Source organism: Grus americana, chromosome 4, assembly GCF_028858705.1.
Source record: "Grus americana isolate bGruAme1 chromosome 4, bGruAme1.mat, whole genome shotgun sequence".
Taxonomy (NCBI): Eukaryota; Metazoa; Chordata; class Aves; order Gruiformes; family Gruidae; genus Grus; species Grus americana.
In genome coordinates, this window is record NC_072855.1 from 70,134,342 (window position 1) to 70,711,057 (window position 576,716).

The 576,716-nt window shown below is 40.9% G+C and overlaps 2 protein-coding genes and 1 long non-coding RNA gene across 14 annotated transcripts; 2 read left to right on the forward strand and 1 right to left on the reverse strand.

Annotated features, from left to right (window-relative positions):
* Nucleotides 1–314: 314 nt before the first annotated feature.
* Nucleotides 315–264,611, forward strand: SLC7A11 (solute carrier family 7 member 11). 11 transcript variants are annotated; one of them, XM_054823913.1, is made up of 20 exons: nt 29,591–29,740; nt 184,908–185,068; nt 186,951–187,046; nt 189,048–189,176; nt 191,445–191,651; nt 191,801–191,900; nt 194,098–194,227; nt 194,552–196,970; nt 205,468–205,693; nt 208,627–208,753; nt 212,787–212,902; nt 219,502–219,627; nt 221,821–221,920; nt 225,025–225,069; nt 250,360–250,483; nt 251,638–251,741; nt 252,240–252,336; nt 255,301–255,450; nt 257,167–257,344; nt 261,936–264,611. In XM_054823913.1, the coding sequence occupies exons 8-20, from the start codon at nt 196,944–196,946 to the stop codon at nt 262,001–262,003; spliced, it is 1,488 nt and encodes a 495-aa protein (XP_054679888.1). In that variant the 5' UTR covers nt 29,591–29,740; nt 184,908–185,068; nt 186,951–187,046; nt 189,048–189,176; nt 191,445–191,651; nt 191,801–191,900; nt 194,098–194,227; nt 194,552–196,943; the 3' UTR covers nt 262,004–264,611. The 11 variants fall into 11 exon arrangements, with proteins under 11 accessions (XP_054679887.1, XP_054679888.1, XP_054679886.1 ...); XM_054823911.1 differs by having other exon boundaries at nt 189,048–189,130; XM_054823917.1 differs by having other exon boundaries at nt 29,592–29,740; nt 189,048–189,130; nt 194,552–199,361; nt 261,936–264,610.
* Nucleotides 264,612–481,070: 216,459 nt separating this feature from the next.
* On the reverse strand, nt 481,071–485,655 carry LOC129206229 (uncharacterized). The gene is made up of 3 exons (XR_008577062.1): nt 485,569–485,655; nt 484,711–484,820; nt 481,071–481,549 (listed from the first exon to the last, which is right to left on the reverse strand). It is a non-coding gene; the product is annotated as an uncharacterized LOC129206229 (long non-coding RNA).
* Nucleotides 485,656–521,430: 35,775 nt separating this feature from the next.
* On the forward strand, nt 521,431–531,513 carry PCDH18 (protocadherin 18). Of its 2 annotated transcripts, none has more exons than XM_054825087.1 (4): nt 521,431–524,498; nt 525,466–525,554; nt 525,694–525,857; nt 530,111–531,513. In XM_054825087.1, the coding sequence occupies exons 1-4, from the start codon at nt 521,994–521,996 to the stop codon at nt 530,785–530,787; spliced, it is 3,435 nt and encodes a 1,144-aa protein (XP_054681062.1). In that variant the 5' UTR covers nt 521,431–521,993; the 3' UTR covers nt 530,788–531,513. The 2 variants fall into 2 exon arrangements, with proteins under 2 accessions (XP_054681062.1, XP_054681063.1); XM_054825088.1 differs by having other exon boundaries at nt 525,469–525,554; nt 530,111–531,512.
* The last annotated feature ends 45,203 nt before the right edge of the window (nt 531,514–576,716 follow it).

The following is a 576,716-nucleotide window of genomic DNA, read 5'->3' on the forward strand; positions in this document are numbered from 1 at the left end:
GAAATGAGAACAAGTCATGGCAGCGTGTGTGCACGTGTGTGTGTGTGCGCGCGCAACTGCATTATGTCCCATGCTTATCTCTTTACCTTTAGCTTCCAGGGAGGTGGTGTGCTGTGTGGACCCCGCCGGCTGGTGGAAAGCTTCTGACTTCTTCTTAACCTGTGTGTGCTCACAGGCTTTGAATTTTGTTTGACACAACTCTCTTGCTGAATTGATGGAGCGCATTAAGCTGTTTCCGGGATGTCAGAGGGGTCTTTGATAGAGCTGATCTTTCTAATTCTCTAGTGACAACACGAATAACAGATGATACCCAGAGGAGCCCCTTCATCATCTCCAGCCACAGTGACCTCCAGTGCAGTCACGCCGTGCAGAGCCACAAGGTGTGTGCGGGGGGGCGGGGGGCAGCTGTGCTCCTAGTGTGGCCCCAGGCAGCCAGCAGTCCTGTGCAGGCAGGCAGGAGGTGCACCATGATGGGACAAGGGGCAGCGCTGGAGCTGCCCTGCTCCTTCAGTCACTTTGCAGATCTGTTAAGCCGTCACAGAAGAACAGCCGTGTGTAACCTCAAGGCTGCAGCAGCAATCTGGGAGCTGCTCAGAGTGACTGAGTGTATAAAAAACGCTCCACAAATACACTGTGTCTCACACTCGACATCTATTCTGTTTGGCCTTAAGTATTGGTTAAAATAATGCAGAGATTTATTAAGTATTGGTTGCAAGTTTCACAATCCCTTTTATTTTTGAAAGCTGCTATGCTGGGGCAGCTACTTTTCAGACTTTGTAGGCTGAGCCACTCCTGTTTCAAATGTTGTGCTAAAAGCAGAGCAAGTTGGCTGACAGGCAGGTTAAAAGATACTAGAGAAGAAAAAGGCAGTGAGGCCAAAAGAGCAATTGGCTGCAGAGTTGTCACATGTAGTGCTTCTAGATCCAAAAACCCTCTCAGAGTCACTGTGTACCAAGACTCTGTCTACTTGGAGGCTACCGCAGCTTCTGGGTGCTGCTCTTTCTGGTTACAGCTGCCCCAGCCTATGTGGTTACTGGAGTTTTCCAGGCAGGCAGAGAGGATAGCAGGCTGCTCTGCTGTTATGCACCAGCTCTGCAATTAAGGGCTGGATAAATATGGTAATGAGGTGCCACACAATGCAAATGAATGGCATTTAATGAAATGCAAGCTGATGAAAATGAGCATCAGCAGAAAGATCCTTTCAGGTTTAATTTCTTGTCTATCACCTTAGGCCTGTGAGTATGAGTGTGCTAGTGACAGCGATTCTAACCCTGATGCTAGTGGCTCAGCAGAACTGCTCAGATGCTGGAGAAGCCATAGTTACCTTAATCCATGCACAGCCTGTTGCAAAGGTCTGGGTGAGGCAGCTTGTTCCTCTCCTGTTCCTGTGTTGCCAAGCTCTTTCTGTTGCTCTAAATGATACCCCACTTGATATGGGTGGCACAGAACCAGAGCTGGGGCGCTGCCAGGGCACTGGGGTATCTATAGCTGCCTCCTCATCTCCTCCTCATCCTGGCATATTCCCTATTCCTGTTCTTGACCTGGCACCAACTCTCAGGTTTCCTGCCAGGAGCCCTCTTTGCAAAGCCCAAACCCCAGACCTTACAGATATTTTGCAGTCATTTAGTACTGGCCAAACCAGCATAAGAGAGCAATAATGAATTCTGCCTAAAGCTACTGGAAGAGCTTGTGCTGATGGTGTTGCTGAGCAGATGATGTCAGGAGCACCAGGTTGATGTTGACATACCACACCAAATCCTGGTTTGTTACATCAGTGGTTGTAGTCTGGAGGGTCACATCCAGCTGAGCTAAGGAACATCTATGGTTCCCCAGCCTGTAACATCTGAACCCTTGACAATCTGAACATATTTTCCCCAATAAAAATATTATGCAGCAAAAAATTGTTATCTCTCCCATTTTACAAGTCCAAACTGAAGCAGAGAGGTGCTGAAAGTCCTGGTCTTATGAAAATGGTTTCCATTTTAGCTTTTGTTCTAATTCTCAGTCCATCATAAAACAGGACAAAATGCAATCTAATGTAATCTAATCTATAATTTTGTAGATTTTTAAATGCCTTTTTTTGGTTCTGCAGTTAATATTTTAATTGGTATTAAACTTCAAATTAACACTAGAGTATCTGAGAGAATGACCCATCCTTCTTTGCTCCCTCTGCTGGCTCCGTAGGCTCATTGCATTTCCAGCTGTCCTGCATCTTTAATTTTGAAGAGGATAAAAATGTAAGTGTTGTGGCACGTCCAACATTAAAAATAAAAATTGAAATCATTAAATAATCCCATTGTGTTCAATGGCTTGTTGAGTATAGGCAGAAAGACAGAAGATAGAGGACTATAATTTTTGCTCTTAGTGTTTAATAAATATTTTCTACCTTAATGAATGATAGAGGATACTTTTAGTAATACAACTGATGTAATCATGATGGCAAAGAAACAGTGTTTGGGCAGTGTTACTTCCTCCCACCACCCAACATTTCCCACATTTTTTGCTATCCAGGTTGTTAGGTCTGTTTTCTGTCAACATCAAAGTTGCTGCAGTTGCACATCTGTCAATGGCTGCAATGTCAGTTTCTAATTTCTGGTCTTTTCAATTGTCGGGTTTTCCTTCCTAAAGACTCACAGTTTATTTCCTTCACTGCAGCCCTTTGAGTCTGGGCCTGTTCTCAAAGATTTTTAGGAAGTCATTGCCACTAGCTATTCAGTCTACTACGTCTTTAAAAACTGTGGAATCCTTCTAGCACCTGCTTCCTGATTTTATACACTTTATTTTTCTTCTCCTCTCAATCATCTTATCAGTTCTTTGTTTTATGTAAATCATCCTTACCCTTTAATTTGCGGTGTCGTCACGTTTCTTATTTGTGTGTGTGTTTGTATATGCATGTAAGACTGAAAATATTAGCTTTTCACATGCTCTGTTACTTTACTTCCCAGCTTGACTATTTGGGTGCTGGAAATCTCTTGAGAGATGCTGTGCGCTGTCAGATCCCATGAGCAGCTGAACTCCATTAATGACAGTCGGAGCTGCAATACATAGTGCTTCCCTGGAGACGCAGGGTGCCCTAAGTAAGAGCTGCTCAGTTTTTAGTGCTCTACCAGAACGTTTTTTTAGTAAACCTTCTTTCCCCCCCCTCCCCGCTTTGCCTTTTAGCGATGCCTGCTTCATTCTGCTTCAGTATTTTCCCCTGCTGGATTTTAATGTGAGAATAATGGCACTACAAGCAAGGAGCAACAGGAGAAATGCCTTTCTCAGCCAGGGCCTGCTCATCTGCTTTGGCAGTGCCGTCTGCCTTCAAATTCCTGATTATCTTCCTTCATTAGTCAATACACGGACAAAATTGTCTCACCTCTACCTGTTCTTTCTACTCAAAGATGAGATAGTGTTCTCAATCTGACCTAAAATGTACTTGATTTCTATTTTACTGGAGGAATATCCCAGGGAATTTGAGAAAACAGAATTATCCCAAGTGGTTTAGGCATAGTGGTCGTTGTCTTTATTTGTCACCACAGGGTTATAGGCTGGTGCCTTGGTCACAGTTTGGTAGTTAAACACCTCCAACCATGCAGCTGTTCACAAAATGTGGAGAAGGCTGATGAAAACAGAGGTTGAACGCAATAATGGGAATATCATGAAGTTGCATATATTTTAAGGACAACCAGATTCAGCTTCCTCAACAGAAATTTCCAATTATTGCCAGATTTCGATTTTCAATCTTTAGCATTGATGATACATCAGTAAAAAAGAATATTGGAAGTATTTTTCTCGAGTGGCCAAACACACTTTGCTCAAATGTAAAAGCCAGAAATATACTTAGGCAAAGTGTAGTCTCAGAAAAATCCATAATCTGAAACGTCAGTAGTGCTGAACACAGAGTGCTGAATGTGGACATGAAAGCAGGAACTTAAAGAGGAAAAGTGCTTAGCTTTAAGTGGCCATCTTAGACTTATTGCTAAGATTATCTCACTCCTCAAAATGTGTTTAATCATTTGGCACAACTCTAACTGGTGTGTTAAAAATGTAGCAAGAATATTCTATAAAGATGTCATTCTTTCAGGAAAATGGAGCTTTAGGAAACTTGATTAATGATTAATACAGCTCATTAAATAAAAACTCCAGCTGAGCCAGATTATTGGTGAGAAATATTTAATAGCAAGCTAATCCTCAAAAAAAATTGATTTCTAAGAAGCTAGGAGCTAAACAAAGTGGTAAAAGATCTAAAAAATTAATTTTCATCCTTACAATTATATATGTTTGGCCATGAAGCCTTCAAGACTTAGACCATTGAGAAGATACACCTGGACACCTGCAGAAAAAGTAACACTGTCATTGTAAAGCATTTGATATTTTTTGAACTACATTTTCAGAAATAAAAATGAGGCTTTTTTTGGGGGGGGGGGAGGGGAGTCCCTAATTAATCAGAAAGCCCCACTTTGCTGTGAGGGCTTTTTGTGTCTGGATCACGGCAGAGTAAAATTTAAGATAAAATTTCCCTTAAGATTCTTCCTCTGCCAGTAGCCTCCTTTTTTCTGGTCCTTTCCTCTGGTAGCCTGCTGCCTTTTCCTCAGTATTCCCCTTCTCTCTCTGATCCCCTTCTGCCTCTGATTTTGTGTGAGTTACCTGAAAGTGCACATTACCCGAAAGCCTACGTTCAAATATCCTTTTAAAGAGATATTGCTGAGTTCTGGGTTAGACTTGAAAATACAGTAGTTGAAACAACTGAATAGTTCTGTGTTTGAGAATGGAAAACATTTTCTTCTCTCTACTAGTGATATTACATGAAAATTATTTTTTTTCTTTCCATTAGCTTGACTACTTAGGGATTTACTTAGGGCTTCATTGTTTACAGTGTGGAGGTAAAGCATGGTTTTAGGAGGATCAGGGGCACACAAAAGGTAATGTGAAGATGGAAAAGAAATGCTAGGAAATGTATGAAGAAAATGCTGAAAAAATTAGGAACAGCTGTCTGCAAGGCTTTTTAAATACCTGAGCAAATACACACAGCTGTTAAATATCAGCTTTCAAATCTAGAACTATAATGGGGACCAGAGTTGAAGGAAAAAGCAGAAATAAGTTGAAAGGAAAAAAATTATTAATAGTAACAGAAAAATAAACCCACAGGCTTTAAAAATGGTATTGAATCAATGAATTCAATGTCCTGGGAAAAATGTAGTGAATTTTCAAAAAGTTCAGGTTGTTTACTGAAGGTCAGTGGCTAGAATGCATTTTTGCTTGTTGGAATTGCTATAATGCAAGCCCATAGCAGGAAAATATTTTGACTTTCCTTCCTACATTTAGAGTGTATTTAATGGATTATGTATAGTTTCAGCATTTGCTGAGTACTGATTAGTAAATTCAGGTTCAGTTGGTACTATTTTTTGCTGGAGGACAATATTATTTAGCTGGTGAGTTCTTACTCTGGGCTTAATCTCCAGACACTGACTTCATTGAAACGAAGGGACCTCTGTATGCCAGATAACCATAACAGGAACAGGCATGGACAATCTGGTTTTGTGCTGGCTTTGGTACTGATTTCTTCTGGATTTTAGTCAAGCCGCTTCCATTAAGGTTGAGAGTCTAATATGAATGGTGATACTCAACTGAAAAGTCTGAACATTTTATGTAGGGGTCCATCTAGGATGCTAGAAAGCTTCATTCACAAATGCAGACAGAATAAAATCAGACAGAATCAGAGATTATCTTTTATAGTCCGGTGCCCCTGATCCCTGCAGCAATTACAACTCAGCTGATTGTGGGGCAGTGGCTAATGTACCGTATGGAAAATGGAAATCGGTGCTGACTTCCTTAATATATGTTAGTGTGCAACATAATATCCTGATCTGTTCCTGCCGCAGGGGGGAGGACCCACAAGCTGGGGAGCCACAGACAAGTGGAGACCAAAGACCCTGGAGAAATCCTAGAGCAGGCTGCCCTGCTCAGGAGTCTGAGTTCTGCTATTCAGGCATTGGAAAATACTTGGCCTGCCTGTCCTGTATCTTAGTGCACCTACCCATGAAAAAAAGAATAATCTCTGTAATGTGTGAAGTGCTTTGAAGTCTGTTCTGAGCTAGAGGGTCAGAGTGTTTAGTACCTTTTCCTGTGATGGGTCTCTGATACTTAAACATGCAGCAGTGAGTCAGAAGAATCAATTTGTTGCTTCTATGAGGGCCATAATTCATCCACCCTGATTGAAATGATCAAGGATGCAGAGGCGGCTCTCTGCTTCTGAGTAAACACTCCTTTTATGTTCCTTTAACACAAATACCTGACACTAAGTGGGGATGCATAAAAGGAAGTCAGGCTGCAGGCTTTTTCCTGAAGTAGGTGTTTTGTGATGGATTAATGGCAAATCATGATACATTATTTATCAGATAATAAGTGTGATAATTGTTCTTATTTATCATGAGTCTAGCACAGCTCATTCTCCTGTCATCCCTTCAGTCAAGCCGCCCCTGGGGATTCACAAGATAAAATACAGTCCAAAGGTCATTCCAACAATTTTTACTCATAATGGCATGCTGATTACCTCCTAATTGAAAAGTGTAAACTACAGACACTGTAAGTAATGCAAGTGACCCCTGTCCTCATAGCATAATGTGAAGAGTCCCTGTGTGTCTCACAGCCAGCCGCAGAGAACAGCATCCCCTTCCTGCAGTACTCAAATCTCCAGAATGAATTAGGAAGAAAGTTCTGTTATCATTGCAGGGGGAAAAGCAAACACTTTCCCCATAGCGGGAACATGATGTTGATGCGTAGATGCACCATTATGGAAACAATGCAGATGTGATTTGGGCTCACTTCTGGGGTGTGTGGTAGCATAGCCTGTTGGATATCAGTCAAAAATCTCTGTCTTCTTGTTGAGAAGGTGTGAAAATAGTGCTTCCATTTTTGCTACTAATGTATTTATACTTCTTGTTGTAAAGTATTGCAAAAAAAGCCCATGCGCAGAATAACCTCATAATTGTAGGAGTAGAAGAAAAAAGTGGGATCTATGTAAAATATCTTCAAAAATTAATTTGCCAAAAAGCACAGACATTATGATGCAGGAAACTCACTGCTTTTATTCTCTTCTGTCTCTAAGGTACTCTGGCAGTGTCATGTTGATACAAAACTATAAAGTACTGTGGATGAACAAATGCAGTATGAACATTACTTGGCTTCACAATTTCTCCTTAAAGCCCATTCTAACTGTGCAGCATCATTTTCTACTAAATCATATTTTTCCCCAAATTCATGTCATGCATGCTACTTCTTGCACTTCCCTTTTGAAATACCATCCAGCTGCTGGCTGGCGGTAACCTCCCTGTGCTAATAATTTCATATACTCACAGCAAAATGATTTCCTCTGGATTTACTCTTGGCAGCCTGGGAAATGTTCTGAGCATACTAAGACTCAGAAGTGCCAGAAGCCACTCAGTGCCAGAGCATGAGCATCCACAGGGTCCTGTTTTTCTTGAAACAAAGTTCCTGAGATCAGCTATTAGGACACTGTATACCTCTCCTCTTCTTGGGTTATTCATCCAGGCATCTCCCGTCTTCTAAAATACAAGATGACCTTCAAGTTACCTGGAGTAGGGAGAACAGATGATTTAATGCAGAAAGCAATGACTCCTGTTTCTATTTTGAATAGGCCTGAATAACTGTTGTGGATAAACAGCACAGAACAGCTGTTCCACGCTCTGGGTTTTTTTATTACATTTTGTGAGCAATGCTTTGTACATTACAGACCTTATCTGGGTGGAATTAATTTTATTAGCTTTATGCATGTACAAGGCAATTGTCTACATTTGAGTTAGTGTGCTTGCCTTTCCCAAAAGAAATAGGTGTTCTTCACCTAACTTTCTTCAGATGTCTGCTTTAGTATGAGATTAATTGTGCCCTAGAAGTGCCAGTTTAATTTTCATGGATTATTAAAGGAACCTTGAGCAACTTAGATACAGATGTTTAAATCTAATCAGATGAATCACAATTTCTAGTCCAGAGTAAGCACATCCTATAAAGAAACGAGCATGAAATTTAGTCCAGTATAAAATTCATACTTTCCTTTTTTTTAAAAAAAAAAGTTCTTTGAATTCAAGGAACTCTTATTTTCAGATGTGTAGGTTGTTCAAGGGAAGCTACACTTCTGCATTATTAATGCAGCTTAGTCATTTTAACCCAACAGTTTTAAATTTTTTTCAGACCTTTATACAGATGATGAGTTAAAAAAAACCCCAAAAAAATAAACAAAAAACCCCCACAAAACTAACTGCAAGGAAAAACCAATGTTGAAGAGAGCCCAATCTGGGTAACAGCTTACAGGTGTGGACACAAGCATAAATGATCAGGTCAAGCTTAGCAACCATTTACTCTTGAGAATTAGTACCTGATCTTGTGTGCTCCTAGCTCATTGTAAAGAGAAAATAAAACAGGTAAGGCTAAAGGTAGAGATTGCCAGCATAATCTTGGGATTTATTTAAATGTGATTTCTAGTATACAATCATGTTGGAAACATGCCTGTTATAAATTGCTGCCTTTTAGCTGAGACTTGTAGCTCCTAGGGAAAGCACAGTAATTTCCTTGAGGTGTGTTAATTTCAATCCATGCAATGGTGTCCTCTACCCTCAGATTCCTAGGAGTCTAATGGGATGCTTTTTTTTGATAGGGGAGTACAAACTTGCACCCCTTTGAATTCACATAGCAGGAAAAAGATGGATGGCATAAACTGAGTCTAAGATTTTTTTTTTTTTTTAAATGAACCAGCAAGTTACAAAAGATTTTATCAGTAGGTAGGCTGTAAGTCTGAAAAGAGGACTTTTGACAAAGTGAGTACAAATTAATGTATCTTCTGAGCATTTTTATAGCCTGACTAGTACAGAAAAGAGATCCTGCAGGTATTTGAGATAATGTCTAATTTGTTTTAGCACTGAAGCTCATATTTACAACTAAATCCTTCTGAGAATATGTGGATCTGTCTTGTTGACTCTTAGTTTAGATTAAGATTAGTGACTATAACACTTGTTAACCTTAATGTGCTTTTGTTCTGATCAGTGGCAGTGAAATTACCAAAGAATTTTGCAGGCTTAGTTCAGCAGAAATCAAGCTGTAAGATCAATCCTTTTTACTTCAGAAAAGCAAAGTATCTATTTATATTGTTTATCATGCAATGCATAGTTGAAGAAGGTATCTAGAAACTTTATGCTTGGGGAAGCTCTGAGGAATTGCAGCTGCTGATGTGTCTTTTAAAACTTAATCTATTTCACATTTCAGTGTTTTTTAAGCATACCGATCGATCTATAAAAAAACCTTCACTTGCTGTACACGTGACTGTATAATTCATATCAGCACTTGTCATCTGCATGTATTATCACTTTTATATTTTTATATGAATGCAACTCATTTACCCTTGCTCTTCATTACTAAACAGTAATGGACCTTAACAAAAAAAAATAAAAGGGGTCTGGGACATAACCCTGTGAGAAGCCCCAGGCCTGTGGGCAGAGCTCTGTAAATTGTTATGGCTCCATTGCCTTCAATGCCTAGATGTTAATGCCTCCCACAGCTGAAGGCTATCTGCCCGCTGTGCGATACACCAAAAGCTTTTTTGCAGTGGCTTATCCTCTGCAACAAATGTAATAGCAGCCTTAAGGACTGCATCCAGCTGACCTAAATTTGCTTGTGCCTATTCAGTTATTGCCTGCCTGAGCTTGGGTGACCCATCAGCCCCTTATGGTGAAGGCATGTCAGTGGTTTGCATCGGAGAGCAGGGAATTGTATCCGCTTGTTGCTGGGTTCAGTGGCAGCAGCCGCTAGTGTGAATCCAGGGCATGACTTGGAATCGTGCTTCAGGAGCTCTTGTAAGGTGCCTTCGCTAGTCTGTCTGCATCTTCCTTGGTAGGTATTACTTTAGTGGTATTGGCTGGGGTAATCAAAATTTGTCTGTAACTGGAAAGCTGCAATTTTTAAAAAGAACATGACTCAGTGGAGAGCCATGCAGAATATGGAAAATGCATATAGTGATTTGTTAAGATGTAAATGTTGCCTGGTATTCTGTGCTAAGCAGTTGTATGTAATAGGAGTTGTTGGATCCCTTGAGGTTTCAGAAAAACCTGGATTGTTACTGGATAATGCCTTATTTCACTGAACTGATCCAAGTTCAAAGGCATGCCCTTCTATTTTGTGTCTCTTGAAAAGCTAATGATATCTCTCTGTGAAAGAACTATGTGAACTGAGTAAGAGAGATGTATTAATGCAAGCCGAAAATATAAGGAACAATGCCCTCTCAAAGGCAGATGTGTTGCTAATGCATTTATTACTCTACCTCACTTCCATATGGTAGCTCATCTCTAGTCTCACAGAGAGAGCGAGCACAAATGTTACACATTACAGGCCACAGACAGTTGGAAGCACTCAGCACCTCTGAAATCTTTCCTTTTTTTGTCTTGCAAGCATTAAAGGTAATATAAAGGTGACCTTCAAACCTGGGTCTAACACTGAAATACTTTCCAGGCTGTTTGGTTTTAAAACAGTCTCTTGGACTGACTTGCCCTTTCTGTTGTTTATAATAACTTTGGGGGAATGGGGTGGAGGAATTGAGTGGCTACGCAGGAAAGTCGCCAGATCATGCATCCAGTGAAGAGGGCTGGTTTCCACAATATATAGATGGCCTTGAAGAAGGTGGCAAGAGTGAGCTGGAAAAGGGACTTGAAATGAGTTGGTGCAGATCTGGGTACAACTGTACAGAGAGTGTAAGGGGATACACAGTAATGATCCTGAGAATCAACTGTCATGCTTGGACCTTTGCTTGCAGAGGCAGATTTTTCTCTAATCTTGCTTAAGGGGCAGCCTCAAATCCCACTTACTTGGGTTTTGTGTGTGTTTTCAGAAAAGTACTTTGAGTACAAGTGCAGTATTTTTACAATAGGCTGTTCAAACTAGAGTAGTATAAATGCATGGTGTGAATGTGAGTTGCCATACTATTTACCTTGATTTGTCTGTAACTTTAAGAAAACCCAGGGACTGGTGAGCATCAAGCAGATCATTTGGCAGTGTGAGCTCTTGTTTTGGATGACTGAGAGATTTTTGAGGATCAGGAGGAATTTCTAAACAAAGTTCGGTTTTGATCACATGCAGTTCTGGGTCTTCAGAGTGTCCTTTTAAGCTTCTCTCACTCTCATCTCCAAACCCTGCTTCAAGTCCTCAGAGGCCCCCACCAAAGGGTGGTTGGGATTTTGAGCGAGCTTGTTTCATCCCGATGCTAATCAGTCTCACCTCCTCCCAGTGAGTTAGGCAGAGAAGCATCTTTGTGAAAAATGAGTGTTGTTTGATAACTATGACTTGCAAACAAAAATGGAGCTCTCTAAGACACAATTCTAATTTTACATATAAGTATCTGTGGCCAAACTATCTTTTGGTGTCTCTTTGCATAATACTGTGAGGGCTGGATTGCTGTTCTTCAGCCGTTCTCCTGGGCAGGCTCATTGCAAGACACATCAGACTCGGACGGCTTGCTATACAGGAGCAGTGGTTGCTTTGCACCCGTTAGAGGGACAGAGTTGCCCTTCCCTACTGCAGCTTGCATTTTATATTTTTTTTTTCTTTCCTGTTTGTTGAGAGAGCAGGTGATGGGGGCTGGCTCTCCTCTGTGCGCTGGTAGGCAGTGCTGCTGACCTGTGCAGAGGTGTGCAGGAGCAGCAGTGTGGCCAACGTGTTACTTAACCTATACCTGCCCTTCCTCAGTCTGCCTGAGACAAGGCAAAAAGCTGCACAGAAGTCTTGTGCTAAAAGATAGCAAGGTAGTCAGTTGAATGAATGAAGGCTTTGCTGTGAGAGAGATATTAATCTGATTATCACATGGGCTCTACTTTTTGCCACGAGTATCTTTTGGTGTGCTTCAAAAGTACAGTATGGCTTCTTACAGATGTACCTGCACTTACAAGCAGCATCTTTGTATCAGAGAGCAGTTCTTCTTCACAAGCAGGGTAAATCCTGCTGGCTCGTTTAGTGCATCACCTGATTCTCTCTGGACTGTACTACGGGCTCCTGCTGTCCTGGGTGGATACTGGTGGCCATGCTTCTCACAGAATGTTCTCCTCATAGCAGCAAGAGGCCAATTCCATTGAAGTCGATGTGAAAGGATTTGACTAGACTTGCTTCTACTGACTTCTGCTACTGAATTCAGCAGTGCCAGGATCGTGTTGATGATTGGCACTTGCTTTAAGGTGGTGTTACATCATGACTGACATTGTTGTAGGTGTATCAGACGAATTGCTAAGAACAGGAAGTTTCTCATATTGGTTTTAATAGTGCAGTCAGAAGACAATGTAAATTTACTGTATTTAATGAGAAGTCTGGCGGTGAGAGAGAACCTTCTGAGATTTCCTCTTGTGCTCTATAGTTTGCTGATAAGTTGGGGCCATATTTGTTAGCCATAGGTTGATGGAGACGTTGACAGCAAACAACAGGGGGAAGGTGTCCTGATTTCTCAGTAAAGAGAGATTGCCAAATAAAGAGAAGCTAAAACAAACTTGCTATCAGTAATTTTCTGTCAGTCATGTTGCGGAAAGCTTTCTTTCTTTTTAAACATAACATTGCATGCATATAGGCCAAATAATGAAGACGACAAGGGGTTCTCACCTGTTCAGGGGAAAAGTATCTCATGCTGAGTTGTATGCAAGTGGATTTGTGTGTTTTGCTGGCACACTCTACCAACCTAACTATTAAAATAGTAAAACTAAATCTAGGTGAAATTCATATCCCTACAGCCATCCTCATGGAAGCTAGGTTATCTTGCTTTGTCATAAGGATCAATCGCTGTTCTTGCATTTTTGTTGGTAGAATGGTCATGTGTGGCTGAAAGACTACTGATTTCTCAGTGGCATTTGCAAAAGTCAATATGCATCTCTCTGTATAACCTGTTTGTAGAAGCAGGTTCCCATGCTTATTGCAGAATGATGTGACTTCAACCTTTGCTCTCTTTTGCAATGTATCTAGGTTGAAATTCATCTCTGCAAATCTAGTGAGAGATTCAGTGGAGTAGGCAGGGTAGAAAATTGATTCTTTTTGGATGAGCTTAGTAGTGACTAGTTATGCAGCAAATGGATCAAATACCTTCGAGTGCCAGACAGCTTTAAGTTGTGATAGCTGTGTAAAGTTTTTCTAGATTCTACATCGTTAGATTTCAGATGCTTGCTTGCTATCTCAGGAAGTTGGTGTGTGTCACACGGAAGAGCCTCAAGATTGCTGAAAGCCAGTGTCAGAGGGTACTGTGTCTTTCAGCACAAACTTCCAACACTTACTGGCATAAAGGGAAGAGAACCAGGGCACAGAAGTGTACCTGCCTCTCATGAACAGTACACTGATCTGCAGTGAGAAAATATAAGAAATGCTAAGTTCTTTGTGCTTCTGCATGAAATGTACACTAAAAAAAAAGACAAGAATTAAAGTCTTGGGAGCTGTATGTCTTAAATATAATTTAAATGTGTCTGACTTACAGTATCAAAGTTCCATTATTGCTTTCATAGCTAATGGTGCATGTTTCTCTGCTTTTTCTGTACTTTTAAAAACTTCTAAGAGTTTGGCCCATGTTCTTAAAACCATAATTGCCTATGTTAGGGGAAATTTTCTTAATCTTTTCTTGCAAAATCAAAAGGGTCTAGCTTACCAAAGATAACCCTGAGAGCTTACATTTTTACATAGTGTGACCTTTCTTCCAAAGGTCACTGGGGTTGGATTATGGCCATTTGTTGGCTGTAATGGGAACTGATGGCACATAGCAGCCAGCCAGCCACACTCACTGGCAGGCATTTCTCGTCAGAACTCAATTCTGTATCTTCTAGTTCAGAATGAGAAAGGTTTCTGCTGTACAGGGTGAAGTCTGGGAACAAAACCACCTTTATTGGGATCATGGAAGGAATACATAGGTAGGTAGCATGCAATTGTTTAGCTGGTGTTGGGCTGAGCCCTGGCTCTATAAGTACCAGCATCCCATTAACAGCATAGGTTTTTGTTGTGAGGCATGTTTGTGTACATGCTCCCTATATAAGCTAAGTCTCTTTTGTGCTGTGGTCTTCCCCTCCCTCCCCCCATCCTCCCATACATAAACTGCCTTGGGCTTTGACACTAACAACAGCACAAGTTAATCAAATTCCAAAATGCTTCCCCTTCTGTGTGATGTTTCACTTCAGAGCAAGATTTGGGGTATGAGAGACTCATATAGCATGTGCACAATTTCAGGGAAAGAACGGGGAAAATCAAGACAGACTGATAAGTGACCCAGCTAACCTCTCTCCCTGTACACAACACTCACTTTTTTCTTCAATAAAGTCTCTTTCAAACCAATCTCAATCTTTCATCAAAGAGATTTCCAGTGCACTCCCAATGGGTTTACATAAATCTCACTGTTCTCGCTCTTTCTTTCTTTCACACCCCACCCCACCCCCACCGCCCCAAGTCCTTGCGTTTCCACTTCTTTAAATCTTTTATCCTCAGGTTGGTACCAATGGCAATATGGATTACCTCTCAGCACCTCCAAATATTCCACAAAGTCCTTGCCTGTTCTCACCCTGCAGTGCTTGCAGTCACAGATGTGATGAAAGAAATTTGAAAGGCACAGCTAGGCAATCCTGAACCAGGCTTAGTGCATTCCCCTTTTTATAGCTTATTGCTTTCTGGATGTTTCTTTTGACCAGTCATCAATCATTCTGGTGGTAACTCTGAAGTGATTCCTGAAATATCTGTTCCTCTGATAAAAGTTAACAATAGCACATACAGTATGAGGGGGGGGGAAAAAAGGCACTTTGGGCTTCAAGTTAAACAAGTGCTTTGCTTTGTTCTGACTCTGGTTTTCTTTTTCTTTTTTTTTTTTTTTTAAGTAAAAGATTTTCCTCAGCAGGACCCCACTAGTTAGCCTAAGAGACCTCTGTGTGCATAAGTGGCAATCAGAAGCAGCAGAGAAACAGGACCGAAGACAAATGGAGACACATACAGTCTTGACAGAAGAGCTCCAGGGAATGGGAGAGGAGAGAAAAGCAGGACACCAGCTTAGAGTTTCCTTTCAGTCTCCAAATCTTGCCTTTTCTTAGAAGTTTTTTAAAGAACGCTCAACTTTGAAAGCCTAGTGAGCTCAGCAACAAAGGCAGATCATTGTCTTGCTGATGAAATGGGCCCTCAAATTGTGTGTGTAACTTTTTAAAAGTCAAAGAAGTGTAAGGAGCTCCACACACCCCAGGCAGCCAGGCTGTGCTTTCTAGGGGCTCAGGTGCACAGTGTGAGAGTGTGCCAGTGCTTCTACGTTACTGTCTGCCCTTGCATCGAGGAATGGTGGGATAGCTGGTACTGCAGGACACTGCAGTAATTTGAGTTACCTTATATTTCTGTCAGGAGGTGCTAAAAGCCTAGGTCTTCATTTAAACACTTCTCCCTCGGTTTGAGTTGCATTCAATTTTTATGGGGTGGGAGTTAGGAGTGAGTAAAAATAACTCTTGTCTTTACCCTGCTCCTGCAATGGTAGGCCTCTTCCAAGAGCTTTGATTTGCTCCTTTCCTTTGCTTGGGTTATTTCCATTTTAAGGCCTTGTACCCTTAGAAGTGAATCACCCTTGTAATTGAGCAGCAAGCTGTGAATCTTTCTCCATTCTTTGATTAATCTGGTCCATTGATCAGAATCACTTTTGGGAAGCTCTGGAAGCTTCTGAGTCAGACTCTTGGAGTTTAAGATGTTACCATGCTTTTGATTAACTCGAATGAAAGAGTCCTAGCAGGATTGATGGATTCTTTTGCTCTGGTAGTGACACTTACAGTTCATTCTTGTCCATCAGCTCTGTGCTTTACAGAGAACTTGCAAATGAAGAAGTTTATTTGTCACTAGTGGATAGACAGGCAATGGAAATGGCTCTGGATTAGTCAGACTTCAGTGGCTATTTTCAGCGAAACGCAGGAAGTTCAACAACCAGCTCTGAGCTGTGAAGTGAGAAATCTGATTTTTTGGATGCTGAAAGAACCATCCATCCTTAACTTCAAGAGTAAAATTAATCTCTGGTGTAAATCCAGGAGTTGCACCAGGGACTGAGTTAGCTGCAAGTTTAGGAGAGGCAGCTCTCAGTGGATTGGATTTGCACCAAAATTTCCCATAAAGCCTCAAATAACTTATCTATGAAGAAGTTGCCAGGTTTTGTAGTTCTTTTAAAAGTTCAGACTACCTCATTTTTTGTTGGAAACTCTTTATTCATTTTTCGCCATTCTGCTTGTCAGAGTGCTCCTTCAGACCACATGGACTCTGTTGTGGCAGTATAAAAATACATGAGTAGAAAGGCTTACTCTGACAGTATTTCAGTGTAAAAGAGCTTAAGTTTATAACAGATCTGACATCAAAATGAGCAGAAGAGAAGGTTTGATTCTGGTTTTGGCTCAAACCTGAGTGTCAGATGGACACTATCATTGTTACTCAGACTGTCACTATGCCTTCAGAAAGAGGTCAACTGAGTAAAGCAAGAGGGGTGCCTGAAGCCTCTGTGGTGCAGGAGGAAGGGCTGAGGTTGGGCTGACTGGGCTTGTTTGGTCTAGAGAAGAGAAGGCTGAAGGCATGTACTGTAATAGCTTCTGAATAGGCAGAGAGGAATAAAATTGTTTGCTCATCAAAACCAAAGATAGGACAAAAATGAGTTTAAATTGCAGTGGGGGAATTTGGATAAAATATTAAGAAGGCTTTCCCAAAGGCAAAGATAGTAAACCACTGAAAAATATTGGGTGTCATGGACTCCTCCTTCATGGAGGTCTCTAGGAGCAGGTTTGTTTAAGAAGCATGTGTGGGGAGCTACAGTGGAACCCTCCTTGGGTCAGGAGGCTGGAATTAATGAGACTCTGTGGTCCCTTCCAGCCCTATGACTCTGTGACTAACAGAAATTCCTGTAGTGTGAAAGCAGTGAGCCTGGTGCAGGCTTCCTTTGCTGAAGTGGGATAAAGGAGAAAAAGTGCTGGGGCGTGATTTGTGTTCCTTCTTGTCTACCTTGGGGTGCTGACAGTGTGTATCTCCTGCATTAAGTAGGATGAAGAGGAAGGGACCGATGCAAGAGAGTCTTAATTCAGAGTTCTTCATTTTAGTTACGTGCAAAAAAAGGTCGCTTGACCTTAATACATGTGCACTACACCACACGCTACATTTTTGTAGCTTTAGCTAAATGTAATGCTCTAGGCTGTGTTATGAAAAGATCATTCAGGATAAAATTTAGGTGTTGTATATTTTTGTTTATTTGCACAATCCCAGGCACCAACAATTAGACAAGTGTGATTTCTTGCTCAAAAATGTAAGTGGGGGAAGATAACTGCAGACATTTCTGGGAACCCTTGAATGGCAGTGCCATATGCTGTGCTTATATTGGAATAGAAAATAAATACATTTCCTTGACACATTTTGCAGATTATTTTGGGTGATAAGCTGTGGGAGATCAGTAAATGACTGTCACTGGTTTACTTTATTGAGTAGTACAGGAGCAATGCTTGCTGCCCTGGGGAGGGAGTGCACTGGGTGCCCCTTCCAGTCCTGTTTTCTGTGCTTATCTGATGGTCCTAGGTTGTGGTGTAGGTCCAGGTTTACTGCTTATCCACTCGTTGGAGATGGGTTTATGTGGGAGGGTTGAGCAGGTTGGTGGGCAGATTAAAGGCTTTAATGTCTTGCTCTGCCTCTCTGTGCCACCAGTCTGCGAGGTGTGTAATTTTGCGTCTGCTGATGCAATTGCAGCTTGCTCTTCTCATCTGTACATCCATCAGCATCTGGTAAATGACAGGTTTTTGTTTAGGATTTGGGCAGAAGAGATTGTGAGATGTGTGCACACTTGACTCCATGGAAGTACCTCCAAAGAGCCATTACTCACTTTCAGGATGTCCAGTGTCGGGATCAGATATGATTTTTTTGATTTTGCTAGCACTTAACATCTACTTATGGTTCTGGCATTTAAAAAGCCCTGTACTAGTCAGTTATTTCTCCTGTTTTCTTGCATCTCTGCTGTTTGCTTATTGCTGGCCAGGCAAGTTCAGTAACTGTTTGCAGCATACTTCCTTCAGTAGTTAAAGATTTAGTTGTTTTAAAGATGACTCTTTTTTTACAATGTTCTTTTTTTTCAGTAATGCATCCAGGTAATACAGATATAAATATTAATAGATTGATTGCATCTTTTAAGGCTGAGAGAACAGAATTATGCTGGATTAATTTGGCTCTAAGTTGTACCATGGACCTCATACAGGATCTCATCAGCAGGCAAAGCCATTTCACTTGTGTCTTCCAACTCGAGATAGGAGTCAGGCTTCCTAATATTTACACTCCTTTCACTTGTAGTCTGAACACCAAGTTTACCACTGCCATAAACAGGGCTTACCTGGTGTCCTTAGTGGAGCAGTGCCTACCAGAGGTTAATCCAGTGGTGAACATCCTCTGTGCTGTGTTCTCAGCAGCACGGATCTTGTGGATTTTGACCTTCTTCCTTGTCCCATGCTTTAAATAAGAGAGGATTTTAAATCTGTGCACAAAATGGAGTCCTTGCTGTGGGCACGGGAGTGGATCATGCAATATGTAGGACAAATCTGTCAGGGGCTTGTACAGCTTGGGAGCTGCCTAAGGGAAGGACAGCTCTTGTTTTGGGGTGTTGCAACAGTTGTGTCAGCATGGAGGGCTGAACCTGTAAGTCCCCAGGATTTACAAAAGCTTGTTTTTTTTCATAAATGTTTAAACACCAATCTCTTTGAATAGAAGTTGAGCTTTGTATTAGATTAGGCTTTACCAAGGTCGTTAGGTTTTACTGAGTGGTTTGTGGAAGCTCGGCAGAGGGAGATATTGAGATCTACATGAGTAACTACTAATTTATAGGGTCAGCTTTCTGTGGGCTAGTTTTCTGTTTGTGGGATGATTACAGCCAAAGTATATGTTGGTGTAATAGGCAAAATAACTTTAAAAAAATAAAATTAAAACTACAACTATACAGCTTATCTTGCCACTGGGTCTTTTGCATTGTCTCTGCAAAAATGTCTTGTCAACTGTGCTTTCTGTATTTGTATTTCTTTTGCTATGTTTACCTGAAGGGCTGTCCTACAACAACATGAAAAGCAGAGTGGTTGCTTTTCTATGCAAGAAATATTCTGGTTTTAAATAGAATTTTCAAGAACTGTAATATTTTTTGTAAATGAAGGAGCAGTTGCTTCCTAAAATAAAGCATCACTTTTTTGAGTCAGCTCTAGTTTAGTACCTAGATGTGAGGCAACAAAGGAGAGGTCCCTGCAGTTACTCATTACTTTGACATCTAACTTACTATTAACCGAACTTAGGTGTCTAGTCTACAATAGATATTGTCACTCCCTCAATAGTAAATGACAAGAGAGAAGCATCTGAAGGGATTGGTCCATCTAAAGACAGGTTTCTAAGGTGCAGTTTGCTTTTGGAGATGTGTCTTTCCAGTGACTATAGAAAGAGCTCAGGTAGCTGATTCAAAGTAAATGCCTGCATTTAAATGGTTAGTGTCAGTTGGATAAATCCAACATTATGAAAGTTCTCCCTTTGGGGAAAATGAAAATAAACAAAATCATTTTATTTAAACTTTCTATGAGAATTGTGAGCTCTGAGCAAAATTGAAGTGTAAGCATTTGTTTGAAATGATCTTTGTTCTGGAATTACTTTGCAATGCCTCCTTTTCCAGTGTAATACAAGCTTTCCGTGGTACAGTATGAGAGAGAAAGCTTGGGAAATCTGAGTTGTAATGAGGACAGGAAATAACTAGGTTGGTCTTTTTTACATAAAACATTGAAGTGGAATATGAGGGGGATGGACCGTTTCTATGTTTTGGGTTTTATGTGTTAGTGATGGAAAATTGAAAAATGCCATGGAAATAGACTTTTGGTTTAAAAGCAAAAAAACCCTAGTTTTTTTTCAGCCTACCTTATGGGTGAGGGTCTCATGTCTCTGGAATACAAGTGCTGTGCATTTTGTTTTAAGGTATAAATTCAGGCATGTGTGACTGACTTTTAATTTGAAGAGTATGCAAGGAAAGAGTGAGGTGGGGCAGCATCCATCTGGGTGAAAGATCATAGACTCATAGAATGAATCATAGAATGGTTTGGGTTGGAGGGGACCTTAAATATCATGTAGTTCCAACCCCCCTGCCATGGGCAGAGACACCCTTTATTAGACCAGGTTGCCCAAAGCCCCATCCAACCTGGCCTTAAACCCTTCCAGGAAGAGGGCATCCACAGCTTCTCTGGGCAAAGATGACAGGCTCTGTGTTGTAGGTCTGAATGTTTTGCCTGTCTCTCTTGCTTGGTCTGTAGCTTCACAAAAGTGTGATATACATCACCTTGCCAGCCTCTGTTAATGAAGAAACTTGTTTGTGAGCTCATATGGGTCAGTCCTGATGACACAAGTCAAGAAGCAGGGCACTGAGTGGTTCAGCCAACCTGCTGGAGGCAAAATGAGAGAGAATACCCAGCGGAGCAATTCATGTGCAGCAATCTTTGCTCCCATGTTAGGATTGTGGAGAAAACAAAGCTGCTCTGTAATCTGCCATAATAGCAAAAAAACCAAGCTAGCAGTTCTTCCCAGCTTTCATTCTTTTGTGAGATACTTCTTTGGTTAGCAGAGGCGCCATGTCTGTGATGCATGAAAATAGAGGTGTCATCAGGCTGCTCTGTGGCCATTGTGCATGTGACAGACCCATCAGAATGCATGTCTGCAATCAACGTGGACCACAGACAACTTAATTAAAGAAATAAAAGAAAAAAATGCCAGCATCTGGTCAGTTTGATGCTCAGCCTTAGTGGATGGAGCTGAGGGATGTTGGATCTCCTGTTCCACATAATTGTATAAACAGACTTCATCAGCTCCTCCCCAAGCAGGTCCTCTGAAGTTAGTGGAGATGAGTGAAGCGTTGAAGGGTGGCAAACGTACCTTTTTCCATCTATCTCTTTTTTTCCTTTTTGTAATGAATAGGGGTGTTGTCAGCTGCCTGCATTGTGTTCATCACTGTCAGGGCTGGCAGTGTAACAGATAACTGGATGGATTCAAGGCCACCCAGGGAATGGAGCCTGACAGGACCTCATTCATCACTTCCATTTTAGAGGTCTCTATGGAAGAGCCAGCATCAAAGAAGTAATCAAGGCTCACAGGGCCGTTTGGGAGGAGTGCTCTGCATTGCAAACAAACCGAGCTGTCAAATCTGTTTTGTAAATGAAGTGTTTTTCTGGAGACAGTGTGTTTATAACTGTCACCCTAGGCATACTCCCCATAATATACATCTACTCTGGCAGCCTAGGGCCACAACCTGGTCTTTTCCCAGCTTCCAAATAAAAAATTGCAATTGTAGCGAGAAGTTAAAAAGGTGCATGTGTGGGGCATTTTAAAACGTGGTTTGCTCTTAATGGTTTGTTTAATCAGATACCCTTTCTATCTTCAGTTCTGGTCTAGGGATTCAAGCTCCATTCATCTCACGTAATTGGCCCAGCAAGTATGATGCCTTGCCTTTTGCAGTCTAGACACATGGTGCAATTTGCCACTGGCTGTGTGGACTTCATGACAGTAAATGAGTCTGCCCTCAAGATAAAAATATCCTGTTAATATAGGACCAAGAGGACAAAGGAGAAGGCATTTCTCAGCAGTGAGAGCCTAGTATTGATAGCCCTCGTATATGAGATCATGCCAAGAGCTTTAGGTTTTTTAGAATAAGAATAGGTGAGCAGTCTGCTCAGACGGGTGGCTGCTTGCCTGTCAGTCTCTTGTGACAGGGAAGATATCTGGTATCAATACATAGAGAATTCAAGTAAGGAGGAGTTCATGAAAGGAAGTCAGTCTGTACTAAACTTGTAAGGTAACATTTGCCTTGGTAGTTCTTGATATTTTCTTCCTCAGTTTTGTTGTTAAAGCCTTGCTTGCAATGCCTAGCCAGGTATGCTCTGGCCTCTGGCAGAGGGACACCGTCATCCTCTAACCTGTTTGTCCTACCACTTCACCTGTGTGGGCTGTTCCCTGGAGATGAACCTACCGTGCTGCTGACCCAATGACAATAACCACTTGGTGCAGGAGACCAAATGAACTTAGGCACGGCAATCAAGGCGTATGTCTGTTATATGACTCGTGCACATAAGATCTAGACTTGTCCTTGATCCCTCAGGACATCAGATTCCTATTGAGAACATGCACAGTTTAATGTGAACTTAGCTGCTTTAGACTGGCAGGGTAGAAACTTCCTATTGGATTACCATTTTTCTTATGAAGTACTTTAAAACACTTACTGTGATTTACGTTTCTTAGAAATTACACATGTGTGCTAAGAATAACTTCACATAATACACTGAATATTTTCTTCTAAGTTGCCAAGTTTCCTTTCTGACTCCTAAGCTCTCTTGAGGCAGAAAAAGCTTAGTAAATCCTGGAAATAATACTGATTAAATGCAGCTTTAGGTGATGGGATAAAACAGCCAGATGCTGTGCAAGGCCTTTCCCTACTTTGGCAGCCTAGGTTACAATCAGTGTTGGCAGCCCAAACAGTTTTTAAAGGCTATCCCATGGCAAAATGTTTACCACGGTCTGAGAAGAGTTTCTGAAGATGACAACTAGCTTTATTTCTATAGCACCGTGCCACAGAAACCACCAATGGAAAACAATCCCCTCCAGGATGAACCACCAGCTGCTTAACAGCAGCACCTCCGGATGAATAAAATAATAAAGCTATTTGGATAGGAGTTAGTGGCTGCCATCAAGTGGGTCTTTGATCAACAGGCACTCATAGATTTTCCTGAAGGTGGTCGGAGTCCTGAACCCCCTTTGTTTTCAGCAGAGTGGAGGAAGCAATGGAACATCGCTTTGTGCAGCAGGCACTGGAGGGAGTGGCAAGCTCTCCCTTGGCAATGGCCCAGGGAGCAAGGGGCGCCTCAGATGCGGAGGGTGCAAGACAATGGTTGGGTTAAAAAAAGGGGAAGAAAGAGATAGAAGGAAAGGTGAGCTAATGTGAGTGTGTGGGAGTGGTCCTGTCCCCTGCTGGCTTCCACTTCTCTGTGCCCGTGCAGGCCAGGGGTGAGCTGACATGGCTGAGAGCTGGTAGTCTAGAGAAAAGGTTTCACTTTCAGATGGGAAGTTGATTGGGCCAACTCAAAAACCAGGGCGATAACACTGTGCTTTCTAGCAGGAGGGAGGTTATAAAACCTCACCATAACACATGCTAGATGACGGATTTCTCTGGAAGTTGTTGCAAACTCTGAGCAGGGGTGGGGAGAAGGAACTAAGTCCTCTTTAGTTGTGTCTGCATGCTGCAGTTTCATCTACCTAGTTTCGTCATTGCCATCTACTGTGTGGGATTGTATTAACGCTCCTTGTAGACAAACAAGGTTGCAGCAAAGAGTACTTGAGTGCGTAGTTTCACCTTGCAGGCTAAGAAACAACCTGACGAGCCTTGCAATGTAAGCTAGGCTCTCAGGCCAAAGGGTTAACAATGATCTAGCCCAGTAAAGCGGCACAAAGACCATTGGAGCCATGGAGTCTGAGAAGGCTAAATTGATGCGAAAAGTGTTCTGAGGTTATACCTGTCACAGCTACCTGCAACTTGTTCTTCATGTTTCTTTTAGGAGTGGCACTGGAGTGGTGGAAGGATGCTTTGGCACAGGGAAGGGACCAGACTTTCTCCAGAACCAGACCTGTTTCCTAGAGGTAGTCACAGTCATTTAACTTTACTAACTCTGAATGTACGTAAACTTCAGTAGTCAGGTGGTGAGAATGTAAGAACATTTAACAACACGTAGAATGGAAATTTTGATTAACTGAAGAACCACTTGCAAAATTTAGGTGCATTTGGGCTTGGCTTTAAAAGTAGAGAGTGTGCAGACCCAATATTATAATTTAGGACTGTTTTGTTTACAGATGTATTTAGTACTGGCATGATAACTTCGGGAACTTTCTGTGGCACAGTAGTCTGTCAATGAGAATCACTGCATAAATATCGTGAGTTAAAGTGAGGAAAAAAGAATGTCAGAAATTTGGGGACAAATAAGGGTCTGAGAAGGGAAAAAAAAATCATGAGTAGATTGAGAAAGAATGTTGGAGAGCAATATTGGGTCTCGCAGTGAAGGACTCGGATTCCTAGTTAGTAGCTTCTGTGATCACTTTGTTAAATGAACAGCTCTGTCTGGACCAGCTGCTGTACAGTGATGGAGCTTTAGACAAGGACACAGAAGCTGTTAAGACAAACTATACAGTCATAATAGACTGCTATAATAGATAGTTATCCCATTCAATTAACTGATCAGAAGCAGAGGAAAAAAATACTAATTTGCAGTTATGATGCTATAAGAATCTTGTAATCCATGGGTGCAACATTCTAACCGCTATATGTACCCTCAGTTCCATTTACAACATGAATATGTCTTTTTGGGATGAATGATTGGATTAATTACTAAAGAACTGTTAAGAAATACATGTATTTCATTTTATTCAACGTACTTGGCCCTGGAGATGCTCACAGAATTTGTCAAGCTATGCAAATCTAGTCAAAATGAATATAGTAGAATCAGATGTCAGAATTTGGCTGCTTAAAAAAACAAAAGTTCTCCGAAAGATCTGGATGTGCATGTGGGCCTTGTCTTGTGACTTGAAGATGGGTCTGGCTCTGGCTGTATCCTGTTGCCTAGGAGCAAGGTGTGGAATTGAGGGCACTTCATGGAAAACAGCTATCCCAACCACGCGGCTCCATGGAGAAGATGGAAGCAACATCTTCCATATACAGCAAGAGGCAATCTTTGAAGGGCGTGGCAGCTCCAGAACTGATAAGTGCCTTAGCCTTACGGAGTTCAAAACCAGTATGAAGTTATGGGTTGACTAGCATGCTTGTCCCTTAAGTCATGTACCTGAGAAAATAAAAATTTCAGTTGCTTCCCCAGCAATTGGAAATCTTACTCTATAAAGAGCTTATACTCCATTTTAGAATCCTTATTTCCTCAAACATGGTCTCTAACGCTGAGATCAGCTACACTTGGATAGCATTTAAACCAAGAGAAAGGTGAGGATGAGGAATTGCGAATCAGGGATGAACTGCTCTGAGGTTAGAGGAGAGGGAGAAACCAGAATCTTTGCTCCTCTTCATGGCAATTGAGCCTAGAGGTAGAAACAGAGGCACAAAACAGAAGCAGCAAGCTGTCACTTGCCAGCAATTTGTTAGTGATCTGGGTTTGATGTTTATGGTATGTGGACTGGAAGGGGGAAAAGGCAGTCTGTTTCTCATACTACAGAAGGTAGAGCTGGTGCTGTTGAAGGTCATGCAACTTTATAGTTTCTTTATGAAGTAAGTAATAAGCAGGCAAGTAAAAAAAAAAGGCTATCTCATTAAAGAAACAAGGTGTAGTTTAATTGGCATTCCCTGGCTTTAATTAGTATGTAAGATTGGTTATGGTGGTGAAAGGGAAGTGAGAAGGCTGGATAAAAGTTTACTGTGGTTCAACTATGAAAAAATAATTATGATATAGCAGCCCTTAAAACATAAATAACTAGAAGCAATTCCTTTTGATAAACAATGTACTAAAGATCTGCAAAATAGGAATAAATGGTATCAGGTGAACTACATGTCATCAAAGAGGTATTAGATTTGTTTATGTGTCCTGGGATCTGTAATTTCTGTCTGTCTGAAGCTGAAGAAACAGCTGTAGATCATAAATGATAGCTGCAAAGATGGTATTTCTGCTATAATTCATTTTTCTGATTATGTGGCTGAAACTCACCACTCCTCAGAAATATGCCTGATAAAACCAGGCTTAACTGAAGGAGGCAGCTCTTGTTAGGTGGTGACCATCTCTGGCCTTCATAAGAAATCTCCCTTACCCTGGTGTGGTGTGCTTGTGCTTCCTATAGGCACTGTGGTGCAGTAAGAGAACAGTCATTTTGGCTATTGTGGCTTTAAAGCCAGCTGAGAAAAGAGTCAGAGAGGGTGATGATGCTCTCATTATAGTGGTGCCTTGGTGCTATGTCAGGGGAGAATTGGGCTCCGTGACAAAACATTGCCAGGAGTGCTGAGAGAGGGATCTGCAAAACAGCACTTTTGATGCCTGTAACCAGATGTCACACCAATGTGCAAAGGATTTCAGGTGGGCAAAAATGTGCCCTGTTACAGCCTTTGGCTTCTAGGGCATGGTAAAGCTGCTCTGTCAACAACACCCTTGCATGACTGTACAAGCTCTGTGCCTGCTTGCACACTTTTGTCAATGCATGTGTGCCAGCAAAACTTGGTACAGAGTAGCCATGCCACTGAGTGTCAAACCTTTTTGTCGCTGTCTTTCTATCGTCTTCCTTTTTAATGTTATAGTATGCATTGATCCTCCTACCTCACACTGGCTTTCACCAGAGGCACAGAACGTGGATTAATTTAGTCTGTATTTATATGATGGTCCAGTAGAGGGAACAGGCTGGACTCATAAATGTGGCAGTGGCAGCTAAATAATGAAAAGTGGTGGCTTGAGTACCTGTGACTGGGGGCTAAACACAAGACCAATATGCAAGTCAGCAGCAGGATTTGTACTAGCTCTCTACTCTGCTGCAAGCCAGGGCTTCTAGATGCTCCACACAGCAGTTTGGAGTAGTATCTCTGGCTTTCCTGGTTCAGGTTTTGTTTTTTTGAACAGTTTAATAAGAGAAAGCAAAGTATTGCTTGTGGAGAGAATGGGGAAGGAAGAGAGGACAGTTTTAAAAATGCTGATTATTAAAAAAAAAAAATCATCATCATGGTGGTGAGGGGAGCACATTCAGTAGAAGAGGAGAGATGGGCTGAAAAAAAACATGTTTCAACGCACTGACCTTAGGATGCTCCATGTGTACAAGGTGATAGCTGTATCTTCCACTGTTAAGCACCATGCCTCTGAGTTTTTGTCCCTAAAGTTTTTTATTACATGATAAAGAGGGAGTCCCCCTAAATTATTGCCTAAATAAAGCCAGTGCAGCTCTTTTGTTTCCTGATATTGTGTTTTAAAGTGCCCGTAGCTAGTGATCTGGGATGCTGCAAACGTGATGGAAAAGAGAGAAACTGGACTCAGTGGTCCAGAACATCAGCCACTCTAACAACAATCACAAGAAAAAGGAAAATGGGCAAAACAGAGTCTGGGGAACTATGGGCAATTGAAAAGAGGCAAAGCAGGTTAAGGAGGTGCTGTTCCGTTGCGGCAAACTGTAAAGACATTGACTGAGGTGTATGGACAGGTCCTGCTCTCTGCAAGGTTCAGAGGAAATTTAGGAGAGAAAGAAGAATAAACAAGGATGGTCTCAGCCATGTTGGTCTAGACATCTTGTCGCTCCAGGGCTAACTATCAAGGGCCTTATATGCTGTCAGCAACATCTTCTGTCAATACACCTTGTATTGGCGTATTACCAGCCCTTTCGGGATAACGTGGAAGTTGAGGCACATGATTTATAAGTGGCAGGAGATAGACCTCAATCTCCAAGTTGTACTTCTCTGTTAAATATAACTGTTTTTCCATTAAAACTTGTGGTTGCAACCATGTATTATAGAAACATAAATATGGGAACACAGTGAACTGGACTATCAATACATTTCATGGCAATGGTGACATCATATCCCACATGAATTTTGCTCTTGTCGTTTATCAGGATAGTCCCAGAACCCTGGGAAGTATTTATGGTCTTCACAATTCACTGATGGTATTTAAAATCACTTGAGACAGTCATTTGTATTTGGTAAGAAGATGCCTTTTTTAGATTTATTGTTTTTATTTCTCCACACTACACTTTGAATTTAAAGCTAAAGTTCAGCAATTACTTTATAACTGTTTTTCTGTCACGCACCTAAATAGGATTCACCTTCGTTTGCAGTGAGCTATTTGTTAGTATCCTGAACAGGTCTGAATGCTCTGGCAGTGGCTGTGATAGGGGGAGGAGGAGTGTTGGTTGGTTTGTTCGATGCAATCAACAGTGCGTGAAAGAAATATTGCATGCTCAAGGTCACACTTGCATCTCTACATTACATAGCACGAGCAGTGTCATTTGAAATCTTATGTGAGAGTTGAAGCTGTCAGAGCTAAAAGGAGAAGAGGCTTCAGAATAGCATTGGTTCAATTTCATTCCTCAATTGTGAAAGTCTTCTGTCCTTTGAAACCCTTCAGGCCCCCGCTTCCATGGCTGGCTCTGTGGTGGCCCCCAGCAGGCATGTTGGGCTGGTGATAAGCTGCTTGCCTTGGGAGTGCTCACTGAGGCATCTGCTGATTGTAATGTAACTTCAAATAATTACGAAAGTGCTCGTTTTCCCTTGCAGGCATTTAGAGCAGGACCCCAGGGCCAAATGAGGGCTGTGGGATGCTCTCAAACTTCAGTGGGTTTGGCATGAAACCCTCACCTGTGTAGGTCCACTTTTCTCCAATTGAATGATTTTCTTTATTCAGAGTACATTAAACTAATTTACCCTTTGTCTTTCTAAGGGGTCGCTGTCAAGGTTGGCCAATACTGAACTGAATACGATAGCTTGCTACCGTTGTACATGATATAGGAGGAAGTGTAGTAAATGAAGGGAAATGTATTTGTTCTTGGTAAGGAGTCTTCTCACTTGATGCTAGAGTAGCTATTGCTCTGCTTACATTGTGTGACTTCCGGAAAGAAATGAAGCCCTTCAAGGAGGCTCCCCCATGAAGTCAACAATAGAGAGTTCCTACATTTGAAGAATAAGGTATAAGAAAGGGGTATAAATGGGATGTGGCCTCAACCCCTTAATCTGAAACCCAGATTAGCAACTGATTCTTCACCAGAGAGGAGATTCCTGGCAATGTATGGGTGGAATCTCCACTAAAAATCACCAAAAATCTAGAAAAAGAGAACATTTTCCTTTTTTTTTTTTTTTTTTTTTAAGATATATGTATGGCTTTGCCCTGTCCTGTTTTCCAGCTGTCCTAGTGCCCGCTGTCTCTGAGAGGACGGGTTTTTCAGTTCAGCAGGTGTCCAGGGAGACGGGTCATGCTTTGTTTCTTCTTACACAGACTTTGTTCTTTCTTTCTCATGCTTTGAGCTTCATGACTGGGTTAGTTGCACTTTTGATTAAAAAAAAAAAATAGAAAAAATAATTATGTAGGTACAAAAGGTCTTGGCATTGACAAGGTGTGTGAGAAGAAAAGTGTCAGATGTTTTTTCCTAGTTCTTAAACCGATCTGTTCCTTTGAGCTGGCATGCAAGAAGGAGGGCTGCTCTTCAGAAGCCTGCTCTTCCTAAGTAATAATTAAAAATGGTTTTGCTGCACTGTATTTGCCTAGTAATTTTGCCTTTCTTCATTCTAAGAGCAAACACCCTGCTAGCATTAGTGATCCTGAACATAAGAAGGATTTATACGAGAATCTCACTTCTTAATCTTGTGCAGTCTGAAGTGTTTAATGTTTGATGAGGTTTGTTTTCTGAAGTTTGATATCTGTGCTTCTGGGAGTTTAAACAGTGGCATAGTCCCTTCAAAATCTGGAATTCAGAGAATTAGGTCAAAATGCAGTCAGCAAGTTTTGCACAACTCTCTTCTTCACCTTGCCCTGTCCTATTTAAATCCCTGTAAAGTAGCCATGAAGAGCCTTGTCTTCACTGCTAAAGAAAGGATTGGGTTTTCTGACTTGTAATATTTAATGTGTGTGAAGAATCCCAAAGTGAAAACACAAGGAAGATGACGCTTGTTTTATCACGAACCAAACAAAGAAAATTGACCTGTGGCTGGATGAATGGTGCTGATCTCCTCTATTTTTAATGCTTTCAACTTCCTTCTGAGGTAAAACAGATTTACTCTGCTTTTATTCTGGTTTTCTACATGTTTAGTTATCCATAAATACCACTTTTATAATAGTGAAAAGAAAGTCTTGCATATGGCTGTGACCTCAATTCCCAAAAGACAAAGTTTTCAACCAAAGCTTTCATAATAAAGGCGACTAATGAATTTAAAACCTGTTTGACACTGGGGACCTGATCTATTGCTGACAAAAGGTGCTAGGAATGGGTCTCTAGGAGGTAGTGCAGCAAGTGGATTAATGCTCCACTGAAGGGATTAAATTTTTTTTTTGTAGTCCTCTATATGGAAAGTGTGATTAGCAAAGTCTAAGCCAGCAAATTGACCTGTAGTGAGTGCATAGTCCTAGTTAACTGCTGTTAAAATAGCATTACAGATGCAATCTTTGCAGAAATCTTCTCCTTTTTTTTTTTTTTTTTTTTTTTTTAAACTTGGATCTGAATCTCCTTTAGCCCCTTCATTCTGCATAATGATCTGAAGAAATCTGGTACAAAGATTGCTGGTGTCATGCTGATTGTTGGTCTGCATGTGTCCCCGGAGAGCAGAGAACGGGCTCCTTTATTTCTTTTTGCTTATTCAGGTCTCATTCACTAATTAGCCCAAGCATTTCCCCTCACCTTTTTGCACTTACATTCTCGATGACTCTTCTGCAGCCCTCCAACCTGAGCCTAGATATTTCCGCACAACGTTATTCCTTATAGCTCAGGCTGACTGCTGTTCCTGGCTGACAGGGCTATTTAGTACGCACACGCTCGGGGTTGCCTAAAGGCATTGCATTTTGGATCAGAAAAAGTCCCAGAGGGTGCGTAATTAAACTTTAAGCTAGATGAAGCAGGCTATTTCCCTTTAGATATGGAGGAAAGTTGGGGGTTTTTTTGTCACAAAGAGGTTTTTGACTGCAACAAACAGATTGGTATAAGCCATGGATGGAAATGAGACAAAAAGATCAGAGATGTTACTTAAAGGATATGTGACTATACAGCTAATGATCTGAAAGGAGGCGTCTCTTCTTCTGTTAATTTTTTTCAGAGTTACCACAACTTGAACATATCTAGATTGCTGCTATCATGGCTCTGACTGAGGCTTTTAGTTTAACAACTACTTTCAGGTTAAGAGCCTGATAGCCCTTTTCTCTTGTGCCAGTTTATCTCCTTTGAGGGCTGCAGACCTATGGCTACTCGGCTCTGAGCCACGATATTAACTCTGTTAGTGCATCTGTACACTCTGCACAGTGTTGTTTGCGACTTCTCCTCAAACTTGACTCTCCTGGTCTTTAGGTGACGTAATTATTGTGATAATGTTTGAGTTGAGGTATGAAGATTGCAAAGAGGTATTTAAAATTTATTGAACACTATATTGTTAAAGTAATAAAAATGGTATTGTCTGTAGAAACACAAGAAAATACCAGTCAAATCTTGTTTCTGTGATGTCTGTTGAGAGACAAGATACCAGTTTCCTGGGTGTCTTGCTGTGTCTTGGGGAAGGGGAAAAAAAAGAAAGCATTACAACTTAAGTGAAAACCATAAAACCAAACCCAGTAACAGTTAGTATGTGGACTTCGAAGGTGGTAGTTTTGAGAATGAATTTGCAATCAAAGGGGACAAAATATTTCTGCAACTGACTGTGAACTTTATTCTCTTACCCTGCTTAACTAAACTGTTTCTAAATGGACAAAATAATTTTGAGAAAAAAGGCATTCTGTCACCTATATTGTGCTAACTCAGTGGATACAAGGGACTGATCTTACCCCAGTTGTATGAAATCAAAGACAGTTGGTTACTCTACACAAGTTACTCCATCCTAAGAACAGTTTTAAGATTAGTAGATGAACTAATACTAAGAATCTTAAATTTTCTTTAAATTTGTCAGTTTACATATTCTTGGAAATCTGAATAAATGCCCATGATAAAGGAAGCTTTATGGTGTTTAGCAGGAGAAGTTGCTGTTATCTTAAACTGCAAGGATAATGTTTTACTATCTGACTAAATGTAATTTTTTTTCATAATTGGTATAATTACTTGCCTCTGCTTGAGCTAACTTCATTTTGCTGGCAATGATGAAAGGACAGTGCTGAATTCAAAAGCAGCTCAGGTTTGTGGCTCTTTGTTCTCTCTCTGATTACTCTCGGAGTAATTAGTGGTTTGCTTGCAGAAAGACCAGAAAAAGCAGTGATAAGGTGAGGGATGTGAAAAGTCCACTTGCTTGCTCAGTCTAGAAAAAAATTATATATTTTTTTTCCTTCTGAATATTTAACTAAGAAGGAAGCCATACCTTTGTTAGGGTTTAACAGATTAAAAATGTGCTCCTCTGATCTTTCCTTCCTTGAGTGTCTTTGTGCGTTTGCCTTGTGAGCTGTCTCTTCTCATGAATAGTTGATCTGTGAGTAGGTGTGCAACAAAATTCACCTTAATTATAGTGACTTTATCTTATGACGGGATGCTATCAGAATGTTTCGAACACAAGAATTCAACTCCTTTTTATTCTCTGTTATCTTGTGAAGTTTCACCAGGGTTTAAGAGATCAATTATTTCAATTGCTCCATGCTCTTACAGAAAAAGTTTAAAGTATAAATTAGGTAAAATATAAGTTTTGAAAGTTTTAATGCTAACTAAATAATGTTAGCTCTTTCCAGAATAATTTGAACAGAGGTAGCTCGTGCTTTCTATGCTTAGTGAAGTGGCTGGTTAATTATTTTGAGGTAACTAGTTTCTTAGCTTTAGTCTTAAATGGCCTCTTGTATTAGCTGCCACTTACTGTGAAGTTGTTGTGTTGGTGATTATAAGTATTTATCTAGCTTTGTTATAAGGAAGCTGCCATATGTAATTCTTTCTTTAGATGAAAAATATTTGCAAATCAGTCTTCAGGAATTTAAGCCACCTTTACATGCTTAAGGAGCAAAGGAAAGTTTTCATGTTTAAACATGAAAAAACAATTAGAGGTAATAACTTCTACAAGTAATTTCTCTGTGTAAACTATGTTCCTTTATATCAAAATAAGGAAACATTTTAGAATTATTATAAAAATATTTTTGTGCAAATTTTATGGGGAATTAAATAAGGTTGTCCTGTGAAAAGTGGAGTCACTTTTCACTTAAAACGTGAATATCAACTCTGAAGTATGGATTTCAACCCAAACACCTGCTTGAAGCATTCTAAGCACAGTGCAATTTATTTTAAACACGCAAAAGGGCTTTTCTAAAATGTGCTATCTTTTTTTCCAGAAATAAAATTTCTGTTTACATCAAACTTATTTCAAAATGATCTCTCATCAGGCCCTGGTTATACATAAGATTATTTTGTTTTTCCTTTCTGTTTTGTATAAACCAGAATTTTTAGAAAATTGATTTGTCATTTATGGTAGAAGAGACTTATGTGAAATAAACTTTATAAAATAAATGTTAACATCTTTCAGAATACACTAGAAAAATAGGTAATATAAAATTCTAACATGAACCAGAAGTTATCTGTCTTAAGAGTTTGTCTCTAGACTGTTTGTTATGGCTGCTAAGTCTCATCCTCTGATGTGTGAGGTGATCTTTAAGAGATAAAGGAGAAATCTCCAGGAGTGCCCTTAATTTGCCTCAGCATTTTGTTAAACAAAATATATAACCACAAGCATCAGCAGAAGATTGCACCATCTCTCACCATCTGTGTATAATTGTATATATTCTATTAAGAGTGCAGTAGTGGGTGATTACAGGTGGGACTGGAAGCTTCACTTTTTACTAGGGTTGCCTGACATTTCCCATTATAAGACTATTTTCTGTTCCGTTTGATAACTTTCCAGGATTTGAACTCATTTTCCATGCTGGGTGACTGCCTCGAGCTCCTGTGTTGTTCATTTGTTTAGAGGAAATTTCAGTGTTGTGGGTTTTTTGTTTCTTGTTTTTGAGTAGGGGGGAAAAAAGCAGAGAAAATATTGTGGTGTTTGGGTGTTGTGTTTTTTGGTGTGGGTTCCCCCCCCCCCCCCCCCCCCTTAAGGAAATAATCCTAGTGACCTTTCCTCTTTCCCCCAGCCCTTCAGGGTAAATCGATACAGCTTTTTGCAGGGGTCTGCCCTCATACATGTGAGTGAGGGTGGTTTTTGTGGTGTTGGTTTTTTGGGGGGTGTGGGGGGTGTGTGTGTGTTTACCCCAGTGAAAATCCTGCTTGTTTGGGCCATACTGCAAGCCTTTAAAACCTGGGGAGCTCACTGTGGGTTTATAGCCCAAACCTCAGTAGATTTGGGTGCCTGTGGACTGGCAATGGCTGACAGACCCCAAGCGAGTGAGTCTCTGCCCTGCATAGGGGGGACAGAGCTGTGGGGGCAGCTTCCTTGTGTGGATGTTTGGGGATGCTCCCCGGGTCCCTGGCTGCAGGGATGGAGTCCCAGTGCCACCGGCTTCGTGTCCAGGCTACGTGCACAGCTGTCCGCTGGAGTCTCTCTTCTTGAGCACTTGACACAGACTCTGGGAGGTGAGCAGAGGAAAGGATTATTGAGGTGGTCACCTCTCCCTTGGCTACCGGCGTGCATGTGGCATCCTCATCCCTGTTGTGAGATGTCCGCCCTGCGGGTGCTGGGAAGCGGAGGACAAGCTATTGGGTTGGATGCAAAGGCACAAGTGGCAGTGCTACAGGAGTAGCTGTGAAATGTCAGGATGAAGGCTCCCCTTCTCGTTTCTCATGACAAGGAAACTATGTTTTCTTTCTGAAATCCTCTGTAATTTGTGACACGCTTGCCACCTCAGCAAATGCAGCAGGGATTTGACAGGCAACAATCTCTTTGACTCTCTTGCCTGGCTCTCCTGAAGTGACCGTCTATTCCATGCAAGGGATGCACAGTGCATGTGGTGACTGAACTAGTTTTGCCAGCATTATTAATTTTGTGTTTCTAAATTTGATGCTGACTTTATTTCCCAGCCCATTACAGAGGAATGTTTGGTTTACATCAGTTGCCAGCTTTGCCCCCTATGGTTAAAGAAGGGACACTCAGCTGCAAGGATGAAAAAAGAGAGCAAGGAGCACCATAAGGCTACTTATTCACTGCAATACTTTTCCAAAGAAGCAAGGGGTGTGCTTCAATTCTGTTTTCTTTGCTCTTTGTCCATGCTGACTGCCTGTAACGTGGTGAAATGTCCGGCTAGTTGTGAACTATTCACCTGCCAGTGTAATTCAGTAGTGTTGCCAATAACTGTTAACCTTTTATGTCTGAAGTTACAGCACCTAGAAAATGCAAGCCTAGTTAATACTCTTACTGTACCCACAGCTTCATGTTCCTCCATGTGAAACAAAATATGCACTTACTAAACCCTATAGTTTTATGTTGCTTATTTCCATTGGTAATAGGGAAAACAAATAGTTTAAGCACGATTACAGAATTGAGTATGCAGCATATATTATTCATGCCTCACCAGCACTCTCCTTTCCTTCCTTGCTGCGTTAATGCGGCCAGTCCATAAGGTGCGATATTTGGCAAACAATCTGCGTGTAGTCTTAGAGCTTTATCATCTGTATTATATGCTGTTCAGCGTTTGTAATGGTGCCAGAAAAAAACCAAATCAACAAACAAACCCACAAAACACAACAGTTTATCCATATGTAAAGGAGAATTATAGAAACAACTTGTTTCTCACTGTGTCGGCTGTACCCCAGAAGCATATCCAGCTCCATTTGTAAGGAGGAAGCCTGGGTCTGGTGCTGTATCCAGCCCAGCATCCCACTTTGCCCGCTGCTCTGCTGCTTGCAGTGTGTAACTGGAGAGACCTCTAATGGGCACTCCGCCTTGAGTGGTTCCAGCAAGAGCAGCAGCAGCTCAGCACCCTGCAGGATCAGTCCCAGCAAGAGTGGTTCTGCCCTGAGTTATGTTTACTCCTTGCAGTTGCTGTTTTTCTAGGGGTGAGAAGAGGTTACTGAGGAAAGGACTCAACAGGGGACTAAATAAAGGTAACGACTCACAGGCCTTGTGTACTGACGTGTACAATTTACCTTGCATACTGAACATGTGCCAATTTAACTAGGTTCTTGTTGAAAGTGATTTAGTTGGTAGCCAGAGTGTGGATGCTCTCAAACAGATTAAAGTGCAGTTAACACCTTAATTTAAGTTTTCTAAGAGCCAGGGCCATAAGATTAGACCCAAACAGGGAGCTCTTCCAGGATGCCAATCTAAGGAAAAGACAGGGAAGGTTATTCCTTGTTAGCACACCTTAAATTAAGATTTTCATGCTGCTGGAGCAAATGGTACACAAGGTTTTGAAGTAAAGGAAACAAGTAACAATTGGTGGAAGTGATTACTAGCGCTTCATTATCTATTGATGGTTATATTATAAAAGGCTAGTCCCTGATGTTTTGGTAAATGACTGAGAACTTTGTAAATATTTGTTCATAATATCTACCTGATATCTAGAGAGAACTCAATTCAGCAAAAGGATAGAATTTCTTCATCTGTTTTGGGCTGTGCTATAGCATAGTGTTGTAACATGGGTATGCTGAACTGTAGGGAAAATATGCTTTTTCTGATTTCTTGTTGGTGCCCTGGACTATGAAAGAAACACTTTTTCCTCCTGATTTCTTGTACAATTCAGAGCCAGTGAAGCTGCATAAGCAATATGTCTGGGAATTGTCCTGAGAGTAGACTGGACATTAGCTCTGAGATGTAGTAATTCAGATATCTGAATAGACATATATTATTTAAATAGTCAGGAATGTTACTGTTTAGCAGTTATTTCTGTACCTATGAAAAGTGAGAACTGAAAAGCTGGCGCACTGTAGCCAGATGGTATGGCATCTTTCCTACCTGGCGCTGAGTTTTAAGTGGGCAGAAGGGATGACCAGAGATGACACCTTCTTGCGGAGCAGCAGCATGGGGTGGCCCTGCCTGCCTCTGCCTTTCCTTCTTCCCAGGCCCCTCTGCTAGTGCCGGTTTCCTGCAAGAGCTCACCCTCCCGCTCGGTGCTCTGAGAGCTGCCTTTGCCTGCGATAGAAGCTGCGTTTCTAGCTGTGCTTTTTCACACTGCAACCTCCACAGACCAGACTTCAACCCTTAGCTTCTTGTCTTCAATTTACGCAAAAATGCCATGATTTCTGCTTTACCACTTCATTTGATTATAAGTGAAATAAACTGCTTTGGCAAGCAGTTTGTCTGTGTATCCTGTGTTGAATTATTTCACAGACCTTTTATGCTGGTGAATTTACTTGATGATTATTTTTTCAAGCGTGTTGAATCACGGCTGCTTATTTCTAGCCTGTATAGCAGTCAGATGCGGCAGTTTTAGAGAAAGTCATGAAGCGTTATTGCAAGTACTGGGAGGCAGAGGCAATTGCAGTCCCGTGTGCCCTTTTGGTTACTTGGAGCGCTACATGTTTTCCACTTTCTCTGGCTTTCTTCCCTAACAGTATCACAGAGTAACCGCTATCTCGGTTCACTGTGATAACAGCAATCCTCACTACATATTAAATTTGGATTGCCCAATTCCTTTAAAGTGCTATTAAGGTAATAACAGTGAATATGTAAATAGACTCCTTGCTCAGTACAGCTGCTTCCTCACTGAATACTGTCTGGGTCATAGCTGCTTACCTGAGGGATAAAAACCAAATTCCTCTCTTCTCCTCCTTTTTTTTTTTTTTTTTTTTTTTTTAAAATATCTTGATACTCTGTGAAGCCAGCACAGGTAAGAATGAAGTAGGCTGTCTCTTCTGATTTTCTGAAACCTCAGTCCAATTGCTAACAAGATTCCACTAAGATAACTTTTATTCCTGCTAAGGTCAGAAACAGAAAGAAGTGAATTTGACTTGTGACATCAGTTCTTGATTGAAAAGTAACAGCTCACGCTTCGGATTTGTAATCTGTTCCCTTTCTATCTGCCCCTTCAATTTGTTTTAACTCAATTGTGATTTGACTTGTATATAAAACTGGTTTTGGGGTATGTATTTGCACATGGGGTTCAGACTTGACTGAACTATAGGCAAGAAAAATGCTAAAGAATCAACAATGAATTTGACTCCTGGATTCTACATAGTGACTTTCATAACTGGCATTTTTTGTTTTAAAATCACCCTCTGCCATTACCCACTTTGATCTCCCCAGATGTTTTCTCCTAGCAAAATCTCTACTCATCCAAAAAGTGTTCCTGAAAGTATTCTGGGAGTCATTCAATGACAAGAAAGAAGGGTTAATTTTTTAGATGTTTTTGAAAGTAATTTTTCAGATGATAGACACCTTAAAATCAGAATGGATTCATCATTATGCATCACAACCATTGCTTCCCTAAAATAAAGGTGATTAAGTGGCCAAAATTAATCACTACAAGACTGACTTGCCTGGTAATTTAACTAGAGCACAGTTGTGGAGGTATGGGTTAAGTGAGTGGGTTTCCAGAATAATGTTTTTTATTATGTCTTTGTCAGTCAGGGCAATTTATTCTGGAATTGTTGTCAGAGGAGAGAGCATGAATAGGGTCACCCTAGAGTATGAAGCAGTCACTCATATCTATCAATCATGGATCTAAGCACATTTAAACTTGCTCAAGAAGTTCATTCTCCTGCTCAGGATTTATCTGATTCTTAATGCAGAAGCACTTTAAATACCAAATTGTATATAGAGCTCCATCCTGTACCTGATTAATCTTTTATGCTCTCCCATAGCTGTCGTGCAGCTATTTCCAAGAGATTGCTTTTCAGACAGCTTGGGCTGTGCGGAAGAGCCCAGGAAGGGGATCTGTGCTTCCCCCAAAGGAAATGAGAGTACTTTGCCATTACTGGTATTTGGTAAAAAATGGAGGAGGATGAGTTTGAGTGCATGGGGAAAACAGGAGGAAACATAGCAGAGAAACAAATGCTGCTTTTGTATCGTGTTCCCAAAACTTAAATGAGAAGACTTGGGGAATTATTGTGTCGGAGATGAGTTGTTGCTGCTCTCCCTTGCAGCTGACTTGACGTTGTCCAGCCTCCTTCGCTTCAGTTTACGAGGCTGCTGGTGCTGAATGATAGTTTTATTAATGCTGACTGGGATGTCACCTTGGGTTTCAGCAGTGGTCAGCTATGCACAGGAGGCGTAGCCAGCACCTGTGATGGTAACAACTGTCTCCCTCCAGGTACGCAAGGGGGTTTAAGTACCCTTAGGAGCTTCTGCAGTGGACAAAGCTAATTGCATTGCTACTTTCTTAACAATTGTAGTTGTGTCCTGCAGTGATTCCTATGCCCAGAGAGACTGAGCCACAGTGTTTTCTGCTACCAATGGTTTCCTTCCCTTCTGCTTCTCTGTTGAGCATTGCTGAAGCTGCTGGCTGTCCTGTGTGGGAAGTGGGGTTGGGTGAAGAGGGGACACACCACACTTGCACAGGGCACAGACTGACTGTAGCAGACAGAAGTTCGAGCCATCTTTTCTTTGACTTTTTTTATGGTCTGTTCCTTTCATGAAGACTGTCCTTCATCGTTGCCTCCTCCTAATGGCCTCCTGTTGCTGCTTCAGGAATGTGGCAGAGATGTGTAAACAATGTGACATGGTGTATGATGCCTATGATGCCATTGCCATTGTAAGCTATAGATTGTAATGCAGAAGGGTTTCAAACTGTGATGGCCTTTCTGTCAGGACAGAGTGTGACATTTTCCATTCATGAGCCAGCACTGCCTTCTGAAGTGACTCCTGTTTCAAGCTGAAGATAAAGTGTAATAATGTTTGTAACTGCGCATAACTATGGCTGGCTGCACAATTACAAATAATTTAACTATTTCATGGGAGGGGAGGAGGCAAGCAGAGGAGTAAATGAAATAACAGCTTGCTTTTAACATGTTCGAACTATTTGGGTATTGTTGTGCCACTAATATTTTTATCATTAGGTAGATTATTTTGAAGGGAATTTGTTTCTGTCTTGTCTCACTGGCCCTAGCAGTGTGTGGTCCCTGTTTCCAAGGTGAGGAAGGTCAGCAGCACTGCTGAGTGATGTGGTAATAAATGAGAGATGAGAAGATGAACTGCTGGGTCCTGCCCACTCACCTCCATCCTTTAGAGGCAGATCGACTCTAGGACATGTAAGGGCTGCCAAGTAGTTAACCTGCTGAAAAAAAAAAAAGCGCAGCTGCAAGGAATGAACTGTCCTTCGGTGAAAACATCTTAATGCTTCCTTAATTACACCCCTGTAGGGTATGCACATCTTAATAGCCAGCAGTGTCCACATGGAGATGGCAATTCAAACTTAACTCTTGCAAAGTTGCAGAGAGAACAGATAGATAACACTTTTACCATAGTTCTTAAAGTTGTAAGGGAGAAGAAATTGAAGTGGATTGGAGAATGAGGGTCTAAAGTGTCTGTTCTATTACATTTCCTTTCTGCCCCCATTGAAATGTTGACGTGCAGTACAGAATTACTCCTTATTGAACAGATTCTCACAAATTATCTATTTGAATGGGAAAGTTTTACAAGTTGTTATTCCAGCACAGTGGTACTAGAAAACTGCCTTTTGTGAACAATCCTATTCCAGCATAAGCACATCTGCATGAGGAGGCAAATACAACTAGATTTATTAAAATTGCTGATTTTTGTCTATGCTAGTATCTGTTTACTCTTCAGGAAGGAGTGAATGTAGCTGACCAGATTTTCAGCTGAAATGGGCATTGTAAGGAAAGGGTGATCACTGAAGACATGTATACTGATTTTTTTCTTTCATATCTCATTGCAATTAATAATCAATATAATCTTGTGTCATTTTTATTCAAGTATGTAAAAATTGAATAACTTTTGTCTGTTTTTTAAGCCCTTAAACTATGTTGTCTGACAGTGTTTCAGATTGCAAATGAATTTAAAAAAAATGCTATTGCATAAATCTGTCAAGATTTTGCCTTCAAGTCAGTGGAATGCGCCAGTCCGAGGTACTGACATATCGCCTTCTGACAGCTGGCTAAGTGGCTTTTGAACAGAAAACCGCTTGTTTTCTTGCATCTCTGGCAGTTGCATGTTAGGCCTAATATTTAGGAGTATCTGAGTCTATAATTAGGTGACATGTTGAGGATCTCTGCTCTTGTGATGCTTATATGAAAGTAGGAGTGATTTAACCTGGAAGCAAGAGGATGTGAAGTTACTGGAACCTAACAGTGAAGCAGATTTTCCGCTTGGACATGTGGCAGGTTGTTTATTTGGGTCTTATGCCTTGGGACCCGTGTACTCTTCAGTTTCTCTTGCTTGAGGTGCTGCAATACTGGCTAGCTCTTTATTTGGTCTTTTGCACGCTGCCTTCAATGACATGGGACTTAGCAGTCTGGATGCCTTGGGGTCCAGGGGTTTGTCCCTGTCTCTCCTTTCTCATTTTTCCTAATTCTCCGTTAGATTCCCAGGTGGACCAGTGAAAAATTGACTTTTTTGCTGAGGAAAATGAAAAGCCAAAGGGGAGAAGATGTTTTTGGATCAAATGTTGTCTTTGGGAACTCTTCCCTTTCAGAAATGTTTTTGCTTTTAAGTACTTATACTTCAGTGCATTTTTGAAATGAAATGTTTTCAAGCATTTGGATGATGTCAAAATGTAAAGTTTTAAACACAAAACATGTTTTCAGCCAAAATGACTGATTATTTTAACACCAAAATTTGGTGTTAAAATAATCAGTAGTCTTGGTTGCCTTAAGCCTGCACTTTTTGGGAGCACAATACATGTGGTTGAAATGTTGCCTGGCAATGTGCCCCAGTACCTTCTGTCTGGCCTTCTTCAAGGGTCCAGCGTGGTACAGTGCATGGCCTTATAGCAACCTTGTCAGAGAAGTAAATCTGCAGTCTGAGTAGCTTCATGCAAGATCCTTTTTCTTTGAGCAACATTCTTCATTATAGGTAGATGTCATAGTTTGAACCCTCTTTTTAACCAGATCATTACCAAACACAATATCGGCATGCCTCCTGCCCAAGTCAGCAGCGTTTTGACTTCAAAAGGCAGAAAAGCCAGGAGCTATGCAAATATTTCTAGGGACTTTGTTGGAAGATACGAGCTTACTAGAGGGGAGTAAAAGATCTGAACATAAGTAGTAGTATGATGTGGTAGTCAGTATATCTGCTAATATCCTCTGAGAATGAAGAAAAAGGCTCTTCAGGAGGAAGTTTTTGGGGACTGGAATGTGGGTTGTGACTTGGCTCATTTCTGTTAAAAGACAATAAAAATAGGTAGGAACAAAGCTTGCATCAGGCGGCAAGAGGCAGGCCAGGCCAGGCTACCTGCTGGTAATGTCTCTCGAAGCATTTCCCAGAGGAAAGCTGTTGGTGTCAAGAGTTTAATTTTTTTCCTCTGGTCTTCAAAAAAAAAAAAAAAAACAAACCAAAAAACCTTCAGCTAGGTGCAGTCAGCAAATGATAATCACTGCTGAACTGCAAATTAGATTGGAGTGACTCTGAGTGGGCTTTGTAAATTATATAGCTAAGATTGAGAGCTGCAGTAAACCCTTTGAATTTAATCTGAATGTTGGCAGTCATCAGTGGATGAAAGATTTCAGGACATCTGAGCTTTAATTTTTTATTTTTTTAAGGGAAATGAGAGAGAAGGAAGGAGAAGCTCCTATCACAACAGTGTAAAACACTGGCCTTTGGTAGGCTATTCAGGACAATTGACGCGTTAAAATGAATGTAATATCAATATTGTAATCAAGGTATGTAAGCCTCAGAACAGTGCAAGCTCACTTTTTTCCTTTTGACTCATTATTTATACAAATCTGCGCTGCCATTCTGCATTGCTTACTACAGAAACACTGGTTTCCCCTGTAGTGCTGGCTTGCACCCTTTTGCATGCTAATGCAATATTCTATTTCTAACTTGACGGTAATAGATTAGCGAATACATGAGGCTATCATTCCTCTGCTAATGTGATTCCAGCCATGCAGAAAACTTGAGGTTTGTCTTAAACAGGCGAGCTTCTGAGCATTCTCCATATAAAATTCAATTTAAATAATTTCTAATTTAAGTATCTACTTGGTTTTCTGCCTTTCAGCTTTGATGCACTTTTTTCTTTTTTCAGAAAAACTTGATGTTTACTGTTAGCGGGGGAGGATGGAAGTTAGTGCTGTTTGCCTTCGTCAGCTAATGGTTTCAACGTTTGTCATTCCCTCCTTGAATAGGATGTGTATTTTAATTATTGTATGGAAGATTTGTCTTGATTAGAATAGGAAAGCTTCAGTGCCTTTTCTGGAGAGGGAATGGAGACTTCTACACTTAGTTTTGACACCTGTTCTTTCTGGTATGTCTGCACAGATGGTGGTACAGTCTAAAAACCTGACAAAGAAGTATGTGCACCACACCCTGATTATGCTGTAACTCGCCTTGTTTCCGAACACTGAGTCGTGGATGGCGATATGAAACTCTTCGTGTTCAGCCTGCTGGGCCCACTGAGAGTGCAATAGGGAAATTGGGATGACTTTATTCTTGTTTTCGAAGTGAGAGAAGGGGGAAGAAGGCCATTGTAAGGTTTTTTAAGAGATAAAGTAGGCTGTTGTAATGATGTAATCAAACCTGGACTACACGACAACTCTTTAACTGTCACATCGTGGGATGTGCGTAGGCTATTAACAGTACCTCCTTCTGGTCCTGGATGTGAAAAGCTGTGTACTGACTTTCCTTGCCTGGTGACCAGGTACCGAAGTATTCACATGGGCAAGTACCACCTGGTGCTTACTTCAGGAAAGAGACTGGAAAAAGGGGAGTTTTTGGAAATGCCTGAGGGTGGGAGATGGCCACAGCACAGTGGGTACCCCACTGATGGGGTGGGGATGGACTGGGTTGGGTGTGCAGGACATCCCTAGCACTGGGTGATGCTGGTCCGAATGACCCCTGCTTCCTCCCATGGTTGAGGATCTGGATGATCTAGTGGTCCCATGGCAGCACAGTGCATCGGTCAGAGAGGTCGTCCTAGCACAGGAGCTATGTCTACAGTGGTTATGAATTGTTTCTACACTGCCTGGTCCAGTGATGCTATGTCACAAGCTCTAATGTCTTCGGGCTGTTTTGTCAGAATAGGATGGAGATACATTGGGTGCTGTTGAAATGTGTGATAGGCTGGATATGTCAAGGGGAGAATAGCCTTTCTGAAAAATCTGAATTTTTCAGGCAGAGACTGGGCACTGCAGTTACAAGTCAGTCATTTAGGGTCCAGCCCTCTCCCTGCTTTAATTTTATAGTTTTTAGACTGCACTTTTGTGGTTAATTTTTTTTTCTTCAAGGATTGCTTATCTTCAGATACACACTTTAAAAATATAATTTTTCTGTTTGCTTTGGGCTAATCTCAGGATGAGATACAATAGTTCAGGGATCTGGGAAATAAGACATCAGTCAATGCTATCTTTCAATTACTTTATATGTTAAAGTAGATTCACTTCATGCATAAAATATCCTCATACACTCGTATTCTAAAGATGATTCTCTCTTTGTCTATTTCTATTATTCACAGTACTTTGATATACATGTGTCAAAGAATTCCAGATAAAAATCACCTTACAGCTGAGAGCAAGTGTGGAACATTTTGGTTCAAAAAGAGAATTTTTCATTAAGATATAAATAAATAAGAGTACGGATTATATTTGAAGATAGTTCTTATTTATTCAGCATCTGCAGTTATGACTGTGTTTTACAGAATAATGTAAAACTTACCCCTTTGTTTTATAAAACAGTTTCTCTTTGCCTCTGTAGGCATCAACGATCGGAGTGAGTAACATTAAATTAATCCTGTCCGTTTTCACATTCGTGAGAGCTTTTCCACAGACTACGGTGAAGCCAGAATCTGTCTAATATGTTTTAACTTGAGTGTCAGACAGAGTTTAAATCCGGGTAAAGCTGTTTCCTGCCAGTGCTGTATCGTTTTATTTTTACTTATGTGTGGTTCTCCAGCGTGTAATGGGATGTTTATCCAGACTTCCAGGTGCCAGCAGGAGCATTACAGAAACATGAGCTGTTTGATCTTACCTTTCCCCTTTTAAGAGGTCTCCTGCTCTATACAAAACATGGTGAGGAAGTTTTCCTTCCTTATGTCAAGCTCTTGTCCTGGTGGGACTCCATAAAACCATGCTGGACAAAGCCCTGCTGAGGGTCTGCTCCCTGGCCACTGACCCTGGCCTCCTGGGGAGTGCAGCCCACAGCCTCCCCCATCCTCTCTAAGCTGATGGGCTCTGCCTCAAGCATCTGCCCTCAGACCCTGGGCTAGATTTTGGTTGGAATAATTTAAAATAAAGTACAGAAAACTGTTTCTGCACATAGCCAAAAGAGGCAAGATGCTGTAGTGAAGCTGTGTGGCTCAGCTGTACGTCACCTCATCGTTTGCAGAGCTAGAGAGGAAAAGGGCAGCACTGTTGGTCGTGAACCAGTTTCCAAGTCAAACTGGCATTTTGGATGCTATGGTAGAGGGCACTTGTGTTGTCACTGGAACAAAAGGCACGTGGCTGTTGGGTGGAGGGATGCATATGCACCTTTTGTAACAGGTGAGAAGAAATCAAATCATACAGGTAAGACCCAGCTAGATGACTTATTGCTGTACGCTTTTTAAAATGAGTTAAGGTAGAATGGTATTGCAAGACTAAAAACTATGTTAAATGGTATTTTATTTTCTCATATCTATTAGTTTCATCAATAAGTTTCTTTAATAATGTTAATTTTTAACATTAGACTTCTAACTGGGGACTTAATTTCCTATACCGCAAAACTGTGATTGTAAAATGGCATTTGAATGCTGTAGTTTTAAAGTGTTGAAATAATAAGATTACTTATTGTAATTTGAATTTCAGTACTAGAATTTTTCAGAATGAGTTTGTTATGCAGTTTCTCTTCCAGATTACCTGCAGCACTGCACTGCCATGGTCAGTCCAGTAGTAACTACTACTTTTTTTTCTTTTTTCCCCTTTTCTAAAGCTATCTCTGAGTTAGTTTTACAGCTTTGTTTTTACAGTTTTACAGTTAGTTTTATCTTTGAGCATTAGTTTTACAGCTTTGCCCCTTACCACCTGGAAATTTGGAAAGTTAAAAGTGTAATTGGTAGAGAAGAAAGAGGAGGGAAACTAAACAATGTTCTTTCTCTTTTCTGAGGGAAATAGAGCAAATGCCAAAGGGTCTTACCTTTTGTTTCTTACGTTTCTAACCACCTTTAAGTCTTAGTAACTCCTTCAACTTTGTAGAGATCACACAGTGGAAAAGTTAATTTGATTTTTTTTTTCTTTTGGATAGCTGGATATCTCCTTCAGTATTGAAAGGATTTTGAAAAGCTAGATTGAAAGCTGAACAAGCAAAAGATGTATCTCTGTGTTTGTGAAAATAGAAGGCATCTTTCAGTTGCATTCAATATCCTGAGAAAATGGGAATTGTATAAAGATGGTGTATCTATTTCTAGAACATGCTGGTCTTTGGGAACTGGTTCAAGATGAAAATTTCCTCTTGAAATAACGTAAGTGAAGCCTCTTTAAAACCACCGTGCCAAAAAATAGATTTGAATGACCCATGGAAAAATAGTAGTCTAAAAATTATCTATTTTTGTTGTGATTTTTTTCTGTGGTAAAACTCTGACCCATTCAAGTGAGCTACATCTCACTTGCAGCTGCTGCTGTTGGCTAGAAGAGTTATTAGGGCACATGGCTCTGCATCTAAGACTGACCCAAACCCCTGTTTTTTTGCTTCAGCTGCAGCCGCAGATTGCTGCAGCTACCTAGAAAAAAGAGGTAAAAGAAAGTTACTGGTCCTGAGGCTCATCTCCACAGGCTTGACCTATGGCAGTCAACATGTAGCCTAATTGGTCTATGGAGGAATGTGCTTTGCTGTGTGAGCTGCTGGGTGTGCAGGCAGCCTTAACTGTGATGTGGGCAAAGTGGATCTTTGGTCAGGTTTTCGTACAGCACCGCATGCCATCTGAACGTGCTTGCGTGCTTGCTAGGGTGCTTCCTAAAACTAGCAGGGTTTCAGCATCCTACCAAAACCAGAATGACTGTGTTGATCAGAAATCTCAACACTGTATTTTGTGTTTTAGGGGAGGAATTTAAACTTGAGGCATCTTGGTTACTAAAAGACTTCCAATCTCTAAAGCACTAGAGATTTTGAGAATCAAAATAAACTTCCCTGGAGTGCTTACAGACCTAATGTCTCATATCTTGTCTCTCAGATGGAGAAGTGGATTGGTGCTTGACTTGAAATGTTAATATCACAACTGAGGAAGCTGCTATATCATTCAGCCTGACTCCAGAGGGAAAAGACCAATCACTTTAGAGTTAAGATGCATGAGTGAGAAAGTGCACATGGGCCGAGAATGATTGACGTTGAGAGAGATTTTTTTTGCTCTGTTGGATGATACCTGAGAAGTTCCCTGGGCTTGGAATAAATAGGGGTCACCGAAGAACACTTCTCAAGGCGGCTGCTGCCACATAATCTGTGGGTATGATAACGAATTTCCACGCTCTGGAGAATGGGATGCTGTATTTAAACTGTTTAAACCATGAACTGGTTTATACAACAGCGGCTTCCTTTTAGCTAGCAGCAGTGTAGAATGTCTTTCGTGAGAGTCGCTGGAAAGGGTAGGCTAAACATTTAGTAGTTTTATGAAAAATAAGACCAGCAGTCCCCTAATCCCCACAAGCAGCCACAACATAATTTAGGCAATTGAATCTGTCATTCCAGATCCTAATCTGATAGTGCAGTGGGAATCCTGCACCCATACAGCCGTGCATCCAGGGTATGGTCTGGAGAGTCTGAGTTCATTATTGGGTTATGTTCAATAAAACATGTCAGAATGGATTTCTTTTCAGGAGATGATATATAAGCATTAAGTCTGGGTTTTGTAGCTATTCCATGAAATACAGTTGTTAGAAAGTATCTTAAAAAGTTAATGCGGTTAAGATTTCTCTCAGCCAGTTTATGGTGCCTCCAAAAATAAATGCAGTTTCAATAGAATGACATCTCTCATAAAAGCTGAATCCGTCTTTCTTGAAATTCAGTTTTTGAAATGAGAGCTGACAATTGCTTGAACTGTCAAAAGTATCTTTGCTGGTTTAGTCTGAGGACAGTTGCTGTGTGAGTTTTCGTTTTTAGGCTGCAGAAGGCAAAAGGTCACAGGGAGGACAGTATTTCTCTCCCTTATCAGAGCTTGCATTAGCTCTCATTAGGAAATTCTCTTTGTATTCACATCTTGGCTTTGGCAATGCCAGCTGTAGGCTGTGTAATGAATCTGTACAAGGGCTACAGGGAGGGGAAGTAGTGTGGAGGGGAAATGAAAGATAATAGTGTTGAAGCCCAGAAGAGTCACTCAGTACATGAGTATTATCTGTCTGAATGAAGTTTCTTTATCTGGTAATTCTATATCTGAATGGTATTTTGGGCTTCGCTTGTATTGCCAATGATATAGCTGGTTGTTATTCAGACGTCACATGAAATTCAGAACTTTTACCTAGTTTTGTTTGGTTCGTTTGAATTTCTCTTAAATGAATGCTTGCTGCTTTTCCACCACGTTTCTTCTAAGAATTTCTCTACTGATTTTTTTTTAAATTGGAAGTAGTCCTATTTACAGGTGTTAATGACACATAAGACACTCACTTTAGCTACTGTGCTAAAGTGATTTTTGAAAAATCTGTGCTCCCAAAGCCTAGTTTTCCCAGTGTGTTATTACAGAAATTGGAATCTGAAAAGTTTGAAACTCTGAGGCAACTTCTTGTTTGTAAGAAAAGGACAGTATCAAAGTTAAAAGTTGAATCTGTGCTTGTTTCTCAAGTTCTTTCAGTGGTAGTTCCAGAAGAATCCCTTATGACTACCTATAAAGAGTAAGTTTTTGGAAGGTTTTAATGTTAAGCTTGACAAAGTATAGAACTTACAGAATACTGTATTCAGTTTCTGTCATAATTTGGTTTCTACATTGATATTTAAGAATTTATTTTCAAAATGATGTGCCTGTAAAGGACTGAATAAAAAAGCAAAAGCAGGAGAAGATTTTTGACATTTGGTTTAGCATATATGAAGGTATGAATTAAGGGATTCCTGTAATGTTCATGATGTTTGCTTTTTCACTGCCAATGCTTAAGTATCAAAATACATAGATTCTCCTTCATGCCTGGATTTCTGATCCTGAGAAACTATTGTACTGCTTGTGCATCAGACATAAACATGCGCATGTGCATCCCATGAGACTAAGAAGAAAGGGTTTGTGGATTTTCTTAGCACTCCTAATGCTGTTAAACTCCCTCACAGCATTATTCTGTAGATACATCAGCAGAGGAGGTGACCAGCTTTTTACCAGCTATTGATGGGAGTACTAAACAGCTTGAAATAACCCCAAATTGCATTTGAATTATTTGAAATAATATTTCATAGTGTTTTTATATATATTGAACTCTTCAGAAAGAAATGCTTTTACATGCTTGCACAGTGAGATTCTAAGATGAACACTGCTGCTCCTCATCTTACTAAGGCAAAAATGCAGTACCTTGAGTTATAGAAAGCACCCAAACTGCTATTACAATGTTGTGATAAAATTTATAAGCAATGCTAATATTTAATTTTGCTACATTTCTGAAGAGCAATCAGACTTAGGAAGAGAAGGCATAATTCCATGGCCAAAGTCTATAGCGAATTTCTATGTTTTTTCATTCAGTTTTGGCATTTTTTTTCTCTCAAAAGCTGGGGTTGGAAGTAATTTGTGCCATTTGGAAATCAAGCATAAACAGTATGTGGGGTTAGATCTGCAGCTGGAGTGTGGACAGGCTAAGAATAGCAATATTGAGACCGATTGCTTTTGTGTAACATCCATTGTTTGTTGAGCATTGCGTTACAGTGATGTATTCAATGTGCTCTTTGCCCGGTATTTGAAGCATGGAACTAGGCACTCCCTGGAAGTGGATTTTCTTTTTTGAGATGACAGCCAATTTACAGTAATTAATGTGATAAGGACAGCAGCTGTAGTAGTCTCTAATTCTTTAATCTTAGAGTAAGAGCTAGAAATGGATTAGTTAGAGATAAATATAGCTTATGGTGTTTTCTCATGAGAAAAAACCCTTTAAAAATATTGCATTCTTGTAGCAGGACTGGTCAACACAGCAATGAAAGCAATTTTCCTTTGCTGGAGGGAATTATCCATGCTGGACTGAATGGAAAGAATAAATGTTGGCTTATTTTAAAGATGATGAATAAAATTTTGACTCTAGGTGGTAAAAATAGTTTTGTGGGCTGATCTGAGAGTGCCTTGACCCTGGGAAGAAGGGTGTCGATAGGTTCTGTCTAGGGTGGATGAGCTTATTAGAAATATAAACCAAAGATTAGGAAAATGAAGAACAACATGTTTAGGAAATGATGCTGTTGTTAGTGCTTCTGCTGGGGAGGGTTTATTATCGTTCACGATGGGATACAACACTGGAACAGGAAGCACTGCAAGTGTGTGATGGAATACCTTCTTCACTAAATTAAGTACTTGGAAATGTACATGCTATGGTTATTTAAATGTTTCCAAAGTTTGCATGAATTTTTTTTCTCTAAACAAATCAACACCGAATTAATAACTGAAACTGATTTCTGGAATCTGCTTGTTTTATTTAAATGAATTTACTGTGAAAGAAAAGTCCTAAACTGACTGTAACTGAGGTACTTTGTTAGATACGTTTGACTTAATCATCTGCAACCCAAGTGTATTTATACATCTAATCTGGATGACAAGCTAATAGTGCTCTTCACATTTTATGGCCTTTGCTGAGACAATCGTGAAGGCCGTTGGAAAGTGGTTTGACTGTTTCACTGGTATGGATATCGTACCCTAGAGACTAGCCTGGGATCGTTATTTCTGACAAATGAAATTAGCAGATTAATTTTTGATTCTGGATGAAGGACTAAAGTGGATCCAAAGCAAATATTCAGCAATTTTAGAGGCTTAAAAAGTGACCATGATTTTACTAATTGAAAAGATCCTTAAAAGTTCTGTGCAGCCAACCTGTTTTATTGTCCTTCCCAGTAAACACAACATTTACTCTGTCACAAAATTGCTAATAATTTAATGTGCATAGACTTGAGGATAATAAAGCTTTGTGTTGTTCTGGGTTGACTTTCTGCCTGATTTAAAGACCATTGTGAAAGAGCTCTGAGGAGAATGCTAACATCTTTCACCACAAAGGTGAAAGCTTTGATGTGAGCACTGAAGTTAAAGGCTGCTGCAAGGAGAGAATTGGATAGCTAATTTCTTTGTGAGTTTGGTTTGGAATAAAATAAAGATTATATTGAGCATGACTCTGCCAAGTGTTTATGGAAGCTAGATATCTCTTTTTTTTCTTTTTTTTAAATTAAATTGTATTCGCAGAAATTGAGACCGCCTCTGAGGAAAATCAGCAAGGTATGTGGTGCAATGCAGGAGCTGCCTGCATATTTTAAACTGTTTCATGTTGACTGTGTAGGGAGCTTCTCTGTCCCACCAGAGAGGTGCTAAATCTTATCTTAGCATTCTATGCTAAGTCTTATCTTAGCATTCGGAATAATCTCCCATTACATCCATTTGCAAGATTTGTGTGCTAGCATTTAGCAAGCTCCGTGTCGCCTGTATACTGCCTGTTTTCAGGCTTTTTTGTTGTGGAGCCAGAGTGGAGGACTCTGGGCAGCCTTTGGTTACCAAAAAGCTGGGCGGCTGCTGTCCCGTGCATGCAACGATGCGTTTGTGCTTGCCTGGTGATTCTGCGAGGACAGGTGAATGATGGTGCTCCAAAAGAGCAGCTCCTTTCCACCTGAATTTTGGGCGATTATAGTGTAGGTTTTACAGCAAGCACTCATGAAACTCTATTCTGCCTAGGCAAGGTCTGTACCTCGTGTGTACAGGCATATTCCCATGTGTTTCCTTGCTGTGTTGGGCCTTTTCTCAGTTAGATTTGGCCTTTTTTTTTTGGAAAAGATATATCAGCATTTTATATTTTAGAAGCAAATAGATATCTTTTTGTTTTCCCTCCCTAATTCCTATTCAATAACAACTTTAACAAAACATTCAGGAAGTAGTGATGTATTCTCCTCATTGTTCCCGGGTGCAAGGAGCCCAGCTATTTCTAGCCTGATGATGTTTACGTGAAAAGTTATGAAGCTGCTGTTCTCACTCATGTGGAGTAATAGTTTTGCAGAAATCAGCGGGACTATTATTGAAGCAAAATACCACTCAGCATGAGGAAGGCTGGTAGGAGAAGGCGATGTGCAGCTTAAAGCTTCAGCTAGGTCTTATATTAACTGGATTGTTTGTTCTCCACTGCCTAAGTGGAAGCGTCTGTGCTGTGGCAGAACACAGGAGCATCCGTGATTGAAAAATGATGGCATGCGGTGATGTGTATTCCAGCGAGCTCTGAGGACACATTTGACATGGTGTGGCTTATTCTGTGAAGCAGCAATGAAGCAGTTAAGATAGATGGGAATCATGCAGCTAAAAATCCTGCATGTACTTTGAAAACTCATCCAAGGTACTTACAGACCATTTTTATTGCTGTCCCTCAGGATTTGTGCACAGTTTCTGGAAAACAGAGTGTATGCTGCTGATAGAGATATGTCTCCTTTTTCTGCCATCCAAATGCCAAACAAAGAGGAATGGAAACCAAATGGAAGCAGAGTGCTTTTGTTCATGAACTGAAAAATTTATGGCTATTTGTAAAAATGCAGAAGAACTTGGTCTGCTGCTGAGAAGCAAAGATAAGAAGTAAAACCTGTCACTGGCAGGGTATTTTGGGGTCAACTTCAGTCAGGGTGCGTCATTCTCTGGACGCCCGTGTGGTAAGTAGATTCCTGCCTAAACAACAGGCCTGAGTTGCTCCTTTTTAACAAGAGTTTGACTTGGAGCTGGGCATTACTTTGGCTGTTGAAATGATGGAGGGTTCATGGACTCTCTCTGCTGAGTTATAAATAATGAGTCCAGTTTCACTGTGACAGAGCATCTGGGCTTGTGATTTGTAAAACAAGTGCTGTGTATTTTTGGAATTACTTAGTTGTGAATACTTATGCAGAAACACAGAGTTCCTTCACTGCAAAAAAACCCACTTTGTATTTAAAACAAAGTATTGGCTTCTAAAAACATAGACTTTATTTTCATATTTAGTTCAAACAAACATAAACTCTTCAGACTTTTTGTTTGTGTGTTTGTTTTAAACAAGAGACTGTGTCTTATTTCTGTGTCATCAGAAGGTTTTTAAAGACTCCAGCCATTACCCAAGATGGGGAGTTCAGGTGACACTCCGTGCTGTGACAGACTTTTCTCTGTGCAGAGATCTACCATCAGTGTAAGCACAGTAGAGGTTTGCTTTCGTGCTCTTCCAGAACATAGTCATTATTTGCAGGATACACCAGAGAACGGTCATTTGTTGTGCTCTGTAACTTGTAAATAACTAATTGCAACATAGGGTGGTCCTAGAGTTTATCTGGCAGTTACCTGTAGCTATAAGCAGAGTCTCCAGTGCGTATGTGTGGGGTCTTTTTTGTGTGTGTTCCTATGGGCATATTTGATATACTGGACTGAGTCCATCCAGTTACATTGTAACCAAAACTGCACTTAGAGTATTGCAGGATATTGTAATTCTGAGAGTAATGAATTACCGTTGGATGCCTTTTGAATCTGTGTAGTACCTTTTATAATCAAGTACACGTAGTGCTCTTGTAGTTGTGGTTGTCTGAAGTGCAGAAAAGCTTGTAGAAAGACATTAGACTTTTTGTTGGCTGGAAAAAATCAGAGAAGCTTTCAGGTACATATATCAGATACTCTATTTTTTTTTTTTGTGCTTTTGTTTCAGTTAGAAGGTCAAAGTATCTAAAAAGCACATTGCAATAACATCTTGTATGTTAGTAGAAATCTGATTGTGTGGACTCCAAGAGCGATCATTTTGTATTGAGCAATACTTGCTGCATCACTAGATAAATGCTCCTTGTTTATCTGCTATTCTTTTTCAAAAATGTAAGAGCATCCTTAAGTATCTTTGGGACAGGCCAGGGGAGGCTGGCTGGAGAGACATGAATTTAATGTTAATGAGGCACTTCTAATGTCAACATCTTACCACGTCAGCAATAAATGTCGGAGTAGGGTCTTCCTGGGAAGTTTATAATGGTGGGCTAAAGCTGTGGTGTTTTCTGTTGCTGTTGTGATTTGGTCCCACTAACCAGGCAGGACTGTTTTAAGATTCCATGTGCTGTTTGAGTTAGTCATAGTTATAGCGCTCTGGATTGCGCGGGAATCTTTCATTGCCACCCTTCTCCACATCTGTTTGCAGTTTCACCGTTGCAACGCAAGAGACCAACAAACACAGAGAAAATGAGACTGTTGTATTAAAACACATCACTATTCACAAAATATATTGGACAATAAAATTGGTTACTTGTTTTCATTACAAAGACTCTATGGCTAATATTATATTATACAAATTCGACCGTTCTTTTAACAATGACTGTAATGAGGATGATGTATTGAAAACCTTAGTTTGCTCACCTAATGGCATCAATATTGAAAGTTTATATCCTCCTCTTAATAGCTCTTACTAAACCAAAGTTTGCATTTGAAGCACAAAGATTTCTTTAATTTTAATCTGCTAATTAGAAATGATACTTCAGTAGGACTTTTACAGATGTTGTATAACTGGACAGAGGAGGGCTGCTTGCAGTGTAGCTTGAGTTACTGTAGTAATGTGGCATTTTCAGATTCTGATGGATATAAAAATTATTTTCCTAAATTAAGTATGTCTAAGTGGGACTTTGGGGGGGAGGATGAAGTTTTGACGAAAGAGAACTTAATTATTCTGTTTTAAAGAGGTCTAAGTGTTTAAGAGGATACTTATTTTTCAACAGATAGCCATAAAGATAGGGGAAGAAAATTAGGTTACCAAGTGAGAAGAGTTAAGAAACAAACAAAACCAACCAACAAACAAAAATATCAGGGTGCTGTGTGTGTGGGGTGTGTGGGTTACAAGTGGTTATAGTCACTAAGAGCATGATGTTGGACTCGTGTTTAGAGATTTTCAGGCATATCATCTTTTGCTTTGTTTTTGTGATGTGATAGAGTACATCTCATGCAGGAAAAGGTATATAAAGATTTCAGATTGCTTAGTTGGCAGCTTTCCATATATATACCCTGGGTGGGATTTTGTTTATTTTAACTGAATTTCACCAGCTAAGTATTTACGGTTTGGTGACTGATGTGTCTATCAGCAGTGTTGATGTCTGATAAATTTATTTATTTTTTTAACTTCTCTTTCCACTGCACTTGGTGGTCCAAGTAGTGAAAGGAGTATAATCACATCAGAATTTATTATACTGATGGTTACATATTTTAAATCAAATGCTCTATATAGTTTTAGATGTAGGTGCATGTATAGGTTTCTGAGAAGCAGGGTGAATGTGCATTCTGCTAAAAAGTTAACCGCATGAGACCTCGCTTTCTTTTCATGGAAAAATAACATGATACCTTAATTCTCCATTCCAGAAGAGCCTTTGGATCTGTCCTCTCTACTGCAGCTACTCAGGATGCAGGCCGTGCCCAATTATTATGGGGAACTCTAGCAACCAACAAAACCTTTATCTGAACCTCCATATGGCACATCACTGGAGTACCTAGACATGTGCACTTTTGTCTTTGGTCATTCCGTACAGAAAATACAATTAGACTTGGCTGTCAAACAGATGAAATCTGTCGTATTCCTCCTGTAGGAGCTGAACTTGGTCCAGCCCAATAAATACAGAAAATACTCACCCATAAAATTGCAAGCAGGCTAAATTAGCACGTGGGCTAAGATTCTGTGGCAGGCGCCACTTTCTGGCTGAACAGCCTGTTTCTGTGATCAGCACCATTTCCCTGCACCACCATGCCAAAAACCATTGCGATAAAGCAGCAGATGGCTTTGCCACACCTTCACTAAAAGGGCAGTTTCCTACAGAAAGGTGGAACTCTGTAGCTTTCTGAGCAAGAACCTTAAAATCAAGATTTGTTCAAATCTCTTTGCTAGAATAACCTTGCAAAGTGGTTTCCTTTTGTTGTTTCTTCTATCTTCATACTTTTAATGTGCCCTTCCTGTTGTAGACATGCCAAAGAGAAGAAAGTTTCATAATGGCTTGTTTTCCTCTTCCTGAGATATTGGGGAGCAGCCCATGTTTCACTGAGATGTTTGTTATTTGTGATGGTTGAAATCTTTTAGCTGATGCTAGACAGGCTTATTGCCCTCAAGCCAGGAGTCAGTTAACCATGTGTCGGGAGCTCTGTGTTAGGTTATGCGTGGGGTTTGGGTGGTGTGGAGTTGTGCAGGTTCCTGGTTGTTAAGGCCCATCTTTCAACAATGATGGCAACAGATGCCCTCTACAGACAAAAAAGCTAGGAGGAAAAAAGCAATTTTGTGGAATAATTATCACCAGTGGTGTAACAGACAGTATATAATTTTTTTCTTTCAGATGATTTCTGACAAAATGCCTTTACATGTGCGTGTGACAACTTTTTTTTTCAAAAGGGTGCAGCCCTTTTGTCACTGAATTTCTCGGGGCAGAAGCTTCTGCATTAGTGTGTCTGCCAAGGGATTTTGAGGGATTGCCCATATTTTTCTTGACACAACATTGTATTTCATACTGTAAACCTAACAAGTAGGTGGAATTAACTGATCTTCACTTGTGTCATGGCTATATGTCATCTCACTTGATTATCGCTTGTGTGGATGAAATCCATTTTGTAAAGTTGTCCTTTAGGACAACATATGTCAACATAACATTAAATGTTCTTTTCTTGTCCTGTTCTATATAAATACTGTATGACAGTTAGCAACTACTTGAGTTTACTGGTCTCTGTCTTCTACTTTCATCCTTTCAGTTGTTCTGCTATTGCAAACAATTCAGTCAGTAATTGTGCTGGCTGGTCCCCACGCTTTCATAATGCGTGTTGTTCTTGTAGTTACGTGGAGCCCTGACTCTAGCTGAGAGAACGGCAGTAGTTGGTAAGTGACTCATATCACATGCAGAGGTATTTGCTCTACATCTGTCAAGCACACTTGGCGCTGCTCTTCATCTCGCATTATGGCTGCCAGAGCCGGTCAAGTCCATGTTACACCACTGGTGACATGTGGGCTCTCTTGGTCATTGTAGGAAGGAGTGTGCTAATGGCCGGTGTTTAACAAGCTTGGGACTGTGTTAATCGCAGCCTGCTGGTGATCATAAGGTTGTGTTTGTGCCTTCGTGTGAGAAGGATCTTCAGGAGGTGGTAAGTGTCGGACCTTTGTATGGTCTTGGGAGAAGTTGTTCATAGTGCTGATGGTCCCTGCCTCAGGTTTATCTTATTCCTTGCATCCTGGTCACTTGAATTGTCAGCCGCCCATATTTGTAACTCTAGGGAACTATCTGGGAGGATGTGTTGTTAAAGAATTGCCTTGTAGAGGCTTTCCCAAGCACCAGCTTCACAGCTTGTTTTTGAGTAGGTGGGACTGACAATGGACTGAGTGGACATGAAGTTGCTATTGCTCTCCCACTTCTAGGTGTCAAGGACAGAAATTTCCTGGAAAGACAGTAGGAAGTGAAGCATGACTTCTGTGTGTAGGTGGTGTGTATACTCGGTGGAACTAAAGCTTCATTTTTCAGGTGCTGTTAGTATTTTCCTAAAACAATATTCAACGATAAGAATGAAGGGAGGGAATCATGTTTTAGAGAGCTGCTTGCATCCCAATTCCCTTTTCTAGCGTTGTGTTCTTATTGCTCAGTTTCATGCTCATGACAGTACAGTCTTGACTTGTAATAATCTTCATTTGCGATGCTTCTATTCGGTGTGAGACATGTCACTTTGACAGGAGGCCATTCAGGACTTTAAAATTGCATCAGGGAGTCTAAGATTAATGCTAGATGCCTTTCTAGATTAAAGTGCAATATATCTCAGATACTAACATGGTAAAAGCCAAACAATAGCAGGATGCTCTAAGGTGGTGATGCATGCAGGTGTAGCTAATTCACAGGCTTTGTCTTGTCCTTTTTTCAGCTTATAACAGAATGTACTGAAACTGAAAGGCAGCTCCCAGCTATTATTTGAAATTTTTGCTACTGTACAGAAAAAACTTCAGCAAAACTGAGAGGATGTGTGTGAGAGAACAGTTCAATAGTATATTGAATACAGGGTAAACATAGGTGTAGACCTGTAACTGACTATATAAGGCACAGAGTCCTGCACCAAGAATCTTAAGCAGCAACACAGTAAAAAAACCCTAAACATTCCTACAAGTCTTTCTCTGATAAGCCAATAAGTGTGCTTTGTATTTTGTCTTGAAGACTGGTTTCTGTGTGGTGGTGGGTTGTTTTTTTCCCCCTCCTCCTTTGGTTTTTTTGGTGCTTTTTAAAAAAAACCAAACCAAACAAAACAAACCAAGCAACCAAAACTGTAACTCGAGTCTTGACTTGCAGTGAAACTGAGCTGATGGCTTCTCCCCTATCAGGAAGACACTGCAAACAATTGCTCTCCTGTGCTTTTCTTGCTGCTGGAAACTTTTTTAAAGATTAGTAGTCTATAGTGCCATTTCAAGATTCAGACATTCATTCCATGCACCATTACCCATGGAAGAAGGAAAAATAGACTATTATAACTGTAAGTGCAATACTCTAATGGACAGTATAAGAGATGTGTACTTTGCACATACACACTATTCGTTTAGAGAGAGTGCATGACTTTGACAGGCCTTCCTCTAATGGAAGAGCAGTTAATAACATAGAATATTCTTGTATAGAAGAGACACAATTACCACCCACCTATCTTACGTGGGAAGAACAGATTGAATAAAGTTTGTGAGAGAGAAATACCTCTAGGCTCAGTTAAGAGACATTTTGACACTAGAGTCCTAGTAGTAAAGTACAGTAGAACCATTTGCTTTTTATTGCTGAACAATTAAGATGGAAAGTGTGTGAATAAAATGGAATGCCCTTGCCAAACAGCAGCAAGAAAGCATCTTCTGTGTGATAATCATAAGTGGTGAAGTGGTGCTCTTGTCATCTTACTGCTATAGCCTCCCTTGCTTTTACATGGTGGCTTTTAAGGTAGCAGCATGAACTTTGTACAGACATGTGTGCATGCATGCAAATTTTTACTACATATATATATAAACTCTGTAGCAGTGAATGTTCACAGATATTTTTTTCTTGTTTGAAATGGACTAAAAAGAGGATCAGTTGACGAATGACTTGTATTTGGCTACATTCATATCAGGGTTCTGTGAGATTTGCTTTCATATCATTAGTCTTTCTTCCCAAAGCTATTTTTGGTTGTTTTTTTTCTTAATTCACATGAAAACCACCCAGTTCCAACTGATATACCATTTTTAGTTTACAAAGATTCAGTCCCACGTGGACTTCTGCCCTCTATCTCATGGTACAAATGAAGCTAATCTTTCCAAGCAGTGCTTAGAAGTGACTGCTTTCAACTAACACAGCATGTGCCAGGACAGCAAAACTAACGGTTTCAGGCTTTAAGTGATTGGGACCTGTCTGCAAACTCTTTAAGTCTTGGACTATAGTGTTTCTTTTCCTTGCTGATCTGCTTATTGATGACCACAGGTTACACGTGTCCTGTCTCTTTCTAAAGATGTTGCAACTGAATTCGGTTGTCTCCTGGTGCCATGTAAAAGGGTATCCCTACAGGCATTCAGTCTGTTTTGGATTGGGTCCAAAAGGTGTAAATAACTATATCCTCCTTGCAGAAGGGAGCTATAAAGGAAACCTGATGCACAGCTTTCATGGGAAATTCTTAACCCACAGGTTCTTTGTACTTCCCTTCCTAGGGCAACTTATAGATAAAATTGTATACCCTTAATTTTCAAAACTTGCACCTGACTAATGACTGAAACTTAAAAAGCCTTTGGGTCACAATAACCCTTCTGAGATTAAACAGTGACATTTTCAAAAAGGCCTAGGTGATTTTGGTGTTTGAATTTTCGTTTTCTTTCAGAAGACACTTTATGCACTGCGCAGAAAATTCTCCTTGGTCTACTTACTAGCTCTTCCTTTTCCTTTAACATTCACAGTCTGCCCAAATCTGTGTCTTTTTTCCCTAAAAAAGTCGCCCTAATGTACTTCAATCCCTTTCTCAGTCTCTCAAGGCACCTTCATCCTCGGTTGATTTCCTCACCAATTGTAAACTCCTTGGTTCCTCAGTGCCATTTCCTTCCTAAATGACTTTAGTTCTTGTGTTCCTGTCCTTGTCCTGACCAGGTATCTCTGAATGCCTCAAATATTTCTCCAGTAAATCCTTTACTGCCTTGTGATATTGTATTGGTAACATAAGGATGCCTCAGCATTTCTCAAGCTTTCTCTGCTGGGTTTTCTCAGACTACTAAAGACTTTTGCATGGTCTCATCTTCCTTTGAGCGAGCAGGCTGTCAGATCTGCAGCTTTCTTAATGCTAGGCACGTTTCAGATCTCTGTTAGTATGAAAAGAGCAGTTGACTCAACTGAGATTGCCATGCCATGCTGAGATCTTGATAGTTTTTAGCATGAGCAATGTGGAAATGGGGACTGACTTGTGTAAGGGAGGTTAGTTTTAGTCCAGTGCGCATATAGGAGGACCTAACTTGTGTCTCCGTTGGTTGTAGGCAGTGGTTCAATAAACATGATTAATAATGATACTTTATCATACAAAATCAAATACCTTTTCTTTTCCAACACATGATATGAAAAACTGTCTAACTTGTGAAGTTTATCACTGTTTAATTGATAAGCGTGGTAGGAATGCTGATCATAAACCAGCAGGCTATAGCCTCTGAGGTCCCTGTGAATTATATTAATGAATTATGTGACATATGAATTATGTTCTCTTTTAAAATTTATTATTCATTATAACTCCAATTATATTTGGACTTGAAAAACAAACACAAAAACCCAAGCCCAAACCAACAAAACCCCCATACATATAGAAGTAGATGTTTTCAAAGTACACAAAATTTTGTTTGATTTTGCTTGTTTTGAAATCATCTGGAAAATTCCTATTGACTGGGATAGGAAGAGGGATTTTTCTGGCACTGAATGCATTTAAAAACTCCATTACTTATGTGTCTTGTTTGAGTGTTAAGGGAAAAATCTAGGAATGCTAAGAGTTGAGGATGTGGTTGTCATCTTCATCTGATGTGGAAGGGGCTTTCTTTTAAGTGGATGGAAGATTAAATATATCTTTATGATACTGGGTTTACTGCAAATCATAAGGTTATTAATTAAATGGCCAAGTCTTATTAATGATGTGTGCACAGAGAATTATAGCTTCATCAGGCTGTTCTATTCTAGGTCTGAATTGTAATGCTCACTCACTTTGAGATGGGTTTTGCTAGCCTAAGCCTGGTTATGCTAGGAAACTTGAAAGTTTTATTATTTCTATAGGCCTAATTGTTCTCATAGGGTTATTTTACTATAGCCAAGCAGCTGAAGCAAGGACAGATTGTATTAAGTTAGGAGGGCTTTTGCGGAAGGTGAGGAGAGGGAAGCTTTTTGGCATGGCTAATTTGAGTGTTGACCTTTCCATCAAAATATCAGGACTAGAACACAGGGAACAGTCCAGCTATGATAAAACTAGTTCAGAAAGTTCTCAGCTTATGGCATGCATGTGTGGCAGATCAAACAGTAGAGTTAATGTACCCTCAAATTCACTCCCAACTTTTAAAATATGGACTTCTCATTCTTCCTCTGGCTGCTGCTTCTGCTCTAATCCTTGTTTCTGGTTATCAGTTCTTTCCTCCGGCTGTGACAGGTTTCCTTTCTCTTTCCTGCTCAGCCAGGAGGTTTGGGCAATGACTCTTGCACATAAGATTGTGTTTGATCAGAAGCATCCCTTGGTACATTTACCTCCCACCTGCCTCTGCCCTGGGGATGTACCGAAGCACTGAACTTCAGACAAGCACGTGTTTCCCTAGATACCCCAGTGAGCCATGTGTTTCTCTTCCATCCTGCCTGGGTCACCCAAAAAGGTGTTAGCGGAGTGATAGTTGTCTACTGTAGTGCATTGCCTACACCTCTTCCTAGAGAGTCAAGGGTGAGATGATCTACTCTAAGTCCTGTGTCTAGACTATATGCCTGCTCTCAGGGGAAGGCAATGCTATTGCACTTAAACAAAACTAACCAAAAAACCCCAACCAAGTTAAAATAAGTACCTGCACTGGAAAAAAAAAAAAAAGGGGGAAGAAAAAAACCCCACAAAACAAGCCAGTCCCTGCCACTTGCTTTATCTCCCATAGGATCAATCCAGCCCCCAGCCCTTTGTAGTGCTCCCTGGCACAATTTTGCTAACAACTCTTTAGTTTTTGTAGATTCAGGGCAAGTGATATCTTTCTACTTTCTCAGTCCCTGGCAAATTACTTGGTGGGGGGCAGTGGGAGAGGGAAACAACATTCTTGCTTTAGACCAGCCAATTGCCAATGCAAGTCAGAATTCAGCTTGTTACGCAATAATACATGAGAGATGGAGAGATAATTACGATAAGAGAAGTAAAAGAATGAATACTACTCATTCATTTGAGAAATACATCTAGAAAATACCATTAGATACAATTCCCTTTGCTTAATATAAATACAACTCTGCCTAAGCCTTTAACAGGTCTGTAGCCATGGCATTTAATTGCCAGCTGCCTTTAAACCTTGAGCGGGTCAGCAGAGACACAATGCTATCAGGGGTAATTTGTCATTTATATATTTCCATGGAGTGATATATAATGTCTTGCTGAGAAGGGTCCTTGTGGGTGTCAAATGCTGCTGCTGCCTGTAATGGAAATAACGGAAAAAAATAAAAGGCTGGCAAATAGATGTTTCTGTAAATGTAACTTTTAGTTTGCAAGTAACCTTGAGGCTAAAAGATAATTCCACCTCTGCTGGGGGGGCAGTAATGAGGTGGCAGGTGAACAATTCAACCTCTGTGTTATTTATTGATTGAAAACAACTCCCAGCATGTGTGCTGCTTCTGAAATTTATTGAAGCCAATTGAACATACAGTGTGTGATATACACAGACTTGCTCTCTTCTTCCCTTTCCTCATTTCAATTTTTAAGTGCTTCCTAGAGACAGATATAGAACCAGTCATCATGTCTGGCATGTGGTGTGCATTTAGGGCTGGAGCCAAAACCTATTGAAGTCATTGGTTGTCTTTCAATTGACTTCAACTGGCTTTGGCTCAATCCTTTGAGAGAGAGGGGAGAAAAAAAAAAAAAGGTGGTGGGGGGGAGGAAGAAGTATGTTGTATATGGTTCTGTCTAAAAGAGCTGATCCAAACCCAAACCTTGCTTAAATCCTCAAAATAAGTGGAATAGGATAGGTGGAGAGAGGGAACAAAGGGGAATAAAGCTGTGGATCGCTTCAGTACCACGTAACACAGTCTGTCTCTTCACATGGGTGCCTGAATCCTAGACCTCACCTACACAGACCTGGAGCATTGTAGACAGAGATGTGGTTTGTTTCTTTGTGCCTGCACGTCCCCACCTCCTGCCTCTGCAGGGCCAAGCTGGAAGGTAGGGGTCCAGGGGTTGTGTTTATCCCTGCGCTACTCCTAGGTGGGGTGGATGTGTGCTGGGTGCGTGGAGTTAGAGATGTTCAACCCGCATGGGTAGATCGGGGAGGGCTTCTTCTCAAACGTTGTCTATTTATCACATGTGTATCGATTCTGCCGATAGTACCAGCTGCCACAAACTCTGTGCTGTGTGTAATGGAAATCTCTCACATCTGAGGCAATTACTTTGGTCATAGGCAATTTGTTCTACAGAGGAGGGTGCTTTTACGGGATTTAGATAAATAATCATCTTTCCGTTATTAGGAACTCCTGCCTGTAGTGAAATGACACTCACTAATTGAAACTCCTAATGGCTTTCCCTTGGATGATAGGGGTGACAAGATTTTTTTAAATTTTTTTCTTTAAAGATATCTTCCCTTGGTCTGAAGTTTTTTCTCCAGATAAGGGGAATGATTTTGAAAGATGATGGGCTCTTTTCTTTGTTAATTAAAAAAGAAGAAAGAAATTTTTTTGAGTGTTTTGAATGTTGTTCTAAACACTGGCTCTTAAATTGGATTTTATTCAGATTGCAGTTGCTCTAAGAGCCCTGCATAGATCCCCCCTCTGCCCCTTTCTACCCACAGACTTGCAGGCTTTGGTGGTAACAGGGCAGTACTTGTTCCTGCCAAGGACGGCTGATGTGATCCCTACCAAAATGCCACCATGAGTTGCCTGGAGGGACTGACTGAGAATGGGCACCAGTTCCTGGTATGGCTCTGGGCAGCTGGGGGGTGATAACAACCTTTGAAGGGGGAGAAGGTGGGAAGGCAGAGGAATTTAGCACTCTGCAGTGGTGCCAGCTGCAGCAGCGGGGAGTGCAGGGCTGCAGTGAGCATCAGAAGTGGTGAAACAGTTTAGGGATACCATTTTAGATGAGATACTTGAGCTGTTGCACCCCCAAATGTGGTATACAATATTTCCTTTCATGCTTTCAGGGGACAGACAAGCTCATGTAGTGCTGGATGTGTTTTTCTTCCAATCTGTTTTTCTACTACTATAACCTTCTAACTTCTCTGTGTTGGCCTTCTGCCTCTGAGTTAGTGTTTCTCCTCTTCCACAGAGACAACCTGTGCTGTTTGTCTCAGACTCTGGTGTCATACACTCAGCTCAAGCCAGGAGAAGGATCTGCTAAACCATATTTGTTCTAAAGCCAGCAGATTTGGGCTGGCCTCAGGTTACTAACAATCAACAGTCCGTCAGTATAAGACAGGTGTTTTTTTTCTTCTGTTCTATCATGTTCATGAAGAATGCACTTTATTCTTAAAGAGGAAAATAGTAATACACCCCCCCACACCATGGCTTTGGCAACTCATGAGATGACAACTCTGATTTCTTTCTCTTATTCCTAATGGGATTGACACTATATCATCTACTTATTGTTCAGATAGATTCAAGAAATTTATCTCTTCCTGCATCTCAGTGACAGAGAGGATGTGCTGTGCTGATTTTGTACTTGGCAGGCTATACGGGACATAAGGCTTTTGCATTGCATTATTGCTGCTGGCAGAGCAGAGCCAAAAAGATGGATGATTTGTTTGTAGTATTGCCTCCTATTCATTTCACTCTCACTCAGCCCCGTTTTGTTCCCTGTGCCCATCCTTACAGACCTGCTTCAGCTTAAGCATCTCCCCTGGTAGAATAAAATTAAAATGTTGCAAACAAAAGTTTCCTTAGACAAGAAGGTTTCCAAATAGGCTGCATTAATTCTGAAAAACATTTTGTGTATTTCCAATCAAAAGGCTGTGCTTGTGCATTGGTAGGATTTTATCAGGGACAGGATGAGGTGGCACCTTTCTAAGCCAAGGTGTTTCATTTTGTCTTGTTTCTCCAGCAGGAAATGCCTGGGCAAAAAGGATCCCCTTTGCTGCCGTGTGTCATGCTGCTCTGGTTGGGGCCGCGCTTTGTTTCGCCACTTGCAACCCTGCTTGGCTTCTGGCTGGGCGTGTTGCTGTGATTTATGGACACTAGAAACACTGAATCTTGAAACTCTGGCAATACAGAGCTTTATGCTTTATAACGCATGCTGATCCCACATCATTTCAGGCTGCCACCTCTGCTCTTTTATGTTGTCTTTCTCATTCTGTGTTTGTCACACCTTGCAAAGGCAAACTGTCACCTGCCCCAGCCACCACTGGTTTACCAAGGCTTTGAGAAGGAAGGAAAAATTTGTTAACAGTTAACTCCACTTCATTACCTTCTACCACATTCATCACTTTTAATCATGTCTAATTGTCCTTGTGTTGTGCTATTTTAGTCCTCAGTAACTTCTCCATGGTGGTCCTTCAGGTATGCTTTACCAACATTATTTCTGGAGGTGCCAGTTGTCTGCTATTGCCACTCTGCTACAAGACATGAACATCATAACTCCGGATAAATGTGAACCATCAGTGTAAAGCTGTTGTCACAGTCTCTCCTGCCTCCATGCTTTTTTCTGGCTGCAGTATGTGCTTACTGTGTGAGCTGGGGTGAGCCGTGGCCCCAGTGCTGCTCCCAGGCCGTGGGACCCAACTGTGCTTAGCCCGAAGGACTGTCCTCCACTACCTGGTGGGCGTTTATAGGCAAGATGGGGCCAGGCGCTCTCTCTGGGTGCAGAGTGGAAGGACAAGAGGCAGTGGTCACATGCCGCAGCTAGGCAGGTTGTGACCGGATATGAGGAAGAAATCCTCACCCCTGCCAAGGTGGCTCAGTGGTGGCACAGGTTGGTCCAGGAGCCTGGGCAACCTCCATCCTTGGAGATCGTCAGAGCTTGGCTGTCATTGTGCTGAATGACCAAACCTGCTCGTGGCAGGGCTGGGATGTGGGGACACCTGGCCCTGCCTTCCCACTCCAGTTGTTCTGGGATCTTCTGATCCTGTTAGCTATTTATCACATAGATCTGCAGTTTCATCCACTTGCTCCCTGTAAATACCCTCTGAAAGAGTATCCTTGTGTCTTCCTAGTCATGTATGGTATTGTTGCTTGTATGATCTTGAAATTTCCAGAAGTTTCCAGAAAACTGTGGTGCAATTGTTGATTCTGGAGCTTCAGGTATTTTGGATTTTAAAGAGCTGTTGGGGTATTCATTTGCTAAGGGTCACCTCTACCATGCTGATAAGGAAGAGGAAACTCTACATCGATAGATGTCTTGCTATTCAGTTGCTGTATCATTCTCCAGACAATTTAGATTTTCTAACTATAGCTCTTCACCTATTTGTACTTTTGATTATATTCTGGGGAACTCACTAAAGGAGCTGAGGGACCACAGGGTGCAACTCTGTGTTCTTGGGAAGCTGGATGTGTCTCATAGAAGACGTATTTTTAAAGAGTAACCATAGCTTTATTTTTGAAATATGGGCTTTTCACATAGATATTCCTTCTCTGGATGGCTTTAGGGTACTATTGAAACTTTGTATGGAAAAGTGGCATTTATTTTATCAAATAATAATTTCTAAAAGGTCCTTGTATGAAAAAGGCCAGCAAAATCACTGCTAATATTTTCTATGAAATGAAGAGCCACAAGGAGAACTGGATGAGGCCCAAGCGCTGCTAGCAACATTTCAGAATCCATTAATGCAGACAGGGTTACAAGATTGGACCATAATTATCTAACATAATACCAATTTAAATAAACAAGCATTTCTTTTGACTGGATTCCTGTTGGAAGCAGTTTATAATTTCACAAATACTAGAGCTTTCTGAAGAAAACCACTGCAAAACTCTCAGTGAAGGGAATAGGTAAATTGGCTTTAAAATTCCACCATCTGGAGACAATCTGGAAAATTGGTCTTTAAAACAGATAATAATAATTAAAAAAGCTGTCATCTATTTTTTTCAACTCCAACTGTTGTTCTCAGTGGAGTCTAGGTTGGAATATGGCAAATACTTTAATTGAATTCTTGTCCCTCTACACTAAGTATGATACCCTTGGTGTATGTTCGTGATTTGTGGTTTTACAGCAAGCAAATTTAGCTACATGGTATATCTTTTAAGGCTTTATAGGTAACAGAAATGCCTGAAATGGGGCGAGAGAGAGATAAAAAAATTGCACTAAGTAAGCAAAAAATCTAAATTAAGTAAAAATGAAGAAAGTGTGATGGGGAAAAAATGGTGGTGTCCAAACTTTAGTGTAACAGCTATAAAAAGATAGTCACAGAGCCATCAGCTTTGTCCCATTACCTAAAGCTGTGGGTAAAATATATTCCTGTAACATTAATTAAAATCTTTGTATTAAAATTGATTGCATGTATTTCTAGATTGTAATTGGTTATAGCACCTAAAAAGAATGCAGATACAGGGGATGAAATATCTAGTGTATGATGTGAGGGATAAGTGACTGAATGGGATGAGGGAGGTAAATTATGGTGCAGCAAACCCTTAGAGCTTGGTAAATTGGTATCTGAATTAAAATTAAGCAGAAACTTTGTGTTCTTCAATAGATAATCAACAATCAAGACACATCCTGCTGTTCTTTCTGTTTGTCTTCCAGGTCTGCTTATTTAATGGTTTTCTTTCAGAGACCATCTCAGCACATTGCGGAGGCTGTATATGTATTAATAAGCATTTTTCTCAGTTTTTGAAGACTGGAAAATGGAGCTGCAAAGTGCAGAGCAATTAACCCCGGGTCACCAGGTAGTGCAGCAATTGGAAGGGGACTGCTCCCAGTGCCGTGCTCAGCCCGCTGGCGTGCTGCTGGGTGGAGGAAGGTCTCTCCTCTTCTTCCTGCGCCCAGTGAGCTGGGGCACTTCCCAGGCATCTCACTTGCCCTGCTTGGCATTTAAATTTGGCAGTAAATGTGTAAATCATAAAATGCTTATGCTGGGTTCAACCTGTAAATCTGGCCTTGGGTTTGTTTCTAGGGCGTCTGCTTCAGGAAGCTCAAATCACCCCTCAGGATCTCCGTGCCGTGACATGGCACCCTTGTGTCATGATGTTTGACCTGTGAGGCTTCCTGCCTGCCTCTCTGGTCCTTGTATCTGAAGAGCTGTATGTTTGAAATGGTTGAACACTTTTGCTGGGAATGGCAAAAGTGGCTTAGATGTGCTTAGTTCAAAACATTAGGGAGCTGTGCTTTCTCGGCACTGCAGCTTTCTCTGGCACAATAAACGGGGCCATATTCCCATCTATCATAACCTGGCGTGTTTCTGTTGAAGTGAGCTGATCATACCAGCGAGGGTCTGACCCATCGCAGCTTGAGTGACGAGTTAAGAACATCTGCACATTGATGAGAGAACTAAACAAGGAGCTCTGGGGTTGGTGGTGTCATGGGAGGAAGGCAGCTATTTTACCCTATTCAGTGAGAATTAAAAAATAAATATGAACCAGCTGTATGAAATTTTTAGGGTTTTTCTTCTTTTCTTTCCCTATGTGGTAGCCCTGAATCAGCCCTCCCCTTGCTTTCCTCTTGTCTTCCTGCACTGGAACAGTCTCGAGCTTTACAAGAGTTCAGATAAATCCCAACAATAAATTTTGATGTAGCCTTCTAAGACGTAATGGCTGCGTACCATCATGCTCAGATTTTTCTCTGGGGGGAGTTGAAATCCACATCTGTATTTTAACATTTAAGCTCCTCTCTTAGACTTTTTTCATCAGACTTCAGAGGTGAGAGAAAACCGTTTGGAAATCATGTTATTTGTTGTTGCTGTTGCCTTTTACCTCCTGGAAGCTATTAGGAAGTGATATTAATAAAAAGAAGAGGGAGGTCTGCTTTTTGTGGTGATGCATATTTAAGTTAGTGAAACTTGCTGACTTGGAACCTAGTGTTACAGCAAATAAAAGCTCTTCACAAGTTGTATGTTGTGGTTTTGCAGGTGATAAACAAGGCAGCTCTTTCAGGCAGAACTTTAACAATATTGTTCTAGTTGTGCATTTTTTCCATTGTAAATCATTGGAGTAATTTTATTCTCCAATCATAGCTAAAATTTTATCCCTTGTAGAGAACAGATGCCTGATATGCTATGATACAGCACCAGAATTTTTAGGAGTGTCAGTAGAAACATCTATTCCCAGGAACAAGATTAAAGAAAAATCTAAAATCAAATACTTTTTTTTTTGGTAGCTGAATTCCTGTCAGGCCCAAACACTGATTCTTCTGGAGCATGGCTTCTCAGTAAATATCTTCTGAATGAGCCTTCCAATCAGAACTGGAAAAGTTATAAGATCATTCCTTATTTTAAGTGACTTTAAGAAGTGATGACTTAATTTATTAGTTGGAATTTTTCCACAATTTTACACAGGAGAAAAGTCCCTTGTTTGCTTTGCAGTCGGTGCACAGATTGTGTATGTGGATGAGCTGGCAAAATGATTGTCAGTAAACCAGGCTAAGCCAGATAACGTGTCCATGCAGGCTGGTTTTCAATCCAGAGAATAAAGATGAGACCAGATTCAGCAATCTCATCTTAACGACTGCGGGTTTACTCTGAGATGGTTTCATGCTTCCTGAAGTAATTTTCTTCCTGACATCTCTGGAGGGCAGCATTGCACTTTGAATGAGAGAAGGCTTAGCCTTTACTCCTTCATGAATGGAAAAAATGAAAAAGTGAGTAAAATAAAAAAAGTATGTGTGGGGGGCAGGGGTACAGGGGCAAAATGAATGAGAGAGGAAAAACCCAAGGCAAAAAGCAAAAGAAACACTAATCCAGAATACTGGTCATGATGGGGGAGAAGGGGGGGGGGGGGAAGCGTGTGGGTATTTATTTTTTTTTTAATGTTGTGTATTCCCTGTCAGAGTGTGTAAAGTACAGGACTAAAGCATTGAGATATTCCAGGATATGCTATACTGGACAATTAATAACTTCCTGAAATGGAAAACTACTATTTCCCCCCCCTTTCTTACCCACGATCGCCTGTTATTTCTTGCTTATCCATCTCCTCCTCACCTTTTCTGTTTCTAAACAGCCACCTCGAGTATTCATTTAACACAACTGCTAACAGATTAAATTGGAAGCATGCTTTGCCTGCAAGTTGCCCCTTCAAACGAGGGGCCTAAGTACCCTGTAAGTCCAGCTGTACCTGATGAGAGCTGTATAAGCAATTTTTCAAGGCTGCAAGGAGGGGGAAGTTGAAAGTCCTTCTTTTCTTTCCTTCTATTCTCCCCCCTGCCCATCTTTCCCACTGCTGCCACTATTAGTTGACCTCATCTCATTCAAATCTGAATTGTATCTTCAGCCAGGGAAAGTAAACATGCAGCCTCAATGCCAGGTTAGATAGGTGAGAGCATGGTAGCTTGCAGTGGTCTGCCCTGCGTTCCAGCAGGCCGCTGCCAGCTGGTGCGGTATGTGTGCAACCTTTTCCTACAAGTTCTTCGTTACTCACTTTCTGTTAGTATCATCCATGGTCCAAAAGCTGCTCTCAGACTTTCTGTAAGTGCGCTTATGCAACGTGAACCTGTGGCACTTCACAAAGAGGTGGTCAAAGTGTTTGTAATCCAGAGTCAGGTCCAAATATTGCTGCTCAAATCTACTTTTGCATAAAGTTTGCCTTGGTATTGCAGCTGAGGTTCAGTACAATTACCTTCCCATGTGATACCCTTCCCTTGGTATATGATTTTGAACCCATGGCTTGCCTCGGGCCATTTCAAGTCAATGTCTTGTTGGCCTAATGTGTGAGAATGTGTGAGTGTGACGCAGGACTTGCTGGTGCTGTGGAACAAGCCCTTGGAATTTGTGATGGTCTGTCTGTATGTTGTCCAGCATGTTGTGTTTATGGAGCACCGTTCCTGTAGCTTAACCAGAGTCAGGCAGGAAATTGGCAGAACAGATTCTTTTCAAAAAGACTTTGAGCCTAGAAAGCCAAAGCTTTTTCCAGAATGTCTTATAGTGGGACAAGTTTCTTAGGCTGGAAATAACATACGAGAGAGAAAGAAAATATCACCCTGGCTGAGACCAAGGTTTAAGTCCATGACCTACCCAATTTGGCAAGGAGACTTGGGTCTGGTATCCCCCATGACAGGTGAGACCTCAAGCTCTGGCCTGTTGATAGTCTCCTACTTTGTGCCTGCTTTTTGCTTGTTTATGGGAAAAAAACTCCAGAGGTTAAGACTTGTCCTGATGTGATATAGGAAATCTTTTGCAATTTTCAATGCTTCTTCAGGAAAAGCAAAGTATTTCTCATCTCACATTAAGCTCTACAAATGTGTGTGAAAACTCTCACAAGGACAAGCTTTTATGTTTGAATAGCAACTTTGTAAATGGCATTGATTTAATTTAAATGAGAAGTTATTCTTTTCTCATATTTTTATACCATTTGGAAAGAAAGAGGCAACATGAGGAAATGTTTTACTTTGGTTGAAAGTACAGATAGGGCAGGGTATAAAAGACCACATGAAGACTAATTGCTCCTGTTGAAATTTAGCTTGACTGCACAAGGTGAGACAGTTTAATTATTTAATAATAGTGCTGCCTTTAGCTTTCGAGGCCAGGAATGTAGTGATTTTGTTCCCTTCCCCACCCTCCTGTGTTTAATTTATGTGACTTCTTGTACCTAACCTTCCTGCCCCCTGTTTGAATAGGAAGGGGGATTAAAATTTATTTCTTGGAGTGATGGTTTATCCTTGTGCCTTTTGTATGTCTCATGTCAGTTTTAACTGATGGACTACACTCATCACGATCGATGGAGTGCTGTGATTTATTGAAGGCTTTGGCACTTGTTGTAATTGTTTATTCACTCAAATTCCAGAAGAGTCTAGAAGCTTTGAAATGGGACAAAGGTCTGGTTTGTAAGAGCTATGTATGTGCTGTGTGGTTCCCTTCTTTGGTAGATGTCTTCCTCCTTGGACAACTAGTTTTCTTGTGATTTGACTCAAGCCTTAAGTAAGACCTTTTTCCTTGTATTCCAAGTCTGTTCCAAAGTTGCATTGAAAGGACAAAAATCATTCTTTTAAACCCAGTGAGAATTTGGGGCATAGCGTATTGAAGTCACAGCAAACTTCCCATGGACTTTGGTTGGCCTGGAGGGTATCTGTCAGGCAGATGTTTAATATTGTGCAGCATTTTCAGATGTGCAATTCACTGCAAGTGATGTCACTTTGCTTTAGCGGACTGCCTGGTGAGCCTGGCTTACTCTCTTGCTTTCCTAAGGGCAGTGCTTATTCACTTGCCTGGGGGGCTGTCTGGCCACTTGGTCTGGTCCTTGTGCTGCAGCTCCTTTCACTTGATAATATGGGATGGTGCCCTGCAACCCTTGTTTTCAGGTAGTAATAACACACAGTGTTCTCTTGCAATTTATTTGTGCAACTTTGCAACCCATGCTTCAACATGCTGGCTTATGTAGCAATTAATTATTAACTGGTGTTAGAGTGGTTTCAAGCCAAGTTCTTAATACAAAATGCTACTATGGAAAATGCTCTGCTGTTGATTACCAGGACTAAACTGGCTTAGCAATGGAGCCCGCTGTGGTGATTGTGCTGGGCACTGTCTAAGTGGTAGGGGAGAAGCATGCCACTGTTAGTCGCTGTTGTGTGAGGCTGAGGGACGGACGGGAGATGGTTTGAAGCACTTTGTGTGGTTACGCCCCAGTTAGGGCACACCTTGCACCTCTCTGGTAACAAGAGATTATTTTGTTTTGCTTTTCTGAATAGTCATCTGCCTGCACGTCATCCTATGTTTGTGCTTCCCAGCTGATCGCACCTAACTTAAACTTTTTCCTCTTCCTGACCGCTTTTATGATGCCGGGCTTGAACTTTGGATGCTGTCCCCCACCATCTCATGAAATATCAGTAGTGCTGTATGCAGCGTTTTATTGGTTCCTTGGCGGCCTTCATAACTTAAACAGAAGCGATCTAGAGATTTGCTGGCAGTTTGAGTCAGGAACAAGAGGGGAGTGAAGCAATCCAATTTCTGTGACACTGTATTAGTAATATTTATTGCATCTTGACTTGTATGGCATTGTTCATTCATCAAGCTTGCACTGTATGTTGATAGCTGCAGGGTTATATCAGTCCAACAAGGCAAAATTTGGTTTCTCTGCTTAATAATTGGTTTTCTATTTACAACTTACCTTTAAAATAAACTTTCTCATTTCATCAGCACAAGGGATAGTATTGCTGCAGTGATCTTATTGATTGCATTTTATCTAACTTCTAGAGAAATGGTATCTTTAGCTAAATGGCAATGCTTATTGATAGTATGTGACCTAAGGTTTCGAAAAATGTACTTCATTACAAGACTTAGCTTATTGCTTCAACATATTGCAGTTTTTCTCAGGATCTCAGTCCAGTATGCAAGGCAGAATTATTTTACGAATGAATATAGCACTTCCTCAAGTGAGATATTGACCGGCTATTGGCAACTAGTACCTAAATTTTTTACAGTGGACACAAGTGGTGAAAATACAAAGGACACACATTCAAGTATAAGGAGAAGTATTATTATCAACATGAATTCAGGTTGCTGGGAGAATAAAGCAGCCTGTCACACCAGAAAAATTCCCATCAGATGGTGTTGGAAGCAATAGCAAGGTTCAGATACCTTCAGGGGTTCTCTCAGAGCATACTGCCTGGTGTCTGCCTGGAGACCTTGTTCATGCTGTTAATCCCCTAAAACTCTAAGCAAATATTCTTTTCTCGTGAGTACTGATGTTATGGGAAGGCAAAAAAAATGCTTGTGGAGGGAAAGGCACATGGAGTTAACAGCAATAAAGCAGCGCTATATTGGAAACAGTAAGTAACACCTTCTCCCTCTCCCTCTGTCTCCAGGGTTGCTCTGGGTCAGGTGCCTTGTGGCCTGTCTGTACTTTGGGCATGCTGACATGGCATTTTCCAGGCAGATGGGAATTCACTCCTGGACTATGAATGGATACAGATCATTAATTTGGCCACAGCACAATGCTTGTGCTATCCCATGCAGAAAAGGCTGTGTTGTGCCTCTTGACATACCACTTTCCCACCTTCCTGATTAGCTTCACTTGCTGCTTATTACCAGTTGATAGTGAAACCCCAGATGCATCTGGCAAGCCCACCTCCAGATGCTAAGGGCGACTTTTGCTTGGCTATTGTGAAGGATGCTTCAGTGGTTGGTTGTGTTGTGTCGATGCCTCCTGTGGTGAGATACCCTCTTTGCCCTTACCCTGCTGCCTCTGAGCCCAGGAGTGAAGTCTGTGATGCTGCAGTCTGATGGCTCTGCTCTTCCAGCTCTTTCCTTTCAGCCACTCAGGCTGTAGAAAAGGGAAATCCTCACACAGACACACTCAGCTCCGTTGCTGTCTTTGGCAGCTCTGGTGGGAACCCTGAACTTGACCACTCCCCACCTCTGGCTGAGGTCTCAGTTTCCCTGCTTCCTTCCTGCCATTACAATGGGGTTGGGGGTAGGGGCTACTTGATGGATAGTTGGGGCTACCAGAAATTCCTCTCTCTCTGCAAAATGGCAGCACACTTCCCATTTCTCCTCTTGTGATGTAAGTGCTGTTGCAAGGCTGTTGGGAACAGGTTTTCTCAGGAAGGTGCCTTGCTTCAGGGAAATTAAGTACAGTTCTGTTCTTGCACTGTGTAACACGGAGCGCAAGTGTAAATGCATTTTTAATGAAGAGAGACATCTCTAAAGGTAGATAACAAACACACAGGACAAGCTCTCCTCCCTTCCTCTTTCTTTCTACTGCCAAAGCCGGCTATCGGGGAGCTGCTTCCCTGCAACTCTTAGGCTAGGGGACTACGTTGAAAGCTACGCTGGTGTTTTAGTGCTGCAGGCTTTTAGAGGTTTCCTCTGTTTTATTACATTTATTTTCTACTTCCAAAAACCCTTGAGTGAAATATTTTACTATCATTTGCTCCACTTGGAAGAACTAGATGTTTTTATGCTGTGAATGTAAGAGCACAGGTTATATTGGGATGTACAGCTCTCTCCACACAAAACAAAACTTAATTGAAAACCAAATTTTTGTTTGTGTAGATAATAAGCAGGATTGTTTGTTTGGAGTAGCATGTGTTTCTTTTTGCCAGGTCAAAGTGTGATCTGAAACTGAAAACGAGTTTTTTGTGAACCAGAAGTTGGGGAAACTAGGTTAGATGTTGGTAGATTTACAGTCCTGGAAAGCAATAAAGGCAAGAAAGAAACTGTTCTCTGCTGCAGCAGTGCTTTCCTCCTGTCACTTAAACCCATCCAGGTTAAAAAGATTGCCCCATCTGAAAGAACATGGAGCCATTTCTGCCATCCACATATATAGAGAGGGTAGGCAGCTGGGATGAGAATAAGAGGACTAGAGGCAATTCCTCTGCTCCAAATAAATGGATAATAAATCAGAAACTGGTAACCAGAGCCTGTAGCAGAGTATGAAGGTTTCTTTTAATCTTCTTCAGAAAGTGTCCAGTAGCTGAGCAGATATTCTTCTGAAAACTTTAACCAGAAACCAGCTTATTACTTGAGTGGCATGCCCTTTTTAAGATGTGATGCTTCCTTAAAACCTAAGCCTTGTTTGATTTCTGTGTCTGTTTTGCTGTGCTATACTTTGAGCTCAGATGGTATAGAGATTTTCTGGAAGGAAACTTCTTAGTTCCTGGGGATTTCTGACTTTCTGCAACTGAACTTGGACATCAGTCCTCTCTCCATGTCAGCCCGCTCAACAGCGAACAAGATGATTGGTGGCACATAAACCAGAGATCAGGATTCTGTATGACTGGTAGGAGGTATATCCTCAGGGAACAGCAGATGTGTGTAATATATCTGTTACAAAATTTGTTGAACCTTTTAATGAATATGCTTGAAGTATTTGTCAATAAAACAAAGGGAACAAACAGAGCATGTTATTAATTAAAAATTCAGACAAGTATATATTTTAATTATTATTCCATAGCTTCCTGTGGAGTTTTGGCACAGGAAATAAAAGCATTCACCAGAGAGGCAAGATGTGTTTAAAAAATGTATTTTGAAGATTTGCATAGGAAAGGAACTTGGGGAATAGAAAGTGACCAAATTACTTTAATTTGTAATCAAAACAATTGCTCCTGGAGAGCTATGAACAGAATTTTGTTTGTCGAATCCATTAGTTCACTGTGAATAAACTCCATAAAAAATCGCTTATTAGATTGCAGGATTTTTTGTAATAACTAATACGTGCAGAGAATACGTATGTTTGCAGTAGTTTTGCAACTGCTTGTATGAGTAAGAGCAACAGCACGGGGAAATCTGCACAAAGAACAACTGTAGATTTACTGCCTAATAGTTTTAAAAGTGATTGCAAGGTTTTCCAAGTCCTCTTTCCTGTTTGCTTTGCAAAATGATACGCAGGTATCTCTTAAAAGGTGCCTGGTATTAACACTTATATCAGAGCTCAGCTCCAAGCTTTAGCTCTCTACAGCATCTCTGTGATGGCTCCTTGGGAGATGGTGCTCCACTGCGTTGTCAGTGGGGAGGCTGCCTGGGGTGTAACTCTTGCTGCAGTGTTCTTGCTTGTTACTAAAGCAATGTCCTTCCTGACCAAGTCTTTTATAGTCTCAGAACGCTCTATTTCTTCTAGTGTTTACTTAGTTTGCTCAGGAACCAACCTTGTGGTGTCACACTGCGTGTGTGCATGTGTATGTTCGTCACGGTTGAGCCCCATGACCAATTTCAGCCCTGCCTGTCTGTGCAGTTGCAAGCCAAGACGGTTCTCATTTATTTCATGAAAATAAATGACTGGGGAAGAGTTGTTTTGCCAGACCCCAGAAATGCTGCTTTGTGGACTCTCCTGTTTTAAACATGGGGGATCATGTCTGGTGGAGAGGGGCTGGGGGTGTTTCTCCCACCCTGGATGAAGCGCTGACCAGAGCTTGTATGTTTTGGGGCACTGGAGAACCCTGCCCTGCAGCATCTGCTTGTGGGTGGAGAGGGAGGCTTTGCTGGGATGGGGCACGTGAGTGTGCACACACCATGTGTGGCAGGAAAACCTAAAGTCATCCACTGCTATGGGGAGCAGTGTGGGGCAGGGGAGGCTGGGGGTCCTGTCACAGGGGGAGCTGTGCTCACTGGAGTGAGCGTACGCCCACGTGTTTCTGTGCCTGGGGGTAGGGACTTGTTTAGGGTTTAGTTGTAGAAGGGTGGCTAGAAATTTGCATGTGCTTATTAAGATTTTGAAATAGTCCAGTGTTGTGGTTTGTCCCTTGTGTTACTGATAGTGATCCTGAATGTATAGTTCACTGATTGCTGGTTAATTACATGTCGTTAATAAATCAATAAACCACTTCCACTCTGGTTTGATTTAAACCATGCAAGTTGAGCAGTTTTCCTCTGTGACAAGCAGTGCTACATCTTGCAGAATATACATGGCCAGGGTACCTCAGCAGCGGTACTCACATCTTGCGAGTGATGGCAGAAACCCGAACTGCTGCAGTCGCTGTGATTGCACAAACCCTATAAAAACATCTTTTTGTAGGCAATGGGATAGTTCTTGGGCATAGGGCAGCACTTTCTCTAACCTGTTTCTGCTGCTTCTTGAAAGATTTGATGACTCAATGACTTGTAAGAATATTCAAAGAAATTTGTGAAGTATGCCATGCTGTGTAGTTCCCAAAGGGCTTGCTGAACTTGTGCAAATAGGACTAAAACTCACAAAAGTGAGTCTGAACAAATCATAGTAAGAGACTGAATTAGCTAATTTATCACGTGTTGCTGACTTATTTCTTTGCTTCTACTAAGCAGTTAGGAATACTTAGATCATGCTAATTTTTTTTTCTTAGGCTTACATTTTCTATCATAGCTGTGGTTCTTATATTGTTTTTGCACTGGATAGCTGAAAGTGTGCTTGTAGGCTTCCCAGACACTGAAGCCAGAATCCTGTGTAACTTGTACGTTCCCATGCAACATGTACATACTTATGTGCAATTCTGCATTGAAGTAAGACTCCGAGTGCTGGTAAGAGCAGGCTTGAAACGCATTGTCTCCGCTGTGCTGTCATCTAATGAAATTGCCTGTAAACTTCAGCGCAGCGGTTTTGCTTATCTAGAGGTTTTGGCATTTCAGTAAATCAATAAACTTTCTACTTGAAGCATTCTGAGCCATCTCCTCTTCTTGCCCAGCTTCTATAGTAGGGAAGATAAGCGAAAATCCTGCTATTCAGCCCACGATACTGTGGTGGCAGTTCCCTTTGAGCCTCTTGGCAATAGGAGTGTTTGCTTTAGAGCTCTGCATCATATTGGAATCTATGGAAAGCCATTCTTTGCCTGACAGGAGATTTATAAAAGGCAGCATTAGCTGCAGCTTCCAGTCAATATGTTTCCTTCTCATTGACACAAACAAACCAATAGTTTTGAAATACTTAAATACAACACTCCCTTTAAAAAAATCATTAATATTTCTATCACTGCTGGAAGTGATAATCTGATGAAAATAAATTTGAATAGAACAGCAGGACCTGGCTGAAATTACTGCTTAATTTTCTGCATTAAATTATAAATAGCAGAACAGAACGAAAGAGAGAATCATACATATACATAGTATTTGCAAGAAAAATAAATACCTTCAGTTCAACTCCAAAATACCTACCTTCCTTGAAGCTAGCCCTCTGGATCCCAACAAAGTTGAGTTATTGTTTTATTTCTTGAAGAACTCCATATGCTTTTAGGTTTCTCAAAGGAGTCTTTATAAACAGATGATGTTGAAGAGAAGATAGCTCATTTCTGAAAGGGCGGAAGCTTGGACCTCCTTTCTTCCTCTCCCATGGCAGATGCAGCACTTCTTTCCATTGCTTTCTATGGGGGCCCATCAGTGGCCACGTTTAAACCATGCAGGACCAGAGAGAATGAAGAGATGGTCTCATAAACTGGAAAGACAGCAGAAAGAAAGAGAAAAACAAGGGCTGTCAGTCTCTTGGTTTTAGGGTATTTTCTGTCTCTGCTTGGGGAATAGCGTTTTTCTCATAGAACAGGAAGTCCATGTATTCAGAGAGTTTTGTTCTGATGACTTTGGATAATTTTTTGATTGGGTTGTTCTATAACTGATTTTAGAAGCAAATGGCAGTCCTGTCTGTTTTGTACAAAGTCTGAGATTTTAGCAGGATTATCTTTATTTATCTAGGTTTCACTGAGTTTTGCTCACTTTGCTGATTTAGCGTTCTTTTTGTCTTGAATTTGTGTTGTGGTGTGCACTTGAAACTGTCTTCCTAGTGATCACACTAGGGGAACTGGGTTTTAATAAGAAAATATCCATGTTTAAGTCTACAATGGTGCTATTCCAGTTCTGTGCTATGTGTCTAAGCTGCTCTCAGTGAGCAGGGAAAGTGCACTAGGCTCCTGCTGTAAATGTGCATGCATAGTAGTTATACAACTAAAGGCAGAGCCTCGTAATTAAGGATTAGCACAAAAGACGAAGCCTTTTAACATCTTCCAGAGCAGCATAAAGCATGAGATAAGTCATGAAGCACGAAACTCTTTTTTTAATGGCTGTGCTTAGCGTTAATCAAATAAATAGTCCTCTTAAATTACCACCTTCACAAATGTAAAATCTGTGTACATGTGACCCTAAATTATAAACAAAAGATGTAATATCTAAAGTATTTTTAAGTCTCAGAAAATTTTTTAGGTAGTATAGGAAGAAATGAGGACTGTGTAAATGATTTCTTTGGGTTGATTCTTGAATTAAACTTGTCTTGTTTTCTGGAAAACAAACCACAACCACCGCCACCCCCCCCCCCCCCAACCAAAAAAACCAACCCCAAACCCCAACCACAAAACAAAAAACAACCCAAGAATTTTTTCTAATGGTTTATCAACATATTTCAGGGCTGTTTATACATTTTAATTAGCTGTATGTTAAACTGTACAGGCCACTGGGAACTGATCTGAAGGATCAGACTGATCAGTGTTTAAAACTTCAGTACAGGAGTTAGTGATGACCTTCTTGCTATCCTACTGCCAAGATATGGACTTACCTATGGTGCTCAGCAAAGTGATTGTTGATGAACCTTTTAAACCAGGTCTTGAGCTGTGGTTAGTGTTGGTGAAGTCCAACAGATTTTTGTTAACTCTAATGTACTGTCTGGTATGACGACTTTGTTGAAGTTTTTCAAGTCTACTCTGAAAACAGGAGATAAGATACAATTTGTACTCTGCCCACTAGATTATTTTTTTTCCTGTTGATCTTGTCATCCTTCTCTTTGGATTCATCCTTGATTTAATATCACTGACCTTGAGCATGTATAAGCCCTGTACATTTTGATCAGATTTTCTTTCTATCATCTAGCCTTGTTTTTGTTGAGAAATAGCAACCAATGTCCACATTGGCGTGTGAATTCGATGTGTTATATGTGTTTTTAGGCAGATTTCCCTGGGAACTAAGACTTTATATGATGGTCTAGTTTGTCTGTAAGTTTCCTCCATTCATAAATTTTGAATGGGGGCCAATCACAACCTGATTAGAAAAGAGTATGTATCTTAATTTTTTTAGTTTCATTTCAAAATGTGCAGCGGGGGGAATGGAGAGATGTACAGTAGTGCTGCCTGTGAGAAAGAGATAATTCACAGCCTGGCCAGTCCATGGGCAGCTTCAGACTGGTCTCAGTGTGGTGGAAGTGTCAGGAGAGAGCTGGAGAGAGTGTGGAAATGGTAAAAAACAGAGGGGCCAGGGTCAGAGGATGCAGATGAATGTGGAGCCAAACTTCATTAGTTCTGCTTCTCAGGGGAGAAAAATTGGTGGTGTTTGATTATTTTATGTAACAATCTGCTTTATTACTATTTTAATAATAAGTGGGCAGAAGGAAAAGAGCAAAGTCTCTTGTTTGCATGAAGTGGAGCCCTGTTTCTAATTCTTTTTCTGCACTTGGAGAGAAAAAAAAGTCAGATGCTTCACTGTATTACATCCCTTGAAGTTGCCCTAAATTGTGCTGAGGACAGAGGCAGTATAAAATTTAGGCAGCCGCAAACAATTTCTTTTTCTCTTGTCGCCCGTCTGTTCTCATGCTTGCTAACGCAGTGTTCTCCAAGTCCACCCCTCAGATCAAGGGGAAGAAAGAGCAAATATATTGTCATTAACATCACTTAGACTCCTCCTCCTGTTTAGCCTTTCATTAACTCGAGCGCTGGCAATGTTGCTGACAGGATGACAATTTATACTTTATTACCACTACTGCTGTAAATGGTCACTGAGGCTGAGAGCAGTGTGGTTCTTCTGAGGACAACAAGAAAGGATCACATCTTCTCTTTCGTGCTGCCTCAGCTGGCCTGTTACAGGTTTCACCATTAATGTTTGCCTCAGAGTGTATAAAAATGTTCATTATTACATGACCAAACTTCTTTCCTTTCCCTTCCTACAAAAGAGCCTTGTGTTCTGTTTGCCTTCCTTCTCACATTACTTTATTCTTCCCACTTGAGGTATGTCTGACTCTCATGCTTTCTGGCCATCCCACTGTGTGTGCATGTGTACAGAGTGCTCCTTGTTTTCACTTATGGCCAAATTTCAACTGCTTGGAAATTTGTGTCAGAGACCTGTTGTTGTTGCTGCAGCCTGAATTTGCTGCACAACATGTAAGAGCCAGTGGAGGTGAATTGTTTAAGTAAGCCTATAGAAAGGAATTAAAGAAAAATTCCTGTTGAAAGACCTTGAAGTGTTTTGTAAATGTTATTCCACAGTAACTGTGAGACATTTTCAATTAACTCAACAGAAACGTTGGCCCTGCTTTTTCTGTTGATACTGCTCATCTTACGACTGCTGAACAGCAGCAGCAGCGCTAATTAAAGAGGACAGCATGGAAAGGCAGTTTGTGCTTTGCAGAGCTGTGCGGTAGGTCTTACGGCACCGTCATTAAGCATAACTATTTGCAGCGTGTCAGTACTGCTGTCCAGAAGATGCAACAAAGAGAAGCAGACTGTGAAAGCAAATAATTTGGAAAAGATACCTTTAAAATTTTTATTTTTGCAATATTTTTTAAAGGAATCATGCCACTTATTGCTCCAAGAGTAATCGTGATGCTCCTTCAGGCTGCCGGAGGCTCTCGAGGGACCTGTCTATGTTTGATGCTCAGGTCTGCAGCGAGAGTCAGGTGTGATGGCCTTATCAACGTGGCTTCTGCAGTATCGACACCTAGTCCCATTTATTACCTACTTGTAGTTCAGCTCCTCAAAGCACCTAGAGCAGTCAGCGCCGATGCGCCTACCAAGCTGTTGTCCTGGCAGGCAGTCAACACAATATACAACTGGAACTGTGTTTTCTGAAGAAAATGGAACATAAATAGGGTAGGGGGTGGGGGGTTTTTGTCAGATCTTTAAAGCAGTGTGAAATATATAACACTTCAGAATGTCTTATTCTGTAAAGTGAATGCCCTAAGATTAAGCCAGTGGAAAATTAGGAGTTGGAAGATGAATTTGTATGAAATTGAGAACATAATTTAAGATTCTTCATGTGATTGTTAGAAAAACCTTTATCGCTGAATTGATCTAAACAGCTCTGTGTAAGAGCAGACAAATCTGCTAGGGGCTAATGCAATACGAATTGTAAGTAATTAATAACTACATCAAAAAAGATAAAGCAAAGTTTCCAATCCTGTTTTAGAAAGAACAGCCTGATTATCTTAACATGTACCTCAGTGCAAACATCTGTCCTTGGTTTCTGAATGGTACCCATGGGTGGATTGGTTCTTTTTTTTAGAGTACAGGCAAAATTTTCTGTTTAGCACTCTACCTCTCTGAATGATTCCTGTGATTTCTTTTTAAAAAGCTAGCAATCATTTTATTTCTGTACACATGCAAATATCTATTGACTGATCAGTTACTGCTGGATTTGAAATTGTCTGGGTAGTTAGAAAGAACCTTGTGAAAAGGACCTGGAAGAATTGTAGACTTATCTAAGAAAATACAAGGCAAGAGAAACAGTTTCAAGAAGAATCTTTAGTACGCTTTCCTGATGTGGTGCGCATGAAAATTGACTGGAGCTCTGAAATCGTACTTCTGTCTCTCCCCTTATTTTGAATTGAAGTTTCATGTCTAGTTCAAAAGGTTACAGTCATATTTATTATTTATATTCATTAGAAAATAATTTTCATCGGCCAAGTAATTTTTCTTTAGTAAATGTGACAAATTCATTTGTGCTTACAAATTTTTTCCTAATTAATCTCTGACAGATGGTGCAACTGGTTTTGACAAAGCTAACCTATAAGATCATGCATCTTCCTGCTTAATTAACAGGGAGCTTTAAGTTTAGACTTCGAATATTGATTCAGTCACGTAGGAAATGAATCAATCATTATGCAATCTCGATAAATATATTAGCAGTTTGTTTAGAAACCTGTATGCTGGCCAAGTCTGTGCTGTTACGATTCTGCTGCATTGTTTGTAAATGAAAGATTTTGGGTGAGCAATTCCAGCTTCAGTTAAAATAAGCCTTTCTGTGCTTTCCAGTTTAACAAGCAACTCGTGCTAATAATCGCTATAAAGCTGTGTCGTCTTATGTAATGTGGCTTGTGCTGTGCATTACGTGAAGTCCCCACAGTAGCCAGTAGATACTTCTCTCAGAGAAAAATAAACATCCCCTCCCTTTGCTATCTTTGAAATGCTTATTCAATTCACAAAATCTGTCATCAGACGTTAGAGAGAAGGCATTTATACAAGTTGCCACTAACCAGTTGCACTTGCGATGTAGCCAGGAATCTCTAGAGGTTTTGAGGAAATCTGCTTGTATGTCATCACAAGTTTATATCTTTGGAAGACTGAATTTCACCATTGTGCAAAGCAGTGTAAGGATACTACATATTTACTGTAGACATTCCACATTTATTCTGGGTATCTTCATCAGTACCATCCCCGAGTGCTTTGAATCCCTGTAAATAGATCAGTATCTCTCTTTTCAGCTGGGTTGTTTTTTCCCTTTGTTTTGAATGAGACTGCTCCAAATATGAAGTTGTACAAGTTTTATTCAGGTTCAAGGCTACTTTGGGGGAAGGTTTGGAAGCCAGTGTATAGAAGCATTAGTGCAACTATTAGTAGACTATTTCTTTTTAATCTGCTTTCTTTTATGTAATTCTCTTACTGCTTCTCCTTGTTCAGTTCCCTTTACTCCCCTAGCCTTTTGAAAATGCTTGAAACATTAAAACCTGGAAAAAGTACATCTTTATTTTCTTTTAAAATTAACAATTTTGTAATTCCTGGAGAAACTTGGCCTAAGAGCATCCTTCACAATCCGGCTCCTTCTGCCTGAACTCTGATGAAAACTTAACCTTAGAGGCTCCCTTGGATATCCTCGCCTTCAGCTGCAGGAATAATAAACCTGCTTATATGAGAGCTATAGGTTTGAAAGCCTGATGCTGGCAGGAATGGGGATTCTCTGGGGTGCTGACAAATCACGAGGGAGCATGGCAGCACTGGTGGAGTGACAGAGAACGTGTAGGAATTTATCCCTTTGGAGAGCAGGGTGTCAGCAGGATGTACCTTTACTGCTTCCATGCTTGTTGTGGACGAGGTAAAGAATTCAGAAAAATGGATTGCTAAAACATTTCTTGTTTCCAGTAATATCCCCCAGGGGAAAGTACACAATCAGCCTACGAATTAGGTATGGATCAAGTTATTTAGACAGTATTTTTTTAATTATCTTTTGATGCTTTAAATGTTAAGCAGCATATTTTTCTGTGATCTGTGGCATGTGCTTTACAGTGCTAGTAATACCCAGGGTTGCTGCGTGTATGGTCCTGTCTAGGTTAATTATATTAAGGGCTTGGGTGAAGCTAAAAGAATGATCATATTTGGAAGAAAAAAATTCGTACATACTACAGACTTCTTCCTGGTATTGTCCACCATAGGAGACATCTCAAAATGCATTCTCTTTGGAGCAGCCTTGTCTACAGTAATGTCACAGTGAACTGGGCAGCTGCAAGATCGTGCTTTTGAGGTGCAGGTCTGCAGTGGGTGTGTGCCCAAGCACACAGATATTGTGGTGTGTGGGAGTGCTGAAGTTGTGCTGGTCCTCTGGGCAGCGTGCTACCTTGTCCTTTCTGGGGCAAATTAAACTATTTTGAAATGTCCTCGGGCCTTTTGTGGGTTGTACCAACAAGTCATTATAGTATCTTATGCAAGAATGTCAGGGGTTAGCCAGTGACTTTTACCTTCTGCTGTTAGGAACATCATCAAAACCAAGCTGCCCATTTTCTAGCTGCATTTACAGCCTATAAATCTGGTGTGCACTTTTTACCCAGCTGAGGTGTATTTTGGAAACCAGCCTAGAGCCTGCAGTAACATCTAATGACCAGGTGCTGCCATCCACACAACCACCACAATGCGAAATTCCTCTTTCAGAAGGAAACTGAAATAAACCCCCAGCCATTAAATAACCCTTTGTTTTGCTTGTATTTTTTGCCTGAGGGCATGGATTCTCTCTGTACTCCCTTAAATGCTGTAATGGCATGTTTCAAAGGTAAGCATGTAAAGTTGCTTCCCTCCCTCTTTAATTACAGATCCTTGTAAAGAAGAAAAATGGGAGAACCAAGTGCAAGTTTCTCATACATCCAAAATTAACTGATTTTGTAGGATTGGTCTGGACATGAAGAAGGATTCTGAAACGTGTTTGTTTTTAGATCTGCTTGTGCACCCTACAAGCTAACTGACTTCAAACCCTAAAAGATCTCTATAAGAACTAGTTAAGCTGCTTATAAAGGTTTTAGTTTTGCTCTTCTGTTCCTATTACTTGTTTATGAAGCATTAGAACAGATAATTTACAGTAAAAGAACAATAAATATGAGAATAATGAAAAAATAATTCACTATAATTCTATTAAAGTTAGTGCAAACTCTTACTATCTGTTGTCCAACTGATTGGATCGAAGACAAACAATAACTAGCTCCTATAAATTGTTTGCGAGAAATGCCCTAGACTTTTTTTTTTGGTCTAAATATTTTAAGAAATATTTTTAATGTAGTTTGGGAGAAAGGGCTCCAAGTCCCTCCAGGCTGTTCAGAAAGTGCTTGGTTCTTCTTACTTAATTATTCTAGCACACAAGGAATCAATTACTTTCCAGGTCTGACTTGATCTTGGAAAGAGCTATCAGTATAAGACTGCCCAGGGTCTCTTGGCAGGACAGGCCGGCTTCAGCTGGATTTGGATATAACCCAGATTCACATCCAGAAAACCTGTAGTGTGTATATACCTTCTGGAGTCCCATTAGCCCTGGCTACAACTCTGCGGAGAAATCCCTTTTTTGTATGTGTTTGCTTGTTTAATCCCGAGTAGTGAAACCCGTTGTCTTAAAACTTGCTCTAGGTTTTCATTTCCACCAAAGAAATGTAAGCATATGAACGAGGAAGGCAAACCAATTATGTTCATCAAAGACAACAGGCTCACTTATTTAGAAAGGTGGGTGAGATGTGGACTGAATTGTTACATGATATGACAGCAGTCAGAAGCGGACATGTTCTTTCACAGCCACTGACTTCTGCACCCTGAGTGCCTTTTGAGAGTAAAACACTGAACCAAGCTCAGTAGAATGATCACTTGACCTGAGGAGACTTTTTCTTCTTCAGACAATAACTTGAAAGGATTTCTACATGGGGAGGGATCTGAGTGGAGCTGATGCAGTGCTGGCACCCAGATACCCAGGGCTGTTGTAGCCAGTTTGCTCCGATAGACTTGTGCTGGAGGCTGGGGCAAAAGCAGCTTAGGAGAGAAACTGTAAGAGCTCAAAAAGAAGTACAGTGTCAAACAGAGAAAGAGTCATCAGTGGGTAATATAAGAGCAGAACTGTTCAGCATTGGAAAAAGTCTGAGCAAAATGTGAGGGCAATGGCATTATTGATTTTGAAACTGAGACTATGGAATTTGATATATTACGGACATTTCTGCCTTTACTTTTTGATAGAAAGCACCCTGTCTTACTTGTGCAAAACTGCATTAATAAAGTCCTCAGCAGAGAGAAAGAGGATGAAGACTTTCCTCCTTTGGGAGCTGAAGGCACCCCATGATATGAAGCTGCAAATCCAGGAAAACGTCTTTTCAGGGATGGTGAAAGCATGGCTATGTGCGAATAGTGTGAGCTGAGCTGGGGCGATCCAAACTGGGGAGGGGTGGGAGTTGAGGAGATGCAAGGGCTTGTGCAGTTGTGTGACCTCTGAGTTGTACAGGAAGTTTCCATATTTTCTTTCTGAGAAATCCTGGGCAAACTCTTGGGTTCATGTGCAATAAAATCACTGTGTCAGTAGGCCAAATGCGCTGTACGTGTGTTGCGCTTATGGAAGAAGCTGAAGTGATAAGTCTATAGGAACTGCAGGTCTCTTGGTGGCCATGTAGCCAGACCCCACAGTGCATGCAGTGTGAGTCCAGGATGTGTCACACTCACTGCACAAATGACAGTGGCCATTTGTCTGGGACGCTGAGCTGTTGGACATCCAAACTCTTGAAAAATGCACTGAACTAGGAGCTGCTAAAGCCCCTGAGTGCAAACAGTAAGTCAGCACATGCAGAGCATCTAGGACTGACCTCTGCAGACTTTATTACCAGTGTTCCAAGTTTTCCCATTTTTTTTTTGAGAGCCATTTGAATGTAGGACAAATTTATGTTGAGAGACTGAAACTAATCTGTGTAAAAATTTCTTTCTTCTAACCAGTTTTGTTTGATATGTTCAATTCTGGAAGAGCAGGAAACGGCTCTAATTAGCCGAGCCCTAGTGACCTAACAAAGCGCGCTCACTTTGGGAAGTGAAAGGTCTTTCCAGGCATCTGGTGAAATTAATGTCTCAGGAATTGCTCCACATCTCTGCTTGGGTCAGATCTGAACAGCGTTCAGCTTATAATGGCGCGTCTTATATGTGGTGGGGGTATGGCAAAACTCTGCTTCCATCGGCCTGTCTTATTCCTTTTCTCTAAAGTGAATAAACTTTGGTGGGGTTTTGCCTGTTGCTTATATCCTCCCTGGCAGCTTTTCCCAACACTGATCTGGCTCCTGATCTCCGACTGACACACACTAGCAAAAATGTGGAGAGAAAGCTTGCATGGAAAACTGTGGAGTGCACAGCAGCGTGGCTTGTTGGGTCACGTAGCTCAGTTTTAAGGAACAGGTTCCAGTTTCAGCTAGAGAAATGCACTTGCTCCCCTGTGCCCTCACGTGTTAATATGTACGTTAAACCTGTGCTGGGGAAAGCGAAGCTCAAAGCTGCAGGGTCGGCGCTGCGCTGAGTAACCTGCGCTCCAGGGGGATTGTGCCAGCTTCCTTGTGGTAGGAATGCTAATGGAGTTGAATTTCTTTGAAGGAATCCCCTTGGATTTTAGTTAAATGTATGTGCCAAATTGCTTTGAATGTATACTGGCTAAGAAATATATACATATGTATATAGGCTTAGGCTGTATCGGTGAGGCATTGAAAACCCAATGTCTTTTAGGCAGGGGATACACTTACATTTTAATGAATATTGTAGGGGTAGAATGACCTGAACTACTTTTAACATAGTCAGTATGGGTACTAGCTGTATTCTAGTCCTAGCAGTGCAGAGATGAGATTTTTACTAGCTGCATTGCTGATTAATGGGACTGAAGCCTAGGCTGCTTCCCTCCCTCCCTCCCTCCCTGGAGCAATGGTGCACTGGCTATGCAGCCTGTTTCTGCCCCTGGGGTATAATAGTGCTGAGGGGAAAAAAATCTTTGCCTCGGCAACTGTTTGTACCAGTTCTTTTTCCTCCTGCATGCTGTGTAGCAGCTTTTTAATAGCTCCTCTGTGGTTGATGTTGAGATGGGCCAAATGTTGGGGTTTTTCCTTAGGTAGGTTTGCCTGTGATGTGTGATAGCATTTATTTTTGTATCAGAGCATAAAGAGAAGATTAGAAAAAAACCACAATACTGGAAATTTCATTTTTCTCACTTTTTATATCTATAAGTAAAGGTTATTGAAGTGAATGCTGCTGAATGCCCACCATGATACCAGATCAATGGTGTGTATGGCATGCTGAGCCAAAGAGCTCAATTCAGTGTTGCTGGTTTCTCCCCTCACATTTGTTGCTCTGGTGGGAGCAAAACCAACGGAGACAAGGAGTAAACAGGGTGTAGTAGGGGAAGACATCTGCCTCTTCTTCCTCCACACAAGTACATGTAAATGGTAAAAATAGGTCATTAAAACTAGCAAACCCTCCATGTTTTGGAACTGCATTTCCTGTGAAAAGAAGCATTGAGTGTCTTTTCAATACCATTTCAATAACAGCTCTGGATCTCTGCTCCCAGAGCTCACAGATAAAATGACATCCACAGCAATAAGTGTCGTCACTGTAAACGATCTCTCCTCTGCTCTTTCCTCAACTTTCACTGCCTCTCAGCAACATGATATTAGCTGCCATGCAAAGTATTTGCAATCAACCATTTTAAATCCCCCACCGCCCTTTTCCTCTTTTGTAACACCTTGTTTGTAAAAGCTGCAGTTTCATGGATACCAGCACACCGTTTGATAGAGTTGGGCTTGAAGCAGCAAACCGGTTCGTAGGGTGGACTGTATTTGTGGAAGCCTTATCTTGCGTTTCCTTAATCATGTTAGTAGACTGTTAACTGGATTAGTAGTGCTGACAGTAACAGTCATTAAAAAAAAGAAAAATAAATTCTGGCAGTGTTTTTTTTTCTCATGGCTTCTCTTGTCACTATTGCTGGAAATAATTAATCCACAGCACTGAGGAATAAATTAATGACTTATCACTTATATAGTGATTTTATCCTCCACCCTCCCTAGCATTACTTTGTACCAGGCAGCTATAAGTTTCAAATGGCGTTACTCCCTCTTTGGTCAGCAAATCATTCATATTAATGCACTTTCAGCCTCTTGAAGATGGATACATCGTTTAAAATTATCATTAGAAAATAATACCCTGTCATCTGCAGAATGATGTTTACATTTGGTATCCTGTGGCTGCTGGCAATGACCTGACTGCATAATGCTGGGGGAGCTTTTAAAAGTAAGTATTGAAAGCTCCATTCTTTAATAAATGTAAACTGTGACCAGACAAAGATTAGTAAGTGTGTATTAGGGAATAATCCTGCAGGATGGATGGGAATACTTGTTCTGGTGTTCCTGTTCACACACCATCCTCAGGGATCACCTCCTTCCTTGTGAGAAATGCCTTCCTGGGATGGATTTGGCTTTCAACTGACCAGATGGCAGCTTTTATGGGGTTTTTTTTTTTGCATCTACTTTTTGTGATTCATAAATAAACCTAATACAAGGTGATTCCTGCCGTGCTACAAGCAGGAGCCATGAGGATCATCTCCAAGCTGCCTTTTGGATGCTTTGCCAAATGCAATTAGGCTGAGAACTGAGGGACTCCCATGTGTGAGAATAGCCCCCCCTGGGTTTTGGGCACAAACGCTTAGCCTCCTGGTGTTATTGGTTACTGGTGAAAAATGGTGATTGCTCTGCTCAGTTATTTTTTTTTGCTGCTTTAGACCTGTATAAATGCAGCCCAACTTGCCAGATAGAGTATATTGAGGTTTTTTTTAATTCAACCTGATCTACAGATTTTTTTGTTTTTCTTGTTTACAAAAAATGTCACAATAAGTGAAACAACTTTCTGGTATCCCCTTGGAGTTTAGATAAAGCTTAAAAGAATGGAGACAGATAGGTCACCAGTCACTGATATGATCAAGCTTAATTAATTTGATGTCTTATTGTGGAGTTGTCCCCGTGTGAGATTATTCCGAGCATGCTCCCTAGCTATGTGTTGGATGTTTCTTTGTTGTTGCTGCTTGTGAGATTATATCTTTTGAGAGACTATTTAGATGGCAGAGTCTCTGCCTGGTGGGAAAAGCTTTTCAGTGCTTGTCTATTGATCTTATAGTTTTGTTGCAGTGGGGAATGAAACATCGAGCGTGTTTATATCCTTAGAAGCAAAGAGCAGTCTCCTTCCCCCTGCTTTCCTAAGATGTCATATCTTGAAGGAAAGTAAACCAGAAAAGGAACAAATTTATTCTCAGAGCTTGGAAGACAATGAATTATTTATCCTTTGAAAGCTTCCACTATCTTTGCATGAAAGGAAGTCATATTATTAAAAGTGAGGGTTTCTTCTTCTGCATGTCAATAACAGGGAGATTAGAATTGACTGATTATTGAGATGTCTTTTTCCTTAGAGGTCTGGACAGCTCTAGCTGGTTGGCACCAAGAAGCTGTTTTTAAAACAACAAAGTTGTTAGATTTGATATTAATGTGAGATTGGAGCCCTGCTAAAAGCCCTATGAGGACCAAAAGATGAAACAGAGCCTTGGAGGGGAGGGGTTTATGCGTGACCACATAACTTAAGCGTTCCTCTATCTGTTAAATATGTTTTCCCCATGTTTCCAAAGTTTTTGGTGTAGTTTTTCAGTCAGACCGTGTTTATTCTGACTCCTTTCTTTGATTCCTGAGTGTCTACATATGCTAGAGCACTCGAAAATAAGCTTACTTCACTGGAAGATGACTAGCATTCCACCCTATTACTGTTGTTTCTTCTATCTTGGCTCAACAAACTGAAAGGCTCTCGTTGTGCTTGAGAACCAAGCCCCACAGACTGAGTAGGTATCTGTTTTCCCTGAAGGTACTGCTCCTCAGCATTTATCTATGCATTTGAGTGGACTTCAGGGAGTAGGTATAAAATGAGATGTGCACCTTGTATTGCATTTGAACATTCCGTCTGTATTGTGGCCAGTAAAAGACTAATTTCTGCTCAGATGTGTAAGGTAAAAGTATATACACTCATTATTTTCCGTAATCTTGTCTCTCTCTGCAAGTTGTCATGAGTAACGGCCTGGAATCAAAGCACTAGGCCAACAAAATATTTTCTTGGGATAGGTTGTACTGTTGGAGCTGGCGTCTTTTGTCAGTGGTGTTTGCAGAAGATGAGAGTTCCTGAGTCGGGATAACTGTCCTACAGGTAAACATAAGAGTGGAAACTCTGATTTACCCCTGACTTCACTAGGGTTGTTACACAGGTAATGAAATCATTGGATCTCAATGACATGGTAATTTTGGGGGGGAATGTGTGTTTGTGCAGTCCTATCTAAGGATGTTAGTATTAGCTTCTAGGAGCTCTTCTTTGGAGGTATGAAATAAGACTTCTTTCCATCCCTGCTCCTAAATGATAGGAGAACAGGATATCTAATTGATTCTGTGATGGCACTGTGGAAGGAACTCAGCATGCACAGAAGCCTCCAGCAGACCTGGTGCATCTGTCCTGGCCATGGGTCGCCCTTTCCCCTCTGGTTTTAACATGGTCCTGGTTCCACTGTCCTGCCTTTTTGTTTGCAGCGTGGTGGTTCCCAGTGCAGGAGTCTGTGTGGATCTTTTTATATGCAATTAAGATAAGATTCAATTACCCCTAGAAGGAACTAGAAGTTAAACTTTCCTTCTTGTCAGAGGGCTAGTAATGAAAGCAGGTAACATTTTTGCTGCATGCCTTTGTCATGTCTCTCCCCATACTGATCAAGAGATGGAGTTATAGAGCTCTTTTCCCTTTAAAAGCCTTACCTTACCATGTGTTTCCACTGTTTTTCCATCTCTAGTGACCCCTTTTTCTGAACAAATGGCAGGGAGGAAAGTAGCTGAACAAAACTGGAATAATTTTGGTAAAGGGAACTGTTTTGAATAGAATTGCTTATTTTTAAGCAATATGCCCACACCAAAAGCATGACACGTATACATATAACGTACAGATAGATGTTCCAGTGTACAGTGTAAAACAGAAGGTGCGAACGTGTTTTCATGGCTTCCCCCTGGGAAGCAGAGGGCCATACTACTTGTCCTGTCTGGGCTTCTGTTTCGGGGCACTTATTTAGTAGTGCTTCAAGTCAAACTTGAGGAAAACTGTGAAGGACAAATGCCTTCAGTGACCGCCAGCTAAGTCAGTGAATGCCCTGGCGTTTTTAGTACTGGGTAGCATCCAGGTCTTTAGCAAGGTGACTCTCTGGCTGTAGTTAGCTCTTCTGATCCTCACCAGGACTATATGTTGTTTCATTAAGCAGGCACTGTAAAATTGTCTCCTTTACTGCTTGGATTTCTGCTGTTACCAGACTTAAATGGTCTTAAATGTCACTAATATGGGCTGCCTTAGTTTTTGTTGAGTGACTGCAGACTATGACAGGTCTGTCAAGTCTCCTGCAGTTTTCACAAAAATCCAATAATGAAAAATAGCCAGAGAGCATTAATTATAGGCATATGTGGAGCTATTAAAAGCTGCAGCCTGGCAAAACATTTTCACATACGCTCGATTTTAAGCATATGAGAGGCTTCAACCTCTTAAGATGCTTTGCTGGATTAAGATCAGAATTCCCCAAAGAGTCCAACACACATTTAACTACTCTTTAAGGCAAAACCAACCTCCTCCAGATACTATTAATAATGCTTGCATGTTAAATCATTTTTCATGCAGTCATTCTCAAGCACAGTACATAGAATCCAATGCATAAGCAAATAATATGAGAGTTCAGATACAGCTGACAGAAATAGGGTTCTGAAGCGATAATCTCGCATCGCTGTATGTGCCACACAGCAGATAACGCAGTTCAATCTTATTTTGCTTGTTTCTCTTTCCTTGAGCAGAGAGAAGGCTCCAGATGTTTAGAGATCCAGGCTGCTTATACCCATTTCTTATATCTTTGTGGCAGCATAATGTTCTCTGGGGCTGGAACATGCAACTGCCCTTGTTTTCTAACAAATGAAAAAGTAAAGATGAGATGTAATCGATGAGGAAAGTATTTGCTACTGACCATTTACCTTACAAAAAGGAGGATGCAATTCAGCTTGTGCAATGGGTATATATCACATTGATTTCCATCAGAAGGCAGGCAGAAAAGAGGTTCCCTGAAGGCCCATTCTTAATGTGGTTCAATACCCGCACCATTGTATTACCAATGTGCAAATTGTCACTTGTTGGAAAAAATATTTAAGTCTCGTGACCTTAATTTTTTCTAAAGAAAAATTTATACTTCCCCTTTTTCTCCTATTTTCAGGTACCCCGTTACTTGTTATCTTTGACAGCAAATGCCAGGACACTCTCGAGCTCAGGAGGAGCACTGAACCCCAGGTCTAATCTTTCTTGAGGGAGTCAGGCACGCACCTTTGGCATAGTTGATTGACTGTATAGCTGTGTAGGTGCTGCATAGCTGTGCCATACAGTTGGTGTGCGATAGGTGCACTCAAGTGTCCCTACAGGACCTCAATTTTGTAATACTTAATTTCTGAATCTCAATGTGGTTCATGAAGGAGATGGTAATGGGGAATTTCACCTCTAGGCAATGCAAATAATTCTGCAGCTTTGGCTGTTTGTAGATTACTAATGAGATAGGGTGCCTACAGTCTATTTACATGCAGAAAAATTGGTGCTCGTGGTTTTTGAGCATTGCTGACAGTAGCAACAGGTAGTAAGCACTACTGCACTAGATAGCTGGTAAGGGAAAAAGAACAGAAGTAAAAGTAAACCCACTTTGGTTACTCCAGAATGTATAAGTGGATTCTAGGAGCTTTTTTCCCCAAGGTATTCTTTTCAATAAGATCAAATTAAAGCTGGATGGGTCATGGTGATGATCAAAGAAAATAAAGGGAGGAAAGGAGAAATGTGCTTCATTTTTATTACCAGCTACTTGTCTATAGATAAGTGGTCAAATATTTGTTCTCAATGTAGATGTGAATCAGAGTTGTTTAGAAAATTGTCCATTGCAGGGAGGGGGAAATAGAGACTGGCAGGATTTGAGGTCCCTGGATATTTTGGGAGTAAATTCTTGACTGATGTGGACTGTGTGACCTTCTTTAGTTATTTAGTTAAATGACACAAAATATGTAGAGTTGTCAACATGACATATTAGCTCAAAGTAATCACCCTTTTCTTACAGTCTTAAAAGTGTTAGTATACCAAAATAAATGTCAAGTCTTATACTTGTGGGATCCTGATCCTGAAAACAGGCATATGCTTAGGACTTCAAATACTACAGTTGTCTGGAATTATGGGGTTTCAAGAGGGGCTGGGATCTTGACTATTTAGGATAATATGGAACATATAATTTGTCTTGGATTTTCTTAGGAAGTGTGGATGGAAAGAAAAGTAGCCTTGTCTAATAGCATTTGTATTATCTCTTCCTTTGGCCATAAAAACCAAAAATGTGAGTTTTAGCTTTCTGGCATGAAAGTTACTGCTGACTGTGGAGTTTCAAAGTAAGTGGTAGTGGGAAGTTGGAAACTCCAGAACTCCTCTTACTGCACACTACAGACATTTTCTACACTTTATAGCCTATCTGTGACAATTCATCAAATTAACGAATTCAGTCCTGATAACAGTAGAGTGCAAGACCTACACATTTGTCCTTATTTACTTTGATTTCTTTTTGAGCCGAACAAAAGAGTTTTTTTGAAGCATTACTTTAGCATTTGAAAAGGAAAGAGAAGGGTATTGCTTTTGTTTCAAAGTGTATTTGTGACAGGTATGAATTTGGAGATCCTAAAAAGTGATAAGCTAATAATTGCAAATGCCTATGAAAGGTTTATCTCTAGAACTCTGATCTCTTTAAACTATATGACACTTTAAAGATGTGAAAAAATCTGTTGCATTAAATCACCTAACTGTAGAATCACAATTTATTTCCAGAATGAAATGCAAAAAAAACCCCCCAAAAGTAACCTGTAAAATTTTACGTGGTGGCACAGAAATGTGGCTTTGGTGATACAATTTAGATAAAATGGGAATTATAACACATTTAGCATGATGGATTTGATAATTATGTATAGAAATTATGTGAATGCCTAGAGTACGTAGGGTTTGACATAATTTGTATATGCTCATTCTAGTTTGTACACGGAATACATGGCCATTCATGTCCTCAGTTGATGTATTTAAATTTTGCTCAATTAACATTTTATAAGGTTTTGGAATTGCATAGAGTGTCTGTTTCTACAAGAAACACACATGAAGTTCAAAGCAGAATGCAATGCATTCAGCTTTTTTCTGTTTACTCTCCTGTGTGTGGAATGCCTTTACATAAAGATATAATTTTATTGGCTGTAAAATATTTTGGCATTTGTTATAACATTAGGGGTTCACACTAGAGCTGTTCATGCATGTCTAATCTTCTCTTTATGGTTCCTTTTGAGTCCTTTGTTGCTCTTGATGATGTTGCTCTTGAGAGGTGATGGGGTGACCTTTGGGGGAACCTTATAGGTGTTTTAGAAAGCCCCAGGACAAAGTTTTCAGGAGAAGGAGAAAAGCTGGTGGTGTGGTGATTTTATTTCATTACTGAAGAGGTGGTGCCAAATGTGAGTCTGAGCAACAAATGAGGGAATGTGCCGTGGTTTAACCCCAGTCAGCAACTAAGCACTGTGCAACTCCTCACTCAAGCAAAAGCCTCACATGCAAGCAAAGTGTCCTGGTTTCAGCTGAGATAGTTAATTTTCTTTCTAGTAGCTGGCATAGTGCTGTGTTTTGGATTTAGTATGAGAATAATATTGATAACACACTGATGTTTTTAGTTGTTGCTAGGTAGTTGTAGTGTGTACACTAAGTCAAGGACTCTTCAGCTTCTTGTGCCCTGCCAGGTGCACAAGAAGCTGGGAGGACCCAGCCAGGACAGCTGGCCCAGACTGACCAGAGGGATATTCCCTACCATGTAACATCATGCTGTTGGCTGGTGCAAAACCATGACACAAAGCAAGACAAGGAATTCATTCCCCACTTCCCATGGGCAGGCAGGTGTTCAGCTATCTTCAGGAAAGCAGGGCTCCATCGCATGTAACAGGTAATTGGGAAGATGAACGCCATCATTCTGAATGTGCCTCCCTTCCTTCTTCCCCCAGCTTTATATGTTGAGCATGACACCATATGGAATATCCCTTTGGTCAGCTGGGGTCAGCTGTCCCGGCTGTGTCCCCTCCCAACTCCTTGTGCACCCCCAGCCTACTCGCTGGTGGGTGGTGTGAGAAGCAGAAGAGGCCTTGGCTCTGCATAAGCACTGCTCAGCAGTAACAAAAACATCCCTGTGTCCATCAACACCATTTTCAGCACAAATCCAAAACATGGCCATGTAATAGATACTATGAAGAAAATTAAGTCTATCTCAGTCAAAACCAGCACAAAACAACAGCTGCAATTCATGGCATTGCGTTGAGGAACAGGAGGCAAGCGTATGGGTAACAGGGCAATTTACAGTGGTGGATATAACAATTATCATGTGAGTTGAGCGTATCTAACGTATATTTTCCTAGGATGAGAAAGATGATGTCCTTTCTACAGTATGCCCCACTGTTGTATAGATTTTCGCTCAAACCCCCCCAAATCTTCACAAATGTATCAGCTCTATTTCTTGCTTTGCTTCTTTCGTAAAAGAAAAGAAAAAAAAGACTGATGGCTTACTATCCCACCTCAATTTTGTTTGTCTACCAATTTTGCTACTTTCAATTCTCTGCTTGTTAATGCCAGAGTGTATTTTTAATATGTAGGCATTATATGAGATGGCCTTTTAGAAGCACAGGTAGGAGCTCTCAATTTTAATGAATTAGCCTCTACACTAAAATCGTTTTAAAGTGACATAATCTTCAACATGGTGCCCTTGGAGAATATCCTTAGTAGTTAGGTAAGGAGCTGAAGAGAAGCTGTTAATCTAAAATAGGTAAGGCGATGACCTAATTTTCTGTCACAGAAAACTTGCCTAAAAGGTGTAAGGATGTATTGAGGTCTACTATAGCTGTACACAAAGGCTCCAGTTGTTCCTGGGGTTCTGCTGGTCTTGGTGTCGCATGGATGTACACAAAAATTGGTTTCTATTGCAGCGTACTGGAACTTTATATGTCTTCAAATTGCCCACACCACTGTATGAAAGATATATTCAATTTAAAAAATTATGCAGTAGGAAAATAGTGGTCATTGTAACTGCCAGTTATGCTGCCAAATCCTTAAATGAGTAATTGGCAAAGTATGATGTACTGAGGTTATAAAATATATATGTGTTTATGCTCGCATGTGCGTTGTTAGCCTGTGCTCATTTCTCTCTGTATTTTTTCCCCTCTCTGTTTAATTCTGTGTTGTCCACATCTGTTCTGCTGAAGCACTTTCTAATGCATGAAAAGACGAATGCATTAAACTCCAGTCGGGCTGATGCTCATGAGAAGGGGGAAATATATTTTATTGTTTTGTTAAGCTTTTTAGTAAGAGGAAAAATCAGCAGGCAGGCTGCCATAGCTTTTAATGGATCTGCACCTGGTCCTGCACATGAGATACCTTCAGTACGCACAAGAACGTACTTTCTGTTTGCAGAAATGAAGACCCGGGGGATACCGTATGGGTCTCTGCTGGGCAGGTGCCGTTGCCAATATCAGTTTTTGTTTCTTTTTTTGTTTGTAGAAGACATCCTCTGCTAAAGGAGAATATGATTCACTCTATACTTATTGGCTGGCCGTAATTTTCTAAATCTAGATGAGAGACGATGAAACTTTATCCTGAGTTCTTTTAATCTTTTCAGTCAGGCTCCTTTGCGGTAGACTCTAGGGCAAATGGCATGTGTTCATTAGCTACTAGCTGGATTCCTGTGTTAGTGTGGGTTGTTTTTTAGGTTCATGGGGGTTTAGCGTGGGTTTTGTAAACGCTGAGCTGTATGTAACTACCTGCAACTGAAAGACCTCTCTCTGAAAATGCTGAGATTTCTTTGTCTTGTTGATTTTTCTCTATTTCCTAAGGTTTATAAAGCATCTTCATTGATAAGATAGTAGTTCTTTAATGTCCCAGATATCACCCATATATATACTTTTGCCTTTACTTGGAACATATCTTATAAATATATGGTAATTCCAGATTATCCATGTTAATATTTCACACGTGGGTCAGTGCTGGCATTTCTGGAGTCATAACACAGGGTAGCCAAAGCAACGTTCACTGTTCAAGGAAATGACACTGCTCATCCCTGGCGTGCTGGAGCCCTTGCCCCATGTGTATGTCTGCCACTCGTGTTCCCCAACTCGCATCTGCCCTCTCGGAGGCTCCAGCATGGCGGACATCCCTGGGAAGCTCCTTCCGCTGAACACAACCCCTCATTCACAGGGGACACAGACTACCAGACAGACAAGTGATAGTTCAACATACTTCGGTACATGGGGTTTTGTTACTGTTAGCAGTTTCACAGAGAATAGCAGAGACTTTTAATATTGCAATAGTGCAACTAGTCTGTCGTGTTAAATGCACTAGTAACAAAGCCTCTGCGAAACTTCCTTAAACCTCCTCAGCTCTAATTATTATACAGTTATGCTTTATCCTTAAGCAAAGCTTGAAGCATGGTAAATGCAATTTTAAGTTAGTTATATCCTATTCCTAAACATGATATTGAGCATTAGCGTGTTTGTACTGTGAACGCTATTAATGGATTGTACTATTTACTGCAACTTTTAATTGATTTGCTGCTACTGTTTAGCAAAGCCATCTCCTGCCACAGCATGAGGACCTTGTGGTACAGGCTATCACTGGAGTTAAATTTGGTACTGAAGCTTTATAGAAGTTTTTACAGCATTACATCTTAGCCTTGCGGTGAACTGTCTGCAATTTATTACTGTGTTTTGCAGCAAGAAACTGGAAAAAGAGATTGATGTTGGAATCATTTTATCTCCTAATGTCTGCATAGACATAGTTAACCAGTGGCATTGGCTTGGCTGTGGTTTTACAGCACTTTTCAAAATGATGCAGGGAAAATAAATCAATCAATCACACCCACCTATTCCTTTTCTAGGGACGGATGAAGAGCTTTTTCATGCAAAACAGATTAGGCTGCTTCTATGCTTGGTAATGAGTCTAGGTTAATTTCCCAATATTATTTATTTTATTGTTTATTTTCAGTAGATTTCCTTTTACCAGGAAGTGACTGAAGCCTTCCTGTTCTTGGTCTTTGGCAGCTGATATTGTGCATGGCTGTGAGCAGCTTATAAATGTTACTCCCTGACAGAACCAAGTTCAAAGGCTTTGGTTTCACAGAGTTTTGTTTGACCTGTTTTGCCTAATCTTTGGGATTGTTTCCCTACTCCCTGTAGGGAATGGGCCCTGGGATTTAGCGCCAAGCATTTCTATGACCTCTTGGGCCACGTGTCATGGGGCAGCAACCCTTTCAAAGCAGCCCGAAGTCTTCCTCTGTGTTGAGCTGCTCATGGGGCAAGCAGGGACTCTGCCAAATGGGCAGCAGCTAATTTTACTTGCTGCCAGTTACTATTACTATATTAAATTGTATTATGTATTATTTTACTATATTTGGAGAGACTTTCCAATTAGCTGGTCCTGTAGGTGTAATTTCCTATGGGGAATCAGCCTGGATGAAAAGGAATGTGGAAGACAAGCAGCTCTTTACAACTTATTCTCCTTATAACTATGAAGTAATTTCCAGAAGTTGCTTGATGGGAGACAAGCAACCATCCTAGATATTAATGATACTTTGAGTGTAAGAAGCCTGTGCCAGGTGGGGAGAAGGAAAAGAGAATAGCAGAAAGTCAGGGAAAGGAACCCACAGGCCCTATGTATTTATACAATCATATTTGAAAGATTCTGAAAGTTATGTCGTAGGAGCTTGTTTTTGTAAATGAAACCTGTCTTTTATTTATTGCAAAGCTTTTTCTGGTTTGGATAAAATGAGATATTTTACTTTACTGAAATGTTTTTAGGTCTTCCTCAGGGCAGAAGTGGCGTATCCTTTTGTTCATCGATATTGCTGTGATTTAGATAATAATGCATGCCTTTGCTTGTAGAAGTATTATTCTGGAGGTGATGATAACTCCATGGATTAGAGACTGATGCCACAAAAACATATATTGATAAGAACATTTAAACCCTGCAGCACCTTTCAGATGTTGTGAACTGCATGCAACATCAATAGCATGTGGTGTCAAGAGAGGAAGAACATACCTGTGGAGAATATAAGAATAAATAAATGGAAAATGAAAAAAATTGTCCTGGTTTTGGCTGGGATAGAGTTAATCTTCTTCCTAGTAGCTAGTATAGTGCTGCATTTTGGATTTAGTGTGAGAATAATGTTGCTAACACACTGATATTTTGGTTGTTGCTGGGCAATGCTTACACCAAGTCAAGGACTTTTCAGCTTCTCATACTGCTCCACCAGCGAGGAGGCTGGGGGTGTGCAAGGAGCTGGGAGGGAACACGGCCAGGAGAGCTGACCCCAACTGGTCAAAGGGATATTCCATACCATATGGCATCATGATCTATATGTAACTGGGGGGAAGCTGGCGGGGGCTGGACCATGGCTTGGGAACTAGTTGCGCATAGGTCAGCAAGTGGTGAGCAATTGTGCTGTGCATCACGTGTTTTGTATATTATTATTATTATCTTCCTTTTCTGTCCTTTAAACTGTCTTTATCTCAACCCAAGAGTTTTACCTCCCCCCCGCCCCCGATTCTCTCCCACATGCTATTTGGGGAAGAGAGGGGAGGGGCAGTGAGTGAACAGCTATGTGGTCGTTTTAGCTGCCTGTGGGTTAAACCACAACAAAAATATCCTGGTTTTCTCATATTACACACTGGGGAAATAATTTTTCTTTTCTTATTTTTCCAGTATTAAGTAGAAAACAAAGGAGAAATGGTGCTATTCTTTTATGTAGCTGACTGACTAATAGAATGACAGATTAGGCAACTATTTCTTAGATAAAAGTAAGGTGGGGGATTAATAGGACATTAGCATTTATAATTCTACTAAATGAGTATGTAATGTACCTTTTCATACAAACGGGTCTAGGTGTATGCATTTCTATATATCCTTACAAGGAAACAACCATCTCTAGCTATTACAGGTTTGTTCCTACAGTATTTTGTCTTTTAATGATTGTTACCATAAAAGTTTGGGGTTTGTGAAAAACCCAGGATCGTAAGAGAGACCCACAGGACTTTCCTGCCTCTTTTTGTTTTGCTGCACATGGCATGCTTAGCCAAAATGCCCTGAATTTAACTACCTCTTTCCCTTGTATATTTATTCTTCCTTCTTTATTTTCTTATAGAAATTCGATTAGCTGGTGTGGCCTGGTGGCTGAGGTGTCCATGTGATGCCCCTGAGGAACCTGCCTAGTCCTCCTGTGCATCTCTGCCAAGCTGTTCTGCCTTTACGTTCTTTGTTGTTCCTTAACATAAAAAGCAGATGTCTGTCTCAGTACACAAGACCAAAATATTTAAGAGCTTGTTTCCCAGTTCCCAACCTCACGAGCTGTTATGTGTTTTTAAAACTTAACAAGTTTATTTTCAAGGTTAGTGATTATGGTTTGTTTTTGTTTGTTGCTTTTTTTTCTCATTCTAGAAGGAGGAGGTACATGGGTTGCAAAAGGTAGTTCAAATGAAAACACCAAATTGACTGCAAAATGCTGTATGTTAGCATTTTCTGAACACTTTTTGCTGACACAACTCAGCAGTCCTGGACAGAATATGAACAAAATCTGATTAGACGACTTCCAATAGTGCAGCAGAGACTGGCTCAGCGAAGGAGAGACTGCTACACTTTTCCATCAGCTAGTTGGTTTGAGGCAATGATAGCAGAACTACAGCGGGGTTTTTTTTGTCCTTTGTGCACTGAAGATGCCTTTATGCCGCATATGGCAGACATTTCTGCTGAACTGGTGGCTTCCTTGGTGTCTCATTGAACAAATGATGAAGTAACTGATGATAGTTTACATAAAATGAAGTAGAAACTATTTTTGTTGAGTGTGGTGTTTTGGTGGTTTGGTTTGGTTTTTGTTTTTTTTTCCATAGGGAAGTTGAGCTGCTTCTTTATGCAGAATAGTTCAGACCATAGGCTGTGACACCAAAATTGGTTATTGTAATTAGGAGAGAAGTTGTAGCGAATTCAGTAGTGAGTCTATTCCTTGGACCTCCAAGTCCAACAGAAGTGTGATTGCTAGTAGAAAAATTTGAGTTTATATGAGTTGCCTTTGATTTTAAAAATAGTTGGCCGCAGATTTCAGCTGCACTTGAGTTACAGCCTGTGTTATTATAGCCTGCGCTACTGTGAAATAAGTGTATAGCCTTACAGTACAGGTGGCCCTTCCTTTAACTTGGCCAGAGATATCTAGGGAATAACTTCCCTCGTGGGATTGACCTCCACACCTGAATCCTATGTCTTTGTCCTGCCTCCCAGAGCAGGTAGGTGGCATGGCAGACCCTGCAGTCTGCATGGTAATACTGCATACAGTAAATAAAGATAACAAGCCTTTATCAACAACCATGCACCAACAGGAGATTTTTAATAGCTTTTATTAGAAGAACTTTGTGGTGTGACTACAGCTGGTTTTGAAAGTCTGTTTATTGAATGTGGAATTCTGTAGACCTTAGAAATAAGAGTAATGTAAGAATCAAGAAGATTTTGTATCTGAAAAAAATCATCTGGTGAGTTTGTTACACTATTTTCCCACCTGTGAAACATACCATGTATTTACAAGGAATGTTTATGTTTATTCTGTTACAAAGTCTTTAATATAATGATAATTTCTTTGTGCAATCGGCAGATAGGTTTGTATCCTAAGTGGGTAAGGTAGATGTGGCATACTGGAGTTCAACTCTGTTCCATCGAGCACTTCTGTTTCTATACTAATTCTGGAAAAAATCATGTATCTTGGGGAACTTTGCAATGTTATGGTGTTACTTACAGGTCTTTAAATACAAACCTAACTACTAGGAAACATTTGAGGTTCCTGAAGAATCCTCAAGAAGATTTTATGACAGAATTTAACCTTACCATTTATCAGGGAAAAAAAGCTTTTTAAAAGTGAAATAGTATCACTTTATGTAAATTTGTCCTTAAGTTTTTCACGTGTCTTTTATTAACAGACTAAAACATCACTCATATTGTTGCAGTATGTTTCATAGATATGAGAAGAGGAAACATGATGTTGTTCTTTTTTTATTATTTTTCATGTGACTGTGTGTAAAGATGAATGATAATTCCTCTGCTTATAGAATAAGCATGTGTGTGGAGACTTAATAACATCATGCATTGTTTAAAATATCAAGGTTGAAGTAAGGAGGTGCTTGCAGTCAAATTCTCCTCTCTTTTGGCTTCTCTACTCAATGTGCTATGTTCAGAAAACCATCAGCTATGCAGGAGGTCTCTGAGCTACAGGCAGGTAGGGACTAACCCCCAGAGCCCTGAGGGAAGCAGTAATGCCCAGCTTTCTCTCCCTTCCCCTTAATTAGGATGGAAAGGTAAGCTTACATCAAAGTAGCATGCCTATCTCTAAAGCCTATATTGATGAAGGTTAGTTAAAGACAAAAATCTCTCTGTGAGCTGAGAGCTTTCTAGGCATTTGTGAATTAGCACAATTGCCATTGGACTCACCTGTGTAACGAGCAGATGGATAGAAAAGTGTTACTCAATTTAAAATGTCACTGCATATTGCTAGAGGCATTGAAGGACTGTGCTAGTCTGCCTTTATTGCACAGCTCAAAGAAATGAGGAGGAGACATTTGGAGTGCCCAGCCATTGGCATTTATGTTCTCTGTTTGTGGACTCATTTGTCAAACTCTGTTTGGGAACCTAGATGGGTCCAAGATTTTAAATCATACTTGGATAGTTATTTGTTGCCTACAGTTGTGTTGGAACGTATGGTAAGGTGTTCACAGACAATTGCAATTCACATTATTATTCTTCCAAGATCTGTAGTCTATGAAGAAAATGTTATTTTAGCTGGAAATCCAGATATAGAATAGTTCCAGTTGGAAAGGACCTACAATGATCATCCAGTCCAAGTGCATGGATATCTGCTGATGTGAGGATAACTTTTTTCACTTCTTGTTTGGATGTCAGATCCCTACTCAACCATGTAGGGTGGGTGGTTTTTTTCGCATTTTTGCGATTCAGCAAGTCATTAGTCAACACATTAGTCAATAGAATCAGTCATTCCCAAGATGTTATTCCAATTGCTGAGCAAAATATAGCTCTTTGATGTACAAAATAGCTGTCTGAGCTCACTGGAGTCCAGGTGCCCACAGACATCTCAGTCCCCAGAAGGGTTTAATCCTGTTGGTTATTCTGGCACAGGGAAAATTGGGGTGCAGGAGTAGAAGTGTCTACTCACGCATATTATCTTCAGCTCAGCGGTGCAGCACTTGAATTGCTTTACTGTCTAGCTTTTGTGGGCAAATAGAGCAACAGGTATGTTTTCACAACTATTAAGTTAAATAAAGAAGTAAACCCATAAAAGTTGAGCCAGATTTCCATGAGTTTAATAAGACAAAATCAGTATTATTTATACAGAAACATACGGTTATTCCATAAACCCAGGTCTAAAAATTTAAAGGAAACAACAACCTGTACTGTCTCAACCGAAAACAATTCTACAGATATTTTGTAAGAGGAATACAATTTTCAGTTAAATTCTACTGACTGGTGTAAGAAAGTCAACAGACTTTATTTTCTGTAGGATTTTTCCATAAAGAAAAATAGGGGACAAGGAACTGTTTGGGGCAGGGTGGGGGGTGAAGATAAAAAATATCTATGAAGTAATTTTGTTGATTTGTGTGAGGCTTAATGTAACTACAAAAACAATTGAAGGTGCATCTGGATTATACCAAAAAGAGCTGTGATATCTTGTACTGGGATGATGCTGATTCTCCGCAGAGTTTAAATACGAAGCATCCCTCTGTGTGTTCCAGATGTTGTCAGAGCCTGTATTGAGAGTGGAAGTTAAACAAGGACCTTGTTAGAGAAGTGTAGCTCTGCATAATGGTAACTCCTCCCCACAAAAGCACCACCATCTTTTTTGTAATTACTTGAAGCTCACAAACCCAAAAAGGGATTAAATGCAAAATGAGCGGGTAATATGCAGGAACTTGTTGACATTTATATTCTCCTTGCTTGACTTGTGAAAGAACAGGCTGAAGAGGCATCAAAAATGCAGAAATTGCACAGCCCAGCGGGGATATACTTTATATTTCTCTGATCAGTGGTATCTGAGGTGGGGGTGGGGTGCTAGGGTAATTTTATCTGTTGTTTTGGTGCCCAAGACTAAACAAAGCAGTGGCAAATTACAGACAGATTTCTCCCTGCCCTGTGTAACTGTGTACACATATATACGTATAGCAATTGTATGCCTGAATACGAAATATATCCATCTGATGCTGTTGTTAATAGGAACTTCAAGTTACACTTTCTGGGAGGAGGGGAGAGTTGGAAGATGAAAAGAAGGGGGCGTATTCACACTATATAATTTTAAATGTTTCTAATGTCTAAACCTCTCTATTTAGGAGCTGTTTCTATTCAGTGGTAACACAGGAAGAAAAGCTGTCAAACTTGGTAACACAAATTAGGTACCTAGAGTTAGGTGTTGTGAATACTGCCCTAGCTCCTATTTAAATATGTGATTTTCAAAAGTGCTGGGCAGCTGGCTGCTTCCACTGGCAATTTACATCCGTGGGTGGTTGCTTACCTGCCGCAGCTAACAACTATTGCCAAGGGGGCCTCCAGAACCTTGCCCTTGTTGGCTTTTGTAGTCTTTGAATGCAGAACTAAAAGGCACTGTACAAAGGAGCTTCAGAAAACCAGCTCCAGAGATGGCTTAAGCTCTGCGTGTATCTTATGTGTAATGTGTCACACAATGACGTGTGTGATTTTAGATGTGTATGCATATATGCATGTATATATACTCCTGCATGTGTGAATGTAATAGTGTTTAAAGTCAGTATTCTGCAAAGGAGTTTATGTGGAATAGTTTTATATTTAGAGAAAGACAAAGTTAAGGTGAAGTTTAGCTATATTCCTTTTTGCAACAAACTGCTACCTGAGCTCTCTAGGATCCCTTCTGCCTACACATGATGATTAAATCCCCTCTGAGACCGCAGAGGAGCAGGAAAACATTTGCATGAACTCTTTCTATGCTTCAACATGGGTACATGCTGTATTGGGAGCTGCTTTTAATTTGGAAGAATGAGATGAACATAAATGACATCAGTCCAGCATATGAATCATAAGTTTTAGAATAAACTTAGAGTTTATGCAGACTTCAGAAGGGACTTGACGGCTAGTAGGCCTGAAGAAGACATAGCCTGCTGGACCTGGAATCTGCAAAACCCCAGGCAGTGCAGTTGGAGCCAAAAGGTGACTCACATTTCTCCTCCGTGTGGAAAAATCAGTCACTTCTTACACAGTCTCTTTCATCTAGCAGAGTTTACAAAAAGCAGGTAGGAAAATTGGAAAACTCGTGGCGGGAAACAAAGCAAACAAATGCATGTCCTGCATTTCGAGATGCAGGAGCGCTCTGCCCCATCTGGTGAAAATGGCACGTTTTACCCTAGGGTGCTTACTTTATATCTGCTATTTAACACAAATAGGTCCTTCATGGATGGGCAGTTGCCGAACAGTACAGAGTACTGTCACTGAGAGGGAAGTTTTTGGGTGCCTTCATTTCCCTTCCTCCTTAAGAGCAAGGTGAAGAAGGGCATGAAAACCAAAAGTGTTGTGATATCTAGATCATTAAACTGACTTAGGTAGAAATGCTGTGTTCTTGTCCGGATGTCCAGAGGTTTTGGTAGACAGGTAAAGGCTGTAGTCATGCAACAGTTATCGAAGGGACACTCACACCACTGCATTGATGGCCAAAGGTACTGCAAGGAGGATAGGAGGACTTTACACTGTCAACATAACTTTTCTTTTACTGTGGGTTTTTTCAGGTTGGTTGTTTTTGGTTTTGGTTGTGTGGTTTTTTTTTTTCTTAAAATATATCTGTATGTCTGTATTTGTATGGGACTTTAGCAAACACGTGAGCAAGGAAATTCCTTCTGTGTTTGGCACGGAAAAGGCATTTTATTTTCCAAGCTTGTGGAATTTATTTGAGTATGAGAAAGATCTTAAGTGTAGGGAACCTGTATTTTGACTGACCTCCTGATAATTTATCTCTCAGTAATGGCAAAAAGGGTCCCAATTTAGGGTATGCACCAGATTTTGCTATAAATATTCATATTCCTAAGTGCTTCTGATGATTAGTTTGATATCATGTTATGTGGGTTAACCTTGTGAAAATACCTATGGAATAATAATGACAATACAGTGTTTCGAGCAAAGAAAGCATACTGGTTTGCAGATGATAAATATGAACATAAAATTGCAATAAAACAAGTGCATAATTAGTTACTGGTTGAAACAGTTTGTGTTTTTACTGAAGCCTGAAAGGCTCCACATTTTTCTAACCCATGCTGTGTAGACCATGTCACTTCTATCATGCCTTCCTGGGTGCCTTGCTGCAGTGGAGGCAGTACTGGTGTCACTTCAGGAACTTGTGAAAAAACTTAAGTCGTCATTCGGAAGGCAAGCCTTTGCCTAAAAATTGGTGTCGTTGTGTTGTTAAAATCAAAGAGTGGTATCAGGGTAGGCTGCCAAATGTTGTCTTGCTTTGAATGTGTCTCTCAAACCTCTGCAGACTTCCCTCTGAAACTCACTGACTACTGTTTGTTTTCTTTTTTTTTTATCCCCCTGGGAACTTCCTCTGCACTGGGCATCAGTGTCAATATCTTCTGCTTTGCCAAGCTATTCCTTGAAATGTTTTTTCCCCAGATATCTTATTTGCTGAATTATTCTTAAATTTGTGAATTAGCTTGGAAGAGCTGACACAGGGAAAACACCAGAAGAGGTACAAGCGTGTTGCAGGTAACACTGGCGTAGGCTCTCCTGGGGACACCCGAGAAACTTGCTGGATTTGGGCTCTTGGGGCAGAGCCCTCCTTGGATGGTAACGACGGCTGCCAAACTGGCATCTGCTGACACAGCTGAGGTTGCGTAGATGGGTATAAAGCACTGCAAGTTTAAGTCCCTCTTTGCACCAGTATTATTTTTTTTTTACTACATGTGGAGTATTGCGCTGTATATTTCTTGACTTTTCCTCAACATTTTAGTTGATGGTCTTTTGCTGTCTTGTTTGTAATGAGAACACTTGGGAGTTTATATCGCTCAGCCTAATCCTGTCTCAGTGTCCCAGGCTGTATGGTGTTGGACTACATGTAAGGATGGATGTCAAATGTCCTTTATTTTCATTGCATCTCATCTGCTTTGCTGTGCTTATGGAGGCAAAAAATGCCCTGTAGTGAAGACGGGTTGGAGAACATGGAGTGCCATGCAGCCATGTAGGAGGGAGGATTCTCAGCGCTGATTCACACCACCGCAGCACCTCGTGTTTGCATGGAAATGAGGATGAACTCAAAGTTAATGTCTGTTGGTAAACAAATAAGTGCAGCTTCAGATACTGCAGTAACCTGCTTGACACAGATGCACCTCTGTGTTTCCTCTGTGTGAGTCAGAGGCCACTACCCCAGGTTGTGTTTGGTAATCTTCTATTTCTGCCCATGTAAAGGGAGAGTCTCATACACATATATATGCTTGTAGAGGCATATAGAGCCAACAGACTTGAGTCACTTGGGATAAGAAGCTTTAAGCAGGTTGTCTACTTCTCCAGATCAGTTAAACAACTTGTTTAGAGATTTATGTCAGATGCGGGACTTTGCCAGGGCTTTGTTTCCTGCTGCACTGTCTCCTGTGGGATGGCTGCACATGGAGAGCCTGCAGAGCTATCTGCAAGTAAACATCATGCTCCTCCTGATTTACACAGCCGTATACTCCAAGAACAATGCATAGCGTCAGTGTTTCACAGGATTTCTGCTTTTCATGTGAGATGTTTTTCATTTGGCAGTGGAAGAGAAAGGATAATTTTCAAGGCAATGAAGGAAAACAGACCTGTGTCTGCAAACGTAGCACATGGATACAGACCTCTGTCCCGTCCGGCAGTGCTGCGCTTCCCTTCCCAATAGTGTTGCCACATTGACTTCCTTGCTATTCTGCTGCCAGCTTTGCCTTTACCTCTTCATTGTCCTTAGATGGATGTATTCCTAACAGTCTACTCTGTTTTTTCACGTTCCATCTCCAAGGAGAATTTACTTTCAGAGTAAAATAAAGAGAAAAGTTGTTCCAATTTCAAATGAACTTGGAGGAAGTGAAGAAAAAGATTGGTAACAGGGAGGGTGTGTGAGGAAAGGCTGAGAAAGTGGGGAGAGAGATTAGGTGGCAAAAAGGGAACAGAAAATGCCTGCAAATGGGTGGAAACTATGGATTTTGGTGTGGAGTGAATGAACAGCCAGATGGGGGAGAAGTATTTCCTCCCCACTACGGTGGAACAGACTACAAGCTGGCTAAGTAGTTGCCATCATAGGGAGGCAGACAGTTTAAACATTTTGCATTTGGGGATTATTTTTGTGTGTGTGTATTTGTAGATATACTGGCAAAAATGCAAATGACACCTTAGCAACTCTATGTATTGATGATTCACCTTATCCTTTCAATAGATAGTAGAAAGCAAGCGACGGCAAGATCCTGGTGGGTCTCCAGGCTCGCAGTCCACAGTGTATGAAGAACAGAGGGGTTTTTCATGCTTATGTTCTTTTATTCAATGGCCTCTCTGCAGCTAGGAAAACAGACAAAACAGGCAAAAATACAGCTGGCACACAGCACAATAAATGACTAATTTTCACTCAGCAAAGTTCTCTAAATGCTGCTACGTGCCAGACTCTGTGGAGCCATTTCTAAGATCTCAAAAGAAAGATTAAAAACATTTCAAATACACAGAATTGACAGAAAAGTAAACTTTTCTGTGGAAGGGACACAAGAAGCCAGATGGTGAGTGTTGCACAAAGCCAAACAAATCCAGTCTCTGAATTCCTAAGGCGTATAAACCTCTGCAGAGAAATTAAATTTCTCTGAAGGAAAGTGAACTTTATGCAAATTCACACTCTGTCATAATTCTGTCATGCAGAACAAAGATCTTGTAATTTCCCAAAGTTGTCCTTTCCTTAACCTTCTGAAAATGTGTTCAAAAGCATAAAATAAGCAGGTTTTTCACTGAAGCAAGCTGGTAAGGAGAGAGAACAATTATACGTAGCAGAGGGGAATCAATCAGTAGTTAACTGTGCTCCTTTTGTTGTTGTTTGAAATAGGTCTGTAGCCACACAAAGGTTCGTCTTTTGTTGCTGCACGGTACAGTTGTACGATGATGCAGCCAAAAGGAGATTGTGATGGATGATCTGTGGCTTCAATTCACAGAATTTCAAATATGTTCACACATGCCTAAGAAGAAATTGATTGAAGTGTATTAATACACACATTATTTAAATTCCTTGACCAGTGAGCAGCAGTAATAAAGTTTAATAAGATGTTGGCTTACATAAAGTGGGCTGTAAGTCTAGGAGTGTTATGCTGTCACTTTGTAGAACTCATTTTGTCTTCATCTGACATTTATTGCTCAACTTAGTTCACTCTATTTTGAAGAAAGATGTACTAAAATTGTAGAGCATGTGTCCTAGAGCATCTACATGACAAACAGAGTGGAAGGATTTATGTATGAGGAAAGGGATTATGGAAGTTTAGAGGGCTGTGAAGAAACCATCTGTAGGGACATAACTGACATAAAGGTAAGGGATTAGAAAATGAAGATGTTGTATTTAAATATTTGTTATTACATTCTGATTTTAGCTTAGTGTCTAGGACCCCATGATGGTCTTTTCTATGCATGGTATGGCACACTCTGAGAAGATTAGTGGAATAGAGTGGAAGTCAAGAGAATGAATTAGCTGTAAGCAATTTCAATTGTTCTAATCACACGCGACTAAAGTGGCAATTATCTTTATCAGCTTCCCAGTCTATATATTAAAATTCACTTTTCAAATTTAAATTAGAATTGACTCTAACAGGAAAAATTAGCATTTTTCTGGGGAAACCAGAACCAACTGGTTCTGCTGTAAGAGTGGATAGATCTGGTAGAGAAGCAAGTAAGAATTCTTCACTTTATTTGAGACCATGGCCCTAAATAATTATTGAAAGTAATCAAACCAGTTTACCTTTTCATCCTTGGAGAAGGAAGCCTGGAGCATTCCGCTCCCCCTTGCCCAACTTTATGTAGAAATTATCAAAGAATAAAGCAGATATATTTGATGAAGTGTTTTTATTAGACCTAAAGTTTGTCTGGGTTTAGGTATGTGCCAAGGTATTTTCCAATGTCTGTAGTTTTCTTTGTGATCAGCTGAGTAAAGCTTAGCAAAGTGACTCAGAGGGTTTAATTTAGCATAAATGAATGTGCAAGAAAAACTGTAGGGGATTGAGTGAAAGGGTTTCTGAGGATAAAATGAAGACAGTTACGATGCTTTGGGTTTTTTTTTCTTGTTTTGAAAAAACAAAGATTGTCACTGCTTTGGTGTCCTGTACTAGTAGCACAGAAGCATGTGCTTATCATCCAGGATGAATGATGAAATTTGCAGTGAGGCCAGCAACTAATGATGAGTGATGAGAAGTGATTAAAGGGGCAACCCAAAATACTTAGAGTTCGTTGGTGCTGCTGTATGGTGATTGGTAGGTAGCTAATGCTTATGAAATAAAACTGCAATTAGTCTGTAGCAGTTGACCTCCAGCTGAAAACAGCTTTGAGTAGAAGACAAAGAAAAACTTTTTCAGATCTCTTTAGATGTACCTGGACCTGATTTTCCCTTCTTTTGTTATACTTGAGGTGTTCTTGATTTATAGCTGAGTAGACAGGTACCAAATCAAATACTGGGTGCTGGAGATCCCCAGGGCTCTCACCAGCAGCTCTGGTTTTCTGCATCACCTAGAGAAAATAAAGGAACATGGGTTACTGGCTATGTAGCTGGGTGTGGAGAGCTGGTAGCATTCTTTTTTTTTTTTTTTTTTTTTTTTTTTCTTAGGTTGTTACTCAACTTTCTGGAAAGGTTTTCTGTGAAGCCACTGGTAGACGCATTCCTGCCAATTTTCACAAGTTTGTTAACAAGTAACTTCAAACTTCTCAGAAATATTACCTTCCTTCCTCTCTTGTTTATTTGTCATTCATGAAATGGCAGATGAATATTGACAAAGTTGAAAAATAGGTGTTGCCTAAAAGTAGACATGTATGGAAAGAAACCAGAAATTTCACTAGCCTCCCAGGAGGTGGTATTGGTGTACACAGAAGAAAATAAACTATTCCCTTTCAATCCATAAACTTCTTGAACACACTTGCTTCTTCTGGAGGAGGAATAATGGGAATGGGAGCAAACCTAACCTGATGGAGAAATATTCAGTTCTTGTCATTAGATTTACTCATTCTATATGCATGTGCATGTCCCCCATGTGGGAGCTTCTCACGCATCAGATGTGTTGGACCTCAGATCTGTTTTTGTAAAAACTGACAGTGTAGTAATGCTGCAGTAAAAGGTTGTTTCCCTGCTGCTTCTTGCAACAAAGTACTTTTCTCCTTCTACTCCTTTGCATAAATCTAAAATTAAAATAGCTTGAAAAGATTAGTTGAAATTAGTGACGAGAATTTAGTGACGTTTTTTCCGTGATATACAAGGCTAAAATGGATTAAGCAAGTGGCTTCCTCCAGGGCCCCCTGCAGTGGTTCCGTAACAGAGTAAAAGTGTAAAACACAAAATAACAATAGAATAGAAGACCAAAAAATAAAATTGCTGAGCCTCTTTGTGAGGCAAAATTGTGGTATAAAATAAGTTTATAGTGGTGGCAGCACTAATAAAATATTGTAATCTTTAGAAGCCACAATAAAAAAATATAGCTGCAGTAAAATAATTGCATTTGATTGATTTCAGAGACACTTATTACTTGCTCTGTTGGTGGTTTGTCACTTGTAATATAAGATGGACTTCCACAGAGAAATCTCCTGGTGGGAACAAATTGTTCAGCCTTAGAGACCTGTTAAAACTTTTCAGTTGTTTTTGTTACTTGAAGCTTTTAACTGCCATCTCTGTGGATTTGCTGACTACTTCCTTTGGGACTTTTTGTCAACTCTCAGAGTAACATTTTAAAATAGGGAAAAATTATCTTTTTGCGAAGCTTTTGTTTCATGTCTTTTTGTAGAAAAATCTTTCTGATGTCCTAGATTTCAGTATCCTGACTACGTGTATTTTGTTGTCAGTATTAGGGGATCCAGGCGGTGTATATACTTCTTCTGCTAGCCTGTTGCATGACTTTGCATCTGAGTTCAATATGCTGCAGAATCAAGAAAATGGATGTATTTAGTCTACTTGGGAAATAAGAAAGCTTAACAAGTCAGAACTGATCCGGAGCGTATTTCAGAAGATAGCTGGTGCATTATATAATGGCAAAGTAAACTTAAGCCTACAACTTAAAGGCGAGAGGTTCAGAGCCGCGAACTGCAACATGTGTCACAGTGGTACAGGAAGTTTAATGCCTGCAGTTATGTCATATAGAAGAATCGATGAGCATTTATCACAATTTAAGTCAGCAAAGTAAAATAGAAAAACATATGACTGGATGACCTTTGTAGATTGCGTGATGTCTTTTATCTGGGAATCTCAGAGGGCTATAAGCATTGATGAGTAATGCTTAGAGCAGTGGTACAAGAAAATGTTTTCACTTGAAACTCATAGGATTTAACACAACTTGTCCAGTAAGATGAGAAGTGAAGTCTGTAATTCAAGTCTCTGGCCTTCCAGTCATATTTTCATTACTAGGCCATGTCAAATTTAATACAAGGCGCTCCCTCACTAGTCTTGGATGAATTTTTTCCTTTAGCTAATTTGCACCTACTCAGAATAAAAAAGTGAAACTCGGAGTCCCTCAAAGACTATTTAAACTTATGCATCCATGCCCTACATCAGAATTAAGTTGTCTTCATTTGATTGATAGAGAGATGTACCAGATCTGTGATATCATCAGATTAAAGGTTTTGTGGTTTGGGCTATGAATCACAAATAATTAAATGGAAACAACTGAGTGAGCTTTACACTGTAATATGAGGGCAACTGTGAGTAGTGAACACTGATCCCTCTCCCAGGCCCTCCTTATGCCAGTTTTGTGATCAGAGAAATCATAAAATAGGAGGAGTGGATAGTGTGGAAACATTTCTGAAGGGACAGACAAAAGGAAGATGGCAGGAAAGCTTCAAGAATCACTGGGAGCTTTCTGCAGAGTGACTTTTATTTTTTCTACTTTCTTACCACTGAATTTATGACACTTAAGCCATGATCAATTGATGGAAATGGTTTGGAAAGACTTTGGCTGTGTCTTCTGATGGAAGGAAAAAAAAAAGGTTTTATTCTAGAAAGAGTGGTCATTTGAACTTCGCTCACACACGAGTTTGCAATAGTAGTATTTGAGCTAGACAGGAGTTCTAGCACAAGTGGTTGTAGCAGTAAAGAAATCAGCACACCCCCTCTCTGCCATACTCTGGAATAGCTGAGACCCACCTGAGTGAAATGTTCACCTGCATTCTCATTCCTTCCTGGTCCAAACAATGGCTTTAATTGCTTATGCATTGCTTTCAGCTCCTATTCTTCCCCTTTTTGCCCTAACCAGTTCTTCTCAAAGTGACAGCGTATTTTGAAATGTATGCTGAAGCTTGCTGGGCCTATGTCACTATCGCTGTATAAAGAGTACAAAAGGTGGTTTTTTTTAATGCTAGTTTTACAGGTTTATAGTGGTGCCTGTAGTGAAGAGGTAAATAGGTGTTGAGACGCTGTTACTCTGCAGTCTAAGAAAAGCCTCAGTGGGGGGTGGGGGGATGGAGGGAAGATTGGAAGGGACCTCTAGAAGTCATCTTGTCCAACCTGTCACTCTGAACAGGTCTGATGTCCCTGGTAAACTAGGGTGCTCAAAGCCTGTCTTAAAAACAGATGTGGGTTAGGGGGTCTGGAGAGGTTGGCCCACCAGGAGGTGAAGTATCTGCAGGTTTGCAGGGCTACCAGGCCTGTCCTACCACATGCTGAGAATCAAAAGGTTTAATTTGGTCCACTACCTTCAGTTCAAGGTAACTTATCACCACCCAGAGCTAACCCAGTTGAGAGCACTCAGTTTTCCTAGTGAGGACAGGGCTAGGTGGGTTTTTTTTGGGTTTTTTTTTTTTTTTTAAAAAACCAAGCAATGACTGTTATTATTCCTGATAGCCATCAGCTTAGAGTCAATTATGGGATTTCTAAAAATGAAATTCTCTTTTTCATAGTCACAAGTCTTAAAAAGGTGAGAGCATGTATTGCTGTTCTCAGTACTTTGGATAAATCCTGCTAGAGTATTGAACATATTTATGGAAATTGTCTTATGGCAGTGCTTGCAGAAATTGAAATAATGAGATTTTACACTGGAAAACAAGATCTTCAGGAAATATGAGTATTTATGTACTTGCATGTGTGTGTTTGCAACCTGTGGTCTTAAAAGACAAGAGACTGTAGCTTAAGCACTTTGGCATGAGTGGGGTTCCGGGGTGAGGCTGGCTGGGGCCATTAAATGCTTCAAACACTGTTGGTGCTTTCAGGGCCCTGACTCTGAGTCCTCTGCGAGATGAAGAACAACCCAACCACATTAACTTCTAAACTCTGAGAATTTACACATCGTCTTTACTTCAAGGGCCTAAATTTTTGACTGTGAATGCTTGGGCTGATAAATCTGGAATTGAGGTGGGATAGAGCTCTTCAAACTGTGGATGAGATCTGCCAAAATACAGTGAAACAGCAAGTTTCTGGTAGAGTTTCTGTTGGGTTCCTCCAAGTGCACGTGTTGTAGCTTTGCCAAGTCAGGGATTCGGTGGGTAACGCGCAGCTGCCTTGCAGGTGCTGATGCGTGGTGGATGGATGGTATGGCTGAAGCATGTAATTTGGCCCTGCATTTCAAATTCGAATGTTTACTAACAATAAGGTCCAAATATCATTGATTTTGGTTAGATGTTATTTATTATAGTGTTTCTGATAGTAGGCTACAATTTTCAAAGGGGTCTGAAAATGTGTATGCTGAGGCTCCATAGCGGTCAATCAAATTGACTGTTTTTAAAGGACTTTTTTCTGTTTGAAATGAACATTTGACCAGTCCTATCAAAACATAAGATGGATTCTTAATCTGATGGTAACCCAGTATCAGCTGATAATTAATCACTCTTTCTCCTTGTATTGCTTGTTAGTCACAGATACCAATAATACTCAGATACTTCTCCTTGAAGCTGTAATAAATGTTATATATTGTGTACAGCAATAATAAGATGAACAGTTTATAAAAAACAGAAGGTATTTTCATTTTCTCCTGTGACAAACGTGTATTTCACTCTTGCTTCATGATAGTATTTAAAATAATCAGAAATCAGCAACAGAGACTATCAAAGCCCACTGATTTCCCTCTAAGGTTATATTGAGCCTTTGCTTTGTGGTTCCTGGGGTGGGAACATAGGTACATTTCTAAATATGCATGTATATATACAAAATGTATATATACATACTTATTTTAATGAAAATGCCTGTTATAATTCACCGGAAAATTCTGTGACAGGTTTAGGGGATCTAATTCAATCCAGTAGAGAGTAGTAGGCTGTGGATATATAAAGACATTTTTGAAACTTTGAGTAATAAAAATACTGTAAATTAAATAAAACTTGCACCTATAAATGGTATACGCTGGCTTTATGTGGTTCGGTAGAACTAACCCTACAGTGAGAATTACTATCTTTTTTCAATTTATGTCATTTTAAGAAATGAGATTAGCTCTGTGTCCTTATGATATTTTTAAATACACTGAAGACAGAGTAGCAGTCCACATGCTGTACTTGAACAGCCTCAGCATATACGATCTTTGGTCATGAAATGTTTTAGTAGGTATTGTTGTAGCGTCTCTATCTGCTTGTAAGTGTACCAAAATGGCGTTTAAACCCCCTCTGAAGCAGTGATGAGCAGCAGTTTGCAGCACACGGGTTCCAAATGCCAAGCAGAGCAGATACGCTGAGTGGTCGCAATACAAACAGCAAGAAATATGTTTCTGGGAGATTCCCCTGAGGCAAAAAAACCCCCAGAACAAACCACCACCAAAAAACCCACACAAAAAACCAAAAAAGGTGAGAGGGTAGGGAAGAATAAGAAACAATTATTATCACTTCATCTTTGAAATCTGAAGTTTGCTGAAAGGGAAGATGATTGGGAGACTTTTTTGAAAGTGCGAAGTGCACTTCTGTAAACGCATGCTAAAATACAGGCATTAGGGCTGGCTTGACAATGAAAAGATCGTACTAGGACATGAAATTTTAAGTGAAAAACTGGGAACACAAATGAAACTGAAGTTCATGACTACTTATATACATTGTATCTTGCTCTGTGAACATGGAAGAGTATTATGTCTGATTTGATAGTCATTTTTATGTGCTTTTCATTTTAATAATAGTCACCAAGTAGTCATGGTCTGAATTTATTTTAGAGCTAGCACAAGATACGCCTGCTTATATAAAAGACCATTAATGCAGAGATACATGTTTGTCTTATCTGATACTTGTGAAGAAGACAAATATAAGAGATTAGAGGACATTCTGAAATTATCACTTTAGAATTTTTTACAAATTAAGTTTAAACAAACTCTACTAGGTAATTATTTTTAGATTTATTCCCCCCCCCCCCCCCCCCCCCCCCGAACCAGCCTGCTTTGTCTACTTTCAGTTGCTCTTCCTGTGACAAAGTTAAAAGGTGAGGATGTGAAATCCTCCCCTCAACAAAATGTTTTTCATTGATTTCAATGGGCTGGGCATTGAACGCCAACTCTCAAAACCACGGGGTTTGGCGGTTTCTGAAATGCCATTCTTTCAAACCCCTCAGGTTTTGTACCCAGAAATGACAGTGCTTATATTACTGGTTGTACTTCAAAACTCTGGCCTTGAAACTTTCACGTAAAGTAGGTTAAGATTCCATGGGGACACTAATCAGTGACATTCTTCATTTGCGTAATACAGTACACTCCAATTAGTTTTGGAAATGGGTAATTGAGAAGTGTGTTTGAACGGATTTTCTTCAAACAGCCAGTTTATTTCCATTGACACTCAATGGATAATCCTTTGTTTAATAGGGATGACAAGATCTCTTTTGTGGGACATAGATTTTGTGATTAGACACACTAAGCTGCTTTAAATCACAAGCAGAGGTAGCCTCTTAAGCTTTGAAAGTGGTTTAGCTTGGGTATTAAGCTCTATGTTAAGCTACTTTTACAGTCAATGGTGCACAGGACGCTTAAGATATACCCCATACTCTCAAGGATCCAGCTGGGACACTAGCAATCGGGTATACAGGATATCGAGACTGAATCCACCCACAGACGATTACTGACCGAACCTGCGGAACTCAGCAGCTGCTAGCAGAAACTGAAGCGATGCAAAAGCAAGAGGATAACTTCTGCAATTGATGCTGGAAGGGAAGCTGAGGAAAGGAAAGTATAACCGCTTGTGTTTGACTAAGACACAGTATTAGCCTCCAGACTTCAGAAAGTGCCGTGGGAGCTTTGATACCCGGGGGTGGTCAGTGCTCCTGTTCCTCTGGCGAAATTCCTCATCTGCCAAATGTCTGCTCAGGACAGCAGCATGCTTATCCTTCTCCCCCAGCTTTTCTCTTGCTCTTTGATTTATGATTCTTGCTACCTTTTACATCAGAACAGTTTGCATTTCAGTTATGAATCCTTCAGGCTAAGTACCTCTAGAGTGTTTTATAGCACAAATTAAATTAATGCTTTGGTACAGTTCTTTAGACAAGTATTAGGTCTAATACACAAGGAGGTGCAGTTCCAGCAGCATACTACCTACTTCTGTATGACTTACCATCTTCTAAATCATGTCTCTTCCTACAGTTATCCAGCCTGTTGCTGCTTTTCTAGAAGACTGGGACACAGTTAAATGTGCATGTGGCATAAGTGTCTGGGTCCTGCTTTCCATTTGATTATTTGGCTATTGCGTGTGTGCTGAGGAAAAGGAACTTGTGCTCTCTGGGGATGTGTGATTATACAGATCTGTACTGCTGAGGGTAGAATTTTGCCCTCTTTGATCATCCTTTTTATCGATGGGCTTGCCACAAAGGTTAAAGGGAGCTTTTGCTTTGAAAGCTTGGAAACAGCCCATCTGACAAACTAGTACCTTTATTTGTTAAAAGCTTTTCAAGCTTATAGACCTGGTAGAGCCCCAGTAAAATCAATGAAAACCCATTGAAGATAAACAGACTTACAGATGAATAAATGCTCACAACTATTTTTAGTCTGAGCTCACAAAATCTCTTTCTGACTGCCTGGCCTTTTTCTCTAATAAAACAGCTAATTCTCCAAATATTAATGGAGGCATATTGGCAGATTTGGGGCTTGCAGTTCTTCCTGAGCTTAAACAGAGGGAATGCAGTTAGACAAAACCTTTTCCAAATGGGCCTGTAAGTACTTGTTTAGCAAAGTTCCTGTCTTGCCAAGGACTGATCTTTCCACAAACTCTAAGCAACGATGCGTTAGAGAAATAGCTAGCAACACTGCAGCAAATGAAAGCTTTACTCGTTCATTACTGTAGCCAGCAGAGGAAGGATTTCTGTACAAGTAGACATAAACAGTCCTTTAATTTACTGGTGCAATTTTCCGGAGCGTTGAGCACTTGGAGCTGTAGTAAAACATATGGTTTAAATGAAGCTTGGAAGACCATGGGAAGAGAGAGTGGAGAGTCTCTGGGACAGTTAGACCTCTTACTCCGAGACCATCTGCTTTATTGCTTATCACTGTATATAGATTTTTGTGCTAGACATGAAACAAACCACTCTCCTGTGCTTATGTGTGCCGGATGTATCTCATTTGAATGGCTAGACGTACCGACATGTTCTGCACAGAAGGTCCTTGTTCTTGTCTCTTGGGTAGCTCAGGATGACAGAATGCTGCTGAGCTTTCCTTCATTGCTGTATCTTCCTTTTGCCCCCTGTATCAAAAAACATGGGGTTGGTTGTTTGAGTGTCTTTTTTAAACCACCTTTCTTTGATGTGGAAAAGCTTAAGCCCATAGAATGCAGCTCCTTGCTGTTACAGAGTCACGAGTATATTTGGAAATTTTGTTCTTCTCTGAAGTTGGTATAATTTTGCCTCAAACCAACTCATAACATAGCCGTGTTTACTTGTATGTCCCTTTATACTGAAATAATTTGATGGTCTAATGATGGGCTGGTGAGACTTTCAGGAAAGGGACCAGACTTCTGCTATGGGAGTGCTTTATAATCTTGCTCCTTACATCTCCTGTGACCAGCAGTTGAGACTCTATGATGTACCAGCATGGCTAGGTTGCCCACATCTGCTTTATCTCTTGAACTACATGTGGCTTGGACTTCTACCTGTTTGGGTAGAAGCCAAAAATACCATTTTGGATTTGCCCAAGCCTCCTATGGTCTGCTCCTGCATTCTTGTTGTGTGCAAAATGTTGGGACTTTGTCTGCTTTCTCCTTGTTTTAGAAAGGATTTTCTGGTCTGAGGCTCTTGGCCTGTGGTGTATGCCTGGGAGGTTGGCCAGGAGGAAAGGAAGAGTGTGGGGCCAACATGATGCTTGCCTTGTGTCTTACACAGAGAAGCTTCTCTTTGCAACTTGCTTTTTGTGGAGTCTTTGCAGGCAGCCTACACCCCGCTTTCATTACATGGATGGTTTCAGGACACCTCAAGAATGTATGTATTTTTGACTAGCAAACCCTTTGCCATACTGATGGTTTGTATTTATATCTGTGCTTCTCTGAAGATTATCCCCCAGCTCATCCTGTAAGGGCGAATAACTGTGGTGGGTTGATGCTGACTGGGGGCCGGGTGCCCACCAAAGATGCTTTCTTACTCCCCTCAGCTGGACAGGGGAGAGAAAATATAACAAAAGGCTCGTGGGTCGAGATAAGGACAGGGAGAGAACACTCACCAATTACCATCACAGGCAAAACAGACTTGACTTGGGGAAAATTAATTTAATTTAATTTATTAACAATCAAATTAGAGTAGGATAATGAGAAATAAAACCAAATCTTAAACACCCCTTCCCCCCACCCCTCCCTTCTTCCTGGGCTCAACTTCACTCCTGATTTCTCTTCCTCTTCCCCTGCAAATGGTCCAGGGGGACGGGGAGTGGGGGTTACGGTCAGTTCATCACACGTTGTCTCTGCTGCTCCTTCCTTCTCAGGGGGAGGACTCCTCACACTCATCCCCTGCTCCAGCATGGAGTCTCTCCCATGGGAAACAGTCCTCCACCAACTTCCCCAATGTGAGTCCTTCCCACGGGCTGCAGTTCTTCATGAACTGCTCCAGTGTGGGTCCCTTCCACAGGGTGCAGTCCTTCAGGAACAGACTGCTCCAGCATGGGTCCCCCATGGGGGGTCACAAGTCCTGCCAGGAAACCTGCTCTGGTGTGGGTTCCTCTCTCCATGGGGCCACAGGTCCTGCCAGGAGCCTGCTTCAGCGTGGGCTTTCCATGGGGTCACAGCCTCCTTCAGGTGCCTCCACATGCTCTAGTGTGGGCTCCTCCACGGGCTGCAGGTGGATATCTGCTCCACCATCATCCTTCCTCCATGGGCTGCAGGGCAACAGCCTGCCTCACCATGGTCTTCACCACGAGCTGCAGGGGGATCTCTGCTCCAGTGCCTGAAGCACCTCCTCCCCCTTCTTATTCACTGATCTTGATGTCAGCAGAGTTGTTCCTCTCACATATTCTTGCTCCTCTCCTTGGCTGCAGTTGTGCTGTTTCCCCCCCCTGCTTCTTAATTATGTTATCCCAGAGGCACCTCCACTGTCGCTAATGGGCTTGGCCTTGGCCAGTAGCAAGCCCCTCTCGGAGGTGACAGGCATTGTCTGTATGGGACATGGGGGAAGCTTTTCACAGCTTCTCACAGAAGCCACCCCTGTAGCTCCCTCGCTACCACAACCTTGCCATGCAAACCCAATACAGTAACAGATATGGGGCCTAAGGAACTAATCTCCCTTGTTCCAGGTTGTAATTGAAGTAGCCTGCAGGGCTGCAGCGAGACAGCAGGTGGGAGTAGTAGTAGATCAAAGACAGAAATGACACCTCTAGCACTGCTCCAGAATTGCACAGGGAGGGGGACAGGATTTTGGCATGAAGCTCTGCACTGAATTTCATGTCTTGAACAGCATGAAGATAGCTTGGAATAAAGTAATATGGGTAGGAAAGGTGACTCTCTGACTAGGGATGTGCCTGGTTGCCTGGAGCTGTGCTGTGGTTGGCAGCCCGAGCAGGGTCCTGGAGCCGTATACCTTCATGGCGAAGCTACCAGCAGCCCTGTAGGGCAAGCAGTAAGCATGCTTGTGCTTGTGTTGGCTGTTAGGGGATGTTTAGAGCTAATGCATGGTTTTGTTCCCGACATTGATTGTCATCATCTTGGGTGAATGTGAACAAAGAGAGTTTAGACTCAGCACAGTTTCTTCCAAGTTATAGCTTCCTCAAATGTGTGCTAAAAATGTCAGGTTTTGCATCTTTACCCCCATCTTATTCTTTTGCTGAATCCTAAAGTGCTATCTTGCCACCATTTCCCTTTGCATCTCTGTCCTGCTTCTCCATCTGACTTTATTAGCTGGCACCCCAACCATCTTAGGCTCAGGAGAAGACTTCCTTAACAAAGATGTCTTTTACTGAGCAGGAAACCTTGTATGAGCCACCCAAAGCACCTGCTGCGTGATAGAGAGGGATACTAATTGGTACAAGTTTGGTGAGGCTGCTCTCCAAGGTCTTGCACAAATTTGTGTATCTATATATCTCAGTCATTTTCATAAATGGCTTTTATTTAAAAGTAAATTTTGTATTCTAAAAGAGGCTTTAGCAGAAATGTAATTCTCAAAGGCCTTTAAGTATTAATCCCAAATCAGTTCATACATTCTCTATGAACTGCTTTACCTGTGTTACCTGCAGCAGGAGTAGGCACTGTATTAAAAAGCAGAAAAATACCAGGGTTTCCTCCCTACCCTCCTGCATTCCTCTGCTCCATCGTAACAGCCAGCGGCTCTATGCAGGGCAGCACTGGTGCTGTGAGGGAGGTTCAGTACCTTCCCAGTTAATTTATAAACTGAGTGTCAATTGTAGGACTCTTATAGGGCAGGGTCTCATTTTGCCTGAGGGGGAGCGGGGCTCTCCCAGTCCCGCACGGTACCAGTAAAGACTTCTCCCTTGGTGTTTACAGCTGGACGTCATCTTCACTGTGAGCCTGCCACGAGAGCCTGGGTGTAAGGTCTGCATTTGTGAATCAACTGCTGCAGTGACTAGCCACTTGTTATTCTGAGGGAAATCTCATCATGTAAATGAGCCCCATGCAGTCCTGGTAGCTCTGTGACATTTTTCTCTTATCCTGTTGACAAAAAGTGCTGGAACACAGCGATGAGAGAACCATCTCTGTTGTGGCTGAGCTTCGGTGAGGTGCAGTGCACCTTGTCACATAGATTATATAGCTGAAACTGGTTTTTGTGTTCAGTGACCTAGACGATGTTCAGCCTCAGTTCTCTGAACTGTGAATGCACTTGACCCCATTTTGCACATACACCTCTTGTCCTTTTGGTGCAAAAAAAGCAAATGCCAACAGCACAGGGCAGAGAGGGAGAGATGTGTTCAGAACTTGGTTTTGAGCTGCTTTGTTTCCATTGTGATTTGGGTGGCTTTGGGTCACAAAATGGTGCAAAGCCGTTTCTGTTAAGACCAGCAGCTGAAAGATGAAGCTACAGTAAGACAAAAACTCAGTATTTAACATCCAAGTTTTCTTGTTATTCTTTTGTACTTCTAGGTATAGATCAGTTGTTGTAAGTCCTTATGTTTCTGAGCATAAATATTTGCATTTTGTGGCAAGCATTATTTTGATTTTTGGCTGTGTATCACTAAACAACTGACAATGTAAAATTAAAAGTTTTTTTCAGTAAATGGTTTTAGAAACAAAGAAAAGTGGCAAAAAGCGTATTCTGAGAATGTGAGGAGACCTTTTCCCTCCTTCAGTAATGATAGATCTCATGGATGGAGTGTCACATCACAGTGCGCTGGCTTGCAAACAGGGAAGTTGCTTTTTAAAAACATACTTTTGGGTTTGTAAAAACACTTACTTAAGACAGAAAACCCTTCACTGAAGCACTAAAACCATAGAGAGAGGGATTGTGATGCAAGTCTTCAAAGGAAAAACACTGGGCTAGAGGCAACACAGTCGGAAGCACAACAAAGGACTTCTGAGGCTTAGCAGAGGCATGCAGGAGATGGGTTGGCTTGCCTGCCTGCATGGGGTTGGGAGAAAGGGTATTGGAACAAGATTAAAACCTTGGTCTTAGTAGGATTTCTGCACAGTGTGCACAGCTGACCAGGAAGGCAGAGCAGTCCCAGGCTATCGGCATTTATCTCTTTCTCTGAGCGTTGCTGGGGTGAGGAGAGTGGGAGGGCTGCTGCTGAGCTGTGTGGCCAAGAGGTGCGCGCCTGGCTTTGCAGCTCTCCACAGCAGCATGAATATGTGATTTTAAATATCCGCTCATGAATTCCCTGCAGTTGCATGAACGCTTCTGCCTTCATTTAAAATCTCTAGAATATGTAATACAATTTAGGTGGTAATTTCTGTAATACATAAAATGGAAGGCAGCATGGGGAATTCGTGCATCCCTCCATAGTGGCAAAATAGATCATGGAATGAACAAAGTACAGAGGTTAGTCTGAAGGTAGTTGTTTAGGCCACAAACCTAATGCAATTTTAGGCTTGAATACAATTTTAAACTTGGAGTCAACAGGACAACTCATGTAAAACTGCGCGTGGGTCCTGCTCTGCAGGGCTTTTTGGCAAAAAAGCAGTTTATTGTCCTGAAGATTGAGTTATGTGCAAAAATGCTAGCATAGGCTTATGTCAGGATGGTGCTTCTGAATTTATACTCTAAATTGTTTTCTCCTTATAATAGATATGTTACACAGATGTAAAGTCCTAATCCTACAGTGGTACTGGCACTTCAGAACTAAAACACCTTGGCTGCTCTGTGTGAGCATTAAAACGCATGTCAGTAACAAGTTGTTTGAGCTTGTTATTTAAAAATTGTTTTCATCAGTGTGCTGGTAGCATTCTCAAAGCAAAGACCTCTGAGCTACTGTAGTGTGAGACTTAACCCACAGTCCTAATCACCTATCGTCACTAGAAGTTTCTTGGTAATTTTCACAGCAGGAAGTTTATTAACTCTGATGTTTGGACTAACTCCAGTTTGGAAAATTACGTTGTGGCTACATAAAGTATTATGCCACAGTATTTTCTGTTGGTAGCTCTTTCCCTTTTCATCCTAAAATATGGTATGATAACCACAGTTTCTTCTATAGTATTTAAATGTACTTATCTGCTTCAGTAAAGTGCAAGTCCACAATTAGCACGTAGCCATCTTGATGCAGTACTGAGCATTGATGCTGGGTAAAGCTGCAGTGTGTGCTGGGTTGAGAAATGGGCTGTCTGGTGAGAGTGTGGGTGGTGTGGAGCATGTTCCTTGACTTTTGTTGAGGTGTCACAGCCCCCTTTGCCTTTTTTTCTGAAATTAGTCATGATTAGTGCCTCTGAAATTCAGTCATGAATCTGTGCGGGTGTGCCTCAGAGGGAGAGGAATGTTCTTTGGTTTTCACCACTTCCCCATTTCAAGTTTTAGTCTTATGACTTGCTTCAATACATCAGGTTGTGCAGTTAACAACATCCTGCCTTGACTGAAACGTCCGTGACAGTGTGAGGTACCGCATTCACAACAGGAACATTTGACGATTTCTGAAAATTGATGTTGTGTATCTTTTGACTATTTCTCGAGTTAGCAAAATCAAAGGCCAACTTCCACTGCAGCGTGCGATGAAACAGAGAATGACAGGATGATTTTGTGGTTTCATAGCAGAAACCCAGATGACTTCTGTTTCTGAAAGTGATCGTCTAATCTTAATTGTTAAATCTGGAGTAGCTCCAGACTATCAGCAGTGTTACGAAAGAGAGAAGACTGAGATGGTACTTGCAGTGAGTTAAACAATATTGGAACCAATGAAAGGTCCTATTAATAATGACATTGACCTACTTTTTATCATGAAACAGCATATATTCGTGTATTGCACTCAGGTACTGTTGTAGGTGAAAAAATAGCTTACGTTGTGAGTGCTAACAGGCAGTAGATAATTGAGTGTACGTGTGGGTGAGTGTCTGAACTTCTGGAGTCAAGCATGCTGCTCCCTGGAAGCTGATGGAGAATGGGATTAGGCTCTTGTTTGTGTGAAGAATCTAGATTCACAGTGGTATTTTCTCTTGCAAGCCCATTCTGGTGTGATATTAAACATAAACATTAAAGATAGGCCTTGAACATCGCTCAACTTGAGAAACGTTGGCTTCTAAACTTAGTTTTGCTGGGTCTGACTCGAGACAGGCACACCCACTCTAAGCAGCCCCTCTTCTTCCCCCAGCTTAGTGTTTGTGCATGGCCTGCAAATCTGCTCTGACTCAAAGGGAAAAGCAGAGAAAGTAATGAATGGCAAGCTGGAAAAGTGAAAGTATAACATGATTTTAAGGCAATGATAGAAGAAATACCCATGAAAATGTATTTGAGTAGTGTTTGTACAAGATCTCTACTTCAAACTGTGCAATGGCTTTGGCATTCAATGTTGTCTGTACTGGCAGAGAAAGAATAGCAAGAAAAGCAAAGAAAACAAGCTTTTTCCTTGCCTCAGAGACGAGAAACAAAATCGAACTGATAGGCTGTACGGGTGGATAACTGAAACCAGGGATTAGGAATGGGAGAGATAAGGAGGAAAGGGGGGAGATTAATTTAAAAAATATGGAAAAAATGAAAAATGAGGAAGAAATGCTGATGAGCATGAAAGCAAGGAAAGGGGTTTCGATGTGGGGGGAAAAACAAAACTGAAAAGACATTGAAGTGCTTCTGATGCAATTAGTGTGCTTAAGTTGTGTATTATTAACTTCTGCTACCCCACTATATGATATTTGAAATTCAAATGACAAAAAAGTTGTCTGTCTTTAGTTTTCTCTTTGTAATCTCCATTGAAAGGAAAATGACCACGCTGTGTTTTGGATTGGAGCGCAAGCAATTCAGAATGGGTTACAGACCGTTAAGCTTTTAATGCTCTCTGTCAAGTCCAGTCTACTTGCCACCCCCTGAACAGAAGATACTAGAATGCAGAAAGTGCAGTAATATCTCAGCCTACCTATACCAAGCCAGGAAATTTGTTTACGTGGCACAAATATAGAATATGCTTCAGATTCTATTCTCTTGATGTGCTGCATTTGAGGACCCTCTTGTAGCCTAGCTACCCAGCATCTTGTCTCTTTTTTTTTTTTTTTCCCCTCCTTTCCTTTAGCATCAGGCTCTTCAAAGCACATCCTTTATCTTTAATCCTTCCAGCTGCAAACGAAAGGTACGTTTCTTTGTGGTGCAGTCTGAGTAGCACAGCTTTCATGTAGCACATTAAACGCACAGATTTCCTCCCCTGATTCCAGTGACCGTTTGCCCACTACAGATGCACATTTCTTTAGTAATCAATTGCTTGTCTTGCAAGCAGCCGGGATCTGTTTTGTACGCTGAGAAGCGGCTGTACCTTCTAGTGGTTTTAATCATGCTCTCAAAGAAGCCTATCGCCTGCAAAACAGTAGGAAAGGGTGTATTGAGACCAGTGAGGACACGCATGACTAGCAAAATCTCTATGTGCTGGCCACCTCCTTCACTGGCACTGGTGTGCACCGACTGCCGTGTCCTCCTGGAGTAGGGAGAACTCATGGAGGGGGCTGGAGGCTTGAAGTGAAATGAGGGCAAATGAAGAGAGCTGGAAGTATCTCAAAACTAAAGGGCCAAGCTTCTTTCTTCCCCACAAATACAGAAGTGGGGAGAAGAGAAAAGCACAGGTAACTGGAGACAAAAGCTACATCCTTGTAAATCTACTTCATTCCGTCAGGGACATTTCTGTTTCCTGCTGTAAACATTTTTTCCCTCTCCTAGCTGTACTGTTATATTGCTGCTCTCTCTGCTGTTTGTTCTGGCCTGTGTAGCGACTCATGAAAGCAACTTACAGGTCAAAACACTGAAACCTAGGCCCAAGGAGAGTACATCCAGCTGGGAAACAGCCTCCATCAGCCACCAGTGTGACAGGAATTCAAACAAAACGTTGTCATGTATGGAAATAACTAGGCTATATGGTGCTCAAGTGGAACTCACTCCAGCAGTGGCTCGGATTTTCCCTGCCTCGAAGAAGCTGGGAGATCCCCCTGAGATTTGTTTTAAAGTTACGCTGTCATTTGTGGCAAAAGTCTTGTGTGGCCCCATGACTTCTCAGTAGCTTTCAGGACCTGCTTTTTGGGGACTCCCAGGCTGTGGTTGTCTCTGAGATGGCCTCGTGGAGGTAACTCCCATGGCACAGGGAGCCATAAGAAGTCCCGTTATCCCCCCTGCTGCATGCTTTCCCCTCCCTCTTTGTCCACAGGCTGAAGGTCAGGGAAGCTCCAGTGGGAATTGTAGGGTGCTGTATGGATTTTGGGTGCTCTGCTGGAAATAGCAAGAAATTTGTTAGATATTTGAAATATGGTAGGCAGGAAAAAGATGTTTGGAGGGAAAGCAGCTTTCTGGTTTAATATAACAGCCATTTAAAGAGGAGTGTTTTTCTGACTCAAGAGTCAGCATATTTTTTCTAACCTGGCTCTTTCACATGCAAAGAATTCTGGATTTTCAGTAGTTTCTTTCTACCTTTGGCTTCAGAGGAGTGGCAGGCTTTCACTTGGGGGTTTAATGCAGTGCAGGCTCTCCTGACGAAGTCCTCTGCTCACTTAAATTGGCACGGCTCCCATGAGTTAGGGGAATGGGACTACCGTGCATTTGCTCTCTGAGCTTTATTTCATTGCACAGCAACATTCAAAATCTCCATACTTTCACAACAGGAGGGCACCCAGTGCTTTCCAGTAGTGCAAAAGCCATGTATTGAATAGATTGAAGAAATTAAGATCTAATATGTTTCAGGAGAAACAGATGCCTTAGTATGGGGTGGGTTTTTTTAGCAGAACTTAATGGACATCAGCTTTATTTTTCTCACAAAAATTGGAGGGAAACCATTCCCCTGTGCTGGGGCTGTAAATATATTTTCAAGTAAGGTGCCTCTTAGAGGTGTTTTTAATATCTGATGTCAAGGTGATTGCTATTTGTGGTTTTACTCAGCCCTGGAGGTGTAATACTTAATATTGTCAGAGCAAGAGCTTGGATTCCACCTCAAGTCTGAGCCTGTAGTCTGCCTTTCCTTCTTTGTAATTTCTTTTTTTTAAAATCCCTGTTTGTTTTGCCCTGCATAGGCAATTAGTGTGACTCTCATTAAAAGCGGGACATGATGACTGTGTCAGGCTGGGTGCAGCACGGATCACTGGACTTTTCCTTCCAGCTGTGTAAGACATGGGGCAGTTTCAAATCCTTGGAGAAAACTTGTCATGATATTTAACAGACTTCACTTATATGAGCAAAAATGACTCATTTAAACCACTATCAACATGATGATTCAGGCTCTGTTAACAAGCTGAAATAAGCAGGTCGTGATCAGGCATATAGATGTATTTAGATTTATTAAGAGATTTCTTTTGAGAGTCCTGCCATCAGACAGTACAGTTATGAGTCTGTCAGAGTGAGTCTAGTACAGAGGTATGTAGTCAGCTTTTTACTGCATTGTTTTATTTTGAAAAATCTGGAGGAAAGAAAAGATCTGTAAAAACTTAGGCTATATCTTTGGCATATGTTGTCATTGATACGTTCTTGGACGTGACCACCTGAACTGACGATTCTAGCTGGCAAAAACCTGATCCTCCGAAGCATAATTTTTAACTCTGACCTTATAAAAGCTCTCAAGAAACGGGTGCTAAATCATTGCTGTGGTGTGTTTTTTTTTTTTTTTTTGTCTACAAAAGATAAGAACAAAAAAAATTCAGATTCTGGCCTTTCCCTGAACATTAATATTCCAGTCCCTGTGGCAGCACTTTGAACTAGAGCCAAAGCTGGCAAACGGCCCCCGATTCAGCAGAGAAATAAACCAGCCCTATATCTCTGAAGCTCCCCTAGATGTGTCAGAAATCCAGTTTCAAGCCCTGTGGTTTAGTCTCCACCAAACTTGTGTCTCCTGAAGACAGCCTTTAACTATCTACAGTCTCCTTCATCTTGCAACCACACTTAGGACCATCCTAGTCTTTACAGTGCTAAATTACCAACACCGTGTCCCCTCCACAGGCCCATCCTGCCTCACCTGCAGGTGTTGCAGCAAGATAGGCTGATGTTCTTCTGCTCCCATCCAGCTCTTTTGCATAGTGTTATGACCTCTGGTGAGCCTGTTAAAATCTTTCAGAAGAACAGAATTTGTTAGATCTGCTACAACAATGACAAAAAAGTTTGCATCCTTTGATGCCCCTGCAGATGGAAGCTTCAAAGGAAGAAGGACAGAGGAACCATCATACTTCTAAGTGACTGGGTGATTAGAATTTCACTCTTCTGTACTGCATCCTCATTTTCTCCTGAAGAGTTTACACCCGCAAGTAGAAATGTGGATGGGATTCAGTTTTCAGCTACTATGCTTTTCTGCAAAGGTAGAGCTGTCCTGTAGACTTCTGTCAAGAAGCAAACCATGTTGGTTTTTAATGCTGTATTTTAATATTTTCTATGATGAATAGTCATTGTGCCATACTTTGGTTTTATCTGCTGTAATATTATTTATGTTATATCCTATGCTGTGTGCCCAGTTGTACTGAGTACATTCCTCTTTAAGTCCTATAGAAGTCATTAGACTTGCTCGGCAGACGTAGATCTGCACTGCAAAATTGTGCTGCTTTAGGTTTTGATATCAAGTAACAGTTAACACATGTGATCTGGGGACATAATGACATCAGGGTGCTAATGCTGATTACATATCACCTTGCAGCTGATTGCTGTAGCAGTTGAATTCTCTGGATAGAAAAAGCAGAGACCTCCTTTCCATGCTTTGGTGCAATACATCATGGAATACTCAAGTATGTTGTTCAGTACTGGATTAGCATGAAAGAATTAGGAATACTAAGGAAAAACAGGCTTGTTCTGGCCTTTTCCACTCCTCAGTGTTTTTGCAGCCCAGAATTTTTGCAAAGGATAAATCACAAAGCTCCTTGTATGCTTCATTCTCTCTTATCAGCAGGCACCCAAACCCTTGCAAAGAGATATGTTTCTTCTCTTTTTTTTTCTTTATAGTAAGTCACTCATTTTTCCCCTTTTGCTTGTAAAATGCTTTTCATTGAAATGACTTTTTAATAGCTTAGAATTAAAATTATGCCTAGTGGCTCTGGATTTATCTAATATTAGTAATCTCATGTTTGTGAAATGAAAATGAACATCAGAAATCAGGGAGAATTGGCATTTTCGAATAAGAAAGGGCATCAAAGTGAAGTAAAATAGGCATCTCGGAAATCAGTCTTTTTCCTGACTGTTCCTTGTGACTTGTGTGGTTGCAGTCCTGTTGTGTTTCTAAGAGCTCCAGGTGCGCTCAGATGGGTCGACATCACCCTTGGCATCTCCTTCCTCTCCCTTGCTGTGTACTTGAAAGCACACGTTGTCCAGTTCACGTGAAGTATCAGTGGTACGGAGCGGAGTGTGGGTGGTTCCCCCCTGAGTATGAAAGGGAAAATCGCTGGGTTTGCTCCTGATGTTTTGGTGCGTGACTTTCTCTTGTGGTAGGCTAGCTTCAGAGGCTTCCTCCTGGAAGCCACTGGCTGTCCCTGTCAAAGTCCATGGCTCGCAGCCCTCCCTGAGATGTCTTCAGAAGTGTTCCCATCCCTTTCTTCCCTGTAGCTGGGCCTGAGCTGTCCTCGCCTGCCTCTAATCCCCTTCCCATGCTGAGACCCCCTTGGTTTTCTTTTCTTTCTCTCCTTCAGGTAGGAGGATAAAATGCAAGTGGTATTTTTTATTTGGATGGAGCGTTGGTGGACTTGACAGTGTTAGGTTTACAGTTGGACTCGATGATCTTAAGGGTCTTTTCCAATGTAAATGATTCTACGTTTCCATTACCTATTTGCTTTAAAGTCGCCCTGAGGGTTTGGCGCTGTGCGGGAGCTGCGGAGGCAGTAGGCAGGCAGAGCAGCAGTGTGAGGCTGCTGGTCACGCTGACCTGCAGTAGTGATCCTCACCGGGGGACCATTGTACATCCAGGAGTCGGTGACCTGCGCAACAGCTGCCCTGGGTAGGCGCCGGCCCGTGCTGTGCCGCATTACGCTGCGGGTCCAGCCTGGCTGTCAGGCTGTGCGGTGCTGCGCAGACCCCTCGGCCACGGGGTCACCTCAGCCCGCTCGTGGCAGCAGAGGAGCCTGCGGGCAGCTGCCCCTCGGAGCCACCTGCGTGGCCTTGCCTTTATCTAACTGTGCAGCAACAAGTACTTAAACCAACATCCCTTCTGTTTAACAGCAGAAATGAAGAAGAGGGCTGTTTTCTTGTAAGAAAATTATATAGTAGCTCCAACGATCAAAAAGGAGGAACCTCGCTCTGCGCGTGGCATCTGTGCCGTGGGAAAATCCATCCGGGGTCTGTCTGATGCCACATGAACGCAGGGTTCCCAGCGTCTGAAGGGTCACAGGATTTACTTGCTATCTATATTCCTCTTTTTGTTCAATCTTATCAAACTAGCTATTTTATTAAGCCATTTGTTACTGGGCTTTCTTGCTAAGATCCAGAAGGAGCCCTGTGTTTCACCTCCCACTTCACCCCTAGTGCAAAAAACCTGGGAAGTGGAGTTTGACATCACGATACTGTGAAAGTGTGGGTGTTGTGGGGTTAAACCTGGGGTGCAGCTGGCCTTCAACACAAGAAATAGAGCCTCTAGCTGAAGTGTGGGGCCAGAATATTGTTTCCAAACACCTACACCTGATGTATGCCTTGACTGTGTACCCCTCCCCGTGGCGTGGTGTCCTTGGGAATGAAACATGGGCTGGTGGACGGGCAAGGAGCCATGGCACGCTCCAGTCATAGCCAGTGACTCCAGTTGCTCTGGAGAAAGGCAAGCAGGAGTGCAGAGCCTACTGCAGTTCATCTGCTACACGGCACGGACAAACAGTTGTGGCTGCAGTGGGGATTTGGTGATAGTTACCTGCTAGCTGAGGGCTTGTGGCTTTTAAGGCGATGATATTGCTGATTAAAAAAAAATAAAATGGTTTTGCTGGCTTGCTCTGAATTTGAGAGTTGTCCACACATAAATCTCTGGTGATAAAACCTGTGTTATGGCAAAAAAGCTTCACAGACTAAGTGAGGGCTGGAAGGTTAGAAATGGCTGTGCTGTGACCTTTATCAATCATAACAACGAATCATTTTTTTAAATATCATTCAATGAAGGGCTGAGCTTAGGAGCTTGGTATGCTTCTCCACATATGTTCATGAAGTGCATATGGCAATTCTTGTTCTGTTTCCAGCTATCAATAAGATAAAAATTTGTCCAAACACTCTTATTGTAATGTGCTCTTACTTCGTCTTCTTTCACAGCCCATACTTTCACATAAATATTTCCTGGTTTGTAAAACACATGGAGGCATTAGCTATTTTTAGATCTTTGCCTGCAACAGGAATGTAACGTGTGGTGTTTATCTTGTTCCACAAAGTCGGTGTGATGTTTCATACTGAGGTGTGGGGTGTTTTTTTTTCCTCTCTGTTACTGCTTTGCATTCAAACTTTGCAACAGATGCAAAATGTCCAGCCAGCAGGAGAAAATGTCTTTGAAAGCTATGTTGTCTCATCTTGGTAGGATTCTCTCACCCAAATAATTATCCACTTAAAGAAATTTTAGAATAAATGCCACTATAAAGGGTCAGTAGCTACTTTCTGGTGTCAGATTCCGGTGCCTAGCTTCTTAGGCACTCTTGTGAATATATCAAATTTTACTCTGAGGAATATTGCCAACCATTAAGACTCCAAATGTAGAACTTTGTTTTAAATGTTTAGAACTTAACAACAATTGTGCTAAATATTTACTTAGATTTCACTGAGATTGTCTCAGTTCTGATGAGGTCAGAGCTGTGCTGAAAAGCCTGTGTGTAATGCTCAGCTTCTTGAAAAAGAAGTAACTGTGGTGAGCGTTTATATACCTTTTCCTCAGCTGCATTTTTTTAATTTCCCATATTGCTGCTGGGGAGGGCAAACTGCAGACAGTTCAGTGGATGCTGTTGTGCGTTTTTTTTATGGTGTTGAGTATTGTCCTCACATAATTCTTGGGGAAATCTACTGTGGGAATTGTTCTCCTTGCTTTACATAGGGAATAGCGTACCACATCATTAAGAATCTTGTGGGATTTTGTAGGCTACAAACTATATTGGCTCATGTAAGGAAAATTTCATACCCCAACTTCACACTGCCATTGATGAGAGCAATTTTGGAGTTATGAGAGAAAATTCAGTATCTGTGTATCATTTTGGATGTGTGATAACTTAGGTTGTTTCACATGTTGAACTCAAGAAGATGAGGTTGGCTCTTCCAGGACTCTGGGGGTGCTTTTTCTTGATACTGATACAGAAAGCAAGCTAAGGTACTCGCAAGTATCACGATGAGACTATAAAAGCTTTAGCAGTAATATCCAGTGTGGTGTTTGTGGTGGGACTGGGATTTTCTCTGTGCTCTGCTTCACCTCTTACTCCTCAAATAACTTAATCTCACGACTAGGGGCTGAGAATGAAACTCAAAAAGATTTAATTATTGGCAGCTGGACCACGCTGCAACACTGGATTACCATCCTTTTTCCTAGCTCTCGTAGGAGACAACTCAAACGAAATCCTCTTGGGACACACAGAATTTATGTGTATCATGCAGCTCGGGATACTGGGACAAGACTGCTGAGGTGGTGGTACCATCAGCGTTCCTAATTTGTGCATCATTTTATATTTCATACATTGAGAACTTCAGTATCACCAGACTGTAGGTAAATATTTAGAACTCAAAGGAATTACATCCTCTATATATGTATGGGGAGCATGCATGTCCTCCTTACAAAAGGAGAAGCTTAGGAAGACAATATGGGGACAAAGATCAGACGGTGCTGTCTTGAAGGAGATTTGCCTTTTCCCTCTGTTCCAATTAAAATCTTGTTGTTGTGACCCTGCTGTAAGGTGTGTCAGGATGTGTTGTATTTTATTTAGGAGGGCAAAGTTGAGGCAATACAGCCAGTCTCAAGCACCAGCTCTGTGGTTAAGCTCAGGCCCAGTTAAGTGAGATGCTCCTAGGGATGCTGAAGAGCTGGTGTGGGAGTATTGCCTTCCGAGTGGCCCAATTTCCCTTGGAAGAAAGATAAAGAAAGCTTTGAAAAGTGATGATTTTTATTCTGTAATTTACACAAGACCGTATCAAGGTGTATATCACTAGGGCTGCCATCTGTTTCCAAGGTACTTGACTGAAATGACTTATCGGCTTACCTGCTACCATTTTAACATGAGTTGAGGGGTAATTAGGTGGTTTCACTTAGCAAGTTTAACTTTTTTTTTTGTCTAGGAATTATAACACCAATAATATCATTGACCATTTGTTCTATGATAGAATAATTGAATGTTCAGTGGCTGAGTTACGAGGATGGAGAACAAGTAGTTTATCACAAGTGAGTTGGACTACCGCTTTGCAGAACACAGGGGCAATGATGTTATCACTTAATTATATACTTCTAAGGCAATCCTCTCAGAAGACTACCCAAGAAACACTGAGGCACAGGGTCAAATGTGACCTTGAGAGCTCCACCAGCTCCTGTAATGCACTTCCAGCTCTCGGAGCTTTGTGTCGCTTTCAAGAAACACAGCTTTTCCATAGCAAATAACGGTCACTTATTTTCATTTTTTTATTGCTGGGAGCCCATAAGAAAGTGCTGTATGTTCCCAAAACTGTTATTCTACAGGAGAAGAGTAAAAGCTGAGATGGGTTTGGATCATCCACTTGCCTTAAAAATTCAGAAACATTTGAGATCTGTTGTAATTACAGTATTTTGAAGGGGAACAATATTGGAAACTTGCCCCACTGACATTCAGAGTTAATGATGGAAAAAGCCATGCCCTAAAAAAGAACATAAAGCTTTTCTAGACTATTAACACTGTCACTTTTTAATGAAGAATTATGAACACACACATGTGCACAGACACCCCCACCCCTGTGTAAATGAACAGGCAAAGGATTATTAAAGCTAACAGCGATGGTTAGTGGTATGCAGTCATTTTCCTTTTAAGTGCCTTCCTTTTAAAGCTTAGCTAACTTTTCCTATCATTCCCCCTGCACCCCCCCCCCAAATATTTGAAATATTTTTATCATCTGGAAGACAATGGTCACTTATTGCAGAATATATGTATTGCAGAATATATGTATTGCAGAATATATGTATTGCAGAATATAATAAACTTCTGTTCTCGGACCAGATGTAGTAAAATCATAAGGCAAAATCAGTTTTGGAGGAGATGTCGTCTTTCCAAGTACATCACAGGGACAGATGCAGTCTTAATATGCAGTGGGGGGTGGTGAGAGGAAATGTTTGCCGCCTTTCCTCTTCTGCCTCCTGCCAGGTTGTTTCTGCTTCACAGGTCAAGGATCTCTTTGGTGTGGTGTAATAACTCAGGGCTCTGCCTACGATATGTACAAACACATTTGGTAGTTCACATGATTTTAGCGTAACGGTGTGGAATCATGAGGACTTTACAGAGCGCGTGGTGATTCACAGTCATGGGCATGTTTTAGAAAGAGAAGGAAAGCTGAAGGAGAAGGATGTTGCCATAAACGTACCCTGCAGTTCTTGTGTAAGGGGTAAATCTTCAAAGGGTAGCTTAACTCTTTTGATGACAGAAGTTTTTGAAAATTCTTCTTTGATCTTTTGGTGCATTTTTGGAGCTGAGGATCTTAAACCCTTGCCCACCTCCCAAAAAAAGGATGCTAAGAACAGGAATGTTGTGAAGCTAACCGACCCCTGTTTCTGAGGGTTTGGATGCTACTCCAGCATAGCTTGATGACAGCACCTTCCTATCAGCTTGACAGCAGCATCTGAAACAGCTGGCTGTGGCATTTGGCACTGTATCAGACTTCTACACGCAGCATTTTTGCAGCACGCTGGAAACACATTTAGAAGCTTCTGCTATCCAGCGATGAATCTGGGTGTCGTCTTCGTTAGTATTTCATGTTGTGGGTGCTGTCAGCCACGTGACGTGATACAACTGCTTTCTGGAGGTTATCTTGGAAGCAGTGCAAGCCTCATGAGTTTTACAAAGACTGGGCACTCATCATGTGGGATCTGCCTGGGAGATACGCGTTGGTGGTGACCTGGAGGAGCAGAATATTGATTATTGCAAATTCCGCTGAGAGCAATCAAACTGACTAGTCTAAAATTTTTCCATAAGTGTTGTCTACTAAAATTTATGTCTTCCAGTAAAAGGCTTAGAGGACACTGGTTCCTATGTAGAGGCTGAAGTAGACGGGAAGAGATTTAGTAGCTGTTATATAGTAACTGTTATGTAGATTGCATTTTATACAAATATTACATTACACTAGGAAAAACAGATCAGATTATATTTGTGCATAAAATCCCTAGTTAAATCTTCTTTCAAACAATGCAAACCTGGGCATGATTTATTCTAGATTTTTGTGGTTTGTTTTTTTGGTGTGGGGTTTTTTTTGTTGGTTTTTTTGGTTGTTTTTTTTTCCCCCCCAAGTGTTATGGATTGCCTAGTTAATAGTACCTGGAACTCTGCCAGCATCAAATATAACCTACACATTCCTTTTAACTGGTAAATTTATAAAGATTTACAAACTTCTTAGATGACAACTAGCAGAGTGTTCAACAAATGCATTCTATTTTGAATTATTTATACTGCATGGAATTAACTTGAAAGGAATTCAGAAAGAAACATTTTCGTCTTATTTAATTCCTGGAATACTCTAGCTGACAGTTACTCTATTCAGTTTATTCCCCACTTTATATTCTAATAGACTATATGGTCTTTCTGACTTTAAAGAGCAAACTTCAAGAGGGAAAGTTACTTTAAAAGGTATGGTTGTAGAGGTGCTCAAAATTATGAGCTTGCTGGAAGCTTCAACACTTCTTTATCCTCCTCTAAATAAATGAAATAGAATGCAGAAAAGTCTTAATGGGTGTTTAAGTGTAGTACTAAACTGTAGGATACAAGTGATGTGGAATTTAAAAAAAATATTAAAGTGACTGTCATTCCTATCACCTCTGACATGTTGCATTTCTTCATGATGTTTTTTCATGCTAAAAATGAAAACAAGCCACAAACCAGTCCATCAGTGTCTGCGTGCTGAATAAAATGCATGAGGAGAGAGATGTTTAGAAACCCATGAATGATAGTAAATTCCTTCACAGGATATTAAAAAGTTAAATGCTTGTGCACGCAGCATCACGTAAGGTCAGTGGCCTGGGAAGGGCAGCAGTCAGGGCTTTTGATATGGGTCCTTTCGCTCACTCCCTTTCCTGCTCAGTGCTGCCTTCCTATTCAAGTGGACCCTGTACCAATGGAGTGGGATAGAAAATACAATGAAAGAATAGTGGGTGCCAAAACTGGGACTTCTACTATATTATATAGTGTTCCAGTGTCACTATTGAAACTGCATTTTTTGAACAAAGCCAAGTTGTTTTCTATCTTACAAATCAGATTCTTTTTCTAAACAAAACTGTCACTTCTCAGAGTAACAAAGTTAAGTTCAAATAAAGTGGTCAAATGTGAAACTTTTAATATCGATAGAGAAAGAAAGGTCAGGTTTGCTTTTATTATGAGATAATAAAATTATTATCCTCCTTAGCCTGTAAACTGGTTCTGCATGTTGATGTTACCAGCACACATACCAACTCAGTAGCAATTGTTCCGGTTCCTAGTGCAAATATAACATCGTTGCTCTGTAATCTTACTATTCCCAAATTCATATGCTTAAGAGGATAGTGGCCCTGCTAACCAGCTCATGCTTGGCTGATTACTTGCTGTTACCCCCATGTCATGTAGATCCTACCCTAGAAGCCGACCCAAAGTGGTTCAGGGATGTCCCTATTGTGTTGCACAAAGGCAGGCTCCAGAGGACAGTGCCGACTGCTGAGGGACACAGCCCAACCTTTCTCCAAGGAAAATCCCACTTTTGCATTGAACATGCTTGGAGACTGGAGCTCGCTTAGTGTCAAGCTGTGAAAATTAGGCTTAAAAAAAAAAAAAAGGTGGTGGTGGTGGTTGTGGTCAAAACTTTCACAAGGAAGCTTCAGTGCATGACAGTCTCTCTCTCTCTCTTATTCTCACTGTAATAATTTTCAAGTTTCCTAATTTCTGGGAACAAGTATGTCTTTTGTTTTGTCACATATATCAAGACACTAATGTTGCCTTACAAGGACCTCTCTTTTTCTTGTTGTTAATTAGGAAAAAGCAATTCCAGTGACTCTGTTTTTTAAGTTACCCAACAATTAAGCAGCAAAATATTTTTCTCTGTTGCTTGTTCTTAGAAGCTAGAGAGCTTGGAATGCTGAAGATGGCTATTAATCTTTCCTGTTATTTATGAAAGACATTGTATCTCCCCTTCTCCCCCCGTCCTCCTCCCGCCCCCTCCAATTTGAACTGGATGATGGTGTTTTCATTTTACTTTTTTGGGCTGGAGTGCTGATGCTGTTCTTTGAGACTTAACAAATAGACAGATGTGTTGTGCTGACTGTAGCATTTCTCTTCAGATCACATCCTTTCATTTCTACGGAAAGATATTTGTCTAATACTTCCAAAGCCTCTGTCCCTTTACTGTACTTTTCCGGTACCACTTGGTTTTTAGTGGGTCACTGATCAAAAGAATCATTGAACGTACTAAATCAACACTTGAAAGAAGAAGGTAAAGTAGTGGGTTGTGGGTTGTTTGGGGTTTTTTTGATAGTATTCTAATTGGCAGAGCTCCAGTTCCAGAGCCTATACTCCTTTCTGGCATCCAGTCCACAGAAGTGTCCTTGAATGGGCTGGTGTGACTTACCTAGTATAAACTGTACTAGTCAGCTTTCTCAAGTGAAGCAAAATGTTTATGGCAGTCTGCTGAGAGGACACTTTCAAATCCTGTTAACATCTTATGGCACAGTACTGCTGGCCACCTAAATAAAAATTCGACAGGACAGCTCAGTTTATTATTTTCTGGGGATTAGTATTGTATCCCTGATGATTTAACATAAGTGATAAATGCACTCAGAAAACCTATGGTATTTTTCAAGTGGTTGAGCTCAGTCTTTGCCAAGGCTAGGATTATGCTGATGTGTTAGCTGAAGATGCTCTGGTCATCAGTGGAATTAAGGAAAATTTCAGAATGGTAATTCACGTTGTCTTGAGTTCCCCCAGGTAATCCTGTAGTGCACAAGCCTGCTTTTGAACTTTTCTCTGCATTACTTTTCTTCTGGTTTGGATAAGTTCCCCACTCTGGGTGCTAAAGACCTAAGTCAGGAATCAGAAATGGTATGAAAAAATAAGTATGAACATTTTTAGTGTCATGGGCAGATATTCATAAAGGTGGGGCAAGGAGAGGGCGTTGGTTCAGGTGAATAAATCCAGATAAATCCAGAACCGTGAGCCTGAAAAACCTGTGTGCAGCTCCAAACTATGCCTGTCTGGGCTAGATCCCTGTAGGTCATGCGGTTTATGACCACACTACGATTTCCCAGCTGGCTACAATCTGTCTGTGCGTATACCTAAAAGAACTTTTACTCCTATTGCTTTTTGGCAGCTTGTGTCTAAGACCTGTCTTCTTGAAGATATTTGATCTGTTCAGTTTGATCTTTTAGGCAGATTAAACACATCAGCGCCCACCTAAACTTGATAGCCTTGGCTATTTTAGTACACAGCCAAGGGAGCAGTGGGAATACTGCCTCACCCTGGCAGCGGGGGCTAACAGGTGAGGTCATTGCTAAAGATGGGGGAGATCTGCTATGCTGGAGATGGACTAAACTTTACTCCTTGGCAGAAAGTCTTACCGTGATAAGGTTAGGAAATTAGAAGGAGCCTTCTGAGTATTTGACTTGGGGAAACTGTTCCAGCCATAGTTTCAGTGGAATGATGAGAGCAAGCAAGAGTGAACCTCCGCCCCGCCCCCTCATATTGACTGGCATATCTTCGTGAGAGTCACTGGATGCCTTTAGTACCAGGCTGTGTCTATAATAAAAGTCCCAGCTGTAGAGCTAATATTTTTCCTTTCCTGTTGAGCTGCTTTGAGGTTTTGTTCTTGCTCGCAGACATAGGACAGGGATCTAGCATACACATTTTCTAGAATTAATCGTTCATCTAAATGTATTCAGGAGGATGAGGTATCTTCACTGTTCTTCCACTTGGGTGCATCCTGAATCTTTTGTATGAAGAGCAAACCTGCGTATTACAAAAACTTGGATGCTGGTAGAAGGGCTAACATCAACTCGTGATGATGGAGTTGGCATTTAGTTTGGGTCACTGCATTAGCTGTTCACGCCTTTTCAAGTGCATTGTAAGCAAAACCTCCTTGATTAAAGCTAACCCTGCTGTTGCAGAAAAATTATTCAGAGGTGAAGGAATTATTTGTTCTTACTCCTTGGACAGTACTGTGTACAATCTTGCAGTTGGGTAAAGTATGAGGTCGTTTTGCACTGCTAGTGCCTGTGCATTCTTACATTTCAACTGTGCACAGAGCAAGTCCAACATATTTGACATAGTTGTTGTTATCGGTTTAAAACTAACTAGCATTTAGGTTTCTTCTTTATGATAGGGCATTATAAAAGCCAGATTGCTACTATTAATAACAGATGTGATCTACCTCTGGCACATTTCAGAGATTTGGTTCACTAATCCATTACATTATACTCTCTTATATTATTCTACAAATGGAAGAAGCAAGTGTAGGATGCACTTTATACTATGTTTACTTAAATACAGGGAGCTTACCTTGAATGAATTTTATATATATATAAAAACATATAGTGGGAGATACATCTGTCTCTCACTTTTGTTTGCACAGCAGAGCCTCTAATAAAGGTTAGGAAGGCGTTCCTCTAGGTGTTGTACAAACGCAACGTGAGATTCCCCTACTCCAAGGGACTTTGGCATTGACGGGGAGAGTGTGCTGAGGTGTGGACGTTAGGGCAATGTGCAGAGGAGGTGAATTCAAAGCAGTGGTGGAACTTTACCCTCTCACAGATAGCTGCCAGATGACTGGTGATTGCAACAATTTGCAGTTTTGTTGTTCCAGTTCTTAAGTCCTGTTTCAGGTTCCTTGGTGGTTTTTGTAATCTGGGACTTTATTTTTGTTAATGTGTAGTGTAAGTACATGTTAGATTTTCTATATACTACGATTAACCCCTTCTTTGGAGGAGCAGAGAACAGGAAGAACATCTACTAAACCAGTTTTAATGCATATGTTTCAAATAATTTTTTTTTTTAAAGAAATACTGTGACTAGGGGACATGTAACTTCCATTTGGTAAAGCTAATTATCTCACTTTGAAAAAATGAGAGTATAACTAAGAACTGATCCCTCCCATCCCCCCATTGCACGCACACACTTTGAATGCCTTTGCTGCTTTTTACAAGGGCCGAAGCTCCAGAAGCAAATGGATGTTCTTTGCAAGATGGAAAACTTGTGAGGAAAGACTTGTATAGTGCTGATAAGGTGCCCTCCTGAATTTCTTCTTATTTTTCTTGTGAAGGATTCAAGAATGTATTGCATAGGTAGAGGGAGGAGACTATTTTCACTTTTCAGTTGAAATTCTCAGGCAGACTGTTTTAACTCATGTTAAAATGTTGTTCTTTCAATGCATAATCAAAGATAGGAATGTTTTATTCATAGCTGGGACATAATTTAGGGCCAAAAGGGATCACTATGATCATCTTATCTAACCTCCCTAATAATTATTATTTGCTGTTGCAGAATGAAAAAGAAAAAAAGCAAGCTGTAGTTTCTTTCAGAAAGATCATATTAACACATGTTAAACTAATTATGAATGCTGTGTGAAATACTTGTCACAAAGCTGAAAACATGAATGTGCTCTGTCCTGGGCTTCATTACAAAAAATAATTTAGGTAAGTCTTGACTTTTTTTGAGATTTCATCAGAGTTGTGTATAAAATGATCAAAGAAAGGGAGAGGGAAGGCAGGAGAAAACATTTTCAGCTCCTTTTTGCTGCTGATATTTTAGGCTTTTTGAAACATCAAACTCTATAAAAAGGTAAAGATTGTGCGCCTATTTGGACCAAAAAGAGAAGAATGTGAAGTTTGTGTGATGTGAACTAATGCAGAATCATACATACTGGTTGTTGTAGCTCATGCTAAACACTGTAAAGAATCGTATTTCTCTGAGGAAGAGTACTTTTAACTTGCAAAATGTTGAAGATTTCTCCTACTAAATGCTTGTTATAAAATCGATTTGTTTATATATCATTTTCATTGGGAAAATGTTAAAACAAATGTCCATCCAAAAATTCTTAATGCCTTACCCTACATCTGTTGGTTTATATACCATCAATTACAATGGAATGTGTATTCCATAATAACACAGAAAATGCCTTAAGATAATTCTCTAAGTGTATCATGTGCACATAGTGTCAAGTAGCATAAATGTACATGCAGTAGAACGTACAAAGTAATGTAGTGTCACTATACAGAATTAAGGTAAAGATTTATTCTAGGCCATCATTTTCTCTTACATTGTTTTCAGTGCGCTGACTTTCATAAAGGTAAGATTTTTGGCTAAGTCCTCTGAATTTGAGGAATACAATAAATTATTTCTTGTCGTCCATATAAACCACTTTTAGCACATCTTTAAATGGCTGTTTTCTGATAATACAATAAAGGCACATTCGTTCATTTCCCACAAGATCTATAGATATGAGTTGCATTTGTGAGCAGAAAATTTCAAGTGGAAATATAACAAGAAAAACACGAGACTTTCTTGATTGTCTCAAGATGTGGTGTCAAAGGAATATTTCTCCCTGAAGTTAATATCCAGGTGAAAGGTCAGTGGCGTCTGCACTAGGGACTGTATTTCATGAAAATTAATTGAATAGTTCCTTTTCAGATGCAAATCCTCATTTAGCAGTGTCACCCATGGTAGGAAATTGTACGTGGTTAGGGTTACTATCAATGTTTTTTTTTTTTTTTCCTGGCCATGCCCTCTCTTTCTGGTGCTGTTTTCAAGCAGATTTATGGGAGATTTTGTGCAAATGGGTATTTTACAATTCTTGTCAAAGGAAGGAGCCCAACTATGGCTTCTGCAGAGAGAGCCAGACAGCTGTCAGGCTTGTCGGGCTGTGGTGCCCAGTGTGAGGACGAGGGGGTCAGCAGAAGGCTGTTGTTGTGCATGTGGAGCAGCAATATGGAGCTGAGCAGAAAGTACCTCTGGGAAGTCTGGTTTGAGAGGTATGGTGGGGAACAAGAAGAGGTGTAAGAAAGCCCTGTGTTGAGGGCTGGGTAAACTGCTTTGTAGCCTGATTGACAGTGAAGCTTCAATTTTTCAACCTTGTCTTTTTACCTTAGTAGAGACTGGACTTCACGTATTGTTCCTTCAGTTCTTTAAGCTTCCCATTTCAGGTGGATCAATGCTGGGTTTCATACGCTTGTTCTTGGAAACTGTAATTCTGACCAATGTTCCCAGGCTGTGCTGGGTACCAGGCTCACCCATCACTCTTGGTCTACCAGAGCTTGCTGTGGACCTGGTGAGAGGGGAAAGATGGTGGTGTGTGGTAGTTAGTTGTGGCAATTGTCACAGATGGCAGTGGTACAGTAGGGGAGACAGAGGGGCTAGACTGTTGCCACTGAGCTTTCAAAATCCTGGCCTTTACAGAAGGGGGGAGAAGAAGTTACAACAAGGTCATCTAGAGCAGAAAATCACAGATAATGTGAACACAGAGGAAAGAAGCAGAAGGCTAGGAGTCACTACTGTGCTCGGAAGAGCAGAAACAGAGGAAGACCATGGAGACGCTGTGGGATCTGGATCCTAGTTAAGGGGTGATTTGTCTTGATGGTCTAAGAATTGGTTGCATTACGTCTAGTTGACTTAGACCCATTTTTCAGATCCAAGCAAGCAGTCTTTCATGCTACTTTCATTCAGTTTGTTGTAAAGATGTCTCTTGAAAGGTAGCTCAGAAGGTGCGTCCCTTTTTTCCTACTGATGGTTTCCACCTTCTCTTTTATGAAGGCCCACCTGATCCGTGGCTGCCCTGCACTTGTGTATGCAGTTACCTCAGCCAAAGATAGATCCCTGGCAGCCTTCCAATCCCTTCCTTCCTCAGCTGTCTCTGGTGAAGTTACCGATATCCTAATACTGTAAGCCTGACCTGACGCCTCTTGCGAATGGCTTGGGTCAATAGGCTTGGGATCAGTATCCTAGAAATATCAGTTCAAAACCTCTTAGATTGGCTTATCTCCTAACTGTAACCCCACAATTTAAACCAAAGTTGTCTGTCTAGCTTTAATTATCCCAAATACAATCCATTATAAATCATACAGATGTAAGGTTAAATGATGTTTAAGAAAACATTTCCCCCACTGGAAATTAAACTGTTGAATACTTTCAAAATGCATAGTCAAATGTCTGAAAAGCAGAGTGATTTGTTTGGACTTATTTATTGGAGAAATTTATAGACTGCAACTGAAGCATTTTAGCTTAAGCAGTTTCTTTATCACTGAAATGTGAATGAAGTACAACTTATTGCACTTGAGTTCTGCATCCAGATGTTAACCAGAATTGAAATTAGCCTTTATGGTGCTTCTTTGATATTACTGGAGAGCAGAGGGAATGGACTTATTTCTCTTTTTAAAATCTATTTTTCCTGTAGAGACCTACACAGAGGCTCTCTGACAAGCTTCTCTACTGCAGCAATATTCTGAGGCACTGCCATGGTATCTGAAAATATGCCTTGGTCTAGGAAACAACTAAAAATTAATTCGCTGGCATCAAGTTAGTCAGGAGCTAAGCTACAAGATCCATCCAAGGTTTAGCATCCTTGGCACTTGCGTGTCTAATGGCTGAACTGACATAGACCAAGGAGTAGAGGAAACAGAGGAAGGAATGGAGTGGAGAGCATGGTACTCAGCTTGTACTTTCTTTGGAAAATTATTTGCATCGGCCGTAAAACAGTTTGGCTAGATGAGAAGCTAAACAGACTGCTGAGAGGTCTGCGCGGCAGTGAAATTTGCTAGAATCTTTCCTGGAAAGATTGGAAACGCAGGACAGAAAGGGATCTCAAGCACTATTGAGTAAAGTTCCCTGTCATCACAGGCTCTGTCACGTAATTCTTTCTAATCCCATGATTAGTTTTCTTTTGTATTTAGAGGTTTTATTTTTCCACTAATTTGCTTAATTCATTGTTTGTCTTCCTGTCCCTAACACATTTATTACAATATTTTTAATATCATATATACATTTTGGTTGTAACTGGCATTGGGCGGCTGGGGTTTATCCTCAAAGATCTACAGTTAATTTTTATTCAGTATTTTTATTTCTGTAGCATAGCAGTCATTGCTAAGAAGTGTATAGAGAAGAATTTTGATGTCAAATGGGAAAACCGATTCAAATAGGAGTTCTTTGTGCTCTACAAGTTCTATACATTATGAAGCAATTCTGTTTGATACCTACCATGTGATGTGCTGAATTGCTTTAGAGAAAATTTAAATTTATAATATTTTCTCTTAGTACTTAGAGCTTCTATATTATGTTTATCAGTTACTGCTTCATCACAATCACAAAGTTGAGGGTAGTTTCCAAACTCTTATTCTGTTTGCTGTCATTTTAAGGGCACTACCACAAAGCTGTAATGTATAAGACAGTATCTAGAAAATCTTCTTTCTGTTTTCCTACTTAGCAGAAATAATTGGCCCTTGTTATCAAGTGCTGCAGTTGCACCCACAGCAGCACAGGAAAGGAAGCTGCTTGCAGCAGAAAATGAAGCAAAGCAATCAGTGATGATGGTTTGTCCTTTTGTCACGGGTCAGGGATGCTGCCAAGACTGGAATCGCAGATACTGTTTCCCCTGCAGTAACCTCTGTGTTGATTACTGAGCTGCTGTTGAGCAGTATTTGTGACACCACTTCCACTGGCCACCATTTCCACTTGTGGTTACTATTTGGTGAGCAAAGATAATTTCCACTTTTTGCTACTTGAAACTTAAAATTGTGTCCTGGCTGCTTTCCTATTCAGCCTTCACTGATTTTAATATTGTAGTGAATTCAGAATAGGAGTAGAAAAATATCCCTGTCAAAAGCTTTTTTATCTCTCTCTATTTTTTTTTGTTCTTCAGTCAGTGAGCAGAGAGGCACTAATTATTTGATGATGGTTAATGACTGGTAGGATGACTTTCAAAAGGAACAGAGTATCACAGGAAAGTGTCCACCCGTAAGGAAAGAAAAGAAGAAAGCAGGGAGGCTGATGCAGGGTTCAGAAGGGTAAACCATAATCTGAACTGGCTAAGGCAAGGTCAGATGTCTCTGCTTAGCGATGTCCTAATTAGTAAAGCTACTGATGAACTATGAAAGCAATACTGCCAGTCTGATGTTAATCACATGAACCTAACTCACTTAATTGGATTGTGTTTTGCTACTTTGCAAATCCTAATTATACAAAGAGGCTATTTAGCAGCAAGCATGCTTCAACTCTACAAAGGATTTTTTTTTTCTCTATCATACTGTTCTTCATTAAACTAAGTCTCTTTCAAGAAGTATGCTTCTGCTCAAGTTAGATGGCTTAAATGGTGATGGCTCTTGGGGTTTTCCTTTTTTTTGGTCTTAAATCAATATTTACTGGTAAAATCTGGCCAATGTAGTGTTTCTACAGTTTCCAAAGAGGTGAGAAGTAAATGGAAGAATGTTGTCACAAGGTAATGCTCTCCTGCCAGTTCAGAAAAACCAAACCAGAGCAAAGTTATCGATTGCAAAGCAGGGAGAAATTGATTCTATGACAGTTGTAAGAAACTCTTAATTTCTGTTAGTTCAAATGAATAATATGATTTATCCATTTTTTTATGGGGGTGTTTGTGCAGAAGTGATTACTGCACCGTTACTGTTTGTATTCTCTTTGGGCTATAAAATAGACTGATTTGGGTTTTCAAGGGTAGAGGACCTAAGAGACTCTATTTCCACTGTGTCATTCAGCAAATCAGGTTACCTCCTCCATAAGGTTGTGTTAAGAAATATAGCATCATCTTATATCTTTAGGTTGTACGTTTTTGTGGCATTCAAGAATCAGAGAAAGTTTCTCAGACTCTGTCTCTTCTGGGTTCCTGAGCTGGCTTTCTCCCTTGCTTTTGCTTTCTTATCCATCCATGTATATTGACTTCTAGTTTCTGGTCATCTTGCCCAGCATCTCTTACCTGGATATCAACTGAGGGACAGGCTGTGAACTTTCTCTTTCTGATGGCGAATAAAGCAATTTGGAGGGTATTCCCTGTGCCTGCTGCATAGAGGAGATTACCTTACTGACAGCCAATGTGAAATCTCGTCTTCCGAATGACTGCAATTGTTTGTTCAAACAAATGTCCTACCTGGTTGTTGTTACCTGCAGGGTGGCTGAGTTGGAGCTGTCCTTTCTATCTTCTATTTCTTTTTAAATTTTTATTTGCTCATGTTGAGAGTGTTTGGTCCTAAATGTTTGTGTCTGTAGAGTGGGTTGGTTAAAAGCCGCGTGTATTGGCGTAAACTGACTCCCACTGAAACCAGTGATGAAGCTCCCAGTGCAACAGTGGGAACAGTTAAACTGCCTGGTAAATCATACTGGTTCAGCTTCTCCCACAGACACTTTTCTAGGCAGTGACTACCTCATGCAATGCACCAGTGAGCAGAGTTCCCTTGAAGAACTATGGGCATGTATGCCTAGTGCTGAACCAGAGCTAATTAGTTCAGCTCATCAACACCATTTCACTGTGCTCGTATGATTTTAATGAACCCTCTACACAGCTCTTGCTGTGTCTTTGGGTGCGCCAAGTTACTTGGCACTTGCCTGGGTGTCTGTAGTGCAATACAGTGTGAACGTGCCCCAGAGAGCTTGGTTTCATCACTTCGATACCTGTTTGTTTCTGAATGGCAACTGTATGTTTATTTCCACAAAAGGCAACTGTCTTTTTTTCTTTTCCAGTAACAAAAATGAAGATGACAGCAGCTCTGATAGGCTGCTTCTGTTCTCAGTAGTATCCAAATCTAATTTTTTCTAACACAACCCCCAGAATTCCTCTCTTAGATGTACAAAGAGGACTTTAGTGGATTGTGAATGTTTATGAAAGAAAACTAGCAACAGGTAGAGAACCACAACAAGACTTCTGTTTCATTCCTGTGTGGTCAATACACTTGCTTCTTTTTTTCCAAAAGGAAAAAGGTTCTATGAGTTCAAAACGTTTCTCTTGTATTTTAAAACAAAATTGTTAAAAAAAAAAAAAAAAACCAAAAAACACAACCTAAGGATTTTTCCAGAGCAGATATTGAAAGATAGAATAGAGGTTAGTAAAACAAACAAAAATTCCACTAGTTCCTTTATTTAATGGCTTAGCTTCCCTCTTTCATCATTTTTGAAGAAGGCCAAAAATGCTGCTTTTCAATGTGGTTCTTTTTCTATAAAGAAAGTGGCCTTACACACACCTGCCTGCTGTTTCTTAGGTTCCTCTTTACTCTGGTCCTTGCTCACTGAGCAGCTTCTAATGGGATTGTTCATCCTTTTACTGCTGGAGATCTACAGCCTTCGATGCATACCTGACTCTACCCTCCAAGTGCCTTAGGCTTAAACAAAACTGTAGGTAATCTAAGGGAGGAGGGAAAAACCCGTAAATGGTGGATCCCCAGTGCACCCTGCAATCCCTGTCTCTTTCCTGACCATGTGTGTTGCTGATCCGGCCAGGGAGTGCCACTGTTCATTCCTAATCCAAGTGCCTTGATTTTTTGTCCCTGAAACCTGAACAAAGTGAGGGCATAGGAGGGAAGAAAAATATTTGTTTGGTACAGTAAGCCATCCACGTCTCATCCTGATGGAGGGGTTCACATGTTGCCTTGCTGTCTACTGCCCCAATTACCTATCCTCTCACTCAGCTGCTGGGCACCTGTGTCTAATTGCATTTTCTTCTCTTTAGGTATCTACCTTTCATTTTTTATCACATATTGCAAATATAATCCAGTCCATGATGTTTCAAAAGAATTTCTCACTAAAGCGTTTGAAATGCCTCACAAAACTAAGTGTGAGGAAGGGCCATGAGACGTAATAATGGAATGAGGTCAATGACTTTGCACTTCCTTTTCTCTCTCTTTTTTCTTTTTTTTTTCTTGTTATATTCAGCTTCTTATTTCAAGGGAAGGTTTCCTCAAAAACAATGTGTAGATTTTAGTTTCTGAGAATGAAGTGCAATAGAGTCAAGCATGGTGTCTCTTGGCAGATTGCTCCATAGCTAAGGTCCTGCTTTAGCAAATGACCTGTCATCAGATGATGAACATCTGATCATCTCCAGCTGTGGGATCTCTGAAATGTATGATGGTGTGTTAGGAATGCAGTGGATTAGCTTCTTTCAAATTATTGATGAGCAAAAATACCAGAGTTACCCCCTCTACAAATCCCCCCAAATCCTCTCCTGAAGAGAGGAATTAAAAAAAAAAGTTTTAAAATTTTAAAATACATATTTGTATGTAATGGTTTTATTGTAATATTGCTTAGAAAATCTTCTGGCATTCTAAGAACTGGTCAGTCTCAAGGAACTTCAAGTCCACCTGTACCAGAGGAGACCAGCCATGAAGCCAATGGGCAGGCTGGGGGCAGCTGCTACTGCTGACACCATTTCCATCCTCAAGTTTAGCACTGGGATTGATGCTAGAGGTCAATATGAAACAGCCCTTACCCACCCTTTAGGCTATGCCTTAAACTCTGGAGCAGGTTTAAGGTCAGTGATGTGCTGAATGTAAATATTATATCCTAATATGTTTAGCAGGGAGTAGCAAAGGAGTTAAACACAGCATACTATATATATTTCTGCATTAATGTACCACACCGTGGGAAACAAGATGTGAATCAAAAACAAATAAAAAATTCAAGCACCTTGAAAAAACAGTGTCTTAACCTAAAAGTAAATACTCCTAAAAAAAGCTATAAATACGTTTGCATTTTGCAATGCTGTAAGTGTATCGGAATTTTTTTTCTATGTAAATCTGCATTGAAAACTAGTGACGTGATCATAGGCTGCTCCTTCATTAGGTAAACAACCCTTTTCCCCTAGCCTGCCCACAAAGTAAACAGGCTCTTGAGAGTAATAAATAATTTGTAGCAGAGAAGCTGTAATCGTAGGTAACATTTTTGCCTTGTTAGTGTAAGAAAGGTAACCTGTATGTTAAAAGACACGGGGACCCACATAATAGAAATAACCCATACCTTAGGAAGTGGTGCAAACAGACCACATGCCACATACCAAGTGTAGGAATAGGTAGTTCAAAATCAAGGAACAGAAAATAAATACGACCCTCACCCTAGCAGGCTTCTGGACACAGGTATAACTTAATTCTTGTGAACATATATGTGTAGAAGCGCTTGCCTGGGCAGGGTCTGCGTCTGCAGTGTCTTCAGGGTGAAATAATTGCCCTTCTGTGTATGGTGATGCCTAGGGACCCCAGCCAGCGCCATGGGCTCGCTGTGGGTGGGGTGGTAAAACACAGGCTCTAGGAGCCAGTCTGAGCTGGAGTGTTTTGTTGTTAAGTTTTCATCTCTCGACTGAATTACCTAAATATGTTGACTTACGGAAGCGTGACACGGGGTTATGAGGCACCTAGGGTCAGTTCAGTAGGGGTGAGGACAGGGTTTGCAGTAGCAATCAGAGCAAGTGAAGTAGTGGGATCTATTAGACAGTGACACAAAATAACACAGGAAACATTTAATCAGTGTTATCTAAACAGAAATGTATCTTCTCCTAACCTTGCATGCTACATTCAGTTCTAGTTGCGTTACAGCAGAAGGACATGGCAGAAATAGAAGAGATTCAGAGGGCAATGGAAATTATTAGAGGCAGAGGGGCTACCAAGCAAAGAGATATTTATAAGGCTTGCCTGACCTAGTTAAGGAAGGAGGACACAGTAAAAGATGTTAGTAGTGTATGAAATATGAACTGGTATGGAGAAGCTCAATCAAACACATAGCTTCTACTCTTTCTCACAACAAAAGAACAAAGTGATATTAAAATTAAAAGGCAACAAATTTAAAACAGATATAGAGAAACACATTTTCATGCAACATTTATTTAATCTATAGAAATTGCTGCGGCAGGATGATGCTGTTGCCAATAGCTCAGTTAAGTAATGAAAATGACGAGACACACATGAAAAGGAGTTCAGTCACACAAGCCAGGAAAAAAGTTATATTATATGAGCAATTAATCAGGCTTCAAGGGAAAAATAATGATCAACTGCTGGGTACAGGAAGAAATATCTGAGCCTTGAGTTCTTAGAGGCAGAACTTCAGTAGCATTTGGTCTAATTAAGGCCTGTGTGATTGGCTTCATCATTCCGCTCTCTCCACATGATTGTATAATTAGCAAAAAGTATATTTAAATAAATACCGCTCAGTGCCTAAACACAGGATTTAGCGCTAAAATCTGTCTCCTTTGCTTCCATTCCTTGGGAAAATGTTCTTGTGAAAAAGTCAGCTGATGCTTGGCTTGACGTACCATAGTTATCCTGCTCTGTGATGTTAAAGCCAGTTTGCGCTAATAGCTTTGATGGAGCCATACTTTTACAGAGCTGTTTTGGGCAAGGATCCGCGTATAAAGTCCTGTGTAGAGTCATGCTAATAGATGAGGCTTCCTGCAGGAATGTAAAGCCACAGGGGTTGTATGGTGAGAGGAGAATATTTATTAGCATATTTTTGCTCCTGGGCTGCACAAGCTCTGTCATGTTGATATGATACCAACATTTTAATTAGAAAATTCCAGAATGGAGGCTTTTAGCAGTGATATGCTGTGGTATTATCCTTTTATTAATATATGAAAAAAAAGCATTTACAATTACCTACCCATGATATGAAATCCAACAAAATTACATTGAATGAATATAGCCCTGCCTGCCTGCAATGTGTTATTAATAGCTAGTGTTAAAAATTATTTTGAAAGGAAAGCCACAATATGCCAGTTTTTCACAATATACTTGAAATAAACCATTAAGTCAAAAAGACTCTCTCTCTTATTGCCTCAGATCTCCTGTATATTACCCTGCCTAAGATTTGTTTAAAACATAATTGCTTCATATGGTAAGTATTTTTGAAGCTAAGCTTACATCTGTAAATCACCTTTGAAGTTTTTAAGCATTTTTCTCGTAAGGATGTCACGCTGGCTGTTTTGTATGCCATGATGGTCAGTAGCAATTTAGCTTTCTTCCTCTAAAAAGACTTTTCAGGACCTCATTTTGCATATACTTGTGAAGTGAATGGACATGAAAGTTGATGCGATTGCTTGTGTGTGAACATATCTCAAAGGTGTAAAATAGTCACCGCTAGATTTTCTTTGTCTGTAAAACAAGAAGTCTCACGTTTGACAGGCTGCTTACTTGCATCTGATAACTGACGGTTTCTTCTCCCAGCTCACTCATGTCCTGAAGCCTTTATTATCCTGTTATTGTCTTGCGGGTCAGAGGCTACAGAACAAATTATTGTGATAAATGTCAATAGTTAATTTAACTCCCATTAAAATTTTCTGTGTCGTAAACCTTAAATTAAAGACTAATGGCATCTCTTTTATTATTCTCCACGGCAGTAAAACAGTATTACATCTGGCTTTGGCTTGCAGGGAAAGGATGAAGTGACTTGAAAAACTATTGCAAAAATATAGGGGCAGAGAGTGGTGTCCCACTGCTTTTCATGATGCTCTGCCCAGCACTTTTGGTAAGAAGGCAGCAGATCCGCTGAGCCAGACCCCGACCCTGCCCAGTGGCCGGTGGCCTCGCAGGGCGGCTGGTCTCCTTTGGCGCAAGGAGCCGCGCAAGTAGTTGGACCTCTCAGAGCTGTTCGGAATTCCTGAAGGTATTGCTGTTAATTGCAATCAGCTATGGTGAGCCACGTGGGAAGATTTTTCCCCCTCTTTTCACATTGAGAAGGAAAAGAGAACTAAATTTTTTAGTTTATTTTTTAAATGACATGCATGAGCAGAATGGGCATCCTGTTTTACAGATAACACAAAACCTCAAATTCATATTGGAGCCACTTAATTCCTAGTCAAATTCTAACTCTGTTCACTGAGACTGGACTGGAATTCAGTTTTTAAATTATTTTTAGCCGTTGCCTTTGTGCAGTACCTGCCTCTGTTTTGAGGAACTATGTTTTCAAGCTCTTTCCTTCTTAGAAGGAAATGTGCTCTAAAAAGGGCGATCCTCAAGACCTGTGTAGAATATGGACTAGAATGCTTGTGTGGAGGGAAGAAATCTATGAAAGAAACTCCACAATTGAGAGCTGGGAGAGATGGACAGAGAACCTATTTTCCCATTGGCACCTCTGATTTTGTGACTTCCCTGTAACTACATCAAATTTGGAGTTTCCAGCAGAATGGGAGGTACTTTTCTCAGTTTAATAGGTAACATTTTAAATCTTAATGTTAGAGTCTATCTGATTTGATTGTTAGTCACTTAGAAAATGTGAGCCTAAGCATGTGAGCAAGGCATTATCTAATAACATACGCTTATTTTTCACTAACAGTTTCTCCCACAGTAGGTACTGTGGAAGAGCCATAAGTCCATGATTCAGACTGAAGTCAAGAAGTATGACTATAGGTCACTTTCCTTGATTAGGAAAGTGCTATATGCTACTGGGAATGCAAGCACATAGCGATGGATATTTGCATGACTTGCCCTCCCACAAACTTTATGCAAAGAGGCCGACAGTGCTGTTAGCAACTACAGTCAGATCTTAACGTTCTCTGTGATAAGTATGTAAAAAAAAAACCCAGCCAAAAAACCCCCAAAAGAAAAATTGTGAAAATGAAACATTGATGAAAGAGCAACAGAGGCATTCCCTATCTTTGCAGATGGCAAACCCTGACCTGACATTAGATGTCACACCGTCCTGGTTTCAGCTGAGAGGGTTAATTTTCTTCATAGTAGCTAGTATGGGGCTACGTTTTGGATTTGTGCTGGAAGCAGTGTTGATAATATAGAGATGTTTTTGTTCTATGGACCTATTGTTGAGCAGTGCTCACACAGAGCCAAGGCCTTTTCTGCTTCTCACACTGCCCTGCCAGCGGGATGGCTGGGGGTGCACAAGGAGTTGGGAGGGGACACAGGACAGGTGACCCAAACTGACCACAGGGATATTCCATACCACACGGTGTCATGCTCAGTTTATAAGAAGCTTGGGGGAAGAAGAAGAGGGGGGGCGGCGGCATTCAGAGTGGTGTCATTTGTCTTCCCAAGTAACTGTTACGTGTGATGGAGCCCTGCTTTTCCTGGAGATGGCTGAACACCTGCCTGCCCATGGGAAGTGTTTTGCTTTGCTTGTGTGTGCAGCTTTTGCTTTCCCTAGTAAACTGTCTTTATCTCAACCCAGGAGTTTTCTCACTTTAACTTTTCCATTTCTCTCCCCCATCCCGATGGGGGGCAGTGAGCAAGCGGCTGCGTGGTGCTCAGCTGCCGGCTGGGGTAAAACCACAACACACACCAACGAGATTGTGCTACACCTCTTATCGTATTGTTGCACCTGTACTGTCAAAGTGCCTTTTGCCACTTGTGTGGTCTGTAGTGGTGGTCATCTGTCATGCTTATGGAATCAAGGACAAAATAGCAGCTTTATGCAAGTGTTTCTCCATCATCTCTTGATTATGTCATTAGGTTAGAGATTAAGTATCTTGTGATTTAGTTTTTGAGAAGTTATATTCAGTTCCTGTTAATTGTTGACAGATGCAGATATTTTTGTTAGTAATTAACTGTCATTCAAAAGGAAATTTAAAGTTATCTTAGTTATCTATTTTTTTTTAATGTGAAAGTTACTTCAGGATTATTTTTTTTTTGTCATTAAAGGTTTTAGGTTACCCACATTGGCATAAGGTCTAGCTGGTTATTTTGTATTTTATTTTTCTGCCCATCTTGAGAAATAAATATTAGGCATAGCTGAAATCTTCTTAGGCTTTCTGTGCTTAATATCACACATTGCTAAGAACTTTGAGGATCTTTTGAATCTTTAGTGAGTTTTTTAGAGTATAATAATTAAAACAAATGGTTGAAAGCTAAGCACTGTTCTGCATTAATCCATCTGTTGTATTAGCCTTTAAAGTGAGTTTTATTTTTTACCAGGAAGATAATTTTGGTAGAACTCTGTACTAATAATCTGTGAAAAGTTTTTACAAAGTTTTATTATCTCCTTAAGGAAATCATAAATCTTTGATGTTATTAGTTTTAACTCACTCAGTGTCATGCAATCTTGATTTTTCTTCTCTGTTGAGATAGCTTACTTGATAAAGCACCTGAGTTAACCTGAGATAAAGGTTGAGCAAAAAGGAATACTGTTGTGAATGATTTTAATGCCACAACTTTACTGTAACTGATGTTATACCATTTTCACATTGCCTCTGCGAGTGCCCTGTGACAACGCAAGGTTTCATTTTTCTATTCTCCAAACCCACACATTCTTTTTTGTCAGACTGCAGCGTGGTCGTGAAATGAGGACGAAGCTCTCAGTGGAGTGTTGGAGCAAATTTGTTTTGTGAACCTGAAAGAGAGGAGCTTTATTTGGCTCCCTCCAATGTGTCTCTATTGAGTTGCCAGCAGGTCTTTAGTCAGTGTTTTTCCATGGCTTTTTCCACCTTCAGTCTGTTCAGAGGTTCAGGGTAACCAGAGAGCTCCACTAGTGTAATTGATTCATTGCAGAGTCCAGCAAGAGTTGAACAAAACATGCAAAAATCCATCCCAGAAAAATAATTATGGGATTTGGAGAAGACAGGTAGGGGACCTTGTTTCCTGTGTGTGTACATCCCTTTGGCACCTCTGCCTTCTGTATTTTCCCTCCTACAAAGGGAGAGCCTCATCAGCTGAGGCTCTTAGCTTTTGGAAAGTTTGCGTTCTCGTCTATATTATCTGTGTAGCCCCTGTGCCACATAGCAGAACTGATCTCAACCTGGTAACTTGGTCAGCTGTCTGTGGTTTGGATTCTGTCTGTCTTTCTATCTGTCTTTCACCAGAAGAATTCTTACAAGGTGGAAAAAATATCAGCAGATTCAATTGTATTTTTTCTGTTTAAGATACAGCATTATGGTGGTATTAAATTTTCAGGATGCTTTGAATGTTTGATCTGAAAATGAGAAAACCTCATAGTTTTTGGAATGAAAGTAACTGATACTGGAAAGGGATGAAAAAATAAATACTACAGAAATTTTGTAAAGTATTTTAATACTGTGGATGAAATATTTTTGTGAGTAATAAGTAGGACTAGGGTTCTCTTGGGGTTTGTGCCTTTCATTTCTAATGTATCAATTCTTTCTTCTTTTGAAATATATAGGGAAAGTGCTAAGGTAGCCACCTTAATCCACAATGTATTATCTGAAAATAGGCAATTAGGAGAGCAAATAATTTAATATTAGCTGACAGATCATTAGCCTGTAATACAAAGAGTAAGAAAAGGCAGGAGCCTAAGGAAGCAGTAGCTATATTTGGTGTTGAGGAAGAAAAAAGATGTTAATAGTGAAGCATGGTAACAGCTAGAGGATAGGCACAAGAAAGCAGAAAATTGCTGGTACACAAAAAATTTGGACTGTGTCTCGCCACTGAAGCTGAGTCAGCTTGAATCTGAACACTAATTGGCACTCGTAGGCTGCTCTCTGTACTTCTCCTTTGTGACCTGGACCTGTCTCGGGTGATGGTGTGTTGCGTACCTGGGTGAATGACAGCTGCGATGGGCAAATTTGGGCCTCGTTTCCCAGAGGGCTGGGTCTTCATTAGGAAAAATGTGTTTTGAATGACTGAAAATAGAGTCAAGTCCTGGTGAAGATAAAATAGCTGGAAGATTTAATGTGCTAAGATTAGATTTATACGTCCTCCCATTTCAGGAGGGAGGAAATGGAAGGATGTGTTGCAGTGAAGGAGTACAGGCTGGAGCATGAGAGCGAAATGGAAATTTCATGAGATTGGAAATAGGAAGCTGGACAGTCCCATGAGTAGCCTTTTAATATAGAGATTTTCGTTTTAAAGAGTGATTTAAGGCCATCCCAAACCTACAGTCCAACTTGTTGGCTTTCTAGATCACATAATTCATAGTATGGGGATGAACCTTACCACAGATCTTTCATAACGAAGAAGGAAAGGTATAGGAAATACCTACCCTGCATGTCCAACTGCTGCCAGACCTGTGTGTGGTAATATACGTGCCACCTGTGTGAAAGCCGTTCCAGCAGATAACTGCCATGGCAGCAACAGGAGATGAATGCCCCAAGACAGGGAAGAGCGCATTCAGCAGGAGAAAAATGTTTTTCTCTAAGGAATTTATAATGAGATCACAGCAAAGACTGGGCTGGAACTAATAACTAATCTTTCACTCTGGGCAGATCAGTAAAATGCATTCTATTGTTAATTTTGGGGGGATTAATTTTATGTATGATACTTCTCCAGCTGAACAGTCACTACCTGAAATGCAGTTTGCTAAATACTGCATTGTGATTTTGGATGGCTTTTAATTATAACTAACTGTAGTTAGAATAATCATTTTTCAAAGTATTTTTCTTTCACTTTTTTAAGGAAAAAGCAAAAAACCCCACCTTTTCAATTAAATTAAAATAGAAGAAAAGTTTATTCTTCCCTTTTTAGTGTTCATTCAGAATGCTTACCTTTTGTTAAATTTTCTTCTCTCCCAGTATTAAAGGTCGTCTTTAATTAGTCTCCATTTCTTCATGGCAAATTATTAGGAATTAGAATCTGTAGTGGTGATTAAAACAAATGTGAAGTTTTCTGTGTTCTCTCAGAAACCTGGATTCTGAACAGCTTAGAATAATATGCAGTTCCTGAATATTATCTAATTATATGTATGTTGGCTTTTGTTGGGTGTGGGTTTTTTTTATTGTCATGTTTGTTTGGGTTTTTTTAAGCAAATCCCTAGGACAATAGAATAACTGCTCTCTTTCTTTAAAGTCCCCATCCCACAAAGACATTTGCGTAACAGTTTAGTAGCTACTCGCAATTGATGAACTATATACCCTTCTGAGTTTTAAGTGCATTTTTAGAGAGACCATTTAAGATATTTTATAGATTGCTGGTGGGATATCTAGTTATGTGAGATTATTCTATAGACAGTTTAGTATAGATCTCATTAAAAATGATATATGTGACACACATCTTTCATTTAAAATAAGGACATGGAATTTCAATGTCGTTTGGAATGACTTTGCATTGAAAAATGGAGATAAATAATGAACCTAGATTTATGGAGGAAAGACATCTTAGCTGGAGAACAGGTGAAACAAACTTGATTAGTAGTGGAGCATGTCCCTCCAAAATCTGAATATAGTGTAAATATAATTCGGCATTTGTAGAAAAAAATGGGAGTGATCTTTTGAGTCAAATGGTAGCTGACAAGGCTAGGAGCTCTCAGCAAGACTATTCCCTCTGGCTCTTCTGCTTTCTTTCTTTTGTTTTCTATTCTCTGTGTGTACATTTATGATTGTATTAGAGAGGGCATGGATTCAGGCAACACCTTCTGGCAAGGTTCTTCTTCAGCCGCTTATCCGTCCCTCCTCTCAGTCAAGTGAGGTCCCTGCTTATGGAGTGCATACAGGAGGGTATGGGATTACCAGAGGTAGATAAATCCCCCTTGCCAGAGGAATAATGCATTTCTGTATAGTAATTGACATTTTTAATGGGTGTTGTCCATGCGTATTTCGTGAACTGCTTTCTTTCACTAATACGGGAGAGCGGAGTAGAAGAGGAGGGATCTTATAGCACTAATTTTGAGAGGAAAAGAGATCATCTAAATAGATAGGTAAACAAATAGTTTCCCCTATAATTTAACTTGAAATTTAAGTTTTCAAACACAACTACCTCGTCCTGCGCGGTTTCTCAATGAATGTGTGCTTCTGTGCACATGTGCAAACTCCTTAATGCATAAAAAATGGTTTAGACCCAAAAGAAATCCTACAAGTTTTTTCTACAACTTTATTTACTATGTGTTTGTGTGGGCCAGATTTTCTACATTATTTTGGTTTTGCACAGCTGCAAGGACAGCTTCAGAGAAGTTTTGAAGTTCAGGGTACCCTGCAGATATGAACTATAGCCACAAAACAGGGTACTGAGTTTGGGATTACCGATAAAATTTTCTAGTGAGTGGAGATGAAAAGGGATGCTCTGTACTTTTAGTTTCAATTAAGGATAATCAAAATTTCCTTGCCTGTTAATTTGTGAACTACAGAATTATCTTTTTTTTTTTTTTTAAAAAAAAAAAAGGTAAATCAGACAAGTCTGCTGAAGTACTGTCTCAGTGCTGGAACTTCCTGAGCTAGTCTAAATGGAACACATTAATCAGTATTTTTGTATTTATAAAACTGATATTTCAGGCCATAGAGGTTTACCTGTTGTGCCTAGAGTGAGCCCAATAGTTTATGGTTGAATTACAGGCACCTGGTTTGGTACAAAAATCTGTTGTTGCTGGTTCTGACTGTCTTATGCCAGACTCTCTTAAAGATGCGATTCTCTACAGTTCTCCACTTTTTATCCATCATACATGAAAATCTATTTCTTGTGTTTTGACTATATCATGGATTCATATAAAAACTTTACAAAACTGTAAGCTAATTTAATGCTTATTGTAAATGTCATTCATTATGATAGTCTTGTGTCAAAATTAGCTTTACCACTGGTTTCTCTCCACCGCGTCAGAGAAGTATACAAGCTGTTGACGAGTGCCAACATTTCATCAGAGACCTTTGCAATTTTCTGGAAGCCCTGACTTCTGGAGCAGAGACCCTCATTTTTTATTAGAAAAAAAGAGGATAGTGTGTTTTAGATCTCTTGGCTCAGCTCTTCTGCAGGGAAAAGCCTGAAAAATACAAGTTTAATTCCTCCTCAGTGTCCAGACATCACAAGACAAAGGGATCCATCATGAGAGAGATATTTTTAAAAGGTATTGGAGGAAGGGGATTGTTTCAAGAGAGGTAAAGGCTGACTAATGAATTTATAATGCCAGGAACTGGCAAGACTGTCTGTGTTCTGGAACTGAATTCAGCCTGTGCTATTGGAGGCACAGAAATGACTTCTCCCTTTTATCTTTTGTGTGACAGCTAACAATTTAATCTGCGCTGTTTGTTGTGCAGGTCAGATGCTTTTCCTGGTTAGTGGATTACAGGAACAAAAAGTGCCTGTGTTTGAGAAACAATTACTCTGATCCTCCAATTGTTTGTGTGTTATAAAGCAAGATAATCTTTCAGATATTAAACAGATGCATTTAGGTTCTGAATAATTTGATGCTCAGCAGTGTGCTGGGTGTTCAGATCATGCAGTTGTGGGCCCACGTTTCATTTGGAGGTCACCTTAACAAAAGGAGGTGTCATATGAACAATACCATGGCGTGCCTCTTTGATCAGTCACTTATGGAAAGTTACTTTATTTCCCTTTCAAAGAAAATTCTTGCTGAAGTACAAGACGTGGGGTTTGTAGGAGTCTTGACTGATTCAGGGTTGGCTACTGTGTAAAACAGCGTTGGGCATGACCGCAGCCTCTTCTGATCCTTACATCTCTTATACCAGTTTGTAAAACTTGAGCAGGAATGTGTAAGCAGGGAGGAGCAGACTGGACGGGACAGGAGCTGGATTTTCTTCAGTGCCTGTTTGTCCCTGGTGGGATGACTGCAAGATGAGCAGTATCTTCTCCCCTCTGACAAAGGGAAGATAACTCCTTCTGTAATAGACACTTGTTTCCTTTGAACTCATCCTTTTTGTCACTTCGGTTGTCCCCTTTTTGCCATGTCTATTGTTTTACAAGAGTTTGTTGCAGTTTGGTTGTAGATGGACAGAGGAGAGGAAATGAGCTCTCATGTCAGGGAAGGGAGGACCAGGCTGGTGGATGTGCAGCACTGCTGGTGGTACAGGTTGTTCAGGTGCTGTCGGCCAGTGCTCGCACTGCTGGAAGTTTTAGAGAGGCTGGCGTTGGTGGCATTTTGCTTTAGTCCAGACGGAGGCTTAATCCTCATAGAGATGTACATCAGGATGACAGCTTGAGGCTGTTCCTGACCTGCCCTCCTCCTCCTGAAGAGCTCTAAGGGCTGCTGCCATGTGAACCAATCCCTTCCCCAGTTACCTCCGCTACTCCCTGATCCCCAGCACAGAACAGCTGCTCACATTGGCTTGCACTGATGTGTGCTTGTGAAGGAGTGTAGACCTCCTTCGTACCTTGTCATGCTCTTTTTTTGGGTTAGGTGCTTTAAAGGTAAGTGCTTCAGTATTCATTCACTGGCTTGTCTTTTCTGCATCTCTTTTTCTTGCTTTTTTTAAGGCTATCAGCTTGTATGAGAAGAGGAAATGGACAACTGGTCCCGTTAGAATTGCTGCACAAATTGGCACCATATCATTTCCTTGTTTATGCTCAGATAAACTTTGATTTCTGTCAGTTTTATTATTCAGACGGTGTGAATAAAATCTGACAGTGTAACAGAGCACTCAAGACACAAATAGTGTGCTTTAACACTAGCTTGAATTCTTTGGTTCATTAAATAAAGGATGCCAGTCCAAAATCTGCAGATTGTCATGTTTGCAGTGACTTGGATGCTCTGTTGCTTCTGTCTCTCTCTTTTCAGGGAGTCTTTAAGTCACAGGAAAACCACTTTAACTTGCCCTCACCTTGGCTTCCCCATTGCTTTGGATTTCTGGCCCTAAGGTAGTTGGAGCTCATACACTCAAAGTCTAGCAAAACTCACTGTCTTTACACCCTCATTTCTTCTCAACTCATTAGTATGTCTCTGATACAGAGATTAGATATCCACACGATTAGAAAGAGGCTCAGCTTTATGTAAAACTATTCCTTCTCCTCAAAGGATAGTGGATTAGTGTTGTCTAGCTCCTTGGCTGGAACCATCTCTTTCTCCATTGTTTCTTCTCAGATATTGCACTGTCAGAAGAGGGAGTGCAGCGGGAATGTCACTGGTTGAGAACACTTAAGCCAGATAATTTTGATTTTGTGGCTTAACGTACAGTGGTTTTAGCGCTATGTATAAACCCAGTGAGGCATACAGACTGTTAGAGGTTCAGAAGGTCCTGGGATATGGCTTAATTGTTCTAGAAATGAATCAGTTGGGATATGAGTGTAAATCTGTCTTCTCATTGGTCTCTGTAGTATAGCCTTTGTGCTTCTGAGGAAAATGTTTGATGTTTCAGAGAAGAAGAAAATAATACAAAATGTAGGAAAGCTTGTTCTTCGTATCGACTGGGTGATGTTGCAGATAAGCAGCAACACAATTTACTGATTTGTGCATGTTGTCATATTCATGTTAATTTGTTATCATTTTTGAAGTGGTAATATCCTTAAAATAAGTATAGTTTTTTGTAATTGATTTATTTTTAAAAAGCCATGTTCAGTTCCTCTCTTCAGCTTTTGTGCTTATACCTCAGACACACTGCAATGGAGAAACTTCCAGACATCATCAATTATAGCCAGGATAGGCTTCTGACCTATATGCTAGTTCTTGATGAAATAGGTAACAGCTATTTTTAGTAAGCCCCATTCATAGTCCCATTAAGTCTTTATTTCAGTAGCCTGCAATGAGGATCAGCTGAAAGCACAAGACTGGGATCAGAATTAGAAAGAGTATTAGGAAACTGAAACTTCTGTTACCTCCCTCACTCATACAGAGCTCTCAAGGGCAGGATACCATGATGAGGCTGATTTTCCCACCTACCTCACTAAAAGCAGTTCTGAAATAATTTTTGTTGTGTAGTAATTGAAGGCGGTGATTGAAAGCCTCTTTGCAAGTATATTTTGTTAAGCAGGTAAAAGAAAACAGAGGGGCGCTCTGAAACTGCTTTCCATTTTGCCAGCGTAGGACATGGGGTTGTTTAGCAATAAAGGTTACTAAAGAGGCAACTTACCTACGCATTGTCTCTATCTTCTCACTATAATCACATACTCCCATGCACACACCATCTTGTCCAGGAGAACTGTCTGTGAACAAATAAATTGCAAAACCACTTCCAAAGCTATTATAAGAAAAGAAAACAATGCTCATGTTTTATCTTGTAATTCCTTCCTATCAATCACTGGCTTGCATGCTATGTTTCTTATTCATACTAGATGTTGTAAGGTGGGCCATTTTTCCTTTTTTTTATGCAGGATAGATTAATTTTCTGGTCATGGTTTATAGATATGAAGGACTTTTGTTTATAAAACCATTATGTAAACTCTTCACCCTGCTTGTAGTTTATAGAGCATAGACAGCATGATTCTCTTCTCACTTACACAAGCCTTAGACTGCTGTAACTCATGGGAATTCACTTAAGTTATTCCCGGTTTACAGTACTGTAAGAGAAGAGTCAGAGAATACTTAGCTTTAAGAAAATGGATCAGGTTTGCAGTTCACTAATCTCTAGCATTACGCATTCCTGGAACCTTAAAATTATGCATGTCTTGTAGGAAAGCATTTTCTTTGAATGCTGCTAATGGAATTTGATTTGGAAATCGGGAATCTACACCATTCAAATGGTAAGCTTCCAAGTTTCTGCCACGTTGAATTTTAAGATGCAATGATGGTCTGGAGAAGAGTACGTTTATTTTTTCAGCCTGTACTGCTTGCTTTTGGATTTTCACTACCAAGGTTTGCACCCCAGTGTTCATAGAAAGGAAACCCAGATATGCAGGCTATAGCCAAATTAGACAAAGTCGTTATTTGCCAATGGTGCTTATGGGAATGCTGCTGTGAAATTATATGTGTGTTGTACAGGACTTGGTCCTTCACAGGTCTGGAAAATGTGGGATATGGAGTCTTAGCTACCTCTGAAGCTGACTTGGTTAGTGGACATTAGCTTCTTTCAGAAATCCTTCACGAATCTTTTTGGTAATACCAGTATCTATCTTAGACCAAGGGTTGAATTAGTGTGTAGACTGGAGACAAACTGTTAGGGATGACTGCACATGATGGATGGCATCATCTGGCTGATCCACTACTGCTTGTGCTGTTGTTGCCGTGGGCAGGGAATCCTCTACTCCAGATCTGCCTGAACATCACTATTCACGTGCTCCCCTTCCTTTTCTCTTTTCCTTTTTCTTGAGCTGTCTGTTTTGACTGTGCAAATCTGGAGTCCTTAAGGAATGTCACCTAGTAAGATCATCAAAGCACTGACTTATGTTAATAATAAAGTACAGACATTAGTAGGTCTGTATTTTCTACCTTTGAAGGAAATACACAGGGAGCAGAAGTTACTGAACACTTGGAAGGATGTTTAGCTAACAATATTGCATCCTTTTCAGCAAATCACTTCTCTGACTAGTGCTTAGTCATTTCTTGCATGACCCCTGTATCCTACTGGTCGTCTTGGTATGTTTTTCCTACATTACTTGTCCACACAGTGCTCTTCTGTTGCATTATTAATGGTAACCTTTTCCCTGCATGCTGTCTTGTTAGTCAGCCATTGTTTTGACCTCCTGGCTTGAGTTATCCAGGAGGAAAATGTCAGTGGACAAACTTGTAGCTTGTTTGGTGCCCCTTCAAGAATGCTGCCGTTGTTTTGTGAGGTTTTTTCCCACCTGTGGTAATTTATAGCAACTGCCAGCCTTGAAAGTGCAGGGCACAAAGGTGAGCCTATAATTATGGCTAAAGGCAGATCCCTGAAATGTTGAGCTTTGCCCTAGTGCTGTGGTTTGCATCAGAATTTCAAATGAGGCAAGTCTGTGATCTCAGAGAAACAAAACAGCAGCAGGAGCCCATAACCAACTAACCACCCAAAAAATGACCAACACAACACCCTGCTTGACCCAACACGGGATCAGAGAAATGCAAACACAAAAGCTTTCTCTGGGGAAACGTTTGGGGATGGCAGCTAGCATTTGTCTTGTGCTGTTGTATCTAAGCCCAGCTGGATGATTAAGGTTTGCCTTTTTTTTTTTTTTTTTTTTCTCCAAAGGAAGTGTATAATGATTGCCTGATGTTACTAGTGTTTCTTGCAAGGTAGCTGTCAACCTGCTGGGATTCCAGATCAGAATAATAATTGCAGGATTTATCCTAGCTCTGCTGGATGATGTTACTTTCCTAATGCTTCCCCTGTGCTTTGTTTGAAGTCTTTTGTCTTTCTTAGACAGAGAAATGGAAAGAAATACTTATTTTGCTCTTCTAGCAATCCCTAGGTAGGACAAAGGTTGTGAATGTTAAATTTTCTATCTGGACATATTTTCACCCATTTAGTGTTGCCATTTCCCAATAAACACTTTACTACAATGAATATTATTGATGGCTCTTGCATATGATCACTAGAAGTGGCAATAAATTTTTGGAACTTAATGTTGAGCTAGTCTACTGGAAGACAGTGTTTCTTTTTGACTCCAGTAACTTTGGATCATGCCATAAGTGTGCTCTCAGATTTTTGATTTCTGCTCATCTTTCCGATGAAATCTGATGATCTTACTGTAGCTGAGATGCTGAGAGTGCTTGAAGAGTGAGAATAAAAGGAGGAACTGAGTTATCTGACAGTAGATCTGATAGAGAAAGAAAAGAATAATGTTGTAGGAAAGAAGATGTAATCTTAAATATTTACCACTCTGTTGTCGATGTCTCTGGACTGATTTAATATGGCATTATAAAAAAAATAAAAAAAGTAAATTGTGCCAGGCACACTTTCATTTTATATGAAAAAATAAATTTAGCTGCAATCCAGTAAATGTTTAGGAAAGTAACAGATATTGTCTTGTATAAAGAACCCAAGATCAATATCACTAACTTTATAAAAGGACCTAAAGTTGTGCTTTTATTGTGTGTTATAAATAATATTGTCCTTAGTATTGTGTCCTCAGGCAAAGAAATTGGCAACTCTTTAAGGAGCAGAATTTGAGTTCAGTGTGCTCAGGTTTTTACTACCTCTGTCGAGGTTCCACATACTTCCTTATCCTTATTGTGTTTGGGTTTTTTTTTTTCCCCCTAAAAAAGAAGTTTGCCTCCTTTCTGGGGGATGGCTGTCTTTTCTAGGGTTACTTCTTTGGCCCCGGTTCAGATAGATATAGCTCAAGAACAAAATATTGCCTTCAGAATATTCCTTTTAGAACTAAGCAGGGATACAGTGTCTGGGATATCTACAAAACTAATTTTTCATTTGTTTTGGTGAAAGAATAAAGTGTAAAGTAACTCTTTAAATTTTATGTGTAAAAGATATTTTGTGAGTGGAGTTATGAGGAAACTGGGCCTTTTCCTGCTAAGTGCTCAGCTGTTGAAAGGAATGGGTAGGTTGTAGTTTCTGTACTGCTCATGTACAATTTGGAAGCACTTTTGTGTACCAGCACACTCTGTAGCTCAGTACAGGATTCGTACTGAGGCAGAAGTGGGTCCTCAGTGGTTTTATAGCCACTATGACCAGTGTTTTTCTTCTGGCCAGTGAGTGGTGAAGAGCCCACAGCTCTTACCACCCCTTTGGACCCAGGATCAGAAATTCTGGGCAAATGGTACCAACCTGCCCACTTAAGACTGTGGGCAGTTTTCAGGCAGGACAGAAGTGAAGGCATTGCTATTTGTTCCCTCCTAAATCCTGTTTCAGGCATTGAAATGTTTCACCAGGCAGTGGTCAGCCTGACCCAGGGTGGTGTCCCACAAGCTACCAGTGTCAAAGGGCTCAGAGGAAAAGTTGAAAAAACTGCCCTGGATAACTTTTCCAGAGATGAAACACAGTTTCTCATTAGCTGTTTTCTCTACATTATTGCCTGTTGGGTATATTTTCACATTGATGTAAGAATCTATTTAGGATTTATATGGATGCTGTTATATCCACATCCCCAAACCTTTGTCTTTGTGGTTTGAGTTTGTCAATTAGATTTAAATATAAAGCGTCCTGACTGCCAATTTAATTACATTTTATTACTGTGTATTTTTCTGGCAGTATCCTGTCTCTAACTGTCCAGGCAGGCTTCTGAAGGGAGCTAGTTACAAACATAGATCCAAGAGCAAAGATTAGAGAGGAAAGGCTCTGAATGAAGGGTCTGTGCTGAAGGAGGAGATAGTGATCAATATAGGCAGAGCAAAGGAGTATGATGTTTTTCCCTGACTTTCGTTTCCCTTTTCTTCCAAGGCATATTACCATGCAAAATTTGCCCAAGCTCTCACGCGTCTAAAGATGACATCATATGTACATACACGCAGATGGAAATTGAAAAAAAAAGCCCCTACTGAAGCAGTTTTTTTAAATAGCCTAATAATAATTTAAATAACCTGTGAAGTTATAGTAGAAATATTATACAAAAATATGCATCTCTAGACAATGCTTATTGGGCCTCAATTGATGTGTGTATACAGATCAGTAAGCATTACATTTATTATTTCTGGTTAGTCTTAGAAACCCAGTGAAACACTGAATTATAGCATAAAAAGACACATGTTTAAGTTTGTGCTTAAAGCAAGGGCTCAGCAGCTGTGTAGAGCTCAAATCTCTGTGCCCCTGTGAATTCTTCTCCAAATCACTGTCATTTCTGAAGCCTGGAGCAGATTTGCCGATAAGGCACAAGTCGTTCCTTGGACAGAAAGCGCCGAACCATCTGAGGGACCACTGCCATCCTGGTCCTCCAGCACGGCCGGCCGCTTTGTCAGGAGCACAGCAGTGAATTAGCATCAGATGGCTAAAGCTGTTACTGCCCCGAGCTGTGTGTTCCACCCTGCCGGAGGTAAACCAACTTTGATATCAGGTTACCTTAAAACTCCGGGCTGAAAAGCAGGGTGAGTTAGGAGTTGATTCATGAGTGGATCAGACATCCCTGCCTTGGGGGCAGCAACATCTGTTAGGCAGGTGGGAAGGAAGGCAGGGAGTGGTAGCAGCTTCAGCTGTCCAATTTTCATCTGCTGCTGCATGTCTATCGGAGCCCTGCGGTCACAGGTTGCCCTTGATTAAAATGTCCTTCTCAGACTGAGAGTTGCCGCTCGTTGTTCTCAATGGGTTTGAGGTTTACAAGATCAAAGGTTCTGGGTTTGGTCAACATATGGCCACAGGCCTATTGCAAAAGCAAACTCTTCCTACCAGATGAGCCTGAGCCGTGTGATGCTTTCTCCGGCCCTCACCATGGGGAGAGGGAGGACTGCAGTTTGAAACCTCCAACAGCTGCCTCTTCCTCCTGCTTTTTCAGTTTTTCTGATGACTTCTCCACCGTACTGGATTTGTCAATACCTGTACTTAATTTTACAAAGCTCAGTCGTTTTCTCTGCTTACATTGCACTATGGTTTTCTAACGTGTTTCAGGAAATCTTTTCCCTGTTCAGAGCTAAAAGACAGTGCTAATTCTGCTGCAGGCAGCAGGTAGCCATCCAAATACCGCAGGGTTAGCCTGGTCAACGGCGTATTCTCTTTTGGGGTATTCCAATCCTTGTTAACCTAAGGACCACCTATCATTGACAAAAATCCATGGTCACTCCTAGACATTGTAGCCAAAATAGTTAACTTTAAAATTTTAGGTGTAATTTGAATTATTTTTTCTGCTTTGTTTGGTGGCTTGCTTTTAACTGTAGGAGTCTCTGTGTGGTTTTATTAAAAATGGTAAATGTCATTTATGAACAATTTCCTGATGTCTTGCAGACCATAGGCTGAGAAATGCCGATCATTGGAAAAGTCTTGCCAGCCTCTGAGAAATTTCAGTCACAACCAAAGTCTTTATTAGTTAAGCAGAAATTGCTGAAAGTTGTTGATTACGCTTGTATTTTTTTGTCCAACCTTCTAAATTCAAGAAAGATGGAAGGGGTTGATTTGCCTGATGAAATTTTCCTGGTGGTGTACTCTGGGACTTTAAGTGACACCTAGGCTATATGCTGGGGTCAACTATGGTGTATCCAGGTGCCCTCTGTAGGGACGCTAGATTTCAGGAGTAAAAGATGGCTTGGGATGTGTGCAGATGCAGAATTGGGAGAGGCTATGCACTCCTGCCTTGGAGTGGAGTGCACGCCAAGCCTGGTAATACAGATGTAGCTCAAACATCTTCTGTTTCTGCTTGTGATGACAAAAATAGCATTGCTGAACAGTACTGCCTTTTCTTCCTGGCATGAAATCCATTAAAAAGACGGACACTTGTTCTTGTCTTTTACGCTGAAGAAACTAGTTGCATTGGAAGCAGTGCTGAAAGAAGGAACCTCACTGTAAGGTGTTCTGGCAGTCCTTACTCAGCAGAGATGAATAATGAGGGAGAACATCAGAAAGCAGAGGATATATGGGTAAGCAGGACAAGCCATGTCATGAAAGGTTTCATCAGAAACTGAAATTTTTCTCCTTGGTTCTCTTAGTAATTTTTTAAAAATTGTTTTCTAGCCATTGCCTCTTATTTATATTACATTGCATCTGCGTGGCAAGGTTTTGGTAATGGGGGCGCTGCAGGGGTGGCTTCTCTGAGAAGTTGCTAGAAGCAGAGGGACCCCACACTGGAGCAGGGGAAGTGTGAGGAGTCCTCCCCCTGAGGAGGAAGGAGTGGCAGAGACAACGTGTGATGAACTGACCGCAACAACCATTCCCCGTCCTCCTGTGCCGCTGAGGGGGAGGAGGGAGAAGAAACTGGGAATAAAGTTAAGCCCAGGAAGAAGGGAGGGGTTGGGGGCAGATGTTTTTAAGATTTGGGTTTATTTCTCATTGCTTGACTCTGATTTGATTGGTAGTAAATTAAATTAATTTCCCTAAGTTGAGTCTCTTTTGCTCATGACAGTAACTGGTGAGTGATCTCTCCCTGTCCTTATCTCGACCCAGGAGCCTTTTGTTGTATTTTCTCTCCCCTGCCCAGCTGAGTGGGCTTTGGTGGGCACCTGGTGTCCAGCTAGGGTCAACCCACCACATACATATATTAGTTACTGAGAAACACAGGAGTGGTACTGCTGGTGCTCAGCCCCTGCCAAAGTGTTGAGCTGCTCTCAACTCCCATTCACTCTGAGCACTGAAGAAATAAAAATGCAGATGCCCAGAGGAGGCAACCCCCCCCCGCAACAATAATTAAAAAACCCAAACAAACAAAAAACCAAACCAAAAAACCAGTAGTCCCAGTGAAACACATTCTTATACTCTCCAAAACCTTGTTCTGCCAAAATCCCCATACTTTTCATATAGCTAGTTCACAACCCATTATTTTATAGTTATGAGATTATTATTCTTCTAAGATGCTGAATCAGATACCTACCTTAGAATAGGACAATATTAGGCCTGATATATCTCTTCACTCATTTTTAGTCTGCTGATAATGAGCCAAGATTGACTTGGCTCCGTAGAAGTACAGAGCTAGATTTGGATTAGATACACGCTAAATACACTTGCATGATAGTTAGGAAAAATCTGTTCAAAACCCCCAAAAGAATTTACCAGTTCTCCGAAGTAAAACATTCCCCTTCTATGTTTTCATCTGCTCACTTTCTCTTCTTCCTTTTGCAGACCCCCTAAATGAATGAGGGATTGTTTGTTTTCAGTTAATTAAAACTATTGACTAGATTATTTAATTATCCCAGGCTTATTGAATCACTCTGCTTTTAGAATGAGTAAGAAAGATTTGATCAGGTAAATATGTATAGTACAGGAAAGTATCTGTTTAATGTGGGAGTTGGCATGGGTTTATGCCAAATTTTATTTTAGATATTTTTTTTTTTAGTACAAAAGGCACGATGTGAATAAAGGTCATCGGATATTTAATCTGTTTCTATCTCTCTGAAGTGTGTGCTAGTGTTGCATTAGTCAGGTACAGTTTTGAGCGTGTTCTTACTCCTTCCATTGCTTTTCTTACTCCTTTCCTTCCAATCAGCGTGTCTCTTGCTCTGCCTCAGGTTAATGGAGGAAGATAACTAAAAGAGATGGCATCTCCTGTGGGCTTCCATACAGTTTAGGGTGGAAAGGGCACCAGAGACTTGCACCAGACCCCTAGCAGACTCCCCTGAACTTCTTTTCTGTGTAGTCCTTGCTACACAGCACACCCTAACGTGTCTAATTGCACTGCAACGAGGGATTAAAATCCGCAACTATGACCTGCCTCGGAAGGGAAGTGGGGAAAAGGGAAGCGTGTCCCAAGTCCTGAACTGCCCAGTGTTTCTGACTCCTTTCCTTGTTTGGCTAGTCTTCCCCAACTCCTGTTTTCATACGTTCAGCTTTACATTTTTTTCAGCTTCCACTATAAGAACTGCTACTGAGGGGATGCATGTGAAGTTGTCAACCAAATGTTTTCATTATCACCCTTGAAGCTTTGCTATTTCTTACGCTCCATTGTTTTTCTCGTTCAGATCTGTTATTGTGAGCACGTGCCTCAGGGAAGCGTTAAAATAACGTATGGACTTCTGCAGCTCCCGCCTTTCTTCTTTTTCTAATGAGCACGTACACGCGTTTGAGATGCAGGCAGGGTGCATGGAGCTGTCACACAGACAGCTGTTGAGCTGGGTTCCCCTCTTTGACTTTTAACCACGTCTGCTAGAGTCTGCTCTCGGACTCTGCCTTGCTGGCACCCGGGGTGCAGGCAGTGCAGTTTGGCTGCCCGCACACCTCTGCCTCACCTTGGGTCTTGGGTGGCCTTTTCCATCACGTTCTCAATTTCCTTCCTAATAGGTCCTGGTTTCAAACATTTACTCTGTTTTGTGATGCAAAGGCAGCAATTTCTACAGTGATGTCAGGACGTCCTAGTGGTACTGCCTAGTTTAGAGCCACAACTGCGCACGCAGTTTCCACATACACCATGAGACACTTGCCGATGTAGTATTTATCAAGTGACAAGGTTATAATACATTAACATGCAATTTTTTGTCGTTCTTTGTAGCCAGCTTAGGTTTGATTCACCTGAATGATTTTGTGTCACAGACAGAGTTTGACACTTTGCTGTCTTCTTTCTTCTCAGATTACTGATTTGTGCAGTTGTTGGGGTTGCGGAGTGGGGTGTTGCACAGACCCTGCTGGTAGCCTCCCTCAGCTGCAAAAAGTGGCCCTTTCTTTTAACTGGTAATTAATCTAGGAAGGGCTATTCCCTTCTCTCCTGGGTACTTTTTTTGAAGTTAACTGGAAATTCATGTGTAAATGAGGACGTAATGTAAACTTTTGGGTTCAGAGGGGGGCCATGATCAGAGGGATGCAGCATCTCTCCTTTAAGGAAAGGCTGAGAGAGTTGGGGCTGTTCAGCCTGGAGAAGAGAAGGCTCCGGGGAGACCTTATAGCAGCCTTCCAGTACCCAAAGGGGGCTTGTGAGAAAGATGGGGACAGACTTTTTAGTTGGGCCTGTTGTGATAGGACAAGGTATAATGGTTTTAAACTAGAAGAGAGTAGATTTAGACTAGATATAAGGAAGAAATTTTTTACGATGAGAGTGGTGAGGCACTGGAACAGGTTGCCCAGAGAAGTTGTGGATGCCCCATCCCTGGAAACATTCAAGGTCAGGTTGGATGGGGCTCTGAACAACCTGATCTAGTTAAAGATGTCCCTGCTCATTGCAGGGGGTTGGACTAGATGACCTTTAAATGTCCCTTCCAACCCAAACTATTCTATGATTCTAAGTCAATTAAGCAGGAGGAATCTGGTTTGTGTTTGTCTTGTCTTCTTCTTCAGTAAAGAAGTTGTGAGTGGGGTAGAGCTTTCAAAAATCGTGAAGGAACAAGATGATATCCTGTGCAAGCATACCTCCTTCAGACGGTTCAGTCTTTGTTGTGGTGTCTTGGAAATAGCGTGGGTATTTCTGCTAAGGACTCTGCACCATTAAATACTGTAAGCTCTTTGCATTATTAATTGTTCTCACATTCTGTGAAGCAGGAAAACAGCCAAAGGTGCATAATCTTAATTCCCAGTCCCCTTATATAATTTAACTAGTGTTCAGTGACCTTTAGCTGGAGAATGATTTTTCAAAAGCCTTTTTAAAATCTATTTTTTACATGACATCCATACTTTCAGCTATGCCTGAGATTTTGCCAAGCTTAGGGGAAGGTCAGGACATTATATAAAACAGATCATCTTGCTTCCAGCCACACTCCAATAAAGAAAAAAAAAATAGATCAATAAAGCATGTTGAAGCCATTATAATCCAGATTTTGGAAATTCCTTTTAGCAGAGTACTTGCGGGTATTAACAGAAAATATGTTTTCTTTAAGGATGAGTGGCTGCAATAGCTGCTGTCACTCAGTGACTGAGAGCTTTCTCTGCATGCAGATATCATGCCCAGCTCAAAAATATGTCATTCAGGTGGCAGTCTTGATATGTGTCTTATTATGGTCAGATTGGTAAAAGGAGAAGTATGTCAAAACTCTGATCACCCTTCAAACTAAGCTAACCCTTTTTCGGAGGCTTGGAAATTTTTCGCTGAGATGTTTCTATCTACGTAGTCCTGATTGGGCAACCGCCTTTCCCCCTCCACCGCTTTGTTTAATATAAAATGTCAAATTATTTAAACTCTGTTTGCTTGAAGATACTGATGGACAAATAACAGATACATAAATAATAACAAAATCATGAAATTCAGTAATATGTCATCAGTGATCCAAACAGCAGAATTCATTGCTCCTTTTAAATAAAAGCAAACCAAAATCCTTCATGTATTCCAGAGCAAGGCATTCCTGAGGGAAAAAGAAAATCCAGAAAGTGCTTAATGCTTGACTTGCTGTGGCATATTTCCTGTTATAATAATGAAAAATTACAATTGTCGCCTGCTGTATTTTCTAGCTATTCACCTTTTTATATACATAAATCTTCAAGGGTAAGTTCAGGAAATTAAGATAGAAGCAACACAGATAAATATTTTCTCTTTTTTTTTTTTAAAGTTTTACTTGGTTTGAATGGATCCTATTATAAAATATGTTCCTTATGTTATGCATTTTGAACTACATCCTAGGCTGATCCATATTTCAAAGACATGGAGAAGAGCATAGAAAGGGCAAAAGCGATTGATTTATTAATTTTTAGGGAAACTATTCTATCACACATTGTTCATGTAAGAAAGAAAACCTTAAGTGTGAAACACTTGCAATCCAGTGAAATTTCTTATCCAAAAAAACCCTCAGGTTTTAAATGAGCTTGATTTTTCTATAGAAGATATTCTTTCAACTCCTCTCCTTGTGATGCTCTCAGAAATGTAGGCAGAACTGAATTACTCTGTCCTGAGAAGTCCAGGATTGAGTACTCCACAAAACAAACAACTGTCTGATTAATTCTAAAGTAGAAGAGATAAAGTTGCTATAGGACTATCTATTTATTTGTTTATAATGTTCCTATCCCAAAGTGTTTTGCTGAGCACTGACAGGTTGGGTTACTTGTGTTGTATAGTATGTGTTCGTTTCCTATAGCTCTGGTAATTATAAGTGCAAGAGGTCTATAAAGCAGTGGGATCGAGTGCACCCTCAGCAAGTTTGCCGACAACACCAAGCTGTGTGGTGCAGTCAACGCGTTGGAGGGAAGGGATGCCATCCCCAGGGACCTTGACAGGCTTGAGCGATGGGCCTGTGCGAACCTCATGAAATTCAACAAGGGCAAGGTCCTGCACACGGGTCAACACAATCCCAAGCACAAGTACAGGCTGGTCAAAGAATGGATTGAGAGCAGCCCTGAGGAGAAGGACTTGAGGGTGTTGGTGGACAAGAAGCTCAACACGAGCTGGCAGTGTGCGTTTGCAGCCCAGAAAGCCAACCGTGTCCTGGGCCGCATCAAAAGAAGCATGACCAGCAGGTCAAGGGACATGATTCTCCCCCCCCCTACTCTGCTCTTGTGAGACACCACCTGGAGTTCCATGTCCAGCTCCGGGGTCTCCAGTACAAGACAGACATGGACCTGTTGGAGCAAGTCCAGAGGAGGGCCACAAAGATGCTGAGAGGGCTGGAGCACCTCTCCTGTGAAGCCAGGCTGAGAGACTTGGGGTTGTTCAGCCTGGAGAAGAGAAGGCTCCGGGGAGACCTTATAGCAGCCTTCCAGTACCTGAAGGGGCCTGCAAGAGATCTGGAGAGGGGCTGTTTACAAGGGCATGGAGTGATAGGACAAGGGTTAATAGCTTTAAACTGAAGGAGGGTAGATTTAGATTAGATATTAGGAGAAAATTCTTTACTGTGAGGGTGGTGAGGCACTGGAACAGGTTGTCCAGAGAAGTTGTGGATGCCCCATCCATGGAAGTGCTGAAGGATGAGCAACCTGGTCTAGTGGAGGGTGTCCCTGCCCGCAGCAGGGGGATTGGAACTAGACGATCTTTAAGGTCCCTTCCAACCCAAACCATTCTATGATTCTATGAAGTTACTCCTTCTGCCAGGTGAGGATTGTTTTCCAGCACAGATGTTACCCTTTGTTATGGTATTTAATATCTGAAGGGTTCAAGCTTCCAGAAGAGCATGCAAATCTGTACCCGTGGTCACCCCCAGCTTTTCCATGACAGCAGAAGAAACTCAGCAAAATGAAGAAGTCCAACAGCCCCCTTGAGCACGTGGGCTGTGGGCAGGAAGTTTAATGTGTTTTCCTGTTCTCTATTTCATCCCATTATTCTCAGTCTTATTTCTCCTAACTTCTTGAAATTTAATCCTTGTACATACAAGTAGGTAATCCTACTGGACATCCGAAGGGTGAAGCATTGTATGCCAACGTGCGGTGTCAGACCTTGAGGGTATAAAATGGGAGTATGATTCTGTCCTTCCTCAGGAGACAACGGGCACACGCAATCCTTTCTTTGTGTTGTGCTGGGAACAAAATACATGACTTTGATGTTTGAGTTCTAATGCCCAAGGCTAAATTTATAGGACAGACGGTTGCTATAGCTGTAGTGCTGTTTGTGGAGTGATCCGTCTTGTTCTGGGAACTGCTTGACACGGATCTCTATCTAGCTCAACAGTTTCTGAAGTTCATTTTCTGAGTAAGGTCTCAACATAACTGCTAGAGCCATTAAGTAACTTCTAAAGTTATTTTAACTTGCAGTTAATTTGTTACTATTTGGAGACATTCCAAAAGTAAATGCTATCTAGATTTTACATGATGGCACACCCAAAACGTATTCTCTGAAAATGGACACTAACTAGAGGAAACAAATACAGAGAACAGACTCTTTGTTTGCCAGTTAATAACAACTTCAAAATGCAAGCACTTTTGAAAAAAGAAAAAAACATGCTGCTTCAATAAAAATCCTCAAGTAAGTCCTTCTTAATAACTATTTTTCCTACCCCGAGCAGCACCTAAAGCAGATAGAAATGAAGGTCATAAGTGCCGGAGAGAGGATCAGCAAAACCTTTTCTATTGAAGTCACTAGTTACAAAATGTTTCCCTTTTAAAGCACATCCAAGCATAACAGCAGTCTCTTTCTCGATAGGTTAAGTAACCTTTTTTTCATTTGAAAATATTATTTAGTTGTGTACTATTAGAGGGTGATTTGCTGATTTCCAGTATTTGTTTATAGGGACTTTTATTGCAGGAAAGTTTTTAGTTGTGGGTTTCTTGTGTTTTGTTTTTTTTTTTTGGTTTTTTGGGTTTTTTTTGGTAGGATTTCAAAGTTTTCTGGAAGTGAATTAAAAAAAATTAAATGTGAGGTCTTGTAAACTAACCTGTATTTTCATATAGTGATTTGTAGGATTGCAGACCTCTATTTTACAAGTGAGGTATAATGATCTATAGCTGTGATGTTCACAAACTGTCAAGCATTAGGTGTTTAAGAAAATGAAAGTGTTTACCCTTAACTATCCAGAGATACTGAAAAACGGGCTTTACACCGGTTTTTTAAAAGTCCAGTTCTGCAGTACAAGGGACATTTATTTACATTTTATTGTTGCATATTTTTTAGTATTATGAATGGTATCTTTTTTTTTTTTTTCTGGACATGTAAAATATAATTGAACTTCAAATATATGCCTGAGTGCAAGTAGTCATAAATAGTGCTTTAGTGGGCCTCACTTGAAACTGAATAGTATTGGATTGTTTCTTATTCATATTTGTTGAATATATACTCTTTCCTGAGCATTCCTTGTGAAGGTGGCTTTGCAAGCAGAGCTGTCTGGAAAGCAGACCTTACTGTCCTGAGTGCAGGACTCTGCCGCTCCTGGGTCCCAGACTAATTTTGCTGTGTGGGTCTCTGCTGCTGTCTGTTTGTATACCGGTTTGGTCACCACCTGCTCAGGGATCTCCACCTGGACAGGGGGAGTTTGCCACTTTGGCTGGGATTCATTTGCTCAAATGTAGACCTCTATGGTGTGTCTCCATCTGAGGAAATTGCTAGACTCCCTTTGCAGTCAGTGGAAAAAAAGGATGAATGTCTGGGGCATGACTGATATTATTCTGAAGGCAGATAACGTGAAACATGTCAGATGACCTTGGCCCTAAAAATGCCTTTTTCTCTGATGTCTATTAACAGAGCCTATGGTGCAATCTACAGTTGAATGTTATGAAGCCTACCTTACGTGACCTGTCAAGGCTTAGTCATCTAAACCTAAATGTTGGCAGTTAAATATATGTTTGGGGAAATTCAGAATGGTCATAAACCCAGGACAAGTAGTAGCCTGAGGAGCAGAAAGCTGTGAATATGAATATTCACCTACCTGAGGTCAAGACTTGCTTGAAAATGTTGGCCTTTCTCAGTTTAACATCTCGTAAAGTATAATAATACTGTTTTTTTAATTGCAAAAGATTTTGTGCTTTCCATAAGGTAAACCAGACCTACAGCCACAGTCATATATGAAATAGATTATCAAGGTATGGCAAGTCTTATTCTCTTTGCACTGGCCATTAAAGTCAACTTGATACAAAACTTGACATATTAATTCTGATTTTCATGTGTGTTACCATCTCTACCTACAGGACAATAGGATATTAATTACTGCAATAGCTATTTCTGAATGTACCCTTGTTCTGTAAAAAGAATATTTGGTACCTCTTCACTTTCTTTGAAAGTGTACGTATGGAATTGGTTATAAATAGCTTCATCTAAAGAAAAAGTCTGAGGGGTACTCTGTTTCAAGATGCGTCTGTGGAATAATATTTGTGCCTGCATGATATCATTTACGTTATAATACAGCTCTCACGTATTGACCTTTTGGCTCTGGGCAATGCTAAAGAAGCTGAATTGCCTCTTAGATGCAAAACAGCAGCAGTTTCTCAAATCAAGCTAAAAACATTTCACTGAAATGATCAACTGTTCTCTGTTAACAGACAAAGTAGTCTGAAGCCCTTCATGCAATTTAAGTGATACCTGTAATAGGAGCTCTCAGTTTGGCCATTGGAATCTAAATCACGCAGGACGAAAGCACGTTAAAATGGCGAACTAATATAGCTGCTTAGGACTGTGAGAAGGACAAATTAATAAGAGACCATGGGATCAAGGTTGGCTAGCTGTGATTGAAAATTAGAACTGTTGAGCACTGTGTGATTTCTTTGGTGTAAATGGAATGAAAGCAATTTTGAAAGCTTAACAAGTCTGTCTCCCTGTTGCTCTTTGTAATTCGAAGCAAGTGTCTTTGCCAGTAATTTCTGCCAGAGTCTCCTGAAACCCCAATAGTTAGGGAGAATAATTCTGTTTGTTTTCTAAATTCTAATTTTTCTTTCTTCTTACTCCTTCTGAATGCAGGAGTCAGGGTTAATTTTAGAGAGGAAATGCACTGTGAATGTTACAAGCAGTGGGATCTAGACAACTTGTAGAGGAAGTCTGTGGCATGCCCTGGAGTCATGGATCCCCTTTTGAGATGCCTTGGGGGAGTGTGCCACCGCTTCTGACTAGTCCCAGGTGTCTGGATTTCCTTTTGGTGGAGTCGGGATGCAGTTGGACCATGAGCATGGAAGGTGCAATTTGATTCTTTAAATTATACCTTGTTCTGAAGTCCCTTGTGGTGTGATCCATCCCAGTCTTGTCCATTTAATATATAAATTTGAGAATTAAATATACTCAACCTCAAGGGTGGTCTAACTTCCATCTGCTTAAATGCTGCTTGCCTTTTGGTATATTGTTTATACAAGTGCAAGAAGAGGAAATCTGACGTTTTTCTAAGATAAAATATTGAGTGTCCCAGCGCCAATGGACTGTGATGGATGATGCAGTATCAGGAGTAGTACTGCTATGAGGAACGTTTTTACAAGTTTATAGTTTGCAGGCAGTGAAAGACAAATGAGAGAGAAGTGATTCAGGTACTTAACTGTAGTAGACACCTATACCTGCTGATATAACCTCTATACGTTTGGCAGATGGGTGATACAGGATCTATGGGATACCCATGCCCAGCTGGAACATCAGCTGAGGCAGGAAGATACCTGAAAGCATTGCAAATGGACTGGACACCAGTGCCTAGGCACCTGAATTCCTCTCAAAGTGGTGAGAATTTAACAGTGACCTCCTGGCCCTTCTGCTTTATTAAGCTCCTTAGTATGACAGGTTCTGCTCTCCCCTTATGGGCAGAGTTGTCTGCTAGCACTTGTTTTTAAAAAACAATAAATAAATAGAAGATTTTCATGTTATATTAGTTTTCAGTTCACAAAGAGGGGCTACGCACCCTTTAATTTTTTCTGTGGCTTTTCCTAAGATTAACGTAAGTAGGAAAACATCTCAGTAAGGTTTCCAGAAGTTGTTTAAACAAGCACCTCTTTGGTACCATGGTCTATCAAATCTGCCTTGTAAAATGACAGCTGCTACAGCTGATAAAAATGTAAAAGCTATGGTATAGAAAAAAGGTCACAAGTTACCTTAGTACCTAAACAGTAATTAACTACTGATCAAGAACTACTGTCTGCCACAGAGGGGTAGTAGGTTTTAAGTGCATGGCCAACACAATAATTTACACCTTTGTGTAGTCAAAGCAAATGATTCCATTTTATTTTCAGAGAAACATGTATAAATTTATGCCCATTTTCAAATTAACTATTTTATATTGAAATAAAACCAGCAGACATACTGCTTCCCTGCATACAACATAATTTTCCCCCTTAGGACAAGATGAACGTACAGGAGTGAATGGGAGATGTGAGCTGCTAATGCATCAATTCCCAGCAATGCCTTAAATGATAAAGATTTAGTCTTGCAAGGCTCTGTAGAACTGGGTGAAATTTTTCAGTGAAAAAGGGTGAAAGATGGGAAACTGTAACATAAATAAATCCTGGTTTTGGACAAGCTCTTATTGTGAAGATTCCTGTAAGGCACAATGTGGCCTAAAGGCATCACACAGGCAATTTAGATGTGAGTGTCTTATGAAAATACAGTTAGAAACTCACTTCCAGACCTAGTAAGGAAAGTCAGAACTACTCAGGTAAGAGAATACTACTTGGAAGAATACCTCAGTAATTCTTGTTGCTGATTAGGTGCACATCTATTGGCAATTGTTGTTGTGCTGCTTCCCCGCCCCCCTCCCCGAACCTTCTCTGTACTTCCCAGTTTTTCTTTTTAATTAGTTCTCTTCTTTGGTCCTAACATGTAGGAGAATTAAACAAGGCTCTCCAGGCTGCTAGTAAGATCAAAATCTGTAAAATGAAATGGAAGATGGAAACGAAACTTTGTTTGAACATTAAACAAAGAAAAATAATTATGATGAAGATCATAATAATAAGATGAGTCCTCAATTACCGCAGCAGTCTGGCCATGAAACTATAAAAAGGAAAAAAAAAATAATCCTCCCTAGCATTTCTCATTTTAATTAAGCTGTGTCATTTTTAAGTGCTGCCGTAAATTTTGCCACCAGGTTTATAAATCCTGCCTTTGGGCCTAAGTCTGATTTCAGATCAGGAGGTGCTATGTCCACACAGGTTTCCATGGATTTACTTCAGAATAACTTTGATGTAGGAAAGGGCTTTTGCTTCTTGTGTAGACCAAAACAAATATAATACAAACAAAGCAGCAGCTGAAAGGAAGCAGCTGCAGAACAACAGATTATCAGTGATCCAGGATTTTAGGTGCTACAACTAAATTTTTCACTTTGTGTACCTTTCTTTAGTGTGCCTATGGTGATGTTTAGTTGCTAGATAGGAGGGGGTGTATAGACATGAATAATCTGTGAAGCCCACTGGAACTGGGATGTGCTAGGAGCTCATAAGCTCTTCTGCCTGGAGCCCAAGAAAGGCTGTTTGTAAAATATGATAGGCAATATGAAGAAAAACACACAGTAAAATTTGATGCAAGTTACCCTATTGGGAATTTTTCTTCTCTTATTGAAAGGTTTTGAATTTAGAAAGAGAAAAGTTGTCCTCAGGACAGTCTAAAGATGATAAAGTCATTCCTTCAAGTGTTTACGGTGTCTTCTGAGAGAAAAACCTCATATAGTGTGCTCATTTTTAACTCAATCTCCACAGCATATGGAAGGAGTGAGCTATACAAAGTTAACTGTGCCCACCCCTGAAATGCAGTAGTCTCTTTAGAGAGTGCGTGACTGCATTGACAAGTTTCATGGAGGAAATGGAGAAGGTAAGAAGGGAGGGGAGCAGGGGGCCCACAGGAGCTGCCAGTTGCTGAACCACAATTACCTGAGTAGAAATTTAATTAGGGTGCTGTCACCAACACAGTTGATTGTATAAAGTTGCTACCCAATGTTTATTGATCCTAACTGGACTCTGAATTTATTGTTCCCTTGAAAGACCAGCTATTTTATGTAATGCCTATGACGTGCTATTTGGAATAATCCTAGGCGATGGCTTTGGGATGGGGAAGTGCTCCTGAAGCATATGGTGATCTTAGATCATTTGTGTAGATAATAGACAGCTTTGGTTATGTCTCTAATAAGACACTGCCCTTTCTCTTATTTTCATGGTAAAAAAACTGTCTCTGTGATAGTGAAGAGATGTCATTGGTAACTCTACACAAGTTTGTGGAACGCAGGAAGTTTATCCCTTGACTCACCACGTCCCTCAGGTATGCAGGCAGTATTTCTTCCAAAATTGTTTCTGTGCTGCAATCAGCATGTTTGCGACCTTGCAAAATGAAAGAAGGCATATGTACTTGTTCATCTTCAACAGGCTTTCATTTCTGTGGTAAGAAGAGAATTCTTGCTGGGCTCAAATTACTGTCTCTGGGCACCATGAAAACTCTAGGAGATTCTCTTGTTAAGTCAACCCTTCAATGAATATACATGGAGGCTGCTGTTTTTCTGCAGGTATGAGACTAGCACATCCATTTAGACCAGTGAGACACCTTTGTTTTAGGAAAAACGTATTTCTGTCATTCTCCACAGGGATTTTGTTATATTTATGTGAGTAATTTTTACTCACATAAAGCTACAGTTATTTTTATGCTTTTTTAAAATTTTTGTCTTCTATTACAAGCCTGTTAATAGAAACTTCAGACTTACACAACCTCCTTTATTTTTGTGCATTTGGGAATAATTGGAATTTTTCCATCTTTCTCTGTAGGATTTTAAAAGTGACACCATCTTTCACTTGCATCAGCACTGAAAAAGCATGTTATAACTGAGGTGCAACTGCAGACTTGAGTAACGGCTTAATCCCCACCCTCATCTCCTATTATATTATGAGAAGCATAATCTAATGGAACTATAACATCATTTTGGAAACTTAGCAGTGGGGTTAAAGGGAGACAAGACCTATTTTGGTTAGTTTGTGACTTTTAGAGATACTTCACACATTGCAGAAAGTTATGAGCAGTTAATATAAGCTGTGGAATGTGTTTTAAAGGAAAGCTAACTGTATAATTATTTGGCTTTGATGAAGCTGCTGGTGTCAACTGTCTAGCACTAATCTCAACACTACATTGAAGCAGAATTTAGTCTTCCATTGTCCTACACCCAGAAGTACTGGTACCAGTATTGTCTGATATCACTGTTAACACAAAAAATCACTGCCTGCCATAGTAAAGATAAAAACAAAACAAAACAACCCCACAGCCAAGCATGTTAGAGATCCCATTGTCAAAAGTTATCCACAGGACACAAGGCTAGAAGTACTTACTGCCATGTCCTCATGGTAAAGGTTGTGCTTTGGCAGTTTCCTATTCAGCACAACACGGAGCATTGGCATCCTCTGCCATAGCATCAAGGTGGCTGCACAGCTTAGCCTTCTGCTCTGGTCATTCATATGTGGCTAAAGATTCCCTTGCACGATGGATTTTTCTATATCTTTTCTTACTGTAGTTATTTAGTATTATTTAGAGTTGCTGAATGTTTCAGCCCTAGTTGCAGCCTAAGCTGATCCTCTTTTTTTTTTGTATTCTGTTCTGTTCTTATTTTCCTCTTCTTTAGGCGTACTGCTGGGTTTTGGGAGGCAATTTTAAGTACTGAAAGATCAAGAGCTGGGAATGTGACCATGATGATACAATGTCATGTCCTCCTGCTATGCTATAAATTAGTGAAGATGTTTCTATGAAAAAGAAAATATTAATCTTAAAGAACATGAGGAGGAGGTAAAACTTAAAAAAACATGTACAGTATTGTTTAATTACCTATAAAGATGATGAATAATTCCATAACATCTTCATTTTGATTTTAAGTATGCTTCAGTGCGTGATGAACGAAGAAGTGCTAACATCAAAGTCAGAACAGGTAGAAATGCTTCCTCATGTAACTCAAAAATATTTGACTTGACATTCATGACATGCAGTGATATGCAATTTCCAGAAAGAAGACCTGAGTATGAGGCAGCTGTCAGGGGAGAGTGAGGAATGCAGGCATGTATCGTATTATGCTCCAACCTTATAAAATGTCCATCTCACTTATTCATATAGAGAATTTTCAGCAGAGGAGCAGTACAGAAGCTATGCATTGAAATGTAGACTTTAAAAAGAAAACGTTGTTGTCTGCTGATCTATTTTATATGTTGCTGTTAAAGTAGACTTTAAACACAGGAAGAACCAAGCTTTAAGCAGAAGATCTATTCTGCAAAGTAATTCTGTAAAAACCTGAGGACTAAGGTGCTGGGGTTGTCTCAGGTTCTGTTAGGTATTCGGAGTCATATGTGCTGTCCTTAGGGGCAAATGAACCAGATGTCCATTTTTAACATAAAATCCTGTTAGCCCTGTACAAGTGACATGTCTCAGGAAGCTGTGTTGTATGGTCAAAATGGTCAACAGGTTTTTTTAACTAAGTGCTACCTGCTGTCTCAGATCCTATGTGTACTCGTGTAACTCCTCTGAAGTCAGTGATGTTTGCATTGACTTCTGATGTAATTGGTAGCACACTCTGAGGGCAATGGGCTGGTGAGCGCAGAACTCTTAAAAAGAGCAGAGCCAAGGACTCTCTGCAAAGCTGGGAGCTTGGCAATGTGTCATTGCATATATGAGATCAAAACATTAGCTGTAGAGTAGAAGTGAAGTTCCAGGTCTTCATAAAGCTGCAAATGGTAATAAAAAGTGTATTTTTTTGGAGATGTTCAGGAAGGATATTCTAAAGCATGTCATCGAATATTCTTCCTCTGACCTCTTTTATGCATTGAGTAGAAGTCCCCACTATTGCTCTTCCTCAGTAACTGCGTAGTTTTTCTCATTTATTTTGTCCTGAGGTGTTGCAACTGTAGTAATTCATCAGATATTTCTGTTCACAGATGGCCTTTCCTTAGACCCAGTTTCATCCAGCACCGTATTGCCATGTACTTTAGTATCACTAGGACTTCAGATTTTTTTTCCTCAAAATTCTTAATACTTCTGTGCCATCAGCATTTTTTCCCCTCTTTTACCCCATTTCCCACTTTGCCAATAAATGTAACAAAGAGCATTAGTGAGTGTTATTAAAATTCCATTGGGTATATTATAACTCAATGGTCTTCTGCCTTAAAAAACACTCTCAGTTTTTAATCTGTAATAGAACTTCTCTCTTATTTTTCTTAATTACCTAACTTACTTGATTGCATTGAATGAGACACAGCTGTAAAAATCTTTTTGAAACTCTGAACCTGAATCTACCTTCCAGCTTCTATTTCTGTTTTAGGAATTTCTTGCAGTTTTCTAGAGGAGAAGGACAAATCTCATAAATCTCATGCTCAGAAATTTCTAATGAAAATTCTTGTGCAAGCATTTTCATGCTGTCTACAGCTCAAATGGTTGTCATCCTACTAGTCTTAAGTAGTGTAGAGTTGTGTGTTTATATATACATATATATCCGATATAAAGTGCCAAGAATCAAATGTTTTGGTAGAATTTTGTGCACACATTGGGTTCATATTCTAAAAACAAAACACAGAGGAGACTAACTGCAACAAATTTATTATCTCAGCATCTACCCACAGGGGTAAAAACCCTGCAGTTTTCTGATACATTACAATGTTTCTCACTGTCACCTCTTGTTTTTCAGAATAAATCTATGTGCTGTTGTGAAGCTCATTAGAAAGCTAGGCTATTTTTCAAAGCTAGCTGCTCCCTTGCTTGACTGGGATGGAGGCATGAAGCTGTAAGTTGTTCCTTCTGTGATTCCTTTTATGTTCCCAGGGTCTGCTAGTCCCAAGTATGAGCAAATTGTGCCTAGCTATTCTTATATGGGTAATGATTTTACTTTTTTAATTTTTTTCCGTTATCCAGGGGCAGCTTCTTGCATTTTTCTGCCTCAAACGAGATTTTCTGCCAAATTTTGTCCATCACTATGTCATAATAATACATAGTGTTACTTTTGTGTAGCTAGAGAGAAGCTTGCTGTAGATTGGATCTAGCATAATAATGTCTTGACATACACTAGAGTACACACAATTACTTCAACTGATAGTTAGCGTCCATGGGAAAAGCTTTTTCTAGAGAGATGGAGCTTAAAAATAACCAGTGACCTCTGACTCTCCATCTGGCTGCACTTGGTTTAAAGCTGGGCTGTGTAATGCTAGATAAGCAGAGAACTACACCGCCTTTTGTTGTGAGAGCCTTTTATGGTCCAGAAGGATTATATGGATGTGTCTGAAAAGCAGAGGAGCTCAGGGACAGGTCAGAAAGACAAGCACAGGAGGGGGAAATGATGCAATTTTTTCAAGTTCCTCTTTTTCCCTGTAGTAGGTGTGCCCTGCAAACCCTCTTTTCCACTTTTCCTATAGCTGTTTTCTCAGTTATCAACATTTTCTCTGCCCAAAGATATGTCCATGCCAGTATATTGGGCAGACTACTGGCTTTACTTAAACACTGGGTGTTGTTATGTGTGTGGGTGGTCCCATTTCCTTTTTATTTTTATGCTGCCGGTATCTGACCCTGGAGCATTGCAAAGCGGCCTCGTAGCAGATATCCTCTGCTGTAATTTTACCTCACCTAGATGACTCCTTTTACCCTCCTTGAGTGTTATGGGGTAGTTCACCTGGTAAAAACCTCATTCCTCTGCCTCCTCTTCTGAAGGAGCTTGCAATTTATCCTTCTTGTTGATGCATATACACACATGCCTTAAATGGGTTGGTAGGTAATCATTATCTTGAAGTGGCAGGTGGTAATTGCTGTATTAAAATTCTATGTAGCTTATTTGCCGTGCAGGACTGCAGCAGAATTGTATGTACCTCGCCAGCAAGTTGATTAGAGATGCCTTAGGCATCATCTTTTCCAATTTTTAAAAAATTAATCACGCATAGTTTTCATATTAACTTAGAACAGGGCAAGGGGTGAAAACGAGACAGTTCTTGCAGCACGCTCTGCATGTTCTATGTCTTTTTATGAGCCCAGTCTAACCTCTGTCTGCCTGTGATGACCCATACCTGAAAGAAGAAAAGAAGTATTGTAATGAATCCACCTTCTCCAGGAGGCAGGGTTTCTATTCCTCATAGAAAAGATGCAAATGGAAAAATAAAAAAAAAAGTTGGAGCTGCTGAGCATTCCTGCTGACCTTGCCAGCACTGGAATGGCTATGGTAACATACGTTAGCATATGTCACGATGTTCACATTGTGGAGACGCTGTCTAGCAGAGGGGCAGAGTATTTGCATAGTACAAAAAATGACAAATGACATAACCTAAGCCTGCAAAAGTACTCAGCTGTTAGTGAATCTGTTTCTACACCAGGGATTTTGCTATCTTTGTTTAGGTTGGCAAAGTGATTTATTCTCCTCTCCACTGCCAATGGGTGCAGTTGTGATGGCAAACCTTGTTGTATAGACAGTGTCCTCTCAAAGAATAGGAATTCCTCTCAAAAGTATAGGAATTACAGCAGTCTAAAGAGCTGCTTTTGCACATCTAACAATATTTGGGGGAAGAAACAGAGGCTAACACAGGCTTTAGCAGTCACTCATCTTTACATAGCTGCTTGTGACAATTTTAGTGAAGCAGTGATGATCTTGCTCAGCTTCCCATGTTAGGAGGAAGTCTTTGGTTCTAGTCCATCAGTAGAGCTGGATGAGGAAACACATTATACCATGTGGCCTTATTTTCCATAGCATTGGGTCCAGCTGGGTTTCGAGAACTGACCGAGGCTTGTTGATGTGTTTATACTGCAGATGGGAGAGATGCCTGCCGCATCCAGGAACCGGTGTGGATGGACAGTGGCACCGGAGTAGCCACAGCAGCGTGAATACCCCGGGTGAGAAGTTGTCTGTGTACGGAGTGGTCTGAGCAATTTCTGTCGTGTAGGTTGGTTTACATTTGTAAATTAAAGACCCTATCCCTGCCTTAGGGTTTGCAGCCTAAATCTTACTGTGAAATACATGGGACTACTTAGCAGATTGAAGCTAAGCATAGGAGTCGCTGGGTAGGCAGTGGGACTTGTGATGTTAGCTGTGAACATGAGAAAGGGGAAGTGGCAGGTGGTGAAAACAGAAGTCCCAGGATCCTCCTATGGTCCACAGCCATTTGGAGGCTATAAACTGTTTTCCTCATTTTAAAAGCAGAGTGAAAAATTCCCTCTTGCTTGTTACTCACATGGGGGAAATCTTCAGAAAATTACCAAAATTTTACATTAGAAAACTTGATACGTACTCTAAAATAAGCTCATTTTGCTGTTTATAATGGGCTAATCTGTAATGATTTTCACAGCAAATAGTAATGCCAAAAGCACAAGATTATGATAAAAGTTATGAAAAAAGCAATAGAGGCAAATTGCATATTAATAATGGGTATACCAACCTAACAGACAAAGGAGGGTGGGCTGCTTTCTATTTAAAACAAAACAAATTGCTTGATAGCCACATAAAAATAAAATGATCAGTATCGTTAGTGTCTCTGCAATTACATGCTGAGATTAGTCAGTGATTATTTCATTGGATGATATTCTGGAATAAGTGTAGTTAAATCATGTAGACTCAGCCATGCATTTCTTTCTGCACTGCTGTGCAGAAAGTAAATGTAACGATTACTTCCCTTTTTCTTTCATGCAGCTCGTGTTGTATGATAAATAAATTTACTCTGTTCCTGATTACTACTGCCAGCTGGTAGAATTACTTTCTCAGTGGAGGTGGTTTATATTATAAGGTTCAGCATTTTCTTGATGGTTCATGACAGAGGTTGTCGTGCAGCCAACACACATTTCTTTGAACAACTGGATGCAAGAAGATGCTTATGGATGTTTCTCTGTCTCCCCCCAAGAGATCATGAAGCTGAATTTTTCTTCCTTTTAATTTGGTTTATCTGGTTTTCACATGTCACCTATGTACAGGGAGTAACAGTAGAGTTACCAATTTCAGTGTACAAATGTTATTTGCTTCAAAATGAAGATCTGCAAAACTTACTTTGATCCATGAAATCTCTCTGAATGCTTTTTTTTTTTTAATTTGCTATTGGATATATATTGAAAAAGTTCATGACTGATAATGTGCTGGTGATGCTTTTTATGTCTAGAAAACTCTACCTGAATAAGCAGGAGCTTAAGATCTCTGTGAGAACTGAATAGCTTTCAGATAGTTAAGGCCTTAAACGCAGCAAACAGGTATCTCTCGAAGATATGCTCATTAATGTGCTCATTAAGGTCTGAAACATAGATAGACTCTCTGGTGTAAGGTAATTGAACGGAGAATACATGAATTATAAGAAATGAAACAATTACGGTGGAAAAAATCCTGCTTATTTTCTTCTGACATCCAAATTACCCCATTTTTGGAGCCATATCTGAGAGCAGAGTTGGCCCAAACCAAGTTCACTGGCAAAAGGGCATGAGAGGAAGATACTGCACTAAAGCATTAATCTCTTGGTTTGTAAGCGTAGCGAGATCATCTCTCACTGTACTAACATACCACTTCTTCCTATCTATAGCTCAGATAGGCTCAGCCAACTTTGTACTTTGAGAAAGTTTTACTAAAAAAAGTGAAATACTACTTGTTTGAGGTTTTTCTGGGGGAATTAATTTGAAATATTTAAGTGCTACAAAGGTTTCTGACCTAAATGAACAGTGTAAGAGACCCAAGGGTCTCCTTTACCTTTGGCTTTTTTTTTTCACCTGGAGAAAACTTGATGTAATAGTTACAATGTGCTATAATCTGTCTCTCGGAGGTACCATTCAGAAATTTATCTTCCTCATCTTTGGCATTTAAATCTGACCACTACTTCCTGAGGAATTTAAAAAAGAAATGTCGAGATGTTCATAGTTTAAGTGCATACAGATGTCAAATTGCTTTGTGAGTGATATTTAACAATGTTAATGGAAAAAAAAAATCCTGTGATAGAAATTAGTGAAGATCAAGATTTGTTGCATTTTTTCTTTTTTCATAAAGTTGTTGAAAAATACATCTTAGACAACTTCCCTCTAAACTGAAAGCAAGGAATTTAAAGAGCACAGTGTGGTTTGTTTGGTTGTTTGTTGGTTCGTTGTTTTGTTTTTTTTTTAATATGAGTGGATGGTCTGGAAAAAAAGAATTAAGCAAAAATAAAGAAAATATCTTTTTTTTTTTTTTTTTTTCCTCCAGAGTTGAAGTATGTCTGAAAAGGTCTTATGCAAATTCATGGTGGAGATGTGTTCTGGCAATTAAAATAGCGGTAATTCAGATGCAACTTTCGTGACAAGAAATCTCGATGGCCTGCAGGCAGATGGCGTTTGTTGGGGAGCCCTATTTGCCAGGCCTTGAAGAACTGCTGTGGTGGTGGCACTGAGCTCGTACACAGCAGTTAATGAGGTAACCAGAAATTACTTTGTTGTGAAAAGAAATGTTCCTAGAAGAGAAAGATGAATAATACTGGCTCAGTATTAACCACAGACCTCTGGTTGCACTTTTTTCCACTAGAAGAAAAAACCTTTGTATTTTTTCTTTCCCTTAACTTTTAGTTGGGAGTGCACCAAGGGAACACACCAGGATGTCATGGAAAGCCTTCAACGTGAAGAAGTATACAACTAATTGATTACGCTATTCAAACCTGGAAAAATGGTGAGATCTGTTAGTTACAATGTTTGTTTCTCCAAGTTTCTTGGCATACTCAGCCAACCTACTGTGTGTGAACAGTAATTCTAGAACTGTGCCAAACGGTGATGTCATTAATGTTTTGGAGATGTAGATGAAGGTGAAAGCTGGCCAGCTGATGGGATGAGGCTGCACAACGTCCAAAAGCAGCGGTGCTGTGTTCTGCCTTGGTGGAGGTGTCACTCTGAAGGCTGCCTTTTAGTGTGATTCACCCACAGCATTTCTATTTTATTTCTGCCTGCAATGGCTTTGGATGCTAACCCAAAGGTGTTTTTCTGACTTGAACAGGTTTTGTTGATATACACACTGGAGACAGGACAAAATGCAGTGATAAGCATGCAACAACTGAATTGTGTAAATGAACAGTTGTGACCCTGACTTGTTCCAGTGGTTCTGTGATGTAATACTCTCTGCTTTGAGTGAGATTTACTACACAGTCTGCATCCTTAGAGTCTGTAGCACAGAATTTCGTTGTGCTAGATGCATGTTAAATGACTTCCGGCTTCCTTTAAGCGTTAGTACAAAAAGGGGAAAAATATATATAATAGGAGGCAAAAAAAAAAAAAAGAAAAAAAAAAGAAAAAGGGGTTTATTGCAGGATAGAAAGAAAGGAGGATTAAAAAACGGAAAGAAAGAAACTGGCATTTGCTAGTTGGCTGTTCATGTTAATCCTCTTTAACACACACGTGACTTCAGCTGGAAAACCTCTCGCATTTTTCAATCTGTTGTGGAGCAGTGAGCTTAGTGACAGTCATAAGAACCTTTAAAAATCTCTAAGTAGTTTCTAGCCCCTCTCAGTGTCACTCTCTAACTCTGTAGGCTGGCAGACTGGCACTGCTCAGAGACCTAGGACCAAATGATAAATGCCAACCCCGCTTCTCTGTATTTCAAATAGTCTTTTGTACCACGACTAGTGGTTCAAAATGACGTGTCAGAAATTGATGTCTGGATTTTAATGCCATTTTTGAAAAGAGACTTAAGCCGAATTTTTAGTTTCAAAATGGAATTTAATAATTTGTAGCATGTGCCATAAAAAACACACCCTGGAATTCCCTGATTTCAGTTGAGATATTTCAAAGGAGCTACCAGAAGTCCTGCAAGGACAAAGCAGAGCATAATTATGAAGGCTTTCCCTCTTGAATAGCCATAGAGGTAATAAATTAAAAAAAAAAGTGGTACAATAGATCATTTTGTCTCTTGTGTTGTGAAAGCTGGAGTAGGTTCATATATTGTCATTTGCAGTGCTTATCCAGATTAATTTTAGATGTCTCAAGGAGCTGGATTTTACTACCATATATGCCCAGAGCTACAGACACAGGGTTATTTCAGTTGTTTTTTCTTTACTGGGAGGTATCTTAAATGGATTATCAGGAAATACGGGCTGACTGAGAACACTTTCACAAATAATTGTGGCTCTCATGGCCTGACTGTGGAGAAACTGTATGACAATGGCTTTAGACCTTAAAATACAACTTTTACCTTTGACAATTCAGAAGACCAAAAAGCTAGATGAAAGAACGTGGTCAGGCTTGGGTTTCCACACCCACCCACCCCCCTTCCCTCGAGTGGAGTTTATTTTTATCTTTTCGGTGGTATCATACTGTCTTTATTTTGCCTAAATTTTAACACAGTGATACTGAGGAACTTCACTGATGATTCCTTTCATATTGTAACAAATGAGGTATGTAACTGTCTGGAAACACCAAACAAGTCATTTAGCTCTTCACAGATCTTATCAATTGTGAGAGCTTGGATTTTGCTGCGTATAAATGCTTCAGTTCGATGTTCATTGGTAACCAATCTTAAACCTATAGAAACTGAATGAAGGGTGAAACATGGAGAATATAACTAAAAAGATCTATTTTACATGATGATTGTGAGATGAGATGTGATGAATGAGGATGTATTTTGTCATACCAAGGTATTATCCTTAAATAAAATTTTGATTAATTGATGCTGACAGATACTTCTTCCTACTTGATTTCCAGGTCCTAGCTAGTATTAATGAGTGCAATGGCAATTTTAATACTTTGTTTTATAAATATAAGTGTGTTAGTTATGGTTTTATGCACAGCTTCTTCGTTAACTCAAAAGGTCATCTGTAAAAGTCACATGTGCATGTAAATTTAAAAGAAATTTATTTTTTCCTTGTAAAATGATACAGTGAGATTGATTAAAAAGCATCCTGGAAAGTGAGACATCATAAACAGAGGGAAAGGCCTTTGGGAATGTGACCCTGAGAAGACTGGGAACCTGGTCCACAAATCCTACTGCCACTGAAATTCTGACAGCAGGTAGTAAAACTCAGTGCAAATGTTGAATTGCATTTGAAATGATTTTTTTTTTAAATGAAGTCATAGTAAAGCCGTGTATGACTGCACTTGGATTAACCTTCCGCCAGGTGATATTTGAAAGATAAAACTTATCTTATATATGACAATATATGAATGAAAGCAGCCAGGCAAGCTGGGGGAGTGGCCATCAATTTATGCACACAACTGCATTTTCAACATAATTAGCTGTCTAATTGAGCATTATAATTTAACTGACACATTTAAACATGTAATTTATTTGAATGCACACTGCTTGTAATCTGTTTATAATGTTTTGCTCTTCAGGATGTTGTCAGACTCTAGAAGATGAAAACGTCCTTCTGATGAACAGAAAAAGAACCAAAAAGAATATACTGAGGAGCCCTGAATGCAAATAAATTCCTGTAATTTCAAATCACAAGAGGAGTATGGAAGCAGAAAAGCCATGTAGATAAAGTTAAGTAACATCTTAACTTTAAATATCAGAGATGTTGTACTGTCCTTCGTGTTATCAGGTTATTGTGCAAAGCTGGCTAGTTAGCTGGCAGCTAGGTAGGAAGGAGATTTTGGTAACCGAGAGGTTTAAGCTGCGCATCTGTCTTGTCTAGAGGAAAGAAGCGTCCCTTTCTCAGCGTGAGAGAGATTGCCAATGGGTCAGTGTTTATGCAGGGGCAGATTCTGAACCCGAAGTTGATAGGCTACACTACAAGGTGATCACTGAAATAGAGTTATATGGGTTTTTTACTTCTGCACTGATCATGCTGGAGTGGTGCTCGTGCCTGCCTGCCGTTTTGGCTGCTGTTTGTCTTGCAGTCCCTACAGCAGTGCCTCAGGAATGGCTGGCCCTTTTCACATCTGAGGAGAGACAAGGGCATGCAGTCCCTAGGCTCTGTTAAAATACACACAGAGAGTAGCCTGTCAGGTGGTTGCAGAGAAAAGACCCAAACGTCCCTTCATTCAGGCTTGCAATACTCCCTGGTGTGCTGAAATGTTCACTCTCTGGGTGATAGCTAAGCACCTGAACAGTTATTTTCAAGGAAAAAACAGACCGATGCATATTTGGTTGTGTTCCCAGATTTATTTTTTTTTTTACTTTCAGGCTTTATTTGCTGAACAAAATAGTTGCAGGTTTCCTTTTAACCCAGTAAACTTTTGTACTGTTACACCTCATTATATATTTTGTGGTGCTGAGTTTTGAATCTGCTGCTTCAATTATGGAAACTGCCAACAGACATATGAAAATCCAGAATATAGAGGCTGAAGCATTCCTGCTTTTTGACTTTGGAATTACTTTTGCATACTCTGACAATTTCCCCTTATAAACTAAGTCGGTGATAGATACAGTTATGGAATGCAAGAAAACTAATGCAAAATTTTACTGCCAAAATAGAGAAGAAAACAATGTTTTCAAACCAGAGGTTGGCACAACTGCTGGCTTTTCTCCCCACATTTCTTTCTCCTCTCCGCCCTCCCAAGTCAGTAATTATCAGAAGTGGAGAAGAGGAAGTACATGCAAGGTCATGCGAGAGGAAATAAAAATGTACGGCACTCTTACTCCGAGGAGTTGCAGCTTGCTTTCTGACAAGACGTATTGTGATTTCATGTCATTTGAGTTTATTATGCTCAGCGTAGCATAAGAGGTGATGGATTAAGTTCTGCCCCTGGTATATGTGAGGTGAGGAGTTTTAGCTTCAGTCTTAGCCTAAGTGATTGAAAATTGCATTTGTATTGTTTGTTTAAATCAAAAGAAAATGTACTGACTAAGCAGTTGATACATTGGACTGTTTGGAGTGGGAAGATTACTTCATTTTCAGATTGAACAAGATGAATTCACTCATCAGGAGATCCTGAAGCTTATAGAGATGGATTTTGTATATCTGGATAGATAAGGCTGGTGTAGGATAAGCTCACAAGATAAAATTAAAACAGGATGTGTAAAAAGCTCTCCCAAGTCTTGGAGAGACTCGTCTGTCACTGTGGCTCCACTGCGTTGGTGCATAGGTTCCCAAATACATAGTTGCATGTGTGTGCCATGCAGAAGACCAGAGGAAAGGGACTCTTTCAGGAAAACTGGACTTTGAACCCTTCAAAGGGAGATAAAGGCAGAGTTAGGAAGATGGACAGTGGCTCAGAGCATCGTTTCTCATTTCCAGTTCTTTGACAGAGTAATTGTCAGGAGGTTGAATTTCTATTTTGTTGCCCAATATGTTCAGAATAGCTTTTGTCAGGAGAAGCAATATTAGAAATATCGCATGAAATGCATTCTATACAATAAAATTCTTTGCTACTTTGACCTTTCAGCCCTTTGCATTGTGCTTCATGGTGCTGTTTTCCATTCTGTGAAGATTAGCAAGGCTGTCCATGCAAAGAGGAGAGCCCATCAAAAAGCCTCTCTAATATGGCCACAGAATCTGTTTGCACTTTTTGGTATTTTGAGTGTTAGTGCCTCTTCTCTCCTTCCTTGGTGAAAAAGGAGCAATGAAGCCTTCCCTATTTGGACGGGAGGACCAGTGGAAGGGGAGAACCACTGGACTTACTCCCAAATCCCCTGTAATAGAATAGTCTCTGTTTTAACAATATTGCTCATTCTTGCTGTGTTGTCTAGAGAAAACCAGAAAGCCCTGTCTTTGTACCCTGAGTTGAGTTGACTCTGCACTGGAGGGAAGCAGATGTGGCAGCCCCCAGACTAGCTTAAGAAATGACACCAACACCAGAAGGCAATCGGGTAACTGCTGTTTCCTCACTGAAGTTTCTACTTGGTTGTGCATTGGTGTGGATACAGGAGGCTGGCTCAGCTGGCTGGTCAAGTCCTCCTCTGATGTGTAAGGCTGGTAGAGCCTGAGGGGCAGGCGGGACAATGAAAAGCTCTGGGATCAACTGCTTTGCTTAGCTCAGGTAAGCCTGCACCATCTGGGATAATGATGGGTCCCTAGATCAAAGAGGGAATTATTCATGAAGATTCACTGAGACTTGGACGTTCATTGCCCCCTGGAAAGGGGCATGGAAAAATAAGAGGAAATTCCGAATGGCTCCTGCTTTAGCTCAGAATTTAAAGAGTGTGCTTTAAGTGGGAGAAAAGGTGAGAGATGAGGATTAAAAGAAAATAAAGCAACAGCTAATGGCAAGATATCCCTCATGTACCAAACTCATTCCTGTCATGTCTGAGGAGGTGCCTTTAAATCTATGTTGTTTTCAGAAAACCGAACTGGGATATTTTCCCTAGTTTCTCTGAATGGGTTTAATAAATTGAAGTTAATTAATTATTAATAAAAAAATACTCAGTTGATTAGCATGATCTCTCTGCTTAGACTACACTCCTGTCCAAATAAACATGTATTCCAATTTTTTGTTTAAATTAAGAACAAATAAAAGCCTGCATTGTGTAACTCGAATAGAAATTGATACAGGAGCAGGTCAAGTTTTCCCCGACTTAAATTTCTGTGGTACTATTGGACCTATTCTCTGATAAGTGTTCGGGTGATTTACAGTGCGGCATCCTTCTGTACTCCCTCTTTGAGCCTTCTGTATGCAGAAGGAGTATCTTTTACAGGGAGGTATTACGCTTATTGAAAATCACACAGTTAACTTCACGTGCTGTTTTTACCCAAGTACAATTTGTACTTTGACTTACAAAGCTGATGGGGTACCCTGTAACGGAGATACCTATATACTCAGGATTGTAAACTTAAGGAGAAAGTCCCTTCTGTGTGTGACAGGTTACGCAGTGGGCAGGATTTGCTTTTGCTATAGAGACAGCTGACTATGTACATTTTCTACTCTATGTATTGGCTCCAAATTTCAGCAGTATATGTGTGAGAGAGGAGTGGGAGTCTTTTGTCCCATTGAACCCCGCTCTGCTGCCCTCCCTACAGTGAGGGGCCTGGAAAAGTGTGAGTAATACTGATTATATCAATTTATTTTAAGGCAGGAGTCCTCAAAGTGTGCTGTTATAGAGTCCTCTCAACTCCTCCTTGAAGTGCCAGCAAGATACTAACAACGAATAAAACACTGTCGTTAGTGTCCATTTTGTGGTAACAGAGCCTATGATAAAAGTGGAGGCATTTAGTAGAAGAGCTTTCTCTCTTAATTCTTGGACTAGATGAAATGTGGGAGGGATGGAAAAAGGCTAGAATTGGTGCATTATACACAGAGAGGGTTGAGCTGTTGGCTCTTTGTAAGCTTATATGTGAAGCATGAATTTGAAAAGTATTTAGAAATCCAAGTCACTCCTTTTTGTTGTCCTGGCTCTGGATAACCTGTACCTCCCTGCAAATGTGGTGAGGGGGAAGAGGGCAGATTTCTGACATGGCGGCTGCTTTGCACAAAATTTTAAAGTCTAGAGTAGACAAGAGAGACTCTCATCTTGCCCACGCACTGCATGCAGCTGCTGTACATTGGCTTCATAATCTTCTTACTAAATGTCACAAAACATGATAAAATTACTACGCTTGAATAGACAGTGTCTCTGGAGAATATATTGTGAATGTGGAAAAGAGGAACTTTGCTTTCAAAGAAGAAACAGAGGCTGACCTCAGCACTAAGATGCTTCTCTCTATTGAAATGTGGGAATAATATATGGAGCTGCACTAGTACAAGTGCCTTGGCGGTGCTCCAAACGAGTGCCCTTTCTGATGGAGTTTTTAATACTTCAAGAAGACATAGTACGCGCATTTAGATGCCAATAAAATGATTCCCTGTAGGATCCCTAGGCTGCATTTCAATGCTAAATTACAATGACAGTGTGAATGATTGACCACCAATCGCCAGTGAAGCATTTCCGCGCACATGTGCTTTTACTTTTCCGCAGTTTAATCCCTTCTTGTGGTAAACTCTGTCATTGCTTCAACCCTTAATTGAGATGCTTCTGTCCGTCTGTCTCGATGCACACGTTGTGCCGTTGCTGCTGCTGCTAAAGAAGCCCTAACCACCTGGCAGTGTATTGACTGGAGCCCGACCTTATTGTGCTCATGACCTGCAAGAGGCCGCAGCCAGGACTTGTTTGGTCTCCAGACAAAAAGCTACAAAAAAAGAAATCTATAGATGCAACTATTGCTTCATCTGGCAATTGAGAGAGGAATGAGAAGGGAACTAAAAATCCCATCACAATTATTCTTGGGTAAGAGTGTGGGTTTCTGTTTCAGAAAAATCAAATAACTTTGAATGTATGCTCCATCTAGTCTAAGTTGTATGCAACAGGAGGGGAATGAGCTTGCTAAACCTGATGGGAAAGAAGGGTGACCTTCTGTTAAGGGTGAGAATAAGGAACTGGAGTTCAGATTAAGACAAGTGATCTGAGAGATTTCCCCATAGAGTGGTCAGTAAATTAAAACTTTGCTTAAGTTCTTCAAATTCCCCTTTCCAAGATTTTGGATAGATTGTTTTGGTAACAGAATTCAGTGTCTGAATCTGTCACACCTGTGACTTTGGATAAGTATCATTAACCCTTTTAAAACAAGATTCGATTCATAGTGGAGAAACATGAATCACATAAAGTACAGTGCCTGGCCAAATAAAGGAATAAGGCAAATGCCCCAGGATCTTGTATACATGATGCTGTATAAATTGTATGAAAAAATACAATAAAAGCAAATAGGGAGTAATTAAATAGCCAAGCCTAAATTTGGTAATCTAGGGAGCTGTTTTATGATTTTTTTCACGTTGAAAGCTTTTTATCTAGTGTGAAGAATTCGTGTCAGAAAAATGAAAATGAAGAAATGAGCTAGGAAAGACAACATTTTCGGTGATAATTCTGTCTCTATCTTGATTTTTTGAAGAATCCTAATTTTTTTCAGAAGCACTGATTAATTCTGTTCACATGCCCAGCCTAGCCTGAGACAGCTCAAGTAAAATCCTGACTCCCTGAAGCCGACAGCAATCTTGCCATTGTGCCAGATACCTGGCACATGCAGTTTTGACGGAAATTTACCCTGAGGTCTGGATTTCTTGAAAGCTGTGGGCTATCTCAATGTCTGCATCTAAAAGCTGAGGAACAATAACATAGCAAGTCTCAAAATTGTCTCATTCTGCTGATGCGAAATGCAAACACAGAAAGCTCAAGAATAATATTGATGTACAGCATTGCTTAGGTTATAATTGCATATATCCTGAATATGAAAAATGAAATGGTTTAAAACACAATGATGTTTTCACATACACGGGGCTTCAGTAAGAATTGGCTTCGTCTCATGTGGAGCTTTCTTGCTTTGTACTAAGTGCTAATGATTCTTGCCTGCTTGAGGGGGAAAAAAAAAATCATTAAAATGTGAAACTGTTCAGCCAAAATCATCATGCCTTTTGAAGTAAAGCTTTAATAGTGAGAAAAATAGGAGGGATTTCTGAAATCTCCTCCCCCCCGCCCCCCTTTTTTTTTCTTTTCCAGGTAAAAATTGACTGGCAGCTATCAGCAAATTTGAGACAGGGAAACTTTCAGAAGTATTTGCCTTCTAAACTGCTATCGTTGTCTGTAGTCTTCTTGGAACTAGATTTCTATTTGCTGACTGCGTAGGCATGTTGTTGGAAGGTTTTTACTGAAAATACAAGAAATAATATTTGAATTGCTTTTGGATTTCTTATAGGACTTTGTTTTATTTTTAAAGCCTCTGAGCTGGATGTGTATTTCATTCCCTTTCATTTTTTTTGTTTTTCTTCTAAATATCTTCCTTGTATCTATCACAAAGTGGAATGCAAAATAATTAAGCAAGTAATTTCTCAGTCTCTGAATACAAAATAACACTCCCCCCAACATTCTCAGTAATTCCATTTTTAACTAAAGCTTTGACTTGTAGCAGAGACAATAACAAATTGTTTTAGTCTTCTCACAGTTCTAGGTTTGCATTATAACTTAAAAACCTGTCCCAATCTACTGAGATTTTTTTATACTCCATGATGATACTGTTCTCACTTAATTCCCAATGACACCTTAGTTCTTACATTGCTTAATGATTCCTTCCCCAATGCTAGTTAAACTATTTCTCAACACTACAAAAGGAGCAGAAAATCTCCAGTCAAAACTTTTCAATGCTAGATTATCATGAAACAAATACTTTTAGGTATTTTGCCCTCCTTTGACATTTGAAACCAGACTACCGCCTTCCTACAGGGCTGCTTTCTGAGACTCTCAAACAGCTCGGCATTATACAGAGAAGTCTCAGCTTGGTTTTCTAAGCAACTTTTTCATACCATGCCACCCACACGAAAGAGTTTGGGGCTTTCCTCGCCTCTTCAGTCTTGATATACTTCCTTTTTTATTCCCGCGTCTCCAGTCAGTGTGGCAATGTGTGGCCTGAAGGCTTGGCTTGTGACTCTTTGGATTTGCTCGATGCAATAAGCTGATATACAAATGCCCGGAAGGATTGTAAAGGTATGCTTGCTACACCTAGAAATTAAGGAGTTTTTGTGGGCTTGAGAAGTGGAAACTCAAGTCCAGGCTTGAATTTTAGGTCCTTCACTTTGCTGTGTGTGTTGTAGTGTTCCCATAAAGGGGAACGTTGTGTGTGTTTCCTAGCATTCCCCAGGGGAAATATCAAAATTGTAGCTTCTTTGGAGTCAGAGATACAGCTGTGTCCAGGTATTGACACAAGCTCTGCTAGTGTGAAAAACAGGGGTGCCCTCGTATCAGGCATGTTCAGCCTGTGAAACGCTGCAGTACCATTACTCCTTGTGACGTTCGAGTATTTAATTTGCTGGAGTGGTGTGGTGCGGCTGACAGGTTATGTTACACGTGGTGTGGAAGGTCCCAGCAGCGCAGCCGGTCCTGGTTGGCAGAGCCCACCGACGGCACGGGGAGCTGGCACCTTCGGCTAGCGGGTTAGCTCTTTGCAGGGCTAGGTCGGGGGGACTCGTGGGCTCAGCCGGTGAAGATTTCTGTTTAAAACAGACACTGCATAGGTGGTTCTGGGCTGATGGTGAGATTCAAAAGGAAACTATTTCACAGTGATGATCTCGGTTATGCTTTAAAATGTTTGTTCAGGAGAAAATGTCTATGAATTGAGGAAAAAAAAAAAATACAAGCAGAGAGAAACAATAAAAAGCTGTGTACAATGCCAGCTGCCATTAAAGGTTGAAGGTTTATTTTCAGAGCATCGGTTTTAGAAACATTGCTTCAAATAATTTCATCAGTCTAAAGAAAATAGCACCTTATACCTTTTTGTTCTGTTTTCAGAGTGGATTTTTATGGAAGAACAGGGCTGTTCTGAGTGTTGGACAGGTTAAGCCCTGCACTTTCAGAAGAGCTCTCTGAAAAGACACTGAGCATTGTGTGTTGCGGTTGTGTAGTGATACCACGGTCCTTGCTCTGTGATGAATAATTCAGATGAAAGTGGCTGGTGGGGCTACAAATGATCAGAATGGATTTTGTGAGTATACTGTGTAACTGGGGGCAGCAGACAGTAATGAGCCTTTTCCAGCTTTGTGCCCTCCTCGGGACTGGGCTTAGGTGATGGAATTCTCATGAAATTTCCAGAATACAACAAATAATTCTCCAAAACCAAATAAGTATTCCCTATCCTGAGCGGAACTGATAACTGGAAGTAAGGCTTTAACTCAAAGTAGGAAAAAGTGCTCCTATTTTTTTGTTTATTTTTAGTGGATAGCATTGAGAAGCGATGTACACAACAGTGCTCACTGGGAAGGCTACAAATAGCGTGATCAGTAGCAAGCTGCTAGTACTTAGGAAAAAGAGTTTTCTGTATCCAAACTTCCTTACTTCCCACCTTAGAAATTTCATTGGGAATTTCACGTGGTCCTAAGCTTTGCATGCATGTTATCCCTACACCGCAGAAGAAGCAAGCACCCTTTTCCCTGTGTGGGAGAGCTTTAATAGCTATGTCCAACGGGCAAACACGCATTCTTCTGACTAGCGGTCAAATGAAATTTGAAAGCCATTATACTGTTCAGTGTTTTTTACTGAATAGCTGATGCAGACAGCTGGGTTGCTGGGAGCTGCCTCGGGATCGTCTGAGAGGTTAGTGAGCTTTTGGTTTGATCTTGGAACCATCTTCCTGTATAAATAAAGGGTAAGCATTAGTTAAGAATGATTACCTTAAAGTATTAGATGTTTTAAGATGTCATGTGCTTCTTCATTAGACGGCCTTTGAAAATTAAAATAAAGGTCATCAGCCCAACCCAGTTCTGCGGTTAATGTTTTTTCCTGGTTTGATTTTGATCTAGTTAGTTACTTCAGGCATTTATAATCTTATTGGGGGGCAGCCTATGAAACGTACATCAGGGCAAAACAATTCTGCACAGCACACCGCCTACTCGTGGCTTTGCACGTAACTGGTGCCGTGCAAATCGGCTTGGTTTGGGCTGCGCGGTGAGCGGAGGAGGTCCTGCCTGCAGGACAGTCTGTCCGTGCAGGTACCTATGGCGTGCGCTGGAGGGGCATCGCTTCCCCGAAAAGTCGGGCGCATGGTGTGGTGACAACGGGAGCGTGAGCTGTGCGGGGACGTGAGGGATCAGCTGCTGCACACGTCAGCAGATGGAGAAGTAGGATGTGTTTGGAAAATAGGCAAGTGCTGCCAGTACGTAGCCAAAAGCTACATTCACTTTGTTTTTTACCTGTGTGCATTTAAACCAGATAAGCTTTTTTTTATGCCTTCTTTTATCTCAGTGCAAATAATTACAGGTGAGTTATAACTGAAAATATAAGGCTTTAAAAAGACTGAAGTTTTAGAGCTGCAGTGTGTTGATACTCCAGGATCTCCTCTTTCTCATATAAATTTGAAAGCACAGTAGTGCTCTGAGCTCAGTGCCTGCTTTTCAAATGATAAAAGGTTTCAACAGTTATCTCCCCCCCCCTCCCCCCCCAATCCTAGGTCCTCATTAAGCAGTAACTGTAAGAGCAGTAACTGCAGTAATCATTTCTCTTTGCACTGATCTAATCTGAAGCCACGAGCAGCTGCAATAGTTATGCTACAAAGGATTTTTCCCCCTTGGCATCTATTGCACACGCTGTCCCTTGATTAGTTTACAAGTACTTGAAGGCTATTGATTTTTGCTGTGTTTTATGAGAGTGCTCCTCTCTTTAACACTTTAATTTCTCAGGTTTGAATCTGAATGATCAGGTCGTGAAACAAAAGTATTTATGCATCCGATTACCTGTTTATCTGGTCAGGAAAGCTATACGATAACACAAAAATCCCTTTCTGACTCCTGAGCCGCTGGAGACCCCATGCTCCGGGGTGTTGTCCTCCTCCTGCCAGATCACACACGCGAGGTGGCTGTAAACGTTAACAGTATTTCTTAAGGGGAAGTGTCACTGCGGCGTTGCTTACCGACATGCCAGAAACACACTGCATGTATGAAAATTACTGTTCTGTGGAAAAAAACCCCGGGTTTTCATTAGGCTGATTCGGGTGTGTTGCTAGGCAACTCAGGATAACAAAGGGGTTGTATATATCCTGTACAGGTCCTTATAGAGATTTCCAGATAAGTAACATAGAGGTGAGAAAGGCTGATCAACTGTGACACAAGAAGTTTGCCTGGCAAACTTAACTTTTGTTAAGAGGAGTTTTTCGAGAAATAAATTGGATTAGACCCAGGGATGACGTATGCTGTTTGATTTCTTTTCCCCTTGCGCTCTGACGAGCTTTGTGTTTAGGCAGGCTTTTGTTTCTGTCTCCGAGTGCCTTTAAAAAAAATTGGGAGTGTGTCTCGGGGTGTCGAGGGCGATATGCTTAGCTTGATTGGCTCGGTTCCCTTGCAAATGCTTTGTGCTCTTCCCACCACCCTCAGGTCAGTTGCGCAACATGCCCCTACCGTTTAAAAAGAAAAGAAAAAAAAAAAAAAAGAGAAATGCTGAGTAATGCCAGAGGTTTCTCAAATGGCTGATGCAAACCTGGAGAATTTGCATCATCATTCAGCTGGAGTAACTTGGTATGACAAGAGCTTAAATACAAGTCCACGCGGAAGCTGAGCTGGTTTCCAATGATAGGGCAGTACCAGCTCGCAGTGTGAAAGCGCAGGTGTTCCTGAGCAGCGCTCGGATCGCAGGAAAGGCTCAAATACACTTTAGGAGCTTGCTACCTGTGCGTAGGAGCAGCTGGAAAGATAAGAGGGGGCAGAGGAAGAGACTAAGTAGTTGGCTACACAGAGAGGAAAAAAACCCCTTAAGTTTCTGCTGCAAACTTGTTTGCCTGTGCTTGCTGTTGGTGTGCTGGGGGCACTGTAGCATGTTTAGGAAAGCTGCTGTAACCACCGTCTCTAATGGAAGCTACTTGCAGGGGCAAGCTAATGGCAGGTTGCCCTCTATGGACAGCGGACAGCCAGCCCAGGAGGGAAAAGTTGTGCTGAAGAAGAAAGTGACACTTTTGAGGGGGATATCCATCATAATTGGCACTATCATTGGAGCTGGCATCTTCATCTCTCCTAAAGGCATCCTGAAGAACACGGGCAGCGTGGGCATGTCCTTGACTGTCTGGACAGTGTGTGGCATCCTCTCGCTCTTCGGTAAGTCCCTTAAAAGTTTCTAATTGGTCCAGAGGGGCAGCCGGTGGATTATTGCTATTATTTGTCCGATTTTGCCATTGGATAGCAAGGCACAGGCTGGAGCTTGAGGACCAATAGGGCTACAGAAGGGTTTTGCTGCGTGATAGGTTGTGTGGAGGGCGCAGAGGTATGCAACCCCTGGCCCCCCGGCGCCTGATCGGTAAAGATTGGAAGCATGAATTGTTGTTTCTTATGGGTCCCTAAAGGAACAGGAGAAGTAAATGTCCATTTTATGCCACACAATGTGCTGTATGTGTAATGTTTTTCTTCTGGCTAGAGAGGTTTGCTTGTAAGGCCCCCGGCAGTCGGGGATGCGGGTCACTCTGCTCAGACACCGGCAAAATGTTTAGACAGCTCAACTTACTTCCCTAGAGGCTAGAGCAAAGTCTGAGAGTAATAATTCCCACTGGACGTAAGCTGTATTGGCATGAAAGGGAGAAAAGTCATAATAACACTAATAACCTCTCTCCCTGGTCTTGTATCACTGCTCTTTACTTTGTTCCTCACCCACGATGTTGCTTTGAAAGGTTGAGCTGCTAAAAACAGTGTGATGGAAACAAATTTGTAATGCGAGTTTTATTGCTGGCCTGCCTGTCGTGACAGTTTTTACTAATTTTGTCTATTTTTGAAGAGAATTAAATTCCGAAGAATGCCAGTTTATTTGTTCTGTACACAAAGCCCCCATTCAGAATGGAAAACCCCACCCTGGCCTCTGCGGGACAGAGGGTCCATTGACCTACTTAATGAGTTAATCTCAAAGAAGCTGAAGAACTAACATGAATATTTGCTTTATTTAAACCAGAAACGACTTGTTTTCTGGCAGGAGGTAAAGAGGACAAACACGGACTAACACGTGTCTGCTTAATAGGTGGAACAGGCAAATGCCACCCTGTGTAAATTGGCTCTGAGCTTAAAAGAAACATGGAATGTTTACAGGCTAAGCCCACCCAAGCCAAACAGAAAGTGCAAGCAAGTTAGCAGCCGTTTTGGTCAAATGTTACGTGTCTTGGTACAATGCACAGCATAATCCGTTGTACAAATGTGGAAGTCCTGCCTATAAGCAAAAATCCTCTATAAAGACAGACCTCAGATAAAATTTGTAACCCTGTCAGAAGACCTTGGTCTTTAGATTTAGTCAAAACAGAATTTGCTTAAGCATTACATTTTTGGCTTTAATTTTAATACAAGTAATGTTCTGGTTGTGAAGTAAAGGCTGTACAAAAAAACCCTTCTCTTATCAGATGGATTTTCTAGGTCATTTTCCAGATCTCAAGATATGAAGAACTGTGTAACTTGGCCCAGCAAAATATATCTCTTTCTCTGAATGAACCTGTTACAGTTATTTTTTCATATTTTTTACGCTATGGGTGTTTTTAATTCCCTGCATGACTTAATTATAGTAAAATCACATGCAAATATCACTTAAGGTCTTGCCCAGGCTGTGTATATAACATGTATCGAAACACAATTTCATTTCGTCCTGAACCTCAACAGAAGAGGCTGGCAAGAGAAAACTCATCAATAGCTTTTCTTTAATGTGGCTGTAAGGATTCCTTTAAGTACATTTTCAGGTAAGCTGAAGAATAGGAGATAAAAGCCGCCATGCTTTTTGCAAAGGCCCAAACAAAGCAAATTAACAAGGATGGAATCTGTCATAACGTGGTACAGCTTTAGTGGGATTGGACACATTACGTGGTTTCGACAGCTGTAGTTTTCCTCTTAAAGTGCTGCAGCATAAACGCATGCAGGGAACAGGAGCCAAAATGAGTTCATATATGTTGCTGATCTGAACTCTATGAGATGCGGTGGTTACAAACTTTAGTACTGTTTTCATCTGGTTTCTCAGACTCTTCTGAAAGGGCTGCCTTCTTTTATTGGATGTGGCACACTTCTCTACTGATGTGGTCCACCGTGGAGCTGAGAATCTACTGGCTTTGTGACTGGGTGATGGCTCATAAGCAACAGTAGCAGGTTGTGCATGGGTGAAGAAGGCTTCATGCAAGTCATCGTAGTTGCAGCGTGCTGTTGCCTGCTCTGTAACGGCAGAGGCCGTGCGTTGTGCCGGCGGCAGCCTCGGGGAGCTCCCTGAGAGCTGCTGCTTGCTGGGAATGCCACTGGAACTTGCTCCGAAGGGCCCGAACCACTTCTGCGTGAACTAACACAGCAATGTGATGATGATTTGGGTTTTATTTTAGTCAGTGTAAACGCACCAAAAGATGAAATAAGCCTCCTGCTATGAAAACGTGAAGTGCTCTGTATTTAAGGCAATGCAGAAATGAACAGCTTTCATTGCGTTAGTAGTACAGGACCACACTGCACCAGTGTTGAAAAGTCAGGGCTAGGCCATCCCCTGAATTTTGTATATAAGATGTTGGGAGTACTATTGAGGAAAATTCTTAATCTGCAATTCCTGCTTCCAAATTTTGGCCAGTCGATTGCTTTGCCCATGGCTGAGGAGGGGTAATACAATTTTCAGGGGTTCCTTCAGAGGCTGAGCCAGGCATCTCTAAGGCTGAAAGGAGCCGATCATCATTTGATAACAAGCAGATGTGTCAGAAGGCTTTCACTGAGCGGTGCAGTTAGGCTGGCTGGGGTAGCTGGCGTGACACAGGGTTTTGTTGTTCCTCTTCATGAGATACGGATGAGTAATGAAACTGTTGATAGCAAAGAGTTTCTTCAGTGGCTTTACGCATAAATGTAACTGGATATATGTACAGCTTGGTTAACTGCAAGACTAGCTGAATGAATTAAAACTTACAAAATTACTTGGAAAAAAAAGATTAAAATATATCAAAAGTAGCTGTGATACCACAGCAGCTCCATTGTTTAACCTATAGATGTTTTGAAAGGTATTTCTGGATATCTCTTGTGATGACACAGTTTAATTCTCACAGGTGCCCTCTGCTATGCTGAACTAGGAACATGCATTAAGAAATCTGGTGGTCACTACACCTATATCCTGGAGGCCTTTGGCCCATTACCTGCTTTTGTGAGAGTCTGGGTTGAATTACTCATTATTCGGTAAGTGTATCATGGCTTTTCTGCGTTTCTTTTCTGATGGCAACATGCTTTTCGGTCATAAAGAAAAATCTCCAATACATGATGGGCAAAACAAATCAAATCTATCTTGATCAATGAGCTGAGTTCTTTTAGTATGGTTGCTTCAGAGAATTTAACGCTATTTTGCTCGTCAGCATTGAAATGTTCAAGAAGACATGTGCGTGTATGGGGAGAAACAAAGAATCTAAGAAAACTACCTGCCACACAAATTTAGCTACTTGCTTTAATTTTTCTAAGCTTACTGTATCCATTAATGTCACTAATAATGCTAATAGCCATGGCTATATATAGGATAGTGGAAGAGGGAAGTAACTTTTACATTTTTTCCATCTTGGCACGAGCTTTTGGAGCAGTTGCTGTTGTCTGTGATACAGAAATAACTCCTGGTGAAGCTTTTGCCCAGTAATTTTCAGATTTGGGGGTACCATGTATTCTTTATATGGCAGTTTAGGTCCCCGTTTTTTGTGGGGCATTGGGGAGCTTAACTCATGATTACTATGAAGTGCGCTAACTGGCCACATAAAGAAACATTAAGTCTTTATATATCTAAAATGTCCAAGTATTGTTTTGGTGTGTGAGCCTGTGACTCCTGCAGTCCTTGATGTTGTATAGGTGAATTATAACGTGAAGATGTCAAATCATATCAAATAAATTTTCTTAACATAAAAGGATCTTTGTATCCAACTCAAAGGTGGCTCTTTGAATTTTTTAATTTTTTTTTTTTTTTTACAGTATTGCTGAGGCTGGAGAGCTTATTACATGTAGAACAGGCCAACTTATTTATGCAAAATGACTTTGGGAATGCTCCGTTCCTGCCTCAGGCTGGTTAGCACTCCTTTCCCCTCTCTTCTGCAATCAGCAAATTAGTCACAAAAGCAGAAACCTCTTTTCAAATCACAACTATGTTTACATAATATTGACAAGTTCTAGCATAGACTGTTGAGTTTAAAAGCACTGACAGTGCTGAGTCATTATGAATCCATAAATTCTTATCTTGTTTCCGGAGGAAATCATTGTGTATGTCAGATGGTACCTGACATCCTCCCCACCCAGATGTAACCTTTGAATTAACTGCATAATTTCCATCAAACGTGATGAAAGAGCAGATGCCTTAAACCTTATTTTTGCTAAAAGAGAAAAGCAGACAGAAGAAACAGACCTATGTTTTCACTGTGAATGTAGCACATCAGAGACTAAATAAAAGAGGGTAGTGTTAGAAATCCCTCTTAACCTGCACCTTACCAGGCATGGGGAACCTTACTACCCTAGGCACAAATACCCACAAGAAACCAGGCTTCATGAATTCCTCTCCTCATAAAATTATTATTTTTTTACATATGACAGCGTCCCAGGACTGTCATGAAAACACCCTTAGTCATCGTCATCTGCCCCACACCCAGAAAATAATCATCTTGCATGGGAAGGAACATCAGTGGATTCTTTAATCATCAAATCTGGGAGGCAGCAAGGGAGGCGTACTTGTTATAACTTGCGATGATCAGAGCGGCGCTGCCGAAACTCTGTGTAGAGTTTTATATCCGACTCCTGCGTTGGTAAACTAATTGGCTGCTGCCATCAAAGAAGTTGAAACCTAATATGTATCTAGGTTTTTTCAGTAGATGAAGTTGCACACACACTTCTCAGCTAAGCCGTTTTTTCCTCTGAAAGATTGCAGGGTTATCACACCTACGGGCTGGTGGAGCAGCCGCAACCAAAATAAACATTTCCTGCTCTTGTTTATCTTTTCAGCACCTACTTTACAGTCTAGGGCACACTTAAACTCTGCCCACATACTGATTAAACTGTGCCAACGTCATCTGCTGCTTAGATGTGCCTGACACTGCACTGCTCCTCGTCCAGTACAAGTAGGAACTCTTTTTCTCCTCAAAAGTCAGGTTGCAGGTATATTACATACCTTGGGGTTTTTTTTAAAAAAAGTGCCAGTTTTTTAAAAAAAAAAGTGCCAGTTTTCAAGCAAGTGAAGATGACTGTGAATGCATTGGCCGTAGAGCTTCGCTATGGTGTTTGCTAAACACACGTTGGGTGAGAGTGCCGCTGCCAAGCGCCTGTCTCACCTGGGGTATGTGCTGGGGCAGGGTACCTGCTCCTTTCCTGGTGGCTTTTTGTGCTCCTTGCCCTTCAGTGAAAGCTGCTAATGCGCTTTCTGTCCGCTCCTGGGCGCACAGCTGTGTGCAGGGGGCTGCCAGCCCCTCTTTAGGATTGCGATTAAAAGGAATTGGCTGCGATCAACTCCCCATTCCTTCAGCTTCCACCTCCATTGATGGGCTACGCTGCCAGCAACGTGCCCCCCAAACATGGGAATAGGGGAGAGACAGCTATTTATTAGAGGTGTAATTTAGGAACTACGTTTTTAAAAACATAATGGTGTGGATAACAACAACCGCCTCTTTAAAAAGACCTTTCTTAAAATGAGAGGGAAAAATCCAAGTTCTGGAAAAAGGAGCTGGGACTGAGGAAAAAGGCTGGGAAGGCACAAAGATCTGATCTTTCATCTGATCTAGGACACTTCAAACTACTTTTGGCAGGCTGGAGTGTTTAAAAGCTGGAAGCCTGGTGATGATCTTATGTAAATTAGAAATATTGCATGGAGGTAAAGTCCGTAAATGTCTGTGTAAATCCAGCGCAGAGGACATTTGGTCCCTGAGCGAAGGCAACAGTTGCAAAGCCAGTTGTTGGCTGGTAAAAGGAACAGCCCTCGTGTGTGGGGGACGCACAAGCAGCAGCCCTCGCTTGTCCACGCAGAAACTTTCCAAGGAAGATACGTCTGTTCTTTGCTGCTCTGCAGCTTGGTCCAACGCTATGTGTGACATTTTGGTTGAGTCACAACGCTAAGAAAGTGGGTTTTGTTTCAAGGGTGAAAGTCTCTTGTGGAAAATTCCTTTATCATTCAATGGAGAATTACAACAACAGCTTACACTGTTCCATAGCATTTTTAGCAACTATATTTTTATTAAAATTCTGTAAGATGAGGCATTATTTTATTATATGCTATAGATTTTTTTCACAAGAAATTTGCGTGAACTCTTGTTTAACTCAAAAATCCTTTGAGGCAGAATCATATGTCCTTTTGTCCTTCTTGTGTGTGGGTGTGTGATGAAGCACAGATGCCACCAGCTGTCCTAAGAAGGGTGAAAGTGTCCTCCCAAACCAAACGTGAGCAGACCACCGGAACTGTAATATGCAGACAGCGTCTGATCCCAGGCACAGGGCAATTTGCTGCTAATATGTGTCAGTGCTAAGGCTTCTGGCAAACATTTAATCTGTCTCAAAGAGAAAGGCTCTATGAATATTATGAGTATTTCAAATTTGTACACACAACTGCATGCATGCCTGCCTTTGCGTTTCTCTCTTTCATGGTAGGTGTTTTCTGTACTTTGAGGATTTTTACTCTCACGTGCAGTGCTAGGAAATTGTTAGTCAATAAAAGAAACAAGTTCTGTTTGAATTTTAGGAAATCCCATTTTAATTCATTTTTTGCATTGTCTTAGATTTTAATAACAGACTTGGGTAGGTTTTGGATACTTAGTAAAGCAGAATTCACAACTCGATTTAAATTAATTTGCATGTTTCTCTGAGGGGTGAGATATACCTGGCCACTAAAATTCAGTCCCCAACTACTTCTACTCAAGGTAAACTAATTCTGGACGTGTCCACTTCAAGCGAGTGAACAAAGATTTCTATTGGTACCTTTCTGTTCTGTTTACGTCTGCTTCACGACATGGAAGTTGTAAGAGCAATCCTGGTAAGAGGTGTTCCTGTCAAGGTCAGAACCACTGAGCAAAGCTAAAACTACTTGTGATTTTCTGCTACATTCAGAAACCGTGGTGCCTGGTGGCATAGCTACAAGCAGGCACCAAAATTAAGTATGGTTAACAGTTCTGTGGTAGTAAAGTTACAGCATGATCCCATAAGAATATTATCTATGTACTATTGCAGATTGATTTTGTGATTTTTGTTGTTGTTTTTACTCTAGCCCTGCTGCCACAGCAGTGATATCGTTGGCATTTGGACGTTACATTTTGGAACCTTTCTTTATGCAGTGTGAAATCCCAGAACTTGCGATTAAACTTATTACAGCTGTTGGCATCAGTAAGTATCCAATTTTAGGTTTCAGGGAAGGCTAAAGATGATGTAAATTGGAAAAAAAAAAAGTAATCGCACACTGAACAGGTAGTCATTTGATGTGAATCATTACGAAATGACTGTGCATCCAATGCCAAGGGCATCAGCGTGACTTTTTGCCTGGGTATGTGTGTTTGTGAGCATACGCAGTAGTAAAAAGAATAGCAGACTTTATTAATGGCAGCGAAAATCTATTGCCAAGGCTGATTCTGTTGCCACTTGAATTAATAGCAGAACTCTCATTACTTTTGTGGAAGCAATTTCAGTCCCTGAGAGATGGTGAGCCAGTGCCAGAGATATGGAAGAATGATTACCTGATTTTAAGTGCTTTGCTCTACCTCCGTTTTAGGAGGCAATCGAGTGCCAAGTATGATGCCATGAAGAAATGTAGTTCTCTTGAGTGGAGCACAGGCAACATGAGATCATCTTCCCTAGTCCTGCTCTGTCCTTCATAGCAATAAAACTTATTGAGGCACTTGCGGTTCAGGAAGCGGGAACCCAGCCGATGACTTTGGGAGCAGGGTGTACAGCTCGGTGAAAACACACGTCTGTTACCAGCAGCTTGCCCTACTCTTGCTAACTTTGCAGTTAGTGTGAAAGGGACCATGTAGGGCTACAGAGAACTGATAATTGCCAGTGGAAGGAGGGAGGCTACCCTGAGACCAGGAGCTTTGCAGGGCCGGTGTGGGAGGCTGCACGGAACGGGAAGGCACGAATCCTGATGCGAATGGGGCTCTGGAGCTGTGTGCTTGCAGCACTAGAGGCTCGTTTCCAGCTCTGTCTGCTCACTGGTGATGATGCTCCTTGCACACCTGTGCAGATATTCACATTCAGCTGTGCTGGGAGGAGAGTGCAGAGTAGACTTGAGTAATTAGTAACAGATTGTTCCTTTCAATTTGGTTGGTGCATGTATCAGAAACAAAAGGACCAGAAAAAGGAATTAAGACATGTGAAATGATCGAAGGCACACAGGAGACCCCTTCAGTTTTGCACAATAATAGGTTCAGATGACTTTTTCTTTCTTTGGGGTAGGGAGTTCAATTGACATTGAAATTTGCAGTCTCCAGGTTACTGTGGCTTTTTGTAGGAGCTCTCTTGATAAGAGTTCCCTTCTGCCAGGAGTGTTAAAAAAATCAGTATGCGACCGCATTTCTTTGTAACTTAATTATGCACAAACTATAGGTTTCATAGGAATAATTGAATTAAGGGCTTGAATTTTGAGGTCAATGACTTTTTATAGCTACATCTGTCTAAAATATTTCAGTGCAAGATAAGGGTGAAACAGATGTTCGGTAACTTCAAGGTCACTGAGACAGAAGGAATGTTAAGTAGGGACTCCATCAAAGCATTTTGTTAAGTGCATGTGATTCAAGCACAATAAGTGAACAATTTGAAATAGGTTTTTATTGCTTTTAATTTAATTGAAAATCTGTGTGATAATCCAGGGCTTCGCGAAGTAATTAAACAAAGAAGTAGCATTGCAGGGGGGGGTGGAGTTATGTTGAAATAATTACAGCCTAAAGGGGGAGAGGAGTTCACAGCAGACTGCTGCTATGGTGAGCGCAGGTAGGATGAGCTGTCGTTTCACCGAAAGAAGGGATTCTTGTAGAAAGTTTGTAATGGTGAATGGGACGATGCTGAGGAAAACAGTGACATGTCAGGCTTTATCTTTGTTCTTCGCAGTATGGTCTACGGTGGAGTTTCATTTGTAGTAGTTTTTGATCATATGCTACACTTAAGCTCAGGGATTCCAGAATGGATGACTGTTATTCTTGTATGGTAAGAATTAGCTGTTGTGGTGGTAATTGTTATGAAGGTTTTGTAGTGTGCGTGTAGGCAGAGTGATACGTAAGATTAAGGTGGTGTTGAGCTGAACAGACACGCTGGGACCCTGAAGATCTTATAATCCAATTTAATGGTGCCAAAGGTAGTGTTTGCTTCTACTGAAAATTTTAAGTTAATCAGAAAGTGAACTGACGTGCCTTTTGTCTTCTTATCCACTCCTGGTCCCTTCTACCTCCTGTGCCTGATGACAGAGCGCTCGCTGCGTATCTATCTTTATTGCGCAGGGGAAAAGGTAGTGGGAAGCACCATTAAACTCCGTCCTTGGGAGAGACTTTGTTCTGTACTTTTACCTTGACGTTTCTGATCATACTAGAAAGGGCAGGAAGAGATTTTGAAAAATCTCCAGGTGATCCCCTGCCCCCAAACACAATCAGCATGTCTGAACAATTCCTGACAGATGTTTGTCTAAACTGGTCTTAAAACCTGTAGTGAGGGAGTTTCTAAAGCCTCACCTAATACTGTAGCCCAGTTTTTTCTATCCTTGTCACAAGACAGCTTTTCTTATTTCTTTTTTTTCCACCTAAACCTCCTTTTCTTCAATTTAAGCCTATAACTAAAAGGTTGCCAGAGATGGATGCAACCAGGATTATGATGGGGAGTGGCAAATGCTGTTGTACCTCTACCAGCTGCAAACAAGTACTTCTTGCAGAGGGACCACAGCCCATTCTGCTCCCACCATTCCACCTCAGTGCCTCTGTGGTGGAAAAGGAATGACGGTGCTGCAGAGATGTAGATCAGATGAGAGCTAAAATGGAACTACTGGAGGTGGTGAACTTAAAAAAACCCCCTCATTCTTGGTTTATTATTTATAGGAAAAAAGCATGTGCTGGGCACAAAATTCCCCTCAAAATCACATCTGTTCTGAGCAATTTTGAACAACCGTTAGAAGCAAATTTTCTCTTCCACAATATGGCACTTTCATTTTTATTTTCCTTTTTAAAAATAAAACCAACCAACTAAAAAGTCCAAACATTTCAGTGGCTCAGTAGAGAGAAGGATGCTTGTGTGCAGGTTCTCTTCAGATACCCCAGCTTTCTGAATCTCCAAAGCAAAGGCTGCCTGTTCTTTTCAAACTTAGAAATCACTTGAATTCACTTGTTATTTCTTAAACAAATCTCCACAAGGAGAAGAACCTAGGCAAATACTGGATATGCATATGGCAGTCTATCTGTCACTCTGCCATGAACCTTTTCTAAAGTCAGTCAATTTAAGTGTACCTGAGAGAGGAGCAGACATTTCAAAGATATCTAATTACTGCAATTTTTATGAAAATAAGTGAGCAGGTAGAGGAGGAAGAACTTGGATATGCCCCAGCATAGGGAAGGACAGCTGAAGAAAATGCTAACAGGAGAGGAGGCCTTCTAAATGCCCAACTTTGCTTGAGCTGGACACAACAGCCCCAGGACACAAAGCAGAAGGGATGCTGTCTGCCTTTGTTCTGATGCTGAAGACTCTCTTTTTAGGAGAAAAAGTTAAAAATTCATTTCTCTAAGTGAAAGCTGGTAGACTCCTCCATATTTATTGTTTCTTCCAATGAAGAAATGTCCTATCACCATTGCAACTCACCCCCCCCCCCCCCATATTCATATATTGCTTTATTTGTATCTTTTAATTCTTCTCCTAATGGTAAGCTTAAATATATTGGTAACAGGAAGGGATAAATTATTTTGTGCAAAGGTAATGAACTGTGCTATCAATATGTAACCTGAACAGATACGCAATCTTAACCGAGCCTTTTCTAATCTTTTTCACTTGGCCTCCATATCAGAAAGCAGATAAACAGGTTTCAGCTATTAAAAATTGTGACACTGAAAGCAGGTTACTAACTCGCACATGTTTTTAAAGTTTTTAGACTCATTCATGCGTATTTTGGGCATTTTATGCCGCAATAACGTATAATTTCCCCCTTCTTTTGGAGGTCTGCCAAAAACCCTCAAATACCCCAAACTATGGCTGTTAGAGGCAGTATTATGCTTCAAAGCCAAGGTCAGCTGTACAGATCTATCGGTGCTTGCTGGCAAATACTCCAACCCAAAGCTTTATTGGCATAAATGTCGTGTGTATGTGAGTCTATAGTTAGTTGCTGGTTTTTTGGTTGTTTTTTTTTCCATGATGGTAGATGTTACAGCCCTCACTCTCTACCACTGACAGTTTTCAGATAAACAGTTTAAATTAAGACTTCACTTGGCTTGCGGGTAGCAAAAGCTGCTCTGATGGGTGCTTTTGTGCCTCCTGTGGCTTCGTTTTAATTGACGCATTGAGATCTGCAAATGGAGGGTATTTTTTGCTTTGTGTGAATGCCTTGACCCTAAAAGCCTGACAAGTTCGGGGAGGGCAGTTTCCTTGATTTCCAGCTGAGGCAATGGTACATATTTTCTTGAAAGGTAGGCTGGGATGTAATGCTTACTGCTGCTTCTCCCATTAGATTTCATGATCCACCTCAGCTGTGGCTGTGTGAAGGAAAGAGATTGTGAAAAGCGACACAATCGGTGTTACCGTTGTGTTTGGCTGCTCACGAACCCCACTTTGTTCTCCCTCCATAGTCCCTTCAGTTAGGATTCATCTCGCTTTTAGTTAGGTGTTTAGTTGAAGATATTTGTCTATGCTCCCCATAGAGTCAGTGGAGAAAGAGGGAGACATTTCCTGAAGGCAGCTCATCTCATCTGAGAGGCGCATCTGAAAGAGGTCGTCTTATTCGTCCTCTGAAGGTAACTGTCTTTTCATTGAGGATGCATCCACGCTAGATGCCTGATTTTTAGTTGGCAAAGTTAGAGATGAGTCCTCCTTTCACTGTCCTTTTGTCTGGGGAGTTGCTGCTTCCTTCAGATCTTTACTGTGATCCTGTATCAAAGCATCTGCAATCAGTTTCTTGAAGTATCTCCATAAGGCCCTATTCATAGAAGAGAGGTGTTGAATAATGACCGTAGTCCCAAGATATAATTTTCTTCTTCAATCTTAGCACACTTGTCATATTCTTTTCCTGCTCTTTGGCAGCTATCTTCACGACTCCTCTTCTCCGTTGCCTTTCACTATCCAGTTGCTGACACAACCTGAACCGGTCACAGAGCTCTGCAAGGGACTTGCTCTTGTAAAGGACCATCAAAACTAATGGCACGTGCACTGGACTGACTGCAGGTGTAGCATCTCTTCAGCTTCCCGATCAAACGAAGGTCCTTGCGGTGACCATTTTGCTATTTGATTAGAAAGCCTCAGATTAAACATCTGTCTGACTTGAACTCTAGGTGGGGAGGGAGAAGGTTTTAACACAAACTTTGTCTGCATGTCTTTCATGTCTTCATGAAAATACCAGTCTGCATTTTTTTCCTCTCAAGCCAGTGTAGCTCTTATACAGATTTGGGGCTTGTGATTTGGGTGTGCCTGGCCAGCAAGGAAGGTTATGAGTTTCCGTGTGAGTTGACGTTAGCGTTCATACTAGTTTGACATCCATATATGTATCAGGAAGGTGAAACTGATGCATTAGAAGACCTCGAGGAGGATTTTCTGCAGGGAGGATGCTCACGTTAGCTATTCTGACCTGTGTAGGGTAACAGACCGTTGCTGCGGTCAGCTTGAACTCTGAATAAGCTGGATGCCAAATTGCAGATACTTTCTTACACATAAAACTCTTCCTTGGTATTTTCTTGTGGCCTGGTCCCTGCCTGGGCTTTGTCTTCTGGGAAAGAAAAGTATGATATCCTCAACTTTCTAGGAAACTTGAAATAAGCCAGTGCTTGTTTATGGCGCTGCATTTTCTTCATAACTTAAACACTGTTGGTCAAATGAATATTTGAAATATTTTGCTTAAATGACAGTTGTTAATCTTCCTGGTAATCAAGCCCTAGGAAAAGAGGAGGAGCCTCAGCACTGATGTTCAGCAGCAACCTAAAGGGATCTTTCAACATTTAAATAAGTGAAGATATGTCAGGGTAATATTGGGACAATAGAGTAGTGAATCAGGCCCTGGGATTTTCTGTTTCCTGCCGAGTGTAGGTATACGTGGAAGTAATACAGCAAAAAATAAGTATTTGGATCTCAAGTGATACTTCACAGAAGTCTAGGTGATTTCTTTGTGACTTAGAAAAGAATGCCTCAATTCTGAACTATGTCGAAATACAGGGCTGGAAAACCGTGTTAACCTTTAAGGTCTTTTTTCTGGTGAAAAATTCACATTAAATGATGATGTGAGTTTAGGTTGACTTTGGTAAATCGTTCATTTGAGAGTGAGGCCCTCTTTGTCCTAAATAAAAAATCCAGAAATTACTGGGCGTGAGAAAGTTTAATACGATTATTAATTGTTATTTTTTTCTGAAAATGCAAACCTCTGTTCAAACTAGCACTGATACAGAAATCTGGAGTGACAAGGGTTGGGCAATTAATTTCTTTCATCCAAGGCAGGGTCCTGCCAGCCCATGGTCTACCAACAGCTGACGATTCGGGGTAAAGGGAGCTGTGATTTGGTGTGGAGGGAGCCAGGCAGAGAACGGAGAGACGGATGGGCCGCGCAGTGGGTCAGGCAGAGGGGCTCAGCTCAAGCGTTTCGTGCGGGGTCTGGAAGGGGAATGTGAGAAGTGGGAGGGCAGCAGCTGAGGAAGGTTATTGGGGTGTATTTCCTTTAATGCATCAGGATCTATTTTGTGTGCGGCCTTTCTGCTGGCAAAGAGTTTTGAGGCAATTTCAGTGGCACGAGTATTTTTTTCTGACTTTTCTTTTTCTCCTTGCAGCGCTGGTGATGGTCCTGAATAGCACGAGTGTCAGCTGGAGTGCCCGCATTCAGATTTTCCTTACGTTTTGCAAGCTTGTAGCAATTCTGATAATTATAGTCCCTGGAGTTATCCAGCTAATTAAAGGTATGAAATGAAAAGTAAATGCTTTTAAAGTGCTTTTATCTTTACCCTCCCCAGTCTTTCTCCACCTGCCTCCACCAAATAATGCTTATAGCAGCAAAATCTCTTAATTAGTCTGTGCTTGTTTAACTGAAGCTCTGTACTGTCATGTAATTGATTAGAAGTGGAACTACACTGGGATGAACTGGTATTTCCTTCGGCATGCCAACGAGCCTATTCAGATCAGACTTAGTTTTCAAATGAGCGACGGGATTGCTCTTCTCTGTAATTTGCCTTTGGCGTGAACTTTGTGAAAGGGGCAGAATGGGTTTTAATGACAGATGGGCAAACCCTCCCCAAAGCACGTGCCCAGTCCAGGCAGAATATGGCTCCTTTAACTGGGCTAGTGCCTCGTCCGGTTCGGTACTGGGTATGTGGTGGCGGAGGGGGCTCAGAATTGGGGAGATTTGTGAAAGAAACAGTATCGTGGATGCTGGTCTACTACTTTGGTGGCGTACATGGTGAAGTTAAAGGTGCTGTACTGGCAAGAGAAACTGTAGTTAGCTGTCGCTTTCGTGGGCTTTCCTGCCTGTAAGTACTGGATGCTCATGTTGCATGCATGCTTTACTTCTTCCAAGTGAAAACCAAAAGCATACAGCTAAAGGCAGCAGTCTGGGGCTAACCCAAGCGTAGGAAAGGAAAGCAGAAGAGTTTGGAGGGCCAGAATTACTCTACAGACTTTATCAATGTTGCTGCATAAGCAAGGAGCGTGAAAACACACCTTTGTTCTCCCCAGCAGCACCCAGCATGGACGTGGCTGCGCAGGCCTTTCCTTGGCTCTCTGGAAGTCGTTTGGGTAAAGCCATGCTGGTGGAGAAACTTTTCACTGCCATGCGCTCAGCTACCTGAAGAGGCTTTTCCATTACAGCCCAATCAGCAGCGGGTGTGAGATGGTGACAAGCCCCGGCTCGCTCTCGTTACAATAACGCCAGACAATAACTACACAAAGCACAAGGAGCCATTCAGCACTGAGGGTCAGAACGGAGAGCACTTTTTAATGAATTGGTGGCAGACTTTATCTAACAAAAATTATCACAGTTGTTGGCTTTGTCCCTGGGGATGCTCTTTTATGATGCTTCACAAAGCCTCCCATCGCAGCCAACAGCAGAGCGTTAGGCTCTGCAGTGAGCTCTGTTTCTCAGGGACAGGCGGCTCTCTGTGGTTAGGAACAGACTCCGAAATAAAAGTTTTCCTGTGTAGCACTCTGCTGATTCACTATTTCTGTTTTTATGTTTTTCACTTCCTTTCTGGCAGTTGCAATGCCTCTTCCCTCACCTCCTTTCATGTGCAAAACTTCTCTCTGTTCCCGTCCACCCTATTTTTCCTAGACCATTGGAGCAGGCCAGACCCAGGTTTGGATGGGGTCTGCTGCCCTTCAGTAGCTCCGATAGTGTCCCTGGTTTCCCACTGGGACCCTCCTCTGGCCACAGTGGGAATTTTGACTGAGGGCTCGGTAAAGGGTAGAGGATTTGACCCATTGCTAATTTTAGTCTGAATGAATTCTCCTTCTTCCTGCTCTTTTTCACTGGAGGATCATTGCTTCTCAGGAAATTTGGGATATTGTAGGGGAGGTCTTACAAACCATAGAGCACCTCATAAATCAATAAGAGCATAACACAACTCTTACATGTTTGCATTTACGGATACGTAATTCTTACTTGGTGTAATATTAATATAGTACTGGCTATAATGTGGTAGGGAGTTCCTAAATTTTTCAGTGGTAGAAATGTTTAAGATACTGGGTTTGTTTACTTTAAAAATGTTGCTTGAGAGCAATGTTCCTTCTGATTAAAATGTTCAACAAGTGAAATTTTCCACAGCAATAACTACAGACCTCATTCTGCTCTTTCATGTTGATGAGTAAGTCACTGCCAGAGATGACAGTGCAGTGAGTGTCGTCAAGCTCTGAATGCTTTGAAAAAAACCCTAATAGATCAAATTCTGCTATTGCATGACTAGGGACACCATGAAACCTTTTACAATTGCTGGCAGATTATGGCTGCGAGGGTTGGGTCAGGACTGAAGGTCAAGGGCAGAACTTGAAGTGAGTGAACTGCTGGGTGATTAAATGTTCCATGGTGTGATATATTTATTTGTTTTAAAGTAGTAGGTGACCAAAGAACTTGTTTTTCAATATTGTTTTTGTTGATGTTGCAGGAGAAACACAGCACTTTAAAAATGCCTTTGCGGGGAATGATGCCAGTGTTATGGGATTACCACTTGCTTTCTATTCAGGAATGTATGCCTATTCAGGCTGGTAAGTTGTTGAAACCTATAAGTATTTGTCCTGAAAACCAATGCTAATATGCGCTAACAAAGATATTTATATGAAGAAAGGAGTAGCACGGTCTACATCTTTTGCCAAACTACGTCACGTAGTAAGGGTAGATCTCACTACTGTTCTGTATGCTCAGTAGTTATTCTGCAAGCAGCTCTACAAAGGAGAGATTTTTCTTCTGCAGTGTAAAATAGGTAAAAATGCTCTGAACACTAAAAGAATCAGACTTTTATTTCTATTCTTAAGACTGGAAATAAAGGCAACAAGAAAGCAATGTTCTTAAATTTTCATTAGGTATTTTGATAAAAGGATAAAAGGGATAATGAAGCTTTAATTTTTGTTGAACAAGCCAGTAATTACATGAGAAACAAATCTATGAACTGTTGCAAAGTTGTGTGGACCTCAGCGTTTGCTTTGTAAAAGCAGTATTTGAAGAATAAGCAGTGAACCACAATAACATCAGTGTAGACCACAAAACAAGGTAAAAACCTAGATTCTTGTGCCTCTTGCTCTGAGAGAATTGGACCTCACTTAACAAGAATTGCAATTGGCTTCCATAGAAGTCAAGTGCCATTGCCTGTGAGCAAAGGTATGAGAATCTGCCTTCAAGTATCCTGCTCAGAACTTTCTTTCAAGTTCTTTCCCTCTCGCCCACCAAAGTACACAGCAGCTGGTTTGAAAGGTGCCGCCGCTCTTCGAATCTGCCGTACGATTTATTCACGCTTTGCGAGGGCTCCACGTTGCACAGTGCCAACGTGCTTTTGCAGCAGCAGTGAGGGGGGGAAAAAAAAGGCTACAATGCCCAGAGCGGGCTTATATTGAGATAGCTTTGTCTGCAGGTCTTCCCTTTCTTTCCATAGCCTCACAGCCAGCCAAGTTCTTTACCTCTCACAAAAGACGAGGGCTGCAAGATAAGGGTTTTATTTATTTAATTCGGAGGGACAATGGGCCGAGCATTTGAGTTCTCTGCCTGTCTGTAACTCCCCGGTTGCAGGAGCATTATAAACATGCACACTGAAGTACTGAACAGAACTTTTATATTAAATGGTGTGTGTGGGGAAACCCGAGAGAGTCCAAAGCCTTTATCAGTGATAGATATATAGAAGAAAAGAGCCTGGCATTTTGAAGCCTCAAAGAAATTGAACTCATTATGCGGACAGTCTCTACCTTCTTCCCCCTCTCTCTCTCTCATATAACCGCCTCTGTCTCTCATATCCATACATGTGATGGTTTCTCACTTTTAAAATATTAACCTGACTGTACGTTTTTGTATGAAGGCAATTTTAAAAGCTCTTTAATATTACTCATCACCGAGGCAGAGCTTGTTTACTGTAAAATGCCACATCAAAAATACTGTTATTCTGTTGCTTCTTTCCCATTTCTTTCCATTTTCCACCTAACGTTTCCAAACCCCTACAATAAAAATAATCTCTGTTTTTCTTTTACATCTTCTGACTTTTATTTCAAGGTCGTTATTTGCCACTTCTAAAAGAAATTAGCAGGAAAAGACCTAATTTGGCTAGTGGGTCTTCCCAGCTGCCTATTTGTCTTTGTCACTAGCTCAGATTGATTGCCTCAGAGCACAGAAGAGCAGACCATTAAGTGGAGTGTCAATACCCTTGCACTATCAGTTTCACGGGGCTAAGTCAATCCAATAAGCTGAATATGAAGGAGTGTTGCAAGTGTCGGTGGTGTGTTCCAGGACGCAGGCAGAATTTTATGCGTAGCCTATGAGACTATTAACTTTTAATGATACAGCTTTTAGAACGAGGCAAAGGTAGTATCTCTCGTATGTGTGGGTACATCCTGCGAAGAGCGAGTGTAGCCTATTGGGTTTATAAAATGCTGGGTGAAAAAGGACAAGTAGAGAAAAGAATGCAAGGAAGCATGTCTTTGCATCAGTAACAGGACTGATGCAGGGCTGTCAATTACTTCTGTCTAGAAGCAGGACTGAGAGCAGAAAGAAGTAGCTGAACCTCTCACTGATCAGAAACCACCTCTCCTTTGAACTATCCCAACCTTTTCTTTGTGTGCTGTGCACTAGCAAGTTTAGAAACGAGTACTGAGGTGGTCGTATAGCATGGCAAATCTAACTTTACAGAATTTCATGCTTGGTCACACAATCGCATCTTTTAAAACCCTGAGCCAGCGCTAACTCGTTCTGCTAACCCAGATCTGGTCCAAGACTTATGATGGAGAAAAGTTCCCAGACTTTCTGCCAGATCAGGTACCGTTTGTTTAGTCACTGTAGCACTGTTGGGTCAGATATCATTTGTCTTCCTGTATAAAAGCAGAAAGCCAGCATAAGCGCTGTATTGACTGCTCTGTTTAATTAGCCAGGATGTGACTTTGTGCCCGTATCTGAGCCAGGCACATCTGCGTGATCCAGCGACGCACAGACCTAGCGCTAATAAATGCAGAACAGAGGGTTCAGTGACCTTGAGGCTTACGGTTGCTTTGTATGCAGGGCTGCGCCCGGCGAGTAGTTCCTATGAATTCCCACATGTAGCTGTCTCTCGCATGCTGCTGGAATATGACCAGAATACTGGAGGTTGTGCAAGAGCACGCAGGATTAGCAGCCCGGGTTTGTGATCGTATATGACACGCTAGTGTCAAAATCCTGGTTTTAAGAGGGTTTTTTTGAGGCTTCATTTATTTTTATTGTTTAGAAGTCCTTGCTGAGTACCCTGATGAGAATTTTTGCCAATATAACCTGAAATTGTGAAAGGCTACAGCCACAAATGGAATATGAGGCTTGAGTGTGTGTTTGTGTATAGGATTAGGGTAAACTGTAATTTGCCTAGTATGCCAGGGAAAAAAAAAAATTAATTTAATTCCACACTGACATTACATAGCTTTTGTCTTTTTTTCTACTTTGCTGTCTTTTCAGAGAATTCCCTTCCTGAGTGTGGGGATGAGGGAAGGTTAAATCTCACATTCTCCTTAATCCAAACATGGGTCTGCAAAGCCTACTATAATTAACAGCAGTGCTTGACTAAAAGCATCTTCTTGATTATTCGGGAAAGAAATACAGAATCAAAATCTACCAAGCTCTTATAATACATTTTGTAACTTTTTTCTAGGTTTTACCTCAATTTTGTTACTGAAGAAGTGGAAAACCCTGAAAAGTATGTACCTAATGTTTTTCTTGACATTTGAAAAATGGTCGTAAAATTTAAAATGCTATAAAAGTAGTGATCTTCAGAAATTCTGCATGCTGGTCAAGTTGCTTGCTTTCCAGCAGATCTGGTATCTATTTGAATTGCAACTGCTTGAAGATTTGCTATTTTTGGCCTGTCGTGACCTTGTTATGTATTCTGCTTTTATGTGCACAGAAAGCAGAAAACTAAGTAGATCTCCAGGGCTCTGATTCTCCCCCTCAGGATACAAGTCACTATCAGTGCCTCCTTTCAGTGGAAGTTACTGGTATCCTGTCAGGGAAATCTTGCCCAAGAAACTTATCTGCTGCAATATTTGGCAGTTTTGCTATGTTTAAATATTAATCAAATACTTAGTTCTACTTGTTTTAGATGTCTCTGAGTTGCAGGATCTTGAATACACGTAGCACAGCATCCCATCCAATTAAACCGAACAGGGGATATTGGTGGGAGTCTGTTTCAAACCAGAGATGAATAGTCTCACAGCGCCTGTAAAAGCTATCCTGTTAGGGAGAGTTTGATTTGGCAGATCTATTTTGGTAGATATGTTTTGGTACATGCAGCCAGTAATAAAACAATATTAACTTTCTCTAAAAATGAAAGAAAAAATGCCTTGTCAGATCAAGTTGTGTTCTTTGAGGATATTAACAATTTGCTTGGTTAAAAATTAATGGATAGATATAATTTTCTGAAGTTTTTAAAACAAGATACCTGTCTGAGTACCAAATAACTTACTGTTTAAAAAGGACCCCCAGCACTGTACACTCAAAAAATGTGAAGCTACATATCTGAGACATGTAGAGAAAGAAAAAAAACCACCCCAAACAGCCATCAATGGGAAGCATGCAGAAGGTTTTTAGTTGGTTTCTTCAAAGTCTGAACCAAGCCTGATTGCTGTTCAGCATTTTCTTCAGAGACCTGGAAATAATTATAAAGAGATTGATGATAAAACATGAGGATGGCAGAAAGACTGGCAGATTTCTATTGTTTCAGTGCCTTTGAGGGGGTCTTGGGTGTTAACGGGCTCTTTAATGTGATCAGGATATGTATACTGAGGAATGCACGACTGGGAGCTGAACCCAGACAAACGCAGGTAGAAAACAGAGCATTAATGTTTAACAAGGTGGTTGACTAATCATTAGCACAGGTACCTACATACAATTGGGTTTTTCATTGCGAATCTTCAGTTCAGACAGAACATGGTTTTAGAAGCCGTGCTTTAGTAAAACACAAGTCATTTGGGTCGGTGGAGAGCAGCTGGCTAACGCTTCCCAGGCCTGGGACACAGAGGAACTCAGGCTAGGTGATCTAGTAGCAAATCTGGGTTTAACTACCAAGGATCTGTGTGCTTTATAAAGTCAAGGGAGGCAGACATTAAAAAAAAAAAAAGAACACTTTTTTCTTTTTTTTCTTTTTTTTTTTCTTACTTTTGAAAAATTGTTGTATGGCAGACTGACTTGAAGAGAAATGTGAAACTAAATAAAGGAGTGGAATAATTCTGGTTCAAGACTTCTACTGCTTCAGGAAATTCTGAGGAGATGGGTTAGGAGCCAGAGTCTTGATGATGTGATCAAAAGCATTTGGTAGAAGCAGTGTAATTTAGAAATTATCATGTGGTTACCATCAATACTGTGTGATGTTTTTAAACATTCACGTGCCTACTGCCCTTGGGGACTTTTCATACACTTATGTGTCTCTGCAGTCCTCTTAACTGTATGGTGATTAACTGAAATTATTGGTCATTTTCACTACAGCTATTTTGGTTTATGTTGACTTTTTTCCTTGTAGTTTGAGTCAGAACAGTGCATATTTTTGAACATGTTGCCCTCTGCTGCGTAGGACAGAAAGGCATAGTTCCTTTTTTCTTTTTTTAAAACAAAACAAAACCCAAACCCCTAAGTACCCATTGAAGCATGTTGTATCAGAGCTAAGAAAAGTGATGTGGGTTAGATTTTGGGGTTTGTGTCATAGCAGCTGGGATGCGAGGGAGGGAGACACTCTCTTTTCTTCCCCCATCTTGGGAGAGCTTCTCTGTTCTCCAGGTTGCCCTTGGAGAGCTGCTGAAGTTAATTGTGCTGCTAGTGGGCATGCAGGACCAGGGAGCAAGCCATGTAACTGGTTCGGTGTATTCCAGGATGGCTCTGGAAGAAACAGCTCAATGTTCCGTGTGCAATGTTGTCACAAAGCTGTTAAAGCTTCCCCTTCATCGCTCTTCTTCTTGGGGTTGCACTTTGAGAGGATGAGAAGGGAAGATGCCCACTGTTTACAGCAGGGTGCTTGGGATCACAATCTCCACGCAAAGGTACAAGTATACAGTAGAAGAGATTGGGGTTTTAAACGTTGCTAAATAAGCGGCAGGTGATGGCAGCGCAAGTGGGTTGCTACTGGCTGTGCTGATGGAGACCTCTGCACCATCGGTAAATGGGGATTCTGGACTCTGTTAACCTGAAACAAGCCATTAAATGGAACGGTTGGAAGATTTTTTTTTATCCATTTGCCACCTGTGAATGGCTCTGTTGGAAGGATGTCCTGCTGAACGGGGGCCTGCTCCACCACCATTCCCAAAGATACAGGGCAAGGGAATAGTCTGAACTCATCCCAGGGGCAACTGTCTCAGCTCCCACCAAACTCAGCGTAGGCATTAGCTGAGCCACCAATTGTGCTGCTATTGTAGGCGTATTTTTTTTTTATATATATATATATATTTTTTTTTTTAACCTAAATGCTGCCTTTCCTTTCATTCTGGTTGTATGCCTTATGTTAAAGGTTGCCTATATTACTGCAGAGGTGTTACGTAGCTGTTTTTAAAAGGGAAGAGGGAAGTATAGGCTTGCACCACTTACAGTCTGTAACAGTTCCAGGTGTGCAATTTGTAAAGTTTGCCGATGGTTAGGGATGCAAATTACTTACAGCGGCAGAGGTGAGCAGGGTGATGCCTTCTGCACTGCGCACGCCAAGGTAAATGTTTGTCTGAGAATCAGCCGCAGCTGCGTATTTCCAGGTGCGTGGCAGCTTTTAAACTGACAGCTGGTGCCGAGATGAACGCTCAGCACCGTCCCCGCATTAACCAGCCTGCTGCAAACTCGCAGTAAAGGACCCTAGAATGTATCCTGAAATGCACAGGAAGGTGGAAATGTTTACTTTTAGATATTAAACTTTTCCAGCTAGGGATTGCTTTGTTCGCTGTGGTGCGTGCGGCACCAGGGAAGCTTGCTGGAGCACGGCAAGTGCCCTTGGAAATGGAGGAGAGAGGCAGGGGAAGGGGCGATGCTCGTGACCTTGCCCAGCTGAAAGTCGCCTTTGTGCTCCGGCGGAGTGCCTGTTGGTCCAGGCAGCGAGGGCTGTGGGAGGCTGGGTAGGTGCAGCAGTCTGCCCAGGCGCAGTAAATCGCAGATTTAGGTCTATAAATAGGATAAATACTACGGGCCTGAGGCATTGAGATACCTAGGTGATGTGAAATCCTAGATAGAGAGAGCTGACACAGAGACAGTGGAAATGAGCCAAGTGGAGAGGAAGCGCCCTTTAAATTATAGAAGGGAGAATGGAAAAAGGAAGAAAAAAAATCTGAAAGTGAATGCCATTACTTTGTGAACCGATTTTTGGAAGTAGTGCTGAATTCTGAGTTTGGAAATGTCACAGTCCCTTCTTTTGTATAAGAAAAAGGACATTATTATAACCCCAGTTATCATAAGATGTAAAAGTAGCTGTTTCTGTCTCCTGCTAAACCCCCTTTTGATGTCTCATTTTTAAGCCTGGGCTCATTTCTTTATTCCTCTTTGTTAAAGTGCTTCCCTCATACAGCATTAGTAGGACCCGAAGCAACATGAAGTTGATGTGGTTGCATTTGTTCAGCTGCTTTAATGTACAATTTCTTTAAAAGAGCCTGAAATAATTTTATTATCAAGAATATGTGGAACAACATTGAAGTGTAATAGCAAATTTCTTTTACTTTTGAAAATTATGCTTTGCATATGTGTGCTGAGTCCATAGCGATTGCTGTTTGAAATGAAATATCTGAATAATCCTTGAAGCAGAGCTTCACTAAAATAACCTCATGCAGCCACGTCACAGTGCAGCTTTGATCTTTTTGATTTTCTTACATTATAAGGATCAGCCCTACTCGAACTGAGGTCATATTGTATTGTCTAAATAATAAGTGAATGAAGGAACAGCCGGGTCTCTGAGAGAGAATTTGTCACCTGAAAATTGACAGGAGCTGTGTTGCCTGGAGCAGTAAATTTAGAGGACTGGAAATCAAGCATGTTGAACTTTCAAACTCATTTCTTATACATAGTCTTTGAGCTCATCTGTATTCCTGAGCATCCGCTCTGTACTCTCAAGAAAGAGACCAAGCTTTTTCAATCAAGGACCCTAAAAGCAGCTTGTGCCCAAACAGCACTTCCCTCCTCCCTTCCCAGGCAGAGCAGAGTCCAGGATCAGTGCTCTAGTTTGTCAGGAATTTTGACGGACTCCAGATGAGAAAATAACACAGGAATGGTTTTACATTACAGCGATGTCTTCAGAGCCTCGTCAAAGTTGGGGCCAGATTGTGTCAGATGCTGGCCAAAGAGAATGCTGCTTAAAAAAAATATTATGTTCTGCGTCCTCAGTATGAGCAGATGATGAGCCCAAATGCTTCACGTTATAAAGATTAGGCTTTTGTTGGAAGAGAAAGAAAATATTATTTCACTTTAAGGGAAAGGAAGCTAAGACCTGAATTCCTTAATGACTTCAAGGAAGTCTGTGATCAAGTGGGCAACTATAGGTATTGATTCACAGTCCTCCTTTAACTCAAAATCATATTATTTCTTTGGCAGTGTAAATTTTTGTTTGTGTTGTTGAATTTGGGAAATATTTTTCCTTCAGTGATCTTGAATTTCAATTGTATAAAATGATAGCAGATTTTTAAAGGGTGTGGATTCTGAAAATATTTTACAGTGAAAAGTTAAATTCCTTTGCAGTTGCAGTTAAGTGTAGCTGCTATTTGGTATAATCCTTTCTTCTTTTTCTTTTTTTTTTTCTTCTTTTTTTTTTTTTTCTTCCTTCCCTTATTGGGCCATTTCACTTGCAAATATTCTGTTTCTGTTTGTAAAATAACTTTGGTCCAGCCCAGGCAATCTATCATTGTTTAAAAAGTTACACAGTGCAAAGAACATATTATTGAGATGTATAGTGTTTATAAGCCTGGTCTCAGATTGATAAATCATGTCTTGTTCTGTTGAAAAGCCAAGAAATGAATTGCTTTGCTATGACCTTGGGGTCTGAGATTAGTCAGTTTGTCTATTAGATTTTTCCAGTGTTCTTCTCACTTCATTTATTCCTTCTTTTCTAAGGAACCGAGAAGCAGTAGATGTATAGCAAGTCACCAAAGCTTGATGTCATCAGACATTTTGTAAAATCAGGATATCAAAATGTTTGATTTAATCTGTTTTTATATTGGGTTTAAATAATGCGAGTGTCACGTCTAATTAATCCAGTATGTACCACCCATTTGTATTAATTAATGTTTAAAGTCACACTTTGCATCTATGAGGACTGAGTGAGAGAAATGTGGTATCAGGTTGGGGTTTTTTTCAGGGAGTCTAAGCATCACAGAGATGCAGATGGAGGGGAATGGTGGCTGAGACACTAAAACTTTTCCAGCTCCCTAGTTGGTTGTAGCCATCTGATTTTTGGCACTTCACATTAGGATGCACCCCCCTTTCAAAATCAGTCAGAAACTTGAATTGAGCTGCTGCTTGCTGCCAATCTAGACCCGGACTAATTATTCCTAGTAATCATAGCAATGAAAAATATTTTAATGTTAATTGAGAGGATGCAAGCCTTTGCCATTTCTGCCTCTCTACTTCTTTGTTCATTTTTGTTATTTAATAATTTAATGACAAGCTCTACTCTGAAGAGGAATATTAATATTGATATTGATTATCTTAGGCACCAGAAAATGAATAAAGTCAGGAGTTTCCCTCCCTGCAGCTATGCTGTCATTTCAAACGCACCTCATCACTGCTTTTTATTCAGGAAAGACAGACGATGTAGTCGAAGCACTGAACTGGGACTCAAGAGATCTGGCTCAGGCACAAGCTTGGTTTGAAAATGGAGGGTGGGTTACTTCATCTCTTCTCCTCCTGTTTCCCTCCTTTCCTCCCCTTCTTTTCTCTGTCCACTTTATGGAGTGGGAGGTATCGCCTCCTGGCTTCATTTTTTGAGTATTTATGTCCTTCCAAGGCCGAGGGTAAGCCATGAGCTATGGGGAACCAAAAAAAGTTTATTTGGATTTAAAAATCTAAGCGCCTACTCCTTGAACCGAAGGCTTTAGCAGATTTATTAAACCCTGAGTGTGGCTTCTGTAGGTCCCGGTCCTGTAAAGGCTCATACGGTATCAGTGGAACAAGGTCCCTACCTACCTGTGTAGGTCCCTACGGCAGCAACTAGCACCTGGGGGGGTTCCCCACAGGGATGCAATCTCATTCGAAAATAAACTTCGGACAAGCCTTTCTCACAAAGTAGCTGGGCATCGATGCAGTTCCTGCCTTTTCAATCTGACACTGGATGCGGGTATCCTGACTAGATATAAGCAGAACAGCTTTGCTACGTGGAATTTGAAATCTTTCTTGCGTTATTCTGTTCAACTTACTCGTAAAAGATACATTTAACTGCAATTCATTTTCTTCATGTCAGGCTACAGTGCCAAATGTTCAGTGCAGAAATTATAGGATTATGTTGTGATATTTTTTCTGAAGATAATCAAGAGAGACAAATGCTAATCTTTCAAATATTTTGTAAAGCCCATTTGCTCATGTGAATTCATCAGATTAAAGGGAAAGTTGGGTCAGTTAAGTGAGCATTTGCATTTTTTCTTTAATATATTATTTCTGTCTTGGGTTATTTTTCTGTTTGTATACTTATTTTCCATCATAGAATGAGGACGTTCTAATTACCCTCCCTCTAGCTATTTTTATGCATCACTTCCATAGCAATCTTATTCCTTCTAAATGTTGCCGTATCTAACAGCATAACAGGCTACCTAAATTCCCTCAGATATCTGCTAAGCATCCCAGAAGATGAGGTGTCCAAACACTGGTGAATCTAACATCACTTTCCAGAGTTTAATTGTGCCCTGCGTGAGGGATAAAATGATAGATTCACAGTCATGTCTTCAGAACTATAAAATCCTTTAATGGGGAGCTGAATCTGCCAAATAAAGAAAACAAATTAATTTACTAGATCAAATATACTTAAACAAAACCAAGCATGGGGTTTGCTATTTGTAAATGGTATGAAAAAGCATTTCATTGAGAATGTAATTCAGTGCATTTGCGTGTCTGTTTCTCCCTCAAACACATTTACCAGCTCATAGGGGAGCTGGCTCACCAGCGTGAGAGCGTTCTTGATAAAAGGAACTTTCCTTTACTTTTGCTCTCTCACTAACCTTGTTAACTACTTGCTGCTTGTGTGCTTCACGTCCTCAGCTCATTCATTATAGTTTTTTATAAATGACTGATAATTCATTTCTGAAACTAAATATTTCAGTCTTGGATGCATGTTTTTTTGATGGGTTCAGATTTCTGAAATCTCAGTGTAGGCAATAATCTTTTGCACTTCATGAAAAAAATTAATTAAAGGATGCTGCTGCTTCTTTTGCTGCAAGCTTGACATTCTTCTATGGGTGGGATCCAAATGTTCTGAGCCGCTTTGCTCTTATTTACAATCTTTTTTCACTAAAACTACTAGTTTGGGAGGCTTTAATTGTCCTATAGTTTGGTACACAGGGGTTTCCCAAACTGTGTCACTTGAAGACCATGGGTACAACATCAGGCTGAGAATTGCTTGACAAAATGGTATGTGGGAGGCAATGGTGTCATTAGCCGTGATGTGATACTCTACGTAAATAGAACTTGCTGAGAGGAAGGAGTAATTACTACTTAATTTTGCACCTGAGGTCAGCTAATTTTTGGTGATAGTTTGGGGCAGCTCTGATTTAAAACCAGTTGCAAAGCTGAGGAAGCAAGTATTGAAAATACTCTTTGGCCAGCTATAATCTCAGCTTAGACATGGTAGTATTGCAGTCAGATTTTTCTTGTAGTGCCTCCTAATTCCTAATGGGGATGCCAGTAAATCAATAAAGAATAATAAGCTTTTATAAAAAGCCATCAGACTTCCTTCAGGACATATTGCTTTTGCTGCTGTACTGCCCTGCATGTCGGTGAGTGGAACTTTTAGGGTCACAAGCTAAAGGATCGTGAAGGAAAAGTCCATGCTGGAGCAGCAGATGCTGGGGCAGGTTCAGCTGAGTTTTGGCTCCAGCTGCTTCTCTCTCTCCCTTCTCCATCCCACCCCCCACGAGATGTGCAGTAAATGCCCTAACCGTGACAATCTCTTGGTTCTGCCAAGGATGGAGCCGCGTGTGAGATTTGCAAATCTTTCAAGGGCTGCAACTTGCTTGTGAGCCATACCTGGGGCCTCTCTGTGATAGAATTTGGTGAGGGTCACTGAATCCACAAAATATTTCCAACCAGCTGGTGTGAACAAGGGAAACTGTGATTTTAACTGCGTTAGCAGCTTGAGTTAAACCAGGGAAAAGCTCAGGATGGAATTGAAAGTGGTAAGCCAAATTAAAATCCAAGTAGTTGGGCTGGTTTTTTTTTTGGTTTTTTTTTTAACTTCAATTACATTGAACTAGCCTTTTGGATTTGATAATGTGGGTTACCCTTTACTCCTGCAGCGCAGACTTTTCTTTGGCCCTGCAATTCTTGAGAGTTCCGGCACACTAGCTACAATATATAATATCTCATAATTAACCGAGGATGCAGATTCAGTCCTTGGGTTCTTATTTTCCCCGTTCTAAGCTGTTGAACACAACCTCCTCCTACCACACCTGGGTGTCCCTTGCCCCACGGGTGCAGCGGGGTCCTCCTCAACAGCAGCGCTGTGTCATAAGAGAGAGGAAACAGAGAAGCACAGCTAGAAAACATGGTGTGCCATGCGGTTGTTTGAGTCTGGAGCGGTCCAGAGGTATGCAGAAAAGTCACTCTGCAAACCTGAGTCCCCTGCCTTGTCTTTGGCACACGCGCTTTGTGTCTGAGCGGTGCTTTGAATTCGCCAGAGCAATATATGCAGGCAGCAGAGGGGCTGGGAAGATGACTCACTGCATGAATTCACCTGTCGTCTGGGATAGGGATCACAGAGAGCAAAGGGTGCAGCAGCAGGGATGACAAAAAGGCTGCACGTTTCATTGGGCACCGTTTCTCTTCCTTAGCTCTGCAGACAGGCGGAGGTAGCTGCTGTGTGCGCATACTGCTTTCCAGAGGCTGCGGATTTTCCTTACGCGTTTAGTTAGGGACTGACCTGATGGATACTATCACAATCTGTAATGTTCAGGAACGTGCGTGTGACACACATTCAACATATATTACTATTTCTTTTTCTTTTTCCCTTGTGCAGTTTCTTTTTTTTCCCCCACCCCATGTGTTTTGGTGCTTATATCAGTGCTGAGTCCCGTGGTTCAATCCCACACCAGGAGAGAGAGATGATCCCCGGGTGCAGCTGCCAGGCACCAGTATCTTTGTCATTGGCAGCTGCTTTCTAAACACCAATTTAGCATTTGAATCGGTTCAGCTGACTTCCAGTCTTTCTATCTCTTCCACTTTATTATCTTTCTATTTTAATGTTTTTGGTTTTTTTTTTAAATGTTCTATTTAGAAATTGACTGCAGTGAAGAGCTCCCTGTGACAGGGTTTAAACTGATACGCCAGTCGATATGTGTAAATTAGCAAAGAGACTGATGGAATCTGTAGCGTCTGTAAAGGTTTCAAAGATGTACCTTGATCATTAATTAAGACAATAAGGATGTCTCATAAAATTGTAGTTGAGGAGACTAATAATTCACTATCAGATGAAGAAAGGCAAGGTCACTTGTATAATTACCTGTTCAAACATTTATATTCCTTGTGTAAAAAGGTCCTACTTACGCAAAAGTCAAGCTGATGGCCATGGAAATATTCAGGACTAGGAAATGCAGACTTCCTACGTAAGCTTTGAGGGAATACTAAAACAAAAAAAAAAAAAGTGTAGTTGTGGTTTTCTATCTATTTGTTCTGTTTGATTTTTGTAGTATGATTTATTATTCCATACAAAGTTAACTTGTAGCACATGCCTGGCACAGGTGTTTAAGGAAGAGTGAGTGGAAAAATGGAGGAACAAAAATGAACACTGTGGGTGCAGGGTTAGATCAGTATTGCTGTGCTGGGTTTTAGCTGTGGATATGTGTATCGACATTAATAGTGCTATCGCTGTTCTTTTTCTCCTAGTTGTCTGATATAGGATCTGATTCCAATTCCTTTTATTTCTCAAGAATGTAATAAAGATACTACAAAGATGTTAGCACAGAAATCTGGAAGGTAGTCGTCTACATGAAAAATGAAGGATATTCAGCAAACGTAGCTGGAGGATGGAAGGAAAAAGAGAGGGGAGAAGATAAATTGCAAAGGCAGAGGCCAGAATACCCCGCTGATATATGCAGGGACACAGGGTTAGTAGCGCTGTGTTCCCGTCCGTGCTGTTCGGAGGGAGGAGGGTAAGGCAGGACGGGAGAGCAGGCCGCCTGCGTGACGGTCTCCCCGCTAAGGCACTGCCTACGTGAAGGCAATACTTGAGAAGCCATCGCTTTGATACGTTTGCTTCTGTTTACGTAGGCTCTGTGGTTTAAGATAAAAGGCCCAACGTGAAATGAAAATGACTGAGCAAAATCTCTCAGAATTCTGGAAACACTCGAATCTTGTTGGGGGTTACTTGTAGCTCAGAGAACGCACCGTTCGGGCAGGCCTTGGCTGAAGGAGGGGTGTCTGCTGCGGGGGAGAGCTTCCCGCGGGCCCACTGCTGGGAAGGGCGGACAAGCGGGCGCGTGGGCTGCCTGATGGATAGCCTTAGTTTTGCTGATCCAAGAGGAGTGGAGAAAGGGAGTCTGGGCTAATCTCTTCTGCAGGGCATTGCGGGTATTTCAACGTGTTGATTTTTACAAGTGACTGCCTTTGTCAATGTAATGCTGATGATGTAAGGTGTTGTGACCGGGTACGGTGAAGTGATTGCCCGGAGCGTCCGCAGACAAGGCAAACATCTACACGGAAGTGGACACTTAAGAGGCAAACCCTCAACGAGGTTCCTCATCTTTTGCCAAGCCTGTGGCACCTCTTTCGAGGAAGCAAGTTCAAGGAACTCAGCTGGAGCTTCCTGCCCTCCCTCCTCCTCCTCCGCAGCGGTAGAGGTGTCTCCCCAGGGTGCCCAGCGTCCCGCCGGTCTCTGGGAGCTGGCTGGCAGTTGCGGAGAGTCTTGCAGCCCCTCTGGCTCCAAGGTTCACAGAGCTTTGGTGGCTCCAAGGCGTAGGGGTGTGATAAGCCTACGTGCTGGCTTCACCTCGGGGTGGTGGCCGCCTGACTATCTGTGCGGTGGCTGTTTTGTTTGCCTTGCGCAGTGTTGCATCGCTACGGAGCCAGTCGCTCCCTTCCAGCCCTTGTGGCTCGGTCTGCTTGCTGATGTGATAACCTGCTGAGTGCAAGGTGTGTTTGCTTTCCTTTTTTTTTTTTTTTTCTTTTTTTGTTTGTGTATGTGAATCATTGTTACTATGAATCAGTTGTGCTAAGGAAGTAAAAACAAACGTTTATTCACAGTCTCCCCCGGGGTAGTTGGCAAAATCCTAATCTGCTTTACCAGCAGGCTAATGTAATGTAACAACAAAGCAATGTAACCTTCGAAGTTTCCACTGCCCCGAGTTTTCCTTCATTTTCACCACCCGAAATACGTGCAAGACTATTTTAACATCTATTTCTCTTGCACTGAAGGACATAGCAGCACCTGTACAGAAGGGTGACAGTATCCTCTTTATGGGAACCCTGAGCTGCTCAGCAGAATATTTATTGCAGGAATACAAATCTCTTGCAAGACTGATGTACAGCTAAAGGTCCAGAGCTGTACAACATACTGTATTTTCCTGGAGAGATCATGGGTGTCTCAGGGCTAAGCTAGCTCTTCTCTTGGCCGTGGTGATGGTCCCGGGCTATCATTAGACATTTTAGTTCTTTTTCAGTGGTTCATAAGGAGGTGGCCTGATTGAATTTACTGGAGAAGAGGTGAGACACCAGTGCATTAGTGGCAGCTGGAAAAGTGAGTAAACTCACCAGATCAGTTATAACCAGAGGAGGCAAAAAAAAAAAAAAAAGAAAAAAAAAAAAGTTGTCCAAGTAGGAATCAAAGTTGTCCAAGTGGGAATCAGATAAAGCTGTATCTATACACTTACAGTGTCAGCCAGGGCACTGAGTCCTCTGTGCCAAACATACCCGGCCAAATCAGCAAACCTTTTGTCTACGTAAGAATTACTGGCTTGAGAAGCAGCTTTTCATTTAACTGTGATGTATTGCCTCTTTGTATGCTAACGCAATGCCTGAAACCCCTGATTGCACTCGGCTGATAACCGCTACCAGCCTGTGCTTTGGGCTAAGAGCTGGGTGAGGTGACAAAGCCGTGTCCGGGTGAGGTGGCTCAGAGCTTGCCTCTTGATACAGCGCACAGTCGCTGCCGCTCCCCCCCGACTGCCGCGTTTGTCACCTTGGGCCCTGTGGGGTTATAGTCTCTGGGACAGAAAGCACGTGTGGTTTATACAACTTTCAGTGTCGATGCTGTTCTGCAGCATAGGCAAACCTCGCCTGGGTTTTCCCCTTCCCTCTTTAAGACAGGAGCCTGGTTTCTTCTGGTGCGTTTATTTCCTTATTTACCAATGGCATTAGCCGTGGGGGGAGGCGATTCTGAGCGCTCGCCTTAGTGTTTCGGTCTGAGATTTAAATCTGGGTTTCAAATAACACTGAAATCTCACTGTCAAACCCAGCAGAAGCCAAGAAATTCCTTATAAAATTACATAGGCGTAGAGCAGTCTTTGCTCATGAGTGCTGTCAGTGTTGGTTACATCCTGTGTGTAGAAAACGGGGGACTCTCACAGCCGTTTTTCCTGCTATTCATAAAAACAAGCCAACCCCCACTACCTACGGGTAGTTATATACGGCAGAGGCTGCTAGTTTAATTCACAGTGTGATGTTCTGATCTGTACCATGGCGTGTCCTTTCCTGGCTGCAGAAGAGGATGAGCCTCCTTGCGCCCCTTTTGTTTCCTTTTCCCTTTAATGCTGAGCCTCAAAAGTGCAGAGTGCTGAGCCAGTGTTAGGTGAGCGCGGTGTTACACCAGAAGCTGTAGCAGCATCTTGCGTGCCATTAACGGTAACCTTTTATTAGAGCACCATCTAAAACTTGTATAGTCTGACGCTGGCAACTAACTGGCAAAGAGAGTGAGATAGCCTTGTTTGCTGCTATGAAATACAAAATGGGAGAATGAAACACAAATGGAGGAATGGACTACTGAAATGGCAAGGGTAGTAGGTTCTTTATTGTACTCGTGTGCATCAGATTGGAGTTTTGTAACAGCAAAAACAGTTATTAACACGTGATGTCATCAAGAGTACTTATGCTTTAGAACAGCATGGTCAAAATATCAATAGCAATGGTATTATCATACACAAGAAAAGGAATAGATTCCACTTGGTTCAGCTAGCAGAATAACTTACTCAACTTTGACGCAGTCTCTTTGGATGAGACATTCAATGGGGCTGTTGTCTTTGATTGTTTGCCTTTAATAAGTAGTGAAATTGGTGACTTGTATTTAAGATATGTAATAGCCCTATCAAAACAAGACAATCTGGCTTTGTGCATCTTTCCTGTAGATGAGCATATCCCTTTCCGTGTGATCACAGGAGTTCTGTCAGAGGAGGCTGTAGGCTCTTCTTAGCTGGCGAGTGCTCAGATTCCTATTCCCCTGCACACCCCTTCCAACAGCTAATGGTAGCTGCGTTATGTGCGTGCTTCGGGGGTTACTGATGTTCTGGAAGCGGGTGGCTTACAGTGCAGCTTATACTTTGATATTTGGCTGTGAGTGTGCTGGAATCGTAAATACAGAGTGACAGCGATATTTTATTTAAGAAAATAATATTGTTAACTAACAACCCATAAGGGTTTTCAATCACTTAAATTACAGTACAGCCTATATCTATGGACTGTAAACTAAGAGGATTTATATAAGATTATAATGGCTCCAGAGGAGCTGTGAAGTGAATAATCTGCATTTTATAAGTTGCGCTGCTGTGGTCTATTTTGCCAATCCTCATTCACTTGTAACACTTGTTGTTGAGCAAGTACTGTTATTTGCATCTTCACCTTGTTATTGTGTTTTGTTTGTTGCATAAAAAAAGGACTATATAATAACAATATTTAATTTTTTGAAGTATGATGGAATGAAATGTCCCTTAGAAGAGTAGTTTTGATGTCATCATTTGAAAAGATCTAACAGCAATGGAGAGACCTCCTCCATAGACCATGAGAACAGATACAGAATAGGAGCATTCTAATCTGACAAGAGATTTAACTTCTGTGTGGGGTTATTTTAGAGAAAAGAACTAGATTCATCCTGCAGTGAAGGAATGACAGGTGTTTCTATTTTTTCATATCTGTTTATTACAGGAAAAAAACAGCTGCTAAGCAAAACCAGATAAAAGTAAAGATTTATACACAAAGAGCACAGAAAACCGTGAAATTCCTTTTCCTTGGGCAAAACTTCATTAGAGGATGAGCTTCTTGTGGGTCTAAGGACAAAATGTTTCTATAGATATGAAAAATAAGTAGAATCACTTTAGGATTCTCGTTTGATGCTTGTGAAGGTCATGAGGAGAGTGTTTTTCTTAGTTGCCGGCTACCCCAGACACAAGCAGGTCCCACCTGTAGGCCACCTGGGCATGGTATTGACTGTTGTCAGAGTCAGGATGCTGTCCTAGAAGAACTATCCTGGAGCGTAATGAATCACATATTTTCTCTGCTCCTAAGAAAATAATTTCCCCTACAGTGGCCCAAATCCTGCCATCTGCTTTGTGCTTATTTTGGTTACTGAAACAAGCCTTGCAAGCACTTTTGCTAAACTAAACACGTAAATTTGTCCTGCTCCGCAGAGCTGGTGTTTTCTCCAGGCTTACTTTTGGGTGCAGATGCCAGGGAGGCTGGTACTGGGCAGTGTGCTATGGAGTGCCAGGATGTAGGGCTTTTTGGTGGTGCCAGCACATGGGTTTTTATCAAGTCAGGAGAAGAGACAGTGCAGTAAGTTCTGTATAAACCGTTGTTAACACTTTCATTTTAAGATTTTTTAGCATGGAAGAGTAGCGCGTCATTGACAGAGGGTACACTGAACAGTGTGCAATTGCAAAGATGAGTCAGTCTTAAAATCCTAAGTCTCATTGACCATAGTGTCCAAGATCATTGAAAAAGATTAATAATTCTGGCTATTTCATGTCAAAGAACTTGATTTGCAGAAGGGTTGAGGACTAACCCTCTAAGGGTTGTGTTTAAGATTTCTCAGCTTGGACACAGAAAAAGGAAAATCCAGCCTTTACTGGTGATTTTGAAAATTTTGTATATTTCTCTTCATGAGATCACTTTCATCACTTCTTTAAACAAAAAACAACACAAAACAAAGGATATGCTCTTCTCCTATACATGTGATTGTAGTTCAAGTATTATGAAGTTTTAGCGAGAGAGGATTTTTCAGCTTTCTGATATTTCCTTTCTCAAAGCACTGAAGGTAATAAAATAGAAAAAGTTGATATTCCCATTTGAACTCCATTCAAGTGCCTCCAGTTACTGCACGCTACAAAGGCATATTTCAGCTCACACTTGGAGTTTTCTGGATTTCTCTTGTGTGTCAGAACTTAGTCATTTCTTACAGAGTTATTTCAGTGTGCTCTATGGGCTGTCCCACATCTGTGGCCAGTCTGCTAGGCCGTCCTTCGCAAGGGCCTCATTTCACTGCTTTCCACGGAGAAAACTATTTATCTGCCAGACAGCCACCTTCACGGCAGTGCAGTATTGTTAAGACATCTCCTTTTAATTTCATTTAAACCCTTTTATATCTTTTAAAATGCTAATGCTTTGATGCACCTGCAGTTACCATTTTTCTCATTTTGAATTCCTTCAGAAAGAAGGGCCTTTCTTGGTAAATGATATTTCAGTTTCCATGGTGCCTCTTATTACAAGTAGCTGCTCTTTTCATCACCGAATGGTGCAATTTTCATTCATGCCGAAATATCAATGGTAACATACAGCAGCAAATTGTTCCTTTATGATCCTTGGCATTGTGGAAACTCTCCTGCTCAAAATTAAATGTCAAGGAATTTAACAAGTATGAAAAATCTGACTCCTTTTATGCTCACACACACACGGACACACGCTCCTCCCTCCATCCCTCTGTGCACCTAAGCATTTGTCTTCCTGTGTTACTGTAAGGAGTCATTAATAAGCTACCAGCGATGCTTCCTAAAAAGTTCAGCTGTGGGGCCGAGGGGGCGGCGTTCCCTCCCGTACCCTCCGCCGGAGCTGGGCAGGGTGTTTTGTATTCAGGCTGCTTGTTCCCAGCCTCTGAACTTGAGCAGCTCGTTTTGGGAATGATAGCAGCCTCGCCAGCCTGCTCCCTTGCATTACTCAAAGCGTCACTTTGCCATTTGCCGTGCTGTAAATCAGAAACATACGTCCTCAGTATAGACAATAGAAATACATACGGATCGAGGCAGGGCTCCGCTTCCACCCCAACCCTGCTGCCTGCAAATGCTCGGGATCCTGTGGTAGTATGGGAAGGGTGCGGTGACAGGCAGCGTGGCTTTGGGTGGGATTCCTTTTGTAACCACCCTAATCTCTTTCCCTGGCCATGGCGTTATTACTAGGTGGTAGCCGCTGGCTGAGGTTTCCCAGCTGTGAGGCCTGATCCGCTCATTTCCCACCTCAGGTTCCCTTGGTTGTACCAGTAAATATTGCCCCCGACTACTGGCAGTGCTCTGCCAAGTGCCATCTTTGTGCTTCACGGGAAAGCGGCCGTGCAGGGCGGCAGCTCTGCCTGCTTGTAGGTCTGCAGGAGACTCTGTCTTTCCTATGAAAAGTGATTCTGCCTGGGGAAAGTAGACCTTGTGTTCAGGGACTTAATAATTTCAAATTCCCAGGAGAGCCTCATGTGGTAAATCAAACTATTTTTAATATACAATTACATCACAACCTTCTTTTTACATTTATTTCAAGTCTGGCAGTGAGGTACGTGTCTGCGTGGAGCAGTTAGAAGGAAGCTAGCCCCACGATCCCGTGCTAGATAAGGCGCAGCTTGGAGGAAGCGCTTTGAATCGTGCCCCTGCCCCCCTCCCCTTCGTTTTCCATACGTGAGCTTGGTGCAGGCAGGTGTTTTGTTTTTACAACCCCATGTCAGGTTTGTGGTTATAGCTTCCTTGCCTCCAAGCAAGCACCGTGATTTACTATTGCTTCTCACCGTAATCTACGCCACTGGCTGTGCTGTAAGCACTTCCAGCAAATAGGCCGCAGAAGAAAATAAAAGGCTGGAGCTTGTGAAAGAGCAGAGGTGCTCCCTTCATCTCCTGCTTGAGCGGGAGCCAGGCCATAAAAGTCAAATCTGAGTTTCTGCATCTCTGGTGGCAAAGGTCACAAACTTCCTAGAGTATATGAAAGTTTCCCACAAATGAAATAAAGGGAAGGTGTCAAAACGCTGATGTTAGGTAGAAGCGTGGAGGTCATTCGTCAAAACCAGGAGTGACAATATATTTGTATTTGAATCCTCTGAATTTAGACTGTGCTGCTTTTTAAAAGGCAAGCTTTTGTGAAAGAGAATGACAGACGGTGTTTTAATTACAGGTCTAACCTAAACCACACCTTAATTGCAATATCTTAGATAAATGATCACCTTCATCCAAGCATCTTCACTGTCATTTTAGGTGCTGAAATGCTAAATGCAGATCCTTTGCTAGAGATGCTGCTCAGCTGCTGCCCGTGTTCTCAGGCACCTGACTTTTCTCCAGTTAAGCCTCCCAGGCTCTCTGAGGACAAGCACACCTGAGTTTCCAGGGCAAGCCTAGCTCCATGCAGGGGTGGCCAGGCCTGACAGTTACAACAGGAAAGAAAAGCCAGCTTAGGTCCTTGGGACATTTAGGCCCTCCGGAGGGGTATGACTTAGGGTCAAGTTACAGTGTAAAATAAAAGCCAGGTCTGATTATTCATACATCACTTGGAAACGGTCATAAACTTTGTACAGTAAGTTTGCGAATGAGGTAATGTGAAGATGTTGGATATTGGCATTTAATGGATGTATGGAAAAATGGTTTATCAAAGAGTTGACAGAAGTCACAGGGGATGAATTTATATCTTATGTTTCAAGTTTGTGTTCCATTTCTTTTTTTAAAGAGATACTTTTTAAAATTAAACCCCCAATTTCCTTGCACTTCATGTTATTTCAGCAGCTTTGTGTACTGCTTCATAGTGCTCACTTTCTGGCTCCTAACAGCGCTCACACACTTGCTGTACAAGAAACGTGCATGGCTAAGCAGAGACAGCGTGACTAATATTTAGTGTTGTAACCTTGAAAGTCCTTTGTGGATTTAGCTGTCATCTTTAATATCTGCTGTCTGGGCTTAGTTTTTTTGGGGAATGCCAGGAATGCTATCCACTCCATGTGAAAAGATTCAGGATCCTGCTTGAACACGACAGGTTTCTCTAGCTGGTCGGCCAAGTTTCAGAGGAATCCATTCCGCTCTTCAAAGAAAGGTGTTTCATAAAAGGCATTGGCTTGACAAGTTAGGGCTTGGGCCGTGACGTAAATAAATAACAGCACTTTGGTGAGATCCGGCTTGCTGACCTGAGTCAGTACACGATGTGACCACAGCCAGGTTCAAATCTCTATTAAAATAAAGCAAATTGGCTTGCGAGCAAAACAATTATCCTCAGTCTCTCCAGGACCGTTGACAGACCTGCTTCTGCTTGGGATTTCTTGCTAGGGTTTGCCTGGAAGGAGATGTTACGGAGAGCAGCGTTACCCTGTGCAGTTGGTACCTTTCTAGGTCTTAAGTTTTAGCCAAGAGAGAATGTATGCTAATTTACTTTTTAGGAAAGCCTGCTGGAAAGGATATTGAAAACACTTGAGAAGTTAATAAAACCTGCTGCCCTTCCCAGCACACTTGTAATACCCTTTAAAGTCAGTTGGTCACAGAAGGACCCCTTTTATGAACTGTAACCAATTATAATCCATACCAGTGAGGTCAAACACCAGGAAGAAAGCAAGTAATTAGGCACAGCAGAAACTCTTTTCTTCTCTTGCTAGGGGACAGAAAGCAAGAAGGTTTTTAAATGCAGACTGTGGCCTGATTCTTCACTCTGTTATCCCAGTGTGGCGGTGCTGTGTCTCTGCAGATGTCAAGAACCAGTGCATGGAAATAAGAAGGGAGCCCTTTAACGCTCGCTCCAGCAGTAACGTCCGTCGAGCGTGTGGTGGCGTAAATGAGAGCACAGCTTAATAGCTAGTCTTTCTTTTTTTTTTTTTTTTTCTTTTTTTCATTTCTCCCCTGGAGAATCCCAATCAAAAGAAGATGAAGAGAAGTCACATAATTTAATAGTGTCTGAGCTGCAAGCCCACAAACAGCAGCTCTGGTCTGGAACATAAGGCTGGAACATATTGGGAGGCAGTGAGGGGGGAGAAGCGGTGATCTGCTGAGGGGAGCCTTCGCTGCAATAAACAAAATAATAATAGCTCGTTGCTGAAGTCAGTTGTTGCTGAGACCCATATTAGCATTTACAAATACGTGGATTCGAGAGGTGCTGTGATGATTCCCATCCCTTTTGCCTCTCTATTCCAGGCTTTGATTCTGTCCTGGGAGGTGGCCTCCTTTTAAGTTTTGCGTCCTCCTTTTCTCCTAACAGATGGGTGAGATTGTAATTTTTTCACATGTTGATACGGTGAGAAACATTTGATCGTTTCAGTGTAACGGGCTGTCTTGTAGTCTGCTTTTTACATGAAAAATATGCATCAGAGATAGGTAAGTTTACATCAAAACATACCGCTTTGCGGTCCAGGGTTTGGGATTGCCACAGCTTGCAGAATGGCTACCTGGAAATGGCAAGACATAGGTCGGGCTCTGGAACGCAGCACTTACTAAGCTAAGCCTATACATCTTCTGGTTTTGCACTGAAGTCCTGGGAATATTACATTACCAGGGTTCTCTTGCTGCTTTCTGTATTGTATTTGGTTATTTTTTCCACTGTCAGGTTATTTGGATAAATTTGCACTTGTGACTTCTGCCAAGCTTTGGCCCTATGGACAGTGCAATGGATGATTAGATTTTTTTAAGAGTGCCAAAATCTGGAAACAGTTCAGTTGGAAAATTGCTTAGCAGATTGCAAATGGTGAATAAATTATTGCACAAGGGAACTTTTGAAAAGGATCTTGAAACTCCTGTAGTAGTGAATTTTCAGCTAAAGGAATATAGCATATATAGGCTCATGCTCACGAAAACCAAACAAATCCTTGTCTAGAAACCATGTAAAGGAATGAGGACTTTTCTTTTCTCCTTTTTTCCTTTTTTTTTTTTTTAAAATAATTTAAATGTAACAGTATCTTTCACAATTTCCACAGCACAGTAAAGATGTGGTTTAGCTCACCTAACTTTACCAGTAATTACTTGATTTGTTTAGATCTTCTGATTTGTGTTTCCCAGCTGGGTCCCACTGGTGCAGCTTTTTCCAGGACAGTTGACTCAGACCGAGCATTTGTAAAACCTGGACTTGAAATGGACACAAGGAAATAATTTTGGCACGGCCTCTCAACAGCAAAGGATGTGGTGGCAATGTGTTTCATACTTGTGAGCTCAGCTGGCTTGGTGGGGCATTATTTGACTGAGTGCTTGTCGTTTCATGGAAAGAACAGCCCGCAGTGGTCACAGCTCTCAGCACTCAGTTTGTTGTTATAAAAGTTGTCATTAAGCTGGGATATGAGCTGTAGACTTCTGGGAATGTTCCTCGGCTGATTTATTAACATTGTTCTTCTTATCCCCAGGTTCTTGCTCTGGCTTTCTTTCTCTTTTTCCCTTTTTTTTCCCCTTTTTCCCCTCTTAGTCTGCTCTGTGCTTTTTCTCTCAAAAACGTTTGTAGGAGGTAGAGCAGTACCGAAGCGGATTATCAGAAGATCTATGATTCTGCAACACTGAAGGTCAAATTCAAAACCCAGTGGATATCCTGATTAACTGAACCCTGTGCCCTGGCTCCGGGGCCCTTCACAGGTTCTAGGAGGAGGCCATTTGCTTCCAAGCTGTATACAGCATAGCTTGGCAATGCATTTCAGCCCTGTATTGCCACAGGATGGACTAGCTCTATTCCTAATGCTGAATCTTTCTGTGATGTCAGACTCCTCAGTGACTCTCTTTCTGGGAAGCGCAAGGTAGATGTGCTCTTCGTTTAAGCTGCTGTGATTCTTCATTACTATTGCCTTGTATATAGGGCAGAAGGAGAAGATTTGGCTTTGAAATAGTAGCTAGGGATGGGTAAATCTTAAAATGTGTGGAGATTCAATTCAATTTTCATCAACATTTAGATGCTTAGAAGCTACCCTAATTGTCTTTCATCTGATTTTATAAAGACTTTTTAATTATATTGTCAATATTTTCCTGATTCAGGTTTCCTCAGATTTTTTTTTTTTTCTTTTGGATACTGATTTTCTTCAAAGTTCTGGGAGAAGAGATGAATATCGCATAACACTTCCTGGCAGCAGCTTCCCCTTCTACCCAAGGAGCTGCCTGCTTGAATATCGTCTTGACAGTAATGCACAAGACGCTTCCAAATCATTGTATAGGTTGGGGCACCTCAGGGTCTACTCAGAAAAACAGCTGATACGAAAAGAATTTTTCTTGATTTTTGAAATCCGTTGAGATTTCACTCGGAGATGAAATGCAAAAGGAAAACACTGCCCTACAGTAATCAGTAGCCAACTTCAATGCAAGTTCAAGTCCTGGGCTCGCTTTAAGTAAATGCAGTATTGCCATCTCCTGTATCTGAGCACATGCAATGCTATGGTTTTTAAGCCATTGGCCGTTCTGAGGTCTTTACCGGTTGGATGAGATTTCTGTCTTGGTTCTAAGATTTTTTTCCTAAGAAATGTCATACTGAAAGGGTCAAGTTTCCCATCAGAAGTTTTACCTTCAATGAATCAAAATCTTCAAGTGAAAAATATTTTTTCTTGAATTTTCTGATTCCCTCTAGTCCCAAACTTTCAGCTAGCTGTGTGGCAGTTTGTGATTTGTTTGAATCGGAAACATGGCTTACGGTGTGCTAACACACCATGTTGTGTTTGATTCATAGGATGCAGAAATGAAAAGGTGAAATCTGCATCGATAGAGGCAACTTAATGGAGAATAGAACTTAGGTATGGTTTGTCCGGATTTGGAAAGAAGATTTAGAAGTCTAGGAGAATATCTAAAATACCAGAAAATTGGTGCAGTGATGCTCCAAGGAAAGGAAGTAATCTTTATTGGTAATGGCATTACAGCTTTTATTCCAGCGCAGTGACTGCAGTTCATAGCAGAGAGTTTGATAATGGGGCCCTGTTGCAAATTGGGAGCTGCCGCTTAAATTGGATGGATAGAGAAAAGACACAATTAAAGCTCTCACGTAGTGGTTTTACATATGGTTCGCACCTGTCTGTCTGTCTGTGCTTTCAGATGATTCGAGGACCAAGTGTAAATCTGTACTGAGGTGTCAGTGAGAAATGAACCATACTGTATTACTCATCCCTGAAATCTTGAAACCGGCCTTTCATTTTTGTCTAAATCTGTCATTGAAAGCAGCGCCTAACAAGCAGCGCTCGGAGGGGCTGTGTGCGAAGGTACGGCAGCCCTCCGAAGGCCTGCTTCTGCCGGGAGACAAAAGGAGGTGCAACCTGAGCGCTCGCTTCGCTCAGAAGATGAGGACTCAGGAGCTTAGAAGTCACAGCGTCCCTTGTGCTGCTCCAGGCGTGAGTTATGATCTGCAGACATTTTAATGAGTAGTGTTTGCTGCCCAGTTCTGGCTTTTTTTTTTTCCCCCCGATCGTCGTTGTTGTTGGTATTACTATCCAAGGGGGTTAGTGCTCTTCAGCGTAACAAGGCAGGACCCGTGGTGCTAAGGAAACAGTCACGGTTGGAAACATGATTTCCCTCCCCCCCTTAGTTTTGAACTGCCATTTTGTTTTAGAGGAAATTAGGCTGGGATTTAAATTAGAAGAGAATACAGCAAGCAGGTGTTTGGTAAGAGTTAGAATGGACAAAGTTTGTTAAGTTTAATAATGTGATTTCATTCAAATGGTATTTGTGAAAATAGTACAGATTTGCTATTTTTGGCTGGCAACATTTTTTTAAGGTTGGAGTAAGTGCTGATTTATCCAGTAGCTTGGTAGTTGAAGCATTCATCTCAGATGCAGAAGATAAAATGAAAATTTCTGTTCTGAGAGGCTTTGAAGCCACGTATCCCTACTTTGAATCGGATGCTAAATGGATTGAATGCAATTTACACCCAGGTCCGGTATGAAGCTTTACCAAACTGGTTGCAAAATCTCTGGCAATGTACGAAAACATTTTTTGCACAGACATATTACCAACACACAGTTCTGCAGTATTTTGTGAGTTGGTAATTTTGTGGCTTTTCCAGCAATACAGCACTTGTATTCTGGGCTGGCCTTGCCGTTGTCTTCCCCATCAACAAGCACATCCTACATCCGACTGACTCCCCTCCTTCCAGCTTCTTCCCCTGAGACCATGTGCGTGAGGCAGCAGTGGGTTAATGCAGTATCATCATGTCCCCCCACATTAGGTGCTGCGATACGGCACGATCCTCTTACTTACCTGTGACTCTGGGTTATTGACGGTATTTGACACCTTGGTTTCTAAGGTGGGCGAGATGTGCAACAGCGATACTGACCCGCTTTATTTATTTAGTCTCAGTTTAGAGTGTCTTTTCAGCTCTGTACAGGCATAGTGATGTCAAGGATTTCTTTGAGAAACAAGGACTGGTAGTGAAGAGGATCCTTAAATTCTGATCCAGCTGTGTTTCTTTGAGAAAAAAATCAGAACATTATGAATCTTTGTGTTGATTCTTTTCCTTTGAAGTAATTGCAATAGTCCCTTAGGACTGCTTGTGGTCTCTTCTGGGACACCAGAATTCCACATTCTGTCTCTCCTTTCTCCCACCTGATGGGGCGACCTTCACAACAAAGTTCTCTAAAATGTGGCAACCTTTGCATCTCTTCAAAAGCAATCTTGATGTAGACAGTTGGAGGGAACTGGCCACGAACAGGAGCTCTCAGCTCTCCGCAGAGGCAGCGCACATACTGCATCTTTCCAACCACAACTCTCAGCCAAACAATTGGTTTCAGATCTGAGCGTCCTCTTGGTGCAATGCAGATATCAACGATACCAAGCAATGATGTCAAGTCAAAAGAGACTAAAGTAATGCTTGAAGCGTCTGGGTTTTGTTCCTAACTCGAACATTTGCCTGCAGTGTGGCTTTGGACAAATTCACTGTGCCTTTGCTCCTCTTCTTTAGAATAGAAATAACTCTGCTTTTCTGCTTTGCTGACTGAGAGGCCATGCTGTATAGAAGTTTGGTGGTGTTATTTGTTGTAATTGTTCTGCCTTTTAGCTAAGATGTCAGGGGTTTTGTACTGTTCAGTACTATTTGTGCTGTGCTAACAGTACAAATTTGTGCTGTTCCTATTTCTGTGTCATATTCTGCCCTCATGCATCCCTGAATAGTGAGCAAGATAATTGGGATATGGGAAGGTGTGCGAGGGAAGAATTGCACAGAGCGGGAGAGGACAGAATTTCACATGCTAGACGTTTTGGCATCTGGGGGAAGATATCGAACCACCTCCAGGTGGGCAGTCATTGAGTGCCAGTAGGTATGTTGGAGATGCTACTGTGATTGCTCTCCTGATAGACAGAGAGCCGAATCACCTGCATCTGTCATCTGCCTTATTGCTGGTTCAAGCACCCATACCTGCTGCCTTCCCGCTGGGCTCAGCTTGAAATTCAGTATCGGTGGGCAGCTCAAATGGGCCACGCTTCTTGTGTGGGAAGCATGGGGACCACAACCTCTTGGCATCCCCAAAGGACTCCTTCCTCAAATGGTTTCTCACCTCTTCATTATAAACCGAATTGCTTTGTCTAGATGGTTTTGCTCAGATGTGTTATTTTTTACTGGTGGTTTCTAATTACGGTATTTCAGGATCACCAAATGTGCATTCACCGTCATTAGTGGCTTCTTCTCATGTTATTTGTTTCATGTTCAGGGAATAGCAACCAGATTGCAAAATAATGAGCTACCTTGTGTATTTCAGAAACATACCCCTCGCAATATGCATTTCAATGATTATCGTCACAGTTGGCTATGTGTTAACAAACGTGGCTTATTTCACTACAATCAGTGCTGGGGAATTGCTGCTTTCAAAAGCTGTAGCAGTGGTAAGTTACAAAAGAAAAATACAAAGCTATATCCCTGCTGCAGTTGTGTTTGTTGATATATTCTTATTTCCAGGGGAAAAAGTTGGGGGGGACACATCCAATCAGGCTTTTCTATGGCTCCTCTCTTACACCACATATTAGCATCCCGGTGAACTTAGTCTGATTTTTGACTGATGAGTGGGATTGCACTTAAGGCCATCGATAGCATTTGCAGTGTAATGTTAGACTGTATTTATTTACCTGATATACCAAAGTCAACAGGCCTTAAATTTGATAGCCAAGTACATGCTTGAAAAATTCTGTGCTACATTGTAGGCTGAACTCCTGGGAAGCAGGAAACAGATATTTGTGGAAGTGGGGGCTCTGAACTATTTTTTTTGTAGCAAGAAGCGGTAACGCTGTCTCTGCACAACATGCTTCCTGAGTACGTAGGAGGGGGGTTACTGTAAATACTGGAGTTCATTTGGGAATGAGTTGCAAGGCAACCTGGTTTGGAAATACTGCTTTGATTGTTCTTGCTGAATTGTGGTGATGACGCTGATTTTAATATTTATGGTTCTGACTCGCAATGAGGAAATAAAAATTTCCGTTTACTTTCCAGTAGTGACACTGCCTGTGGCTATTTCAATTGATGTGACATTTAAAAAATGACCAAATTCTGTAGCTCTTGGGAGATTTAGAAGCAAAACATTTTGCAAATCTGAAGAAAATTGTGCACATCTCCTGTGGTGCCCAAAACTTCAATTAAGGCTCTTCTGGTAACCCGGAACAACAAAGTGTGGATGGATGGACTGTACCACTGGGTAGCATCAGCTAAGTAAAATGAAGGCTCTAAAAAATATTAGGTATGCAGATCAGACCGTGATGCCATAATGGTCTAAACTGACAGAAATCAGGGCCTGGTTCCACCTCCACAGCATTGCCTCGCCTGGCAATCTTCCACGCGCAGGCAGGAGTGAGGGTGGGAGACCTCATCTGCGGTAGCCTTGGTGTCACAAAGTAAGAGGTAACGGATGCACAGCACGACTTTCAGTGAGGGATGCAAAAAGGGGTAATAACTAAAACTTACTATGCTTATTAATAACATGTTAATCGAATAAAATTACTTTCGTGTTTTCCGAAAAATCACTGTGCGTTTCTCTCTCCTCTAACAGACCTTTGCCGAACGACTAATGGGAAACTTTTCTTTAGCTGTACCAGTATTTGTTGCTCTCTCCTGCTTTGGATCTATGAATGGTGGCATTTTTGCGGTCTCCAGGTGAGCATTGCTAATATTACTGGGGGTGAAGGGCATGGGATATACCCTGAAAGTGAGGAAGCAAGGGGAAGGGAGAGTAAGATTCATTCCTTTAGCAGGAAATGAAAAAAGCCTGTAATGTTTACCAGGTGTGAGGCTTTTTCTCACTTTGTTCCTGTTGAGTTTAGTATTTCGTGGTTAAAACCCTTTGAATGGTTTGGAAATGGATCTCTCTGAGCATAGCACTTAATTAATAGCTGCTTTGTTTTGTGTGAAGGAGGGAAATTGGAGGGAAAATATTAACTAATTCGAAACACCGAGCGTAGCGTAAGGTAAGGAGGGGACACCTTCAAAGCTGACTTTGATTTCTGCGTATGGGCTTCTCTTGCTAGTCTTTTCATTCAGAATACCTCAAACAAGCCTAAGAAGTGCCGCTGTGCTCTGTGACTTTCATGAGCCGCTTTGCCTAGTCACAGTAATGAGCACATTTAAAGTCTGTCCACATTTATTTCCCACCAGGATGTTCTTCGTTGCATCCCGCGAGGGTCACCTTCCGGAAATTCTCTCCATGATTCATGTCCGCAAGCACACTCCTCTGCCAGCTGTCATTGTTTTGGTAAATCATACAAACAAATGTTCCTGCACAAGAATTCATATTACAGGCTTGCTCTGGAGGATTCGAACAGAATTTGGGCACTGCTTGAGTCTCATTTATTAATGTGTACGTGGGCTTTGGGGCAGGGCAGAGGACAGGAAAGAGAGGAATGAGATTTGGGAGTTGTTCGTATTCTCTCATCTCCTTGCTATCTTGTCAGTAGCACTTGACTGCCTATCTCTGCAGCCAAATTCACGTCTTAATGCCCTTTATTTCTAAGGACCTGCTAGTGATGAGCTAGTTCCCTTTCAGAGAAACAAATTCCGGTTAAACAAACAAACAAAAAAGGGATTCATTTAACTGAAAGTGCAGCTAAACACCAGCATCTGGGAGCACCCTCAAGGCTCATTATACCACCTTATAGTGAAAAATGCAAACAATTATGCACTAAGATAATGGAAGGGGAACCCTCAGCAGTGCAGTGTAGCGGTGATTAAAAAATGAGAGAACATGTGCCTGGGCAATAGTCTGTGAATTGTCTAAGGGAAAACGGCAGTATTATAGTGGAAATCCCATTACTGACTTCTAAAATAGCAGCCGAGCTAAATGTTGACCATGTGTTTGCATTGCAGACTAATTTGTATGGTAAAATGTTAGGACAAAATGTCAAAATACTGACTTCAAACCTCAGTCTGCATAGTGCCAAGAAGATTTCCACTTAACTTGCCGTTTTCATAACCGTGGGTGTTCAGCCCCTCTTTTGGGACCAATGACTGTAATGGATCTGGACAGACCCCTGCATCTCTGGGAACTTCTAGCCACAGCAGAAGACGTGTGAGCATCTAGGAGCGTACGCTAGTAAGATCAGATGCTCGTACTGGAATTTAAATCAGTTTTTTGCTATAGGTGCCTATAAGCTCACTTCTGAAGTGCCAGCTGAAGTGTTGAATTTTATATGTGCACACACATAGGCATCCAAATTTTGAAAATTAGGTGATGTGATTATGGTGAAAAGTTTTAATGGAATTCCTTTTATATAAGCATTTACTTTGCATTTTATTTCTTTGGGCTGAAGCAGTCATACCTTTCAGGTAAATTGCTTTGACTGTTTTCTGAGGAATGAAATGTGCAAAATGTATTAATTTATTATTTTTTTTCCGAAAAACGTTTTCTCTTATTGCATCTGGTCCTGTTACAGCAATGCATTGATTTCCTTTGAAAAAGTCAGATTCTTATATGAAGATAGCTTTCCTTCAAAGACTGTGAATATTTTTTTTTTACTTTCTTGCAACTAGAGTAGATACAGGATATATTCTGCATCAACAGTCTGCATTTTAGCATTTTCCTACAAGGTTTACACACTGTGAGAAAGGAAAGAGCTCTTGAGGAGAAACTGAGAAAATGAGCGTATTCAATGTTTGAGGCTTGTTAAATAAAAAAGCATTTTTAGCAATTAAGAAATCTGCTTAGGAATGTATATCCTGGTATTTGGTAGATATGTGTGTAGCAAATCCAGGAAATCATGCAATCCGATTGTAACTCTATTTTTTTTTCTTTACTGTCTGTGGCCTTTTCTTGCATTATCAGGCTTATAACTGAGATCTTAAACTTTTAGGGGCTGAGTCTATAGAGAAGAAATCTTGCTGAATATAATTCAGTGGTAAAATTTCCTTTGACCTTTACAGAGAAGGAGTTTGCTTAATATCTGTGTATAAAGAACCAAGCACTTTGTAAGTCATTAGAGGTTGGAAGCCAAAGACCTATATTTGAAATATTGATCCTTCCGGTTCAAATCCATGTTGTCTTCACTGTTTTTTTTAAAAAAAAAAAAAAAAAAAAAAAAAGACACAGAGAGGGAGGCTTTGAGTCTAGATAACGAATACAAGTTAGTTTTCCTTACATAGAGCTTTAGCCCAGCGTTTTACTGCACCTGCAGTTGATTTCACCTGTTGCCTCGTTATAAACCTCAGGAGGCTGTCGCTGCGGGATCTTCCCCCGCGCTGAACAAGAAGGGCTGCAGTGCAGTTGACTGGTTCCTGCATCCCCGAATGCAAGGCCTGGGTCACTGTGGGCATAGCGTGTCTCACACGGGAAGCGCGGGCTACCCTGCGGAGTTCATCCAAGCTACAAATATTCTGCTTTTGTCCAGAGATTACCCTGAAATAGATCCCTGTAGCCTATGCTAACCATCTAACCCAAGGCGTAACACTCTAATTTACACATCAGCTTTTGCCCGCCTCATGGAAGCCTTGTACCTCGGAACAGCTTGTTAATGAGGAAATGTATTTATTCTAGCGTCCCCTCTCCTTCTTGCTGTTCAGTGGCCACCTGAGTGACAGCTAAATGCTTCTCTCTGCTTAGAAACGTTTGCATTTCTGATGTGCAATAAGTCTACACCCTGCAAGCCTGCAAGGCATACTGCAAATACAAGCCGGAGGCAACCCGGCGTGCCCAGCTGGCATCCCAGGGCGTGGAGCTAGCCCTTACCGTGCCCTCTTTGCTGAGTTCCTCTGTTGCGCCCTGGGGGGACCATAAGACTTTTTTCTTCCGCAAGATGCCTAGAAACCTCCACTGATCAGATGTGACCAAAATCAGCTGCTTTTGTCGTTTGCGTCCACGATGGGCGAGTAAAACTGCAGCGGGCTGATATATTTGTCAGGTCCCGTGAGAACCGGCGCCCAGGATGCTCAAGCATTTTGGTGAGGCAGCGGGCTGTGTGCCTGTGTATTGGTCCGGGTCAGAGGGGACAGATGCATGTGGCCACCCAGGACAAATATGTATTGACCGAACGTGATCTCAGGGGACAGTGAGGTGTCAATCACACCGCTGACTGCATGACAAAGGCAGGCCTGAAGTCTGTGGCCCTCAGGTGTCTCTGCGAAAGGCTGTGCTGCTTGTCTCCGTGGAGAAATTTGACATCGCTGCTGTAAAATAATAGAGATCAATCCACTAAACCCCTCTTACGCTCTGAATTTCTTTTTGCAGCATCCTCTCACAATGATAATGTTATTCAACGGGGATCTCTACAGCCTCCTGAATTTCCTCAGTTTTGCCAGGTGGCTTTTTATTGGACTGGTAGTTGCTGGGCTGATTTATCTCAGATATAAACGTCCTGATATGCCTCGTCCTTTCAAGGTAACCTCCGTTCTCTACTGTTTTAAATGAATCCTTCTCCCTCCTATCTATTGTGCAGTCAGACAGTAAAGGAGCGTTTTCTGATGTAGAAAGCTAACCTCTGTGTCGAGAAAAACAGATTTAATAGAAAATAGTCTTTTGCACTGAAGGGTCTCCAAGTGTTTTCCTGCAAGGTCCCCAGCGCTACCCCAGCTGCATTCCCTTCGGAAAGATAATACCTGCCTTTTCCCTTGTGCTTGGGGGGCAGCGACTGAAGCTGCTGTGCCAAAGCGAAGGTATTTGCTGGGTTTTGCTTGTCTGCTGCGTTGAGGCAGCACGATGCAAGCTGTGTGAAAATACCTCTAGTCCTGTTTAGTCATGTAGGGTTCAAACTGCAAATATTGGGGTTACATGTGCCAACCTGATCTCGAGCCAGTCCTCTATTTAATGTCTCCTTTATCAAAGGCCTGAATAATTTTGCCGCCAGAATTCATGTCAAGCGCAAGCGTTAATATTAAATATTTATTTCATTGCCTATCCAATATCAAACATGCCAATTTGATGTGCAGATAAGTTGTTAGTGCTATTATTATGATACTTGGGACTTGCAATGGCTTTGCAGACGCAGTTATTGCAAACCCAGAAAGAAAACGCTAATAGTCTGGCCCATTGAACAGTAGCTGGTTTGGCCTTGGTTCTGCCGTTCTTCTTCCTTATTTTAAGTAACATCTTACAAAGTAAGTTGTCCCATTGTGTATCCGGAAAGATAATGTCTATCATGAAAAAAATGGAGGAATCTATCCCTATTTATATATCGCCAAGAAGCCTATTTTGTGAACAGCTAAGAATGTGTGCCGTTGCATTCTTGTAGGTATATCTGTAAATAAGAAGGTCAACAGCACAACCCATTTTGCTTTGATTAAAAAAACAATGCTTTGACAGTGCACAAAAAAGGAACAGTAATGCTTCAAGGCATGAAAGGAAGAGAATAATCTCCAAAGAATTCTCCAATTCTCTGTTATACCGAACATCTCACAAGCCATGCCTGTAGGCGTTTCCTTCAGAGAGGTGCTAACATAGTGATTGCAGTGGTGTTCTTGAAAATTGAGAGAATTAATCTGATATTATTATTTTTTGTACTTTCAACAGTGACACTGATAATGCTATCAGTCATACAGTCAGAAAGTGCTTTTTCAGTAGCTATCAGTTGCGTAATGCTATCAAATATCTTTATCACTACTCAAATTGGTATTTAATTTGCTCTCTTCCTGCTAGATTTTGATTTTTACCTTAGGAAGGAAATCAATATGTTCTTAATAGTTTTAAAAGGTGACTTGAGCTCCTGGTTGTGTTTTAAAATGTTTTCTAATAGGTAATTATCAAAGAGGAAATCTTTACTGCGGTTAGCGCTGCTTACTTATCTACTGGGAGATTAGAGAAAGGACTTTCGCTATGTAACTTATTTACAGCGCTTAGGTTTTAAAGGACGTAAACCACTGTAGTGTTTTAGCATGTAATTAAAAGACTTCTGTGGTAGTCACTGCACAGCACTCTGCGTAGCTTGGTTTCTGCAGTCTCTGACATTTTGTGTGCATGTTCTAGATACACATATTTCTCCAGAACTTTCCTGTACTGCTGGATTTTATCCAATTTATTTTTCATGGAACATTAAATGCCTTGGTCATTCAATAACAAGGTCGATGTAAAGTAATGGTTCTTTGTGTGATTTTGTTTCAGGTGCCTCTATTTATTCCAGCATTGTTTTCCTTCACCTGCCTCTTCATGGTTGCACTGTCACTTTACTCTGATCCAGTGAATACAGGGATTGGATTTGCAATAACCCTGACTGGAGTGCCTGCATACTACCTCTTTATCGTATGGGACAAGAAGCCAAAGTGGTTCAGAAAGCTCCTCGGTAAGTCCCCGTGGGAGTCCTCTCCTTTGTGCTGACTCTGGGAATTTCTCAGGGCTCCCCGTGTTGTGAAATCCTTCCGATCGATCCTCTCGGCTGTTCTGAGCTGGGGATGACAATGCAAGTTTCTTTTCGGCGCGTGCTGTAGCATTGCTCTGCCGGTTACAATCAATGTCCGTTAACTAATGAGATACGTTTACAGCAAGCCTATTCTTCAGCTAGTGATTGACTTTAAATGAGTGGATGCCTCTCCCCCTGCCTGCCCCCTCTTCCCTGCAAACATCTAATTCCTTTTAAATCACCCATCTCCCTCCCCTGGCTGTTGGCCTACGCTAATAGAGACAGTATTACACTCCTAGGAGAATTGGTTTGGAAACTCAGCTATCACAGTTGCGAGGACAGGATGGGCTTGGTGTTCCCTGCGGAGACCATGCGCCTGTGGACCACTGAGGAGTATTTGGAATGGGACAGGCTCGGGCAGGCTTGGTATGGGGATATTGTCCTTAGTGGTGGCTCCTGACAAAATGATAGCAAAATATATCGTGCCTGACACACCTCGTGTTTCTGTGTTTCGTGAAAAACGACTTCTGTGTGACTTGGCTGTAGGATTTCACACCTGAAATACACCGGGAATCATTTTCATACCAGTCGCGAAAGTTTTTGAAAGCATTTGTGGAAGTTCTGATGTGTTGGAGAAGAGTTATTTGGAGCAAGAGGGCAAAATGTATTTACAGAACAAGATGTTAGTTTAAGGCTAGCACGCTCTGGTCATCTTAATTTTATATCCATAAAGTTATAAATTACTTGCAGTGTCCTGGGAATGGGTAGAAAGCTCCAGTGCAAATGAAAACAGTTGTATGCAAAAGGACATTCTATTAAATAGTTGGGGTTTTGTCTGTTTATAATTTCTCAGCCTTGACATTTAGGGACTAGGAAATTTTTTCTTATCAAACCCAGGAGATTTTTGGCATTTTCTGTGAAGTCTCGGAGGTTTTGGAATACAGTTACTTGAATCTCTGGCCACAGGATGCCAGTGTTGAACTACATTACTTGGGTGAGAGAAAAAATATTCTCTTTAAGGTAGACTGGGTAGATGTGAAGCTTTTTCTGCCAGCTGAGATAATGAAGGTGAATCTTCTAGCTTTTCAGTTAACCCAAAATTCTCCTCCTGGAAAGAAGGCCTGGTGCCTAGGTAATACCTATGGATGGGCACAGTGTACTGGCTCGGAGGGGAAAGCAGCGGACGCTGGTCAGTGGGCGAAACAGCTTGTTTGCTTTGTAATTATTATTCCCAAACTAACAACAGTAATGACAGAAAACTGATGCTGACAGTTTTGGGGTGGAGCAGAGTGGAGATTTACTTGTTAAAAAAAAAAAAAAAATCCCTCAGAAGAAGTAATAACCTTCTGTGTGGAGTCATTAAACTGGAATTATTTTGTGTTAAGGGAGCTCCATTGTATGAGCCTGAGAGCGTTTTTCAAAGGCATTGAATGAGGATAAATTCACTTAAGGTACCTCTGTGAGATATAGAAAAGTCATCGGGCAGCTGCAAGCTTGGTATTCTAACCTTGAAATAATATGTGTTAGGTGTACATAGGCATGAAAGAGTAATTCCAGACATGAAGTAAATGGGACAACATGAAAAAATGGGATCATCATTTAAGAGGTAGATTTTTGCCAGATTAACGGGGTAATTTTCTTTGAGAAGATAACTGATTTTTCTAGACAAAGGAGAACGTGGTAGTTCCAATCTACTTAGACTTCAGCAAAGCATTTTGTGTAGTACCGGGCGGGAGTCAAAACCTGTTAGTCTGAACATAGCGCCGTGCTAACAAGACTATTCCCAGGCTGCTTCCTCTGCGCCGCTCGGCGCATGAGCAAGGTGGCGTGGGGCTCTCTTTACCTGTTTGCAAAGTCACCTCGTTGCGGAGCTCGACTCGTTCAGCCACCCAGACGCGCTTCGGAGATGAGATGGCTGCTGCTCGTAAACCCTACGTGGAACGCGTACTATTTAAGTGAAGGACAGCACTGGTGCAAAAGCACATGAGCACAGACCAACCCCACCTAAGATTAGGCTGGATATTCAGAACAGGTTTTGTAAGGATCAGAGGAGAGGGATGTTGAACAGCCAGAACGAATATCCAGTCTAACAAGATAAAAGACCCAGTCCGAAGATGAATATGTTTATGAAAGGGGTTTCAAGCTGGTTACAGTAGCAAAGCCCTCGCATGGATTACCTAAGAAATCCTCTCCAAGGCTGAACATCTTTGTTCTGTTCGTTTTGACTGCCCTTAATGGCATTTGCATTGCCCGCTCTCCTTACCAAATTGCTGTATTGAACAAAAGGGAACTTCACAGTCTGTGGGGTTAATAGGGTCTGGGTGGTATTTTGCAGCGAGAATAACGTTTTGTTCTCTCCTCTTCCAAAGAAATTTTGCTGTAGCACCAGATGTGCTGGGAAAAAATAATTTTCAGCTAGTACAGGCTTCATTTGACCTCCGCTTTCTTGCTTTTTGTAGAACTAATGTGAAAATGAAAAAAATCAAGCCTAGCAAATCCCACGAAGCAGATCGGTGTGTAAAAGCATGCGGCACCAGAATGCTTCCATTTGGGCTGCCTCAGTTGAAATCCCAACCTTCGACTCATATTTAAAACATCTATTTCTTTACAGTGGATTGAATTGCGAGGAGCTTAAAAGTTGAATCCTGCTTTCTTCATCGTCTGAGCTCATGCTGGAGAAGAGATCCGTTTATATAACAAAATGTCTCTTTCAGGGTTATTTACAAACACCAGGGGATGATGCTTGCTCACTCAGGACATAGTGTCAGACGCTCAGTTTGCTCCTCTTTGTTGAGTTAGTGGTGTTGGGATCTGCAGGAAATCATCTCAGCATTTTGCTGTCACAGATTTGATGGCCAGTCTTATACATATGCAGTAAATTGCCGCTTTCTTTCCTCACCCAGGCTTAACGTGGTGCTTGTATAGATACCAGGTCTGGGGTTTTTATAAAGGTTGTCTCCTGGGACCTATTTACGGTGAATTCTCCTCTTGAAAGGGAAAACTAGGGTTTAAAGTGTGCGTGGGGGTAAGTCGTCTTTACTGTCCTATGTGGTGTAACTCTGGGTACTGCTCAAAGCAGACAATATAGAGATACTGACAGGAGACAGACTGGGACATATTTTTTGGGAAAATACTCTTTAAACTGTCTTATCTTGAGTGTATTGCAACCTAAAAAACCCAAGCAAGCACCCCAGCCCCCTCAACTTGTCTGATTGCTCCTCCATGGCTTCATCCCAGCGCGGAGCAAAACTACCCCGTGGAAACGGAGGAGTGGCCGCCGCCTCCGGCCACAGCGAGGACCGGCTCTTGCTGCAGGTGGCTCTGTCCAGGTTGTCGAACAGGATATTCAAATCACAGCCAGCTCTCAAGACGCCCGGGCTTTTGCTCTGCTGCCCTGCCCTTTTCCAAGAGCTGTTACACCGTATCTCAGCTTGACAGAAAGTCTGGTTTTGTTCTTCTTGCTTTGCTCAGCCTCAAACCTGGAAGGGGTGGGACGTCAGGGGCGAAGCCCTGCTGGCTTCCCGCTGCTGGCTTTCCTCCTGCCCTTCGCCCCGGCCACGCTCAGCCCAGTTCTGAAGTCCCCGCCGCGGGTAGGGGAGGGAGACGGGAGGAAAATGCAGTCCCTGTTGGCGCTCAGCCCTTCTGACCCCATCAGTTTATAGTCTAAGGGCAACCAGGCTTTGCGCTGAACTGGTGACCTCCAGAGAGAAGAGCAGAAGATGGCAGAGGCTGCCTTAGGAGAGCAGGAAAGTAGTTTCGGTTCGTATCTTCTGAGAGTTGCGCTGTTTTACCCTCCTCGCTTTACACTGGTGTAAATGCCGACGTGTCAGGCCAGACGAGGAAAATGAGAACTTTCTCTTACAACAAGCCCTGCTTGTTTAAAATGGGTTACTAAAAAAAAGTGACGAGGAAAAGGAGTGATAAGAGAATGCTCTTTTACTATTCTATACATAAATTAACTGTGCCATTTATGAATCAGTACCCTAAAAAGAAAACCTCCAAAAACACCAGAAGGAAATAAATGTCCAGAGTGACAAAAAGACAGTGTGAAGTTGCTTTGGATGTGTGACATTCTTAGACCTGTGAAGCTTTGTAATCGTTGTTTCCTTTTATTTTTATTTTTTTTTTTTTTTTCTGCTTAGGCAAATTTGGCACAGCTGAATTAACTTGTTTGAACTCTTTCAGACTTTTATTTCGACATTGCAACTTTGTTAAAACTGAGCAATTGTGCAGAGTAGTCACGCTTTAAGATAGCCGTTAAATGCACGATGACCTTTATTGAACAAGTTTATCCCTCCATACTCTTCCATTTTTGTTGTATATGCACAGCCTTGGATCAGAGGCAAAGAAAACATAGTTTAAAAGAAAAAAAAAATTGGATTAGACATTTAAATGATATATGCACCCGGTATATATGACCGCTGTGAATCTTATGTGCAAGTAGGCTGTATAACAGCTAAGACAATTTTCCGGGCTGCTTCTGCCTTCTCCATCCCCACCAAAATTTTCCATGTGTATGCTTTTATCTTTGCAGACAGGGTAACTGTAACATTGCAAATCCTCTTGGAAGTCGTCCCATCAGAAGAAGACCAGAAATCATGATCTTCACGTACAGCTTTTGGCTTGGTGTTTCATTTCAACCTGAGGAAGAGGGTAGGGAGGTTTCTCCCCCTACCTAACGTTCTGCAGACTGGAGGAACAAGTCACAACTGAGATGGATACCGAGCGAGTCCGTTACCAGAACTGTATTTTACCATGTTGCAAATTTTTTTTAATGTGGTTGGTTTTATATGTAGAAAGCAAGAACTTGTGCTATGAGGGTACTCATCTCTTCACTATTTCTTTTGTTAGTGTCATATTTTAACAAAACCGTAGGTTTGTCAAACTAGGATTTTGGTTGCGTTTGTCACTAAAAACAGGTTTAAGCAATGTATAAGTAATAGTCAGGTGTACTGTGAAGAATGTATCCTGCTTGCTGTCCCTGAAGAACCCAACTCTCACCAGAGAAAGGGTGAGATAAAGCTGCTGAGTTTTACTTACTAACGTTCTTCCCGTCGCTCCGTTTGGCAGCCCAATTTGACTTCTTTTGGCTGGCTGGGAGCACCAGCACACCGATGCAGAAGCACAGCGGTTTCCACATGTTTGTGGGGGCAACTTCAAGCTTTCTTCATTCCAGAGTTGTTATGCTATAGACAATAGGAACGTCTTCTGAGAATTAATATTTCTGCCAGTGGGGCAGGAAGATTTTAGCCTGGGGGCAGTAATTTCATACATGTTAAAGTTTCCACCAGCCTGGAAATGATTACTGTTTTTACCAATGTTTCTTTGTGTACATACGTACAGGAAATACAGCAGCTCAGTAATCACCTTTAAATGACTCAAAACATTTGAGTGAGACCTCCGTTGCTGTATGACTATTTTCTGTCTGGAAGCGTATGGACCTGGAGTTACCGGTCAGGCAAACTGGATTTTAAAGTTTTATATCATTGTCGGTGGGTAGAAATTAATAATAGTCACTAGTGGGAAAACTGTATAGGCACGGCAATAAATGCAATACCTTTTTATGAATAAGGTATAAGGCAAGCTACAACAGACTTGTTGCATTCAGTGGGATATGTGCCTAATCTGTGGGCTTTTCATTCAAGCACACTCCAATTAACTGGGCTTTGAAACACCAAGAAACAGGTGCTCTGCCAGTGTCGTCTTCCCGGTTTTATCCCTGCAGAAACAGAGAAAGGCCATCAAAACTGATAAAATCAAACAAAATTCATCTTCAGAATGATGTTTGAGCTGAAGTTTTGCCCTTTTTTTAGAGACAGTTGTAGATAAAGAAATTTTTTAATGCTCAGACATTCAATTTTATATTATTAATTGAAGACTACTCAACCTTAAGATTAAGGTTTGTTATCACTCTGTTAAGAATATATTGCTTAAATATTGAATGCACTACTTTTTGAGCTGTTTGCTATCAGCAAGTCATATGTTTCATGAAAACTTTTATGGAACTAAGCAACATTAAACTTCCTAAATTGGGAGAAAAGCACAACTAGTAGCCAGACCACTACAGTAAAGGGAGACTGTGTATTGTATATATGTTGTATATATCCGGAATATCTACCATTTTAAGGATGTACAGTAAAATGTGTTAAAATTATACATGTTTTTCTGTCTTGTATTTCTATGGTGGAATTTCACAGAAGCAGGGAAATGGGAGTAGAAGTGTAGATTGCGTAGAAGAGAAGTAATTTAAGATGGAGTAGAAGAGATTTAAGATTGTGTAGAAGAGAAGTAATTTAAGACACAGAAGACATTTTTACAAACATTTTTTAAAAATGTTTTCTGTTTACAGTAACTTAAAGTGTTATTTGAAACTTTTTTAGGCAGACATTTTGAGAGAGCTTTTGATGTTGACAGTGCACGCGTTCAATTAGTATTTATACTTGGGTCAGAATTCTGCTTTTGAGGCCGCCTCCTGCCATCCCGGTTCACCAGGGTTTGACCTGTGTCATTGTGGAGCATCTTCAGAGTACACCAACTGGATTTCTCTCTGATCAGACCAAACCTCCAGAAATGCACCTAAGACCCCCTCTGCCCCGGTACTGGATGCTGAGTGCATGGGATCCCACTGCAGAACCTCCTGAACATCCATAGTGTGGGTGCCAAGTTTTCAGCACCAACTGTTTCGTTCCACGTATCCACTCCTATTGTGCCACGTTACTTGAAAGTTTAAATGTAGGCAGTGTTAACTTGTAGAAATAAATGGGCTCTGTAAATATAACTGAATGTTGCTTTATTTTCCCGTCATGGACTTTAAAGTTTAGAAATGTTTCTGAAGCCTGATTCAGTGATCACGTTTTACTAGGTTTATTTCGTGTAAGGGGTTAATTTGTCCCAAGGCAAATCCTGTGACTCATTGATTGTGAAGTTGTATATTTTAGGAAGAAAAAACATTACCTGCAAAATAAAAAACCTGGGTTTTTCTGAAAATGCACAGGGATTCTAATTTCAGGTTTAGTTTCTTTAGCACGTACAAAATATTGCTATAGGGTTTCCAGTGTGTTATAAAAGTCAGTATTAAGGACTTTTATTACACCTGGAAATGAAGCTTATCCTAACAAATGGAGGAAAAAACAGGTTACAACATTTTTTTTTTAAAGCATCGAGTTATTTTTAAGAGTATTTTCTTCAGAGTCATAAAGGAAATTCTAGAATAAAGGATAAACTTTATATATGATTTTTCTTATTAGGGCCTGAGGTGGTCAGGCCAATGAAACTACTTCTATGGAGAAGTTTATTTTTTCTTGCCCTTTGCACCTTTTTATCAACTTGACTCTGTCAAAGCATTTCTTTCTTTTTGTTTAGGTGGGTGCTGCTGGTTTTCTTCTTTGAATTTGTTGCTTTCCTGGGCTATAGGCAGAAGCGTCACCAGAGGCAACAGGAATGAACATTTTACGTGGGTAGCAAATACCGATGAGGTTTAGTGCAACACCTCTTGGAGAAACAGTTCAGCATCTGAAGCCTCCAAAGATGCTGACCTATCTTTGCACCTCTTGATCTGGCCTGCTGTGTGACCTGAGGCATAATTTTATCAGAGGGGCATGTTTTGATTTCCAAAGCCTGCTCCCAGCTCTGCGTGGGCTTTCACCTTTTCTCTGGTGCCACGTGCTGCAGGTCTGTCCCTGCCACCCCCTCCCAGCCCAGGAGCCTGCTGTGGCTTTTGAGGGGCTATCGGATGGGAGCCTGAGGGTCACCTCTTCCTTCCCTACATCACCAATACATTCCTTGTCTGGACCTAGAGGTTTCATGATTCGTTTCTGCTACTCCAGATAATCTCCTTTATGCACGGGAATCAAAGTGGGTGAGAGAGAAATCTCAATTTTTAAACGAGGCGCCTGTGGTCTGAATTGTGTATGTCGTGTGAAATACTTCCAGATCCACCCTGTAGAGCTTCTCACAGGTATTATGCCCTTTTTGCGTCATTGTACATGGACGTTTTTGGTACAAGACAAAATACACCAAGGGCTTTGACATGACTGGCAGCTGCAAAGTTTTAGGGGTGCTTTTTGTGACGGTGGCGTGGCGTTTGCGAAGCAGTAGTGCCGACATGCCGCTGATGGGCAGCACCTTCCCAGGGATGCTGCGGCCTCCGGCTGTGGCCGAGGGGCAAAGATGCTTTAACAGGACGCCTGTCCCCAGCTCCTTGCCTTGTCCATCAGCTCCCGGGCTGCAGCCCTTTGCCGTGTGGCGTTTGACGTTAACCGGCATTGATTTTGGTCTGCCTTAAAATACTGCGCTATCAATCACGGTGTTTTAGGAGCTGGCTCTGGAGCCTCTCCACGCTGGGGAGAGGTAGGTAGCTCAGAGCTGCGGCTTGAGCAGCTAAACATCTAATATCTCATGGGAGTGTCTATATATATGTATTCGTATATATTGCTGGGATGTGTTCAAGTTATATTTTTATGAGAAAATTTCTAAGTTCTTTTGGAAAAGCCATTCAAAATGAAGCAACTGTCATAACTTTTATGCCACATTTTTAAATTTTTGGTACATTTTTCACTTTATACAGAAATTGTTGCTTAATTTTACTCTCACTTGTGCATTTCAAAAGTTGTCCTTTAATGCTCGTGTACAGTAACAAAGGCATTCAATCTGATTTGATATAAATATGCATCTGATTGAATCATAAAGTAGGGGCCAAGCTGGCTTAGAGAAAGACAAGCCTGAGAAAGCTAAGTTCCCCGGGATGTGATGCTAAGACAGGTATTTAAGGCAGGTGAGATGAACTGATTTCTGGACTTGCTCATAGCTCTGTTTTTCTTGAAGGAGGAGACGGGATGACTAGTTTAGGCGTGCTTGACATGTTAGATAGCTGAGCAGGAGTGAAATGAACCCTGAGTTACTGCAGCCAGTATAATAAAATGACTAGAAGCCCCTATGTTCTAAACTGATTGATACTGAGGAACACAATTACCCCCTAAGAATTACTTATTTTCAATTCAAATTATAATGGACATTTCTTTTGATTAGAACACGCTACATTTTCCAGATTTTTCCAATTTGAATTAAACCAAAAACTTTGCTTGCAAGAAGTTAATCTGCCTTTGACTATGTATATATAAATATAACTCTTTGGCTGAATGTGTATGCTCCTGCTTTTTGATCTTCAGAGGAAAATCAGCCTCCAATTTAAGAATATTTTTCTAACATTATTCTACAGAAAAAGATAGAAGTTACCTATATCCACAATTGTGTTGATGCAGAAGATGGAAAGGATTTTCCATAACGTTCAGTACCTCCAGAATTTTTGGTTCAAGCATTACACATATATCAGGATCCAGACAGATTTTAATCAGTATAGGTCTTAGAAAAACGGGTGTTGATCTTACTTCAGGAGGAAGTAGATATTTCATTTTTCCAACATACCTATCAAACATTGTGTTTAATGACCAGCAGAGCACAGATGGCTCGTATAACAGAGCCCGTAGCAGGGAACACGCTTAAATCCAGTGCAAAAAGTGTATTTATGCCTGGGAAGGGTGCAAATGACAACGTCTGGCATTTTGAGCCCAGGAAGAAGTGGTCAGGGGGAGGTGCAGGACAACGTGGGATGACGCCTGTCTGGTTATAGGGCTGCTTCCTAAGACTGGAGTCTCTTCTGCAGCCACTGCAGTGTCCGTACGGCTGCTGGCACAGGTAAGGCCAGTAGCAAACAATGGTTCAGGAACATCACCGAACCTTCAGACATTTGAATTGGCTTGCACTCTTAAACTTACTCACACTCCGTATATAGTCTGTAGAGGTGTTTTTTTTTTGTGCAAGCCTCGTAACAGCAGTAAGGACAACCATCCGAAGAGGGTGCGCTTGTGCCCATGCCAGCTTGTATCCCCCCAAAGGTGCTGTGGACTCCCCCTCAGCCTGGGTCCCCCCGGCAGGATCCAGGGAAGGCTGGTGCTGCCAAAGGGAGATGGCAGGGTTGAGGTATCCCTGTGCCCAGACAGGAGCTCTTGTCTGCAGAAGATGGCAGTTGTGGTTTCTCCCCCCTCGGACATCCCCCCTGCACTCCTTTATCCCGTTCTCGGTGGGGATGAGCCTGGAGTAACTCAGGGAAGTCTCCGTGCCTTGAACACCTACTGGTGATGTGTCGAGGCTTGGCAAAGTGATGTTGAATTTCCCGCTTCCCTTCAGAAGCCTGTATATTTTTCTTGCATGTTAGTCCACGTTTAATTTGATTTCTGTTATTGTCTTTTTGCCAAGGAACTGCTGGGGAGCATGTCTACAATCGACACACCAATTCTGTTTACATTTGCTTTCTTGTTTCCTTTTTATTCGAAGGAACTTTTGAACTAATTTTTTTCCTTGAAGCGCAAAGACCCAAATGGATAAAACACCTTTTTCAACAAAGGCTTGACTTTATCAAGAGAGAGTTTGGATCCTCTTTACATTCCCTGTCACAGGAATGTCTACGGTGGTGTGATCTAAACCAAAGCTTTGATATTTTCTAAATATCATATTGATGATGATCCAACACGGTTATGAAAGCGCTGTGGCTACAATCAGTTTTACGCTTCTGTAGCTCGTTCTTTTCTCACAATGCAAGCTACAAAACTTTCCCACTGCTAGGCTTTTCCGCAGGCCTTTTTCTGCTCCCAGGAATTCAGCTGGATCTCCTTTGACAGGGAAATACCATCCCTTCCTTTGGGGTGCGCCTCACCACCTAGAGCCGGTGCTTTGGATGGGAACCGGGGACGGGAGCTGCAGACAGGCGCCTTGCTGAGCCCTTGCAGAGCTTGTTCTCTTCAAGGGGAGACGGAGTCGTGGGGTTTATAAAGCAGCTAGCTTTTGCAATCATTCCTCATACTTGTACTTACAATGTGTTACAGAACTGTTACCTAGGAATTTTGGTGGTGGGGTTTTCCCGCCCCCCCCCCCCCCCGTTTGTTACGAGAAGTTTAAATGTTATGGGACAGTTTTCTGTTTTGACTCCGTACTGTTGGCTCTGTCTCAGGAAAGCCATTTGATGCGGTTTCAGCTGCCAATATCTCTTTGCCACTCAGTCATTACAGTGTAATTGGATCTAAAGTACATGTATAATTTGCTGCTAGCAATGCTGGCTTGTCTTAATTATGACATCCAGCTGATTTCTGAGGATACTAATCAATGAATATGCATAGCATAGGAGACAGACTGGTACAGTCGAATGAGAACTTGAGCTTATACGGTACCTACGTATCAAGCTGTTTAAAAGCATCAAGGCAGGATCTCGGGCTTAAAGTGGCTGGGGGCCTTCAAAAGGGCTTGTGACACAGCCCAGGAAACGGTGTGTGCAAAACTGAGGTGTTTTAAACTGTGTAGATGTGTCTGTTCTGCCGCACTTGGCAAAATTTCTGGGAGAAAATGAAGAAAATTTTAGAGGTATAAATATGAACTCCTAGGCAGATGATTCTCTTTACTGTTTCCCCAGTGCGTTCTCCTACATTCACCCTGACTGGAGGTTACAAATAACTTTTCACTGAAAGCATTTCCTTTCAGTGTCTCCTCTGTAAGCCAGCTTTTTGAGACATCTGTATTTAATTTTAAGCTGGGTGCTCTTCTTGCCCATCCACTTTCGATTTTTTTAAGCCTCGTATTTTTCCTCATCTGAAAACTGTCATGTCACAGAAAACCAGTTTTCCAGGCTGTAGCAGTACTTTTTAAAAGTAACACGATCACGAGTTACGGTCACATAAGGATCTAAAGCCTTTCCAAGCAACTCCTCCCTTACAGGCTCACATAGTTTTGTTTGCAGATTGCAGCCAGAGGATCTTAAAGCTTATCACGTCAAATACTCAGCTCCTCCAGGGTATCTCGGATGTGCCGCGGTGTTTTAATAGAATCCTTGCACTTGCACTCCACCACCCCGTCAGAGGTCCTGGCACGGCCAACTTGTGTTAGGAAATTTGGACACATGACAAACCCTGCTAGAGGATATGAAAACTCTGGGGGGATGTTGACAGATTTGGACAAACTGAAAGGCTGTGTGCGCAGCAGTGAAATTTATGATTAACCATCTATGTATACTTAATTACTTGCATATTTTCAGTTACCATCAGCTTCATTAAAAAATATCCGTTATCCATTTCCAGGGGGACATTTCAGGTTTTCTGGGTTTTTTTTCTTCTTTTTTAAATTCTGTTTTTATTTGAAGATTTGGAGCATTACATTCAGCGCAGCTCTCACGTGTTCTGATTACCAGAAAGCTGGGACAGGCAAAGAAGCTTTTAAGGGAGTTCTTGCTGTATTTTCACTTGACATACTGCACAGTGCAATTCAATATTCATAAATTACTTTTGGCTGCTGTTAGTATTTCACAGCTCTGTTTGCTAATTCATGTGCCAGATATATTTAAAACGAATCGTTAAATGCCAGGAGATTTGATCCTTGTTCCACATGCAACAGCTCGCTATTGAACAAAAATCCAGCACTTTGTACTGATGCTAAACTCTTGCTACCTTTGATTTTATGATAAATATATGAGTCAGAGGCAGGATAAATCAGATCCTATACCGTCAGCTTGGCAGAGATGATTGATCATACCCTTCTGACAGCACTGCATTTGACTGCAAGTCTCATGCAGCCCTACTTTAGATCATACAAAGGCACCTGGATGATGAAAAGCGTGCTAGCTTAGAAGATAGCACACAGTGCTGCACCAGCGTCATATTTATCTAGCGGCATGTGTACTCTGAAATGCTTCAGGCTGTAGCTCATGCTAATAATTATCTCTTGTGCTGAATACACCTTGACCCATTTTTATTCCTTTACCCATATTTTAAACAAAAATTGTTTTCAAAATCCTTTCCAAAATGGATATGTTTTATCTAAAGCAGACACATGTGGGTAATAAAATACCTAGTCTCCGCGCTCACTTAGAGTCGCTGCTTTTGGAAATGAACTCATTATACGTTAGTCTAAAGGTTAGGTGGTCACCCAAACACTCCCCTTATTCCTGCTTTAGAAAAAACCGGTCTAATCGGGTACCGAAGCAATCTAGTCCTACAGGTTCGGGTTTGATTTGTTGCTGCTTGGCTCTTGACGATGGATGCCTGCTCCAGAGCTCTGTGCTTGAAGTACTGTCCGAAACCCAACAACCTCCCTGGGCAGAGGGGGCGAGGGGGAGCAGCGTGTGGCCGTCTCCCCTTCCCGGGCTTGCCGGCGAGCGGTTTGTGTAGGCGCCCTAACAGCGTGGCTCACCTGGAAGCTGCGCTCATGGAGAAATTGTATTTTGTTCACGTTATGAACGTGCCCGCATACAAAACACAGATTGGTGCGGCACGACATATTGGGGGGTTTTTTCCTTACAATTTTTCAAGATGTCATTTGAGATGTATTTATGTTCAACTTGTATGGCTTTCGTCTGGCTTGCTCTTATATTATGCATGTGGTTTTCTGTATGTACACATATATTTATGTATATATGGTTTAGAGCTAGCGATGCAGAGGTGCATTCCTGTGTTGCAAGTTTAAGAAAATCAATAAAGTATTATTTAATGCATGTCAACTTCATTTTTAATACTATTTCTGAAGTAAATTGCAGAAAGCATATAACCATCCACCATGGAATAATAAATTGATATAGAATGTGTGGGGAAAAGGCAATAAGCCAGAATCATTAGAAAGCTCGGTGCACCACTCCAGCAACACAAAGCAGTTGTAAACCCGAGGTTGGAACTGCACACGGCAAATGGTGTACACCGGTAAATCTGGCCCTAGTAGTTTTATTGCAAATGACATACAAGCCAGGAAAACATTTAGATAATTGAAATTAACACTTCTAACAATGATCTATAAAGCAGTGAATAATAATTAGGAGGTTCTTTCAAGCTCTCTGTAATAAATCTACGGTACTTCAGAATCTGTTTTTCCCCAGTATAAATGAGACAAACCAAGATGGGCTCTCTTTTCCTTACGTGCGGAACACCTTTATTGGTAAGGTATCGTACCAGCCCCCGGTTTGCCAAACACTACGACTGTGCATGAAGCGAAGGCTTGTTATTTTGAACTTGGAACAAAGCTAGTTGGAAATGGAAAAGATAATAAAAGGCAGCTACTGGAAAAACATAACACAGATTATTATTTTTTGATTGATGCAAATCTGCACCTGTGTTTATATCAAAGTGGCTGTGCATATCGGGCCATGTGAAGGTAGCTCTTGGATAGATATAAAAGCTGCTGCAAACTTTGAAGTCCTTTGGAGAATGCAACCACTAGTGTAAGGTTTTGGGTAGTCTTTTCCAACGCTCTAAGAAAGAAAAAGTTTTCTATTTCTTATTTCATCCATACCATGTTTTTCAATGTTGCTCTTAAAATACAGCCATTTCTTTCTAACTAAACTGATGAAAGAGAAGATTGAATCTGTCAGGTAATAAATCAGCTTTTTGATGTTGGATCAGTTGTTTGAATCGCTGTTTGACCATATTATTGGTCACTGTCTGTCATTACGCTGCTTCCCAACGGCACCAAATGCGGCGACGAGCCGTTCTAACAGGAAGAATCTGGGAACGCCGCCTTGCACGACATTGTGCACATGGGTGAAACGTTTCTCTGCGGATTAGAACCAAAACCCCAGCCAAACCCCTTTCACGACTGAGCTGCTTCACGCAGTCGCTGCAGCGGGTCTGAAATCCGTTTTGCTACCTGGGTTCTGCGTGGAAATACGGCCGTCACTTTCCCAAGCTATCAGTCTGGGCTCTTTCATGAATACCAAATTCATTTCCAAAAAAAATCAGATTCAGTAAAACAATTTCTGTAGGGGAAGCAGCAGTGTTGGGAGAGCGGCTGAAATATGGTTTCGCATTAAATTCTCTTTTTTGCTGGATGATAGGGATCCTTCAGAAGTACTACTGAGAACATTTTAAAAATAAAACCCAATCCTCCAGACTTACATAAAACCTTTTTGCTCTAATAAAAGGGGATCGGTGCGCGTGTGTGTGTGCGTGAGAGGGAATAAAGCATTACGGGTGGAAGCAGCACGTAAGAGCAAGGCTCTGTGTATGGAGGCTGAGCCGCCGGCGGCGGGGCAGGAGCGGGCGCTGCAGCGGGAGAGCTGCGGTGGGATGTTCACCCATCTCCTCCCGAGCGCTGCCACACCAGCCTCGGCCCACGCTGCTTCGCTCCTGCTCTTGCCGTACCCGGGGGCACTGCTGAATTTCATAAGAGCAAAGTCTGGGGGGAAACAGGTGGCTTTTGGGAGCCTGCCCAGAAACCGGCGTTTGTGGCAAATGTACGCCGCTGGAAGCTTGCAAACCGTAAAGTCTTTTATGCCTAGCTACAGTAGGCTGTATAAAAGAAATAGGCCCCAAACCCAAATGCGCTGTGCGCAGTTCTGTGCTCCCGTCTCCGTGGGGGATAATTAATTCAACTCCCTGGTGAGGTAAGCACACCTCAAAAGAAAAAAAACAAAGTCATCTCATTCCAGTTGCAAAAGCTGGCTTATTTCAAGAGCCTGGAGAAAAGAAGAAAGTTGTCAGTAGGGAGACAGACTGAACCGGGGACCAGGGCAGTACACCGACAGAGTCACTGCCTGGCAGGATGAAGGGGGACGGTTTTGTCCCCATGAATTTCAGGCTAGGGTGACGTGAAGAGGTGACTACGGGCTCAAAGAGCTGCTGCAGGAGGATGGCAGACAGACAGACCTGTCTCTCCTTGCCAGAGAAAACCGATGCTGACGGTGAAGCCTGAGGGCAGGTAAGAGGTGCCTGGGACGAGTTACGTTGATTAGGACTGAGCTGAAAAAGGCCCAAACTGTTGTGGCATTCATTTGTGTGAATACAGAATGAACGTTCACGTAAGCCTTTCGAGTTCTCTGATTTGCTTTCCATATTTTTCCTCGTATTTACATTCAGGCGACAAACATATCTGAGTTTTGGTGACCTCCGCTGCCAGGCCTGGTTCGGCTCTAACGTGTGTCCCAAGAGCCTCCAGCCACCAGGTGGGACTCAAAAAGCCAGAGATTGACACCCAGGAGTTTCTTTGTATTCTGCGCAATCTAATTTTTTTTTTCTTTTTTTTTTTTTAAATAATGTAAATGGTTGATATAGGTCTACGAACATAGAAGTTGCTGAATAGGCTGACAGCAAAGGTACCTATAATCTAGTGTCTTTACCCTGCCTGTGGCTTTTCTTAGAACAAAAAAGCATCAGAAAGAGGGATATAACTTCCCTGACTTATCTCCCAGTGACTGCGGGGGGAAAGGGCTCCCTGAGCCAGCGACTAAATCTGGGCTATGACGTTTAATAGCTGTGAGGAGCACGGCCTCAAAAAATGTGCGCTCTCTCCCTTTTTGAACCTGTCTAGGAAGAAACTTAAATAACTATTTTTGTTTGTGCTGTTACTCTGTAGTTTAAAGAATAATAGTTTGGGTTTGGTTTGTTGTTGAGTATTTTTTTCTGGTTTGGTTTGCTTTATTTTAATTTTCTTCCAGGTCAGAACTAATCATTAGGACAAACCACATATTTCCAGGTTTCAGGAGAGGCAGTAATGCTTTCTAACACGTTGTGTAACAGATGCTATTTTGGCCCCGGCTAATGGAGAGACACCAGACAGATAGCTGTTTGGGCCATATGCAAAATGCTTTAAAGAAATAACTGAGTGTTAATGAGTTCCCACTGAAAGGTTCCCACCAAAACGTTCTTCTCCAGACTGCAAAATGGCTGAGCCAAACCTCACAAAACGCCCACCCGCAGCAGGTTACTCTGTCCACAGCCATGACCGCCTCTTGTCCAGAGCTGGTCGCTTCACGCTCAAGGAAGAGGTGAAGAAAGAAGCAACGCTCTCTCGGGTGGGCCAGGTGGACACGAACCTTCAGAAGGTACTCACGCAGATCCCGCTGAGCTCGGATGACAAAGGCGGCACACGGTCCGAGACGGGTTGTTCACCAGACAGGCACCCACCATGTTCCTCTGCAGGTGCTTCTGCAGTGGTGCCAAATCGCTTCTCTCCCCACCTGTAAAAGCGCACTGCCTTCCCCGGGGGGGTAAGTCTCTCTGCAGTACTGCTTTTTTTGAAGTTGCCCTTGTCCTGCCTTTCTTCACCATGAAAATTTACTCTGGTAAGATTTGTGGCTCCCCATCCTGCCCTCAGTGTGCATGCATCTACTACGAATTCAGTTCTCAATGTTGTTTGTTACTAATACCTGGACAATACATTTTTTAATTGCTGTTTTGATAGTTGCATATCCTTTTCCTGCTAATCTTGTATCAATTAGCAAATTGTGGTTCCCGGAGAGTCATTAAGTGTATTTGAGAAATATTGTTTTGAATTCTTTAGTCTACAGTTAAGGAATTATATCCATAAAATGATTGTGCTTAGTTAAGACAGGCACATAATATTGTTTCTGTTCTGCTAGGACACCTATTCCAAACATTTCTGTTCAAGTGATAATGGAAAGGGCATTCACAAAGTGTTTCCGTTACAATTATGTGTTTGAAGTAATAAGAAAAATATATTAAAAGACAGCAATAGATTTTGGTTGTCTCTGTTTTGGAGCATCAAATTTGATATATTTTGAGCTTAATTTTCAGACTTAAGAGCAACTTCCAGAACCTTAATTTAGAAGTTGTGGACTCTATTTGGAGCAGTACCTTTTTTTTTTCTCTGAACAGTGTGTATATCACTCATTGTGTTCCAAAAGTGTTTTGAAATTTTTGCCTGCAAAGCCTGCAAGTCAGGTCCATTGCTAAAAGATTTTGTTAATTAAAAAAAAAAAAAAGGTTTTGTTTTTATTATCTGTGCTCTGGATACAGTTTATATTCTTGTATTCTTGGCAATGCTAGGAGCAGACCAGGAGCTATCATTCCAGAGACAGCTATCTGAAGTTTAGGCACAGTTATGGATTTTACATTAGCAGCCTATTTTGCAGAAATCCTTTACTCCTCATTAACAAAATATGGGTCCGATAGGTATCATGATACTGCTGCTCTTTTATTTATGTTTCTGTTATTTCAAAAATTGATTGTAACTCCCCTTTAGTTGGTTTTCCCATTTATTACAATATGCCATGTTCAATGTGCTTCTTTCAGACAACAATTCATGTTCAGAAGTTCTGGTCCAGGAAATCTTATCTTTCTTGAGTTCTGTCTGGTTTTCCTTAAGTTTATTTCTAGTAATTGGTAATGCTGAGAGTCCTGTACTTGGTCTCCAGTTGTCTTACTGTCAGATATCTTCAGTATCATTCTGCTTTCCTTGGTAGACAGTGTTTGTTCCTGTACGCTGCTTCAGGGTTTCCTTACAAAGAGATTATTACCTCGGTAGAATACTTTTATAAATGGAATTATCTATGAATTCCATTTTCTTAATGATACAGAGCTGGTTCTACAATTAAAAAGCACAAATGATCCTGTTAAATAGCACTTTATTAAAAAAAAAAAAAAAAGGAAAGACCTGCTATTATGCTGTGTTAAATTTTCATCTGTATTTTTCCTGTAAGTTGTTCTGAATGTGATACCTGGGGTTATAAATATTCAACCATCTTCCCTGTGTGGTGCCAAAAATCTTCTGTATCCTGTAATCCCAGAGCATACCAAACTCCTTACTGAATGTCTCTGTACCAAAACGATTGGTATCACTTCACAGATAGTACTCTGGCTTCAGACTGGGTTACAACAAAACTCTGTATCCTATGTGCAATGAGTCAGAAATTGCTGCTACAGAGAATACCTCTTAACATTACCAAACCTTTATATAGCCAAAGCTGAGGTTTGCTTTCTCATCTACGTACTTTATTGTGCCTTTTTTTTTTTTCCCGTGTCCTATAGCATGAGAAGATTTCTCTTGGCAATTCCTTTTATTTTCTCTCTTTATATTTTAGGAGTCAGAGAAAGGTAAAGCTGTGCAAAGGCTGCCTCCTTTATGAATACATTTATTTACATGTGTATAACTAAAAATAGGAAGGGGAGTGCTTAGTCCTGCCCCTCATTTTTTTCTCCTTTACATGGATCAATCTGCTGCAAATAAATTATATTCCAGCTGCATAAACAGTCTTCCAGAAGAAAAATAGGATCAGATTAAGAGCTAACTTCACAGCTGTGGATGCTGGATCTTCAAAGCTGTATTCATTTCACTTGCCTCTAACCATCTGAAAACCAAGCATTCAGGCAGTGCGAGTGTTGAAGATCTCCGTAGCCACTGGAGAGAAACTGGTCCTTCCAGGAGGCTGAGCGAGCTGTTCTGGTGTATGCAGGATGAATTTCTATCTGCCTGCCTTCCGCTTTTAGTGGAGTTTTACTTTCTTGCGTCTCCAGTACTGTTGGACTCTGCTGCCTTTCGCACCAATACTCTTTGACACAGCTCAGCTCACAGCCACTTGAGTACGGTGGCTTTTCTCACCGCTGCCTCTGGAGGAGTCGGGTGCTTTCCCCACTGACCATGGAGAATAGCCTTAGGCTACAGAAGAACATAAGCTACACATCGGACCTGAGAGCAGCTGAAAATAGATGAGGTAAATCCCACTCTTTGAAGTAGTAGCGATAAGCCCAATGAGATTATCCATCCAGCTAGCAGTACGTGCGCCTGGGGAAGCAGCCGGGATAACGTGCTGGGGGAGGGAAGCGTCTCGCTACCCGGGGGGAATGCAGACAAGGGGTGCTTCACCCCGCTCCAAAGGTGGCTTGGTGCTTGTCTCTGGGGCGCAGGGAGTCACCTGCCTTTTGCAGATTTCATAGTCAAAGAATTAGAGAAAAAGTAGGTTGTTTTTTTTCTTTCTTGCAGACAACCTCAAAACTAAAAAAATAAAGGAGAAGGTGCGGAATATCCAGTGGCCGGTGCCAGCCGTGGGAGCCTCCAGTTCAGATCTTCCCTGTTCTGCAGTGCTGGCTCTCTCCGTCCCTTCTCCTGAGGCTGCTCCACCTCATCCAAACCCTTTGTGTGGTCACTGCAGGCAGGGGTAGCAACAAGGGCTCTGAGAAGAATGCTTTTATGTCCACGGCCACGAGTAATTTTTACTCCCACGCTCTTTCTCTCAGGTATCGTTTGGTGCAAAATGGTGCAGACGATGACCCGATAGTTTGCTTTCTGAAACAAATAAGCACTTCAGAGAGAAATCTACTGTTTTGTGCAGAAGAAAGGCAACATTAAAAACATGCAATCGGTAAGGATAAGAGGAAACTCTACTGTTTGTATAGAAAAAGAATGCTTTACAGCCCTAATCCGTTACTAAAGGTTCCCATTCATCCTTGGCAATGAGATCAATTTGTGCTGAAAATTTAGTCCTATATGTGTGAATTGGAAGTGATCTTATTAGTGTTTTACTACATCAGGTCTGATAAACTCCCCTATCTATTTCAGTTAAGCTTCTATTGATCCACTTAGGAGATCAATTTGGCTTTCATTATTTTTTGGGGGGTGATTTCATTTGTCTCAGACTGAACTTATGAAAAAAGTGTAATTTAGCAATCAGGGGGTGTGTGTGTGCGTGCGCTCTCTCACGTGCGCACACAGACACACATGCATACATATTTATGTAGCGGAGATGCCTGTGTGATGCTTTGAATTTGCCCTCTTGGTTTTTCAGTTCCTGATACTGAACTTCGGTGGCTGAACTGCAGAGTAGCCATGGAAAGGAAAAGTTAATGGGTAACAGAGAGTTTTCTAAGTTCAGCTGCAGTCGAAGCTCCATCTGCAAGTCAGAAAGGGCAGTACAAGTGAAGGGTTTCATGTTTCCAAAAGAGATCAGAGGGTGGCTGGAGAAGGCGACAGGTAGGTCTAAATTCTGGATACATGTCAACTGCAAATAAAGTCATTGCTGTCAGGAAGGAGGATGCTTTCTTTTTTATACAAGAACGAACAGAGGGCCGGAGCACCTCTCCTATGAGGACAGACTGAGAGAGTTGGGATTGTTCAGCCAAGGGCTGGACATAAGGAAGAAATTTTTTACGATGAGGGTGGTAAAACACTGGAACAGTGAGGAACACTGAGCCCAGAGAGGCAGTAAATGCCCCATCCCTGGAAACATTCAAGGTCAGGTTGGACGGGGCTCTGAGCAACCTGATCTAGTTGAAGATGTCCCTGCTCACTGCCGGGGGTTGGACTAGATGACCTTTAAAGGTCCCTTCCAACCCAAGCCGCTCTAAGGTTCTATGATTTTTATCAGGCACGTTAGGCAATGCCCATAAGGGGAGGGAACAGGGAGGGAAGGGCTGTGAGAAAAGCCCCTTTCTCCAAAGTATCTGCCAGTGGGTTTTGGTTTGCCTTACGCCAGTGAAAACAGAAATGGCTCCTGGAGGTGTGGAATAGAGACAGGATCTTAGCCCACATGAGGGTTCACGTCTTGCACTCATATGGGGTAAGTACTCCTCATTTCCCATCGGCAATGCATGGACTGGGACCGTGCCTCTTGTGGCCACCAATACCAGGAGAAAAAAAAATGTACAGGCAAGAGACTACGCTCATGGTGAATTTGAAACAGTTTTTTAGTACTGCCATGGGAACTAGGCATCGTTGCACTTCTTCTCTGAAGTGCGTGAAGTTGAAGTCATTGAATAATCACAAAAAGAGGTGTGCGAAAGGCTGTAAGAAGTACCCCTGCTGCGTTATTTTTTCTCTGCAGCGATGTCATAGACTAGTTCCATTTATTTATAGCTATATTAGCATAAATTCAACTTCAATTTTTCAAAAGCTATTTTGCTATAAGACTACTCTGTGTCTTTACCATTGTCGTTCGCACTCTGTAGTCAGATGAAGTTATTAGCAGAAGGCCTATAAATTCAAGTCATTAAAATGAGTATCTCCAGCCAACTGAAAGTAACTCAGAGTAATAAATTGAAAACATAAAAACCCCTTCCAGATTGAGAGATAGACCTCTTGACCAGAGATTTGAAGACTCTGAGTCACCTAGCAAAGACAACTGGCACTATCCATGCACCGTCTCGCTTTGTGAAATAAAAACTGAACACATTTGTCATGGTTTCCACTGGTGGGAATGGTGGATCTGACCCGATGTGCTAGGCTCTCAAAAGTTCCCAAGCGCCTCGGGAGGTCAGTGCACTCCCTGTGATCAGCTCTCAACTTTTCCATGGACGCAAGTATCCCGCCTGTGCAATACGGCTGAGCTAATACTGTCGTCCTGTTTCTAAGAGGCAGCAGATGTTACAGTCTTGCAAGCTGTCTTCTCATCAGAGGGGAGTTGGGGATATAAAGGCCAGAGTTTCCTTGTGAAACAAATTTGTTTATTGCTACGATCTCTGCTGCAAAGCTTGTAAAACAGCATAAGGAAACCTCGCTTTTCAGGAGAGCCTGATGCTGACGCAGATGTTAAATTCTTTGGAATTCTTATTCACCAAAATAGCTGCCAATAGACAAAGAGTCTAAAGCAGAGCACGAAATATCTTGCTTTTCCAACACCCTCATTCCACTTGGGGAGACCCTTGGTAGCAGACCTGTGTGCAGTCAGTACTGCTGTGAGGTCGGGTCACGGTTCATGGGGAGCAGGAGACCTCCTGGCGTGGGATCTAGCAGTGCCGCCTCGTGACGCCCTGCAGAATCATGCTTGACCTGTTGAAATACCCTGATGTTCAGAGATCTTTAAAACACGGCATTAAGCCTGCCTGCCGTCTTGAGATATTGCCCTTTATAGTACAAACTTGTGTGAAACTCCTCATCTCAGAAGAAAACTTTCAAATCAAAATACTGGGGTACATTATTACAAGTTCCTTATCGTTTCCATTGATTAAAATACTAATAATAGTGATTATCATTACCACTCTGTATATTTCCTTTCTGGTGGTATGGCAATTTCCGCACCATGTGCGTGCTGCTCAGACGGTTCCTCGTACCATAGTTACTCAGATTTGCTGATAAATGTGCAAATTTGCTGATAAATTTGCAAATGCAGTCCCCAGCCGAGTCGCCTGTTCCTTGGTAGCAAACTACCTCTGCCACCTGTAAATAGGTGTGCGCTTAAGTGCTTTTCCAGGTGTGACTTAGACACACACTATTGGACAGAGCGTGGGCCTAGGAGAAGGCAAAATGTTTTAATATGCTGTACGGTAAGCCACCATTTCTCTCTCTTGCATGTAACCTTTTCTTCTGAGGGCAGATTTTTTGTTTAGCATAAGTGACAAACCATGTTAATAACAAGAAAAGAATAATGTTTCCGTCTTGCACTGCCGCTACATTTAAACGTTGCAAAATTGGCTTTTTGGTTATTAAAAAAAAAAAAAAAAATCACAGATTAGGAAAAGGAAAGGGAAGAAAGAAGTGTTGTAGGACTATGCAAAGATAAGCCACACAGCTGCTATGAAAGAAGAGCTCTCTTGCTGGAATGTCAAATAAAAAAGAAAAAAAAAAAAGAAAATCAATGGAATCAATTCTAAAAGCCATCTGGTCCCTATATGGGAGAAATTAGAGTATAAATGCAACTATCTCCCTCAACCTTTCATCTCTGGGAAAGGTGAAATTTTAAGCCATGATATCCTCCATTACTCATCTCATTAGTCATCTTACTGTTGTAATTGGTATTGCTAGGCTAGATGCCTGCATCCCAGCTTTTAACCTACCCCCGGTGAACGGGGAGTGGAATTAATCAGCTCTCTCAGGGCTGGCTGGCCCTCTGCAAAATGTCATCAAAAATCCAAGCACATTTTGTGAGGGGGGAAGGATGTTGTTCTGGAAGACTTCTTTCAGTGTTGGTGCGTTTTATAAACGGGCCTCAGGCACTGGACATTTTCCTAGTTATGTTTATGAAATAATTTACCATCCCAAATGGCAGAGGAATCAGCTCAGGATTAAAATTGCCCTGGTTTCCTCTCTTTCTCTATACATCTGCCTGTTGATTCTCACGGTGCTCCATTTCTGCGTAGGACTTTTAGATTCGCAGACCAAACTTTGGGTTGGAAGGGACATCCACAGATTGTTTGGTCCAGCCTCTTTACCCAAGCTGGGCAACTTCTACGCTGGACTAGGCTGCTCAGGGCCATGCCCGTGCCCGGTGGAGCTGTGAGTGCCTCTGAGGATGGAGATGGCACAGCCTTTCTGAGCAGCCTGCTCCAGTGTCTGTCCACCCTCGTGGTGAAATTCTGTTCCTTGGCTCAGCTGGTGTCTTTCGCCTCTTGTCCTTTCGCTGCTCTTCCTCCAGCGAGCATCCGCACATTCAGATATTTTATGTCAAACTGGGTTATGTATTTTCTTCAAAATGTGTGTTTTGATTCTCACCCTTTCCTCCAAGGCACTACAGTCCTTTCCTCTGCAGGGTAGCAGAGCATGAGCAAAGGTAAATTTAGCCTTAAATCAGATATTTTCAGATATTTTTCTGTATTAGAAACCTGACTCTACAAATGACATTTTAAGAAGAAAAACGAAGGGAAGGAAGGAGCAGGATGCATTTAACATTTGCTCAAATATGTTAGAAATGCAGGAATCATCTGATCACTATCACGGACAACTGTACTATTGATATCCGGGTTAGAAGGGCCTACAAAACATCTATTCCACTTGTCACCAGCCTCCACAGGTCACAAATCACTCCAATACCCAATAATCAACATAAGACTTGCGGTAAGTGAATCAAAGGCAAAAATAATAATGAACCACCGGAAGCGGCACTGGAGAGAAGCCAGAGACAGAGAAAGGCTGAGATCGGGTCCTGTGCATACGTACATGTATGTGTACGTACACACCCGTGTCCTAGGTCCCTACGGCACAGCGTTTTGCCAGGAAGAACGCCCGTCTGAGCCTGGGGATCACTGTACTCCACACAATAGAGAGATAAAGCCCCGTCTTTTTGTCTTTGCCAAGCCAACAGGGTATAAAATCTGTCTAGATGTGAAATCTGGCTTACAGGCTGATACCGAGTGTGTGAGTAGGACAGGGAACTGGGGACATTAGAAATCATCACCACTGTGAACCTTTAGGCAGTGTTTGCAGCCCCCCAGGGGAAAGCAAACCTCTCCCCCTGCGTGGCATGACACCACGCGTGCCAGGCAAAGGTGGCCAGCAAATAAGAGGATTAAAATGGCAGAAATAGCAACCCAGGCCCCTATCAAACTCAGGATAATAGTAAAATAAAATCTTACTTGTAGGATTTGGCATGTATAAGAGATATTAAAAAAAAAAAAAAAGAAGTAGGTGCTACCGCTAATGGAATACTTAAGGCAAGTTTGGATATTAACCCCAAAAGAGAGCGTAGTTTCATTTGTAAACATGGCTGTCAGCACCACCACCCCTGCCCCCAGCTCTAAGGCAAATTTTCACATTTCTTGAATTTTTGGCTTAAAAGCTTTTTTTCCAACACAGACACGCGTATGTTTATATCTACTAATGGTGAATTGTTTTCATGGAAGACTATTGGTCAGGAACAACTAATTACTTTTACCGCCAGACACCGCTGTAATGACCAAACCCAGCTCCAGGGTTAGAGAAATGTAGACCTTAAACTTCCGGTGCTCCTAAGCAAGAAAAAGTATATAGTTTATCACCCGTTGTTGAAATTTATGGCATTGAAATAAAGAGCTAGCTAAAGGCTGACTCAGCAAAATGTACTTGCGGCATGGGAGAAGAATGCCTAAGTTATTTTTGAGGGGGAGAGCATGTCATCTAAATTAATACAGAGGAATTGCCTCATAAGTCATCTCTACAGCTGTGCTGCACTACGCTAGTGAGAAGACCAGAGTTCAACGCTACGCTCATTTTGCAGACGTGGTACCAATTCATCTGTTTTGGATCTTCACATCGTTTCGCACAGGCGAGTTGTAATGACACTCAGATTAAGAAGAGGAGCACGCTAGCTAGACCATTAAACCCACCATTAAATCCAAGCTAACTCTTCAAGGAGCCTACTTCGCGTACGATGAGGCTGTACGGTGTTGCTGGTGACTCCAGTGAAAAATTTGAACTGTAGTGTATTCCACCAAAAGAGAAAGAAATGTGAGAAACACATAAAAGCGGGCAACGCTGCACCATTAATAGTGTGTTTTTCTTCTACCTGTAGAGAAACCACACTTTGAAGCATATGCTCTCCCCAAGTGTTGCATTGCGTAGACCTGCATTTCACACTATGAGCTCTCTGAAGAAGTCAATATTGGAGAACAGAGCTAGTGGAAAACAGAGGTTTCTTTTCACAGTCCTGAGGTGTTCAGAAGCCCTGGAGCTTTGGGTATTTTATTTATTTATTTATTTTTAATTTTTAGGGGAAAAAAAGAAGCATGTATGTGAAACTTCCAGTGAAAAAAATAGCAGCCTGCAAGTGGGATCTGCTCCTGGGATACGGATTGTGGAATAACTGCTGGGCTCTCGACAGCAAAGATGCTTCCAGGACAGACCCTGGGTTCCGGAGGGTTGCTCCACCCAGCTGGAAACCAGCCGTACTTCTCAGGGCCCCTCTCACTGAAATCAGCACGTTTCTATTTAGTATTTAGTTTTGAGGAACCTGATGCGTTTCAATGAAAACTTATTTTGCTGAATTTTTCTGGCTGGCTCTGGTTGGGGTATTCTCTGAGACAAGCTTTGGCATTTATTAAGACACTTGTCTGGTCTGGCTTTGCTCCAGCAAGGCATGGCCTCGTTCCAGCCCACTGTTAATGACAGCACGGGAGTGACACGTACCAGTCTGCTCATTATTGTGCAGAAGAAACAAACTGCACAAAATAGACTATTTAACAATGGGGGAAATGCAAACTTGACAGGGTTTCGAAGCAGACTAAATATAGGCAGTCACTGGCAACTGTAAGAAGCATAATGTAATCACACGTTCATGCTTTTATTGAGCACAAAATTCATTTGAGAAGGAAAAGTGGAGAATGCTTCACTCGTAAGTGGTATTGCTTGTAAGGAGATAGCTGATTTCTCCAGAGGATTGCTTGATGAGGGATTGATATTTTGTTCCCTCAGTTTGATTTTATTTTTTTTTTTAGAATAGAAACTCTTGCTGTTACAAATTATAACCTTGCTTTCCTAAGAAGATGTTTCATTCTTTCTGATAGGTATTCAGGGTTTTAGCACTTTGTGTCAACACTTTGAAAACTAAGAAAATGCCCTTTAGCTCCCAGCGTATCTATTTTGAAATTCATTGCTTGCACTGTTTGTGTGCTGACTGTAACCCTACCAGAACAGAATCGAGATGCTGATGACACGCTTGAGCAAGAGGAAATCGTATAACCCAGGATACTCAGTACAGCCCTGAAAATGACTGAAGTGCACTAAAGAAAGCAAAAAGCTGTAGCTCTCTCTTAGAAACGGCTTGCTTTTGAGGCTCCTTTTCTCAAAGGATTGAGCTGCCAGAAGACCAGGAAGAGCACTGTTATGAGTCAAAAAAACCCCAACATCTCTACATCTCCAAAAACTGGACTAATTCCTGTGTCCTGTTTTGTTGGCTAGTCTCATAACAAAAGTTTGAAGATGGTACTTAAATACTGTAAGAAGTGTAGAGAAGGGCAAAAAGTGTACTGCAGGGAATTAAATGAATGTGTTATGTATGAGAAGAGGTTTGGAGAGTACGGTATCTCCAGGCCTAGAAAGAAGGTGGCAGAAGTGGATCTAATTGCATTATACAATCCCTAAGGAGCTTCATGTAATAATGTATGACAGAATGCGTTCACACTCAAAGGGAACGGATAAATAATCCATAGACCTTGTTTGAAAGGAAGGAATGAAAAGTTCAAACTATCCATGAAATCCCTAGTATTTCTCCCAGAAGGCTCTCGACAGCATAAAAACAGGCTAACAAATGAACTAGTTATACCAGGAAATATATATATACACACATGTATAGAATCGTAGAATCATAGAATGGTTTGGTTGGGTTGGAAGGGACATTTAAAAGTCACCTAGTCCAACCCCCTTGCAGTGAGCAGGGACATGTTCAACTAGATCAGGTTGCTCAGAGCCCCATCCAGCCTGACCTTGAATGTTTCCAGGGATGGGGCATCTACCACCCCTCTCTGGGCACCCTGTTCCAGTGCTTCACCACCCTTGTTGTAAAAAATTTCTTCCTTAAGTCCAATCTAAATCTATCCTCTTTTAGCTTAAAACCATTACCCCTTGTCCTATCGCTACAGGCCCTACTAAAAAGTAGGTATATTTCTTGTATTAGATGATTAAAGATGAAAAGCATTTGTTAATCTATCATAACTAATGCACAAGTAAAGGTATTTCTGCCTACTTTTTAATCTACATGTTTTTACTTCCATTGGGAGGAGAGGAACTGTGTACCATGGCCCCAAAGAGTCTCAAGAGGAAGGTCACTGTTGCCTGGAGCAGGAAGGGAGACCTCCTGGTCAAAGATGACGGTCATCTTCATAACGACTGCGTGTACCTGTGCTGTTCTTCCAGTGCTCCCTGGGCTGGCCTGAACGGGGAAGTCTATGGGCGGAAACCAGGCCTGCCCTTTTGGGGCTGGTCCCTCTGAACAGAGGCAGATATCAGCTGCGTTTAAAAGCATGTTTGCCTGAGTAAAGACTAAGAGCCTCAGGACTGGCGGAGGTTGTGTTACGTGCTTTTTTTGTTTATTCTGCACTAGAGGAAAAACCCTCCAAATCAGTGGCGAAGATGCTGTATGGAGGAGAACAACGGAGCCAAGATAGTCTGTGATGGCAGGGTCACACCATTGCAAACTACACAGTTTTTTTTTCAAAGTGTAGACAAATTGCTATTGTAATTATCTTCAGCTGCAACAATGACAGATATGCTTACGGAAGAGATAACAATGATTGCTGCAGGCAAAGCAGGAACACAGTTGGGTTTTTTTCCACTGTGAGGTTACCCTGACTTTGTACATACTGATGTATCCCCCAAAGTCGAGGTGACCCACCAGTACGGTGTGTTTCAGGCAAATCAATTCCTGTAGCCAGAGGCACACAGAGGGGTGACTGCGCTTGGCGTGGCATTTGCCCACATACGCCTTCCATCTTAAGCTGCCTTTCAAGCATGAACCAGGTGAACCTGCACACTGCAGCTGCAACGCCTGTCCCTCCATGAAGCTCCTCAGGGGGCTCCAGCTGCCCAGGCTGTGCTGTGGGGCTGCGCTTGCTCAGCTGCTCTGGCGGCCAACATCTGGCGGCTCAGACCTTTCCCTGCTTGTGAGAGTTGCGCTTCAGCAACGCTTTTCATCGTGAATCTCAAAACACTCAACTGGCGTTAGTAAGATGGTACTTGTCGACCTTCTCTGAGGGCTTGTCGCTATAGGAAAGATAGAATATCAACACAACCAGCGAGCGTTGGTATTCTTCCCTGAATGTTTTCCTAGGGTATTTTAAGACAACGCCTGTGGCACGGTGACTCAACTCACGCAGGCCTCCAGCCTCCCAAAGCAATAGGAATTCACCAGTCAACACTCCTCCTCAGATTTTGCTCCTATGTTGTAGATTGCTGTGAACAATGGGGAGATATGTGGGGAAGAAGAACGGGGAAAGATTGCCGGTCTAGTTATTTGGGTATCTCATATGTACAGGTTGTGCACCCATAGGACTCCGCTATAGGCGTTCTGTATATTCATCACATTTAGCAAAATGAAAATGGTTGTGCAGAGAAGTTTGTGTTAGCAAGTTTGTTCCAATATTATAAGGTTATTTATTCTGAACTATGCAGGCATTTTGAAATACCTTGAATCTACAGCTGAATTTTCTGTGCTAACGGGCAATCTATTTTTTTCTCTTTAAGAGGTTTAATTGGTCCAAGCAGCAGAAATGACCTTGTCAGAACAATGAGTTGTTCTCAGATATCTGGAGAAGTGCACAGAGTATGCTGCTAACTGTTGCGCTTCATTAGATAGTGCATCTAAATCTGGAAAGCTCAGAACTTGTTGACTGTGAATCACAGAGGATTGCTCTTCCTGTGCTTCCTGGTTGTATAACACCGGCAGGCATTATAATGTCAGAAAATTAACTTTCCGTCACACAGCTTTAAATATTGCTTTGAACTATATATCAAAAGGAACAGTGCATCATCTGTCGCTGGTGTTCCTTTCCATTGAGCAGCTCCCGTTCCTCAGAACCGTCACTGTCAAGCTGTGCCAAACGAAGAGGAACCCAGTGCCTGGCCAGCAGTCTATTGACGGGGCTTGAAGGGGGGGTGGCACAGGTACCACGTGTTAGATGGGTCGCTGCCAGGTTACGGGTTTCTTTGGCAAAACTGGAAGCTTTCTAGGGGGCTTTTAATACTTCTGGGTGTTAAATCTGAGCTGATGAACTGATCGATGGTGGTGGGCAATGTGGTGATTATTATGAGTAACAAAAAGGAAGGATTGGTTCTCACTCTGAAAACATAATTCATATTATGTGTGTATAAGCTGTGCTTTATCCCTGATTACATGTTTCTGGAGGTGAAAACCATCCCTGTTCAGATGCTGAAATTGTCAGATGCTGCCTTTTTGAAAAAGCCTGAGGTAACTGAAGTGTCTGAGCACATGCAGAGTAGAAGCACAGCAAAAAAAACCAAGGGGTTTTTAAGTTTTTATGGGGGAAGTGTACTCCTGGCATGAATTTTATGCCTTTATGTTTGTTCTCTGCACAGTAGAGAACTACACCTTCAGGAACCGAAACTTGGCATGGGAAAGGTCAGCAAGATGCCTAGAAATGAAGTGATAGGAGTGCTGCTCATCATGGCAAGACCCAAGTCCCTGCACGGACCTGCTCTGGCAGGACCTTCTCTATCCCAATGCCCCTGGCTGCGTTGAGAGACCCCAAAGTGGAGGACGACTTCCAACGTTCTGCTGGATGCAGCAGTCCCTGGAGGGGATTTGTATGGTGTGTCCGATAGCTAAGGTCACTCTCAGTGTGTTAGCAGGCTGTCTTCAGTACCGGGATGTTCTTGGGGTCTATGATGGCCATAAAAATAAGCAGAGAGAACCGCTGAAAGGACATAGCCCAGTATCTGTCATAGCATCCGTCCTACAGGCAGCTACCTCCTCCTGCCTGCTCTCTGCCCTTAATTCCCTCTCGGTTCCCTGAGCCAGAACACACTAACTCCCTTACACATTTTTATATCACAGCATAGCTGAAAAAACACACTAGAGCCTATGTTTGAAACCCCGATAACACAAAGCTAGATTGTGCTGGGAAAAAGTCCAATTCAATATATTTTAAGGAGTGTTACCCTGCTGTAAGCTTCCATCGCTCAAAGTCATGTGATACAAAAAAATTATACAGAATATTTAATTTTACTTTAGTAGAAGTAATTTTGATTTGAGGTAGGCTGCATGCTGTCTACTGAAAAAAATAATTTATAGACTTTAATTGTAAAAAAGAGGGAAGCCTTTTGCTTCAAAGAGCCCATCAGCAAGCTGTCTTTCCTGTTTTATCAGTGAGCAAAGCTGAGAGCAAATAACAGATGGGTATGTCCCTTAGCGCCAGCAATGACTGTTCATGAAATACAGCACGATCTCCCTCCAGTGTGTTATGTTTTTTAACAGTAGTAGTAGGTGTGGGGCAGGATGAATAACTAGCTCAGATCAAAGATCCCTTTTTTTTTTCCTACTGAGAAGATGGCAGTGACTGGCGTTTGGGCAGCGATTGCAGTATTTTGATGTCGCTGTTGAAGCAGAGACAAACAGCTTCGGCAGACACGTGGAACAGATTTTAGGGGGTGATAGGAGTATGAGGAAGGTTTTTAGGTCTGGGTTCAGATCCCAAAAAGAGAACAAAAATTCCATTTTTCTTACTGCCACATCGACAGGCGAACGAGCCTGTTGCAGCCACAGGAACCCCAAGATTAGATTCCCAAGTGGGCTTAGCGCTGCGGTATCAAACTTGCAGTCCCAGGGCCGAGGCAGAGGAGGGAGAGGCAGTTTGCGTCGCTGCGATCGCCAGATGGAGTCCCGGAGGAAGCAGGGCTGTGCCAGACCAACAGCCTCCCTGGGCACACGCAGCCCTGCCCGGTTACCCATGGGTGCTGCGCTCACGTAGCCGCAGCCTTCCTGACACCCAGGCGGACACGAATACCGCTGCACGGCACCTTAAGGGGCTAAGACCGGGGTTTGTAAAAGCCGGCGTGCTGAGCGGGGAGAGCTGTTGAGCCTGACCAGCGGAAAGGAAGGGAAGGGTTTAGATGCCGTACTCGGAAATCAGGGAGGGAAAGGTCTCCGTGTACACCAGGGTTCAGAGCTGTGAAGGCTGGCTAGGAGGTGGGGGCAAAGGCCGGTCAGTGCCTCCCCCCTCCAAACAAGCAAATGAGCAGAGAAGTCAAATGAACCTTGGAGAGGCCACCAGGCCACTCCAAGGTCTCTGAGGGCTCGAGGGGATTTTGGTTTCTATCACTACTGTGAGAAAGAGAGATGCTAACTCCCTGAGCGTAGGGCTGGGGTTCCTCATCGGTTTAATATCGAATTTTGCAAGTGGAGCCCCTTCAGCAGGAGAAATTCAGCGTGTCCCCAGGTGCTGAGGGAAACGCCTGCCCGTGAACGCTCCAGGGGATTTGCCACGGCACGGATGCCGGGTGGGTCTGCGTGTGTCCTGCCTGCAATAGTTCTGCATATTACCAACAGGCAGATTATAGCTCGCTATTTTCAGCATCCAAATTTCAGGTGAAGGCACATTCAGTGCCAGACGGAGAGCTAAGTCTCATCTGGAAAATCTATTTCTTAACATTCCGATTACAAAATGTACAACTGCTTTGCATACGTTCACTATCTGTTAGTTTATGCTTAGCTAGTCGGCTGTTATTCTAGCTGTATTTGATAGAAAATGCCAGAGGGCCAGATGGTTAAATGGTGTAAATTAACCAATTCCACTGATGTCAGCTGATTTTGATAAGCAGAGATTCTGGGCCCTTTGAGTTAACATACCGCATTCACACACCTGGGCTGGTTTGATAGAAAAGCGATGTGATCTATTTGCAAACAAATGGAAATATGGAAATGGCGGTGGTGCTTCAGTTGGGACGGTTCAGAGTTGGAGTGTGAAATGTTTCAGAGCCATGGGACTTATTCTGGCCTGCCATTCAAGTTATCTTACAGCTTACAGGTAGAAGTGAAGTTGTGCTTGCTTCACCTTTATAAGAGCTTCCCAAACATTTCAGATGACTGTGTGCTGATGTCAGGTTGGATGTGAGTTGATTTTTGCTTGGTTTAAAATTTGGACTACTATATCTGGGGAAAAAAAAAAAAAAGGAGTTTGGACAGAGGTGATGTGAATCCAGATTAAACTCGAGGTCAGATAGAATTTCCCTAGGGTGAGATCCTTTATGTGCTTGGGATTCAAGGATATCACGCTTATTCAGATTAGAGCTGAAAAAACATTTTACATAAAACACTGTGAAATGAAACCAAAACTCTGTGAAACGAAAAGCACAGGCTTTTTAATACTCCTGCAGTGGAAGAATGAAGAATATTCTATGAGGCTCACGCACCCATAAAAATGTAAGCAAGATGATGTATTTCTGAAAATGAGATTGCAGCATGTTTTGAAGCATAATGCTGTAAAGAAGCCATTGTGCAAGCAAGTAACAAAATAAAAAAACAACACACCCCCCCCCCCCCCCCCAAATAAAGCAAGAATCAGTATCAAAAGACCTAAATATAAGTTGCATGCGTTATTCTGGACTGAAAATACTGCTCTGGGAAATAAACATGAGATGCTTGAGTGACAATATCCAAATACAGAAACAACAACAGAAAGGCCAGCCAGGAAAAGATGAGACAACAGCACAAAAGATGCAAAAAGATTTGGGGCATTTGATTAACAGATATACAAAAGAAATTTCTTTGGCCTTTGTTTTTGCAGTGGTTTTTACACTTACGTTGTTGAATGTGTATCAGAACAGCTGTAAAATTCCTGTACGTATGTAGAACTGGGTTCCTTGGAATATTTATCATCCTGTCAGGGGGAAATTCTTCCAAATTTATTTTAGTAGCTATTTGGTTTGCTTTAATTTTTTGTTCATTCAAAGCAATATTAACTTCTCATGCATGTGTGCCAAAGAGTAACTTGGATTAAAAAAACCCCAGTTTCCCTGAAGAAGAAATAAAACCTGAGTATTTAGGTTACCAGTCCTACATAACTGAATACTACATTACGACCTATAAGAGTTATTTGTATCCATTGCATATAAAGAACCAGCTGAGGAAAAACTGGTGATAAAACACTATGCAGGCATTATGGGGTTCTGATAGTAAAAAGAGAAAAGCATGAGTAGTTTATGATTTCTTCAGACTCCCAAGACACTTATATACCTGTATTGTATTTTTCTAGGTTCAACACTTTCATTATCCTATACCACTGTGAGAAGCAACATAATTTTCCTGCATTTATGGCTTGTAGTGGCCAGTTTAGACACAGGTTTCCAAGGAAGAAGGTCCCCATCAGTGCAATATTTTGCATATTTTGCCTATAAAAATATCTTCTCCCAGCGTGCTAAATCCTAGTGTTGTGAGGGACTGGGGAGCCCGAAGATATTTCTTCCAGAACAGCAACCCTCCTGAAGTTTAACAGAATTTCAAGGGAAAAAGAGAAACACTCTTTTTATTTATTTATATTGTAAAAAAAATTTAAAAAATCTGATCTGATGCCAATAAAATGACTTTATATTGTTTTCATTTCCAATTGTAGTGACGATGTTTCAGAATTTTAGTGGGAGCTTCAATACTAAGAAATACCGAGCTTTCATTTTGCAGACCTGAGGCTGTTTCTCATAGTCCAAAGACACAGAGCATGGACCACCCTTCGCTATCAGGCGATGAGACAGTCCTGACTGCTTTTAAAGAGCCCGGACTTGCTTTTTTTTGCTCAAAGACAACATTTTCCAGCAAGTCCTGCTGCTGGGTTGAAGACCTCCATGAGAAGGAGCAAACACCAGGAGACTGCTAATCTCCCCCCACCCCCCTTTTTTTTTTTTTTTTAACCCTTCTCACTGTAATTTCAATCAAATTGCGGGCGTGTTGGGGATTTTGCGGATCAGCTGGCCTCCTGGGAGCTGCTTTTCCCGCCCGGCGCGGTCCCGTTCTCCCAGGAATGCCCACTAGGTGGTAGCAGCAGCCCGGCTCCACGGCCAGGCTCCCGCGGGCACCCCCGGCTGCTGCCTTCCGACCGGCGCCGCGGTGCCGAGCCGCCTTTTTGGGGAAGGAACCGGTGTTCCCTCGCTTCTGCCCCGCTTCGTGCTCCTTCTGGGAAAGGGGGTGTGTGTGTGTGTGTGTGTGACCATGCAAGGTCGTACTAGTGGTTTTTAGGGGGTGAAGTGACCCTCAGGACTAGGGGTGCACCCACGGTGACTTTACGCAGAGCAGGCTGAAGGCTGTTGAGAGAAGTAAAGGAGATGAGAATGATCTCCGTAGCAGATTATTTTTTTTACCCTCAGCTTACAGATTCATCACCTTGTATCTTGTGCATGCGCTGATTGTGCGTTGCAACGTTCACGACAGATCACAGCTAAGAGGAAGGTTGCTGTTTGTAAGACCGAGCTGTACTCCAGCAGTTAGAGTTTGCAACGTTCAAGTCTTACTGGTGTTTCAGTTTGCTGGTTGCTTAGATGCATTACTGGGGGACAGAAAACCTGGCCCTTGTTCTGCACTTGTTTTATGCTTTTATTATCGTAACTACTCAAAATCAGTATTCTTTCAGAAAGCACAATTTTAAAATGGAGCTCCTGCTTTTCTTCTTGGGATTTAGAGAATACCTAGAACAATAGAAAAATGGCCTTCTGTTTCCCAAGCCACATGTTACCTGTTGTGTTTTAAAAGACATTTTTTCTTTAAAAACTCCTTTCCATTTTGGCTGTCCTCCTGACCTTTTTGGGTCATTTAGAGTGGCAGGTACAGCAAAACAGTACGATGAGAAGGGTTTTGAAGATGTCTAGTAAGCTGAGCAGCAGCCATTAAATGTTCAGAAAGGAAGGCAGGATATTTTTTTTTGTCCATGAATAAATGAGAAAAAGCAATAATTTACTGAAGATTAGTGAGGAATAAGGAAAGATTCTTGGGTGTGCAGTCTGTATATTGCACAGAGCGTAAGGAATGAGACATGGCTCAATGTGCATTTTTCCAGTCGTGTCTTGCTGAAGTGTTTCAAATGAAGGGATCTTGTTTTCAGGCATAGTCTTCTTAAGATCAGTAGGAAATTACATAAAGACTAACAGTGAGAGTACGTTCAAAAACCCAGATATTTTGCTCAGAAGGCAGGTAGTGACAAAATTAAAGCTTTATCTCAGCCATACTAATGAGGTGCAATTGCACTGCAGTCTTTAATTACATGATCACTTGGACCAGATCTTCAATGCATATACATTGCTGTAGCTTTATTAAAGCCAATGCCAGTACACACTAGCAGAAAATGTGACTCCCTTTCTTCAACAGAGCAATTTTCCGGAGAAGTACATTCATTTGCTTGAATTAAAAGAAGTACTATGTATAAAGGATTTTAATGGCTACTTACCCACAGGTGTAGGGGGTTACACAAACTTAGCGAGAGCAGTGCACCAGGAAATGTGTCGTTATTATATTTCACCATTAAAGACTGATCGTATACTTGAAGACTGTATCATCATCCAGATGCACAAGGGGCAGAGCCCTGGAACCCATTTTTGGCTGGCGGCTGCCTAACCGTGCAGCTTCACCGTTCCCTTAATGTGTAATTTTATAGGGCTGCCCTGGAGCCCTCTTCGAATATTATAGCAGCGTTTCTTTCATACACTTCTAACGTGCCAGGATGCAAATATAGTGCTACTAATGCCACAGCCTATTTTTGTTTCACACCAGCAGTTAAGGAGAAAGAAGCTAAATCTAATATTTCCAGCCCTCCCCATACAATTACCTTGATTATAAATACATAATGGGTTTGGATTCCCTGTGCTAATTTGATGCAGGTTCCCTGCGAGCGTTAGAGGCTGCTATTAAATGCTGACCAGTTTTCCATAGCCCGGCAGGCGGTAGCCTGGCGCAGAGCTACGGGCTGGGTCGCGGCTCTCTGACAGGGAGGCTGCGGGGCTGGGTTTGAGTAGCAGACGCTGCGGAGGGGATCCAGGTAAACCCTGCGCTTGCTGCCATATGCACGCTCCTCCTGTGCGTCTTGATCTTTTTCATGAAAACTTTTGGGTTTTTTTAAACTTCCTGGAGCTTAATTAATAAACATGACGACTAAGTGAGAGCTGGCACAAAGCCCCTTTCCCATCCAGCACATGGGCATAGTAGGGTAATTGTAGTTATTTACATTTGGCATCCAGCTGACTGAACTAACTGCACAGTATCTTTTTTTTTTTTCTTCTCTTGGAGTAGAGAGGCTATTAAATTAAACAGGTTAATGTGGCTGCAGCATTTCACCCCCCGCTATCCCCGCAGCCATAGTAAATCTGCCACCTGTTTATTTCCATAAAAATTCAATTACAGCACCGCCAGTTTGTTCTTCTTATGTGAGCTGTTAACTTCAGGCAGTTTCAGAGTCAAAGAAGTGCACGGCCCGTTCCTTTCCAAAGCCGTTCTTTCTGATGCTCCTCCTTAGCTGGTAGGGGTTTTTTTGGGTGGTTTTTTTTTTTGTTTTTGTTTTTTTGCTAACTATCCCAGCCCCACACCACCTGAAATGGATTCCTGCCATGGTGCCTTGCCCCGATGGTGCAAAAGGCAAAGCTACGTGCATGCACACACACGTGCACACACCTCATCCCAAGCAGTGGGTGTGCGCCGCGGGGCACAAGCAGAGAGGAACTGTCTGCAAGACCACAGCAGCAGCAGTCAAAGGAGGTTGGCGAAATAGGCTAACGACTGCTATGGTGAAACAGCGATCTTTTTGAAAAAATCACGCTTTTATGATCTCCCTCCCTTACTCTTTCCTGACTTTCTCCTCTGAGGGATACAAACCCATCCGACCATAACAACGAGGCGTTGACTGATGTCCCCCTCTGCATTTGGGCCATGATAGGTAAAACACAATCTTTACAAGATTTCATCATTGAATCAGATGCAGTCAGGGAATGACAAGGCTGGAATTAGGCATTACCTAGAGCTACGTATTTTACTTGCAGAAGGCATCTCTCCTGCAGGAGGAAACCCTGGTGAGCAGGGAAGGCACCTCGCAGGGCTAAGGGACCCGGCTGGCTCTGCGCTGCTTGGAGGTGCTCACCTGGCTGCCCCAAAAACTGGAGGTGGGTGGCAGGGTGAGGAGGGGAAGGCAGAAAGCAAAATCACCCGGCAGACTTGTTTCATGATATCACTTTGTCCCCTGAGTATCCCCAAGGGAATGATAACACGTCTCCATTTTATAGAAAGTTTAGAGAGCATTGGACGAAATAGGAGTACCACTGTTTTCTTTTTTTTTTTTTAACCCACAAATCCCACCATTCCTGCAGCTTACAGTTTCAAAAGCTACCATGGCCTTTCTCTCCCTTATTTCTGGTGGGAAAAATAACTTGGGAATGTTATTCTTCCAACAGTCTAGATTCTGGTCAGATGCCTGATTGTTTTTTCCATTTCATCACTGCTCCCTCCTCCTCCTTATTTTGTGGTCAAGAGCTTTCGCTTCTGCCAAAAGCAACAGTTTTAATGAGGAGCTTGAAGGTCAAAACTCAGAGAAAGAAACAGAATTTTGACTCAGCAATGAAGTCCATATGCTATCATCCTCGGTCTGGCATTCCTGCTAGCGACAGGCATTGTGGAAATGAAGGGCCCTTTGGCATACGCTGTTTGCTGGGGGGGTATTTGAGGCGTGAAGGGGATAAGGAGCAGGGTGCTCTGTCTGCAGAGAAGGGAAAAACCATTGCGTTAGCTCTCAAGGCCAGAGGATGGGATAGCTTCATTTTTAAAGTTGCAGTAGTTGGAAGTGCCTCTTTTGGGACTTAACCGGAGATCCAGGGGCTGATGTTCTCCTGCCTCGTGTCTTGCTGTGCCATGGGACACTGCTAGTGGTCACCAAGCCTGAGATTCCTCTGTCCATCCCCCGTGGCAGCGTTTGGCAGAGCTATGGGCTATGCTGTGCTGAGCATGGCGAGGAAGACTTGGCCTTGTGGACATCCTGAGAGAGAGAGAGAGAGAGAGAGACGAGATTTCTTAACCATGCCGCTATGGCAAAAAGGCGAGTTATTTCCTCAAAAAAAAAAAAAAAATCATGCTACCAAAGGAACATTGGCTTATAAAAACATTGACTAATCTTGTTGCATTATTCCTTTTTATTTTTACAAATGTAGACCCACCCACCTTGACAATGTTTTCAGAGCGGCTCCTTCAGCCCGAGGTCGGCCAGGAGAACGTGCTCCGGGGCTGCCTTCTCGTCCTGCAGTGTCCTGAAGGCAACACGATGGGGGTACCTCTCCATTACTCCTGCCTGAAAGGGAGGATGCACTTGCTTCATCCTATTTGCCGTAAAAATACTAGTTATAAATCAACTGTGCTACAGTTGTAAGGGAAATCTGGAGCACAGGGAAACTGCGCTCATACCAAATTGTATGGGTTTTAGCTCACGTGTTCAATAGCCTTTGAGACAAAGACTGTGTCTACTTTCATGTACTTTTTCTGAGTTTTGCATAATTATTTATTACATATGACCAATGCATTGCTCGGGTTGTGTTACTTACACCAACAGTCTTTGGAAATCTCCATAGTTTTTTATTTTACTGTTTTCCCCTCCAGAGTTATGTCCTTAGGAGAAGAATTATGTTGCAGAACTTTGTCCAACTATTTAAATTTGGAATGACAATGATATTTTCAAAGGATAGTTAAGAGATGGGGAATGGGTTTCATCTCTGTATTACAGCATTTTGCCAGAACCAGACGCAGGTGCGTTGTCTTTGGATACCAAATTATTCATCTTAAACACAGTTAAACAGTAAGATTATTTTTTTTTTCCTTCTGGCAGGTTAGATTCTTCCAAATAAAATTCTAATTAATTTCTTCAGTCCTGACTATCATCTTAAGCAAAGATCAACAAGAAATTTATGCCTATGCTTACAATTAAGAATGGCAATTGTCCCGAGTAGGGTTTCTTCACGTGCCAGAGTTCACGTTTGCCTGCTGGTTGAAGGATTTGCATGGCCACAGTGAAGTCAGAGTAAATGTTTGTGCAGGAAGGAGTTCTTGGCAGGAGTCAGAGCATCAGAATCTAGTCTTTCTGCAGAACACAGGATCGCAAACTTCTTGCTGGTTTTGTTGCTGAACAGCAAGGGCTTATTTAAAAAAGAAAATCGCGACGGTGCGTTTGCTTTTGCTGCAGGTGATCCGACGTGGCGTGGGCTGTTAGGAAACTATGGAGTCCTAAGGCTATGTTGTTACTTGCAGTAATTTACCACAAGCTATATTAGAAAGATTGTTGAGGAAATGATTTAAAAAAATAAACAAGGAACTTTGGACAGTTTCCAAATCTTTCCCCTTTGGGGGATTTTAGGGTTTAATTGGCAGCTTTAACATCAGTCCTTCAGAAGAATGAATAACTAACTAGTTATTTTACCGTTACATAGCAATGGTCATTGTGGAGTGGATGTTTCCCACATGATCCCTCAGCAAAGAAAGTATATCTTTCCTTATGTATGTTCCTTGTATCTTTTACAAGGAACAAATGACCAGGTAGCCCTGTGAAGCTTTAAAAACTCAAAATGATTTGCAAGCAATACCCACGCACTGTTCATCCCTGCTGAAATGCGGGCTTCTGCAGGGTAGACCAGGACGACTCTTCAGTACACGAGTGACCGACCATCTAGTGAACGTAGATGCTAGGGACTATAGCGGGGCAGTATGTAATTACCCAAACTAGTAACACGGTCAAGGAAGACAGCGTCCCATTTTATTCCAGAGAAACTCTTTTTCATCATGGAGAGTGATGCAACTTTGGGTTAGTTTTACTTCTTATTTGTTGTGTTGTATTTATTGTGTTTTGGGTTGGTAGGTTCCTTTTTGCCATAGAACACCATAATTTTAGGCTCTTTTATGCTCTCTTGTATACATTATATTTGTCAGACATTATCCTTTCATGTGACCTAATCACCTAAAGAAAGTATTCATGCATTTAGTAAAAGTCCAGACTCAGGTATTGTGTAATTAATTCAAATAAGAACTGTGTAACAAAGGACATTGGATTCAGATGATCTGAGTTTTACTGATTCCTCTCAGAGTTTTCTAGAAAAGGGGAATGTTAATTTATCATGCCTAACTGCCTGGAGGAGTATTAATAGATGTTACAGAATGGAAATCTGTTACTATTTATTGACACTAACATTCCTCAGGCTGCCTGTAGGAAACCTTCCTTCCCATTATCTTCCACTCCAATTTATTTATTTTCAGCCTACCAGATACATTTATTATTTGCTGTCTGCAGCTTCTTGAGAAGCAAAAATTTACTTTAACCTTTATTTGGACATATTTGCTCTTAACTAATCCATACTGAGTGCTTTTTGTCACCATACAGTCTGGATTTATTTATATAGAATTTATTCTCCTACTTTTGTGGGTAAACAAAGCTCAACGCTGGCTGGATCCTAAGCGCTTTCCTGGTGAATAGGTGGCTTCCATCCAGAATGGAACAAATAGGACATCTAGAAGAAAAGAAACATCATAACATCCTCAGAAGATTTTCCATGGGAAAGAAAATGATTTGGAGATTGCTTCTTATCGTTAAACAAATTATTTGGAAAAGAGAAAGGTCTTATTTCCCTTTACCATGTCTACAAAACAAGGATGGAGTTTCCCAGATTAGATGAAGAGAACGCAATCAATGGCTTATCAATGCTCCAAAACCAAAAGAAGTCTTGAAATAGTTGCATTCACCAGCCAAGAGCAAGGCACACACTTACCAATAGTTCACTGATGGCATTCACTATCCTTATAAATGCAACCTGAAATTTAACCATGTAAGAAATCCACATTACTGGAAAAGCTGAAGCTTGAAGAACATGGTACAAATGTTTTAAAAATGTGATGTATATACATAGGGAGGGGGGGAACTGTATTTTTTTTCCATTTCTTCTTTTTTTTGTCTCAATTTTAGTTACATTAGGTGGCATAGCTTACAAGAACAGGTAAAAGGTTTCCATTAGGAATATGGTTCCTAATGTGACTCTCCATGTAATTGTGAAATCAATGAACTTTGCAGCAGTAAAAGAAAAAAATAGAGAAAAGGTGGAATTTCCAAACTGGTGTGTACCCATAATTTTAAGAGTTATTTTGGCGCCCGTTATCTTTAAATTGTCTTTTTAAACAATTTGTTTTAGCAATTGGTGAAGAAAAAAAATTGCTGAGTATTTACAGTGTTGCTCAGTCTACGCTCTCTGTCCGTGAGGAGCAGATGCCTCTGTTCTTCCTAAAGAGTAACCGCGCACGTACCGGTGAAAGGTTACTTAGAAGAGCATCCAAACAGCGTAGCCCATCCAAACAACTGCAGGATGACTGCCAGCTCTAACAAATAACCACTGACAGCCAGAACCTGGGGTATTTGTGGGCAACATCAAGGTGTCAACAGCCTGACAGAGCTTGTCTGTCACTCCAGAAGGAGCTAACACGTTCTGAAACTTGTGAGGGGTAATGGCTGTAGAGGCAGCCTGGGAGGTCGGTTCCTCTGGGTGTCCCTTCCCAGGACAAGCCGCAGGGTAAACACCGGTTTCCTGTAAGTTTTTGATCAGAACTTTACAGAGGTGTGAGAATGAACAGCGACAAGGAGGACTGGAATTAGTGATTTTGTGTTTTAACGCTATGGTTGAATTTTGCTATTTGTAAAGCAGGAACACACCTGACTTCAGAAGTTCAGATAGAACATGGAAATCTCTTTTTCTTTTTTTTTTTTTTGTTTCATTAAAAGCTTTCCATCAGTGGTCAGATTCCTAACATAATTAAACCAAATGAACAATTCCTGTGTGCTCTCTAGCAGCAGTGATGGACTCTGCTGATCAGCTGCAGGCTAATTATCCTCTCCCATCCATGGCCAAAGTGAGGACTAAATCCACCGGCCTGGCACACCTGTACAGCTTTAAGTAATTAAAAGGGTACATGTCCTCTGCTTTTTAATTGGCTAGGTGAAATGATCGGTAAAATGGGCTGATGATTCCCAGCTGTGGATGTAAATGAAGGCATTTATAAAGCTTCAGAGGATGCCTGTCCACTTCAGGTGGTGTGTTTCTGTTCCAGACAGAAGGGATGATGTTAGGGAGCTGTGGGCTCTCATTTTCAGGCCGTGTGGCAGGATGACGGGCAGAGGTGAGTAGCTTTATGGGGTGGATTTCACCGGTGTTGCTAGCAAAAAGGGGAGTGGAAGATCACTGGGTTGTTTATTAGGTTTTTTGTAATACTTGCTGAGTTAAGGAAACATTTTGGGGAGAGAGTTGCCAAGTTCTTGGAAGGTCACCAGGTAAGGTGCCAAACTGGGGCCATGTAAAGCGGAGCTGCTGGTCCCCAGGGTGACTGCAGCTGAAAAGCCCTGACCTGCTGCCATTTAGAAATGCAGCCACTGGTGATGTCTTAAGGCTGGGCAGGATTTTAAAGTGGGTATCCTCACTGATTTCAATTGCTTTAATGTGTTGTGTAACTTAGTGTTTATCTATTTCTAGTAACTTGTGTGAAGTTGGGATGTGAATATGACCTTCTTCTGATCTAGTCAACTTACTCTACAGTGCCCAGAGTCAAAGCTGATGACGGGTGGCAGGCTGTGAGGTTTATGGTACTCGGCATGAGGGAGAGCTGTCTGGTCTGAGGGACTTTTAAGACCTGTCAATGCAAAGACAGCAGGAATGTTGACCTCTAAGTATTGCTTGGCTTTTTTAGATGAAGTCTTGAGCATGGCGTTGCTTGTGCATTGTGGACAATCTGTTTTAAAATGATGTGACTGCTGTCCCTTGGGGGACCCTCCGGAAAACTGCTGGGGGTGTTTCTCTCCAATGGGTTTGTCTCGATGAGTAGCATGGTGTATAAATGCATGGTGTAGGAACGCACTGGGGCTTTTGAAGCTGGAGTGATAACTGGTTCTTTTGAAGCCGAAGTGGTGATTGGTCCAATGGTTATTTAGATGGAAATCCTTACCTTTAGTGTAAACGTTGCTGATTTTTAAGCTCTCAACTCTAACTTCTTAATAAAAAGATTTTATACCCTGTTGTTCTTATGTTAGTGTTGACGGCAAATCTGCCCTAACTTTTCTTATTGGGATCTGATTCTTTTTCATCCTGGTACTCCTTTATCCATGAAAACTAGCTGTAAAATGCTATTAAACCAGGTCCTTGATCAGAGGGAGTGCGTCAGAGGGCATCGTCCCTAAATTACACCCATGAAGAGAACCAAAGTAGTGTCTTGCTTTCACACTCTTGCTGCAGACCAGAGTTGTGTGGGCTGGGCGGTTGTGTTGGGCCAGAGAATCTTTTGGGAAAAATCACCTTTCTATCCTGGCAGTAAAAGCCATTGTGTTATGCGTGGTGATGATAATATATGCATCCTACTGCAAATATGAGCCCCTTGTCTAAATATCTGGTGTGTTGCTAACCAACACTGACGGACAAACTACGGAGCATCATCACTGAGCAGAACACGCTGGAAGGTGGGATGGATGTGCTTTACAAACAGTAGGTGAGAAGGACTGAAATGATGAGCCAAATTCTGAGATAGCGCAAACATTTAATTTCCTGTGGCCAACTTGCTGGAAGGGGGAGCAAAGGGTGGAGGAAGTTCATCTCTGAAGTTATCACAGGGGATCCGAAAGGCTAGAAGGAGCTGACATGACACCAGCAGATATCCAACAAGCTTTATACTGAGGAATTTTAATTTGTATTCCTGCGCAGGGACAGAGAAAGGTAATGGGACCAGGACAGTGATTATCAAGAAATCTTTTTGCCTTAGCTTGTATATTATTTACAGTTATCTAGATTGTCTTCTGGGCAATACTTGGGCCTACATGTGTGATGCATATGAGTTAATCAGAATATTTTTTCTTCTAGTCTTAAACACAAGTAAAATATTTTATGATGAAATTTTTCACTTGTATAAATCTTCTTTATGACATGGCTATGATGTCCAAGCTGCAGGTATATTTATCCTGAGGGAGAAGTGCATAAGTACAGTACAGGTGACACCATGACAAATAACTCTTCAGCCGAAAAAGTGTGTTTGCAGTAAGAATAAATTTGCCTGGCAATTTTCACTTTGAATGATTTATTTTTTTAGGGGAAGGTAAGTCTGCAAAACCAAGTTAAACTCTACTCGGTGATGTCCAGCTAGGGTGCATATTAACACTGGGACATAATAAGAGGTCTCTCATCTAAGCTGTACCCTGTATGGCAACTATGGCCTTGGAGCAAAACTGTCACTTCGTGGGGGCTGTGAAGTCGAGAATGTTTTGTGGGAGATGTGGTGCAAGCAGAGAGCCTGGTTACTGTCAAAGAGCAGGGCTTCAGACCACAGCTCCTGTGAGGCACTGCCGCACCACAAAAACGTGGAAAGTGCTGAAATCAATGTGAATTGCCACAGAAAGCTTTAAAGGATGTGTTTTGACAATGAAAATTAAGATGCCTGTTTAGACTGAAATAACAAAAACATTTTTCTCTGATTTCAGGGTTTTTAGATTTCGATTAATGTAAAAAAAAACCCCAAACCAAACAACCTCCAGGCGTTTAAGTTTTCCTTCAGTACAACTAGCGTTGCTTTCCTGTGTCAGCGGCGTTCCTTTAGGCTCCTTGGAACACAGTGACTCCAACTTTCTCTTAATACTCCAGTAGGATAGCTGGGTAGCTACAAAATAAATTACTGTGATGGTTTTTCAACAATCATCAAAATGAATAGCATAGGAGATAGTTGCAAATGTGGTTTTGATACTAACAGCTTCTTGAGAATCCTTTTTAACAAAGTTCTGTTAAAACCATTGGTTTTTTTCTTTAAGCATACCAGGTATTATTCTTTCTCCTTTGCAATTGCTTTAGACAGAAGCCTCTTCCCAGGCTTGCTATAATTACTCTTACTTTACACCTTGTACATGAAAATAACTTTAAAATTTGTATATTTATTTTATGCATAATAATTGAAAAATAGCCCTAAAACCCCAGTAAAGTAGCCTTACAAAATACCTACTTCTAACTACATTTAAAGCAACTCGCGTACACTCTGTGCTAAGTATTATTCTTATTTTTTGTTATATATCAGCCTGTCACTTTAAATGGCATAGTGCATGATGTGCTTATAATGATAATTTAAAAACAATTTTTCCATTCTCTGAAATGGCTTAAATAATTCTATAAAATTTCTATTCTATATAAGTGTTTCTAAAGTTGCCTGAGGGCAAGAGTTATGAAGAGTTATCTGCATTTTTACAGATCAGTTGGTTAAAAGAGAATGCTAGCTTATGGTCTTGGAGAGTGTGAGAGAGCCTGAGGTTCCAATTTAAATTTGAATTCTGTTTTCTTCGGTTACCGAAAACACTACATTTTCCCAACAAGAATTTTTTTGATCTGAAATTTTCCTTTCTCACCTTGGATGCGATTGGGGCTGGGGCAGGGCTGGGTAATCATGTAAAAATTGGTTTAAGGGAATGAAATTAGTCTGGAAAAAGTCATGTTAGCTCATCCTGCTGAGATCAGTCTTGGTGAATTCTCATTAGATGCTTATGTAGAAATTACTTGGTGATTACTGATGGAAGAATATTTTATAGATACGTAGAACTCTTATTTTTTCAGAATGTCAGCTGCAGGGAAACTTTACAAAGTCCTAATTAGGAATGCTTGAAGAAATAAGAATTTCACATGTGCTGCAGCTTGCACTTGGAACACAGTGTGATAAATTGGGGGTGATTTTTTTTAATTGATAAAACAGGATAAACTGTGTTTTCAGAATTCCCAATCTTGACTGAGACTATCAGTCACACTTTACCTGGTCTCGAGCATCAGATTAAGGTCAGGAATTTGCTGCGTGAATTAGTTTTTCTGTTTATCACTGCTTTTTATTAAAAGGATTCAAAGAGCATACTGTACCCGTTGTAATGTAGAATGGTGCCGTCGGTTCTAAGCTGTCTCCTGCGACATCTTATGGACTAGATGAGAGACGAAATAGCAGTGGAGGGGGGCAGGAGGGAGGGTTTTACAGGTAGCTTGCCCCTCGTTTATTGCTGCAATGAAGTCAAGCGAAGAGCTGTGGAAAGGCTGTTCCAGATACGGGCTGGAGAAGGCCAGGAGGGCAGGATTTGGGAGGGGTGGGGTAGGTGAGGGATTAAGTACAGAAGCTGATCTCCTTGCAAACAGGTCTGCTCAGGTGTTACGACCTGAGAGCAAGCTGGTCGCAACAAACAGAGTGCGATGGAGCTGCTGGGAAGTGGGAGCCCCCCCCGCCCCCCCCGGAGCCCGAGCAGCTGGGACAGAGGGAGCAAGGGAGGAGGGAAAGAGAAAATCAAAGCATCTGTGTGAGTTTTCTGCAGAAATGAAGTAATGGCAGAGGTTTGTACAGGCGGTGCTACGACATAGAGAACACATGAGTTTTCTAAATGAAAAAGAGTCCTTTCATTTTAGGCAGAACAGATGTTTTAATGCTTGTCATGTGAGGTGAATAAAGTCCAGCACTGTGTGACTTCTGCTCTTCTGTGAGTTGCAGGAATAACATGCCAACAAACAACTTCTTTCTGGATTTGGGCTTTTGAAACTTTGGATGCAAAATATTTATTTTCCGGCTGATGATAGATGTTTACTACTCCCTCTTTTTAATACTTTGAGGTTAATATTGCTGATATCATCCTAGTTTAATTACAAACTATATATATAAAGAAGCTTAAATATTCTTAAAAAATCTTAGGGTTATGAAAACTGGATAACTTTCCTCCTAAAGTTGACAAAAAAATTTCAATGCTTTTGTAGATAAGGAAGAAAACCCACTGGAGATGTGGGTTTGATCAAAGTTCTTACTTTCTCAGATATTCTTTTTCTACTTTCCGCAACACATTTTTTTGTGGTCAAAAGATGCATTTTCTACTTCTGTATGTCCGTTGTCGTATCATCCTTTCATTCTTTGAATGTGTTTGGACAGAAGCAAGGAAGAAGTGTGAGGGTGCCAGGAAAAGAACCAATTACAAAATAAGGAGAAGGGTTTTTGTTACCAGCCTCCAGGCAGTTAAAATGTTATTTGTTCTACTGTGAAGCAATTAATGGCTAAGACTGCAGGAAATATTTAATTGGGTATTGATTTAAAACAAAACTGGTACTCACTTAAGTAGTTGCATTCTGTTGAACTGCCCTTATCTTGGGCTTAATATAGGCTTTCAGACAACAGTGCTAATTAATCTGTATATGACCTTTGTCTCATTTTAACCTCTTGGAGGATCAAGACAGCGATCTTTTGGAGGATCAAAACTGGCAGTGTTTGGAAGATGCTAGTATGAAGTTATAGCTGTGAATTATGATGATTCTGGTAACTATAGAATAATGCCATTTCATCTTAAAAGCACTAAACTTCAGGTGAAAGTCCTTTGTAGTGTTTAAGTACATATTTAAATGTTAAGATGCGTGGGCATGTTTTTGTGGATGTGCTCCATGTCCAGATGAATTAGGACGCTGCCTAGGAACGGGGTGTGATGACACTACTGAGGCACGTGGCTGCATTTCTTGAAGTTCCACTCCTCTTGGCTCTTGTTTGAGGGCTTTTTCACATGGACACCATGGCCATTACTGTAGGGCAAACAGCAGAACAAGAGGCTGCTGGCATATGGCATAGCAACTTCTTGCTTTCTGAATCAAGAGAAACGTAAGATCATCTTGGACTGTTTTTGTGCGTAATACCTATTCTCAGAGCTGTAGGTGGTGAAACTGGGGTGGCTTCATGCAGGTGGAACAGTTTAAAGCAGCGCTGCCAAACAACAGAGTACTGAAAACTCCACCCCTGCTATTCAGCGAGCAAGAAATGAATCATGCTGATGTCATCAGCAGGGACACACTGCTAGATCAGGGAACAGTGTCCTCTCTTTTCTAATCTCTTACTAAACTTTAATTTTTCCCTGAGGCGTAAGGGAAAGGGAACCTGAAATGGGAGTCCCAGCTGAGAAGTTTTGTTGGAGATGTTTCCCATGTGCCCAGTCCTAGGGAAGGATTTCTGTTTGCTTCTTGGGTGCGAAGACTGGCTTCCTGACAAACCCTTCCTTTTTCTCCAAGGAGATGAGGAACTGGGTGGGCTCCTCTGAGGTGTTTGTCTCCTTTTAGTTTTCCATTGGCTTTTTTCAAATCATTGTCTTTGCACACCTTTATCTTGTATAGCTTAGCTTCTAATTTCAGCTAAGAAATCAAATGTGTAGTTTTAGTTGTAAACCTTCAAAGACTGATGACAAATATTAATTATAGTATACACATGAATCTTAAACTGTTTCCAAAGTAAAATAACAACTTTGGAAAAACATTGCCCAGTGGCATTTGTAAATGTGAGATTGATAGGCTTTCTGTCTGTCTCTACCTTTCCACAGTCCAGCCAGATTTTAACAAGCTCGTTGCATCTTTCCTTTTGTGGTATTTCTGTTTTGTCATCGTTGGCAACAGCGCCAGCGCAGATGAAATGTAAAGCAAGGTCCTGGGGAGCGCGCTCCAAATTCTGACTTTGTACCGTGCACAGTAGGGTAGCTCAGAAGACATTGCCTATCCTGAACTACAGAAAGCTAAATTAGTAACTTTATTATTATAAAAGGTACAAATTGCAATCTCGTAATACTGCCTACTTGGAAATGCACTTATTATATGCATGTCACTGGGGATCTCTAAAGAGATGTAATGGTGTTTACCATGCTTACCAGTTTATAGATGTGAAACTCAAGCAGAGTGGCCCAAAGTTGTGCAGAAACATCTCATCATAGTGTTGTGTCCTCTTTCTCTAACAGTTTGAAGGAGGGGGGGGTGGAATTGTGACCTGTGTGATTTTTTTTTTTTCTTTTCCATAAGGAGTTGTCACAGAACTGAGGGTGGAACAGTGGAATTCTGGCTCTCAGACTTCTGCTGTAACATTTTAATCTTTCTTGTTAATAGCAGGATGAATAATACACTGGCTCCTCCTGTTAGTCATTATTTGACACACATTCCAATAGGCTGAGTGTTGCTAATTATGATGAATTAATATTAGCTCAACTGTATCTAAACTGGCAAGTCAAAGGATTGAAAAGTACGAATTACCCTCCAGATAGAGGAAAAAGCAGTTTAGCAAAAGTAACCCAGACTTTTCCTCATACCCCATTCATTTTCTCAAGTACATTTATTAAGTTCTTTTGCCTCCAAAACCCCCAGGAAAAACTAAACTTGACCTAGGCTGAATTCCCTTACAAAGTTGCATATACATTTGTGTTGACCAGGTAGCTATGTCCCTGCCCGGAGCACCTGGCTTCAGGCTCGGTGTCCCTATGCCGAGGGGGGCTGAATAATGACATGGCTGTGTTAGTTCTTTTCGTCTAGCCAGTTTGTGATCCTGAATAGCCTGTAATTCCCTAAGCCTCTTACTAATGCAGCTTGAGAGTAGCAAAGCTTTCTTTGCTTTACAGTCTACCTTTAGTTTCAGGGAAAAGGACTAGTGTTTCATTCTTACTTGTATATTTTCATAACACTTTGAGTGTTTTGATTTTTGGGAAAAAGGCATTGTTGGTGCCCACTCTGAAAGACCGTTTCTGTTATAAAAACAAGTAATTCAGCATAAATTATGCTTGTCCAGGAAGCCAGTACCTGTGCTTCTGCCCACACAGCCATGTCTTTTTTTTCTACCTAACTTTTGAAAACAGCTGTGCTGTCATGTACTGAGTGACAGGGACGGACGAGGTCACGGAGGAGAGCATGTCCGATGTCTTCAGATCATCCAGGATTATCTTGCAAGTTAACGTGGGAGCACATGAGAACAGGGACCCGATGCTTCAGGAATGGCAACTTATAATTTATGCTGGATGATACATGCCTGGCAACAGGCTTCAATAATGCAAAGATCACTTTGCTTTTAACAGTCTGATCTTTTCCATGGTTCTCCTCCCACCACCCGCCTGACATGGGTAAGCACAACTACATGTCCGCATAAACACAAATAAATTTTGTTTCCCCCTGGAATGCAGGATCCAGTGGGAAGTTGACCCAAAACTTTTTTGAAAACTCACAGGAGGGGAAGGATTTTTTAATCCTTAATGTGCTTTGTTTGTAGAAGGGCAGAACAGACTGTTATTCATGAGACAAAAAGACTCTCTACACTACATGGGTACCAGTGACCCTTTATGAAAGAAAACGGGCCAGCAATAGTTAGCGTTAATAACCGAACACAAAGTGTTGCGAATGTGCAGCTTAGTGCTGCCCGTGGGTGAAGGAAACTCCCAGGCACAGGTCGCCGTGGCATTTTATGCATGGGCAGGGACTGGCTGTAGGAACTACTTGCTGGGGGAAGCACTGGGGTCTTCCTCTCTAAGGAGTTTCCACTGTAAAAGAGAACAAACTACTTTGCGCAAGGTGTTAGTCCAAAGGTAGAAATTTCCCAGGAGCCCTAGCGAAAGTGCTTGGCCATGGGACCGTACAGCAGAGCCCTGCTTCTCTGGTCACCGCTGCTCCTCCCAGGCCAACAGTGACGCTGGAGTGGAAGGGCTTGCTGTGGTGCCTCTTGGTGTCTGCTCACTGGCACCTCCTGCTCTCAGCTGGCGGGTGATGCTGTTGTAAAGCCCAGCCTGCCCTTGGTATGTGGAACTGGGTGAGTGGCAGTGCGTTGGAAACCACCCACTTGTCATGGTAAAAAAAAAAAAAAAATTGCTGTCAAAACTTAATGCAAACTTTAAAAAATGGACATTGAGAAACCCGTAGGAAGGTTAGGTGAACAGGGCAGTGCAAAGATGAGCAAAACTCATTATTCTGTGCATGTCAAGTCCCTGACACTGGACATATCAAATGTAAGTCCATACTGTAAATGTATAAAAAGGCTTTGCTGGAGTGCTCGTAAAGTGCAGTGAAGGAAAAATATGTATGTATGTGTTAACTGAATTGTAATACACTACCTCGCATGTAATAAAAATATGCAACTCATGTTTGATTCCGAAGCAGTTCTGTTATAAGTTTATAGGTGCAATTTGGCTGGGAAGGAGCCGTATAAGGAACAGATTGTTAAATGCCTTTTTAAAATGTTAGTTACTGCTTAACAAGCTGCTTTGAGTTCAATTTCTCTAATCTGCTGAGAAAGAAGTACAAATTGGACTCGATGTTTGTCTAAATCATGTAATTACATTTTGGTATACTAACAGTGTAGTGGTGAGGAAACCTGGCATCTTTGTCTTAACCTGATTTTATTCAGTTCTTTGCCTGGCATACAAATGCAGCTAATTTTTACTGCAAGTATGTAATTAGAGCTGGGTTTGTCTTTGGGGCGTGGGGTAGTTCTTCCTTTGATCAGGTTTGTATTTTACATTAGACTTACCTGTCAGGAGATAGGGAGCTGTAGTCCCCATGCAGGTTCTCTTTGTCCTTGTGGGAGTTCTCGGGAACCCCAGAAATGTCCTTTAACACCCTCAGTTTTTTTTTCACGTCAGGAAAATCTGCAGCCTTCCTTCCCACCTCGTTCTGTGATCTGACAGATTTCACAAGCTATTGCAGTCATGGCTTGCCTAGGTCTGGGCTTGGGTGGGAGACTTCAAAGGCAGCATAGAGGATAGCGGAACAAATGTTGCTGGGTTGTTGGGAAGTCCCTGATTTACAGTACCGAACAAGTCTCCTTCAGCCATAGGGAACTTGTTTTGCCTTTTGCCTAAAACTGCACGCCCCCCCAGAGCAAAACAAATATTATTTGTTGAAGTCGTTACTGACTATTTTTTGGCTTTAGAGGATTATGTAGCTCTAGACTCTGAAGGCTGGACTGCTTATGTTTGGGGAAAGGCATTTTACAACCAAAATTCTCCTCTTAATTTTGTATTGCTGTGTTCTGCAAAACCAACAGTGTTCTTCATGAAGAAGCATATACTAAATAATTTTTCAAGTACTTTTGGATAACAGATGCTATTAGAAGTGCAGTATTTCAGAATTTTAGTGTTTGGGGTTTTTTTTCCTCTGGTCTCAGGAGAAAAATAGATTAAGAAAATACCTTAGTTCTCATGAAACTTTCAAATTTAAAAAACCAAACTACACAACAAAATAATAATACCTCTTTTTTGTAAAAGTCTTAAGGTGTCAGCATAGCTGAAAAGTTGCTCAGGGACTTCAGATGAAAGCCTTATTGGTCCAATTTCTCAAAATTAGGTGTCCCTCAGAGGGGTGTCATTAGGAGTTATATAGTTAGATGCCTTTGAAGACCTGAACTTGGGCTCTTGCATCTCACTTCCACACTGGTAGTTTAAAGAGCAAACATCACTCTGCTGTTGTCATTACTATCAATAGCAGAACAACAACAAAAGTGCCCACGGCCCCTGCAAGTGCTTGGGTTCAGCGAAGGAGTCCTCATCCCTGCTCCTGTCGCCCGGAGATGGAGGTGTGTGCTGCGAGCATGGACGGCCCCATGGGCAGGAGGGTGTCCCGACCCAACGCCCGCATGTGGGATCCCCGGCAGAGCTCCGATGCTGCGCGCCCCTCCGTCTACGGCAATCGTCTGAGCGAGTGTCAGCGGGTCTAAAGCTTGTAATGCATCCGGCTCCTGATGGAGCCCCGTAGTCTGCATTTCGTGTTGTTCAGGGGAAGTGAAAGATCAAAGGGAAGGGAACAAAAATGAAGTAGAAAAGTCAGAGCAGCTTGGTGGAAGGATGGACATCTAGCCACAAAACTCCAGTGTCTTAGAATCAAGATAATGAACTAGCATTACTACACCTTTTCCAGGGTTTTCTTCCTGTGTTTGATGCTTTGTGCTATGGCTTGTTATCTTGTGTCAACATCACTTACTGTCATTTTGGTGAGGAGTCAGTGTGGAAGCAACAATTACCCTGCAAGCTGTCATTAGATTAAAAACGTGAAGCTTTCTGCATTTGGTGACAATGGTGAACTCTCACAGTTGCTTTTTCTTTTTTCCTGCCTCCTTCCCACTTTCATTTCTCACAATCAGTGCTCTGAAAATTAAGATAAACATTTGTTGTAATAAAGGAAATATAATAATCTGGAGAAAAGCCTTAGAGGTATTTCCCCACATAATTCTAGCAAGCTATTGCACACAGTTTGAAGTTTCAGAAAAATGTCATGTTATTTAACAGCAAAATGTTGAAATGCAGGTGACAAAACTTTAACTGTTATCTTATTTCTCTCCTATAATCTCCAATACACTAGAAGGAAGAGAAGTTTTGGAAAATATTGTGTTTGCTTCTTTTCTACAACACTCAGAACTACATTATCCATCTGACGCCTATATGCTCAGAGCACACTGTCTGCTGGCATCCATAGTCATCTTTATGTGCTATGGGACACATCTCAATGTCAAGATGGTTTAGGTATGAGACTCCAGCCAAAATCAGATGATATAATAAGCTTAGACCTACACTGACAACCTTATACATTGAATAGTTTCCTTTGCTCTTGTGATGACTTGGAAGAATAAAGCAGTCGGTCAATCGCTGAATCTTCATCTTTCTGCTTTTTCGGTAGTATATATGCTATAATTCAGAAAATGTTTTATTCCAAGCAGAGGAGTATACCCACTAGGTATGTGCATTGGAGTATTTCACGGGAGAACTAGTTCCGGAGTAGCCCTCAGTCTTGTCTTAACTTGCTTGTGGAAAAACAGATTCTTGCAGTCCACAGGCAAAATAGCAATGTTTTGAAAGAGGCTTTCAATAGGTATGAATTGCGACCAGAATAATGGTAGTTTCATGTTATACTCTAAGGGCTGTGTAAATGTTTTATTATTAGCCTGCAAAAAGATCGATCTATGATGCAATAAAAATGTGAGAGGTAAGGCACGCTCTTCACTGGCTCATAATCTTGGCCATATTTTGCATCACCTAAACGGCAAAGTCTCTTAGATTGCTTGTGTTTAATTCTGAAATGTCTGGTGCCTCGTGAGCACAGGAAAACCCTTTGGGTATAGCGAGATGCTACTAGTGAAGGAACAGGTAAGACTCCTTTTCTGGTCCATCACAAGAACAGCTTGTGTCAACTCCTTCCCTGGCGCGCTGCCCGAAGATGTGGTGGGTGGGCTCTGTGCAATGACTGACCTGGGTAGGGGGCTCCAGGTCGGAGGCTTTTGGCTTTCTTGTTTTAATGGTCTTGTTCTGCAGGCTGAGGCCAGGCTGCTTTGTGGTGGGGAAGTGTCCGTCGCTTTCCTCCTGTGAGTGTTTTGCTTATTTGGTTTGGGACCGGTAGACTTCATGTTCATGCCAAGCGGGTGGAAGAGGAGTTGGGGGTTTGAGTGTGTGTTGGGGTCCTATAAAGGAGAAGGTATAGCTGTAGGAGCAGGTGGACATTGGTCCTGAGGGAGGACACAGGGAACCTGCAGCATGCCCGTGGTCTCTCCTGGCCAGGAAGTGCAGATACCGTATTGGCGGGTCTTTTATGCATGTGCCATATCGGAACTTCTTTTATCAGAATTGCCACTTTGATTTTCTTTGTGTGAGTGCCTGGCATCGTGGACTCCGATTTAGGCATTGTTCTTTGTGCTTTGCAATACCTGGAAGCAAGGTCATACGTAGCCAACCTAGTCAGCTGACTCCTTTTTATCAAGCTTTGTATTAAGATATACACACACTGCAGTCTCTAGAAAGAAATATTTCTATTCCATGGATGTTACTGGGCTCAAATCATGCATTAAAAATTCTTCTGCTCTCTAAATAGCCCTGAGGGAGTTCCCTGTGTATGTAAAACCCATCAGCAATGGTTTATACCAAACCAAAATTGTACATGTTGCCTTACAGGCAAGTTTTCAAGTCTCAGAGGTGTTAAGTCCACTAACGAGTTTCCACCTTCCCAGCAGCTTTTGCTGTCTGGAGTTCGGGTCCCGGGCAGCAGACCAACAGGCCCGTGGGCTGTATGGCAGGACTGTAAGCTACCACTTGCAACAGTGCTACAGCAGCACAGGTTGCGATATTTCTTGCCTTGCTCTCTTGAGCAAGGGCGGGTTAAAGCCTCATTTCTAATTCAGATTCCCAAAATATTTAAGCGACCAGATCCAACTGAGATAAATTGTACTAGGTGCTTACCTGTGCTTGGCAGACTGTCAATTGTCAGGCATCAATTCCCAGAATCGCAACATGAGATCCAAATCTCAGACACTTCAGTCTTAAGTTTCTAGGCCCTAGAGATGTAAACCATTTCTCCTGCCTCTAAAAAAAAAAAGTGAAATAAACCATCTGATTCTGAAGAGCACTCAATGCAAATGATGACTCATTTTCACCCAAAATTTAACTCGCTTCATCAATCACGTGGAACAGAGATGGGGTGTAAGGTAAACTTGAAAGGGCATGCCACTTGGAATATGCCAGAGGCTTGGGCTTGTTTCGTTTGGGTGTGTTCCTGTGTATCATTAGTAGGGAAATATTTAACAACTTAAGACATCAAATTTGCAGATCTAAATCTTATTGCCAGAGTAGGAGGAATTGCATTTTGAATGGCTCATGACAGAAGTTTCAGCTCTTAATATTTAATGAGGCATTGACGATGGGCCATTTCTCTGTTCCAAACAGAGCAATTACATTGGCAGATGTAACTGCGGGGAGATAAGTGAAGCATCTTGTGTTTGAAGTGAAAAGTTGTGCAAGGGGTGAAGGGCAAACTGCCTGTGGCCTTCTCTCTCTGAAGCATCCTCTGTAGCTTGAGCAGACGTTAACCGCTATTCAGAAACTACCTGTGGGTGTTTTTAAATATTTATTACTTTCTCTCTCTTTAAAGTTAAAGCCTGCATCTGCCCACTGCAAAACAAGTCCTTTAAGAATAGATACTGCCTCTCTACAGTAAAAGTTGGTATTTAGCAGAGGAGATAGAAGCTTGTGTCTGCAAGTAGAAATTAAATTGCTCCTGCCTCCCTGCTGTGTGGGCAGTTCTCATTCCTTTGCTCTCCCTGCCCCCAAGTTGTTCACTGCAAGTCTGAGGCAGTGTAAAGAAACAGCATCTGGCTATTCTGAACAAGCCTGGGATGCTTAAAGACATTTCAATGTTAAAAATAATAATTAAAAAAAGGTGTTCAACTGCTAATTCACTTCAACTTGCATCTTTAAGCACTGAATAATCTTTGTCAAGCAGCCAAGGACCGAAGATAAATACTTGTTATAACCACCACTTTATTTTTGGCAAAGCAGAAGTGGACAATTAACTAGTGAATAGTACCAAGGCTTCTTGGGAGGAGCAGGTGTAATGACCCCCTTTTTGGTATCTGTGTATACAGAAACCTAATTATAGTGCATTTTTACATTGCAGTAATGCAAGCAGGCGGAGATTTGCTCTTGACCCATTTTTCAGTGGACCCAATTAATTCCTTCTGCTATATTCTGGTAGGTGGGCACCTCTGTTCAAAGCTGGATAAAAGAACAACACTTCTGTTACAGACTGTAATAATTCTTTTTTTAAAAAGCTATCTCAAAGTGGGCAGGAAGTGGATAGCTAAGCTGAACTACTGATAAAACTGAATGTTTGCACTCAGATTAAATGTAGGTTTTCTGGTCACAGCAGACCAATCGCTGCTGCTTAACATCCGCACCTATTGCTGCAGTATTTAAGTACAAACTCAATCTCTGCATAACTTAAATACGAGGCTTCAAGTCCTCAGTGGCACAAGCTTCTCCGAAGATCAGAAAAAGCAGAAACAGCAGCCTCTGCCATTAGCCCCAGGACCAGAACGAGTCGCCTTAGTGGGGACATACTTTGTACCGTCTGAAGCGTGCAGACAGAAGCTGCTCTGCTCTTTGTTCACCCGGAGTACGCTGGGCTGCCTAAGGCACGGATGCTCCCTCCGCATGGCCTCCGATCACAGCCATGTGTTCAGACTCTTAATCCAGTCCAAAAAGCTTGCCTGTAGCCACAGAGAGAATTTGGGAGGCTTAGTCAGCCTCTGTTCTGTGGAGTTTTGCCTTTGGAGAAATAGCAATGGCAAACCTCCTCCCTTTTCCTGAGGGGAGGAAAAGCAGCTTTATAGCGCCTGCTCCCCCAGAGCTTTAGCGCGTAAGGGTTTTTCCCCCTCTGAGATGCCACCCTGCATCTAATGTCCCTGTTTCTAGTGCCACTTGCTGGTTGGGGCTGTGACAGATGCCATGAGCTGCTTCTCCTCCGCTAGACCAGCAGCGCGCGGAGCTCCCTCTCCTGCCTGGCCCTGTAGGCTGGCGCGCGGTGATTGCGCTCTGCGGAGAAGTCCGTGACAGAACATTGGGAAAGGTCCAGCGAAGGGCAGAGCTGACATTTAGGGTCTATGTGCAGAGCGAACAGGCATGTGAACTCTGCAGATCTGCTGGAGGGCACCCCCCTGCTCGGCAAAGTGGTGGTTCCTCACCAGTCTCTGCTAAGCAAAGGACTGGCACCTCCAGTCAGCACCCGTCCTCCGTCAGGCGGGGATCTGCACCAGGGCAGCTGTCCCGAGCCTTTGAATGGGGTGTTTCTTCCTGCCAGTTTGCTTTTTGGCAGTTACTAAGCCGTGTTATCTAAATTTGGTTGTATGATTAGAATGCCTTGCGAAGGATGCAACACTTGCTTTTCTTTTAAAATAAACTCACAGAGTTCCCAGTTCTCCAAATCCAGTGGAAAAGCAATTTTGGACTAGGAATTATTTCATTTTAATGTTGACTTATTTCTACAGTAATTGATTACTTAAAAAAACAGTTTGGGGGAAATATTGAGACGCTTGTTCTAGAAATGTCAATACAGAATTTTATGACATTACTATAACACTGGTGGTTTTTTCCTCTTAATAATAAAGAGGAAAAGATAAAGTTTTGGCAAAGTTCCACTTATTCAACTTTACAGGAGGCTGCTAAGTTTGTGATTATTTCTTCTTCGATCAGCTTTCCATATCTCTGCTTTTTTCCTCACATCAATATCTGAAAAGAATGTCAGATCCATTGAAGATCAAATTTTTGTGTATTACCATGCAAATAAAAAGATTTTTATTAAAGGAGAGTCTAAACTTACCCTTTAGAGAGCATCTAGATATTTCTCTGCTGTAAAATCAGGCAATCTAATAGATTTGCTCTTCAACGTTTAAATAACGTCTTCCTGAACGTTAACAAGACTGCTCTACAGAGACTGTGTCGTGGCTGTCCCCTTAAGAGTTACGGTGGTGACTATGCAGGTTTCTCTCTGCTAAGCTATAAATATGAAAAACCCACACAGAGTTAAGAGCTCATTTTCCTTGTGTGTATGGGCTGTGACATCTCGGCTATGAGTAGCGCAGGGCGTGACAGCGTGGGTTCAGCAGCTGGGCTGAAATGCAATACTTGTTGTTGCACGCAGAGGGGTTTGCGGTGGTTTACGTGCATCTTGTCTTGCTAGGATCGCTTACCCATGTGCAACGGGCTTCTGTCCACCTGTAACTAGGTGGGATGTTGTCACCAGCCAGGCTTTTCTTGAGGAACCAGGCAAAGTTTCTTGGCCATTGAACAATTATCAAGTGACTTTAACTACCACGCTGTTAACTGTAAGGTTGAAATAAGAGTATTGCTGTGTCTGCTGGCTCTGATGTGAAATTCTGGAAGCTCAGGGTCATGCTAGTGCCAAATTAACAATGTAAATTATGACACCCCCCCAAATCGTACTGCTTTACCTCCAAGCCCCTCCACATACAGAAGGATTGCTGTAGCTCACAGGGCTCTGAAGCATAAATTTGCGCTGTGCATTAATCTGGTCTTGTTGAAAAATGTAGGTAATAATGAGGCATATATGATTGACGTAGGGTTGCTTATCAGGAAGGCTATAAGCTGGTGAAGAAGGTCAAATCAAAGTGAGGATAAGACCTGTTGATTTTGGTTGGAAAAGCTGTGTGTGAATGACTAAGGTTCCACAAAAAAGTGTTATATAATCATCCTTAAGTGGCCTCTTCCCCCCCCTCCCGTGGATGACCCATCTATTTTGTTTTACCCTGGTCCTCTGCAGCACTGCCCATGTGAGTACATTTCTTGTACAAACTGCTGGGATGTTGACATTTGGTGTCATTCCTAGTTAGATGCTTGCTTTGTCTTTATTTTTTTATGAGACATCTGGGGATAAAACTTCCACTGTATCTGTATCATAAATCAAACATTTTGCTGGAGGATAATGGTGCACTTAAAAAAAAAAAGACACAGAGAATTCAATCAATACAATACCTAAAAAGCAACAGCTTGTCTGCAGCTTGAATTGTAATTCATTAGAGTCAGCATTTACATATTTATTACAATATACTGGTTTTGAAAACAACAAAGAAATGAATTCATCCTTCCAGTGCATTTGATCAGTGTATGAAAATCAGAACAAAAAGGTTTTTTATCGTGTTCTTATTTTATGTACATAATTTGAGTAATGTACACCCCTGGGTAAGGCTTGTGGGGAATTTCTAGAGAAGTTAATTCAGCTATTCTACCATTTTAGTTCACTTTCTGCAAATGCTTAAGAGAAGAATTTGTTCATGCTGTCAGTTAATGAAATCTCACATTTCAGCAGTCGAATGCTCCACGCTTCAGTCCGTGTACTCCCATGGAATAGTTTGTGTGTGGGATTGAACCCTGCAGATATTATCCACTGCAGGACTATGCTTTCACTTCCCATGCTCTCTAGTGCTGGCAAAAGGAATTAAATGAGAGCGAGCAGAAAATATTGAAAGCTCTCTGCGGAACAGACCTCCAAACCTTGAAGAATGGGCTGCTTGGCACCATTGCGCTCCCTCCTGAAGAGCAGCGAGCTGGTGGCGTGCGACGTTTCAGGGTGAGCAGGTTTGGTATAACCAACCTCACTGAATGGACACAGCCGCCTCTCTTCTCCCCTTCCAGCTCCCTGTGCTGTGAGCTGCCGCCAGCCCGCGCGCTGTGGCAGAGCTGGGAGACCTGCCGGACCCCCGCAGCCCGTCCAGACCTGTCTGCGACACGGCACTCCCATCGCTCCGAGCTTCTCCCCTGGGCAGGCAGCCTAGCTGAGGTCTGCAGAAGCCTAACCTTTGGTATCAGGTCTATTAAAAGACAAGTTTTTTTTTTCATTTGCATCAGAAGAGGCATTAAAAAGGTTAACAGGCTGAAGCAACTTCAGCACTTTAGTCTGTGGTGCAATACATGTGTTACTAATTATTTACAAAAATACTTAGTGGCTATGTCTAAATGCATTTAAATGTAATTGGTTTACTGGGTGTGGCAAGATTAAATTTTTTTATTGACCATGAAGAGGCAATAAAGATGATTACCCATCTAGTTCATGTGCCTGAAATGGGAAGGTGAAAAATTTAGGACCATTTGCAGAGGTTGGTAGATTACTCCCAGACTTTAAACTGAGCACAACTTTGCAGGATTATGAAATTATACTGAGCCAAGTGAGTTCTCTTCCCTGTGGACAATAACTTAGTGCCAATAATGTTAAAAGGCTGTCTTCACACCTTGCTGTGACTGATGGCTGTCACTTGTGTCACGTGCATGTGAAATGAAAGGTCTGAAATTGAGTCAAGCCCTTTGAGCCAGAAGCTATGGGTCTGCTATTAGATTGGAAGAAAAATAGCTCAGGACTTTAAGTATCTTTGGGTCCCCTACTGCTTTGGAATTGATCATTTTCTCTTTTCTATAGCAGAAGTTCAGACTTTGTTTTCTATCCCATTTGACTTTGAGCCCTGCAAACTCCCCATTCGCCTATTAGCAACAGCCAAGGTAGTGGCTTGGGTATGTGTTTGTCACTATCCCTTCTAAAGAGTGCCTCAGAGATGACAGTTGTGTTTCCAAACAATGCGCCTCTGATTTCACAAAGCAATACAAAGGATGGCTCCGTAATTGCTGCTAACCAGGTTAAAACCACCTCAAACTCCATCTAATGCATCCTGGATAAATCTATCTCTAGAGCCATCTTCTAGTGTTCTATAAATCCTCTATCACAGTTTTTAAAAAAGCAAGCTTCAGGCACACAAATAGTATTTCTTTCAACAAATATGCGCTTTCCTTGCTGAAGTTTTTGAGGTTTGCTGTGGGTTCAAGAGCTTTTCATCCTTCTAAAATATGTCACTTTTTTAAATGGTTAAAAAAACTAAACAAGCAGGAGTCTGTCATGTTTAATGTGCTCTTTAATAAACTGTACTTCTGATAAGCGATCCCATGTTTGAGCTCTCACTATCTCAGGCTTCTCAAAGTGCATCATAACATCTTCCATTTAAGACTATTTTTTCAAAACCTTCAAGATGCCTTCTCCACTTCTGTTCTGTTATTTTTCTGTTACACAGAGAGTGTGTTTAGGAGACTTTGAGTTTCGCAGACTTCCTCACAGGTTTCACAGCTAGGAAGAATAGCACGCTACCGCCTTTTCTGTAGCAACCTGGGGAGTGGTCCGAGGTGTACAAAATAAAAGCACGTTGATAACGCAGTATTTTTCTGGCAAAGGTCTGTGACTTGTGTGTTATCCTAATAGTGGCCATGGCAAGTAATCCTGAATACTGGCATATCGGACCTTTACATCACTTCTCAATTTGCCCCCTGAATTTCCTGGCGGGTGAGGGGGAGCAGAGGCAGCAATATTAATATGTGACTTTTGCATACCCTGTTTTTATTGTTTAATAATGGACATGAATTGCAGGTCAGTGACCATAGCCCACAGCTGGCTGTAGCTGGAGAATTCTCCTTTCCTCCCTGAAGGTTTTCTTGTCTTCAGCTAGGCGTGTGGCTGCTTTTCCTCAGCAAAACTTAATTCTAATAAACCCACAGCAGTAAATACTTTGAAGCATCACTTCTAATTATTTTACAAAAGCAACTATAGGTCAGATCTAGCAAGGAAGCCTGTTAGTCAACCAAAGTAATAAAGTGAAAATTGACCCATAAACATGACTGACAGTTCTTTTTTGGATTAGAAAAGAGAGCAGAATAGCTTGAGAGGAGTTATGGAGAAATATGTTTGATTTACGGGCAGTAAGCTTGCCATGGACTGTATATGAACATGGATCTTAAATAGGAGCTACCACTTCTTGTTTGAAGTGGATCTTTAATGCCAGTGTAAACTTTGCAGAGAAAAATAAGCAAACGCTATTCATCCCAGTAAGAAAGAGCTGGGAGTAGAAATGTAAAATCAACCAAAGGAACGGGGATCAAAGGCTGCACTCTTGCCCTATATTGTTCTTACATAAAGATTTATTTTTGTCTTCGAATTCAAAGAGATGCAGAGAGAATGGATTGCAAATCTACATGAACAGGGTCATTTTGTAAAGTTACGAAAAATGGAACTAAATTTTGGTGTGAATTTCTGGGGGCCAACACCTATGAAGTCAGAGGAGTCACTCTTAAGACATGAACTCCACTATTAGGCTATGGAGGTATTATGTGTCAAACACTTGTTGTAACAACTTGGGGATCTTTTGCCTGTGTCTCCTGGGAGTTTGCCAGTGGCCAGCTCATCAAAACTGGAATGTCTATCACTTTCACTCAAAAGCTGCTCTGTGTTTCTCAGCTCTGGGAAGAGTCACTGAGGAAATGGATTAGCCAGTTTGCACTCCTCTTCCTGTGTGATTTGGAGCAGTCTACTCTGAATATATTCTCCCTTCATATATGATTATTTTTAGAAAATGCAAAAGATCTCACTTTCACTGGGACAAGATCACATTTGGAAATACTTAAATTGTTCATGAAACAAAATGTTGTATGGGTAGTCCTGGAACAGAAAAATACCAACAAGCTGCTTATAAAGGAAAGCATCCGCTCCAGCTGTATACAAAGTTGTTCCCTTCAAAACTCTGGGAAGCAAAATTAATTTGATGTTAAAATATTAGGTCTACATGAGTGAGGAGATTTCATAACGTGAATGTTTTAGTATTCAATATTGAGCTGAGGTTCACACATTCAGTCCCGTTCTCAGGGTTTAAGGCCAAGATATGTCCAGAGCAGCTAAAGTCCAGGAAGCAAAGTGAGGAGTAGTTATTACCTGTACTTCAGTTACAGGCATGATGTTCTTAAATTTGTATCTTGGAGAGCAGAAAAGAAAAACAAAAAACCCTGTTTTTATCTACTTTTGTATGATGTCTTATTAAAAATCCTTAAGGAGTGTTCACTCTGTGTATGATGATGTATTTAGGCTTGCAGCAAGTGCCACAACTAGCTGCCTGCTAGCCTGGTACTTAATGCAGCTCCTTACCTAGGAAGGTAGGATCTGTTCAGTTACTTCGGTATGCATGTTCGAAGGCAACCCCCAAGCCACCCAAAAGAACAGCAATTAAAAAAAACCCAACCCCAAATCCTAGAACAACAGAAGACCAAGAACTTCCAGATCATTCAAACCTACGGCCAGTTTTGTGACAGTTCTGATTCTGCAGCTACAAAGCCTGCCAGATTTATTGTGATATAAAATGTCTTAACTTACTACACTTTAACTGGAGAGAATAGTAATTTTCTCTGAATGAGAGGCTGTGGATGGTTATACTGCTCTTAGGAGTGTCTGGAAAGGATGCTTACAGAGGAGGGGGTCACAAAGGCTTGATTCAGTTAGGCTAGCTCTAACCCTTTAAGATTAACTTCCTAATCTAATGTGATTGTATATCTTGAGACAAAATTCTAGCTTTGCATTTGAAGGACATTTTTTTTCCTAGCAGTATTTTCCTTTCCCCTGGGTCTAATATGATCTTTCAGATGGATAAAGTAGATGATTTTTTTATAGATGTATTGTTCTCTTGTCTCTCTACCTCATCTTCCATTCCATGTAACACACAGATATTCTTCCTGACTAATAGCATAAAATAGAAGTAAGGAGTGATTGGTAACTGTATTCTCTTTAGATGACAAAAATATGGTAGAATATTCTGACCAGTTAAAATACAAGGATGAGGATAATGAATTTCCAGAAATTCTGCCACTTAACTGAGAACATAGAAATAAGCAACCCAGCATCTATTCCAGGAGTTTAACCAGGATGCATCCTAAGGAGTGTAAGGCAACTGAAGCTTAATGGCAAGGGCTGCTGATTTGTAGGGGTATTAATTCTATTTAACTAGAATTTTCTTTTCAGCTGATTTAGCGGTGCTCAGGTCTTTATCAGTCTCACTGCTAAAGCAGTGTTCACTTTTATCCTTCCTGTAGCTCATAAATGCAGTAATTTAATTCTCAATTCTCTGGTTGATAGCTGGCTTATTCTCCACCATTATGCAGTTAATCAATCTGTGTATAAAATGCAGATTAATCAAGACTTTGTATAGCCTTCTGTAACTTATTTCTTCTCTATAATTGCTTTAGTAGGTTGCTTTATCCCCTCTACTGTCTTTTGAGGGGAAGGGCAGTGTGGGGACATTTGAACCATGTATGGAGACTTTAACCTCCTTGTTCAGTCACGGTATTCCTAACGATATGGTGCATCTCCTTGCTGCTGGTTTAGATGATTAAAAAAGAGATGACTTCCTTACTGCTTTGTCTAAGCTCTGAAGCAGATGCAAAAATATTGTGGTCTCTTTAAAGCTCTAAGTGAAATTATCAATTTTGGTCAAATTGGGACTTTCTCCAAGGTTTTTCAGTAGAAGTACAAATCACCCTCGAAAGTAAGCATTGTTTGATAAATGTGAATACTTTCTATTTTATCAGATGTAATAATAGGTTATAGTTACTGCCTTACAATCAGCACGCCAGTACTAAATACCGCAGGCTCATTTTCCATAAGCTTCTTTGTATAGAATGGGAAAATGAGTTGTAAAAGTTCAGCAAACTATTTGGGAAGAAGTATCCTAGGCTAAATCTTCACACATTATTTAGTCAAGACGACTGACCATACTAAGTCTTCCAATTGTTTTGTACTACTATGGTATATAGTTGTGAATATGTACAATTCTTACGCTGTAAAGATGCTTTCCCAAGATGAGATCGCTGAGCTCAAACACATTGCCAGTTTCTGAGCCTTGTTCTTTTGGTACAAAGGTCTACTCATACAACTTAGTTTGTAAGGTCTCTTTTTGATAGTGCCCGTCACTGAAAGTTTGTTACAATCCTCTGTTGATTTATTGGAATAAACCAGCAAGAACCAGCTTTAAATTTTATGTTGGAATGCTTTTCATCCAGGGACCTACAGAGTTGTCACAGTCTGTTCTGTAGGTCTGATTTCCGTAAAGCCATCGTGGAGTTCTGACAGGTTTTTCTAGACATCTGCATGCTACGGAGCAAAGTTCCTGGCTTAGCCAAGACCCCCACGACTGATACTGGCAAGTGCTGGCTCTGAGGCTCATGATAGCTCCTTGACTGCTTGGACTTGCAGGGCCCTGGCTGTCAAACTGGCTTGCCTCAAAGCCCTTATGAAGAAGCTTTTGGGGTGTCCATTTTAATTCTAAACTGAGGAGAAATCAGACGTTGGTGTATGGAGGTCTCATGGGTTGCTGCCTCCCAGCTCTGATCAAAATGGAGACACAAAGTTGTTAAATACAAGTGAACATGGTGGTTGTAGAGATATAGGCAGAAGAGAGCAATTATCTGTGCTGTTGAAGGGCGACCATGTGAAAGAATGCTCAAAAGCTGTTTCTGATAGAAGCAGCTACAGAGGAGTAGATCCTGGACCTGTTAGTCCAGGTGTTGAGGATGGAAGTTCAATGATAGAAAAGAGGGTGGAGGGATGGCTTGAATCCTTTAAAAAAAAAAAACCAGCAAAAACCACAAGCACTGACTTGCATTACCAGCAAACAGCCTGCAAAACTTGGTTTAAAGAAATTAAGCTGCTTGAGTTTCAAAAACAAGGTGTCAAAACTCATGTCCGATTCCATGACTTTAAAACATTGAGAGTTTTTTTCTAGCTCAATTTAATGTTAAGAAAAGAAAGAACCCTTCTGGCTGTGGCCATGTATGCCAACCATCAGCCAGGAGTAAAGTTTTACAGCTGACTTATAAACCCCTGAGATGGGTTTTCTAATGGAAATACTGACAGCCTCTTAACTTGAGCAACACTAGCAGGCGCCGTTATAATAAATGAGACTGAGAGAGACATGATACAGGCCCACAAGGTAATTAATGGCTAGAGTAAAATAAAATATAGACACAACATCCCACAGAGAGCATGACTCAATGGAGCAAACTTGTAATAAAGCACAAAGAATGTCTGTTTAGTAAAGAGCTGTGTGAAACTGCTTGTAAAATAAATCATGAGCTAGTGCTAGAGCTAGCTGAGCTCTCTGTATGTTTCTTTTAAATTAGAGGATTAAAAAAACCTCCCCTCAACTCTAAAGCCATTTTTGGCAATGCAGGCTCGCAGTGTATAATGAAAGGAGAAGCAATGAAATGCAAAGTGCACCTATGCAAACAAGCTCTTAACACACTTCTCAAGAGGAATGTAGCAGAGAGGTTGAGACTGCACCTACTACCTAATCGTACTTCGTAATCAAGTTACTTTTTGACTAGCTGTTGTTCTGATTCTAATCCAATTGCCTTCTTGTTTGGAATGCCTGACTTCAGCCTTGTGATGTGTCGTGTCAAAGCAAGCATCAAAATTGTTCTTATTCTTCAATTTCCTCACTTGTTTAAGATGCTAAGCATTCATTAAAAAAACCAAAAACAAACCACCCACAAACAGAAACCACCAAAAAACCCCCAAATCCCAACTGTGTCTTATTTCTTGCAGTGCTTTCACTGATTTAGGAGGCTGTAGCTACAATACTGGTAGATAAGCTGTTCTTTTTGGTTTATGCACAGCTATGCCTGCTCATAGCTTATTATTATTAACTTATCCTATGTTCATGTTGCTAAGGCAGAAAAGTTGCTTCAAGCTCCTAAGCCGAATGAGTTAGACACCGCAACGAACGTATTCCTGACAACTCCTCTGCAAATCTTGGAAGGGAACAGACTTATGGCTGATGTTAAACTAAGGTGCAAGCGTGTGCCATGTCACTGCTACTTTAATCTTTACCAAACAGTTAGTGTTGGCAAGCCTCAATCCTACATTCCTTGGGTTAGGAGTAAAAATAGTTAAGGTTCTGTGACTTGGATCACTTGTCTAGTTTATCACTTGCTAATTAGCATGTAAGAATATCAAAGCCCACTATTTAAAACTGATGACTTGGAAGGTGAAATATGGCAGCACTGCAACATCGAAGTTGGCTTCTTTAGATGTGAATGGTGTAAAGCACACCAACAGAAATGTCTTATCCAAATACATTTTAGTAATTTTCTGTTCTGTTTTGTTTTCTGCATCCTAAGGGGGAAAAATTGGAAATTTCTAGGTTCTCATGCTGCAAATCTTCTGGACTGGTGCTTTTCAGTGTTTGTGTTGTCTCAATTGTGGAGCAGCGATGCATTTAGTTTGAAGCTCTGTATAATAGGGAAATACTACACATATCTTCATGACATACTGTTGGAGCCTAAAATACTTGCCTTACATCATCTATGCTTTAAAAATTACTGAAGAACGTTACTTCTTTTCTAACGTGAAGCGGTCTACTAGTTAATTTTGCCATAGTTTCAATTCCTTGTCATTCTCTGGAGGCAAGGTGCCTTGAACTCATAACTGTATTACTTTCATGTTATGGTAGAACACTTTCATTATTCTGCATGTGAAATATAGTGAAACACAGTGAAACACAATAAGTAGTTTTAGATAAGTGGGACCAGCTTAAAAACCCCCAAACCCTTAGGAATCTAGAATGTTCTTGTGCTATTTGAAGCCTAAACTTCCAAGTAGTAATCCAGGAAGACCTCACCTACCCTTGTGAGAAAACTGGGGGCTCCAATAAATGAACTCTTGGAAATTGCACCAGGTGACAGATATTCTCGCTGCCTTTCACTTTGCTTTGACTCTGAGATGCGGGTGGTTGGTATAAATGTTTTCTCAGCCACTACAGTCACATGAGGCTTATGCTGGAGGTATATTAAGTCTGTAAATCTCAGCTGAAGTGCAGGATGGGCCCTGATTCTTCCTTTTTCTGTGTATGGGATCTTGGACACCCGCTCCATTTCAGAGCTAGATTATGGACTATGAAGGATTTTGCACTGCTGAGTAGGACCATGCTGAAGTCCTTTAAATGTGGACCATCCTTCTTCCCAAAACCCAATTTCTCTTGTACTTGAGCAAAATAATTTGCAAATCATTATTTTTAATTTTTTTAAAAATCATATATTTGCATTAGATCTTTTATGCCTCCCACTTGTACTGTGTGAGTGTGAATTGCTTATCTGCTATTTGGAGTTTCTGTCTTAGATTTATAACACTAACTGGCTGAATCTTATTGCTTGATTTATAGAGAGGCTGCAGATGAGTGCCCATATATTGCTGATTTAAACTAGATCTGTTATCTGAATCTTTACTGTGCATACAAAGAGCCAGGAATTAAATTTGGTACACTTGACACTTCTCTGAATATCAGAAAGAGAACTGAGATGTACAGGAACAGTGGTTTTTTTATCACTAGTTATGGATTTTTTTGTCTAATGCCACTTGTATCTTAGATCTATGTGGTGGTTAGGAAACTTTTTTTAATAGCAGATCAGGTGCCATAGTCATTACTTTGGAAATTGTATGAAATTTGCAGTGTTTGTATTTGATAATGGCACAATAGAATCAGAAGTTTAACTATGCTGTTTTTTCTAATATTGCAAAAAGGGTGGTTTTATCATAGCATTTGAACTTGGCATGATTTGTTCAACCCTATGAAAACTGGAACCTAATTTCTGATAAATTTTGCTCACAGGAAATATTTAGAAATGAAGAGTGTATAAATTGGAAAGGCTAATAGCCATGGCTAGTGATTGAAAAAAAAAAAAAAACACCACCAAAACAAACCCAGACAATAATACCATGGAAAAAGTATTCCTACCCATTTTGTCACCCCCATTGCAGTATCTGCATCTTTCAGTGAATTCCTCTGAAGGTTATCATGGTTTGACTGCAGAGTCTGAAGTGGGAGAGGTCTACTAAAATCACTTTTGTTTCCTCAAAAAGCATTTAAATTCAGGTTCAAAAAGGCCCACTGGTCAAAAAGGCTTTTTGAAGCTCAGTCAAAGAATCACCTATTCCACCCCAGTGGGGGGAAAAAGGCAGCTTTATCCTTTATTTTTAAAGGACAATCCAATTCTCTTATAGCTGCCTTGCATAAGGGAACCAACGCCTGTCTTCCTTTGCTAGGATAAAGCCAGAATGGAGAGAATTGCATAGGTCATGTCCATCATCTGCATGTATTTGTGCTCGGAGTGAATGCCTGTGGAAAGGGGCAATTCTGTGGCGTTGGTGAGAAAATTTACTGTGGTGTGTCTCTTTCATCCTTTCTCATTCTGTGAGAAGACTTATTTTTAATATTTTTGTACCTTGTGGAGACCATTGGTCTAAAATTGCTGTGGTGAGGCAGGTCTGTAGCCAGTCAGCTAGCTGTCGTGCTGCTCTGTCAAAGCCTGCTCCCATCGCTTGTGTACGCATTCCATCTCAAATTAGAACTTGGCTATTTCAAAAATGTCCTGAAGAATGAATATTACTGTTTGAAAGCGCAAATTTGATTTGTAATTGTGGGAGGCCTTTGAAGATATACTGTATCTGCACACAGCATTAATTCAGATATATTTCTGTTGATAAGCGCTCTGCCGGGGTAGCTTTATTTCTTAATTATTTTCCTAATGGCCTATTTCTTCATCTCCTTTCCTGTTCTTAGTCAGAAATTGCTTCCACAGATAGGATGTACTTGGTGTAGAGGGTTTTGTGTAAAGGTGGAGTACGGACCTGTTTCTACTTCCAGGCAGAGTAAGAAGTGTCTACTTCAACCCATGGTTGAAACTTTGCTTTGCTGGGATGGCACGCAGAGCGCTTAGCCCGGGTCTGAGTTTAGTCTTGTGCCCTGTTTTACCTGGCAGCATGTCCTGAGCTTGAGCTACAGTACCCTGAGCCAAAGGGGTCAAAACTCTTCATGGCTTTAGAGTCGAGGGACAGGCAGCATACAGCAAACAGGTTTCCTTATTGAAACTTATATTGAAACTGCTGAAAGATTTGTGGCTAATACGCTGGCAGCCAAACTTGTGAGAGACAGGTTAAAGTGGCCCCTCTGAAGTTAAAGGCAGAACCCAAACCTGCCCCGAGGGGTATCTGAAGTTCATGATGTAATTCTCACTCTCTGGTTGTGTGGGAAGAGAGGAAATATCCCTGAAACCGGAGTCTCACTGACCTGGCTGCTGGTGGCGTGCAGTATGGGAGGCTGCCTTTGCATCCTTGCTGGAGATCTGGGCGCTTCGTCGTGTGTAAACCTTTGGGGGAGAATTTAGAGATCAAATATTTGGCTCTTTTGTCAGCCAGTAAGTAACTACATCAGGTGGGCAGGCTGATGTGTGACCTGAAATTAGATCTGTGCCTTTCTTCTTTTTTTTCTTTATAGTGTTATTTAAAACAACAATAAACTCACTGACATCCACTTAAGATTTTTTCCCTGATGTTCGTCTCTAGATTTGCAATACATTTATGATACATGACTCATAGCGATGAATACAAGTAGTAAACTGAAAGGAGGAAATGATAGGTTTCTAATCCTGGTTACCAACATCTTAAAATGAAAACAAATTCACTCTGGAGAATACCTAATCCATTTTCCCAGTAAATATAGTCAATTTGGTAATAAACATGATGGATTGTGGATCAGTTTTAACAGAGAAACTCAGAGAATAATTCCAATGCTGATTTTAAAAAATAAGAAATTAAAAGCCTATCTGGAGCATTCCAGAGCTGGGATTGGAATATTGAATATCATGTGGAATAAACAATGAAAATTTCCTTTCCATTTTGATATCATTCAGGCAGAGTTCAGTATTCAATACTTAAAGCAATTTTGATCTATCGATATGAGCAAAAAAAGTGTTTAGTTTTATATATGCAACTTTCACAGAAAAAAACTGTACTAGCACAACAATGAGAGTAATTCCTAAGGAACAATTTCCTTTATGGTTCCTCAATGAATGGAAAAGTCTTAAAAAAAAAAAAGTGTTCAAAGTAGAGAAGGAAAATATGAATGTCACCAAAACCGTTGTGATCCACAGATGTGTTGTGAAGACTATCAGCAATACTATATAACCCCTGTAGGTAATGCTAATAATGAGAAATACTGAAGTACTGAAATAATGGGAAATATTTCAATTTTTTTCTTACAACAGGTTACTCTGTATGAAATGGTATAGCTGCAGACCCTCTGTCCATGGGAATGTGTTTCAAAACTATTTTTAAAGACATTTTCCATTTCCTTTGAATATATGCTGGACTCTCATATATGCTACCTTTTATTTCTCTCCTCTGTAGACTCTCCTGAGATGAAGTGTTACGTTCCCATGTAATCGTTTCTGTCTTTAATGATCTTCCCTTTGTGCATGTGATAAGCATGTGATTTGCTTGTGGTTAACAATGCCCTGCTTTCACTGGAGAGTTTCTGTATTAATGCCACTGCATCATATATTTGATGTAGTATGTTATTTCATTCTTGAGCACTCTAGGTATTTTCCTTTTATGCAACGTGGTCATTTTACTCCTGCTGTTACCTCGGTTCGACTTCAGTTCATGACTGTTTCTTATTAGCTGTTCTGATGCCTGTTCATTTTCATATTTAATTATCAAGAGCAGAGTGGTTATCTATAGTGCTTAAATTCATACTTGTTACCATTGTCATCAGAGGAGTCTTTATTATAGTTGCTGAATATTGTATGGGACCAATTATTTTGTACTTTGGTGAGAGAGTGCAGACTAAGAGCTAATTCTTGAATTATTCAGAATTTCCTTGCCATCTCTGTTTAAAGAAAACAATCAACAAACTGCATACAAAGAAGAGCCAGTACAGATTTGTCTTGTGTGTGGTGTTGGAGACTTTAAAGCCGTTTGTGTGCAAGAACACTATTTTTTCATTTGCTTTCACTAGATCTTTAACTTCTATTTCACTCACTAGTTGTGTTCTCCTCAATTTATACAGTGTCTATTCAAATTTTTCATGGCTCTTCTCATTGATTCTTTTTTCTGCTATTAGTGATAGTGAGATCTGTAGCCTGTGACTACATCCTTTTGAAACTAATGGATGGATCAGAGAGCTCATAACAGCCTGGCCAAATTTGATCCATGGGGCAAATCAGTCTGGGCCACTCTTTTCTTATGGCCTTATGCTGTGATTAAAGATAAAGAGAAGTGGCAACTACCTGTATGGGATGAAGTTGCGTGTTTCTGAGTCTGTAAAGTGGCTTGTAAAGCTTTTTGAAAAGTAGTATGGATTTTGCTGTTATAAAAGTATTCAGTTCTCTGACAGAAAGGATGGTTTTAACCCATTTTACCATCTTCTCAAATAGAACAGGCCAATCTTTCACTCCTTAATCTTGATATCTTTCACTCTTATCTCTTACCTCTCAATTTCTGTGCTCCTGTTCGTATCTCCATTTCACTGTAGTCACCCAAAACTTATTCTAATAAAAGTTTTCTTCAGTTAATTTACTTCTAGCCTTGGTGGTATTCACAAAGTCCATTGCAAAACCAGGTTGTTCTTGAACTGACAGCACCTGGGAGATGACTCTGAACAGACGAGTTTGATGTTCCCATTACTGTCATGTCTGTGCTGAGCTGTGGGGAATGCCAGCGTTGATGCGAGGCCTTATGATGCTGCTGACACCGTCTGATTTCTTGGGTCAGTCAGGGTAAAACAGCTAGTACGTTGCATTAAACCAAAAGAAATCCTGCAGATGGGACACTGAAGAGAAGCTATTTTGATAGATGAGAGATGAAGAGCAGTGCTCGACAAGTTCTGCTGGAGCATGATTAGTTTGAGTGCTTATAGTCATAACTGGGGTTGGGGGGCGCCGGAAGTCTCTTGGCCTTGGCCTTGAGAGTATTGTAGCTTTTGCAAATGACAACTTTTTTGGGGGATCCTACTATCCAGGGTCTTACAATATCCTAGGGGAGCCATTTCTTTAACAGATCCAGAAGGAAAGTTGGGAGACAACAAGAAAAAGGCTGAGATAACATTAGTATTCAGGAGGTGTTTTTTCCCCATAAAACTTTCTTCCGCTTTAAGAGTACCAAACCCAAATGCATTTAGCAAGCTGTATTTCCAGAGTGCTAGGTAGATCAGAAAACTGAATTCCCTGAGGAAGTAAATGATAGGGACGTAACTGGTCCATGGTTTGGATACTGGTTTGCTGTGTGTCCTTTTTCAAGACAGATCTAAAGTCTGGAAGTAATCAGACCCAGACTATAAAGAAGATGGGATGCTATGGCTAATATAAATCAAAAGGGAACAGTGATCATTTAGAGACCCAGGCAGAAACATGTTAACTTAAGTCCTATGAAAGCAGAACTGACACTCTTAAACTTTATTCAGACTTTCCAAGTGTAACACTTGCACTCCGATGCAAAAAAAAAAAAAAAAAAAATTCAAAGATATTGCCTGTTGCCCTCCCAACTCATTCCTTTTCAACTTACATTACCGGAGAATGAACAGTCATGCATTATGCAGCACAATTATTCTATGGGAAATGTTCAGAGACATCTAAATTAATGGAATAAATATGTCAGCTTCCAACAGCTAAACTCAGAGGATTTTGAAGCAGAGAGATGATAGCAACAGCTGGTTTCTTTAAGAATTCTAAATAAATTCATTTTTAAAAATTAAAGATGCCTACATGCTGCATCTTTTGACTGAGTTGCAAAGAAAGAATCCCCATTGCTTACACTCTTAGCCTAACATATTGCTTTTCATGCCTTCCCCAGAGTATTGAAAGAATGCCGCAGATGCTTTTGTTTGTGTTCTGTGTCCTGTCAACTTGATGAGAAAAAAGTCACTGTGGAAAGTGGTAACTACTTTTCAGAATGAAGGCTATTAAATATTTTCCTTCTCCATCGTGGTGAGGTGTTTTCATCTGAGTTTTGAACTTCTATAAATAATGTAAGCTTTTCACTTTCTAGAAAGTTTGAGGAAGAAATGTGTACAACCAGATATATAAAATTTAGATTAAATTCAGAATTTGAATTGAGTTCAGATGTTTGTCCCTTGAAATTGTAAGCAGTGTTCATGAGTTAATACTGTAAAATGGTGAACTGATACCCAAGAATTTATTTCACCAATGAAAGACTGAAATTAATACTGATCATTGAACAAAAGCTAGGCACATCCAACTGCGATTTCTACATAGAGAACTGTAGGAGCAGTTTCATATTTGATATAGGTCAAAATCCATATCTGAAATGTAATAGTATTTGACTTTCTGCTTCTGGCTTTCATGTTTCTAATCTAAATTTATTAGTTAACTTTTTTCTTCATTTTAATTTTAAAGGGTATGTTCCATTTTACTGTGTTTTTAAAAAAAAAATGAAGATTTGACTAGTAAATGGCACCATTATCACTAGACTTATAACTGCTTGTCTATATCAGTGAAAGGCAGATCTAAGTGATAAAGTGATTATCTTAATTAATCATGTTAAAGCATACAATCAGATAGCTTTGGGAGGTAAATTGAACTAAAGCATTTAGTAAATAGACAGAAGATATTAATATACTAACATAGAAACATACTCTGAGCTCCTTAATATTTTATCCGGAATTATAATTGCATGAGCCAGAAGGCATTGGTCAGGAGATCATAAACCAATTCAGAAAATCAGGCAAGGACAAGGATGTGATTTGAACCAGATAATCTTCTGAGGAACCTCTCTGATCTCAGCTGGAGAGAAGTGCCCTTCACTAAGTATGAAAGTTCAGATTTGTACAGTAAAATCCCACTAAATGGGAAACAGCCCAATAGCTGGCCCTCACTTAAATGGAGGGAAGAGCCTTCCCTTGCTCTAGAGGGTAGGAGAATTTTCACAAATATCTCTGGTATCTGGCCAGTAGCTACAGCTTAGAGAGCAGACAGTGCTTCTCAGAATGTTTGTAAATACATACATTTATATATTTGATACAAACAAAAAGCCAATGTCTACACTTGTATATTAATGACATTGGTTGTGTGTGTGTGATTGACAGGTGCCTTAAATTGCATTACATGGATCTTAGGCAGTAGACAGAATTCAAATGCAGTAGTAATTTCTAGACATGTGTGGAGCTGACCATGCAACTCATTAAGGTAGCTTTAACTTAGTGTCTTGTTTGCAATTAATACCAACTTTGTTACTAATTACCTTTTTGAGCCCATCTTGGGTTTCTGCCTTGACCCAATTACTTGGAAGATCTACATGGTTTAAAATTTTTTATCCATAGCAGGCTCTAGTTAAATAGACTGGGAAAACCAGGTTGTGTTCTTACAGAGTGAAGAAGCAAGTTTTCACATTCAGAAAAAGTCACAATAGCAAAGAATATGGGAAACTTCCTACTTAAGGTCCACTTCCATGCCCTAGAACTCAGAGGATATTCTTTTTTCTTCCTGCTCCCAAATTTGCAGGCCAGTGTCACAAGTTATGGAATATGAACCATAACTTTTTTAATATGTAGGAGCAGCAGAAGTACCAGAAATGCATGTTCTTTTTCCTTAGAAAGGCAAATTTCCAAGTTAATTCCACGCCTGCATTCCCCAGAGCGTGATGAGTCATTTGTGCTTCCATGAGTACAATTTCCTTTAAGCCACCTCAGGGCAATACACCAAATAGCTCTCCAGTACAGAGTTGTGGCTCCATACCAAAATTTAGCTTAAAGAATATTGGAAAGGGGTTGCTAGGGGTGCAGGGAAAAGGTGACAATTAAAGATCTGATTCCAATCGTGTCAAATACTTATGCTGTGATGTTAAACCACCTTGCAAGACAGTATGGGCAATCGGTCCTTCAGCTGCGTGGAAAAGAAAACGATTGCACAGTGTGGAGCAGAGTCAGGATGTGATCTCTCCCATGTGGTTAATCAATCTGCCACCTCATTGCTCACTCATAAATTCACACATTCAATACGAAAACAATGGCAATAATAATAAAGCACCGTTACTGATACAGCTACTCTGGACCCTGATTGAGTTCACTATTACAGATAAAAATCCATAGTGAGGGCATGAATCAGTTTATTTGGAATTAGCATCAGGGATTTCAGTTGTGCATTTTTCAAAATAATCTCTTTGAACACTGAAAGCGATTACTGTCTGCTAGCTTCAAACCAGCAACACTTTACAAATGGATTAAAATGTGTACTGATGATGTTGCTGTGCTGCCAGTGAGAGCCTGAAACTTTTGGAAGAAAAATAATAAAACTATCTCATAAATAACTTTACTGCACCTCAACATAGAGCAGACAACCATGTAAATAAATAGATCATGTGTGTGCTGCATTGAGTTACTTAATTTATACAGTTATTTCTTATTACTTAATATGTGGGCCGATGATATAAAACAGTATAAAATTCAGAAAGTGAACTTGACCTCTGCTCCAAAGCTTTCTCTAGTAGAGAAATGACACCTTTACTCAACACAGATTTTTAAAATGACCTAAAACTCTGGAGGTCTTTGTACAGAGGACCTCCAGGGTGAGTACACAAGTCTGAAACAATAATGAGCTCTCTACAAGGTTGGCTGCAGGAACTTATCTGTCATTCTGACATGCTAGAAGAAATCTACTGGAAATGTTGGTGGCAAGAACATGAAATGGACTTGTTGAGATTTAAGATATCCAAAAGCAGATAAATGTGAAGACATTCCATTAATCAACCTGACAACAGGAAAATCCAGACAGAGGGAAAGCATACAGCTGTCTAGCTAGACCGTGGCTCATTACTATTTTTTCCATATACATTCTAGTGCTAGAGTGTTTCTTGAGCCGGTCTCACAAAACTCTTACATAAGGCTATTACATTATAGCAGCTTATTTTTATAATCTGATTTATTCTTTTAGTGTACCTGACCCTCTGAGCCTTGCTTGTTTTCTTTCATGCAGCACTGGAATTGGCAGGACACAGTACCTAAGGAACAGTAAAAAGCAAGAGGGCTCGTGCACATGGCAAGTGATTCCTAACTACCCAAGAGTGTCACCAGCAGAATTTCATTCTTGTCATTGTACTCAGTAAGGCAAAACCTTTCTCTGCATGCTCGTTACTCTGAGGTCCTGGGCTTAGCTAGAGGTAACATAACCATTTGTTAGTATGAACACAATGTATTTGGACAGATAGGTGAAATACCATAGGCTGAGCCATCAATGAAATCTGCACAGTAACTTTATCACCAGTCTATGTAATGTATACTATTTTAGATCACCTCCTTGCTGCAGTATGGCTTTTATCTTCCTGGTATTTGGCAAAAAAAAATCTAAGCAAACTGTGGGTGTCTTAGAAAACTTATGTGTTTTCAGTCTTTTCTCTACATCAAATAAAGCAGTGAACTCTTGAAGCCATGAGAAGAGTTACAACAAATGACTTACATTAGTCTATTATCCTGTCAGCACCATTTATCTAGTAGTTTCTGACTGTTTAAAACTGAATCCCACATTTAAACAATGTCTAGTATAATAAACATTTGTCACACAGAAGGATAGCAACAGCCTTTAAGCCATTGACTTTTTCATCAGATCTGTAATTCCTGTATCAGGAATCTGCTAGACACTGCTGGAACTGCCTTTCTGTTCATAAAGACTTGATTATATGCGGGAATTGAAGGTACTCATGTCAGCTTGTATGATGCTTCTGCCTGGTCTCCTGAAGTGTGAATTAATGTGATAAATACTAATGCATGATTACAAGTGTGCTATATCAGCTAACAGGGAAATGCTAGCTCATCTTCATTCCATCTGGAAGCCATAATCTTTGGGAGCAATATTACCAACATTGATTTAGGCATCTGTGCCTTCATGTTCTGTAACTTCCCTTGTAGGAATCACATCTTAGTACCACAACCTACGTCTGGAATACCACCCATGAACATGTTGAAAACAACAGGCAACCTGAAATGCAGTGGCTTAATGGAAGGAGTCTAGTGATCGTCTGCTCTTACTGTAGTCTGTGTCCTTTGGGAGTCTCTCTTCAAGCCTCTATCAGAATGTTTCTTTTGTGAATTTGCATTAAGAATGGTCTTCCTGATGTATGTTATGAGGAGGCACAAGATCAAGAAGGAAATGATTGCAGAACAACCCCAGGTCTTCAGCATTTTGATTATGACATACCATTAAAACCATTCTGGCATTTCACTAGTCTTCCTTTCTGAATCCAGGAGCAAAGCCAACATCCAAGACCTAGAAAACTTGTCAGGTGCATCAAAAGGCTGCAGCGCACTGCTTCATTCTTTCCCTGCTCCATGCCCCAGGGCCTGAAGAAGTCTACTTGTGCTCGCTGGGACCTCCAGCAGGAAAACTGAAGGTGGACTGGGCTCTTGCTTCCTGAATGACAAAGGCCATAAGCTTGATCTTTTGACTTTTAAACTTTGTGTGCAGATCTCCACTTAGTGGCTCCATTTCTGAATAGCTGTGGTGACTAAGGCCAGGAGTAGAATCTAGAATGGCCCTAAAAGGGCAGAGCATGCAGTTCATACATCACAACTGAACATTCTTTAATAACTCTAAAATCAGATAACTTGAAAAGTAAACTGCTGGGTTCCCTCCTCATAAAAAGGTCTTAAATAAGTTGTAAGGATAAAAATGGTTTCTAGCAAGTAACTGTAAAAAGGAAGGGGTTATAGTTCACTCCCTCATCTTTCCATCTGCATGTCTCTCAGCATGTCCTTTCTGTCTCCTATATTCTCCCCCTTACCACCAAGGGTCCAAAGTTCAATGTTTATTCCTGCCACAGTTGGTCTGCTCTGGTGTCAATTTTTAATGGTCATAGGAATCCAAATTTCTAACTTAAATTCCTTGGCATCATAATGAGCTCTCTGGCATGAGATGCTTGCTTCTACTATTGGCATGAATTGCTGCAATCAGATAAGGAAGAAGGAGTAAAGTCAAGGAGACAGGAAAAAATGTCTAGAGAACAAGAAATTAGGGAGCATGCAACTGTACAACTAACAAACAGCTAAGTAGTGACACCATAACACTACTTTATTCTGCTGTAAGAAAACTAAAGTTTCTAAAATATTGATATTTTGAAAAATGGAATAAAAAGCTGCCCACTCTCTTTAATGTCTCCTAAAATCCTAGGTTGAAAAGATCTGCTGTTCCCTAAAGGTCAAAATGGCATGGATTTTTAAACACTCATTTCATCCCATGGGCAGGTTAGCCTGGAGGAAGTAATGTAATCTTCCTGCACGGGAGGCAGACAGCTGGGGAAAACACACCGGCGAGGTACAGAGCAGTACTCCTTGGAGACACCGCAGGTGAGGAGGACCTACCTGTGTGTCTCTGTCTAATCCAAACTGCTATTTTCCACTGGAAGCAGGGTATAATATCTGTGAGGACTGCTGTGGTTTGGAGAGGTTTTCAAGGCTGATCCAGAGCATCTCAGCTAAAAATTTGTGACCATGTTGTATAAAACAATTTGGGACAGACACTGTGTCCCCTGAACAGAGTGTGGAACAAACTCTCATTGCCTGTGCTAAAACACTGCTTGTCTCTTGCAGGACAAGGTGTGTTTTAAAGACTAGTTCACTCTTTGGTAAACGAATCCACAAATGTAGAATAAAAACCTGTCCTACTATGTGTCAACAGAAAATAAGGCAGTGTAGAAGGTCTTTGAGATTCATACAGAAGGGATCAATATTTGAATCTCCTACACACCTGGAAACAGACATATTTTGTTTTTCTCAGTACATACTGGCAATACTAATCTGATACTTTAAATCTGGGAAGGTGACATTTTTTCTCCAGACACTTTGATTTTTTTTTTTTGAGAATAATGAGTCTTTCTCATGAAAGACAATCTGACTCTTCTCAAATATTTGTTTGGAAGTACCGTAATGAGATTTCTTGTAAGATTTCACTATTTTGACTGCAATTCATTTAGTGTGAAATAAGCTCATAAGCCATTACAAGTAAAATACATTGTTATTATGAATAAGTATGGTTTGTACTCCAAGTCCTTCAGAAATGTGTTGCCACTTTGTCTCTAGCTTGGTTTTTTACCCTGAAGTCATCGGGACCATTCTTACTGACAAATTAGCAAATTTTTCCTTCTTTTGCCAGAGTTCCTTCTACCCTTATGTGAACTTGTAGTTATGAACTGGTTTTCATTACACAGTTCATATCAAATTATTGTTTTTAGGCTACAAGAAAAGCATGCTATGATAACTTAATCTATTACATACTGATAGTTTAGAAATAAAGTAATTTCACAGCTGGTGTTTGTTAATCTCAGTTTCCAGCTAAGCAATGTGAATTTGGATTAGCAAAGGGAAGTTTGGTATTATGTATTTTGCACCTCAGAAATGGGTTTTTAGGAGAGTATTGCCTATTTAATGATTTATAGCTAGAAATCTAGGGAAAGAATACGAACTAAGAGCCATGGGAATTCTTGAGGAAATGGTTATACAGCAAGAACAAACAAAAAACCCCTTAGTTGTGAATTCTGGATTCAACTTTATATAAATGTGAAGTACTTAACAAGTGTTATCTACTACAAAAACACTTGGTAATCAGTGGAGATGTGCCAGAGTTGTCTTTCAAATATCAGTGCACAGCATACTTGCTGGGTCATGGGCTTTATTTCAGCACATAGTCCTTATTCGACTTTCAAAAGACTAAAAAAAGGCCAACCTAAAGTCTCAAAAAAATATACTACATGATCTTTTCTTTGACTCCTTTGGAAAGACTAAAAGAAACATTTTGTGTGACAAAAGTTTGATTTGACAGTTCCTCTGTGAAAGACTGCAGAAAAAGCAACAAGTTCAATGCCAAAAATGACAATAATGAGGTAGTAAGGTTGCTTGGTAGTGTATAGTGCTTTCCCAGAATGCCAATGTGGTGGGTTCTTTTTTTTTTTTTTTTTAATAAAAAGGCTCCCAAGTTTCCGGAAAAACAGAAGCAGGGATGAAGAAACTAAACACCTTTTCCAACATCGCCCTTGTGTTAACACAGCATCTTATACACTGTAACTCAAATGCTTGTCTCTGTTCTTGCATGTGGGGCGAGGCATTTGATAATGGTAAGATGATTACTAGCACAATTTTTTAGGGAAGCGTAAGTTTTGATTTCTAGCTGAGCTGTAGGTGTGCACATCTTCCGGGCTGCCAGTGTAGTGTTGGAGATGCGGGGCTGAGCTGCTCAGGCTTCGTGGCGCAGTGCTGTGTTCGGTAACTGGGAGACGGGGGTTTAGATTCCAGGAGCAATACAGTTGGTTTGGCAAGAAGCCGCCTCCAAGTTAATTATCACGCTTCAATTTTAAGTCTTTCATCAGTGAACTCCATATTTTTAATTTTCTTCAATAGAAATGTTTTTAAGACTTAATGAGGCTGATGGAGTTGATGTGTATGCATATGCTTATAATGCTCTGCAGCTCACTAAAGGTACAAAATAGTATGTGATTTTAAGTGCTTCTCCACACTCCTGTACAGTTTAAAGAGGAACAGAGATAAATAGGGTATATTTTGAAATATTTATAGGTTATAGTGGTTGACAGGAGAGGCAGAGAATTCTCTATAGCCAAAAAAACCTTGACAGTTTTATTACACGGTAAAGACAGTAACTAGAAGCATATGAGAAAAGACTGATGTGCTTCCAACCTTCTTCCATAAAATACAGCCCCCTCTGCCCAGGACAATGTTATCTTACAACTGTGGGAGTTTTTCCTAGTCTGTTGAACTGGGTGCTGTACAAGCTATGGCCACATGTGTAAAGTTGCTCCTTGCTTTCTAGAGTTTTCTTTGGCTGCAGGTGCATTTTGCAAGCTTGCTGAAGTGTTCACTGATCTTGGGTCTGTCCCCACTGCATCTTGCCCATTGCACCTCCCACCTGTTTTTGGCCACGTATCCCCAGCTCTACTCCCATAGTACTCAGTGCATTTCTTCTTGTAGATAGAAATTAAGAATGAGTCAGAGCTTATACCTCTGTTTTTAACATTACAGGTATATTAACACACACTGGAGTCTGTGAAAGAAGGGGGGAAAACCTGTATGTACCTCCCAGTCAAGCTTTTGCTAACTCCCAAAATCTAACAAACAGCATCTGTCTCAACCACAATGTTTCCTTTCAATCCAAATCCAGTGTATGGTCAGTTAGCCGCAGGGTGTGCTCTCCTCCCTTGGTCCCATCACACCTATCGAAGACCTTTTCCTGCAGAAAAATTGTCTTAATCATGTGCTTCCTGGTTTGAGGTTGACCTTGCATTTCTTGCTCCTGCATGTGAGCAGAATCTGGTCAACAAGATGGATTACACCTGATGAGGAGTGGTCCTCCTAGATCGGGGTTTATTTAGTTAAGCCGCTTTATCTGGGGGATATACCAGAGGGATTCATTGCCTAGATGAGCCTGCATTTTAATCACAGCCTGTCCCTGCTCACAGGAAGCATGCTGAAATCTAAGGTAGACCTGATCAACATGAGCATTTAGGTAGCCAGCTCTTAGAAGGATGGGCTTCGCAAACACAGAGCAGGGGCTCTGCTGAAACAGGGATTCCAACTTCCTATGGTTTCAAGCTGATGGGAACTTTCACTTGTCTGTAAACATCTCAGAATATAGTTCAGGAATCAGATGACTTGAAGCACTGTGTTGGGTTTGCGTGGCAAGGTTTTGGTAGCGGGGGGGGGGCTACAGGGGTGGCTTCTGTGAGAAGCTGCTAGAAGCTCCCCCTGTGTCTGATAGAGCCAATGCCAGCCGGCTCTAAGACGGGCCTGCTGCTGGCCAAGGCCAAGCCAATCAGCGCCTCTGTGATAACATATTTAAGAAGAAGAAAAACACTTAGAGAGAGAGAGCTTTTGCAGCCGGAGAGAGGAGTGAGATGTAAGAAACTCTGCAGACACCAAGGTCAGTGCAGATGGAGGGGGAGGAGGAGCTCCAGGCACCAGAGCAGAGATCCCCCTGCAGCCCGTGGTGAAGGCCATGGTGAAGCAGGCTGTCCCCCTGCAGCCCATGGAGAAAGGATGAGGGGGTGTAGAGATTCCACCTGCAGCCCGTGGAGGACCCCACGCCGGAGCAGGTGGAGGCACCTGAAGGAGGCTGTGGCCCGTGGGAAGCCCACGCTGGAGCAAGCTCCTGGCAGGACCAGTGGACCCGTGGAGAGAGGAGCCCACGCCAGGGCAGGTTTGCTGGCAGGACTTGTGACCCTGTGGGGGACCCCACGCTGGAGCAGGTTGCTCCTGAAGGTCTGCACCCCATGGGAGGGACTCCATGCTGGAGCAGGGGAACGATGAGAGGAGTCCTCCCCCTGAGGATGAAGAAGCGGCAGAGACAATGTGTGCTGAACTGACCGCAACCCCCATTCCCTGCCCCCTTGTGCCGCTGAGGGGGGAGGAGGTTGAAGCCAGGAGTGAAGTTGAGCCCAGGAAGATGGGAGGGGTGGGGGGAGGTGTTTTAAGAGTTGATTTTATTTCTCATTCCTCTACTCTGTTTTGCCTAGTAATAAATCAGATGAATTCCCTCTCTAAGTTTAGTCTGTTTTGCTCGTGACAACAATTAGTGAGTGATCTCTCCCTGTCCTTATCTTGACCCACAAGCATTTCGTTATGCCTTTTCTCCCCTGTTTAGTGAATGAGGGGAGTGAGAGAGCGGCTCTGGTGGGCACCTGGCCTCCAGCCAGGGTCAACCCACCACAAGCACCCTGTGATGCTGATTCTTCCAGATCCATGCCCATAGGAATTGCTACATAAGGGAAATGAGTTTAATGGTTACTGTTGCATCATGGATGGTGCAAATTGCCTTTGCAAATTGAATTATATGTGTTCATTCTATGCTTGCGGTAAAGATTTTTTTTGGGGTAGCTCCTCTTTACATTCAGGACCATAAGCATGGGAAGTGAATTATCTTAAATGATTATTTTGAGGATGTTATCAAAATTATAATATCCAAATAGGTTAATAAAGTATAGGTGAGTAATATAGCTACCAGTATTTTAATTAGGTAGAGTTGGTCAACATGCAGCCTTGTTAGACTATATTGTCTGGAAGTTTGTTCCTGGAAATGGTTTAAGAAGGGTAACTATGGCAGTCTCAGATCTGGACATTGTTTTTCTCATGACATTACTACACAAGCACAGCACTTTTATCCTATGTTGAAGAGGTCCAGTGCTTTCAAGGAGCTCTGGCAAGATTTACTGCATATCTGTGGCATACCAGTCCCGCAGATGATGTGGTAACCCATTGTTTTCAGTAGCGTGAAGCTGACTATGAACAAAAAGAACCGTTGTCTTAGACGTGTCCAATAAATCTGATTTTTCCAAGGAAACAGAAGATGTTCAACTCATTTGTAATGGTACTATTGTAATAAAAAGATGCAAGTGTGGCCTTTGCTTCAGATAGAATTAAGGTAAATGCTCTACTAGCCTTAAAAAAGCATGTGTGTATATGTTTTTCAGTGTGTAATATTCCTGATAACAGCTCTTCTTGAAAATGTTCTTGCTGTAAGATCTTGACAATAACTGTGCTATTTTAAAGGCTCTACACTTTCTATTCAATGTTGTTGCCTTTATTTCTCTGATCTGTGCAAAAATCTCATTAAATTGACATATTTTAACCTAATGAAATGAAAATTTAAACACTGCTTGTCACTCTTTGGAGAAAGAAAAAACCTTGAAGTACTTCAGCATACCAGTAAACAAAAGGGCACATTCTGCAAAGAGTGTTTGAAATGCTCATTAAAAATGTTAGAAAAGTTTGTCTGAAACTTCAGCCCAATTGTATTTCTAACTGGGGAAAATTATAGTGCTGAAATGGTTTTGAAATTGTACTTTCTACTTGCCTTTCAAAGCCTTTATTTTCATCTGGAGGCAGAATTCTAAATTGTACTCTTCTATAAGTACTTTTTTAATTAGGACTTCCTTCATGCATCAAACTAATTTCTTACACTTTTTTTGTAAGTTGCATGGAACTTGATCATGCTATCAAATGTGTTGCTTTGGGAAGACAAGGGGAATATTCTACATGTGTGCTGGCTACAGTGCGTGCAGTTGTATTTAATATTGCCCTGGAAAGGAAAGACCGTGCTTGTAGGAAGAGTATTGGTGCTATCATGTGCTATGGTTATCACAGTTGATTCTGTTTTCTCTTCAGCTCCCTCCATTTAAAATCCTTGTCTCTGTTTTCCACAATGATGTTTTAAAAGCTTTTACCAGTCAATTTTCACCAACTGTAAACATGATTACGGTACGTGTGCACACAATAATGGCTTTTTTCCAATCTAGAGTGTATTTTAAAAGGATCTGTTTTTCTTCGGTCCTATTGTCTGTTGTCAATAGACACATCAAGTGCAACACTATTGTCTCTTATGTTTTCCTTGCTACTTTTGTCACAGGCAATCTTGAATGCATGCAGTGTTTCTGAAAGCCTTATCAGCCTTTTAGCTCAAGAGCTGAGCTAGCACCCTTCTTAGGCTGCTGAGTGGCTAATGTTTGGAAATCATAACATCCTGGGTTCAGGGAAAGCTTCTCCCCGCACTGGGCCTGTGTGCACTTCTCTTCGTCTGTAGGTGGCAGTGAGCATACGCCATGCAAAGGCATTTCCAACGTGGGGTCACAAAGTGAGAAACTACTCGCAGATTCCTATTTTCAGAGGTTTTTCCATGGTGTTTTATTTTTTAAATGAAATTCTGCAGGGCTTTAAAGATTGAATCTCTTTGTAAGTGTTGTTGACCTTTTAGCAATAAAACCTCTACTGATTTCTCCTCATTCCAAATGCTGATGCTTTATATCTGTTCTCTAAGCTAGCATCTGTTTAACTATAGTGGGGGTGTATTTTTAAGCCTATTTTTTAAGTGGGGAAAGGTTATAAATGTAGCTTCCATATTATTAAAACAGAACATGCTAATTTTTCATTCTCTTTCCTTCTTGAAGTATTTCTTTCTGCTGTTCAGCCAGCCTTTGAAATTGAAAGATATATGAATGTCTGTTTTAAAGGTATCCTTTAAAGCCAAAAGACTTGCTGCTGTTTCACTGGGGATCTGAAGCCCTAGGAAAGAAAAAAAAAAAGAAATAAAGCATGTGTAGAAACAGCAGGATGGCTGCTCCCTGGATAGGTGAAGGCAGGAGTGCTCTCAGGGTGTGTGTGTGTGTGCTGGGGAGAAGTGATGGATGTCTGAGATGGAAGGTCAGCCTGGTCTGCAGAGAGGTGGTAACCTGTGGCAGGGAGCAAAAGAAAATTTCTAGGACTACTGAAGAATGAAGTCAGATGTGAGGACAGATTGTAAGGCAAGGAAAATAAGAGTCTGAGGGCTTGTCTCAGACCAAACCCTGCTAGTACCAGGAAAAAAAACTTGATTCAGGCTGATGTCACCAGTGTATTTTTCCAGTAAGGTTGCTTAACTCCCCTTCTAATAATATCTTTACATTACAACTTTTCTTCTGAGCTTAGTAGGTATGTTGAAATATCACAGGTCTATGGATTTGCATGCAGTAATGGTTCTTCAGCCTCATACTGAGGAAGTAATGTTTAACGATTCCCAGTGGGAAATCTTGGAATGGGGGGGAGAAATCAAATATGTTGGTGCATATCTAGTCTTTCATCTCCAGTGGGAAATATGGGGACTGTGCTATTTCTGTCATGTTAGAGGGTTAATGTAGCTTTTTTATTTGTACATTTTCCTCGCACTTTACTATTTGCATTACTTAACTCTAGGCTTCAGATGGGACATTACTAATTTTCAGCTCTGGTCTTTGGAGTCATTTCAATCTCTAGAATGAGTGTAAATGAAATTGGAATCAAATGGAAAAGCCTGTAGGAGACAACATGGCTTTCCTTAAGCATCATGTATGCCAGCACCATAAAGAGGGGGATTATCACTTTCTCCCCTATCTCCTGAGAGGAAGCTTTCTGCGTGCCATCCATACTTGGATGTTATGCAGTGTTGCAAATGCATTGGATTAAATAACTCCAGACTTTTTTTAAGCAACTAAAGAGATTCTGTCAGCAGAAACTTAGAAGACTGCATAAGATTTCTTAGATTTTCAGGTGTCCTAGGATTTTTCTATTTTAAGGGACAAAACTTGTGCAAATGGCCAGGGGAGGGCCAAGGGGAAAACATGCTGGTGTTTACTTTTCCTGTTCCTGGGCTTTAAATGTGAACAGGCAATATGTAAAATAAATTAAAAGGAAGAGAGATGGGAATGTAGTTAAAGGGTTAACTTGGGATTAAGAACACCAGAATTGGGTGCTGGTTCTGTCCCTGCCAGGGACATTGATTGTGTGTGTGTTACTTTGGTGCAGAGGAGTAGGGGCGCAAGCAGCTGCTGAACATGACAAGCACAGTAAGCTTGTGTCTACCCGCAGCTCTCTAGAGAAACCTTCCCTGTAGCCTGGTCCCTCAAGATTTAGATACTCACTGACATCAAGGCAAATATCTGTTTAAAGGTTTGGTCCCTAATCCAAAACATTAGTTTGAGGTCTCACAATAGCTGGTGGAGAAAGGTAGACATCTCACTTAAGCACTAGGTGGAATGAACAGTCTTTTGCAAACTTCTCTTTCCATTTAATATATGGATCTTGCACTAAATGCTGATTGTTTAGATGACTCCAATTAGGTGAGACAAGTCCTACCTTCAAGCTACTATAACGTGCTATTTCAGTTCCCATTCTGTAAAACGTTTTCCTGTCTCTGAGGCATGAGGAGATGGAGATAGGTAGAATTGTGAAGAGTCTAGATGTTGGAGGAAGGGGGCAAGGTACTGGGAGGTGAGGAAGCTGCATTTAGGTACTTTAAGGTCACTCTGGGAACTTTATCAGATAAACAATGAATCCAAAGTGATGGAAGCACAGGATGTGGAGCAAAAGCACTGAAAAATAAAAAAACATACATGGCAGAAAAGTGCATGTAAAGAGCATTTCCAAGATGCTATTAGTGAATGAGTATAAAAGGAAATGTCTTACAGATGAGCAAAGAAAAGCAGAAGTAGCAGAGTCAATTACTCCAAGCCTGGGAAAGCAATTTGATATCCAAGAATTCAGATGAAATTTTGTGCCCCTTGGAGTCAGTTTGGCTGTAGGAAGTCTGTTGAAGTAGGATTTCTCCCTCTACTCTAAATGTCTGGTATATGTTACTGGAGACCTACATTCTTTCAAAAAATAGGTCATTTTATAAACAGATGTACTCAAACATATGCTTAATTCTAAATAAATTAGATCCTAACTTTTTATAAAGTAAGCTGGTAAATGTGCCCCAGGCCAGGGGGACAAGGTAATTATTCCATACTTGAGGACCTTACCTATGCAGCTATTTTGGCTTTGATTTTGCAAGCTTTTTATTTCATACCTAATCTGAAGCAGATGGGCTCTTCTGTTGAAGTCATTGCCTTCTGACTTGAAGTTTTCCACTGAACTGAGCTAGTATTATATGAAATGTTTGACATGAAGTTAGAAAAGTAATACATTGAATTATGCAAACTGAAAAGTTGTTTCTGGTCATGTGAGAATCATAGAAATGAGTTGGGTTGGAAGGGTTTAAAGGTCATCTAGTCTACACCCCTGCAATGAGCAGGGACACTTTCAACTAGATCAGGTTGCTCAAAGCCCCTTCCAGCCTGACCTTGAATGTTTCCAGGGATGGGGCATCTACCACCTCTCTGGGCAACCTGTTCAATGTTTCACCACCCTTGTCATAAAAGTTCATCAAACCCGATCCTCTCTTACTGAGGGAAGGACTTTGCTCCCCCAGTCCCTGCCTTGAGGTCCATCCACTTGAGAGCTGGGGGAAGAGAGGTTGCCAGTAAAGACTGAGGCAAAATAGTTGTTGAGTACCTCAGCCTTCTCCTCATTTGTTACCAGTTTGCCAGTCGTGTTCATTGGCGGGGTACACTCTAACCTTCCTTTTCTGGTGACAGACCTGTAGAAGCCTGTCTTACTCTTCCTTGTGTCCCGTGCCAAGTTCAGCACCAGCTGTGCCTTGGCCTTCCTCACCCCATCCCTACACAACCGGGCAGTGTCCCTATAGTCTTCCCAGGATACCTGTCCCTGCTCCCACTGCCTGTGCATTTCCTTCTTGCCCTTCAGTTTGACCAGCAGGTTTTGACTCATCCATGCTGGTCTCTTGCCTGCCTTCCTTGATTTTTTTTTTTTTTTTTTTTTTTACACACAGGGCTTGAGAGTTCTTGGGCTCTACAGAAAGCATCTTTAAAGATCTACCAGATCGTGGTTTTGTTTTTCTTTCTGGTGGATGTGTGTGTCTCAGGGAGGGCAGAGCATGGTTCTCTTTCTCAGCCTCCCGATGCTCCTTAACCTGTCCACTGCTCCTCCCAGAGCTCTGCCGCCAGGCTGAGCAGATCATCTGCTTGGTCACCCCTCAGGGCTGTTCTGGCTGGTGCCATCAGGTACAGCAAGAGGCCCTGCCATGCCCTGCAGCCCGGGCCTGGGCAGCTGCCCGTTTTCCTGGGAGCCCTCTCTGGGTTGTCACATCCCTTCTGGTGGGGGCAGAGGACACGGCGCTCTGCCGGGTGGACACCACCGCTGAGCTCCGTCTGGGAGGAGGGTGACGACCACCGACCGACACGACGGTCCGAGCTGGCAGGGGGAACCACGCCCTTCCCGCGCTCAGGCTGGCAGCTCGCGCTCCCCAGGCGGCTCAGCCGGTGCGCGGGCGGCCGCTGTTGCTCCGGCAACGCCCAGGCCCCGCCAGCGCCTCTCGCGGGAGCTGCCGGCAGCCGGCGGGTCTCTCCCCGCCTGAGGGAACCCCTGGGCGTGGGGTCTCCGCTCCCGGCCGGCCGGGCGGGCTCCGTTCTGTACCTCCTCCCGAAGTGATAACCTTCCAGCTCTAATATCAGTAACTGCTTTGATGGAGCAAAGTTCCTCCTGGTAGAAGAACATGATGTGAACAACTTTTTCAGTGAAACTTCTTGTGTAAAATTTACTGGAGAGAAAAAAAAGATCTTAAGTTATTTCCTTGGGTTTTTTCCTTCATAATGTTCTCACTTTTTTTTCTACCAAACATCAGTCTGAAGAGACTTGAAAAATAGTTACAGAAGAATACTAAATCACAAGAACTGCTAGGTATGGTGCACTGTGGTTATCTGTTACGGCATACCTATATGTGAATGGCGGCACAACAAAGGAAGAGTGAACAGTAGATCAGGTTAACTGCTGGACTGATCTGTAAATCAACGGGATAGTACCGAATTAGAGATCTAAGACCTACTCTATTTCTCTGGAAAAGTAATGGTGATGCTTTCCTGATAGCGCAAGTGGCTCTCCTGATTGCTACACTTGACTGCAAAAATGAAGGGATGACTCTGAACTACCTAAAGGTTAATTAAAAGAAGACAGAAGAATATAAACTAAAGGCCAAATCTTCCTTCCTTGTTCACGCAAAAGCCCGCTGAAGGTCATTTGAACTTAGTGTGTCAGACTGAGCAGGGAAGGTGGTGGTAGAACAGAGGGCTCTGAGCTGGCTTCAGTTGGGATCTTAATTCTTTTAGCTTCTTTTAATGACTGCAGTTTGTATGTGATTGTCAGCAAAGTTCTAATGGCTGGGTATAATCTAAGACCAAAAAGACTCAAAATTATTGAACTTGAACTCTTAGAAGTGGTAGTTCCATAAAATGAGGACACTGGCCAAGAATGCGGGTGACATACCAGAATCATCAGACTCATTGTATGTGATAAACAGTTTGACAGGGTTTATGGGAGGCACATCTCTTCTGCTGGCTGTGCTTCACTTTAGTTTTCTGACCAGAACCAATTCTTTTTGATTAAGCAAGCATATTATAGGTTGGTAATATTTTCTGGTATCAGCTACCATGGGTTTCTGATTCCTGGCTAGGTGTTACAGTTACAGCTACACAATAAGACCATGTGATGCTTTTGTCTCCTGGCTCCAGTAGTAGGAAACGACCTGCCATGAACTCTGACTTGGTCTGGATCATCTTGTCATAGCTCTGGGGTGCATGACACAAGCTGCACTTTCTGCACAGTCTGGGTGTGGCAGTCATGACCTATGAGGCTTACCCAACCCACAGGTGTGTAAAGATTGTGACCATAGTGTGCTCAGGATTCTGCAATACACAGATCTGGGTTTTTGATAATGTCTTTATTACAAGTTACTACAAAACTACTATTAGTAAAAATGTTTTATATACATGTATGTGTATACAGATATATATGCATACTACAAGTCACTACAAATTTACCACTAGGAAAGCAAGTATATGTATAACTACAGTAAAGCAAATGTATGTATACTCCAAGATATTACAGAATTCCTACGGAAGCAAGTATATACTTATGAACCTTTACTTGTGTGCACCTATCAATATATTATGTGAGGTGTTACCAGTAAAACACCAAACTGCTCCCAGGAGTAGAGCTGATTGACACTCTTGAAGATGATTTTCATCACAGGGGCTGGAGTCAGGTAGAAAGGCTCCTTTTGGGTAGGTAGCAAGTTATTTTTTTATACCTTTTTGGTGTAGACACATAAGTGGGTATAGGACATCAGTTCTAGGAGTAGTTGTTGCTGACCCCTGTTTTGCTGGGAGGCAAATTCGTTGTCACATTTGTCCTGCACCCATCAAGGTTTCCTTGTCCTGCCAACTACTCTCATCAAGGAGGTTTAGGACGAGCTATCAGGGATGTCCTTATCTGTCACTGTGTTTACCGGGTTGCCTTTGTGGCAGGTCTGTCACTAGGCATAGATCATGACAATATTAATAATGAGAAATACTTGTAGAACTTCTGAAAACCCCAAGATCTAAGATGATGACATAAAATGCTCAGAAAAGGTACTTCTCAAACTTCCTTTGGTTTTTTTTAAAGAACTCTTCACAAAGTAAACAATCACTTGTGCTATTTTTTCCTCTCTCAACCTTGCCTCCCTCCTCTTTTGTCTGAGGGGATTAAAAACAAGCCAAGTAGTTTGACTGCAATGTTATAAATGGTGCATTGTGTTCATTTTCATAGGTATGGTATTTACAGTTCACTGGTTTAAAAGTTTATGGCTCAGTTCACAAACCTTGAGAACATGAAATTGATTGTTCCTTAATGTACTAAGGAGCTTATGATTTGGGACCTCTGGGATTAGCATCTGGTATCTAAAATGTTATATAGTTAATGCATTGCAACCAATTCCTATAATCCATTTCATAGAGGCAGCAATGCATCTTATTTGCTTAGCATAAAATTCCTATTGATATTAGAGAGCTACAAAGTGGTATTTGAGCCCGTTACACTTTTGTAGTAAATCTGCCATCCTGGAGATAAAACTTAACCATCAACTGTTTGTGCTTGTGTGCAAACATAGAGGAGACTTATTTTCCAGTAGCTACATAATGAAAGCAACATGCAACCAACAAGTCAAGATCATAAATAAGTCATATTGTTATTTAATTAGATTTTCCATGTTCAGTGGCTGGTGAATTTTGCGTGTGATAGTAGGAGGCAAAATTAGACCATCCTTCAGAATCCTTTGCCTAGAATCTGTGGACCAGTCCTCATTCCTCTGAGTTTAGTAGAAGAGACAATTAAGCAAATCTGACTTGTAATTTTGTGGTAACTATAAAATTTTCAGAACACCAAAATGATTTAGGTGACCAGCTGTTAAAGTTGATGGAAGCACATAAGCATAAATAAGGTATCCTTCCATGCAACTGAAGCTGTGAAATTGTTTTGGTTTAGGGTTTAAGAAACTTCTGAAAATAGTTCTTGGCAAGATGGAGAAGGTGCAATGTTGAGCTCTGAATGAGCCAGTGATATACTAAGCATATGGGAAATAGTGGAAGGGAAAATAATGAATGCTGCACTGTTACACCAGAATGGAAAATATATGGAAAGATAAAATAGACCACACTGGCAATAGAGTAACTTTTTGTTAAAGCATAGCAAAATTAGCAAGCAGATAGCATAGAATCAGTTAAAAGTTTAAGAGCATATGATGTGATGCTGGGTGCTTTGTGGTTTGACAGTGCTTTGTCCAGTATTTTTGGAACACCTCAAGTAAACTGTGAAGTAGGTAGATGATATTTGAACTCTGAGAGAGATGTGGGATTTTTGCCAGTGGTGAATCTGTAAAGCTGGCAGCAAAGGCTACTGAGTAACAGCCTCTCAGCTCTGCGAGGACAGTGGGAGGAGGATCTGCTTCACAGGAGCACTCTTGGAAACTCAGAGCTAATGCCATGATTTGAAACAGAAAAATACATGGATTAAACAGTGTATGGGGCCAAAACAGCAGTCCACGTGCCCAGTAGGGCACATTCATGATGAACATTTAGGGCAAATGTGTTTGATGCTGAAAGTTTTGCTTGACCGATACTCTTTGTTATAATCCAAGTGAATGTTAATGTGTATACTGAAAAGACAAGAAGATTCCCCAGGAGTGCTCCTGTACTAACATTATTAACCAATCCCGTAATGTTTTCTGATCTTTTTCTGCTGAAAAGCAGAGTGCTGAATAAATATCTTGAGAATCAATAAATCTGTTCAGTATGTACTTATTTGGAGTCCATGATTAAGTAAATCTTGGCAATTCAGTACTTGGTGTGGTGTTTTTTTCCTGAAACAAACAATAAAAAAAACTCCTCTACTTTTCCTAGGGAATGTTATTGGTAGCAAAATAATTAGGGCTTCCATGTCTGTTCTGAGCCAAGTTCTGAATATCCCTGAATGCTAGGGGGTAAATTTCTAAACTACTTCATTAAAGAAGAACTGTATGAAGAATACAATTTTTTTAACACAAAGAGCTTGGGGAGTTTACCCCTGAGTATTCAAATTAGTCATTAATCAAAAAAGCAATTTGGGCATTTGAAAATCATTACCAGTTTAAAGGACTAGATTCTATTTTTAAGGATTTCAGCGGGCAAAAAAACTTCGGCTATCACTAGAGAATATCCAATCTACACAGCAATTTAAACACTGTATCTCCAACAACCACATGTGGCTTAATTTTCACAGCTTTTTGTAACCTATCTTATATAATATTTATTTATAGGAGGGAAAAATAACCTTCAGTAAAACAAGTATGTTTAATGTGTTGGACCTGGCATGTTTAAAGCCAGTCTGCAGAATTCCTTGTAGGATAGGTTGGCAGGAAGCATCTTGCCATACAAACGTTTAATGGTAGCTCCAAGCTGAGTTCATGTACACTTGCATAGAGGCTCTGTGGGGAAAAACAAGTGGCATTGGTCGCAGGACAAAGGCCATAGTAATTTTCGGAATGTTATTACTTGCTCTTTTATGTGACAACAATATTTTGAGCTTGGTCCAGTGTAACTTTATAGGATCATTTCAATTTGGTATTTAGTAATTCTGCTTTCAGAAAACTGGTAATTAATGAGCAGCTGTGAAAGTTGCTATTCTTTGGTACAGATGTGTAAGTTTTGGAGCACTTTGCCTTTGGGAAAATCCTTCAGAGGTGCTTTAGGAAAAGGTTTAGAATTACCATTGCTACAGAGGCATGTAGCTGCAGAGATCCAGATAGCAGCAACTAGGAGGTGGCAGTTACAGTAACTTAGGATTCAGAATTTCTGTACCTTTTAGTCTTAGTCCTTAAAAAAAGACTGTATATTGTTTTACTAACCCATACAGGTTTTGTTATTTGGGTGCATTTTTTAGAAAGGATTATTTGCACTTGCTATATAAAAATATGAATGTATTTCAAAATGAAATGGAAGTCATTAGTCATAAAACACCTTCCTGTTTTCTCCTGTCTGTAGCAAAAAACCCCAAAATCCTCCTTCCTAGGAGTGCTTTTCTTTTCCTTGATGTAAGGTAATAAAAGGCATTTCATGTTTGGAAAAAAAAAATACTGTACTCAGTTCCTCATGGAATTTTTGTGAAGGTAATTTACTATACACACATGATACTTCTACATTGACTCATATATTACATGTATATTTGGGTGGCTTCTGTTTTGTTTCTGTGAGGGCAGACAACCATTCCTGAGAGTTATGGGGTGAGCAAAAAGAATGCTTTAGCCTTATCAGAAAATGTCTTGGCTTACTCTTAATTAAGGTCCACTAAGTTGTAGTTTGGGTCAGTAAAAAGAATGTATGGATGTATCTGCATTTCTACAAATGTTGCAGAGATCAAATGCAAGTTAGGAAATTTGATAGGTAAAAGATCAGGCAGGTAGAATCTGTGATCATAGAATGGTTTGGGTTGGAAGGGACCTCAAAGATCATCTAGTTCCAACCCCCCTGCCACAGGCAGGGACACCCTCCACTAAACCAGGTTGCCCAAAGCCTCATCTACTTGTAAAAGCATAATAAATATGATTCAAATACTCTATACCTCTTGCCTTCCCAGATTTAGAATGTGATTATTTTAGGTGGACAGGAAATTTAGTAGGCAAATGTATGGCATAAACCTATGTACTGTCAAAGAGTAGCAAATGGTTAATACAAAGACCATACTCACACTATTGCTAACTATTCACAGATTTAACCTTTCTTCCATTTTATAGTAATTTTAATCTGAGAAGAATTTGTGTGTTGATTCAGGGAGGAAACTACAACCTATCTTTATCTGCTTTATGAAAGGTGCTGGAGTTACCCCAGCTTAAGTCCCAATTAACCTGTCAGAGCTGGGGTGGAAGGAAGAAGAGGCTTCAGGACATGATGCAGGAGCTGGCTATTGCCTTTTTGACCCTTAATCATAAGTACTATAGCAGAGCTGTAGATGCACTCCTATCTCTGTGCTAATTCTGTGGCTGCCTGACTGAGCTTCTTGCCTGCTCTAGTAGAGGGCTGATCAAAATTGCTACCCTTTTAACTGTGTAACTCCAACAAAGTCTGTTCTTTGTCTACTGACCTGTAGAGTAGCTTGGGCCCTCCGATGTTTGAAAAATGTAGGGGGGGAAATTTGAAATCTAATGTTTATCCCTGGAGTAAAATCTCAAATTTTGTTAGGGGAAAGAAAAACCGAAAACAAAACCAAAGAGACCCAGCTTCTTCCTTCCTTTAGCAACTTGCACAAAACTGATAGGAGGAAGGGAGATTTCATTAAGGTCGTCAGAAATGTTCACTTTTGCCTTGTCTATCTTCCATACAGATGGAAAAAGCTCAAAACTGTTTCAGATGGTGTCTATAGGATTTGTAGATCAGAAGCTTTTACAGAAATAATGAAAAAATTAGTTATGGACAACAATATAAACAATCCTGAAAAGTAGATATTACTTTACTCTGCTAAGAGTCCTTTTATTCTTTCCTTCTAATTTCTCAGTGGCAAATTCCCCAGGAGAAGAGGATTGTCTGCTGGGAAACACTGACTAAAGATATAGGAAATGCTTCACCATCTTCTGAATACAAACCTGACTGAAGTAAATATGAAAATACCTATTAATTTCAGCAATTTTAAGGTTATGGCCTTTGTAGGAAAGCCTGTGATTGCACAATATATGCCTAAGTTCCACATGCCTTTAACACATACAGTGTGGTATAATGAAAACAAAGTGCAGAGTTGAAATGTGCATCCATAGCAAGTACAATAAGAGACTCCAGTGGCATGTAAGGTGCAATACCACCCAGTTCCTTATCAGATAAATTACTACCAGGTCCGCAGTGACTTTATCCACCCTTACTGCTCTATAAAAGGAGAATAAATATTCAGCTGAGAAATGTTGATAAATGCTACTGTGCCACAAGGCCTCTAAAGCTCTTCAGCATGTAGAATTTTCCAGAGGTTGCTGATTTCCAAAGTTTAACCCAAGGTATCAGTCTGAAGGAAAAGCTAATAGATCTTCACAGGCAAAAATTGTGGTTAGTGAAAAAAGCTAAAAACATTATTCAGGAGCATAATTTTTTTGCTCTGTAATAAAATAGTTTTTCAGGCAATTAAAGTTTTGTGTTGGGGTTGGGGGAAACTTGAGGAAATCTTCGAGTTTGTACCTATTATATTTAGATAAATTAGTAAAAGTCAGTAGATAGCTAGCACAAACCAAGTTATAAGATTGGGATTAACCAGAGTAAGAAGGAATCTGCAACGTTCCTGTACGTGCTTAACCATCCAGGGAGAATTTTTACTGTGGCATATAGTTGTGGCAATTATACTGTGGTTGTGTCCAGATCTCATAATATTCCAATACACATGCCTCTGCACTGACATGTCTTATCTATTGCCATCTAATTGGAGTTAACAAATGCTGTATCAGTGATTTCTTCTCTGTAAACAAATGCTGTATCAGTGATTTCTTCTCTGAAAAATACTTCTGTAAAAATTAGTGCTGTGCTGTATTCTTGCTGTTTCTTTGTCGTATGTATATACACATTTGTATTAAATGTATGACAGATTCGTCTCATTATGTTTTTTTCTCAGTTGTCCAGTTATTCTGCTGGAGTGATCAGCAGCTCTTTATTCAGTCTTCATAGCCAAATTTCTTTCCACAAAAGCTAGAATGTGACTGGAGAGGTATGTATGCCTAGATCTTGAGTTAACCTTGTCTTGTGTTGGTGTCATGAGAAGGAGCAATGCTACTGCATCATGCTAGCAATAAATTAGACACAATTAAAAAAAGAGCAGTTATTCAAAAAGAGCAGTTATTCTAAAAGAGGAGTGAATGATATGTAATGCAAAAGGAGAGATAACAGAATTCTAGGGAAGAAGTAAGTAGTAATTTTACCTAGAAACATTTTGTATTCACACTGCATTTAATTCTTCAGTTCTCTAAATGCTTATTTCAGTTGCTATAGTAATGACTTGCTGGTCATCCAGCAACTGATCTAAATATTTTTAATTGGATCTAATGGCATCAATTTTGCCAACTCTGTGGACCTGAATATTAGTTTTACCTCTTGTCTCTACTGCCAGATCTGCTTTTGAGGTACATGGTCTCCCTGATCCAAAGAAACGTCCACTGTCCAAATAAATGCAACTTTCTGTGGTTCTGTGTAGAAGTATTAAAGAACTGCAGGACATCCTTTAATAGATCATCAGTAGGACTGATGTGCAATGACTTCAGAAGAAATCAGCTCTCTTCAGAGAAAGAAATAAAACAGTCATATCAAATATTTTTGGTCTTTTTTACAGAATTTAAAAGTAAGCTTTCTGACCATCACGCACGAATGCCTGATCTCCTTATAGTAGTTCTGACATTTGGAGAAAAGCTGTACCACTGCTCTTATCTATTGTATTTGACATGCTATATGTTTAGAATGCAGAGTTAGTTAAGGATTCTTTGGAGAAAAAGTTTTAAAAGTTATGTAGACATGTATATGTGTGAATAAAAATAGATTCTATGGGCAGTAGAAGAGGGCTCAGAACAAGTTTCTCAACATTTAATATTGACTAAGCACGATTTGGAAACTTTGTGAATGCTAGCAAAAATGAAGCAGAGATGCACACTAAGTATAATATTTGCTCTTCAATGATTAAAATAATATATGAGGAAACTTTGATTTGAAGAAGAAAGGAAATCCCAGTGTCCGAAAAACTGAATTCTAGAGCTTTTGGAAGAGAGCTGGAGTTTAGAAAGAATGCTATCTAAAATTATGATAGTTAACTAGGTTACTGAAGGAAGTCTGGGGAGTTTAATAAAATTCCTGTGTCATAACTTCTGAATGATTAGATTACTTTAGGCTTAGTCCAGTGATATGATATCAGTTCTTTTCACTTAAGGTTGAAATCTTTTAAAAGCTTCATAAATCATAATAGAACTTGCATCACTTTTCCAGATGAGACTTAGAAAAAAGTAAAAACTCTTAATCAGCTAAAATCAGAAAAAAATATCACGTGTGTATTTAAGGCCGGGGGAGAAGGGGACATTGGGATCATTTTACCATTACAGAAAGCTTTCAAGACTGTACATTTTTCCTGTTCAAATTGTTGCAAGATACTGTTCTTGGAAATCAATGTTGGGCTCTGGAAATGCAGAATTCTCCACTAACTTCACATGTTTTGAGGGAATGTCTTAATTTCAGCAGGAAGCTGATGTGAATTTGATTTGGATTGGTGACTTTTTTTTGTAGGACTTTTTCAGGTATGAGAACTCCTAAATAAGATGTATCTTTGCTGAAGTTACAAGTAAATGAATGCGTAGTGGGGAATAAGTTGGTAAAGGATGACCTACTAAATTAGCGTACTATTTTTTAGTAGTGTCTGACTGCAAGTGTATCTGCTTGAAATCAGAATGCCCTGTGTTCCTCACAGGTTCCTTCACCCTGTCCTGCCTTGGAGAGCGTGGGGAAACTTTGTGCAACCCTACGAATGGATGAAGCGGCCTGAGAGCTGAATCCCAAGTCATCAGTAGATAGTATTCTATTCCATCTGTGTCTGGATTTACGGCCAAAAATTTCTCTATATGAAGCTCTGACTCAGATACATGTGGATCCAGTTGTGGAATCTGGGAGGGATATGATCGAGTTTATAAATTAGACCAATTGCAGAGCTGGTGGATTTTGTGCTTTTTGAACTACATGGTTGTGGCAGGGAACTGGACTTAATAGTTGGGAAAGGCTTGTTAAAAACTGTACACTGATGTGTAACGAGATATTCAGAAACCAGAGCTTTATAACCTGGTAAGGAAATGAACTAGAGCGTATACAACTGTGACATTTGAAATGCTATTCTGTCTCTTATGAAAGAATAACAAATTTTAAGATGTGATTGAAAGCGTGTGTATACAGAGTATTTGATTTGTTTGAAAGTAAAAAGAAAGTTTAGTACATGTACAGCAGAGACTGAAAAATTGAACTTATTCACAGCATAACTCCAAAAAAGTAAGTGTCATGATACAAGGGATCAACTGACTTGTATAACCTAAATTGACAGTCAAAATGTACTGCTTCATTTCTGGTGGCTCTTCATATCCCTAGTGAACTGTTTTTCTAGTTGCTGTTTGTTTCAGGAGATAACAGCTACTGCAGAGGGGTGCTCTATTAAATGATACCTTCAGGAAACACTGAGTAGCTTTAATTAGCCTCAAAATGCATCTGTAGCTCTGTGCCCAAACCCTAACATTTTCAGGGGTAAAAGCATGTTGGAAGAGTTAGGTTTTTTCTTACCTGTATGTTCCAACCAGTAAAGTTGAATTTTAGTGAAAATGTTCATGAAAGTTATGTATAACTAACACATTGTTCTGGTTTTGGCTGGTATAGAGTTAATTTTCTTCCTAGCAGCTGGAATAGTGCTGTGTTTTGGATTTAGGATGAGAATAATGTTAATAACACACTGATGTTTTAGTTGTTTTGAAGCAGTGAAGGGGTTCTCAGCTTCTCATATGGCTAATGAGGAGGCAGGGGGTGCCCAAGGAGTTGGGAGGGAACACAGCTGGGACAGCTGACCCCAACTGACCAAAGGGATATTCCATACCATATGACATCGTATATGTTGTGTTATATGCTCAGCATATAACTGAGGGGTGGGCTGGGAGGTGGCGCAGCTCAGGAACTAGCTGAGCATTGGCTCTGGGTGGTGAGCAGTTGTGCTCTGCATCTATTGTCTGGTATCTTCTTTTATCATTATTATTACTCTGTTCATTTTCTGTCATATTAAGCTGTCTTTATTTCAACCCATGAGTTTTACCTTTTTTTTTTTCAATTCTCTCCCCTCCATTCTACTGGAGAGAGTGGGAGGGTGTGAGTGAAATGGCTGTGTGGTTGTTTTAGCTGCCTGCTGGGTTAAACCGCGACGCATTGAATTCTTGCCTCAGAATTGTTCTGATGTGTTGGACACAGCAGTAATTTTCAGAAACTGCCTAACTGGTTTTTCTTGAGCTTTGTGCACACATCAGATAAAACACAAGTCGTCAAACTTTCTAGAAATGTTATTTCCTTTTCTTATATGAAATGTGATCTGAACATAATGGAAAACTATTTTAAAAAATTCTGATAGAATTCATTCCAAGGCTAGTAGATTTTTAGACTGGCTTTCAAACATTCAAGAGCTAATATTTCAACTGCAGGTATATAAATTTTTAAAGTTTTCAGAAATGACCAATATATATAAAACCAACTCAATCTAGAGGTAAGAAATATTTTTAAAAATTTTTAAATAAAACTGTTTTTAATTAAATAAACAGAAGAAACTGGGGATATTCAATTCAAGTGTCAAAAGAAAAGTATCTTTATTTGCTCACTTTACATGGTTCCTGTACATTTCATGATCTGATCTTGCACAGAGTGGTGAGAAAGGGGCATGGGGAATGTCTGGCAAGTCCATGCATGCTTTGAACTTCAGGATGTTGTTATACCCATGGCAGAGAGTAACAGTGGTTTTGTTGAAAAGTGCAGAAAATTAGTTTATAGTGTCTATCATTTTTAATTTTACCACATATTGATACTACGAGTTGCTCAGCAGTTGCTGTAAGATATTGACTTCTGTGCGCTGTGCTCAGCAGAGCTTTTAAGTAAAGCTGCAGTCAGAACCCACTATTCTCCCAACAGGTGCCAGTTAAAGCTCAATTAAACTTTCAGGAGGAGAGGTTACTCAGTTCAAAGATTGAATTTTGGATCAAAACACACACACACACACAAAGAGGAAGAATTGAGATAATGTGTAGGCATTTAGAAAAGACAAAAGTCTGGTCCTTGACTCAAAATTGGGATGCTGGATGTGTAGATTTTACTGAAATCCCATGTTTAGAGGTGACTGTTAGAGGCATATGCATTTCTGTGCTGGATCTTTATCAATGGAAGAAGAGAAAATTTTAAAGGTCATCACTTCTTTTTGGGGACAACATAGAACAGTTGCTATATTACAATATTTGGCAAGATTTTTTTAAAAAAATTCCTATTCAGCAGTACACAGTAATTTGTAAGCCTGAACAGTAGACACAGAACCAGATTCTCAAAACTTGAAACTTGTAAGTATAAACGTATGTCATGTACAAGAAAGTATCTGTAATCCAGTTTTCTAACACTTGCCTGAGTTGTCTCACTCTTTGACCCACTTAAGCAGGGTGAAGTTTAGACTAAAGCCTTCCACTGTCCTCAGACTTACTGCTTAGCACACCTAGGTGTCCTGAACAGATGTCCTCAGTGTCTATGTTCCCACGTGCAGTAAAGGAGGGGTGAGGTGAGCAAGGCTGACTTCAGAACCTAGTTTGGTGCCTAATTTCCTGATGGGGGAAAAGCAACCGTAAAGCTACGCTGGAGCAGTGTTGTGATACATGGACATGTGCCACCTGACTCTTCCTCTGTTGCAACTTTCCTTTGGCTAATTGACCGCGGTTTGTTTGTACAATGGAAGTGTCCACCTGACTGTATGCTGTTCTGTCTTGCTCTGCGTGGTTCCAGCTCTACGTAAAGCAGTTTCATTGCAAACTACAGAGTATCCTTTTTTATATTAGGAGGGAGCTCTCACCTCAGACCTTGTTTCTCGACATGATGGACTTGGAAACAGGTGTCTGGAGCTGCAGTGCTGAGAGCTGTCAGAGACAGTCAGTGGAGACCTGAACTTCTTGCCACTAAGAGGCAGGGTGTGTAAAGCTACCAAGCTGGCTGACAAAATTAGTTTTTTGATGGCTCCCAATGGCACAGTTGAATTAGGACATTGCAGTTCCTTGAGAGTCAAAAAACTTTTAAAAGCAAATCCCATATGTGGTGTTGCAGAAAAAGGGAATGGTGAGGAGATGTTTGTCTTGCTTCTCCACGTTTTAAAATGAAAGCTGCAGTGTAAAATGGTGCATGGGGTTTATGCCTATTTGCACAAATACATGCATATTTATGTCACATGTTTCTCTGAAGTATACCTGAGGCAAAGTGAACACGGAAATCTAATTCTTCCTTTTGCATAAATGTCTAAATTCTGTTGTCGTTGTCTTGAGTTTCTCTTTTTCTGCATCTTAAATGCATAAAGGATTCAAAGAAAACATCAGGATATTTTTAGTCTAATAGCGGCTTTAAGCATGAATACTGCACTGGTCTCTATGAAGCTGCATTATATGAACATTGTTATTGTTGGTCAGATTTGGAAGCTCTTATTCCATTTTTATGTAGTTCTTCAGGTTAAACATCCTTTCTATTAAACATGACTATGTGCTTATTACTGTATGAAAGAGAATAAATAGTTCATGATCTGACCTATAAATAAATATTTATTCTTGGTAAGATACTAAGCCATTGTGTGACTTGGGAAAAATAACTCTACCTCCCTGTATTTCCTGACAGCTGTGGAACAATTCTACTTCAAAAGTCACAAGATTTGAATTTCAAAATAACTTACAAGCTGGGAGCAGAGCTTTAATGTTTTTAAAACATTAGCAGGGAACTAAGCGAGAAAGAAGCTGGAAATGATTCTAGGAAGTGTCAGGAGAATAGTAATTTTCACTTGTACAGGACTTTAAAATTTTGACATTCTTCTTTTAGAAAAAATGGAATGAACACCTTAGTTCTCTTGGAACAAAATGGAGGGAAAAACCCAAAACCCAACCCCAACACTCCTCAGAGACCCACACATCAAGTCTGGCACTGGTTTTGGCAGCAGAGCCAAAGCGTGTACGTCAGGAGTGTGAAAGGATCCTTTCAGGGATTACAGGGAAGAGTTTTCCATACTTGAGCTGTTACTGCAGCCCAGATGACAAGTCATGAGAAGAAATAAGTCCATGGCTTTGAAAGTAGTTCCTGGGTAGAAGAATCAGCTCTACCCAGTTTGTATGAATTGGCAACCGATTGCTTTTTTTAGTCATATGGATAACCTCCCCTTCCCTATTAAATGTGACTTTTTACATAGCCGTGACCGTGTCCCATAACTTCCAGGAGGAGGAGAGGAGCATGCTTGGCAAAGCATGTTATGAACATTAGCAATATATCATGTGGGACAGTAAGGAATTGAGGAACCCAGTCTTGCCCTGGAATTTTCTGTGCTCCTTGGAAAGCTGACAAAAGATGTAAGGGACAGGCAAGATAGTTTTGCTGGTTGAAAAGAGTGAGTCGGTGGAACTGTACACCATTAGCCAGATGCTAACCCAGGGTAGAATAATGAAATGGCTACTCTGTGACTCTTAAGTAAGAATTAGAAACTAAAAATATAATTAAGCTTGTCAGTATGGCACCCCTACTCAGACAAATCTGCTTTTGTTTTGTTTTCAGTAGAGTTGGAGATCTGGTTGATAAAGACAGCTGTGTCAATATTAGATACTTTGATTTCTCGGAGGCATTTAATTTAGTACCACATAACATTTCAATTTAAAAACACTGCATTATGTAGCATTAACAGGCTACACAGCAGATGGATTAGAAACTGGCTCACTGACAGGTATCAAAATGAAGTTGCTAATGGGGAGAGATCAATGAGAAAGGCCATTTTTGCAATGGTCTCCTGGGGGCTGGGGCTACTTTATATTTTTATCATTGATCCAGACATTGATGTAAAATCCTTACTGGTGAAATTTTCAGATGACTGAAAGGTCTGTGAGGTAGCAAACAATGGAGATAAGTAATTATAGAGAAATCTGAATCATGCCATGTGATGTTCAGATGTTGTGATGGGTTAATGCTGCAGTAGTACTGGGGTACCATATTACTGTTGTGATTGCAAACGCATGTGACAACCAAACACTTTGACAGTAGCCTCATGGCTGACCTGCTGTGGAGTCGTATAACTCTGCTACATGTCCGTCTCTTCTCCAGCAATTCTCCCTTCCCTCCCCAGCAAACCAGAGTCTGAAGCTGCTCCTTTTAAGGAATATGTGGGTCATGGGAAGGGAAAAGGTGAAAGATGATGTTCTGCTGCAGCAGTTCCTATAAGTAGTCAAGCAAAAGATGGGTTTCTCATACTAGAAAGTTAAGTTCTCCAGGGTAAAATAGGTCAGATCAGCTGGAGAAGGAGATTTTGGTTTTGTTGGGTTTTTTTACCTTTGAAAAGTCATTCCCTCTTTTCTCAGAGCCGCTTGGTAACTGATGGAATGTGCTGTATGCTGCTATTTGTGTTTTACATGAATACCAAAGTTATGTTAGAATTGGAGAAAGGTTGTTGTTGGAAGGAACTTTGTAGTCCAATGTTCTGCTCAAAACAGGGCAACTTTGAATTGGGTCAGGTTGCTCAGAGCCTTGCCCAGTTAAGTTTTAAAAATGTCAAAGGTTGGGATCTCCCCACCTCCTCTGGGCAACCTGTTCCAGTGTTTGGACCGCTCCACTGAAGATTTTTTCCTTGTGCCCAAAGGGAATTTCCCATTTTGCATCTTGCAGCTCTTGCCTCTTGTCCTTTCACTGCACATCTACGAGAAGAGTGTGAACTGTTTGAACTGTGTATCAGCTATAGTTGATATAAATACTTCAGGTTAGTTCCTTTTTAGGATTTCAGATGCTTGTAGAAGTGTACAGTTAGGTCCTTAGGTGTTTTGTGCTAAATGCACTAAGAATTTAGAAAGAGAAAACTGTTCCTAGAAAAACATATTTATATCTGCTAACAATTATACTTCAGTGCATTTGTAATTTGTTGTTCTTCTAAATGGACTTAGAGGGAAGAAAATAATATTTCTAAGTTTTCCTCTGTTTTACTGTTACCATTCTTTTTCATCTATGCAACAATAAATGCCATAGTCTTAGGGGTGTGCTGATATTTTCCACGGTGTTGGAGAGGTTTATTTTGTAGACATTTACCCAAGGGACAGTTCTGTGTGATTGGTTGGGTGTCTTGTGTAATTTTTTGCTTGTTTTCTTGTGTCAGTGACAGGATATTACCCTAGCTGGATAGGTGCTCTGGGTGTTATAGCAATTAATTTGAATGGAATCCTGGCTTGTGTGTGTGTGTATATACATATATTTAATGCTTGAATATATTAATATTTGTTAGCATACTTCAACATCTACGTTTCTAATTCTGATGGCTTCTGATAGTGCTATTGGTATTTCTCACTAATGACTTGTATCTACAACAAATAGTACTTTTATTTCGGCAGTGGAATTGCCCTTATCTACATGCATGCTCTCTGCTGTCTTCAAAACGTGCACAGAGGCAGCTCCTCTCACCCTCTGCCCCCAACAAGAAGTCATTTCTTCAGCTCATCTAGCTGTTTTTCCCCTCCAAACCCTAGTTAAAGATCTTTCTATGCCTGAGTAGTTCTGAACCAGTTATAAAATGCATCGGGCAGGAAGCAAACTCAGGCTTCTCAGCCTTTCATCAGTTTAATACAGAAGTGTGGTATTTCATTTGTAAGAAAGCATCTAAGAATAACCGGAAATTTAAAAAACTATGGAAATGCATAATTTGATCCTGAAAACAAGTGTCACAGTTGCCATCCTAGTGTTTACTTTAATTTTGAAATTGCAATTGGTATTATGAGAATGGGATTTTTTCAGAATGGAGAAACTGGGAAATCGTAGTATGAAATGTTGAATTGTCAGACACAAGACTGCTTTGCCAGAGTTTGTTCTGTGCATAACATGAAATTCCTTTTCAAGTGAACCATGTTATTAGACTTGGTTTTTTTCTACTTCAAATTTGTGCCTAAACCTGTTCCCATTCTTTAGTTTGAATGTGTTTTGGTACAATTAAATCTAGCTTGATCATAATTTTGACAATACAGTTAGAAATGAAATTCTTTAGTATGAAAGGAAACTACAGAATAGTTATCTTCTGCTTTAACGAGGTAAATACATGCATATATGTGTGTATATATATAACTTTATATACTTGAATCCTAAAGAAAGCAATATAAAACTCTAGAAACCTGCAGACTTGGAATTTAGAGTTCTAAAATACACAAAGCTGAAGTGTGTTTAAATGAAACAGTATTTTGGGAAGTTTTGTATGCAACTTGCATTTACTCAGCCTTGGAAGGGTATAGCAATAAAAGTGCTTAAATATCTGTTAGGAATATGGCATGTGAAAAGGAAGATTATTGGTTTTATTTTATTCCTCATGGGGCCCTTCCAACTCAGGATATTCTATGATTTTCCATTTTCTTTTTGTTAATTCAGGGGTTATGACAAAGAAGCCGTCAGAATCAGTGAAATCTTAGCTTGATTCCTACTTTCTAATTTCACATGACAATTTACTTTTGGATCCAAATTTTGGAATTAAGTGTTGAAGGTCGTAGTTAGGAAGTATGTAGGTGGCTAAGGCATGGAATAAACCCAGAACTGGCTTTTACTCTGGTAACTGTACTAAGGACAGAAATAGTACCAATACTAGTAGTAATAATAAATGCTCATCAGATCTGGTTTTGAAAGGCAAATAGAGCTTTAGCTATTTGTGCAGTTGAAAAAATCCTTCTGGTGATAAATATGGACTTGTCAAGAAACCAAACATCCTTTGCTTAGATGTTTTGATTTTATACTTAGATATCTGTGAAAAAATCTTCAGGGTATTTGATGGGGGACTATTGACTTTCTGCCTTTTTCCACATTCACTGCTAATTCGTAGTGGACTGTAAGTTCTCCACCCAGGCTATGTTTATGGTTAGGCTGAGCAAAAGGTGGGAGCCCTGGGTCAATGCGCTCCTCCGGCCGGGGACCTGTGCCCAAGGGGGAACGGGAAAAAATGGGAGAGTCAAAAGCTGCAGCTGCTGGGAGTTGCTAGGGTACCATACCCACTTTTAAATAAATACATTAGCTGAATTACTTTGACTTGGAGGACAAAATTTTTTGTAAAGTCAGCCCTCTCTATTAGCAGGCCTTGAAGTGGTAATATAATTGTAATGTGCCCGTTTAGGAGCTGTTTATATTGCTTTAGTTTCTCTTGGACTTAAGACTTTTAAACTTAGCTGGCTACTCATTAATAAGAAGCAAAGCACTTTTGTTTAATACCTATGACTTTAAATTGTGAGTACTTGGACGTAGATACATCATTTTTACAGATAGCTTTTAAATTATTTTACTGCAGTTTTGACATATCTCATTCTAGCGGACACTTTTTTCATCATCTTCCATTTGTCTTACTCAGAATTTCATTTGCAGGGAGAATTTTTATTGGATAGATGAAGTATATTTAAAATTTGACCTAATTTGCCGTGTGTTAATTTGTTATTCACACTTTAAACCTTGCTCTAAACTGATAAAATTATTTGTTTTCCACATGGGAAAGGATTTTATGCAGTTGAAACACTTTCTTTGTTAGTAGAGAGTTGTTTTGGCTTTCTTTTTAATGCTCTAGGATTTCTAGTCAGATTATTAGTTGTCTCTGGGTGAGGAAAAGACTGTATTTGAACGGCTGCTCCTTTTAATCCAAATAATCCTGGTCTCTAAAGAGATTAACATAAACACATATACTTGCTTCCTTCTGCCTATGCTTCGGTGGTTTGGTTAGTTACACTATATGCCATCTCTGATTTATAAAGAGCAAACCAGAAAACAAACTAAAATTCTGAAAAAGTGATGGCTAATTAAAACAATAACTGACTGAGAAAGCAACACAGTCTGGGTCAGAAATGGATTGTTTATTGTTCACAACAGACTGGGTCAGAAATGGATTATTGCTCACAGAAGAGATAACCCAAGTTTCTATTTGCAAACCTATGCAAGTTGTTGGATCGATGTTCTTGCACAGCCCCAGTGAAATTCTAAGCTGGGTAATTTGCTCGAGGAACAAATTTCATGTGAAATAACCATGCATTATAAGTGTCGATGAGAACTGCTAATTTGCGAGATATAGCAAACAGATATCATCCCGTAATTTATTGTGCTTATGCTGCTAAAACATGAAATGAATCTAATCTGTTTTGTGGCATCAGTAAACACTGATGGAAGAAATATTCAAAGAGGATTGTTGTTAAAATTCCTTTTAAAAGGGGATAGTTATTAATTTCTTTTAAAATAGTACATATTGCCTTTACTGATGAAGCACGTAAATGTTTTATAGTTAATTTACATCTCTCTTTTATTCTAAGTGCTCAGCTTCTTAATTTGACCTCTCCTAGACAAACTTTTTCTTGTGTACACAACTGATCTCAGTACTAATGTAGCTCAAATGATGACATTTTTTCCTGGAGACACTAATTTATTGCCTAATGTGTCATTAAGGAAGTTTTAACACTGATATAAAATTAATTCTTTAAGAGCTGCTGCAGCGGGTGTGCATACATAATGTCATATCTCTGTACACATATTACCACTGCCTTCACATAATTGGCACTGTTTTCTGCCACTCCTAATACCTCAAGCAGTACCTTGCTTTGAAAGTAGCTCTCTAGAGCTTCACCACGTTAGTAGGGGTCTCACAATCTTGACTGGCAAAACCAGTCTGAATCAGTCTGTGGTCCAGCTTCAAATCTTGTTGATTCTTTGCCAATTGTTTCATTTAAGGTAACCACAAATATTTGTAGGGTTCAGGCCAGGATAGAATACAAATGCATATGGGATATCTGAATTTAAAGGAATTAAATAACTTCAGCTATTTGACACTTCACTTTCAAGGAAAGCAGCAAAAATTTTGGACCATGTACCACCAGTATAATGATGGGCTAAGGCATGAAATATAACTTGAGCGTGATTTTTTTTTTTATTAGAGTTTTCCCTGAAACAAGTCAGATACTGCACAAGTTCATAAATTGTTTTGGCTTGAAACATACTTTGAAAAGTTTTGTTTGGAAGACTCTGTCCACTGCCAAAAAAAAAATACTAAGGTAACTGGAGCGTGTATCTAAATCTCTTAATATTTTAGCTAGCTCTCCATTAAACAAAACAAAACCCCAGTCCAAAACAGAATGCACAGAAGACTCAACCCAAAGTCAGTCCTTGAACAGACTGAATAGTTTGCTGAAGAAAAGACAGTTTCTAAGTGTGAGGTATTGACCATAAGATGTATTTTCATTTACTTAAAATCCATTGCTAGAAATGGAATGCTGTGGTGCTCTATCATTATTACTCCTGGATAGTTAACTTTAAGGTATCTTGGGTTTCAAATTAAATGTCAACAGTCATTTGGCACTGAGAATGTGTCTCTGCCTAATGCAGAAAGCAAATAACTCTGGCATATTTTCCATTTGCAATTCCTGTAAGAGTGCCAGGAATGGTAATGTATCACAATTGCTTTTCTGGCAAAAATCAAACCAATAAAATGCATTCTATTTTTAATAATAATAATACTTAAATTCTTATATACAATATTGTTTTGCTAAGTAGTTTGGAAAACTTGAAGTAAAAGACTGCATAAATATTTGAATACTTGTTAGAATATTCTTGAAATCTAGGCAGCTCACTCTGCAGCACCTTGATGAGGTGCTGGGAAGCTGAGATTTTCTACTGTCATTAAGATAAACAGTGAATGCTCTTGCATACTGCTGAATCCCAAGGTATACTCCATGTGAGTGAATCTCTAGGGAGCCCATACAGTATTAAAATACCAGTCACTGTCCTCCTATGCTCTGAGCTAAGCTCCCTATTCTGATTTGGCTTTGTACTTTTCATATTTTTACTTATACTGCCAAAAGGGAAGTAATTTGTAGGAAGGAAGTGCTGATAAACCCTTGGAGTGCAGCCATCGCATGGATTCTCAGTTTCAGACTTTAGCAAGGTTACAGAGAAGTGGAAGAGCACATCACAAGACAGACGAGGGACTGGCCCTCAAGTAGACAAGCAACTCAATGGGTTATTGCAATTGGATTTTATAACTTTGAAAGTAAAGAGCTGAAGAAAGTGAAACAAGACTAGTAGTGAAGATTTCCACTGGGGCTAGAGTGTGAAAGACTAGACCTGGGAGTGTGGTGGACTCTTGTTGCTGTCACAAGTGTGAGACAGTGACTTTCAAAGGTTTCCCACAGCAAGTACTAATTTTAAAGGGCATCATACCTGTGTGCAGTGCTCCAAGTAGCAACTGCCTACCCCTGCTTCGTGATCCCTTATGTATATATAACATAATTTTATTATGTAGCCAGAATGTCACAGGGTAAGCTCATGAGAGTGAGGTTTGTGTAAAGGCATTGAGCATTGAAGAGAGGAGAGCTTGAATTCAGCAGTCAACTCCTCTGCCAAGCCAAAGAAATGGATCATGTGGAAACTGCTCCTTGCTCTCCCCTCTTCCTAAAGATAAGTGTTGGAAAGTTGAGATATATTCTTCCAATAATAGCTTCCTCTTTGATAATTCCCTAATGCACAGTCAGCCACAGACCCAAGTCCAAGGAACTGAAGTGGTTTAAGTAATGCCTCTTTTGCTTTTATCTGACCAATAGCCTGACTGTGATCTAGTACTTCATAAATCTGGTGTGATACAGAAGTTGGTGGTCTCTTCAGTGTCACAGAGGCATCCATTGACATCCCAGTGGCAGTTTTATGCCAGGATTGAAATCTTCACTATATCGCACTGCCTATGAACCCTCATTAATCTAGCTAAAGGTGCTAGCTGTAACAAACATTCCACAATGAGCTGAAATAGCTATGCTGGCATTTGTTGGAAAGTATTACTTTCCTTGGTGGCAGGTGATGGGAAGACGAGAAGGGCGGCAAATACTGTCGAGGAAGGAATTAGATTGAACTTGACAAATTCAAGTGATAAGGGATGCATTTCAACAAGGACAAAAGCACTTGTCTAGATCTAGACAGAAGCCAGCAAACACATGACCTCAGAACAGGCAATACTTGTGGGTTTGGGTTTTGTTTGTTTTCCTTAAGGCAGGTTTGTAATAGGTTAGAGGCAAAACACGCGATGCTATGTTGCTGTGCCAAGACAATCAGCCCACCCGGCTCTGGGTAGAACGTTATCACTTGTAGCAGAATCTCGTATCCCTTCAGTACTGGAGCATGGTTGTCCACTTTGAGTATGGATTAATACTTTGTTTGACTTGGCTAGATTATGTTCTTAAAGTTCGGAGAAGGGGAGCAAGAATACCCTGCTGTAGTGTTGAAGTAGCTTCACTTGGACTAGGGAAAGGAAGGTAATTGCAATTGTCTTTAGGTGAGTCGCTAGAACCTCTGCCAGCCCTGAGTATCAGTTAGGGATCTGATCAGCGGAAAGGATCTGGTTAAATAACAACTACCAACCAACCAAAACTCAAGAAAAAAACTCCCACATAAACCAAAGCAATCTTTTCTTTTTTTTTATTGGCTATCTTTTGGATAGGCTTAACAAATATAATTTCTGACATATCAGGATTAATTCAATCTACTAAGAGGCATGTAGAGATGAGTGACAGGGGCTTTGAGTTCCCTTTCAGACTTACTTTTCTATGGTTGTATCTAGCAGATACTGCTTACCTGTGTGGAGTGACTACATACAATCAGGAGGAACTCAAGTCTGTCTGTAGAAGTGGGTAATGGAAATGCAATTTATGATCTCTCTTAAAAATAATTCTTGCTACTGGTAAAAGAAAGATGATGAACGACAGCAAACACACCAGTCCTCAAATGTGGAGTAAAGAATAACTGTAACAGCTTCAGTGTTGTCTCTTCCAGCCACTGCTATATGTTTTGGCTCAGTCTTGAATCTCCCAGACAAAGTGTTTGCTCACACTGGCAAATAATTAATGTGGAGTTTGAAGAGAGAGCTAAGCATATTTGCAGGAACTTCTGCACATCAAATTTTGTCACAGTTGTACTAAAATTCTCTCCCTACATCCACAAATGCCCTCCCATTTAGTTTAATTCAAATTCATTAGAGCCTTCAATTATATGTCATCCTTACAACTCTGAAATGCATAAAATATTCTCCTTGATCCATGACAGATTATCTTTTTTGTTTGGACAGTTTGGGAGTGTATTGGGTGATTATTATCATACAAGACTGGAGTCTGTTAGCAGCCTAAGCAATTAGCAGCTGAGATATTCTGCTGGTTTTTATCCCTGTTTACTGGCCATTTTTCTGACTAAACCAAATAGACCAAGTATACTACTATTTTTTTTTTTCTTATCAGCTAATTTCCAGAGATGTACAAACATAATATAACTTCAATGGCATTTAATGTTAGATGACTACTAGGTTCTGCATCTGTTTGGAAGCTAGGTTTGCATTCCAGCCTCAGGCAGAAAGTGATTTCAGATTAAGAATGCACAGCAGCAGTGTTGTAAAATCCATGGAGACACAGAAGTGTGCTCATAACCATTTGACTTGGGAAGCTCAGGCTGTCAAACTTTGAAATTTCAAGGGTTTGGTGATTTCTCAAAGAGATTTAAGGCCCGATCTAGAATTAATGGTTGAGAAAATGAGTAATTGGTCATCTGTGGCTTGCTGGACAGAATCAGGGGAAGGAGCATGATATAGAATATAAATACTTTACAAAGAAGCTGACTTAAATTAGCCAGTAAGCTTTCCGTTATGGTGTTTTTTCACATGGCAGAAGACACAGTCACGAACAAGACAGCAAAATGGGAGTGGGAAAAAAGGAAACACAGAAGTTCTGTGTTGCAAAGAAGGTCATTGCTCTGCTGCATAGATGTTGATGCTTTTAATATAATGGAAATAACTGGTTGACTAAATAAACCAATAAAGCAGATACAGAAATAGCTCAGACCTTCTATGGAGAAGTTGTTCTTTTACTACCTACAAGAGTTTAAGGTACGACATCTCTGGTTTGTGCTGAATTTTTTTCAAAATCCAGCAGTTAGCTGACTTTGATTTGGAAACCTTCTGCCCGCTTGCTATGTGTACTCAGCACATGGGCAGAGCCGGTGCTTCTGTCAGTCAAGAGTACAAGCATATCACTTAGAGATCTAAGGGAGCTGACATTGCGATATCTTCTGGTGTGTGTAAGTTTAACTTCATGAAGTTTTGTTTCAGTCATTTTTTGGAGAAGTGCATTTGCTTTTATTGCTTTTTTTCCTGAAACAACCCGTTCTGGTGAGAAGAAAGAAATTGGAACGTGCAGAGTAGAAACCAACAGGGTGGAGCATTTAAAGCTAAAGGTTTTTCCTAAAGAACACAGATTAATAAGGACAAGTAGTCATTTAGTCTACTCGTTTAGCATAACAGACAACTGATGTAAATAGACATTTAGTTTAGAAGGATCCATGGAACATCTGTACCATATGTCCCTGCGAAATAAAAATCCAAAGTGTTCTCCTGAGTACCCAAACCAAAAGTGAAACCTGTGGTACAAGAGATGAAGAGCCAAACCCTGTAATTTTTAGCATTACAGGAAGGCAGGAGGGATGAGGGCATAAGCAGTGCACAAAGTCCACACAAAACAAAGGGTGCTTCTAAGTTACTGTCATGACGTGGTTTTAGTAGGAAACTCAGCAATGCGTAATGGGGTTAATTTTATAGTTCCTATTATACTGCAGAGACAAACTCAGGTAAACAGAGGGGTTTGAGTATGCCAGAAGCATTTGTGTAGTCCCCTTTGAGACAGCTGAAGCTCTGCTAGACTGCTACTATCTGATGATAGAATTTCAATGTATAGTTCAGAAAAAAATCGGTATCCTTAATCTCTATGGAGGATTGTATAAACTATCCATTTTACAGTATTCTGTGAATAACTATGCGGTTGCCTGTTTTATTCAGCAGAAGGTATATAAAGTAAGCCAAGAAAAATCCAGATACTCTTTCCAGGTGAACAGATGTTAATGTCTTCATTCAATTTTTATTTCTAGTTCTTGCTCTGCTAAACTCCCACTGAAGTCAGCAAGTCTGCCTAAATAAAGAACAAATAAAAACTAAGTAAATGCCTTAGGTTTTGTTCCAGGGCAAGGAAATAACTATTGGATTGCTGATCAGCCAAGCTCTTCCACAGAGAGCAAATATTAAGATTTCCATGTATTAAAAATTCAACGTGTGTAATTCAAAATAAGTCCAAACCCATCTATCTCTGTTCCATTGCAAGTCCCATGAGAAATGCAGGTAAATTTTTTAATAGTACTTTTTCCTCTCTGTAATGGCTGTGGCGGGGTTTTTTTTTTGGAGGGGGTGGGGGGTGTGATCATACACTTCACAATGTATGAACTAATAAATCATAATATAACCCACCTATAGCTCCTGTAAAAGAAAATTGATAGTTTACTTATTTTTAGAAGGGGTAGAATTGAAAAAGTCATACATGTGAGCATGTTGTCTAAATTGTTACTGTTTAGTGGCAGGTATAAACTGAATCATGTATAGTATCGCCTTCAGACACTGCGGCGTGAGTCAGTGTCGAGAAGCAGTTTTGAACTTGGTTAGTAACTGAATTTGGGACAATGTTGGTTTGACCTGGTTTATTTTTTTAACGCAGGAATGATTGCTTTATAGCCTATGATACTGGTTAGCAACAGTTCTCTTCTTGCCACTTCTCATGTTATTGGTGGTTTGAATTTGAATGTTTTGAAAAGACAGGTGTGTATTTTCTTTTCTTTTTTTTTAAGTCCAAAAGTGAATGTGCCAGGAATCTGGTGGCAGAGAAAGCAAGGGGGTTAAAAACGTCCTGTATATTGTGCTTTTGTCTGATGCATCTTTTAGGACCTCTGATAGATGGTTTGATTAGTACTTCTGGTTAGGTAACTGTGTCAGCAAGAGTCCTACATTAAAATGGGAAAGTCTTGCTATAAGCTAGCGATGAACAGGGGGTTACACAGACCTCCTTGCATCTGTGTAGATGCACTCAGTCTTAAGTCTGATGTGGTTACACGCAATGGATGTGCTCGCTCAGGGAGAGACTGACTTCTGATCCAGCCTCAGGATGCAGTTACTGCAGGGTCCTTGAGTGCCAACATCAAAATCTGCTACCTGAATTTTAAGAGGTTCTGTGAAACGCAGGCAAATCAATGGCAATTGAGGAGACGAATTACTGCATAACTGAAAGGAAGGTATATATTTGTTGCATTTATTATACAGTCTAAATGCAGGCTATTCAGTGATTTCTATTATGTGTTAATTATTCATTGAGTTCAGATATTAAGCAAGGCTCTGTTGCTGTACTTTTAGAAAGCTAAGTATGGTAACAAAACATGGAAAGTATCCAATGAGAAGTTCAACCTTTAAAGCTTTCATCCAGTTTTGAGAAATAAAATGGCAATAATAGCTAAAACTGTCGGCTTCCCATCAGGGTGTTTCTTCTCCAACATAGATATGAAAGTTAATAGCATTCAATGTTGACTTAGATTTAGCTTTAATGATTGGGTACTCTATCTTAGGGCAGTTTTGTTTCAACTTGTTTCCAGCAGGATGGTATCACACCATCTGATGTGATGCAGCTTCAACCCCCCCGAGTGCTCCCTGGCATGTTTTCTCCTGCATTTACTAGTTAGCATGCAGAATCTAGGATAAGGGGCAATCCTAACAGCACTTCACCCCCACCCCCCCCCCCCAAAAAAAAAAAACAAAACAAAACCCCACCTAAAATGAATGGGGGTTCAATGCATCAATCATTTTTTGTAGATTTCAACAGTTGCCAGAGTTGGGAATGAGCAACTTCATTCATTCTCTCTCCTTTTGTATTCCTAACAGAGTTACTGTACGTACGTCAAAGGTATAACCCCAGGACAAAGTCGGACAGTTTGCATCATGATCAGTGCAGCGAACATAATTTCAAAAAATGCTAAGGGAGAAAAGATTGCCCTTTGGCTCAATGAAATACTACAGAGTAGGTAGTGGGATCAGAATTTTGACGCATTCACCTATACTACTAAGCTTGATTACCATAAAACAAGTTGATGCAAGCTAGTTTGATCTTAAAATGGATAATTTGTGAAGCACGGATTCTTCTGTCCCCAAATTTTGAAAGAAGAGGCTATAACCATTTCAAGATTGGTCTTGGTGTTTTACTCTTTAGGGTAAAGAGTGGAAATGCACGAAATGCAAATGCTAACATATAACGTACCTGCCTTTTTCTGTGTGGGTGAAGAGAAACACAGGACCAAGGCCTGTTAAACTGAGTGTTTTACAGCTATTTGCACATCTTTATCTCCAACTGGAGTGCTACAGTTTCAGCAAACTGTTTTGCCTGTAGGCAAATCTTCATGGTTCAAATTTTCTCAGCATGCCTGGGGGTTTAACTTGAGGTGAAACTCAGGTTGTTTATATTTACGTTTGAACTTGTACTTGTCAATATGAGTCTGGGGATCAATATCTGGAGTTCTACCTTCTTTACTCAGGATTTTATCTATTTTAGTTATGTGTGAATATGGCAGAGTGCAAATCAATGTGCCATGCTTAAAAGTGTTTAAGCAAACAACGGTCTGTTTGCTGATCGCCAGATATTGCTGCAGTTTCTAGTTTTCCACTCCATAGCAAGACTTTTAGCTCACCAAGTTCTTGCAACACAGGCACTTAGGAATTGCGGTTGCAGACCTGAATTGTAACAGCAAATATCACTCACACATTTGTTGCCTTAGGTTTTGTGTCTGTCTCCTAGGAATAAATATATAACCTGTAAACTTGTAAACTCTGGGTTTTTTTTTTCTTTCTGTTTTGATGAAACAGAAGGAAGCCCTCAAGCACAGATCAGGTTATCTCATTCAGTAGCAAGCATGGGGCATGACAAACCAGCGTCAGCAGCGTGGCAGCGTCACAGGAGACGCAGGGTAAAACTCCACTGGCATCTCCCATGTCCTGAGATTGGATCCGCGTCCCTGAGATCACGCAGGCTGTATCTTCCCTGAACCTTATTAGACCGCTGCAGCGGGGCCATCCATATGCCAATGAGCCCTTTGAAATGCCTCCCTGGGGTTTTGTTATTTTAACTTCATAACATATCAGAAAGGCCAAAGTTCTCCTTTATTATTTTACCACCTCTTAATAGAAGCAAGCAGTAGTAGCCTGGGTGGCAGTTTAGAGTAAGTGGAATAAAAATTCGCTGTATTGCTAATGGCTCAATACAAAGGCCTCAGCTTTTCCTTGGCTTTTTTTTTTGACAGGGTTAATCTCTCTTTCGTCTCTACTACAAGCAGTGCTTTTGGCCTATTTATAACTGCAGCTGCCTAGAGAAAGCCTAAAGGAGATGTGATCAAACCAGACTGTACAGCAAAACACATTATATAAACATGCAATTTGTACCAAGGAATAATTTGAAGTATGAGGGGGAAATGTCAAGTACGATGTCTGAAAACCAATTTGGCTTAAAATTCAACGCATTATGTATATGTGGCATTTGCCAGCTTTCCATTCATCCTTGGAGGGAAGGCAGACATCAATCATACCTGCATGTCAACTACTGTCAACAATGCTAAAATTCTTCAGTGGATTTTCTCCTCTGGCACACTAATTCAGAATATATTAATGTAAGAACTCTTGCTGTGATTTTTTTAATAGGCAGACAAAAATTATTTTACCTCAAATATATTTTATGAAACTAAAGAATATCTATAAGTCACTATTGATACAAGTTCATTTCCATTCAAATGTTGCTGCATATTAGGAATGACTTTTTCTTTCTATTACTAGAACTCTTTGAAAGGTTGAGCTAGAAGGGACTTCAGAAGATGAACTTGTCTGCTTACGTGCTCTGCAACAAATAGACTGAAAGCATCACTGACAGATGTATTTGCAACGCTATGGTTAGACGTTAGGAAAGTTGATTTTTAAACTGAGGGTTGCTTCCCACCTCCCAGATATGCAATGATTAATTCCTTTCTTCTGCAGCAGAGATCTATTACTTACTATCAGTTCAGAACAACTTTTTACATGTTTGGGAATCTGTCGTCATGCGACTTGCCCTTACCTTTTTTCTGAAGTTAGTAAACTGATTCCTTCAGCCTTCCTGCTTTGGCCAGGTTTTGTGGTCCTCATTCCTATTGATATTCTCTAAACTTCTAGTTAGTCCTTATTCACTAAATTGGGGTGCCCAATGCCAGACACAATACTTTGGCTGAGGTTTATTGGGTCTAAGCGTGGAGTAGGTGGACTCTTGTGCGTAGTAGTATGTTGACCTACATTCAATATTTCCATATATTTAATTTCTTTATGTAGAGTGCCTGTTAGTGCTACTATTAATCATCATCACTTGTATCGTTGTTCACTTTTTGTCCATCTGTCTGAGGGAACTGAGGTGCTTGCACAGACCGGCTCTGGAAGCGCAGAGCATTGCCCCTGCAGGGTGAGGATGGGGCTCTGCACGCGGGATGGTGGCAGAGCGTGAGGCGGGTGGGCTCTGCGCCTCGGGCCAGACCTGGTGCCTGGGTTGGAGGACTCGCCGTACCGTGCATTAGCCCTTTGTGCTCCTCAGCCCGGGTACGTAGGAGAACGCTGCTGATGCAGGGCTGATCCAAGCCTAGGGTTAAACTGGGAACGGGGTTTGCACGTGGCCTCGCCGTGCAGGGCAGACCCAGCCGTTCTTGCTCTGCTGATACACGAACAGGGTTCAACGTGTGGCCCTTGCTTCAACGGGAGAGCACAGGAAAATAGTCAATATTAAAGTATGAAATGAACAGGTGCATCTGTTTTATGCTATGTAACCGTGAAGTTAAATGGACATTTACCTGGATGTTAAGTGCAGTTGGTACTTATTCCTTTTTGACTTTTCACTGTTTATAGTCAGGTTTGGAGCAGGCTTTGATAAATGAAACTATAACAGTTATTTCAAATTGCTTGAGCCACATAGCTACTGCTTATTGAGCCTTCATGTGCTATATTTGAGTGCTTTTAAAAAAAAATACATAGTCCGTTGTAATAGCCTGTACTATAAATTCTGTAATGCTGGAGAGGCTGCATCCTCTGGAGTAAAAGGTGTAGTAGGAATGTTTGCAAAATCCTCTGTGCCGATTGAAGCTCTGAGGGGTAATCCTGTTCAAACAAGAGCATCAGAACTTGGGCAGCTGTGTAAAAAAGAAACAAAGTTTTGCAACTTTCGTTCTTCTGAAGACAGTGTTTGATGTTTCTTTATTTTGACTGGACCTGAAGCCGCTGCCTTTTATTTAACGGTGATCTATTACATTCCTCTGGAGTTAGCACGCTTCCTGTGGTAGTCCATCATCATGTCAAGGTGGTACTTCACAATATTTTTCACATTTTCTGCCTCATATATCAAACCATAGAATGTTATCCATAAGGCACAGCTGTCATTCTGTAAAATTTTTAGCAATGCTCTCATTTTTATCTGACATCCCGAAATACCTAAAGTAATAAAAAATAATTTCTACCTCATATTTGCTTTGGTGCTCATTCTGTCCCTGTCAGTGTCTATATGTTATAGCAGGCGAGATTTATATGTCCCCTTACTTGGCATTCTGTAAGGGCTGTGCACAGAACCCCAGACTGTGAAATTATTCCTGTTTTCAGGATAAAAAATATTATTTCGACTTGCAAAAACTTCCATTGAATGTATTATATATGCTCTTTATGAACATAAATCAACACTTCATTGAATGGTTTCTGTTCTCCGCATGCTCTTTTCTGTACAGATTTTCACATTCTCCTGTTTCTACCGTTCTGAAGATCATTAACTTTTGCAGTATTTTTTACAGAGAGTGATTTTATTCAGGAGAGGACAGGGTGTCAGAATCTGCCCTTTATTTGTTATTCAGTTGAATTAAGAGTAATTTATCATCTGCAAATTCAAGCCTCTAAGTACTTAAAATCTTCATGGAGAAAATATCAAATCTGTTGTATTTGAAAGTAATAATTTGCATTAAAATCAAGATATTTTGTCATAATCTCATACAGTTGAAAAAAATCCGAGTTCCAGAGTTTTTAACAGTTAACTCTGTTCAATGTTACTTCCATGCAGCTGATACCTTCCTCTGATCACTAAAATGTTGTGTTTTCAGGGTCATCTGTTTAATACCTCACTATATTTCTTCATGAGCTGCAGGTTAACTTCAAAGAATGGAAAGGATTTACATCTCTGTTGGCCTGTGTCTGTAACTCATTTGTTAAATCATTTATGAAACATACATGAGTCGTATGACTGAAATAGTCAGAATTATTCAATGGTGGGATCATTAATAGAATTCTAACAGTACTATACGGTAGCTCTAGCTGTTTCACAAACACATCAACTCCCACGTATTATTGACTCCTATATATTGGCACAGATTGATAAAAGAGGCTTTGGAAAAGTTAATGCAAATATTGGTGGGTTAGCCCACTGTCTCTTAGCCTGCAAAGGTACAGATTTAAATTTATTGTTGTATGGAGGCACTCTGTCCATTATTAGCAATTCAAATAAGGAGCCCTGCTTTATAGCAGAGAGCAAGAACTGTCAGGGTTTCAAAGTTAATTAGACTAAACAGACAATTAATTACATCTTATTAAAATGTAAAGGACCTGTGACAAATTGCACTAATTGCATGTTCTTATATATCTGAAGAGGTCAGGCTACTTAAAGTGTGTTGTTAATGGAAGACAAATGTAGTTTTATATGCTCGATAGGAATATTATAAACTGCATTATTTATGACTCTGGTAGAACACTTAATAATTTTTAGCTTTAAATCAAACTGTTCATTAAGCCAGGGAGTCAGCATACAGCCCTGAAAGTAGTCTGTAAAAACCTGCTGCCAATGTAATATTAATTTGAAGGTCTGTTGTTTTTTTTCCCCCTCCTCTTGGCAATACAGAGATGCTGGTTTTTTTAAAGTATGTAAACCCTAGGGGAGTTTGGGCTCTTTGAAGTTTTCCCTTACTCTCCCAATCAAATAGCACAAAAACATTTTATATTATTAATATTTTCTAGAATTATGTAAAAATCAGCCTCTCTCAGGTCTAAACTATTGTAATTCTATGTGATAATTGCCAGTAAAAGGAAGAAGAATGAAATAGTGGATAATAGGACAAAGAATATAGAAGAAAGGTGGGGAAACCCCCTAAAAGCTTTGTATGGTCACTATTGAATTTTTGAGTAGATATGCTATATTACTTGAAGTACTGATTATCTTCAGTTTAAATGAGTTGCAGTACGTGGGAAAGCTGCTGTATTTATGCATTGCAGATGAGCCAAGCTAAGACTAATGCAAAAGTGAAGGTTTGCTATGACGGAACAAAAGGGAGATGCCATTTCAAATCACAGCTAACACAGAAGAACACAGAATCACATTTAGATACCCTTCATCACAGGCTTGGGAGTACCTTATTTCTTAGCCTGCTCAGTTAGGATAAAAATCAGTGCTGAGAAATATGTGTATCTAGAGTGAAAGCCAAGGACACTGCAGTGATGTTAGATATAAAATGCTTGCACAGGGAGGTAACCATACTTACTAAGACACACATTCAAAACCACAAACTTTTCTAGACGCTTCCATACCAGAGAACATGGAAGACGGTGTTAGAAATTTTGCAGTACTCTTAGAGCATTAGAGATGACAATCTGAAAGAGTAACTTTAATTTCAGGTAGTGTGAACATCTGTAATGTCCATGAGCTTCAGGGGTTTTGAGGGGGAAAGATGATGTGCCTGAGTATGATGTCTAGGATGCATTTCATTTTCCTTTGGATCTTATCAGTTATTGCATTTCAAGTTTATTATTCTTGAGTTCTTGCACCTTTTCCCTCTGCTAAATTAATGTCTAGATTTAAAGATATTCTTACTGTTTACTGATCCTGGTAGTTTGTAAAAGTCATGGGAATCCAACTATTGAAGTGCCTAATCCCTTTCAAGTTAGTGAAACGTGTATCTTTTGTCTGGATGAAGCATATTGTTTTTGCTGAAGAGATACCGGTTTCAAATCTGAGTGAAGACTTAGAGAATAATCTTGAGTAGGAGGCACATATTTTGATATAGAAACCCTGCATGCTTACAGAAAATAAATAAAATAAACCCCACAAAGCTAAACAAAAAACCCATAACAAAACTTTGAGATTAATAAGGGGATTTAGGTTCCATTCCTAATAAAAATTATTCTACTTTATATGATCCTGTTATGCTGGCAACAAAGCATTTGTGTTTCCTTCCTAGTTTAAAGTAAAGGAACAGGTTTCTCATGACCCAGCAGAGTAGCTTAACCATGGTGAGATATTCTGAAATGGGTTTTGTTCTCATCCTTCTGCACTTGTCCCAGTTTCCATGGAATTTATTGGACACTTATTAGGAGAAGAATTGACAACCCTTGTGCTATGGCTTTCTTGGAAATACCACCAGATGAAAAGGTGTTGGGTTTTTTGGGTAATTTTTTGGGGGAGTTGGTTTAGTTTTTGTTTAAAATCCCTACAACTGGTAAACATAGGAAGAATGTCCCATGAAATCGCTTTGGCCAGCTCAGCCACGCTGAATGGTGAGAGGTAGATTCAGGAAATGTTTAGGAGAGGATAATTCAAACATATAGCCAATATATGATTTGATTGCAACTTAACTATCTGAAAACATGTTGTTTGCTATGCTATGTTGTTTCACACGTTGTTTGCTGTGCATGATATTTATTTAAATATAAATCTAGGACTAAATACATGATTTTATAGCCCTCTGGACTATTTATATTTAAATATCTAAATATATAACAAGTCAGTATATTATATAAATTAGAACATTTAAAATCCCGATTACAACTTTCCTGAATAAATTTTAGAAGTTGATGAGAATCTTCTACTTTACAAGAAAGTTGCACTTTTAGATCCATTCCATTTTGACAATTACTTTAATTATATAGTCTTGAATTAAAAAAAAGATTCTGGATTCAATGGACGTTTCTTTCTAAATTCATAGGCTGTGGTGTTGCTGGAATGAAATTCGTGTAATGTGTCTAAAAGCTACTATAATTTGTCTGTGTTTTCCCTGGCTCTGCATCAGTGGTCATGTGTCTGCAATATACTTTTCTTCATTAAACAGAATGGCTAAAATAATTTTTTTTGTTTAGCTCAAATGCATAAGAGTAATGTCCTAATTTTATTTAAAGAATGAATCTATAGATACATTTCCTAATGGCTTAGTTGTATCAGAAGATAAATCATGGTTATTAATAGTGAATACAGTAATACAGAATGTAGAAGAATGAGAGAGTGGAAATGATCAAATACAAATGGATATAATTTGATTACTGAGAATAATTTAAGTGCTTTGAACCACATACCTAAATAATTCTTAAACAGTCTATCGACATAAGGTACAAAATACCTTACTTCAGCAAGATATTTAAATATAAATCTAGGACTAAATACGTGATTTTATAGCCCTCCAGACTTAAAAGACTATTCAGATATTTAAAGTGAAGATTTTCTTAGATATTCTCCTGACCAGGGAGAGCAGAAAGCCAATGTGGTTTGACACTCCTCTTATTTTCTAAACCTCATAATCAGTTTACCTAATATTTTGCTATGCTGGTATAAATGTTCAGTCCGCATACAGTGCTATGTCAGAGTTGTCATAACAAGGAGTACATCATAAAAAAAAAAAAAATAAATTTTTTCACTGCTATCTCACTTGTCCCTGAGGGCTGTGGTTTAATTGGCCTGTGAACAACTTCACACTCAACAATGTCTGACAAATCTTGCTGGTACAGAGTAGTGACACAGAACCAGATGCTCCAAGCTTCGTTCTTGCCATCAACAGTACTTGAGCTGCATCCCTTGATGTTCATGATTTTTCACATGAATATCACCATAGTTGGCCTGTGGCACTTAATGGTGGTACTGAGCTTACATTTGCTTCTAGTTAATGAGCTATCATGGAGTATTGTTATTGTTAATTAGTTTGATTTTAACCACATGTAAAAGCCATACAGACTCTGCTTTAATACAAATTTATGATAAAGTTTTTTTTTTGCTGTGAGACCATCTCTCCTTAATTAACCTATGCAAGAGCAAAGAGAAATTAGCTGCCTTGGTAAGAATTAAGTTATGTATGCATAATCTTATTACAATATGGGTAGGAGCACCTTTTATCATTTCGTGTTTTCTCCAAGAAAGGGACTGCAGCAGAAATCTAAACTTGAAATATTGGTATACTCTGCACAGAAGCTGTGTATAAAAATGACACCTCGGTAGATTGAAACAGAAGTCATTGCTGGAATGAAATCTTCCTCTGCAATAATCAGGTTATACTCTCCAATATGTAGAGCTTACAGATAGCTGCCAAAATAAATCCACGTGGAGAGGAAGGGGGAAAATTGCTGCTCTCTGAATGACAGCCTCTGGCCGAGCTCCCCAGAGAAGTCTTTAGGACCAGTGATGATGAGTTTCAGGGTCTGACAAAGATAATAAATTGATCCAAAACAACCCAAACCTGGTGAACCCTGGGGTGTTGTGCACAACGTGTGTGTTTGACAGGACTTCTGAGTATCCCTCTCCCAGCCAGGGAGGGAGACAAAGGGCTGGCTGGCTTAACCTGCTGAGCGAGCGTTCTGGGGCTGCGTGGTGCTTACCCTAGGTACGTGCTGCTGCTGTGACCTGGGGACTGAGAAGGAAAGAGGTTGTCTACAGAGAGAATAAGGTGAAACAGAAGGCTAAGGAGGGAGAAGAGGATGGCCATGTACTTACAACAACACACTGGGCAGAGGAAGACAAAACGCTGAGGGTGTGGAGAAGAGCGCCATGGGAAAGGCACAATGGAGAGGATGTAACCCCTGTGTGACAGCATGGGGTTTGACTTAATCATCCAGGAGAGGAGAGTATATTAGTGTATCTCTTCATATGTGCAATGCATACATGAGTTATTGAACGAATTACTGATGTGCTCAGCTGGGACAATCTGAGGGAAGGCTTGCATCTGACATCTCACTCTTCCCCTTCTCTATTCTGCTGTCGCATCCCCAGGATATGCTGACAGATGCTTGCCAACACAGCAAAGATTACTCTGCTATATAGTTTTGAGATCTGTTCTTTTAACAAAATGTGTCTAATTTTCCCCAAAGCAGAAAACTCCAGGTGAATTTTTCCTCTGTTGTCTTTTCAAGTACTGACTCTATTGGTTGTGAATTCACCTTTGGTGAAGGTCACTGGTGAAGTCTCTGCAGTCACCGGTCCTAATAATTGTTTTTTCAGTAAATGAAAATGAGAATAATAAGCAAAAATTGTTATTACATGCTTATAAATGCTAGACATGGCAACAGACAAACCATTTGGGGTATGGCAGTTTCAGGGGAGAAAAAAGTAGCTAATTACTTTGATTTAAAGCTGGCTTCTTTGGATTGGGTTGGAGATCAGAGGGAGCAAGCAAGGTACTGATATTGCCAGATATGCAATTTTTTTTTTTTGTTTGGTCAGTAATATTATAGACAGACATAAAATATTCATTATCTGTATGATATCGTAATTCACTGTAAAAGTAATCCTGAGTAATTTCAGTGCCCCAGTCTTCATCTCATATTTACTGGTAACTGATTATATAAGACAAATGAAAGTATCACATTTATAGTAGAAATACATGCTACATGTATGTGCATATATGCATATACAGTATAGCTATACAATTTACTACAAAGGGGAATAGAGTTATTCAGATGCTCACAAAGTCAGTCTTTCCGTTCCAAATATTTTCTCAAAAAACATTGTCTCTTCTCATTAACAGACAGGACGAGATATTTGTTTCTTGCAAATTAGTTTGCAACCAGATGGATCAATTTACTAATTCATAGATAAATTATTTTGTCCGTAGCATCTAACAGTTCTGTTCAGAGATCGCTGCTTTCTCCTTCACAGTATTTGGCTTCACAGTATTGCAAATTTGTAATGCAATTCATAGACTTATGTAGAATTTCTTGTGATGGTCTCTAGAGTATCAATATGCAGCTAGACAGTGGAAAATAGGCAGATATAATTTTTTTCTATTACATAAGTCCATATCCTGCAGAATGTGTTCAGAAAGTCAAAGACTTTTTCTGTGTTTACCTCTGTCTATTCTTATTCAACCAAATTCAGACTGCTCACTTTCTGTACAGCATAAGGCACTTCCTAATTTCCTCTTCTATTATATTAATCCTCAATCCAAAATCACAGATAAATTTATAAATACCATTGATTTATTTATAGTTTTTGTCATGGGATAGCAGAGGTTAAAAATTACCATTTGAAAAAAACAGATGAACATGATCTAACAAGTAATTAGAATATTGTAACAATCTGCATGCATCTCTTAATGCTGGAGAGAAGTAGTTTTTTCCCTATTTGCAATAACTTTAAAGACATTTATTCTCTATGGCCTTGAACCAAATGTGTAGTTCAGTTTAATGTCCTCATTTCTGCAACTGAAAAAGTGGTCACCGGACTAATACCATGTTGGTTGTCTTGGGATGCTCTGTCTGGGTGCTGTGACCCGAGCACTGCCATACCTATTTGTCGCTGTAAGGGATAAAATGTTTCCTCGTGTTGCACATATTCAAAATTTAAGTATATGAGAATTTCACTGTCAGGAGAAAGGCCAAGTTTCATTTGGCAAATAGTGTGAATTCAGATATGAAACATTTGATTCCTCTTTCAATTTATATGTGTACAAATCCTCTTATTTCCATTTTGGATTCTTTGCTGCCTTCCTAAATAAAGTTTTTAATGATAGTCTGAAAATGTTTCCTTAAGCCTGGAAGACATCTGTAGCAGCAACATGCTGAAATTATAATTGAAATGAGGGGCTGTGATCATCCTTATCATCTGCATATGTCCCCACATGGTGAGCATTAATTTATTCTGGTTTGCTATCTTCATATGTTAAAACTGATTCATACTTTGCAAATACAATCAAAGACAACAGCTGCCCTCTTCTGTATCTTTAATAAAACTGAATCTTCCCAGCAATCTTTTTGTCTGGAAAAATTACTATTTTATTCCAAGACTAAACCTCTTCTTTTCAGTATCAGTTTGATGAGTGGAATAAGCCATTTGAGTCCAGCTCCAAAATGCTTCTATTATAGAGGCACCAGTAGGGGCTCCACAGTTTAAAACTGCATTTTGATTTCCAATAAAAGCAGGTCTAAAATCTCTCCATTTGATACTTTAATGGTTGAATTTAATCTCTAAATTTGGCATAATAGCTCTTCAAGGGACAATTGAAATTTCTATCTATTCTTCCAATAAAATATTTATAATGTTCTTCAGTAGAAACATTTCAAAAGGATCTCTTAGAAATGCTGCTTTGGTTCTTATCTGTCTTGCCTTCCCATAGCTACTTGAATGGCAGTTTTCACAAATTTCCAGTTGATGATGTTCTCATGGCTTTTTGGGCATTGGTCTTTTCAGAAAAGTTGAGCTCCTGGTATTTTGTTTTGAGATAGCCTAGCTGTGTTTGAAGATTAACCAATAAAACTTTCTCTGTCCGTATTCTTGAGGCATGGTGCATTAAGGCAAGAATCACAGGGAATTTCATGTACACCAATGTCTTGGTACAGAAGTTCCTGAATTTTACTATGTTATGACTAGTAAAGGGCTAGACTCTAGGCTCTCCCTACTGGGTGTAAAAGGAATTAGGTGCAAAATGAATGTGAAAAGTCCGTATGTACTTAAATAGGGTGAAGTTGACAGACTGAATAAAGAACACAAGGCTTGCTTTCATTTCTGTTTTCTGTTTCTTTAAACCCTTTCCAATCTGTATGTTTTATTATGTGTCTCTTGTTACTGCCCTGCGTCAGATGTTAGAAAGGTGAATATATCTTCATAGAATTATAGAATACCAGGCTGGAAGAGACCTCAAGGATCATCTGGTCCAACCTTTCTTGACAAATCTCCATCTAGACAAAAACACTGTATAGACAAGATGGCCCAGTACTCTGCCCAGCTGAATCTTAAAAAATGTTCAATGTTGGGGATTCTGTCAGTTCCCTGACCAGATTATTGCAATGGCTGATTGTTCTCATTGTGAAAAATTTTCCTCGGAATCTCCCTCATCTTTTCCATGTGACTCCTTGGAAAAAGGGAGTCTCTATCTTCTTTGTAGCCACCCTTTAAGTACTGGAACATGGTGATGAGGTCTCCCCTAAGCCTTCTATTCTCAAGGCTGAACAGATCCAATTCTCTCTGCCCTTCCTTGTAGGCAGGCTTCCCAGTCCTTTGATCATCTCTGTGGTCCTTTTCTGGACTCTCTGCAGCCTGTCCACATCTTTTGTATAGTGGGGACTGAACACAGTATTCCAGATGTGGCCTGACAAGTGCTGAGTGGGATAATGACTTCTTTATCTCTGCTGGTGATGCCCTTTTTCATGCAACCCAGCATCCTGTTGGCTTGCTTTGCTGCTACAGCATGCTATTCACTCATATTGAGCTTGTTGTCCAGCAGGACCCCCAGGTCCCTTTCCACAGAGCTGCTCTCCAGCCAGGTAGATCCCAGTCTGTGCTGCACTTCTGGATTATGTTTTCCGTGGTGCAAGACCTTACACTCCTCCTTGTTGAACTTTATAAGGCTCTTGTTAGACCACTCTTCTAGCCTATCCAGGTCTTCCTGCAGGGTGGCTCTCCCTTCTGAAGTATCTACTTCCCCACTCAGTTTGGTATCATCTGGAGAGGTCATCAGGGTGCACTTGATCCCATCATCCAGATCACTTAAAAAGACATTAAACAGCATTGGGCCCAGTATCGATCTCTGGGCAGGACTCCGCTTGTGACAAGATGCCAGCTCAAAAAAGAGCTATTTCCCACCACCCTCTGGGTGCCACCTGTCAGCCAGTTCCCCACCCACCGCACAGACCTCTCGTCTAGACTGTAACACATCAGTTTCTCTAGGAGGAGGCTGTGGGGAACTGTATAGAAAGCCTTGGAGAAATCCAGGTAGACAATGTCCACCGCTTGCCCCACATGAACAGAGCAGGTTACTTTGTCATAGAAGGCGATCAGGTTTGTCAGGCAGTATTTGCCCTTCGCAAATCCATGCTGGCTTTTTCCCAATGATGTGCTTCATTTGACTTGGGATAGTCCCCGGGCGGATTTGTTCTTGCCTCTCATTTTGTCGAATACCTCCCTTGTAGTTAGTGTTTTGAAATCATTATTGTATTTCTTTGAGTTTATTTTTATGTATTTGGAAATTTGGGTCAGTCAGTCCTGGCTATTACTTATAATCTGAAGATAGAAAACCTGATTTCTATAGGAACAAAACTTGTCTCTGGGCAAGAGAACACACATATGTGTTTATTGATGTATATTTAACATTTTCAAAACAATGTGATGATACTGTAAGCTTCATAAGATGGAAGGGTGCTATAAAAGTGACAGGCTTCTACAGAGACCGTGAAATAGTCGGGCTCTATCAAAATTATTGGTCAATGTCTCAGAAAACAGAATCTATACTTTTAACTGAAGCGAGCAGTTTTTCATCTCAGAAATGTGTAAGAAAGTATTTGGTGCAGAAACACTGACCATCTGTTTAGAACATCCATTTCGGATGGCTTTTATAGTAGTTGTGTGTGCCAATAGTAGGTATACGTGCCCTTCATTGTTATCAGCAGGCTAATACCTGCTGGCTCTGTTTTTCCTGGTACGTACTACTCTAACTGGGAGGAAGGAGGAGAAGTGATGTTACACCTCTGAGTTCAGCAGGATCCAAGATGTGTGAGAGGGTGGCTCTTGCAAAGTCCTCAGTCTATGAGAGGGAGAAGCTGGCTCCTGCTGAGTGGGGAGCTCGGTGGTACGGAGGAGTTAGGTACCGCTGCCTCTTAAATCAGCATTGAGATGAGTGCCTTTCCTGACAGGAGGAGATAGGCAAAAACTTTATTTCTCTCAGGTCTTTGCACCCGGTGGGCTGTTACATCCCAGTGCAGGGTCTCTAGGACATAACTGGGGACCCACAAAAAGCAGGCTGGCTGCGTGTTGAAAGGTCCCCTCTGGTTGCAGGTTGTGCACTGTGTATAGTATTCCTCTCACGTGGCAGGCGATGATGGAGAACGGATGTGACAGGGAACAGGTGTACAGGGCTGGGAAACTGCAGTGGGAAGGCAAAGGATGAGTTTCTCGGTGGGCAGTTTGTGCAAGAAAATCTTTGACAACTGGTCTGTTGGCTGGCTCTGAGATTTCTGAAAGTCAAGCCAAGTTTGTTCCCTTCTTGTTTTCCACTTACTTTTGTGGTAGCTAGCCTAGACTTTGTAGGAAGGTGGGTTGCATAATGGATAGGTGAATGGATGAAAGCAAAGGAGACTTGTTCATTAGGCTTTGAAATAATGTTTTTGTTTTTAACTGCATGATTTAAAAGGTTTTTAGGATGCTTTCTACCACCAATTACTGAAAAAAAGAAATGGTGGCGCTGGCTGGCTGGAGGGCTGAGACTTGTATTACTCTTAAAAGTCATTAAATAATGTATAAAACCACAGTAACACAATTTAAAACCATTTAAAAGAAAACCAATCCTCTCTTACATGCTCCAAAGTACTGCCTCAGGTCTTTAATGGTTCTGTGAAGCTGCTTAAGTCTTACCTGGCAGAAGTTCTCTGATTAGCTTCTGGTGATAATCCTAATGTTGCTATCAGATCAAAAGGACTATGATTGCAGAACTCTGCCATTTAAGCGAGTGATGTGCCTGTCTGGCTGGTAATTCATAGCATATGAACTCTTCAGCAGGCGTTTCCAAGTGGATAATGCTGACATTGGACTGGGTCGCAAAGTTTCAGGGAATGCGGCTTATCGTACTAAAACTAGGTTGCCCCTCTCTACTGGCCATGGAGCACAGTCAAAAGACATCCATGGACACCACTTCCCAGAATTAGGTTTCTGTGTAGAAAGTGCTCTGGGTGACGCAGTGATTAAGTAATTAAGAAGGAAGAATGAAGTACTCCTTCAGACTGTGGCTCACGAGGAACTTCAAGAATCTTTGCTCTGAATCGATCAGCTGTATGTTTCTCTTCAGTCTCTCAGTGATGCCCGTAATATCAGTTGTCTCTCTTCTGTATTGATAAAGTGGCAGCCTTCTACTTCTGTCAAAACTTAGTAAGACCCGTCTCAATGCAGTCCAGACAGGCTCCCTTTTTTCTTTCTTCCCTTTATATTAGAAAGTTTTGAATATCTACTGCAATAGAATGTGAATGACTTCACAGGCACAGCACAACATAAGAACATATGGATGATTTTGGCTTTATTTTAACAGACTCTGTAGGTGTAATGCTAATGTCCACAGCTGCTAAAATGTTATCCCTACTTCCATTCACAAACCTACAGTGTGCCTTAGCAAGAAGGCTCTGATTTGGAAATTAGTTGGCAGTTGTTAAATGTTTCTCCTTCCTTTACAACTGAGAGACATAGCAATAAAGGCATAGAATTGACAAAGGCTCCAAAATAAATGAAAAATTAATGGCTAAGGTTAACAGCACCATAGAAACACCTGTCTCACTGACCTAATGTTCACTTAGATAACCAAGCTGTTTGAGTGAGAAAGATAGCTATAATTTGCTGATACGAAGTCAGAGGCCAAAGCTTGGGTGAAATAAATGTAGATGTACATTAGACATTAGAAAATCCTCAAAAGCCAGTATATAATGACAGAAATTGGTCAGTAAAATGGCATAATTGCTATATGAGATCCAAGGAGAATAGCCTTGTAGCAGGGAGATGTGGCAGATGTAGATGTGAAATGACTCTCTCCACATGGAAACATGACGTGCTCCTCTGTGTTCTTACTCTTCCTGGTATGTGGTGTATGCCTGTGAATACCGGTTGTATCTATGTATATACAGCAAAACCATTTTGAGCTGATGTATTCAAGCTGTGTTAACTCCATCACTTAACTCGCTTCCAGATTAAGCTGACAGGGTATACTCAGCCCAGCAAAACCAGTCCCTGATTTTCCACTGGCATCCAACTGGATGTTGCTCTGAGAGCTGGAGAACTGTGTGCTCCTCTCTCAGGGCTTTCTCTTGTGCTGCTGAGCAGCTGGCCGTGCCTGTGGGAAAGAGGGGGAGGAAACAGAGCCCATGTATAACTGCTGCACACATCTGCAGTAAAAATCAGATCCTGATTTACATGTGAGATGGGGAGGATAAACAGAACTTGAATGTGACATTTCTGCCTCAAGCCAAATGGCGCAGAACTTCTGAAGAGAGAGCGGGGGGTTAACTTCAGTGGCATCCCAAATTTTAGTGGTTGTAGAAAGGTACTTTCATACATTTATGGAGATGCGTGGAAAAGGTCTGTGGCGTTTGGGAACCAGGGAGTGAGTTTCTGTTGTAAGCGTTACCACATCTGGTTTCTCTGAAGCACTGTTAAGCTTTGCAATTGCTTTTCAGTGCTGTGGCTACCCTTACTAAGAGGAGAACAGAATTATATGTTTATGCACCCAAAATAGACTTGAAAGTAGATCCTGAAACTGTGATTAATGTCTCTTTTTACAAGGAAGAAAAACTGCTTCTGCACTCGAACAGCTCCATTTTTGCCAAGAAAGGTTGGAGCAGATGATCCCTGAGGTCCCTTCCAATCTGGTATTCTATGATTCCGTGATTCATTTTACTTATGGTCCGTGTCCATGCTAAGACATGACACGATGGTGTAATGGAAACTAGGGCTATATGCCAATAACCAACCTCTGTTTTTTTATAAAATTGTCTGCCTTTCTAGAGCTTTGGTAAACTTTCCTCCCCCCAGCTCCAGTGGCATTGCTCCATGTACCTTTTGGAAGCTTGCACAGAAAAATAAGGGAAAGAGCTGCGAATAACGCTCAAGACAATTCAGGCTTTTATTCAGTATCAACGTAGCTAATCTTCAGAAAATAACTTTGCTGAAATGTGGGTCACCTATAGTTTTTACTGTTCTTTTAACTCTACCTGAAGAAAAAGAATTTAAACTGACAGACCAATCTTTCTTTTTAATGGCTTGAAATATAGGGAGAAGGGGAATTACTGCTCCCATAAATCATGGCTGATGATTACAAAGCTCTGTTTCAGGTCTAGGCCTTTAGAGGTACATTATCAGAAAACTGCAATGCTAAGCACTCAGATGCTAGGTATTATCTTATGTCTAGCATTCTATAAATGCCATGAACTTTGATTTAAAAGGATGCAGCCAGGTAATTGTTCAGACTTTTTAAATTTTTTTTTTACTTTTCAGATTTTTTAATGCCTTGAAAATGTACTTTCTCCCCCTATTGATCTCATCCTTTCCCATTTGGCAACATTGATTTGTTTTCCTGTCTCCTAAATGTAACAGAATCTAGGCAAGACTGTTTTTATTTAACAACTTCTATTTAAATAGTACTTTAATATCTTCCTGCAGCAGCATCTTCGAATGATGTTAGCACAGGTCTGAGGATATTATTTGGTAGCGTGTTGATGAAGTCGAAAGAACACATGCTGTATTATTTTCATGCAAACCACTAAAAAATAAGTTCTTTTTCCCTTGATCCTATTTTCTATAGGTTTGTGATGGGAAGTTTTGGAGTATCTTTGAAAATAAACAACTACTTATACTAAAATTATTGATATTAAGAAACCTAGGATTAATTTTGTAAACTCACAATGAGCTATGATTTCTACAGATAACTCTAGCATCCCCTCACTTAATTTTAAGCATACAAGCAGTCCCCTTTACATCACTGAATTTTAGTACTTAGATCCAATAAGTTTAGTACTTCTAGATGCCCACCTAAAATATTAAGTACATTTCTAAGTCTTTAGGCCTTATTCAGCTTGGCTGCTCTTTGTATCACAAGTGATTCCTGTTGCTATAACCCAAGGCTAAGAGAGAATGATACTCTCTGCAGCTTGAAATTTGTGCCTTTGGTGACTTGGCAGGTGTATGCAAGATACTGCAACAAAGAGTGAAGTTCTAGTAGCTCAGATTTACTCACCACCTACAACTCACAAGTCATTATGGGCATGGAAAATCTGGTTTAGGTACTGTGATAGGCAGTATGAGTATCACCCCCTGATATCCGTAGAGAAATCTAAATTTCTTTCACCAACTGTGAGTGGATATGGGGAAAGTTTGTCTCCTCAAAATAAAATCCAGAATAGCATGAACTCTGTGCAAGGAATCACTGAAAATGGTTCAACATCCAGCTGCAGGTAGATGATACCACCATGGATGTACTTAAATATTTCTGACCATGTATATGCCTTAAATGCTGTTTATTTCTTTTAAGCTGGTGAAGATTAAAAGAAAAGGTCTAAAAAAGATTTAAGTAGTTCTTTTACAATCGATCTGCAAGGGTGCTTTCTTGTTATGCAGTAGTTGATATTTTTTTAGAGCACTTACCTAGGAGGTCAGGACATGAATTCAGTTTCTTCCTCCCAAGGTAGTTCCATAACTCCAGGAAAGAATAATGTATAGTTAGTCTTTGATCACCCTCAGGAAAACGTGTGATCAGAAAGAGAGGACAAGAAAGACTGTGACTGTGTATCATTGCCCAGTGGTTAGGGCATTCGAACGATCGGGGAGTGGAGTGGGCTTCAGTTTCTCTGCTTTGTGGGTAACAGTGGTGGTGTTGTACCTGCCTACAGTTCACAGGATGACTTTCCAAACGTACTCATGCAAAATACAGTGGGGTCCTGGGAGTGATACTAAAGTGCATTTTCTGAGGAATAGAGTCCTGTTATGCCCTGACAAAATCTGCAAGTCCTTAAGCAGTTTAGGTAGAGGAATTTCTCTGTCCTCACTGGGAGAATGTATTTTCAGATTTGTCTACGTTATCACAGTCGACAGTTCTGGTCTGAGCAAGGGTACAACTCTAGGTAGTCAGGAAAAGTTGAATTCAAAAGTACAGGAGACAGAATTCTCCTATGCTATGCCCAAGATTCGATGGGGACTGAATGGCAGTTTTCCTAATTTACAGGTTTGGCCTTTGATACTCAAACTCCTTAGAGCTTTCTTCTCTCTACTGCTCTCTCTCTCTTTTTCTTTTAATTTTCTAGATCTATTCTTCAATACTGTGTTCAAAGGAAGGCTTTGAATCAAGAAATGAAAGAATCAGAAAATCCACTGAACTTGTGTACAGACCGGGACCGGAATTATACCTCTCAAATTCATCTGTACACACCAGAAGTCATGATGTCTGTTACATATTCACTTTACCCCCCAAAAGTGCTCCTTTAAATACGTGCCCCAATATTTTTACCTGTACCACCAAGGGGATTGTAAGAAGTGACAGTGCTGTGATAAGGAATGTGAAATGAAAAATGCCTGTGGAACCACAGCCTCGCTGGGTATCTCAGGCATCAAAATGACCCTTAGGTGGTAGCTTTCGGAGCACTTTATGCTGGCATATCATCAAAAGCAGCAATCCATCTTTTCCTCTCTGTTTCTTCCCGCTCCCTTGTTTGTGCCAGTGCAGTCTTCCTGGGGAGCAGTTTGGAGCTGAAATGAATCCAGGAAGCTCATCGGTCGCCTTTAGCCCCGATGGGTTTGCTGATGCCGCTCACTACCTCCAACATTTCTAATGGCACAAAGGCAGCATTTTAGTTGTAGGTGAGTGGCTGGAAGTTCAGTGGAGTACAAATCTCTGTCTTCAAGTGAGATTCCTACCTTATTCCTGCTTAAAATACTTCTGAAACTGTTGCTTTGGGATCAGCACCTACACTACGTATAACCCATGAGAAGATGATGTTGGGGAAACACGGTCACTGGTATCAAGCACAGAATTTCAGTGTTTGTCTTAGAATAAACACCAAGAGGTGTCAGACTGGGATTTATGACCAGGTAGCAAATGCACCATCCATCCCTGCCTGCCTTAAAAATCATTGTGGAGAATCTGGATCAGACTGCACAAAAGTGTCTGTAGCAGAGTTTCTCCACTATGGAGTCAATTAAAGTTTTATTTCAGAGTCAGGAATTTGTAATGATTTAGCTTCCCCTGGAAGGAATGTCAGTCAAATAGCAATATTGCTCCTAGTCAAGAAAAAGTTTGAGTTCTTTTTGTGGTAGCTTGCAAAGAAATAAACTTGTAAGTCTATATAATATTATGTTATTACTCCTGCATGGCAGTGGTAAGGCTGGCAGGCAGCCTACTCCATACAGTGCAGGCATGCCAACACCGCATTGCAATGGAAAATCAATTCTCAGCCAACTGTACTTGGATTGGAAGGAATTCAAGCAGTTAGTGTTCTGAGTCTTAAATTGCCACCATGATGTCTTTGCTCAAAGATAAATTTCATGAAGATATTAGAGCAGGACTTGTAAAGACTGCATCTGAGAATAATATTTTTATTAAAGGTGATGTTAATGCCATTTCATTTGAAAATAATGAGACAGAGAGAAAGCAAGAGAGACGTAGAGATAGATCTCACAAAAATTAGAAATCTCATTAGTGAGATGCTCACTAGTGGTGTGTATAAATGGAGGTGAGATTAAGGAAGAACATGATGATGCTTTTGTAAAATTAAAGCAATGAACACACAACAAAACAAAGAGGTAGGAGTGATGATACTAGAGTTTATGCATGGTAATAATATTTCAGCTTTGATTGCATGTGTTTCCTGCACTGTTTCCACAGTGAAAGCACCTTATTAAAGTGCTTTTAGAATTTGCTCTCAGGTTGGTTTGATAACATGTGGCTGCTGAACAATGGATTTTATGCCGCATAGTTTGCTGTAAATGCTGATGAAAAGAACACAAACGTTATTATTGGGATTAACCCTCTTTTGTCTCATAATACTGCAATTGATGTATCTGAATTTTCTGTATTTGGGAGTAATCCCTTTCCTTTTCCAGTCATACTTGAGTTGACAAGCGGTGGTATAACTCCTCTTTCTCATGCTTTCATACGTAGCTGATGGGGGGAATCTCAGTCCTTTCCCTCCTGTTTGAAGTTTGGAGATCCTTGATTTAGATGGCTGGTTTGCAAAGGCTAGATGATGTCTACCAGCCCAGGTTGCCTTTTAGGTGTAGTGGGTTTCTTGCACCTTCTTTCATGTGATTCAATGCAATCCTATAAAAAATAGACTTGTTTTCTTTTTCACAAGTGAACATTTTACTTCACATCACCACTGGACCAAAATCACTCAGTAAATACAAGATTTATACTTTATTTAAATGAGTAAATATAATGAATTTATGATGGTGACAGCTAACCGAAACACTAGTGGCAAAAAGGAACTACCTGTAGTTTTGTCTTAAAAGAAAGACTGCCTTTAAAGACAGTCTTTAGGCCACTGAGTGAATATACATTCTGCCTCTACTCAGGACACGGGTTATGACACTGTTCCTTAGCCTGTTAATGCCGTACCTAAATCAAGTGTTCGATGATGTTATCTGATCCACATCATCATTTGAAGAATCTTCTTCTACTTTCTCTCTCTCATATTTATTTTTATGATTTGGGCAGAAGCCCCCAAATCAGGCCTTTCTTGAGTTCTCCTCTAATGCAATTTAAACAGTGAAACAGTTCAATATTTATTATAGTGTAAATGTACGTAGAAAAGGCCATTTTCCTGCAGATAATGAAGGAAAGAAAAGCTTTTTTTAACCTTGAATGTCTTTAAATGAAAACTTAATAGTGTCTCTCAGTAATCAGTAAGCAGAACAACATCAATTGAAGAATAGCTGTTTTATAAATGAAGTAAATGGTTTTAAGTATATTTAGAAGAGACTTTTAACTTTAGCAGATATGATGTTCTCGCAGCGAGTCTCTGTGACTAATCCACTGGAAAGATTTACCGTTAGGGAACTCAAGGTCTGCGTTTCAAAGGAAATATTGGTAAGGATTATTATTCCCTTGTCCCCAGCAGTTCTCGTAATCCCCTTATGCTCAGAGTAGGATTTACAAATACAAAATAAATGACAAAACTAGAATGCTCTGAGGCCCTGTGTTCGCAGAACTGAAAATGAAACCTAGATGATTTGAATCTTATTTTGAGTTCATTATTAGGCACCTATATATTTTTCCCCTGCTAGGCAACATGGGTAAGAAAAGACTCAAATGTAGGCCATTAACAAGTGGCAGCAACAAAAATCTACATCAAAAAGACCTTAGCAGCTTGCTTACAAGACGGATCTTGAAGAAGAAACTTAATTGCAACATTGGGATTTAGGACACTTTGGTCAGTGCATAAAACGGCAACCCTTGTGCACTTGATTGTAGGTTTATAAATGAAGGTTTGAGATGAGCAAAGAGCAAAAAATGGAATCTGTTCCTCAGCCTGCTGAAATCAGTGGCGAGCCTCACATTTGGGTAGCCGCAGGCTCTCTGAGGACTCGCTTTTGCCGCTGTAGCAGAGCAGCAAGATGGGTTGCTTGGGGAAGCGAGAGCAGAGGCCGGGGCTCGTGTTTCAGGTAATGCATGTGCTCAACTGCTCTCCTGGATGACAGTCAGGTAAAGCAAGGGTTTTCATTACGCAAGACAAAGCAAGGTTAGCTAAATAGACACACGCGGAAAGATCAGTCAGACCAGGTGGCAATCAGGCAGCTCAACAATGTGGGATTGTCTCAGGTGCATCTTCAGAATGGCAATTTTACAATGAAAATGTAAAATCCGTGGTATTAAGTTGTTAACCATTTCAGAGAGAAACATGGATAGGCTTTCATGGAAATTATATGTATGCAGGAAAAGTTCCCCTCAGGAGCTGAAATGTAGATGAAATCTTGCATATCTGATGCTCATTTATATGGTATTTTCAAAAGGTACTTTGCTACCACAACCTGAATAAGAGCTTAATGGGCAGATGAGCTTTGATATCCTATTTCTATTAGTCCCAGCCTACCTTAAGGGTAGTACTTGATAACAGGTAAGTCCATTCCTGTATCTTCTGATGAGGACAGTAACGAGATATTGTGTTTCATTTTCTTAAATGCAGACAAAGCCTGCTAGAGACTGTTCAAGAGGATACTCTTGAACAGCATATGTTGTTTTAATCCACAGAAAATATCCGAGGTATACTGTTTCCCTTACAATTTCTCACACAAATGAAATATGCTAGACAGAGTGTGAGAAAAAGCTTTATTGTGCTATTTCTGTCCTTTCCTGTGACTTTTGATCATTCCTTGTGACATTGCTGTTTGAATTCTGAATTATAATGGGTTGCCTGGATTCAGTCCAAGACTTTCTTTGATTTTGGTTTGTTTTTAGGGAAGTAGTCTTGGGGGCCTTTCAGACAGAATTAAGACTTCACTTAAAGTTAAATCCCATGACAGAGCTGAATAAAATATTCAAACTAAACCATATGTTGTTTGGACCATCAGTAATTTATGTAAGATGTACCTATGCCTGTGAACATTGTGTACTCTAATGGAGAGGATGAAGGGACAGTTTCTTTTAGAAAGAAATTATTATTTTTTAACAGGTCACACATTTTCTGTTCAATCCAAACCCCACTGAATTAAGTCCTTAATTGGAATTTTTTTTTTTGTCTTGTAGAAAGTAATGCCAGTTTAGCACTGAAGCATTTTAGTCTGAACTGGACTTGGTCTCAGAGCACTGCTTGTACCGAGCCAGTCAACGTGGGGATGCATTTCCACCTCCAAACCTCAACCTGCTGTGCTGACTTGACTACTAAAGAGGAGGGTTCAAGGCCCTGATAATCTGAAAAGCCCTGAAGCGCTCACTTTGCATTTGCACAAGGGCTAGAGCTGGCGCAAAGGAAGAAAGGATGCTGTGAAAGGGGACAGGAAGGGAGGTGAAGGGTGGCACTATGGCATTCTCGATTTAGAGCACCAAAATTATCATGGTTTTGTAACCCCGGTCAAGGAAAAAAAAAATCCTAAGGTCAAGAAGCCGTCCTATATAAAGTGTTTTGGGTGCTTTATTCAGCATTTCACAGGAAAAAGTGAAGTTAAGAATATTGCTGCTTGGTCAAACTCAATCTTGAGAATAACGAGCAGTGAAAGTGAGAGCAAAGCAGAGCAGTGTTATGTGACTGTTTAAAGCTGTGGTATGCCAGTAGTTCTCATTACCCCCTTATCAAAAGATTTGTAAAATTTGACAAAGAACAGTAATGGACAATAGCGTACCAGAAACACCTAGTCCAGGCTGCTGGGCTGGCCAAACGTGGCACGTTTTCAGCACTTAAAGAAATGTTCGTATGCCAGCATTTGTCAGTGGAATGTATTAACTGTCAGTCAGAAATCAGAAAATGTGGGCCAAGAAATGAGGGGAAAAATGATCAGCAGAGGTTTTTAAAGAAAAATAAATGAGAGTTGATAGGAGAAATGGCATTGTGAAAACCAGCTTGTGTAGTGAAAAAGTCATAGTAAGAAGAATATTTGATAAAATGATCAGCCTCCTCTGCCTCAGCAGATACAAGATCCACCTGTGGTAGGATGGGTGAGAAGACGTTTTCTTACAGTTTTGACATGTTTGCATCAAGAAGTATCTGGGCTTCTTGTAATCACTGTGTAACTATACTTCTGTCTGCTACTGTCTCTCCTTGGGTGAATAACTTGGTTCGAATTAATAACCTTGAACGACTACCAATATATTATACGTGACTTAAAGACTTGATATACTTTGTTCTTGGTCCGGTGATGTCTCTTACCGAGTACCTTGCTTCTAAAGTGTAAAATGTCCTTGCGGTCTGGAAACTGTGTTAGGCTTCGCTTCAGACCTCTCTGCCCGTGGTAGTGAAACGCGTGCAGGACAAAACAAGAAGGGTGACTTAGCGGAGAGAAGCCAGATTGTCACAGTGTTTGAAGCCTCTGAAGAGGCGTGCAAGACTTCTTGAAAATCCTATTAGGCACAGTTTATTTGGCCCATAGCTTGTTTGTGTCAGAGTTTTTAATCTTTAAAATGGGTGTCGCTATATCCGTTCTCTACTGGACAGGGCTCTATGGGGACATGTGTATTAAAAATAGAGATAGTCAGTTCATGTGAAACTTGGACCATTTAAGTATGAAAAAGAGAGGTTACTACTTTACGTAAGCTGTTGATGCGCTGCTGCCTCCACAGGGTAAAGTGATTTTAGTGGATTATACTCATTTTAGTAGGTTAGAATTTTGTCCATCAATGGAGAATGAGAATAGGTTGTTTAAAGCAAACATATATTGTGTTTGGCAATTTACTAGGATTTATACCGCAAAGAGAAACAGAGCTCTGACACAATTCACCGTGAAATTAAATAGCAGCTTACCCCAGCAGCAAGCAGAAATCAGCCCTCTGCCAGAAACTGAAACGCTTCTCCCCCCCACAGATGTAATATCTATCTTCCACCACGCTCTGCACAAATACAGGCACCTTGCAAGGTGCCCTGGCAGTGAGTAGACTTGGGCTATTTCAGATTAGGAGAGAGCTTGTTCCAGGCAGAATACAACCATGGACAACAGCCTATTACCAGGTATCTCTGCCTTCACAGTTTCTCTGCGTGTGGTTCATAACTTTTTGATTTTGCTGGCATAGGTTTTAAAAAAAAAAGTTTACCTTCTTTAATACTCCCATATGTGGATGCAGTTATATTGATATAAAAAATGCTAATCTTCATGGTTTATACACTTAAGGGAAGCAAAAATATACTCCTTTTTTTACCCCCAGCATGATAGCTTCCATTGACCTAGAAAATAAAATTGAATAGTAATCTTTATTAACAAGTCAAAACAAAGCTGTGATAGTAATAAGCATACATGTTAAGTTTCTCAGCTTTTAGTATAGTCAAGTGCCCAGGAGACAACTGGGAAATAAACAGCCAAAATATGTTAGTAAATAGACTTTGGAAGTGAAAGGTTAGCTGGCCGATGCTCTCAACCCCAGCTTCTTCCTCTAAACCCTCGAAGAGCAGGAAGGCTGGAGCCTGAGTTGGAGCAGAGGCCACGCTTTCATCCAGCTCGTTAGCCCACTCTACGCTTGAGCTGCTTATAGACTGCTATGTGTGGGGAATCTGGACTTACCGCTTCAAGGAAGACGGAGTCAAAATACAGGCTTTTATTTAGTTGTCACGGGAAAGCCATATGTCATAGCTTCATGTTTATGCTCAGGCTTCTTTCTGTTTCTTGGAGTATACTGTCTTGCCTCCTCTAAGCCCTCCTATTTTGCTAAATACCTATAATAGGGATCTTAAGTAAAAGATAAGTAAGTTTACCATAGAGTTGCTTCTTTTTATGCATTAGAAGATGGTGAGGTGAGGGAAGGCTGGACCAAGGCTGGAGTATTGTTTTGATTCCTTAGTGTTAGCTCATACAAAATTTCTGTAGTTTGTTACTTTCCTTCATGTGAAAAAACCCTACAGACCCCTAATGCTATACATATATATATACACACACACACACAAATGCACACATACATACAATGAGCCAGTGTGGAGAAATAAGCCAGACAATACTAATGGAAGGCAGAAAATGACTTCTTTATCTCATTTGGAGGGCCATTGCTAGGCACTGGTTTTATCAATTTTATCTTGAAAAAAACCTCAACAGCTAATATGGCACTTCCTGGGAAGCTGATATTTTAACTATATATTTTAAATGTTTATGAGGACAGAGCCACAAGCTGAGAAGCGGGCAATTTATGAAAAACTTAATAGTAAAATCTGTTCAAGTTAGTTTGAAACCTGTTGTAGGATGCCCACTCCGAATATGTTTAATGATGCATGAAAACCATTAGTCTGAACTTGGCACAGTATCAGCAAGTAATTGCGTTGCAGGAAAACTTAGACATGGTTTGCAAGTCTTAGTGCTGGGCAACAAACAAAATAAATGATGGATTGGTTACACAAAAGCCTACACAGCTGTAGTTCTGAGGCTTTGACCAAGGGTTATTTCAGAACATATGTGATGGCAGTGCGGCTGCTGTCAGGTTCAGTATAACTTTGGTACCATGTGAGCTGGCATGAATATTCTGTAGCACTGGCAATTTGCAAGGTGATATACATGTTGAAGGCAAGTGCTCTGGCTAAATGCTTAAAATGCAGTGTCTTGGGCTTTTAAAGCATTCGGGGAGCTCAGGAGAGTTTCCCATCCATATGCATGTGTCATCACAATGCTAAAAGAGCTATTACAGTTGGCTTAGAAAGGGGAGTTGTACAGGCATGTGTGAAGTTCGGCTCAAAAGCATTTAGAAAAGACGTTTGCATCACCTTAAGAAGTCACCTTTTCCTTTGTTCATCCTTTTATTCTTTTCCTCTCTGAACTCTTTCTTTCCACTGGCTCTTTGGAAGAGTAATCCCTCAGTCCCTAATGGAACAATAGGCAACATTACAAATCTCCTTAATGGCAAAAATATTCCATGTTTTTTCGTGGCATTAAATGGCAAAATTGGAATCGAGAGGAACAGTGAGGTTTTCACTGGTTGCACTAGTTAACTGTGTAGGTGCTTCAGCAAATCCAGCTGCAATGAACCTTAATATTTATTATCATTTATCATTATAATTTATAAAGAGCTTGGCCTTGGTTCTCAGTTATGGTATGCTCAGTTAAGAGTTTTGGACTGGAAGGAGGTAGAAGGCAGAACATTTCTTAATCTGCGTAAGGCAAAGCCACCTTCCATTCTATTGCAGAATAGGGGTCAGCTCGAGCTAGAAATAGCATTAGTCTTTGGCCGTTGCATGTACTTTCTGATAGGCACGTGCTGCTGGATTAAGCCTTTATGTCAGGAGTGTGGACTGTCCATAAGAGTCAGGAAGAGGTAACTAGTGCCCAGCCCTATTCACGTATATTAAGCAGAGCTTGAACTAAAGCAAAATCTGTTCGAAATTTGTGGTGAGTAACAGCAGAAGGCCAGTCCAGCATATCAGCGAGACTCAGTCTCTGCTCTCCTCCGCTTTTCCCACACATTAAGAGTATTTACTGCTCTGCCTTTGATTGCGGTTCTGGAGAGCTTTCTTTTACTCTCCTGCCTTGCCTGAGTAACTTCCTAGGTGTGCAGCAGACACTCTGAAGGGGCAAAGTTCCCTATCTGTTTGTTAAGAGCTGAACAAACCTCTAAACAACATTAGTTTCTGTTATGCGTAAACCTGCTTTTGTTATATGCGACTACTACAAAGCCACACAGAGAACATGAAGCTTAATTTCAGATTTAAGCCATGCCTAAGAATTTTTTACTTTGACTATAGGAAACTAAAAGCTAATTACTGTGAAAATTCTGTTAATGTTAGCCTTCATTTCATTAGTTTTTGTAGGGAGGGGAAAGAGGTAAGTTAAAAAAATGCCAAACGACTTCAGAGGAGTGAATTTGCTGATCCTGGGAGCCGGCTACCCCCCAGAGGGGAGGATGTGCCTGGGCCCCACAGGGTCAGAGAGGCGTCTTCCAGATGTGAATTTCATTCGCAGAGAGGCTGCCCCTCTCCGCCGCTGACCCATGCTCAGAGCAATTCCTTTTCACACACACAACTTCCCTGAAGCCATGCGGCGTACATACTTCACTGTAATTTTTGTCCCATTTCTCCATACTTTGAAATTGTCTCCGCTTCTCTTGTCTGTAAATTAACATTCGTGAGGAGTGTTCACAGAAAAGCCCCTATCTTCAGTGATGACCGTGCTTCTGGCTTGAGTTTGGTTGCTTTCTTCTCTGTTACATATTTAGTAATATCATAGCATCTTGGGTGGCCACATTAAGCAAAGATGCAGAGATAAATTTCCATCAATTAGCTGCTTTGAGGTTTATCGCGCGGTTTTGAAGAGGAGTCATGGAATGAGCGTTCCCAGTGAACTGCTGAGATGGGATATGATATTGGTGGGAGGCTTCCTACTTTCTCTGAATTTTGCTTGGTATTTGGGGGTTTAGTCTTGGGTTCCACTCAAATCACCCTATAATCAGAACTTGTGCCCTCAAGCTGTGCTTGGCATGGGGTCAAAACTGAGCAGCCTCAGAAGTTTCTTCTGATTTCTGTGGCTTCTCCTTGAAAAAAGACACAAACTCGGAAAGACTGGTGAGCTCTGGGAAACCTTTTAGCCAACATAGCCTGAATTTCAGTTTTGTAATTAAAGTATTATCATTGTCAGACTCCATAGGCTGTGGGAGAAAATTTTCATTTGGCTTCTGGCTCTCTATAGCATATCAGTATAATGTGCTTTCATGCTGTGAGGAGGATATGTTTCTGCTAGTCACTTTAGATAACAAACATCATTTGTCAATAGCTCCTTGTAGGATCATTTTCAAGTTCTGTGAAAAAAATGAAGAGGAAAATTTGGTGACCGAAACCAGAAAGTACCATCCTTTGGAAATACTGTGCTTCCTAATAAGAACATATTCAAATCCTGTTAACCATTGTTGGCAGAATTACTAGAAAACATGACACCAAATTGGGCATTTGCTGTACCTGTGATTTCATCTCACTGTGTGTTTCTATCTCCTTCTGCAAAGTGCCGAAGTCAGATTTTGTTCCCACTCTATTGCAGGATGGCCTAAGCGCCAAAGGTAATTGGTTAGTCTTGTTCCTTAGTACTAGAAGTCAGCTAGATTACCTCGCCAAAGTTCTTTTTTTTTCTGTCCATTTTTCTCCTCCTTTATTAAGTAACAACCAAACATTGGAAGTTTATCTCTCTCAGATGTATTTATAGGATGTCACAGTTTAAAGTCTCACATCTAAATGTAGCAGAGAAATTATATGGCTGTTATAACCAAAATCAGTTTTAAAGCCAAAGAATGTAGAATGAAATAATATTGTAATGGAAATTTTGTCGATGTGTAACTGGAGAGTATCTAACACCATCCTATAATATATAGTTTTATAATTGCATTCGGTTTACGATTAGGTTCCTAAGATCATAAACTCAAGGAGATTTCTTACTTGCTAGTAAAACTGCAAACTCTTGTGGCATCTGATAAATTCTAAATTTATTCTAGACTAACTCGACTCGCAGGAGGACTTGTCTGTCAGCTCTTCGGGGAAGTGAATTTTTATTCCGCTAAGCACAGTGGCATTCCAGCGTGCGTGTGACTACAGCAGCTTCACGACAGAGAAAAACAATTAATTTAATTAAAACAGTTAAATGCACAAGGAAAGCCATATTGGTTGTCTCCTAATGTTTAAAACTTTGTTTTGACTAAGTAAGGGTCCTTCTCATATGCAAATATATCTTTTATAGCTGTGATTTGTATCCCTCTCAGAAAGCAGTGATGTAAATGCTGAGCAGCGTTGTCAGCGTGTTACCTTGTGAGCAGCTATAAAGACCAACTGGGGAGCGATATCCATTTATGGGGATCATAAATTTATGACATCAGAGCAAATGAATAAAGCTCAAGCATGAATACTGTTTGAGATCTCCTTAGGGGTCCTCTTTGCTCTCTTCGCTTTGGGATACAGCACAATCTTTTAGCCTGACCTGCAGATAATGACTCTCTTTCCAAACTACCTCCTCGCAGGCATCTCTGAAGTAAGTCTTTGTCAATCTGCTGACGTTGGATCATCTGCTGTTTCTCTGTACAGGACAAGCACTTACAGTGCATCCCCTGTCCAACCCAAAATGGTTTTAAGAATTATTGTTATAGGTAGCTATCTTTTCTCAGACTTAATATCAGGCTCTGTAGTCTCTCACCAGATGTTGAATACATAGCAAACACGGTAAGGGTGGGACACTTCAACTTTTTTGTTTCCCGTGGGAATTTGCCCACATACACTGTGCATGCAAAAACCTGTTACCTCACCTAGTCTGTATCATCTCACAGTCGTTACCCTTGCACGACTCCAAGCGCAGGCTGTTGTCTTCATATCTGTGTGCAGCAACTTTTGGGTTTGTTTTCCTTTCTCCTACATGCCTCAGACACCATCTGGGCCATTGAGACGTCCCTGAACCCTGACGAGGAACGCGCTAAAAGGTCTCCTGCCAGCTCTGTTTGGCTAGCACTGTGCTGCCCAGAAACACGTGTGGCATTGTCCTCTCCCACGTATAAGCGGCAGCTGTGATCTCGTGCCACCCCTCCTCTTCTACTGTAGCAAATTAGCTGCTACTGGCAGTAGATCACAAACTGCTTCTGGCAGTAATTTACTGTTTGTACACCTTTAGAATAAAGGTCAGGCCACGCTAGTGTCTCATGTTGATCCAGCCCTATCTAATCCTTTCTTTTTGCTTTCTTACACCTGTTATGTTACATTATTGTAATTCTTATGTTTCTCTAACCTCGATGTGAATTACTTTTTTCTGCTTTTTTTTTTTTTTTTTCCTGGTTCTGCCTTGGGGTTGTTATAGTATGTACATTATTTTGGTTTTCCTTTGTTTCCTCTGCAGGCTGCGAGTAGTAAACTTTCATCTGGGCAGGAAAGGTTTTTATGAAAAAAATTCTCTGTACCTTGACATTTTCTTCAAGGCCTCTGAGACACCTTTTGCTCACGGCCTTAAATATTAGGCAGCAACAACATTTTTGTTCATATCCCTTTAAATACGTGACCTTTTCTAAGATCTAAGAGTGAGACTCCCTAAAGGAGGGTGCTCACTGAAAGCTTGGGTGGGTTTAGCTGCTGCAGTTTAAGGTCTTTCTTACCTTTCCCTTCTGCAGGGATTTAGGGTCCTCGCTGCCTGGGGAAGGAGATGCAGCTTCTCTGCTGCAGCAGTGTCTGAAACCATCTTTACCTGGTTTCCAGCCCAGAATTACCTGTTATGTACTGAAACGGATGAAATATCAACGGTGAGCAAATATGTCTTCAGGCTTCCAGGGAGGTCTTTCCACACACATTGGTGCAGTAGATAACCGTGTAATTAGCGTGATTTCAAAAGCACGCTGAACAGAAGCAGCCTCTCTTAAAAATAACAGAAGAAATAATAGCAGGAAGTAGCTGGTGCTTTTCAAAAACCATCGGCAATACAGAAGCCGGATTTGAGAGATGAAATAGCTATGAAACCTAGACATGTCTTTTGGATGCTCTGAAATGCTTTGGGGGAAGAATATGACCTGATGGGTCATTGGGAGAGAGAAAAACTTTAGCTGACATAGCAGGTCTGATGAGCCTTGCTATTCAAAAAAAAAGAAAAACATACTTCAGGAAAACAAAATCCCTCCTAAAAAATTCCTGAAGTTGTGTGATGTTGAGCATAAGCATGGACACACCAGAGCAGACCAAAGGTCTGTCGCTTAGCGTTACGTCCCCTGCAGTGGCCAGTAGCGGATTTGTGGCAGGGGAGGAAGGATAAAGCCAAGGGGAGCTTGTAGCAGTATTCCCCCTGAACACTCGCCAGTCCTTGGGAAATGAGCAGCTCAGAGATGTTGTGCTTCAGAGGTGGTGTCCTCGTAACAGGTTCTACCCCCCTTTAGGGTGGCGGGATTGAGGTGCGGGGTAGAGCCCCAGTGCTGCTTCCCCTCATCTGTTTACAGCTCGTGGTGCTCAGCGCATGGCAAGAAGAAACTGTTCTTCTATTCTTTTTGTACTTTTCGGCCCATGTAAAGGATGGATTTAATTTAGCCCTTAACATATTTTCTTCTGTGGTCTGCTAGAATTCCAAGGGGAGCTTTGCTGCTGCTGAGTGGCCACCTTGTCTTTGGGGCTGGCTTAGGAAAATGTCAATAGATTTCAATAGACTTAATCCAATTAAGAAAAAAATATATTTGCAACGTTGTAATCGGATACAATATTTGGTTGCAGTGTTTGGGACAAGCTCTTGGTCACTGAGAGCAGCATCTGCCAGTTCACAATATCTCGAGATGCTTCTGTGAACACAAATCTAAAGAGATCAATGCATACTCTGCAAAATGATGCTGATCACAGTGCTCAAAGAAATAAAATAAATCTTCTCATTATGAGTAATGGTCTGAGAGGTGGAATAAATGTCTTGGCAAGATGGTAAATGCCATACAAAAGATCAAGCTGGGGAGACAGAAAGCATGATCTCATATGTCGTGTCAGACTCACATTCTTCCAAGTGTTTTAAGTAAGTGTTCTGTGATGGTGTGTGGTATTTCTGAGGGGGCTGCAATTCCCGAAGAGGTTTTCCAGGATGTTCTTGGTGGGAAACAGTCCAGGCTTCCTGCTTTTGATGTCAAGCAAAACAAATATTTAAGAAAGCGCCTTTTGCCAGTGTGCAGCTTTATAATGCTAAATATTTATTATTACTGATAATAATATAAGAAATAACATATAATGCCAAATGTTCAATATTAATAAACTGGTATTTGAATTATAATTAACATATTAACAATGTTTTTATTGTTCCATTATTAGCTTTATTGCTAAGTAATGTTTTGCTGCTGTGCCACAACAGAGCAGCTTCTGACTTTGTGTAGCCAGCTAAATTATCTGCAACATAGCAGGAGTTGCATGGCAACATATGAGTTTGGGGTGCCTGTGTATTTGGACTGTTCCTCAGTGAACTTTACCAGGATACTTAGGCACCTGGAACATAAACAAAAATCAACAAATCCCAGATTCAGCAGAGTAATTTTGTCAATGTACATGTCTCTCCAGCTGGCATTTGGGAGCTGATCTTCAGCTTGTCCCCATAGGTGTCTCTTTGAAACTATTGAGAGGGAGGAGAATGGTCTGTGTCATCTTTTCCCTTCAGATGCAAAGCTGTTTGAGACCTTCAGAAGAGAGGCTGCCATCTCTGAGAGCCCCTAGATTTGGGTGCTCAGGTCATGGGAAGTATTAAATCTGTAACATTCAACAGATGTCAGTGACAAACCGGAGTTAGAGCTGGTCTCTGGTTCACCTCTCACAGAGGTGACACACCGGAGCTATAAGCCTAAACTGAGAGTACTTCTCAAGTACCCTCTTTGAATGCCACGCGTAGAAAAAGCAGCTCTCAGTGTTCAAGATCATGTTAATTTTTTGAGTGGAGAAATGTGCCTGCCAGCTCTGCAGAAAGTCCGTGTTTTCAGAGTTTTATTATATCTAGAGCAGATGGAGTTTCAAACAGCAAGTGTTAGCAGAGAATGGGCAAGGTGTCTTGCGCTCTACTTTTGGAAATGAGATTTTCTGAAAAAATTGTGTTATTGTGATTATCTGTTGCTGTTACTTCAGTATGAGACAAGTAATGACACGTTGCTTGAGGCTAAGCTCTGAAATTAGAAATTGAAGTCAGGGTAGAATCCAGCTGTTGGCTTAATAAGCATTGCGCCGTGCTGCTAGCTCTCTGCTTCGCACGGGCCCTTTGTGTTTCTGGGACAGTGAAAAGTTGCAGTTTGAAATGACAAAACCTCTAGTTTTTTCAGCAATCTCATGCGTAAGGTGTTGCGCTGAGCGAGCGCTTCACGGTGCTCGCCTGGGAGCTCCCAGCGGTTGCAGCAGGAAGGAACTGTCGGCAGAGTTCATCAGAAATCCCTCTCTACAGCCTGGTTTTTTAGGATTCCTGCCTCACGGTGCTTGTCAATCTCTGAGTAAATAGCAAAGTTCACCACCTTGAAGTGGATGTACAAATATACTTATTGTAAAGTGCGTAACTGCCGTAGTTAGTTACTATTACGTTGCTTATTTGTGAGCCCAGCAGGAATTTTCCAACAGAGTGGATTTTCCTTTGAGAAATCTTCCTGACAAATAGTTCTAAAGGAACTTATACTTGCAGGAGCTCAAGAGCATCAGTATTGAAGTGCTGCTAAGTGGTGCTTCCAAAGGTGTGTTTAAGACCGCAGAGTGGTCTAGCAACACTTACCGTACAAAAACATCTGTCTGTCTGGAGCTGGCCTACAAACTGCAGGTGCAGGTTAAGACTTCAGCCAGACCACATAAAATGCTGCTGTCTTTCCTACCTCTCATGGCCAGACAGAGCGTAAAGGAGGACAAAAGTTTATTTGACGTTGGCAATTGGAGTTTGGTTTGCAAGAGGAGTCCAGTGAGCACTGCTGGGACTCAGCAATGACAAAAACCAGGCAGGCAGCTTGTGGCGTGCAGCCCGCTTGCCAGACCGAGGGCTGAGCACTCTAGAGAAAGAGGATAAATATTAAATACTATGTACACATATACAACAAGGATGCAATATATGAATTGTTTGCTCTTGGTCATGTGATCTTGCTTGCTTGCTTGAAATGTGCCAGGACAGTTCAGGGTGGGTGGGACTCGGGGTCAGATGTGTTTCACCTTTCCTATGAACTAATGGAAAGTGGATTTGTCATTCCCTTTGCTCAGTCTCGAACCCTTCCTGCAGTGCTTCGCAATTCTCTTCGGGTTACAACTTGAAAGAGGAAAAGAAGTACCGTCTTTACGCGATGTAGGAAGTTAAGTTGAATTCCTTGTTGCATTAACGTGGTTGCAGGCCTCTAGAGGAGACCAGGTTTGTGTCCTCTGGGCTCCCGGTGCTGGGGTGCAACTGTCTGGTTCTGGCGTGTTACTTGGTTAAGTTGCTCTACACAGAACTCATAAATACATCCTAAAGGGAAACTCTTGAAGCACGTGTAACAGTGATTAAATATAACATAATTTTGCTTTTCTTTATGTCCTTTAAATGTTTTACATTCTTTTGTGTGTTTGTTGACTTTGTGCGGCTGTAAATTGTAATGACTCTCATTGACATTAATGGTGACCAGAGATCTAATGTCTCCATAACAAGCTAATTTTCTGCAATTTTAGAGCCAAATATGAAAGAACCAGCAAATCTGAGTAGCCTCGATTTGGGTTCCCCCTTTCTACGCAGTTAGGTCTTCATTTTCAGAAAAATCTGTAGGATTCTAGGTTGGTCTGGAAAAGGAAATCTCCCCCAAATTAAGGACCAGATTGGAAAATGTGGATCTCTATCTGTGTTTCATTTCTCTGGACTACAGTAGAGCAAAATTTAGGCTGACTATGAGACTTGAGAAGACCTCAGGGATAGTATGAAATTTAGTTAATTGTAAAGAGAAAAAACTCCCTTACCTATGTGCTAAAGCCACATCACTGTTCAGGAAGTCACATTAAAATAAGCTTAAATTTAAGCTTATGCATGAGTCTCGCTAAGCATGTGCTAAACAGCCTTCCTGGAGATGAAGGCTCTTCTGAACAGAAGCCTTAATTAACATGTTGCAATCCTGGGATAAAAAACTGCTGTAGAAACAGAAACCAGTGGTAATGATAATACCATTCTCAATAGATTTAAATCCTCTTATGTTCTATGATTTTAACTTGAACACGTACACCCAGCCTCTTAATAAAAACTATAAATGGTCAAATTTAAATATAGAATACCTCTTTAATTGGAATTATGTTTCATGAAACACGTGTTCTAAATAACACAAAATAATTGCAGATGTGTTGCCAGACTACGTGAAAATTCAAATAACTTCCCTCAATGAATGACCAAAATAGCTATGCAAGTACTTTTGCTTATATATTTTAAAAGCTGCAAAAGCAAAGCTGCAATCCCAAAAGTCAGACTATTTTTAAGTCCTTTATAGTACACAAGGGACAGAAGAGATATCTTGTATATATATTTCAATGAGCATTTAAATCCAAACTCTAGCTTGACTCTGCAAATTAATAGCAATGCTCCTATACAATTTATTTTACATATGTGTTACTAGTTTCCCTTTTTCCTTATGAGGAGCTTTTAATTGGCCCTCTCTTTGTATGGACTTAAATTCCTAATTTAAGTAAACAAGTGAGTATAAAGCAAATATGTGATTTACATGCACAAACAGAAACTTGGTGTATCTATGGGTTTCGATGATGCTTTTTCTGGATTTACATCAGTAAGACCTGGCCTCGTTCCCATTAATAGAAAATGCTTTGATGAGGTAAGTTTATGGTGAAGTAAAGGCTGCAGCAGCAGTTAAGCGCAACATGAGTTTAGAGCTGTACTGGCAGGATCTCCGTGTACTTTGAGGAAAGAGTATGGAAAACACATGCTCACCTCAGTAAGCTTGGCTGAATGTGCCGCAAGATTTTTTTGTGTTTGCTTCCCCCTTCAAAAGAAACACTTCCTCCCTTCCCTACAAACCCTGATGAATATAATTCCCTTAATTTTCTCCTACAGCATTTCCTGTTGCTTGGCTAAACAGTGTGCCGTAGAGTAGGATTGCAGAATTGCCACTACTCGTACAACCCTTTGGAATTACAGAAAAGCTAGTGATGTTCTCCTGCGTCCAGACCAATCAGTGAACGGGCAGCGAGAGGTCTAGTCACACTTAGACCATTTGGAGGAACTTTGCTTCACTTTCTGCCAGTGGATCTGCGCCCGTGACTTTTTGGAGGAGGAGAAGCGTAGATAAGGTGTTAGCGCTGCTGCCTATGACAGCAGATACCCAATTCTATGACAGTAGGTACCCCAAAGAGTTCCCGTGCTTTGTAGGGTCCTGCTGGGCCGAGATCCGTGCTGTTACTGACTAGTGAGGCAGCTATGTGCCAAACGCTAAGCCATGCAGCAAACTGGAAGAGTGACCCTTCTGAGCTTGCACTGAGCGTTGGACACTGCAAAGTGCAAACCCTGCCGGGGCTTTCATTTCGAGGTCACCCTGGGCTCTTGGGCAGGTCAGATAGTACTGAATGGCAGCACGCTTAGTGGCCAGTGAACTAAACGTGTCCGGGAACATTTGTGGGCACAGACACTCAGCTGTCTCTGGTTTTCAGATGGTCTTTGTCACTGTTTTGCGTCAGGACAGCTGCTACCCTCCTGGTTTGGTTTAATGGTCACCTGTGGTAAGGACTATTTCTCACAGGTACTCTTGGGTGCAGTCACCTTCCTCTGGTAGCCAGAGTTGTTTGCTAGCATGGACATGAAGTATTCTACCATTGGGCTGCACGTCAGAGGAATGGGGTCTGACAACGTGGAGAAGCAGCTAAGTCAAAATCTGGAGGGACCTTCAAAATTGGTTGTACTACTAAATTAAGGTTGGGCAGTTAGAAAAGTCAGTAGATGTGGGTAGCATTTATTTGCATCGTTTATCCTCTGGCTCTCAAAGGCTGCAGAAGTCGGGAAATTCATAAGAGGTTTATAGGAAGCTAAAGGCTTTCCAAAGAAGTTGCTTGGATTCACATTTTAGTGTTATTTTCTTGGTATATTTAAGTGTGAAGGTTTACCTGTGTCTGAAGAGGATTCTTTTCTCCTTGGTGGACACCTCACACCTGCAAGTGGTGCCTTTACCTGGCAAGAACTGTTTCTGGGAGTGGGAATGTACAGCTGTAACTCATATTTAGCACAATCTTTTAAATATGAGGTGGTAGTAGATGTGGTACTGAAACACTGTTACTTTGCAATTGCAGAATAGTTATTAACATTGATATTGTAGTGTCCATACTCTGAGGAGAGGCTCTATTCTTTTCCTGTTCAGTAGTTAGAAATTACCACGCTGATCTGCATACTTGGCTTTCATGACTAACGTAACAAAAATGTTCTGCGCCTCTGTGTAATTGTAATGTTTACTTGCTTCTTCCTCTGCTTGTTTCTTCTCTTCATCATTTGACAATTTTAAATGAGGTACGAAAATTCCTCCGCAATGTCTATACAGAGCCTGGTACAATACAAGCTAATTCTGAGGTCATATGTCATACTAGCATCACAGCTACCTTTTTCTTATTGTTTCTTCTTCCTGGGCCTTTGTAATCAGCGTGCCTTTGTCTTGTGTTTTACAGTCTTCTCTCCTCAGGTGTGTCTTGCTGTTCATACTGCTCTGGCTTAGATACTATAATGATACAAGTCAATAAAAGTTGTTAGAAGAGGTTCACTTTTTTGAAGCACGCCAGCAGAGATGCACTGAAAGGATTGTATTTTTATTAGCCTTTTGTTTAAAACCATTATCAGTCATCTGATTGACTTCAGTCTTTGATGATGATGTGGTTTAATCCTGGTAGGGACCTAAGCCCCACGCAGCTCCTCGTTGACTCCCCCCCCACAGCAGGATGGGGGAGAGAATGGGAAGGGCAAAAGGGAGGGAATCTCCATGTGAGATAAGGACAGTTCAACAGGCAAAGCAAAAGCCGCCCGCACAAACAAAACAAAACCAGGACTTCATTCCCCACTTCCCATGGGCAGGCAGGTGTTCAGCCATCCCCGGGAAAGCAGGGCTCTGTCACGTGCAACGGTTACTTGGGAAGACAAACACCATCACTCCAAATGTGTCCCCCCTCTTCCTTCTTCCCCCAGCTTTATATGCTGGGCATGACATCATATGGTATGGAACATCCCTTTCATCACTTGGGGTCAACTGTCCTGATTGTGTCCCCTCCCAACTCCTCGTGCACCCCCAGCCAAATGCTGGTGGGGTGATGTGAGAAGCAGAAAAGGCCTTGATGCTCTGCAAGCACTGCTCAGCAATAGCTAAACCATCAGCGTGTTATCAACACTGTTTTGGTCACAGATCCAACACGTAGTGCCAGAAGATCTGCTACGAAGAAAATCAGCTCTATCCCTGCCAAAAGCAGTCCAGATGATTAGCCCTGGGGAACTGCCTACCCCGCTTGACTGTGGATGGTGCCTTGCTCAGTGCTTGCAAATTATACTTTCCTTGGAGTAAATTGCAGTTTGGCGAGAACTCATAAACACTCCAGCGGTGTTGCAGCTTCCTCCTTTGTGTGTCATGTTACAAGCTGACTATTTGGTTTCGATTGCTACACCTTTCTGTCCATCGTAGTCAAGGATGTACTTACCTAGTAAAAGCTCCTTATTCTCTCCTTGTATGTAAAAGCGCTGTCTTAGTAGCTGCCATGGAGATGCCCTCTTCTCTCCTCAAACTCACAAGTGCTGTTTCAAGGATATAATCTTGCTAAGAGAATCAAGAGTATGAACAGACAGTAGCAGGCAGATTCACTGTGATTATATTATTTGCAAATTTGCAAGACACGCTTTTTTTTTTACATCCCTCCTTTTCGTTATTCAAACTGCTCATTCTTTGCTGAATGAGCTACATTTCAGCACATCTAAAAATAATTTGTAGAATTTATGTTTCAGGAGGATGAATACTTACTGCAAGGTAATCTGTCATGGAAGCACTTACATATCTCAATATATGACTCAGAATGGGGTTCAAACAAACTCTCATAAACAAGATTTATTTTACCATTAAACTGTAATAAAGTTGTGCCTTGAATTGTACTGTCTGTAAGTCATACACAAAGAAAAGGGCTACACATTAATCCTCAATATTAAACCCCTGTTTTTATCCAGTTAGCGTAAGAGACTTCTCACTTATTTTTAAAATGCTGCATTTATCCAATGTCAGAATAGATTGGGTTTTGCTGGTAAAGAAAAATGCAAGTCTTGTTTAATCCATTTTTTCTAAATTTTCATCTATTAACAAAATAAGCGCTTCCACTGTATTCCCTTAACCTGAGTAATTGACGCGGTTGAACAGAGCATTCAAGGATATGTACAGTGACTTTTGTTTGGCCTTGCCTATGCACAATGGTACAAATGACATTTTTACTGTCCTGAAGTGTTTGAACTCATACTGTACTGTGTGAGCATATTCATAAAAAGAAATACTTCCAGAGAAACAAAATATGAACTCACATTGTCTCTCTTTTTCAACTATTTCATCTTTTGAATTTTGATTTTGAGCAATTTTAGCAATTCTTCTTTTGTGTAAACTTGATTTTGATCTTATCATGCCTTTGTGGCCTCCGGGGTATTATGTACTTCCCAAGCTTTAATTAAGAGATTTTCTTGAAGCTATACCACAATATTTGATCTCTGATTCAAAATGGAAAGCAACTGAGGCCTCTTAGAAATTGGACTGGCTGTCACGTGGAGACTGGATCATGGTCTGTACGTTGCAACTGCTCGATAAACACTCTGGAACAGGTTGCCCTGAGAGTTTGTGGATGCCCCATCCCTGGAAGGTTCAAGGCCAGGTTGGATGAGGCTTTGGGCAACCTGGTCTAGTGGAGGGTGTCCCTGCCCATGGCAGGGGGGTTGGAACTAGATGGTCTTTAAGGTCCCTTCCAACACAAACCATTCTATGAAATCGGAGATTGCTGTTCCAAGTTTATCCTTTTGGAGTCTTCTCTCACTCCATACTGTTGCTGTGCAAATGCTTCTTTCTCTTTAGGCCTATTCTCAATTTTTCTATTGTTGAAGCGAGTGCTGAAAACAACTGACCTCCAATCCTAAACTGTAGCATCTTATTTAAGAGACTGCGTTCATTACCTACTATTTGCTCATAGACTCTCTGTATCCAGCTCTCCTCCCCTCTGCTGTCATTTAACATCTTTTATTACATTGGGAATCTCTGGGTAATGATTAATTAGAAGGATAAGCAGGGAGGTGTGGAGATGCCTCTGGCATGAGGCCGAAGCTGCCATGTCCCAGCTGATGAGAAAAGCCTGCTGGAGTCCTGTCCGCCAGCAGAGAGGGCAACGTGAGTCCATTTTGTCGGGGCTGATAAAGGCAACATACAAACTCGGCTCTAGGCCTGCAAACTTGGCTTTGGCAATGCTATTGCTTGTTCGGTGTATGCATTTTAGATGAGAGCTCATTAAATCACAGGCAGTCCTTTGCAGTGTCCACATCTTCTGTGATAAAGGTGCCTAAATACCATGGTCATGCCACCAGAGAGGGAAAAGATCTGAATTGTCAGGTGATGAGTTGTGTCCTTTATTTAATTAATGAAGACGATTGTGGATTGACTTAGATGGGAATTCATGTGAGTAAAAATGCGAGAATCTTTCATTTCCTTTGCAATAATACTTTGAAACCGAATATTCTTTGTTTGTAGCCATTGCTTTTACAGAGGTACTCCATGCTTCTTGAACTTGCATTCATTTTGTGCTTTGACCACAGTGAGATTTTAAATCTATTTGTGCCCTAAAGCAAGAAAACGTTTTGGTTCTATTCAAGAAAGCCTGTCAACAGTGAAGCATCAACAGAGTTGTTTATTCTTTCAATGATAGATTTTTTTCTTTGCTTCAGTATCTATGTTCACCCAGTTTAAATGTAAAGCTGCTTATCGTGCAAGTCATGGAATTCTTTAGGATTTAAAAAAAGGGAAACATGTCAAATAACAGAGCAACACTTCCCAAGTGCTTATCTGGCAGACTAGAGAACCTTGATATTTCTCTTGAATCAACTGTTTAAATGAGCAGTTTAATGACAGTCATTATTTGTGCAAGATTTGCTTATGTAGCAACTTGAGTATTTATACAAAGAATAGAAGCCTGATGAAACAGAGTTAAGAAATGCATGCAAGCAAAATTAGATCTGTGCCAAACCATCTTGTTTCACATTTTTTATATTAGAAGATGAACTCTTCTTCCATAAATGGAGAAGTTTGTATGGCTTAATAGGGAATAAATTAAAGAGTCCCTCTGAATTTTAATTGGGTTGATTACACTCTAGGAAAAATCTGAAGCCTTCTTCCTGTTTAGTCCATCTGAATATGTTACAAGAATCTACTTTTCTCTGGCTGCAGGTTTCTATTTGCGGGCAAAAAGAACCCCTTAAAATGATCCAGGAAATGTGCCTGTACTTGCTGAAGAGAGTACTTAGTAGCGGGACTTTCACAGTCACAACTTTCCTTATCAACATGGAATAAGATTCATCTTGTCTAGAATTTATATGCTTATATCCAGTGAGCATGAATCATCTCACTTTAGGGTGAGATGTGTAGTCCATTGTAGTGCCTACTTACCTCTCTGGAGTATGATGAGATCCTAGGGAAAGCACCTCAGATCTAGATTTCTGTGATGTAGATGTCTATTTTTGATCTGGCAAATCCTCCCACATGCACTCAACGGCAAAAATATTCTATGATTTTTATGCACTTTTAGACTAAATATTATCTATGGACATAATTTTCAGTTGTATCTTTACAGAGTTTGTGTGGTTTTAGGAGTTTGGTCCTTGTTAGATGCATCATTTGTTATAGCTTATATGTTTTTTTGAAATCACTGCCACTTTGAGGGATGAAGGAAAGATTAGGCTCTCAGTGAATACTGCGTAAACTCTTGCCATTCTGGATTATCCCAAAGAGTGGCTCTGAATTGTTCCATTTGTGGAGCCACTTACGTTCTTTTGCCAAAAGACATTGGTGGAGTCTTTCTGCTTTCATTAAGAGTGACAGTATGCATAAATAAGTTTTTCCACTCAACATAACTTGATCTCTGAACAATCTCTTGAGTAACATATTCCTGTATCTTGATTGTCACTCTGTCCTTTTTGTTGTGGTGCTGTGCAGAATATGCAAAAAAAAAAAAAAAAAAATATTGAATGTGAGGTAGGAAATGGTGCAGCGTTTTCTCAAGAGAATTGATTAATATATATGCCTTTAGGAAAATATTTTCTAAAAAGTTTGTGTTCGAGTATTCTTGTGTCCACTTTACATATGTGTTCTGGTAAGTAAATTTGTCCAGAAAAACGCTTGCATAACTGCTGGATTGGTTATGCAAAATAGCTGTGGAAAGATAGCCAGAAGTAATGCCATGTGATCTGTACATAATTCTAGACCGTAGAATATTAGTTGTCTGCAATGAAGTGCTTAGAAATGTATTTATAGACCAGGAATTATATACTAACGTTTTTTCAGCAATGATTTTTAATACAAAATAAATTCAATGATGAGTGTGGTGTATTCATGGGCAACTGAAGAATTAGATGGAACAAATTGCTTTCCATAAACTGTTTCTCTACTCTAGCTATAAACAATGCAAATAATAAAATATCTTTTTCAGAATACAAATAGACATTTACATTAAAGTGAACAGTCTAATCAGGAAGAGAATGCAGGCCATACAGTAAATTATCATTAATGTTAATTACTTCTATGTTTGTAGAAGGCTTTTACATGCAGTGCCATTTTAGTAAAGAACAGTAAAGAATATTTAATTCCTGAGGAATATAATATAGATAGATGTAGATATATCTGCATCGTACGATGCAGCCACTCTGCTGGGACTCATGCTGTAGCTCATATATGCCCTTGCAGATCCAGCTCCGTTAGCTGAAAACATTTGTGCCTTAGCTGCATCTCTTTGCCCCCCATCTTGTCCCTCACCCTTGAGGGTTTTGCTAGATGTGGTGCTTCACAACCTTTTTCTATTGAAAGAACAGAATAGAAAAACCTAATAAATTAACCAGTGTGCTTTACAGGTCCGACTTTGACCGAAAGAACACTGTTGGCAAGGCAGCATGACACGGAACTGGGAGTGCTTCAGGGGTCATGGTTTTATCAGTCGCATCCAGAAGGGGATGCGCACACCAGCCCTGGCATAGCTCCGGCACCTGGGGTAATACATCTGGGACTGCACGGTGCTACTTGAGATCATGACTCCTTTGGTGATGCAAGGCCGATTGACCCTGCATGCAATGCTATGCTAACGTAGTCATTTTCTGCAGCCCAATATAATACGCAGCAATATACTGCACGGTGCTGTGCAGCACAAGGTTGCTGAGGCATGGTGTGGGAATTGCCACGTGGCGCTATGTTGCGCTATATGGATGCAGGGGTTGATTTGTTACAGAGAATTAGACAGAAACAGTCAAAGCACAAAAATCTGCAGTGTGTCTTTAGCCTGTGCACCTTTTCCTACGTAGGTGTCAACAAGATACAGAAACTTATTTCAAGTGGACAGAACTTGTGTGTATTGACCGGGAAAAACATAGTTGCATTATTGATGGAGAGTCACAGCAGCTTTCAGAGAATCGCTCCAGTGTTGGAAATTATAGTATAAAGCAGTGAATAAATGCAAGTCTACACACTCGGGAGTTTTATGATGACTATTCACAACTTGTTTTTAAAGTATTATTAACGTGACCTAACGCTACTTGATTTATGTTTGTTTTACAGAACAAACAACACATGAATTTGCAACAGCATGAATCTCTGCCACAAATATGCCTGTGATGTTCTCCAGAATCTTTTGTTACAAATTGCGATTTGGTTGAAAATCAAATTAGGCAATGAGCTTGCATGGAATCCTGTCCCTCTGGTTTGTAAGCCCATGAAGAAAATAGATCAGTGGCATTCCAGTTTAGTTTCACAGCCAGATCAATTATGAAAATGTTGCCATGTCAGTGAAGCTGCTTTGACTCAAGGCCACATTCTTATCCTCCCACACTAGTAAGTCTGATACAGATGGTGAACACGAATAAAGGATCTCTAGTTTCAGGGGGCTGTTGTGCTCAAAGATTGTTCATCTTCAAATTCTGTCTTAGCCATCAAAGTGTTCGAACCTCAGGTTATTTTGAGAGATTATTTTTGTGTGAGAACTAGCATCTAAGTTTTTCTTTGAAATATATTCATATTTTTGGAAAAGAGCTTTCCCATGATCTAATTCTGAAGAAACCCACATGCAAGGATTGAATTTGGGCACATTTTCACAGATTTCCATAACCATGAAGTGCAATTCGCCATAGCTCTGATACTATGACAATATTTCCATCTAAGGAAAATCTTAATTTTTAAGGTATAAAAACAGAATAAAAAGTGTTGGGTGAAAGGAGGAAGAATTTGTCCAGCCTGGTTCGAGACATCAGCTGTAACAGGGAACTCTGCTACCTTCTTGTTATTCCTCTTCCTTCAGTATAACAAACAACATCGGGTTTTGCAGCTTGTCTCTTTCTTGGAGAAAAGTGAAGTATGGCTTCTTCAGAGCAGGATTGCTCTGATATTATTGGATAGAATCAGGCGATTGGGATATAGGGAATCCACCATGTGACCTACATTGTGATATTTTACAGCATCCTCTGCTCAGGTTTGAACAACAGCCTAACAAATCACAGTGGTATCTGGACAGAACAAAGTAGCCTTGAAAGACAATTCACTAGATAAAAGTAAAACTTAATAAATACATGCTGGCTTAGGCTAAAGCTGATTTAAGTCCTTTCACTGAAATGATCACCTAGTTCGAGATATTTTTGCTAGTAAAAAAACAACAACAAAAGGGTTTTTTACAAAAAATGAAGTGCAAACCAGTATATTCTAAAAGTAATCTCTGTGGTTTTTGTCTGCCAAAAATCTGTTTAAATCCTTTGAAGGTATGAAAGGACCGTCTAAGGATATTCCCTGATGGCTTTAGTAGTGGCCGACCTCTTCAAACTCATGGTGAGCTGGAGAAATTGAGAAGCTGAATCCACGGGATTAGTGTGTCTGGAAAAGGAGCAAAAGAGGTAGAACAACGGAAGTTCATTAAAGTTAAAAGATAGTTTTGTTTTCTGGATTCAGTTTGAGCTTAAAAGGAGCTTGTGAGCTTCAAAATCCTGTAGAGACTTGACAGCTCAGAATGCAGTAAGCTAAATTTGTTGTAAAAATTATTTCTTTTGGCAGTAACACTGATCTATGAATATTAATGGTTCAAGTTAACATACATTAGAATTCCGTGGATGGCATCCACAGGAGCTCTGTAGAGGCTCTTCTCCATCTCACCATCCATGAAATGTAATTGTGTTTCAAGGGAGGAAAACATAACAAAGCCTTTTTTGCTTGTCTGTGAATCACTTGACTCACGGTTGGCTTTCAGCTGTATAATGTTTGTCCTAACCTGTTGGGAGCTGAGACGCATTTCCATGTAAGCCCCATAGCTGGCATTCGCAATCAATAGGCTTGATATGTGCTGCCATTATGTCTTCTTGAGTGGGCACAAGAGAAAAACTGCTCACTGCCAAACACCTGCTTGCTCTGTATTCGTGCTGAAGGAACTTCTGCTGCTAACATATGCAAGAGCCATAATACCAACATCTTCTTTAAACTTTTAATATCATGAGGAGCCAGGAATAAAATTAAGGTTCTGTAGCTAGTAGGGCCTGGCATCAGAGTCATAGAATGCTTTGGGTTGGAAGGGACCTTTAGAGGTCATCTAGTCCAACCCCCTGCAATGAGCAGGGACATCTTCAACTAGATCAGGTTGCTCAGAGTCCCGTCCACTCTGACCTTGAATGTTTCCAGGGATGGGGCATCTACCACCTCTATGGGCACCCTGTTCAATGTTTCACCACCCTCACTGTAAAAAAATTCTTCCTTATATCTAGTCTGAATCTACCCTGTTTTAGTTTAAAACCATTACCCCTTGTCCCTAACAGGTCCATGTTTTTCCTGTGCTGAGGACTCCAGAGCTGGAGGCAGTGCTCCAGGCAGAGTCTTACCGGAATGGAGGAGAGGGGCAGAATATTATACACATTAGGCTGAATGCCTAAGAAATAATATTCCAGGTCCTGCCAAGTTGTTGACATAGAAGACAGTCTTTACCTCATTTCACAATACAACAGCCTTTGATTCTGTGTGTGTGTACGTATATACATAAACATGGACATATGGGATATACTGAAAAGTTTACTTGTTTGAGTATGTATTTATACTGTTTGTTGCCATATGTTAAAAGGTGTTACTAATCTTCAGGCTAAATATCAAACCATACATTTTCTGTTGTTTTTTTGTTTTTAATTTCATTTTATTTTGGTAGGTCCAACAAGTGTGAGGAGGGCTCCACAAGAAATAAACAAAGTGAGAATAAAATAGCACTACCTAGGTACAAAATTGATAGTGTAGGAAAAAATAATGCAACAACAACAAAAATCATCTAATAGCACAGTGCAGGTGGTCACAGCAATATCTGTTGTAAATCACAGCAGGCTAATGACCTGATCCTGTTTCCTTATTTAGACAGGTGTCATTCCAAACCTCTTATCACCCTGAAATGTCTGCCTATCTCTGTGATCTTAATCAATATTCAGTAGTGAGTCATATCCATTAGTCATGTAGGTATGCGTTAAGCGTGGTTATCAATAAGCATGTTGTGTGAAATACAAGGATTAATGTATGGAAAGGCAGAACTTTGATGTTGGAGTGATTCCTTGCCTTGGAAAAGGGACATTGTTTGCTGTAATGAGTTACCAACCTGTTAAAGGCTTAGGCAGTCCTGGGAACAGTCATTAACAATCTGTCTGGGCAGGGAGACGGTTTGGAGGAGGCCCAGGAAATATTAGCATATCCAAAGCAAGCAATAGTGCTCTGTTGCTTGAGGAAAGGAAGGCTCCAACCCTTCCTAAGTGGCTTACTCTGTGCTGGAGAGAAGGTGGGAGCGCATCTGGTGTTTGCACCTGAGCACTTTCAAAGGGCGATATGGTCAATAAAAGACAAAAGGTCCATCTAGCCCTGAACCTCTGTCTGTGAGGGTTTATGACAAAGCTGAGAATTGTATGCCAGCTTATTAGAGCTAATTGGTGGAGATGATTTCTCTGAAAACTCAGGGGATGGGAGGGGTTTTTTGGTGGGGAACAGGGACCGGGACCAGGGACGGATGGACAGAGACCCAGAAGGTAACTACATTCAGATTGCAAGGCTGGTTTAAGAACTCGTAATGCAGGAATCTGGAAGGTAAAAGTGGCTTCCCTTGGTGCATGAAGTGAGATACGCAAGAGTGTGCCTGAACCTCAGGAATCCAGAGAGTCTGGGGCAGCAATGCTAGAGGGAAAAAGCAATTTAAAATAAGTAAAACTTTTATATTTATCTGGTCTCATAGTGGTTTTGCTCTGCCAGTCTCAGTTATAAAATCAAGGACTAAGGAGGATATTTGAGCTGAGAACATCCTGTTATGAAATTTAATAAGTACTGCTAGTACTATTTCATCCAGAAATGCTTCCACTTACTGTGAAGGAATTACGTTCTCTGCCCTCTCTATCTCTTTCTCTTTCCAACAAACATCAGACTAGTCTGCCTACATTTTTGTTAAGGCATCTTAATGGGTGAGCTACAGTTGGGAATTGCACCTTAATATGATTTGAATTTGTGCTAACATAACTGAAAGGGTTTGGCAACGCTCAGCAACTGAGCATGAGGAGAACGAAAGGGGTACATTATGGGATTATTCCAACACCTCTATTTTATTTACATTTTTTCCATTTCCTGTTTTCTTAAGCAATATCCAAAACTCTCATAAAAATCTGAAGATAATAACTATTTGGATGCCAAGAAAAAATTTTATCCTTTTTTTATCACAAGGATATAAAGCATAATGTTTTAATTGCAGGCAAGAGAGCGTAGCTGGAAGCACCAGCCAGCATAGCGCTGTCAGAACTATTTCTGTCTCTAAACGGTTGGCTTTGAGCAGAACACCAAAGATGACAAAACTCAGGAATCATTTTAGGGAGCTGCTGATTCTGAAAGTAAGATACCAAACATCTGTTTCTGGCTCGTTAGCTTACAAGTTACCTTGATGTGGGGAGAAAGATGTTTGCTTGTTATATGTTTTCCCTACAGCTTCAGCACAAGGTTTTATTGAGTCTCCTTTTTTATGCCTGGTACCTATTCATACACAAAGCTGTCTTGCAGATCTGATGTTTTCTATCTAGATCTGCTGCCTAACTGAGAGTATAGTCCAATTTCTAAGCGGTGCTTTCACCTGCTCATCACCCTGCGGTCAAAGAGAGCACTCCTCCAACACTCCTCTTGCCTTTCCCAAGATTTACTGGCAAAGAGTCCTGGGTCAGTTTCTTGCAGGACAAAGAACCATGATAAATGTCTTCCAAAGTCCAAGTAACGTGCAAGCTGAGACAGATTGTCCTCGAGGGGTGTCTCAGTGAAGACACCCAGGCTCTGTCTGGCCTGCCCCCAGACACCGCGAGGTACGCCGGTGCTGCACGCCAGATAGCAGCTTTACAACAGATAGCAGCTTTACACCATACCTGTTTGGCAGACCTGTGCAGAGCTGTCTCAGGAGGCTTTTGTAACACTTCTGCGTCACACCTGGCTGTTCAGTGAGGAACCCGATCACTTTCCAAACCGCCTGACGCAGAGCGCCCGACGTATCGAGGTGCTGCCATCTCCACGTCATTTTCGTTGCCGCTTGCTGTCACAGCAAAAGAAAGCAAACCGGAGGTTCCAGTAAGCACAGATGGGAAGAAAGATTAAATCAATTCTGTGAGGCCAGCTGCCTAAATTATCACTACCCAATGTCCGCTGGACATATATGAATCGTGAGGGATATTACTCTCATGCTTCAGGGCTTTATTGATCATGAGGGGTCCAGCTGCTGGAGCCAAATTACCTGGTAATGTTTTGAACTCCTGTGTCCTTCTGGCACAGAAAGCACCTTCTCCTTTCAGCATACCCCAGGTACGACTGCAGGGTGCTATCCTCACCCTTGCCAATTTTTGGTCCCCCATCCCACTGAACTAAGTTCCATTTGCCCTTCTGTGTCTCCTCCACGTTCTCTCAGCATGTTTAAGAGGTGACCCTTCTTTCGTTAGAGAGGCCTGTGCCCATGAATGCTGGATGTGGTAGGAAGGTTTTCTTACTCAAATAACTAGAAAGGGAGAAAAATGAGTCTTCTCTCGGAGCTCAGACTTGGGTGCTTCCTGTTAGACTAAATCTCCTAGACATCCTTACAAATACCCAACTACTGAATATCTAACGCATATGCCCATGTCCTTAATCTCTAAACGTGGTTCACAGTTTTAGAAAAGTCTCAATTTGCTTATTGTCAAAGGAGTAAACCTTCTTTTGCTCCTGAACAGGAAATGTGATCAGAATAAAGAAAATGGTGTTCCCAAAAAAGCAAAACTTGTTTTTGCTTTTCTTCACGGAACAACTTTCCCTAGCCTCTGCCTGTTTGAATGCCTGCAAGTCATTTAAAGGAGCAAGAAACACCAGCCCTCCCCTAACAAAATGAAGCCTTATGTAAGGGTAAGTTTTTCAGCTTACTTCAAAGGATATCCACTGAATTTGTGGAGGTTGCTTATTTTCTGTGGGGGACGATATTGTCCCTTAATTAGGCTTTTCAAATGTAAATTCCCAGCAATGAAACATTTTAAGGATAAAAGCGTTTGTTTGTGGCATAATGCCTCAAAGTGTCAACAAATCTGAGTCTGTAATCTCCATATGTTTTGATTAGTTGCTATCAGAAGAAGCTTCTTGCAAGCAAAACTTTTTCCTTTTTTTTTACGTTTTTTTTTTTAACACTCTAGCTGCGTCTACTCTAAACTTACACCTGGTGCCAGTACTCTCTTGCAACCGACATATGACTGTTTGAGTGGGAACAAAACCACTTTGACAGATGGGCATAAATTCAGGGATGCCAAACAACCAGTGCCTGCACTAAGTTTGAATGCTAACAGGCCATTCATACCCAGTAGTGCCAGAACAACAGCCTATTCACAGCTCCAGGTCATTAAGAGAGGAGGGGGAGAGCAGAACATGTAGTCAAATTAATAAACCTGAAGATTACGTTGTTGGTTTTAATGCTATAAAAATAGATAATAAATTGTCTAACATCTGAATTTAGAGAACCGAGTTATATGATGCATAGAAGGAAATGGTACATCTTCATTGTAAGCAGCTCTGTATATGGCCAGCCGCTGAGAAACTTTGAAAGAAATCCACAAGAAATTCTTTGTCCAGCATTTTACAAATAGTTTGTTTGGCCGCAGCAGTGAGTTTTTGTAGCTTACTCAAGTCATCTTCAAAAGCCATCCCCAATACTGGACCATTCCGAGTGATCAGCTATTTGCGCAGACAGATTCTGGCAATTTTTTTTAGGAGAGGAGACAGTCCAGTCCTCTGCAGTTGCTTTCTAGGGTGGCCTGTGCAATGAACCAGGTACGCAGCAGCAGTGTACTGCAGCTGCTGCGTTAGTTCCACATCACTTTTCAAAGAAAGATTTTTCGAAATGAAAGAAATTACATAGAAGATAGGTTGCTAAGTATAAAGAAACAGTTCAGCTGGCTCATGTTCATGTAGTCCTCACGCAGTTCTTCTGGGGATAGAGGCTTGCAACTTGTGAATAAACAGTACCCCCTGCTCCAGTGAACTATACACTGCTGGCTTTTGTACGCTGCTCTCTGCAAGGGTTTCTTTCCTTTTTTTGCAAGGAAAGCCTGAGACCTTGAGGGATGACAGTGTCTGTCCTTTTTTTTTTTTTTTTAATAATTCCTTTCCATGCAGAGATATCAAACCCCTTGGGTAGGGGCTTTGGGAAAGGTAGCTTAACTTGGGGGACAAAATTTGGAAGGGAAAAGACCTTTATCATCTAGGGCTTATTAACGTGGCCAGAATTGCACATGAGTCTTTGTTCTTGGTGTTTTCTCTTGGCTAGCTTCAGGCTTTCAAAAACATTTAGTGAAAAGGAAACACTAGGCTCAGGGGCTTAGATGGAATTTAGGACATCTGAATAGCTCTCAGTGTATAAAATAAGCTGGCTTTTATCTGGACTAGGGTTGTTGACTCTTGGGGCATGATTGTTTAGGATTTAATTTACAGTTTTGGCTACATGGCACAGATTTCATTTAACTTTCCCTTCAGGCACATACAGAAATTTGTTTATGACTGAGAATTTTCCAACCCAATTCTAGGTTTGTTACCAGGACGTAAGGGGTGAATGACACTTCCTGGCCTCCTACAGCTCTAAACTTAGAATTTTTTAATGATGACCTCCTGTTGTGGCTCCTTCCTCCAAGTTTCCTGTTATATTTTTTTTTCATGCACATGTTTTTTCAATTTGGAAGAAGCGTATACTTCAGATTAAGGAAAGGAGCAGAAAAAGAAATTCCCCTTCTGAAAGAGAAAGCATTTTTGAGATATTGCTCCCTCTTTAACATCCCCCTTAATCCACATGTGGTGGTTTTGGCCACACTGACTTGACATGTGGAGACAACACTTGATTTAAAAGTTGCTATGGAAAAAGAATGGAACTAAAATGTCATCACTCTATTTTAAAAAGTGTTTATAATTAATTTCCAAGATAGCAACATAGATCATTAAAACCTCGTTTTTAGGAATGCAGTGCCAGTTCTGGTTGTAGTCGCAACTGATTTAACAGGCTAGAGTAGATGGAGGGTTTGGCTCATTTGGAAACTGGAGAGATCAGATTCATTATTAGATTCTGTTAAAAGAGCAAAACTTTTTTAAAAAATATTTCTCTATATTATAAAATCATTGAATCTGAGAAATGTGAACATATCGAAACATGTAAATTCCTGTAAGAATGGATAGATGTATGCTGTTTTTTCTGTGCCTTGATCTAATAAATATTTATTTTTACATATCTAAATATATAATACTTTCAGGAGAGCAACCAACACAGCCTTGAGAGCTCTTGTAAGCACAGGTGAGTTGTGGACCGCCCTTCTTACGTCTTTTCCTGCAAAACAGCTTTTTACAGTTCTGCTCCATTTCCGTCTCCTTGGGGGAAAGGCAGGAAACAGGCACACGAGTGCTGCAGAGAAGATGTGCCATGTGCCCCTTTCCTGCCCCGTTGCTTGTAGCTGTGTTAAAATCCAAGGTGGAGAACGTGAGAGGCTGCTCTCTGCTTGTAGCCCTGACAGTCAAGCCCCATACTGGATTTTCCTGTGCACATAACGCATATTCTGGCAGATGGACTTTAAGGTTAGATTGAATCGTGGAAATCATATGACCTGATCAACTGAGGACAACTGTTCCTCAATTTCTAGTCTTTAAGGTTTAAATCTACCCTTGGGGCAGGTGGTAGCCATGTTTGAGACAGCTGTGTGATGTGCTAAGACCCAGCACCGTAGCCGGTTTGCTTTTAAGGGTTTTTCGTATGTATGTATGTGCTCTTTAAAGGCTGTTTATTTTCAAAAATCAATATTTTGAAAGACAGAGGAAATCCTGTTAAATATTGACTTTCTCTTTAAATGCCAGATGTTGTGAACCTTCCATCTGCTGATCACTTTCTAGACAGATGCCTGAAATAAGATATTAATAGCCCTTTCTACCTCTAAAGTATTCCCCTGCTTCTCTGCTCCTACAGCCTTTCTTCTCGCTCTTCAACCAGTCTCTGAATTTCTGTTCTCCTACATGCCTACAGAAATATATGCTTAATTTCTGCCCTTTTTGCTGTTTTACTAAAAGTCTTGCATTTTATTTACCCCTTCCTAGTCCTCTCGGACATAGACCTGGTATGTTAGGGACATTAATAGAGATTTAAACTATTCTTCCCAAAGAACTAATAAAGAACTAATGGATATAGAAGAACCTATGAAATTGTGGACCAGGCACCACTTTTTTGCTCTGATCTATTATTTTTAACAGTTCTACTATGATCTCCGATCTGCAGGAGATTGGCTGTACACTGAATGCTTGCACAGTACTGACGGCAGCTTTTCAGGAGCCTGAACAGCCTCAGAAACGTAACGGTGTGGATATTCGTTGCCACTCTCTTTGCTGCTCTTGGTGCTGATTCGTCACAGGGAGCGAAGGCTAGGGTTTTCCCTTAGATGGTTAAGAATTAAAAGGGAAATCTTGGGATCAGAAGAGAGGACCACGTTGTGATTTGCAAAGTCACATCAGGGCTGGCATAGGGTGAGATGTTTTCAAACAAGTTTGTCTCAGCTTTATCCACCTGGTGTATCGCCTGCCCCAGTAAGAGGAGGCAGAGCGAAGGATTATCATTAAATGCTGTAAAGCACTTAAGTCTCAGTTTAGCCTGAGCTGGGCAGAAGGCTGTGGTCTGGCTTAGGTAGTTTTATTCTACTTCTAGCAGTGTGCCAAGGCAGACCTGGTTCGGAAGGTGTTTAGACGTATTAGTAACGTCCCCTAAGCAGGGAAGTCACCCGGAGAGACTCGACACAAACCCAGCCCTTTATGCGGACGCGGTTGGAGGACTCGCCTCGGGGGATTTGAGCTCCTACCTTGTCTGGAGTGACTTGGGTTTCAGGCTGTTCATGGCCATTAGCTTAGAGCTTGCTAAACCACTCCTGCTCAAATGGTTACTCTTTCACATGAATAATTAAATATTTGGTGGATTAAGGACAGGGCACTTTACATAGATCTAATATTTACGAGATGTCTGAATGGGAAGAGTCATCTGAAGAATCTGATCTTTCTACCAAGAGATATGAACTTTCTCTGCAGTGCAGAACAAGATCTTTTGCACTTTAGAGCAGTGAAGCTTAATTCATCCCTTTCTTCAGCCTTTTTTTTCTTTTTTTTTTTTTTTTAATATTTCCATCCTAATTACTCAGGTACTGTTTAAACAGGTATTTTCCAGCTCAGTGTGCTGGCCTCTCTGAGACCTAATCTTAACTACAACTTCTTAGCACTACATGGATAATCAAAGTTGTAATGTTGGCTAGGCGGCTGTACAGTTAAAAGTAGGAACATGATTAGCACATAATTCCTCATTGTAGATCTCGGTCTGAGTTATTCAGACCTGTGTTTAAAAGGCAATTAGAAGTTTTAAAAGATATTAGGCATTTAAATACCTTTTCAAACTGTGGCTTCAGATTGTTTGAAAATGTTAGTGTGCAGATAGATTGGGAGATAAAACGGTATATATGAAATGTTAAGTTAGCATTAGGAAAGACCAAATAGCCAGGTAACAAGACACAAAGAAGCTATAGAGTGACTACCAAGTTCAGGTTTTTATTGGCCAAAATGCTGCGGTGTGTTTAAAGGTTGTGTGGTGCTTTTGGCCTACCTGAGACCATCCAGCTTTTGGCAGGACCTGCAGGGAACGTGCTGTGGTTTGGTCCGGAGGTGAAAATGCTCTGCGCTTTTAAGACGAGCAAGCCACAGGAATGGGTTACAACGCAGCCCATGCTGACCTGGTTTGAACAGGGTTTGCTGGGCCAGACTTGTAGCTCAGTTGCTCGGTGAAGCTAGTTACTGTCAACACTAAACTTCGAGTGAGGTCAGACAACATCTGTGTCATAACCTCGCCTGATGACTCCGTTTTAGTTGTTGATGCCCAAAAAAACCTGAGGAAAATCAGACATAATATGGAAGACAGAGGGGATATTTGGACTTGAAGCGGTGGGTGGAAAAAGATTATTCTCTTTCACAGATGATAACGTTAGATCCAATATCACTGTGCTACAAAACGAAGACCCAGTGCTTGAAAATTGATGGTGGAAGACTCTGGGTCTGCACTGTGCGGCACGCTGCCCATCCGGCTGCCAGGGACGCCCTCCAGCCGCTGGCTCGGGTGCCAGGCAGGGACCCGCAGGGAATTTTGTCCCAGTGAAACTTTGTTGAAATCAGAAGAAACCACCAAAACTTGCCAGAACATTGGTCAGGGATGTGAAATTTTTTTGTGACCACATGCTTTTGGAATTGTGGTGCATTTCAGCCACAGACGTGCTCCTGGAACCAAGTTTTAGCATGTTCTGGTTTAATTCCAGCAATAGCAGTAGGATATTTTTGAGTGAGTTAGCGTTGCATGCTCTCTGGCTTCAAATCATTTTACCTTCTGCTGTTATTTTGGTCGTACCAAGAGAGCAACAGCTATTTGCAAAAAGGAATACATTTAGCTCTGTAAACACCACTGTGAAGGAAAAAAACTCCACAATTGATTATACTGAGACTAGCTTAAAAAAAAAATGTATAAAAATATTAAGTGCATGTCACTTATGTTCATAACAGTCCATATATATGAACGTTATACATACGGAACATATACACAGACATAGTTCATATGTGCCCCAGCAACCAGCGATACACCTAATGTTTATTTAAATGGCCATTAATTATGTAGTTTGATTTTTGTTTGCTACTGCGAACGCCCTACAGCGCGCATAGTTTTGAAGGCTGTTCAGTGCTGTGCAGCGTACTGTGGAGATGCCGAAGGATCCCGTAAGGAGGGGTGCAGTGTCCGACCAGAGCTCTGCAGGGGTGATTATCTGTGGCTGGGACTGAGGAGGGCGAATTAACCTCAGCTACAGCTTCACACCGCCTGGGCGGAGTTTCGCCTCGTGCCCAGTAATCCGGACTGCTGCCAGGAAATACTCAGATCCATCCCTCGTGATCTCTCTGCTCCAAAGAAACTTAACAACAAAGCTCTAGTGGCTTATATTCTGGGAAGCTTTAGTGTGGAAAAGTCTTCTGAGGCAGGGCTGAGCCGAACGACTTTGGCTCAATTTTGGCAGAAGTTGCTTAAGGGTGAAAGCAAGTCTAGCTGTTTTATCTAAAACACCACTCCCATAGGATCCCGCATTGGTTCAGATGAGGATGTGGATTGTTTTTCTGAATATCTCCAGGACTGACACAACCTGAGAGGTTAACCAGAAAGCTGTTGGTAGATGTAGAACAGAATCCAGGTCTCCGATCTGTCTTGTGTCTTAGCTCCAAAATCATCCTTTTAAGGAGAATTCCCAGGACCAGTCATGTTTTGTCATTTCTAAGCATTAAATTCACTGGTATTTTAATTTTTAAAGTTTTATAGAGCTGAAGAAACCTTTTCTTAAGCTCTCTAGATGCTTAGAGGCAAATTTCCTTTCTTTCTTTTTTTCTTCTAAGCCTTCCTTTAACCAGGGGGAAAAAAATCACAAGAGAGGCTTTATGCTACTTTCCTGTTTTCCAACATGACAGATGCATTAGAAAGTGTAATGCACTCTAACAAACAAGGAAACTTTGCATATTGAATATAGCACATGAAATAATAAAAGAAGAACAGCTGCTAAGAGACAGAAAGGGAAAAAAAAGAGAGATAAAAGTTAACTTGAGTTGTGTTTTATATGAAGAGCTTTGAATTCAGTCAGATTTAAAATTCAATGCCAAGTACATTTACAGACATCTGGGAAATCAGGTCACATACTCTTTAAGTCTGCTACTACTGGTATAAAACAGGGCACACGGAAATGTAAGCCTGTCACAAGGGCACCCTTTTTCTTTCATAAAATGACAATTTAACAGTTACATTCATACAGTGATTAATGTGACCAGTGATAACTGGAAACAGGATAAAACCAGAAAGGGCTTATAATGGGATGCCAACTTTTCCAAAGTTTAGGGCTATCTGAATCTATAAGTTCAGAGAGTAACGTTTGGGCCAAATCTGTATTTGCTAAATGCATGCTGATGTAATCTTGTGCATCAGGACGTTAACTCATCACTGAAGGCACTAAGAAAGCACATATACATCCCTGCAGAATAAATAACTATTAATAGTGAAATGGTGTCATGGGATACTGCTGTGCAATTGCCACTGACCTCAACTGTCAACATATAGCCAATAGAGAGGATGTATACAGCAAGCTGCCTTAGATTCCCAGGTGTGTGTTATATGTGCTTTGTATTGAATGTTAGCTTAGGCTGACCTTGACCAGCCAAGTGTTTGTACTTTGTCCATCCCCAAAAGCCTTGGAAGTAAGTTCTTAGTGGGTTTGATCTTACATTGGACTTGAAGCTTGGAGAATAAGGCAGACAGGGCTCAGGAAAAGCGGGTGAAGCTGCGTACAGTGACCCTGATGCTGAACGAGCTTTAGCAGTTACATCTGCTTACAAGGAAATGTCTGACCCCGGTAGGTTAATGGATAGTGGTTTAATCAAGATGATGTCTGCAGTGCCCTACGCGCAACTATATGAGGGGTGGTCTCATGGTTACAGCAGTAGTACTTGCGCTAGACACATGAGAAATAGGAAGAAGATAAAAATAGTGTGATATGCTTTATGCATTTTCATTGCGTTTTAGCTTTCCGTCAGCCACTCCTGTAAATATCTTCCTAGCTGCAAGTCCTCACGTGGGTTTCAAGTTCCAAAGTTGGAGATAGGTCCCCACACCCTTCCATGGAGGAAGGCTGAGGGAAGTTGTTTTGGCTTTGATTTTAAATAACATTAATTTCTGCATGTGTGAGATAGCAAAGCAATGCAAGATGAGACATGATCTGTCAAAGTCTACGGTGAATTTTCAGAAATGTACGTAGCTCTCAGCAGGGCATGCTCCTCAGCAGTACTTTAAATGCAACTGAGAAATTAAGCACGCCGGTCATGCATGCTGCATTGCTTTCTTTGCTTGAAGTACACAGCGAACTTAATAAACCCCAAAGAAGATATCTGTTAAAAACCTAACATTCCTTGTAGGCTCTGGATGCTCCTTGAATGCTAATAAGCAGTTCCTCCCCTACATATTCCATTAATCCTTTCAGCCTCTCAGTAATTCTGTCGAAGAGGCCCGGCAGGTCTGGCTGCTCGCCTTTTTGTTTCGGACCCAATACTGCAAATACCGGAGTACGGAGTGCACGAATTTCAGCATATGTGCCTGGAGCCTGATGACAACGCTTGAACCGAGCCAACAGTGGGCACTACGTGTCATGCAGCGTTTTGTGATTTCTTCAGAAATGAAAATGTTTAGGAGAAGCAAAAATACATGTATGTTGCCTGCCTGAGTCTGCATGCAGCCTGAAGCAGTAGTTCCAAGAAGACAAAAAGGCTGACCGAAGGTTGAGGGACATTAGTGGGATAATTATAATAATCTCTCTATTTTCTTTCTGTAGTTGACTGAGGGGGATGTGAGCAAGTGGGACTTTTCCTGAGGGTGACTGCTTGGGTGTTTTTGTAGGACTTCTGTGCAAAGTTAATCTAAGCAGCCTTCATTGCGAGGTGACATGAGTAACTGACGTTTGCACTGACATGGATAAGGAGTGCAAGGATATTTTCTTAACAGCTGTGGTGTGAGACCAATAGCCTTCTGTAGGGAGATACCAGTAACCAACTGGGGGGCTGATATAGTGAGAAATTGTCATACTTGCGTCACCAGGGTAATGATAAGATCAAGGTGTATTTTCAGGGCATTATTGAATTTCCCCAATAATTTTTTCTCCAGTAGGATTCTCATCACATTTATCTTTAATGGATTTACCTGTTGCCCGAGTTTTGGAAATTAGACCACTCCTGGTCCTAGCGTTTGCCCTTTTAGCGTGGGGATTTGCACTCTCCACCTTCTCCGAGGATCGAGGCAGAAAGGTAGGGCAGCTTTGCTGCGCCCACAGACTCTCCCGCAGGGAGAAAATGCTCACCTGGCTGCGTAAACTCTCCTCTCGTCACCTCGGCCTTGCTGAAGTGGCGTGAAGAGGGTTGTGCAGAAATGAGAACCTGCCCTTCCCTCTTTTCTGATCAAGGATGGCAGATCTCTCTGACGACTGCTCAGAGCATTTAACGTGGTGATGATGGGAAGGTACGCTCAGTGCTGTCGGAGAAATCTAGCTTGGTACAATTCTAGCAGCGACAGAGCCTGAAAGCCTTCATTCATTTGTAGCGTGTGGTGGTTCAGTCTCCCTACTTTTTTCTTCCTTTACTCATCTGTGCTAAGATTTTGCATTCCCTCAAACAAAAGCTTAGGAGGTGTTATTTGGGGTTGCTCTCTAGGCTCTACTGGATGCATGCCAGGTTGTACCACCTGATGAGACCGACTGCTATTTTAAAATAAACATCATATTTCTTTGGGGGGGGGCGGGGAGAAGAAAGAAATCCCATCTAAGCCTCCAGTATTTTAAGTGTTGAATTTCCCATCACATTTTCTTAGTGAAGATGAAAAGCCTTAAAAGAAAATCAGACTTTGTAATCAGATGATGATGCATGAAAGGATGTGTCTGGATAATGTGACAGATGATCCTAACCTTCATTAATGTGCTTTAATTGGATTAAGCTCTATGAAAGGCCTTTTCTTCTTTTTCCACACCTTCAGGGCTCTTGGCTGCACAATGTGAATGTACAGAACATCCTGCAAAAGGGCACTCATCCAGCTTCATAGACATATGCTGTACATCCTGACACTAAGTTAACATAAACAGAGCTTATCTTCAATGACATGGCCCCTAGGGTGCCGGAGAGTGGTGGCCATCAAGTGATAATTGGGCAGTTACAAGATTTGTTGCAGCATTTGGAGCACTAAATCGCTTCACAACCGAATGGGTTGCTGCACCGGGGCTGGAAACTGTCAGCACACGTATCAGCTCTTCAGACTATTTTTAATAAAAGCACAGACTATAGATGATTGACAAAGGGACAGCCTCGCTGCTGCTGTTAATACTGAGAATGCTATTCCCCGCGTTGTCTCGCAATTTTCAGTAGGACTACCTGGGGAGTAAGGTATTACTGAGCAGAAGCCAAAGTGGCAGCCATGCTCATGAAATGATGGACAGCAGCACAACGAACATATGTTTTGCCTTGCTGGACTGGGAACTGGTTCTGCATCGTTTTAGTCTGTTTTTGTGAATAGAGTTTACTCACACAACTATTTTTCTGACCTCTGGCTCCAGACTTACTCATTTTGCCTGCTTTTAGAGATTCGATGCTGGCAAATTCCTCACAAACATTCACTGTAGTGGATTTGGATGCTGCATACGGGTGGTTAGTGTGTGGGGGGGCAAGATTAGAGAGAAATAACCAAAAACAGGCTTAAAAATAGGGGTGGGGTGGGAACTAGGAGCTGTGCGCTGAAGGAAAGAAGGCGGAGAGAAGCTTTCTAAAACAAGAAATGCATTTCATGTCACATAAAATACAGCATCTTATGTTAGCCCAGTTTGCTGGTCATGGAGTCTTTCTCTTAAAGGCCACTTACCCCCCAAAAGCACTAAATTACACGGTTAAGTATAAGTCAAGGCGTATGATGCTGGCTGCGGCAGTTGTGCATCCAAGTTGGAGGTGCCATTGTACACGTGATTTCCGAACGTCTGCTCTTTTAAACCTCAAACAAGCGGGGGAAGCTGGTTTTGAGTATTCTAACAGTATATTGTCTTTGTGTTCTTGGAAGTGGTGTGGGTTTTGCGTTTGGTTTTTTTTTTTTATTATTATTTGTTTAACATACAGTATTTACAGTAAAATTGGAACTGCAACTCCATGGGAAGCTACCAACTGTATCCCAGCTAGAATACTTTGTGCAAAGAATGTTCCCACCATATGTCTTTAGGGATGTGTCTGGGGGAAAGCCAACAATTCTGAACTATTTCATATTGATTCATGACTCTCCAAATGTTATTTTAGTCTTCTAGATCACAGAATGTGGCACACTCAAGATTTATTTCTTTTCCATATTTTAACAGTTGTTTGTCAAAGGTCTTTATCCTATTTTTAAGATGACTTTTGCAGCTTCCTTTTTTGCCTTTTTTTTATTCACGTGGTTCCAGAGTACTTGATTTTTACTTTGGGAATACTTTGACTCTTGGTCTTTCCCTTAGTATTAACACATTATTTCTTGAACTTGATTACAAAGTTTGCCTTGCTTTTGAAAGCTAGATTTGGGGTTTATTTGCTGAATGAAGTAATTAGTGTAGATGATGGCTAAGCCAAGTTAGGAACAGATTTGCTCTTCTCCCTTCTCATTCCTTGATGTGATTAAGTCTTCCTTGTTGTTCCTTGGTGTTTTGCAGCCTGTACAAGTTCATCTTTTAACTGAAGGAGAGGGAAATAGTGGTTAAAAATAACAATCTCTTGGGGCCTGAACAACTCCCTAACGTATAGCATTTCGTCCCATCATAATATTATACCTCTGCCCCACTGAATGTGATTCCACAGTGAAAGCCTAATACCCCTTCAGGAGAAAGTGCATAGAGCGAAGTTACAGAGGCACAAATAAACCAAAGTTGAATATTTTATGTTCGCTATCACATCCCTTTCAAACAATCGTGGCCACTTTATTGTGAACAGGCTGTTCACAGACATTTTCTAAACTAGTATCTTTGTATAACCTTACTAATTTTATGTATTCTGCATGTTATTACAGCTTTAGAACTGGAACTTTACACCTAGTTGTTAAGAAACAAAACTAAAATAGCAAGCTGTCAACTCTGAGGTCCAGGTGTCTGTTAGATTAACTATATAAATTGCTTAAAGTTATTTAGGTGGGCATATTTATGTTGAGAATGTTCTTGCCACCCACTTCTTATACCTAGATTTGTACTATGAGAAATTACATAGGAAAAACATCCCTTCAGAAATAGAAAAAAGCCTTTCACGTAGCTCTTGTATGCCATAGCAAAGCCATAAAGAACACAAATCCTGTGTTTTTCCTCTTCCTTTCTAGGTCACCTTTAGCTAACTTCATGCTGCTTTACTCGCTAGCCTCTGAAATGGAGCAGTCATCCAATGACAGCCTGCTTCAGGCTAAAACTCTTTCCCTCTTCAAACTGCAACGTTTTCCATTAATAAACTCTCTAAGGTCACGCGTTAGTAACCAAAATATGTGCATGATCGTAGCAACCAGCAGTGCTGCAGAAGTGCTTTGGAAGAGCACACGCTCTCAGCACGTCGGAGCGGTGGCAGCGCTGGTGCATGGAACTACAACCTGCCGGAAACAGCAGGAGGTGACGACTTGCTCGTGAATATCGGCTTAGAATTAACTTTCTCGTGTGCGTCTACTTTAGGTGAGCACTCTTCTCTGGGACTGTGGCCTGACTTTGCTCTGAGCACCCGCGTTCAGTATGTCAGTGGCTCGGCTCAGTGCACGGACGTCGCTCCGAGGCAGCCCAGGCTCAGGCTGCCTGCAAACCCCACCTGCCATTGCAGCAGATGCTGGAAGGTCACAGGTGACCTATAACACGATTTTCTCTTTTCTCATCCTTCCTCAGGTCTTCTCGGCACACGTAATGTTTTATGCCTTGGCATTTAGGTCTATGTCCACCCAGTGTGGAAGATGAGGTGGTGCGCAGGCTGATGTAGAGGCCAAAGCAAAAATCTTAAGTAGCACTTGTAACGGTGGTTGATCAGTTTGCAGGTTTATATAATGTTATGGCTCTCGTGGCACAGGCAAAAAAATTGGTAGCCTAGCAGGGTCTTTACTTTGTGTAGCTTAAGCTTCTTTGCTATTGTTGGAGACTGTCTCCAACACCCAGAATGGAAGGACGGTGAAGACATGAAGGCATACCCATTATCCCCGTTCACACACCAGTTCCCGTCTGAAACAGTGCAAATGTTTAACACCCTGCTGCACACAGTTGTGTTGGTGCTTTCTGATCCTGCTTCTTATCACTTTGTTGCACGGTAGAGATTTGCTGGGTCTAAATTAGGTCAAGGATTTCTGAGGTGTACTCTGTTATGTGCTGTAAATGCATAAGTTGTACGTAAACAGTTAGGGAAGCGTCTTCCCTCTTTTTCTTTAACTGAGCAGGTTCAAAGTCGTCACCTGATTAAAACAAACAGGAGCAAATTTAAAGAGTGGCAATGTATCTGAGGACGCCCTGGAATAAAGGCCCTTTTAGAAACCGTTGCATTTGTCCAAAAAAGCCTTTAAAAGCATTTAAGAGGAACCTTCGTGTTGCTGGTCCTCTGACGTGCCGCTTGGGAAAGGAAAGGCAGGGAATGCAGGTGATGCTTGCAAGCTTCAAAGCTCCCCATCTCCCTTGAGAGACAGATAACAAATCATCCGAATTCTCTGCATCGTTCCGGCCTCTCTGCTCCCTAGTTTGGAGCCAAACATATGGTGACTGGCTGCGGGCAACATCCTTCAAGCTGGCAGGACAGGAACGCTGGCTGTCAGCTCATCTGCCCCTTTCTTTCTGCCGCTTCCAAGGAGCGCCTACGATATCAGTCTTGTGCGGAAATCTGAGCGGGCCCAGGCTTTTTTTTTTTTTATAGCTCCAACCGGGAAAGCCATCGGGTGCTCTAAAAAGCTATGAACCTGAGCCAAACGCAGCCAAATTAAGGAGTGAGAGCAGAAGAGTTACATCTGCCAGGTCAAGCTGGGTGCAAGATGGTTTGGAGCTGCTGAAATGGAAGAGGAATTTCACCACGTTGAACTTCTCACGAGAAAACAGCCCGCTCTTCTGCATCCTCCTCCCGAGGCCGGTGTGAGTCAGCCCGAGTGGTATGCAGTTTACAGTACGGCTCTGGAGGGGAAAAAAAAAAAAAAACCAACGGGCCTGAGAATCCCAAGGAGATAAAGATGCTTATTATAGAGCCCTTGTACCGCTAAGCTGTATTTTCTCCCAAGGGCAAAATGTTAACAAGTAGCAGCGGTCAGCGTGAATAGCAATTTAAAAGCATTATTCTCTTTTCTGGAGAAAGACTTTGAAAAACTGACTTCATCAAAAATCCATTTCCTTTCAAGTATTTTACTACTACATTATTGATACCATTTCCCTTTTAGAGTATCACTTACACATAAATATAATCCTTCCCTTTCTTCCTAATTAGTCTGTGCCAGCTCAGGGTCTCTTCTGAATGCTGGATACGATCTGTGGAAAGACCAGGGCATGCAGATTGGGGTTTTTTTAAATGCGGAAAATCAGAACGTGTACTTGAACTTGATGCGTATTAATGTATGTAGACTTGCATGTATGCACGGTGCATATGTCCTTACAGGATTTGGTCTGCTCGCTGTCTTAGCGTGTCACTGACTCTGAGCTAATTATCTTGTGTTGAAGTTGTGCTGGTGCGGGCTCATTTAAATACAGATATTGCTGTCAGGGAGGTCGAGCGAGATCATGTGATAGTTCCTGCTAAAGGAATAGACACCAACCAGCCAAATGCCACGTGTTTGGTGCACTAACTGTTAAGCTAGTGATGACATGCCGAGTAGCCCCGTAACAATTCTGTTAGCCCGTGTTACCCAGTTTGAGTGGTTTGGTCAGCCGCACCTCTCTGCTGAGGGCTACTGTTCCTCCGGGCTGAGGAGAACAGGGAATCAGTGAATCAAAGCCTTAAAATGAGTTTGACTTTGTCTCCTCTTTTGTGTGACCTGTTTTGCTTCCCATGTGTCATGCATTTCTGCTAACATAAAGCTGGAAGCCAGATGCAGAATAGGATGCTATTTTTGCTGTTCCCCTGGGACAGTAATAATAGTTCTATGGAGTAAAGAGCAAGGGGCTTTGCTCTTAGTGTTGTGGGAGTAGGGGTGGGCTGTGTGTTCAGCAGTGAGCATATACATCTTTTAGTTGGGAAGATCCGTGCAGGATCTTCTGCAGACTGTTACTTTCTCAGCTCCTGAGTACTTTTGTTTCCCCTCTAATGCCGTGCCAGCTACTGGTAGGATTATATAAAGCACATAGTGTTGTTGAAATCTTCTAAGAAATTTTCCAAAGCGAATCTCTGCTTCCCTGAACAATCCCAGAAAAGCAAAATGAAGTAGTGCGATGGGTGTAAGGGTTGGGAATGCAAAGCCAATGCAGAGTTTGAATTTAGCTCTAGGGTTTCATGAGTCTCCATATATAAATGCTGTGAGGGCAGCAGCAGTTAAATATTGTTTCCAAACGATATAAAGGACCAGAATGTTGAAATCCTCATTGGAAGATGCAGATAGAGATGCCTGCAGAGGTGACTGAGCCCAAATCTTCCTGGCAAGAGAGGAAGAAAAAATTCCATTCCATGTATTTCTTCTAAGCATATGTAATGCAGTACACATCCTTCTGGTCAAAACTATAACCTTCATGTAATTAATATAATTACAGTCATATGAGGGTCTTTCTATAAAACAAAACAACCTCAGTTAAAAGCATTCTTCTTAAAGATGCTATTTCTGGAGCTGACCATAGTTTTATACGCAGAAGTTTGGAAGTTTATGCTTGATAGAATCATGGAGTCAGCTCACGTGAAGTAGGATACAAGATGGCTGAAGGTACCTCAACTTCAGGTTTAACTGAGTCTTTGATCCTTTGTCCATAAGCAAAAATGCCCAGATTAGATTCTTCTCTTGACATAGATAATTTTTTTTTTTCCTGGAAATTACCATAATTCTGTTAGTAGAGTTGAAACTACCTTCCAAGCAACTGCTATCAAATCAGTCGCAAAGCTATTTTATCTAAAGGTGTATAAAGTAACCATTTCATGGATTTAAGATCACTAATAAAGACTATTTAGCAGGTTCCCCTTTCATTATAACCTGAGGGGTCTGATCCAGCTTGAATTGCCCAGAATCTCTTGAGAAAAACAGATCTGTGTTTTCAAACTGGTCTGAACTTTTGTCTGGAGGCCTTGGGTAGGAAATCTTCTGCAGATTGTTCGGGTTTTCGTCCTAGGACGTACTGCAGTCTAAAAATTTTGAAGGCCAAATTACTTTCTTTCATTAGTGCTGGTAGACGTGTGCAGCTACCTCAGGCTAGTTCGCTGTCTCCAGTAGTGTTTCTTTCAAGCCACGACAGCGGAATAAAGATCATAGTAGTAGTAGGAATATTTTTTTGTGACTTGAGAGGATGGCATCGAAGGAGTTCAATGAAGCAAGCATCCCTAAAGGTAGACATAACCAAAGGTTTGGTTTTGTAAGTATATTATTTAATAGGTGGAAGGATCCTGCAGTACCATATATTTTGCAGTTGACTGTAAAATTTCTGCAGAGCTTCTAAGGTAAGTCACTGTGGGCTACCTCAAGAATTGCTCTCAGTCTGCGGACACTATATATGACCCCAGAAGTTTGGAGTAGGTTGCAGTCGAGATACGGGCTGTATCCTGTTTCCCACTTTCTCCTCTACCAATAACAGGATTTTTCTCTAAGTTGTCTGCGCTGTTCTGCCTGATAGTCACAGCTCACCTGCTTCTCCTCCTCTTCCTTTAACCACCATTGCAAGGGAAAACTGACCCCTTTTCGTTGTTATCTCCCCTTTTCCCCACAGCTTGCTGTAAGGACACGACAGGGACAGAAAAGGCAGTCTGAATTAATTTCCTTACCTTTACTCAGTCACAACAGACAGCGGATGCAGTCTGTCGCCAAATGAGTGTTTCTCCTGTGGCACAGCAACTTGTGCGAGCAAAACTCTTTGTCAAGTTACTCTTGAGATGAGTTTTGAAGGGAAGAATGTGCAATACAAGGCAGTGCTAGAAAGAAATGGTTTCCAGACAGGATTTTCCTCTGCAGACAATAAAGTAAACTCTGTCTCTGCCCCTTATGTATGTAATTGATTCAAGGTGGCCTGTCTTGGGTAAAGACTGAAGGGGGAGAGGAATTAAAAATGGTTGTTAGGGCATGTGGAATTTACATGGTGAAAAGGAAAATCTGAACGTAAGCTTGAAAATATGGCTTTCACAGCCAGAATGAGAAACTTTTCGAAGAACAACATTGAAAATTATTGAGGCTTCAAGTACATGCTTCAGCATCTTCCTTGTGTCTCGTCTTGCTGTGCTAGCTTTGTGCAATGTTACGTTCTTCCCGAAAAAGAAGAGCGTAACAGCTGGTCCCAATTATCTTAACTACAGTGTGACTAAACACATAAATGTCCCCCATTTCCATTTAGTTCCATTGCTTAATGAATGAGTTATTAAGAAGAAAAAAAAAAAAAGAAAGAAAAAAAAAAAAGAACCGTGGCGTTTGTACTCTGCTCCACCATTTGTTTCTGTTTACTCACATCAGTGGAGCTGACTTCACATGATCTCCCCGATCAGAGGCCAGCATATTTGATCAGAGAAGAGAGCTTTGCAGAATTAAACAGGCACAGTAGAAAAGACTATGTTTGATACAGAATAACATAAAAAGTTCCTCCTGGAACTAAATGACATTTTTTTCAGTTATGCTACAAATGAGGACAACTGTACTAATAAGAAGGCCTTTTATATTTCAGATAAGGGTAACTGAAAATCACCCAACATTTTGGACCCAAGTGACCTTTATCAAAGTCAAAGACTCCTGGCTACAGCGAGTTATTAAGGCAACACCTGTCTGCTCTGTACTGTCCTTGATAAAGGTCACGTGAGACTAAATGTCAGACCTTTTCCATCTCTTCACCTTAAGTAAAGCCACTATTTTATGTACTAAAGCTGTCTCGATTCATTTAGCGTTTTCAGGAATTATTTGGGTCCAGCGTGCCCAGAGGAGTTTTGTGTTAGTGTATAACAAACGAGATGCTGAGTTTGGAACAGGCAGCACCCTGGAGCACCTGCTTCATGCGTTAGAGAGTAGAGTCAGGCTGTTGGTCTGCCCCTGTTTGGGACTCACCTTGCCCTTTTAGAAGTCAGGTGAGAACAAAGAAGAAAGCTTCGGGAGGAAGTCAGGCACTCAGGAACTGCAGGGAGTAGCATGTCATTAATGTATAGCCAGTGCTTTTCCAGGCTGTCCTCTATAAATAGCTTTCACCAGAGGCCAGTTCCCTCTCATGCGTGATGCTCGCAAAGGCCCTGCTCAGGAACCGTTCCTCTCGCACACCTGGCCTCCTCTGCCCACTTGCCCTCGCTGGGTTCTTGGGAACTTAATTACAGGCTGCTTTGCAATTGGGCTGGAACAGACCATGCTCAGCTCTCTAGCCACTGTTTGTCAAGAGCTGGGTTGGAGTTTTTGGGGAAAAGCATGCCTTGGAGTCAGAGAACACATTTGTGTGGCCTCTTCTTTGAGCCAATGCTCAAAATATTTTTCTAAAGAATTTCTTATTGTTTATCTAAGTACAAATAACGCAGATTATTCAGCATTAGCAGTGGCTCTGGCCAGGACACCTCAGCCCATAAAGATGAGGAGGTCACAACCTCAGAAGCTGCCAAGATCTGGGTGTTCTCTGTGGAGATGGGACCTTGTCAGTGCGGGTACGGTAGCAGTCAAAGACTTCCAACTTCATAACCTGGGAAAGCCCAGTACATCTTTTAGGGTAGCTCTCTGATGAGTGGGTGCTTGGACCATAGCAAGGCCTTGAGGACCACACAAGGTTTTAGGAGGTAACAGACGCATCTGGTAAGGCTGGCCACCCCCAGGGAAGTAGCTGAGAGGCTATGGTTTCCTGCACCAGGTCAGGCTTTCTGCTTCGCCTGAATGATGGGACAGGAAAATTGCAACTGCAGAAAGAGCAGGAAAGTGTGAGTTCTTGTCTGGTTCCACATTACAAACTTCCTGCAGCATTTTGCAGTCAGTATGGGGAAAGAGAGAGAAGGCTTTGCTTTGCTCTGGCCAGGCAAGTTCCTGATAACAGTTCTATTCATGCCTAAGGAAGATAATTTTTTCATTTTTCCTGATGGCCTCCCCAGTCAGCCCATCCTTTCCTCCTTTTCCCACTGATTGCCTGACTAACTCTGTCCTCAGGACAGATTCTCTTCAGGCTCGACTGGGGATATAAGGTTAATGTATTAATTATTTTATCCAAACTAGCATACTTAATCTGGATTTGCAATATGTCAGGGTGTCTGTTTTATGCACTGCATTTCATCCAAGCCGGAGCTTGGGCTCATTTGCTACCTGACTTTAGGAATGTATCTGGCAGTTCTCTTACTCAGATGTGTGAAGTGAGTTGTCTGTTAAAATCTGTAATATAATTGTGAAATATCCATGAATAAAATCTCTAGGTGGGTGTAAACTGTTCCTGAAAGGAACAGTGCAAGCTGCATTTGAAAATGCTATCCTGAAATAATATAATATAGATTTATTATAGGGAATGAACAGAACTCTTGTTTGCTTCAAAAAAAGAAAGGGAGGATCCCAGCGCAAGCCCTTCACTCAGATCCATCCCTCCTGTTGCTAAATCAGGCAAGCGTTTAGAATAGGCTAATAGCACGCTCATGGTTTTACGCTTTATTTGCATTCATCTACCTTTGAAATAATTGCATATAGAATTGTTTAAAGTCACGATATCTGATAAATCTCATGACCGCACAATACAATGGGAGAAGCAAAGGTTCCAAGTGCCTTTAATACCCATATTCTAGTTTTTTGAGACAAGATAGGATACGAACTACATCTGCAAATAAATGGACTGTTATTTAAACAATATTTGTGCTGTAAGAATATTTTGCTGTTTCGTTTGGAGGATCTACTGACCTGTCTAGGTCTAGTTTGGCTATATCAGCTGAGATAAGAGGTCTGGACACTTATGTGCTATCTGAGCGGATTACACCAGCCGGATTGTGGGAGGCTTTTTTTGTTAGAAAAAATAATGTACTCTACAAGCTTCCTTTTCCCTCTTGCAACAGGATGTGACCTCCTTCCTCCTTTCACTCTCCATTTAAGACAGCCTGTCTGAGGAAGGCAGCGAGCCTGGCAACTTGTCACTCACTGGGGTAGAAATCTTGTTTGGGAATTGGGTTGAGATCGTCTAAGCCTGAGGCAGAGGCTAGCTGAACCGCTGCGAAAACACGTGTTAGGCTTTGTGAATATAAGAGGGGCTTGTCTGTTATATAAAACAGGTCCGTGGCAGCGTTTTGTGTGATATCAAAGGAAGTTACTATATGACAAGTAACTTGCTCAAAAAAAAAAAAAAAAAGAAAAAAAAAAAAGATTATACAAAAGACCTTTGTGCATCTCCCAGGGCAACTCTGCATCAGGATGTTGCTACTACAGAAAGTTCTATAATAACACAAGAGAGTGAACATTGATTCTCTTTTAACTACGTGGCTACTAGTGTTTTTAAGGCAATTAAAAAATGCCTAACGTTTTACCATTTGCTTGCCCTAGTGCTGGCTGCCTTAAAGTTCACAGGAATGTCTCAAATCCAAGTGTTTAATAATCTCCTGGGCTGTCTGTTCCATATTTCAAAACACTAAAGCAACAACACTTCCAGAATTATAAATAACACAATCAGATATCACTGTATGTTTCCTACTTTAGAAATAGATCACCAACGTAGAGAATATATTTTCAATTTACTGCTTTCAAATATGGTATCAAAGATAGCTTCTCACTGTCATCAAGAAGTATATTTAAAGAGAAGCTATATTTAATAACGATAAGAAAGATAATTCTTTTTCCAGGCATATGATCTACATTTTAATGCAAAGTAACTTAGTTGCACTTCTGGCTTTTAAGGATGGGTTTTTCAGAAGAGCTTACTGGCGACCAGCTTTATTTCTACCAAAGACAGTAAGTTTTTATTGATTTGAGTCAGTGCAATTGAGTAGTGCTGAATGCTTTTGGAAATTCCACCGATGCTCCCGCATAATCCAGAGTGTGACTAGATATACTGTCTCCTACTTTTGCTATGAGCTAATTTAGTAATTGTTGTTTCACACCTATGTGGTTTTGAGTATTTTTATTTCCATAAATATTGGCAATAGCTTTAAAACTTTGTCTCTATCTGTCCCATTCAAAAAATGAGACTTTTGCTCCTAATTCACTTGGTTATTTCATGAATCACCATTTCCCACCCCTCACTGCTGCTTATGTCAAGAATGCGATCTATTTGCTGAATCCATTTTGGATACCATTCCCATTTTCCAGAAACATTTTCACCTTGAGCCTCAATTCTTCACATAAATAAAACTAAATGACAACATACTTCAAATGTCGAATGCAGGATGGGACAAGCCATTTCCTTAACGTATAAAGGAATGGTTCATTAGCATCTGAAATCTTCAGTTATAGATTCATTTCTGAAGGTAATGCCTTGTTCTGCAAGCCTTTAAAATTGTCTGACTGGTGTTTTTATGCTGCGATCCAAAGGGCGCTCAGCTCCCCGGAGAGGCGGCTGTGTCCATCAGTGGGGTTGGGACGAGGACCAAGGAACAACGCGTGGTCAGGTGGGAGGCTCTGCCGGAGCGCAACAAGGCGATAGTCTGCAGAACAGGATGAATTGGCCAGTCAGGTCTATAAAGATTTCTTTAATAATATTACTCTTGGCTGGGTCTCAGTCACCTCTTCTTTCTTCCTTTTTCCTAATACTCATTTTGGCAGAGCTCAGAAAATTCTTGGCTCTCACAAAGATTCTTAAAGTGTCGCATTTAAAAATGTTTTGAAACAACGAGCTGCCCCAGAAAGGATTAAGATTCTCCATTTTTCTTCAGACACATACTCAAACTCTGAAACAATTAAACAGGATGGAGGACAGAAACTAAATATCAGCGACAATAACAGGGAAAATTATCTTCAGATAATAATGTGATCCTGTTCTAAAGAATGCTTGATATGATTTCTGCATAAAAGGGCATTTATTTCAATGCAGTTTAATTTATTTCACTTAATCTATTAAAAATATTTAGAAAGAAATATTGATTGAGAAGGTTAAAGAGTCAGAGATTTCGTAATTTCAGACAACTTCCATTGCTGAAATACATACACGTGTAACAGCATATCAAAAAGAAAACCACTTTTTTAGATGCCCTTTAATATATAGGGAACAGTGATAGTTTACAGCAAAGGAGATCAGTGTAAGTATAGATCCTATTAGATTGTTACTGGTCTGTGATGTGTAGAAAACTTGCAGTCGTGTAGTCCAGTGGAGTATGGGAGATAAATTCAGACTTCTCCAAAAATAGTGGATTTTTTCTTTCTTTTTTTTTTTTTTTGAAAACCATTGGAAAAAAAAATCTTCTTGAAATGTTGACAGTATAATTTGTCAAAGTAGCAGCGCATAGATGGACTCCACATCTGGGCTGTGATTCAGGGGTTTTGAGCACGTGCTTAACTACACGCACATCGACAGCTTCTGCTAGACTTGTTGGTGCCACTCCGCATAGGAATACTTAGCAGTGCACTAAGTGCTTGACTATTGCAAGGTCAAAACATTCATTCACATTTAATGATTTTTGGAAGTCCTTCTCCCTTTTTAAACCTCACAGAATCTTTAGACTTCAAAGATTAAGAATGCTATGAGCTGCTTCTCATTAATGTCTAATCAAATGCCTGTTCCTGAAAGTGTTACCTGCTGCTGCTATTAGACACAGTGGTTATAGTTCTGTTGGTATTTTCAGACAGTATCTGAGCTGGACAAATATACTTAAAAATCTGACATTCAAAAAACAAATTTCATTATTAACCACCTATTGTTAATATGGGGCTGTGGGACAGACATAGATTTTTTTATAAAAATGTACCTGTTACATTTAAATGTATGGTCTGTGTATGACTAGACCTTGATGTACTAATAGGCTTCTAAAATGTATTATTCTACCATACATTACAAATGGAGTGGCCAATTTTAAATAGCCCCTAAAGTGACATCCATTTTAACATGTGCAAGAAAGTAATTAAAAATGCAAGGTAATAGATGGCCCAGATTTAATGTGTTTGCATCGGATTTAAATTATCTAGAATGCCAAAAACCATAGAACTGCATCCTAGAAGTGTCAATGCAAATTATTAATTCTTCTGAGCTACAGATAAGTGGAAAAAAAAAATCTCTTAAGATTACAGGCAATGCAGAAAATTTAGTTTGGTTTCTTAAAAACTGGGACTCTTATCACCCTGTGGAGAAATAAGAAGTTCCATAAAAATTATTTTCCTTAGGTACTCTAATAAAAATGAGTAAGACCTCATATTTTCTTTTTTTTTACAGCATGTCTAGTGCTATCCAGTTGTTGCTCCACAGCTTAGCAATAGCTACATTCAGGGGTGTCAAAACATAAAACTCCGTTGTTCTTCAGAATCAAAGTTGCTCTATAAACATTGTCTTTAGGATTTATTTGGATGATTCTCCTAATGAAAGGAGAAAATAAAAATATTTTATTTCCCTTTGTAGCCTTAAATTAGAATTAATAAATACTAAATCAGGGGAAAAAACTTAGGAAGTAGTATGTGTTTGTGAGTAGAAAGAAGTGTGTGTGTGTAATATAACAGTATGGGCTATGGAAGTACTTTGGACACTTATTTGCAGATATCATTCCCAGTTTCTGTAATTGCAAGCTAATTTGTCCTGACTGTTTTCATACTTTCATCAAACTCCATCTTCAAGCAGGAGGATCGTCTTCCACTGCTGATATAGGAACGCTGCTTCACTATCACACCATTCTGTTCCGAGAAAATTTTTCTTGCTCCTAACCTTACTTGTATTATTGTCCAGTAAATATCAATTTTGGTCTCGTGCTGACAGCATGCCATATAGGAAATATCTCTCTGTGATGTTTACCTGCATATAGGGAGTTTCCTGAGGACAAATGACTATTGCTGAGCCTAGTACCTATGAATAAGCAAGATATGATCTTTTATTTAGTATTCACAGGCAGATTCACCAGCCAAACTATCCTAAAGCCCTTACCTTTGTTCTGTGGTCTCCGCTTCATTATGAGCTCATCTTCATCATGTGTGACAAGAAACATAGGGCATTGCAGGCAGGGACGCAGCAGTGTTTCATACGCGACATAAACACTGCCCTATTTTTGTGGCAATATCTTTCTTGGGGCAGAGAAACTACATTTAGATCTTTTATAGCTTCCCTGCATTGGTGACTCATTGATAGACATCTGTATCTTTCTGTTATTTCTAGCTGAAAAATTCACGGTATAACCCAGGAACTGTTACTAGTCCCTAACTGCATGACCTTATTCTTTTTACTACGGCATTAATGCCTTTTCTATAACGTCACATCTCAAAATGCTCCTTTTGCCTTGTTTAATACTCCTTGTATTTACAGTGGATCTTGTGTTTGCCTCATCAGGAAATTTATCAACATACTTCTACTTTTTCTGTCAAGATGATTAATGAAAATAATGCGTAAGATTGTTCATAAGAGTGATCCATGAAGAACGATATCAGAAACATCCCTTTAGCTCCAGCTTTTAACACAACCATTGTTATATCCTCTTCATCCAGTTCCTTACCCGTTTTACAGTTCTTCTAACTATTTGGTGTATTTCCTAACTGGATATTTTCCTATGTGCCATAGTGCTTAATTCTGCACTGAGATCCAATACTATTTCCTTTTTCTAGAAAATAAGTTTTATAAAAACTTAGGCTGGCCAGTCAGCCTGTAATTTTATTTATTTTTTTTTTTAATTTATACTACACCCACAGTTGTTCATTGTCAGAACATTAGCATATACACCTGTTTTTGTAGTTGCATAATAAAATTATATTAGGATGAATCCACCAAGATGAGTCAATTGAAGGTCTTCTGGCCAGAATGCTAGGACAGCTATTCCTGAAAACTGTGCAGGAGGATTTAATGCTTTCCAGAATTATGTGTTCCCAGTTGAATATAGATTAGCTTAAGAATAACAAGGAACTCATATGGCATAGGTTAGAATACCTATGTAGTGTTAAGAAAATGAATTACAGATATCTTGTCTCTCTGATGGCAGTTTCTTTTCAACAATGAAAACTAACTTACACTGAGGTCCTCAAATTGACCAGCCAGTGGTCCAAAACATATATTTGTAAATGGTTTTCAGGTACGAAAGTATGTATTTGCAACATTTCTCCTACTGAATGAATAGGAAAGAAGGACTTGTGGTATTCTTGGTATTCTGTAGAGATGGGAAAGCAAGCTCCAAGAACAGTTAGCTACTACCCCCATGAAGACAGTAAAATCCAAAGTGTGCCCTTTCATTCTCCTTTTCCTTTTCTTTCTGTGGAATGTTGCTGGAATGCAAGGAATTTGGCATTGTAGGAGGTCATACTGGAAGTTATCATCATATCCTTCAGGGCAGCTCAAATCATTCCCTCTCTTCACAGGCTCTTTTTGGTCTACTAATGCTTCCTCAAAATCTGTATGAAAAACTGTATCTGGTCTGAAAGTGTTCATCTGGGGACTGGGAAAAATGCTGCAGGGAAGGGAAAGGGAAAGAAGGGTCGAAATATGTTTTTTAAAGGTTCTTACATTTTATTCTCTGAGTTGCATCATAAATAATAGCTTAACATCAAATAGGATGTAGACATTGTGAGACATTGTACGCATTTGAGCTTTGTCAAGAAAGGGTCTGGAATCAGGAATCAAATGTACAACAATCTTCAGGGATAATCATATACACTGGTAATTAATACTACTGAGACACTACCAGGTTGCTACATGTTGCTCGCTGTCCATCTTTCTAAAGTAATTTGGTGGAAAAAAGATGGAAGATGACAGCCAGAGAGGTCGTGGAGTCTCTGCCTAAAGAGATATTTAAAACCTGGGCACAGTCCTGGTGACCTGCTCTAGCTGACCCTGCTTGAGCAGAAGGCTTGGACTAGAGGACCTGAGGAGGTCCTGTCCAACTTCAATGATTCTATGACAGATTATTGGTAACCAATATAGATGGCCTTTCTTGCAAGAAAATGAAGGCTGAATTAAAAAAGCCATAGAATGGCTAACCTTGTAATCTCTTTATCTGGCCAATATCAAAGCTTTCATACCAGTGCATGCTGATTTCCAAAATCCAAATCTGAGCTCAGTATTTTTGCCACTCTCTGTTGCATTGTTGGTATTTTTAAAATACTGTCATATATGATATTCCTCGAGGTCAGACAACATATACTATTTAATGAGCCAAGAAGGTTGGTGTGGACTTGAAAAAGACCAGATTTGGATGTATGGACTAGCAGATCCAAGTGCTGCTCTCTGCTCGGTTAGGATGAGCTGTCATTAAATTGAGAGCCTTGGAAGGTCATTTGTCTCTCCTGAGAAGGAAAGGTGGAAAAGAAGACATGGTGATTCGAGGCCTACCTGAAGCTGTGTCTAGTAAATGTCATAGCTTTGGGGCTCTGGGAACCAGACCAGGGGGTAGGAAAGAATTTGTTTGCTTTGCAGGCTGAGTGAGTGATGGATAAGGAAAAAAATGAGATGGCATCTAAAACTCGTCAATCATTTCTGATAAAAAACCAAACCAAACAAACAAAACAGAACAAAACTTTCTCGGCTTGGTTTTGTTTGTTGGGCTGTTCTTCTTTCATTGTTTTTGTTTCAATACTCTGCTGAGAGTGCTTTATTCAGAATCATGCCATTAGAACACACTTCAGCATTTCTTCTTCTGCTACCCCATGTCTCCTTTTGCTCCAGTCACTTATTTTCTCCATGGTATTGGCTATCTTTTGGCATAGTCAAGTGCTGGGTGTTCAATATTATCTGTCTCAACCTTACTCAGAAAGAGTGGAATTTTGATCTGAAGGGAGAAGGAGGTTTTGAAGCCAAGTTCTATGGAATCAATCTCGTAAGGGATTTTGAATCCCAGCAAGTCTTTCTTAAATAAAACTTCCACTGATTTCAACAGTAGTTTTCCTTTCATGTGTGCTGAGAAATGCCTTATACAATTCAAATCTGATAAATTAATTGCAGCCATATACTATTATCTGACATTACAGGAAGCACTCAAATACAGCGTATTCTTTTACACAGGTTTATCGAATGTTTAATTTCATAAAAGAAGCAGAGAGGATTACTGGACTTTTTGATATACAATTTAAGTTCCTGGAGTGACTCCTACTTCTCTGAATCGGCTTCCAAAGAGAGAAATACGTTGAAGTGAGGAGGAGTGCAGCAGGTAAGGCTTAAACAGAGATGCAATTTCAGTTCCAGTTGCCCTGAGGACCCTAAGGGTTAAGATAACTCAGAGAGATCACGTGAATGCATGCGCTATATATCTGTTTTACATTTGTGACGCAGAGCCTACTGTATGGTTCAAGGAAATCAATTCACAGCTTTTAGTAAAGTGTCGGTGGGACTAAGAGGACTATGTGCAAATTAGCTCATATAAAGTGTCTTCCTCTCTGCCCAACAGTTAATTGTTTACCAGGGAGCCTGCCAGTGCTGACATCAAGCCTTGTTACTGAGCGTGGTTTAAGCATTGTGCATTTAAAGCAGAGAAATATAATGTTTTAGGGTATTTTAATTTTCTGACAAGACTTTTTTTAATTAAGGGCATGAGATACACAAGAAAGTGATGATCATAGAGATTGAATGTTGAAAACTCAGCTGTTTTTCCCTTAGCAGAGCTGTAGCACAACTCTGTAAACAACCTCAGTGGAAAGAAAAGTGGAAACCAGGGCGCTTCTCAAATAACACGCCTCAGTTCTGCTTGTTCCCTCTTCCCTTTGCCCAGCCCGTACTTTGACAGGTAACCGACTCCGAGAAGCACCCTCCTGTGGTGTGGAAGTACAGGTCTGAGATTTTGTGAAGGATTATACTTCACCATCTAAGCGTTCAAGTCATTAAGGGAGGAAAAGTGACTTTCGTTATCATTTCGGTTTTCCTTGCATTTATTCCTATGGGTTCGCAGTAACATTGGCAATGCTTACATCATGCTGTGCTGAAAACAGGCAGTCTCCATGAACTAATCTCTCACCACCCACACGCAGCTCGGGAACCGCTCAACACTTCCCAGTTCAAAGCACCTTCAGACTTCATTTCCACACTTCTCGTGTCTGGCTTGCTCTATGAGTGCCTAAGCGTGCTTTGACAGTAAGGCAGAATTTGCACTAATTGTCCTCCGGAGTGGTTTGAGGCTACAGCGTGAGAGGGTGAAAGCTGCAAGACAGGCAGAAAACCTTGAAATAGCAGTGGCTCTTGAGAAAAAGCAAAGCATGAAGGAGCAAAACCACAAGTAAGGACTCAAAATGCATAGCGTGGCTCTCCTGTCTGCGTTTCTGAGAGAAATGATGCAGAGTTTTACCTCAACTTCCAGAAAAAATGTACATCGACCATAAGCTGCAAAGGTTTAAAGAGGGGTGCAAATTAATTCTGAGCAAGCGAGCTCCACAATCAGGGAGGAGAGTGAAATTAGTTTCCTGAGTTAATTAGCAAGCTGAGACAAGCAGGTATATCAGCACGGTGAGATGTCTCTCTTGCTCCTGGCGTTCTGGCTCCTACTTTTCTATCTTTGACATGCACCTTGTTCCTGAGGTTTGAGTTGAATCGCCCGTTATTGATGTATAGGACAGCTTGCCTGGCTGTGATAGTTTCACAGGAAGAAATATTTTTTTCTTTGTTTGAGGGTCCATACATTTCCCTAAGCAGGATTGGGCGGGGGTCTGGCATTCACAGAAGTACTCTTCCTTGAAACCGGACCACTGTCATCTGATAAACCTTCATGTTAGGAGAGGCTGGTTTGATAGTAAAGTCTCTGTTTAATAACAAGAAATAATTACAGGACTTTCTTAATCACTTGATAGACTTTATCGACCAGGCCTGTCCTCATCTCGGGAGTAGAAATAATCTACTCCGTTTGTAGTTCTTCTGAGACTTTTCCGCAGGAAATTTTTACATCAGGTTTCTTTGTGGAAGCCTTGTTAATAGACCTAACCAAGAATGCATTTCCCTTTGCAATGTTTCAAGTCTGTGAAAAGGCCTTTCAGACTCTGGAGAACTGTTTCTATTGTAAGTCTGTACATGCTTTTCTTCAGTGAGGAATTCACGTTTCAAACATATTTCCGAGAGGAGCTAGGGGCTGTCTTATCCCAAGAGGTCAATGGACAGAAGTATCTATCTAGACCAAATTGCTTCTAAAGCTTACTTGATGACAGAAAAGGAATGCCTTGCTATTGAAAGGCTTTCAATGTCTTCACAACTGCCTCTTCAGTAACCAGTCAGAATTGATGACTCTTTCAGACATCTGACTTTCCGGGAAAATGTCAGTATCTGAAATAAAATTATGGTACTTAGCCCTCAGTCCTATTCTTTCAGAAGCAGAATAGTATATTTCCATTTCTTTAGCATGGAAGAATTTGACATTTGCTATATGGGTCTGATGACCCTTGCTTACTTGTGTATGAATGTCTAAGGAGTGCACAAACTCAAGAATAGCCTGGCATAGAAAGGAATTAAGGACTGAAATTGTCAGGATAGATTTAGGTCTTCCTCAGTGCAATACTTCCCAGATATACACATCTTATTTGCTGCTGATAATCAAGGAAAAGCAAGAAACAAAGAAAAGGAAAGGAGCTTCAGAAAGGAGTGGCTCTTACAAAGATAGGACTAATTTGTTTCATGGATTAGGTTTGTAAGCACAAACGCTTCTCCATGGTTGGACACTGGATGCAATGGACTTTCCCTGCTTACCTGTTTCTCATTCCAAGCATTTTTTTTTATTTACATTTGAGGTGAAGGGGTTGGGTTTTGCAATTTTCTTGTTAGAGATTTTTATAAAATTCTTTTGTGCTCTGAGGCATTGACTTTCTTAAAATTGAAAGACTTTCCCTTTAATTTTACACTTTTCTGTCTCTCTTTTATATGCCTTATGCCTCTCTCTGTTTTTGCCCTTGCCTTTTCTTCTTGCTTTCAGCTGCTCTTCTGATTTCCTTCTTTCTTTTGCTTTTCTACTCTAATTGCTTCTTTTGGAAAGCTAAAGTGAAAAAAAGGGCTTAAATATTCTTTCCACAGCAATAACAGACATTAACGGCAATATCTCCGAACACCTACCAAGAGTTTATGGAAAGAAGGCTTTCTTTTTTCTTTACTTTAAACTATGCTTTAAACAGCCTGAGTGTGCATCGTTGTGTTCTTAGGTAAAACGTCTTGAGGTGAAGTCAGTAAGTGCTGTTACAAGGCATTACTAAGGCTCTGTAATGTGATAACACAATACCAATTAGTGAATCTCAATAGATGTAATTGGAAGAAATGCCAATTAAATGATAATTATAGGTTAATTTATGAAACTTCCATAATTATAAGGTGGTTTAACTATATATATTATGTTTTTAAGTACTTAAAGTAATGTGGCAATACCAGCAGGGAGCTAAGAGGGACCAATATTAATATATGTAAGGATGTCTTTGATCATTTTTTTTTTTCTGTTAGGAGTAGAAAATAGGTGAACTTACATTGGATCAGAGATATTACAGTTACAGTGATCCTGTAGGATGATTAGTGCCTTCTGCCACTGAGTGCTCAGATTCCTGAGGCAAGCATTCACGGTCTTGCAGGAGTGACCGCTAAATGAACATTTCCTTGGGCTAGCTCAGCTTATGCTGGGCTCTCACGATAAGTAACGTGCTTAGCCTGAGGGGAAAGTAAGAGGAATGAGCTCGTTTGGATAAATTTTGCTATTTCACACCAACTTTACCCCTTTCATGGTCTCCTTCCTACTACTCCTTTGAATGCTGTCTGCACACATATTGACGTATTCAGGCTGGGAAGAAATGTTCATGCATGTTGGGGAGAGTCTATATGTTCACATGCATACTTTCTGCCTTTTCCATGCGCATTTTTCTAGCTGATAATCACATTTCAACTGAAGCAGTGATGCAAAACTCCCAACATTCCTGACACTGGTTGAAGCAGTTTCATGAGAAACCTCGGGGAATGGTAAAATTCTCTGGGAGGATAGTGAAAACCTTATAGAATGATAAAAGCCTTGGTCATCTGTACCCTGACTACATAGCATTGTTATACTGTCTACCCAGAAAGGATAAAAACACCTCTTCAGAGAGAAGGAAAAAAAAAATGGAGATGCACATTTTTACGCCAAATCTTCATGTTGTGATCTTGATCCAGCAGTGCAATAATTCAGCAATAAGTTGGGAATTCTAGCAGGTTTTCAGCTGTGACAGATTAAAACCTGAAAATACTAACAGATACTTCCGTGTTAAAGTTCCTCCATGGTGTTTTAGGGGATGCATGCATTTCAAACTACAAGAGAAGTACAAGACACAGACATCATAGCTTTGAATGCATTGGGTATGGTGTTTGTCGTAAAGACACAAAGCGTAATGGGAATTAGTGTAGAGAAAATAGCATTTTTATCTGCTGATGAAATTTTAACCTCCAAATTAAGTACAAAGTAGGATGACTAAATTGTGCGTCTTTACTACGGAGTGTGGGATGAGAGAATCAGGAAGCCTGTTAAATTTTTTTCGTGGAAATTTGGTCAGTGGTGGATGATCTGAGCCTCTGAAAATGGATGGGTGAAGTTGAGTATGAGTAGAGAGGAGCTTGGCATAGAGGAAGGCAGAAGGACATCAGGAAGTTCAGACAAATTTGGATAATCTTTTAAAAAGCGTCAGAATTTTGGAGCCTTATCCGAATCAAACTGTTAGTTCAGCTACCTTTACCCTTATAACTTTACCCCTTGACTTGGAAGCTATCCCTATGTGTAGCTTCTATGCTGGCACACACCAGTATTTAATCTTTTACTTCAAACAATGCAAGAATTACTTTACATCCTTTCCATGTGTTCCTTATTAGTATCTTGAAAGCAGAGAGACCAACCTCCCAGCATTTCCTGCTCAGAAAGCCTTCAGTTCTAAATGTCTAGAGAATATTTGAAAATATTTGTTTATAAACACATTTTTAGAACTTAGCTGCACATTCAGAGCCAGGCTGGATGTGAAGAATGTTTACAGTTGTCCATATAGCCAGATCTGGAACGTGAGTTGTTTATTACAGGAAGAGCCAAATAAAAAGAGAACTGTAAGTTTGATAAAGTTTTGTTTAGTCAAAGATCTAAATAAATTCCTGAAGGTTTTCTCTTGCTCTCAGCTACTTGACGCCTTTTGATCATTTACAGATGGCTCATGTGGGACTGTTATGAGATCCAAGAGCAAACCTTCTGCAGGCTTCCAAGCCACTTTACGCTAACGCCTTGCTGCAGCCCAGTTAATCCAAACAATAAGTTATAAATCAGATATTTCAAGCTGTTCTGCTACCATTTTGCAGAATGTAACTCCACCCTTCGGGACCAACGGCTGAGCCTCAGAATTTCTGTATTCTGGGAATACAGAAATAGGTGCGATCTGTGTGATGTCAGTGCCCTGAAGATTAATAACTTCAGAGTTACGTTTGCTTAATACTTTGGCCTTATTTTGAACCACATAGCTGCTGTGCTTTAAAATCCACCATTTAACCTGAACTGTAAATCTCCGCATAGTTTTCAATGCAGCCAAGAAGTAAAGGAAAGATAATGCCTTTTTATTCAAAGAAAGATATTTGAATTGAGACAGAAAAAAGATAGCTATAAAAAAAAAAATAGTTGAAATGTTAAAACTGGTGCGTGTATCTTAAAGACAAGCTGTCTGATTGTCAGTTGTGGGATCCTGTATTTGGCATCTTCTAGCCATACACAAGTGGACTAAAAAGATTGTTTTAGATAACAGTCTTGGGAGCTTAAGTCATTTCTTTGTTGTTATAAATGCAAAGTCACTTGTATATGGGTTTGCTGGGAACCAGTCTTGCTTTTTCAGAGAAGTAAAGATTTTTTTTCCCTTCACGTATAACACATCAGTAGGAGCACATTGTCAGAGGTTTTTCCTCCATAAAGAGCGATTTGAATCTGTTTAGAACTGGAAAAAAAAAAATACAGCCTTTCAATTATTCTAATCTGCATGATTTTTAATACCACATCATCATAATGACTACAAGAAAAACCCAGCTATGTTATGAGGAAACATGTCAGTATACATTGCTTTTGTATTCAAATATTAAAAGGATTATTCTGTGTCTTTTCCCAAGGAATGGGTCTTTCTCATTTAAGAAAACTCACTCTGGCCAATAAGCATGTCCATATTTTTGTGCCTGGACTTACCGTTCCCACTTTACTTTTTGATTATAAAATGCATTGTCACTTTTCAGCTCAGTTTTCTGCTGCATTTCAGTGCTTGCATCCTAAGACTTCCCATCTGTTTAAAGAACTGCTGTGCACTTTTGTCAGATAAATTACAAAGCTGCACAGTATTCAATATTTAATTTTATATTTTTCCCATTTAGCAATTGCAACGATCTGAAATTTCTTCAGCAGTAGCTTTTTTCCTGTTTTATGTGGACATCCCAATACTCAGCAGACAGTTGTTATGAGGGCTTCCAAGCATAAGTTATTTCATCCAGTCTGGCAAAAACACAGCTGAATATCAAAGGGATATTAACATTTCAGTTTGCCAAGAGTGGCAGATCCGATTCCAGGCTGACCCAGAAGACTGCAAATAATGGCCTGTTAAAGAAAGGTGACAGATTATTTCATGCGGTGTTTCATGTGCAATCTAAAAGCATGCTGTGAGACCTGGCTAAAGCTCTAAAGAGGAAAATACATCTTCTGGCAATATTCAGCTAACAAAAAGAGAGAGAGAGAGAGATGCGTACAAATCTCAGTGCGTTCCTTTAGTCTGAATTCATAGGCTAGGATAATAATTAGTAAGGATTTTCACCTCTCTCTCGGCTCACAAGTGGCTCGCAATAACATCTAGGGCTGGGCAATGTCTTCATTCACGCTTGCTGAATAACTTCTGTGAATAATTTGCAGCTTCTTGCTTGTTCACAAGCACTTGATATGCGAGCTGTTTCCTTTGGAAACGCGGGCCACAGAACGTGTCTGATCCCTTGCTGGATCAGAATAAAGGTTTGGATGCAAATTTTTCTGATGATGAATTTAATACTTTTTTCCATTTGAAGACACTTGCATTTCCCAACAGAACATGGTTCCATCAATGTTTTTCTGATCAGTTCTAGTGCTGAATCTCTGAAAAAATAATTAGCAAAAGGAAAATGCAAACCATATGTCTGTACCTGTCTCTGTAAAATGACACGCATATACAAATATCCAGGAAGTACTGTAGATCGTAGGGGCCCTATTCAGACTAAATTAAACATGTTTTGGATCTCACAGTTCTTGGAAGGCAGTGCACTGGTCTGATACACTAGTCCAGACTATTAATGGAAAATATTTTTTTCCAGTGCGCGTGCCAAAAACCGTACTTAGTGGAGTGGTAGAGAGGAAACTCGAGAGTGGGTGATGCATGCTATTTCCTATCTTGAGCCTGCCTGTCTGCTCTTGCACCTCCAATAAATTTAAGCAGCAAAACTCTTTGTGCTGTAATAAACTCCTTACATTGGTCTTACAGGGGGATGGGATAATTTGAGCAGGATCTTTGCAGTTCAAAAAGAAGTAAATGCATCTTCTTGGTAATGGGAATCAGATCCCTTGCTCTGATTGAGTGGGAGGCACTCTTTCCTTCAGTGCTTCCTGTGACTGATGCAATTTGTAACCTCCCCATTAAGCCCAGTGCCAACTTCTTGTCCCATTTTAGCTTTTCAAACTCAAAATGAGTGCATTCACTTGAGAAATGTGAACGGGGTCGTGCGTCATTAGACAGGGTTCAGGGTGTCTTGGCTGCCATGGTTGGTGTAATTTTCAGTGTCGTTCAAGGCACATTCACCGATGAGTGAATTTGCATAATAATTTCTAACTATTTGCTCTGATCAAACCCCATCAGCCTATGGGCAAGACGCTGGAAGATGTGGCTAGAGCAGGTGAGATGCAGGTGAGAATGTGGCAGGTATTTACAGCCGTATGCCGAAAAGGTGTTAGTTACGTGATCGCTATAAGGGTAAATCAGGGTCTCTGGAAAGGCAGATGGGCACTGAGTAAGGGTGGTGCTAAACCTTCCTCATGCTTCCTCCTTACTGGTGTTTCCGTTGCTATTGATTGGCAATTCCTAGCGTGATTCTTGCAATGTCCACAAGCAAGGGCTGGTCCCTTTGCAGGCTGCTCACCACAGTGGCCGCGGGCTACCGAGACAACAAGTTACAAACCCTCTCTCTGCAGCACAGTCGAGTTCCCGTCAGTCAGACTGTGGTTAACACCCAGAGGCTCGCCCAAGGCATGTGTATCTCAACCTAGGAGAGAGAGGATGAAGGCAGCATGGTTCAGGGAACATAGCTGGCAGTGATCTCCTGGGTGCTGAACTGCAGCCGCTGGAATTTTAAAGCGTTAAGAGAGAACAAGCCAGATTTTCAAATATGCTTGTATTTAGCAAGGTGTGAAGGGACACATTTGTCATTTATTGAAATAGTAGTCCTGGGGCACTTTTTTTTTTAAAGCAATTTGTTATTGAAGTGGTTATTGCAATAGCTAATCCTTTCAAAAGCATGTTCGTGACCATTTTTTTAGGTCACAGAATAGCCAATAATGAAAACATTTGAAAGAAAAAATACATTTTTTTTTGCACTGTTTTGCCATTATTGAAGCTAGATCATTTTCAAATGACTATGAACAAAGCAACAAACAGAAAAATTAAATAAGCTATACAGCCAACTTGGCTTGGAAGAGGATTGGCTATTCACAGGGCAAGAAAGACCTATGGATGGAATAGTTTTTTCATGTGCATGAAAATCTGGTCTGGGGAAAACTATTTAACATTATTAATCTCTGAGAATTATTTTCATGATGTCTTTTTAAGCAGCTTGTTCTGTATAAATTGAGGGATTTTTTTTTACTAAGTCAGCAATATCTGGGAATGAACTGATCAATACGTTCTCACATCTGCCTACACTCATTGATGGCAGTTTCCCAATGTCCTAGACAAACACCTTTTTGCAGTGTTTTTAGCTTCTGCTTTCTTGTTCCAAACTTAAACTGAGTTTAAACAGCTACTGAAACATTTCCAGCTGGGAGAGAGGAAGCTGTAATAGCGAACCCTATGATGGGCTGAATATGCCGTTCCCTTTTGAGTTGCAGGAGGAAGAACCTACAATAATATTTGTTTTGGGTAATGGTTATTAAAAGCCAAGTTCTCAGGGAACTCTTCAGTGTGGGGTAGAGAATTCAGACAGGGCTCTGAGAACGCCAGCTTTGTAATCCATTGCATATATGAGGTCCCTAAGAAAAAGGTTGCAGTCAGTGGATAAATGGATGTTCCTTTCCTTCATAGAAGTGATTATAGATATGATAGGGGAATAGTTTCATGCTTCTGTGACTGGCAAATAACATTTCTTGTTTCTCCTCTGCAAGAGAGATTGGATTCTTTATTTTGTCAAGTTTTTTTTCCTCATTAATATAGGAATTGCATAGGAGGACAGTCTTCACAAGCTCTTTTCCATGTATCTGAAATGATGAAGAATGGTGCTCTTTAGGAAAATAAATCCCTGAGATGTAGACAGGAGGTTTATCTTTGTCTATTTATTACAGAGCACTTGATGCCATGGCACAGGTTTAACTGAGAGGCAACTTTGGGTTTGCAGAAACATTTGGGCTCACGCTTTACCATCAGCCATCAAGAACTCAGCTTGCTGCAAATCCCAGAAGAGGTGCAGACCTGGCAGTTGTGAAAACCATCTGCTAACTTACAAAAAGCCACTTTGCAGTATGTTATATTTAGACATTGGCCAACTTTGGGGACCCTGGAGTACCTTACTTCTGCACAGGGATCCCCATCTAGCAAATATCTAAATATTGCCAGGGTATAGATTGTTCTGCTGTCCATCGATGTGGTGAGACATGGCCATGGTGGTGCATTGTCTCCGCTTCCTTCTTCCAGTGCTCCTCACATGGCTGGTGAAAGCAGCACGTGTGATGTTTCTCCTCTCCCTCCTTTTCCCTGCCCCTTGCCCCAAGGCTGTGGTGCGGGAGGAAATGATTTTCAATGATGCTGAGTAAAATCAGGTGTGGGAGCCACTCAGTCACCTGTGCAAAGCCACACGGTGCCGTGCTTCCCAGTTATTTCTCAGTCTGTAGCTGCACTTAGCCCAAGTGATTTGAGTGTAGGTGTCTGTGAGGTTTGGACTTGCACAACAGGCCAGGTAATGAGCTAAATAAATTTTGCAGAGTGAACTGGTATGTGCTCATGAGTCAACTTAAATGTAATGGGAGTTAGGGGTGCGTTTCACTGGGGGGGACAGAGCCCCAGTGCTCAGGAGCGGTGTGCGGCTTGCCTGAAAAGCGAATGTGTTTCTGCGTGCTGTTGTAAGAGGCTGCTGGGGAATGAGGGTTGCCATAGCAATACAGAAAAATTTTAACCAGCTAATACTTCCTACACAGCTGAATAGAGTGGGCTGAGTAGCAGAATCTGAATTCATCATCTTTAGCACAACGAAGTTCACTTTAAATGCATTTATTAAATGTTTTCTTATGTCACACTGGATACTCTACAGGACCTCAAAGTGCTGCGCCAGTGTAACATATAATCTAGAACAACAGCACTCAAAGATGGGCACATTTAAGTGGAGTGATGACAGCTGAGTACCACAACATAAGATGATTCAAACTTTGGTGAAAAACCAAGTATGACAGTAAGACAACTGCCAAGTGATGCTGTGTCCATTTGGAAGAGATAAGGACTTTGATTCTGACAGTCCCTTCTGTGGTCAGGCTCCACTACAAACTGCATATTATAGAAGGCTGAAAAAAAACTTCTAAAGAAACTTACCACTTTCTCTAAAGCACCCACTGTCTGACTCTCACTTTTTCTTTCTTTTTCTTGATCCATCCTGTACCAGTCTTCTGCCACTGACACCAGGCAGTAATGGACGCTTTCAGAAGCTGCAAAGACAGAGCAGGGAGAGGGTTCTGCCTTCTCTGGTACGCCTGTCCAGGAGCTAACTTGCCATGCAAGCTGCGTAGGTGACGTGTTCACGAGCTCTTATGTGTTTGAGGGGAGAGGGAGATGTTTGGTTGCTGGTGTTTTTTGTTTGGTGGTGGTTTTTTTTATTATTATTATTATTATTTAGTTGCTTAAAATAATGAGTCTCTCTTACAGCTCACTTTTAGATTGACTACCTTGAGTAGTTTCGTATTATCAACAAGCTTTGTCCTGCCATTATTAACTGACTTTTTTGATAGTTTATGACTGTGTTGAATACTATGGGTCTCAGAACAGATCCTTGTAGGATTTGTGACAGAAAAAATATTTCATCAGTTGTGAAAACTGAATATTTACCCTGTTTCCTATCTCTTAATAGTGATTAATTCATAAGCAGATGCTCTCCTTTTTCCTTTCACATGGAGCAAGATGAATGTGGGATCTTGTCTAAAGGGTTTTGAACACAAGAGTTTCAAAAATTCTGCTCAGTACTAAATCCGACATCAATTCCTAGGGAACCTGGACGTTTTCTATACCATATTTTTTTCCAGCTTGGGGAAATAAAGTTGCTTAGTTGCTGAGGATAATAGTTCCCCCCCCCCCCATGATTAAGAACTGTCGCAAGTAGTCTATATCCAGATTTCTCCTATGAGCATGTCCAAAACACTCCGAATACTTAGGTCTGGCTTTTCTGAGCCTTTGGCCTTGGTGCCGCGTTCAGTGCAGAGACATTATTCCAGGCACAGCAGAGTTAGCAGGCTCAAAAGTCTCACGGCAAACACATTGTTCTGAAGTAAGTTTGTTATGAAATCACGCTGTCTTCAGTGCTGACAGAGGCGATTTCGTTTTTGCTGAATACGGTGCAAAGTAATGAATCCCGCTATGGACTTGCAGAGTTACATTATACAGTCACCCAAGGGGGTTCTCCTTGTCCTTGCTGTGCATACAGAAATGTGCAGCCTAGCAAGTTACTTGTATGTGGCTGCATATTTTATTTTTCCTCTAAACACTGTGCTGTCAAAACCGATCTGTCCTGTCACGTGGAGGACCTGTGTGTCAAGTCATAACTAAATCCCTTTGAATAAGAATAGGATGCCTGAATTGCATCCTTTTTTGAGTTTCCATCTTTTTGTGTTTTCGTTTTTTTTGGTTTGGTTTTTTTTTTTTTTTTTAATTAGCTTGATTGCTTTTGGTAGCACATGATGTCTTACAGGCGCTGCCCACAACTTTAAGCGCAGAGAGGCTCACGGCTAGCTGGATGCTTTTGTAATCAGCAGCAGCTGGGTTCATTTGGAAGCTGGCATGCTTGCATAGCTGGGCCTGATGGCTGGTGACTTTCAAGAGAAATCCAGTTGTTTTTATAAACCACGCATTTCTGCAGCGTCGTCCATAAGCTAGGGGATGTTTTTCCTTGTCAATAATCACAATAGATCTGCGCCTTATTCTTTTGGGTGTCCTCTCTGTTTATTGTCACTGTCTTTAAAGCATTTTTAGTTTTTTAATTGTGGTTTCATGACTGACGCATTACAGAAGTTGCATTTTTTTACTGTACGAGCATCTTTGTCTTGATGATCCCCCGAATAGTGATAACATAGGGACTGAGGAGGAAACAAGCTGTCAGCAGATGTGAAATTTTACAATGTGAGAAGATTCAGTTCCCTGTCCTTGTTATATCTCCAGGATTGTCAGGAGTGAGATCCTACGAAATTACTACAATGAGAGATACGTAGATAAAAAAGATGGGTAAGAAGGAAATACACATCTGTCCCCACTTCTGATTTGAACTAAAAATCTAGAGGCGATTAGCTCTTGCTCCTCATCTTCAGCGTTCTTATGCCCTATCAGCTGTATTTTCTCAAATGAATAAACAGTGCTTCTACCCCCTCTAAATTTTAGAGCAATTTAGTGAAATTGGTGACGTTGTCTCAGGGGATTAGGCAGCCACAGTGCTTTGACTTCCAATGAGACAGAAATCCTTCAGGATACATACTCACTACAGTATTAGCAGACTCCTCTCTTTTTTGTCTTGCCTCCCACATTCCCACTCACGCACCGAGCTACATGCCAGCAACAAATAATAATAATATTGTCAGGTCTGACTAGCCTGCCTTGATTCCGCTCCTGGTTGTGCTTTCTCCCGCTGCAGCACCGAGGCATGCTGAAACAGCGAGTATTGCTAAGCCTCTAGCCGCTTCCCGCAAACCCTCCCTTCCCTGCCGCGTCCCCAGAAGGGCAGCTTGCGGACCAGCCAGAGAGCAGCCGAGCGTTCCGACACGCAGGAGATGATGTCCTCAGAAATGTAGTGACATACCCTCAGGAGTGCGACAGCAGAACACAGAAGCGCAAGGATCGCTTCAGAAAGTGTCTGCGAACATCTGCTGCTAAGCTCACCCGGATGCTTGGGCCCCGGTGTCAATTATCCGAGTTTATGCTATAGTCCAGGCATGTCACAGAACCCTTTTGAAAAGGGGGCTTCAGTTCCTAAGCGATGTCAGAGTATTAGTAACTTTATGATCTCAGCCTACTAGCTTTTGCCCAAATCCGGAAGAATCGCTGTAGGTGGATGAACAATGAAACGCTATTTTAGGTAGAGAAAGATACAAAATTGTTGTATTGCTTCTACTGTGTAAGTTCTATTCTAAAATTGTTATAAAATAGGGAAGCTAGGAATGCTGTTTTCTTAGGTAATATCTTACAAATTTCCTGTTTCTGAAAGGTTGTGTAGAAAATACTGCCAATTGCAGATGGATCCCATTAGAGAGTTTAACTGAAAATTACATGCGGTTTTATAAACCTGTGGTGGTTGTACCCCCCAGAATTGGGGCAGGTGATGGAATTTTTTACTTCTTATTTATGAATCTCCCCGTGAGAACTCAAACAGGAGAGATCCCTTCTAATAACACATTTGGCACAGTTCTGAGGAAATGGATACCAGAAAGCCTCACTAAAAAATTAAAACAATATTTCCTCTCCCCCAAAGCCCTACCGCCATGGACAAAAACAGAGAAAAGAGAGCAGGATAAAATAGATGTGAAATGTGAGGGTTCTTCAGAAGGCATTCTCAAGAAATAAAAGAACACATTTATATTTTATAATGTGGTCCCCAATCACCAAAGAAAAAGCATAAAATTAAGCAATTCCCTATAGACATTCTGTATGATAGCACTGGTTTAATAATTAAAACAGAAGTCTTTTTTAAAAGAACTCAATGTACGACTCCCTCCTTCCTTCCAAATGCATTACCCTGACTGACTGGGAGAACTCCGCATGAAGCAGTTCGATGCTATAGTAGCAGCTATATTTTTTTTTTTTTTTTTAACTTCAGTTTCCTTCTCTCCTCTTTCTCTTATCACCCTGGATTTCACAAGATGATCTGATTGACTGCCTTGGAATGTCACAGTCCCAGTAACGTGGCATTTTCCAGAAGTGCACAGACAGGCAGAAGGGAAGCCAAGTGAAAGAGCCCAGGATATTTTTATACATCTGCTCTCTTTTCATAGTGATGTTATGTCACGTGGAAAACTGGGCAGCTTAAACATACCGTTTCTGCGCACGAGACTTTACGCACTCCGATCTGATTACAGATAATAGCATCGGTGCGTCTGATATGCTGTTTTAACAACATATGCGTTCTACGTGGGCCGGAGTTGAAAGGGCAGCAAAACATGTCAAACCTGCGTCTCCGTAAGCAGAGGAAGACGCTAGCCTCTGCAGCCAGTGATGTCATTCTGGGGCCTCTGGTAATTCAGAAAGTTTGTTTCTCAGAAGGCCTGTGGGAAAAATTGTCAGAGAGGGATTGGTTAAGGGTAGGGATATATTTTTATTTATTTATTTATTTAATCCAGCGAGCACCGACACATAAATTTAGCAGTGAAAATATTTTCTGTGGTTGCTTTGTGAGACATCTTGGGTGATTGTTTTGTTTTTCTCACACAAACGGAAGAGCTGCGTCCAGGGAAAGCTTTGCAAAGCACAGGTTGGTAGGAATACACAAAGAATATGAGTGAATAACCAGTGGGTTTTGATCATCTCTTAATAAGTAATTATGACTTCACCAGAAAACACTGCTTCCAAGAACGTGGCAAATGTTATAATACACACAAAGGAACTAATTTTCCCAGTGAAAATAAACAAATCCTGCTATGAATATAAACACCTTTTGGTCTTTGAACTCCCATGTTGGGAATGTTATTTCTCAGATGATATTTTAACACGATGGCTTTGCTGTAGTGCAAAACAGTAACTTTGGGATAGATACTCCCTTTTGTTGTTATGTGGGTGGGAAAGTAAACTTCTTTAATTTGAGGAGGTGAAGGAGTCACCTCCACAGCTCATTTTCTTTCTTTAAATACTGTCTCTGAGTAACTGGGAAGGCACCAAATATCCTCGTGTGTTTTCTGTTAGGCTGAGTTACTGAAGCAGGAGCCTTGGGAGCCGATGTGGAATGTGAAGTGCAGAAATTCATGCATTTTCCCGTTATTTATATAATGCAAAAACCAGGATCACTGAAACGGACTAAATAGATTGCCACTCAGGCTACTTGCTAGCAGGGTGGCACTCAGCCCCGGATGGAAAACTGTGATGGAGAAAAGCAGAATCGTGTCTCCTTTTCAATGCTACCTGGGAAAAGCAGATGTTTTCCGTTTTCCCTTTTCTTTGTGCTCGTTCAATTTTCTATCTAAAGAATAGGACAATACATCTGAATTCCTTGTCATGCCTAGTTACAGTGCTTGGGATTTATTTTTCATGTACTGGAAAAGCCATATCTGGCCATCAGTTTCCAAAATAGCCTTCTGCCTTCCCATCAATATGCAAGCTGTTATACTACCCTTAGTGTATTGGAGAAGGCATGGTAATGAATATGTAATTCCGTAAGGATTTTTCTAAAGATTTTTTCCTATGTGACCTTTTCTTAAACTCAGTCTCTCTTCATCCCTTCCAAAAATTAAACATGATGTAGAGAGAAAGAATTTGGTATAAAGTAGTTTGATAACATTACCATCCAGGCTGCTAGCTATTTTGAAGATCTATTATTTCATATTTCACAGCCTCTACCACTTCTACCTTGAGCTCCACAAGTCGGTCCTGGTTATATCTGAAATTTGCACCTTGGAAATGTCATCTATCTAGTAAATGAACAAACAAGGGAAGGGGAAACCACAGGAAAATTCACAGAACAAATCCACTTTGCTGTGTTTTCTATTAAGGCTTTTCTTGGGTCACGTGGAAAACTAGGCACCTAAATTCATATTATGGAGTAATGGGATTTGTGTGAATCTCCAGTGGCCTCGTACGAATATTTACACCCCTTGTTGTCTGAAGAAAACGGGCTGCATCACGGTACAGTTGGCCCCAGCCCTGCCACGTGATCACTACAACTTTCCAAGAGGGCTGGCAAGCCTCTGCCCTCATTGCCTCCCTTTTAAATCATAGCCTTGCTGTTCAGAAAAGCTTCTCTTGCACAGGGATTTTTAAAAAAAGAAAACAGCTGCTGAAAACTTTGTATTTTCTACATAGTGTTGAGGACTATCAGGATTAATGTCGTGTGCAATAGTGTATTTCCCTTTGCTTATATATTGATAGGGCGTGATTTCATAGTTTGCTTTTCTTTATTAAGAATCAGTGTTTTTCAATACTTACTTTTAGCATGTAGCTCTTTCTAAAAGACTGAAGACAGACAAGATGTCATCCGTGGAGCTCCCCATGCAAGGTACATCGTTAAGTCAATGCAGCAGCTTTCAGGTTTTGCTTTTGCACGCAAAATGGTCTCAGAGGGCTTACGATGAGTAAGGAAAGTGGTAAGGGGGAATAAGGGAAGATGAGGGTGGCAACATGTTGCCTTTCTGGAGAACATGTTAAGAGGCAAGCCAGTATGCAGGGTTGGCATATTGAAGGTTTATATCATGGGACAGCAGCTCCCCTTTATAAATCACTGCGATGATAAGGAAAACACACATCCTGTCCCTGAATCCAAGGATGAAAAGCCTACATTTGTTTTTCTTCCCTAAGCATCTTTCCAGATACATATTCTCTGGCTACGTAATAACTTGAAATGGCCCCCAACTAATCTCTCTTTTTAAACATTTAAAACTCTTGGTATTTGAATTTAGAAAACAGTAACCAAACCATAAATAATTTGTAGATAGAGGTTAAAAAGGGATGAAAACCAGAAGACTCAGAAAAGAAATATGTTTGAACTCCTGCTCTGGAAGCCAGAGTGGTCATTGTCCTCCACCGCTAGGGTGGGTGATGCTTTCCGGACCACCTCCTTGAGAACCACCTTTATGGAGACAGAAGAAGAAGAGAGGACTTTCAGAGGCTCTGCATACTCCCCTTCTCTAAGATGCCTTTTTTTTTTTCTTCCCCTTCTTGGCTATGACTTCTTCATCAAGTCTCTACTAGTCCTGTAGCTGTCTGGTACGAAGCAAACCCACAGGATCGTACGCAGTGCTTTTAAATCACAGACACCTTGGCTTAGGACGCAGGAATCCAGCACAGTCCTAAGGGCTCGATATGATACTGTCCTGCCAGGCTACACCACCTAGTTCCTGCTCCCGCTTTAGCTTCCCAAATCATCCTCAGTATACTGTTTTGTGATAACATCAGCCTGAAGTCACAAAGGCTTGCAAAGGCCAGATCCTCCTCAGTGAGAAAAGTTACCAAGTAATTTGACTTCTTCTGCGCCAAAGTGTCACTGAAGTAAATTGGGTTGTTATTCTCTTGGATTCACAGAGGTATGACAAGTCTCTTTCTTTCTTTTCTTTCTTTCTCTTTCTTTCTTTTTCTTTCTTTTTTCTTTTTTTTTTCTTTTTCTTTTTTTCTTTTCTTTAAGAGATCAGGCATTCAGAGGTAAATGCTCTCCTTCTGGTTCTGTGAAGAGCTTTTACATTTCAGCGGTCATACCATTGTAACGAGTGAAACCAACAGACCATCTGGTCCTCTATTTGATCTCTGGTAATGGCCAGTACCAGATGCTACAGAGGACAGAGCAGCAGAATCCACAGCCGAATAACCAGCCGACAAGAGATGGCTTTTTCAGCTCCTGTCAATTAGTGGCTCATTTATGCCTTATAAAGCGAGAACTTTTTATTTCTTGCACTTTTTGTTATCCAACAATCTTAGTCTTATAATCGTTCAATACTATTTTGGCCTCGGATTCTGGAAATACTGATGGTGGAAATATATTTCTTCTCCTCCTCCACCTTTTTCAGGCATTCGTTTCACTTTTGCAGTTGACAGTAGAGATGATGACAGGATTTTATGTTTTATGATGTAGAGGCAATTTTCGATACAGCAGAGCTATCCCAGTTAATTTAGTAGAAATACAATTACTTAATTATTTGTTCCAGTGGCATCCTGTTCTTCAGCTTGGAATTGTTATTTCATCCTAGTTCAGTGGGAACTGGTTTTTGTACTGATTAGAGTAGAAACCGGAACAAACCTTAATAAATACTGCTGCCGGATGTACAAGAGGACCCTGGTTGAGTGGACCTTGCTTTGATGCAGGTCAGACATAAAAATATCAAATCCTAATTTATAATTCAGGATTATTGAGTCCAGTTAGGACCTCAGATGCCAAAAGCTTTGTTACCTCATCTGTGTCTAACTGCATGCTCCTAGAGCCTTTGCCACAACAAAGTGCTACCTTCATTAGTACCTCTTGGAGGTACTGCTAAACAAACTGTTCAATAATATTTTCCACTTTGCAGGTTTTTGCGTTAATAAATAGCAACAAGCACAAAGTGGGTTTATTTCAGGCTTTTGCTTCCAATTAATATGTTACAATGCACCGTTACTGGTCAGGCAGTGGGATCTTCTCAGTAATGGTTTGTGTATTTTAACTTGTTATTTTTAGCTTTTAATCATATCACTTATCCTTTGTTTTCCCTTTCATGCCAGAATGGTGAACCTCTGTGTCTCGTAAGATGAAATTTGATGCACTGATTGTCTCAGACTTCAAAGATTGAGCCAGAACTTTAGACCAGCGCCTCTGTGTTATGCGCATGTGATGGAGAGTCGGAGCTGTGCAACTCTGCCTTTCTAACCAGGCGGTATGGGAACGAGGGTCAACGATCAGAAATGGAAACAATGCTGCACTGGTTTTGGCTGGGATAGAGCTGATTATGATCATAGCTGGTTGAGGCAATGTTTTGGATTTGTGCTGAAAACAGTGTTGATGACACAGGGATGTTTTCGTTACTGCTGAGCAGTGCTTACACAGAGCTAAGGCTGTTCTGGTTCTCACAGCACCCCACCAGCGAGTAGGCTGGGGGTGCACAAGGAGTTGGGAGGGGACACAGCCGGGACAGCTGACCCCAACTGACCAAAGGGACATTCCACACCATATGGTGTCATGCTCAGCATGTAAAGCTGGGGGAATAAGGAAGGAAGGGGGGACATTTGGAGTGATGGAGCCTGTCTTCCCAAATAACCATTACGTGTAATGAAAATGGCTCAACTCCTGCCTGCCGATGGGCAGTACTGAATGAATCCCTTACTTTGCTTTGCTTACATGCGCAGCTTTTGCTTTCCCTGCTGAACTGTCTTTATCTCGACCCATGAGTTTCTTCCCTTTCACCCTTCCTGTTCTTTTCCCCCATCCCACCGCACGGGAGCGAGCAAGCGAGCAGCCATGTGGGGCTTAGCTCCCTACCGGGGCTGACCCCCAGCAGATGCTTAAAGACTCAAGTATTCTCCCCAAATGGCTGTTGACTTCCTTGGCTTGCTTTTTTAAAATGACTCAGACTCCAAACTTCCAGAAGTCTTTCAGATTCTGCTAATTTCTCAGATGTTTTGACTTGCTTTTTCCTACCTTTGCTGTGCTTTACAATTTTCTCTTCTCATTTTGCTCTTCAAAAATAGATCTAACGGTGAAAAGGACAGGGTGGTTTTTTTTAAAAGAAGGTTATCTGAGAAAGAAAGGTTCACAAATCAGATCTGCCATCTAGCCAGAAGAGGACTGCAAAGAATTAATTAATATATGGAAAGAGCATGCAGCAGAACATGATTTCACTTAGAGTGCACAGAACCATCACATTTATGACAGAATTGCTTTGCAGGTACCTCAGGGAACACAATATAAAAAATAATCTTATGTGCAGAACGAGAAATAGTGGAAAAGGCTGCACATTACTGAAAGTTAACTGCGAAGTCCTGAAGAGTAATTTTGTCAAGTGTGTAGGAAAGCTAACGAAGTCAAATAGCTGTGAAGTCTTGCTGCTGCTTCATGGCAGAGACACAATTGATTTGGCTTATATAGAACTGCACGTGTCAATAGATCAAAAATTCATGCACGCTCTAGAAGATCATCAGCCTTTTGGACAGGCTTAATGTGCAATATGCTATATTGCTACGGATGCAGATTTAGCAGGTTTGAGAGGCTTGCGGTGTACAAGTGTAGATACAGATTGGTTCTTAGATAATTAAATGTGCAAATACTACCTCTGATAGCTGGGTTATACGGTGGTGTCTGGGTACAGTTCTTTCAAACCCTGCATAACACGGACATTTCAGTGTATCTGTCATCTGGCAAAACTCTTCCAGATTACACAGAAATGCTGATGGAATTAGTTATTTTCCTCTTCGCTAAAGACAAAGTTACCTTTGTTTTCAGCTCAGTTTGGTGAAACTGTATCAACAACTTTTACAAATCGCTGCAAGGGGGGAGGGGGGGGAATGAGTAAAAAATAATCTTTTTCCGGTGTGCATATTTACTGTGGCATGAAAAGACAATTGCTTCTCACCGTGATTAACTGCAAGAAGTCCTACCGCAGCAAAAAAGCCAATGACAAATTGGTACAGGGAAAGGAACCAAATGAAAGGAATAGGTTTTCAATATACGCATGATCTAAAGCATGGCCTGAAGTCACCAGATGGCTCAAGGGATTAGCAATGCTATATAGTCTTTTCACCTTCCTCTTCTGTCCCCTCCCCTTCAAGCAACAGGTTCAAATGTTCAAGTGACACAAGCATCCAGACAGACACAGCTCACAGGCTCTTTATCTACAGCAGGCAGCGTGGTAAAAGTCATCACTGTCCAGTAGCGTTATCTCTGAGAAGAATTATATGCTGAGGCTGTGTGAATATTTCGTTGCCGATGAAAAGAAAAACATTCATTTGGGTTAAATTGAAATTTTCCCTTTGAAAAGTTTCGGTTTATTTACAGGCCCTTTCAAAAGATGTCATTACGTTTATGTTCATTTTGTAAATTTTGAAAAGAAACACTGTTCTGAAAGGAAAGCAGTGCAGTTTTTAAAAACTGTTACAAATCTCACGTTTGTTTATTCCAATTAGGAGGAAAGGGTTAGATGTAAACCATAAATCTGTGAACATGCAGAGCAGATCTGATTCTTAATTTTCAGTACACAGCGTGATATTTTGCTGAAGTTTGCTTCTGGTCATATTATCAGTTTAGGGGAACACATGTGCGTGCCATAAAAGTGTGATCATGACTGTTAATAAGTGAAAATCATTTAGGAAAACTTAACAGACTACGTACTATTTAAGACAACTTTGTAAGTCACCATGAGCAAAGGCAGGGTAAAAGGTGTTGAGGAGTTGTCTTTTCCCCTGTATCTGTAGTGCTTGCTTAGTAAAAAAAAAAAAAAAAAAAAGGACTTTAATCCTTGTTGTGGGGGCTATAGGCAGTGATTCAACAGCATGAAAATCAATATCCGAAACCATTCTACATTTAAATTAACAGTACTAATTATAATAATAATGCTAAAAAATACTAAAAGCGGGGCGGGGGGGGAGGTGAGGTAAGGCAAAAAGCCACTAAGCCTGGGTGTAAATGGAACCCAGAATACTGCTCCATTTATTCTTGTGTGGCACTTCTTTAATTCAAAAAATATATATCTAGCTCAAATTTTCAGCTGGTCATACTCTGCTAACTTTTACCTATAGACTTAATTTACTCTCTCTTTTCTTAAATAAAAGTAACATTTTATCCTCTATGCAAGATAAATGCAGAAGAAGGAGGGGAAAAAAAAGGTAGTTGAGTTTAATGACCTGATTTTATGCTACAGCTTTGATAAAACTCTACTTTTCTCCTTTTGCTCAGTCACTTGCCTTCTGATGCCTACTTTTGCAGGCAGTTGTAGTACAGTGCATGATTTATACTTCAGATGCTAAAATATTTATTTTCCTATATGTTCAGGCAAATTCTTAATGTTATATCTGTTTCTTTTGTAAATCTTGACCTTTCAAGGTAATATATCGGCCCCACTGATGTCGCTGGCAAAGCTGTTTTGGACTGGGACAGAGGGGAGGTTACCCTCAAGGATGTCATTGCGGTAAGGCTGTAATGCTCCTAGGGAGCTCCTATATTCCAATTACATGCATATCGTTGTGATTGCACCCTGCAAGGTTTTTAGTCTGACCCAGTACACGCTGTTATCCTCCGGAACGCCGTATCACCAGCTGTGCTGTGATGTTTGGGTACAAGGGTACATGTGAAGGCCAACGTCTGGGATGTAAAGCAGACTAATGTGGTTCGGTTTGCGGCTTGGTGCTATTCGTTGCCCTCTTTCCTTACTTCCAGTGGTGCAGGTGGGGTGGAGGCAGATAATGAAGCAGACAGACGTTAGTTTGAAATGGGCACAGTCTGGCAGACCTCTACACCCCTGGGGCCCTCTGGCAGTCCCTCCTTACTTAACCACAGCGCACATTCTCTAGAGTCAAGGAGCTTCTCTTTCCTTGTGCTATGTAGGAACATGAAGAACAAGAAAGGGGATTTCTCTGTCCTTTGCCCGTTTATATTTAGGCCACTCCGTTTATATTAAAAACAGAGAAGAGGGGAATGCTCAACTTAACAGTCCCTGGTTCTGTCAGGACCTTTCAATAAAATATTACTTTGTGCATAAAGAAATCATTAGATCAAATATCTTCTTGGAAGAGAAGTTCAAAACAATGTGACAGCCATCACTGAGGAAGTTCAATACTGAATAGGCAAATTTTGCTCAGATCCTCTTACTTATAGGGTCTTAACCTAATCATGATAATTAATGAACCTAGAAGAATAACATCAGGAAAATAAATAACATAGTGTAAGCTAACCTTGAATACAGTCTGGCACCTGGAAGCAGGGAGGTGCATGTCCAACGGGGTCTGCAGAGCAAACGACCGAGCACTACACCAGTTCACAGTAATTCACCTGAGGATAAGAGTTCACATCTCAGTAATCTTCTCCTGAGTCTCTTTTCCAGGCATTTCACATTCTGTCTCTATCTCATTTTCTGTCATTTGATAGTTCATAAGTAGCAGACTATCTTGGTTTTTTTCTTTAACAACTTCTCTTTGTAATCTCCCTTGTAGCTTGCAGGTTTTTTTCTGTATTATAAGTACAATGTATTGTGATACCATCACGTCAGCTACAACATGAATTTCAGCACACTCGCAGACTTAGCAGTTTTACGGTACAATTACTGTGATGGCTTTGGCAGACATATGAGCCTGCATTTCTTATTCAGGCAAAACTTCTCTAAGTTCATTGAATGCAGTTAATCAATGGAGACAAATCATGCTGACATCGAATTCGCAACGTTTGCTTTATGTTTATGTATCGCTACATAAAACTGGATCGCGCACTGGTACGTTGAGAGTTGTCAGCCACAGGCTTGGGGGCTTTGAGCCTCTCCTGCTTTCCCTGGTTGTCACAGGCTTCCTCTGACTCTCTGAAGGACACGCACCATTTTACTATCAGTTGAAGTTTCGATTCAAATAAAAATGTGGGGTTGGTCTGTTGGCGTTCAGCCATTTTAAAGTTCCTTAAATATCTTGGCTTCTGTGAAGTATCTGCTGTGCAAAGCGATGCTTAGTCTGAAAGTTGGAGAAGCGGTATCTAAACAGATTGAAGTTTTTTGTAGTCACGGTATTTCTACATGAACTGTTTGTCGAAGGGCAGAATGTAAAGCTATGGACTCTCAACATGGTCGTATGTAAGGCAAAAATGCTTTTTGGGAAAATATAGTTTCTAGTCCTTCTCTGAGTGCTGTCAGCGTTGTTTGAAAAATATTTGAGCCATAAAATTATTTTTTACGGGAAAAACTCCTTAAAACCAGATCTAACTGAAAGACTGAGTGCAAAATTCAGCCCTGCAAGTTCGGCGTCTCTATCCGATGTGCTAGACTTATTTCGAAACCGGGTAGTTTGGGACAATTTTACAGTTGCTCTCAGATTACAATAAAATCCAAACCAGGCTATAGGAACGTGCAAATGTTATTGTTAGCCTGTCTTTCAGCTCCGGTCTCATAAAATAAATCTGAAACCGCAGATTTCCAGCAGAAAGGCTTTTTTCAGACCGCTCGCCATTCAGGACCACGCGAGATAAGAGGGCGGTGGGAGGACCACCCTTTGGAGAGGTGGGCGCAGGGCGCGTAAACAGCTGTGGCTGGGCGCAGTGGGGCAGCCTGAATGGCGGCATTGTTCCTGGCCCGACCCCCCTCCCTCCCAGCAGGGACCCCCGGCACAAGTCGCACTCGCAGATGAGAGCTTAAACTCTGCCTGTTACAATTTAAGAAACCCTGACCGCACCGAAGCTTTATTAAGTCTATCAAATATCAGGGACGCTAGTTCACCTCCCCAGAGCCAGTTTCAGAGGTGTTCCTCAGCAGTGTTTACAAGAGGGTGGTTGGTTTTTTTTCCCCCCAATGTACGGCGGAATTAATTTTAAAAAGACGCCGTCAAAGTAATTTCCAGTGGAACTTTTACATTTCTCAATTAATTGTAGTTTATTTTTGAAGCTAACTCATTTTCAATGACTCATGATGAACCTATAAATAGTATCTTTAATATACACATCCATGTATAACGCTGTTCAATACCTTTACATTCGGCACATTCCAAAAAGGAAGACTCGGGAGATACTACAAACATATTTTATACAATTATATATGCCATGCATTCAGTAAAATCTTCTAAACCGATCGTAGGGACGCAATTCGACAGTGCTGACAGAAGTTCATCTTGAAACTTCCATGCCACTGCTGGGTTACTACACACATGTCCCTGCCTTTATTTCGCAGGGGATTGTTATTGTTGAATGCTTGTAAAGGTCGCGTATACCAGCGTTTGGAAGCTTGCCCGGGTTCCTTTAAATAACCCCAGGGACACAGAGTTTTGTGATTTCTGAGGCCTTTCTGGGGAAGAGACAGCAACAGCAATGCAGTTCTAGTTTAACGGTTTAACTAGCGCTTCATTTTGCGGAAATAAAGCAGCACCGTTTTCCCCGCTTAAGTCGAGTAACAAAGCTACTCATAGAATACAAGCTGTTGCATTCTGCTGCGCAAGAGTGGTGGTTTTTCCTCTGCCCTGGCAGTGGCAAAAGTCTGTAGTAAATGTATTTCAAATGTCTCCATTCTATCACTTTGTTAACTTTGTGTATAAAGGTTGTGAATGTGGTTTGTAGACGCTTCTGCGGACAGAAACATGCCAAACATCGCCAAGACAGAAGACGAGGAAGCAAAGCAGAAGGGAGAGGAGTGCAGAGGAATGCATGCTTTGCAAGTGCCAGTTTGCATTTCTCTCATATTCAAAAATTAAGTGTAGTTCTTCTGTAACAGCTCAACGTGCGCTCATGATAATGGCTCTAGTTAATTTTGCAACCTCAAAGTCCTTTGTTTGTATCAACAGCAGCTTAAGAACGTGGAGAAAGCAAAATAAACCCAACAGCGTACTTTAAACAGTATTTCAGGGTCGCCCTGCAAGCGTTCAGTTTGCGGTTCTGCTGCAAATCTGCCGCCACAGGCAACATACGGGAGTGCACGCAGTCCCCGTTTTGGGGGATAGGACGTGCTCGTTTATTCTTAGGCACACTATTAAAGCCTGGTTTATTTATCTTTTTTCTTTTAGGAGTATGATTCTATCTCAGAAAGAGCGATAGGGAGTAAATAAGGTGGCCCGATTTAATTTCTTGTTCTGCCACACACTCTGGCTCTGTGCCTCGTGTCGTTAATAGATCTAATGGGATTTTGGCGTGAAACCAAAGCGGGGGAGGGAGGAGGGGATGAGCTGCAGAGAGAGCTGCTGCCTTTCTCGACTCGAAAGCGATGTCAGGCCTATCAGCCTTCTCTTTAGTCCTCCCTGACAGAGCTGGAGGCATTTCTCTGTACGCGACTGTGTCTCATGCATTCATGAGGCTTTTTGACACCGCAGCCTCTTTTGTTACGAGCTGGATGGCGGCTCTGCCCTTCTCTCAGCTGCCATATGGCGCAGTGGAAAGGGGCTTTCAAAGGCAGAGCGGGACTGGGCGACCGAGGCCGGGAGAAGAAAGAAATCGAAATTGATTTATTTTCGGAGCAAAAGGGGCAAGTGACTACGACTGGTGGAGAGAGGGGGGGATGCCTCGGAATATAAACCCAGCTCTGGAGCAGGCGAGCAGGCTGTTGGGGTGACAGCCGTACTGTGCTTGTTCTCCTAGGCGCAGCGCTTGAAAATAAGCATACGCATTGTTGTTCTCTTAGTAATGCTGTCTGAGGGAGACTTTACAGCCCCGGTGCCTCAGCACCGGACCTCAGCAACTTCATTTTGGCTTGCAATTTTATATTTTTTGGAGAACAAAATCTCTCTGCCCTACCTTGTGTGTTACAGTCAAGTGTTGGTCTGACGGTCTTAGAAGTTTCCAAAAAATATCTGTCTCCAGCATGAAATTTAGAGAAGGGCTGTTTAAAGGGAAACATCAGATGATAAATTCTTTTCTCTGTTCTATAAGTGCAAATCCACTAAAATCAAATGAGTTTGTTTAGACTTACAAGTCATTACCTTGTTTTACCAAGGTCACCTACTCTATTAAAAAAGAGTAGTAAAACCAAGTCAGATTTAGTTCTTGTTGCCTTATACTTCATTCAGCTTCAGAAGGAAGCCTGTTTCACATCTGCCTGCAGTCAGTTTGACTTCCAGATTTGGTGGCAAAATATTTCAACTTGAAAAAAAAAAGGAAAATTATACGTACGTGTCTTAGTTAAGTGAGTTTCTTATGGAGAGTAATTAAATTTTGTGGCAAATTGAACTTTAATCCTGATGTCAACATGGATCAGAAAAAAAATGTCTAAGGACAAACTTCTCAACTCCATTTAGGAAAAATTCTGATAAAACTGGTTGAAATCGCAATTCTTATCCCCAGAAAAATTTTTAAACCTGTGTAACTATTTTCATACCTCTGTGGGACTGAACTAAAGTATGCAGAATGCATAGGAAGGGAATCAGCAATATTACTTAGAAATTTGAAACTTTTTGTTTTAAGTTCATTTGGTAGTGTTCTGTGTCCCCCGAACTGCTTGAAGAGACTTATGGGAATCGTAATTCAAGAGACACGTGAGAGGACTGAGGAGATGGAAGATACGGACCATTTCCACAGGAAGAGAGGATACACGGACAGAAGAGGCAAGGAGAGGGATATGGCACAAGTTTGAAAAATCATGATTGGCATGGTAGCTAGGGAGTCGTTATTCACTATTTCTTAATGAAAAGACTGGAAGACACCCAATACCAATTTAAAATAAAAGTTTTGAAACAAATCAAGGAAGTCAGACTATGCATAGCTAAATTGAAGCTCTCATTGCTGCAGAAAGTTCTGAAGGCTGAAAGCATAGATGGATTTAAACAGATTGAAATATTCATTTGAAGAAGCATAAAGTTGATATTACAGTGCTTTGGATGCAATCTGTAGCTCAGGAAGTCCTAGAAATGGCACATTTTTGGGAGCTGGGACAATATCTCAGAAGAGGCAATTAATTTCTAATTTTCTTGTATCTTCTTAGGTCTTCTACTGACTACTGTAAAACACAGATGTATACTAAATGAACGTTTTATCTGCCTCAGTATAATTATTGTTTGTTCTTACAAAATATCGCTTCCAGTAAGCTGGGCTCTCTCCTTCCTCCATTTACCCTGTCAGGTACCAGTCATACATTTACTTCTGTAGTTCACTTTTGAGGTTTAACTGGAAGGAAGATACTGAAGTATTTGGGAGCTACATCAGACAAGGAAAGCTAGCTCAAAGGAGAATACTCCAGTCCACTTCCCATGAGACAGCACGGGAAGAGCAAGTGGCTACTGAAAGAAGTTGAACTGTCTCAAAACAAAATATACTTTTCTGAAAAAGCAACTGTGTGGCTTGGATTTGACCCAAGATGATTTTTATAACAGACAAATAAGTTTTGAATCAAAATATTACAGACTTTGTTACGGGAAAAACCTCTTGCATAGAGATCGGATTTTCCTCTTCCCCAAATGTGCTGGTTAGGTTAGTTTAGCGATCGTTGTAAATGGCTTTCTCTAGGAGCACAAAACAGTAACCAGGGTTACTCATCATCTAAAGATGATTCTCACCCCCCTCTTCTGAAACAGCATTCCATATGTCTGGCTTGTTTCAACCTGGAGGTGGATCTTCCTTGTCAAGGTTTAGGACCATATGGTAGAACTGACAAAGGAGGAACGCGGTCAAAGGAAGAATAGGAGGCAGAGCCCTCAGAAAACCCAGAAGCAGTAGAGAAGGCAGTAGAGCAAAGCCGGATGACTGTGAGGGACAAGGGCTTCTGCTGTCAATCCTCGCTTGATAAAAAGCTGCTGTCCCCACAGACACATTTCTGTGCCCTTGGCTAATGCTGTTGCTCCGGGAGCTGAAGTGACCACCACCCTGTGGTTTCCGTTTCTCCCAGAAGAGAATCAAGTCCCTTTCACGTACAGACAGCACGTGTTGTATATGGTCTATTGCAATGTTCTTCCCTGTTTGAGGGATGAACAAAAAGCAAGGGACTCGCGGAAGTGTTCGTGGTTGGTGTTGGTGGGATCTTGCCATGCTAGCGGTGCCTGGCGAGGCACAGTCCCAGCTGTCCACCCTCTCATGCATCCCTCTCTGTCTTTGAGCATCCTCAGCCTGCAGCAGCACATGAAAGGAAGCTCACTTTTAAAATGTCCCACACCGCACAGCAGAGGTGTTGGGACAGATCACACAGGTCCACCGAAACCCTGTAGTACTTGGTGGAGTGAAACAGGCTTGTCCTTTCACCCTGTGCGCTGATCAGAGGAGATGGAGAAATGCCAGGCTGAATTCCCTTGGCTTGGCTTCAGCAATGCCTTTGAGTAAGAGTCAGCAAAGCTTGTTTTGAGTTAATGATTGTGCTACACGCAGTCCTCATGGAGAACATGTGCAAGGGATCATGTTCCCCTTTTATGCGTATGTCAGCCCTTGAGAAAAATAGAATGAGATGAATAAAACCACTTCATCAAGATTATTTCTGAGAATTTTCCACTGAGTCATCCAAGTTTCATATCTTTCAGAATTTAAATGATCTATATAGTTGTGTTTTGCCTTCTGCAAATAAATACATATGCAAATGAATGAAGGAAAGGAAAATAGTATTTCTGTGAGTTGGTGGTGGTCACAAAAGAACTATTGTGTTACTTGTTTGTTGTTGCATTTTTTTTCTCTTTATTTTTCCACGCTAGGAATAATTCACATTGTCAAGTTAAAAGACACCACAATTACTAATCACCTTAAAAATCGCTGCTGCTTTTTCAAAAGAGAAAAGCAGCATTTGAGCTAAATTCTGACCCCGCATTACAAATCAGTGTCAGTCACTAGCATATTTATTCAGTATTCTCTAGCTATTTTTACAGTAGGAAGAGAGAGACAAATTTACATAAAAGAACAGATAGGTAAGTAATAATTTTCTTTTTTTTTGTTCTTTTTTGCCTATATTTTTTTATTATTGTTTCTGTTGCTATTCATATTTACACTTAAGAAAGGAAGAAATGCTCTGCTGGGCCAGACCAGTGGCCCATGTCCCCTCGGCTTCTTGGCATCCAGAACCATGGTACTGGCTGTTCGGGGCTAGGCAGGAATGTACCCCCTTTTAGTCCATTTGATGATGACCTGTTGACCATGAGTTTGTCTAATCCTTAACCTGCTGATACCTCTAGATAGGAAATTGGAAATATAGATGAATAAACAACTCATGTGAAAGACGGCATTCTTATTATGTTTAAACCAAAGCTTTACAATGTAAAAGAAAGTATGCAGTAAAACATACCATTTAAACAATTTTAAAGTGTTTTGTAGAATCACAGAATTTGACCAAATAGCTCTTGACTCACACATAAGGTCTAAACTGACTGTAGCATAATTTGCAATATTCAGATTGACAGGTTTACAATTTATTTTTGAATTATAACAGCAAGAGCTATGAGTTTAATGCTTTCAAGAATGCTAAGTATGATAAAGCAATCTTAAAACTAAGATAAGTTCATAAGTTTAATTGAAGAGAGTCAAAGTACTTAGCACCTTGCTATATTCTAAGTAACCTGTTTCTGCAGTACCATATGGTCAACAACTTTGACTCACAAGTGAAATGTTTATAACAAGGTCAAGCAAGTTATTTAACAATCTGCTTTTCATAGGGACTCAGTATACATTAGAAGCATGAAAATAAATTTAAATTCCTTTTGACAGGTGTCTTTGTTTCTGATAATTACTTTCCCAATATTATATTTGGGCTACCTGGTAAAACATCCTTATTCTTAAAGGCAGAGAAGGAGCTAGATACTCGGTGCTTCAAAGGTAGGTAAAACATGTTAACGCAAAACACCCCTCCCTCCCCCCCCCCATTTCAGCAGCCCCCACAGTATTTCCAGTATGACTTGCTTGTGAATCCCTATTACAAACCAATGGTAATTGTACTGCATGTGCGTAGTTTTGCCCTGTTGTTCAAAAAGGGTGCTAATGCATCAAAGATAGCTTTCTTTGGGTACCGCAGCTACAGAGAGTCCCTGAGGCCATGGGATCTGAACTAATGTTTATCACTGTATAAGGATATGACATCCACCTTAATTTTCACTGAATACAGAGTTTTGGAAAATCATTCGACAGGACATTAGACAAGAACTGCTCTACTCGGGCATCTCAGTTCATGATTCTGGGTAGCACAGAAGTGCCAAAATGCATCGGTTTTCAGTTGCTGTTGTTCATGCATGGTTTTGACAATGAAGGCATTATTATATCAGATTCATTCAAGTATCATAATTAGGTGCCTCATCACTTTACAAAAGTTATGTCCTATCAATAACTGTAATGACAGTAAGATTTTATATGGGATAGCTGTAGAAGGATATGTGTATTTGATGTTCAAACATAAACCGATAGATTAACAGCCTGTCGTAATTATTGTTGTGCTTTTTTTCAGGGGAAGCAACTGGCGGTGCTCATTGCACCCTGACTGTCCTGCAGCGTACAGGTAGGTCCTTGCTATCGATTGACAACCGGGACTGGTCTCGAGCCTTGCCTAGCATAAGGGGATTTTTGGAGGAAGGTTTCTCATTGACTATACTCACAGGAAATTGTGACTCAGAAAGGACTGGGCAACTACCAGTTTATCAGAGAAACCTTTGAAAGCTGTGACTAATGGTACTGAAAACTTACATTTAGAGACACATATGTGAGAAAGTTGCAAGTTGGTTTTATATTGCATGGAAGATTTTATGGAGCACTTCACGTTGCACCTATTACTATGTGTTGTCGTCTTCATTTTAGCAGCACTAAATCTGCAAGACTGCAGTAAATAGCTCAGATACAGTCTAACTAAATGAATACTGTAAATTCCTGGGAGAGCAATATGCCAGGAGTTGACACTAGCTAATCATATGGTTTTCAGGGAAACATCTTTTTTATTTTCTACCCAAAATTTCCAATAGCAACATGCAGGCAACGTACAGGTATAGCAAAATATGCTTGAACTAGCACTGTTAAGAAATTATTGCTTGTAAAGGCTGAGTAGAACTTTACTTTCCAATTAAAACAATTTGGTTTAATTTTAAATATCATTAATGTGTTAGTAATGAAAATAGATCAATAGAATATAAGCTGAGTGTTTAAAAGAATCTTAGGAATTCTTTCAGCCCATGTAGGAAAGAAAACATTCTTATGTAAAAGTTGTTCTTTTATACCAGAACTGAGTAATGTAGGTTATACTTGGTATTGAAGCAGAAGAAATCAGTAGAAATCATGGTGCTCAAAAATGGTTTAACATTCAGGGATGAAGACATTCTTAAAAATATTTTTTTTTTTTAAAGACACTATTTAGAGCTGGCATTGAGGTGGGACAGTTCTACACAATCACTTTCAGACATATTTCACATCATATGAAGGAAGCGGAAGGATATAGGCGCTGCATCTCTTCTGCACACAAATTCCTGTGAATCAAAGCCCTGACTGATGCTCTTTGTGGAGATTAGCCTTCAACAATCCAAGTAAGTTCAAAAGCTTGATACCTCGTTCAGTCTTCTTTTCATTTTGTTCCTGTGTTTATATGTTATCTCACATCTACCTGTAATTGCAAAGACTATCTTTTTCTACTACTATATTCTTTTTATATTTTCTATATTCTTTAGAGGTTTAAATTCTAGGAGCTAGAAATGGGAACATAAAAGAAGCACATGGATACTAAGAATATCTGTTTTGACGTGTAGCATCAAAATCTTTTCAAGCAATTCAATAGTGGCGAGCCCACAATATTATGAAATACATGTCATATATGTGCATGATGATCTTAAAGGTCTTTTCCAAGCAAAATGATTCCATGATTCTGTATATGTACATACACTATTTCTATAGTGGGCAACATCAGAAGGTTTATGTGCTATCAGTATCTTAGAAGTTGTATCTGCCATTAAAATGTCAACCAAGTCACAATGGTCAAGATTTTCCCAGATTGTTGTTAAGTTCTCAGATCCTGATTAGAAATGGATACGCAGGAAGCTAGTTAATTTTTAAAAGCTCTGAAGAGTTACTGATTTTTACTGATTTCAGTATGATACGAGCATTCATAGACATTTACATTTCCAGAGATAACAGCACTCTAGGAAAAGCTGTGTCCATTGTACCCTGCAAAGGAAGGAAATTGGGAGCTGTGCTTCCCAGGCCATTTCCTTCACTGGAAACTTAGGGTTCTCAGCATCTTTTGCTGAAAAGCAACCTCTTAGTTAAGTTTATTTGCTTAAGTTACAAAATTTTGTTATGTACAAAATTCCATAGCCATTGTAGTGTGGCAGTTAATTAAAAAAAGAAAAGATCTGTATTCCTTACATCTGAAAGTGTCCAACGCTTTTACCCACAGAATTCTTCAAGGAAACTGGTACTGGTTATGTCCATGGCATTGCACGTGCTGGGATGCATGGTATCCTGAACTGTGTGGGCTGGGAAGGAAAAAAAGAAGTCTGGGCTCCTTTTCATGCTTAATGCCCAGTAAACTAGTTAATTTATTTTATAATTACTTTGTGTCCAGTTTCATTAGTCATTCTGCTCTCTGCATCATATATCATTGATTTCTCATAAGCTAGAATTGTACTTCGCTCAGCAGCCAAAGGTTTGCTGCTAAGGATTTTTAACTTTCTGCCAGATGGTTTCTGCTAAATTCTGAAAAAGAAAACCCCACGTACAGGTTTAACCTTTAACACAAGTCCTCTCTTTTTACCCCCAAGTTAAGTGCAGGTCAGTGGCATGCTTTTCTGCAGTCTTGACAGATGCAGTAGGTGATTCCTTAAACAAACAAAAACCTAAGCAGAGGCAATATTTGCACAGGTAGCTATCAAGTCAAACAAAATAAGCCCCCATTTCATTACTGAACACGGCGCAATAAGCACATCCAGCCTCTGAACAGAAACACGTTTCTTCTGGCATTTCAGCCCTAGAACATATTGAAGGATCCCCATGGCCAAATAAAGTCAGTTGAAAAACTGTGTGTAATGAGAAGCAGGATATTATCCTGTTCATCACTTTTATGGGGTCACATGCCTTCTAATGCTAAAGCTGGATCATATAGCGCTTTAGTCACACAATAAGTAAGTAAACACTGAATCCCCCTCTTCCTGTCCCTGCTCCTTCCTCCCTGACCCTCAGAGGAACTGTGGAAAGAGCGAAAGAAAGGGAAAAAAGACAACTTACATTTGCTAGGGTTTAGCTTCTGGCAAGAGACATTGTAAGGAATTCATTTCCTGGCACATAATTTACATGTCCAGTCCTCCCTCCCACTCTTTTTTTTTTTTTTTCTCCCACCCTTCCCCCCATTCCCCCTCCAAGCTGTCTCCTCGCTCCGCGGCGTTCGCCGCAGCTTCCTGCCGTATGTTTGCTTTCTATTTTCATATCCATGGGAAAGGAATCTGCTCTAGCACAAGGCTGCTATGCTGCCTGTGCCCGCGCCGCCTGCCGCTGCCACCTTTAGCTTAGGCCACAGGTATTTAGACTTCATTAAGTGACGGTAAAGCATCGAGCAAATGACAGTCATTAAATTTTAGCGGAGTCAGCTGGAGAAATCTCATCTTCTCTTTGAGGGTTTTGCTTTCTGCTAGCGAGCTCCAGACAAAATAAAATATTTTTCAATTTTAAATATTTAATCTAAATCCTGTTTTAGGGTTTTATTTTGGGGAAAAGACAGTCATGTCCCTCTTGCTCATTAAAGGCCTCTCTGTTGTGTATCTTTGATGCTGCTTTGGGCAGCTCTGCGACTTTGATCCTCTTAGAAATAGGCTCATTACAACATCCACCTCACAGGGTAACACTTCAAAGAGCTTTGCGAAGGACAAAGGGAGGAATTTAGAAACAGAGCCAAGTGGCTCTCAAGTATCTTGACTAAATTAACTTTGTATTAAGAGTTACTGGCCCAGTTGCAATTTTGAGAGGAGGAAAGAAAGAAGTAAGTCTGCATGCTTCTTTCATGCATTTTATATCAAATTAATAAACACACTTGAAATCTTCCAGGATTCTCTGCTGTAACTTCTGCTAAGCTAAGCAGATGCCACAGTTGTCACATCAAACTTACACTTGCTTTGGAGTTGTTAAAAAGGTGGATTGACGTTACTACTCAATTAATATTGTCAGAATGATAGAGCCAACCAGCATTAATCAACCAGTGAGATTAACAGAGGAAACAGGCAGTTCTCAAAATCATTATCTCCAGAAATAGCAGTAACCATGTATATTTTCAACACTCAAATCTATCGTAGCTGTAATGATTAGTATTATTGGTCATTCTCCAAACTAATTTGATTACTTCTGACATGTTTGACTTAGGACTTCAGTTCGGAAGTCATTACCATTACAATATATTATTTGTACTGTGTGCTTGCAGCACAAATCACAGTGCTAGGTGCTGTACAAATACAAGCCACTGAAGCGCCCTGTCCCGGAGAAGCTACGATGCCAGCTAGAGAGCTCAGCCCGACACCCCGAGTGCCATGGGCGTGCTGCCTGACAGGGGTGGGCAAAGCAGCCCAGCCCTCCTGCCTGCCTATGAGCTCTGCCCTCAGCTCACAGTGCCGTAATCCCTGCCACGAGAAGGGTTTTTTTTTCTTTTGAAATATCAGGTGGGCCTAGTTTAAGTAGTCAAATGTAGGTGTCATTCATTACTCTAACCACTGGAAGAGCCTTTGGAAACGTGTATCGGTCTCTCTCAAAGACAGCACAAGGACAAGACAAGTTCGCTTGAAAGTTCTGATTTTATTATTTATTCTATTTATTCTGCCTTTTGAACACCTTCACCAGAAGGTTTTCTGAACAAATCAGAGCATCAGTTGTCTGAGGTCCAGTAACATAATCTAATCCCAGCAATACTTAGGTAGGCTTGAGGCATTCTTAGTTCAGAAAATTCCCCTTCAGCTAGCAGGTGTTTTACAGCACCTAGTATTACAATGCAAGTTGTGCCTTCTACTGTGAAAGTATAGTAAGCGTGGAATAAATAGAGAAGGACCACCAGAAAGCCTGCACCTCTCAGGTGCCAGGATGGGGGGTGCAGATGGCTGCCATTCATTGGGCCTAGGCCACTTTGTCATGTGATTTATTGCTCCACAAGAACTGTCATAGTCCCTTGCCAACACATACTTCAATTCTGTCGTCCTAGCGATCCTTAAAATGTAGTTATGTGTCTCCTTGAACCATTAATTTCCTTCTTGCAGGGAGTTATCAGTGAATTTAATCAATAAGCAATGATTTTACTGGGGGGGGGGGGGGCGGGGAAGAGATAGAGCTGTGTAAACTTTTGCTAAAACATAAAATTTCTTTCAAAATGAAGAAAATCAGAGTTTATACCCATTTGGTCTACCCATATGTATTTCTTTGTGAAGTGTGAATTCAGTGCTGATGTAATTTCAAATTCTTCATCAGTCGGGTTCAACAGGATTCCCAGGATTTCCAGTCTGGTAAAGGAAAACAGAGAACGAAAACATGACTTGGATTGAGGTAGAACATTTGGGGACCAACAATAAAGCTATTCACTGGCTTATTCATTCCACTTACTGAGGAATCTACTTCCCAGCCACTCCAGCCCATATCAGCCTACCCAACTGAAAGATACAGTAATCAATCAACTGCTTCAATTTTGTGAACAATTTGTTCTCTGCTGATCAATGTGTTAATCTGGAGATTAAGCATCACTATCATTTCACTGTTCATATGTCCTATAGCTGCAGCATTCTCCCCAGCCGCAACTCTCACTCTCCGGTTCCCATCTTCCAAGTTATCATTTAAATCTTTAATCTGAGATTCTAAAGAAAATATTGACACGCTGTACATTTCGTTTGTAACCTGTATTGCAAATTGCACCTAACTCTATAAGTGCTTCTTTCATATTTTCTGCTAGTCTTACTGTCCAGTATTTGATATTCTATTCTCAGAGAATTTACTGGAAGTAATAATATCAGATAGCCATATGTGTAGCTGCATTACATTTCTTATATCCTTCTTGTGGTAGTTAAAGTAATCACATAGTTATTGCTCTACTGAGATGTCTGGTCTTAGAAGAAAATTCTGGGACATATGTAATCAGTCTGCTCTTTAAATTTTGTCTGTGAAACCCAAATACACTTTTCAAGTATTGTTGATTTTGTTAAATTCTGCTCAGCCCTGATTATTCTGAGGAGTGTAGCTTTTTTTTCCACCCAGTGCAATCAGTAGATGTACCACTTGTTTACTCCTCATTACTTCAAAGTACATCATTCTTTTGGAACAGTTTGGACCTCTCCTCTGAGCCAGAGGCAGAAGTTTTGGGTTCATTTCTTTCCAGTATGGCTCATACGTGTGCTTTAGCTCTCCTTAGGCTGGAATGAGAGCTCACCCTAAAGTTCTCCTTGTCCATTTTACGACTCCAGCGATGAAATAAAAGTTCTTTCCAGCATCATCTGATTTAACAATTGGGACAACATCCAATCACGAAAACATTATTAGCTTAGTAAGAGACAGGGAGAAATACTACCCATTTCATAAATAAGAAAGCTACTTTAGAGGGCTGTGAGTCGGTCTGCACTGATGGACCACCCAGCCTACCCGGAGATTACTCTAGGGTGGAGTTAGAGAGTTGCCGCTGTTTTTGGTTAATGTTCTGTCCTGGACATACTTCAACACGATACTTTAATGTTCTTTTGTATTTTACACTTTAATGCAAACCATGTTAAAATCAGCCTTGTTTCTGATCAAGCACAGCCTTCCATTCAGAAGGTGACTTAACCTTTACACTTCATCGACAAGTCTGGAGAATCTGCCTGGCATAGGCGGAACCCGTACTGTAGGTTAGGAATGTAAGAGTGCAGGCTCCTAAGTGCGGTGCAACCTACTTATGCTTGTATATACACGCAGTTTAGGTCCTTGCACGTTGAGTAAATGGGAAAAATTTGATCTGCCCATGTTAGTCTTGCTTTGGACATCGATAACTGCCATGTCTGGAAGAAAAGGCATCCGTATAAAGAGATTAACCTTCCTTCTTCAAACAGCAGAAATGTCTGCTGCATGGACTCGGATCGAGACTTCCCCTCAGGAGAATTGTCTTTAGGTAGAGTAGCAGTTCCCTGTTCCTGGTGTACTTCATCTCTGAAGGAATTTCCCAAAGCAAAGATCAGGCTATAATGCAATTTCTTAAAACTTTCCCACTTTTATTCTGTCACTGGCCAGAGAGATTATGGGGCACTGACAGCAAGTCTCAACAGCAATATTTTCTCCACCAGTATATCACTGACAGAGCCAAACGGCCCAAGCAGTGACAGAGCCCTTTCATAACTGCAGCTATTCCTCACTATTTCATTCACATTTCTATTGGCATGGGCATGCTGTCAACATTGTGGTTTTGATATAGCGGGGCCCTAACACAGTGATCGCTATGACCTTCTTTTATGTAGAAAAGTAATCCTCTCCCTGGCTGCCTAAGCAAAGCTAGAAAGCTTGAGATATTCTTCTACTCTTGAACTGACCTTTGTCATTTCTGTCTCTAAATCTATGGTGTCTCTTTTCACAAGAAACTCAGAAGTGTTTGGACACAATACTTGCTGACAGCTTCCCTCGAGGAAATAAACTTTTCTAACCAAACCAGGGAACTACAGGCCTGTCAGTCTGCCCTCAGCACCAGGGAATGTTATGGAGCAGATCATCTTGAGAACCATCATGCGGCACGTACAGGACAACCAGGTGATCAGGCTCAGTCAGCATGGGTTTATGAAAGGCAGGTCCTGCTTGACTAACTTGATCTCCTTCTATGACAAGGTAACCTGCTTATTGGATGAGGGAAAGGCTGCGAATGTTGTCTACCTGGACTTTAGTAAAGCCTTTGGCACCGTTTCCCACAGCATTCTCCTGGAGAAACTGGCTGCTCATGGCTTTGACGGGCGTACGGTTCGCTGGGTAAAAAACTGGCTGGATGGCCGGGCCCAAAGAGTTGTGGGGAATGGAGTTAAATCCAGTTGGTGGCCCTAATCTATATTTCAGCTTCCTTTTAAGATCTGTTTCAGGCATAGCCTCATGGAGAAATAGACTGAATTCTACAAAGTTGTTAGCATACCCGAAAGAACATCCTTGCCCAGTATATGAGGAAACCCAAATTTTACTGATAGTGTTGGTCAGCTCGTAATGTTCAAAAGCTATCTGCCATGTCCAAGCAAATAAGATTTTCCTTGGAAATATTAGGTCTTGCGTTTCACTATCTATTCTGTTCTCCGGCTTCTCTATCTATTTCACTGTCAACTGAAGAAGATCCTGTTAGGACAAATCGTACTCTGTTTCAAAATCTGCTTACTAGAAAGCTGAGTTTAGTGCTTGTACAATTTTATTCTATCTTATTTTGAGCAACGTAGCAGCCTCTGTAACAGATTCAAAAGCAGCCAGTAGTGGCTTATGTTGCGTTATTAACAGATCCCCTGATTTGCTGGGAATCTTAATCACACACGAGTTTTTGAAAAAGTATGCTATTTGCAGCTGCTGTCCCTTGGACAACTTTTCTTCCCCTTCAGTCCCTCTCGTAAAGATGGGTAAATTCTTCAGCCATAGCTGCTTTAATTGTTAAGCACCCTGACCAGCACTCTGAGTGCGTCTAATTCATCATGCAGTGTCCTGGAATGTCACCCTTCTACAACATAGAAGTAAATTTCTATTTTTAAGACAATTTATGACTTCCATATAAGGAGAAATCAAATCCTGACACATTTCTCAAAATTGTGACATACCTCTGGACGACTGTTGCCTAACTACACTTTTAAGTTCATAGGAAGTTTCTTTCTCAAAATCTTAGGTTTATCAACTTCTGCAATTTTCAAAAGCTCAAAGGACTTCATAACGATAGGAATACGTTCATGAACTTGGACTGCTTTCTCATGGGAATGTAGTTTATCTAGTTGTTTAGTTTCTGAGGAAAAAACTCCACTTGCTTTTATCAGGGAAGCTAAGAAAAGAGAGGCAACTGTAAAAGACAAATAATGGAAAGAGCTGACAAAGTGGGACTGGAGGGAAAGGAATGTGCTAGGCTTTTTTCTGTCTTCAGTGACAGTCCTCATTTTACCCCAAAACTACTACTCATGTTTTCAGGGAGAACTACATTCCCTTGTTTTCTTTATGGCAGAAATAAAACCCAGTGATCTGAGTTGTTTTGCAAGAAAAAGACTAAAAGGTACTTTTTTTTTTCTTTAAGAAAATGTCATTCTAAAGGCCTCTATATAAATAGATACTACAAGCAACCTAATATTTCTTGCATTGTGTGCAGGCTAGTTTCTAAATGGGCTAGACGATCATTGCAGGTCCCTTCCAACTGAACTATTCTTATGTTAAAATATCTTGAGAGTTGATACCATACACCAGTACCTAGGCGCTTGTGTTTGCTATGGACTTCTGTAGCAGTGGCAGATAGATTCATTTCCAGTCCGTACCTTTTATAGGTTTCCATTGTAGAAAGACTTTTTGGCTTGTCTTAATTGCACACACTTAATACAAAAAGGCTCTATTTTAAATACAACTTGTAATTTTTGGGAAAAAAACCACCTCCATCTTTTAACACTTATTAGTTTAAGGAGAACCATATTGAAGTATTTATTTTTACTGACAACAAAGTCAAAATTAATCCTTTGGCAGGATGACAGATTCCAGCTGCAAATGTGTTCTGAAAACTCTGAATGGATTTCTCAAATGTATTTACTGAAATTATCAATCGTATTTCCTAATCTATGGATCATTTGAACATTTAAGGCAAATGAACCCAGATAGATATGTAAAAACAGAATTTCAAAATTATATCTGCAACATGAGCTTATCAAGATGATATATACAGAATGAATGCATTGTGCTTAGCTGGCTGTTTTCTCAATACAGAGAAGCATCTCGTGAATGATGTAAAATATGTGTAAATACAGAATTCTCTAGTAATTAAAAATTATTTGTTGTCTATGACTTCATGATTTGTTTTTAATTTTTTTTGTGTGTGTTCATGCAGCTTGGGACTGGCAGCGAGTTGTTAACCTGCTAAGGTATGTGAAATGGGATAGCTTACATCATCTAGGGTTACTGGGCTATTTGCATGGTCATTAAGGAATGGATGAGATAAGTTGAGCTTGATGAGCCAGTACCCTCTGTGGCTGGTCCTCCTGCCGCCTGTAAGACCTCCAGGTTCTTCTGACTGCGATGGGGTCAACAGAGCAATCACTGTGCCAGGCACTAGACAAAAAGTCAGACAGCTTCTTTCTGCAAGATGAAAAATGAGATGGCAGAGTTCAGTGATTAAGGCAGTGGTCAAAGAGATTAATGCGACCAAACTGAGACACTAAACTGACCAGACATAATTCACAAACTAGTATTGCTCCAGAGAACATGACAAAGTGCTCTGGCCCAGGGAGATCTATTTTTGATGTACTGGCATCCGAACAAGAAAACTGGAATTAATAGTCACATAATTTGTTTCCCACTCCCACCCCTCTTAAATTATTGGACAGGGCTCATGGGAGAGCACAGAGGCTTAATGCCAAGGCTGATGAAAACTGACCCATTTCAGTTTGCATGTGACTGGCAAGATGAATTTTAGAGAAACTATGGCAAAAAGCCTTATGTTTCCACCGATGAATGCGCCACAATTGATCTCTCGAAGACAGCAGATGGGAAACAGAGCGAAGCTTTTATAATGCAGTGGAACAGAGGGGAACATTTACAAACCAAATAAATAAAAAAGATGAAAGCACAGCAAAGAGCACCTTTATAAATGTGGGTAACAAAGGGCTACGAACTCAGCTATCAAAATGAAGCTTTCTTTTTCTGTCTTTTTGCAATGACCAGGATTGTTATCAGCCATACAGCAAACGGCACCTCACTAAATGCAAAGCAAATTCGTGCCGGATCCACACATTGACCGCGAGTATATCGGTAGAACGAGACATAAGATTTTTTTATCAATTTAATGAAAGTGTGAGGTAAATACTTTCCACTGGGTTTGAGGTATTGATATATTTCTTTTTCTAATGTTCTGTGGAAACTAAATTGATCTCATCTGTGTTAAAATTGTGATTTAGATTTGTCTCTGAGCAATGCGTGCATAGCCTTCCTCTAGCAGCTTCAGTCTCAAAACCGTATAATTATTATTGCTGAAGGTTGGGCACAACCTAATAATGCTCTGCCTCCACAATTTCTGGACTGAAACTGTTGCTGAGGGAACAGATATATCTTTTTCTATCTGCATAAATCTGATACAAAGTAATTATATCGGGGTTTGCATCAGCTTAGCTACATTGGGTCATAATTTAAATCAATGCGATGTGTTGGAAGTGGTCCTAGGTTTCAGAAACAAAGGTTTCTAACAATGCTCGCTCGTGGCCGTGGAGCAGCAGCCCAGGTATGGAAGGCCGCTGTACTTATAAGTGACCATTGTGAATTAAACTTGGGTGAAAACAACTCAAAAATGCTCTCCATAATTTGCTAAGTCTCATTTGCACAAGGATAATAGTATTTTTCTGAAGTGGTACCAAGTTACTCCTGTACTGTTTGTTGCCAGCCAACAAATCTTTTGTTGCCTTTTTTTTTTTTTCCTTCCACCTAAAAAGCAGGTTTTTAATGGCCATTTCTGCCTGGAATTACTTGTCCTTTAGATGAAATGGTGTCTTCTTTCTCTCCTTAGCAGGTACAGCTGCAAACACTGTTCACCAACTGAACTAAAGTATTTTCCAGGTAAGACGACAGGTACGTAGATGGTACGAGCTGGCAATTTGCAGGCATTAGCGGCCAATACCTGAAGTGGTTTCTAAGAGTCAGTTGCGAAATAATTTGCAGGCAAGCGACTTCTCCGCATGTATATCTGTCTGTACGGTATTTTCTTTCTGGCAGACCCATTTGTTCTGCCCACCGCTCGCGAGAAACAGCGTAGTGCTCCATTTCTCAGCAGTTTAAAGGTGGGCTCAGCCCTGCGCTAACCGCGGCCGTACAGCTGCCGGGCAGCTCGCACCCTGGTCTCAGCCTTTCTTAAAGCCCAGCCAGACGGCGCTCACGTGGGCCCGCAAGGCTCTACATCGGATTTAACCTTCATTATGCCAAAGGAGCCTTTGAATATTCATTTCTTTTCAGAAATAATGGTTCTGAAAGTTCCCAGCATTGGCTATACGGTAACGTTTTGCTCCCACTAGTCTCACCTATAAGATGAAGGTCAGGATGGAGTGGATGAGTTGATTGTAGCACAATGTAACGTCTACTGGCCTATTTTTACCCTCAGAAGGAGCTAGAACCCTCTATTCGCATTTTACATTCATTTATGCCTATTTGCTAAGTAATTCTTTTCTTCTTCATCTTTCTATACCCTGACACCTTAATCTTGCTGACATCTTACAATAGTTAATGAGAAACAGCTCCCTGTCGTTTCGTCGCTCGCTTTCCCTCTCTTAACACTAAGTCATCGGATGATAGTTTACTTTGCAAGACTTGAAAATGTTGTGTTGTACTTCTCTTTTGAAGAATACATATATATTAACAGGGCTCAAACCAAGAGCGATAATGACAGCCTTATAAACATGATTACTAGCTGAGACACAAGTACAGGCACTCTCTTGAATATATCATCCAGGTATTATTTTCAGCTCCAGACCTGAAAGCAATTTCCATATTTTATAGACAAAAACATGACACGTACCTCTAGCAGAAGCACAACTGATCTAATATCTTTGGAAACACGATACTTCTTCTAAATAACACTGTTTCAGGGATATCTATAAACTCTCTGTCATGAGGGTATTTCACTAATTCCAGTTCTTTTAAAGTCCATCATCTACTTAAGACATGCAAATACTTTTCACAAGCAAGATCTCTGGCTCTCAGGAGACAAGGTGTTCTGAGAAAACAATCAACCAAGCTCTGCTAAGCTAGTGCTCAAGACCTAATGTAATTAACATTGAAAGAAAAACGAAACCAAGGGGCTGAATTTGTTCTTAATATATTTTCAGAAATCTAGATAAGAAAATCCAGGTGGCTGGATAAACCACAAACTACTGCTTATGCTTTTAATGTGAAAGAAAGAATTATCAAAGTGGGCAGGGTGCGCTCACAGCACTCTCAGGAGACGCGGTTGTGCAGGTCTCTTCCTCGATTTCTCTGCGTGTGCTGAAATCACGATAGAAGTATTAGGAGAATTATTGAGCCAGTCACTGCTGAGCTGAAAAGATATTACTTGTACACCAGGTACATCTTGTCTTTTCATGACAGGTTAACTGCTCTATGACTGAAATAAAGAATGCTTTGTTAAAAGAAATCCTAACTCTACACGGGTCAGGGGAACTGCTCTTTTTATTTGAGCAGTGAAGACTGTTGGCTTACGCTAGCGTGCCATATACAAGAAAGATCACCTGCTCCTTCCAGACGGGAATTAATGCCCAGTGATACCTGTTCTTCTGGGGTAACGTCCAGGTTGTGAATTCAACAGCCTCTCCACGCATACAGCTTTTTAGGTCCTGTGGAAACTTTGACTGCAGTGTGCCAAGTCTACATCTTTGTAATACCGGCAGCTATGCCAAATGGTAAATCTGTCCAGAGTCTGGGTCCGCACCAGTGAGACACCTCCTTGATCTCCTCCTGATCTCACAGCCTGCCAAAAGTAAACCAGACTAGTCAAAATTGCTTTAGATGGTTGCTTCTCAGGTTAGGGTGGGAAGTGTAATATTCTAATTCATTCTTTTTCAGAAATCGATGGGAAGGGCTTTCCTGGTATGACTGTTGTAGGAACTTTTTTTCTGAATCTAATACATTTATTTCACTGTCTTCTCTCTCAGTATTACAGTATCGACACACTTTTCTTGGCAGCATTGTTCTCACTTGTTTTGTCCACAAGATGTTTAGGCTGTCTGGAAATACACACCTTTTACACTGTCATTTAAAGCTTTTTCACTTAAACAAACTAGTTCTCTGATGAAAATCTGGGAATTCCTTCTAAATGTAGCATGTTAGTTCTGCTACTCTAATAACTATCCTGTGCACTGTTTCATTTATCTAGAAGTCAGGGAGGAGGGGCAGTGGTGGAGACATGGACCTCCAGCATGGGTCTGGTAATACAGGTGTGAAATGAGTTGAGATGGAAAGATACAACATTTGGAATAAGACACTGAATAGCAACAGGCATGAAACTTATTCTGCTGTCTGGTGGTTTGAGCTGGGGCTTCTGCCCTGATTTTTTGTTTGCAACTGTCCTAGTTCAAAGCAATACTATATTTTATGTACCCGTGTCTGTCTTATTCCCCACTGAGTTTCTCTCACAGTTCTTGAGGAAGCAGTTAAAAACCATCTTTGATAACATGAATCTCTACCTGATCTGTTGTTCCAAACACAGTTTCTGAATATCCTGGGCTAACACACCTTCATTTCTTCTTCAGCTATGGTCCTTTTGAAGATAAGGTATTCCTACTCTAATCCATTTTCTTTTTGTGTGTGTGTTTATTTTTTCCAGGCTATTTGGCTTATAAGTCATAAAGTGTCCTGAAACAATGGGAACTACCCAAGATACAGTAGAAGCTCTGCTAGCCCAATGATGGCTAGTAGTTCTTCAAGCATTCATTGCAGAAATTCAGAGCTTACCTCAAAGGTGGACAGTGCGTCGCAGTTACTGTCACGAGTTGATGCAAAGCTCATCGCTGGTAAAACTCATCTACCTTTATGTTTGCTCCTACAGATTCAGATAACTTTCATGACTCCATAATATACCATAAACGTCTTTGGTAAGGATGAAGCGCTGGCTGAATTGCTCGCCTGCTAGTACGTCCGACCTCAAAACAAATTCCCATTGAATATTTCATATCTACCAAGAAATTATCCCAAACCTGGCCTAGAACACAAGATTTGTGAGCTTCAAATTGGAAGAGAAGCCATACTATAGATTAGGATTAATTCAAAGCCTCCCTAAAATTCTCTTTTGCTTTTGCCCACAGGCTAACTAAATTCTTCTTCCCTCTGGCCAGAATGCATGCCAGTGAAGGAAAAAATGATTTCCTGAAACTATGCTGCCTTCAGCAATTTCAAATAGCTCTAAATCATGTGTAAGTATCTCATTTCTTATTGATATTTCTCCTTTAATGTTACTGAGTGCATAGGTCTGCACTATTCATTTAAGGGTTTTTGGGTTGTTTGGTGGTGGTTTTTTTTTTAAATATCAGTTCTAAATTATTGACCCTGTTCGGACAGTTATAGTTATTCAGACTACCAAGGATTAAGCAAGTATCAAAAATTTCTTGTGTTCTTTTCTCCTCAATCCTGGCTTGTAATTTACTTGAATTTATAAAGCCTTGCAAACTTCAGATACTTTTAATGGTCTGTCTGCTTTAGCGTTATCGTAAAACCTTTTAACATTTCACCTTTGCGTTCTGCAGTATGTGACCTTTAGCTTTCTCTGGTAGTACTAAGACAAGAATTAATTCTGCCTCTCCAACAATATCAAATTTCTCTGTCACCAGCGTCCTGCTTTTGTTCCGTAATGGTCCTATTAATCTCTTTCTTGATATTTTGCTTATCTACATACAGAATTTCAGAGTGTAGATAAGAGGACCTGGGAACAACTCTGCGTACGCATTCAGGTCTAACGGTATGAGGTACGCTTAGTAACCCATGGCGCATGTGCGAGCTTTTGCATACTTCTGCTATTCGCACGAATGCAACATGCCTCTATCGCGTGGTACACGTCATCATTTGTGTATTTCTTACCAAGCACGAAAGAGTGATGCTGATCAGCAATTCTTGCAATGCCCATTGACTAATGTCTTCAATTTTTTTCATCTACATTTTTCCCATTAGCTGGGGACTTTCCCCCCTCAGATCTTCCTTTTCAGCTGTAAGAAAAGAATAGTGCCAATATTGAACTAAATCTGAACATAATTTGGTGTTTGAATCTCTCCCTTATTCCTTGCATTACAGGGCGTTGAGCCAGGATTTAGAGTTCGGTAATGTTTACAAGTTAAAAATGGTGACGTGTCCTCTTTAATCTGGCAGCTAATGAAACATGATTGTTATTATTCTAAAATTCACTTGTTTATTACTAAATTCAGCTCATAATTTCCTTTGTTTATTATATCCTGATTAAAAAATCCCTAACATATAAATTTTTTCAAGGTTTTCTTGCTCCCCTGTTCATTCTTTACATACCGATTTTCCAGAAAGAAAATGGCTGACCAGCTGACTACACAAATGAAAATGAAAAAACCCAAAAAAACCTTATATAAAATTATTGTTAAAGAAAATACACTGTGTAAAAGAGAAGCTCCTCATAACTTCCCCTTTATGCTTCTCCTGTCTCCAGAATCATCCTTTAATCCTACTTTTACATTTTCCTGAAATAAAAGCCTCAAAAGTTGCTGTAGTGTGGGAAAGTGTCAGCTGTAATAACACATCTGCTTGAGATACAGTAGTCTTTTTTTCTCTTCAGAGGAATATAATCTAATCTTTTACTGATAATAAAAGTTATCTTCAGAAAGAGGTGCTAAGGAGAACTGAACTTTCTGCCCCGTTTTGAATTCACTGTTAAAAAAAGGTAAATTCCAGGATTATGTCTGTCATCTAAATAATCTCACTTTCTGTCTGTCATCCAAATAATCTCACTTTCTCTACTTCACCACAGTATCATCTACAGCTGGATTTGCCTCCCCCATCTTATATAAATTTTGTGTTTCTTACTCATGCATTATTCCTATGGCCTGGACTGATTCATTTGTAGTTTTTGCTGTAATACTAAGGTTTTCTTGCACCGATTATGTAAGAATCTTAGGGTTTTCCAGTTACTTTTATTTGAGCACATACAGTTCTGAGTGTATACTTTTTGGATGCAGTCACTTCTGTTTCCCACCTCCTCATTTGCATTAGCCATCCTGATTTTTTGTCCTTATACATAAAGAATTTGCCCCCATACAGCAGTCCACTGGGAGGACGGGAGTTCTGACTTAGTACATCGCAGCAGACCAATAGCATCTGCTTTCTGTCCTCCACTCATCAAATTATTCAGAAATTAATCTGATTCAGTTACAGTATATAAACGTATCGAAAGCACGTGCATGATTTAGGAGTCTGATTTGTATTCTCATGAACGAAGCCATGAAGCCTAAATTTTTTTTAAAGGTATTAAGTGTCTAAATATTTAGCTGGACTGGTATTACAATTGTGGCTAGGTGCGTAACTCATTGATTTCAGTGTACTTTCAAAGTGTCCTGCAGCAGTCATTCAGATTATTGGACGTTTAAACGCCTTTCAAAAATCTTACCTTTGAAAGCTGGAATTTTTACTACGGCATTTCTGAAATTTCTACCAGTTCTCTTTGGTTTAGTGAGAAATCACTGCACAGTAAAATTGCTTTGTTTACTTCTGCCAAGGAACCTAATTAATTCCCATTTCTCTTCAGAAACATTTTAAAAATAAATCATTATTGATTCTATACAACTTAATATCAGGTGTTACCTAAAAATTTTCCTCTTAATGCATCTTCCTGTGATCTGTGCCTCTGTTCTGGATGAGTACAGTATTTGAGGATTTAAAAAAAATAAGTCTAACACACATATTGTTATACAGATCATATCAAGAATACACCCTCTGACTGAATATTACCAGGAAATCAACCACCAAAGCAATAAATGACAGCAGGCATAGCACAGAAATTCTCAAAGTAAAAAGAAGAAAAGTATACATTAAAATAAAGCTGCAAAAAGCCCCACAAAACAGATGGAGTAAGGGCCACAGTTTTGTTCTCTTTTCCTTCTCAGAGAGGTTAATTGTTTTTCAGCTTTGGCAGAAAAAGTACAGCTGAATCTGAGTGCATATCTAGGGAAATGAGGTTAGTGAGAGCCAAAGGAATATTACGTACTGATAAATCAATATAAAAACGAATTACAGAAGCTCCTCCACGAGTGTAATCCATCTTTCTTTTAAAGTCGCCTTCAAGTTTATGCACTGCTGTTTATTGGGTCTTTCACCTGAAGAGAGGTGAGCTGCCTTTTTTTCCCCTGCTCCTTTCCATGATTCATTTACCCACATATGGACTGATGCCTACACAGTGCTGATTTATGCGGATGCTCCTTTCCTGGCATTGGGCTAGAGAGAATAGATTAGAATAAAACAGGATTTTGAAAGTTAGTCTTTATGACCTGGGAACTGGATTTGTTTTGGTTTTCCTCACAAATTCCTATTTGTGAAAGTTTTTGAGAATTGTGATTTACTTTCATGTGGTAAGCAAGTGAAATAAAAACAATATCTTTCAAATGTTTTGAGGAATGGGGCAGACCAGAAGCAGACATTCTTTCTGTGGCCAAAATTTACTGGATGACCTTGGTCTTCAGACAAGTTTTCATTTGAAGTTTTGTTGAGAGAAACAGGTTCCAGTAAATGGAAGTAAATTTAAGTGAAACAGCTTATTTTGCAAAAACTATGATTAGTTGAAAACGTCCCGGCCGGCTCTAGCAGGAACACTCAAATTATACCATGTTGTTAGGCTGGTTTGCAGTCTGCTGACTTCAGTACGCTTTTATGTCGTTTAAGCATCTGCACAAGAAGTGTGCTGCTGCTTCAAGCTCAAATCATCAGGAAAGCAAAGGAAGAAGCTGCAGCTTCTCATCACGTCCTTTCTTCCCCTGTCCTGCCAGGTGGCTGGCTCTGTTCTGCTGCTTCCAGGGATTTCTCTCTCTTTCTCTCTTTCCCGTACCGCCAGCTGCTAATTGATCCCCCCTGCAGCATTCCTCCCGGCTTCTGCTCCTCTCTGTTCACTGGTCCCACACGTTGATCCCGGGACCCCTTTTCTGCTGGTCACCTGAAGCATCCAGACACCCACGATCCGGGCAGCGCTGCATGCTTCTCCTGCTCCGCTCCCTTTGGGGGCTGTTTTCTTCCACAGTGCACGTTCTGGAGATGCCCCACAGCTCGGTGAAGGATCTTCTCTTTCCCATATCTTCTCTTGTTTTGAGCTCAGTCACTGCTAATCACCAGGACTGCACCCACCGCTTCTTTCCAGCTGGCAAGGAATTTCTCCCTTTCTTCATCTGTTTGTATCCCGGTCCCAAAAGACACAGCTGGAGCTTGAAAGTGATAATTCAGTCCACATGTCCAACAGAGGAAGGTAAACTAATAGCCAGAGCTCCTCAACACGGTTTTGAAAATCGCAGCACTTAGGGCTTTGAGTACCCTGAATATAGCCACAGTTTATCCCAGAAGCTGGCAGAAATCTGCTATTAGACAACCCAGTGGGACCAAGGTATCATTTCTTCCCAAAGGTGCAGAAACAAAATGTAGCACTTTCAACTGCAGTGCCTAATTGTGAAACATTCAAAGCATTAAATATTTTGACAGCTGGAGGAGAAAACATGTCCTGGAAATGTCCAGGATTGTTATTCATGAAGTGATGCAATGAGTAGAAAATCTAGTTACTTTAATATATAAAAAAGTGAAACCTTGCATTTCCTGTCAGAATCTAAATAACATCTTCCCTTGGAAAGGAAAAAGGGCAAGTGAAAGAAATCCTTTCTAGGTGGTTATTATGTAGTGACAAACGCTCCGATAGCCTCTCTGTTAGACTGACCTGAATAACACTCCAGCCAGACAAGACCTGCCCTGACTTTAAGGGTCTTTGGATGAGGCTCTTAACCTTATAGAAAAGATAGCTCGACGTTTGCATGCAATAAATTACCCTCTCTTGACTTTATGCTGTTCTTCACCAACTTCCCTTACACACGCACACACACACACGTGCAAACACTGCTGGCACTGGCTGCTAGCACAAAGAGGTCGGTCCGTACAAGGTCCTGCTTCCTCCTCCCCATTCCAACACAAAAGGCAAACGAACAGCAGCACAGGCCAGTTTTTATCCAGAAATGATGGTGAGAAAAGGGAGTTAGGCATTCGAGATACCTAGAAATAAATTTACTACAACCAGCTGTCTGAGTAGAGTAAGTATAACACAGCCCCACAAGAGCGAGGATGTTTAAACTTCGAGCATCTGATGCCATGCCTTTGACTTCCTTAACTGTGCTGCTTTGCTGAGTGGAAAATCTAGTTACTTGAATGTATAAAGAAAATGAAGACTTATATTTCATGACAGAATCTAAATAACATCTTCTCTGTCCAAGTGAAAATCATGTCCATTACACTGGAATGGTTATGTACATCATCCTTCTAGTTTACATTGTTAGAGTGCTTTTACATCAAAGATGTCATTTTACCTTCCATCAGACAGCCAGGGGTTTCTCGTGCAGTCTCTCTCCTCCCCCTCTGCCCTCGCCGCTCATTGTTTTACTACCAGGTACTATGAAACTGTAGTTATATTTTCTGAGCTGTTTTTCACAGGTTGGAGTAAAATATATTTATAACATGAGTAAATTCTTCATTTTAAAACATATAAAAGGTATTTCTTTATTCAGAAAACTGTCCGAACTTAGAGCAGCAAGTGTATTATTAGAAGCAAGGTTTCACCAAAAAAAGCTTTAAATGGCGCCTTAAAGCTTTTTAAATACAGTGTGTTGTCTTTGTGGCTCTGTAAATCACTAGCCTGTTAGGGGTCAAAAGATTATCATTTAGGGAAAGGTTTCTTTCTTTATGAGGGAAACTGGTAAACCAAAGTTATATAAATAAGCTGTCTGCCCTGAGACTCAGTCATGTGGCAAAATATATCTTTGCTGTCAAAAGCAGAGATGCCGATATGAAGACAGCATCTACTGTTTTCATGCTGTGCTCATGGATAGTAGCATTTTGTTTACTGTGACAAAGTGAGGCTGGTGGATCATATATATTCTCAATGCTCCTAACTCTTTATCCAGGAAGATCAAGAATTTACAGCAGACTACCTACCGTGGCGAGGCACGTGTGCGAAGGAAGCATTTCTCAGAGTCAACAAACACCCGCTCTACTCATTCAGAATTTCCTTGGTTTGTACATTTGACCTTGAGATAAAGTACAGCATTCCAATAATGCGATTCAAGTATTATTATCTTTCTATTTCTTATCCATATTCTCAATCTTTAGTTCATCATAACGCAGGTTTATAGTAAAATTACCAGTGTACCTGCAGAAATGTGTGTACGTGTAGACAGGTTTCAAAGAGCTTGGTTGTGAAATACGACTCTCAAGTGTAAGGTATGTAGCGTTATCAATATGCCTCTATGTTAACCTCTAACAAAATCGTAATAAATTAACCTCAAGCATGGCAGCTTGGATCCTTGACTGTCCAACAGCTTCGCCAGTCAGCGACACTATAATTAGGATTTAAGAAAATGGCAATGTAAGTGGCTGCAATTTGTAACGCAGAATTCCAGATGCTTTCCAAACTCCCTCTAAAACCCCAGAGCTGGGATGAATGTAATCACCTGACTCTTAGGAGCATGCAAGCACAGGAGCAGGAGAAACCCTTTCCTAGGCAAAACATGCAGGCATTAATTTATATCTTTAGTCTTTTTTTTTCTTCATACGCTGGCAGCTTAATGCTGAAAGAAAGGTTTCATTATCTGAGTTGATAGCTAACAGTCAAAGTTGTTCTCTTGTCTCTGCATCTTTCAGTGACTGGGAAACTGATTTAAAACAATACATGGGTGCACTGAATTAGAAAAGACAGTTTTAGAGCAGCGACATGTTTTATTTCCTACAGCGCACACTCCACTGAGATACGTCAGGCTGCAGGAGAGCTGCGTGCACTTGGAAAGCTTCTCCTGCCCGCTCTCTCCTTCTCGTCCTTCCCTTTTCCGCTTGTCCTTTTGCCTCTCCTGATCGCGACCGGAGAACGGCTCTGCCAGCCGGAGCGCGAAGGGGAAGGGACGAAGGTCTTACTGCGTGGTGAAAGAGGGCTGAAACCCCAGCTCCTGAATCAAACTGCGCCCATCAGCTCAGTGGCACAAACAGCTTTCGCTGCTTTGCAGCTTGGCAATTCAAGATCTTACCCAAATTTCACCCTAAAGCAGCTCTAACAGGCTGTAAAGGCTTTGGACCTTTTTACACCCAAACTTGCTTTTACTTCTTGACATTTCCAGGAAAGACTGGATGACTTCGCAGTGATACTTCAGTGTCCCAAGCTCCTGGTTCAGATTCTTTCCTTAACAAAATGTCTATGTGCATTTATAAACCTAACACCAGGCTTCCAGGCTGAGATGAGCTCGTTTGCGAACTAGACTTTACGTGTCATTTTATTTCACGAAAGCTCAGAGATGCTATTTAATCGCACCAAGCTGTGTATTCAATTTGATTTGCCACTCTAGGACAATATTCCTCTCCTGCCCGGTTGTAGCTATATAGAATCAGCATACCCTCTGCGGCTTTTCATACTAAACACGTTCCTACCACTGAAACGTTTTCCCCAGCTCTTCGACTGCATCCAGAATGCGAAAGGAAATTTCTTTTGTACTTTTCTAAACTTTCAAATCCCAGGAGCGGTGTATACCTTTCTAGCCCGAATTTCTTTTACTTTTGCCAAACGGAGAAGAAATAACAAGGAAAAATTTTCCCGTTAAGATGTCCCGACATGCCTCTATCTGTAACGAGGTGAATCCAAACTGAGTACGGAATGGCTGCTCCCTCCAGAAGTGCCTTACGGAATACAGCTCAGCGTGCAAAAAGCTTGTTTGCAATGGTATACGTACGTATATATATATGCACACCTCTATGCCCTACGCAGAAGTTTCTGACATAGACAAAATTGTTACGTTCAGGATAGATTTTGTCACAGCGCCCGCCTGACTGGATGAATGAGCTTGGCCTTTCCACGTACAAACGTAGGCACAATAATGTATTTTGAAGAAAATAACCCTTGGATCTGACCTGCCATTGAGGTCACATCCTTTCATGCCTGTTTGGAAACCGTACGCCCTTGCTGGGGACTGCTAGAAGAAAATGAGAGGATTTCTGAGCAAAATTTGGGCGTAAACATTTGAAAAGAAAGATGACAGCTGCTTCTCTTTGCCAATGACAAAATTGGAGTTCCTTAAAAAAATAATGAAAAATAGCTTACAAAACAAATGTAACTTCATTGGCTTAATTGTAATTTAAAATTTAATTTTTTTTAAAAATTAATTTCAATATAGTGCTGATTATTTGTGCATATGTGCAAACACGTATTCAGATATGCATATCTACAAAAAGGGTAATCATAATGGATTATATTTTTGTTAGCAAATTTTCAAAATTGCAGAACCAAAAAGTAAGTGTGGTTTAGGTGAAGAAGAGTATGCAAGGTTCAGAAATAACATGTTCAGTCAAGCAACTGTGTCAAGAGTTTTCATGGGTAAAATCAAAATTGTCAGGTCACTCGATATCATAGTTTTTTATTTAATGAAACAACTGAATTATCATCATCATCATCGCTGGTATTTCTTTTGATTTTCCATAATAATGAAAATAATTCACCATGAAATTTCACCTAGCAAGGTTTCACTGAGAAGCTGTTTTATAATACAACTTAACACAAAGAGTTAAGATCATACTTACTTATTGATTTATTGTTACTTAACGTAACAACTTTAAATGCAATCAATTCCAGCAATATATTCCAAGTCCTACTTTTTCTTCATATCTCTCATATTTTTTTATTTTCTCATAAATGTTTTCTTTTTTTTTTTTTTTTTCCCTAGGAAGTAAAATAAAGGTCTTCAAATCCAAAAGAAGTTCTCCACTTGCTACTTGTTTTTCTCTGAGGAAATTATTGCTTTTTAATCTGCCATTCATCTCACCCACATAGGAACAACGTGGATTTGCAGGTCAGGTACCTCTCTTACAAATCGATAAGGTGTCGTCGAAAAGTTGAGTTTGAAAAGAATAGTAAAAATATATGTATGTGACTTCCGTGTAAATGAGGTACTTACACGTCTACAATATTGGGAGTCGTTTGAATCCCTTGTCACCCCCAGAACCCAAGCGGGTCCCTGGCTGGGCTGTACAAGTGATGGAGGTGAAGTCTTACTGAATTCATATTTTTCTCAAGGAGATGTGCAGGGTGCTTTTCTTTCAGGCAACTTGTTCCTTGAGGTGAAATACATCCACGTACATAGAGAAACTGGGTCATACTCTATTAGGTTTTACAAAAATGTAACTAGCAAAAAGTAGACTTTATAAAGGGTACGGAAGTGCCGCTGCGAGGCTGTGAGTATCTGGGCAGTGTGAACAAGATTCAGCTGTGTTGTGGGAGATACTTTGGAGTCATGATAATGAAATTTTTTTTTTTTTTGGGGGAATTGATCTGGAGTATAAATAATTGATTTTTCAAGAGTAAAGCTTTTATAAATGAAAGAAAAAAAATCTCCTGTTTTAATTTTAAAAGGAATCAATTATTATAATTGAGCTACAGAGACTGAGCTGGTATTTAAGTAATGGGAGTTTCCACAAGCAGATCACTCCAAAAACAAACATCAGGCTGGCCAAGAAGGCATTGGGTCGCTTTGAGGATTTTTTTCTCTGTGCACCGTAAGCTTTATAAAACAGCTGTCCATTGCCAGGTTTAACCATTATGTGGGCTAAAGAGATGGGAACTGGCTACTGCCACTGAAGCATTAAATGTCCTTCATTTCTCCTGATCGCTGGTACTTGTTTGGCTGCAGCCAGCTTGTGAGGCATTTTGGCATTGAGGCATCTGTTTCCATTTGGATCTAAACGTGCTCCAATTAAAGCTTGTTCCCTGATCTGCTGCTGCTCATAAATGCAGTGGTTCAGGAGTAGTTTAATGATATATATTTTTTTCAAAAACACTGACTTATCAAGTCTGGGTTTGGTTTTTTTTTTATGCTAATCTGTTGGTTCTGGTGTTTTCTGATCAAAACTAGACTTCATATTAAAACATTTAAGCAGCTGTATTTCTACAAATATCTTAACTTCATAACTTTGCTCATCCTTCCCGAGATGAGGACCTGAAATGTGTCTCCAACTTGAAAGACAAATTTTATTTGTATCTTTACAATATATATGTATATACACACGTATACATATATGCACATATACCTATAGACATGTTTCCTTATGCAAATGGAAGATGAACCTTGATATATTCTGCAAATAATTCTTATGTCATGGGCAGATCCCTGTACAAGAAATATGACATGATTCACATACTTTGGGAGATTTCATCTCCAAATAGTGCAGATTCATCAGTCTTTTGAAGAATTTTATGCTGTTAACAAAATACATTTAGACTGGGTAAACTTATTCTCTCTCCTCAAAACAAAAAGCTTTCGAATTAAGTATTTTCTTGACTTGTGGGCTCTTCCCAAATGTTTCACTGCTCAGTTCTCGGTCTTTCTTGCTTCAGACTGTCCTAACTTGATGGGAGCTGTTGACCCCCGCATGTCCTGCCTCCCAGCATATGGTCCTCTGCATCAGCAAAACTACCCTGCTCCGCTGGGCAGGGTCATGAAAAATGACATCCTTTCTCAGTACCTTTGTCAAGTCCAGGTTTTTTTGTTTGTTTATACTCTGAGGACTATATTTGCCTGTCAACTGGCCCCGAAAAAGGTACACTGAATTCAGAAGACAGCAAATTCCCTGCGTAACTATAAAGAGAGTAGGCAAAACAGCACTGCAGTGCTCCGTTCTCTCCTCACGTCCCATGAAATATGATACCAAGATCAAAGTTTTAGACTTGATAAAGCCCTCTGCAGAAATTACCCATTTTCCGAAGGATCTGCTCCCCTCTTCACTAACAAAATTACAAGGGAGAAAGCCCCAGGTGTGGCACCCGCTTTGACTGGAAGTGGTTCTGTGGAACAATCAGGAATCTATTTCATTTTAGAAAGGTGTATGTGCATAGATCTATGTATGCACATGTATAAACTACTTTTAAGCTGTCTCAAAAAACAAATCACAATGAGCAGTAGAGAAGCAGCAAAAGCAACATATCTGATACAGCAAAAAATAGAGTACGGCATCTAGATCAAATACAGTGATAATCATGGGAAAAGGGGAAAAAATCCTCAAATCTCAAAGACAAAACTGATACATAGATTTTTCATATGGATTTTCCATATCTAGCTATGTAGGTATTCTCTGTTACTGCCACAGGAACTGCTTGTAGCATTTGTGTGCCGTAACAACCCTGGAAGCCACGTAGCAGGCTGTGATTCACTGAACTAATTTAGCAGAAGAGATTGGCTAAGGGTGCGGTCAGTGGCTTTAATTACTGGGAGTTTTATACTTAAAAGGATATGGGGAAATCCGTGAGGGATGGGAATAAAAATCTAATTAATTGGCAAAAGAAGTATTCCTTCTTAGGGACTGTTTAACCAGCACAAACCACGAGCCAAACGAATGTAATCCTGTTTCTTTCTCGATTTGATTAGTTACAGAAACAGATATCTTAAGGAAAATTTTCTTTGATTGTTAGGTGATAACTGAGCGCACCAGACACTTCAGTATTAACTTGATAAAGCAGAAAAAACTGCTGACAGAACCGATTCAACCATCAATTTTGGGAGCTATCTCAGATCACGTCGGTTGCAAAATACACGCGCTACGCTTGCCTTACGTAGCGCGCGGCATTCAGAAGCGAGGGCCTGTCAAGGAAAAGGCTTAGGACTGAGAGATAACTTTAAGGCTGCGTTGTTTGGATTCCTTTGTCCCTTACCGCTGTAATAAGTGGCAAAAATACTGAGAGACCAATTTGGCATAATAACAGAGAGTCAGCCTCAGAAAAGGTATATGGCACGTAGTAAGGTAGATGTACCAGCTGGGAGCCTGAGAATGGAAAACTGCTCTGAAGTAGTATTTTTTCCAGTTTTCAACAAAAAGTAACTTATTGGGGGAATTTGTGTTAGGAAGGATGGGACAAAGATAACATAATAGCACTTGTCTGTTAGCAAAGTCAGACTGACTTTATAGGATTCATATGCAAATTTATATAAGTCTTTAGTTCAAGGCTGACTTTTATTATATTTTTTCCTCTTGGGATAGTTATGATTCTTACTTTTAATATGCGGTGCGTGCATTTGATTTAAAATACACCAGGCTTTCATAGTGTTACAATGTTAGGAAAAAAGCACATATAATAAAATCCATAAATGATAAAATTATTGTATTTTTGCAAATAGATTTTACAGTAGGTTGGTTGCCCCATGAAATACTAATGATGGGATGGCACAGAAGTGCTCTCTTTCCCTCTCTTCTCTCTCAGTTTGTGTATAGATACCATGACAAACCTGATCATCTCCGGGGTGCTCAACTCCATGAAACTCATTTCACAATTCTTTCATTGTGGAAGAGCTATTAAAAAAAAAAAAAAAAGGTAACCGTTTCTCTGTTGTGATTTTGGGGCATCATAAATTAACCCTAGTAACGGAGATCAGGGCTAGTAATTTTCAAAGGGAAATATCTCTGAATTGTCCTTCTCATTTCATAAATGTGTGAATCATAAGACTGTGGATATAGCTCAGCTCAGAACAGAGGTCAATCATTTTGGTCTCATTTCCACGTGGATGGGGTTTATATAGGTTCAGGGGTTTTATTCTTTTTTTTTTCCCTTTTTATTTCTGTAAAAAGACATATTCTTTCGGGCGGGTTATTGCTGATACAGTATGAACACCTCTTCTGTGTTTCAAGGAACTGGTTTTATAAAAAATGAGGTTCCCTTCAGTTGCCCTTGCTCGTGGCAAAGGAGGCGTGACTGTGGCCCACATCAGGAGCCATGCGGTGAAAGAGACTTTATCTCCTTTTTTTTAAATCCTGTTAAAAGGAGGGACTAGTGCTGCCCAGGCACTCACTGGCGACAGCAGAATTTGGCTCGATAGCAGATATTTCAGGAGATGGACTTTACAGAGGCAAGCAGGTCGGTTAATGTATACAATCCAGGTAAACCAGCAACACCGTGCTTTCTTCTGCAGCCTCCTCCGGGTTTTCAGCCCAACTCTGGGGAAGCGAAGGGTAAGAAAGCGACGGCCCTTTACGTCCACCAAAGCCAGAGAGAGTCCAGTGAGCTCCCAAACGGCACAAGCAAATCAAACCATCCCGGCCCGTCAGACACTAACGAACTGAAATGAAGCTTGAGGAGCAGTTTTGAGAATTAGGTCTGCTTGAAGTGCTAGTGATGGGTTGTAACCATGTTGAATTACTGATGGATCAACTGCTTTTTGTGGTTGAGTGCTGTTTGGCCTGGGTGGATATCAGAAAGAGAATATGAACAGAAGTTAGTTAAGAGGATATATAAACGATAACTCCCAAAACTAAACACTTAAAATATTATTGGCTGCAGGTATGAGACATCGATGTGATCTAGGAGTTTCCTTTAAACTTGATCTGGATTCAGTGATAGGCACTTTGGCTGAAATTAAACCATTAACTTATCTGTACACGTAAATACCAGAGTCAACAGGCTTTGTCCTTCTCCTGCTCAGATCAACAAAGAGATTGGAGTTTATCTTCATTAGCTGTGAACAAAAGCCGGTGTTAAAGTCAGCTTAGAAGCTATATAAAAATTAGTGTTTAAACAATACAGGATGGCTAGGAGAACAGTTCCTAGCAATAATATTAAACATTGCCATGGAGCTTAACTTGTGTAACACTTAATCCCCGTAGCAACATACCAAATCCATTTAGACTCTGCCGTTTATTTTTATCAAGTTTCCCTTTTATCTATATATTGAACTTCTTTAATGGAAATTATCCATATGCCATACCGTGTGTGCTTGATTTATTCTGCATTTGCTTAATAGCTTCATTTTGTGATAGAAGTCTGTGGAAGGATAAAACAATAGACCAACATCTTAATAGCACGGATGCCCTAAGAAAAGGCACCCACGAACAACAACTATAAATACCTGAAACCTGCAAAAGCAGCTTATCGAGATTCATTGCAATGTTCTTTTTACTGAACTTCTTGTTTCTCTAAAAATGTTATATATACCTAAATACATACAAATGCACGTATGTGTGTGTGTACGTATAACCCCTACAATATATTTCAATGAAAAGTTCACACAGCTCTATTTGGAACGTAAGTGTGTCAGTTTACGCTTCAAGTTCCAGTCGCTGTAGTATTACTATTTACTGTTTTAGTGAATTTATGAAAAAGAAATGCCAGCTGCCTCATTACATCATACTGGAGCGTTCCAGGATCTGACATAGATGTTTTGGACCACAGAATTAGGGAAAAAATGTGGGTGTACCCATATTTATGTAGCCTGGTGAGAGAATACATTCCAGTAAGTTAAGGTTATTTTGGAATAGTCTTGCATATTTCTTTTAATTGATGTCTGATTGAAACAAAAATTTTTCTGATGGATGAAAACTTTATTCAAATGGGTCCAGAAAAACAGAGCACATATTTTGGCTATTTTTTCTATACACTTTGTACTTTTTTGCTGGCCAGAAAAATGTTAAATTTTATAGTACAAAAGAACTATAAAATGAAATAGTACAAACAAACTACATATACAGAACTCTTCCATTTGAACTGACGGGTTTCCAATGAATTTTATGAATGCTAATACGTCCACAATACATTTCATACAGTTAAGACATAATGCACTACTTTTAAAATGGGTCTGCGTAAATTAACTTTGAAGGGTGTCCGTGTTAGTCTTTCACCTGCTAATTGCACGATGTGAACCCCCGCAGCAGCTGATTTAAGAGTTCACCCCGGCTGATTCTTGCTGGTGGAAATTTGCCAAAATGATTACATCAACTTCCAACAAACCACATGTGCGTGACAACAGTCAGCAAACAATTACTTAAAACCCTATAATATCATTTGTAATTTGACATAATAGACTCTTCTTTGAGGGTTCACATTTCCATGACAAAGCCAGGGGAATTGGGGCAGTTCTGCAAACAAGCTGCGGCTCTGGACATGGATGGGGGAGATGGCCCTCGTCCCTCCTCTCCCCCGTGCTCCAGGCTGGCACGACTACGTTAAAACCGTGACAGTCACCATTTTGGGGAGCTTGCTAAAATGCCACCATTCATCTCTTTTTAGCCCTGAGTGATGACGATGCCCATCTTATGTTTTGTCTAACAAGACAGCGAGGGGGTTAAGGAAAATAAACCTAGAGTAATGATTTATGGAAACAATAACATTTGCTGGAGTTTTAAAAACATCTGAAAGCAAATGTCGTGCCCCTGCCTCGTCCCCAGCTCTATGTGATATATTCCATCCTCCTGCGTTACAAAGACCTAGCAAAGCCGAGTCTCAGGAAAGACGCGTTGTGGTAAATTTATTTCTGCTTTAATCTAATATTCTTCAGTAAGGTCACAAATCACCATCTACGCAACGTTCGAAAACTGCAAGATTATCGCAGATTCAGGCCTTGAAGCCCTTCTGTTTTCTTTGTTCAAAGACTGAGATCCCTGACATATATTCAAGAGAGAGATTGGTTTAAATTCTCTCCCTCTTTCTCCTTTCCCTCCTCTCTGCTTTTAGCCGAATGATTTATTTGAAAAATGTGTGACTTCTCTGATTTTCCATTTATGGGCTAAGGGTTCTTTGTAGCAATAAAAGGACATAAGGCCAGCAAGGAGGAACTAGCAGTATCTATTGTAAGGAAATGTAAAATAATTGCAGTTTTATGCGGGGTGAGGACACTTAGAGGAACGTGAAGTCTTTAGCTGCACATATGTGTTAACATTCTGTTTAGGCTGTGGCTGCCAGAGGAAGACGTCAATAAACTCCTACTTTCCGTGATACGGTAAGGAGCAAAAAAATCTCACTTTTTAGTCTGGTTTCCAAATTAACTCAAAGGTGGAAAATGGACTTTTTCTGTACATAACGCAAAAAAAAGGTAAGTTTGTCAGAACTTTGCAAACTGTTGGGGATATGGAAGGACAATAGTAATGCTGTGTAATGTTTCCTGAATCACGGAAAAAGGTTATAAGCTACTTACAGAAAGCATACGATAGCATAAACCCATAGAATGTGGTTTTCAGGAATAAAGTGACTTACACAGAAGGGAAAAGAGCCGTTACTATGAAAACTGAAAGTTTATCGGCGGTGCTGTACGCAAGGCAGTTGATTTTAGGCTGTTAGCAGCTATTTGCTCTTCCTTCCCCGAGTGTTTCTCTGGGTGATCTGTTTTCACGGCCGCTTGGCCCGGGCTCGGAGGCAGAGGAACCCGTACGTTCGGATGAATGGTAATGAGCATTGTCAGAGAGGCCAGAAAATTGAGTCCCCGCTCTGGCTGCCCGGCCGAGAGCTGCAGGAGCTAATTGTGTCAATGGTAATGAGACTGAGCAGGCAGCAGATGCTCACGTGCCTTTACAATCCAAATCCCACCAACAAATTCCTCCCACAGAAACTTTGAGGGACGTCTTGGCACCCTGGAGATGGTGGTAGACCCGGTCTCAGCCACATGCCACCTGCTAGAGCCATTGTTTAAAAAAAGGAGGACAAAAAAAAAAAAAAGGCCCATTATGATAACAAAGTTGTTTGCTGTCTCTTGCAATGACTTTATGGCACCAGTTTTACCATACTGCAGCAACTGGGAAAAAAAAAAAAAAAAGGATAAAAAAAAGAGGAACATCTGATTCTTTAAAGAGAAACATTTGTATTGAGCACTGTTAACAACTTACTTGGGAAGCCGGATGTTCAGTATATGTTACATATTCTGCTGATAAACCATGCCTGCCTTTTTCCCATTACAGCTCCCACTGTGCCTGCTTCCTCTACAGCAGGTTTACATTTCCACATGTTTTCCCATGACATTGAAGCAGGGAGCATTTTTTTTTTCTTCTCTTCTTTTTTTTTTTTCCCCCCAGAAAAATCAAGAATAAAAAAATGCAGATACCCATGTGGAGTGCTGTATAAATATTTACTGTAAAATAAAATAAACAGCATATTTGGTCCTCATTCACAAGGCAGGCTGGGTGGTGAATTGTGCCTGGGGTTTTGAAGAGAGGAAGGCCATTAAGGGTCCCTTAACGAAAGTCCTTTGTAATGCAAGCTTGCTAAATCTTGCAGTAGAGAGAGGTTCAGATCCTTCCAGGAAACGTTTGCCCCAAACCATCTATTTCTGGAGAAATCTGATCAAGTGTCCTTTCTCGCTGCAAGACTTTGTGTGTAGCTTTGCGCTCCTGTGAGGCTCGCGCTCTTCAAGGCAATTTAAACTCACCCTGAAGCTGTTCAAAATCCTTGCGTGGATTGGGTTGGTTCCCATCAGCCTCAGGGTCAGAAGAAGACAAAAGTCTCTTAAAACCTCTGGTGCTGCCTCTGGCTCCACCGTGGCTGCACACAGACCGAGGTCTGGCTCTGATGGAGACGACGGACCCTTCCGCTTCAGCAGGGTGTCTGACGTCCTTAGAGCACGTTGGTCGCAAACAGCTGCTGGCAGTAGGTACACGTGAGTGGATCTGGATCGTTTGGCTTAGGCTGTCAGTGGAAGATTGAACATGTGCTTTGTCTGGGCTAAAGACACTTGAAACGGCAATTATGCTCCTTTTTTAAACTCCCAGGGGCAATGGGGAAAGTTCTAGTTCCATGACAAGCTTGGGTTGAGCTGGTAATTTGATAAAGTATGAATTGCAGTCCTGACTAAATTCACATCTACCCCAAACTTCAAACCCTTTCTTTACAGGAACCCCACTCCTGTGAAGAAAAGAAGTATCACAACTGCAGCTGCTCCTTCTGCCCTGTACAAAGTAAAAGTGGCCTTGAAAATATCATCACGCGCTAGTTAGCGTGTTGAGGGTACAAGAGCAAGGCGTTTGCCAAAGCAGAACAGCAGTCCTGTAAGCCACAGAAAGCCTTTCACGTTTATTCACGTGAAGTGTTTCAAATTCCCGTGCATGCAATATATGAATTTGTTAACATCTGTAATGAAGCCAGATGTGGGAAATCCAATGCAAATAGAGCAGCGTGTAAGGCTGAATACCGGGAAGCTTAGCCCAGGCAAAGAGCACAGACGTTGCTAGCGCTTTCCCTGCGGGGAGGAAGAGGCCTGGGGTCTCTGCGGCACTGGTGACCGCGGCAGCACCGCCGTGGCTGCATCACTGGGGGACAGGAGGTGACGGAGCATCTTTGCTCCTCGCCTTCCACTGAGCGTGAACCACGCGCCGTCCTCTGAAGCCTCTGGCTCTCCTTATCATTTGTATCTGCGGTGACAGAGGCGGACAGAAGGTAAAAATGACGCATCGGGAAATGGGCAGTTATTGCTGTTGTACGCGACAGGACCCCCGGCTGGTTTTAGGTGGCTTTGTGAGGAAGTGGAACAGGCCCGCGCAGAGTTACCCTCGTTGGCTTAGGCGTGGGGGCAAAGCGGTGTGCCGCAGTTCTGGCAGGCGCCTTCTATCCCAAGCACATGTACTACTCAAACCCTCATTCTGCTGAAGTGCATACATTGCTTTTAAAGGCAATTTTGGGTAAACAGCTACCAAATCAGAGATATTCTACTTCGTGCTTTACAAGGAAATAACTAAACAAAATGACAAATGCATTAGAGTCATCAAACAATGGAATTTCCATTATCTGCTGTGCCATATTAACTAATCCTCAAAATAATTCAAAAGCATCCAGTGATATATTACAGGAGTTTGTTTTTAATAGAGATTTAGTAAACCCTAAGTCTCAAGCATTTTTTTTCTTTTGCACTCGGTAAAACTTTGAGAGATAAATGTTTTATTGGTTCAGAAAAAGACTGAATATCTAGGTACAGTACTTGCCATGCATGGACCATGCACGGGTTTAACTCGCTATTTATATACACAATGCTGCATTGCAAAACTGCCGTGGAAATTTACTCATGTAGCAGAAAATCTGATCCCCTGCCCTTTGCCACGATGACTGATGATAATGTAAAATCTAATTTTGAACTCACTTATCAAAAAAAAAAATTCTCACCCATCAGCAGGTGTATAGAATTTTGTGCTTTGATGTATTTTAATGAATGATCAGATATTTTTTTTTTTAAGCAAGTTGAAAAAGTGAAAATTATAGATCAGGGCTCTGAACTAAATGTCTCTGTTTATTCCTACTTCTGGGTACCCGGCCTCTTGTTCCTGGGCTTTGACTGGCTGTTTGCTGGGGCAGGAAGACACTTTGCCTGATACAGCTATTTCCTTTACCGAATGTTTCCCAGGGGTCTCAGAGGTGACAGAGTGTGGCCTTTGAGACCGATCACGCTGGACACTGCACAGAAGGGGCAATGTTCCACCTGGGAACAGAAACTGTTGGGCAGGGTATCTTCAGCAGGATTACTTCAAGGTATAGGTATATGCCTATATAGCATACAAGGTATATGTGGACATCGTTAAGGTATGGAGTTTGTGGAGGTCAGGATTGATGGTATTAAGGGGATTTTTTGCTTTTCCAATTTGCCTGCCCGGATCCCTGACCCCATTTTAGATCATCAATTCTCTGCCTTTTCAGGTGAGCCAGGTAACTGATGCCTGATTGAGGTACACTGTTTAGTATTCCACAGATTAAAATATATGTCCTATCTAATGTATTTGGGCTCAATTAAGAAGACTGTGATGCAGAGGTCATTTGATAATCCAATGGCCCATTCTGCCTTTAATATCTCTTAAAGTAATCCAGCCTCTGATGAACCTCAGTTCCGATAAAGGTGTGAACCTCATGAACTTCAACAAGGCCAAGTGCAAGGTCCTGGGTCGGGGCAATCCCAAGCACAACTGCAGGCTGGGCAGAGAATGGACTGAGCGCAGCCCTGAGGAGAAGGACTTGGGGGTGTTGGAGGACAAGAAGCTCAATGTGAGCCGGCAGTGTGCGCTTGCAGCCCAGAAAGCCAACCGTGTCCTGGGCTGCATCAAAAGAGACATGACCAGCAGGTCGAGGGAAGTGATCCTGTCCCTCTACTCTGCTCTGGTCCGGTGAGACCCTACCTGGAGTACTGTGTCCAGCTCTTGGGCACCCAACATAAGGACATGGAGCTGTTGGAGCGAGTCCAGAGGAGGGCCACAAAGATGATCAGAGGGCTGGAGCACCTCTCCTGTGAAGCCAGGCTGAGAGTGTTGGGGTTCTTCAGCCTGGAGAAGAGAAGGCTCCGGGGAGACCTTATAGCAGCCTTCCAGTACCTGAAGGGGCCTACAAGAGATCTGGAGAGGGGCTGTTTACAAGGGCATGGAGTGACAGGACAAGGGGTGATGGTGTTGAGCTGAGGGAGGGTAGATTTAGACTAGATATTAGGAAGAAATTCTTCCCTGTGAGGGTGGTGAGGCACTGGAACAGGTTGCCCAGAGAGGTCGTGGATGCCCCATCCCTGGAAGTGTTGAAGGCCAGGTTGGATGGAGCTTTTGGTTTGGGTTGGAAGGGTCCTTGAAGATCAACCCCCATGTTGGCCTATGGACACCCTCCAATAGACCAGGTTGCCCATAGGTCAACATGGGGGTTGATCTTCAAGGACCCTTCCAACCCAAACCATTCTATGATTCTATGTGGAACACATGACTGATGAGATTGTTAGTAGATTGGACAAGTACAGCATTAATTTGTGATTTTTTTGTCTGTGCAAAAAATCAGACTGAAATATCAGCCTCCTTTCACCCACTCCACTGAACAGCATCAAATCGACCTTTGATCAGCTTCTTTGTGTTTATAAAATGAGTGTTGTAGGCAACACTTTGTTACCTACGAGGATACTCTTCACTCAGTTTGCACTCATGCTGCAACAGATGGAAATGTAAAATACAAAGAGCAGAGAGAGCTCTGTCATCAGTTTTACTTTGGGAAACAAGCTTGTTGAAGAGGGATGGAGGGAGAGGAGGAGGGAGAAAGAGAAGAGGAGGGAGAGAGAGAAGAAGGAGAGAGGAAGCCCCCCAATTTTGTCATTCATTGTGATGGAAATGTTCTTTTCGAATACACTTCTGACTTAGGAAGACTTGTCTTTCACATTCATTACACAGGTGTCAAATCAAATTTTATCTTGCTGTGTCTTGTGCGCTGGAGCATAGTGCACATGACATTTGGTAACATGATGCAACATAAGGGTATAAATCATACTGAAGGTGAATAAAACCTCATTTTTGTGTGCGTGTGTGCACAAGGAGGGCGATGAACCAAATGGTACTGTGCTAATTTCACCGCGCTTCTATCATTGTTAAGAAAATTATTTTCTTTCTCCTCTGTCCCCTCAAAATAGCTCTCCAAAGTAAAATTCTCTGTCACCTATGTTTTGCATATATACTGTGCACCTAGGGGATCAGTAACTTTTAGAAGAAAATGTATGCTTGAGAGCTCAATAAAACTCCTAGGAGAAACAAGACAGCCTTTCAAGTATATCGACCACAGAACTAAACCTACTTTCGGCTAAGTGAAAAATTAATTAATCTGCTGTGCAGCTATGGTTTCTGCAGTAGTACTGTAGGAAGTGCTAGTTGGAGCCAGTTTGTTTTTCTTCCTCGGGTGCATCACTGGAGAATCTGAATGCAACTTTTGAGAAGAGCGTTGTGGTGAATAGGTCGGTATTAGGTGGGAATAACTGAGATTACTCTCCAGGAGGCCAGCAGCACTTCGCTCACGTGCCCAGCAGCATTCACAATACCACGCTCCCTAAGAAGTGTCTGCTGGCTGCACGTGGGACTCTCCCTTTTCTTTGTAAGGGAAGTCTGCCATGTCAAAGGTGGACTGGAGTTTAAGAGACTTTCAGACAAAACTCCTTCACTGGACATGGGAGGAAACAGCCTTGGGAGTGCTGCGATCGCTCATAAGCACCCTACAGAAGTATCACTTCTAGACGTCCCGTCCCCCCCCCCCCCGCACTTAAATATTGCTGCGTCTCAACAAGCAACCCCAAGATGTGTTCCTTCTCACTTGTAGGTTCAAATGAACGTCAGATGAAAAAAAAAAAAAAAGAAAATCAAGACACTTGCATTACTTTAATTCAGAATTCAGGTAAGGACTATTGTGCCAATGACATTTTATCATCATTATAAGTGTAGATGCTTAGCTGTAAGCCAGCATGGACTTAAGTGATAATATTACATATAACCTGACTGGTAAAGTTGCAAAATAAGGCATAAATTAAAAAAGGGAAAAAAAAGAAAAGAGGTGCTGTGATTCCTATCTGTAGGTATCCTGCTATCTATTAATATAAAGAGTATGTCTCTGAGAAAGACCGATGTGATGAAGTGGAATTACTATTTGGAAAATGATAGAAATTGCATAAAGCAAATTCTGCATATCTAAATGAACTAAACAGTTACGTGGAAGCACACGTCATTTAAGAGTATATATAATGTTTTAGTTTATAAGCAGTGAAATTATTTTTACTATGAATTATTCATTTCCTGTACTCATCCTGTAAAGGGGCAGTGACTTCTTTTACCAACAAAATACTTTTTATTGACACTAAGAACAGCATTTAATTGAACCTATTTCCCCAATTATCGTCAGAAAAGAGTATACACTGGTGTTTTGGAAAAATGTTTTAGGAAGATTTATAAGAGCTGCAAAAAAAGCTGTCCATGAACTAATGGAATTAGATTATCTTTGAATTCTCTCCACCAGAACTTAGAATGGCCACTAATTCCTTTCTTTGCTCTTTTGGTGTTTGCAAAGGGGTTCACTAAAGCCTGAATTGATATAATTATTGGCTTGGATTGTTAGAGATTTAGGCCAGATGGCTATGGGTTTCTAAAGTCCCAGTTGCTTGTGTTAGCTTTTCTAGTTTGCCTATAGGGTTTGGGGATCAGCAATTTGAAAGGGCTGCAAACTTGTAAAACAGTATTATTCATGGGGGCAGAATGTTCATCAGCGTGACCCAGTACTAAATACATTCATTATGGGCATTTCTATTCTGCACAATTTGCCACACGGCGCTGGTTTGTGAAAAAAAAAGAGACAATGGCTTATAAAATGCTTTTGAATGCTTAAAAAGAAGGAGAGTTCACGCTGAGCCTCCTCTGCTTTCTTTTTCTGCAAGAACCTTCTTAGTGACTTTGGCTGAGCTCTGCTGAGAGTAAGTAAATTGGGAAAATCAGAGATTTACTCTTTACATTTTTGGACATGAGGGGGGAATATAAGAGCGAGAAGAGAGCAATAGTGTGATGGTATGATTATGGGCAACACCAATTAAAAAATGGGCAAAGTTAGCAGAGAAACAATGAAACGCATGGCGAGACTGTGGCTAAAATGCTAAACTTAAAAAGCAAGTGCAAAAAAGAGGAAATACGAATCACATCATAGATAGATTTGCAATGAGAAGAACACACCAGCTTCTGTGAGCTGGGTGCAGCCTGAAGCTCACGTAGTGATGCACACCATTTCTGGTGTACGCAAAATACACGACTCAGTCGTAAGATTTTTTTTTTTTTTGTGCAAATGTGTTGCAGTGTAAACGTGAAAACAGTTTTCAGCAATAGCAGAGAGGCAAGGAAACTGTCACTTGCGAACACTTCGTGTATCTCACCGCTTCTTTAAAACACTTGGTGTGTAGAAGGTGTACTGAGCACAAATTGTCACGGGGAAGCATGAAGCTTTTTTTTGGTTTTTTTTTTTTTTTTTTTTTTTTTAACTGGGATGAAAAAGATCTTCTGAAGAACGCCTGCAAGAGCAAAGAAAAAAGCACGGCAGCACACCCAGAGAGCCGACTGCACACACGCACACGCAGAAGAACCACGCTCAGGCGAGTGCAGCTGCGCTGAGGTCAGAAATGCTGCAAGAGGGAGCCAGGGGAAGGACAGGAGTGTGCAAAACGTTACTGACTTGGCAAGGAGGAGGGAGAGATTCCAAGGAATGAAGGGCAGATCTCTCCGTGCTCCACGCAGGGGCAGAGCCGTTGAGGAAAAGCAGGTAATAGGTAAATAAGCAGCCAGAAGACGCTCTTGAGGCACGTTAGAGAGACGTCATCCCCAAGGTCGTTTACTAAGCAAACGCAGTAAAAAGATCCCAGTTAGTTAAACAAGGGAACCTAAAAGTATGTAAATGAGGAGCGCGATCGCATTTTTTCGTGGCAGGAAGGGGAGGAATTAAAATCACAAAAACCCGCTTGAAAGTGCCCTGAAAATGCGGGGCGGCGGGGGTGGGGGGAGAGGAAAGAAGTTGATTTAAAGTTGCCCTTTAGTCATTCGTATGCTGTCCCCCCGCCCCTGCGCGGCGGCCAGCAGGGGCTGGCGGAGGAGCCGCCCCCCCCCTGCCCCCGCCCTCCCGTCCCCCCCTGCCCGCCCTCCCGTCCCCGTCCCCCCCTGCCCGCCCTCCCCCCCGCCCGGCCCGGCGCTGAGGGCTGCGGGGCGGCCGCGCTGTTGCCGGCGGGGCGGCGGGCTGATTGGCTGGACGGGGCTCAGCACATGCCGGGCAAAAAGCTTTGTCTGGGGAGTTGGAGCGAAGTTGCGGAGGATTTTAGGCTGGAGCCGGCGAGGCAGGGCGGTTAGTCTGGCGGGGAGAGGGAAGGGAAGAGGAGCTCTCCGCCGGAGGATCGGCTGCGGATCCCGCTGGCTTCCCGGCCGTCCCTGGATGCTCCCGGCGGGAGAGGAGAGCGCTGCCTTGGCACGTTTCATCCTGGAAGAGGAGCGGGGAGTCAAATGAGAAAGCGTGGATTGCCTACAGATTGTATCTGGATGTCCTGGCACGGTGTGTATAAAAAAAAAAAAAGTTTTGGTGTTTTTTTTTTTTTTTTTTTTCCCTGATTCGGTAAGATATTAATACTTGGCTGACTAGAAAAGGCGTTTTCAAGTTTTAAAGGACCAGATGTGCGCTGGGTTTAAGGTACCGGAGGAAGTCGAAATAATTGCTTTTTAACTTGCTTGGAGAAATGAATTGCAAAAACTTACAAATGCACCGAATCGGCAGTAAAATGCACTTTATATTCATTTTTGCACTGGTGATAATATCTTTCAATAAGGCTGTGCTGGGCAAGAATTTGAAATACAGGATTTATGAGGAGCAGAGAGTTGGATCAGTAATTGCAAGACTATCGGAGGATGTAGCTGATGTTTTATTAAAGATGCCTAACCCTTCCTCGGTTCGTTTTCGAGCCATGCAGAGGGGGAATTCTCCCTTGCTGGTAGTCCGTGAGGATAATGGAGAAATCAGCATAGGAGCTAAAATTGACCGGGAACAACTCTGCCAGAAAAACTTAAACTGCTCCATAGAGTTTGACGTGATCACTCTGCCCACTGAACATCTGCAGCTTTTCCATGTTGAAGTTGAAGTGCTGGATATTAACGACAACTCTCCCCAGTTTTCCAGAGCTCTTATCCCTATCGAAATATCAGAGAGTGCAGCGGTAGGAACCCGGATCCCTTTGGACAGCGCTTTTGATCCGGACGTAGGGGACAACTCACTCCACACTTACTCCCTTTCCGCAAATGATTTTTTTAGTATCGAGGTGAGAACCAGGACTGATGGTGCTAAGTATGCGGAGCTGATCGTGGTTAGAGAGCTGGACCGGGAGTTGAAGTCAAGTTACGAACTCCAGCTCACTGCTTCAGATAAAGGGGTGCCTCAGAGGTCTGGATCGTCCCTCCTGAAAATAAGCATTTCTGATTCCAATGACAACAGCCCTGTTTTCGAGCAACAGTCGTATATAATCCAACTCCTAGAAAATTCACCGATTGGGACTTTGCTGATAGACCTCAATGCCACCGACCCAGATGAGGGCGCTAACGGTAAAGTCGTGTACTCTTTCAGTAGTCATGTGTCTGCCAAAATTACTGAGACTTTTAAGATAGATTCAGAAAAAGGACATCTGACCCTCCTGAAGCAAGTGGACTATGAAGTAACCAAATCCTATGAGATTGATGCTCAGGCTCAAGATTTGGGGCCAAATTCTATTCCGGCTCACTGCAAAATTATCATTAAAATCGTGGATGTGAATGACAACAGACCCGAAATTAACTTAAACCTGATGTCCCCAGAGAAAGAAGAGATAGCTTACATTTCTGAAGGGTCACCCCTGGACACTTTTGTTGCCCTGGTCAGAGTGCAAGACAAGGACTCTGGCGTGAATGGAGAGATAGTTTGCAAGCTCCACGGACATGGCCACTTTAAACTTCAAAAGACTTATGAAAATAACTATTTAATCTTGACTAATGCCACTCTAGATAGGGAAAAGAGATCTGAATACAGCTTGACTGTAATAGCGGAGGACAAGGGAACGCCAAGTCTCTCCACAGTGAAACACTTTACTGTCCAAATCAGCGATGAAAATGACAACCCACCCCGCTTCCAGACAAACAGATACGAAGTTGTGATCTTGGAAAATAACTCTCCGGGAGCGTACATCACATCAGTCACAGCCACGGACCCAGATCTTGGCGACAACGGGCAGGTGACCTACACAATTTTGGAGAGCTATATTTTGGGAAGTTCTATAACCACCTATGTGACCATCGATCCCTCCAATGGGGCCATCTATGCCCTGCGAACCTTTGATCATGAAGAAGTGAATCAAATTGCCTTTATGGTTCAAGCTAGGGACGGAGGGAGTCAGCAGCTTGTTAGTAATACCACGGTTGTGCTAACCATCATTGACGAAAATGACAACGCTCCCGTCATTGTGGGGCCAGCGCTACGCAACAGCACAGCAGAAATCTCAATCCCTAAGGATGCTGGCATTGGCTTTCTTGTCACCAGGATAAGGGCTACAGATAGAGACTCTGGTATGAACTCTGAACTCAGCTGCTCCATAGCAGCTGACAAGGAAAACAGCATCTTTGTGATGGATCCCAAAACTTGTGACATCTCTATCAATGTGAGTGTTGAATCAGTTCCAGCAAAACAGTGGGAGTTTTTTGTGATAGTCCAGGATAAAGGCAGTCCTCAGCTTAGTACTAAAGCACTTCTGAAATGTACCATTTTTGAGTATGTTTATTCATTTTCAAGCACAGAAGCTACTTTGGTAAGCCAGCCCTCCCTGGATGTCTCCATGATAACGATTATATCCTTAGGATCAATATGTGCCGTGTTGTTGGTCATTATGGTCATCTTTGCTACAAGATGTAATCGAGAGAAGAAGGACACCAGGTCCTACAACTGTCGCGTGGCAGAATCGACCTACCAGCACCACCCAAAACGACCCTCAAGACAGATCCACAAAGGGGACATTACATTAGTGCCGACCGTTAATGGCACTTTACCCATCAGATCTCACCACAGAGCTTCTCCGTCATCATCTCCGACCCTGGAAAGGGGACAAATGAGCAGCCGGCAGAGCCACCACAGCCACCAGTCGCTGAACAGCCTGGTGACAATCTCCTCTAACCACGTGCCCGAAAATTTCTCACTGGAACTCACCCATGCTACTCCGGCTGTTGAGGTAAGGTCCATACCTCGTTTTGCACATCCATTCACTCATGCGCTCACTTGGGAGCATGGAGGTACTCTGCATGCGACCTGTGAGAGCAGTCAGTGATTAGATCTATGCCCAGTGAGAACGTGTTACGGATTTCTCTTTAGATGTCACAGCTTTGAAGTTCTACTCCAATATCAACTGAATCCATTACCATGGGGAACAGGATTAAATCTATTATTTATAGAATTATTTCTCGGTTCTTCCCTGTGAGGTTGAAACAACAGACTGTAACAGAGACAGTATTCTGCTCTGGTTTACTGATTTTTCTTTCTTTCCTCATTGCCTTCCCTTCCCCTCTGTGTAGCTCTCTTAAAGAGGGAGTGCCAGAGTATTTATATACAGAAACAGCACAGGACATTCTTTCGTTAATGGGGATGGAGAACTAAAAGGTTAAACACTCAAACTGTTTAAGTACAGCTGTTGTAACAAGGTATGATCAGAGTGTATCTGATACATGCATGCACTATCTCAAGCTTTGAGACTACCCATTTCAGTTTTTACTGCAAATGCTACGTAATGGCTTGAATGAGCTGTGTCCTGGTAACTCTTTCCATGTAGAGCAACGACATTTTGTTTTGAATTAGGATCCTGGAATGGTAAAGGGTTGATTCTAAACAAAACAAAACTACGCTTCTCTTTAATTACTTATTTTACTTGTTAATGAATTAATTATTATGAGTTCAGAGGCTAATGAACAGCAGTGCATTTCCTCATTGTACAAAGTCTTCAGATGTTTCCTGTGGCAGACACAATGCTACAAAATGGTCTGTTGTACTGCATTATGTATGTGCAGGAATTTGGTTTAATTAAGCTTTAAAGGGAAAAAAACACCAGCCACCCAACAAACACACCTGAGAAGCGAATTAGTGGGTTTGCAACTAGGAATCTGAGCTTTCATTTCGAGGAATCAGTCTCTTCACCTTCTCTTTAGCAGGTTTCTCAGCTTCTCTCGATGCTTCACCAGGGCCAGTATCAACCAAGGCCAAGTTTTCGAGGAAACAAGTATTCCAGAAGCTACAGGTGAGGATCTGGACTGGAGGTTCTGCCACATGTGCATGTACATGTATCAGAAAATACAGCCGTGTCTTTTTAATCAAAAAGGGGAATATAACGTACATGAGGTAATTTAATTCCACCATCACCACAATTCTCTTTACAGATATGCCCTACAAGACATGGATAAATTCAGCTTGAAAGACAGTGGCCGAGGTGATAGTGAAGCTGGAGACAGTGATTATGATCTGGGGAGAGAGTCTCCAATTGACAGACTTCTTGGGGAAGGATTCAGTGACCTTTTCCTTACAGATGGGAGAATTCCTGCAGGTAAGAGCACAATGGAAGCTGAACAGTTTATTTACGGTGCTGCCTGGCTGTCACTTTGATAAAGCTACTACTGAGAAAGCAAAAATTCTTTAGCTTTCAAGTCCCATGTTTCCTTCCTTTTTACTCTGCTTCATGATAACTATTGAGCTGAAGCCTTCACATGTCTAGTAAAATGAAACCTCAGATGCAACTGAAAATCTGCCCAGAGCAATGCCTACTTCTTCTATTATTCACATCATCATGAGCTGGCTTCAAATTCACCCCAAAAGCACGATCTGCTCCATGTCCTTAGACTTTTAATGACTGGGTGGATGTTTTTGCAAAGCCAGGCGGTTGTGGTTTGTTAAAAATACACTGAGCTATAATTTGGGAGACACATTTTCCACAGTGGGTTTGATCCATACGATACAAACTTCTATCATTCAGAAGTGGACTGTGAAAGTGGTCTAGGGATATGGATGGAGAAGAAAGAAAAGTGTATTTTTTTTCCCCTCTGAAAAATGAACTTGAGTGGCAAGGAAAGGATCTAAATATGTCCCAGATTTTAAATCTTGCAACCCTAGTTTCTAGAAGAAAGAGCTTAAGAGGTACCATTCAGGGGCTGAGGGCAGACAAGAAAAAAGCTAGAAAAGGGTCAGTGAAAGTAAGATAAACACACACGTACATATTCACGTGTATGAAGTACCACTTTTAAATTTATGCCCAATTATAAGTTGAATAAAAGAGGCTATGGGAAATCACGCTAAGTACAGATACGAGATTTTTGTAATTACTTTAATAATTGTACAGCCACTGCCTGTACCCTAGATCTTGAACTTATTTCAGATCATAGTTGGTGTTCTCTGTGTAGCTGATAGGGTCGGCTAATTTCGGTATGGTTCACTGAACCAAGGGTGTACACTTAAAGAGTTTAGTGAAGTCATTCTGTACATGGGGGCACATTGCTTTGTGGGGTGGTGCAGCATGTATTCCCTCCTAAAGCGACCCCCCCGTATCGCCCAGGGCTGGATGAGGGTTTTCCCTCCGCTGCCATGGAAAACAGCGGTGAGGGGGTTGTACCTGACCTTGGTGCGTTTTACCCTGAGAAATATGCCCTTACGCTAGGCAAGAGTAAACCCCGGAAGTTTAATTTGTTCTTCTTGTACGTTTTAACTTCAAATTTTTCTTCGTAGATTTTGCCCCAGACTAGGTCTCGTATCACCTGCCCAGGCACTCTCTTACCTCCTCAACTTAGTCTTACATACCCAATGTTTCAGAACCAGGCACCTTGAAAAGTTACTGTTTTTTCTGAATCGTTAACCGAAATCTGGAGTCCTGATGCATTTTTTTATCCTCATTTCCCCCAGCTCCTACTACTGATTCCTCTGCCAGCTGGCATGAGGCACGTCTCATTCTCTGCTGTGGTTGGCAAGGAGGCAGGGAGGGATGTGCTGGAGCTCTCAGTTGCCAGGGGAGCTTCAAGCGCGGGGCGTTGGCGCTGGCGTCCAGCCCCGCTGCGGCTGAGGAAGAGCCGTCCCCTTCCCGGTGGGCAGCAGGGGCAGGAGCGGTTACCCTCTTGGCTCGCCGAAACGCCCGTGGCTCCTTTTCAGCTCTTGCAATTCAGTCTCTAAACAGGAAGCCAAAGGGTAGGATTTCCAAAAGTGCCCGGCCTTCGCCCAACGCTAGGCCCATTCAAAGGAAGGAGAGCTCCTGCTGAGTACGGGCAGAACTGGGCCGGGCCAGCACGACAGGCATTTAATCTCACCCAGGTGTCCATTTGCCGCTATGCGTCGTCCTCATCCATCAGATAAGTGTGCTGAACCTGTTCAGACGAGACCTGAATTGGTCTGCAATCCAAACAAATAAAAAGGGAAAAGGAAAACTTCCTGGAGGTTTCCTGTTCTCCATTTTGAAAGGTTTCTGCACTGTCAGTCTGGCCACAGGCGAAAACCTGTGAGAAAGTCCTTTCGGTTTGTCCCTTTAAGGTAGAAACAAAGCAACGGAGCCAGTCCCTTGAAGCTTCAAAAATGACACGATCCGAAAGTTCAATAACTGTCCTTGAAAGACTTGTTTCTTTCTCTCTCATTTCTTAAATCCTCTCCAAGAAGCTTTAAGTTCTGGCCAAAAAAAAAACCCCCCAAAAAAAAGCAAGCTGTTGTACACCTGGGGTTTTTTATTTATTGCTGATTTAAGGGCAGGCTGTGACACCATTGGGTTTCCTCAGAATATCTTTAGATCTTATGTTCAGGAGTGTCAGAATTTATTAGTTTGTACCAAAACCAATCCTGATAACATAAGCAAGGAAACTCACAATAAGATGACCCTCAGTACTAATGAAATGCTAGACCATTGAAAGTCTCCTGTTAATTTAAAGGAGTCGTCTTAATTAGAACAGTAATCCTCACCTTCTGGGGTGAGTTGAGAGCTGGTGCAGGCTCCATGGATCACTTAGATATCTTTCCTCCTTTCTGACTCTTAGGCATTTTCTGTAAAACATCACACACGTGCTTTTCATACACGGGAATAAAGCACTTGAAGGCATTTCAGTCACTCGTATCAAAACTTCAGCCACTGGTATTTTCTAGGATGCTTTTTTTTGCTCGACGCTCACTGGTCAGGGGGCCATTTGCAATAGCTTGTGCGATATCCAGCCTGCAGCCTGAACCTGGATTCTTGAAGAAATTCCTGCTCTCACATGTGAGACACAGAGAAAGTTTATAGTCAGAGGAACGGAAAGGGCATTAGGAAAACAAACAATACAATGGGCTGCGTAAAGCGCGGAGATAAATAACGCTGACAGGATGAGAGTAGGACTTTATCAATCACTGGTACGGCCTAAATTGAAATATTCTGTTCGGTTCTGCTTACACCATAGGAAAAAGATTTTTTGATAAACTGAGTGGATCCAGAGCCAGATGGGAAACGTGATGAGAAAGCAAGGAAAACTTACAGGGCATGACTGCAAACATTTCTTATGTCTTCAATATATATATATAGAGAAAGACAAAGAAACTCTATTCTGTGTGGGCTAATCTAACCATTAATTGACGGAGAATAAGGCAAAAGCTTCTTACGGTCAAAATATGCATAATGCAAAGAGTCTGCCATTTCTGAAAACGCTCTTTTGAAGGATGTGACTCAAAGTCTGGTCAGTGGCCCCTGCAGCGCCGAGGTCTTTTCCAGCAGGGCAGCCTGAGGCTTCATGTCCAACCGTCGGTTCCCTTTGGAGAGGGAAATGTGGCCTCTCTCCTGGCATGTCTCTCTTTGCAGGCCTGTCTGTTAGGGCTTTGCCCGTCTCCGCTTCCAGGGACCTTTCCCTGTCCTCTTCAGTGGAGGAGGTGTTTGTGGAGGACGCTGGCAGCGCTCCTCTGTGGGCCAGTTCAGAGCAGCGTAGCTCCCAGGGCTGCGGTCACTTGCCCCATCCTATTGCTCCTCCCTGAGAGGCACCACTAAAAGCCAGAGGCCGAAAGAGCGGCTTTGTTGTCTTCTGCTGGTCAGCCCTCCTGGCTGGCCTGGATGCCCACCTGGTGGGTCAGAGTCCCCCCCTTGTGCCAACGCCTCAGCCAGCGCGGTCCAGCAACCTGAGCTACAGAGCTGCAAGCACACCTCAGAGTAACTCCGGCATAAACACGGGGTGTGAATTAAGCCCTAGGTAGTCTGATACTGGATTAAATTTAACTGAATTAGATAAAAAGGTAATATGGCAGTGGATCACCTCATATTTAACATCCACCTCACCATCAGTTCAAAAGGAGGTGTGTTAATGAAGAGGGAGATCCCTCTACACATTTTTGTTCTTACTTCTTTAATTCCTCTGTGGATATGCTTCTCTGATTGCATGTGGAAGCCTTAGACTAAAACTGAAGACTTTAGACTTGACTAAAAGTTAAGTAAATACTTGGAGGTAGAAACACCTTCGTTTTGTGGGGTTTTTTTTAAATGAAACAGCACTATACAAAGGGAGCGAATGGCTGTAAGTCACAAGGGCTAGTTTTCCACCTGGGATTTACATGTTCATCTTCAACCCTAGTTAAGAGGTCGCATTACTGTCTTACATGTTCTGCATTTATCGTTCTCATTTTTTGAGACCGTTCGGAAATGGCAGGGCGTTTTGATCCAAGACCATTTGCCGCCTTCCCTGCACACAGAAAGAGAACCCAAACCCCAGATTTGAACGTCTTTGGAGAAGTTCCGTGCTTGTGTTGGCCCCTGCCAATGTAAGTGATACGTGCAACGGGAGGGGGATGCTCACCCTCCTCTTTTCTCTCTTGCAGCGATGCGGCTGTGCACGGAGGAGTGCAGGGTTCTTGGGCACTCCGACCAGTGCTGGATGCCGCCGTTGCCCTCTCCGTCCTCCGATTACAGAAGCAACATGTTCATCCCTGGAGAGGAGTTCCAGTCGCCCCAGCAGCAGCTGCAGCAGCAGCAGCAGCAGCAGCAGGGCCTCGAGGAAGATCCACAGCCCGCTGACGCCAGCGAGAAGAAGAAGAGCTTTTCGACGTTTGGTAAGGACTGCCAGAGCGAGGAGGAGTCGGGGGACACCTGCACCTCCTCTCTCCTCTCTGAGATGAGCAGTGTCTTCCAGCGCCTGCTGCCTCCCTCGCTAGATGCCTACACGGAGTGCAATGAGATGGATCGCTCCAACTCGTTGGAGCGCAGGAAGGGACATTTGCCAGCCAAGACTGTGAATTACCCACAGGGGGTGGCAGCCTGGGCAGCCAGCACGCATTTCCAAAATCCTGCCAACAACGGGCCCAGCCTGGGGACTCACTCGAGCGCGCAGCCTTCCTCTAAATGGCTGCCAGCCATGGAGGAGATCCCAGAGAATTACGAAGAAGATGATTTTGACAACGTGCTCAACCACCTCAGTGATGGTAAACACGAACTCATGGATGCCAGTGAGCTGGTGGCAGAAATCAACAAGCTGCTGCAAGATGTCCGGCAGAACTAATTGTTTCAAAAGCCTATTTTTCCATATTTATGGAAAACCGGAAGGGGAAAAAAAAAAAAAGAACAAAAAACAGACTGAGAAGAACTGGCATTGCCAACTAGTTGCATTTATCATAAATGTGTCTGTGTATGTTGAATATTAAAATACTGTATTTTCATATGTACACAATGCAAGTGTGATTATCTTTATCTGTATTTTAAAAATACATTTGTACCTTATATTTATGTGTAATTTAACAAATAAATTTTATTTTTGTACACCCACAGCAAGCATGTTTTCCTAAGTGTATATAGATGGTACCACCCTTGTCAAACTTCCAGCATTCTTGCCACACTGGCATGTTAAAAAAAAAAGCAAAAAAAAAAGAGCAGGGATATTGCTTTCCCTTATTATTTCTTTTAAGGCACAAATGTTACAAATTCAAACCACTGAAAAGTTATGCAAACATTAGTTTCAATAAATGATCCAACACCTTGTTGCAATGTTTCATTCTTATAATAAAGAGTTGTCAACTCCCATGAAGCCTAAAATGTCCTTTTTATTTTGACGCTTTTGGTCTCTAGAGTCATTTTCCCATTTCATTAATGGATTATTGCAGGCTCAGGTCTTCCTCTGTTTTGCAAGTAAGTGTTTTCTCAAGTGAATGAATCATGGAATTCAGTGATGGGACTTCCAATGTTCTCTCTGCAAAAAAAGGTGAAATAGTTCTGCTGTTATTACGCTGCAAAGGCAGTTGAAGTGAGCGGTGTATACTTGAAAGATAGCAATAAAATCAGCTTTTCTGACCTCAAGCTGAATTTATGTAAATAAAAAATTGCAATTGACTGCTTTATCCTTGTAAATGATGCCAAAATAAAAGGAATGCTGCATCTCCCAGGAAAGCAGCTGATATAGCTATACGTTACCTCTGTTGTAAGTATATCTATCTTGTATTTGCAAAGCAGTACAGAGATACTTGGACTTCCGAGAAGAGAGCTATCCTGCAGTGACCGCGGCTCCTGCTGAATCCCATCCGTCCATAGTGGGGCTTCTCCCGGTACTGAAGCTAGCTCAGTGGAAGCTGAGTAATTTATACCACGGTGCCGTCACCACTGAGCGGGCAACGTAACTAATATTTCTCATATTGGTCCTGTTGTTCCATTATATTTGATCCTGTTAGTTCCCTTTTTTCGAAAACTAATTTTTGGTTAGCCTGTCATGCACAGGGAGATTTTTGTAAGAGTAAAAAACCTGATTTTATAGGTGAGAAACATGGGTGGATTCTAGACTCCTGCTGCTCATTTCAGGGGTGTGTTAAATTACTAAGAGACAGCCAGAAAAACTGGTATTTTGGGCTTTCATTCAGAGCTGCAGATGCATAGTTTTCATAGGGTATATTTTTTACCAGAAGTATGAAAAACTGTTGAAATAATCCAAGTGAACCTGGGCATAAAAAATGGCACATACCTTTATTCTGGAGAATTGCACTTGTAAAGTACCCTATAGAATATTTTTTATTTGTAGATACAGAAAAATCCTGTTTAATGTTACCTAAAAAAGCCAGAATTTTGTTGTGTGCATAAGCTTTATTTATTTGATCTGTGCGTAAGGAAACTTTAATCTCATTATTGGTTTCACAGTGCTGTAGATGTGACATTTGTAGATGCGTAGACATTTGTTGACACTTGAATAATGGAGAGATCCTCAACTTGTTTACGCTTCAGGAGTTCATGAGTATAGCTATGCTGGTTAGAAATACCGGGACCTCAGATTTCTAACTAGGTATCCGTATTGGCAGATGAACCTATCAAAGCGTCATTTTGTCAATATGACTGACACGTTTAAGGGAACTGGCTCATCAGCATTGGTAGAAGAAGAGTCTCTAACAGTGGAGGCTCTGCTTCCATTTTGGAGAGTTGTTATAGCACCTTTGAATGCCAACAAGACCTCAGTCTCATTGAGCTAATGTCTCTTACTGAAAGGAAGAAGTCACAGCATCTCATTTATGAAATATTTGAAAACCTCTTCCCTGTTTTTCCCCTTTCCTTCCCACTAATAAGCCTTAATGGCCCCAACCAGCCTCACCTGGGTCCCACCCCCCCTCACCCCAAGGGCTCAGGAGCTCATTTAAGCTCAGCCTGGGGGATTCAGCTGTTGTATGAGTGTTGGTTCCTATGCTTGCTTCCTGGATGGACCTGGGAATTTATAGCAGTGTTCCAACCCCATATCCAGCTGCTGCTGCCACGAGGAGTCCTTGGATAGACCCTCATCCTGCTTTGTCAGCTCGCTGTGTTGTGGGGCTGTCGATGGGTCCCATGACCAGCACCTGGCTCAGCCTGCTGCGTTCAGGTACTGTAGGATGGTGCTTGGTCAGTGAGGGTACTGCTTGTGTTGGGGTTGCTCTCAGCTCCTGGCCTGTCTCCTGCCCCGCTCCCCGGAGCAGCCCTGTTCTGGGTGCTCCCTGGCAGTGTCTCATGCCCCATGTTCATCCCAAGTCTTGCATCTTTATCAGCGAGGTCAGGTTGACTCTGAAACCAGTCTAGATGCTGCAGCAGTCCTGCCAAATCCTGAAGTACACAAAGGCATGACTTCCTCCTTAGATAGGTTGTTTCTGTCTCATCTCAGCTCCCCCTTTCAGTTTCGCTCTTCCTCAGTATCCAGTTTTGGTCCTGCTCTCCAAGTTCCCTCACCCCCCCACCCCCCCTCGTTCTCCTTCCCTCTCAGCTCTCCAGCTCTGCTTCCCTGAGTCAGTCTTACCCACGTACCGAATCCTGTGCGGCCCATGGCCGTACTCTTGTGTTTGCAAAGCACATGGTGTCCTGATACCATTGCCCATGACTGCAGTTCCCAGTTTCTACCTCATCAGCTGCATCTAGTTGACACATTCTTCACATCCTCTCTTGCTCTAATTTTTCATGTGTAACTGTAAGCTCCACTGCATTCCTGAATTCCCCCACGCCCAAAATCTTTTACCGGGTGACTGTATGGGGTGGCAAGCGCTGATGCGCCTGGCTGCACCTCTCTGCTGCTGGCCCCGTGCAGGAGCGCAACGGAATGGGGAGGCTCAGGCGGAGCAATTCCCAAGACAAAACTCGTGCCTGCTTAGGAAATCATGGCTTGTTTGATCCCAGCCTGGGCACGCGTGGGGTGTGCAGGGGTACTGGCGGTTGTGTTACGAGTGTACAAGACGGTAGCTTGACAATAGCTATTGAACTTGGAAATTATTTTAGTTTTCTGTTGACGCGGATAAAACATTGCTGTCTGTTATGAAATCAGCAGCTGAGAATGAAACTCCCCTTCAAGTGGTACAGATTCCTCCTTCATAAATAAATGCAGATAGGTATTGCTTCCCGCCTCCAGCAGAGGAAATATTAGACCTTGAGGCTCAGACTGGTTTGTGCTGTCTACAGACTTGCAGGGCAGCCTGATAAGCTCCATTTTCACAGTCGCATCATCCACTAGGGATTACTAACCTGTTTTAAATTTAAAATCCTCAAATCACTTTATGCCCACTGGCCCATGCCACATGCATAGTCTCAATTTAAAGAGCCATTGTTTGCAGAGGGGGCTTTCTAGCAAAAATAGATTGCAATGAATTTCTCTGGTAGTGCTAGGCATCCAAATATCATAAAATACTTAAGGTTTTCCTAGAGGGGATTTCTGTACCAACACCCAGTAATAGTTTTTGGTATGTGCATTGCTGCAAGAATCTTATCATGTAGAGAGACCAGTTATAAGGCCAGTCTGCAGGAGCAAAAACGTTTACTTAGATTATATCCGAAATGCATCGGAGTTTGAGCTGCATTTGTTATCGATAGGAAGCTTGCTAGAAGATCTGTAGATTGTGGTAAATGAGGGGAAAAATCTGTCTTAACACTACTCTGTTTAGAGTCCCTCTTTTTTCCTCAGGCTTTCCTTACAAATGAGAGAATATATATATGTGTGTGTGTGTGTACAGAGAAATAAAAACCCCAGCACCAAATCTCTTTTATGTCAAGAACAGGGAAAACTTATTACACAGATTAAAAAAAAAAATTAAAATTGCTACATTTTGCCAGCTAATAGAGGGTTAGGGGTTGATGATGTATTTTAAGCACCAAACATGAGCATAATTATCCTGTCCAGAACACTAGGGTGCTAGCACTTCTGTAAATGCTTGGCACAGTTTTATCCTTGAAGCCAAAAAGTTTTCCTTCTTGCCATTATAATGACAGAAAAGGTCATGAAAGTCAGTAAATATTAATTACCAAAATACTGTTTATTACTGTGTGCTGGTGGTTCTGTCATTGCTATCACAGATGAAATTAGTAAGACTTTTGAACAAATACAAACCTTAATTAATGGCTGCTCAACCACTGTTTTTCTCCAGACTCCATATATATTTTCTTTTTTAGTTGCTTCTGAAATGGATCAACTCAAAAATATACTGAAGTAATGATCAGCGATAGCGGGTTGTTTGACCACTTATTTAATTTGTGGTTTAAGTATTTCTGTAACCACTGCATCGCGCTTTACTATTCGGTGTGCATTAGGATAAACACATTGAGAGGATGTGGAGGATGTGGCTGTCAATAATGTCTTTGCTGCTTTCTACACCCTGGTTGTGTTTATAGTTACTTAAGAACAGCAATAGAAGGCAAACAAAAGCTACCACAAAATATTTACCCTTTAAGGTTTCCTATCTTTTTTTAATGAAAAATTGAAATTCATAGAAAATGCCAGGAAATCTAATTTCCTCCTCTTCTCTGCAACCTGCAGAGAATGTCTGATGTTTCCAAAGATTAGAAGACTTGAAAACCTCGATTGTCAGCTGCATATATGAAACATAAACTTTCCATACTGAGGCATCTAGACTAGGATAAGCAGTTAAAAAAAAAAAAAAAAGGCTGGATTTGTGAAGTAAATCTCATGTTTAAACTTTGTCGGGAAAGACAACGCGTGGAAGCTAGTCCAAATTGCTTTAAAGAACAAGCGCAAGAAGAGCGCTCTCTTGTTTAGTTAGCATTAGTTTAACGCAGTGTCTAAACCGAGGTTCCTAGGAGACTATGGTATACATACATTTTCTTTCAACAACGCAGACTGTTACAGAAAGGAGTGAAATTGCGCCTGAAAGTGTATCCCAGGGTCAGACTCTCTCTCTCTCTCCCCGCTTAAAACTTGTCCTGCAACATATTCTGTAATGCAGTTATGTTAATTAAAAAAGGAAGTGATAATATTGTAACTTCATCAGTAAAAGATATTCATAATTAGCAACCCTGTTGCACTTTATACCCTTGGAGCTGTAGAACCATAAATGATTGAGCACTTGGGGGGGGGAATCATATTCTGGGGTCATTTAATCCACTGCTACAAAAAGAACCGCTCTGAACAGACACCCAGGAACAGTTTAAACCATACTGTAAAAACTATTTACAACAGAATTGGTAAATAATACCTTGTTTAATTAAAACTCAAGGGAGACCCCAACAGAAGTGGTCAGTAACCTAAGCTGAAATTTGACCAGTGCACACATTGTCCCACCACTTGCCCAAACAGCGCTGTGGGAAATGCAGCGAGAAATGACCGTGCAAACTGTTTTACTGCTTACACGAAGCATTTAAAGCATCGCCGTGCATCCAGTTTCATTGCATGACTTTGGTTTAGCACTGATTCAAGAGAAGAAAGCGCTACATAATGAATGCACAGCACCCCTTATACGTAACCTAGATACTCCTTGAAGGACTCTTATCCCTGTAATGACCACGCATGAGGAATGCCAGGTAAGTTCACAACGTCACAGAAGAAAGCTGCGTGACTCGAGCAAGACTTCTCTTCGTATATTTGCGAAGAAAAATATTTTTAGGCATACTAAGGTTTAGAGCTACAAAATCTCTTAAGTCACTGTAAGTTCATCGAGCATAATTTCTATCACCTAAATCTTAAATGTAGAATGTCAAAACATGGATGTCTACTTGTTGATTGATTTTATGTCTATGACTTACAGCGTTGCCGATGACTCTTGACATATGGGTGATTGACTGTATATGTTCTCATGGAAACAGTACCTTGAATTCTCTAGGTGTACAAAATATCTGTGCCTAGTCACACCAAAGTCTGCCGACACCAGAGTGCCTAAGTGGTGGGGGGCAAACAATCCGCTGCCCGACTCATTTCAGGGCCTCAGTGCTGCAGAGGTTCGCCTAGCTGAACGCGGCTCCAGGGAAAACGCAGGAAGAGGAAAAAGAGGGCTGCACGCTGTGACGGGCACTGGGAAGCGGTCATCCGCCCTCCCAGGCGGTCACCCTCGACTTTCAGTTGTTTCCTTTCTCTCGTTGGCTGGAAATATGTGTTTTAAACGTTAAACAAAGACAGTAGCTTCAGTGGTAAAAATTGAAATTGTATGGTAGGCTAGTGGTTTGGAGAAGGAGTTGAAGCTTCCTGGGAAGAGAAAGGGATTTGAAGCTGGGGTTTCCCATAGCTCTGGTAACAATAAAAGTACCTACCATCCTAGTGTTTTGCGAGGAAGAATTGTCATAAGCTCTTGTCCTGAAGACAGGATTGATCATGGCGAGGTTTTATTTAAAAAAAAAAAAAATCTTTTTGCTTTAACTATTTTTTTTAAGAAAAACACTTTTACATTTAATCCAAGTCCAGTATGCTGCCCTCCCGTCTTCTCCCTCCGACAGCCCCTGGGCATTCCTGCCTGGGCTCTTGGCTGCCACTGCTGCTCAAAGAGAGAGCGTGCAACAGCTGGAGTCATCGACCTGGCTGATAACTAACAGGAGTCGACCTGGCTGATAACTAATGGCTCCCCGATGATGACATACCTGCTGCTGATCCCAAGTACAGCGTAGCCTGGGCTCGCTTGGCATCGGTTGCCACAGACCTGTGCTCTTCGCCACCGGCAAACACGCAACTGTTGTAGTTTGGGCATCGCTAAGCAAGCAGCCGTGAGGGCACGGAGGGCAGGCTGCAGGAGCTGCGTTACATGCCGACTGTCTGGGTGACGTACCCTGACCTCAGCAGTTTAGGGCTGCTCTGCCAGTAACGTGCAGCCTAAAGGGTTCAGACGTGGCTGCGGAGGGTCATCCCTCCCTGTAGGCTGGAGGTTTAACCCGTGCTGCCACCACCTGCTTTTCTTACTGACCATTCAGGTCTGGCGTGCCCCGTCAAGTGCGAAGCCCTTCCCGTGTATGGCACAGAAAGTGCGGGAGCGCTACAGAGCCTGCTGTGGTAAAAGGTACGTGTCGTCTCTCGTGCGTTTAGGCCTAAATTGCTGTGACAGTTACTGTGAGAGGAAGCCTACCTCCTAGTTGTTTCATTCAAACGATTCCTTCGTTGTTTTGTCCCTTCTCTCGTTGGTTTGGATACTGATACCCTTCATCTTGCTGAAACACGGAGTGATTGTTGGGGGAAAGATATAAATCTAGCATCTGGGACTCAAGGGACCGGGGAAGCCACCACTGTCCTGTGTGGTCTGAGAGAGCTCTCCGCATGTAAAATCCACAGGGTTTTTACAGTAAATATGGACAATCATAACTTGGGAAATTTTTTTGTGCTAAATTATTTGGTGCAAAATGGTATTTTTGAATTGCAATATTTACCCGCTTGGCAGGAGTCGTTTCCAGCTGGTGAGGCAGTGTCCTAGGGTCAGCGTGGTGATGTTAAGTAGAAACCATGAATTATGCCTTAAAAGGAAGCATTCTTGCTGCCGTGTATGGAAAATGAAACAGTCCCTCACATATGGTACTATGGCTATAATAACTTGGCATTACTTAGCGTCTTTATCTTTTAAAGGATAAGAATTCAGCAATGATTATATTAGATGTCAGGAGAATTCAGACTATCCAACTGCTATTGTGTGCAGAAAAAGTAGCTGAGACAAGGAAAATAAGCAAAGTCTAGATGAGAGAGGACTGTGTTTGTGTCTCCTTTGCACAGGCTCCAGCTGGTCTTGCAATAGAAGAGTTGCTCTCTCTACACTTCAACAGATTTGTTACATGTTTAAAAGTGCATTGCTATAAAACATGGTTGAAATGGAAAGGGAGGGCTGTGTGAGCCTGGAAATCAATTTTACGTCTACAGATGGATCATGGACAGGCTCTATTTAATCCTGGATGGGGTAGTAAGAGATGCTGATTGCTGATGTCCTGGCAAAAGCAAATTCTAAGAATCTTGTGATCTAACGAGCTGAAGATACTGCCTGGGGGGGGGGGGGAAATCCATTTCCAAATTAATGTAGTACTGTGCAAGAAGAAGAGGAAAGCAATAAGTTAAAAAAAATTTCCAATTTTCTTGTTAATCAGGCCTGTGCTGCTTCAAGTAATGCCTATTAGCTGCAATATTTGCAAACTGACAGGTAACCTGGTTGGCTTTTATACAAATGATGACAAACAACCACAGCAGCTTAGTGCACCTCTGACAAAGAATGATGGACATTTTTTATTCAAATAAAATGAAAACATAAGCTTGGTAAATTGGAAGGCTTGAGACCACCTGGGCTTATTTTGACCCATCTGGCTTTCTTAAATTCTTACGATAATTAGGTCACCTAACTAAAAAGAACATGTTCATTTATATCCAGACTAGAAAAATGTTTGTGGTAAAGTGATCTATTTATCATCTTTTCAAAATATCAGTGGGTGATATCAAAATCCGTATACATCCTCAGGTTTGGATTTCTTTTATTTTTTTTGTTGTTGTGGAAGCTTATGTCTGACCTGACTCTATGGAGAGTTTATAACTTTTAAATTCTTCTGGAAAGACAATGTAGTTTGGACATTACAGTTTCAGTTGGTGCAATAGGTGACCGGTGTTTGCACTGCCTTAAGGAAATAAATTGCGCTATCACAATCATGCCTTATGATCTTAAAAATCTGTGAAACAAAACCACAAGTGTAGATGTGTATCTTGAAGGGCAATCAAAATTCAGGTGTCTCCGATGGTTCTTGTCTCGTTTAATGTAGCGCTTAGAGAAGCAAAGTATATGCCGCGCATGTTTGAGCACATAACTTCATACGGGAAATAGCAAAGAGATTTATCATTGAAAACATTTGTAAACAAATGAAGACTCAGTGGCTTTCTGCCAGCGTGGGTGGGCAGCAATAGTACATTCCGATGCTCTGTATTACTCTACCAAGATTTTTTCAACATCGTTTACAAAAGCCTACAATAAAACACTCATAGAGAATATGCAGCAGTTCCAGTTAACTGTGCAGAGCGACAGTGGAGATTTGTCAGCATATGTACTTCTGCATTTTTGCATGTATTAGAGTAAATTACCCCATTTCTTCATGCCACAGGGAAACTGCCTTACGGAAAAGGTATGCACATGTCATTAACTGCAATCTTAAAATACAAAATTTAGGCAAAAGAAAATATGTATTAAAAGTGTGTCAGAAAAGAGCCAACATGATTATTTGGAAATTAAACTAGAATGAAACTTCAAAAGTTAAAATATGACGCATAGCTGGTTGTATCCATGTAGACTTTACTCACAGTAAATTGAAAAAAAATTAAAATAAAGTTCATGTGAGTGACTATGCATGCTATGGGGTTCTTGGCTTAATTTCTGAGGACCATATATATTCAAATATAAAATGAGAATCTCTCCTATAACCTCTGCTATGAAGCCAGGCTGAGAGAGTTGGGGTTGTTCAGCCTGGAGAAGAGAAGGCTCCAGGGAGACCTTATAGCAGCCTTCCAGTACCTGAAGAGGCCTACAGGAAAGCTGGAGAGGGACTGTTTACAAGGGCATGGAGTGATAGCACAAGGGTTAATAGCTTTAAACTGAAGGAGGGTAGATTTAGATTAGATATTAGGAGAAAATTCTTCCCTGTGAGGGTGGTGAGGCACTGGAACAGGTTGCCCAGAGAAGTTGTGGATGTCCCATCCCTGGAAGTGTTCAAGGCCAGGTTGGATGGGGCTTTGGACAACTGGGTCTAGTGGAGGGTGTCCCTGCTCATGGCAGGGGGGTTGGAACTAGGTGATCTTTAAGGTCCCTTCCAACCCAAACCATGCTGTGATTCTATGTGGAATGCATTACTGTTTTGCAAGTAAATTTAGTGATTATTTTTTTCCTATAGATTGAAATACAAACAGAAAGAGAAAACACATTCCTAAGTATTGGAGATACCATTCTTTCCGGGCTGGGCACAACCCAGTGTGGGCACAGAAGCTGTACTGAAAGACCAAAGGTCAGATATTATGGCCAACTATTTGTGTAGGTTTTTCAGTGTTATTTCATCTACTTAAACCCATCTTTGGTGTCATTGCCATGACTAAAACCTTCTGAAAGACTGTTGTCTGAAGAGTACAGGAAGTAAGTTTTTAATGGTAGTGTTTTGTTGAAAATGAAACTGCAGTAAAATGGCAAACCGTGTATCATCAGTATCAACTTTAATTAGCATCTGAAAGAATAAGAATTGATACTATTTCCCTGAAACTCCAGGGAAGCCTCCCAAAAGACACTGTTATTTTAACAACTTAATTTATAACCAAGCAAATAGAAAACACATATTCTCCTTCACTTCCTATGCTGCTTCTTATCCCAGACTTCCAAGAAAGGGCAGGGAAAAGACCTGGACAGTCCCCGGAGGGTAACAGTGCTCTGCCCCAGGACTCGAGTACCTTGGCGAAGGTACCGCGCCTGTCTGGGGACACGTGGCTGGATGTCAGACGCCTGCCTGCATAAATCTGCTGGGTCCGGTGCTGTGCTGCACCTACTAATTTGCGACTGGTAAATCTTGTCAGGTGTCTGCCGTTGGGTACGACTCGATGGAGGCTGATGGGGACTGGAGAAGACTCTGTTGATGCAGGAGCTGATTCATCGAGCCCGGTGATTCCAGCAGGGTCCGTTTAAAGCTTGGCCGAGGCCTGAAAAAGGCTGGATGTCTGTCAGCGCTAGCGAGAGCAGTCCGAATGAATTTGGCACCTCGTTCCAAAGGCTCGTGGCTGCGTGGGTGGCAGCCAAACATATGGTGACTCCTCGGGCTGGCGGGACGAGAGCGGCTGGCTCTGCCAGCTCCTCTGCCCGCCGATGTGGTGGGCGTCTGGAGAAGGCTTGCGTGCACTCTCTCACTTTCTCCCTGCTGGTTGGACCGGTGTCCAGAAAGACTCAGACCCTCTTGATGCCCCAGGGCTCTGGCTGAGCTGTGCGGGTAGAAAACGGTGCTTCTGGAGAGAGCCCAGCTTGTAACTCGGGGTGTGAAGAGCTGGTCTGGGGAAGAGGAGATCTGGCATCTTTCTTGACTGAGTGCATTGTCCTCAGTAATGGTCTTTCTCACTGAAAGCAGCAACATTATTATTATCTCTCTATGAGTCAATAGGCAATAAATGAAAGCCTGTCTGACTTCAGAAATGAAAACTGATTCCTTCAATTTGGAGATAGCTTGTGTTCTCTCCATCCCCCTTGGAACATGAACACGTAGAAACCTCTGCCAAAATTAAGATGATGCTGCGAGGGTATCGGAAACAGCTCTCATAAATATCAGCAGGAGGCAAACACAAACAAACACGGGTGCAAAAGGGTAGCGTCCGTTCGGTCATGCCGGGTGCAAATCTGGAACAAGGGAGGAATGTCACCCGGATAGAAGGTGCATGAGAAAATATTCCAGCCCGAGTTTTTTCTCTTGAGAATTGTTCTGCAGTATGTTCCCAGACAATTTACAGAAGAGTTACTTACTGTACATTACATATGGTTGGAAGAGTGTCTTTGGGAAATTTGGTTAAATGTTGAGCCTGGGACTCATTGTACGAGACCAGTGAAATTAAATAAGATATGATAGATTACTTCTAAAGAACATTAGCAGCAATGTTATATGTTTAGTAGTATTCCACAGTTTAATGGTATCTTCCCATAAAGTATTCTTTGAAGGAATGATACCTGAGAGTAGAAATAAGGGAGAGTAGGCAGAAGTATCTCTCCAAGTCCATAAAAATGTAAATGTGTTTTGTGAGGCCCGTTGGACACAACATGATTATCCTTGCCTTTTTACTTCACGGTTTAGAATGCTTCTTTCAGAAGAGATTATTGATCAAAGAGAGATTCCAGTTGCAGCACAATAGTAATTGATTTTCCTGTTTTATTCCAACCTACCTGGGGATGGCTGGCTGGTCCTGACTCCCCGGAAGGGCTCCTCGCCCCTCCCAGTATTCCTCTCCGTAACTTTAGTAAATTAATCTGTAACCCATGAAAGGTTTTAATCACATCGGAAAACTCTCAGGTGAGCCTGAGAGTTTAAATACTTTAAGTTTAAATACTTTAAGTATTTAGAATAATAGCATTTTGTAAGCTTAATTTAGCAAGTTCACTTAGGCACAATTTTCTGGTGTCTCCTTAGAGCTCCAGTATCTGTTAAGGTGCTGTTCGCTCCAGCCAGCGCTGGCTGCTCAGTTGAATCGCTCAACGTTTATGCTTGTTTAATCTACTGGGCAAATAACCTAGAATATAGATTGGTAGGACTCAAGTTTATTTTATTACACAACATGAAATTCAGCAAAATACTTATGTTCAATCTGTTCAACCAAGAGGACTATTCTCTAAATTATTTTTGATGTGTTTTCTTGGTATGAGATTGGGTTTTTTTGAGTGTTTTCATTGCGCTTTGAGGAGATCAATGTAGACTATGTTAAATACCAAAAATAAAACCAGAAGGACTTATGATGTCCCAGGTGTATTGAATTAGTTTGAGGACAAACTATGACTGAATACAAAAGTGTTTAAAGAGGTTTTCGTAAAGTGCTCTGAGCTCGTACGGATGTTTTCTTAACTTTACAAAAAGGATATGTATTTTTTCCAAATGCAATTACTTTAAAAGGCACTCAGTTAGGGAATACAGTGGTTATTTAAACATATGAGCGCATGCAGAAGAGTGCCACTCTGATTTAAAACAAAACAACAAAATCAGACCACTGACAAAAGCTGTTTTGCAAAAAGACATCTCTCATCAGCCACAGCCAATTGGAAAATATAACAGGTTCTTTGGGCGTGATGATCCTAAACACCAGAAGATAAGCACATTTCTTACTTGCCCTTTCAGAAGGACTTATACAGATAGCTCAGCGACTTCCAGCGACAGGTGGAAAAATAACAGCCAAACTGGAAATAAAACAATATTTGTAATATTAATTTCACAAGCAATGAATAAAATTCACATCATTCTAGGGAGTGTGTAAGAATCGCAGATTTTTACAGGTAAGAAAACTGATGCAGGCATAGGCAGGTTCAAAGAACAACTGGAAACCAGAAGCAGGTATTAAAGTACGAACAGGCAGCCTTCTGCTCCAGACCACAGGCAGAACAGGGTGAGGAGTGCTTTCAACGCCGAGCCGCCTCAGCCAGGCGTTCAGCGAGTTCTGCCGTAGTGATGCAAACCTCTGTTGTACGAAGACACAACAAAAGGTACAGAAAGGCAGTTCAGGCTACACGGCGTCACTGGTAAAGGAAACTGCGGCAAATGTTCTCTTACGGCTTTCTGGAAAACCACAATTTTTGCTCAAGCTTACACGTATTAATAGAGCAATCTGATATTTTCAGACTGGTGTTTTCCAGCAAAGGCTTGTCGAGTGCAGTCTATCCCAGCAGTTTGAGCTCCAGGGTGGACAAATATCTCCTTTTTTAAAAAAGTCTTTTCTGAAATAGGACAGATTCTACTACAACTTAAAGAAAACAGCACCTTGGTATCTATAAGAGTTTAACGCTGGAAGACTTTTAGCTGGTTTGTCAACAGAATAATTAATTTTTCTGCTGGATAGTGAAAATCCTTAATCATTTTGGAGCATAGTCTTAATATAACTCTTCACATATCCGGGTTTTAGTTCCTTTTCTGTATTTTCTAATGAGGCGCAGTTTATAAAAAGCGATCTGGTTCCCTAATCTGGAAAAGCGACGTGTTAAAAGCCCCATCTCCCATCTGAGTCTGTGAGACATGGAGAGGAGCAGCTGTCCTGGATCTCATTCGAGAAGGACATTAACCAAAAAAAAAATAGTACCTGGTTTACTGAGCAGGAAATCTGATCTCCAAAACATTACAAATGGAAAATGTGTGTCTTCAGCCTGCTTCCATGTCTGAGTTTGGTTTTAAAGTGACTCCTTAACGTGGCAGAGGATTAAGAGACAAGATTGGAGTATCGGCAGCTGGTTGTGGGAGAGAAGTGCTTAGGATCAGTTTGGTCAGCTAGAGACCAGAGCACAGCTCCTCTTCACCCAGGATATCTAAGCAGGATCATGAGTAATACCCATAGCAACCATCATTAGAAGAAATTGGTTGGAGGCAGGGGGAGCACTGGGGAGAAGAAAATATCCCCAAGGTATCTCCTGTACTGTTCTGTTACTGTAATTTTGGCTTCTCTGTGTGTGTGTTGAGCTGGAGGCTATTGGGAACCAAAGTGATGGGTGACAGAGACGCATGCTTAAATTTAAATGTAAGCTTTCAGTTTGGTTTAGGATTTCAGGACTTCCTTGAAAGTTCTGTAACAATCAGGAACTTATAGGAATTGCAGGGCTGCAAAAGACAGTAAAGTGAATGATACAGTCATTTAAAAGAAAGAGGAAAAAAAAAACCCCAACAACCGGCAGAAATGGGAGACCTAAGTGAAAGAGCAGAACATTTCTTTTAGTTCAGAAACTGGCAAGGAGCTCTGCGTAAACAACTCATTCAGTTCCTGCAAAACATAACGGATGGAAATTAGAAACAGCAAATAGTTATTAGGTTACGCAGGCCATTTCCCAGCGCTAGCAGAGAAGGAAAGAAGCGGAAAGTACATCTCATGTCTCTCTTTCGTGTCCCCTCCGGCTATGTTTGGAAAGGACATGAATAAACTCTGGAGGGAGCCGCACCCAGTCGCTTTTAGGCAGAGGAAGCTTAGCAGCACGGGAAATGGGGGGAGAGGGGAGGGAAAATTTGGGGGATGCTCGTAGAGATGGGAAACCCTTTTCCTTCGTGACCTGGAGCGCTTTTATTGAATTTATTGGCATAGGAAGTGGCCAAATGGTGCAATGATAGAATCACAGAATGGTTTGGGTTGGAAGGGACCTCAAAGCTCACCTAGTGCCAACCCCCCTGCCGCGGGCAGGGACACCGTCCCCTTGACCCGGCTGCCCCCATGGTGTGGTCTCTGTAAGAGCCGGGCTCACGCGCGGCTGTGCTGCTCCCACGCTGGACGCCTGCCTGCGGGTCCCCAGGGTCCTTTCTGATGGGCAGCAGGTGACGTGCCAAAGGGGATACTTGACAGTCATTTGGAAACTTTGCTAATAATAATAATAATAATAATAATAATAATAATAATATCATCATGGCGCTTGAGTTCTTTTGACCTGGTAGTTAGAAAATGATAAATCTAATATTAAAGTTTCATTGTAAAAGGGGAAAAGTCCCTCTGACTCACCTTAAATAGCTGACAGCTAAACTTCACAGGGTTTGAAACTACATGATATCTGCCTCTCTCTCCCTTTGTTTGCTGTTCAGCTCTGTGCTCTTTTATTCTGTTTTTGAAGTTAAATTCCTGTAACCTCTACCTCCAAAGCCAGGTCACGTGGGTAGCAATTCAAGACTAAGTAATTTTGTGAGCTTTTTTCAATCGCCCAACTACAGGCATAACTACGGCTGCCAGAAAAGAATCTAAGTGGGGTTTTTTTTTTTTCCCCATGTGGAATTTTGTTCAAGTAATTTATTCAGGTTTGATTTTTTTTTTTAAACTGCATATTTTTTAAATCTGTTGGCAGATTACTCTGAAGCCACCTGACTGGGGTTTTTGTGTTGTTTAAATTTTTGAAGGCACAGTTATATTTACGCTCCCTGTCTCTTCGCTGATGTGCCTTTTGAAAATGCAGTCCCGAGCAGAGGCACACAGTTACTGTAAATAACATGCAGTATGCACACTTGAGTAGGACAAAGAAACAGGCATAAAAAAATATTTAAAAATGCAAAAGATTCACCCTTGCATGTGAAAAGTCTGATGGGAACGAGTTACCAGCTTTACAGATTAATGAAACCTTTCTGTGTGTTTGTTTTGGTAAAAGAATTATTCTGGCACCTTGAAATGTGACATGGTGGGGGTGAAGGAAGCCGCGCTGCGGTGGGGACGTCTTTTAATAGCAAAGATAGTCTCCCCTTCTCGGAGACTCTGGACAACAAATGTTTTTGCAATTGTTACCAGATGAGGTCTGCGAGATCTGAGAGTCACCAGTTTATGAGGTATGGTGGGGCTGCTCTTTGCGCTGTCAACGTGGCTGCGTCCTTTGAAGTTGTTATAGCTGGGCAGATTTATATCGGCTGCAATATCTGGCCAAACCGATAAAGTGATTATTACTGTGTTTTGGGGAAGGCTTGCCTTTGATCTTGGACACTTTTGAATGAAAGGACAGCCCAGTGCATAACTCGAGGTTTTGTGCTCTACCGGTGCTTGTGTGTGTGAAGCTAGGGGAGATCCCAGAAGAGGTTCATACTGCCGGCGTCTGAAGCAGCTTGCTGCTCGCGATCTGATGGAGAAGTCCAGGGCAGCTCCATGGTCACCTTCTTTAACCACAGGAGATGAGCAGCTACCATTAGCCTTTCCCTGGAGCAGTGACAAGCAGAAGGGGAAGGATATAATCCAAATTGACACAATTTGAACTGTATCAGATAAATTAGACTGTTCTACCTCCAAAAAACCTCCCCAAAACCCAAACAAACAAACAACAAAAAATCCCAACTCTATATCCATGGGATACAATTGTCATTAAAAGTAATATGAACAGCCTAATGGGAATAGCTATTTAATATCCAGATCAGAATGTTCCAAAAAATAAAATTAATATTGTGGGTTATTCTTTCTTACTTTTACTCTGGCTCCAGTTGGGGCCACTTTAGAACCCTCTTAATGGGGACAGGAGAGAAGAGGTCTTGGGAAAATAGGAGATGGGCATAAACGTTCTCACAGTCACGTGATAAAAGGTCATTAAAAATAAATGCTTATCAGATACCACTGTTTCTTTATATTTCTTTATATTTATAGCTTCCTTTATCATTTAGGAAATAAGGAGAAATTTCTTCAGCCTGCAAAACATGAATTGGAATTGTAAACTGTTAAACTAGAAACTCAACCAAACAAGTATTGCGGCTTCATTCGAGTTAAACACTCCATGGGTATTCGACTGTAAGTCACCAAATGTTGATTTAATTATTTACTGCCAAATAATGGAAGGTTTAAATACCTATTGATTTTTCTCCTAAAAGATTGACAACTGGTTTATTACACAGAAGTAGGTAAAAAGGCAAAGAAAAAAAAAAGAACAAAAGATGGACTTTGTGGCAGAGAAATGTATAGATATGAATCAGACCATTAGGATTGGTGTTCCATTTGTACTGCTAGAAAGGCTGATACCATCATGTAAATTGGATAATATTTTAAGTAAATGCAACATTAGCAGAAACTGGGGAAAATGTGGATAGTATAAAATTTTTACGCATATTTTCATAGGCAGCGACACACCAAATCAATCACTCTTATTGAGAAGATGTTTTGATACAGCTGAGAATAGAAGGGAAGAGATAATTAAGTGCCCTACACGTACACTTTTGTCAATGAGTGTTTGTTTGTGTTCAGAAACATAAAAGCATGTAATGAAATTCAGTGAGGTACAGAAGGATTTTTTTCCGGTGGAAAAAAAATCCATATTCACAATTTCAAAACTGCTTTGACTTGGAAAAGCCCTTGGAATTTTGTAATATTTTCTTCTACATATAGCAAATAAGAGGTTAGGCTTTAAATTTTTATATATCTTTCTGATAAAACCCTATAAATTTACCCAAGCATATTATTTTCATTTTTATAAACAAAATACGAAGTTAAAGCAGGATAACAAAAGATTTTTTGAGTTAGTTTTTTATAACTGTTAGCATATACTCCTGAAATACGTTGTATTTTATTTGCCAGAAAAAAAGAAAGTTATTTCATAATTAAATATATTATGCCTTATTCCACTATAATCTAAGTGGTGCTTCCATATGTCTTTTTTTTAAAAAATGTACTTGTTGTGTTGACTGTCCATTATCTTCTTACTTTTCACATTTTAAAAAAAATCTATAAACATTCTGACATAATGGCAGTATGTTTATGGCATTAAGTTCTACTACTTAATTATATATTGTTTAAAAGGAATAATTTTAGCAGTTTTGAGAGGTATTCTATTATTTGAAAAACAACAAAACACTTGATTTGCATTCTCTGTTTCAATTTTTTTTTTTTTAAATTGAAAGGCCAGCATTCTTTAGGCAAGTGTGAATATAAATAAAAGAAAATGTATGTACAAATCATTAATCATTACTAATTGAATTATTGAATAAGATTGTTCTTTTATTCATATCCTAATTTTAATACTGATAGTTTAAGTAACTAATCCAGTTATTGAGTTACTAAAAATATTTTTATTTGTCTTGCATAATGCAAATAGTACGATTCCTGTAACTTGTAAATACAGCATATAGGCGCAAGATTTAAATATTACCATTGAAGATGGGAATAGCTGTTCAAAGTAAAGTTGAAAAGGAACTTTTCACTCAGATTAGAACACATGTTATATTGAGGGGCTTAAAATTCAAAGTTTCGGCATATTAGTCACAAATTAAAGAGTAACTCACCGCCGTTGGTAATAGTAAGTAATTGTTATTATCTTGTATTGCAATGTTAGCGTCAAACCTCTAAAGCGTTTGGGTTAGGACTGTGCTCGGGTGAGCAACCTTATGGAATATAGAAAAGAACTTCAGGCAATCGTTCCGGTGGTGATGATGCACTTGTAGTTTAACTTCTGTTTGAGCAAGGTATTGGCACTACTCGATGGGAGGAGGAGCTGAGGCTCTGACCCTCTGAGGGTGTCAATGAGCTGTTGACGTTCTCCATCAGCCTTACGCACCCATGCGAGTGTGATCTCTGTTCAAACTAGAGCCTAGGCATAACCAAGCAACATCTGCAGAGTCCCTGCTACCCCTTCCGTATTCAGCAGCGTGTGAACAGATCCTGTGAAATGACGCTAGAGGAATGTGAACTATAATTAATCTGTCTTCACAAAGTCCATTTTAAATTATTGTTGCTAATGTTCCACCTATTTTTAGTCGGGGATGGAAAAGCTGGTCTTACAACATATCTAGGTATTTAACAATCTAGAGCTACCAGGGAGGGCCCCGATTAAAAGAGCGACCCCAAAGACCTGAGAAGCCCGGGGAGAACATGCTACTCATCACTATTTCCATCCTATATCTTCAAAAAATCAGTGCTAAACACAGCAAGGTTGGTGTGAATGTGAAATTGGAAACAAAGACCACAGCTTCTGGGCTCGTATGCCTATACATGTGGCTTAGAGCCTCCTGATTCCTCAGTGAAGTAAAAAAAAAAAAACAAACCCCAGACTAACACAGGTACACCCACGTCTGTTTTTCATTAAAAGAAGGGGATATGGCCACAGCGTGGTCATGACAACTACAGTATGCACTACTTATCGGTGGACACAGAGCCTCTTAAGAGTAGACTGCCTGCCTATTTAAATATGCTTACATCAATCCAGCATTTATAATCCATTTAGAAACCTGGAAGCAATGAACGTTAGAATTGGTCTATGAGGCTTAAAAAGAAAAAAAAAAATGACAACCAAACACTGTCTTCACTAAGTAAACTTTTTCAAGCCCTCTCCTCCTCCTCTCTCTCCATCTGACACTGTTTTCTTTTTGTGGTTGATCTGGTGTTGGATGAGCTGTTCCGTATTTGCAGTTTTTAGTGATTCCGGGAATATCTGGGGATTAAACCTTTAGCTTGAAGGCACTATTGTTTGTTATTTTTTGTAGCTGGGCAGTGTCTAGATGTCCCACTGAGGACTGAAATCCTGCTGTGAGAGGAGCAATACAAACACACGGTAAAAATAAACCCTTGCCACATGGTGCCACTGGGTAGGGAATGGGTGGAAGCAGATTGTCTCTGGACCAAGGGTAGTGCAGACAAAAGACAGCTCTAGCCAGGAATGATGAGGGTTGCAAACCACCAGTGCACACTTACAGGAATCTTCAAGACTGAACTTTGAAGATTTATCCTGAAATATTACCCAGCGGATTTACGACGTTGCAATACGTTCAACTTCAATTCACCCCAATTCATACGTACGTTGGCGTTTTGGTGTATGGGAGTCAGACTTCATCCCTGCGTGTTAGGTCGTATCTGAAATTACTGGAGACAACAAATGATGGAAAGGTTTGACATTTTGGTATTTGACAGAGATGAAACTGTCAATACCAAAATTATTCATGAGTAAGGTAAAGTTCTAACGGAAGACAGAAATCCGAGTTCTGTCAATGGCAGACTAATTAGAAACAATTGACCTGAGATTAAAAAGAGGGAATGTTTGATTCTACTCCCACAAGCGGTGTGTGCGTTGTTCAGAGCTCAGGCAGTGCATATCAAAAGGTTTAGATGGTTAAACATTTCCTTATGCCAAAAAAATCCCCTCCGCTCAGAACGATGCAGCCACTTGTAGGTTGGTCCATAAACCAGATCCCAGTAATGCGCTTCATTAGAAAAATTATTGCAACTCTGTGGAAAAAAGAATGCAAATACATATTTTTGTACTATTTATTAATTACTGTTTATTGTATTATGCCTAGACTAACAGCTAGTGGACTCACAGCAAGAATGTTGAACAGGGACTTGGCAAATTTGAATTAAACTTTTAATTCTTGTTAAATTTTGTTGAGCTTTTTCTGAACAGACTGTTAATCGAAACATTGAAATTACCTTATGATCTAAACATCCAAAATATTATTGAGCATAACGACTCTTCCAGAAAGAAAAGTTAATTAATTTTTCAGCTAATGTCCACAGTACCTAAATATATTTGCCATGATTAATGACTTGTATCATCTTTCTTCAAGCAAACTATTGGAAGCAGTTCATTTTTAAAGCTTGTGTAAACTGTGGCCCTGAAATACTTGAGAAATTTGAGGTTTCGAGGCTCAATACTGCAAGCATGTATGGAATTTTACTGGCATGCAATAAATTCATTGGCATGAGAAATTATACCGAAATTAAATTTGGTAGAAAGGCAACATGAGTGCCAGTGCTAATGTGCAAGACCTAGGCATTGAGTAGAAAATATGTATTTTGAAAGTAATCTTACTATTTTAAATGGAATTATTATGGGTAAAGATATAAAAATGTGTGTTTGGAAAATTAGAGTCTAAACTACTTGCAAGAAGCCCACAAATACTTTTTTGTTATGAAAGTATGGTGACTTTTGTGTATTAGTTAAACTTCCCTTGGAATCCATGGAGTAGTTTAGTAGGTCAAAGCCCAAAGATACATAAACATTTATAGAGACTGAGGGCATCGGCTGACCTTGAAAAAAGGGATAGTGATCTTATTTCCTATGCAACTAAGTCATAAAACGCATCCTTTTTTTTTTTTAAATAAAGTTTTCTGTCTAGATACAGCGGTATGAATGATCACAATCAAGTGTAATGCATTTCCTAATTTACATGTGATCCATGAAAAGTTTTAAACAGTTGTCCTCGGGCAATCTGTCCTAAGCATATGCTGGCTGGGCGTTTCTTTTTTAATTATAGTTTTCAATTTGTATGGAAAGAGGAAAGAACCAATTCCTTAGTAAAGCTGGTGAAAACCTGTCATTTGTGAGCTGTGAGGGCAGTAGAGATGAATACGTCTGTGTATGAAACTACAGGAGGGGAAGAACTTGCCTTTTTTTATTTTTCCTTGCCTGCTTTATGGCTTGTAAATGATAAATGAAATTTGCTAGCAATGCCCTGCAGTAATATTTCAAATTATGGTACAGAATACACTGTAAAAAGTATTGAGTTATAGCAGAACCAAAGAAAAAGGCCCTATTTTTTTTTTTTTTTTTTTTTCTTTCTGGAAAAGTCTGCTACATGAGAACATTCTTCAATCACCATTTAAATATTAGAGGATGCTACAATGATTCAACTCCAGTGCATTCAAACATTTTAGTTAAATAACATAAAAAATTATGCCCGCTACTAATATTGAGACTTAGGAATCAGACGAAGTTAAATCTCGGTACTAAAGTATAAATCCAGGTAGCTGTCGGTGCGAACACTTCGCACAGAAAAAAAAACCCTTTGCAAAGGAGAGAAGGCCTTGGCAGCACGGCCTGTGTCACCGCTGCGTAAACCCCTGTCATAATGGTGCCCCCCGCCTCGCCCCGGCCCATGCGCCAAAATTTGCATGGACACATTTTTATGACGTTTTATTCGTGGCTGCTGTTGACCGACGAAAAGCAAGGCGAGAAAGAGATTATCGTAAAAGGGGGGGCTGGGGGCAGCGTCTGCAGTGCCCTTCCCGCCCCGTACGACGGGATCCCTTTGTCGGCTCGGGTGAGCGGCGGCTCTTTAACATTCTGAACCTGCTGCGGCTGCTGGGGCACTTTGTCACCAGGGAATAGAAAAGGGCCCCTGGCATATCAAATTAAAAAAAAAAAAAAAAAAAGAGAAAGAAGAAGCGGGGGAGGAAAGGAGGAAAGTGAGAGAAAGGCAAGCGCTGGGCGCACAGACAGCACATTGTGTAAGCGGGGTGTAAAGAGCCTGCCGTTAGGTACGTTTCATAATCCGAAAAGACAGACCGATTTTGGCCCCCTCGCCTGGTGGGATCAGTGCTGTCAGTGCCATTTATTTTCAATCCCCCGTGATTTCTGTATCCCCACAACCCTTTTGCATAAAAATGAACCGTAAAGGCAGTCGAAACACCTGCTTTAGTGACAGGCCCGATTAAAGCTTTGATTTACCCTGCAGAGCGCGAGCTGATCTGCTGTTCCTGGCGCGTAATTCATCGGGGGCTGAAGGTCTCCTTCCCGCATCCCCCCGCTTCGGCTGTGGGCGCCTTTTGTACCTGCCCGAGAGCTGCGATCCCTCCGAGAACACCCACCCCAGCTGGAAGCCGGGATTTTCCCATCCCTACTGGCGCACGTTTCTCCGTCCGTCCTATTAAGGGACAGTAAATTACAGGACTAATTGGGGAGCCCCCCCCACCTCCCCCCCAAACCGCGAGGCTGTGTGTTTCTGAGGAGCCAGCCCCGGGAGCGGCTTCTCCAGATGGAAAGGAATAGCGTCGCTAACTCCCACCTCGTGCTAAAAACGTCGGCACTCGATGTGGAAGTTTTCTGTCGTGTGGGAACCTGTCACTCCCGTGTAGTCAGGTGTCGTTCGGTAGCCCAAAACCTTCGTTTTGGGGGCTGCGCCGAGGGGTGCTGCGCGCGGGAACCTTCTCCCCAGGCTCAGCAGCAGCGTGGCAAGTGGGAGCGAGCCTCGCCATCTCTTTTGGGGGGATGGGGCGGAAAGGTTCAAAGTTTTATCACTGTAACTGCAAAAACAGAGATTTCTGAAACCTGCTGGAAGGTCAAACTGAGTTTGCTTTTAAAAAAAAAAAAAAATACTTAGTGGTTTGTGGGTGTCTGGAGACAGTGAAAAAGTTTGGGTTTTGTTTTTTTTTTTTTTTTAATGCCCAGCTTGCATCCTGCATATATCTTCCCCCGCTCCCAAAAAAACCCAGCCTTTAAGATAGTCTGACAAAATTGCCTTGTGAGTATATTTGACTTATGCACCATCATCGATCCTTTAAACCACTAAGCTATTATAGAACCAGAGCATGGTGTAAAAGAAGGCTGAGCAAATCATTCCCGGTGGATCAATGCTCAAAAATTTCCCCAGTGAGATTTTTTTTTTTAATTGGAAAGCACCTGTTCACCAAAACTAAAACATTTGGAGGAAAAAATATCTGTGTATTGTTATTTATAAATAAACCAGGAACGAACAGGATGATTACATGCAAAGTCTTTGTTCTGAAACAATACTTGTTTTTTAAATGTTGGTTAAGTTAACGCATAATCTAACATAGTAAAAACGTAATATGCTGTTTGATAAAAACAATGTTTCCTCTGACCAGGTGCAACATTAAAAAAAAAACATCAGGAGAGACTGGAAAGGTCCTTTGAAATTAAGCAAAATCCATAATAAGAGTTTCCTATTAAAAGAAAAGCAATTTCTTTAATGAAGAAATTGCTGTATTATTGGGAACTGGAGCATTAATTTAAAAATAGCTTTACTAGGAATTCTTTAAATGGCAGAAACCAACTACGTAAAATTTACATTTGCGGTTGAGCTAGCACTTGGCATAAGCTTATAGTGCGGACAGTTCTCCTCACTGTTTGGAAGGTGAAGTAACAACATAGTTTAAATTCTGATGTGAACCTCAGCAGATCCAAGGTGTGGCACCACAAAGGCTACGGTGAAGCTGCAGAAGTGGAGAGCACCCGGCTGTGTCGTGACTTCGTGTTCAGGTGTGAGGTAAGCATGAGCTTGTCCTTATCCGGATGACGTGCTTGCATAAGAAGGATGCAGGTGCACAGGGCAGGCGGGACCCAACCAGCCTCAGCTGAATGTTGGTAGCACAAACAGGGTCTTGGGTTGCCTATTTCATCCTAAAAATCTGACTCATGGCCTTTAGGTGTCTGGAAGCGCAGTTTAATCAAACTCGATGCATAAAAATGAGAGCTTGCTTTGCAAAAACAAAGACACATCCTGGGTCTGCAATAAAATGTAGATGGATGCTGGGTTATCGTACAAAACCGGCAGCACTTATTAATGTCAAAGAAATCTCATCTGGGGAGCAGTGGGAAGGGAAGGTGCTAAAACATCTGCTTATTCCTCATTTGTCATTGCATTGCTCAGTCTTCTCCTGACTTGCCTTACGCTATTCCCCTGTGTAGACTGGCACGTGGCTTACAGCCCTTCGTACAATAAACACGATCTTTGGTTTTAAGGCACACAAAGCTCTTACAGCTGATATACTTTTAAACGGAGTAAACCCTCTTTAAGAAAATGCATGACGAAAATAAAATTCCTGAGGATTTGTGTTGACATAAACACAGCTGTATACTGAAAAAGACAAAGGTCAGAAATAGAGATATCCAAACTTTAATTTTGTTCTGTTTTTGCAAAGGACGAGACGTTTTGCTTAAAAATGGTCAGTCCTGATTTTTGCTTGGTGGATATGGGTTATTAGTCCGGATATTAGTTTTAGTTGCTGCTGGAGAGAAAACTTTGTCAGCTAGGACTAGCTAATGCAGATTTAAACCAATGACACATATATTACAAAATGGCACCATTCTTTCTCATTTATACAGAGCATATAAGAATTTCTTCATGATTCCTTCATCCATAGATGTGCCTGTCCCACAGAACCCTTCTCATTGCTAGCTTTTTGCTTGTATTCCCTTCAAGCCATATTTTTCTTCACCCTCCATGAAATCGTAAATAAGAATTCAGTGCCCTTTTCCTCCTAAACTTCCGTTTTCACCTACCTTCTCTCTGCGTATGGCATGTATAAGCTAAATGTATGTACACACCACGCAATATTCATACAAAGTACATGTGCATGTGTGCACGTTTAGCTTGTGTAACACAATTATGAATAGAAACCTTGAAAACGTATCTTACAAAGACTGTAAAACTCCAAGTCATTTAGGAATGAGTCACTCTTTAAACATCTCTGTACTACTTAAATATTGCAAAAAACAAACCTATGAGGATGTCAGATCCTCTTTCATTCCTTGTATATCTCAAATTCCGTGGTGCACAGTAGAAAATAGCAGTGAATCCGATGAATGCGTTCTCCATGGGAATAAAGGTCACTTCTACAGGTGAAAGCCTAAGCCCACCAGCGCCGCGTTGCTCTGCACTACTATCGAGATACAGTGGCGTGGCCCGATGGAGACTTGAGGGAGGAGGGAGATGGAGCAGCAGATGATGTGAGGAGGGGGGAACGGAGTGGAAAAGGGCTTGGGCAGGAACTCTCATGCCATAGTCCCAGTTAAAGTTGGTATTTAGATGATTTAAGATAACCGTATTCAGAGCCTAAATTAGCACTGACTTTTGAATTTTCAGCATCAGAGGTGAAACAGGTGAACAACTTCCACAGCTTCTACAGAGAAGGGGCATGAATGGCCTCTTGGGCACTGGCACATTTCTCTCCTCTACATGTTTTTGTTGACACGTGTCCTGTTTTTGGACAAAATCTACTGATAAATCAAAAGAATTTAAAAAAAAAAATATATCAGACTTGGATTTAGATTCATCATTTGACTTGGTCCTAATTCCTGTTTCCCAAAGGGCCCGGCCTCATAAGCCTTCTCTTTCTATCCAGTTTCTCCAGCGAGGGTTTGAACATTGCTCCCTGCTGTATCTGAGAGCCAGAAGGAAACAATCAGCATCTGAGCCTTGTACAGCTGTACAACGGTGTAAATACCGTGCAACGTAATAGCTTCTCGCTGACTCAACTGCCTTGCAAGGGATATTAGAAAATTATGCAAAGTACTCATTTGACTTTCAATGTGTCAGGTAGAAAGAAATATATATGTGATGATATATAGGTACAGGACCAATGGTTCTGTATCGCTTCCTTGTTACGCTTTATCAAGCTTTTATTCAGAACGTTTCATAGGATGTTTTCTTTAATCAGGCATTACACCTTGCAGGCTCTCACAGTGGTGTTCCTTGTGAAGAAATATTAATGACTGTTACTAACTATATAGCAAAAATAAAAAAAATAAAAAAAAATTGTAGGTCTTAGTAAACTCAAACAAAACGAAGGTAAACTTTCAGAGGTACATCTCCCAGGAAAGGGATTTGCAGCCAAATCTCTTTAGCTGGAGGTAAGTACAGAAGGTGGCTCTCAGTGAAATTCTGGCAAACATCCACAGCTTAACTGTGACTGAAAAAAATGCAAAAGAAAATAAAAAAGAAACCCATACCTGTTATTACAGACGATATATTAGTTTTAAGGTATTTTTCTGACAAAATGCTTAGTTTTACTTTTTAGAGTTTCTCTGTATAAAGCAAAATTGCTTTCTTATACAAACCAGAGCAGCTTTATGAATTTTAAATCACTTACCCACAGCACACATAATAAACTTTGGATGTTAGACACAACTGGTTTGAATAAAATATTTACTTCTCTTTTTGGTCTTTAAAATGTTACTTAGTCTGAAAGATATTTTAATAAATGCATAAAACATGTTGATCAAAATGCAAAATTAATAGAGTGCATATTTCTTTCAGATACTTTTGTAATTGATTTTGCCAAGGGTAGTTTAGTTCAGATGCAATCTCTGTCTGTTCACCGAGGGGCTGCTCATTATATTTTATACAATTTCACTGTATTTTCTATATCATGTATTTTTCATACTGTAAAAATTTAATTTCAGCCTTATTACAGAATGGTTCTGTTTACTACTATATGCAATATAGACTCGTATGAAAAAGGACAAGAGCATCTTGCTGTAATTAAAGAAATGAACTTGACCTCCCAGAGATGTAGCGTTTTCCAGCTGTTAGAGCCAGACTGTACTGAAGAACCTCACATTCAAATCTCATGTTGCTCATGAATGTTGAAAACCAAACCCGGGATACTGCCCCAGAGTTTTGCCGTTGCCTTCGGCAGCCCAAGGCTTTACCTCTCGCGTGATGTCTTTGTACTTGTACGATACACAAAACTCCAGCTCTGCAATGGGATCTGGCAGAGTCATGACTACAACGGGACTTCTCGTAGCACACTTGTGAGGAACAATCTCTCCTGGGGGGTAGAATAAAAAAAAAATATAAAATTAGCTAAACGCAAGCGTTTAGGGATGCTGTAGCTGTTTATTGAGTTTATCAAACATGCAGTGGTCTGGAAACAGGGAAGAAAGAGAGCGAGCAGTAACGTACAGTACCCAGTGGTGTATCTCGTCATCTGAACCGGCTTATTTTCATTAAGGAAGGAACAGCTACAATAGCTAGAGAGGGTAGCTTTACCAACATAAGCAGAAACTGTAAAAGCCTGGCAAGACTCATTTTTTCTCTTTTTCTTATTTGAAATGCTTCCCTCTTTACCAGCAGTACCACCCTAACCTGTGGAACAATAACGCAGAGATCTGTTATGGAAGGGTTCGTGCGTGCGGTCAGAGTAGGCTATGCTCTTCCACGGGTCTGGAATAGCTGGAAGGCAGAGCTACCCCAGGCAGTGCCTGACTGCGCTCGGTCAGTTCTCTCTTGGCAAGATCTTTCCTGGGACAGGCATCACCAGAGATAAAAACTTACTTATGTGTATGGAACCTACCTTTTACAGACATGTGGGCACATGCATTAAAATCTAAATGTACTTTCCAGGATCAGACAGGCACTGTGGTTGCAAGCAAAGGAACTGGTGAAAATTAAACTAAGCATGGCAAAGTTTGACTTGATAAGGGTTTATTGGTTAGCTTTGGTTTGTTTAAAATGTTTTCCCTGCACATATACAAGGAGATTCACCTTTAATATTTTTGCTTTTAGCATGTTCAGTTGACTGCTGAAAAGGTTGCTGTGGAAAAGAAAAAAAATTAGTAAATGATTCAGAGCAACATGCCCTTTTGTCATGCCATCATTTGAGTCTACATGGCTCTAGCTTTAAAGCTTGAAGAGAACAGCAGCACATGTTCAATAATGCATACCCTCTAATTAAACACTGATGACTGTGCCTAGATGAATTTTATTTTAAACAGAAGGGTGTCCTTAATGTTTTCTGTAACAACAAATTGTCAGAAAAGAAATCGCATTTGTTTTCCTGGTGGTTCAGAATGTAGCAGTGGATTCAGTACAGGTTTCATAAATTCCTTTGATGGTTTTGCTCATGGCCTTGGGAGGCTTGCCACCCAGGCCTGACTTTGTATGCATGTATCCTCAGTAAGCTGCGTGTATCAAGGAAACCCATACTCTGTGCTCTCGTTGCCTACAAATAGCTTCCTCTGCCTAGGACAGAAATGTAGTTCGAATTAATTTCTATGAGTCGAAAGATGTTTGAAAGCACACTGCAAAGAAACCAGCGCTTTAGGTTAACTAAACTTACCATTTCGACATTTTGTCTCCCTTATTACATACACCTGCTTTTAATATCCAGCTGCGATAGAAACAAGCCACCTATCAGTACTTCAGGCTACTGCATCGACCCTGTTCCATCTCGGTGTCTGCAGTCGGTTTGCCTTTTGCTGAAGACCAGTCCACACTCACAACCACCATCAGGCTTGTTCATCTTTTAGATGGGGCATGCCTAATGAATGCTTTTAATTAATTACACTGCTGATTACATAGGAGTGAATTGTCTGCCTCTTGTGAAGGTTGGATTAAAGGGGAAGGAAGACCTAGGCCCTTCCCAAGTATGAAGAAAATACAGGTTTGGGGGGTGTGCTGTGATGAAAGCTGCGTTTATGCAAAAATGTGACAGCTGTATGTAGTCTTTAATTGCCTGTTGATGTGCTCTTACTGTCTAAATTGTGTGCACAGCGTTGTCTGTTGCATTTGCACACTGAATGTCCTGTTCCCCTCAAAGGTCACCAGCCTAAGTTCCCCCTACGATTAGTCTGATAGCACCCCAGCACTAAGAAAGGAAGGTCGGCTGCGGGAATACCTTGGGAGCACACTTCAGTTTCCTGGAAGAACCACGGCTTAGTTCGGTATTTTTGTACACACAATTGGCTTGCGGTCACGCTGGAGGTAGTTGTTTAAGAAAGAAGTTTGTGATCAGAGGTGACATAAAGATTATAATGCTGCAGTGGGGACAGTACAGCAAAAGATTGGAATCAAGAGCAGATACTACTGTAATAAAGTTACATTACATGGTGTCTAAATGTCAACATAGCAAAAGATTGGAATACCAATTAGCTGCTTTGCACATATTCAAAAGTTATTTTGTCAAAAAAAAAGAGGGAATAATTTCCTGGTGGAGCAATAGAAAAAGGTGCAAGATTAATTAGTTCCTATCACTGAAGGCAAAGGACAGGATGACATCTCTTACTGCGTAGAGCTCAAAGCCTTTTTCTGCTCTTTCATGCTTAGAATGGTAACCCTAATGTAGGTAATGCTACCTCTGAGTACACAATACTTTTCACAATTATTTTCCTGCCCTTCAGAATTCTTTCTTTCATGTTGCTATATATTTGCAAAGTACCTCAAATTTAAAATGGGACCTTTGAAGACAATGGAAAGCGATAGCCTACCGCAGGGGATTACTACCTAAGGTAATACTTGTTTAAGGGTATGTATCCTGGCCAGATCAAAGAGGATGAAGAACTATTTGGGACATTTCCCCCTATTTTTTTGAAGACAATTAGTGAAAAAAAGAAAAAACACAGAAAAAAACTCAGAAAAGAAAACATTCCTTATAACAAACATTTAGTTAGAAATGTAAGACTCTCCGGAAAGATTAATGTTTTTCTCAGATGCTCTGTTTAATACTATCAGATCAAACTCAAGGAATTGTTCACTACTTGTACTTAGCTTTTAATAACATTATTTCTATTTCCTACCTGAAAAAGAGCTTGCATGCTTGAGAGTCCGTTTTTTCTTTTAAGTTTTTAGTTGCCCAAATAAGAGAGATTAGCTGCTGTGTAATACTAAAGTTGCATCTTACCAGCAAGAAACACAGTCTCCCTGCTGTAATAATTTCTCGGGATAATATTTATTGCAACTCGTATCTGAATTACTAAGCCCTAAGATTAAATGTATCTTTGCACATGGCTGTATCTTGCACCAGTTAATATATTCCTCATAACACAATGAAGTCATTGAGTGGCGGGGCACAGAGTTGAGTGGCACAAGTTCATGCATGTCAGAACATTTTGATCAGCAGCTTATGAGAGACAGTCCGTAGTTTACCTGGAATATGAAATAGGTGACATGAATTTGGCAGGGCTCTGAGTTAGCCTATACAAACTTTTTGAATCAATTTGTGACACTATGCAAAAATGTACCTAAAATACTGGTTTTTCTGATCACAAGGCACAAATTTGGCACTTGATCCAAGGAACAGGGGTACAAAAAAAAAAAAATTATCCCCCCCCCTGCAAAAAAAAGGGATGTCTGTGTATTTTTGTGCTAATGTTATTAGGATCATAAAATACTTATGAAAATAAAAATATTCCTCCCTTAAAAATAATAAATTTTTAAAAGAGCGGTATTTTAATTTTGACATTGTCAACTTCTGGCTCTACAATGACATGTGGATATGTGTCAGCCCAGAGGATATTTTTCCAGTAACACAGTGTTCTGAATAAGTTATTCATGAACACATGAGCAATGAGCAAGTTCCGTTAGCTCTCCTTTTGATTGAGAAAACAACTGCAACAACTTATGTTCTCCTTTAACTTCCTATTGCAAACACTGTCGGACTAACCACAGATTTGAATGAACTTTCTGTCCGTGGTAAATCCCAAGCCAAGTTTGACATGGTTTAAACGTTTTTTAGTTAACAAACACTATTACTGAGGAAATGAAAAAAAAGAAGAAAAGAGTGAAAGCAATCATGTTGCATGTTTTGCAAAAAAGAGTTGGGACATCTTTATCATTTCCTTTTTCCCTTTTTTTTCAGTGGGCCTGGCATCTGCTGATTTGCTTAAGCATTTCAAAGGACGAGGAAAGTAAAAACACATTAACAGTTGACTAGAAGGTGGCAAACCCAGGACAGTAGAAAGCTGATTCAGAGTCAATATCTTTTCAAAAGTCCCAGAGGATGGGAATTCGTACTCAGCAGACTCGCTCTGATTCCACCCTTAAGGGCTGCTGTAAGGATGAAATAATGAAACAACAATCTCTTTTCTAACTTAACACTCCAGTGTAAGCTCTCAGAGCCAGCAGGCGAGGAAGCTCCCTTTGAGAAACATTTCTGGTCTTTTTCCTGGCCACTAGTGTCAGAAAATAAGTTTCACTGGTGCAAGGTCTTCTATTTTATTTCAGGAAGGCCGATTCTGTTCCTTGCAACAAATAAGTCTACAGATCACGTTGCAGAGCAAATGTATGTTTATTTTATTTTATTATTTTTTTTCCTTTTTCCGTATCCATTATTTTAAACAGAATGAGGCTTAAGTCGAACAGGCCTAAATAGGATAAAACTTCCACTTTCAAAACTATTTGTTTTCCCCATTTCTTCCCCTGCACAGGAAACTCTTATTATGTGGCTTAATTAGAAACATATTTCTGGGATGGAACTGTACAAGACATAATGTTAGCCAGCTGAGGAACAGAGACAGACGTCTTTGGAAATCTACTATCTGATGAAACAACAAAGGTTTGGGAATGAATTATTCAAGACCATACTCAAACTATTCAGGAACCCTGATACGGGGCTTTAAAAAAAAAACAAGTCTGGAATCTGTTTAGTGAATTTCTCCAGCTTGGGTCTCTTGAGGTTTGATGAGCTCCCTACATGGGAGTAAGAGAGAAACTAATTTTTATGATCTTGGGAATGGGAGGAGAGGAGATATTATCATTAATGACGTGCCAGCATTTCCACCACTAATACGTATCTACAGGGAGGGTTGTATCACAGTCGCATTGATTCTGCATGGATGCATTTACCATGAAAACTAAATTTGAGCCAAGCATATACAAGAATAACTGTGCCTGGACATTCTTTGTGACAAGAAAAATACTCTTGTGTAGGTGGCTATGTGCACATGTATCTGATTTTTTCAATTACAAATTCCAGGTTTCTAAGAAAAGCAAACATTTTCTGTGAAAAACATTTTGTCAAAAAATATATTTTTTTTAATGGCAAAAAAGAGGAGAGATCTAGATATGAAAATTATACTATTAGATTTATAAATGATCCATATAACCAAGCCATTCAGAATTTTGGTATGAGCAGTTGAACTCACTCTATTTCCACACAGACATACATGAAAGCAGATATCTTTACAAGGTCTAGGTTATAATGAACATTTATCACTCAGCTGTGGACCATGGACAAAATAATTGACTCTGAAGTTGTGATTTATCCATAATTTGTGTTTATATTTATTAATAATTGCTTCACGCAAGTCAATAGCCATTTTATGAAAAGATGAAAAATGACAAGTATTAACTTCTTATATTAGTCTGAGCTTACTGTCACAATGGCAAGATGGACTTGTCAACACACAAAACTGTGACACGCAAACTTAAAAGGGCACTGAGAACTGTCTCACCTCAGCAGAACTAGGTTTAAGCCAATTTAAGTCACTTCAGGCAAAGAATCTCACAAGGCACCTACTGCTGAAGAGCAATGTGATGTCCAGTTCTAACATCAGGTTTCATCACCTTGCTAGGGTACAAGGACAAAGTCACTGCTGAAATAACTGTGTCTCAGGGTGGTAACAGCCAAATAAATTTGGGTTGTGATCAGCTCAGAAGTGGCTGAGAGAGGGAATTACGGCCATGTTCCTCTGATACCCGGCTATCTCTTAGTCGTGGTGGTCTCAATTGCTTTGCCATAGTTACTGACTTCCCCTCATGGCATTGCTTACATATGTTCATACTGGGATTGATCTCATAGCTTCTCTTAAGCTTTTCTTGTATATGTTTACATTTAGACACCATGTAATGTAATTTTATTACAGTAATGTCTGCTGTTGATTAGCATTTGGTGTCAAAAGAGCAGTGCTTGTTTTCAGCTGGCAAAAGAACAGAAATGATCAGACCACTTATAAATGTGTTTTTTTAATACACGGATGAGCCTCAGCTAAAGCTCAGTGGTATTCAGCAACTTCTTCAATAACTGAAGCTGTAATACACAGGGATTTTGGCATTTCGTGGTGTTTTCTACGCTGAATAAGCTGCTATTGACAAAAATGCCCAAGTGACTTAAAAGTCTGTGTGCTACAGAAAGTCAGTATGATCTGAGTTCTTCAGTCTCTTCTGAAAATGAGATGGACTCTTCTAAGCCACTCAGGCACTGTGGAAAGTATTTTATGTCTGCTAATTTCACAGACAATTTCATGGAAATGATAATTAGGTAGTGAAAACTTAATTACAAAATGTATGCTTTCATGTTAGAAAAAAATTATACTAAATTAAGCCTGTTGTTACTGGAAAATAACACAGAAAATTCGTTAAAATAGCTTGGCTTTGAATTAAGAGAGAGGATCGACAGTGCTCTAACTTTGGGCATTTAAAACACACATGAACATTTGACCCAGCTACTAATAGATACAGTAGCATTTACATTTGAATACTTGGTTGTGTTGAAGATGTAATTATTGTACAGAGCACATCAAAAAGATTGAAAATTCTCAGTTTTGCAATTCTCAAACTAATTTACATCTATAAACCCAATATTATAAATGTTGACTGGACCAGCGTTATTTTTCCCTGTCAGTTAAAACCATTTTTTCCTTTTTGCCAAGGGTGAATCACTTCAACAAATAGTAATAAAAAAATGATTACTTATCTAAAAGAAAATTTTGTTATGAAACATACTGTGCATATCTTTTGTCTTTTCAACATAAAATTTTCTAAGTTAGAAACATAGTGAAATATACATGCAGTTTTGGAGGTTTTTTATTTTTCTTGTTTAAGGGGTTTTTTTTGGGGGGGGGGTTGTTCTTTTTTGTCACTGGCAATGAGGAAATGAGAATTTCTGCTAATTCGCTATTCCGATTTTGATACTTTAATAGTCATGATAGTTTCATAGCCAGTAAAAAGTACTGGTAGTTTTTCCATGAAATTTGTGTTAGAGTAGATTTAACCTGAATGCAACTTTGACTCCTATAGCTGGTTTGAATACCCTGGGACCATGTCCTGTATAGGATGTGTGTGAGATAGGCATAGAATTACAAAAATGAGTTATGGAGCTTTAACTGGGAAAGTTCATACAGTGAGAGAGATCTGCATTGAAAAACAAGCTGTAAATGCAAAGGAGGAATTCTCTATGTAAGAGAAGTGCAACTGAAAAAAAAAGCCCTTAAGAACCCAGAACAGGAAAGGTTGGTTTTAAAAACAGAATCTTGAGAAACTGTAGACTGAGAAGACCAAATAACTGCTGCTGAATCCTGCCAGAAGATCCTATTTTTCTCCTTTTGCTCTTGTTCTCATAACTGCTTTCATCTCACGCTATATAAACTCAAGGAGTTCAAAGCAAGCTTTCAAATCTATAGCATACAAGGCCCCATTATTGTAAAGCACAGTGCATTCACAGTGTCCATATTCATGAAGACTAGGTTTGAGTGCATTGTGTCAAATTATGAACGAATCCGTGCCACGTCACAATACATTTAATAAGTGTTTTTATTTACATCGCAAAATTGATTTGGCTACAGGAATTATATTAACGCATGACATACATGACCATGGATGAATTTCTGCTCATTTAATTCCTCTGAATAGCCTAACAGTGTAGTTACTTGATGTAACGGTGCAAGTAGGGCATGCTCCAGAACTGCCTTTGCTATGACCATCTTCACACACATCCGCCAGTGCAAGCAAGCCACAAGGCTTACTACTGACTGAACAAGCGTGTCTGGAAGCAGGAAAAGCTGCCGCCAGCTTTTCCCTTTATGCTGTCCTTTCCACTATTTTCAATGGCATCCACCGTCCTCTACAGTTAGAGCAAGAGCGGCCTGAATGTTTGCAGGTCAAGTTGAGATTGAACCTTAGAAGATCCTTTCCTTATCACATCAAGTGGTAGTTCATGCATCCTGGTTTCAGATTGGAGGTGGCCATAGGTCTTACTGTTTTACCTTCTTATTCCTACCTGACCTGGCATTAGTGGCTGAGCAGTGAGTCCCACTTTGGACTTTGGTTAGCAATACAGCAAAAGGAAGGGTTTCTCTTTATCGTCTATGCTTTCCACAGCTGAAATACTGCATTAGCCACAACCAAATTACTTTTACCATCTTTATTTTGATTCTGTATAATTAAATGTTCTATCAGAATTCCCTACAGTATTTGTCCAAGTGATTCTCCTCAATGAGTGTAATGACTTTACTGATTTTCTGGAGAGCAAAAATAAAAATAAAAAAGAAAGAACCAAAGCAAAGTGACAAATAAATAAATAAGGCCAGTCTGAGTTATAATCTTTGCTTGATGCATATCAAACCATAGGAATAATTTATGCTTGGAATGACAGTTATTAAACTTTACATCTTTTTTTTAAAAGAAATTATCACAGTAGTCAGCAGTGACAATCTCTGCAATCCATGTTATTTTACCCAGTGTAGCGAGATACTGCAACAAAGAATGAAGTTAATATAATTGATAGGTTTTTGTTTGAAGTTGCACCTGTGTGAGTATCCTCAAGCTATCCTGGCTCAAAAAAATAAGACTGGAGGGATTTCCTAAAATAGGAATTTAATGTGAATTTAATTATGATCTCTGCAACTGATGAAAAAGTCATTGTTCACTGCAAGCCGACAGAACGAGTTTACAGCGGAGATGCACGAGCCTTGTGAACTACCCTGTACCCAGCATATGGCACGTGCCCCTCTGCCCTGGACCGTTTAGCTAGAGAGAAAACAGGATTGTCACCCTTTCCACCAAGGCACCCTACCTGGGTCTCATGCGCCCCAAACAAACCTACCAAAACTTTCTTTGTGTCCAAGGAAAGAAGCCCGTGCAGCAAGCTATGGCAGTGCTGTGAAAGAGCCCCTGAACCCTCACTTCAAGCAGCTCCACGTAAATCTGAGCCCAGGGTACGACGACTTAGCCTGAACTCTGCGCTTTTATTACATACTGAACCTGGTGACATCGGGAAAAAAATGCAATGTCATATTAATCCACCGTGCATTGATAGAAACTGATAGGCATGCATTAGTCTTGACAGCAAGCAGTGAATTACTGAGAGCTGTGTACAAAAAAGTTGAATCGTTGCCATAGATTAAATAGATACTGTGCATAGATTGATAGGTACATAGATTTTCTTTTTGAGGAACAAAAAACAACAACAAAAAGGTGGCTTATCCAAGAACCATATGCGGGATGAATTGGTGACAGAAGCCAGCTTAAAGAAAAAAAAATAATAAAAAAAATTCAACACACAACTTTGAAAGTTCCCATGTTTGTACATGTCAAATCCTGACATCTTTCCCTTGAAAGACTGGATCATTTTATAATACCTCTATGCACAATGTCTCTGCTCTTTTAGGAATACTGATTAGACAGCTGAGAGTTAAAACAACAGCTCTTGCAGTGGGACTGCAAATATTCTTCAGATCATTTTTACTTGTGAGAGGGAAGGACGGGACGCTGCTATTAAAGAAAAGTAAGTCAGATATAGAAACAAACTGAAATGTTGATTTTATAAAGACAACTTCTGACCTGAGTGAAATCAATAAACAACAAAACCTGATGGTTTTTAAGTGCTGGCTTCCTCCCTGGGTACAGTGGAGCCCGCAGGGAGAGGAGTCAGTCCTCCCGTGGCGGTGCTGGGCAGTAGCTGTGCAAATCTTTGATCCTGTTCTTCTGCCATCTTCTCCTTTTGAAGAGCGATGTGGAAAGCACATTACCGTCCAACTTGAAGGCTTCTCCTCTTCAGAAATGGCCAGAAATTACTTTTCCTTGCTCCATTTGCATATGCTGAATTGGCGACACAAGATTTTTCTCATTTGTAATAGATTTATGTTTGATTTGTTACTGATGCCTTTTCCTTCTCAGTATAAATATCTGGCCAAGTCACACTGAACTGAAAGGAGGTAAGTGCTAACATCTCCCCGTACTACTTCACGTACCTGGTTGTGTCGGGGGCACGAGCCTGCTGGGAGATAAAAATGTCGCATGGTACCCTTAGCAGTACCTCCTCAAAGGGCACGTGCTGAGTCAGCTCCCATGCGGGTGCCCCCGTAGCTGAACTCCAAAGGAAGCACAGGAGAAGGGTATGTGTGACCAGTGTCAGGAGGCACAGGGGCACTTTGGTCTGGGGAGCGGAAAGAACGTAACCTATAGCGGTCTGCAAACCGTCCGTGGGGCGTTTGCTTATGGTCCACGAGGAGCTAATTGGTTACATGATACTACTTCTTCCCTTTGTTTCTAACCGGGGAAAACAAAAGGAATGAAAGGAATAAATAACGTAAGGCATAAAACTGGACAGGCATCCAAAAACATAAACGCATGCTGCATTACGATGCTGGGAAACATCCTCATTTAATATATTGCCACATATCTTTACGAAGTGTGAATTTGGCCCATAATATAGATATATATATGTAGATAATTTTATTTCCCAGACACGGGGGTTGTTGTAGCTGCCATGAACTTGCCACGCTGTTAGGGGTCCCAGGCGTTTTAAACAGTGCCGATAGGTTGGACATGAATACACCACGTCAAATAAAAGGATTTACATCAGGAACAGGCCTGCAGCTTGCCTGCAGCAATAGGTGCGCTCCTCTAGGGAGGTTAGGGTTTTGGGAGGGACTCTCTCCCTCTGGAAAGGTCTCTGGGGTTAGAAATAGTCTGGGTTGCTCCAGTCAAGAATTGTGTCTCCCAGGTACAGCTGAGATGAAGAGTTAGGAGTCGTACCTAGACAGCATCCGTCAATAACTTTGGGCTACGGGATGCACAGCTTTAATTTAATGGTATGTTCTTAACTGAGTTTGTATTTGTAATTACAGCTTTAAATTTTAATAGAGATGTTTTCAATTACAAACTATTTTCTTTCCTGAAGAAAGATCCCTAAACTATGCAAAAATCAGTACTCTTATTAATTTGACAATGAAGGATGTATAATGAAAGATAGTTAGCATTTCTATTTCATTGTTATTATTTGTCCATCTTCAGATCTAATCTAGCCCCCAAAGCTGCTACAGAACTTCTTTTATCTATTTTTTGTTTGTAATCAATCAGACATGTAAGACAGCTACAAAATTTGTAAGAAAAGCATTCCTTTACAAGTAAATCCATATTTTACTTCAGATTTGAAAGAAATAAAAATTAAATCAAGACTCAGATGAATATTTTAATTTTTTTTTTTTTTAACTAAACCTATGTCATCTTTTTTAGTTTCACAAAGCTGAAGAGGTTAATATTTTGTGACTTATCACTCTTTATGAATACTATTTTTAATAAAGTTCTAGAATATACAGATGTACCTAGTTTTGGAGCATGAAGTGGTGTTTTAAATGTCCGAAATGGTGTTTGAACTCCATGGCACTTTGAATGGGCAAAAGAGGCGGCTAATTGCCATCCTCGTTAGAAGTAACTTGTTAATCTAAAAAAGTACACCATATTGCCGAGCTGAACCATTGCCTTTGGAGACACACATGAGAAAGGGGATTTGTACTGAACCCCCCAGCTATGGAGTTTGTTATGACTTGTACTGCTGACATTTTCAAGTATATGGAAATAAGATTTTAAACACTGAGTCACCCAAGTTGAACCAGATTTAACCATATCTGACATTTCAAGGTCTCGCTGCGTTTTCGAGATTCCGCTGTGATTCAAAAAGAATCAGCGCTGAAAATGGACACGATGAACTTTACAACGCAGTAATGAAAGCAGGTTCTTTCCCAATTTACAAATGGCGCAGATTTGTATTATGTCGCCTCAAAACCTTTGATACTCCTATGATCATTCCTCATAACATATAAAAGCTGGAAAAAGTTTTCCCTAATAAAAATACAGGAATTTATTTACTTAATAGGTCTATCTTAGGGATTTATACATACGTAAGATGTTATAAATATAGTATTGATTGTCTTTTTTGGAAGAATTAAGTAATATATGATTTTTAAGGTATGGCATGATGGGAGGGGGTTGTTTTGCTTTAGGTTTTTTTCACCCAGTCTTCTGATTTGCTACTTCTTTGCTTTGGATTTTGAACCTGCCGTTTCTTCAAAGACTGACAGGTAACTCTCCCGGTGCTCATTTTTGGTTAAAAATTAGGACCAAGAATGCCAGTTTGCTCAGATTAGATTTTTTCCAGACACACCATGTGCTGTGAAACTTCACACCAAATTTCCTTTTACAGTTGCAAGTGCCAGAAAATGAGGAGCACTAATAGGTGCCACCACTGGCCCTGACCAGCCTCACCTGGGGCCCCCACCCACACCCTGGCCATTGGCCTGGAGACCTACTTAACCTCCAGCTCTTTCCTTCAGCTGCTCTTTGGGTTTTTTGGGCCTTAGCCTTGCTTTGTTTTCTTGCCCTTGCTCACCGCTTGCTGGTGGGACTGGCTGTCCCTTGGAGGAGCTGCCCTGTGCGTGTGGCCACCTGAAAACAGGTAGGTGCTTTCCTCGCTGTTTTGCTGGGGAGACTTGGTTGCTCTTGGAGTTTCTTGAGACTAATAACAGGTTTTTTGGAAGTGGAATGTTGAGGCTGTAATCTTTAACAAGCACAATAGTAGGTGCCTTAAATTACTGAAACTGGTTGAGTTTACCACACTCTGCTTTTCCCAGTGCCAGTGTTTACAGGTGTTGAATGCATCCAAACCGGTACTTGGCACTAATGACTATCGAAAACTCAAGTCAAGGGGGAGTATAGTTACTTGTGAAATATAAAAATTAATGTGGGAGGACTGAGAAAGTTTTTCTAGGTGACTGAAAGGGCATCTCATTAAGAAATTTAGTGATGAATGAACTTTGTTTGTGCAAGAATCTAACAAAAAAAGGGGTGAAGTTTAAGTTAGCTGTCTTGAAGAAAACCATGCAAATAGAAGTGGAAATAAAGCCACTGATAACAGATGTAATGAACCGACAAGGCTGGTGGAGAGTATCCCCTACACTTCCTTTCCCTGGCAAGCTCCAGAGGGTCACCAGGGACTATGAGATGAGTCCTTCGGTCACCAAAGCGCTTTCTTTATTGTGAGCAGCCTTCCTCCAGCAACATTCCCAGCCGCTTCCTGTCAGGGTGCTTTTGGTGGGAACCAAGCGCCTTTGATCACACCAGCCCACGCACTGGCCTCCCACCATGGCTCTGGTTCCCAGTGTTCCCAGCTTCCCTGCACCACCCACCAGGGCTGTGATTCCCCTGCTTCCTCACCAGTCTGATACCATAGCCTTCCAACTTACTGAAACTCGCAGCTCAGCACCCCTACAATCGCTCCATTGCCTTACTCTCTCCCCTCTATATCTGCTCTCTTTTTCTTTCTTGTTATTATTCAGCTCTTATAAGAATGTACTTTAAAAAAATATCTTTTCTTGCAATCCAAATGGCCAATGAAAAAGTAGCCAGTCATGGCTGATGGCAATAGGCAAGGAGATACCCTTCCCCAGTGGGATGGGAGAAGGAAAGTTTGGATGAATGAGGTGAATCTTTTGTTTCTTTATCAAACTGAGATCAGGTGAGTTCCCAAAAAGTCTAGAATAGACATGATTTATTTCTGCTGATGTTGGTTGACTTGATTAATGGTTGACCAGGCCACGAAGCACAGCAGAGCAGTAAGTTTTCTGAACTGCAGAGACTGGAATAAAGGGTAAAACAAATAAATACATAGCTTATGCTACCACAGCGGAGGAAACCCATGATGAAAGATCACTTCTTAATGACTTGTAGACCTTAGAATTTTGTGGTCACGTTTTAGTTTTAATGATGGCTTGTGACCCTTCACCCCTAGGGCAATAATGCTGGATAGGGATATGGTAAGGAATACATATGGACCTCTTACCACTTCTAAAAATAAAATGACATTTGGATATTCAGCTGAAAGTTTTATTGCCTATAGTAAAACTCTTGGAAAGTAAAACATGCCTTCTGGATACTTTCACATCAGGGAACTCAGCTGTGCTCAAACCTTGGCATGTGAAATAAAATGTCCACACAATGTAATAATAATTCAACATTGTTATTTCCCCCTTGGCATGCCTAACGATTAGTATCAGATTTAACTTTCTGTGTGTATAAAGGTGTCAATGTCAATTGAGCTTGATCTTGGTTTCTCTACTTCTTATTCTACCCCACATAAAACTCCAAAACACATTCATTTCTTACACAGGATTCTTGGATTATAACTATTTAGTACTAAAAACCCAAGAGACCAAAGGTGAAACTTTCTGATGAAAGAGATGATATTTTTATATCAGCTTTAGTATTGTACGTAACTTGATAATGCACCTGTAGTCATATCGCCATTTGCAAGCACTTTGGAGTAATAGTTATTGGAGCATTTTTTGAGTGTTCTGCAATGTTAAGAATTTTACTATAAATCAGATATCCTTTCATCTGCACAAAAGGTGTTTGTTTTCCCCTTGAAGTTGTGCTGGGGTATCGCGAGAATCTCCAAGCTGCGATGCACGAACAAAGAATGATGTATTTGAAGGACGTGATTTGCTCTTGTGGGAGAGATGCCCAATTCTTTTTCCTGTGGCTGTCTTGATAGTAATGGGAACACTGGTTAGGACACTGTTGGTGCACAAACACAGTATTTAGAGCAACTCCTAGCAAAACATCCAAGAGATACTCAGATTTAATAACTTGCAATCTAGCTCTCAAATTCATTAAGAAACTAATATAAAAGGCATCACAAGGAAGCTTTTTTGGGATGGAGCCTTTGATCTATGCGGTTCTTTCCCCTGTTAACACCTTTCTCGACCATTTACCAAAGGAGGAATTTGGCAGGAAGCAGCATCCTCTCCTGGTTGCTGCCTGTGACGCTGGCAGCCAGCCTAACAAAATGACCTTGCCTGTGCTTCGATTGTCATGAGCAGCTAGAGGAGGAAGCCCTGTAAGCTTCAACTAATTCTTCTCCTGAAGAATACACCTGATTCTCTGTGATATTGGTACAGCTTAGAAGATACAGGGGTCAGATTCCCCAGTTGTTCAGCGAGGGAGAGGAGTGGAAAATAACTCTGTCTGTCTGTCAGCCTCGCTGGAACCATCTGAGAAACCTTGCAGATGGTTTCCTTTTTGTCCCTCTCTTATGGGGTTTCCCATGGGAAAAGGAAAATCTAAACCAAAATCCAGGGATAACTTTTTTCCATTAACTTTGCTGGTTTTCATTATCTGGTAATTGATAATAAACACCTAATAAAAGTTTTTCACATTCCTTCACAATTTCTTTCCCAAAGCAAAAAAGAACAGAAAACTTACTGGTGAGGGGATAGGACATTGCAAGGGGATTTTTTTTATATATAAACAAAGACTGTTTCCATATAGGGATAAGAAGATTAAATTTCTTTAATAGCTGGGGAAAGGCTTGCTTGCTTTAAATAACTATAGAAACTTCCTTTGTGGTGCAGCATTCCAGAGTGAGGCCACATAATCTCTCGGTGCATGTAAATCGCTGTGTGAATTATGTTCCAGTTATGAATTTAGAACTTAACTGTGACCGACTCTGAAGGGAGGAAAAATTCTCCCTCTACGCGGCCACGGAAGAATTACCCGGACCTTAGCGCTGGGACCTGACATGAGTGTTGGCAATGTCAAACACTTGGATTCTTCTCAAAAGGCAACGTGGGAGGAGAAACGGGGGGGTTTATTTAGCCTTTCTGTGTGTCAGCTCACATTGGAAATACGTTGGACTCCAAAGAGCGGCACTGCAAAAATCACTGCTGAGTTTCTTCTCCTGGTCCTTCCAAAACAGTAAGGGAGTCCCCAGGGGCAGGTGGCTTGGCTGGCTTAGGCAGTGGGTGCTGCCTTGCCTTTTCCCCGGTGACACTCTACACAAGTCCCACATCCTTCCAAAGGCTAGGCCTGGAGGGATGGTTTATTACTCAGCAATTAGTAATGTTTTTAAAATAATATTGCAATAGCTGAGATAAATATTTTGATAGTCACTTCATTTTCCCTTTTTCCTGGATGATAAACGACCTTTCTCATCCCAGTGGTCAGAAGGTTTGCTTTTAGTTTCTGTTTTTTTAGTTAAGTGTATGTAAACAAGTAATGCGTACGAGTTAACGGTCATTTAGCCTTTGGCAGTGTGGAGTTAGTCTATGAAACTACAGGGACTTAAGCCTCTGAACACGCAGTTTCTAATATAACTGTAGAAACCCCCCTAAATTTAAAAGGATGGAACCCAGTGCTTCAAGTTTAGCTGAAAATAATTTGGAAGAAAATACTGCATTCAAATGAACATCAAAAGCACATCTGTATGCTTTATTCTACTTTGAAAATAAGCATGCATTGCTGACAGTGGGAAGAAAGCTACTGTCTCTGCCTGTTCAGAACCAGTGTGTTCTCCTAAACCATCTGTTGGGTCCTCTATGCAGATCTACAAAGCACTTAGAAAATAACTTGGCAAACTGAAGAAATTAGATTTGGGGCATGGAAGTTAACAAGCTGGAGCTGAAAAATGTAAAATTTTATTCAAAGTACTACCTAAGATGAATAAATAAGGCAAAGAGTGTAGCTCACTACATCATTATTAGTGAGATTTATAGCCTTACTATTTATAGTAATTAATATTCATTTTCTCATTTTAATATCTAAATATATTATCTGTTATATTATTATGGATAATTTAGCCCCTATTACAGTCCATTTGTGCAATGGCTGATAGCAAGGTTTTCCATATCCATTTTTGGTATATGCTACAAGATCTGTTTGGAGAGCCACAAGTATGTTTATGAGCAATTTTGTAAAGATTTATTTTAATTGGTCTTTACTATGTGTATGTTGTAGGAGGCAATATATTGTGATTTCACATAATTTAAGCTATAATGAGGGGAAAAATGTGTAGCGTTAAGATTGCAACTGCTCCCTAATTTTCTTCCTCCTTCTCCCTGCAATTGAGAAATATCCTTTTCATTAACTATAGTTGATATAAACTGTTCCAGTACACTATTTTCTTAGCTGTAATCTGACTGTAGAGCTCAATATCAATGCGATGGAATATCATTCTACATTCCTTTATGCCACTTATTTTATTTGTAGGCTATAGTTTCTGTGTGTGTACCTGTGTCTGCATATCAAGAGTGATTACACTGGATCACTGAGACCCGTCCTGCCAAATGAGTCAATGGAAGTTCTGTTATTGACTTCAGTGGAAGAAGGATCCAGCCCTAAATGAAAAGGCTTTTCCCTGTTCGGAGACTTTTGCAGGATTACATTATCATTCAGTTCAGCTGAGCTCTGGCGTATGCAGGTCACTCCAGGATATTTTCATGCTTGTGACCAGATGGAAAATGTCTTTTGCAATCAACAAAAAGCTTGCATTGTTGACATTTTCAAATTTTTTTCTACAACTGTAACTAATTTGCTTTCTACAAAATTTAACAGTGTCCAAAAGTGATTACAAATACTTTGCAATGAGATTACTTTCATGGTTCAGAGAGTATGCAGTGTCACAGAAATTCATTTTATTTTGGTATGCTCAGATTCAGCTTGAACTGAATCTGTGGCTTGGATAGCTTAGCTGATATGTTATTTGACTTCCATATGGAGTAACTTTACGTTGCTCAGTCCATTAATGAACCTATCTGAAAACCCTAATCATACCCAGTAATTGGATTTCTCTCACAAATTCTTCTCTTCACAATGATCCTTGTTAGGTTATGTGACAAAAGGCTCCCATCCACACAGGCAAAGGAGTGCAGAAGGAGCAAAGGTGGCTGGGGGAACCCCCATAACCTTGGCAGATGGACAAGTGCCCTGATCTGTCTCCTCCCAAGGCTGTCCCAGGAGGGTGGTCTGCCCCATGGTCACAATGATTCAGAGGAAAGGTCCTCCAGAGCACCTTTTGGGCTGAGGAGAGTGCTGCCTGAAAGGGGATGGGACTTATCATGGGATGCAAGGGAAAATCGTTGGGGTGAGATCATGGGGCATGGGTGTCTGGTGCCAGCAACTGGAGCAGGTGAGGGTCTGTATGCCAATATGATTGCTAGTGAATATCAAGCTGGGCTTGATAAGTGGAACAAGTGGGCTGGGAGCCCAGGGTGTGGGTCTAGGAGTGAGGCACCTGCAGGAGCTGGCTACTAGAGACACCATGGAGTCTGGGGCTGCTTAGGACCTCCCTCTGGGTGTGAGGGACTGGAGATGACGCAAGGGCTGGCGAGCGAGTAAGCTTAGCATAAGGCCGGTTACTGGCAGGACCCGCTGTGTGGATCTGTGCGTTGGTGTGTGTGAGGACGTGTGTAGCAGTGGCTTTGGTGGGGCCTTGGGGCTTGCGCGTCCAGGTGACAGAAACTGGGGATGCAGATGGACCAGGTTGTCTAAGCCCAGCTACCGCAGGGATGCAAATATGTGTGTGTATTTCCCACTAACAGAACCTCGCCCCGCACTGCCAGAGAGGGGAGC

Bases quoted from the DNA above. Each gene is read 5' to 3' on its own strand.
- SLC7A11 (XM_054823910.1), top strand. From the start codon at position 205,417: ATGTTTAGGAAAGCTGCTGTAACCACCGTCTCTAATGGAAGCTACTTG. The intron at 205,694-208,626 runs GTAAGTCCCTTA...TAATTCTCACAG, and splicing joins TGGCATCCTCTCGCTCTTCG to GTGCCCTCTGCTATGCTGAA. The intron at 221,921-225,024 runs GTAAGTTGTTGA...ACTTTTTTCTAG, and splicing joins ATGTATGCCTATTCAGGCTG to GTTTTACCTCAATTTTGTTA.
- PCDH18 (XM_054825087.1), top strand. From the start codon at position 521,994: ATGAATTGCAAAAACTTACAAATGCACCGAATCGGCAGTAAAATGCAC. The intron at 524,499-525,465 runs GTAAGGTCCATA...CCTTCTCTTTAG, and splicing joins ATGCTACTCCGGCTGTTGAG to CAGGTTTCTCAGCTTCTCTC. The intron at 525,858-530,110 runs GTAAGAGCACAA...TCTCTCTTGCAG, and splicing joins AGATGGGAGAATTCCTGCAG to CGATGCGGCTGTGCACGGAG.